Below are 521,648 nucleotides of genomic sequence, written 5' to 3'. Positions count from 1 at the left end.
ACCTTGCTGTTCTCAAATAGTTTTAAAAAGATTTTACAATATTTTAATGTCATTTTATCTTTTACCTTGATTAGCTAGCTGTATTCACGGTTTTTGATAAAGAGGACATGTAGTTTGTATGGATCAGCACCTGCTGGACTACCAAGTGTCTTCCAAGAGACAAATGAATCTGGACCAAATTATATCAGTAATAAAAGTCGTTTGTTAATAAAAAACAAAATTTGAGAAAAGGTTTCTGAACTATTTATTTTGCCATCTTAAACGTCAAGGTCATTTTAATAGCTCACAAAACAAGCAAACATCAGGTTTCATTTGATTTTTTTGTTTTGTTTTATGATAATTGATCGTATTGACATAAATATGGTATTCCTGTTTGTTATTGTAAATATATTCTATTTTTTCATATAAAAATCATCCATCCATCCAATCACACATCTTGAAAAGCTTGAATAATATCTGCTTTCTCTGTATTGAGAAATCAGTAAATCAGGGGACAGTTCAATTTATATAACATCATTTACTGTGTATAAAATTAAAGTTCCTTTAAAATTACTGTATTATTTTACTTCTATATCATTGGGGTCACCAGCATGCCAAACATGAAAATGATCACTTTCAACAGAACACACAATACCCACTAAACAATTCCACTATTCTATCTCCTTCCCTAAACAATGGCAAACAATGGTCTTTTTAGGCCACAGCAGAGAGTGACTGTAATAATGCTGACCGCAGCATTCATCATACATTGATGTCACTGCAATCTACTGACTTGCGAAACTGGGCTGCCTAACACACACACACACACACACCTCTAATGTCCCTTGGGAGAATGCTATGGGCTCACTGCAGTGCTCCTCTTTCTCGCTCCCCTCCTCCATCCTTACTGCACTGCTGTAATGGAGTATCGATCGGCTGCTCTTGCCGCAGTGTTTAAAGGAGGAGGTAGAGCCCACTCAAGGTCATCACCATGGCAACTTAAAAATGAGATGGACTGTCACTGGCCTGATGTCATGAAAGCAGGTCACATAAGTCAAATGTGTGTGATGTGTCAAGAAAATGATTAAAAAAAAAAAAAAAAAAAGCTGAAAATAGGCAAGAAGTCTAGTTAATGTTCTATGAGCAGTCATTAAATAAACATTAGACTTCAAATACTGCACAGAGCATTTTATTGCACTTCCCATTCACTGATAAAACAGAAGCAAGTTGTAAAATAAAAGACGATATACAAACATTTCCATAATTTGAGTACATAGATAAACTAAAAAACTTCCACTGGGAATATTGGCATCAGAAACTGGTTACACTGAAAAGCAAGAATATATTTATTTTCTTTGATGACGCATGTTGTTATGAAATCATACATCACTAGATGTCCTAACAAGACATATCTAACAACATAGGAGATAAATATAGCTTAAGACAAATGATTATGTAATGATCGGTACTCTATAAAACACACAGACTGTCAGGACAGTACATTCTTGTTGTCTGAATTTTTTTAATTTTGGATGATCTAGCTTAACATTTTGATAAATAACTATTACTTGTATTTGTCCTTTAGTGCGAGAGGATCTGAAAACCTTTGAAAGGATAGTTCATCCTGGGATTTACTCACCCTCATGTCATTTCAAACCTGTATAAACCATCTCCTGTGAAACAAAAATGTTTTTCAAAATATATTTTTTGTATTCCACAGAACAACAGTTTTGGGTCACCTATGCCTTTAAAGACAGTAGAAATTGAATGAACTGGATTTTTTGCATTTGGGTCACAGTCTATTTAGTTTGTGCTTTAAGGATGCTTTAGAAATAAATACATAACAGATGAATATGATATCCAATAGGTACCAGTAAAGGCAACTGAGGTCTTTCTACAAGCTTGATCTGTATAGGGCAATGTCAGTTTCAGTCTGCATTTCTGGCCAATCTGCGAGTAAACTGATATTTTTAATTTTAGTGCAACCAATATGTGGCAATATAAAAGATAAGGCAAGACATTGTAGGTTGACATGAGCCAAAAGCTCAAAGGTGAGAGGCTTAAACAGGTTCCATGAGCAGCTCATCAATATCAGATGACTCCAGCTCACGAAATGCAGCATGAGACCCGATAACAGCTAGTGTAGCACCTGAATAAATGATAATTAAAAAAACATTACATTTCAGAGGAACCTTTTCTGGAAAAATGACAACAATGAGTATAATGAGAGGAGGCTCACCTAGTATCCAGAACACAGCAGTTCCTGCACCTGCGATCCAGAACACAGGGAAGGAAACCCCTCCTGCTAAACCTAACTGGTGTCCCTGAGTCAACTCACGACCTGAGAGACACAGAGGAGTGCGTTTGCTCCTTAGATCACTTACATCACATCAAATATCCAGCCCTTAAACTTCAAACAAGCATTTTAAGCAAACAAATTCAATGACGCAGCCTCACATATAACCACTAAAACAACATCTCACTCTCTTACCGAAAACCACCAGCTTCTTTTCCAGCGTTTTCAAGTGAATTATATAGAAGGCACCAGCGAACACTGCCAAAGCAATTAAGAGCATTGGGGAACTGATACTGGAGGAGAAAAGGAGAGAGAATGTTTTATTCTGTTAAAACGCCTTCCAGATGGTTGCATGAATGTGGACCTTCACAGAAACTTAAACACACACACCCATTTTGTGTACATAAGAACAGAGGCTTATCAAACATTTGTATTTCTATTACAGTGAGCCTTTTGCTTAATTGGAAGAAGGGACATATTTTTTAATATCACCTCATTTGTAACATACATTCTAGATGATTATTAGCAGACAGGTCCTTACATGCAGTAGAGGATGAGTCCCAGGAAGATGAAGGTGTAGTTGCTGTGAAAGGTGTTCAGGTTCCTCATCACACGCTGGCACAGCTCTCCAAAATTGCGAGGCTTGGAGAACTTGCGCTGGTCCACAAAACTGGCCCACGGACGGATGGACTTCCTCCTGCGGTCAACCCAATCCTTAACCACATTCCCAGACAGACCTTTGGGCAGCCACAGCCTGACATCAACAACAGAAAGGAAATTAGAATTGAACGAGTTATAATAATGTTTATACATTTCACTCATTTTAAAACATGTACACTATAATAACACATCATATATGACATTATTTTTAGTGATGTGAAATTCATTATAAATGGCAAACAACAGAAATGAAAGGAAATTACTGACTGTAGAGTTATATGACTTAAAATGAAAGAATAAACACCTTACTCACCTCCCCATTACTCCAGCATCAGGAAGCGGTTCTGCCTCACTGCTGAAGGGGTCACTTGCTTTTCCATCCATTTCAGTGCGTCTAATAACATAAGAATGGAGTTAACAGGAATATATTTAGTACTGTAACTATTAAAACACCTAGTTAATTTCCAAATCAGTTCAGTGCCACTACATGTACTGTACGTATATTGTACTATATGGCACTACTATGAGAGGACACTCTGGGTAAGTGGGGATCCTTTTATAATGAAATGTCCATTGTTTTGCTCATTCAAAATATTTTCATCTTATTTGCATTACTGTAGTCATTCCACTGTTACATGATCATAGTACACAGAGGAGAAGAGGGTAAGAGCTATGGGAAACTTTAAAAGTGGGAAACGTTGGTATAAGAAGGTCTCTTGAGAACAGAATGAACAAAGACTTTATCAACTCCCCAGTTAAACCACGGTCTAAACTTTTCTCTTCAATTTTTTATAAAACAATGAAAAAAAAACTAATTAAATAAACATAATGGCTTTCATTTTTCTAGCTAGTTCGTTTAGAAAACTTTCCATCTACTGTTCCGCAAGTTATAAATGTCTTAAACAACATTATGTGCGCTAATGGAAAATCGAAGTCACTTCTTATGGGTCGGTACAGCATCCACAACGACAAAGAATGCGGAAGAACAAGTTTGTAAAGCTGCTGAATTACGTCAAGATGTGTCCAAAACATATTAAGTTATAAAATAAGTCCATCTAACAACGCGACTTTTTTGACGGGTTGATATAAAAACACACCCTAAAGTTTGTTTATCAAATCTGTTACGGAAACTATTCGCTCTTTCTTAAAAAACTTTTTTTTTTCACCAACAACTATGAAAATCAGCTAAGTTATAAGTGAACATTGAGGAGCGACTGTAAATTTAGATACTGCGGAAAAAAACGTCAAATTGAGAGGAAAATAAACCCTAAAGCAAAGCTCTTACTCACAGTACTTTCTGTAGTTGTGTTGAATGTGTTCAGAGCACTGATCTATATATAACTATTCTATATTATAGATCAGTGGTGTTGGTGTGTGCGGCGGAAATGACGTGGTTAGCCAGCCCAGCAGGAGCCGTGACGATCTTCTATCGCCTCCTAGTGACATGGACCAAACCATCACATGCAAACAGATATTAATCAAAAACCCTTGTATTAATTCACACGTATTTTTAATATGATGGAATATATGCTACGATTACGAATTATAATAAATTATTATTTTATCTTAAAGTCATAACGACAATTTGCAGGCCAGCTAGGGGTGAAGACCCAGCATATAATGGGCCTTAAATAGAGATGTTGTTGTTGTTGTTTTATTTTAGGTCTGTGGATAGAAGTGGACATTTTGTTCTAACAACATAAATTATGCACGACCATACATCATTTTACTTATTACTAACGTGCATGTTTCGTGGACTACAACTAACGTGAGCACAAAGATGCTTTAAAAATTGTAGAACGGTAACGTTAGTTCTTATAAAGTAACTTGTTTTCAGCCTACGGTAAATACGTCTACTCTCTTTTGTGTGTTTTATTTCCCTTCTCAATATGGCGACATTTCGCGGACGATATCTCATAAACGTGACGTGACTGTTTTGTCGCCATGGAGCATCAATCTACAAATCATCTGAGAGTGAATGTCCTTTAGAAACACGTATGTCGATCTGCGATTGTTAGGGGCTCGGACAACAAAACGAGCTCGCGCTCCAACGGTGTTTTTCCATTTGAGTTCTGTGGGTGTTACGAAGGGTTAGAACAAGAGTGTAAACACAATCCAGATAAAGAGTTTATACAGGTAAGATACTTGTTTAACCTCGGTTATTGACGTAAAATATGAATGTTTTATTTATACAGCAAATATCAAAAGAAATCAAATCAAACCTTGTTGTTTTAAAAGAACACAATTCCTTGTCCGGGCGCTAATAACAAACATGTTGATAACAAATGGACTCTTGTGCAGTGTGTAGTATGTAACATGGTTCTATTAGGAATTTATTTATTTATTTATTTATTTATTTTTATTCATCGAGAGGTTTTGCTGCAGTGTGATGTCAGGTTAGCTCATAGAAACATCTAGACGCGTATAGAGGCGGAAGTCCGCTGCAGGAATGTTAACTGACGCCGCAAACATGAACATTCGGACGTAGTCTCAACCTTCAACCACATCGTTCGTTCCCATAACTGAACGGTGTTATACAATTAAACAGAAATTCATGTCATTGACTCTTTTTCTTTTATCACCTCGGCTCTGTTCCCTCAGCTCGAACGTGACGTTATATAAAGAGCTCACGTGACCCTGCGCGAGAGGAACGTTTGACGGAACAGCTGACAGAGGGATTGACTGAGGCCAGGTCACCACAGAAACGCTTTTCGGATCAAAATAACTACGCTGTTTCCACTACGACAGTGTAAATATCTTTCTATGTTGTTTTTGTACCACTTGGAGACACAAAAATGGATTTCAATGTTTTAATAGAAGTTTATTTTAACCCACAATCAATCCTGATAGTTAGCTCGTAGGCTAACCTACAGAGAATGTACCGTGTACTTAGTATTTTTGACAGCAAAGATTGTCTGAATGTCTCGCATTTAACATTTATGCTTGTTTTTCTTTACCAGACCCATGGCTTCAGCAAAATGCTCGAGATATTCCTTGTACTGGGAGGAGACTGAGTGCCTGAGCTACTATGAGATGCTGTCCCTCCATGAGATCTTTGAAATCGTGGGCTCCCAACTCACAGAGACTGATGTTGAGGTTTTGTCCTTTCTTCTCGATGAAGCTTATCCTGGAAAACATCCACTTGATCCAGAGGGATGGACTGATGAGTTGCCTCCAGGTCCTGATGGGTCTTCGCGAGGTAATTCTCCATGTCCTCGCCTTCTGAAAACATGGCGAAGCATACAGCGGCAGAATGAGCCGTGCCTCAGACCCAAGAGTGGTGTTGAACTGCTGTTGGAATTGGAGAGGCGAGGATACTTGAGCGAAGCAAACCTCAAACCTTTATTACAGTTGTTGCGAATTCTGACACGACATGATGTCCTGCCTTTTGTTTCACAAAAGAAGAGAAGAACAGGTAAGTATCAAAAAACAGTGAATAGTAATCAAAACCAATAATTTTTTTACATACTAATGTGTCACCTGTACTGTTAGTGTCTCCAGAGCGAGAGAAGGTAGAATACCAAGTGGTGGATACCAGCAGGGACACACAATTAAGCTCAATCACAGATATACCATCCTTGGGAAACAGACTAGATCACCAGTGGAGAGCAGGTGAGAAAAGATGGCGCTTAAATCTCACCACATCAATTTATAAATGTATTTTTTCTGCTCTTGTTTGTTAAAATTTTTGTCTCTATATTTTTCAGCCTTTATTGGAAATATATTATATAAAATATGAGTAAATAGAATTACTGTTGCACTAAACTGAATTTATTTTTATGCTAAAAGATTAGAATAATATGATAACAAAAACTAGTATCAGACATAAAGGACTGTTCTTGTACATCTAATATAACTAGAAGTGGAAGACACCGGAAGCCTAGGAGTTTAAAGTTACCAATGACTGCACCCAGTTTAACATTAAAGGTCCCCAGAAATGCCTTGAAACCATAGACGTTAAAAAAAAAAATTGGAATACGCACCTTCATTCACTTCCATTGAAGCAAAATGAAGCCATTGTCTCAATAGGGCGTTGCTATATTGCGCTGACTTGGGACCAGTCTGAGCAGTAAAGAGCGACGTGGAGCCACATGCACATAAACACATGCCCCTGACCCTTTTTTAAATTGGCCTGAATGGTCCAATTTTTGTCTGCTGATTTTTTCATATTAGAGGCTTTTGTTAAAATAAGGTAAATACAACTCCAGTCTTTAACTGAAGATGCAGAAAAAGTTCGTTGGCACCTCCATTCGCTCAGAGAAGCTCTAAGTCTCAGCTGTCAAAATATTTTAAGTGAAATTGAATTATTTAGTTTGTCTCATGTCCCATTAGATTACATGGAGAGGGTGGGGTTTATGACCTATACAGGGACCAGCCACCTGGGGCGATCTAAATGTAATGACTACAGTTTTTAGGACTAGTGCGGCACACTTGCTTAATACACACAGCATTATTCTATGTGGTGACATAATTTCAACTGAAATAGGGAGACAGGGCGGGGCATGTCAAGCAGCCCCACGCCCCTTTTAAAACATCCAAGAGTGTTTTGTTTATATCTTTTGGCGCAAGAGCCATTGAGCTCAGTAAATCCGCATTTGACATCCACAGTCTAATAAATTACCCCTTTATGTTAGATACAATATGAAACTCATAGTAAAACACAATAGTGATCATAATCATGCTGAAGTGTTCAATAAATGCCGCCTAGTGCATATGATTCGCTCTGTGCGATCACATCTCTGGATGGGACCCAAAGTCTGGCGCAGACTGTGTGCACTGCCACGGTTTGTGTGACACAGCACAAAAGCAGACCTCAATCGAAAGCATATTACCACTGTCTGAATGTTCCCTATCACCTACATTGTGCTCTACACGCCATTCACTGTACAGGAAATACTACACTGTGAGGCATCTGTTTATAGTGTAGGGGGCAGGCGCTTCAGATTCTAGAGAGCATTTGATTGGTCAGATTATTTAATGAGAAGCTGAAGTACGATGTGATGTCAAAAAAAAAAGTTGATCCCTTTTGGCGAAAGTGAGGAACTGCAAGCTTTGAATGCTTCTATCTTCTAAATGCGAATTTGTCACTGTTTCGGAGCACACTGGCTTATAGATGACCTTAAGACTAACGTATTGATACTAACACCCAAAAAACCTTTCATTCTGATTTAATGGGGACTTTATATGTGTATAATATAATATATGATATAGTATATTTAGTTTAAAATATTTTCCACCCTCCTTTTCCACCAAAAAAAAACAAAAAAACATTTAAAGGATATTTTATCACTTTACTTTATGCACTCCAGTCTAACAATGCATAGTAGCAGCTGTATATTTTTTATAATTCATAAATCTATGAAAATATTTTATATTACTAATGACACAAAGAGTTTAAACTCATTAAAATAAATAAATTGAATTTAAGTTGCCTTTTTTACTGCTAACATTGTAGTCTTGATTAAACTAGTTGCAAAGGTAGCCAAATGGCCCAGTTTGTAGGACATAAAGCATATTAAAATGATACACTTTGTTGCTTAATTGTATATATGTGGAGTCTTAATGAGTAAATGGTGAATATTCAAAAACATTGCCAAATATTTCATCCCTGGTTGTTGTGTATTAATGTATGTTTTCTTTGTTAGGGACTGGCTCTTCCATGACAACAACCACCCCTGTCCGACGGAAGCGAGGTAGAGGTCACCACTGGGGCAGAAAGTCTAGGGGCAAGCCTGAAATTCAGCCTCAGCCAACACCCAACAAAGTGACCTGCGGTAAGATCACTTTTTATCCTCATTGTTACACTTCTTCTTTTGTTTAGTCTCTCTTTCTAGCATTTTTTTTAAATGTATAAATCTTTGCCTTTCCATTTCACTTTCCTTTTGTTTGATTTTATCTATAAAACGCTTCACAGTGTACCTTAGCGCTCCATTTTTTGATAGTTTATAAATAACCAGTCACCCATTGATTAGTGCTTGAACTTCTAATGCTGTCAGAATGAAAGTGAAACTGTCACAAAAGAGGTCCATGTTAAACGTGTGTCATCATTCATCCCTTTGTGAATTCCCTGCACTCTGCAGTATTATCACTCTGAGTTTCATTCTGACTGGACTCAAAGGCTGCTCACACCAAAGCCTCTTTGTGCTTTTGCTAGATGGGAGCTGTCCTGCCATCAGGGCATTGCTAAAATCTCTTCAGAAGAGAGCACATGAGACACACTGAGTGGCAATAATGGCACAGTAGGTAAGGAAATACCAAGATAAAAACTGCTTTCTCAAATTTCGCCAAAACTGTTTGTCTAGAAAGAAGTGGTTTGTGCAGTATTTTTTTTTTCTGGAAGGACTTTTTTTTTTTTGGGACATTCAGAACTCAAAATAACAAGAGCCATAATTTATCTTACACTTCAATTTGTGGTATAGCATAAAAAACCCACCTCATTTTCCTGCAAAATACTCTTGTGGGCGCTGAATGTCTTATAATAATGTTTAAATAATACAGATACACGTCAAATAATTTCTTGGATTTAATCACTATAATAGGTCTTTGTTTTTCTTGTAACAGTGCAGATACATCTATTGTAATCATTTAAGCTGCCTGGTCTTGCTCACTGTCTTAACTCTTTTCATCTTTGGGTTCACAGTATATCTTTTGGTGTGCCTAAATAATATATATATATATATATATATATATATATATATATATATATATATATATATATATATTAGGGGTGTAACGGTACGCAAAAATCACGGTTCGGTACGTACCTCGGTTTTAAAGTCACGGTTCGGTTCATTTTCGGTACAGTAAGGGAAAGAAATGCAAACATTAAACTGCAGGTTGTTTATTACTATAAACTTTTTTTAACAATTTGTTTACACTTTTTTTAAAAATACTTTTTAATAAAATATATATAAAATAAAAAAAAGAATAAGAAATAAAATACTGCTGAAAAGTTCTCCACTAAATAAAATACTCTGTCTCAAACCAATATCATATAATAAAATATAATGAAAAATATAAATAACTATGATTACAGTGCAGCATTACCAATCCCAGCTTGTAGGCCTGCTCATATTTAAAAAATATATATAACTTTTCCAAAGTGTAAAGTGTAGCATCAACAGTTTCAGTTTTTAGATCTGCTCAGATTTCGTTATTGCGTTGGACCGATCGGAATTAAGAGCAAAGGTCTGTTTAAATGCCGACGGGAGCTGCGTTTGAATTACAATCGTTTTTTTCCTAGTTGTAGAGATGTTCACACTCGCGTGATGCCTTTTGAAAACCTTAGGCCGGTGACACACTGGCATATTGCACCTGTCAAACATAGTCTATTTTATCGTCAATTCTGTTGACTGTGTCCTTTATCAGTAGGCTTTATATTTATGCTCAACATGAAGTATAGATATTGTTGTCGTGAAGACAAGATCCTGGTCTGTCGGCGGTCTCCCTCTATGTCATATTACAGTAGCAGCAGCGCACAAGCGCCGCATCAGGCACGATTCTGGTGTGTAAAGACACAGAAAAAGCGAAGCAGCCGTCACGCAACTGACACACAGCAGAAACGCTACACTCACGCCACGCAGCCAGTGTGTCACCGGCCTTAGAATCAGCTGCAGGGCGGGATTTGCGCTGAACGCGGAGACTTCCGCCACTTAATATTTTCGTTTGGAAACACGAAAATGTACCTATCATTCCGCACACAAAATATTGCATTCGGTCATTCGGTACACACGTGCCCCGTACCGAAAGCCCTGTACCGAAATGGTCCTGTACGAATACACGTACCGTTACAACCCTAATATATATATATATAAATAGATAGATAGATAAAACTGATTTTCACCATCAAATGTGTTTTTATAATGTGTGGATTCTTCAAAATATCGGTCTTATGCATGAGCCACACATTAAACTTCACTTTTAAAAACATAAATCAAAATCAGGGAACTCTGTGTGCCGAGATGGATGAAATTCAGAAGATAATTTAATGTTATTTTAACAGGATAAACATATTAACATGGAGAAGTTGTTGTTGCACTCCTTAAAAACACTCAAGTATCTGCATCCAGCCTTATTCATGTGCCATTTTGTTTTCAAACGTGTGTGAGTCAGACTCTTGACATGCTCTTTGTTCACCTCGGATGCTCGCCACTAGTCAGTTGTACTCTTCTGTTACAAATAGGGTTGGGAATGGAAAGTCAATTTAAATTCCAGAATTCTATACTGAAGGCCAGGAATTGAGTACTTGTAGTAGAATAACGATTTCAGTTCTACCTATCAGTTCCTGTGTGCACATCCTTTTTTTTTAGGTGGTGAAAAAGGACTATTAAAAATCTTTGTCATTCAAAAACACTGATTCATCCAGTAATGAAACAAGTAGATCGAGTCACTGAATCATTCAATTCAATTCCATGAGATTTTGTTTAGTTGTCAAATATTTTTCTTCAGAATTGTGAGAGAACTACAACCTCCATTTAAAAAAAATAAATACGTTTTAAATCCATTGTAGCTCTATTTTGGACACAAACAGCTAATTATTGAGTCCAGTTTTTATGTAGTTGGCTTTTTGCTCATGGTGTTCAGTAGCAATGAAATGTTTTGCAAAAAGAGACTGAATAAATGTTTGATATCTGAACATTTGACTTCAGTTTAACCACACTGGAAACGAAACTGGGAATCGATAAGAATTGGAATTGGAATTGATAATTTTCAAACAAAACCCAACCCTATTACAAACGCTTATTGACCTGCCTGTACAAATACTGCATGGCTTTGGTTCCTCATTATGTGCACTGTGGGGCTCTTAAAACCTCATTTGAAGCTGCTTATTTCTTTGCATATTCATGTCAGCTGCTTAAAGCATTTAGCTTTTGTAAAAGGCTAATCAGGAATTTAGAAAATCTTTTTTAATCATAGTCTTATGTACTTACTAAAGTGTGCCAGTAACAGCTGATTTAGTCAATTAAAAAGGGTAATTTGGTGCAGCCCAGTAGTGCTAAATAGTTAATATATTCCTTCTCACTCAATAACATTGTAAAGCTAAGATTTGTTACAGATTTAAAGTTGTGAGCATTTCTGTTTGCGTTCTGCTTTAGACTTGCCTCAATTCCCCTGCTTCCTTCATGGTTCGATTTCTATAGAGGAAAGTACACTCACATTCTTTGTTTTTATCTCGGTCACATTTTTCATCTACTTCTCTATCCCTGTTTCTGTTCCTTTTCATTTTCCTTTGGATAAGCAGTTTTCAGTGTGATTAACTCCTGTGGTGTGTCTGAATGAAATTTCTGTGAAGAGATTATTGAATATTGGGCCACTGAGACTGAGCTGCATCAGCCTGTGTTTCCTGGTGTCTCATGCCCAGTAAAACACTCATTATTGTCACTCCACTTATTTAAAGCATCGATCCTCTCTCTTCTGTATCTGAGCTTTGATGCAGCCAAGGCTAGTCTACTGTCTGCATTGACCTTTTGTTTAGTGTGATGAGAACCCTTTGTGCCCTAACTTACTTCACCTGTCCCTTAAACACTAGGTTACACTGCACTGTGAGCTTTTTTTCTTTTACCTATAAAATGTGCGTAAATCAAACTTCAATCTTGTATCTAGTTTTGTAGAATGCATTCTATTCACTACGAGATCCTCCCTGTTGTTCAGATTCTGCCATACAACTTCCAACATTACAGTCCTTCTGTGCCATGATTGACCTATGAACTTTCACCTTTGTTTTACACCTGAACTAGCTGTACATGCTGTTTGCTGTGTTGACTCCACATTTGATCTTGGCAGGTTGACTCAAGATTGAGTAGAAAAAGCAGGAGAATGGATAGAGTGAAAGAGAGAGCTCACAACAAAAACAAGTGTGTGCTGTCCGCTCTGTACGATCACACACAGTCAAGACTTGTGTGTGCTTTAACTCACGTGCCTGGTCCATGTCCTAAGGTAAAGAACCCCCTTCCTAACTCGCATAGGACGAGGGGCAAATCTAATTTCAGTTTTCAGTTGTTGCTGTCCACTTCCCAATGACATGTGCTATGAATTATGAACTTAATTTGGGAACAAATAGGAACAAAATCCTCTCTGGAGGGGTTGTTGGCCTCAGTGTTTCACAGAACTGACTCATTAAATACCATTGGGTATGTCTTATTAATTCGCCTGTAATGCAACATTTCATTACACGACTCAAATTCAGCGCAATCTATGTTCAAAAACTAAACATTCTACAGTCGTTGACCAAACTCCGCCCTAAAGCTCAGTTTTGCAATGACTTGAAAAATCATCCTCCGTGAACCTTTGCTGGAGCAGTTCTGAGGAAAATGACCCAACAGTTCTTGTTTAGACCCATCATAATGTTTTGTATTTGTGTTTAGGCTTTCAGTATTGGAACGTTACCTTAGATACCTTAATTTATTCATTCAAATTCTGCCATTGTTTTGATTTTTGTAGAATAAAAGTAGACACTGGTTGTGAACTTAGTAAAATAGTAGTCTTAGCTCATTCTTGACCAAAGACAATCTTAAACCTGCAGCCTCCATAGGAATGAACTAGAAAATGTTGCTTTTACACACAGACAGAAGATTGTGCATATGAACTTTGCCTTGCTTGACCAAAAAAATAAGACACAGCAAAACTGTTGCAGCAACATTCATCCAAAACTGCTTGTTTCTCTCTCTCTGTCTTCCTCTCCTTTCTCTATGTCCACAGTTGAAAAACATACTGACTCAAGTGTCAGGAACAAAAACAAGTTGGCCATCCTCACATACTAAGAGAGGGAGAGAATGAAAGGGGAAAAAAACGATCAAAAGATATATGGGTGCAGTCGGTCAGCTTTTATGTCCACATTTCTCTCCCTCCATCTTGGTTTGTTGTTCAGCAGGAAAGAGGGATCGAAATAAGTGTGGAAGCTCTTCGCATGGAGCAACACCCCATAAAATGACGCACAACATTTTTATTTGATTTTTAGAAAAATACTGTTTGTTTGTAAGAAGAAATCTTCAACAACATATAATATCTGAATATTTGTGAATACATGTTCTTTTTCTGAAATGCTCTGGGATGCACAAAATGCACAATAAACGTAATGCTTACAAGGGGGAGGGGGCATTCAATATATTGACAGAACCTTCACTGTGCCACTTATTATAGGTACCTTCTGTCTACTGAAACTGGAATGTCCTGTATTCGTTTATGTGAGGAGCTCTGATAATGTGTGTTTAATTGAACTAAAAAAGTGCTCTGTAAATGTGTGCTGTGTTTAAAAGAACGTTAAATAACTCTTGTGTTTCGAGTCTCCTTTCCGACCTGCATTACAAATTATATTTGGGAGACCACCATTATAGCCACAATGTCAGTCTTAATTGAAATCCTTGTTTTGGCTGGTTTCCTTGTCAAGTGTTACGTTTATTCTTCATCAGAAATGGATAATCTTAAAACAGTGTTTTAGTCAAGACCATTGTGTGAAAGATTTGTTTTTCAATTATATGAATCAAACTTTCAGTACAAAAATCCTTATAGGCATGGTGAAAGATGCCATACATTGCCAAATAATTTGCAGCAATGTTCTATACATGCATACAGTTACACTGTCTAACACATCAATCCTGGGCCATATGTCTCGCATTTGAACAATCTTGTAATTACAGTTCCATTCAAAAATTTAAGGGGTTAAAAATGGTCTCAAACTTTTTCTATATCAATAGATTTTAAAATGTAGTTTATTCCTGGAATGCCCTTTATTTTAAAGTGTCCTTTTCACCATATAAATATACATATAAATACTAAGTAATATTAATTAACTACATTGTACTTACTATATGGTTAGGCTTTGGATTAGGGTTTCTTGCATGTAATTAATTTATTGTTATTATAATAGTAAATACATGTAATATGTAACAAGGACACTTTAAATATTATGTTATCTATTCCTATTCCTGTGATGGCAAAGCTAATTTTCAACAGCCATGTTTCCAGTCTTCAGTGTTAAGTTATTACTTTCTTTAATATGCCGATTTTGGTGCTCCAGAAACATTTCTATTTATTCATGTTGAAACCATTTTTGCTGCTTAATAGTCTGTATTTCTCACTTTTGATCAATTTAATGAGTCCGTGCTAAATAAAAGTATTTTTTCTTATTTACTGACCCCAAATCTTTGAACAATAGTGTACCTGTAATTATATTTAATTATCATTATTTACTAGCTAAGTCCTATACTTTATACCTGATTGATTATAGAATGAAGGGCAAGTGTCCAGCATGTATTTAACCTGTCACTTTAGGAATATAACTGGGACAAAATAAAAATTCCTGAAGTGCTGCGGTTCACTAGCAATCCATAAATACAGTACATTCAACATTTAAACAATGTTTTCTTTTCACTAATGAATAAGGGTCACTCAATCGCTTACGTTAATGGTTAGTTTTCATATTCACTGTTGCTTTGTAAACGTCCCAACATGCAAAAAGGTGGAGTTTTCATTGGATCGTTGGTTGTAGAAAGGTTGGATTTGTGTTGCAGCAATGTTCTGAAGATTGATGGGTCCACTTCCTCCTCTGACCTCTGAACTAATGACATGAAAGGAAATGACATCACTGCGAAGCTCTGGTTCAGTATGTATACTCCAATCGTATTTTGCCATCTTTGTTCCCTGTGCTGTTGCATGACATCAGTTCTACCTCCACTGTTTGGTAAAGCCAACCTGCATTAATCTGCGTTAATAACGACCCCTACAGAATTTGGATCTACATATCAAACCATAAATATCACCAGATCTGTCGCCTGAAACTCAAATGCAAGCCCATCTCTGGATTTTGCTCGAGGTGCTTTCAATCCACCTGAACTTTCCGAGCGGCCTCAGATCATGTGCTTTAAAACTCTCTCGTCTTCGTGATACAAGTGCAATGTTCAGTAAACATTGTTTCCAAGTCCTGTGTGCCTGCAAATAATTTGAAAGCCACCTCATGATGAATTTGTGCAAAACCTAAATCAGCCTACTGGTTTCACTTGCAGCCTTACTGACTACAAGTGAAAAATCAGGGTCAGTCGACTCCAAAAATCTCGACCTCCAACAATTCTGAGGATGTTGACCTCAGTTATCCAGTAGATCTCAGAGCTGATGCCGTACCAGAAAAAGTTTGACTTTTGTGTCTTCTGGTTTAATACATTTTGTCCGTATATAACCAATCAAAATTTAAACTGGGCAGGAACTTATTTTTAGGCAAATGTATATGAATCAGTGCTAATTTTTAGTTATTTTTCAACCAAATTTTGGATATAAACAAATAAACTGAATGTCAAGTCTCACTATCACTGTACTTTTTCCCCTCCATTTGAACCCCCACTGATTTGTGTCATTTCTTATGTTCTTCTCCTTCCCCCTGCTACTGTTTTTCTTCTTTCTCTCCATCCTTGCTGCAAACAAACCTTCGCACACTGAATCTTCTCAAATCCATTTCCATCCCCTCATGATTTTCTTTGCCCCTTTGCATGCCACCCTTCATCCTTCATCCCACCCTCCTCTCTTCTCTGTCTCCAACACTCTTCCGCTCTCAGATGTCCGGCTACGTGTACGTGCAGAGTATTCGGAGCATGAGTCGGCCCTTCGTGGAGGAGTTTCTTCAGACAAGCAGCAGCCGTTGGAGAGGCAGTTTGAACTGTTCAGCCGAGCGAGTGCACTGCTCCGTACCCGGGATCTGGGCTGTATTGTTTGTGATATCAAGTTCTCGGAACTTGCCAACCTGGATGCCTTCTGGGCAGACTATCTGAGCGGGGCGCTGCTCGAGGCACTGAAAGGAGTCTTCATCACAGACTCTTTGAAAAGGGCAGCGGGGCAGGAGGGGGTCCGGCTGCTTGTCAGTGTGGATCAAGATGACTACGAGGAGGGCAGGAAGCTGTTGCTCAGAAGCCAGACACCTAATGGGACAAACTGGGGAGCACAAAGTTTGTAAGTACTTTATGCATTTGAATTTGTGGGGGGTTTTGTGGTCTGAATGTAGAATTTTATACAGGCATTACTCTCTCTCTTGCCTCTATATTAGCATGTAACCACCAGGGGGCAGTAGAAAACAATTGTCTTTTCCCCTTTTATACAACATGGAAAAGTGTTATTTTAATATTTATATACAGTTAGTATAGTCTTTAATAATATTTTGAATTTTCTTCTTTTTTTATTTTACTGCATTTAGGTTCCAGTTTATGTACTGATTTAAATTTTTAATATTTGTTTAGCTTTTGTTTTTTATATTTCAATATTTATTAATTTGTATTTTTTACTTCAGCTTAACCTCACTTTCACTTGCCAAGGCTATATTTCTGCTATTTATTTATTTGAGCTTTATGTGAATTAACCAAAAAGATTTCATAGTTTTAACAAAAACCACACTGGGGAGAACCTTATTAACAAAGAAAACGTGTTTCCAAAATTAAATAATGATATTATTAAAAATGATTTTTTTTTTATGCTGTCATTGTACTAAAGCCAAAATATGTATTTTTAAAATATTATCTAGAAAATCTTTGCTTAGTGTTAACTTTACAATTTTTTTATTTTTATTAATTTTATTTGGAAAGTCCTTTTCACAATAAATATCATTCAAAATCAGTTATAACGAGAACAGGAACATACATAAAGATCATCAATATTATATAATATTAAAATCACTTTCTGTAAATGTTCAAATATCTTCTATTAGTATCATCTTTAGTTAATTGTAGTTACATTTATTAGTTACATTAGCTTTAATAGCCTAAATAAAATTCCCTGATTCTCAGATGCCAGTTTAAATCTTGATATTAAATTATATTTTGTTTCCATCACAGGCCCTGAGAAATGTCAGTTTCACGTGGGACCTTCAACTATGATGGATGAAGAAAATTGTGTTTTGCCTTTTTATTTCATTGCCCATTGAGTGTTGGTGACCCTGGGAAGGAGAGCCTGTTGGAAGAGTCTAGATTAAACCGGACAGCTGTTTTTTGGACACTGACTGTTTCTGAAGGAGAAAGGATTGAGTGTTCAGAGGTTAGGTTCAAATATAGGGCTGTCTTTCTCTCTCCCTCTGCTGCAGGTCAGTTTAAACATGGACAAATGCACACCCATAGAACACAAAAGATGGAGATTCTGCATCTGTACCACTCTGGTCTGGTCTGACACAGGTGGTATGTGGATAGAAGTTTTTTCCAAATGTGATGTATGAATTTAAAATAACCTCTTTGATAAAAGATAGGAATGATGGGAATACACAACAAATATGTAACCCGAAAAAATATACGAATCGGAGAATGATTAATAAACATTCAAATGTATAGTTAACAAAAAGATTGTCAGGATTTTTATTTTTATTAAATCTCCTGTTTGAAAAAGTTTTGAAAGATTGAATGGTAACTTAATTGTTTAAGAGTTTGGGCTGCTAACAATGCTTCAGATGACCAAATGTACACTTCCACCATAGGACCATTTAATTTGTTGTGTAATTTAACTGCTCCAGAGTGCTTTGTTGTACTGCTTATAACAGTCGACTTGGATAACTTTGGAAATCCTTCATACAGTACCTGATTGGAACAAATCTATCAAAGTTGCCAAATTTAAAGCTGTATTGAGGATGGGGAAATACCACAAGATGAAACTGAGATTAACTCTGCTTTTTTTACAACAAGGATTTTCTACTGCTGTGAGATCACATGTGTCCCAACATCTGTTATTTGTCTCAGAAACAAGGTCATGGATTATCAAGGTAAACTGATGATAGAAAAATGATTATTAATTATAATTAGAAGACCCATGATTTGACACCAGCCTTGACACAACTGGATTATCCTCTAGTCATGTTTCTGGACTAAAGTGTTCTTATGAAGAAAGAATTTGTTGACCCTTTTGTTACATTTGTACTCTTATGACAAAAATGCAAAGAAGATAAAAGTTCAGTAGTATTTAGTGGTAATTGAGTTTGGAACAGTCCAGTCATGTCACTCATGTAAGTGATTTGGGAGTGGAACGTTGAACGCTTTTGTGTTTTCATGTTTTTGTTTAAAATGATATCACTTAATATTGTTTTGGAGTATGTACATTTATGTAACTGTATAATTCTTAATAAAGTCCTGTCAGAAAATAATTGTCTTTCTGATACTGTGTGCTAAAATACATTTAATTTGTTTTTTAAATATTTTTGGGAAATGTTGCAGTCAAATCCTGTAAGTGGATTCCTGTAAGTATTGCTGTTTTTTTCAGTTAACTAATGACAGTTTAAATAACATTAAATAGAACTGAGGTGTGTGTCTATTGACTGATATTCTTAAATGAGAAAATGCATTAAATGCACTGTAAATGTAACTATTATTTTCATATAGGGTGTAAATGTAACTATGTCTGTACTGGTTTGCTTAGAGCAGAGTGTTTTGAAACGGTGATTTCACCAAGTACAACATGTTCCTGGAGCAACATTCCAATCAACCAATCAGAATTGAGATATAACTTTTCAGAAAAGGCTTAAAATCAGGGTTAATGGTAAAATCAGTGTCACCCTTGTTAATCAGCTATCATTTCCCACTTATATTAGGAATACATTATTGGTAGGGTTAGGTTTAGGGGTTGGGATTGTGTTAAGTATTTTGGGACAATAATGTTGATCCAGGAACATGTCTTGGCGACATCACGGTGACCCTGAGCCTTCACCGCGTTTTTTGTGCAATACGGTCATTTCACCAGTAGATGGCAGCTATATGTTTGATCAATCCCAGTCAAATTTACGCAAAACAAGCTGAAGTAATCAAATGAATAAAGGGAAATTAAGATTACAAACACATCTGCTGATCTTCTCTCCTTCTTGTCCATACAGAGGCGCCTTTTTCAGCGTAGTCATGGAAACCAATAGAGGTAGCGCGAGACACATGAAGGATTTGCGCACGAGCACACACCCTCCACCCGACCCCCTCACCTTTCGCCCCTAATTTCAAATTCAGGCTCCTCAGCCGATCAACCTCCAACAACCCCCCCCCCCCCCACACACACACACACACACACAAAACCACCCCAAAATATCTGCCCTCTCTCCGCCGTTTGCTGTGTCCGACTCTTTTCGGCGTCCGAGCGGCTCTTGGCGTGACGCAGACGCCGCGTTCATCATCGATGGAAACGCTGGTAATGTTGTGTAAACAAACTCACAGCTTCATACAGTTATTCTTTTGCGTATGTATCTACAACTTTTCCATACCATGACGTCATCCTTCTACTTTACTCGCTCTTTCTGTTTTTGCCTCCCTAATGTGTATTGGTTTGTACTTTATGCCTGTTCTCTGCCGTTATATTCCATCAAACCGTTTCCGTCTGAAGTTGTGCCGTCTCGTTTAAACCCGTCCCGGACAGAGGCGGACAGGGTTGCCTGTAACGATTTCTTGCTCGGACCGGGCTTTTCTTTTTATTGATTAGATAGCCCTCTTTCCCCCCCCCCTCTCTCTCTCTCTCTCTCTCTCTCTCTCTCTGTCGGTGCTTCTGCGTGTGTTCCTCTGCATGCTGTAATTGGCGCAGGGCATCGCGGGAATATTTGATCTGATTTGAACAGCTTAGATCACCCTGTAAAATATGCGATGCCCTCGTGTTTTACAGTCATGCTCCTGCGAACATCTTGCGATGCTCAGATTTGTCGAGGGATGATAAATACACTGCTTTCTGACACCATGAATGAAGCACGCTTCTGTTCAGGTTTTTGGCCATTAGGCCTACTGCTGTTTGTTTTAAAAGTGCAGACCAAAAACGAGCTATTAGCGATTATTATGATATAGAGGAGGAATCTAAAGGTTTGCGAAATGACACAGCTTAGACTAATTATTTCACCTAAACTGTTTTTTAATCGCCTATACCGTTTTGGTGTCACTATCGTAGGGTAGCCTAATAGTACAAATTGCAAGGCTTTATTTAGCAGTTTTTGACAAACGTTTGAAAATCGAGGTTAAAATGTTACCCTTCAAGCTTAGGCTTTGTTGTGATGGTTTGGCTATTAATATTTCATTTATTTCTGCCTAATTGTGCGTGGTTACGCGCATATAGGCGTGCATCTTCTGTCTTTTTCTCTGGACTTGTGGAAAATGGGAAGCTTTGTAATCAATCTGGTCGATATTTGTTTGGCGGCCTATCCTTGATAACGACGTTGTAATAATACCATCACGCAGCATCAGCATGGCCGTTAGTGTCCGAGGGAAAAATCGATGAGCAGACTGAGTTAATTATGAGAAAATCAATTAAGAGGTGGAGATTTTGGCTTTAAAAGGGCAGCCATCGCTAAGGTAAAGGGACAGAATAAAAAAGCCCGTTCACATATTTCTGGGCTCCGTCTTTTCGCTCCTCTCGTCTTATTCAACGCGCGCGACCGCTCGGTCACTTTCTCCGTGGCTCATGATGCTAAACTGGCCTGCATGTTTGCAATTCTGTCAGCCGACCATAAAATACATTTACAGTGCTGTAATGGGGCTATTTCATTACAGCATATCTTTTAAGATCACCTGCAGGTGTTGGTGATGGCGAGAAGCGCGCGGAGATCTCATTACCCTTTTCCTCAGTAAACAAACTGGGTCCGACGAACAAACAAACAAACGTGTTTCGATGTGACGATTCACAGTGAACAGTTATTTCTTTTTTCTTTCTTTCTTTCCAATTTTTTTTTTTTTTTTGTATCTAGATATGGGTTTGTAGAGATTGGCGGAAAGTGATGGGCCATCAAATATTTGAAGAGCCTGACTCTCTGTATATGTGTACTCTCACGTTTAATGGCATACACGGGCACATGTACCTTTCATTGGTTTCAGATTAACTGAGAAATGACACACAGCAACCTCTTCACGGCTGCCGTATCTGAAGATGGACTACCATCTCATTCAATCTTCAGGACTCATCATCGATGCCATATTTGGGAGGTTTAACATGATGCAGTAATTGTGAGAACCATTAGGAGCTGGTCAGCTTTAGTTTATTATTAAATGCATTAGTAGGCTATTTATAGAATTTTCTCAGGCAAAAGGCTCTGAAGACGCATATCTCTTTAAACTATTAAGACTGCATAAATCAACACTACATTCTGATATTAATAAAGACATTAACTGAAAACCGAGTTCTCATGTTATTCAAAATATATCCTCATTTTACCATTAAGGTATAACTAAAGAGTTATGACGTTTATATATCAACTGAAGCATTTCACAGACGTGATAGCCTAGGCTATTTTCCACGCATTTACTCGTTTCAGTCTTTGAATTACTGAAAATTAAATAATGCAAATCATGAAAATAATCCAGTCAAATATGCATATGAAAATATCTGATCTGAATAGCTTAATGGTCTAATAACTAGATAAATTCTGTCCCCCATGGTTTCCCTTAATTATACATAATCCGGATATGTATTTCTATAATTATTGTAGACTTTAGATTCTTAATTGTTAAAATAGCCAGATTTATATTTGAGTAGCCTTTGTAGCCTAAATGTTATCTTCGCATTACCGTGTTTGAACTAATGACGACGATTATTGACTAGATTTTTAATGACAGAAATTGTCACGTGTTCTGTCATTTTATAGTTAATATAATCAGACATTTTTTTAATACACCAGATTTATTTTAAATAACCAAATAAACCAGAGTTAAACTGATATGCAAATTACTGAGCATTACGTACGACCATAAAAGCTTGCAGTTTAGCGTTCATATCCATGTTAGTTAATAGGCCTATAAAACGCAAACGAAGTGATATATATCGAAGGAATGCTTTGTATGCATCAGTTATTTAAATAAATTAAATTATTTTGGGGTAAACAAAAAACAAAAGTGCCTTGACTTTTCCTAAGATGCAATAGAAATATTAGCCTGGGCTATACAATTTGAAGTAAAAAAAATCTTATTGTTAAAAGCTTACAAAATATAGCCTATACTCTTTCATTTAATAACAATGCAGCAGTTTTTGTGGAGACAAGAATAAATCTCTCATCAGCTTAATGTTTGTCGTTTATCAACACTTCAAATAATAACTCTTGCAAAATAATCTGCTTTTGATACCATGCAAATTAATAATATTATCGACTTTATATTCATGTCATAACCAAAGTAGCAATGAGAGAAGCACATAAATAACAGCGGTTAAAACTGTGTTGAACTCATGTAGTAGAGACTTTATAACATTATAAAATATACGAATAATATTAATATTATCTAGGCTACTTAAATTCCTACATGAGTTTACTAAGTCCGACGATTGCCTCGATGTTTATGGTATTAGGCTCCAAGTATTAGCCTGTTTCACGTAAAACTATCAGCTAACAAATCGACAAAAGTTAATATAAACATTCAAAGTTAATAAATTATACTATTATTTATTTATTTATTTATTTTAAATTAGTACCTATGTGAGATTATTAATATTTTATTTTTTGGTTGTTTACTGTTATGTTACAACAGCTGGCCCAGATTCCTTCGTGAGAACAGGAAGATTGTATTTTCGGCCAGGAATTATTTTTTCTTGTAATTTTAGGAAATGACTGGTCTTCAGACAGAAGCTCAGTATCGGTCGATCTGCCAGAAGATCATTTATGTCGTCGAAATCGCGACAGTCGTCTTGTTTATATCACTTATTTAAAATGCATACAGTATGTTCGAATTATTATTATTATTATGATTATTATTATTATAAAAAGTGGCCCGCAGATATTTAGTGTCTGGTATCAATCTTGGTTTTTTTCATAAGCAGCTGTCAGCATAACTCACGACCCCGAGGGTCAAAGGCCAAACGACCACCGGTGCAATTAAAACGGACAGAGATGGAGCATTATGGCCCAATCCAATTTTACTCTTACAAAAGAACAAAACCGCAGGCAGTTTATTTCAGAAATATGATGCTATCAAAAGCATATGACCACACTGATGCTAACACAAAGACCTGTGTCCTAATATTCACAAAATATGTAAGTATTATTCTACTATTATTTAGCATTAAGGTTGTGATCTCTTTTGTATATTGTTATAAGAATTCCTCAGATATCAATTTACAGAATGCAGAATAAGTTATGGTTTATTTTTTTGAAAATAATCATTGGTGCGCTGAATAATTTATTTTTCTTGAAATGAAGGTATTTTAGAGAAGTTTCTGTGTGTCATAAAATGTATTTATTTTATTTAGATGATATAGATCAGACATTATTGGCCTTTCCACATTCACAGCTGTAAAATCCACCTGGCAGAACCTTAATACAAGCAACTAATCAATTGTGGCTGTTGCTGTAACCTTTACAATTGTGACTTTTGCTCCTGGTTTGCATGTGTGGCCGGTCTGGTTGCAGCTCTATTCTGTTGCTGCTCATGTGACTGTTGAAAGAATCAAGATGACCACAATAATACACAGAGGAACACGCACGCCATTTATGAATGTGCGCGTGTGTTTAGAACCCAATGAGACTAGGGGGTCAGAGTTCAAATTCAGCCCCAGACGGAAGACCTTGCCCTTATGAATGACCCTGGGGTGATACGAGGATGGGGGAAGGATTCGAAGGGATATAGAAAATGACAGTAGAAGGGGAAAATAGAGAGAGAAAGCAGAAGCTAAAGGCAAAGGGTAAAAAGATAAATACAGAGCTTGTTATGAAACTCACACATTTGTTGTCCAATTTCTCCATTTTCATTTCTAAATGTATTGCCCATTTGCTTCAGTCGCACCTACACAAAAGAAAAGTTAACCTTTGACCCTTATCTTCACCCCAGCTCCACGGTGTTCTTGTATCCCCAGCTGCTATAGATGAAATCTTCTGTATCTCTTATGCATTCACACGCATTTCCTCTATAACCCAAGATTGAGGTTTAAACACCTGCAGTTGGCCATGTTCACCCTCAGGTAGTGAGGGTTAGTAAAGAATCAGGGCTGAAGGCTGCTCTTAAAGCCCCAGCGGGGTGCCGGGGTGGGGGCCACTGGGGATGATGATAGGGGTGTAGTGTGAGTCGGGCTGCAGTTTTATTTGTGACCTGCGCTTGGCAGCAGAGAGCTGGCTGTCCGGCCCATTTAGTTTAGCTACTTATCTTAACCAATGACCAGGGGAGGATACAGGAGTGAGAGAGAAGATGCAAGCAAGCCTGAGGGTGAGGAAGATGACATGAAAAAAGCTCACAAAAGGGTCTGTTTGTGTGCTCAAGCTTATTGCAGTGCTCACAACATGTGCTTTGTTTTTACATGTGCTAATTGAAGCATGCTAATCTGTCCTTGCTCCTTTAAATTTCCCATATTTCAGCATTTTATATTTGTAAAATCTGATTCTGAACACTTTTAAGCTGTCATTTTCTCACCTTTTTCTTTGTGTGAAAGCCCCTGTCCCATAACCCATTTAAGCAATTACTCCCATCTGTCGTCATGGGCCAGATCCAGAGGTATATCTGTGTGTTCTCTTTCTGAAGGAGAACAGCAGGTTTGGCTGATATTCCCTTTATCTGTCCTGTGCTGGTACCCTAATCAGTCGGTTTTTACCTTGAGATGGGCTGTTTAGTGGGCATTTTCCCTTTGATGGGGGTATTTAGTTTGAATTTTCTTTACAACTCGAGGTGTTTCGGTTGAAGTGTGGAGGATCTTTTGTTACTTCTTGGTTTCTGGTTTTTAAAATGACTTTTTTTCTGCATTGCTGTATAGATGCTGACATGCATTGAGGTTTGGTTACAGATAGATCAAACAAAACTCTTTCTTACTTATTTCAGTAAGAATTCTTAATTTCAAGTACAGTATTTTATTTGATTTTGTGATTTGGTATTTGGAAAACAGTTGCTTAATGATTGAGAGTAAAGCAATGAGAATCAAAAGAAGAATATGTTGTAGTTCATTTGCATATTTCAGATTTTGAAACTAACAGATTTAATTACATGACGGACAAGATTAAAATTACTGAGAAATTTCTAAAAATGAATGTGGATTAAAACGACATCAACTCTTTTCTCTGCACAGAGTGACCTCACTAATCATGAATTGTCTGCTGTTAATATAGTTTGGGAAAGTATACTGTAGTGTTTTATATTGATATTTTGTGTTTTAAGAGGAAAATAAAATATCCCAAATGTGACGTTTACATAAGACATTCCTAATTAATATACATATGATTAATATACATCTGGTTGTTTTAATAAGAATAATTATATTATATTTTCCTTTAAAGCTAAAATGACTTATTTTAGCCATTACAAAAGGTTATTTTTATTCACAATATATTGTTTAGACAAATAACTACACTGGTGTCAAATGTTTGGGGTGAGTAAATTACAAAAGGGAAAGAAATGAATACTTTTATTTAGCAAGGAATCATTAAATCGATCAAAAGTGATTGTAAGGATAAAAAATGATCAATTTAAAATAAATGCTGTTCTTTTGAACATTTTGTCTATCATAGAATCCTGAAAATGAAACTCTATCACAGTTTCTTGTAATTATTATACAGCACAACTCTTTTATTTTATTAAAATTATTAACTTTATTTTATTATTATTATTAATATCAATATCATGTCAAAATGATCATGTCACACTGAAGACATGAATAATGGCTGCTAAGAAAAAAACAGCTTTGCCATCAAAGGAATAAATTACATTTTAAAATATGTTAGAATAAAAACTTCAAAATAATGAAACAATATGATTGTTTTTGTTTTGTTTTTGATCAAATGAATGCAGCCTGGGGATAAGATCATTCTTATCAAAAATCTTGACAGTCTCAAAGACATTTAAAAAATCTTATCGACCCTTAAGATTTGGAATGGTAGTGTAAATATGTAAATCTAACACACACAAATCAGAAAGGTGAAATAAAAAAACAATAAATTAAAAAATATATGCTTAACAAAAATAAAGATACATTTATGTTATGATACATATAAAAAATTTCTGCATGCACAGAAATAATGAGGGAGCTGAGAAGACACTGTAAGGAAATACAAGTGTTTCTCATGTACTGATATCAGTTGTAGTTTATTCTGCAAGACGACTATGATGAGTAGAAAGCAGTGAGAAGAAATGAAAGTCTGGCTGACTGACAGGAAAAAGTATCTTACGATACCAATACAACCACAATCTCACTGACAGGGGCTTGGCCTAGACTCTGTTGCCTTCGGATGATCCAGATGTCTTTCATTTATCTCTGCCGTTCAAATAGCACAGGCTAAAAGATACTCTACACACTTCATCGTGTGTTTACATTGTCTGTTTCTTGAGATTTTCCTGCTGATACTAACTGCTGAATGTTACTTCTGAGGTGGCGTATGAGAGAAAATCATATATTTTCTCCTTGCTGATTTTTTTCCTCCAGCACAAGTCCAGATATTCTGGGTCCCTCATTTGTTACAAGGAAGAAAATGACCAAGAAAACAAAGCAAACATAAGAAAAGTGCAATGTGAAAGGGTGTGAGGGATGAAGAAAGCGAGAGAGAGCTCTGAAAACAAGGCTCTCAGCTGAGAGGGATGAAAGGGACTGGATGCAGACGCTTATTTGAGAAAAATGATCTCTGGATGCTTCCCCACAGCCCCAAATGCCTCTTTTTCATTTCTTTCTCTCGTTTCACTGTAGGATCAAGAGCACGTAATCTGGGGGAGATTTCTTTGTCCAGATTCATTTATTCGCTGCCTGACCGTCCCAAAATTGCTTAAACATTTGGCCTAAGGGGAATTTGCACTGTTTGTATATTTATATTTTGTATGTTATGCTCATCCCCAAATACCCACAAAACCGCATTAAAATAAGCATTTTCAAGGGTTGCTGCATTTAGTTTTTATTATGGGTCTTTCTTTGAATGGAGAAAACCCTTTACAATCATCTTTGCAGCCCTTTGCAGTGTTGTTTAGAAAATTGAAAATACCATTTTATTAACACCAAGCACAGAACATATTCTTCTGAGAATAGAGAGGTAGAGGAACGGACAGAAGTGAGAGCTGGAGTAGAAAATGTTTTATATGTTCTATCACCATTTATTCTCCATTTATAGTTATCATCAATTTTATTAGCTCTGTTTACATGCATCCTAATAATCTGTTTTGAAATGGATTTGGTGGCTCTGTCGGACTGAAAAGTCTCCATGTAAACACCTCAATCAATTCAACTGAGCTTGATCCGTATTAAAAGGGCTGGTGCAGACCTGAAATAATTCAGTCAACAAGAAAAACATTTAATAAAAATAAGTATGTAAGACCTTAAATCTTAAAAAACTTAATATTTGCTACAAAGCTCTTCTAAAATAAAGTTCAAAACAACATTTTGTTGTTTTTTTCTTCATAATTTACTAAAGCTCATGTTGATCCAAACCCTTTAAAATTTAGTCTCTTTTACAAAACTATTGTAAGATTTCAGAAGACTTTGAATATCAGATAAATTCATATGAATAAAGTGATTTAGTCCAAACCTTCTGAAGAGATGTGATCACTTTATATGATAAACAGATTTAATTTAGGCTTTTATTCACATAAAAACATTAATCATTGCGCACATAGGTATGGCAAATGGCAAATGAGGTTCTTTCTTGTGTGTGACGCAGCTTTTTAAGTTTCTATACGTGTTTTGTTTAGCATTTTAAGCTTCCTTAAAAACCAGTGAGGTTTGTTCTTATAGGCATCAAGCAGGTATAGCTTCTATTGATGTGTGTTGATCAATGTAGATATGTGAGTAAAATCCTAAATAAAATCTGTTCATCATATAACGTGATCAAGTCTCTTCAAAAACATTTGGACTAAACTGCTCAATTCATATAGATTAGTTTTACAATTTATTTTGAAGCTGTTAAATAGTGGGACAGAAACCTCTCAGGTTTCATTACAAATACCTTAATTTGTGTTCCGAAGATGAACGAAAGTCTTATGGGTTTTGAACAAAATGAGGGTGAGTAAATGATGAAAGAATAAAAAATTTTGGGTGATCTCTTTAACAGTTTTATTCAAAAATTGAACACTGCTATCTATCACAGAGGGGGTGACGATTTCTCCAGTTGAACATAATGAGGTCGGCTATATCGTGTTTTTAAGAAGTGTATTGGAGTAAAAAGTATGATATGTTTTGGAATGTAGTGAAGTAAAAATAGAATCTGATAAAGTATACAGATACTTGAAAAATGGGGTCTTTAAATAAACTTAAAGGGGTCATGGGATGCAAAATTCACTTATGTTGTTTGAACATAAACGTATGTGCACACATCCACCCTATTATGATAAAAAAACCACAAACCAGTGCTTTTTTCTAATCCCCAATAATAATTTCTCAGATCAGACTGGTCACACAGAACAACATGTGAGTGTTTAAATGTTGACAGAATTTTCATTTTTGGACTAAATTCCTTTACTTTTTTACAACCACCCTGGAATGAGAAAATACCCTGGAAATACACAAGAATGAGTCTTCATCTGGTAAATGTTGTAACGATTTTAATAAGCACAAGAATAATAATTTCATTTTGATGTTGTTTACTTTAATTGTTCATTTTAAGAAATATAATTAGAACTGTACTTAAATGTTGCATTTGTGAAGTGTGATTAATGGCTTGAATACTTCATCCAAACACTCGGAGCTGCGGAGGGATGTGTGGTTGACAACAAGGAAATTACGCTTAACTGACATCAATCCCACAAGTGTTTGTTTGGATGTGCGCACTCATGTTTGCATGTCTTCTCAATCAATAGGTTAATTGCAGCTTTGTCAGTGTGTGTGAGAATGTGATTAGATGTATGTTCAGCAATTGACAGGCTGTGGGATTTTTTATTGATTGCCTTCAACAATGAACAAGACAAGAGAGAGAGAGACTGTGGGTGGTGTTGATTGATTGACCCCAAATTAGCCCCTTCTTTCCATCCTCCTCCCTCAGTGAGAGTACAGAGTCATTCAGGACAGACCCCATCAAAGCACTGGAAGAACCTAGATTAAGTACAGAGCTTTTGACTAGAGACATTCTGCAAATAAATCACTTAAATATAATCAGTAAAACGTTATGTTGCAGTTGTCATGTCAAACTATTACAGCAAGCCAGACCATATTGTTTTTGTTATTTAATTGAATAAAAAGTCAGATCTTTCTAATAATTTATTTCCTGCACTCTTCCCCGTGCTCTCTCTCCATAAGCCCTCTCATGACTCCCGTTAAACATTTCTTCACCTCTTAATTGTTTTGACTGAAGCAACTGGCATCCTCATTAGAGCTCATTGATTTTCTGGTTGTTAGTGCATTGATTTTGAAACTTCCCATTGATCTCGGGCTTAAATCTCTCTGCCGTTCACTCTCTCGCTCTCTCATGGACTGTTTATCCATACGCAACAGCACTGAAATGAAAGTGATGAGTCAATAGAGGGATGGACAGATAAATAGATAAACAGAGAATTTATAGAATAATCAACATCTGCCAGCTCATAGGATCCCAAAGAAGGAACGAGAAATAGTCAGTGAGATGGAAAGGAAGGTGATGGGATATCTATATAAAGAAAAAGAACTTGCTTTTTCTCTTTTATTTTCTGAGTGATTGGACACAGCTGAGGGTTACCACTGATGAAAAGGCTGAGAGACCTTTCCTGACCAAATGTGAGAGTGTGGCCTGCGTCTCCTCTAAAATAGTGTGTATTCATGGGGAATAGAACTGATCTTGTCCATTTGCCGTGATGTGTGCTCAGTCACAGTAGAGTGAGAGAATCCCACCTTTTTTCCCCAGCCTCCTTCAGAAGTGCCGTTATGAGGATTTTCATCTAGTTTGGAATGAGAATAGGGGTAATGTAATTGAATTCTACTTTTTCTTTTCTTTTCCACACAGAAGCAGCACAATGTGTTCTTCTTGTTTGCTGGAACTGTCATTCTTCACCTGACAACCCTGTGTCCTTGCTTCTGTTATCGTTGTCTTTATGGTTGCTGATTTCTGTTTCAAATTCCAAATACCATACACACAGTCTCTCTATATGGTCTGTTTGAATTTTCCATATCATCCTCGTAATCATTTATTCTTCAGCCCCCACAATTCCTTGCTGTCATCTCGAACACAAGTCTTATTCTTTTGTTGCCATTGACTATTGTCTTATTCATGTAGGTTTGTGAATGACTAGTGCTGGGTAGATTACTCATTGTAGTCCATTACTGATTCCAAATTACATGACAAAAAAATTGTAGTTAGTATAATGTAATTCAACATTTTAGGTAATATAATCCAACTACTTTTTGATTACTTTTACTTTTGATCTAACTAGTTTATCGCATTGATTTAAATATTATACTCTTGTACAATGCAATGCATAAGATAATAATAATATAAACACAAAGATTATATATTTAATTTGTTGATATTAACAACATAGAGTGCATTAACCATTACAACAAGATTTACAGAACTGCGGTTTGTGTGTTTATTGAAAAGCTAATATTTTATTAAATGATAAAAATATGAAAATAAAATAAGTAATTTTAAAATAAGCAACACTGAAATAAGTCACTTGCTAAAAAGACTAAATATTTTCTTTGTTTACCTGCATGTCATAATGTGACCAAAACCAAAGTAAGAGGATCGTGGACATCTGAATGTGTTTAAGTAATCATAGCATATTATTTTATTCAAAAATAGTATTTTAATACTTTACATTAAGCACTTGTTTGGCAAATTAAATGGATATATATGGTTTGACTGACATGCAGAAAAAAAAAATCTGTTTCAAGGCTCTAAAAATATCAGGGCCGGGTTTCAGGATAACGATTGATCTTAGCGCTTAATAGCATTTTCTATAGTTTCACGTGTGGTTCCCAAAAATGCACTTAACACAGTCGCACGTAGCTGTGCTTTAAGTGCTACTTAGGAGTCGCTCTCCGTTTGTCAAGTGCTGAAATGTCACCTTTTAGAATGGCTCATAATTGTTGTACATGCTTGTTTATTGAAATGTTAATCTAATGATACATTCCAGAAAGCTTGAATATAATATAATATAATAGTTATAAGTATATTTGTAGAGACTTTATATCCTACATTACTTCTTGTATTATTTTTTTTGTTCAGTCATTTAATCTAGATGTGTATTTGTATTTTTTCTGCCCTTATTAATTATTTCATTGATAAATTCAAATGTAACTATAATCACATGAATAAAGCACTTGAATAAAGTTAAAGGTGCAATCTGCTGATTGTCCTGCAGGTGACCGCATAAAACTGCAAACTGCACGTTTACTCCAGAGCACTCGTAGAGCTACGATGATTTGTGCTACTTAAGTTGCGATGATTTTGGGAAACAGACCATAATATTAAGATCAGTCATACAATCGTTTTTATGAACTTCTTAGGCTTATGAAGCTTTTGGGAAACACAGACCTGATCATTCATATTATATTGTTAAAATTATATGAAAAATACTTTTCACATTGTAAATATAGCCTATATTTAAAAACATTCCTGAAAATATTACTTTTATACAGATATTACAGTAACACTTTAATATAGGGAGAAATTCTCACTATTAACTGGTTGCTTATTAGCATGCCTATTATTAACATAATGGCTGTTTATTACTACATTTTATTTACATGACCATATTCTACATCCTTGATCCTAACCAATACCTAAACTTAGAACTACTTTACTAACTATTAATAAGCAGCAAATTAGGAGTTTTTTGAGGCAACAGTCATAGTTAATGATTTGTTAATAGCGAGAATTGGACCGTGATATAAATAAAGTGTGACCGATATCATTTTTTTTCTTGATGGTTACACAACATTTTAATTTACTTTTAAGTTGAAACTTTTCTTGAAAATGGTATGAAATATGGTATAAAACCATTTAAAACCAACATAAATTCATGATTGCATTACTAAGTATTTGGCACATTTTTTAAAACTGGATTTTAAAAAGATTTCATGGGTTTATTTTTTATTGTGTCTTTTAATTACATGCCACTGACTGTTGTATTTGTTCATTAATGTATTTATTTCTCTTCTTTTGTGTTTGTTCTGTGGCTGGTTCTCCATTGTGGCCAGATTCCCATTTGCTTCTGACCAATGAGTTAGCAGCACATGCTGTGTCTTAGAGAGAGAAAGAGAGCGAGGGAGGGAGAGGGAGAAAGAGGAAATCGATAGGAGAAGTGATGAGGAAGGGAGGTGTAGATTAACGTCTGGAGGCCTTGGGTCCGGAGGGGGGGGGGGGGTCATGGGGGGCTGCCTCAGGACTTAGCCATGAGGCTGGAGCTCTCCTCAGTAAATCTCTCTGTACGCCACAGGAGCTAAAGCACCCCTAAATTATACATCCGCTGAAAAACATAAAAATGATGCAGTCAAAAGTAAAAAGAAATGAGGAAATCAAATTTAGGGCCTCAGTCCTGATCAATGTTCCAACATTTCCTTCAAGCAACTGTTGCAAAATGCTCTGTATCTTTTCTTGTATTGCAACAACACTAAGAATCACAAGTCGTCGAAGAAGTATATTGCAGTAACACGCTTGCACATGAGCACTGCAGCACTGCTGAGGATAATAAATATATCTAATAAATATCATTATTTTTGGACCAATCTCCCACAATAAAAGAGGAGCAGTGAGGGATGGCACCGGGGACCGGCTGGGATATTGGCAATATATCAGCATTGATTATTGAGAGTACTGACAGAGACAGAGAAGGAGAAAAGGGGAGAGGGAGTTCATAAAAACTAATAAAAGAGACAACGAGTGAGGAAGGAACAAGGGCTTTAGATGGATCTGCTTTTCTGCTCTAAAATAAAAGCAAAAAATATGTGTGTGTGGAAGACTGTCCATCTGTTTGTATGTACAAGACATAGATGCGCATGTTCACTTTTACTAACACTAAAATCGGTGGAAGAAATGTGAAACTATATTAGATAATTATGCAATATTCTATGTTTGTGGCGAAATGTGTCATATAGAATCTTTTATCTAAGGCAGTGACGGTTTCTGAGCTCTTTGAATGTGTCTGTACACATGACCGAATGAAAGAAAGAGCGAGATGAAAGAAACGCAATGTGTTGCTGGATGTAGCAGAGAGATATTATTGATCAGACTACCATATTGTTAATGAAAGAGAATCTAATCTGATTTACTCATCTGTCAACGTGGCATCATTGTTTAGCAGCAGCCATCAGAAACACATATAAAACTGCTTATTCTGTGCTTCTTCATTCCTAAATATTCTCACAGCCTGCTCTTTTGCTCCAATATATTAATCATACTTTCCACTCAGCTATATGTCTCTGTCTGAATAATGTGTGTTAGAGCCTAAGAGAATTTATTATTTCCTGTGAACATAAGCATGGAATATTTCTGCGGTTGTCAAGACGTGACAGTATAATCATCAATAACAAACACAGCTGCATTAATCATGCATGCGTTTCATTCCTCGCTCATGTGGAGTCATTTGAAGATCTCCGCACTAAAGCTATCACCTCTCTCTGTTAGACAGGCAATTGCTAACAGCAAACTGTGTTTTAAGGTTTCTTGTGATCTCATCTGAATAATTAATATGAGTTGAAGCAATAAGCAGAATGACAGGCAATGGTTTTGTCTGTTTTCAGCATTGTGTGGAAAAATCACAAGCTGCTATATTCTTGGGGGGAAAAATTTTCTTTATTGGCATCTGTAGTTCTATGAGGAAGCTTTAACATCATTGGAACCTTATTTATAGTGGAAAAAGGTTCTTTAGATATTAAAAATGTTATTCAAACTAAGTAAAATGGCTATTTAAAGAGCTGTTCACTGAAATTGTCATTTTATTGCATTTCTGCAGAAAACAAAAAAATAATCTTTATATTTTAAGAGGATATGTTATACTAAAGAGTTTTTCTTCGTTAAGTTTTTAATAAAACTGTTTGGATTGGATTGTGTTATGTTAACCCAAATATTCGCCCAAAAAAGAAAATCACCATCTTAAGCCCCTTCACAGTAATTCCAGTAAATTCCGGTAAAATTACCGGAACAGCTTTACCGTTAAATACAAAAATATGGTGTCCACACTGGCAAAAATTTGTTTTTATTGGTAAAGCACCTTTCATACATAAGTTTCAAAAAAAAAAATTTGTGTATAATTTTTTTATATCTATAATTGTTGTTGATGTTTTCATTTGTATGTTAAATGTTCAAATTTATGCAGCTGCTTTTGGCCCAGAGACATCGTATTAGACGACTTTAGACGTTCTTTTAGCTTCCGTAAACAATGCATCATCTGCCTCAGAATGTTACGATTGGCCCAGAATAAAGTCTTGTCAGCGTGTTTTGTCAGCGTGTTTTGAACTTGAACATGCTCATACTGGTAAGTTGACAGAACAAATTTACTGGTATTTTTGTAGAGGTCCTGTTCACACATTTCTTAATGGTAATTAACAGTAAAGACTATGTGTGAAAGGGAATTTCCACTCTTGTAATGTTTAAAACCTGTTTAAATTGGCTTCATCTGTGGAACACAAAAATATTTTGAAAAATGTTTTTCCAAATGTTTTTAATTTTTGTCCATAAAGTAAAAATGAACTACAACATTAAAGCCAATTGACTGTGATTGTATGGGCAAAAGAAGAAAAAAGTCATTCAGGTTTGGAAAGACATGAAATAAGGGTGAGTTTCCCGGTTTTGAGTTTCCCCAAAGAAACTTACAGTGAATTCTTGTTTGAAAATACATTTTTTAATCCAAAACCCTTTTTCGTGGATGTTAAAGCTTCTTCATGGAACCTTTATTTTTAAGAGTGTATTACTTCAGGAAGTCAACACAAACAGGAACAATGGCTAGGTATGTGCGGCTGAGGAGAGCACAGCTAGGAAGGTGGTGTTAGCTCTGTATCCTTCCAACACCATCTTATTTCCTCTCCCTCAATTTCGCACTCTCTCTTTCCCTCCAGTCCCTCTATCCTTCTCTTAGATGCGCACAACCACACTATATTCTACAAGAAATAATTGCTTTTGTCTGAAAGGAGTACTGGAGGGAGGGGCCCGAGCGCCCCGTTACCTCAGCACGTCGAGGGGGTACGCGAGGGACAACCGGTCACTGCTTTTCATCTCTTTCACTTGACCTGCGGATGTCATCTGTCAATAGCGAGATGCTAGAGAAGGACAGGGACAATGAAGCACATCCTTCTACTGAACAAAATAAGGAGAAAACGTGTTTTGTTGCAGATGGAAAAACCCCCCAAAATTGAACACAACAAACAACTACAACAAGAGACATAATCATGTTATTTTTATTACTATTATAAAATGACACATTTTGTTGCTGCATAGAAGTAGATTTTGAAATGATTTGTATTAGCAACATCTGTCTGCATCTCGGTCATTGCCAAGACTTCTGAGCCTGAGCTCACCGAGAGTTTTGCTGTGTAGTGGAATCGATTTACTCCTATCGACTGGAGTGTTTAGCGTATAGATTTTTCTATTTAAAAATCTATATTGACAATAATCTTGTGTGTAAGTGTGCCGCAGCATGGTTGTAATTGACAGGACGTGATGAATTGGCGGTAGGAGAGAGAGCAGCGAGCGCTCGGTGATTAAGGCCCCCGGGAGGTTTTGCTGGCACGAGATTTCCGAGCACTGTGTTTCCCAACCCTGTTCTTGGAGGGCCCCCCAACTGTACACATTTTGGATGTCTCCCTCATCTGGCACACCCATTTCAGTCCTTTCAGTATTATACTGATCAGGTGATGGGTATAATCAGGTGTTTTTGCTCCAGGAGCAGAATTGGGAAACTGTGTGTAGCACACAGCCTGTTTCGCTTCTGCTGGTGTTCTGCACATCATATTGGTCAACAGTGTTTATTGACAAATACAAATATAATAGTTTTTTAGTGTTTTACTGATGAGCTGATGATCAGGTACTTGAATTGAAGACATCTTGAATATGTTCTGTTTGGGGCCCGAACTGATTTGGGAAACAATGTGTTTCACACCGGCTCTCTTGAGATCAGCCTGTTTTGTTTCTGTTGTTGTTCTTCACATTATGTTGGTATTTAATGTTGGTTATTGACGAATAAAAACACAACAGCCTGTGTGACTTAAGAGATTCTCAGGTGTGTCCAAGAACATTTACACTCTACATTTCTATGCATTTTTGCATAATCTGATTGATATTTAACAAAATTTAGTTGATTTTCATTTATGTCAGTAATGAGTAGCTTAAGCGAACATTACACTTTAGAACAACTCGCATGTGGTTTTATTAATCAGTCTGTTGGTACACGTGAACGCCTCATTTGGAATAACCAAAAAGTCCAAGCAAAAGGATAAAATTTACATACATTTTGGTAATATTAAATACATTTAAGAAACACATTTTAGAATTAGACAAATTTTCTTTTACTATGCCTTGTACTATCAAGGCATAATGATTACAAAAACAAACAAACAAACAAACAGCATGTTCAGTATTTATAGTGCACTTGTTTATTAAGCACAGGAATGGTGGTTAATGAGTTACCTAAAATTATAGTTTACATAATTTACTCACTATGATGTTGTTCCAAATATGATTTTCTTTCTTCTCTTGAGCACATATCAAAATAATACCTTGGCTGGGTATTTTTCAGTACAATTAAAGTCAATAACAAAGGACAAATAAAAAGCATAAATAAATGACATGAACATGACTATGACTAAAATTTAGAGATAAAAGATGTCAAATGATTAAAATGCAATGTAATGCAAGAGTGACTTTTAAAATGTTTTTTTTATAAGCTACAAGCAAATGAAATTTAATCTGAAAATGGTATGCATGTAAACATGGACATTGAGGGAAAGCCTTTCTTTTTTGTATTAAGTATGAATAAGCTAGTTTCGCTCGCTATATTAAAGAGTGTGGTGATGTTTCTACCCTTATAATCTACATGAGATCAATAAGTGTCGCTAGAAAGAGATGTTCGTAGTTGACTGTGATTTTACCTTTCAGCGAGGCGAGCACAGGGTGTGTGTGTGTGTGTGAGAGAGAGAGGAGGGGTGTGAGGTGGGGGTTATGTGAGAGTTGTAACGGCTCCGCTCGCGCTTCAATGTTGCGGACAGCGTGGTGGATTCAGAGCGCGCGAGCGTAGGGGAGGAGAGCGTGCACGAATGAGCTATTGGGGTTCCCAAATAACGGGAACAGGCAGACAGACCAAAACACGCAGGCGGATGGACGGAAATATAGGCAAGTGATCTTAAAAACCAGCGACGTAACGAGCTCTTTTCCCCTTGATGTTTTCGTGCTTTATTTATTTGTTTGCCTTGTTTAGTCATGTATCGATTGATTGCGTTTTAATTACTGGCGTGTGACAAGGTGCGTGGGCGGAGGGGCGAATCCGGCGGACACGTTGAGTTGCCTTATTTTTCTATAGATTTTTAATTTCAGTGAGCAAAAATGAGCAGACGGTTTTAACCACGTTTAGTGACTAAATGAATGTGTAGCCTGTAGCTGCTAGAACAAGGAAGAGAACTATAGAAGAGCTAGACCAAATAGATTCACCAAAAAAAAAATGCACCACATATCCAAGTAATAACAGTATCCGCTGTCTTTTATACGTTATACAGTCAGGGTGTGAAATCTTTTTTCTTTATTAGGACAAATGCAGAACCTTCATTTTATTCCACAAGCAGATAACCAAAGTTAAAGCGACTGCGACCAGGCCAGCTGAACATACAGTGGTCCGTGTCGACGAGGACAGACACTTCAGTTTACAGCGAGAGATATGCATTCATAGACGTTCGCAAACATAGTAGATATATGCCTTTGAGTGACAGAAACATATATGTTCGGCAAGCAGATCGAACAGTTATACCAAATACTGTAGCTGAATACCAAAACGAATAGACAAACGTGAAAGTAATAGTAAAATAACCCACGTTTGTCTTGTTTTAATCCGTCTATCCGCCTGTGTGTGCGCGCGCTGGGAAAATACAATCGGGCTGCGCGGGTCTTCGTATCTATGCATGTAGATCAAAAGTAAACTACAAGCTCAAAAGAAAAGGGTTTTTATTAAAACATGTAACTGGAAAACCCACGCATAAACGCAATTTTATGAATAACAAGGTATTGTGTCAAAAACGCTTGGAACCAAAGTGAGATAAAGCATCTTGACACAACTGCTAAAATTGCAAAGAAAAATCAACAGCAAAAAGAACATCTGATAAGAACCAGACAAGAAGACGGATCATGTTTGTTCCTCTGCCGGTGCCGTTTGTCTTGCCGAGAACTGCCTCTGATCTCCACGCCTGGCGCCTCAAGTCCCCGCTGGCTCTGCGCTCTCACTCCGGTAAGGCTTTCTTCCAGAGCAACCACCTTTCTTTCCTCTAAAACCGAATCCAGTGACCGCACTCAGTGGCCTAATCCCCATATCCCTCTTGTGAATGAAACATCCTCATTTGCCGTTTTCTGTTTTGTGTCGCGCGCGCTTGCCGCCCTTTCCAACCTTTCAGTTTAGTCCAACCGACGCGAGTCAAGTTTGTCTACAGCAAAACTAACGCTGCGCCATCGCGCCTTAAAATGCAGCTCAGGTCCGGTTTGTTTTGTCGAGGTGTATCCTAAATATATTCCCGTCTCGTTGGGCTTAGTTTCTTCAGGGCTCCGCATCCGTCCGCCTCCTCCTCTCGCCTCTGCCTCTGCCTCCGTCTCCCCCGAACTAAACTCGCGGTGAGCTGGGAATATTCATGCCAACTTATCGATCTCCGCAGGATCGATTCCGGGGCCGGCGGATCGAGGGGAGAGAGGAGAGAATCAGAGCAGCTACAGAGAACACAAAAACGAGCATTTGTGCTATTTAAACATCTTATGTTTGGCTCACAAATACAGATGTATAGTGTGATGGTCAGGTAGATAATTGCACTTGTGATCGGCTATATTAGCGCTTTGAATTGATTATCACATTAATTTATGTGTAGAATGTGATTTGCACCTCGTCTTTTGTAGTAAGAGACGGCGAAAGGCAAACGATGACTGTTTTCACTATTGTTTCATTGCGGGAACTTGCCGGTTGTTCGGTGGCTACATAAAGATGAAAACAGAAGGAAGCGGGGATGGAGAAGGAGGGCGGGGGTGGAGTAGGAGGAGATGGGTGTAGTCTGAACTGAGGAGGCATAACTGCATAAGCAAGCTGCTCTTATGTTTACTGGGTATGTGACGTGTGGGAATACAATGAAATTATTCAGTAATTTAATATAGAAACTGTTTTCTTTATAAATTATGTTTATTTGTTTATTTGGTATTATTTTATATGAAGTTTATATGAGTTATATGTTGGAAAATGTATATTTCATTTGGTGTAAAATAAAATGTTATGCTTTAAGTATATTTTAATCATCATTTTGATAATTGTTTTATACTGTAGATATTCATGCTCTTGTAATGAGCACATTAACTGAGGGATTGAATCAAATATTTGGAAAAAGATACAGTTCTCCTTATAAATTTAGCTTAATAATAATAAAAAAAAATATATATATTTTTTTTTTTGACAAGTTATTTACATACAGGGCCTTTTTCCTATTATGGTAGAAAATCCAAGATTGTGCTTAAAAGGTCTTCAGACATTACTTTTGTTCATTTTTATGCATTCAGAAAGTGTTTTAAAGTGGCAATGGAAAGTGTTGCGTTTATTCAGAATTATTATTATTATTATTTATTTTTTTGTTTTTGCAACCTCATTTTACCTAGTGGGATTGCATTGTTCTCTAGCTGTGTGGTTTTACCAATTCAGAATTTTCATAATTCAGAGTCTTACAGGTTTTCTTGGGCTTTGGGACTGAAGAATGATGCAGGATGATAAAAGGGAAGGATAATGAGCCTCTTCCCCTCAGAGATTAACAGGGCCAAGGGAGAGGAGGAGGAGTATCATGCCCCTTTCCCTGAAAAATAGCGAGTGTCAAAAGAAGATAAAAAAAAGAAGGCAGAAAAAAGAAAAAGCTGTGGACCACTAAAGGAAAGTAGGTGCAGATGACAGTGAAAAATAGGAACGAGTATGGAAAACCGAATTTGAGCCGGAGAGGTGATCTTGAGCTCTAGGCACAGTTTATATGGACGCAGTTGTCTAGCTCATTAGGTATGAATGAGAAGCAAGGCTGTAAACTTTGATGTTTAGATCTACATAACACCTAATTTCACATAAGTGGGTGAATGGCATGTTGAAAACTATCTGATTAATAATTTCACAAAACTTAAATAATTTGACTAAACATTTGTTATGTTAATTGTTCTTCACAGTCAACTAAACCTCGGCAAAATCTGAAAGCAGCAATCCTTCATTTTTATGCTGTCGAATACCATTACGGCCAGCAGAAATATGCATATCTCACCGAAGCCTCTTGATCACCATGAGAGAGAGCAGAACCTATTAACTATGATCCAGTTACTAAAATATGCAGCTATTACACCCTTTTCCCATTAGATAACGGATATAGACATGGACAGATGCAGCGATAGAGATAATCAAGACCTATTCTTGTAAGTGGTCTCGGGAATTATTGCCATTAATGGCTCCATTAAAGTTTTATGTGCGTTACAGTAACAGGCAGATCCTGGAGGATGAGAGAATATTGACTGAGAGAGAAAAAAGTGAACATTAAGCAACATTTAGCTTTGCATGACTTATGAACCAAGGAAAATCTGTCTTATCTGTTCTTACTGATTTCAACAGAGTCAAAGAAGAACTACTATACATTTGATTGATTAAGATAAAATGACTTTAAAAGTACTAAAAGATCATTGTCTCATTGTCACAATGACAGCTGACAGTGTCAGAAATGGAATCCATATATTTTTGTAGCTAGTTATTTGTTTATTTTTGGTAGCTTTGTGTGAGCGAATGTGAGAGTAAGTGTTTTTATAGATCTGGGCAAGTCCTGGTGTTAAGATGATTGGCAATGACAAAATGTCAGCTTGGGTTAGTTAGTAGCATAATGGGAAATCAGTAGATATAAGGAAGATGTCAATACAGAATTTTCTACTGCATTCCTGTCTCTCTCTCTCTCTCTCTCTCTCTCTCTCTTACACACACACACACACACACACTCTTCCACCCTCTCTTGCTCTGATTGATATGCAATGTCATCATGATGTTCGTTTAGTGACAGTACTCCCACAGGTCTTTTAGTTGTACTGTTAGTTTCAGCCGAGCAGAAATGTGTTTGCATCTGTGTGGGCTGACCTTCTGTAGTGTATTAACACTGACAGCACCCTTCTCCTCATTAGCACTACTGGAAGACGCAGCTTTTCACTCTGTAAGACATTCCCTAGAGTTCTTTCCTCCCAGTGACCATTACAAGCACACACACATTGTGTATTTATCCAACCAGAAAGACATTACACTTGAGTCTGCTCTGCAAACTGATGATGAAGATTTTAGACTGAACTTTCTGTCACATACAAAGTTTAAAGAACTCACAAGTGCTTGCAAGTTGATATTCCTCAAATAAATATAAAAAAACTGAAAAAAAAATCCAACCAAAAACACTAACTATTCTCTCAACCTTTCATGCACTATAATGTTAACCTTACATATTTCTTATACCAACTGTGTGCTTAATACGCCATATGTATACCTTAACTGTTTTTTTTATCAGTTTATAAACATAAAAAGTTCAAAAATTAAATTTGAATTTAATAATTTAATTAAAAAAAAATTGTTGTGCATATAAATTTACTCATTGACATAATGACAAATAAAATGTAACAGACTGCGTTGTTATTTTGAGTAGTGGATTTTGAATGGTCTTCTTTCTTAAACACATTTGCATATGCAATTGTGATTGGTTCTCTTTTTCCTATACATTATTATTTACTAACTGCCACATTTAAAGAGCATTTACACAAAAACATGCATTTACACAAAAATTTTAGATGCAATGAAAAAACCTTTTACTTAAGCACCATTTGTTGACAATGCCGTGCCATGCATGGGACACTGCATAAGACATTAAACTTCTAGCTTGATGTTTACATAAAAAACAATGGAAAAGTAGACTGCAGAAAAGCATTTTGGGTGAACGGCCCTTTATACCAGTGTTTCCATGTTCCTGGAGGCATTTTGGATGTCTCCATTATTTGATCCACCCATATCGGGTTTTCGAGTCTCTATTAATGAGCTGAGGTGAAAAATCAGGTGTGTTTTGAATAAAAAGAGCTTCTCCTTCAGGAAAGGCAAATCTTTTCGTTATTATACTATCTTTCTACCTCATTTTTTTTCTCATACAAAAACACTCTCTGGAGGTGTTGGTGGCTACATGATGGCACAAAAGTAGGCGAAGTGTTCAGACAGGCCCTTAATCAACACATCTGTGAGAGACGGCACCTGGTCAATACACCCCCTACCAGTACAGCAGCACTCACACAGATTCAGCGCTGCTGTGTTAATTTAGTGTGATTATCTGGCTGCACATGTGTATTTGTGTGTGTATGTGCACATGTGAGGAGAGAAAGAGAGAGAGATTAATCACATAGAGAGATATATTTACCTCAGACACACAGAACTGTTGTGTGTGTGTAGATGGATCGAGGATCGGGACTAGAATGAAAGATGAGCGTAAATAGACATGAACGAATGTGTTGATATTTGACATGGCAGGTGCATAGTGGCTTTACTGACAAATGGATGTAATGAAAGAAATTTAGATTAGTGTGTGTGGTAAACAGATGGATTGAAACAGAATTATGCCACTTTTAAATCTGGTTCCTGCTTTGACTCTATAAGGTGAAAAACAGACATGAACTAGTTTAATTTGTCCTTTCAGCAGCTGCTGTGTGTGTGTGTGTGTGTGTGTGTTGATAATAGAAAATGTGTAATAAAAGCTTGCTCTTTGATTATGTCCTTCACTCCTCATGAACAAGCTCGAGACCTAAATCTGTTCTCTTCCTCCATTTCATTTAAGATTTATAGTGTTCAAGGTCTCCCGTTCACATGTAGGGCTTAGTGAATGTTTTTAAGGGCTTTTCCCCCTTTCTTTTCATGCTTGAAATGTGTTCTGGTGACATGTTTTGATTAATAATGCCAATTAGTTTATTAGTTATTAACAAATCATTTTGGGAATTAATTCATATTGTATGATAATGATGTTTCTCATCTTATTTATATGATCTTATAGATACAATATGATTTAGATTAAATTAGTGGTCCAATGTTGCAGTGTAAACTTATGCATATATAGTATAAAGTATTTCAGACTGGATGCTTTTAAGTAAATGATAGTAAAAAAACATCAGTAAAATGTTTTATCTTATATCATTCCAAACCTGAATGGCTTTCCTTCTTCTGTGGAAGACAAACAAGATATTTTGAAGAATGTTGGTAACCAAAACATTATGGACAAGAAAACAAAACCCCCACTAAAACCTTTCTCCAAATATCTTCTGTTTTATGTTCCGCAGAGAAAATAAGTCATGATGATATTTCATTTGGGTGAACTGTCCCTTTAATGCCTGTAAAACTTTATTATCTACCGTAAAATTAGGTAAGAAGATAAATGCAGTTTTAACCCAAACAGGGCACTTAGAACCACACAGTATTTTTAACTGACAACACAAGCCGAAACCACCAGCCACCTACCCGTACAAATCTTGTAATTGGCCACATGCTGCCTTGAGTGACAAGTATGATCATCAATCAAATTAAGATGGAGAGAGGGGAGGGATGGAGCCCGACTCCCCAGACAGACTGCTGTTAACAGGGTTTCCTTCAATCTGGGTTTATCGATCAATACGTGGCTTGCCAATTTGTACGCTGCACCTGAGTACATAAAATGCCTATTGCATCAGATTACTCGAAGTTTATATCCATTATGCAGCATGTTCTCATCACTTCTATAAGAGCAAATTGTTTCCATTCACTTGCAATAGCATTAAAACAGAGCAGCAGAATACTGAGACATTTTGCCTTTAATTTGACAGCCTTACTCATACATGCTTTGATGGGATAATTGTATTCCCTCAAAGCAATTTGTACTGAGAGTTTATTACCATCAGTGCATATAAGCTTGGTTGGTGTCTGGGATTTGATGATGCAGATGGGCATTAAACCAGGAATTCTGGAGGGATCACAGCTGTGGAACGTATCCGAGATGACGTTCAATGAGGGAGCTTAGGCAACATAGCAGAAGTGATTATGGTCGAAAAATACATTGTACTGCAGATTTTATGAGGAATTATTTTATTAATTTACAGCTCTCTGAAAGATAAAATTCTGATGTTGCTCATGGTTTTGGATTTGTAATGCACGCCATTGCCTGTGGCAACACTGTATATCAGACTGGGCAACTGAAACCGTCACTACATTCATGTCACCGCAACTTTTCTCCTTTCATAAAAATGCAGTTGGCACCATCTTGCGTTTTAGTGATCGATTTCTAGTAAAAATGGTCTTAGCAAACTTAAACTGTAATTGATAGTTGCTCACCTTCATTTTGTTCCAAACTTGCTATCTTCTGTGAAACATATAAGATCTTTTGAGAACTGTGCATTTTTTTCTCCATACAGTGGAAGTCAAAGGCAACCAAAATGGTTTGTGTTTACAAATTATTTTACAATGTTACACTTGTTACAGTGTAATTGTACATGTCAGTACTGAGTAATATTATGGACAACATGTACTATAAGGATAGTGTTAGGGTTAGGATTTGTTTTAGGGTTCTTGCATTATGCATAGTTTAATGTTATTACTTTAGTAAATACATTTATCATGTAAAAAAAGGACTCTAAAAAGTGTTACCCAGTTTGGTTACATTCTTCAAAAGATCTTCTTTTGTGCTACTCATAAGAAAGCATGAAATATCAGAATTTCCAATTTTGTGTGAACTAAAGGTTAGTAAATATTAATACTACTGTAATATAGTTTAATTGTTCAACTTGTCGCAGAGCTGATTGTTTTGTACGTGGTAGTGGATTATTTCTATTTTTTTCTAGTGGAAGGTACAAGGTACTGTGTAGGTAATATTGTGATATAATTTCAAATCAATTGAGTATTTCATATTTACTTATTTTACTTATTTTTTATTTATTTTGCTGCTGAATAGTCTCCTTGTCTCTGTTCTGTAGCCTACATTATCCCTTACTTACATGTCTCTTCCAGACAATAACATGATTTTTAAATGGTATGCCTCATAAACGCTGTCTGACCTTTTTGTTTGTTCTCTCCGTATTGTTGTCATATTACAGTGCGGGATGTTTAATGGAGTTTCTTTATAAAGGCTTATCTTCTACCCCTGTCCTTCTCTCCGTATCTCTTGCTCTCTCTCCTCCAGTCCTGGTGTGGCATGATGGAGGGATTTTTAAGGAGATTTTCTTTCCGTGTTCATTGGACGTTGATGAGCTCCTCTGTCTGTCGCTGCTGGCCTGTCATAGCCTCAACACTGCTTATAGCAAAATCAATCGGTCTCAGTCACAGAGGGCGAAAGAGACGAGAGCGTTAGTAGGCGCTCCATGCGCACACACACGTTCACATACCCAAAGTTTATAGCCAACAAACACACACTTAGTTCAACTCCTGCCCTCCCTCACATCTTAAAGATGGGATGAAGGGATGGAGGGAAAACGCATGAGAGGAAAGGATGACAGAGGAAGAGAGGGAGCTCGAGCGAGGGACAGATAGTAGCATTAAAATTCATGGCTTTTTTACTCTCTGTGCTGAAAAATCAATAGTGTTTACTATGAATGAGAGGAGTGCAGGACAGCAGAGCTGGGGGCAGATAGACGGGGGGTGAGAGGGAATGGGGAGCTGGGGGGGGCTGACTTCATTACTGGAGGCAGAAGCATGAGAGGTCAAGGTTAAAGACTCAACCTAGCGGGTAGAAGGTGGGGGTAGACTACCATTTACTCACAATGCTGCAATAGTAATGTGGAGTCAGATACAACAGCCCTATCAGTGTAAATGAGAAGATGTCGGTTTGGGATCCTTGCTTTCTCTATCTCATGTGCCCACTGTATTCGCTCGTGATCGCGTGGATAAGCATCTGTAAATTCACATTTGGATGGTCCTGGAACAAGTTGGATGTTTTGTACCCAGCTGTGTTGCAGCTGATAGCAGCATCTGCCACTTTTGTAAGTTTTAACGAATCTTAACAACTCATACGATGCAAAACACTCCGAAAGTTAAGGGGAAAAGTCACATACCCTTTCTTAAAGAGCCTGGGAAAAAGTTGATTCTTCTTCAGCCTCTAGTTTTTTAATATATTTAGATAGACTGAATTAAATCTCTGGTGTGGGTTTTTATTTGGGGTTCAATACATGGTAAGATCAATTAACAGCGCTTGTGGCGTTATATTGATTACACAGATATTTCTGTTTAAAAAAAGCTTAATCCAACACAAAAGAAAGACAGAAACTGAGGGCTTATAAAGGGCAGGCAACTAAGTAGTAAATTAACAGATTAACAAACTCAGGTGAAAAAAAATAAATGATGATTAACTAATAATAAGAACAGGAAATGAACCAAATAATGACAGACAGGAACTAAACAGAAACCAATACGTGACAATTTTAATGTGGAAAACCACTTGCCTATATTTTCTGTGGTCTAATTTTGTGACTTCATTACTATGATAGCATAATATATATATATATATATATATATATATATATATATATATATATACACACACACACACACACACACACACACATATATATACATAAGCTTAATATTTAAAAAACTGTCCCTATCCATTGTAGGTGTATTATGATAAAATTGAACTTCATTTTCTGATCAACATTATGCCACAAATGCTGTCCATTGAGTTTAAAGGGTTAGTTCACCCAAAAATCTAAATTATGTCATTAATAACTTACCCTCATGTCGTTCCAAACCCGTGAGACCCCCGTTTATCTTCGGAACACAGTTTAAGATATTTTAGATTTAGTCCGAGAGCTCTCAGTCCCTCCATTGAAACTGTGTGCACGGTATACTGTCCATGTCCAGACAGGTAAGAAAAACATCATCAAAGTAGTCCATGTGACATCAGAGGGTCAGTTAGAATTTGTTGAAGCATAGAAAATTTTACATTTTGGTCCAAAAATAGCAACAACTACGACTTTATTCAGCATTGTCTTCTCTTCCGTGTCTGTTGTGAGAGAGTTCAAAACAAAGCAGTTTGTGATATCCGGTTCGCGAACGAATCATTCGAGGTAACCAGATCTTTTTGAACCAGTTCACCAAATCGAACTGAATCATTTTAAATGGTTCACGTCTCTAATACGCATTAATCCACAAATGACTTAAGCTGTTAACTTTTTTAATGTGGCTGACACTCCCTCTGAGTTAAAACAAACCAATATCCCGGAGTAATTCATTTACTCAAACAGTACACTGACTGAACCTCGGAGCCTCAGACCACATCACTGTCATGCTAATGCCTGCATACAGACCACTCATTAAAGTCGCCAAACCAGTTCACAAACAGATTAAAGTGTGGCCAGAAGGATCATCAGAGGTTCTTCAAGACTGCTTCAAAACAACTGACTGGGACATGTTTAAGCAGGCTGCCACATTCAATAACACCACTGACCTCCAGGAGTACTCGAAGACTGTCACTGCCTACATCAACAAGTGTATTGATGATGTAACGGTCACAAAAACCATCACTGTGAGAACAGCCAGGGCCAACCTGTCCCGCGGCATCAGAGAGGCTAAGAGACAACACTCCAGGAGGATAGCTCATCAATTCAGCGACAGCAGAGACACTAGGAACCTGTGGCAGGGGATACAGACCATTACGGACTACAAGCCCCCACCACGGACCTGTGACAACAACATCTCTCTGCTAAATCATCATCTCAACATCTCTTGAGCAACAAAACAGCACCACTGCACAGAAGACTCCACCTCCTCCCGGCGACCAGGTGATGACGCTGACCCCAGACAGAGTGAGGAGATCCTTCAGCAGGATCAATGCATGCAAAGCTCCGGGTCCTGACAACATCCCTGGGCATGTACTGAGAGACTGTGCTGCAGAACTCACTGATGTCTTCACAGACATTTTCTGACATCTCACTGAGTCAGGCTGTTGTTCCCACATGTTTTAAAACTACCACCATCATCCCAGTTCAGAAGAAGCCATCTCCATCCTGCTTCAATGACTACCGTCCTGTTGCACTTACCCCCATCCTCATGAAGGGCTTTGAATGGCTAGTCATGCACCACATCAAGTCTGCCCTCCCCCCCTCCCTGGACCCCTTCCAGTTTGCATATCGGTCCAACCGCTCGACCGATGATGCCATCTTCACTACCCTCCACTCAGCACTCACACATCTGGACAAAAATGACTCATATGTCAGAATGCTGTTCATTGACTTCAGTTCAGCATTCAACACAATCATCCCTCAACAGCTCATTTACAAACTGATCCAACTGGGGCTCAACACTTCGCTGTGCAACTGGCTGCTGGACTTTCTGACTGGAAGACCTCAGGCAGTACGGCTCGGCAGCAACACATCCAGCACCATCACACTGAACACTGGGGCCCCCCAAGGATGTGTGCTGAGCCCCCTCCTCTTCACTCTGCTGACTAGGGCTGGGACAACGCGTCGAGGTCATCGATGACGTCGACGCAAAAATTACGTAGACGCAAAATATGCGCATCGATTCGTCGACCTGTTTTTATTTCTCTAAAAAACGTTTACAAAACGTTATGTGCGCTGAATATACGCGATGGCCGGATCAACATTCTGTCCAACGTTATATAACCAATCCAGGGGTTTTCCTGCATTGATCTTTTTTTTTTGGCGGCTGTCAAAGCCTTATTTGATCGGTGAGTGACAGTGACAGGGCGCGTACGAGAGAGAGCCCCGGCTGCGCGCACACTCACAGTCTTCAAACAACACGAGCGCTTCTTGCTCTCTCTCTCTTGTGCATATTAATCAAAATCATTAAACACGATAGAAAAAGGGCGAAACACCTACGTTTCACGCGCAGTTTCACTCACAGTCTTCAAACTACACGAGCGCTCTCTCTCTCTCTCTCTTCCCCCACCCCCCTCCCCTCGTGAATATTAACCAAAATCATTAGACACGATAGAAAAAGGGCGGAACGCCAAAGTTTCACGTGGAGCATTCGGAGATTTTTTTTCTCCATGACAGGCTGCTGGCTCCCACTGTTAATTTTTATTTTTTATTTTTTGGAAAAGCACTCTCTGTATTAGCTTAAAGCCCTAAAGTTTACATTGGTTACTGTATTCTTTAAATTGCTCTAAACAAGTATTTTGGGTGAACTTTTTTATTGAATGCTAGACATCAAGTTGTTGTTATTTTCATCTGAAAGAAGAACTTTTTTTCAGTAAGCTAGGCCCTATGTGTTCAGTAAGCTTGTTTCAGTAAGCTTTGTGTTTTCAAGGCTTCAAGGTTTTATTGAATGCTATCTCTATACAAGTGCAAAGTAATGCATTCTTAGTCAGTCTTTTATTTTGTAATTTACGAGCAATAAACATATATTGCAATGTTAAGGAATTCATGTTTTTTTTCATTCAGCTATGTAAATCAACATGTATAAATTGTTAGTAGTCAATTAATGGGGAGATAATCGAAATCGAATCGGCCCGGGAAAATTAATCGTTAGATTAATCGATGCACCGAAAAATAATCGCTAGATTAATCGTTTAAAAAATAATCGTTTATCCCAGCCCTACTGCTGACCCATGACTGCACACCTTCACACAACTCCAACCTTTTTATTAAGTTTGCAGATGACACAACTGTGGTGGGTCTAATTAGCAACAAAGATGAGACAAACTACAGGAGCGAGGTGAGCCGCCTGCCCGGGTGGTGCAGGGACAACAATCTCTCTCTGAACGTGGAGGACCTCTCCTGGACTGAAAGCACAGCAGCACTGGCCAAGAAATCAAATCAGCGTCTCTACTTCCTCCGCAAACTGAGGAGAGCCAGAGCCCCGCCCCCCATCATGTACACCTTCTATAGAGGCACCATCGAGAGCATCCTGTCGAGCTGCATCACTGTGTGGTATGGCGCCTGTAATGCGTCCTGCCGAAAGACTCTGCAACGCATAGTGAGAGCAGCTGAGAAGATCATTGGTGTCTCTCTCCCCTCCCTCCAGAACATTTATGGAACCCGTCTCACCCGCAAAGCCCTCTGCATCGCAGGTGATCCCACCCACCCATCACACAGCTTCTTCAGCTTGCTGCCATCAGGGAGGAGACTGCGGAGTCTCCAGGCCAGGACCAGCAGACTGAAGGACAGCTTCATCCACCATGCTGTCAGGAAGCTTAACTCACTCCCAAACTTGCCCCCCTCCCCTCTTCTGCCCCAGGCACCACTGAACTTTGAACCCCCCCCCCCCCCCCCCAGATCCCTCCCCCCCACTAATATACGTTGACAAGCACCAGTCACTTTGTGCAGCATTGGTCTGCTCACTACCTCATTCTCCATGGAACTGACATCATTCCACTACCTCATCAGTCAGTTAAATAAAATAACTGCTCTTGAGCCCTTTGCCACTTTAATCAGACTTAATAAGCTTTTGTTTTTGCACTAAATAATCTTTAATCTGCACTGTTGTTCACTTCATTGATTTGCACTCTATCTGCCTTTTGCCTTGCGCTGCTTTATTTAACTTTATTTTTAATTTTATTATATGTCTTTTTTAACATTCCCTTATTGTACAGTTGTATCTATTTTTTATATTTTGATCTAGATTTTTAGGCTTTAATGTTAATGTTATCTGTGTGCACCGGGGGTCTGAGAGTAACGCAGTTTCGATTCTCTGTATGTATGTACTGTACATGTGGAAGAATTGACAATAAAGCAGACTTGAACTTGAACTTGAACTTGAACTTCTGTGAAGAGAGAACTGAAGATGAACACTAACCCGAGCCACATAATGAACAAAAGATTGACTCGTTCTCAAATCAAGAACCAGTTGCATCGGTTTTCGGATTATCAGTAGTGATGGGAAGTTCGGTTCTTTTCTGCGAACCGGTTCTTTCGGACAGTTCGATTCAATAAACAGGTTGAAGAAAACGGTTCACCGGTTCTTTTGCGCTCGACGTAATGGCGTAATTTGTGATTATTGCCCTTGATTCAAGCCTTCGATTTGCATTAGCACAGAATCAGTTCGGTTCAGACTAGCTGTGTGTCATTCTGCTTCACGCTGAATCACACATGCGCAGTATCATCTGCTCCTCGGTTCTCGAATCAGACACTTCTGACAGAAACGGTTCTTGACTCGAGAACAAGTCAATCTTTTGTTCGTTATCTGGCTCGGCTCGGTGTTCATCTTCAGTTCTCTCTTCACAGCAGTTCAGAATTACTCCGGATATTGGTTTGTTTTAACTCAGAGGGAGTGTCAGCCACATTAAAAAAGTTAACAGCTTAAGTAATTTGTGGATTAATGCTTATTGGAGACGCGAACCATTTCAAACGATTCAGTTCGATTTGGTGAACTGGTTCAAGAAGATCTGGTTACTTTGAGTGATTCATTCGCGAATCGGATATCTCTACACTGCAATGTTTTGAACGGTCTCACAACAGACCCGGAAGAGAAGGCAATGCTGAATAAAGTCATAGTTTTTGCTATTTTTGGACCAAAATATATTTTCGATGCTTCAAAAAATTCTAACTGACCTTCTGATGTCAAATGGACTACTTTGATTATGTTTTTCTTACCTTTCTGGACATTATAATGTTCACACAGCTTCAATGGAGGGGCTGAGAGCACTCGGACTAAATCTAAAATATCTTAAACTGTGTTCCAAAGATAAACGGAGGTCTTACGGGTTTGGAACGACATGAGGGTGAGTTATTAATGACATAATTTAGATTTTTGTGTGAACTAACCCTTTAATAGTATAATTCATTAAAATTCTATCACCCTCGTGTCATTTAAAACCTTGGGCCAGTTGCATAAACTTAGCCTCTATGTTAAGACAGTGACTTAAGAACTAGTCTGACCAACTAGCAGTTAGCCAAGGGGTAATCAGTCTTTGTTTTGGATTTATGTCAACTTAAAAAAAATATGACCAGTATTAAAAAAAAATACTTTTTAGTCTTAACCTTTTATGCAACCGGCCCCTGTATGACTTTATTTCTGTGTCACAAAATATCAAATAATATTTTATGGTCCACAGAAGAAATGGTGTCATACAGATTTGTAACGACATGAGGGTGTGTGTTTTATTTATTTTTTTGAGGTGAAAAATCCCTTTAACATGCACTGAACCCAGTAATACTTTAAGTAGAAGTGAAGGCAGTGGGTTATTTTCTGGATTGGAGGTGAGATGGCTACTGGAGTCTGCTAGATCTATTGGCCTGCAAATCTCCACCCCTTCATTATTCTCCTTTGGTGGAGAGTGTGTGTTTTCATGGTGATGTATACAGTATTCAAGCAGCCTGATATTCAAGGAGGCTCATGAATGATGTAACAGGAGATGCTTGTCTCAGGCCCGTGTGGATGTGGCTGCAGGAATATATGAAATATAAATGGAAATGTGAACTTTTACATCAGCATAAATTTACATTAAAGCCATATGATTGGAGTACAATCATAATAAATCAATGAATGATCAATGAATAATAAATCAATGAATGTTTTCCTCTATAAAGGCTGGCAAATGAAATATTTTTTTCTGAGATATTAATCAGCATTCACATTAGTTAAACAGCAAGTAGTTTTACAGATACGGAGATAAAAGACATTTGAAGCCCCGCGGCTTATTTCTTTCATTTCATTCAAGTGGTAGGATGGATGTGTTGAAAAGGTGAACAGGCACACAGGCTGCTCTGCAGGCCTTGACTTATACCACCAATTAAATAATGTAATAAAATCTTGCATCCAGAATCTCATAATGTCTTGCTAGAAAACATTATCTAATAAGCTGTATTTAATATGACTTATGTAATGTTTCTAATAATCTTCATGTAATACTATATTATCTGCTTTTATGTCTCATCCTCTCTTCCTCTCACTCTCTTTTGGTGCTTTCGTTTTCTCTTTTTCACGGCAGCACAGGATGCTTTCTTATTCTCTTTTATTCCTTCCGCTCTTTTTCACCTTCTCTCTCTTTCTCTCTCTCCCTCCCTCTCTCTTTCTTAGTCGTCTGTTCCCTTAGCGACCGTTTCCAAGGCACCCACTCCCAAGGGCTGGGGGAGGGGACCTGTGATGTCATGCATGCATAACTATACACCTGAATTCTTTTGGTTTTAATCTTTGTGCAGGACTCTCTTTCAAAGCTTTAGTATTTCAGACCCTCTTGGCTCTTTATACACTTATGTTGTTGTATTTATTGCCTCTAGTTACATTCTGTACACAGACTGCAACATTATTATTTACCAGTGTGTTTGTGTCTGCTAGATACATGTAAATAAGGATTTACTCTGGTACATTATAATGCACAGAGATTCTGTGTCTTTGCCGAATCTGTTGAGATCTGATTCATATTAAACAGGTCATTTATCAGTGCGGACAATACAGTGTGTGTGTGTGTGTGTGTGTGTGTGCTCCTTTGCTTAACCTTGCCTCATCTTAGGCTGTAAGGTTTGTCCCCATGATGCAATCTGGCCTGACGTCTAAGTAACGTTTGCAATTATTTAGAAAAACATTTTTTTTCTTTAATTTATTACGAAAAGTAATTTTGAATACACTAAATGTAAACATCTATTTCTGGGATCATAATACCTGTGTCCACCATCCAATCTTCAAGCATTTAATTTACCTCAGGCAAGTCATCAATGTCCACAGTTTGTTTGCTAGAGAAATGAAGCCTAGAGAAGAGCATTTCGTGAAATGTTAGACTATATACTCATTATATTTTATTTTACCTGTTAGTGATGTCTTAATTATTTAATGTATGTTTTAATGAATCTGTTATGAACAGCCAATGTGAAAATTAATATATTTTAACAACAATAAAACCGTAAATGTATGATTTAGAAGCAAACCGTGACATCAAAACTGAGGTATGTACCGAACCGTCATGTTTCTGTACCGTTACACCCCTATATGCACGCACGCATGCATACACACACACACACACACACACACACACACACACACACACACACACACACATATATATATATATATGCTATTTAGATTGCAAAACAAAAACAGTATATGCATAGACAGAAAATAATAATAATCAGTTAGCTTTGTCGATTATTGCACTGCTTTTGTGCATTATTTCTGTATTATTAATTTTTAAACATCTGTTTTTCTAATGCATTTACAAAATATGTTCATGTTCATTTTGTTCTATAAGGCCTTACCCGAAATGCACTCTTTGTTGAAAACTTTGGTTTTAAAACTCAAGCTAAAGTGCACTAATACATGCTTTTTAGACAGTGTCGCATTACTAAGCAACAAATGAGTCAGAGGATGTAATGAATGTTGTGTTGTTACTGGTGTTAGCTGATGAGGGTCACGGTTACTAAGCAACGGCCAGCTCAGCCTGTAGATATGCATTCGGCTCCTAATGGGAGCGGAAAAGGGGAGTGTGTGTGTGTTGGGGGTCAAGATTGTCTGAAAGGGGATTAATATTTTGAGAAGGGGCAAGCAGTCGATCTGTCTACACTGCTTGTGTCTACACAGTTCACTTATTGTTAGTCCTCTTTGAAGCTTTTATCGTGGAGTTTCACGCATTTCTGAGGGCGAGAGGTGGTCTCGGCTACAAAGTACCCAACATGTATTCAAACCCAACTCACATGTTCAGTGTGTAAAAGTAAAACTGACTGCACCACTAGTTTTTTAGGGACCACCGGTGGCAGTGCTTGCCCACTTAGGCCAATAATCATTTTAGTTCATTTTGTAACTATACAGTTGGGGAAGTCATGGCCTAATGGTTAGAGAGTCAGATTCATAACACAAAGGTAGTGGGTTTGAATCTCATAACGACAGGGATTGTAGGTGGGCAGAGTGAATGTACAGCGCTCTCTCCACCTTCAATACCATGACTGAAGTGCCCCTGAGCAAAGGCACCACATTTTTAAACAATACATATAGTATTACAAATAGGTTTGATTTATTTTATTTCGTGCACTCCCTAGTAAAAGAGTAATACATTTATTTCATATTAAGTATACTGTAGTTCAGATCTATTGACATAATACTGATTTATCGCTTGAGACTTACTGATATAAAAATTATAGTTAAACTTTACTTAGAGTACTACTTGTGCACAATGCACAGTTCTTAATATTAAGCCTAATGTCACTATTGATGAAGTTTATATGATCTTTGAATAATATCGGTCTTAAAATACAAGATATTTAATGTGTACCTAAAGTATACTTGCAATAGTTCCAGTTTAGCATCAATCAAATATACTTCAGTATGTCTTTAGTTGGACTTCCGCACTACTTCCGCACAATTAAAGTGCATTAATATACAAAATTAGTTGTTAAAATTTAGCAGACCTTAAGTATACCACTTTAATATACTAAAAGTACAACTGCAGGGTATTTGTATTAAGTACATAAATATGTAAATGTATTTGTAGTATACTTAGAATTTAATCAATTTCAAATGTTTTTTAGTATATTAAATTTTTCACTATGACTGTCATTGCATTACGTATCTTACTCTTCTTCTCGTTTTCACTCTTGATTTCGTCCCTATCTCGTTCCCACCCTTTTGACCCTCTTTCCCCAAACGATTCCCTCTCTCTCTCCTTCTCTCTCTCTCTATTGATCGACACATAGTGAGCTCTGTTCTTCACTCTGCTGCCTCTCTTTAATCAATACAGATAATTGTCTGCTCTCTCTCTTTGCCAAATACTCGCTCTCTCTTACTCTCTCTCTATCAATGAACCCCCTAACCACCCTAAGTCTGGGATTCCCCCTGTCTTAATGACCAAAGGTAACCTGTTCTCTCTGTCTCTCTCTCTTTCCATCGATTGGCGTGGGAGCGATTGACTCACATGTGTAAACATGGTGTACGATTGTGCTGCGTCGAAGTCTCTTCAACTATTCCCATGTGGTTATTATAGAGACAAACTTTTCAGTGTTTGTCAGGTTAAAATCAAGTAATCAAATTCAAATTTGGAAGTCACTCACTACAAGAAGAGATATTGGTAGATATTAAAATTTTTTTTTGAGTAGCCACTCTGATCCTGCAGATAGAAATAAACATAATAATATTATATGAATCAGGACATGTTGCAGGCTAGATTTGAATCAGATTTTCCCACATGAGCACCAAGGCTCAAATTAATTTTATTGCAAATATAAAAATCTAAAACTTTAGAATTGTATGTATATATATATATATATAAACATGTATACACACATACATACATACGCCAGATTATTGTACCTTTTAAATTTCTCCATAAGGGAGTGATGTGCAGATGAGGAGATGTGAAGATAGATTTTTAAATTCCCCAAGGTCCAAGTTTGATTTCTGCCTGTCAAGCTTTTTCAGCTGGATAATAGAGAATTAAGATTTATAGTATACTGTGTGATTTTAGGGGGAAAAAAGCATTTTCTTCATGATGACAGTGTGGTTTTGTTTGGTTGAGGTGTTTGAGAGAGGGCAAGGACGGGTGAGTGGTAAGGTGAGATTCTTACCTTACCAAACTCTGATTTAAAAATGAGGAATTCTGTGAAGAGGGAGATTACAGGTGATACAGGCCTCATTCCAGAGTGTGACATCCCAGTGGGATCTGAACACATAGACACAGTGGAAAGGAATAGCCTTGGTGTTACACACAATTCACAGGATCAGTATTCATTCTCTGTTGTGAGTCTGTGTTTTTACTCTGTATGTGAATGTGTGAAGAACTATACAGTGCTGGACCCTACACATCTCCAATGATTTCAACCAACACATTTTCATGTGCTATTAAAAATATAGAAGATACGGAATAATAGTGGATTGAAAGAATAAGAGGAATGTAGCACTTCATATATATTTGTAGGCTATTGAAATATTGATATATTTTCTTGCTTTGTGTCTCTGTTGGCTCTTTCTTTATCAGATTATGTCTCCTCTCGCTTTCTCTCCTTCTTTCTCAGTCAAGCCTCACGGATAGAAACCTTGAATTTGAATTTCAGAGGCAAAGAAAGAGAAAGAGGGGGGTAGGGTGGGGTGGTGCTCTTAGGGAGCGGTCGTTGAGAAAGTGCCTCTAATGGGCGTCTGTGCACTCCCCCCTGCCTAGGGCCCCGATCGATACCGACTCAGAGCAATAAAGCTTTCCCCTGTCATCTCCACAGAATACAAAGCAGTATGGGGAGAGAGAGAGAGAAAGAGAGAGAAAGAGAGAGATAGGTGAAAAGCTGTTCCGCTAGCCAGACCGATTTCCTATACCCCAACCCATCTACCCCCATCTAACAGCAGTAGAGCCTCTACCCCCTCCTATTCCTTCTCTCCATCTCACAGTCCACCTCTCCTTTCCCCAAATGTAGCACGGGTCCCCTGTGCCAGCTCTGAGTAGGTTTTGATATCTCCTTGCAGTCGGGAGAAGAGAAATAAATAATGGCAGAAGAAACTCTTATTTTAGTTATTATCACAAACACAGAGACAAGGACGGATAGAGAGAGATGGCCAAGTGGGGCATAAAAAAGGAAAGGAAATTAAACAATAAAAGAGGTAAAAAAAAAGGCATCTGGAAATGGATGGACATACAAAGGGAGAGAGAAAGAGTGAGAGATGTAGTTTAGGAAGTGAAATGGGATGAGAAGAGAAGAGAACGAAGACAGGGAATGAAGTGATACAAAAAGGAGGGGGCAGAAAGCAAAGGAGAAGGGGATTATGGGAGAGAGAAAGATGGATGTTGTGATAAAGGTGGAGGGTGAGTGGGAATATTGATGAGTAGGAATGACAGACAAAATGAAGGGAAAAAACTGCGCGGGGAAAGGTGAAAGGCAGGTTAAAGGTCAAATTATTCCTGAAATTGTAAATCACTCACATTTAATCATAACTACAATACGGTAACTATTGGAAAAGATAGAAAGAGTTTCTGTGTGAGGACAGGGGAGATCAAATAAGGATGTGCAAAATGAAATATTAAAAATCAACTAGTGTATGAGCTGCCTGTTTGACCGGTTTGGTTTAGCTTCACCTTTTCTATCAAATATAAGATGGTTTCTTGTGTTTAAAAACAATTAGCACTACAGAATGTCTAATGAAACTTGACATGCATTAAGGCTAAAAAATCGAATGAAATATATAAGAAAAAACCTAGGTAAACTAGTAGCCTCTCTAGTTGACCATCATGACCCGTCCTTCATGTCAAACCAAACGGTTCCTCATGAAAGTGACAGTGTCGGTGTGAACATGTCCGTGTTTGTCCTCCATCAGCGAGCGCTTGTGCTTTTTCTGTGACAGCTCTAGAGTCGCTCCGTCATTACGCTGCTGTCAACCTAATAACATCTCTTCCTCATCTCTCAAAAACAACAGTTTCTATGTGTATGTGTGTCTCATCTCTTTTGTTGTACCCTCACCCTTTCCATCCTCCCCAATTCAATCCCTTATTTCTTCTTTTATTGGAAAAAGATGGGATGAATCCTTCATCTTCTCTCTTGTAATACTCTTCTGTTATTATTCTGCAGTAGGGCTGGGAGAGATAGCTAAAAATATTATAGACGTAATTTTCAGGCTTTTGACGTTATTTTGATATATATCTCGATTTTTATGTAATTGTTCTGAAATTGTGTGTTTTTATTAATCTGAAGAATAGTAGTTTTCACCAAGAAGTCACTGTAACCAATTACAATCAGAATATTTAATGTTTAAGGTTAAAAAGTTAAAATAATGAATGTTTTCCTCATGGTTTTTCACTAAATTATGTTTTCTATATACAATTATTGGTAACACTTTATTTTAAGGTGTCCTTGTTACATGTACTTACTATTATAATAATAATAAATGATCTCAAGTCAAGTCACCTTTATTTATATAGCACTTTTAACAATACATATTGTGTCAAAGCAGCTTTACAGTATCAAATTGGAAAATCGTGTCAAAATAGTGTGCAAAAGGACAATAGTAAACACTCAATTTTCAGTTATTATGCATAATTAAATGCACATAACCCTAAGCCAAAATCTGATTCTAACCCTAACCATATAGTAAGTACATGTGGTATTACATGTTAATTAATATTAATCAGTACTTAAGGACAACTTAAAATAAAGTGTAACACAATTATAAATATTATCTATTTTATTTTATTAGATTATATATTTTTTTAAATATTATGAATAAAAAAATTATATTTAATTCATATTTAATCAATTAATAAAGATAAAAACATTAATAATAAATAAATTCTAAATATAAAATTTGTAGTGAATGTAAGGCATAACAAAAATTACACAAATTAATCAGTTTTGAATGAAGCATCATAGGTTTATTGAAACCAATGATAAAGTTTAAACCAGTATACCAAAAATACAACTAAATCAGTTCAGACGGTCCTTTATAGCGACCAAGAGCATTAAATTGGTGGTACTTTTTCAGCTTACACACATTTCTTTCTACTTTCTAGTCTTATCTTCCGAGTTTTTTTTTTTTCATTTATTTTCTCATCTCTCTTCATCTCCCTGTCCTTTTCTTTCCCTGTGAGATTTTACTATCAATTCTCCCACTGTGCACTTCTTTTTCAAGTGGCCTGACTCTCTCCTGCATCCACATTCTTTCCCGTTCTGCCGTATGAATTCCTCTCAGATCCCCTTATTTCCCCCTCTACCTTTCTGCACAGTAATAATGCTACTGATAGAAAGAGGCCCAAGTGTGTGTGTGCATGTGTGTGTGTGTGTGTGTGTGTGTGTGTGTGTGTGTGTGCGATTATTGTCGTGTCGGGAGTCAGAGGAATCGATCGATGCAGAAATATGAGGGTCTGTGTCAAAAAAAATAACAACCACCTATTCCCCAGACACACACGCTTTCTCACACACAGCTGCGTTCACACACACCTCTACACGCCGAAATATTAAACATGCACATGTTCGTTCAGGAGAAACGATACACAGCCCTCACATTACAGGAAAAACGCTCCATTTCAGATAGGAAACTTATCAGCACAAGAGCTGCTCTCCGTTTACCATTTCACTGTCTGTCACAGGGGTAAAAACATACACATAAGCGCAGACAAACACACACACACACACACACACACACAAGAGACCTTTCACTGCTGTTGCCTGGCAACGTAGGCCAGTGACCAATCACAGTGCAGAGCAGTGTCCAGTGATGTCACAGCTCTGCTGTCCAGCAGGGAAGAAAGAGAAAGAAATGTCTGGAAACAATTTAAAAAGAGTATTTTCATCGCTACGTTACGGGACGTGCTGATAGTTGAACAACTGGAGGAGCGAGTGGGAAGCGGAGAGAATGGACAGTTGTGTTTATGGAGGTGAAGAGGTGGACGCCTCAGTCTGGAATGAAGAACGGAAAGTAACTTTATCAGCATTAAAGACTAAGACACAGTTGTGTTGGGTCAAACGTGATTGCATCTGCAGCGTGAAGAGCGTTCGCTGTGAGAAATAGTTAGTATCTAATCATTCAAACCCATACACACGCATACGGCTCTGAGCTGTGACAGCTGCAAGATTGATGGCTCTCTTGAGGCCTGTAGCTCACGCTCTTAAACGGACAGCTGATCAGATAAACATGGAGAGAAGGAGAGAGAGGAACGAACGGATCAAGAAACATACTCGATTTTAAAGATGAAAGAGGCATGTGTGCTGGTGGATCACGAGATGTTCCTGCTTGTTCCACGAATGCATGAGGCTGCAGGTCATCACTCAAGCTAAAAACGTTGTTTGCAATTATTACGAGGAAGCCCTGGAAATGGACATCATGAGATGAGGGGCCGGCCAAATGGTCTGAGACCCCCGTGACATATGCAGACGTGTCTGTGCTGTGTGACCTCTGGGGTCATGAACTTTAACCCCAGCAGCCGCACAGCATACAGACAGGCTGTCGATGACCGTGAACCTGACGCTCTGCTGTTTTTGTGTGATACAATACATATACAGGTGCTCAAACTCTGCAGTATAACAAACGTCTGATGTTATAGTAAGATCTTAATCTAACAATAAATCAATGAACAAACAGGGTCTTGCATGGACTTGAGTGACTATTTTAGGAGTTTAGAAAGGGGCAAACAGATTAGGAACTAAAGCATCCGATCTGAGTGTAGGACTATACATGAAGAAAATACGAGGAAATAGATAGAACTGTAACTAAATTAAGCTCTCAGCTGTCTTTTGTTTGCTTGTGTCTGTTGTACAGATTAATGCAGACTATAAACTAGACATGTTATTTTGACATTTATATTATGGTAATATGACCAGTGTAGTTGAAATGGAGCTCTCAGAGATTTATCAGAAACTCTTCCTAACGTCCATTAGAAGTGGAGCGATGGCGCCTCCTCGTGTTAAACATACAGTACTGCAGTCTCTTAAATCACCCATACATCCTGAACTTCGACTTCACCTTGACTGTGAATCATTGTAGCGGGCTGAGCCTGTGTCTAACATTTTCCGAAGTAGCTAACCCATTATTAAACATTTTTTTCTATATTTGTAAATCTCGTTCTTGCTGCTGAAATTCTCAAATCTCTGCTGTAGCACTTGAATCTCTCTTTTCCGACCATTGAGACAAAACTAAACAGCAAACTAACAGTGATGAATCTTTAGGCATCTGCTAAAAAAAAATAAAATAAATAATAATCAAAAATTTCATATGGAATGTTTTTACATCACCCCATCAACATTATCTTCACTCAACACCCTAAAACTAAAACATAAATCTATAATATACTGTGTGCATATGTATGCTAAAAATCTTCCTTTTATAGGAAGGAATTTTTTGTTTTACATGGTATAAAGATAATTTTATTAACCGTAATATTTTTATATTAAAATGTATTTATTTAATAGTCAGAATATTGTGATTAAATTGTCTTGAATCCCTTAATATTTATGAAGATGCAATTACTGGTGGAAAACTATATTACAACATATAGCATCGTTCAAATGTCACTGTTTCTAAAGGTTGATGATACATAGGGCAACATTTTGAGCAATTTTGCTGATCAACTTTTTTTAAACAGTGTTGTTTGGGCACTTTCACATTGAGAATGGATAACAGATTTCTATCTGGATCGGCCGTGAGCCCTGTGTGTCACCTGGTTGCCCTTTGATGCCCTGTGTATCATCAGCCTAAAGCCCTGATCACACCAAGAACGAGAACTATAAAGATAACAATATATATATATATATATATATATATATATATATATTATTATTATTATTTTGTGTGTGTGTGTGTGGTTTAAATTGAAGCAAACAGAGGAAAGTAGCCAATAAGGATATTCAACACAAAAGCATCCCAGGATGCAGCTCTGTTCTGTTGATTTATAGCATTTAATATCTTTACAATTTTGAACTATGTGTAAAATAATACTAATAAAATAACATAATAACATCAATTTGGTCTGTCTGCGGTGTTCTCTGTCGTGGAACATGCAGTTTGAACAGTTTCCCTGTTTCCTGCTTCAGAGTTTTACATCACAACACATACGACTTGTTTTGCTTTCTCTGCTTTGTTTTGGGCTCCAACAGGGTGATTCATGCCCCAGTGTGGACGTGTGAGGTTGGAAAAAAAGTCGTGTGAGCAAGCGTCCTCATTCTGTATTTTCTGATGGAGGCTTGTGTTGATGTACAGTAGAGATACGGCGTGAGATGGGTGTGCGAGAGAGGACTCGTGAGCGACTCTTTCCAGCAACCCCAGCACTTTCCAGCGGCACAACTCTCCCCCTCTTTTCACCTCTATCACACCATCTGCTTATTCTTTCATCTCTCGCTCCTCTCTGCTGCCTTCCCACTCTCAACCTCTTTCATCCTCTGTCTCTTTTTACTGACCCCACTCTTCAGCCCACCGATCGACAGGGCTTCACTTCCTCCTCTGTACGCGCACCGTTCCTGCTCGTCTTCCTCAGCATTTCCTCTTCCAAACACGCAGAAATTTGCTCAGTCAAACGACCTGTGACATACTTATGTGTGTAAAATGCAGTCAACGTTGCGTTCTTGTAAATGTGCATTGTCTACCCTGACCCGCTCCTTTCTTGCTCTCTTGGGGTCAGGAAGTGGGCAAGAGGGGGCGGAGGAGTGGGTGAATATAGCGTAGAGAGGAGGTGACGGAGGGAGGAGAGAAGGAGGAGTGGAGAGTTCACCCCCCACTTGTTATCAGTTTGTTCCTCCTTCTTGGCCACACACTGACAGTCAAAGAGACGTGGAGAGAGTGAGACAGAGAAAGAGTGTATTCATGTGTGTGAGAGGAAGAGGACCTCACTGAACAACTGTACACATATTCATCAACATGACAAAGACCGGTCCTGTTGCATCCATGGACTATTCCCATATGTGGTTGCCAGGTATGTGTCTGGAGCACCTGGGGTGGTTGCCAGGTTGGTCTCTCTTTTTTTTGTTTTATTGGTAGATTTCTTTAGAAATGTAGGGTTGTTTGAAGTCACTGGACCAAGAAGGTTAGTGTAGAGAAACTGAAAGAAAGAGCTATGCAAAGTTACAGAAAGACTGAAATTCCAAAATATGCGTCATGAATTTCGGAGTGTTTATTTTCTATAGAGCGATTTGTTTATGATGCTTTGCAGGAGAATTCAGATTTCCGTGATTGCTTTTTTATTTATTTAATAAAAAAATGAAATAATACAAATAATCATTAAATATTCTAAATATTTTATTTGTTTAAATACATTTTAGAGCCGTTATGAATGCTTTTTTTAAATATGTGCCCAGATTCATGCTGTTCACGTAGTCAGGTGATGATTGTGCGTTGCAGCTTTTTCACATTTACATTTATTCAAGCATCTTACAGATGGAATATGACAAGCGATACATCTTATGAATCATCTTTTCAGGTGCCACCAAAGTTTTGGGTTAAAATCTGGGCCATTGTAGGACATGTTCTCAGAGTTTAAGATCATTGTCCTGCTGAAGTTCAGCTCAGGAGACAGAGAGATATTTTCTTGCAGTATTTCCTTGTGTTTTGCAGCATCTATTTTTCCATGCACTTTGATAAGACGCACATCAGTCTCTGCTGATGAAAAACAAATCCACAGCATAACGCTTCAAACACCTTCTTCACCATAAGGAAGTTGATGTTTGAAGTGTGGCCAGTATTACATTTGCACAACATATATACATTTTCACAAGTTTTGACCACAATTCGTTTTACACATCTTAGGAATATATATATTTTTTGGGGGCAGACCAAGTTTGTTATTATTATTCATGACTGTTTTGGAGTAGTGACTTAATTCTTGCATTCTCAGCTACTGACCTCTGTGGCTTTTCTCACTAGACTCTTGCTGCCACAGTGAGGTCGTGAAGCTTGGGGGGCATTTTTTATATAGCCAATATCATTATCTCATTGTAGAAATTGTAATTAAGTCAAATGTGACAACTAGTCAATGATTTGCTTTTCTTTTTTTTTTTTACTAAGCACTGTTAATGTACTGGTGGTTTTGTGATTTCTGTTGTGAAATCCTCAAAATAATGAACATTTCTCTGCATTAATTTCAAAGGCACAATCATTAATTACAGCATTTTAAAAATAGATGACCAAAAGCTGTGTTTGCTTCCTCCTAAATTCAGAGAGCTCAGCTTATCTGACTTTTAAGTGGTTAACAACAATGTCAATTTGTGGTATTATGTGCATAAAGTCTTTAAGTTATTACACTAGCATTACGTATATCTCTCTTTTTTTTTCTTTTTTTTTGTTTGCTGTTTCGTGAGGTCAATAAGTTATTTTTAGTATTCAGGAGGTAATGAAATTATATTTATTGACTGGAAGTGTATAAGGGAACCTCTGGGAAACCCAGTGTTAAGTTCTTCATGGGCTTTCCCCCTTCCTCAGCTCCAAATTGCAACTTTGACTTAAAACGCAGCTGTCTGCAGCTCAACAGATGGATCACAGTACAGGAACTCTTGCTTTTAATAATGAAAATTAGTACATGGTGGAGTATAATGTACTTTGTTAGTACAGTTTGTGTTTGAGAAGGAGTAAGAATACTTCCTTGAGAAGTGTTTCCTTCACTTACTGTGAAGTTCCTAACCGATTTAATATTCCCAAAGACAAATTGCATTATCATAACTGATTATCTGTCCTTTCAAACATTGTAAAATGGGAGGTCAGTAATCGCCAGTCAGAAGGAGCAAGTCTACTGGAACCCAGACACCCTTAGATGATGAGTATGTGTTTAAATACAAACCTATTTATTTATGCAGTGATAAAGATGGTGATCTGAGATTGCCCCGATTCTTGCTTTCTTTTAAGAGAGCTCTACATCTTTACACGTGACATCGTGACGTAAAAACGACTGGTGACTGAAAATGAGTCGCACACGCAGGGATCCTGCTAACACTTAATAGAAGTAGAACGTCCTAGAAAAATGCAGTAGTAGAAGAAACATATATGCTAAATGCAAGCCACTTTTAAAAGTGGTTATATGGAACTGTCAAATTGAAAATTTAAAAATAAGAATTAGTGATTATGAGATTGACATAGAAATATGAAAGGACATGAGTATTGCTGAAGGTGTGCAGGAAGTCTCCCTCCCTCAGTAATGTGGAGTAGATTTATTTTATTTTTTTATTAATATTGCATTACTATAATTTAGCTCGGCAACTGTTTCCAGTATGTGCAGGCGGTGTAAGCATATTTATTTCAGAATTAAAAAAAGAATGGAGATCTTTGTAATACAGAAGTTGTGAAATGGAGAAGTTCGAAATATATAAGAAACAGAACTGTGTCAGCTACTGTATAAAGACTGTATATTATATAGCAGCACCTACATTGATGTGTGTGTGTGTGTGTGTGTGTGTTTGTGTGTGAATGTGCGTATTAATAGCTGGCCCGACAGTAAGGGTTTTAGTTTAACACTTTTTGTTTGGCCCAGCCTGAGGGGAAACAGAGAGGGAAGTGAGACATTGACACCAAAACTATCATGCCCTTTTTATTTTAACTTCATATGAATGATGAACTGCATATTCACTTCATATAAAACCGTATGTTCTAGATTCCATTATGTGAAACTGTGGTGGATGTATATCAAACGAGTTATCATAGACTGAGAGCTGTCATAATTAATCCATGATTTAATAGACTTTCAAAACACTTCAAATTAATGAAGACCTCTAGTCAGCTTATTTTATTCAGATGAATTATGACATCATACTCAAAATAGTCAAAACTTGTGTGTGACACAATCTGAAAATATTCTCAAACTTTCAGCCTGAGGTATCATAGCACCATTTTACCAGCAGGCCATTCTTTGGAAACCCTTATAGATACAGCGCATTGGCTGACGGGCCTCAAGAGGGGCTTTCCTTCCCTTTTACTTCCTTTCACCAATCACTGTCGCTGGACCCTGGATTTGATCGTCTGAGGAAGTTGGCAATTCTTCAGCTTTTTGGTGGCTTTTTCACAAGTGACTCAATTTATATGAATGAAGTTTGTTTCCTGTGTAACTTTCTCTGGGATTATTACAGTCACGTTTTTAAATTGTACTGCCCCCTGGAGGAGTCTTTTTAATTATCAGTATCTGGTAAGAATTCAATGTTTCATGTACTTGGCAAGAAATAAATATCAATGAAAATATTTGTGAAAGAGTGAGAAATTAAGGATGAGGCATGAGTTTTGAGGGGGAGATAGATAAAGAGATCATATGAGATAGTGGTATATGCAGGTGGGTGATATTATTAGTCAGTCGTTGGCTTTATTTGCATTTTTTCACAAAAGGGAAGTGAGTGTGTTTCTCTGTATGTGTGTGTTTATACATGTCTGTTTGAGAGATTTTTTGGCTACAGATTTTATAACGCTGATGTTGCTTATAACTCCTTTGTATTGTAAAAAGTGCCATACAGATAAACTGAACTGGCTTGAATTTGTCAGAAACACACACACATTCAGCTGTGTTCCTACTTTTATGTAAAATATATCTATGATTTACATAATTCAGTTTAGACCAGAACTTTTTTAACCTTATTTAAAAAAAAAAAAAATGGAATTATGATTCTTTAAAGATAGCAGGTATTTCAAACACACATCTACTTTGCACGCTCTGCTTCTCACCGCTGAGGGACTGGGACAGTCCCATGGGCTCGGTTACAGTTAAATTTAAAGTGATACGTCTGTGGTGATGTTACCATTATTAGTTGTTTGATGGATTGAGCACGTCTCCAGTTGTGTGAGAATGGAGGAATCTATTCACATTTTTTTAATGTGTGCATTTGTGTGCCCTTGTTCTTCTTACTATTGAACTGTGGTATAGGATTTATCTGTTAAATCAGGGTGCAGGGCTGCTAATTGTATGCAAACTGTAATTCATTTGAACAAAATATGTTAACAGAAATGCATCATGTAGCAAACGCTAATGACTGAACTCATATCCCTCTCTCTTTTTCACAGATATCAGAATGTCAAAGCCAATAGAGGTTGAGAATCCAGCGGCAGACTCTCCGATGGAGGGCACAGGTATAAAACTACATTATATTTGTATTTTTCACATGTCTTCTGCTCAGATATTTACTTTACATAATAACATTTGCATCACATTTGTATGTCTTAACAACTATCAAAAATGATGAAAAAATAAATAAATAATAAAGAAAAAACAAAAGTGCTGCTTGGCAATGATTAATCTCGATTAATTGCATCCAAAATAAACGTTTTTATGTACATAATACTGTGTATATTTATTATGTATATATAAATATATACATGTAAATACATGTAAATATTTTCAAAGTATATGCTGTATGTGTGTGTCTTTATAAATACATAATAAATATAAACAATACACACACATATATTGTGTACACAAAAACTTTTATTTTGGATGCGATTAATCGTTGCCCAGCACTAAGTAAATTTTACAATAAAAATGTATATAAATAAATAGCATGTCTTTTGCTATATTAAAGCTAGTTTATATTTAAAAAAAACTAACTATACAGACTATCTTAACTAAAGCCTAACTAAATTTTCAAAATTAACGGAAATGTCGTCTTCTCTCATTGTGTTTGTCAGACTCAGAAAGAAATGGCTCGGATTCAAATAATCAGGTAAGTGACAGCCAGGTACCGGTGTTATACAGTATTTCATCTGAAAACAGCATGATCAAAAAAATCAAACCTGTTTCCCTCCAACAGGTTCAGCCAATGAAAATCAGCCCTTTCTCTCTTTCTCCCACACTGAGCAGCAGCACCAAGGTATGTATGCGACAGTGTTCTTCCTCACTGTCATTGTGATACAGATCTACACATATTGTTGTTAGTTTCGAAGACCGTTTAAAAGTTAGTGTTTTACAGTTTTTATATATTATAGCTTTTTTCCACCTCACGAGCTGCCAGTATTTTATTAACCTCATTTCAATACCCCCACTCACTGTCCCTTTCAGTAACAAATGAATTCATCATCAATGCTTCTCTGTCACTATGTCTAAGACTAAGGTGGAGGATTGTGGTGAGATGTCTCCCGCTGTTGTACAAACTCCACCTGCTCAGACGCCCCTTCCCCACACACAGCTGATGCTAACGGGTGGTCAGCTCGCAGGGGTGAGACACATATCAATCTTTATATGTGCTGCATACAGTATGTGTATGTGTGTCTGTGTGGGTTCCTACATGAGCTTGCTTGCTTTAGATGTGCTTTCTTTTCTAACTCTTCTTTTGGCCACACTCCTTCTCTGCCGCTCTTTCTCTCTCTAGTTGACTGCACTTTTGCCAGCACAGCAACAGCTGCTCTTACAGCAGGCGCAGCTCCTCGCTGCAGCTGTGCAGCAGTCGCATGTGGCCCACGCGGCCAGTCAACAGCAAGCCCAGCAGCAGGCAGCTCAGCCGCAGTCACAGGGCCATTCACAGAGCACACAGGAACAAAACGCCACCCCTGTCCCGCCGCCTCCTCCTCACCAGCTTCCGCTTTCTCAGCCAATCCAGCTCACTGCGCAGGTACAGCCAGTCAGTGCTGGGCAGCACACCTGAAAAGTGTTGATACTGTTCCAGAATCAGTGTTTTTCCTCTTTCAGTCCTTCATCAGAGTGAAACCGTCACATCCTTTCAGCATCTGTTTCTTTTCTCTCTTTCAGGACATTCAGCAGTTGTTGCAGCTGCAGCAGCTGGTCCTGGTTCCAGGACACACTCTGCCTTCACCCGCACAGTTTCTTTTACCACAAACACAGCAAGGGCAGCAAGGTAGCTTATTTACTATAAGTATTCTCACGCCGTGGCCTAAATACGTTTCCAACATCAGATCACTAGTTTGCCAATCGCAGTCAATCAGAATGAAAAATGATGTTTAATATGAATTAAACAATTAAACATAGAGATCTGTTGTATGTCAGTTAAGAACATTTCTAATTTACACCCATAAGAATTTATGGTAACTCTTTATTTAAAGGTGACCTTGTTACACATTACATGTACTTAGTATTATAATAACATAATTATATGCAAGTAACCCTAAGCCAAAACCTAATCCTGGCCCTATAGTAAGTACATGTAGTTAATTAATATAACTCAGTACTTAAATGTATAATTACATTGTAATAGGGACACCTTAAAATAAAGTGTAACCGAATGTATTGCTTATTATCACTTTATTACATTGTAATTTTTCATGATGTATCGATTGGCTAAAAATGGTCTGATTTAATTGTAATGAATGTAATCGTACGGTCGTGTATGTTTCAGGGCTGCTATCAACACCAAATCTAATTCCACTACCTCAGCAAAACCAAGGAAGCCTGCTGGCCGCTCCACACAGACTTAGTCTTCAAGCACAGGTACATCATCCGATCAAAGGCTGACTTTGAAAGATACATAAAAAGTATCCAGGGGAACTAGGAAAGATATTTCTTTGTTAAATGTAGAAAACTCTAAAGAAAAAAACATACAACATAAGTGATTAATTAAATGTATGACATTTTCAGTTCCCTTTTTGAAAAAGGGAAACAGTATTGTTTATGAACTTACTTTTGTGTGTATGACAGCTGTAGTAAGACTGGGGTGAATAAGATGTTTTAACAGTAAAGATTAATAGATTGTTACAACAGATTTTTGTTTTAAAAGCATAAAGTAATAATAAATTAATAATAAAAGTTAAGCATAAGTAATAATAAATATTAATATTAACAGTTTTCAACATTGATTATAAAAAGAAATGTTTCAAGAGCACCAAATCAACATATTAGAATGACCATATGACACTGATGACTGGAGTAAAGCCTACTGAAAATTCAGCAGTTTTGTCATCACAGGAATAATTATATTTTACAATATATTAAGATAGAAAACAGTTTTAAACTGTAATAGTTTTTCACAATATTACTGTTTTTGTTGTATTTTAATCATATAAATACAACCTCAGTGAGCATATAATTTCTTTAAAAACCAAAAAAAAACAAAAAACATTGGAACAGTAGTGTGTGTACTTATATTCTGTGCTATCATATTTTCATCTGACACTCACGTTGGAGTCTTGTATGTGTGTGTCTGGTTTGTGGCAGAGGGAGAAGGTTGCAGAGAGCAGCGTGAACACAGTGACTCCGGTGACCACTCATCCTGAGGAGCCCAGTGATCTGGAGGAACTGGAGCAATTTGCCCGCACATTCAAACAGAGAAGGATCAAACTGGGATTCACACAGGTACACACACACACACACACACACTCAGAAGATTTGTATTTGCCTGTATAGTAATGTTTGGTCTCTGTTTCTCTCTATAGGGTGATGTGGGATTGGCCATGGGGAAGCTCTATGGGAATGATTTCAGTCAGACCACCATCTCTCGATTTGAGGCGCTCAATCTCAGCTTCAAGAACATGTGCAAACTTAAACCTCTGTTGGAGAAGTGGCTGAATGACGCAGGTAACGGTCACAAACAGCTGCATTAGATATAACTGCTGTCAATCAAACCTAGAGCTTAAAGGGACAGTCCACCCAACTCTGAAAATTGTATCTTCACAAAAGACATTTAAAAGAATGTTGGCAACCAAACAGTTTCAATTCCTATTGACTTGAGTTGTATTTTTTGTTCATACAATGGAAGCCAAACTTGTTCAACATTCATGTTCCACAGAAGAAAGAATGGCATACAGATTTGGAATTATATGAGGATGACCATATTATATGATAAATGACCATTTTTGGGTGAACTATCCCTTTAACCTCCAATCAATCTCAAACACGTTCATGTTCATACATTAAAACTACAATTTATGTGGCATTTAGGCCACATCATTATGAAAAATATTAAATGTAAAAACTGTGATATGGCAGTAAATAAAACATTTTGTGGTTGATATAATAAGCTTAACATGCTTTTAATGGTTTACTTAGAAACAATGTCGATGGACAGCACCTTGCCAAGTCCCAGTGCTCTTTCCTCTCCCTCGCTGGGCTTTGAGGGCTTGCCTGGCCGCCGTAGGAAGAAACGCACCAGCATTGAGACCAACATCCGTGTCGCTCTGGAACGCAGCTTCATCACGGTCAGAACACATCATCACAAGTCCATCGCACAACATACATTACCGGTTAAAAGTCTGGGGTTAGATTTTATTTGTTTCCTAAAGAAGTCTGTTATGTGCACCAAGGATGCATTGGTTCATTATAAATGCAGTATAAACAGTAATATTATTAAACGTTATTACAATATAAAACAACAAATTTTCATTTTAATATTTTCTAAAATGTAATTTATTCATGTGATAGGAAAGATGAGCTTTTATTGGCCATTACTCCAGTGATCAGTATCACATGATTCTTCAGAAATCAATATGTTGATTTGGTGCTCAAGAAACATTTCTTATCAGAGTTTAAATAGTTGTGCTGCTTAATATTTTTTTTCAGGATTCTTTGATTGATAGAAAGTAAAAAATAACAGCAGTTTTTTGAAATACAAATCTTTTGTTACTGTCACTTTTTGATCCTTTTTTTTCAGTTTAATGCATCCTTGCTGAATAAAGTATTAATTTTTATTAAGTTCTGACCCCAAACTTTGAAGTGGTAGTAGATAACTAATCGCATCTGATATGAATGTCCTTAAATAATCCTATCCTAAACCACAGTTCGGTTTTCTGCATTCAGAACCAGAAGCCTACCTCAGAGGAGATCCTGTTCATCGCCGAAAAGCTCAACATGGAGAAGGAGGTGATCCGCGTCTGGTTCTGCAACCGCCGACAGAAAGAGAAACGTATTAACCCCTCCAGTGCCACCCCTCCCTTGCCCAGCCAACCCCAGCCCACCTCGCACAAACCCCCCTGCTACAGCCCGCACATGGTACGACCCGGCTTGCTCCCTTGGCCTATACACCCATCTCCAACCACCCTGTGCAACAACACTTCTAGTTTCTCCTGCATGAGCAGATGATAATAATCATTCCCATAATGATGCATATATCATTCACTCCTGAATGTGGTTTCACCCACCCTGCATTGCTTTGCATTTTAATGTGTATTAATTCATATCTTCATAGCCAATTTTTACAACTAGTCCTTGTCATAATACTTTAGGAGGATTCAGCCTCTGTTTCTAATTCTTTAGAAGGAATATTGCATTGTTTATTATTTTAACTTTCAAACTCAGTATTTGGGTCTATAATTTTGTAGCTGAGTAACTAAAATTCACAAACAGAGCACAAGCCTTCCACCAGCCTCTCTCCTTTTTCGCCCTCCATTACTCTCTGTCCGTCATGTTTCCCTTTTGACCTGTGACATCATATCCACGTCTTCCTTACAGATGCCCGGTCAGGGACCATCACAGACAGTGAGCCGTCTCGGTACACCAGGTAGGGCACAGAAGTGGACATCATCTGCTGATCAGAGATACATATAATGATATATATATATATATATATATATATATATATATATATATATATATGTATCTCTGATCAGCAGATGATGTATATATATATATATATATATATATATATAAGATGGGTGACTATTTCTTATTAATTCCCTCTGTCAGTGACCACTATGTCATCAGTTTGCCCTTTGACCCAAAATGGACCCTCCTTAAGCTCTGCACCATCTCCTGTGACCCCGCCTCCCCGCAGTGATGCCAGTCCCGCCCCTCCGACTCACAGTACACTAAGTGTGAACACAGGGTGAGTTGATTTCTCTCTCTCTCTCAAAAACACACACACACACACACACACACACACACACACACATACATCCACTCAGCACATACTCATCACCTTTTACTACCTGTGGCTCAGCAAATGTAGGTAACTGCAGTGTTTGTGTGTGTGCACAAATTTATTTTTGTGTGTGTGGTTTTGTCATCCACAGTTCATGGCATAAAAAGAATGGTGACGTTTCTAACTACATCAATGACTTTGCTGCATATTTGAGGTGAATACAACCAGCAGAGTCTGTGTTCTTACACACACATACACACACACAAATCTAAAATACACACACACACACTTTCACATAAACATATTTTTTGTCATTGTCAAGTATAGGAAAATGTGGATTTAGTGCATAAGGTGAATTCTGGAAAATTGACCTTGATATTGAGACGATGTAATATGTATGTGCACATACATAATGTAAATGCACGGTGGTATTATTATCAATTATAAGTGTTGTAGAACTTATAATAATTAATTTAATATAATTTATAAAATAGTATTTGCAAATATTTATTATATATTTGTTTTGATACTACAAAAATATATATTACAAATTTTTGAATTTGAATTCTTTTTTAAGATTTCATATTTGTTCAAAAGATTTGGTCAAATCACATTACATCTTAGCATAAGGATTGTACTGATGCGCCACTGAGGTCTGCTGGTGTGTGGCCTGCATTGTATTACATGAAAAAATGCATTTACTCTGCAAATACCTGTTTTCTTGCACTGTTTTCTAGCTCTTAACTAAGGGTGTAAATCAGACGGTTCATCATGATACGATACGATATCGATTCTCATACCCAGCGATATGATATTTGCATATACTTAAAACAATTCTATGATACAATTCGATATGATATACAGAATACAGGAGAATATAGATCGATATATCAATATTATTATACTGTCTTATACACCTATTTTAAACAACCATCTACATTTTGCAACTCACAAATGCAAGCAAAACATATAACATGAACATTTAGCTAAAATTTTCACATCCTGTTTCTCAATTGGGACATTTGGAACAAAAAATAGGCCTACAAATAACCTACCTGCTAAAATATGCAATTTGTAAAATAATGTAAATCCTCATTAGGAAACAACACAAATGAGGTACTCTTGTAGGAAAAAAAATACATTAATATATAAATAAATAAAGCTGTTAAAACTATTTGAGACTTATTTTGGCTGATACTATGGGCTCAGTTCTAAACAAAACTTCTACAGTTAACCAAATTACAAGCAATAGCAGAAAATGAACACAATATAAAAAAAACACAAATTAAATGAACAGTGCTTTTCAGGTTTTTCAGGCAGATCTAAAAGAAATGTTCAAGTACAGAAATGTAATATTAAAATAACACTGCATAGTCTTCACTGTATAGATTAAATATAGATTAATCCTTATAAAAGTTGTTCAGTCAAAATCTGTTAGATTTTTTCTTTGACAGAAGTTTTCTGTTAGTCTGCTTCCACTTTAATGCCTGTTTCACACATACTCCATCTGCAGTGCGTATGCAGTCCGTGTGCGTTACAAGTCTTATTTTGCTTTCACATAGGACGCGTTTGCAGTCTGATACTGATCCTTACCACGAACACAACATTTATCCATTATTTTGATTTCAAATTGCATACTCACTGCAGATGGAGGACATGTGAAACAGACATAAGAAGGAAAGCACGGATCCAGTGTAGCCAACTGATACACGTTTTCTTTCTCAAATGTTTATGTTAAGACAAAGGGCTATCCGACTGTGTTTACTAGCATATTCGCCAAGGCGCACATGTAATTTGGTCTGTATTTGTTCGTCCATGCACAAAAAAAGCGGAAGAGAGCTCAATTAGGCGTTAGCGCGCTGTCGATGAACCTGTATGTATGTGTACACTTTGGATGTGTACGGGTCACTGCGAGCTGAAAACTTCTCACAAGCACTCAACGATTCCGTCAACTGTACTCCACCCCAAAATGTAAATTTTTTGTCATTAATCACTTACCCCCATCTCGTACCAAACCCATAAAGGATTTGTTCGTCTTCAGAACACAATTTAAGATATTTTTGGATGAAAACTGGGAGGCTTGTGACTGTCCCATTGAGTACCAAGTAAATTACACTGTAAAGGTCCAGAAAATAATAAAATACATTGTCAGAATAGTCCATCTGCAATCAGTAGTTCAACCGTAGCATTATGAAGCAATGAGAATACTTTTTAGACAGCAAAGAAAACAAAAATAACGACTTTATTCAACAATCTCTTGTATCTCGTGTCCTCTGTGTCTCTCCACATCACCATAATGCCATTTTAGAGAATATTCACTGGACGCAAGCTGGGTACACTCTTCTGTGTCAGTTGCACGGATGCACTGTTTTTGTTAAAATCACATAGAAAATGTATCCTTGTGTCACGGCTGACACAGGATAGCAAATGCAGTTTGCGTTCAGCGGATATTCTCCAAAATGGTGTTATGGTGATGTGGAGAGACAAAGAGGAGACAAATTGTTGAATAAAGTCATTATTTTTGTTTTCTTCACATACAAAAAGTATTGTCGTCGCTTCAGAACGTTACGGTTAAACCACTGATGGCAGATGGACTGTTCTGACGATGTCTTTCATAGTTTTCTGGACCTTGACAGTGTAATTTACTTGGCAGTCAATGGGACAGTCACAAGCCTCCCGGATTTCATCCAAAATATCTTCAATTGTGTTCCGAAGTTGAACAAAGATTTTATGGGTTTGGAATGACATGGGGGTAAGTGATTAATTACAAAATTAAAATTTTTGGTGGAGTAATCCATTAAGGAAGGGGTCAATATTGCCAGATCAATTTGGCCTCCGTGAATATTGAACACGCATGTACTTTGCACGAACTGATATTGCAAGACATATTAGAGTGGGAACTAGGTTTGGGTTAATAGACAAAGTCATCGTTGGTGCCTGATAGTCATCATGATTTTGAGCCAGTACCATGACCCCCCCCATACCTCCTGCATCTCAATACCATTTCGGAAAGATAATGACCTGTATATGGAACCATGTATATGGAACCAAAACCCCTAAAGGGAACAAATACGAGATTGGTGGAAAATATATATTTCAATACTCGCAGTTATATCACTTGGTAATTATACTGTAGTCTTATATAAATTGCGGGCATCAGGGAGCCGCTATTATGCCTGGCACTGAAACTGCTTTTGAGTGCACAATCGCTTTTTAATTTCACTTTCACTTTCAAGATTCGCATTCGTACATACTCTGTTTATATGGAGCCACAGTACTTGCCACACATTTTACAAGATTAGATGTTTTGTCAGTGGTGCTCAGAATCTACAAATCATTTGCCATCATCCTCAGTCATCTCTTCTACCTACTCGTGTGGTAACTGAAATTGTATGTACTGTATTGTAACAGGCAAACATTAGCAAACATTATTTATTTTCCGTGCCTTTCTGAATATGGATTCATATTTTTGCCACACCCCTCAATCGCTGAAAAATAACTGCATTTACTATGTACAGATAAGTGCAACTGTAATATGTATTATTTTTATTGTTCTTTAATTCTAACATTATAACATGAATTGCAGTGAAACTGTTATACAGTTGAATTTATTTATACCATAGTCTCATAATTGAAGTGTAAATTCTGCAATTACATCATTGTCCAGTATTGCACCATCAGCAATTTTTAAAAATGTTTTCATAACTGTAACAAACATATTTACATACATAATAATTCAGGTGCATGTTTGATAATTGCGTTAAAATGCTCAGCGAGGTAGAAAACATCTTCTGCAAGGATATTCAAAAGGCACGATGGTGAAAAAAAACAGAAAAATGTTTCTTCGACAGGTGAAAACTTAATGCTACAGCAGCACTTCTTCGTTTTCGTCTTGTCTGATCACTCAAGCAATCTAACCACAACCTCGCCCCTCCCCACCTCCCAACCATTACAATTTCCATAGGCAATTATTTTAATGATATTCTAATGGGCCGCTTTTTGACATTACAAAACACAGGAAAACAACACTGTAGTCCAAACAAGCCGTTAGCTGTAGTACTTGAAAAGAGATTTTTTTTAAACAAAATATCTCTCTTTGGATTGGACTTTGAGTTTTATAACTTTGTAAATCTTTTTTATGCCCAAACACACACTGACTAAAAGTGAAAAAGCATAATAAGACCCCTTTAATCGATGTATCGATCCATATCGATGGATTGTTACGGCCCTACTTTAAACTATGCTTCTAAATGTTTTCTCTTTTTCCCTTCCTCTTCCCTGTATTTCTGTTTCCCATTTCTGTCTGTTTGTTCTGTGGGTTGGTTATTTGTTTGTGTGACTCAGGAATATGGTGAGGGGAGTTAACACAGGAATGAACCAAGCTCTTCTTGGCTGCAACCCACTTGCTACTATCCAAGGTTTGTGTAAAAGGGAGGGTGAGAGAGACACCAATGACTTTGCCACCTCATATCAGTCATGTGTTACTGTGTGCTCTCTGTTTGAATGTTTGTTTAAGTCCTTCCACTCCTTTTCACCCTTTTTTCACATCTGCTCATCAGTTCACATGGTACTCGTGCATCCTGTTTAATGCGTAACATGTCAGTTTCGGTGATGTTTGTGAGTAATACTGTGTTTCTCTCACAGCTCTAGCAGCCAGTGGTGGCCAGCTGCCCATTTCCAGTCTTGAGGGAAGCAGCAAGGCGTTAATTGATGGTTCTGGAGGCCAAGGAGCAGGTCTCCCCTCTTCCCTCTTCCTCAACCACTCCTCTTTGTTACCCATGGCATCAGGCACCGGCATGGGATTGGGCAGTTCAGCTCTTTCCAAAACCTCATTTCCTGTCACAGGCGGCATGAGTCCCTCCCCTTGCTCGAGCCCCATCTCTTCCTGCTCTTCCGGCGATTTGCTACATAGCCCACACTCGATTGGAGGGGCTAAAATCGAGTGACGTTGCCCAAGGCCAATTACAGGAGGAGAAGGAGGAGGTGAAACCTTACCTGTCAACCAAAGCATCTCTTGATCCCCTCGCTCCCTTTCGTTTCCTCTCATTCACACTCTCTCTCTTCCGCTCTCCCACTCTACTGATGCCAAAAATATACAGAGTAGAAGAGGGGAGAGATGGAGAGACAGAGTGGAAGCAGGAAGGAAGAGGAGAGGAGGGAAAACGAAACCAAAAAAACACCATGCGGCTTAGCTGGATGCAGCCAAATATATAAATAAAAGGAGAACAATAAACTATGTAGTGCAGTAAGAAGAGGACAAAAAGAGATCCTTGAGCACCAAAAACAAAAAAGAGAACAAACTTTACTGTGTGTTAAAGAACTCTTTGAAGCAAACATGAGGAGTACTGAATACCAAAAAGTATAATGGAACTTTGAGAGACTCACTATGACAAAAAAAAGAAAAAAAATTCCAAGCATACCAAAATCTCAAATACCAAAAACAAACACCAAAAATACGGATGGAAAAGCTTTATCCAAAGGACCTGTAAATAGCCAACCGTCCAGGACCAGACCCAGTGACAACAGTCCAGCCATCTCTGAGCTCATCATCTTATCTGCCATGCAATCACATTAATTCTTTCATGTTTATTATGATTTAATTTTAAAAATGAACGAGCCGGATTCCCAACGTTGTTGTGTTTCTCTGGTTCTTCATCATTCTTGTCTGTTTTTTTTTCTCAGAAGTAGCAGATTTTTCCATCTGTCTTTATTGAATGTTTCAGTACATATGATCATCATAATCATCATTCCATGTCTTTTCAAGCATATAGAAAGGATTGGGTGTTTGGTCTTTGATGTTCATTATATTAGCACTGCATAGCTTGATGCACTTGTTTGTCTAATGACATGAATGTCAAATAGTGTAATAAAAGTGAGACCAAGCATCACTCTAGCTTTCACGCCTCTAGTTAAGTGTAAATACTCTCGTTTCCTTCTTAATAATTAAGTGCTCGTACCTTCCTCATTCCATTTCATGCCTTCCTCACTCACTTTCTCCCTTTTGAATACCAAAGCGATCCATTCATACATGATCAGTTCATCATTTACATGATGCAGAAAGAGATCCGGGGCCCAAACCTTGAGGAGGCCGCTCTGGTAAGACAGCATGGCAACATGGGAAATGGTGAAGGGGCTCCCATCCTCTCTGCTTCTTCTTAAAGCCAAACAAAAATGGAGCAAAACTTCACAGCCAGACAAACTTCCCATAAAGGAAAACCAAAAACGAACCAAGCCAAAAATCAGATGGAGGTGTAAAGTGAGTCGCTGTACAGAAAAAGAGTATCCCTTCATGCATCTCTGGACCGAGGTCACCCAGAACCATGTAGCAAGCGATCCGCCTCTGCCTCCTGTCATTCAAACTCTTCCTGGTCCTGGGTGGCGAGATCTTTGATGACCTCACTGGACTCATCTGAAGAAGATGTTTCGGGTTCATTTGAGGGTTGGGAGGGTTGTTACTTTTGGTCTTTCGTTCCGTCTGTCTGTTTTGTGGGACTTTTCTTGGCTGTGTGTGTAGATTTGTGTGCTTTCTTTTGGGGAAAAGGTATTCACGTATTTGCGGAAATCTCATTTTTTTATGTTCCTTACTTGTTCCTATCTAGTTGTGTTAGAGACTCTAATCAGGTGGTTGAAACAATACTGTGAAAATTCAGTTCAACAGATAAGAAACCAGGATAAACATGCTCAAGTACATCCAAAGAACCAAAGTCGAGTATAAACAAGCTTTAAAGAGAACCAAATATCACATAAGCAACAATTTACATGCTCTCATCCACCTTACCGTTGTATTTATATCGTGCTGAAATCTGTAGTCGGTGAGTGCTGCAGGTTCAACGAGGAACGGCTACATGAACTGAGTTCTCTACGTTACCGTATAGTCCGAATGGGTCAGTTAGTGCTTCTTTAGATTTTGTAGTAAATGATCTATGTTATAATGCTTACTAATTGCTAATGTATGGAAGAAAAACATTGTGAAAAGATAAAAAAATGTTGATATTTACTTAGACCAAAAATTCACAATTCTTTCTTTTGGGTTTTTGTGTTTTTTTTCCTGCTCCATTTTATTATTTAGATTTTTTTTGTGTGTGTGTTTCTTTTTTTATTCTCCTCTAGCTCGTTTGTGAATTTCTTAACAAATTTTTTTTTGTAATTATGATTCATATTATTATTTATTTAATATATTCAAGATGCTGTTTTGTAGTGGGTGTGTTTGAGGCACCAGATTGTATTCAAATGTAAACTTGCTTTGCCAAGGCGACCTTTCAAACCAAATCCATCGACAAATGCAACTGTCGGTCCTAAAGTGCCGGCCGCTAATCAACAGCGTAGGGGCGGACACTTGTCTTCTCGACCTCTTAGCTGTTCCTTACTGGACAGAGCCTGTGGGAGGGAAACCTATCAGGGGAAAAAGCAGCACTGTGTTTCTTCTGCTCAAATGTTTCGGTAGCATTCATTCAGCGTTGAAGTAACCTTCCAGAGTAAAAGCATACACTGCCATGGCTTAGAAGGGATAAGGTCCTATAGGATATGTGCGTACCTGTCTTGCCACTGCTGATATTAGGGATCGTGTTGCTATGGTTACTGTGGCGAAGGCTACCTCTTGTGATGGTGTCGTCATGGCAGCGCAGTGCTGCCATGAGCCTTGACCTGAAAGCTTTAAACAGCTACAAAACCAAAAACTTTAGGGGAGGAAAGACGGAGGGATTTTGGGTTCCTTGATAGAAAATACAGCTGAATGTATGTATTGTATGATAGCAGAAATGTATCAGTGCTCCATCTTCCTCTCTTTTTGCTCTCTGCCTCACTCCTCCTCCTCTTTGTCCTATTCCTATTCCTGCTTTGTTTTTGTTTTTATTTTGTAGCGTGTCTATTGTTCTGTCTCCTGGTTAGGGGGTGTAGAAGAGAGATAGTTCCTCATATACCTCACTCTCTTAACAACAAACCAAATAGATGAATGCTTTAAAACAAAGAAGCAGGGGCCGAGGAGAAGTGTTTTGATAGGCCAGGGAACATTATGAAAATAAAAACACTCAAATAACCTCACTGATGCTCTGACAGGTTCACTCCCTCGGCCCCTGGGACCACTTTTCCAGTCACTAAACACAGGGCAGGACACATACACACACCTTTTCATAGATGTACACACTTATTGTGCATGTGTAAGTATATAAGTCAGAAAGGTGACTGAAGAGCGGGAGGCGACTGTTGTTGCTAGGTGACAAATGTTATGTCGTAAAACGCAAGAGATGTTGAAGAGGAATATAAGGGGTACCCTTTCAATCTTGCGTTATCTTTTCTATAGCTTTCCTTCTTACCGTTACAGTCAGGCTCCGTTACAGTCAGGCTCAGTTCCGTTCGTCTTAAAAACTTGGCTAATATCTGCAGCTTAAGGGAGCGTGTTCAAAGTGTGAGTCTCTCAGTGGCGTGAATCTCCAGAGAATGATACCAAAGCAACACGTCATTCTGAGACCGAACACAACACACACGCTCCCTAAGATCTGTACACATTCCTTGAGGTTGATTCGCAGCGTTTTTCAATTTAAAGGGGTCATATGACGTTGCTAAAAAAAAGAACATTATTTTGTGTATTTGGTGTAACGAGATGTATTTATGTGGTTTAATGTAAAAAAAACATTTTCTACATACTGTACATTACTGTTTCTCCTCTATGCCCCGCCTTTTTGAAACCATTGATATTTACGAAGCTCTTCATTCTGAAAAGCGAGGTATGCTCTGATTGGCCAGCTATCCTGTGCGTTGTGGCAAGCATTTATAAAGGAGGCATTTGTTGCATCTATTGGGGACATACTGTTTAAAATTACTTATACTGTCTTCGTGTTGCATTGCATCGCGCCACATAAACATAAAACGATGTCTGCATTTGTGATCGGAGAAACAACAACAAGCGCTACTCTACACTGCTCAAAACTTGTGTATCTGAATATTTGGGTTGAACTGTTCTGGAACCGTGTTGTAAATACAACTTTACCACTGATTTCTAGTTGTGTCCTCTTTTGGAAGGCCAAACAAAGTAGTTTCATATTTGCAATGAAACACACAGCATTTCAACAACATGGTGGCGGCAGCAACAATACTACCGCTAGAATCAAAGTAATGCCTTGTTTCTTTCTGTGAACAGTTCGGAGGCTTTATGCAAATCTTCCCACACAGTGATGCAGACATGTTGGGGAGTGTTTAAATGAGGTGTTTTAGGGGACATGGACGAGTCTTAACTTTTATAAAGAATATCTCTTTGGGTTTGAGACTTTTGTCTTTGCAACTTTAGAAAAGAAAACTTGAAATCACATCATATGACCCTTTTAACAATCGGATATGGGTGAAAATTCCTGAGGAAAGAAAAAAAATCATATAATTTCAAATCGCCTAAGAGAACTGCAAATGAGTCTTTCTGTTCTCATTTTACTCTCTAATTGTTGTTTTACCTGCTCTCTCTATATATATATTATACATTAAAAAAAAAAAAAAAAAAAAAAAACAGCTTCAGTCCAAAGGTGTTTAAAAAGATTTTTTTAAAATAGCAAAGAACTTAAACAGGTCTAGTTAAACCAAAGAGCTCCACTAACACATCCTCAGCTGTTTTCTTTTGTCTCTTCTCTTGGTCACCTAGCAACCCAGTTTCTGAAGGTATCACTTCAACTATCCAAAGTAACATACGATGAAAATAATGATGAAATGTATATTTTTAAATATTCATTATTTGGGGAAAAATCTTCATGGTGATGATGATCTTAAAGACAAGACTTGGTATGTCTGTGATTAATTTTTGTTTCCGTTTTTGGAGGTTAGCGGTGTTAATCTGTCCCCTGCATCTTCTCCCTGATTTCATGTTCGCTGCTCACTCAGTGCGTAAATGAAAGCGCGTGCGTGCGTCATTGTCTGTGCGTGCATATGTTCATGTGAGCGTATTTTACACTCTTAAATCGGACAGATATGCGGTTATTTTGGCATATGTGCGTGAATGTGTGCGTCTGTTTTGCTTGTTGATGTAGGCTACGTTGTCATGTTTTCCCCTTTCCATCGTTCCTTTTTTTCTCACTTGAGTTGAGCAGTTCCTTTTTCTTCTCTTCTGTCCTCTGTCTCTCTTTTTCTCCCTATGGTGTCAGGTTAGCCTTTTGGTGTAATTATCTCTGAAACCAAAAAAAATAGTTGACAAATAACTCGCTTGTTCATTGTACAGTGTTGTTCATTTAAAGTCATTTTTGTAACTGAAAGTGTTTCATTCATCTGAATAAAAACGGTAGAGAAAAAGAACAGTGCATGAAAATGTTGTCTTTTCCTTGAGTGTGTGACGCGATCAGTCCTCGTTTGGCCGCTGGGTGGCAGCAGCAGCCACACGCTGTTCTCCTTCATATGGATGAATCATCCGCGAGAGCTTCTGCCTCCACATGGTGCATCAACTTAGTCACTTTCTCTTCCCCTTGCTTCCTTCACTCTCTCTAGATCTATCTGTTTCGCTCTTTTCTCCCTCTTTTTTCCACTTTTCACAGCTCTCGTTTGCACATCTGACTCATATAGGACATCTGGTCTTTGCCAGACAGCTCGTCCTTTACTCATGTTCTACTCCTCTCCAATTTAGACGAATCAAATGTAATATTATATGTCTTTACATCTGCTACTGAAAAAACACCCAACATCAGCCAAAGTTTAACTTTAGTTAGGAACCCAAAGACCTAAAGTTGAGCTGATCCGATCCTTTCCACATTAAAACGTAGTATGTTAGTAAAAAGTAAAATTAAGAAATGTACAAGTAGCCTATATGACAAATCAAAAATGATTATTTTAATGAGTTCATAATGTCAGAGTATTTAAGTTTTGTGTCTTTTGAGACTTAAGAGACCTCTACAGGAAAGTGAGTGGAATTCATAGTTGTAAACACACCACTGTCATGCCTGTACGGGTGCATTTGTTGCTGCTGTAAAACAGTCTGCCTTTTTCATGGTATTTTGAACCTGCTCAGCAAACTAAAACACGATTTAGGGAAAGCATGGCGTGGGAATGAAACAGAAGCACTATGTGTGCCAATAAACATATATTTTAAGGTTAAAACTTTACATATAGTTTTAATTTAACCTACACATTAAAATGGTTCGCTATGCATATTAATTTTGCCCATGCTTAAACACTTGTTGCAGATTGAATAGCCCTGGTATAGACTTATATATCCATCACTTTAACTTAAAACTCTATCTGTTGTTTTCACTAAGTTATTTCACACTTGTTTTGTCTACAAGCAGATGAGTTGGACTGTGGAAACTGTGCATCACTGATTGCGAGGAGGTATACAACATGTCAGCGTCACAGAAACATTTCTGTAAATTTGTCCTGTTATGAGTGGGTTGGATTGACAGGTCGTTTCAAAGTAGTGGGGAGGTTAAAAGCAAAAGTATGCCTATTGTGTTCACAATGCCACTGACATTACTGACAAGGAGGATTTTGTTAGCCTATAGTTAAAGACACTGATGGTCCTTTCCCACTTACATTATGTTAAGTCCAGCACAAGCTGCATGTTTCTTACCAGCTTGTAAATACTGGTAACAGAGTCCAACAGTCAGGTTCTGGAAGCAAAAAATCCCCTTAAATATCTGCATAATATTATATGTATAAACCTTTAATTAATCTTTGATTAGTCACGTGACATATACTTCTCAGGTTTGGCTGTATTTCAACTGTGAATTTCCACTGAGAATGCTAACAGTAAAGCTCGTCCAGGTATCATTTACCACCTAAGACCTGTGCATAAGTAAATGTAATTTCAGTCTGCAGGAGCTGTGAGATGTTTACAGATTGGTCACAGGAGGCGTCAGTCATCTCCTCTCCCACTCACAATCTGCCTCAGTCAGACTGTACCCGCCCACTCACAGAGACAGGTGGTCAATCTGTCGCTTCAGTGGCACAGGTGTGTGTTTGTGTGAGTGTGTAACAGCACTCCAAGACGGAACAGATGACGGTGGCATTTCAGGTGTGTAACAGGAGCACAGTAAATTCCACAAACATGGGGCTGGAGCATATGCTCTTTTGTTTATGTTATTATCAACCATAACACTCTATCTTTGTCATGGAATCCTGCAACAATGATTACAAGCTAAACAAATACAGTGTGGGCTTGAGGAAATCATCTGACGTTTAGAGTTTCAGAGGACATTCTCACACAAACAATCAAATTCCCTTCCTCTGCCTGAGTGTTTTCACACCCTTCCCTGAGCTGCCGCACCTGCAGAGCACACACAGTGTCAGAACTATTCGACATATGACTACACTCTTAAATAGCTATTGACATTCAGTCTAAACACACAAATGGTCAGTGATCGGCTCTATAAGTCACACTTGTGACCTTTGTGAGGAATGTGTGCCTGTGATTTACACATTTTACAGGCATTCAAAGCCACCCAAATAACCGATGACATGGTTTCATTTAGCAGAAACATACAGTATCTACTACTTATAGTACAGTATTTACTAGGTAACAATTTTGTCTAGTTACGGTAGTTCCTCGGTGCGACTCTTGCGTGATCCTGTAGCTGAACTATTCAGTGCCTAGAAATCATACAACATCATTTTAATTAATTCTATGTATGTCAATTAACTGTTGTCACAACTGTTAAAGGGATAGTTCACCCTAAAATGAAAGTTTTATGTTTATCTGCTTACCCACAGGGCATCCGTGATATAGGTGACTTTGTTTCTTCAGTATAATACAAATGAAGATTTTTAACTCAAACCGTTGCAGTCTGTAAGTCATATAATAGAAGTGAATGGGAATCATGGCTTTGAGTCAAAAAAACATACACAAACAAAACCAAATTAAACCCTGTGGCTCATGATGATACATTAATGTAAGAAACTTGCACAGTATTTATATTGTTTTTTTAACTCTGATTCACCGTAATGTCCAAACAGTCCTGAGCGCATTTTCAACAGCCGGCGCGTCATGTCTTCTTCTTCTTCTTGCTTTACAGTGGATTTGTAGTAAATCAGAGATTGTAAATCTGCGGTAAAATGAAGTGAACAAAGGACCAAGTTCTTACTGACATGGTCTGCATCTTCATTAAAAATAAAATGAATCCACAATTCCCTAATGTTGGGATCAGAATGAAGGCAATGCAAACACTGTTTTTCCACAGCTTGGCACTGCACAGCATCTTGTTGTCTTCAGACCCATCTTTTCATCTGGTTTGTGCATAGAGCACAGAGCTGTGTGGAATACTTTTTTACACTTTACTTTAAAAAGTTTTACACATTAAGAAGTATGTTTATGTGGAGAGTCAGTGGAGGAGTGGATGATTCATGTACACTCACATGAGATGAAGATGTAATCATAATAGTTTTCAAAAAAAAGTCTCTTAATTGTATATGGTGTGGGTTGCCCCCTTCAATGTATTTTGTGTTTCACTAAACATTGAAGAAAATCACTCGTTGGCTGCCGCCTCTGTAGGTACACTAGTGCGAAGAATGAAAATTAGACAATGCTGTACACATATTATCATATATACACTAATTATCAAGTTTTACCAATAGAGAATCAGTACCTGTACAGCTGAAGAAGCAGAAAAATAAGACGGACATACTGACTTGAAGGAAGACTGATAACCCCGTTGAAAAAACAGCACATGCTGGTTAGGTATGTTTTGAAGCATGGCTGCTGGTTTAAGCTGGTTCTTAGCTGGTCATGAGCTGGTTTAAGCTTGTCATGTGCTGGTCCTAAGCAACTCAGTAATAAGTAACTCAGGAAATACAAAAAAATAAATAAAAATAACGAGCATAAACAACAGTATGGAATACACAAGATCAAAATATTTGATGACAGAGAAAATCCTGAGTAGTGATGGCCAAATTGCACCAAATTGTTTAAAATGACAGGTAAGTAAAAAATGAATGTGTGTGGTATTGATGCGTAAAGTAGGCCTACATGAATGACAGCAATGCTAATGCGAGCTAAAGAGCTACTGGATATATTGTTAAATGTGATAACATATAACCAAAGCAATAGACTGTGAAATGAAACATTTTTTTGTTATTTGTATTTTCTTAATTTGCTTAGTTTTTGCAATCAAACAGCGTACTAGTTTACCATACAGCTAGTTGATTAGCCTGCTAGCTTAGCCTATACACTGTGCAAATGACCAATTATACTATTTTATATGTACGGTTTTTCTGATCCTTGACCTTACAAAGGCCAAGTTGTTTGGAAAATGCATGGATGTTTTTAATGATTTACAAACTGCTAACCCTTGGGCTCCATGACAGAGGCCACAGAAATAAATCTTTGAGTCAGTTATCTGCAATGCAAATATCATGTGAATAATCACTTGGTAAATGTAGAAAAAAGGATGTTACGGTAATGCTGAGAACATAGACCCAAACCCTTGTGACAATCTTGAGATGTGATGATGAGTGATGCTAACCTGCAAAACCTAAAACTTGCAGGACTCAAGAGCACGTCGCTGATACTTTATGGTTCTTCCCTTTCAGAGTTTGAAACGAGGAGCTTTGGGTTACCGCCATCTATCTGGAACACACCACCACATCTTGTCAGTTAATACAGATCCTACGAGCATGAGACAAATACACAAAACTGAGAAGATATGGGGGTGTCCCACATTACACATGGACTTGGTGAGTCATTAGGAACATCTAGTGCCCACAGTATGAATTTGGTACCTACACAGATTTCCTATATTTGTGATTAGCCCCCACACACAGAGAATAACATACATCTGTCATAGCAAGTTACAACAGAGGTCTCTTTAGCTTTATAAACCATAGCAGAATCAAACAGCTTTACAGTCCTGAGATGTAACTTGAGGTGGCGAATGCTGAGTGGATTTTGAATTATCAGAAAATGTATTTAGCAATGAACTGTCTGAACTGTCTGAACAGCATAGCTCTTGCAGCTCAGGAAACAGATTGCTCAAAAATTGTTCTTATAAAAAAGTTGTCATGTTGTTCCATACCAGCATGCAGTTTTGTTTTATGTGCAACAAGAACGTTTAAGTAGAAATTTAATACACAGATTTTGCTATTTAACTACTCTAAATAAGACTTTTATTTTCTTTCTTTTTTTGGCTTTGGGTCAAATATTGTTAGATGTTGTGACTACATCATTTGGACCCAAAAATAATCTTTCTTCAGAAAGTGAATTTTTTATACAGGAAGATGATTCTGGTTGTCAATGGATCCTTTTCACATTTTCGGGATTCTCAGAAGCGGAAGTCATCATAGTTGGGAAAATTTCTATAGTGGTGAAGGGAAAATATAAACATATATTCCCCTCTATGACTTTAAAAGAGGGGAAAAATTTTTGATAGACTGATAATTGTTAGAAAAAATGTCATGTGTTGTCACTCTCTCAGCCATTGTATTATAAACACTTACACAGCAGTGTTAACCAGTTTTTTTTTTCTTTTTTTTTTCTTCATTTAATGCCAAGGTAGTACAACACAGTACAAGTATAGTGCTATAAATGTAGATGAAAGGGGTCATGAACTGAGAAACCAAAATTGCCTTGATCTTTTGAAATGTATGAGGTGATTGTACTATAAAAACATCCTGTAAGTTTCAGAACTCAGAACTTTTCATCAGTCTACAAACAGCTCCTATTGAAGCCAATCGACCAAAACGACAGCTTTTAGAATGTTCTATACTCTATGATGTATTAGTGTGGCTAAGCACCGCCTCCACAGTAGAAGTTCAATGCCTGCTTCGACATCACTCTGTGTCTGTTTAGCCCCACCCACTGATTCACACATGTAGTTTTTATGACGAGAGAGCGAACTCTCTCGAAAGCAAACGATAAAGATGGCTCTGAAGATAACAAGACACTGTGCAGTGCCAAGCTGTGGAAAAACATTATCATTGCCTTCTTTCTGATCTCAGCATCAGGAAAGAGTGAATTAACTTTATTTTTGATACTGAATATCCAGACTGCATCAGTAAGAACTTGGTCCTTTGTTCACCTCATTTTACTAAGGATTCGTTAACAAACAAGGCACAATTCGACAAGGGATATTTAAAAGATTATAACTAAAAGGCGAATACTGTGCCGACTATATTGGATACGACACTAATGACGCAACACAATTGTGAGAGACTCTTTTTATTACGTGGTCACTATTGCTTGGTTTCTTCTTACAGATCGTTTGATATATATTGAGTTATATATTGAGTTTTTCCACTGCTGTCCAAAAAATGTATTTATTAAATATGATGAAATATATAGCTAAACACAGTTGTCTATTGGCAAAGTTTAAAGTGGCTAAGTGTAAAATGGTAGTTTATGACTTAAAATTTCTTTGAATTCTAGTTCATTTTAATACCACTTCCTTACATTCAATTGCAATTCTGTTTGCTACCGCAATTCTTGACCCCAATGTATAGGAACATTTTATGCGTAATATCCTAAAACCAGTTTACAGCATAAGTTAATTTTTTATATGAATATTCTGTAAAACAGAAGGCCATTTTTGTGCATCTCTCTATCTGTGAAATGTCATGTAGTGATTTGAGACGGCGCTTGAATTACTTGAAGTTCAGCAGCTGGTGTACTTTCAGCAGCAATGAGTAGCAGCCCTGTGTTGACCCCGCTTTAGACCCGTCATGCTGCTAAATCAGACCTCTGATTGGCTCCACGCCTCTGAAATGACAGCTGTACTGGATACAGATCCATGGCGCTGGAATGAAGGTATGGCAGCATATTCAGTAGTGGAAACAGTGAACTGTGCCAATAGGAAGAGTTTGATCCTAAGCAAGATACTGGAGACACCATCAACACACTTATGTGCTTAATATAGCAACTGACATAGAGCGAGACATACCTCTCTGTTGCTCCTCAAATATCACAGGCCTGTTACTCCTAAGGACTTCAGGTTGGGTGTCCAGCATGGCATTCTCTTCTTTAACTTGTTCTCTTTATTTCCCTCTTGCCATCTTTAACCTGCCCTCCTGTCTCCCCCTCCGCTCTCTGTCCTTGGCAGAGCAGTGTGTGGTAATCCTATTACTCTTGTGTGAAAACCAGCTGAGAGAAAGAGAGGGAGACGGAGAGAGAGGGATTTTCAGGTCTCTGTTATAGTGGAGAGCAGACAAAAAGCACTTTAAGCTATGGAACATGACCCTAAAGACTGAGGGACGGATACAGGGACGAGAGAGGAGGGGCGTGAAAGGGAAATGATGGGACTCCTGACAGCTGGAGCGCCAAACTTGAAAATAAACATGTTCTTTGATGACAAAGAGCCCAGTGACATGCTCTCTCATCTTTCCACTCTCACAAGGACACACACAGATAGAAAAACACAAGTGGATAACCTGTTTTTCTTGTAAATTGTAGTTTTTAGCTGTATTTATCTGTTCACATAAAGTTAAGTTTATTTATCCAAAGTGATTTGCAACAGGCAGTTCATCTTAAAGGGTTAGTTCACCGAAAAATGAAAATTATGTCATAAATGACTCACCCTCATGTCGTTCCAAACCCGTGAGACCCCCGTTTATCTTCGGAACAAAGTTTAAGATATTTTAGATTTAGTCCGAGAGCTCTCAGTCCCTCCATTGAAGCTGTGTGTACAGTATACTGTCCATGTCCAGAAAGGTAAAAAACATCATCAAAGTAGTCCATGTGACGTCAGAGGGTCATTTAGAATTTGTTGAAGCATCGAAAATACATTTTGGTCCAAAAATAACAAAAATTATGACTTTATTCAGCATTGTCTTCTCTTCGGTGTCTTTTGTGAGTGTGACTGCTGTGACTGTTGACGTACGATGCTGCTGATATGTTTTCTGGTGCGCCCAATAACAAAGATAACACGTCAGCAGCGTCGATTAACCTTTTAGTTCAAGATTTTATATGCATTATACACAATGCTTTAGCTGTGCAACATAAATAAAAATATCATAGTATAAAATTTGATGTCCGCATTTCATATTTGTTCCTCTGCCAGAAAACAAAGCAGAACTACTGTGTTATCTGAATAATTAGCTTTTAATTAAAATTTGTTTTTCATAATTGAACATCATGAATTTTATAATAACAATTATCAAACCAATAATTACTACCAATCTAAATTTGAAAGCGTGTAGCATTATGCATGAGGACAGCATGGTCTCTCGTTACGTTTACTCTCTTGCTCCATCTAACAGATCAGTCACTTTTGTGTGCTTCATTCCACTAGGAGGCCAACAGTTAAAGAGATAATGAGGCCCTCTTAAACAGAGTACTCTCTCTTTACCATCTAACTTGAGAGTGCAACAACACTCATGGGTGAAAAAATGCAATGCTTGCTAGCACATATATTTGTGCTCAGGTCTCTAATTTCTGAGAAAAATCAGTGTCACACAGGAACACTTCTTTATATTGAGACCATGTACTTTGATTAACAGCAAAACAGGAGGAGAGGCTGAACAGTGCAAGCACTGAATCACCCCAGCATCTGTCTGTCACCCCGATTTTAAATGCTGATCATCTCATAAAGAGGAACAGGGATATTAAGCTGATGGGGCAGGGGAACAGAACAGGGGGGGTTCTCCCATAATGCTGCAACTGAGAAAAATCACGGAATTACATCAAACAATGAGGGCTGTATGATGAAATGAGAAGAATGTTTTTTGTAAATGATCTTTTAAAACAAAGGCTTTTGCTTAAATACTTTAAAATTATGTATATGGCATATCTGTATTGATTTATTTACAAAACAAAAAGTATTTGTGATGCATGAATTTCACCAGAGAGTGAAAGAAATGGTGTTTTTTTATTACAAGATATACAGTAACAACTTACTGTGGCTTTGTATCTTTCAGTGTGACTTTGTTTTACACAACTGTGTCTTAATATCACACAATGTGACCATATGAACTTTATCTCATAATCTGGTTCATTGTTAGTTTATGTTAACTAATGTTAACAAATGGAACCTTATTGTAAAGTGATACACAGTCAGTGTTAAAGTGTCTTCCTACAGAAGCTTTCCAAACTTTGACTAGTGTTTCTCCAGTCACTCCTGCATTTTTCTGTGTTTGTGGGAAGCCAGTAGACTTTGTGAGAATGCTGTTGGTTATACCTAAACATAAACAAATTGCGGAGGAGAAGGCGAGTGGTGTGTCAATGCATAAACACACTGCATGTGAGAGCCAGAACAGTGAGGAACTTTCCTTAGAAACGGATAACCTTGAGTTTACTGTGCTAAAAGACCTGACATAAGGTCCAGGAGTGGAAGAGAGTCAGGAGAGCGGAGGATGTGGAGGAAGAGAAGGTTGATGGGGCTAAATAATGGTGTGGATGAATAATACAAAAGTGAAGGAAACAGTACTAGGATGAATTGGAAAGCAGAAGAGAGACAGAGAGTGTAGAATAGTGATTTAGAAGTTAGCAGAATGAGAACGATTTTATTTTAAGTTGAAGACATTTCAGCACACTGGGAAACAGAGACACAAGAGAGAAAGAAGTAGAAAATAGAAGATGCAAGTGTGAGAGAGAGGAAATGGAAAATTGTGTGTAAATACAATAGTAGACTGTATTTATTGTCCATAACGGTCAAAGGAAATTGCCCATCCCAATAACAGCTCTTGTTTTCTTTCCTGGGGAAAGAAAACAGAGGGTGTCTCGAACAGATGTGACAGCAATGGATATTTCCAAAACACACACACACACACACGTTCACACGGACTACCGCAGCAGCATTATGGAGCTGAGATGCTTATCTGAGGTACGTCTGTTTCCTGTGACCAGAAATGACTGCTGACACTCTACAGCTTGACTAGCACAAATAACAACAAGAAGCACAATCCTGAGAACCACTACAACACTCATAACAGCTCACAGCACAATGACAACAGTTTCCTCTCAAAGGAAAGGACAACTGATCAGGTTAAAGCTCATGAAAGCATAGACCATCTTGTCAGTCTTGTCTTAATGTTCCCATCGCATATAAGAAAATGTGATGAATTACTATACATTTCATTCTAAACCACATGAAATGTTGATCCTTCAAGCAGTGTGATTCTAACTGATGTTCTGTTTATGTTGCCCTGGTTTATATGTATAGTATGTGGAATCCTGTTTTCACACAGAATTAAAAAAGGTAATTGCGACTTTATCTCAGCTTTTGTTTCTAGAAATTCTGAGAAGTCAAAATTGTGAGATGTAAACTCGCAAGTGCAAGAAAAAGGGCAAAATTATTTAGATACATTCAATTTATTTTTTAATATGTGGTGCATAACAAATAAACAGGATTGTGAAAGATTGTGTTTTTACTCACAATTCTGAGTTTACATCTTTTAAATCTGCCCCCCCCCCCCCCCCCCCACAATTTCTTTGTTTCCACCATGGAAAAAAATAAATTACAAAGTTTCATTTTGACTTTTTATTTCACATTTCTATCTTTGTTCTGGCAGTTGCAAGTTTTGACTTTTCTTCTCAGAATTGCGAGTGTGTGTCTCATAATGAGTTGTTTCCCCCTCAGTTGCAATTATTATGTCTCACAACTTTGAATTCATAATTTACAATTCTAGAGTCTCAACTCTGAGAACAGAGTCTGAGAATAAATTCATTATTGCGAGGAACAAGTCGCCATTAAATTTTTTTTTTCGTGGCGGAAACAGGCTTCCATAGATATGTCAGCCATCTTTGATTTATACTGACACCTAGTGGAATGAATGCAGTATCATAAAAAAACAATAGTTTGCATCATTATTAATGTTTTTACTGAAAAAGTGTCTGATGATGGTTGGATTATTTTATTAGGGAAAATTAAACTAAATAAATAAATTACTTAGTGCACCTTTAAAGATATGTTGTCCCCTGTTTTCTAGCAGTAGGATGTTCTAAACCAGAACAGGAGACATGCTACACTGCTCATGAGAGACATCACATTTACTCATAAACTGTTCTCCGGTGAGGGATGGAGGAGGGTCCTTTTAAGATTCAGGTGCTCAGCTTTAAAACAGGATGTATGTGCTTGAGCAGATGGATCACATTCAAATCATACAGGAAATGAACATACATGCTTTCTCACACTGCACACTTCTCATTCTCTCTCATGCACGTGCCAACAGAATTCAGTGGGATTGTGGTCATTAGGTCACACGATTCTGTTTTACTGGCAATCTTCATGTAATCATGAGACTTGAGGAAGGTCATGCTATATGTTTCTGAATCTTACTTCTCATCTCACCTTTAATGATTAATATAATGGGTGGTAAAATAAATTTATGTAGACTATGTTTTTATAAATGTATGTGTGTGTATGCGTGTGTGTATACAGTACAGTGTCTTGCGAAAGTTTTTTTCACGTTTTGTTATGTTGCAGCCTTATGTTAAACTGCTTTAAATTCATTTTTCCCCACATCAATCTACACTCCATAATGATATATATATATATATATATATATATATATATTAAAAAAACTGGTTTTTAAAATCTTTGCATATTTATCAAAGATAAAAAATGTAAATGATTCCAATGCAAAAGTATTCATACCCTTATTTGGGACAGTTTAAATTTAGCTCAGGAGCATTTATTTTGCTTGTAAATGTTACCTGTTGCAAATTCAATTGAATGGGTATGATTTAGAAATGCACACGTCTTTATAAAAGGTCCAACAGCTGAAAATGCATTTTAGAACAAAAACCAAACCCTGAGGTCAAAAGGACTGCCTGTAGAACTCAGACACAGGATTGCATCAAACATACACATCATTGGGAAGAGTTCAGAAAATAATTTCTGCTTCACTGAAGGCTCACAGAAGCATGTAGCCTACATTATCCATTATGGAAGATGTTTGGAACAACCAGGACTCTTCCTAGAGCTGAACTCCTGACCAAACTGAGCAACTGATGGAGAAGGGCTGTGGTTAGACTGGTGATCAAGAACCTGATGGTCACTATAGTTGAGCTCCATGATCATATGTGGAGATGGGAGAAACATACAGAAGGACAAACATCACTGCAACACTACACTGATCTGGGCTTTATAGCAGTGTGGCCAAACTCACTCTTCTCCTCAGTGAAGACACATGAAAACACTCTTGGAATATTGCAAAAAAGCACCTAAAGGACTCTCAGACTGTGAGAAACAAGTTTATCTGGTATGATGAACCTCAATTTCAAGCATCATGTTTGAAGGACACCAGCTCTGCTCATCACCTGCAGAGTACCATGCCAAAAGTAAACTGTGCTAGTAGCAGTCTCATACTGTGGGGCTGTTTTTTAACAGCAGGGACTGAGGGACTCATCAGAGTAGAAGAAAAGCTCACCACAATATAGAGATAGCCCTAACGAAAACCCAATCCAGAGCATTCAGAAGCTCAGATTGGACAGAAGGTTAACCTCACAACAAGACAATGACCCTAAACACAGCAAGAGTGGCTTACAGACAACTTTGTGAATGTCCTTGAGTGGCCCAGCCAAAGCCTGGGATTGAACCCAATCAAATATTCTTGGAGAAACCTGAAAATGTGCATCTGCCCCCATCCAACCGGACAGAGCCTGAGAGGTGAAGAGAAGAATGACAGAGAATTGCCAAATGCAGATGCGAAAAGGTTGTTGCATCATAGGCTACCCAAAAAATACATGAGGGTGTATAGGTGCTTCAGCCAAGTACTGAGTTAAGGTTTGAATACTTATACAGTGTACTTATTTCAGTTTTTTAAATAAATTTAAAAAGTCAGGACCGTTTTGTTTTTGCTTTGCCATTATGGTGTATGGAGTGTAGATTGATGATGAACAAAAAAAAGTAATTTAAAGCAGTTTAACTGAAGGCTGCAAGTGTTAACTTATTTTTAAATATCATTTTTGAAAGTTTTTTTTCTTTCAGGTCAAGTGTAGTATACTATATAAAAGTATCTTGATGTATTATATAAAATGTCTTGATGTAAAACATATGATATTTATGAAACTGGTAGCTAATAAAAAATTGTTACCTTGGGAAATATGTTGTAGGCTTATTTGTCACTGGCCCTAACAAAAAAATAAATAAATTATATATATATATATATATATATAAATCCATTATACAACTGAATGATGTATTATATGATACATGAGCCTCAGAATATTTTACATTTTGTTTTGATAGAAAATATTTGAGTGGCCAAAAGTGCCCTTAGAGTTGAGTCTCTGATCTTGCGGGGTACATTCCGGAAATCATAATTCGATACACTAGTTATTAATCTACCTCTCGATGGGGGTAGATAATTATCATTAAATGAAAGCGAACGAGGCATAATTAGCTCGAAACACACTTGTTGCTGACGTTAACAGGCGCAATGACGCTGAATCTCAAGTTCTCTAGGACGCGGATGTGATGTCACCACGGACAGTGGCTATGGCGGTCTCCATAACGACGCCTCGTGCTGCAGTGACGCCAGCCCCGGCGCTGAGGGGGCGTGACTCAGCCGATGCCCCATTCCCCTCCTCCTCCCCCCGCGCGTGTGGGCGCGAGCGAAACACGACACCCGAGACAGAGCGAGAGAGAGAGAGAGAGAGAGAGAGAGAGAGAGAGAGAGAGAGAGAGAGAGAGAGAGAGAGAGAGAGATGGGGGAGGAGACAGCGAGTAGTTATGTTTCAGACTAGGGAGAGCGGAGGAAGGGAAAAAAAGTCGGTGTGAAAGAGAGAATGGGAAACGGACTGATATACTGCGCATGGCGAGCCTCGGGAGAGCAGATGACAAACTAACACAAGGATAAAATGTTGCGAAAATCATCATCAGGGATCAAGAGCGCGAGTTTTTAACAGAGAGACGCGGAGCGCTGCTTTCCTGCGGTGTTGGGATTGTATCGATCGCTCCCGGGACAGACGGGAAAGCGCTGTTTCGGAACTCCGCTGCACCCCGTCCCGTCCCGTCGCGCCAGTGGAAGTACCGAATCGCGTTCCCAAATTCAGCGCTGTCGGTCGGGGCTTTGGAGGGATCGCGAAAAGAGACCAGAGCTCGTTCTGCGGGATCAACAAGAGCGCTGATCATTGGACAAAAGTTTGGCCTTTTGGAGACGGGGGTGCGAGAGAGGCCGAGTCTCGCGCTGCTGAACTGACACTTACCCCAGCTCGCTGTGAGAGGGGCAGATAACTCTCACCATGAAGACACCGGGGGACACGGGTGAGTTACCCAGCATTCATTATCAAGTGCTGCCACAACTTCTGTGACCTGTGAGCTTGTTGAGTCAGAGTATCGAGTCAGGACTTTACCAAACATCAGCTTTATTGAGCAGTCAGCAGTGTCAAACTGAATGAAACGTTACTAGATTCACAACGGATTTTTAACTTACTTTTAGAAAAGTTAACTCTTTTTTTTCACGATGTATTACTCTGACATTTCAACTGAGTAAATACTAGTATTTATTTAGGTTTTGTTTGCATTACATAGTAAATCACAGATGTGTTTATCTCGTGATCTTGAATGGGCAGGTTTCAAATATTAAAACTAATAAATAATGCGGTCAGTTGTCCATTCATTTTAATAACCTCAATTGTCACTACAGGTGTAGTCCAGCTCAGTCGGTTCATTCTAGTAGTCCTAATATTAACAGTTTCTCAAGTTTGCGGTTTTAAAACTTTAAAAAATTTAACTTTAAATAGTTAGATTCAACCCTACTGACCGCTGCATTCACTTTTTTTTCCAGTCCTGTCCGCTTGAACCTGTTGAATGGCTACAACTTTAAAACAGCAGCTTATACTTCTTTCTCGATCTTGGAAGTATGTCGAAATCGATGCTGTTAATTCCCAGCAAAATGTTAAATAAATTTTTTTTCCCCTCAAAACATGTTCCTCCTTGCACTTTGCGCCTGTAGCAGTAGCATGGCACACTCAAAATGGAAGCCCCGCTTTCTCACCGGAGTATTTAATTATCATGTTACTTTGTTTACAAATGGACCAATTTACACTCGCTCCAGTTTCTAGGGGTTTAAATATAGACCTTTAAGCTCGTAAAGGGCAGTGAAGCCTAATAACACAGAGCTGCGCACTAATGTCCCGTTTGGTGAAAGGGTCGCCTACTTTTATGATGAATGCTTTCCAGTAGTTTGAATTCACTTTAATCACTGTTAGCATACTTACCGTAAGTATTCATTTGCTAACATGTATCTACTTGTCCAGTGTGCACTTGTGAAGTTGCTACTGTCCCGCCAACTACAGGGAGTTTCAGTAGCCGTGTTCAGGAGGCCTTTTTGGCATGTTTGGGAAACCATGTTGAGACTCTCTCGCTTTCACTCCCTCAATCACAGTCAGTTCTCTTACATCACGATTTTCTCAGCAGTCGTACCCCGCCACCCACACAGCTCGAAGTTTCACGGACTTTTAACTATTTTTTTCATCAACGCTTTGAGCACGCCACGTCATTATCTTACCGAGTGTCTACGCGCGCGATGCGTTTAGTTTTGTCTCGCGCTGTAGACTGGCCTTAATGAAGTCCGGCTCTGCGTGAAGTCTTACCACTTCATGGTCCCTTTCACTTTAAAAACCCTGTCTTTCTATCCCTCACAAGTAAAGCTTGTTGTATTTAGCTTAACTCTTCATTTTTATAGTATGTTGTGTGTTAAATTGCAAGTATATTTGTTTATCATCTTTTTATTTGAAGAATACCATAGACATCTTGGCCCAGTGAAAATAATTATATCTATAAAAAAAAAAATACCCTACCCCTTCTTGCCTTTTCTGATTGTGAGTTTGAAAGCCTTGGTTAGCTAAAGTTATTTTCTTTAATATTATTAATAACAAATATTACTATTTCCCAAAGACTGTTTGCATGTTTGCATTTATCAGTTGTCAGTGAAAATATCCAAAAGAAACTCATTAGGTCATAAGTTCATTATGTATGCTGTGATACCAATATCAGCCCATTCAAAAACCACATTTTACTTTCAGCTGTGATTTGCTTAGACAACATTATCCAAACTTTTCCCTGCATGGAGTGGATTTTAACTAAGCAGGTGCGTAAAATTGAAATTTGATAAAGGTTTTGTGGTTGACCTCTTGACCTGCACAAAAATATGTACTTGCATTGGTTTTCCCGTTTTGCATGATAAAAGTTTCGTATCACACATATCTCATCACCAGTCCACAGACGATGGCATTTTTCTGTATGTTGACTTTGTGAAGCTGAACATCAGCAATGAGGTGCAGAGACGGGATGAAATGTTGTTTTAAGTCAGGTGGCAATAACTACTACAAGTACCTTGCGGTTTTATCATTCTACGGCTGTGCAGGCCACATTCTGACCTCGATAGTTACGAGGTGAACTCAGCTGCTGAGTATGCAAGCGAGTGAGCGAGCAAGAGAGTGAGACGAAGATACAGTACCGAGTATAGGAAGTGGTTTCCAAGTGCTTCACTCTTTATCAGATTTTAGTATCTCTTCAGTCTGTGTTCTTACCTGCAAACACCCACAGCGGTATAAATACGTAGCGCATTTCGGTGAGAGAGCATTTTCTCTGAAAGCCGTGGTTTGTTATGAGAACAGGAGGTGACAACAACGTTGGTATGGTGTGCATCCTGATAAAAGTCGTGTGTGTCTGTCAGTCTTTGTAAAACTGACACTATCGACTTCATCAAAAAGCTCTCGCCACATGAATCGCATTAGATAAGAAACTCTGCTCTTATCAGTTCCTCACTCTCTGACTGCCACTTTGCATGAATTCAGAGAATGATGCGCACCTCTTCAGACTTCCTTCTTTTCCGGGTGCTGTGTGTCTGCACACATAGGTTTCGGTTGACCCTGGCTGATCTCGTTTCCTCTGTAACATCTGAAAGTGTCTGTGGTTCAACTATGGTCTACTCATCAGGCCTCTGTGTGTATTTAGTACAGCAGTATCCTGAATGGCTAACCCTATAATTTGTGTGCTGCCTCATGAGATGGTCATGAAGAGTCAGTGGTTAAGATTCCAGCTTTAATTTGTAATATTAGTTTGTTATTTTTAAAAGAGATTGGTGTTGGCCATCAGTGTCAAAAATGTATTCAATATTCAGTAAAATCGAACTGTATGGTTTCCAGGTAGGGTTCGGTAAGCGCTAAGACCGCGGTTCAACTTAAATCTGACAACGCTGTAATATGGTTTGCTATAAATAAAGCGTAAAACAAACAGGGTTCGGCTAATATATGTGTTGATAGATGTGCTTTCTGGCTTCTCAGTACATTACAACAACAGCTATATATATATATATATATATATATATATATAAAAAACCTGGACTAATCATTCACTCTTGTTAAATGCGAGTGAATGGTATGCTGGAATATGAGCATTTGTTCCGTTATCACCCGGGTGCTGCTAACGCGCGCGCAGGTGAGACCTGAACAGCACATGTTGATATCTGTGTTTAAGCTAAACTCATTCAAGCTTTGCCAGTTTAAACATTTAAGAGCCACAGGATGTGAGCTCATGCACGCAGTGGGAAGATTTGTGCATGCGCTTAACCAAAGCACGCCAACCCGCGTGCAAATATTACGTTTTCTCTGAAGTATTGCGTTTATACGGAGCACCACACATGACATTCAAGAAAACAATTTATACATTGTGCGCATGATTTACTAATTCATTCCCTCAATGTTCTAAAACATGCACACGATATAAATTGTCCGCACAATTTACTAATTAATTCTCTTGATTTATAAATCGAGTACACGATTTAGCAAATCGAGGGAACGAATAAGTAAATTGTGCGGACAATTTATAAATCGAGGGAACGAAATAGTAAATCGCTCACACGATTTAGCCTACTTTTTTGCTGCATGCCATGTGCGGGGCTCCGTACGTTTAAATGGACAAATTCACACAAAAATTATGTAATATTTTTAACTTAATGGGGTCACTTTCTTTCAGTCATATTGTATCAGCCTTGTCCGAAAGCTTATAAATTAAGTTTAAGCAATCAATAAAATAAATTCTCAGTGGGAATAATTGCAGCTGCTATTTATTAAAATGAATTAATATGCTTACAGAGATTCAGCACAGTTGCTAGCGTGATATTGCTTTTAGACAGTAGTTAAATAAACAAGAAATTAATATTGAGTAACTTACATTTTAGAGAATACAGTCAGCTACCTTATTATTTTTGACTGTTTAAGGTTAGTGTTAGTGTTTTAAACAAATTGAGTGAACGATTCAATGACTCCCTCATTTAGCCCCTTGTTTTGTTCTTGAGTGAATCATTGGTGTTATTTGAATCACTTAAGTGAATAATTCAATGATTCCCTTATAAAGAATTCCACAGCCAATCAAATTCAGATTGTTGCATAAATAAATGTTAATAATAGAAACTATATCACACACAGTCCCAGATAATTTTCGAACCCTGGCACGTTGTTTTCATGTTGCTTACTGTATTTGTGACCCTGGACCACAAAACCAGTTTTAAGTCATTGGGGTATATTTTTAGCAATAGCCAAAAAAAAAAAAAAAAAAAGCATTGTATGGGTCAAAATTGTAATTTTTTCTTTTATGCCAAAAATCATTAGGATATTAAGTTAAGATCATTTTCCTTGAAGATAATTTATACATTTCCTACCATAAATTTAAAAAAACTATGCATTACTAAGAACTTCATTTTGAAAACTTGGACTTTTTTCCCAGTATTCAGATTTTTTGCACCCTCAGATTCCAGCTTTTCAAATAGTTGTATCTCAGCCAAATATTCTCCTTTCCTAACAAACCATACATCAATGGAAAGCTTATTTTCATATTTAAAAAAAAAACCAGTCCATATTTAGGACTGGTTTTGTGATCCAGGGTCACATATATTCTACATGTTTGCCTGTGTGTTTGTGAGTTTGTCCTTGTCATGCTCACTAAGCTTGTTTCCATGTAGGTGTAATAGATGGTTCATTTGGAATAACTAGCAGCCTTTTATCACTCGTTCACATTGTCACACAGGAGACAGTGTGCTCCATTTTAGTCAGTGTTATGCAGCCGCCTCAGTTGTTCAGGTCTCTCTGGAACCAGTTCAACATCAACAGGCACCTCTTTCTGTTTACATGCTTAAGTATCCTGTTCGGCAGCATGTGCGTGTGTTTGTGCGAGACAGCCACCGAGCGAATGTGTTTTGTATTTTCCGAACTGCCTAGTTTCCCATCAGACCCATCAAACAATTGTGCCGTCATGCTATTTCTGTGAACGCCTGTAAATGTCACACACATAGGCTGGATATTTCGCTGACATTGAAGTGTGAGACCATATTAAAGTCTGTACTTTTATTCTTACACCGCTCGCCTTGGGAGCACTTGTACCTCGATTTGGGAGCATCGGGAATAAATGTTTCACTGGAAGTGTACGGATGGTGTATTTCTAGGGATGAAGGAGGTCCTTTGGGGTTGAATAGTATTTTGTTTGTTTTTACCCCTGGAGAACAATAATGATGTGTCCACCGACGGGGGAGCACAGTGGTTTGTGTGTGTTTGCCATGTCAGTGGGTTACGGGGGCAGTGCAGAATACGTGAGCGAGAGCGTCCATGTGTTGGAGTCATTTATGGACTGACAGAAGCACAGAGGCCCTTGTGTTTGATCGGGGGGAGGGGGGCAACATGTGTGTGTATGACCCTGACCTCATGACCTTCCATAGCTGCACCCCTAACCCTGCATTCCAGCACACGCCCGTCCCCTCCGGTCACATGCCTCGCAGCCAATGGCACAAAGGCCCAATGCCATCTCTTCAACCACATATGATACTCTATGAACCACGTCAGCTTGGTTTCATTTCCTTATCTAATTTCCTAAAATCTTCTGTGTAATTCCCCATTTCTTCACATCAGAAGTACTACAGATTTACAATATTTGATTAAGGTCAGATGTCATCTCGCTCTCACTTTCCTTTCCTTCCCTTCTGTTCTGTTCTTCCTCTTCAAGCGTCAGGAGAATGTTAAACATTCAACGCAAATGTTTTGTGCGTTAAACAAAGTTGTAGCGCACAAGAACATGTTGATGATTGAAATGTTGTGTGGAAAGAATAGTTTAACCGATGCTCTGTTATGTGGTTTGATTGATATTTGCATGTCTTTCACAATAGCATACTTCACATATCCAAAGAGCCTTCAGTAGGATGTTCATTAACATGATAAACCACTGAAGATGAACTTTGAGGCCTTTATGAAAGCATGTAAAGATGTGTCAGGGTGCCAATTTTGGGGTGTCCATTTAAGCACAGAACGACTGAGCTTTGATTTTTCTGATTAAGTTTGCAGATTTTCAACCGGATTCGTATTGGTAAATTGTCAGTAGCATATTTAAATGAAAAGTGTGTATTCTTTCTCCTGGTGTAATTGTCAGCTTAAACACGTCATCTGGTGGATTTTTGACAGATCCAGGGCTTTTGTGAAAATTACTGTACTTTAGCATTTTTATATTCTCACTCACAGTCAGTCGTATTGAGCCAAGTGCATTATAGATTAAGTTTCACAACCATTTTGGCAAAAGGGAATGCCACAAGCCATCTTGGTGTCCACAGCGGTGAATCACCTCTTTAAGTGCCATAATACAGTCAAAAAAATTACACTGTAGTTTAGAAATACTTAAAAACATAATATTATAGTATTATTGCAGATTCTTTAAACAGAAATGTGAAAGATAATTGTTTTCACATGCACTTAAAATTTCACTTCTAATATAATAAAATAAAACCTTTGATTAGGTATATTTTTTTGTATGTTTTTTTCTTCTTTATTTTTTTTCTTTATATTTGTGGCAAACCAAAAAATATATTTTTTTGACTGATGGTGGCATTGTTCATCTAATCTCGTACAACTCATTGTTTTGTTGATGAAAATAATAACAGAGTTAGATAAAAATAAAAAAAAAGCAGACAGAAATTTCTTTGCAACAATTTCTTCCTGACTTTTATTATGGGTCTGTCTAGGGAATATAAATACTACTTTTTTCAGATGTTATTATTTCAATCTGCACCTGATCCCTTTAGAAACAAATGTGATTTATTAAATAAATAAATATGTTCAGCATTTAATTGAACTGATGAAACCACAAAAGAATTCATTTTATGAAAGTTAAAAGTAAAATCTCTTATCTTCTAATATCCTTATGCCATCTGCTCCTAAAGGCTGCGCTTTCAAATATGTATGCCATCTTTGATATCTAAGAAGGCATGTCGTGCCAACCAAACACTTGAGAGGGCATTAAAACATATGGCTTTATTGATATATTTAGTAAAACCCTGTTTCACAAGCTTACAAAACAGCATATCGGGACTTGGTTAATCCTGTTACATTACCTTTCCATATTCAGTTTTTAGGAGAAGTACTCCAAATAATCTGCATTGATGTTTAAATGCTCACTATCAATTGCTACTTTGACTGTACCTATGAATAACTAATGTCCCAGACTGCATTGCACAGCATAATAGCTAGGCAGAGAAGTACCATTCATTCACAAACTCTTAAGTAGTTTTGTAAATTGATCATTTTTATTCAATTCTGTGTCTGTGAATGTTAATGTTTTTTTAATTAGACGCTAAAGGTTAAGTGACCTTTTCTGCTGATTTTAAACATCTCTTTCCAACCACTGTTTACACTTCATACTGTAGCTTTCCATTACACTTTCAGAGAAACCTCCATTAGCCTTTTATTAGACTTGCACATAATTGCACTGTGCAAAGAGAGTTCGGACATCTGCTTTCACTTATTTAGGACGATGCAGAAGAGCCGCAGTCCTACAGACTGTATAAATTGAGCCACGTTTATTGATTTTGAATAATGGACAAAGTGTTGATATTGATGGACCTGCCATTGACATCCGATAATAGGGCGATCTTCTCATGGTTCAGCAAACACTCACTCTGTTAACGCTGACACACATGCTCTCACACTGGTTTGTTTTGCAGAAAAAAACGTGGACCTCCCACATTCCTGCTCAAAGCTTAAATCACTGCAGCCTGTGTGGCATTACTCATTCCAGGAAAAGCATTCTGCCAAACACACACACACACACACACACACTCATTTACTCAAGCACTAACTCTCACACATCGAATCACATTCTTGGAAAAGCTTGCTTTTTTGGGCTTTCTTGAACACGGATGCTTCAGACATGGACATAGATAGCATTCCACGGATGCTGAACGAACAAAAACGTTGAACTTTTAGGTTATGTGTCTTAGCATGACTTCATATCTTTTTCTCAGTGCGATTAGAGCTTGCACTATGTTTGTGGCTGTGTTTCTCTCTGTCACGCTGAACTTAGCTGTTTTCCTGACACTTTTTGTGCCGATCCAGCTGCTCATTAGAGCTCAGCTGCTGTTAGATGTGTGTTCTGGGTCCAGACTGTCATCAGGAGCTTCTGTGCTCGAACCTGATGAAATGCAGCATGCCCTGCTGTGAAAGAACATTGCTCTGTGTGTGTGTGTGTTGGGAGAGAGAAATGTAATACAGGTACTTTACAGAGGCTGCATTGTCATGAGTGTGACTCAGTGCAACACCTGGATTGTGTGCCTGTGTGTGTGTTTTTCTGAGTGCAACATCCAGTGACGTTGAGACATTAACGGATGTTAAGTGCTGGTCATAAGCACTTCAGATAAGGAGCATTTTGCTCACACCATGTGAGACTGTTTCCTTTTTTTCTGTCATCCACCTTTGACTTACTCCCCATGAATCCCTGGATGTTAAAGCATGTTGGAGGTGTTTTGATGTGTTGTGATGCTGCTACAAGGTGTGTGTGTGTGTGTGTGTGTGTGTGTGTGCATGCGTGTGTGTGTGTAGGTCAGGGTTCGCCTATATTGTGTGGTCCACATGTCCCATTAAAGATGAATTTGTCCCCACAAGGACATACAAATATAAACAATGTATTAATGAAAATGTAAAAAATAAATAAAAAGCACTAGGTTAAGTAATATAATAGGAAAGTTATACAAAAATCTTAAAGATAATAATACTTTAATGTTTAGAATGTTTTTATGATATTCTATTTATTTATTGAAATATTTCTGTATTTAATATTTCAAATAGATCATATTTTAAAGGTTTATTTATGAAATGTTTAAATATCAGTATTTTCATGTTTTTAATATTTCATAAAATTTTATTAACTAATAAAAAATAACTTAAAAAACAATGAATAGATGTCAGTAGAAAGTCTTCACTGTGAGAACAAATGTAGAACAACGAAAGGAAAGAATTGTAAGTAAGTTATAGAATTGTTTTATTTTAACAATAGCATTATGGCTAGTTTAAAAATGTCAGCAATAATATAAAAAACAATAGATATCTGTGTTATGTCCTCATTGAGCTAGGTAAACATGTCTGTGTGTGTATGTGTCTGAGTTTGTGATAATGCTATTCAAAAATAATGAATGTCAGTGCGCACACACTTTTATTCATTATGTACACGGTCTAAACCTGTGTGTGTGTGTGCGAGTGTGTGTGTTTGTGTGGTCAACTGCCGGGAATTCAAATGCTGTCTGGCGCCACTTTAACACCCCACCCCACCCCACCCCTTCTCCTCCGTACCCCTTTCCCTTTCCTTCTCTTCTGAGGAATGCAAGATCATGTTCACTCGCTCTCTCTCTCTGTCTCGTTTCCCTCTGTCCTTCTCTTCATGCGCTGAAACCTGTTCAAGAGCTTGCTGGAGTTTGTTCTGAACTTTGAACCAGTTTGTCACCAGCATTTACGGCACTCACTTTCTAATTCATCAGTTAGGGTGTGTGTGCGTTTAGTGAAGGGAAGGTCTGTGTGTGTGTGTGTGTGTGTGTAATGTATTGGATATAAGCAGGCGAGTGTGTGCATGTGCACCTGTGCACTAAGTACTGTTAATCATATAAAGGCCACGATGGAAGACAGGTGGAAAATGTTTTCAGAGCTGCGGAGAGAGGACATCCTTCCCTCACGTGCCGCCTGCTTGTTGTGTAGACACTTTGTTTGAGTTGCGATATTTTGTTACAAGTTCAAAGAAGGCCGACCGGATTTTAACCCAACTCGCCTTCAGTATGACTATATTAAATAACATAACTGTGCAGATACAAGTTGCCAGGTCTGAATGTGAAACCGGGTTCAGTGGGTTTCTCAGCTACACCAAACATCAACTACACCAGATAGTGAATAGTGGAAAAAAAGAATATTAATAGTTTTTGTCATGTGTCATTTAGGCCTAAATATTTAAGCATAAAGTGTATCTAAAATGAATACATAAAGTAGTCTTTCAATTTGAATCTGAAGCACTGCAACAGTTCAGTGTTTTATATATATATATATATATATATATATATATATAGTTTATGTAGCTAATTTGTTAATCACTACACCAGAATAGCAAAAATAATTATATTCATTTTATAATATTCATTGTTTTTTAATTTACACATTTACTGTATTGTTAATATTGTTAACTCAGTCTAAAAACAATGACTGTCCTCAAAAAAACAAACAGATGTGTGAATGTGTTTTACTTTAGTTAGCTATACCTTACATCTAGCCTTTCTTTTTCTTAAGTGTAAACGGAATAGAAAATAGAAAATATAATGACTGTTTCAAACAGGTTTCTCAAAAATTCTTTAATTTCTCTGCCTGAAAAGACAAATTGTCCCGCCCCTGGCTTCATGCTTTTGGTTGAGCCATTGTTGTTGTGTTGCGCTGGTCTGGATGTTCAAAAATAAAAAACAGCACATTCGCAGCCATTTCAAGGAAGCACTTTGAGTATTTTAACATTGAAAAATGACACTCTTCAGATCTAAAGTGCCATTGGAGTTTTATCACACACCTCTGACACTTCCACAGTCAGACGAGATGATATTGGTGCTTGACATGTACTCTATACTTGTGTGTGTGTTCAGATGAGTTTTGTATTTCATAGGGAGGATTCTGTATGTGTGTGTGTGTGTGTTGGTGTGACTGAAAACCTTTTAAACCATCGATTACACCTCCATCCCTCCACTCCTCTTACACACACACACATAACCTCTCTGTCACTAATCCATGCTGGAATACCCCAGTGGCATCTCATCTTCCATCACTCTCTCTTTCTCTGTCTTTTCCCGCCATCCCTTTCTCATATTTAGGCTGGGTGTCGGTTGCACAAGCTTGTGAGTATCTGAGTGACTTTTAAGGCCTAGTGGACTTGCTGTGTCATCACTGTACGCAAGAACACAAACCATTAGGGCTGGACGATTATGGCCTAAAATCAAAACCTCGATTAATTGAACATTTTACCTCGATTACGATTATTGAACGATTATTTTGTTTTCGGTTTTGTTTTTTTTGCCCTCATAGTTCACTGACCATGTTTGTACTGTAAATATGATTGACTATCAGCAGTTATTTTATCTATGTTCGTAACATTTCTTACTAGGGTTGGGTATCGTTTGAATTTTTATCGATTCCGATTCTTATCGATTCCAATAAGATAAAAAAATCCAATATAAAAAAAATTAAGTCAAACATTTAGATGTCAAACATTTTTACAAAGCCTTCTGTTGCAGCTGAATAACATGAGCAAAAATAAGCAGCCTACAAAACACTGCAAGAGTTATTTTGCCTGTGATTAAAAAAAAAATACCATAGCAAAAACAACTAGATTTATATAAATTTCAAATATTAAAGTGTAAAAGACAAGTAATAAGAAAGAAACAAACAAATCAATTAGCAATATCATAAATAAATACAACTAAACTAAATTTCAGGTACAGAAACTGTAATTTAAACTTTAAAAACACTGCATAGTTTTCTTTTTATAAATAAAATAAAGATTAATCAAGTAAAGTTATTAAATATATTCAGTCAAGATCAGTGAATGATTTTCTTTTGTTCTTTGATTAACACTAATGACAGGCAGCGCGTTTATTAGGCTGTTGTCTCTTTAAGCAAAAATACTGCACATGTGTGTTTTCTTTCTCATCTGTTTATGTTCACGTAAGACAAAAATGGCTGCGTTTATGATGATATACTGATGTAGTTTTCTGTATCGTAGTTTCGACTCGGAACAGTTAAAATACACAGAACAGTCCGAGAACGGACACAAACCGGGACCCACAGCGCGACCGCTGCTCTCTGTGCACGTGCTTGTGCTTCATGTGCGCTGCAGTGGCGCCCCCAGAAAATGTTAACAGGGGTGGCCAAATGAGGCCACAGTAAATTTTGGGGTGGCACATTAAAATAAAGAAAAACAAAATTAAGGGTTTGCAATATAGACAAAAAGTTATATCTGTGAGTTCTAGGATTTTATCGATAACGATAATTACACTATTTTGCTGAGTGTTATTGTGCTGATATCTTATTTTTAATTGTGCTGACACCTGATTTTTTTGTTTTTGTTTTTTTACCTTTACAACATTGTTTCTAAAAGTGTGCACCATATTTTAGGTCAAATACTGGCACTTGGGCTGTTACCTCACAAATGCAATCAGTATCAACAAAATTGATCTTTGCAATGCAGATAAAACAGAAGCTGCATCTGAAGTATTATTCAGATGTTTTTACACACTGTTTAATGTGGCTCAGTGGAACATGGAATACTTTAACCTGCAGTTACAAATGAATAAATAATGTTTTGATATTTTAAAGATAAAACATTGAAAACTGATGTTTGAAATTATTAAAAAAGGAAAAGGTTCCATAAAATGTGAAATTAAAACCGCCAATAGGTGGCAGCGAGTCACTGTTAAAAAGTGAGTCATTGCGATTGAACCGAATCATTTAAACGGTTGATTCATTCAGGAACGAAACACTTTAATGTTGCTCAGAGACGCAAAACTGTGGCTGCAGCAGCTGCTGCACTTTTTTTCACTTCTTAAACTATTGTGAATTTACATTCTGCATTTAAATTAATAGTACCCACTGCAAATAATCCTAGGGGTGGCCAGAGTTTATACGGCCACCCCTGGCCACCCCTTCGGGGCGCCCCTGGTGCGCTGCACACAAACATGCTATAATAAGTTTTGAGATTCTAAGCTACTTTAGTGATAAATCACTAGCCTGGTTAAAACCAGACCCTTTTCAGTTGGAACTGAATTCTGTAGAGAGAATTGAAATTCGCCGGAAGTAGTCTGGGTTTTCCCAGGCTAATAAATCACAGGACAGCGCTGACAACTAGTTTCTTTGCGCGCGATCTTCACGGCTACAGTTTATATGAGTGTTCGTGCCACAATGCAGCTGCGCGAACATGGGAGCTCGATATAAGAATATACATCCGTTCATCTAATCGCTTGAATGTCCAAAACATATAACAAATACAACTGACAAAGTTTAGTGAAGACGCAAGGCTCACCACTCACACCGCTTTGCTTTTATGCCACTGACTGGACGGGGCAGAGTCACGTGGCTACACACGCGCTAGTATGCTTTTAAGGGGGAAGTGTTAACAGGATTAAAAACCCGAAATAACCGGCATGGGAAAATTACGTCGGTTAGAGGTTATTAATTTCGGTTTTGATTATTTTTCGATGAATCGTCCAGCCCTACAAACCATTCCAGCTCTTAACGCTGTTCTGCTCTGTCTTTTGACGTATGGCTGCATAATGTCTAGTGGTGTTGAATAACACATAACCGCCTGGTGTGAGAGTTGCTGTATTTAGGCGACTCTCAGCATCAAATCTTAATGGTGTCTTCACTAGAAAGTCAGCCGTCCGTTAGCTCTGTTATTAGTCTTTTCATTCACTATTATATTCTCTTGGTGTCTGTGGCCATTCTTTTAAAACACCCCATCTTCTCTTTGTTTTCACATGCTTATTTCTGTGGCTTTGGGTGATGTTGATATTCTGGGCTGTAGATGACATCAGCTATAAGCTGCTTGTGTGTGTGATCTCTGGCTAAAGTGCTTGCCTCATAATTGTTTTAACTGTACCATATTTAGCCTCAGACATGGTTTGGCTGATTATGCAATGCCCACAAATGCTCACATGCGCATGTGGGCCAGATTTTAAGGGACGCGCTCGATTATTCTCTCTCTAAAGCTGTGTAAGGCAGTGCAGGGCAGTTTAGGGCTTGCCTGCATAACAGTGTGGGTTTGTTGTTTTAGGGGATTAGGGTTTATAATGGATGGGGACAGAGACCGAGAGGCCCTCGGTACAGCAGTCACAGCAAGTCAGAGGAACGGTTGCCCTGTCTTACACTTTCTCAGATGAGTGCTTTGCAGATTAAAGTGGCATTTCTGATATAATAGTTTCTTCTGCCCAAATTTAATATGCAGAGACAATTATGAGTTAAATGTAGAAGTGAACGTTTGGGACAGAAGGGTTTGTGAAAAGATCTTAAGATAAACACATCTCAGTCATAATTAAAAAAGGTTAAGAATTATTAATTTTATAAATATAAAAATATAGTTTTATAAAAATAAAAAAATCATATTAGGTTGGAGTTAGGTGGGAGTCATTTTACCCTCTGTACTAACTTTACCTTTTCATAAAAATAAAAAAAATCTGACTTTATACACAGCCATGAGGGTCTGCAAAGGTCTTCCTAATATTTTTCAAATATTATCAACATTTTATCAAAATGGCTTCACTGCTTTTCTAAGAAATAATAATGAAATATTATGCCAAAGTATGAATTGCATTTATATTGTGCTGACGTACATCTAGACAAAATAAAAAAGAGCATCATGTCATATACAGAATGTATAGACAGGTAGTGGATATATCAGTTTATAATACACTACTGTTCAACAGTTTGAGGTCAGTAAGTTTTTTTCCCCTCAGCAAAGATCAAAAGTGAAAGTAAAGACATTACATTTTTTTTTGTTTGTTTGTTTGTTCAATTAAATGCTGTTCTTTTGAACTTTATATTAATCACAAAATCCTACAAATGTGTCAGAAATATTAGGCAGCAACTGTTTCCAGTGCTGATAGTTACAAGAAACAGTCACAGAGAATGCTTTCTGAAGGATCATGTGACACTGAAGACTGGAGTAATGACTGCTGAAAATTCAGCTAACAAAACAACAACTCAATTCATATTTCACAATGTTGCTGTTTCACTGTATTTTGGATCAAATAAATGCCTTGGTGAGACTACCAACAACTGAAAGGTAGTCTATAAGAATAAAACATTGAACATATTGTGTTAATTGTGCACACATATTGCAACTGAAATTTAAACATTTGCAATTATAGAAATTACACTTCACCTTTAAACGTACAACAGGTTTCCAACTTTGGCATTTAAGATAAGACCTGGTAAGTATTTGATCGATCACTTGTAGGGAATTATGAAAGAAGGAAATACCAGCATTACACACTAAACTAATGAAGAAGATCTGAAAAAGTTGTGTGCCACAGACCACCTGAAACCAGCCCGACTGAGCAGCCATTTTGTGCTGATGTGTGATGAGAGAGTTATTAGGTTTACCCTGTCCTGCTGCTCAGAGACTGTGTCTTATTTCTGTGTTATCTCAGGGCTTCAGTTTGCAACCTTTTATTTGTGTTGCTGAGTGCGTGTGTGTGTAACAATTCATAGAAAGATTGTAGAGCCCTTTGTAGCACTTTGTGGAAGATGTCTACTTGTGTATAACTCGGTGTGTGTGTGTGTGTGTGTGTGTGTGTATGCGTGTATTTGGATGACTCAGCAAGGTGTGTGTTCTGAGAAACGTGCACTTCCATTGTTTCTGCCACTGGTACTGTAACTCAATTCCAGCTGCCTCAGAGTGTGTGTGTGTGTGTGTGTCTGCATGGATGAAGCACTGTTAGGGTAGATGTGTTTTTGGATGGGATTCCCCTGGGTGGAGTACGGTCCTACTATTTTCCATCTCATATTGTGTGTGTGAGTGGCATGAGTGTGTAGATGTTCAAATACTTACACATATTTATACACCCATTGTGTAATATCATATGTGTATTGTGTATTCACTCACATATATTTTTAGTGACAATAAAGTGCTTTGATTAGACAATTTAACTTTTTATCTCTATCCAGTGAGCTACACTGTGGAAGTGTGTGTGTATGCTCATTTCCCCATTACATAATACACCAGCATTAATCAAGAAGTTAGAAAACTGACCAGTCTCTGTCTCTCCCTTGTTGTAGTGATAACCTGGTCAGTAGGTTAGGACTGTGATTTAGTTGATTTGGTAATAATAAGACACCCGTACCTCGTTTACACCGCAGGAACTTTACCCAGGAACTAGGGACTTTGGCCTGGTACTCGGTGTGTTTCCACCGCAGGAACCAGGAACTAAATAAAGTTCCGGGTAAAAATATGCCCCTCAGAAAGTCCCTGCTGGCGAGGTGGTACTTTTTCAAAGTTCCGGAACTTTCGGGGGTGGGACTTGGGCGCTAAACATCCTGATTGGTTGAGTTCACGCAGCATTGTTTGGGTTCAACCACCATTTATTCGGATCAACATTTTCAAGAAGCAGCCTCACCTCGGCTAGACCTACTGATATGTGCCGCTGGCTCTGATGTCTCTTTAGTGGTTAAACATAAAATATAATTAGTTTCGGGTAAATCTAACAGGTTATCTTTGGTCTGTATTCAATTTATCTATATGTTAAAATGAAAATAAAAAAGGCAAATTTATATAATATTTCGTTTCATTGTAATGGCTGTATATATATACACATATCCCTGAACGAAGTACATTTCTGCAGCTGTTTTTATGCTTAAATGAAAACGAAAGGAGGCAGTGGTATTTGATATCCTATTTCGTTTTATTGTAAATATACAGTGAGGAAAATAGCAGTAGCCATGGTCAGCTGACTGAAGTTATCACTCCCGAGTCGAATGCACAAAGTCTGAACTACCGAGGATGCACGTCCAAAATCAGCGTACTTTGTATTGAGAAACGCGCGCAGACCTACATCACCAGTCTATTTGCCTAATCTTCCCGGTACTTTACACCACGCAGAAAGCAACAGGTCTGGGGGGAAAAAAGATCCTGGTACAAATGTTCCGGGTAATTCCGGTGGAAACACGGCATATGTCTTTCCAACAAACTCTGTTTGAAAGTTGCATTAATGTAATCTCATTTCTGTGACCTTAACCACACTATTTTAGGAACTGAAACATTACAGACAGAGCAGTAGTGTTAAGAACCACAAATCAATTAATGTTGCAGTTGATTTGCTTTAAAAGCAAACACTGGTTGATTGAGGGTCGTTGACTTTGTCAGAGGTGAGTGTTACATGTGTTTCAAGTGTGGAATCATGTTTAACAAAGCTGAATCTGTTGCTATACGAGTCCATATGATGATGATGATGATGGTTGTTATTTTGATTCTTTATATCCCAGTAGCTGCTGCTTGTTGCTGTGGTGAGACAGTGTGTTTTAGAGGAGTGAGTGAGCGTGGTTACATCATCAGTGTCTTGCATAATGCAGCGGCCTTTATAGCTCTAACTGAGGAGGGTAATCTGTCCCTGGAGGCAGAGAGACAGAGTGAGAGACGGGGGGACTGGGACAGAGATACAGACAAAAACCAAGGGAGAAATGGGGGACCAGATAAAGACACATTGTTTTTGTTTGTTAGTTTTGATACGTTTAGTTTCATAATGTTTTGTTTATTAGTTTTGCTTTGGTTTGTTGTTCCATTTGTTTTTTTGTTTTGATGTTTTGATTAGCTTTTTATCTTTGTTTCTTTTCTTTTTTTTCTATTTGTTTAAAATTATTTTAATGTGATTTTGTTTGCCTTTATAATATTATGTATTATTGAAATAATTACATTTAATAAAATTATTGCTGGCACCTCATTTTAATAATAATAGTAATGATGATTATTAGTGTTTTGTGTCACTGCTTTTGTTGTGTGTATTGATGCAATATCAATCATGTTGCTCAATCAAACCAATGAAGTACTTAGAAATTGAGTAATGGGTCAACTAGGGTGGAGAAAGAGAGATGTGGGACAATGAGAGACGGGGGACTGAGCGAGAGAACGGGACTGAAGTTAGGTGATAGAGAGAGTGACACAGAGGTAGCTGATTAGAGATAGAGAGACGGATAGTGATCATGAGCGAAAGACAAACAACAGGATGAGAGGAAGATGGATGGCTGTAGTGAGGTCTGGACCCGAAACACTCTGCCCTGATAATTCAATCATTCCCCTGCTGCGTGCATATGTGTGTGTGTGTGTGTGTGTCCGTCCATGGACAAAACTGATCCATACACACACACACACAGCTGAAGATAAAACCTGAATATCTAGACAGGCTAAAGAGACACTGCACTAATACAGTGTGATAATACGCACACACACACACACACACACACACACACACACACACACACAGTGGCGACTGTAATCCAGGTCTCCTGTGGTTTGAGTGAGGTGAGTGTTATGTAATGACGAGCAGCAGGACTTTAATCAGCTTGAGCAGATCCATTTAAGCATCTCTCAGATACAGAGCACAGCCAACCTGCTGCTTACCACCACACCACCACCATCACATAGAGACCGTCTGCCTGTGTGTGTGTGTGTGTGTGTGTGTGTGTGATGGTGACAGGCGGCATCTCTGCATGTCTCCCAGCCTTGTACATGTTTACCATTCGACACACACACACACACACGCTGTGTCCTGTCCTCTGTCCCCTCTCTCCCACAAGCACACACAGGGTCCAAACTGAACACTTGGAAGTGCCAAATGTGAGTAAAAATTGGCTTGGGTGAGTAAATAAAGTTACTTGCCAGTTGTGAGGAACTACCAGTTATAAAGAAATGCAAGTAATGTGAAATTATTTTATACATATAATAGATTCTAAAAATTATATAGATTATATATAGTGTATACACTAAGAATATATGTAATAAACAAAAAAAACTGTATATGGTGTATATAAATTAACCTTTAATTAATATATTAATATAAAACATAAAAAATGAAATACATTTGTATTTATAAATTATATATTTATTGATATGCATTTATATTTTGTAGTGATTCAAAAAAGAAAGAAAATTCTAATCCTAATTAGCCATTAAACTTTCTCAGTTTACCCGCTATTAACAGATGAAACGACAACAAGGACATTTTGGACCCTGGACAAACACATAACACACACACTTCCATACCTCTGACAAAAGATTCCCACCAACTCCAAGTGTTACAACTGTGTTACTCGGATAGAAACACTCGTAACCCTCTCTCGCCCTTTCTCTCTCTCAGATTGTTCACAGATGTGCGGCGGTCTTTTCCCCCCACTATCTGAAATTAGAAAGGTAGAAGAATAGCAGGAAGAATGGGAGAGCAGGACTGATGGAGGTGAAGGAAGGAGGGGTGAGGAATGGGGTGATGGAGATAAAGAATAGGGAGTATTTTTGGCCAGTTACACGTCACACAGACGCAAGTCAGACTGCCGTACACAAACAAAGATGAGGAAGGTGATAAAAGCGCTGTGCTCTGACGGGAGGGGGTCATTGTTTGTGTGTACACTTGTACAGAGGTGTTGACGATGTCACTGTTAACCATTTCAACGACCAGTTTAACAGGACACCATGTGTGTTTATTACAATTGAATGATATGTTTGCTGTTAGCCAACCATTGAAAACTGTTTCTGAATGTCCAAATACTCTTTGGGGCCACTGTTTATGCAGCAGATTGTACTCTATTAATTATATATTTTATTAGAGAAAACAAAAACAAATGTCCAATTTACTTGAAATACTTTAACTTTAACTCAAATCATTTAGAAAGACTCATGTATTATTGGTTTGAATCAGTCTGACAAATCATGCACTGAATGAACTTACTGAATCATTCAAAGCGGTTACTGAATCAACATATGACTCAGTTACTGAAATGCAAGTTATCTCTGCTTGCAATGATATGTTTCTGAATGAAGCACATTTTGTCCTTAAGGGCCACGAAAAGTAAATAAAAATTGTAATAAAAACATAAAATTTTTGATTAAAAACATTGAAGCTTGGATGAAATGTAAGTTGGCGCTATCCTTTTTCTAAATGTATTATTACTAAACTTATTAGGAATGATCCATGAATATGTTTCAGTTTTTTCTTTTTTGATCTTTCCCATGAAATGACAGTTATTTCTCTGGTGACAAATTGCTGTACTTTTCTAATCATTTAGCCCACTTAAACCCTGCCCCTTTCTTACAGTCAACTGCAGGCTCCCTATAATCACCCTACATTTTTCACCCAATGATCTGCTGCACTCCACAATACAGAAGAAAAAATCTGTTGCATCTGTTAGACTGTGCCTTCATTTTAGAAGTTTTACATTTTTTTTATTATATGTTTGCCCTCAGTTCCAGTTGCCAAGCACAGTGCTTTGCAATTGATGTGTGTTAAAAGTTTGTCAGAGAGAAATACGTTTTCTCGTGTTTGAGTGACTTTATTATTGCTGCTTTATACATTTGATTTATATTTCATTTCCTCTCATTCCTCCACACAAGCAAAGAGGAAGTTTGTGGTAGAACCACACAATTTAGATTAGGTGTGCTAATAAAGTATGTGTGTGTGTGTATGTGTGTGTGCTCTCTCAGTATTACAATCCAGTTAAGAATGCATAAGAGTTTGTTTATCGGGTTAAATTTAGGACAATTAAAGAGAGCTGGGTTTCCCTTTGACCCGCCTGCTAGATGAGCAAGAACTTTATATCAAAAGTGAAAAGCAAACGAGAATAGTGAGTGTTCAAATATAGGGAATCATATCAAGCTTGTGAGAACATTTTAAGTGTTCTCCACTCACAAATCAGACCAATTGAAATGTAATCTAATGATGCGGACTTGTTTTTGGAGGTGAGGTTCAGAAGAAGAGTAAATATGACTGCTTTGGTGTGAAAACCACTGCGGTTATAAGAGTTTCTCAGTAATATCGTGTGTGTGTGTAGATTCTAAAAAAGTCTGCTCACTTCCCAGCAAACTAGAAGTGCTGGAGTGCACGAGAAAACTAACAAATACCTGTTGCTGGCTCTCTCTCTGTTTCTTTCTTCTCTTCTTTTGGGCCTCACTTCTTTCTGTTGCGCTCGGTTCTTGCTCCTACCTTTTCTATTTGAGACTCACGCTCTGGTGAAAGGATTAATTGTCGTTTATGTTTTATTTCTTGTTCTCTTCATTTCTAGGGGTTTATTTTTAGGCCTGAAGTGTCTGGTTGCTAGGAGACGGTGTCCAAGAGAGAGAGGGAGGGAGAGGATGGAGAAAGCAAGGGAATGGAGGAGAGAGATTGTTTGCGTTGTGAAGGCTGAATTACAAACACGCTCACGCACTGAGTCAGCGCTGACGCACGCTCACACACACACACACACACACACACACACACACACACACACACACACACACACACACACACTGTGCCTGTTGCTTGTTTTTCTTTATTATCTTTATCACTCCGTGCTGCAAAATGTTTGTGTGTGTCGGTTGGTTTGACTCTCGTTTAAAGTTTGCGACTCCCATCAGATCTGATTCAAATGAGAGAAAAGTGACAAATTTTATAGTACAGATGCTTTGAGTCAAAATCTGTCCCTCACACACACACAAACACACACACACACACACATATACATGCACACACATATACAGGAAGCAGAGATGTTGTTGTGGTGCAGAACAGTTGCTAACTTCCTGTACGGCAGTGGTGACACATTCCAGGAAACACCCAGTCACACATACATATATGCACACATGTATGCATACGCAAACACACTTTACTGTAACTCTCTAGTGCATTTAACCCTACTGCTCCTGCTGTACAGGCGTTTAACCACAGCACTAAAATACTCCATGACATAGGGGTGATATAACCTGTCAGCTTTTTGCCTATCAGTGATACGTCAGACTGTTGCGTCACTTGGCTGATATATCTTACCTGCAATTTTTGTGCTGTTTGACACAATTGTGGTACCTTGAGAAAAGGGGTTCACCAGGGGTGGGTACTGGGGCCGATAACAATCTTACACAAACACTCACACGCTCTGATCAGTTATGTGTTAAGGTGAGTGGGCTGAACTCTCATTTTTGCACCTACCTGTTGGAACATTAACACTAACTGGAGAGAGGCTGTGTATGTGTGTGACTATACTTGTGTGGGTAAAATTTTGTCCTTGCAAATGTAGTGAAACATGCTGAGGAATGATATATAATGGCATTTTAAGTGTCCTTTACTATTTGAAATATTCACAAATCATGCTTAGATTTACATCTAATAATGCCAAGAGGTAATTCTCACAAAAGTAAAAGTTCCAAACAACATATATGTCTGAACTATCCCTTTAAGTTTGGGTATATGGGTACTGGGTAGGATTAAGCAAATGTCATTATCTTGGTAAAGTCTGTGCAGGGTCTTCTCTTAATATAGTTATAGGTTTTGTGTGTGTGTCTGTGAAAAAGAGAGAGTGGAAATATAATAAAGTGTTTGACTGCAATAGTGTGAGAAGTTTGAGATGGTAATTTAAATAAGAGAGAGAGTGATAGGGAATGAGTGGCTCTTGTCTAGGGATTGAGTGAATAAGTGATGTTAACAGAGAGAGATGGAAAGGAGAGATAGAAGTGTAATGAGTGAAGGATGAGAAGACAAATATACACTGAGCTCTGGGACACGGGATGCTCCACCTCTCCTCTGTGTACTGATATTTTGCACATACTCAACACTCACAATGCGTAATGAGCTGTGTGTGAAGAAAGACATGCTTAGCTATTCCACCCAAAAAGTTCTGTCTTTTACTTACCCTCATGTTGTTCCAAACCCACATTACTTTATTCAGTAGAAAAAAGGTATATTTCGAAGAATATGTGGCCTTGCGAAAGGGGGGTTCAGCATGGGTAGATTCTGGGTCCACTAACAATTTGCAATAATGATATTTGTAACTTTGTCAATTTTTTATTTTGTTCTTTAGTTCTTTTGAGCAGTGCCTTATAACAGTATGTTTTCATTATATGGAAAAAAGTGGTTTTGAGATTCTTCCACAAGTTTCCGTTTGTGTTCCATGAGAGAAAGTAGGTATACAGGTTTGGAATGACATAAGGATGAGTAAATGATGACAGAATTCTTTTTTTTAGGTCAACTATCATTTGCTACAGTGTGTGCTACAGTCAAGATCTTTCTGAGGAAGTAATTGTTTTCTTTACACACACTAAGTGCTTGTCTTTTTGTGTCAGGAATTCAAAAAGAGAATTTTTCATTGCATACCTCTCCACCCTTTTTCTCTCTCTCTCTCTCTCTCTCTCTCTCTCGGTTCCTGGAAAGAGCGGGAACTTGTTGGAGAAGTACTGGAGTGTGAAAAAAAAGAAAGTTACAGCAAAAGAGTGTGAAACCCCTTAACTTTGTGTTTTATCCTTTCACTTTATTTATTTATTTATTTATTTTTAATTAAAACAATAACCCCAGTGTGTTTGTGTCTATTTTTGGAGCTTCAAGGCCACCACTAACCCCCTGGTCTTATTTCTAAGTTCTTCAAGGCACATCATGAAACAACTCTTGTATGCGTGTGAGTGTTTACTGTTGACAGTTAAAACCCTGTTCATACACAGGTTCACACTCATTCATCTGTTGTAATGCATGCTCTCTCTCACTTTTCTGTATAAATAATCTTAAACAGCAGTATGGTTTCACTAAATTCATGACATTAGTTCATTGTATTTAGCCAGTAAAACCACTGTTCTTGTTTTTGTCCCACTAAAGATTAGTATTAACAAGATCCATGATAATTTCAGCCTGAACGTAACTGTTCATTTTATAATGGATTGGCTGTTTTGTGATCCTATCGCAATGTAATGCTGAATTTGCAATAATAACAACGTAATAATAATGTAACGCAGAAGCACACAGGAGTTAAAAACTTCATTTACAGCAAGCTCTCAAGCCGGTGTGTGAGAACTGAAGAACGGCTCATTTCAAATGTGAAGTGGCATTTCAGTTTTTGCAATCAAAGTAAACTTTATTTTTGTGACACATTAAACTTTTGTACCTTCAGAAGCAGAATTTATTGAATAATTGGAAAATGTATGATATTAACCCGTTCCAATATTTTTTTTTACATCAAAGCAGCTTGTAATATCACGTGACTAAATTAAATTACACTGAATTTTAAAACAGAAAGAAATATATAAACAAACATTGGCTTTTGTGAGAAGGTTGTTTTTCAGGTAACGTGGCACAGTTTTAAGAAAAGGACTTAAGACACACAGTATGTTGTCAAAAAGAGATTAGTCTCAACATGCTCATCCACACACACTTACAAATTCACTTGTGGCCTCAAGACACACTTTGAATGCTGACTTTGTGCTATATTCAGCCCTCACACTCACCTGTTAGTGTTAAGCCACAGATGATCTGTCTCTTTTCTCTTCACACAGAGTTATTTTCTATCAGTTTACATACACACACACACACACACACACACACATACTTGCTCACAGTCTCAGCAGAGGTGTGAAAATGACCAGGGAACACTCACATGTCCAGTGTACGTTACATATAGATCTAGTGCCACTGAAATTACAGGAAATGAAATTATGCCCATACTGCTTAGTCCTCTTGGAAACAGAAGAAAAGGCTTCAGTACTTTCGGAGAGCGATGTAGAATGATATCCTTCTGTATCATAATGAATTTGATTTATCTATCCATCCTCTTTTTCCAAACTCTCTTTGTTGGAAGCCACCATCTGAGAAAAGTGGGGACAGAGGAAGAACTGTCTTTGTTATGCTTTTTTTTTTCCAGGAGTTTTTTTCCAGCCAACAGCTGAATCCCTCCTCTGTACTGCCTGACAGAAACTCCTTAAGAAATTTTTGAGAAGTTATTTTGAGTCTCTCTCTCTCGTCTGCTCACTTTCTCAATTTCAATTTCAAAGTACTTTATCGACATAGTGGTTTTGCATATAGTTTTATTAAAGCATCAACACACAAGATTATAAAGTTACAAAAGTTTTCAATTTAATGCGCCCTTAACTGAAAAAGAAATTGCGCAAAATAAGTATTCTGGTAGCTTCATAACATCAAAGTTGAACCACTGATGTCACATGGACTATTTTAATAATGTCCTTACTACTTTCTGGACCTTGAACGTGGTAGTACCCTTGCTGTATATGGAGAGTCAGAAAGCTCTCAGATTTCATCAAAATACCTTAATTTGTTTTCTGAAGATTAACAAATGTCTTATGGATAATTAATGACAAAATTGTATTTTTTGGGTGAGCTATCCTTTTAAATGAATACAATTTTCATACAAAATTTGGGTGGTCGGTGTTAATGAAACTAGTTCCACAAGCCAAAACAAGTTTTTTGAGTTACCAAGTAATGAACTGAGTTAACGCCAGTCAACACACTCAAAATCAAAAGGTTAAAATAACAGCGCAGAGCAGAGAGATAGTTTCCTCAGATACTCTGAATTCTTTAAATACCTCCTATGTAAGACTAAAGCGCAGGAGTGCCTGCGAGATTTACATTCTTGAGTGAAATCGATGCCTCAGAAGGGGGGGGGGGGGCAATTTGACCTGAGTGACAACAGACTACTAGAAGAGCTATGATCTCATCCTTCTCTCTCTCACCCCATCCCCCTTTCCCTCTCTTTATTGTTTCCCTCTCTCCCACTCCCTCCTCAGGCCCCCCTTTTCCTCCTTGTTCTCTCATCTCTTTTCTCTTCTGTTTCTTTTCTTGTCTCTTCTCTCTGTCATCTCACTCGGTTTTCCGCGTTCTTCTAAGTTTTCTTCTCTCTTTTTAACTCTCAAACACTCGGGCGTCCCAGGACAGAGAGAATATCTCCCAACAACACACACTCAGGCAGTCAGGTTGTTGCATTATTGATGCAGTGTGTGTGTTTGTGGGTCTGTCTTCTCTCCTCTGTAATGGGGATCTAGTGTGTCCCCTTGGGGGGGAGCAGGGCAAAGAGAGAGAGAAGACGGCGTACTGGGGGGGTGGGGGGACGAAGGTCACAAAGGTTAAGTAGGGTGGGGGGGTGAGGTCATACACTCTCACCAAACCCAGCATGCTAGTAAGACACACAACTCATCATCACAATCGGACTTCATGTTTTTTTACTTTCAAAAACAATAAATTGTCAGTTATGTACAGTTTCATGGCTTGTTTGATTTTTACATTAGGGTTTGATTTTAGTTTAGTTTAATTTAGTTATTTTAGTTTTATGAAATCTGTTTACTTTTCCCCAAATTTCTGAATTGCGTAAATCATAGAACCCTATATTAGGGGTCGGAATCTTTCAACACAATCCGATTTGAATCATTTCAGTTCCAAAACTCAAATAAATTTTTGGGGGGGGACAAGTTTTGTGTAAAAATCCCAAATTTAAAGGTGTATTAAATGTATGACCTCCTAGTCCACCAATAAAATTAGAATAAAGGGGGAATGATTGTCTGGGAAAACATTTAGCGTCGTCATTGTTTTATTTTCTGTGGATGTGCAAAAAAAAGAAATTTGGGAGAACTTATGGCACTTTTCCATTGTGTGGTTTGACAAGGCTCAACTCAGCTCGGTTTGCGATTCCACTGCAGTTTAGTACCGCTTTAGAGTAGGTGGGATTATTCACATCGTTATTGTTGCTCCACCTCTACTGCCGCTCCTTGTGAAAAACATTTTCATTGCACGTCGCCCCATCAAGCTCCCGCTGGATCCGTTCCTCTGCTGTCAATGAGAGTAACGTCTGTACTTCCTCAACAGACAATGAAACAGACATTTTTGGGTTGTTAAAAAAGGTCAGCTTGTTCAAAACAGTTGCGTGAACATCGGTGATGATGATTGGTCGCTTTTATTAAAATGTTAATTCAGCTATTTCGACCTTGGCTTACGTGAAGTATTCATGCGCATTTTTGTTTGCACTGAGAAACGCAACTTTTTGTGATGTAAAACTGTGGATGCGTCATCCATTCCATATTTGAAGGCCAAAAAAATTTACTTTTTTTCAGCAAGGATGCATTAAATTGATAAATTACCATAATTAAATATTTCAGTAATATTTTAGTATAGGGACCAATTCTAACTATTAACTAGTTACTTATTAGCATGCATATTATTAACATATTGGCGGTTTATTAGTACTTATAAAGCACATATTCTACATCCCTTATCCTACTCAATATCTAAACTTAACAACTACCTAAGTATTAATAAGCAGCATATTAATAGTTTTATTGAGGCAAAAGTCATAGTTACTGGTTTGTTAATACAAAGAATTTGACCTTAAAATAAAGTGTGACCAATATTTCTATTTAAAATAAACCCTTTACTTCAAACTTTCTGTTCATTAAAGAACATGCTTTCACACTTTTCACTCTTCGTTAAGCAGCTGTTTTCAACTAATAATAATATGAAATGTTTCTTAAGCACCAGAGCAGCATAATGAAATGTTTTCTGAAGGATTGCGTGGGTCATTTCAAAGCATTTATGCTGGGGCACTCTGTAATCACCTTAATACCACACACACACACACACACACACACACACACACACACACACACACACACACATACACACACACACACACACACACACACACACAGTGCCTGAAGAGGTACCATTCTAAAACATGAGCTCACTGTTAGAGTTTGTTCACAGCCGTTCATCCTGAGACGATTATAGAGATCATTCGACCGGCACAGCACAACACCTGAATCAAAGCGCTGGATTAGTTGAATTGTATGAGTGATTGTAGATCTGACTGTGAACCAACACTGATGTTTGTGTGTTACGATAGAACAGTAACTGTATCTGTGCCTGCTGGTGTGTGTGTGTGTGTGTGTGTGACTCAAAGTGTCTCCTCTTCATTGTTCATCAGGGAGTTTGACAGACATATTGAATTTAGCTCAAACTTCTTAGCAAGGATCTTTTTCATGTGTGTGCACGTTTGTGTGTTTGTGTGTGTTTGTGTATGTGTCCGTGTGAGAGAGAGAGAGAGAGAGAGAGAGAGAGAGAATGTGAGCTGTGAAACCAGATCCCCGTCTGCAGTTCCTGAAGTCAGACTTCACTCTCTGGTGCATGGTACATTTGACCTCTTAAAGGAGCAATCAGAGTTTGTGTGTGTGTGTGTGTCATGTTTTGAGAGCAAGTAGAGGTTATAGGATGTGCTCAGTGTTCAGTAAATGTACTTCTGTTCATTTGCTGAAGGTAAAAGGCTGATAAACGTCAGTCCGAGTGTAAAAACACATTGCCATTTATTTATCAACTGCCTTTCCGAATTTATAGAAAAAGCACGGGTTTTCACTGGTTTCCTGTCTTGAAGAAAGAAAAAATGTTGTTCAGGTTGTTGTTGGCAGGTAGAAACCAGAAAAACAACCGCATGAGTGTGTATTTTAGATGTGTTGAGTCATCAGGAGGAAGTGATTTGTCTGATTCTACGAATCATTAAATTGTCGGAAGTTGTTGAGAGGAGTGTTTGGATCATTTATAATAAAAGCCATACTGTTTCAAGGTTTATTCTAAACTCTACATAGTCTGATCTAAATGGATAAAAAAGTATCACAAATGCCTCATAAAGGTATAAATGAGAATGGTTTTGCAGAGAAAAGACATTTTATTCTGCAGGAAAGGTTTAAATGCAGTTCAACTCAAGGTAGCTCCATTAAAGATGTTTAGACAGTTTGAATGATGGTTAAATTACAGAGTAAAGCTGTCTGGTAAAGAAAAACTTATTATTTTGGGGACTTATTTGTGACCATATGTAACCTCCTGTTGGAGATGTTTTCATTTGTAAAAGTGGTATAAAATGTAAAAAATGTGGTATAAAAAATGCAGAAAGTTTACTCTTTGGTTTTTAGTTAGGGTTAGGTTATAGTATTTAACTAGAAGTCTATAAAATTTACATAGCCAAGTAAATGTGTGTGTGTGTGTGTGTGTGTGTGTGTGTGAGAGAGAGAGAGAGAGAGAGAGAGAGAGAGAAGGGCCTCTGTGTGTGAAACTGAGTGTTAAGAGGATCAGTTGTTGAGGAACCACTGTGAGCTGTTACCCTATCCGACATTTACCAGCCTGAGTCTAACCTGACCCTGCCTGACCCCAGCTTACCCGTCCTCAGCCCAGTGACTGGACACCCTCCATCCTCTCTGCAGCCCTTTCAAATCAGTTCTTGATTCTAGAATATGCCAATCACATCAGATTGTGTGTTAGATTGAGACTGAGGTTGCTGGTGACTCTCAAATCAGACCTCAAGGTGATTGATGATAAGAGATCTGACGATATAGAGCTTTTTGAAGATTTACATTTATACATTCGGTAGAAGCTTTTTTTCTAAAATGATTTGAATTGCATAAAATATATGTATTTGATGCAGTTAATTCTCTATTACCTGCTTGTAAAATAATTTTTTTATGTTAAGTAAAAAAGATTGTTAACTAGTGCTATTGGAACCTGACACAGATAAATGTATAGACTGAATTGACCTAATAATAAATGACAATTTCCAGTAACATCCAACATTATTTAAAAAAAAAGTAATAATTCTTAATTATAAATTAATGCATGAATACAAATAGGGATATATGTATTGGTCGGCACTGGAAACGTAACTATTTTTAGGTTCATTTAAAAAAAAAATTTTGATAGCACTGTTAACTGTAATCTTTCTCAAAGTCTGCAAGTAAATATATCAAATTTTCATGCTTATATTATAATGTTGTGATGATGCTATAATTCAAATTAATTGTAATTTATGTGGTTTTATTTTCTATTTATTTAGATAAAGTTATTAAGAATTTTATTATTGGACATTTATTGGTATTGGCCAGAACTGTAATTTTATTTTAGAGGATTTGGGCTTTATTTATGTAATCTGAAAAGTAGGGGAATAGGATCTGTCCATGGCCAAGGTCAGACTTTGATATGATATACATATGTACATGCCTACTGAATATGATGGTGACAGCAGGCCTTGTTAGTCAGTGAATAACACTGAATAACCCAGCAGTCATCTTTCTTTGCATCTGTACATATCAACCATAGTCTGATCTCTCCTTTCTGCTCTCTCCATCTCTGCAGGGTTTACGTTCCCAGACTGGGCCTATAAGCCCGAGTCCAGTCCTGGCTCCAGACAGATCCAGCTGTGGCACTTTATCCTAGAGCTGCTGAGGAAAGAGGAGTATCATGATGTGATTGCCTGGCAGGGAGATTACGGGGAGTTTGTGATCAAAGACCCTGATGAGGTGGCCAGGCTGTGGGGCGCCCGCAAGTGCAAACCTCAGATGAACTACGACAAACTCAGCAGAGCTCTCAGGTGAGTCTTTTTGTCTTTGCCCTTATTCCTGTTTACAATCAAGTTTACAGTACACAATTTCAGACACAATCCCCTTGTGGTTTAATGGTTACCTTTCTGTTACCAGGACAGACAAGAGAGGTTCTTTAATTCTCTTTTAACGGAGTTAATTTCTGCAACAAATATTTTGAGGGTTACGATTTGTCCCTTTTATTATTTACGTCTGTCTTTTCCTCCTTATACCATCTTTGGACCAACCAAAATATGCTGATTATTACAAAACATGGTCCATCTACAGGAATTTACTATTAAAGGTCAAATCCTTGACTGTTTTAGTTTGACCAATGAAGACTGAGGCCTATTTCTGCTCAGTCTAATGTTAGAGGAGGAAGCTAATTCGTCCGACTCTTGTGTTGTGTTATGGGATTGACCCTTCCGCTGGAGAATTATAACTGTATGGAGTCTGATCTCTCAGTAATCCTGGTCCATTTACCGGTGCAGGAGCTGATCTCATTACAGTACAGACAGGTCAATGTATTCTGAGCAGCCCACAGTTTTAGCCTTCACTCCATTTTCTGACCTGATCTGCATTTGCTCATTTGTGCTTTTATTTTGGTTCATGACTCACCTGCTTTAGCAGATCAGTGCTGATCCTCAAAGTGGATGGAGAGTGATCCACTTTCTGCCTTTATTTTGAAGGCTTCTCAGGACAGACCTCATACGCTAGGGCTGAGTTCCCTTTCAGTCGGTCACGTTCAACGTTACGAATGGGATCTCGCCCGAGAGCCCAATCACCTTCGAGTGGTACAAAACGAGCCAATGGTACACAAAGTACCTTGGTCTGCGGGATTTGCACCGCGAGCTCCGCCCCGCAGTGCGGGTATATAAGGAGCAACGCGAGCAACTCGCATTCAAGCTTTCGCTTCGGAGCCGGCCACACATCGTGTGCTGCTTTCACCGGAGTGCTACAAGCAAGAGTCACTGGTGTTGGTGTGACGACGCGATTCAGCGGTTCGTCTGGGTTTCCTGCAACAGCTCCCGTGTTCCCCTGAGCGCTTCAACACCTCTGAAAGAGCAAATTTCTTTCCCAAAAGAGATTCGGTCCGATTTGCGTCTTTTTAAAGATGTCATTTCGCCCGTGTTCTTCTGGGTGCGGTCGATACATCACTCCTCGTGACGGCCACGATCGTTGTGTCACGTGTCTGGGCATCCAGCACGCTGAGACTGCGTTCGTGGATGGCTCATGTTCTCATTGCGGGAACTTGACCATCTCGGCATTGAGATTGAGACTCGATTACCTTAAAAGGTATAGAGTCCCCTCTGCCACACCCCGTTCTAGCTCTTCTTCTCATAAGAGGGCTACTTCGGCTGGTGGCCAGGGTGATCTGAGGGTTACTGTGTGGGCTTCCCCGACGAGCCAACCTCCTCGGGCTACACCCCCCTCACATACGTCGCAGCCGGTCGAGTTTCCGGATGAGTTTGCTGGACCCTCTCAGGCTCGGGACGCTATGCCTCCCATGCCGGGGCTGTTTGCTCCACCACGCTGCCCCATTGTGGGTACGCCTGTAGTCCCCTTGACCCCGCTGGTTCGGTTCCTGGGAGCCTGGCTAGAGCTCCCCAGGCCTTCCCGCTGTATCATCCGGACGCTCAGGCTCGGCTACGCGATTCAGTTCGCCCGGCGTCCCCCCAGGTTTCGGGGAGTCCATGCGACGTTGGTGGGCAAAGATGCCCCTGTCATGCGCGCGGAGGTTGCGACCCTGCTGGCAAAGGGCGCGATAGAGCCGGTCCCTCCAGCCGACATGAAGTCCGGCTTTTACGGCCCTTACTTCATAGTACCCAAGAAGACAGGTGGGTTACGGCCAATCCTGAACTTGCGTGCCTTGAACCGAGCTCTGCACAGACTCCCGTTCAAGATGCTAACGCCCAAGCGCATTTTCGAATGCATTCGTCCGATGGATTGGTTTGCAGCGATCGACCTGAAGGACGCATACTTTTTATGTCTCCATTCTTCCTCGACACAGACCGTTTCTTCGGTTTGCTTTCGAGGGGCAGGCATATCAGTACAAGGTTCTCCCATTCGGGTTGGCCCTGTCTCCCCGCGTCTTTGCGAAGGTCGTGGAGGGAGCCCTAGCTCCTCTCAGGGAACAAGGTGTCCGTATCCTCAACTACCTCGACAACTGGCTGATCCTAGCTCACTCTTGAGGGTGGTTGTGCGAGCACAGGGATCTGGTGCTCAGACACCTTGCCCGACTGGGTCTTCAGGTCAACTAGGAAAAGAGCAAGCTCTCCCCTGTGCAGAGGATCTCTTTTGTCGGTATGGAAATAGACTCTGTCGCCATGTTCGCGCGGCTTACGAACGAGCGCGCGCAGTCACTGCTGAATTGCCTGAGACAATTCAAGGGCAAGAGAGCGGTTCCACTAAAACTGTTTCAGAGGCTCCTGGGGCATATGGCGTCCGCTGCGGCGGTCATATTGCTCTGGCTACTCCATATGAGACCGCTTCAGCACTGGCTTCACGACTGAGTCCCGAGATGGGCATGGCAACCGGGCACGCTCCGAGTGACCATCACTCCGGCCTGCCGCCGATACTTCACTCCGTGGTTGGACCCCTCATTTCTACGGGCCGGCGTGCCCCTAGAACTGGTGTCCAGACATGTTGTTGTGTCAACAGATGCCTCTGCCACGGGCTGGGGTGCCATGGGCATGCTGCGTCGGGCTCCTGGACAGGACCCCGACTTCAGTGGCATGTCAATTGCCTCGAGTTGCTAGCAGTACGGCTTGCTCTGCACCGCTTCAGGGCCCTGCTGAAGGACAAGCACGTTCTGGTCCGTACGGACAACACTGCGACCGTAGCATACATCAACCGACCCCATTCGTAACGTTGAACGTGACCGACTGAAAGGGAACGTCTTGGTTATGTATGTAACCCTCGTTCCCTGAAGGAGGGAACGGAGACGTTACGTCCCCTTGCCACATTGCTGTTCCGCTGAACGGCCGGGTCACTGGCTCGGCTCCTCAGTGAAGATTTAACTCCTTGTATACCCGCTCTGCGGGGCGGAGCTCACGATGCAAATCCCGCAGACCAAGGTACTTTGTGTACCATTGGCTCGTTTTGTACCACTCGAAGGTGATTGGGCTCTCGGGCGAGATCCCATTCGTAAACGTCTCCGTTCCCTCCTTCAGGGAACGAGGGTTACATATGTAACCAAGACATTACGCCACATGAGTCTTCAGTGCTGGACGTAATCAATCAAACACTCTATTGATTGCCATCATTGTATGATCCAGCGCAGTTAAACCACTACTGTGGATGTGGCCTTTATTAAAGGGATAGTTATTTTGCTATTTCACCATTAAAAAATGGTGTAGAAACTATTTTGTACATTTTTACATTTTGTTTAAGTTTTGAAGTAATCTTTTTTTAATTGAAATAGAATTTAAAAAAAAAACTTCTTTTAATTACAACTTTTAAAAAAGTTTTATTTGTTCCTAACCTGGATGCACTATTGATACAGAACCCTATTGACTTTCATTGAACAGAGATAATGTAGTTTACCTCAAATCTTATAAGTAATATATATATATATATATATATATATATATATATATATATATATATATATACAACCCGAATTCCGGAAAAGTTGGGACGTTTTTTAAATTTTAATAAAATGAAAACTAAAAGACTTTCAAATCACATGAGCCAATATTTTATTCACAATAGAACATAGATAACATAGCAAATGTTTAAACTGAGAAAGTTTACAATTTTATGCACAAAATGAGCTCATTTCAATTTTGATTTCTGCTACAGGTCTCAAAATAGTTGGGATGGGGCATGTTAACCATGGTGTAGCATCTCCTTTTCTTTTCAAAACAGTTTGAAGACGTCTGGGCATTGAGGCTATGAGTTGCTGGAGTTTTGCTGTTGGAATTTGGTCCCATTCTTGCCTTATATAGATTTCCAGCTGCTGAAGAGTTCGTGGTTGTCTTTGACGTATTTTTCGTTTAATGATGCGCCAAATGTTCTCTATAGGTGAAAGACCTGGACTGCAGGCAGGCCAGGTTAGCACCCGGACTCTTCTACGACGAAGCCATGCTGTTGTTATAGCTGCAGTATGTGGTTTTGCATTGTCCTGCTGAAATAAACAAGGCCTTCCCTGAAATAGACGTTGTTTGGAGGGAAGCATATGTTGCTCTAAAACCTTTATATACCTTTTAGCATTCACAGAGCCTTCCAAAACATGCAAGCTGCCCATACTGTATGCACTTATGCACCCCCATACCATCAGAGATGCTGGCTTTTGAACTGAACGCTGATAACATGCTGGAAGGTCTCCCTCCTCTTTAGCCCGGAGGACACGGCATCCATGATTTCCAACAAGAATGTCAAATTTGGACTCGTCTGACCATAAAACACTGTTCCACTTTGAAATAGTCCATTTTAAATGAGCCTTGGCCCACAGGACACGACGGCGCTTCTGGACCATGTTCACATATATGGCTTCCTTTTTGCATGATAGAGCTTTAGTTGGCATCTGCTGATGGCACGGCGGATTGTGTTTACCGACAGTGGTTTCTGAAAGTATTCCTGGGCCCATTTAGTAATGTCATTGACACAATCATGCCGATGAGTGATGCAGTGTCGTCTGAGAGCCCGAAGACCACGGGCATCCAATAAAGGTCTCCGGCCTTGTCCCTTACGCACAGAGATTTCTCCAGTTTCTCTGAATCTTTTGATGATGTTATGCACTGTAGATGATGAGATTTGCAAAGCCTTTGCAATTTGACGTTGAGGAACATTGTTTTTAAAGTTTTCCACAATTTTTTTACGCAGTCTTTCACAGATTGGAGAGCCTCTGCCCATCTTTACTTCTGAGAGACTCTGCTTCTCTAAGACAAAGCTTTTATAGCTAATCATGTTACAGACCTGATATCAATTAACTTAATTAATCACTAGATGTTCTCCCAGCTGAATCTTTTCAAAACTGCTTGCTTTTTTAGCCATTTGTTGCCCCCGTGCCAACTTTTTTGAGACCTGTAGCAGGCATTAAATTTTAAATGAGCTAATTAAGTGGATAAAAGTGTAAAATTTCTCAGTTTAAACATTTGCTACGTTATCTATGTTCTATTGTGAATAAAATATCCCAACTTTTCCGGAATTCGGGTTGTATATATATATATATACACAACTGGCACTTTAAGATGTATATATATATATATATATATATATATATATATATATATATATATATACATCTTAAAGTGCCAGTTTTGTCGATTATCCTCATAAGAGCAATCTTAAATGATTTATATAAAGTCTAAAATGAACAAAAAGAGTTGTGAGAGAATGAGGCAAAATCCATAGACAGTATATAAACGGTGAGATCCGCGTGTCTGTCTGCTCTTAAAGGGACAGCAGCCAATAAAGCTTCCTGTCAGTAAAGTTAAAGAACAAAGGGAACAGAGAAAATGACTCGCTGCTCTTGACTAAATAACTTTTGTAGCTTTAATAAGGATTAACTATTTAATTTATAGTTTATGCAGTGCAGACTGCATATAACTTTGATAACTTTATTAAATTTCTGTATATTTCCTAACTCTTAAGACAGGAAGGGCAGGAGTAAACATGACATTTATTATGGGTTTATGTTAGCATTGTTTTAAGTTTACTTAAATTAAAAACTGTTATATTTTTGAAGCCTAATAATAAATGTAAAAAAATAAAAAAAAATCAGTAGCTGTATTAATATCAGTAATACTGGCCTTCATTCATAAAAAGATGCCATTTAAACAAGTATTTAAAATATACTGTCTTTATGTTGTTTCTACATTAATTTGATTAACTGTGAAATTATTACATTAAAAAATCTATTAAAAACGTACAAAAACATTTCTTTTTTTATTGCGATTAATTGCGATTAATCACAGAAAAAGTGTGTGATTAATCTAGTTAAAGTTTTTAATCGATTGACAGCACTACACATAATAGTACTTCAAAATAGCACATGTTCTTCTTAACATACTTAGGTACAATTCATAATAATGTCAAATTAAACATTTGACAGTTTTACTCAACATTCTTAACTAAATACTTTAATATTTTTTTGTCATGCTTTATAGTACCTTTTTATGTGTTAAGATTTTACATGAAGACTTTAAATAGTTCGATTTTTTTTATCATATGTTAATTTAAAAAACCTTGTAGAATTTTATCTGCTGTACTTTTGGGCTTATTTGGTTTTATCTTGTGTTTGTAGATTTATTCAGACTCCATATTTGCCATGAAAAAAGCCTTCGATGTTGACATGGCAATAAAATAAATAACTAGCCTACTAGGTACATGTAAAGTACTTACAATTACAATTTTAAACTGTAGTTTGTTTTTGATATTACATTTAAAAACAATATATATTTAAAATGTACTAAATTGCAACTATCAATACAAATTTACTGAAATACATGACACAAAAAGTTTCAATAGAAATGACATTTAAAGGAGTTATGTGGAGGTTTTTACTTAAAATCTTTAAGATTTTTCATTTGTACATGTATGAGCCAACCATGATGTAAAAAAAAGAATGACACCTTGACTGTCCACCACGGTTGCCTCTATCAGCCTGTAGGCTCAATTGTGTGTGGAGGAGTCGGGCCTGAATTGGCGCGAAAATTCACAAAATGTGACGTCATGCGCGTTCTCGTCTACTTGGGCTTACAACCGTACAGCACACCAGCCATTATAGTAAGCAGCGGCAATAGTGTTTTCAAATGGACTTTGCGGATGGAAAGAAGCGACCAGCCTCCAGCACAATTCAGACACCCATGGACACTCCTCGTAAGTTAAAAAAAAAAAAAAGAGCGTGCGCACTGAGAACGAGCATGAGACTAGCTGCAGTTCCTCTAACGGCCACTGGTGTCAGTAACGGTTAGAAATTTCAGAACCTACGTAATGCTCCTTTAAGTATATTTTAGTTTAGCATAAATGCTTGTCAATACATTTAGCAATACACTCTAACCACATTTCAAAGACAGTGTTCCCTGTTTAATTCTAAGACTCAGAAAGAGTGCTTAAAACAACATAAACTACACAAAATATCTGTTTTGCTGAAAGAAACCTGAAACTATGAAACGTTTTATCGTGAATGCTTAAAGGAATATTTTTTGGAATGTGCTGTCTGTGCCTAATCTTGTGGGTCAGTTCCCAGTGTGAGGTTATTAATGATGCAGTTCATGACCATGACCCAGTGTACAATACAGATTATATGTCAGTTGACATATTAATTGACAATATTTTCCCAAAATGATCCATTAGTGAATTATTAGTGCTTATTAGTATCAGGCCTCTATGCGTGCTGCTGATTACTGATGTAAAGCCAGACTTTGCAGCAATGGTGTGTAATGATGTGCTATGGGATTGGAATTAGGGAATCACATCATGAAATCCATGGCAGTTAGGAGACAGTTGGAGCTGTTGTAGGAAGAGAGATCAAGATGCCATGTTAACAGCATAGTGCAGGATTAATGCTTGTGTTTGTATGTGTGTGTGCTGGTGTGTTTTTCCATCATCTATTCAAAAGACATAAACACTGTCTTAAAAGCTCTACCACTTATGTTTGATAATCCAAGTTCTACTTTACTTCTCTTCTTCTCTATTTTTAGTCTATTGTTTGTTTTTCCCAGATCAGATTTTGAGCTTAAATGTATTCCTTTACAGAAAGTATAATGAGAGTGAAGTGTAAACTGTTTACAAGCTGACAGCTTTGCTAAACTATGATGTCACCCTTCCTCTTCACTCTGTTATGTGAATGTGAGCTCTGTTCACACAAATGTGTACTTTGACTTTTGTGTTTGAAAGAAAGTATACTATGAACAGTGTTGGGAAGGTTACTTTGGAAATGTAATAGGTTACAGTGTGACGAGTGGGGCGGGGCCGAGGGACATGGGAGCGAGGCCGGGGGAGTGATTGGAGATGAACTACACCTGTTCGTCCCACCGGTCTCGAGGCCCATGGAGGAGATGGAAGGATATAAAACTGGAGCGACGACAGTGAAGGACGAGAGAGGACCAGGCCTGGGCTTTTAGTTGTGTTTTGGTTTTTATTTTATGCGCACCAGTCGTCCGTGAGGGGCTGGTGCGCTGTTTTGTGTTTATTTTGTTATTAAAATGTTTTTGATTGTCCGCCGGTTCCCGCCTCCTTCTTCCGGATGAATATGAAGGTTGATATCGTTACAGTGGTGCCGAAGCCCGGGAGAAGGAGGGACGCGCTGCTGAAGATCCCTCGCCGCTGTGGTGAATCCGCGGTGCCATCGAGCTGGCGAGGAGTGTGCCGCCATGGACGCTCGAGGCGATGGACTGGAGCGAGTTGCCGGGGACGGGCAAGCTCGCTACCGGCCGCCCACGATGTGGAGAGACGGCTGCCGTCCGTGAGGGAGCGGAGGAGTCGGCGGCGTTCGCCAGGTGGCCGGAGCCTGCTGCCTCCGCCGGAACGGGGAGGAGCAGGGAACGGGGGACTCCTGCCGGCTGCCCAAAACCGGAGGAGCCGTCGCCGTCCACCGGGCGGCGGAGGAGTGTCGTGCCGTCCGCCGAGGGCCGTCCAGTGCCACCGCCAGGCACCGCGGAGGAGATCACCCAGCTGGTGGAGGGCCGAGCAGCGGTGCGTCTGGGAACCGGAATTTTTTTTTTTTCCTCTCTCCCCTCTCTCGTCTCTGTCGCTCCTCCTTCCATCTCCTTTTCTCTCGCCTCGCCTGTCCTACCCCCAGGTTCCCGCAGGTCCCCGGGAGCGGCCCCCCCGGAGGGAGGGGGGGGGGGGAGTAGAGCGCAGTCTCGGGAGTACCCCCCGGCCTGCGAGGGGCGATGGGGGTATGTGACGAGTGGGGCGGGGCCGAGGGACATGGGAGCGAGGCCGGGGGAGTGATTGGAGATGAACTACACCTGTTCGTCCCACCGGTCTCGAGGCCCATGGAGGAGATGGAAGGATATAAAACTGGAGCGACGACAGTGAAGGACGAGAGAGGACCAGGCCTGGGCTTTTAGTTGTGTTTTGGTTTTTATTTTATGCGCACCAGTCGTCCGTGAGGGGCTGGTGCGCTGTTTTGTGTTTATTTTGTTATTAAAATGTTTTTGATTGTCCGCCGGTTCCCGCCTCCTTCTTCCGGATGAATATGAAGGTTGATATCGTTACATACAGATTACAAGTTACCCTGTTTAAAATGTAATAGTAGTGTAACTTTTTCAATTACTTTATTAAAGTAATGTAACTAATTACTTTTGAGTACTTTTTGATTACTTTTCTAAATTTGTGAAAATTAAATAATAATAAATAAAATCATATACATTAACTCAAATACAGTTATCTAATAAGCATGTGTCGTATTCTGTGTAATAAACTCCTGAAACATTGGTGTTTTTTTAAACTGCTGTCTCTTTATATGATGATAGTTTTCTCAACATAAGTAAAATGCACATGAAGTGACACAGAGCAGTTCTAGAAATTATGTTTATGTGCTCGTGTACTCCTATATTGAGGCGGCAGAGGTTGAAAACACTGCGAGCTTCAGTAGGCCTATGTGTAGTAAATGAAACCATGTCTTTGCCATTAATTTACTGGAGGGGCGGACTGGGAAAAAAATTCAGACTGGAAAATTCAAATTCATACAAACAAATTAATGGACAAAACTATTTTTTGTATGAACCTGACATAAAAAAAGGTTTAAATCTTTAATTTGGGGACATGCAAAATAATTAAAAGTTCTCTCCTGAACTGCACCTTCACTTCTATTTTTCTCTTCAGTCTCTTTATTTTGCCCTGTTATCCATCTCTCTCATGACTTTAATACTCAAGATTGAACAAAACTATTCTTTACAATACAATACTCTACAATACTACAATATCTTTATAGAAAAATCCTAATACTGTACACGAGTCATGTTTTTCCCTTACAAAAATTCCCATGCTTTTATTAGCCTATATAAAAGTAAAATAACCTTGTTTTGTTTTTTGTTTTGCAAATGGATTTCTATTTATTTTTAAATAAATACATTTGTAAAATAATTTTTGGTTACCACAGTGAAACAATAGTAACCATTTTCTCTGGATTATTAGTAAAATAACAAAACTTTAATTTTCGTAAGGGTTGTGTTGTTGTCTGTCGTAGCTTCCACAAAAAATCTGATTACTTTTCAGCTAAATTACTACTGTAACATTACAACAAATAATAATGATGTCCTTTATATAGTATTTTGAGTGATGACTGATGAGCAACGTGCTGCTGCTTGATTAAATAAATAAAATAAACAAAGACAAAAAAAGCATCTTTACAGATGAAACTGACCTGAAACCCTGAACAGGAGTTCAGCTTCTCTGCTCCAGCAATCCTCTCTCTCTCTCTCTCTCTCTCTCTCTCTCTCTCTCTCTCTCTCTCTCTCTCTCTCTCTCTCTCTCATTGATTACTCAGAGTCTGATCCAAACCGTTTGGCGGAGGCGCGGAGAGCGCGCGAGTCATGACTAACACTTCATGACTTATTAGAGATTTAATTATCAAATGGCGGATTCGCAAATGATCGCTTTAGTACATTCGGCAGGCAATTATACAATAATGATATTAAAATAGCGGGCCAAATCGGCTGCCAGGCCACCGGGAATTGTCCCGGTTCTCCCGGTGTCCAGTCCGCGCCTGATTTCCAACACGCAGAATGTGCAAGTCATATATTGCATTTTTGGGGCTTAATATTCACAGACACTAGTCCATGTCATGTTTTGATTCAAGTGTACTGACCTACTTTTGATTTAGTCATCCAAAATGTGGCATATTCCGTCCGCGTTAGGCATTTCGTTTTTATGACTGGATTCTACAAACCAGACTGTATTTCCGCATCCCGGAAATTATTAGGGCGGTATGTCTCAGAATAGTAAGTGCAATTTGGGAAAGAAATCAGTTAAATCTGTATGTGGATGTGTGTAAATATTCAAATGTAATCCCCTTTGTAATCGTTAAAAATTTCATAAGTAACTGTAATTTAATTACTAATTTTTTCTTAGTAACTGTAACTAATTACAGTTACATTACATTTTGTAATTAAATTAATTAACGCCGTTACATGTAACTAGTTACTCCCCAACACTGACTATGAAGCCAAGCTACTTGTTGCTGTAATTATAAGTGATTTCTCTCAGACTGTCCCTGTCAGACTTAGACAAACACACAGCGACACAGATACGGTTGCCAGATTGTTTGTCCAAACCTTAGAACCTTCAGTTAGACGAGTCCATTTTTTTCATAGAGTCAGAACAAAAACGTTTTTAGAATTTGGAACACAACTGATAACCATTCATTCTGTATAAGCATGTGCATCGAGGAATAAGTGATCTGATCATCAAAAGTGCTACATCTGGAAACACTGGTTTCCAGCATCTCTACAGGCCTCCACATCTAGCATGGCCTGGTCAGGGGAGAAGTCCAAAGATGCAGCATCTCCACATTTTATTAAGAGTCTCATTTGGCCATCAGAATATGACTTTCAGCTACATTGTAACATATTTTTGAGGGGGTTTTCTTTAATTTCTTCTCACTTTGCTTAGAAACTTGTCACTTGTGTATAAGTTAGCTGTGTAGATCTTTCAGAATTTGGCTTGTGGACAGCATCGAACATCTTTTTTGTTTTTTAATTTCTTCATTTTAATTTTCTTTTAAAATGCACCCAAATCATCACCAAATATTTTTCGTCTGTTTGCCCAAGGACAGCTCAATCAAAACTAGCTAAATTCAGTGACTTCAAACTGCTCACTCTGGCAACACTGCACAAAGAGTAGCACAAAGTGCATTTTGAAATCTGAACCTGGTAATTGTTGGACTGGTGGACCTTCATTTGCTGTCAGATAGAGACCTTGTGCTTTGATCATTCTCAGCATGAGTTCCTCTCTGTGTTCTGGGCAGGGGATATTTGCATTGCCCTCGTCAGAAGGTCAAGCACCCGCACATAACTTCTCATTTGACTCCTCTGTTCTCTTTCCTCTCCCTGTAGACATCATTCAGAGTAAACAGCGCATTACTGTGAATGCGGAGGGGACGGAATTAAAAGCAGAAATGTGTAGGTTGTGTTTTTGTGTAAGTGCTCGCATTAATTCGTTGGTACAAAAAATGTGTTTTTTTTTGGGCCATAAAGTTGTCTCCCACGTATCATGAAAAGGTTACAGGGTCTACATTACAAGCAATACTCACTTTAACTTTGCACAAATGAGTGATTTTTATTCTCACTTTTGAAACCATGTGTATTGTAATGTTTATCCACATACAATGCCACAGAGACTTCCATTGTTTCAATTCACTTCATTAACATTAAAGTCGCAATGAAAATAAAGTCACATCAGACCTTTTTATCTGATTGTAACAGATGATTGAAAAAGCATTTGAGACAGCATTAATGTTAATTTCTACATGTTAAAGCTAATGTCTTAAATTAACTGTTTTAATAAACCGAGGGATGAGTTGTAATTATTTTCTGGTGATAGTTTGAACTTCCTTGTAAGACCGTATGGTCTTGTTCCTCTTTTCTTTTTTCCCTTTGTCTTATTTCCTCTCCATTCTTTTTTTCTTTCATGATGTCAATGACTCACTGCCTTTCCTCCACATCTACAGTGCCTCCCTATCCCACAATCCCACACTCTACTCCTCCATCTGATTCATACCTTCAATCTGACACTTCTCAAACTCACAACAGGGCTTTCACATTCAACCCTGCAGCTTGTGACGTCCCTTTATTCCAGGACAAACGCTCATTTTCAGACATTTCTTGGCCACTCTATGGCATGTGTTAAAGTCTGGGCTAATGCTCTAATCCGTCTGGAATTTGACTTGATGTTGATGGATTCGGGGTGTTGTTTCAATTATGTTCTCCTGCAGACGGCCCGCTGGGACTCGACTGATCACCCTCCCACCACACGCGTGTGGAAACTCCGCAAAAATGGAATTCTATTGTCCTGCTGTTGATATTCCACTGAACATCAGGACATTTCCTGTCTGGCACCCAAGCACGACGGACGCCCAAATACTCATTCCCTTCCTTATTAGATTTCATCCCTTTTTTTCAAAACTGACCCAAAAGAACTCATCAGAGCTTGTTTATTTAAACTCACAGTAGCTTCTTGCAAATAATTTTTACTTTACAAAGCCATCAAAGTGCCAGTTTAAGTCATGTGACAATTTGAATCCCTTGAAGCCGTAGTTTATTCTATTCTATCACAAACCTTCATGTAGTTCCAAAACCATATCACTGTGTCCTAATTACACATGACACAACAAGATTCCAGCCATAAACAATTTGACTGTCCACACCAGATGCATCAAGATGAGTCAAGACCCACGCGACAGAATCAATCAAATATTACAGCCAATCAAAAGTGTGTGTTGGTAGGCTTTCTCTTGAAGCACACTTCACTCGCAACGAAATGGATACGTTTATAATCAAATTCATAAATATTAAGTAATGGATAATGTACATCCAGCCAGTTGTTATCGATATGCGATAACAACCGGCTGGATGTACATTATCCCACTTATTACACGGTTCCTTGCCACATAAGTAAATAATTAGACAAGAAATAATGATTTGAGTTGAAATATTTGAATGCAAAGCTTCCGTGAAGACATCATTTGCGAGCAAGCAGCAAGTTAATATTTTATTAGCTAAACAAACGCAAAGCTTCACCACGAAAAAACTGTTCCTAGCAAGAGTATGGCGCTGACTTCAGTTACCCGGATGAGCCTGTGTTATCAGCTTTTACCGGTTGTTATTTAGGGATAACATACCTCGGAATGTTGCGACTGACCAATCAGAATCAAGTATTCCACAGAGCTGTGTAATAAACCTTTTTAACACTTGGTAAAAGTACACACTTAGTGACTGATACAATCTTTGTTATAGAACACACTTGTTGGTTCGCATTGAGTTTGCAGCTTTAACGTACAAATTTTACAAATTTGCTTAAATTAAAAATCTTGTTGTTTCCAGTATGGCTATAAATGTCACACAATATGATATTCAAAGTCACATTAGACACTTTTAACATTGAATAAAGCACATAATTATTACCTGAGATTATCACTGTAATAGTTTGTATGTTGTTGTTCCAGCCGTGATGCCGCGGAAATAGAAACCGTTTCTAAAATAGTAATTTTGCGCATCGCCAACGAGGCTGGTTAGGTCAAAAACACAGATTAACATGGGAAAGATATCTTCAATCACGCGTCACAGCATCACGTCATGTGTAGTTAAGACACATGGTGTACGACTTTTTTTTGGGGGGGGGCAAAAGAACATCCTTTGAATAACTTTTGACCATATGATCAAAGTCAAACAATATTAAATGCAAATTTTTGCTTTCTCAAAACTTTTCTAGATCTTTCTAGGGCTTTTTCCCTACAGGGAATTAAAACCCTTTGACAAAGTCTTTTGTCAAATTAAACATGCCTATGATGTTTTTCGATGTTCTCAATGCAATCATCAGCATCAGAACCGATGTAGTGTTGATTAAAGTGGCCAGCCATGATTTCTTCTTCACTCTTTGGAGATTTGATTAAGATTGACTGTGTGTGTGTACTTGTGGAAAGAGTGGGTCAGAGGCTTTGTCCTACAACAGCTCTCTTTGTTTGGAGGAGGATGACGACATGCGCGTGTGTGTGTGTGCGTGTGTATTTGAGGGCAGTTTTGGGTCTTATTGTCAGGGACAGAATGAGCTCTTTATTAGCTCAGTGGGTAGAGATGCATGCATACACACGCTAGTGCAACAGTGACACGCGCTAACACACGCAGCATACAAAACATGATGTTTATCTCTGGCTTCTCAATAGAGCTTATGGATGGAGTGGATCTCACTGTCCGTTTACCATCCGCCCGAGAGCCACACAGGCCCACTCGAACCCCACCCCATCATTTCACTTTTTCTCCACTTGTTTCAGAAACGCACACACATTTACTATATAAATGAGGGCTTCTGTTGTTTATAAAAAGCTAATTGAAACAACTGTAGACCTAAACCACACCAACCCTGTCTTTAATAGAAAACTCTTTAGGATCTTAAAATGTTTTTATGAATTGTTTTGAAAATGTAAATGTTCTCATAGAGAGGTGTTATTTTTTTTGGGGGGGGGGGGGGAGGGGGGAGGGGGGGGGGGCAAATTTGACCAAAATTTGAGCTAATCTATTGGGGTGCTCCAAACACGATCGGCCCGATCATTAATACATATCTCGTCAGTAAAGCCGGTTCTCTAATCAGCGGTAAATTCCATCAGGTGCGTGATTTCACATAGAGTAGCTGTTACTACACAGAGCCGTTGTTAACTGAGAAGCTGAGCAAATCCACGTTCATTTTCAGCTTTTATCTGCGCATCTTCTCTGTTAACAACGGCTCTGTGTAGTAACAGCTGCTTTATGTGAAATCACGCACCTGATGGAATTTACCGCTGATTAGAGAACCGGCTTTACTGACGAGATGCGCATTATGATCGGCCGATCTTGATCGGAGCACCCTTACACATAAACCTTTACATTTACTCACAGATTTGTGAGGTTCTCTACGTTGGTGAGGATGTATTTTTTGAAAGTTTTCTATATTTTATAAAGTCATATATGTTAAAAAAATATTTTGAGGATTTTTCAGGAATTTGTTTTCAGAGATTTATGAGTTTTTTTCTTATAAGTTGTAAGTGAATGTCAGATGATACAGTATGTTGTAAATTGAAAAAAAAAAAGTGTAAAAAAAAGTGTAAATTAAAATTCCTATTTTGTTGGTATATACTCAGACATATGTGTCTATCTTTTAAAAGCTTTATCTATCTTTTTGCAAGAATATTGTCAGAAATTTACAAGGACAAACATTCTGGTTTGTGGGGATTTTTCCCCTAATATTTGGTCCTCACAAATATAGCACAACAAATCCACATTATACAGGAAAAAGCAGCACAATATGTACCTCTTTAGCTGATAATCCTCATCCTCTCTGTCTTTTCTTTATTCTGCTCCTTTTATAAAGTGTGTTGTTCAGGCCCTGATTTGCAAATACCAGGAATTGCTATATTCCCATCAGTCACAGAATATTGACTCTGAGAGCTTTTAATAATCTGCTGTTTAATCCAAGTCCTAACCCAGTAAAATCTGATCGTTTCCTGGAAACCTGCTCGACTGTACCACCTAAAGTCATTTAGTCACCAGAGTATATATGTGTCTGGCTGCATCTGTTAAAATTTGGTTATTTTATGTCCTATCCCTTGAAAATGTCGGTCAGCATTGTTAGACCAGCCACCAGCGTGTGGGTTCACAGGTGTGTAAGTGAGTGTGACAGAAGGAGGGTTGTTGCCACTAGATGCAGATGCTCAAAGAATCCTTTTTTCTGCTTTGAAGTCAGTTCAAATGCTCTTTAAAGTGTGTTTGAGAGAGTGGGTTCACATGCACCATGTGTGTGGGGTGGGCGGCACTTCTTTCACACACTGTTCTGTGTCATATAGGCTATGAGTTTAAGATATATTCTTTATAAACAACTTTACATTATCTTGTGCAGTTTTGTTTATCTTGTTTAAATCAAAAACACGATACACATATTGATTAAGAAACCTTTTGTGATTTTTATTATTATTTTTTGCAGGTTTTATTTTTAAAAGTTTCTGGATGAATTCTTTGTTTTCAAGTTAGTTTCACATTGTTTTAAAAAATGTTTATACCATTGTCAACTAAGATTTTACAATTTAATGATGAAAATGTCATGTGGTGTAACCATAGAGCACAAAATACATAAAACTTATAAAAACGTATAATACATTTTTCCCAACATCTTGAAATGAGTGTGAACATCTTAATCATAATTTACAAAAAACAAAAGCAAAATGTTTTTGAGTGTATTTAGGTAAAAAAAAAAAAAAAAAAAAGAAATATATATATATATATGTTTTTTTTTTTTAAACTACCATGACTTAATTATTCATAAATCTTACATTTTGTGGGGGGGGGGGGGTCGTACTACTTAGCATTTTACGACCTAAACTAACCTTTCCTTGTCAAAAAGTCTAATTTTTAGAAGATTTATTGACCTTGAAATAAAGCCATAAGAATTTTTTTTCTTTAATCAGTGTCTATTTATTTTAATTTTTTATCTATTCTTTATATTTTTTTTGTTGCTATTATTATATTTGAACAATGTCACTGCTTATTGTTTTCTATGAATAATTAACTAGAACAGTTAAGTCCTTCTTGATTGAATGAGGCTTTTTTTCAATTATGATTTCAGGAGAGTTAAGGATTGGAAAGGTTATGAATTGCATTATTAATGCATTTTTTTAAACAGTAAATAGATTTGAGTAAAACCTGAACATCATATCTGAGCATCATTTCATTGAGAAAAATGCAGAATATGACGATTCAAGAAAAACTCCAACTGTTATATCCCATTATAATTATTAATTATTAACACTGGTAGTGGTTGAGGAGATTACCCCCTTCTAGCGCTTTGAGTGCCCAGAAAAAACACTATATAATTGTAAGGAATTTTTATTATTATTATTCACTGGTTTTCACATCAGAAAGCACAATTTACTATAGTTCAAGTACGTTTAACCTCTGCCTTTGAAATCCAGCGCTTGCTACATAGAAAACATATGAAGCGACGGCATTGAGTGAGAACCAGTCATACCTGACAGCCATAGAAATAAGTGTTACTTCTCCTGGACTGTTGATTGGAACATCACAGTTCAGGACGTCATCATTAGAGTATCCCTTCATCTCACCTCTGCCTTCTCATCTGTCATCCGTCATATAAGCTCAGGTTACCACCTCCAGCCAGACAGTGCAGAAGTACAGTAAGTAGATTGTGTGAGCTGGATATCTAACCATGCAAACACTGCTGCTGCTGATGTATTTGGTACATGCTAATCCACAGTTGTCTCAAGTATATTTATATCTCACTGTGTGGCTCAAGAGTGTTACCATGGGTCACATAATTACTCATAACCTGCTTACATCTGTGTCTTTGTTAATACTTGTATTGGAGGTGCGTTCAGTGTATGTTTTGGTGCCCATAGTCACACATTTTTTTTCCCCCTTCTGGTAGCCCGTACTTTGTTAAAAAGAAATGATGTTTGTCTGAACTTGAAAAGAAGAACTCAAATCATTTTGACCACAACTTAAACATTTACACACACTCACGTCTTCGTCTGACCACAAGACTCTGTCTGTCTGTCTCAGCTTAATCTTTACAGACATGCCTGTCTGAACTCACTCACTCTCTCTCTCACACACACACACTCACACTCACACTCACACACACACACATGCAGGGTGAGTAAATATATCCTCTATGCATTCAAAAAGCTCAGTGTCAGCATCTTCCCTGAAACATGTCATTCACAGAGAATTGTGGCTCGAAGGTTAGTAAGTACAAGATGAATCGCTGTCACAGGGATTTGCACACACACAAACACACTAACTGGTGCATGGAATAGAGAGATGTTATGTAAAGAGCTGGGGAAGGACAAAGGTTAATATATAGATAGGAAAAGAGAGAGAATGGGATTATATAAGGGGATTAAGAAAGGAGAATTTATCAGTGGGTTATAGTGTTATATAAACAGGCACTAGAGTGACCAGAGCTGTCCTGACAATACCCCCCCATCACATAAATGAACATATAAAAATATATTAACAATACATACAAAACTATATTTGAATATTTCTTGGTTTCTTGATGTACCTGTATTAAGTGGATTCATTTAAAATGTACACTGCACTGTTGGCTCTATATTTAATTTATTATTTAATATAAAATATTGTATTACTAAAAAACAAACAAACAAAAAATTATTCTGTTTTTTTTAAATCAAATTTAAATTCACTATCAGAAAAAATATATATTTTTACATTAACCATGTAATCAATATTCTGTTTCCTAAAGCCATGTATTAATCTCATCAAGTTAATGTTTTTAAGCATTTTATATTCATTTCAAAATAATAACTCGAGGCAGTGACAATATAAACAATATATTTTATTTGTGAACTTATGTTCAGCTGTTCTTTTTAATAGTTAACTTTAACTATTTTTAAATAATTTTGAATCAACAGAGATTTACTTTTAAATTTCACCAAGCTGATTACTGACTAAAAACTCCCACATCACTTTTTCACGTCAATTTAAGTCTTATTTCTCAGTGTGAGTTGTTAACTTACTTTTTGAAATTCCCATTAATGCTATTATTGTTCATTCCAACTGATTTGTGGACATGAAACACACAAACACAAGAGGCGGGATTTATCGCATGAACCAATCATAGCCATTCATAACCAGTAATATCCAATCACATTGCAATGAAAGCATTGCCTCCTCTTATGTGACTTTCCCTCATTCATTCTCAATATCCCCCCACCAAACTGCACACTTTAGGGGGTCTGTTAAAACTCAATGGGCTCAGGAGAGGCACTTTAACTGCTGGTTTCACTGTTGGACAATGTTTCTTTAGAAACACTGCCTCCCTTGCCTCTTCGGAGAAAATGCCCTGCATTTAGTGAAGTGACATTCGGCCAAGTATGGTGACCCATACTCAGAATTTGTGCTCTGCATTTAACCCATCCGAAGTGCACACACACAGAGCAGTGAACACACACACACACTGTGAACACACACCCGGAGCAGTGGGCAGCCATTTTTTATGCTGCGGCGCCCGGGGAGCAGTTGGGGGTTCGGTGCCTTGCTCAAGGGCACCTCAGTCGCGGTATTGAGGGTGGTGAGAGAACTGTACATGCACTCCCCCCACCCACAATTCCTGCCGGCCCGGGACTCGAACCCACAACCCTTCGATTGGGAGTCCGATTCTCTAACCACCAGGCCACGACTTCCCAAAAAAAATGGTTTTTTTGGGAACCATTTTTTACGAACACATATGACTGTACAAAGTTTACACATCATCAATGTCATACATTTACTTATTTTATTATTGCAGAATCTGGAATTTTTTTAACGTAACATTTTTTTTTTTACTTTTAATAATGTAATACCTCATTTCAGGTTTAAATTTGGGCTAATATGTGTTCTGCTTGTCCTTGTGCAGGTATTATTACAACAAGAGAATTCTACATAAAACTAAAGGAAAACGCTTCACCTACAAGTTCAATTTCAACAAGCTGGTCCTGGTCAACTACCCTTTCATTGACATGGGGTCTGCAGGTACAAAATTAGGACACTCAAATCACATACATTTATTTACGCAATAAAATGCAAAAAACAGCTAAGGCCTCCACCCCTGTTTGTCTCCCCACAGGAGCGGCTGTTCCTCAAAGTGCTCCACCAGTGCCTACAGGTGCCCATTTCCGTTTCCCTCCATCCACTCCATCAGACATGCAGGTGTCTGAGGTGCTGCGGTCCCCCAGCAGCGAGGAACTGCGCAGTCCGGGGATGTTCAGTGGCCGCCGAATCGCCCGTGGGTCTGTCTCTGACTGCAGCGATGGAACTTCTGTCAACTCTGAGATCGAAGATGGGAACGGAGGTGCGGCCGAGGAGAGAGTGACTGAAAGAGTGGCTGAGAGAGGAGGAGGTGGAGGTGGTTTCCGAGGTGCCGTTCACCCTCGTCTGTCTCACGAGGCGATGTTCAGGATGTACGGTGGACCGGGAGGTCACAGATGTCATCGAGTGTCAGAGGTTGGCGGACACAGGGTTCATCCCGAGCCTCTTTCGCCGTACACTGTCTCGCCTCTGCCTGGTCCGGGTGGCCCAGGCCTGTTGGCGCCGCCTCTCTCGCCGGCGTTCTCCATGACCCCAGGCTCTCACCTGGCCTACACACCCTCCCCTACCCTGTCACCCATGCCTGGCTCCATCTTCTCCTTCAACCCAAAGGACATGCAGCGCTACCTGCAGGCTCACACCCAGAGCGTCAACAATTACCACCTGAGCCCTCGTGCCTTTTTTCATTACCCAAACATCATCGTTCCTCAGCCTCAGCGCCCTGACAAAGGCATGCCCGGACCCCAGGGCTGTGATCGTGGCCCTGCCGAGAGGCCCTCGGTGCTCAACAGCCATCACTCCAGCCTCCCGCCACCTCACGCTCACCCCATTCACCATCACCTGGGGGAGGAGCAGCACCATTCTCCATTCAAGTTCAAGCTCCAGCCTCCCCCATTGGGCCGAAAACAACGTGACAGTCAGGGTCGACAGGGCTCGCTGTCCTCCTCATCTACATCCGGTCTGGGCTCCTCATTGTCGTTTGGGAGTGATCTCAGTTCAGCCAGCGGATCAGGACTGGTGTCCAACTCCTCCTCAACTGGCTCCCTAAACAGCGCTGGGTTGCCCAAGATTAAGGTAATAATTTTTTTTTTCATATTTGCCATCCTTTCCTATCAAAATTCTTGCTATGGATGTGAAAATGCAGAAAATCTAACCTGGTCCAACGTAATTGACACAAAATGAGGTTGTATTTATTGTTAAACAATAATTGGACAATAATTTCGGACTCTGTGTGCAAAGACCTTAAGGCCTGGAATGCACCATGCAGCTTATAAAAATTAATAAGCATAGTACACTTGCTGACTTTGTAAATGATTACAAAGAAAAATTGGCCATCATACACCAAACCAGTGGTTCTCAAATCCAGTCCTCATGACCCTCTGCTCTGCATATTTTGCATGTCTCTATTATTAAAGACACCTGATTCAGATAACCAGCTCGTTAGAAGAGTGCTCTATGCATGAACTGTGTTCTGACTGACTGGGTCCCTACACAGTGTTCATTGCTCCCTACTCCCTGAGCACTGGAAATCGTCTGAAGTTCACTTTACTTCCGGACATTCATTCACGGATTTGCACCATGGCCTGCAGTGTCTTCACACACAGATGAAACTTACTGGAGAAGTGTGAAGTGTAACATAATGTACCTCTGTAAATAAATTACATTTAAATTCACGTCTCGCACAGTTGAATGCCCTTTGAATGAAACATATATGCTCCCTTCAAACTGGAATCTGGAATCAATATCCCGTTTAGTCCACTTCATATGGCAATTAAGGTTGAATAGAACAAACATCTGTAGTGATAAGAGATGAATATAAAATGTGCAGAGTGGGGGGCACTGCACCAAATGACTGAGGATCAGTCATTCCAAACTCAAAGAGAAACTCTTTAAGCCTAGTTGCTAGAAGACACATTATAAATTAAAACAATGTTTTCTAAATATGTGAGCAGAAGTCCTGAAGTGTATTCCCACATTAAAAGTGTTTACAGTGAAACACAAAACTTTTAAAGTTTAACGCATGTTAACAAATGTACTGATGGTTGTTCACACTGACTTCAAATGTTCAGAAAATCAGAAAATATATAAATATTAAAACAATGGCTAACAATCCATTAATCTTTACAAAGGATTGACAAAAAAAATTCCTGGACCAGACTTGGTTTGAAGTTTTACTTGTGTGATGCTGAATTATAACAGACTAAAGTCAAGAGTTCCCACAGTCCTAGAAAACCAATTTCAAAAGTGTCGTTTTCAGGCCTGGAGAACTAATTCTAGTTATGCTCTGTTATAAACAATTTCTTTGCCTTGAGCATGATATTAAGTGGAAAAACAACTAGAATATTCATGGAAATGAGTCCGTAACACCCAACTCTGTTTTGACACTACATGCACTCTCTCTCTCTATAGGTCGAGCCCATATCTGACATTGAATCAGAAGAGGAAGTCGAAGTGACTGACATCAGTGATGAAGACGCTGATGAAAGAGATGAAGAGTTTGATGTTTTCCCCTCTCACTACCATAAATACCGTCATCATCATCACCATAATCATTATCCTTACAGCCAAAAGCACCTACAGCCCAACGGCACAGATGCTGCTCTCCACCCGGATGAGGACTTGGAGGAGGAGGTGTTCAAAGCCCCCGCCCCTCCACCCTTCTTCCTCCCTCCCACCTCTTCCTCAGGTGATAGCCGGCGCGGGACCACCTTTGTGAAGAGTGAACCTGTGGAGCCTGCGGACATGCAGCTGGCCTCCGGCGGCCTGCCACAACCCAACTCCCAGTGTATCCCACTGAAGCTCCGGTTCAAACGGCGCTGGGACCAGGACCAGCACATGGAAGAGGCGGAGGACAAGAAAGTGAGAGGAGAAGAGAGGGGGAGAGAGAGGAACGGGATGGCGGAGGAGAGTGGCAGTGGAAGCGGGAGCGGAGAGGCAGAGAGCCCACCTCCTCTCGCTCATCACAGAGTTAGTGCCGAGCTCCACCGAGCCACGGCACAGCTGTCACTGGAGAACAAGGAGTGCTGATATGCATCGACACACCTAGACGACTGCTGATATACAACTGCTGATGGACCCACACTCAAACGTGACTCTTTTTACTGCTGATACTGACAACAGTAATACTGACACATACACTGCTTACCTAGACTAACTGACCCTTGCTTAATCGAATCCCGTTTCCCAGGCTTCCCCTGTTCCCCCGCCAGCACACGTTCCAGTACATCTCATTGTGACCGTTATGAGGAATGAGTTCACCCACGTGCCCCAGCGACCCTCAGGAGTCATGAACTTTGACCTTTGGCACTAGAGTATATTTTATATTTTTAGAAGATAATTTTATTTTGCAAAGTGCCTGTGAGCTGTCTCTCAAAACCCCTCAAAGAGAACTAGAGACGGGCCTCAGAAAGACTGGTCTGGTTCGAGGGGCTTGATCTTCTTCTCCAGCAGCCCAGCATTATTTTCCTCAGCGAGAGACTGTGATCAGTCTCGATGTGATGTGGTGGGGTACAGATGCACAGAAAGTCACAAACAGACACTGTTCTAAAACCAGCCTGGTCAGAAGTCCGAACCCTCAGGGACAAAATCCCTCAGCGCACACACACACACTCAGCCATGATCCCGTTCTTATTCCATGTATGAAACATGTGTCTGATTCGAGTTTGATTGTGTGTGTGTGTGTGTGTGTGTTTCGGAAATCTCCTTTTCTTTTCTATCCAAACCAGCTTACCATAAAACACTCGCTCTTTTTTTTTATTTTATTTTTTTATCTCCTCTGGGACCATACCTGAATCACTTTCATTCCGTTGGGGACGAAATGACTCGGGCGTAACGTGGTTCAGAGACTAAATCTCTTAAACGGCTAGTTCCTTAGTTGGTTAGTCTTTGAAATGACAGTTTGGAGGTAGCTTATAACAAGCTTTCCTTGTATAGCCAGTCCTTTAGCGTGAACTAAAAACCAGCATCCCACACACAAGCTTGTACAGTGATACTAGACCAACTGGGACTCAATGTTTAACTATTTTGGCACTTGATGATGTACCCCTAGAACCAAGTACTGATTCTTTGTCCTGATTAAATGTCCTTCAGCCATATAAAACAGCCGCTGACTCCTATGTGGGGGAGGTGGAACAGCAGTTTCAATCCGTAATCCCAACATTTAAATACTAACTTGAGTATAGAAGGCATGTTGCCAGAAGTCGCACACTCTCTCACACACACACACACACACACACACACACTGCCTCTTACGCCTTATTTTAATAGCATGTCTGAAAAGGAAATACAAAAATCTTAAAAAAGATAGAACAGTATACACTCAATATACCTTTATATATTATGCGTTACACATATTATAAATGGAAAGCATAGCATTAACAGATGTATCAGTTTCAAGGGATTTTGTAACAGATTTTGTTTTGAGGGGAAGGTTGACTCTTCTCCTCAGGGATAACGTTGCTATTTGGGTAATGGAGGAAAATGTTGCTTTTCTTATCACATTAATAAAAGGTGGGTTAGAGGAGTGAAAAATGAAATTGTACACAAGACTCTAACAAAGCGAGCACGAGAGCTTTGCATCACAGATGATGTGGCACATTCGGTTCTTTAACCAGCACGCACCTCCTCAACATCCTGTTCCTACTGCTACAACTGATGTGTGTGTGTGTGTGTGTGTGTGTGTGTGCGCGTGTGTGTGTGTGTGTGTGTGTGTGTGTGTGTGTGTGTGTGTGTGACAGAGGCTGCAGGTCTCTGTGCATGTATGTCACACCACACCCAAGGCTGTAATTTTTTTTTGAAATCTTGCATCATGAACCTCATAAACCTGTGTGCACTAAAGCCCTGTGGAAGTTGAGCACAGGACTTGAGACATCCAGTTGGACACTAGCCATTATATAATGGTTTCCAGTGACGGGAAGGAGTTATATCATGGCTGAGGGGTCTCTAATACCTAAGATAATGCATAAGACAAAATTTAACTGGCAACAGTGTCACCTCAAAGTTTTGGACTCTTTCTAGCTGCCTTATTCCCAGTTTAATCAGATTTGATTATGTTTAAGATCTCTTTCTTATTGGACGAGTCAAGTCTTTAACTAGGGTGAACTTGTTTTGCGCCCTTCATACCTCGAAATTGAAAAAAAATTGAGATGGAGTGAGCAGTATTGACCAGTGCGGTCTGTAAACTTTAGTTTGGGCACAAAGTGAGAAACATTGTTTCTTTTCAGGAGGCAAGTTATTTGTTTTCTCTTAGGCTGCTCTAGTTGGTTATCCCAGGATGTCACTTTTTCAAGTCGAATGGCGTTTTGTTTTGTTTTTCACCCGAACTGCTCATGTTTATCTGCTTTCTGATGTCAATGTTGCTATTCATCCTAATTATTATTAGTTATTATCATTATTTTGTTGACATTTTCTCCTTGTGTTGTAGTCATGATAACATTGTATACAATACTGTAAGAGATCCTTTTTAAGAATGTTTCCCCCAGCCCTGCCTTCCCACGAGTGACCCAACAGCGTATTTAGTGTAACATTTAAAATTCTGTAAATTAACGTAAAACTGTAACTTTAATATAGGTGGTTATTGTGGAGAGATATAGGATGGAGGAAGGGCATTCAAGGGAGGATCTGGGTTATGATTTGAACTTGTCATGTAATTGTTATTTTGTAGTGTTACTGATTTCTTGCTCTTGTAAATTTTTTTCATCGGGGGATTGTATGATTTTAAAAGATATATTGTGTATTGTTTTATTGTGTAAAAGTCTCTATCGCTCTCACTTTCCTTCTCAAAATTGATTTCTGTGGTTCCATAATTCATAATAACAGGTTTTAATACCATGATGTAACACTTTAATTCCTCCTTTATTCATTTTTGTGTTCTTTTTCAGAATTGTAATTAAAATGTAATCAGGGTCAATTAAACTGGTTTAAAGCCATCTGGTTTCTGCAACTTTTTTTTTTTTTCAACACAAATGCATCCATTTTAGTCATGCAAGTAGAATCTCCTTTCCAGAGTTTTGTAGAAGCTCCTACTTGTGTTTAGTGTGTATTTTCTGTTAAAATTGCAGCAATTAGCATCTTAGAGGAGGCTACAAACAAAAAATGACAAACAAGTCAATTAATTAATAAATTAATAAATAATAAAAGTATAATTCCATGCAAATCAATATACTTTAAATGATTATTAGCTGTTGAGAATTTTTTTCTAAATTCATGTTGTGTATCCAGCCTGTTGATATGATGAATAACACTCTTTAAGACTGACCTCTGCTGTCTGAAAAGCTGAAGTACAAGCCTTATCAACCATCTAAAATCATCACCATTGTTTTTTGAAAACATCCCTCATCTTTTTGCTCATACAAATGATACATGTATTATAAACATGTAAATGTAAATAATATTACTAAATAAAATATTGCTATTTAATTGTATGAGGAATAGGAATGACACTGATGATAAACAACAAAGCATTTTAAAATAAGCGTTTTTGTTACTTCTATTATGATTGTGTTATGGGGGCTACATATAGGTGCTTCTCAATGAATTAGAATGTCGTGAAAAAGTTCATTTTGTTTCAGTAATTCAACTCAAATTGTGAAACTGATATTAAATAGATTCAATGCACACAGACTGAAGTAGTTTAAGTCTGTTTCTTTTAATTGTGATGATTTGGCTCACATTTAACAAGAACCCACCAGTTCACGATCTCAACAAATTAGAATATGCTGACATGCCAATCAACTAATCAATTCAAAACACCTGCAAAGGTTTTCTGAGCCTTCAAAATGGTCTCTCAGTTTGGCTTACTAGGCTACACAATCATGGGGAAAGACTGCTGATCTGACAGTTGTCCAGAAAACAATCATTGACACCATTTACAAGGCGGGTAAGCCACAAACATTCATTGCCAAAGAAGCTGGCTGTTCACAGAGTGCTGTATCCAAGCATGTTAACAGAACGTTGAGTGGAAGGAAAAAGTGTGGAGAAAAAAAAGATGCACAACCAACAGAGAGAACTGCAATTGTCAAGCGAAATCGATTCAAGAATTTGAGTGAACTTCACAAGGAATGGACTGAGGCTGGGGTAAAGGCATCAAGAGCCACCACACACAGATGTGTCAAGGAATTTGGATACAGTTTTCATATTCCTCTTGCTAAGCCACTCCTGAGGCGTCTTACCTGGGCTAAGGAGAAGAAGAACTGGTCTGTTGCCCAGTGGTCCAAAGTCCTCTTTTCAAATGAGAGCAATTTTTGTATTTCATTTGGAATCCAATGTCCTAGAGTCTGGAGGAAGAGTGAAGAAGCTCATAGCCCAAGTTGCTTGAAGTCCAGTTTCCACAGTCTGTGATGATTTGGGGTGCAGTAACATCTGCTGGTGTTGGTCCATTTTTGGTGTTTTTTGGAAACCAAAGTCACTGCACCCATTTACGAAGACATTTTGGAGCACTTCATGCTTCCTTCTGCTGACCAGCTTTTTGAAGATGCTGATTTCATTTTCCAGCATGATTTGGGACCTGCACACACTGCCAATTGCACCAAAAGTTGGTTAAATGACCATGGTGTTGGTGTTCTTGACTGGCCAGCAAACTCACCAGACCTGAACCCCATAGAGCCATAGCCTTGCTCAAGGGCACTTCAGCCATGGGTATTGAGAGAGGAAGAAAGCACTGTTCATTCACCCCCTGCAACTTCTGCCAGCACCAAGACTCAAACCTGCAACCTCCAGGTTACGAGTCCAACTGTCTAACCATTAGGCCACAGCTGCTTAAGTGTCTGTGAAGGTGAAAGTAGCAGAAAGAGAAAACACATACAGAGATGTAACTCTTTTAACTTAGTGCTAGAACAGTTTAAAATGGACCATTTTATGTGAATTTTGAACTTGACATTGTCTGATTATCTTAATTCACTCTTACTATAGTAACTTTTTGTATGTTCTACTGATTTAACTTAATCAGTAAGTTTCAGGTCTGTCTACTCATTCAAATAAATTTTCTTTATGAGCACTGTCTGAATGAAAAACTTTTAGTATTCCGGTTGTGGGATTCAAATAAAACCTGTGATTATATTTCTCCCTCTGGTTCATCTCATCACCCCTGTGATGTTTTGTCACATTCTCTGTCTGTCGTCTCCCTCTTACTTCTTTTATCACTTCAGTCGTCTTCTACATTTCAGAGAACTAGAGGAGGGAATGCAGCTCGCTGTGACACGGTGGGAGTGTAGGGTAGAGGGATAGATGTATGACAGCTGATTAACACAGCCTCAGAGCCAAAAGAAAGGGGTCGACATCATGGAGGGGGTCAGGTCAAAGGGCAGGGCTCCGGGGAGGAGGAGTGCTAATAAGGGGGTATGACACTTGAGTACTACAAAAAGTGATTTATTTAAAAATTTCTATTTTTATCTTCAATGAAAAGTGCGCTAAAGAACTTCACCTTGTTCTCAGTGTTCTGAATAACCCTAAGCCACCACACAGTGGCGTGTGCACTATGTTTATAGTTTTGTGCTTATCAAGATTAAAACCGATAGAGGTCGCTGTACATTGCTTAAACATTTGAGGAGTACTTCACTTGATTCTGTCAACAGCAGCGATTATGTAACGACTTCTTTGCCTCTCAAAAGACTTTCACCACGAACATTCATTGCGTCAGCATGTCTGAACATGACTTTCTATGCTTAAATGGGCTACGTTTGAAAAAAAAACTTCTTTGTGTCTTTGAAAATTATATTAAAAGTATGCTATTTATTTTTCCAGGGTGTTTTAAAACGGTCATATATCGCTTTCATCAGTCACTAGTATGTTGTCCTACTACGCATCAAGCATGGGGTTAGGCGAGTACGTCAGGCCACGCCCCTTCCATCCAGCTGGTGGCAACATGCTTGATGACTTCATCGCTGAGTTTGATCATTGGCTCGTCGACGCGGCGCCTCTGGCCAATCACACAGCAGCACGATGACGTCACCTCCAAAATCCTGCAAGGGTTGTGTAGATGGGGCGGGGCACAACGGCTCATACGTTAGAGACAGCGGAACGCGGCGCAACGATTGGCTCTCGCACACGAGGTGAGGGGCTGTTGCTGAGAGAAAACCGAGGCAGAGTAGAAAAAAATCGAGTGCAAGAGCGACAACAGTCCATCCCGTATTCACAAGCATAGTAGTGTGAAAGTGAAATGGTTAGTCAGGAATCCGTACAAGGAGGGCTTTATCGTGATTAAACGAATCAAGTTTAGTGATTTTACCTTTCTTTTCATCATCAGAACCTAAATTTGTTTAATATAGCAAACAGTATTAAAACTGAAACGTACGTTATATATATATATATATATATATATATAGTTTAGAAACATTCCTTGCCGTTCAGGGCATGTGAAAAACCAGTGATTTTAGGATTGTGTAGCGCTGTCGTTTGTGATAAACACGCACCTTTATTTAGGGAGCGAAAACTCGTATCGCGTTATTGGCCAGCGCTTCTTGAACACTTCCCTAGCCTATGTTCCCTGGAGCCCGCCCACACCCTGCTCCTAAGGTTCCCAGCGCTCTCATTGGATACTGTAACTTTTGGAGTGAACGCCGGCTTGGTATCTAGCTTCATTCCGATTGGCCTAAAGCGCCTGCCAATCAAATGGAATAAACCACTGAGAAACGCCTTTAAGTTTGTGCTGTCACATCCATAGGTTTCTGTATCTGTCAGTGCGCTCTGATTGGCCAAGCGGGCCAGCTGTTAGTGGTTCATTCACCATTTTGTGACTGTAGTGGAAAAGGGATTCATATAGTTTTTAATCCCTGTCTGAGTTGCTGTTGGGAGGGGGTAAAGATGTTTTACGGAGGACCGATATAAAGTAAAATTCTCGACAGACAGAAGACATGATTGCTCGCCACTTCAGACGACAGGACAGAGCCCATCTACAATTTGCCCCGTAAATTCATCGCTTACCTCCTAAGTATTTCTGCTGTTTTGGTAAGTAGTTATTACTAAAAACGAATCTATCGCTTATATTAGTGACAACCCGTATTTTAGGCACGAGTGTTGTGTGCAAAAGACAAATGGAAAACAAACCAGCTCGCTATAATATCAAGGAAGGACCTAGAGCAAGAAGAAGGAAGGGGGTGGGGATGCAGTTAAACTTTGTCAAATGTTTAAAGACAGTGTTCAAACCAAGCTTTTGAGTAATTTATTAAGTTCACCCTTTCATGATTGTTTGGAGTGGATGGCATGAGTTTGAGCAACTTGCACAGAGCAGACTGGCGCTCGTGCAGCGCGTTACGCACTGGCAGGATCACGCTCGAGGAGGACTGCTCTGCCTACAGTATGCGAGGAAAAACGTCACGCCGCCAATGTAAAAACAAACAAAATAATACTTTTCTCCATAACCAACGCTATTACTCGGACTTACTGCACGCGCTGTCATCAACTCTCTGCTAGGACGGCTCATAAAGGTGGATAATTTGCAAGTTTTGCTGCATGGATGTCCTTATTGACATGTACAGCGTTTGCGTAGTGTTTTTGCGCGTCAGTGCGAGTGTGTTCGAACACGTTTTAAAGCTTTCTTTTACTCTCTTACAAGGCATTTGCTTGTCTAATTTAGCTGTTGCGAGTCCTTGACATAGTACTACTCCCGTGACATTGCGAAGCGCTGCGAGTACTACTACTACCAGCGGCGGCTTTCGTGCGCATTCTGACGCTACGCTTTTTATTGTTGTGCATTATTTCAAAGGCTCACCTCATAGTCCAATACATGGAACGTCCTTATGGAAATTTAAAAGAGCCTTTCATCCAGACTGCAGTTTTATAATCAGTGCATATTGCAATTGATATTTTTTTATATTGATAAAAGTATCATTCAGTCCTAACGGGCCTTCTTGAATAGAGCCGTGTTGACACAAGTGGGTTTTTAATGTCACACACTCCTGAGATTTTGTCTTTAGCTTCAGAGATGCACGTAAATATGATGCACTCTGCTGTTAAAGAGTGTCTTCATAATAATGGCTCAGTTTGCCTGCATTAATACCATCAGTCAAATCATTTTTCATCAGGTCTTGTGTGCCACTTTGCATGCTTTTAGTATTGGTAGATGTTTTCCACTGAGGACTTTTGCTCTTTTGGGTCATGTTGGATAAATGAGTGATATTCTTCCGTGGTGGGGTGTTGATAGGATGTTGTTTTGGGCAGCCTTTCGTCTACGTCACTCACTACATGTACTGCTTCAGCATCCATACAGCTCGTCTGGTACATGCTTTATCGGTAGTGTTTAGCTACTGATTTCAAAGTGTTTGAATTATTTTGCAGGGGATTTTTGCACGGCTGCTGATTTTTCAAAGTGTGAGGCATGTGTCCCTGATGCCCCTTTGTTGTGCGCTCGTCTCTTGAGTTTTTCCATGTTTTTGCTGTTTCATGTGTGTGACTGTAACACCCCCTTGGTGACCCGCTTTAAAATCCAAAAAAAGCAGGTTATATAGTTGGAAGTGGTCGGGCTTGGGGAGGAAGGAAGTCAAAGCACCCATGCATGCAACTGAGCTGCACGGCACTGCACTGCTGCAGCCCTGCATCCTTCTGTATGCCCCAGAATGCACATTTGCTGAACAATCTGTGAATGAGCACAAAATCAGTGTTGATACGCAATGTGTTGTGTGGAGTGGGCAGATCGTTGACTTGAAAATCATACACATTGTGGTGTATGGCACTATCGTGGATTGGATTTATTGTTTTGTTTATTTGGTAATCCACATTTTTTGCATGTTTATTTTGCTTCATAACACTGCGGTGGAGCGATGCACTGTAAGACTTATTCTCCAATTAAATCCAAATAGTGTGACAGGCTGGCAAACTGGCATCACAACTGCGTTAGTCTGTGTCCCCCTTTTCTGTCACACATCAGTCTGAATATATAAGATAGGTGCTTTATTGACCCCTGAGGGGAAACGGTGTATAGATGTATGGTTGTGTTTTGGTTTGAGCAAAGTCTTTGGCACAAACAGTTGCTCCACTGACAACTGGTTCACCGTCAGCAGTGTGTGTGTGTGTGTGTGTGTGTGGGAGAGAGATCTTGCATGTTTGTGCTTGGTACTGGTGTGTGACGCATCGTGTGTTCTAGGCTTTATATATTTTTAAAAATAGATCATTGTGCAATTTAGCTTTTTTTAATCATGGTGGCTTAACGCTTAGTATTCAATTTATAATATCACCTTTTAATCTGGAAACTGAAATATGTTCTGGCTCATTTGATTCACCTTAATAAATGCATAGCCTGTGTGCATAATGACTATAAGTGAAAAGGAAAAACAAATGGATTCGTTGAGCCTTATAAACAGGAAATATTTATTATTAATTCTGAAATCATTTGACCTTTTAGGATCAAAGTAGTTGTTCAGTGACAGCTGAACATATCTAGTCCATTTATCAATTGAAGTATAGTTTTGAAGTGGATTAAGGTTGTACATAACAGCAGTTGTTGGCCTGAGGATGAGGATGGCAGGTTTTACATCGATGTTCACGTAGACTTGTATAACACAGCAAGGTGTTCAGCTGAAAACCCTCTGCTCAGAGTGTGTGCTTGGATTGGACCTCTGTCATATGGCTGACGTCAGAGTTTTTCTTGCTTTAGTTAGATCTTAAATAAAGGTATCATGCTGATATCCAAAATGCAGAGGCTTCGTTTGACCAGCTGTAGACACATACAGTATATAAGGAGTCAGAGCTGTCACAATCACGGGAAGTGGACCTAGGATTAGCTGTATGTGCGTGTAGTTTTGCACGACTGTTGTTGCACAAAAGACATATCTGAATGTATGAATGTTATATAGTTTATCAATTGTAATTTATTATTAATTTCCAAAATCTGCTAATCTGTTTACTTATAATTTAACACATAGATGCAAATCATAGATTGCTGTGGTCTTCATGTTTGATTGAAGCTTATGTCACTAAAACAAATTCCTTGTATGCGCAAGCATACTTGGCAATAAAGCTCTTTCTGATTCTGATTTTTTTGTGATGCCAGTATTATTTAGACTAGAATTCTATAATATATAAGAGAAACATTTTTTGTAACACTTTAGAATAGGTAACACCTATTAGTTGCTTATTAGTATGCATATTACTAGAATATTAGCCATGTATTAGTGCTAATTAAGAACATATTACTGCCTTATTACTTGACCTTATTCTACATCCCTAATCTTAACTAATACCTAAACCTAACAACTACCTTACTAACTATTAATAAGCAGCAAATTAAGAATTTATTGAAAGAAATGTTGTTGTTAATAATTAATGTTACCTATTCTAAAGTGTTACCAATTTTTTTTAGGTACTTAATAACTACTCCTCCACTAGTCCACTAGACTGCATTTTTCAAACACACACACACACACACACACACACACACACACACACACACACACACACACACACACACACACACACACACACACACACACACACACACACACACACACACACACACACCCATCATTAGATAGGAATTTACAGTTGAATGCTGAATGATATTAAAGCAATGAAATATATTGCAACTATTTACTTTAAACTTGATGCATGCAACTTTTAGACAAGCCAAATTGTGGTGTACAAGTATTACTAGTTCTATTATCACTTGCAATTTGGCAAGTTGTCAAATCCGTTCATTTAATCTAGTTAATGCAGACTTGAAAAGCAGCATGAAAAGCTAAATTCTATGTGAAATGCCTGAGATGATTGTGATTTTAATGATCAAATTAAATTTACTGGTTCAAATTCATGAGAAGTAAAAATTTGGCTAAATAGTGATCAAGTAAAAGTAAAAGGGCCACATGTTTTCTAGATTGTAGGTTGTGCAGTTTGACATCATGGGGTTTTCAGTTTCCTGAGCAGGAATTTCTAGAAGCTGCAGGGATCTCTGAATTTATGCAAATGTAGCAACACTTTTTAACAACACGCTTAAGCTTCACGACTAAGAAGATTATATATGATCATGATATATTTCAAAATTGCTGTGATAAATTTTCCGATCATGGGCATGGCATAATTTGTCGAATTCTTTCAGCCGTAAACAAGAAGTTGGAAATCGTTTGCAGTATACTAAAATATATACAAACTTAAGGGTCATGTTTCTCTACATCAGTTAAGCAACAACTTTGCTTATCATATATTAAAATTAGACCAAGGACAAGGAAGACATAGCATGTTCAGGATTTAACATTAATGTTATGTATCCCCTCAATTTTTTTACAGACTTTATTGTGTGTTTGTTTTATTGTTTTTACTATTTCATTAAATTTAATTGGTATGCTGGGTGACTCTAACTTAATATAAACCTCTAGAATAATGTTAGCAAATTACACAACCATGTGATACACAACCAGCTGTGGTTTAGAGATTCACACCATGATTTGTATGTTATATAATTTATTGTGAATATTGTTTTTGTGAATTTACTGAAATATGTAGTAAAGCAGTGTATTTAGGAGAAATTGCCAGTGAGCACAGCAAACATTTGTGGCATCATATTTCTTTTTTGAAGATCGATCATGTAGTATGAGATAGGTCTAATTTCTTTATTTTAAGCGTTCTTAGTGTGTGGATCATTATTTACTTACAATTATTTATTTTTGACCTCCGTGTCAAAAAAGACACTCACACTTTATGGTTTCAAATTCGCGAGACTTTCTGACTCCTCATCAGGGGGAATACAATGGAAAAGATGTTATTAAATTACCAACCTATGCTGAGGTCAGAAAAAAAGCTGATAATAGTGGAATTGACTCTGAATGTTGGCTTGATTGCTGACTCATACATTATGTTCTGATAAGTGCATCCAAGTAATTCAAATTATTTAGCAATTACTAAAATGACATGCTGTCACACTTTTTCAGAAATATCAGAAACAGTGTGCATAGTGATGCAAAGATCCTGAATTTTGAATTAAGCGTAATAACAATGTTTTCTGTATAATATTCCATGTAGTAACCAGGAAGGAAATCTCTCTCCATTGCAAATAAACAGTTTAAGGTCAGTAGGAACGGTGGGTGGGGTGTCTCCTGGAATGAGTCAAAGAATTCCCCAATTCTCCTTTTAAAGCCATCTCTCACAGGAAAATCCTTTGTGTGTAGTTTGTGTGGGAGTGTCTGTTTGCAGATTATTTGTGAGTAGGTGGGAGTGTTGAATAGTAGAGAGAGTGAGAAATTGAGTGAAGAGGAGTGTGATTTCACACACGTGTTTCTGTGTACGAATGAATAAGGACAGGCTGGTAAAGGGGGGCTGGCTTAAAATGCATTTTATGTGTAGAGGAGTGAATGTTTGTGTTTTTCTCTTGCTGAATTCTCAGCCTGAATTTCCACATGTTTGTGCATTGCACCATGACATCAGATGCTAAATATGTCTGTTTTGTTTGTGTGATATTGCAATGTGGGTATGGGAAAAGAGGCACCCACAGCATCCCAATCCGTTACATGCACATGGGTGCTATGGATCCCCCTCACATCATTTTGATACTCAGACTTTTTATTGTGAGATATACAGTATATTCACAGAAAATTCATAATCATGAGTCAGTGAATTGTGCACACATTGATTGTTGATTTGGCATATCTACTTTGTAGGACAGATTACAGTGTTCACTGTGAAAGTATATAGATCTACCATGTCATATTGAATTTTTTAATTTTTTTAATTTTTTTTATTTGAAGAAACTTAAGAACAGGCAAATATGCAAAATTAGTTTTTCTATCATGGCAGCTTACATGAATAAGAGTAACCACATGTCTTGCCTAATGCAACAAAATCCAAGGCTTAAATATGCTATCAAATCCAGTTATCTTGATTTTGGAATGTGGGGATAAAATTCAGGGATTTTTATTGTGGATTTATTTTAGTGTAGTTTTTTTTTTTTTGAGAGGGTCACATTCTTTTGAATGTGGATATGGATGTAAAAGCAACTTTACACTCTTGGATTAACTCGTTTTTAATGGTACCATGTTTAATTAATGGGTGCCAACTATGGATAAATAATTTAATTATTTTTTATACTAAGTACAATGTGTTGTATATCATTTTTAACTTTTATTTTCAAATAAAATACATAGTTTTTTGTACTTATGATTTGTTGACTTTATTTAAAATGTCTAATGTTTATTTAAAAGCTTTCTTCTTTTTTGGAAAACTGTGAAGTTGTGTGTCCGCTAATGCATGTCACTCTAAAAAGTATAATGTACCAAAATTAAACCGATTGGACAAATATTTAGGTTTTTTACTTATGTGGATATATTTTCTTATGGGGCCTTGTGACTTTCTCTCTGACAATGTCATTTATGCCAACTATCTACCACATACCACCTTCTCTTGTTTTGATGTAAAACTGATTAATCTTTTATATTTTTTTTATTCAGTAATATAAAAATTATAATTTAATAAACCCAAATATTTTTTTTCCTTCAATAGAATGCTATAACATTGCCTTTAAAATTCTATAACATTGACCTTCTCCTTAGGAAAGCCTAGGAAACAAAATACTTAGAAAGACTTAATATCTTTACTGCACACCAATTAACTTTCAGGTTGTATTTCAATTATTACAATTATTTTGCTTTAAAGATCAAAGCATTTTAACTGTACATATATTTTGATCATCCAGCCTTGTTTTGAGAAAAGTACTTGGTGAACTGGAGAGAGTGTGTCCTTTGCTGAAGATTTCCTCATTGTAAATGTTATTTTTTAAATTTGTTGTTGCAACTTGTTTGCGCTATTCATAAGCACACTCATGGTCTGCTGTTTTTCAGTAGACTTTTTGCTCTTTATGCTATTTAAATAATGTTGATATCTAAACATCTGTGTAAGTATAAACACCTTTTTGGGCACAAAGCACTGCTTCTGTTTGAACACATTCACAAAGATGGACTAGTATCTTCCGATTTGTTCTATATTGACATCAAGGTATTTTGTATTTATTTGTTTCTCTCTCGCTTTTTTCCTTCTTGTTACAGGTTGTTGTGAGGAGAAGTAAAAGAAACCTCAAAAAAGCCAATTAAACAGGAGAAAAGAAAGAAGAAAAAAGAAGAGAAAGAAGTAGTTGCCGCACTAAAAAAGATGAGGACACCAAAGAAACAGAGAGGACGCTCTCCTTTATCAACAAGAGCAAAAGGAGCAAGAAAACGAGGGGGCAAACTTGAAGGACATTCACAGACAACACCGCCTGGACCTTCAGACCAGAAATACACTCCATCCAAAGAAGATAGCTCCCAGGACAAGCATATCAAGTGTAGCAACATTCTTAACAGTGAAGGGTTAAAAGAGCAAATTAGAGAAAGGACAATGGAAACATCAAAATCTGAAGAGAATGCAGTAATAGTGAGTAAGGCAAAAAGCCCCAGGAAGGTTAACACTAAGAGTTTAACAGATAATACAGACTCAATCAAGATAGCCAGCAACGCACATGAAAATTCACATAGTAATAGCACAGACATCTGTAACACAAACACACAAAACTTTACTAGCACAAACAGTAAAGGTAGCAACCAACATGCAAACAGCATTGCTAGCAGTACACAAAACACAAATACTACAGCCAACAGTTTAAATAAAAATAACTCATTGAGTGCCAACCACACTTCTACCACACACTCCAGTCGAAAAACAGCCACTTTCAAAGCCAGGGTGCCCAAGAAGAAATACATGTATGAACATCAAGCTTCCAGTACCTCTCCCATCAGTTCAACCCCTGTAGCCCAACTCACTATTCATAGCAACCATCGAAGTTCTCCACAGAATTCTCAGAACTCTTTTTCTCAAAGCACTACTCTTGTGGTCAGAAATGATTTAGTTAAATCAGATATTTCTGATCTAAACAATAGTGGGAATAATAGGAGAGAAATGGGAAAAATAGCAAGCACAGAAACTCCAAAAGGAGATAGATCTAAGGGTGATATGTTGAAAAGTGAGGTACCTTCCGAAGGAGAAAAGGTGGTCCAAATGGTGGAAGTAGATAGATATGGGGAGCAAGCCCCAAATTCTGTGCGCTCATCTTCCACAGACACAGCCAGTGAACACTCTGTGGACCTGGAGGTCCTTGAGCCCTCTTGTGTGCAGCAAAATTCAGGGAAACATGTAAGAACGTCAAGAAGATTCAACCTCTCCAACAACTCAAACCTGTCTGTTCTCTTGTCCCCAAAACACACACAAATTGAACATGGAGGGTCTGTAACAATAGCAGAAGCACTAGCTAAAGGACTGAAAAACCAAAGGGTGCTAGCACGTAGACGACCAAGAACTAATTTAAAAGAAGATGAGAAGGTGATCAAAGAATATGTATTTATCTGTGGTGTGGTACGTGGGTCCAGTAGAGGGCAGCTGAACGTAGAGTTGCAGATTAATGGGGAGGGGACACTGCTGTCATATCCATTTCATACATTAGTAAGTCGCCCACACCAACCCGTTGACCTCATTTTAGACTCCCCACCCCCAGGAAATGAACTTGTGGAGGTTGGGACGCATGTTTGTGTGCCTTACGAAGGAGATAAAGGTGAAGAGTGGTACAGAGAAGGTGTGGTTGCTCAGGTAGACTCTCATTCAGCTTGCCCCTACTTGGTGCTTTTACAAGAGCAGGAGAAAGAGAGGTGCAACAATGAGGATATGCAACAGACATCAAGTACAAAGACTGTATGGGTTAACCGTCAGAACTTGCGCCTCCTTGTTCCACCATGGGATGGGGTTATGAGAGAGAAAGAACGGGAGGAGAGAGAAGACAGAGAGGAGATAGAAGTGGAGAGAGAGCTATGTCAGTTAAGTGAGGGAATAGATCTGGTGAGTGCAGGCCCTCCAAGGGAGAACTGCAGATTCCCTTCTCCAGACACAGGGGTTCATCACTTTGGAAGCACACATATTTCATCTTCCACTTCACCAGCAATTGTTATGGTAGCAAACAATATGTATAGTTTAGCAACTAGGAGAGAGGATGATGGAACTCAGAATAGGGAAAGAGTTAGAGAAAGAGAACACGAGCGAAAGCAACTGCAGACTCCAGAGGTGGACATGGAGGTTTTGCGGCTTAACATGGCACCACACAGAGATGGTGGAGGACCCATATTCTCAGGGGGACCAAAAGCAGGTGTGCCTAATCAGCACAGACAAATTCTTTCCAAACCTCCTGGTTATCCAAGTCCCATTACAGTGGTGCGAGGCATCACCAGGACCTCTTTAGGAAGTCCACAGCCCACCTCTTCACCTACAGTTTTAGGGTCTGACGGAGGTATCTCTCACCCTATGCCACCCTCTGTGCCTCCTTCCCCCAGCTCCAAAGGTTCTCTGACACCTCTGGAAAAGACTCCTTCACAGACCTTCACCCCAATTCCAGGGAGTTCTGCCTCTTCTTCTGCTTCTTCCTCAAGATCAAGGACACCATTGTCAGCTGCCCAACAGAAATACAAGAAAGGTGATGTGGTTTGTACACCTAATGGGATACGTAAGAAGTTCAATGGGAAGCAATGGCGCCGCTTGTGCTCACGAGAAGGCTGCATGAAAGAGTCCCAGCGTCGGGGCTATTGTTCTCGTCACCTCTCCATGCGTACCAAAGAAATGGAGGGAGCGGTCGGAGAGAGAGGGAGCGGAGGAGGTGGAGAGAGTAGCTCAGGGACCGTGACCCCTTCAGATCTGCGGGGTCGTGCTAGCAGTGAATTTGACTGGGATGAGACTTCTCGCGACAGTAGTGAGACAAGCAGCCGAGGTACTGACTCTCGTCCACGTCTTGGCTTGCCATCACTGCTTCCTCAAGACTTCTCTCGTTTTGACTTTGACGAATGTGAGGCTGCAACAATGCTGGTATCCCTGGGCTCAAGGTCTGTAACGCCCTCATTCTCACCGATTTCAAATCAGTCCCCATTCTCACCTACACCTTCCCCATCAGCTTCGCCACTTTTTGGCTTTCACCCTGCAAATTTCAGTCCTATTACTGCCTCTCCGGTCTTGCCTCTTCGCCGCCACAAACACCCCAGTGGTACCAACAGTGGTGTCCCAAAACATGGAACAGGAGGCACAGAGAGGGAGAAAGACAGACACTTGTCTGGTATTGTGCCATCCTTCCACACCAATCTAACCTTCACTGTACCTATGAGCCCAGGCAAACGCAGGACGGATGCGCCACCTCCCCCAGCTCCACTGTCGCAGGAATATGGCAAACCCAACCAGGAACAAAGCTGTCGTGACCCTTCTCTTGTAACAAATCTCTGCATTATCTCTCCTCAGACCACTATTGTCACGCACCCCCAAAGGCCTTCAACCACTGCCTCTTCTCCACCCACTTCTCCCCTAAGCTTAGAATCAGGTTCACAATGTACAGTCTCCCAGCAGCCTTTGAGAGACTCTCCAGTAATAGTGAGAAATCCTGAGGTTCCTTTAATAAAGTTTACAGAACTCCCACTGGCCAGAGTTGCAGAGGTGGACAGGACCAGTTCCACAGAAAACAGCCAAACTGGTGTGCATTCAGAGACAGGGCTACAGGTTCCTGTTCCAATTAACGCTGCTTCCACTAATGGATCTGTCTTACTGCAGAATCCCACCTCAACTCTTGTTCTAGTGTCTACTACCTCTTCCATTCCAAACCCAACCCCTGCAGGTCTACCTACGCAATCCAGCGCCACATTAGCCTGCATATCAGTGTCTAGCCCTGTCCCAGGGCCAGATCTCATTTGTGCGGGTGATGGAGGGGGAGATAAGAGTGGCCAAGTGACACTGCAGCAGCCTGTCCCTTGTCACCCTGCTCCTACTGCCCTGCTGCCGCTCATACTTCCCACAGAGACCTTGCATCCTGTGCCATGCAAAGACATCATCATGGGGCGACCTGGAACTGGTAAGAGAATTTTATATTTATATCCAGTGCTAACACCAGTGTTTAAATTGTGATTTCCTGGAGACGTTACAAAATAATAAAAGAAAGATGCCATGTTAGACTAAGTCAATGGAAATTTAAAAATGAAAGGATGCACTTTTATTTGTCAATTTTGTGTATGCACACAAAATGTCAAAACAGATTGAATATAATTTTTATTCGTTTACTTTTTTTTTAGTTGCTCTTCTTTAAATTATGTAACTGTTAAGTAACAAAACTATTTTACTGATTAAGTATTTTATTAAAGTAAAATAAAGGAGTAGTTCACTTAAAAATGTAATTTTCTTCATCATTTTCTCAGCCTCATGTTGTTCCAAACCTGTATAAAAAAAGCATGAATACTTTTTTTGTAGTGTTTTTTAAACGTGAATCAATGAAAAAATCAATATTCCAACACAAATCAAACATAAATAAATATGTTACGTAAGGAATAAAGTAGTTAGGCAATCGTCAAAAAAAAAAAAAAATAGAGCTTTCAGAAATATAGAAATTATTTTTATGTACGTGTAAGGAAAAGTTTGAAGAATGAAATAAGAAACTACCGCAGTTATGTAGGAAATCAGTTGCAGAAGACAACAATCTGTTATATAGTTTGGTCATCACACAAACTGTTTTGCAAAATGTTATCAGTAACCACTCAAAATCCAAAAGTATTTCAGACAGCCATATTTTATACCGACTAATTTTAGAATGTCAGAAGTATAGATTGTCAATGTGTTTTCAGTGCTCAAAGTAATATTTGTTGTCATATACAACTTTACATTAATCTCATACCACAGTGTTGTTGAATGCTTGGTATTGATCTTCAATAACTATACTTTTTCCCTTTTACTGAATTTACATATGTAACATAAAAATCTTTCTTTGTTTTTTCTTTGAGATTATTAGATTTCAAAACTCAAAAAATTTCAGTTAAAATGTATTTGGTTTTATTATAATTTTTATTTTTTAAAAAGGTAAATATCCTTGAAATAAGTTGTTTGCATAAATGTTTTACATTGTTAAAAAGAGTATATTGCTTCAGTTTTTCAAATATGTTTACATTATTTTGTAGTATTTTTCACCAACCACATTTTAACATGACTCTCAGTTTCCGCTGATGAAAAGCAGTCCCACAACATGCTCTTCTCATCACCATTCCTCATATGGTGTCATTTTAATTCTGGGCAAAATCTGGCTTAAAAGCTCTGTCTTGGTCTCATTTCACCACAAAATCTTTTCACACATAGTACTTGGCATATATCTTTTACATACAGACCAGTACTATGCTGAGATGCTGAGATTTAAATCCCATTCTTAACTACAGAATTAGTGTACTGGAGTAAGTTTATAAGTAATTATTAGTCTTTCTGGCTTTTTCACATGTGTGCGCTAAGAATTTGGAGGCACTTTTCTAAACAGTTTTTGGATAGTTAATGTAACTTCCTAATAATTTAACCAACAGTACACACTGGGAAATTGTATTTACCCCTTTTTTAAATAATGCATTTATTTTATTTTATCTCTGACTCGTGCTCTCTGGTCTTTATTTTTCAAAGTTATATTTAAGATTCTTAAAATGCATGATCCCCAGTTTTATTTTTTTTCAGTGATTCACATGTAAGGACTAAGGCAATTTTGACCTTATTAGGGCAGGTGTTTTTGTGAACACTTAGGCAAAACAAAGACCAAATATATATTCTAAATTTAATGGCACATCAGAAGTACAGTTTCTCAGTTTCAGTGTTTCAGAGTTGATATATGGAGATCTGCATTTCTTCATATTTCAATGAATTTAGAATTGAATAAAATAAAAATGTATGCTTTATATTGTATTACCTATTAAAATTAAGCTCAAAACTAAGGTGTCTATTTCATTTCAGGAATAAATGCTTTGGCATTAAAAGCAGTGGTATTCTGGTAATTCTCGGATTTTGCAGTGTGGTTGTAATCATCAGCATGCTGTAATAGTTGGTTCGATGAAATGTTGCGCTGGTCGTAGCACTTGCAGTGCTGATTCTAGCAAAATATTCAAAACACGGTCATTACAACATGTACACTGATAAACTGAAAGTGAAGCAAAGTAAAAAGACTGATCTAAAAGAGCAAAAGACTGAAATGAAGTGTCTATGAATTAGTAACGTGTTCATTCTGCACGATGCATGCAGTAAAGAACGAGAGAATGTTCATTCATACAGACATAACAGGGTGTCATTTAGGGAGGCATTTAGTGTATGCTTGTGAGCTAGTGTAATATAAAAAAAGTCTTCATAGTGTATTCGTGCATATATATAAATATGTGTGGTATTTGTGATTTAGCTGTCATCAAGAGTGTGTATGGTGTGAGAGGGAAAGGGATGTGTGTTGTGAAATAACAAGAGGGCCTTTGTAAAAATTTAGGCCTGATCTCGTGGGCCTGCCTTAACAAGCAAGCCTGTGAGAAAGATGTTAACACAGAGAGACAGACACGCACAGTCTGTATAACAAAATTGCAGACCTGCTAAAATTAAAAAAGAAAAGAAAAAAAAACACATACATTTATAGAATCTGCCCAAAAGTTGATTTGCTTTTGTTGTTCTAATGTAATTTTGTATTGCTGCTCAGTTTTGATAGCTAACCTATACGGTTAACCCAGAGAATTATAAGCATTATAGGAGACCAATAGTCTGAAATGTAATTATTGAAAAGTATATTGTTAATATTGATCTCTTTTAAATTATTAATATCTTAAAGCATGTTATTGTATTGTGATGACTGATGTGACTTCAACACACACAGATTTTTTTAATAAACTGAACTTTTATAAATACTTTCATATATATACTAAAATATACTAAACCAGCACATATAAATGGACATTTCACAATGCTGCCCATGTTCATAATAATTTGTAATCTTTCATACATAAAACAAGTTTTATTATTCAGATTAATTTTCTAGATAATTTTCAGGTATTTTCTAAGTTCTAATGTCCCCACAAGGATAGTTAAACCAGTCAGTTTTGACCTTTTAGAGATATTTATTTAGTCCCCATGAGGAAAACAGCTTATAAATCGTATCAGTTTTTTGAGTGGTAGGGTTAGGATAAGGAAAATAGAAAATAAAGTTTGTGCAGTATAAAAACTGTTACACCTATGGAATATCTAAAAAAATCCCTGGAAACCCAATGGGTGTGTGTGTGTGTGTGTGTGTGTGTGTGTGTACCTAGTTAACTATGTTTTCAGGCAAATTTGATGTGAGCTAAATCTAAGCCTCTTTTTGGGTTTCTAAAGTTTTTTTTAAAATGTGGGTTAGGTTTAGGTTGTAGTATATACAACTATCATATGTAAAATCAACAGAAATCAATAGAATGTTTCAGTTTAGATAGATTTACTAAAACGTGTGTGTGTGTGTGTGTGTGTGTGCAAGTTTATGGTCTTATTTCAGATGTGTTTACTGAGTGAAGGTTGATGTTTAGGATTACACCTATGATTGGTCCATATATGTTGTCTTACTCAGTAATATATGTGTTATATATTGCATATGTGCAAAACTGTTTTGCTAATTTATTTCAAAACTGAAATAATGATTTTCAACTTGTTTTAGATAAAATACTGAAATATTGCAGCTTACCAATCCATCACAGCATCATAAAAAAAAAAAAAACAGGTCATATTTTTCAGCTATTTTTGTTATTGTACATTATCTTAAAGTACATCTATAAATAAATTTAGACGATTGGTTTTGAGGGCACTCAGGGATCACATTTGAATACAGTGATTATGAGTATGATGTATATAACCAAAAGGTATTCTATAGTATTTGATATAACCTAATATTGAAAACTAAAACAATTGTTTTAAGAGAAATACATTTTGTTACAAAAAGTTGTATAAATATACTATTTACAAAAAAGACTATTTAGATATCAGAGAGAAAATACTTTTATATCAAAGTATCTGAATCACTAAACTGCAGAATGTCATCTGTCATTTACTAGGGCAATGATTCCAAACATTCTCGGTTTCATTTAATCCACACCCTCAGCAAACACAGATGCACTAATCACTAGAGCCGACACAAATACTAACAATATGCATGTCTTCTTCTGTTTTCTCTTCTAAAAACTGAATAACTGTACTACAACACTGAATCTAAAAGAAGTTAAACATTCAATTTTTTTTGCTGCAATTTTAAACTGATAAAATAGACTGTTTGTGTCTGCTTATTTCTATGCTAAATATATATAGCACCTTCCTCAAACTTCAACTCATCACTTTAATTACATGTATTGCAGGCTGTTTTTATTTTGGGCTATAGTATAATTTTGTCCGTTTTTGATACAGAGTTTCTGATGGTTCTCGGCCTCAATAGCACATAGGACATGATCTCTTCCATTTATGTGCCGAGTTCTGAGTCGCCATCTGTCGTATAGTCTTACTCTGCAATGTTTAGCACTTGTATGGTAGAACGGTGTCTCCCTTTTCATCATTCCTGTACTCATAATGTCAATTTAATTCTCTTCATTTTTTCCCATTCACCCACTTATTTGTGTCAGACTTTCCTACTGTTTTCCCCTCACCTATTTCTTGCTCTCTGTCTTTCTCTCTCTCTCTGGTGCAGTGCAGAAGTCTCTCTGTTTCTCTGACCGTAGAGTGTTCCCCGGGAATGCCATCCATTCCCTTTTTGTAGAAGGTTTCTACATGAACACAAACATGTATATTGAACATTTATATAAACCACAGCATAGATAGACAGCATTTTATATAGTACTCTTTCATTGCTATATTGTGTGCCGTCTTTCCTTGTATTCTACATTTTAGTTCACTCTAGTATCCGCCGAATGTTTGATTTATATTTTATATCTCAAGGGAGATCACAGGATCTAAAAATGAAGTCTCGTAAGACTCTTGCACATACATTCACATAAAAGCCCCCATCTCTAGCTGTGATCTCTCCTTCACTCAATCCTGTGTCTGCCAGAGCTGTGATCGCCTGTGTTTTTTTTCCACAGGGAAGTGCTGCCTCCTTGTGAGAAGAGTGTACCATTGCAGGCTTTAAAGAGACACCTGCGTAGTTTCATAACTACCTTTTTTAAATTTGTGGTGCATTTCATGGACCTGCACCTAGTCTATTAGACTTTCCTAACAGTGGTAAAAATGTTATAAGTGAGTGGATCAACGTGGATCAAAGGACATTAATCCAACATGATGGATTTTTGGTTAGCCAGCTTTTTTCTTGTCTTTGCCCCCTCCATATGTCCTTTGGAAAATAGCTGGAATGCTTGCACTGGCAGATGGCAGCAGTGATATAAATATCTTACAAAAGGGCAGTGTGTTCGTGGGGAGATAGTGCCATGGTCAGTGGTCACTAAAAGTGGCATGAGTAACAATACCCATAAACCTGTTGCTATGGAAACAGGTAGTGGGTTTTTTGGAAATTGTGTTTTAATCACATAAAAACAATGATTGGATAGGAAAGGTTTTGGAGCATGGGGCTCTTAGACTATTAACCCTCAAACATACAGCGCTGTACCAATCTCTACATGCGAGAAGTGTCGCTCATGGCCAACTAATTGCTGATTTGAGATATTTTACTAGCATTTTCCTGTATTTAGATGTATTTATATTACTACATTTAAAAGTAGTGAGCGATGTTATATTTTGCCCATGTGTCATTCTCAGTGGAATCAGTCAGGAAAGAGTTAAGAAGTTGTTTACTATGATCATAGTCTGAGCTGGAGGCTCTCGGGCTCACCTCATTGGCTGTTGCCAGGAGCTCAGTGCAAGCTCAGTGGCTGAGAGTGATTAGCCCCTCCCACTACTCTGACACTGTGTTATATGAGGAGCAATGTCTCTTGATAACCCAGTCTTACCTCAGTTTGATTTGCATGGATTTCAGTACATCAGTTGAGTGTGTAAATATGTGTTCCTGCATAATCTAGTTTCCTATCATCAGTTCTTATTCTATTTATTGATATTTGTGTCTCTCCTTTCCTGTCGTTCGATTACCATCTTCCCACATACAGCGAACGAGGACGTTTTCACAACTTTCACAACTCCCTCCTCTCCATGAAATGACTCTTGTTCTATTTTTATTCGGCTGACTTGCACAGTTTCCCCTTCCCACCCATTTTCCCTCTCTTTTCTCAAACATTCCACGGCCACTCTTTTTTTTCACCCACTCTTGAGTGTCTTTCTGTTTGGTACTGATATATATATATATATATATATATATATATATATATATATATATATATATAGTGTAAGATAGTCTTCCGGCATAAACGTAGCGTGGAATGTATTTCTCAGATAATATCATGTTGTAATATTATTTGGCCACTGTGTTTGTGTGGAAAATGTTATTGCACTTACAGTTACAGTTTCTCTCTCTCACACAAATCTTTCTCATTGTAGCGTGACTGTTTGTGAAGGGACTGGCTGATACTGGGCACAAGGCCAATACCCCTCTGCCCCAAACAAACAAACCAGTCAATGAACTCAGCACACACACAACCTACACACAAGCACGCTGACATTCATAGGCACCATGAGCATGCCCGTGTCATGCCGCCTGAGAGTTGTATACACTGATAATAGTGTTTTGGACAGTCACCTTTGTCTGTGACATAATCACTATCAGCTGATTCACTGGTCAATGTCCCGATGGCAGTAACAGTGGTCACAAAGTTTAATCTCTGACCTATATTACTGCACTCAATCAAAACAAAGTTACAAAGTAAACATTAAACAAATAGTAAAAAATGGGGTAAAACATGTAATGTAAAGAATATTTCTCAACCTTTCTTCTTTTTTTCCATTTGCTTTTGATTATAACTGTAATGTTATAACGTAATGTTTGTGACATACATACATACAGCTGTATGGTCTCCAATAAAACCTCTGCCCAGTGACAATTTTTTTTTTTGACACTAGGCATTAAAAACCAAAAGCATACTATTCTTACCCTTACTTACCACTCCAGAGAAGTTTTATAGGTGTTCAGTTCATACAAACAAGAGGAATGTAGTGCTGAATATCAGCATGGAGATGAATCAGCTGCAAGTAATCACAGCTGTCCATCAGCACAATTGCTTTTAAACAACAGTACTATAAACAATAAATTAATATCAAACAACCTACATTTCAGACAAAATCTGTCAGTTCCTTTATATGAAAGAAGCCAGAGCATCAAGCTTTGTGCATCACCAAACACCATGTCTGTAACACTCTCTGGGCTTGAACTCAATGAACAGAAACCAGTAGAAAGAAACAAACTGTTACACTAAACATCACTCTTGAAACGCAGCTCAGCCAATCGGATTCGAGAACTGAAACTAACTGTTGTATAATGCTTACTACAGTGTTTTAAACTGTGTGTAGTGTATTGCTACAGTATAGTTTATTGCATTGGTAATGAGATCAGTTTGTATTTGTATTTGTTAACTACAGTTTTGAAAGGAGAGGATTTGTCCAGGTGATGTGAGGATTTGTCACATGCCTTCGAGTCTTATTAATCTGTCCTCAAAATAACATATTCGTCAATGTTATACACAATACACCAAACCCCGCGATGAATATAATACCTGTAGTTATGACAAGCTGGGCTTTTTTCCCATTAGAGTTACGCGGCAGCTTCAACGTCACAGTGGGAGAAAATATCAAGAGAGCCCGCGTAAAGTCATGCCACAGATTCTGTGGCGCGTTATATATTAATGAGCTCGTTTTTTAGCCGCGGCCAGTGAGACGCAGAAAGCCAAATGCGAATTTGCATATGACTGACATTCCAACGCACGCTCCGACCAATCACCGCGCCGGATTGTCTTACGATAGGTTGCGTCGATGACCAATCAGAGAAAGCATTCGAAGAGTAAAAGGCGGGTCACAGGCTGGGCGAGGCTGACACGCTAAAAGAGCGAAAGAGGACAGCCTACTATACAACAGGAGGAAGAGGGAGGGAAAGAGAAAGAAAGAACGGGTTTGCGAAGCGAGAGAGGAGAGCGAAATCGAGGGAAGAGTCGTGGCCAATTGAATGATGTTATGAGACAACGACTTATTTACTACGAACTCCCACAGAGCGAGCGGAGAGGAGCGCGATCATCCGCAGCGGATCGGACAGTGACCCGCTGCAGGAGAACCGCACTGGACTTTAGGGGCTGTTATTACACATCAGAGCCGTTATTTCATCACAACAGCACTGCGCCGGATCATCTCGGTCCAGCCTTTCTTCTCTGTTTTATATTTCCTCGCCGTTGCCCGCAGTCGGTTCGGACACGGCGGAGTCTGACCGTTATCTCTTAGTGGATTTCTTACTAGTTTGGCGATTGTGTCAGAGCCGAAGGCGAGGAGTTAACTGCACGATTAGCTTTTTAGTTGAGACTTTTTGGGGCTGTGGTGTGTGCGAGGGAGGGGGTCTCGGAGCAGGCATTTAAAACAAGAAGTCGCTGCAACTAGAGTCCAGTTTAAGCGATACGTGCGTCGTTTTTAAGCCCGAGCGAGATCAAAACAAACGTTTCCACAAAGGCAAAGCGATAAAAGGCGAGCAAGACAAAACGATGCTTTCTGCGTTTAGGGATAACGTTAGAGGATCAGTGTGCGGTGGTACAATCTACAGGGGCTTCATTTTCTTTGACATAATATGAGATGCTGCTTTTGTACTTGATCTAGTTAAAAGTAGAGTTGCGTGTCGTGAAGTAGTATTTATAGCAAAATATAGAGCATTTTAATGACACGATTACTTGCGTAATTACAGCGAACATCTCCCGCGCTACTGTTACAGTGTGACTAATGATTGTTGTTCTGGAGCACTGCACAGGTGTTGTTTCTCTATTGAAACCAGTTGTCTTCTGTCTTTTTACTCGAGACCACTCACTGGTTTTGGTGGTTTCTCTCTTTCAGGCACTCGTTTCTTCCCCTTTTTAAATCCTAACTTGGGTGTTTTCCGTGTAGTGACATGAGGACAAGTTTTGTTGTGGCGGCCGGCGGTGCGGATGCGAGTCCAGGGGCGTTCCCGAGAGGACGGACTCATCTGGAGCTGTGCTGCTGAAACCAGCTCCGGTTCTCCCAAATGCAGCCCCTAGACCAAAGTGGCAGTACAGAATGAGTCTGGTTACTGCTTGTGTACTGGGCTGGGTGTAATTGTGCGTTTGTCAATCAGAGATTGAGGCCAAACTGATGAATATAGGTCAGATATGAAAACAGGATGTGGATCTGCACTGACAAGCAGAGAGAATAATAGTGACCACGTGAAAAGACAGATGTGTATTACATGTGGCCTTTTATTATTAACCATTTGATTCGTATAATTTCCCTGCCGGATGGATATTGCATTTGGTTAGTATTTTAAATAGAAGATCGCTTCCGTTGAGAGTCGCAACCCAAAGAATAAATTACACTCGTGCTGCGGGTGTAGTAGCACCATGATCATGCTAACCTGCTAATCTGGCAGATTTGGGCTTCCTATTTTCACGACGATTTACTGAGACAACCGTTTCCACGTTTTAGGCACTGCTTATTTGATGCCTGCAGTGCTCTTTTATTTTTTTGTAACCGTATTTAATACTATTTATCGCCCAACTAGTTATTAATCGTGATATTGTACATGTAAATTCCACTGGGCTGAGGTGAGCTCAGGTCGAGGACTGTTGCACTACTCGAGCCCGAGGATGACCGAGAGGCCTACTTAACCCCTTCATCCCCGCAGCTATCCGTCAATGTAAACAAGCTCAAACTGGGGGGCAAACAGGACCAAAAATAAACAACACCATTCAAATAAAACCAAACCCGTTTCTGCATTTCGAACCTCAATAGTGTGTTTACTCGTAACTGTGTTCACGACAGTGTTTTAACGCCAAGATCGCCATTTGTTGTAATCTGCGCGTTCCTGAAGGTGGAACGTCGCTTTACTCTTCTGTGCGGTACCTGATAGCACTATTTCATCATTTTACTACAATAGATCCGGTGTCTGAGCCAATAAATCAAAGAATACAGAAGGACGTGATCAAAAACTAAAGATCAGTGTGACTAAACGACGACAGGTCATTACCAAGAAGAACATTTGGTACCAACATGAAGAAACTCCAGTAGACGGATGCTGGCTGCATCGGTTATGGCCGCTTATCTGCATCGCTTGACTCAACATCACCTGTCTGGGAAAAACGTCATTTGGATATTTAATTTTTAATCGAAAAGACTTGTTTTACACTATATCAGACTAACGTGTGAACAAGTACCTCTATGTAATATTACATGTTTGTGAAGTTTTTTTCCGAGAAAAAAAAAAAAAAGCATTTCAAGCTTTTTACTCGACCATGTTTTCATCGGAAAGCCCGCAGTATCTTCGCCAGGGACTCCGCATGTTCGGTCAGTCATTATTACTTAACTTGTCTGATGTTGTTTTTCTTTATAGCAGGACTTTCACGGCGGAAATACAGTATTTGTAACTGTGTCGATTTAACTGCAGCAGAAAATAATTTCATGAACAGCCTGTTCCTGAATCATATTATTTTGGAAGTGATTGTTTGGCGCCAAATACAGCCTGCTTAATATCTGTCGGGAACAATATGTTTATGCACTTACTGTATTCATGACAGTCTGTCTTCTTTAATCTGTTTTTGTAATGTGAAACAATATTGTGCTACAACTACATGGGTTTTCTCTTATAATATTCCAATATTTATGACCGCTTAATTTAGTAATAAATAGCTATTTGTTACTGTTAATGGTTTTAGATGTTTTGTTCTGTTATCCTTGATCTCCCTCCATCATTTTGTCTATTTTGATGCTGTTTGTACATTAAGTATTTATTTTGTTATCATAGAGAGTGAAACTGTGATTTGTAAATATCATAAAAATCAAGAAATAATTGTATGTTACAGTTGTCCATCCAATGATATAACATTATTATGTGCATTAGAGTGTATTTATGTGGCTCATCAGGCTGTGATTTGGGTGTTGATATGGTTTATTTCTTGCTGTTAATACTGGCTAGACTGAATGCTCTTTTATTTTCTCCTGTAGTGTGGACTAATGTTGAGCCCAGATCGGTGCCAGTGTTTCCTTGGCATTCATTGGTCCCTTTCCTGGCACCCACCCAATCAGATCCATCGGCTCAGCCTGGTGAGGGCCAACAAACTGTCAGTCATCCGCAGACATCTTCTCTGAAGAAAGGTAATTTAGTTCATACAGCCATTGTCTGATTCCAAAATTAGATAAAATGTGTTTGTCAAGAGATTATAAAAACATAATTATGGTAGATATTAAAAAAATTCAGAAGCATGTTTCCTGGGATATTCCGGATGCTGTTATGTATCTGGCCTCTCCTGTCACAACTGCAGTGACTCTCTGTAACTCTAGCTGCTGTAATTTAGCCATTACCCAGTGCAACGATTGACCTCAGAGGTTGCCAGATTGGAGGGATTCATTAAAGATGCTGTAATGAATTAGCCGTCTTTCACTTTCAGAGGCTCAGAGCGGGTCAGTGCTGAAGGAGATTATAGAGGGAGCACCTAACCCTTCCTCACGCCCCACTCCCTCCGCCGATGAACTGCTCCCGGAGAGAGAGAAAGATGCGGAGCGAGAGAGACCTGACAGTGAAACAGAAAGTGACGTTGATGATCCGTGAGTGGTCTAGTGTGTGTGTGTGTGTGTGTGTGTGTGTGTGTGAGATGCGTCTTTCTGTTTAAATGTGTTTTGTTCCTGGTGTTCCTGTGTGTGGAAAGAGCTGCATAATGGCACCACAAAGAAAGAGAGAACAAAAGCATTCCTCTTTCTCCTGTATGAGAAAGAGGAATGTTTCTTTATGAAAACATTTCTTTAAGATTCCTTATGAATCACATATAAAATTCTGCTTGCTTTATAATCATGAAGTCATGTAGTACAGTTCCTGCTAAATGTGCTTTATCCATTAAGCTTTTTGTATTATCTTCGCATTAAGGTGTTATTGACATTCGCAAAGCAGCCATCCCTTTAATATTGTACGCTGGATATGATAGACGTGTTGAAGCTCTGTGCTTTCTGTTTTGGTGGTGGGCTGCAAAGCAGTAGCTCATCGACACAGTGCATTGCAGTTTTCAGTAATTGGCTCGGTGCATTCTGCTGTATGTTTCACTGCACAGTGAAGAGCCCTGAGGGTTGCAAGAGTGAAATTGGTGGATCTTTTGAGTCTGTTTTGGGCCACAGTAGCTATACGGTCGTGACTGTGTAATAATTATTAGTTAAAAAACCAAAGTGCATGTATAATAGAAAATCCATCTTCAAACTTATGTGCATGCAAGTAGTAATACATCATCTTAATGTCTCTGCAATTAATAAGATAACTCAGATGATGATGGCGTGTTGTCCTCACGCTTGTTAAAAATAGGCAGCTGTGATCAAATGCTTCCTTTGTATTGAAGTTTGAAGTGTGAGAAACAATGTTCCTTGTTGTAAGGTAGAAAGAGAGATGGTTGTGCGTGTTTAGTAGCAATAGACTGGCATAATCAATGTATGCTGCTGGATCCCCATTGATTCTTCTCATATTATTTAATATTATCTGCCATTTTTGTGTGCAGGTTTTTCCCAGGTGTTCTTCCTGATCCGCCAATTTCTGCGTCTCCTGGAAAACGTCGATCTCAGTCCCTCAGTGCACTGCCCAAAGATGACAAAACCAGTCCTGGAAAGGTAAACGTTTACACATGTGCATTTTTAATAAGATTGTAATATTTTTTTAAATTTATGATTAACATTTGTTATTATTAATGTTGAAAATGGGCTCCTAATGCTATTATAAAATGCCTTTTTTTTTCAAGATGATAAATAGACAGGATGTTTGTTAAATAAGTCCTTACTGCCACTTTCAATCAATTTAATGTGTCCTTGCTGAGTAAATGTGTTCATTTCTTTTTTGAAAAAATCATACTGACCTGAATTTTGAATGGTAGTGTATCCTTGTGTGAAAGCCTTATTCTTTCACACAGACTCATTTACTCATTCCTTATTACCCTTTCACTTTACAGAGGGAGAAAGACCACATCCGGAGGCCCATGAATGCATTTATGATCTTCAGCAAGCGGCATCGTGCACTGGTTCATCAGAGACACCCAAACCAGGACAACCGCACTGTCAGCAAGATACTTGGAGAGTGGTGGTATGCTTTGGGACCCAAAGAGAAGCAGAAATACCATGACCTCGCATTTCAGGTTACTGGAAACGTCTTGCAGATATTAATGGTTAGACACCCGATTAACCCCATTAAGTCTTTCCAGCCCCCGTAAATGTTTTTGTCACTCATTTACAGGTGAAGGAGGCACACTTTAAGGCACATCCTGACTGGAAATGGTGTAATAAGGACAGAAAGAAATCCAGCAGCGAGGGCCGTGGTGTTCCAGGGGGCAAAGACATCCGTGAGAGGAGCATGTCAGAAACCACAGGTGTGGAACAGGACAAGAAGTGAAGATTGTCACTGTGGGCAGTGTTATGGATGGATTATATGGTGTTATGTGCATGGATTATAGTTACACATTTTTTAAAGTAATTATTTGTTAAATATTTTATCAGTCTTCTTAATATCTGAAAGGATTTTGCTTCAGGGTTCAACAACAAGGTTTTTTTTCAGCTGGTGATTTTTTGCATCAGTAAGGCTTTTCTTTATGATGATAACTACTACTGTATTTTTCTGAATATAAGATATACCTGATTATAAGACAATCCCCTTTTTCAAGATTTTTGAAGATCAGATCTTGTCTTCTCTTGACCCAATTCCTAAAAAATGTTAAACATTTTCAAGTTATGTGATTAATTGGTATTGGTTATTTCATAATTTACCAACATAACTACAATGTTGCACACTCATATTTTCTTTTGAGCTGTATTTATAATGTAGTGATATACAACGTGTGCCACCGCATTTAGTTTATAGCAATTGAAGAATGCGTGCAACAAGCACAGTGTAACACCTGACAGGAAAAGAAAGTTCATTTTTCTGAAGTGAGAGAGACTTATAACCCGACTACATCTTATCTGTAGTAGTAGACATCACAGGATATTCTGCCATGATTCCAGTTCGAAGCGAACGTATATGTTCCATTCAGAGTGCATTGAAGTGTGCGAGACGTGAATTTCAATTTTATTTATGCTCAGGGAGTAGGGAGGAATGAACACTGTGTAGGGACCATGTCAGTGGAAACACAGTTCATGCATGGAGCTCACTTCTAACGAGCTGATTATCTGAATCAGGTGTGTTAACAGAGAGACATGAAAAATATGCAGAGCTAGGGTGCGCGAGGACTGGTATTGAGAACCGCTGGCTTAAGGACAGAACTTTATGACGTTGTTAGTCAGCAATATATATGCTTTTATTGAAGCTATCAGTTTGCCACTTTTTGCCCAATATTCAATTACTTCTTGCTTTAAATAAAAGTTTGAACGTTGTGATTCACCTTGTAGGTGGTTGGTTTGGGTCATGGCTTGTAAGGCTTTCACAAATAAATTTTTCTAACCCCTGGGGTAAAAATGAATGAGGAAAATACTTCAATAACCAAGGCCGCAGAAAAAGTGGACTTTTGCACTCTGTTGTTGTAGCCTGTTGGTTAGTTTTTCCATTGTGAATGCAAAACATAACATCAAATTGTTCTTATGTAATTCAGAACCTCCATCTGTGTCAATGGGAATGGAGCTCAAAGGTGTGGGGCCTGGGATGGTGAGGGTGTCAGAGCGAGTTGGAGGTGAGGGACATAGTCAATTGCCTCGTCCTCGTGCCTTCTCTCAGAGCGCCATGCACAATCTGGAGAGGAGCGAGAGAAGCAATCCACAGGCACTCGCTGAGCTCACACAGGTATTACATGCACACTTGTGCAAGTGAGACATTTTCAGAGATTCATGCTCAACTTACTCTTTCTGTATTTTTAGATGTGTGGTGATGGTGGTCAGGTTGCTGGGCGGGCTGCTTTCTCTCAGACACAGAGGGGGGTAAGTGAGGACATGACAAGCGACGAAGAGCGTATGGTCATCTGTGAAGAAGAGGGGGATGATGATGTCATTGGTGAGTCAGACTTCATCATTTAAGACTCTTGGTTCCTTGTTTTGACAAGAGTTTTCCAAAACAAATTAAGTAAGTGCTGATGTCATTCATCAAGACTTTTGTATTTATTAGCAATTGTGTTATTGACTTTTATATAAAAGTCATTATTGTGTGTAATGTCTTATTCAGATGACTCATATCCAGGCAGCTCCATTGACCTAAAGTGTAAGGAGAGGGTGACAGACAGTGATAGTGAAAATGGATCTGGAGATGAAGGAGAACGCAAGGTATCATCTCGCATATTTGACATCTGTTAGCCTGTCTGTGTTGATCTGTACAAAATATAATGTTTAAAGGAATAACTCACTCGAAAATGAACATTTTGTCATCATTTACTAAGCCTCATGTTGCTCCGAGAACCACAAAAGACTAAATATTAAAGAAATTCTGCTTCATCATACAGTGAAAGTGGAGGATGACATTTGTCCTATATTTAAGCCTACATTTACTTAATGTGAGGATAAGGCCATAATGTAGGATGTTATTTACTGATAGACGCTCATTCTGCTGAAGCTCTAAAATCTCATTCTCGCTCAAGATCAGTTAAAAAATGGCACCTTTGGACGTGTCACACCAGGTTTGACGTCATTGGTGCCAAATGCCATTAGTTCTTGAATTTAAATGAAAATAAGTGATAAGAAAATATAGGCTTGTTGCGATAGTCGGTGTTACCGGTGATACACAGTGTTTAACCCACCTACCGGTCATAGCACTTGACCACCGGCACCGTCCCCATCGTGTTGAAGTTTTAGCCTATAGCGATAAAGCACTTAATTCAGTTAGTGACTACGTGCCTTCGTTTAGTGTCATTTAGCGTAAGCGGAACGAGCGCCGCAGTAAAGCAGCAGGTGTCCGATTTCATTTATCATTTGAGGAGAGTGAGGCGAGCTAACTGGCAAAGGATGGCAGAAGATCTGGTTTCAAAGCGAACTGTTGCAATTTAAAATGAAGGTTTTTCGTTTATTGTTTCTCATTTAGCATATTTATAATTTTTTTTGTACGGTGTATGCAGTTAATAGGCCTACCTCTTTTTTTTAACAGCTTAACGTGAGTTTAATTTTTATATTAGTTTTTTTTTTTTTTGCACTTAAGTGTCCAGTGATTATTCGGGTAGGCTACCTTATTTAACGAAGTTTTTGATGTTCGTTCGTTTCATATTCGATGGTTGTGCAGTGTTTTTTTTTTTTTTTTTTGCTGAAAAAGGCAGGCACTTTATTTAACGAATATTTATAATTATTTAACGAGTCTTGTTTGATACTTGCACGATGTGTGCAGTGGTTCGTTTTGTTAATAAATGCACTTTAAAGGTGTTTCATAAGTGCTTTTGTTTAGTTTTTGCATGGTGTGTTAAGTTATTATTCATTTTGCAATAAAGATGTGTGTAATACAAGCGAGTGTCTTATTGTTTTGTGTATTTTTATTAAGAATAAAATAAATTAACCCATGATTAATTCAAACAAATGCTACTGAATTGCCGCTAATTAAAGTGAAAGTAAATTGAGACGTGTGCACGTCTGCACGACCGCATTTTCGGCCTCCCGAAATCCCCGACACGCAACCCCGGTGACACCGGGATTACCGTTTTTTTTACACGTCGATTAACCGGTGGAAAAAATCCGTCACCGCAACATCCCTAAGAAAATAACTTGATTGCTGTATTTTAACATACTAAAAATGACATTTAGGATTTTCAGAGCTGTGGCTCTCAGAGTTCATTATCAGTGAACAATGACTGAAATTACAGTCTGTTCAAATCGATTGTATGGCTACGAAAGACTTATAAAGTATATAAGAGTATAAAGAACAGTTTGTATAGCCTACGTATTTTCCTTTTTGTAGTTTGAAAATATGAAATGAAAATGAATGAAAGTGAATGAATGAAAATTCATCATGACATTTGCCAAGTATGGTAGCATATACTCAGAATTGGTGCTCTGCATTTAACCCATCCAAGTACACACACACAGCAGTGAGAAGTGAACACACCGTGAACATACACCCGGAGCAGTCAGCATTTATAGATCCAATTAAATTATCCGATTAAACCTTTTTTTCCAGGGAAAAATGGATTTTGGGTTCTCAGTCCCAAAGACCAAAGAGACCATCCAGACTTTCATTAGCGACAGAAGCAAAAGCAAAACGTCTGTAATGGAATGGGGGTGCAGCAGAGCAAACGGCATGGGTGACTGGCATATGTGCTATTGACATGGATACATATTGATTGTACGGATACATATACTGCTATCAAGAAGATGTCTTTCATGGGAAGTCCATGGTTATTAGATCAACACAATGCCAGGTCTCATTCTCCATGTGCTACAACAGCGTGGTTTTGTAGAGACAGAGTGAATGTGTTAGACTGGCCTACTTCCTATTGAAAATGTATTAACAGTCATAAAAAGGAGAATTAGACAATGACGATCACAGACTGCTGAGCTTCTGAAGTCTTATATCAAGCAAGACTGGACAAAAATTTTGCTTGCAAAATTTTAACCGTTAGTATTCTCAATTCGAAAAACAATTAAACGTTGTAATTAAAAGGATGGTTGATGTGACTCAGCATTAAACATGCCTTTTTCCCAAAGTTTTTGGAGTGTGTTCAAAATCAAAAATTTTTCATATTTACAAAATACATTTATGTTGGTCAGTGAAAACTTTGGAAATATTTTCTTTGTACTTTTGTCAATTAAATAAAAGTTAAGGAGAATGCCAATGGCTGAATACCATTGTCCATGTTGGTCTGAACGGGCGCAATAAGAACCATTTATTAAAATTTTAATGTTTATCGCATAGATTTTTTTTACACCAAACATTCATCTGGGTGAACAGGCATCTTTAATGACATTGGTGTGAGTAAATGATGACAATTTTCGGGTGAATTGTGCCTTGATGAATTTAGTCCCCAAAAACGGTGAAATGTAGAACAAATTTCTCCCTGTAGAACTAGAAAATAGCTTGTGGTCTTAAAGCATTTTCCTAGTTTAATTATTAAGGAAGTTTACAGAAGTCTATTGCACAGTATTTTTATTAACTGGTAAAGGATAAGTGACATTACATATGCTTGCTGTCTTTGGCTAATTGATGTTCTCCTCTTTTCTCTGCTGCTTTATCACATGCGTGGCATCAGAGAGTTTTTGCTCCTGTGATTTGCTCCTCATCTTATGGCCCCGGTCACGGTCGGAGCATGTCTCTCTCCTCCTACCCCACCTCTAGACATTTTAGCGATGCTTCATCAAAGAGAAAGCGAGCAGTGGAGGGAGGTGATGGAGAAAGAAGGGAAGGTGAAGGAGCAGTGTCCCAGCCCTCTGGGGGTCAGTCCATCCTGGTCAGTTCTGCCGGGGGAGTGTCGTCAGTACTAGGAGCGGTGAGAGTGGCGTCCACTGTTGTCACTAATGTGGTGCGACCTGTGGTCAGCACGCCGGTGCCGATCGCCAGCAAGTCCCCACATGACCGGAAACTCGCTCCACCACAAACGCAGCTTTTCATTGGACCTGGAACCACAGGAAACCCAGCAACAGCTTCAGCTGGAGGGGGTGGGTACTATTCCTCATCATCGCCCAATCCTGTTAGTTCATCAGGAGCTCAAGGGGGACTAGTGACCAATATAGTTTTGGGAGGCACATTCCAAGGCCCACCCGCCGTACAGCTTGTCACACCACCTCCTCCACAAAACCCAGCCTCCCAAGCATCAGCCCCACTTACTCATAGTAACGGTCCAATTCCTCTGCCCGTTCTGCAGTCGCACATTCTCTCTTCTGCCTCAATAACGCCTTTATCAGGTCAAAAACCCATAACACAGGTCCAGTACATTCTCCCTACCCTCTCTACCAACAATCCCAAGAGCCCCTCCCCTCAGCAGGCCAGTCAGCCAACCAGTATCTTCACCCTACCTACAGCTCTGCCCACTCACGCCTCGTTGGCCAACGGGAAGCAGTCGGGATACGTCTCCAGTCCTGCTGTGGGTGTAGTTAGCCCAGGAACCAGAGGTGAGGATATATATACGGTTTAATAACACACTAAGAGATATTAAAGAATAATTAACTTGTTGCAATATGTGTCATCATATTAATACTTTTCCTTTTGAAAACAGTAGCCATTTCAACACAAAATCTGTTACATTGCAATAAAATTGCCAGATTACATCAGCATGAAAAAGCCAATGAATTTTGAATTTTTCTTAGATTGAGCAAATCCAGTCCACTGCGAATGAGTTACTAAAAGTATACTACAGTTTTGATACAAATGCTTGGCGTATGTGCTGAACGAATAGCCTTTCAAAGTATACTCGATTTTACAGCATGTACGAACCCAGGCACTAAGCTTGGCACTAGAAAGTTTAATCCTAGTCCAATGTTTTTGTCACTTTATATATATATATAATATATACAATACAAGATTTGCATGTATATATCGCTCATACTCACCAACATTGTTTATATTTGTCATATCTTCAGTCATGAAAATGGCCTAGGCCAGTGTTGTGGACAAACGAATTAGTGAGAAAAAACAGCTGTGAGATGTTAGTATGTGCAGGAAAAAAAAAAAAGATAACTTGGGTAGATAACTTACAAATTGTAGTACATTACTGATTCCAAATTAAGTGACAAAAATTGTAGTTAGTGATGTAGTCCAATTCATTACACATTTTATGTTATATAATCAGACTACTTTTTGATAAATTTTCAATTACTTTTGACCTAACTAGTTCACATTGATTTTAAATAGGATAATCTTGTAGCATATTGATATAAAATGAATGGAATCCAATGAATGGAAAATATATTCCATTCATTGTTACTTACAAGATGAAGTGCCTTAAACATTACATTATGTCAAGGTTTCCCTAACTGGGGTTTGTGAATGAACTGCAGGCAGTTCGTGAGTTTAATGGAACACTGCATTGTGTCAGAAATAGACGCCATATCACATAGGTATATCGCAACAAAATGGGCAAACCACAGTTCACACTTGCAGTGTAGACAGCTTTATGCACTTTATATACATATGAATCATAATCCTTGTGGTTTAATTCTAATGCAGACCACTTTGTTCACACATAGCACCAAAATGAAACTTTACTGGTACCAGGAAATTGAAGAGGCTCTAACACATGATCTCCAAACAGAAAAATGCTGTTAATTTCCATAAAAGCCTGTATGTGTGAAAGTGCCGATTGTCTTTTTCATTGTACTGTGGCTCACAGCCATCATCATGTTCAGGTGCTGTTCTCCATAGTGTTGTCCTGTGCCAGATAAGATGGTCTGTGCAAGACCCAGTTATTTTAAACACTTTGTTCTTTCTTTCTTTTTTTCTCCTGCAGTGCAAACACAGTCACCAGTCTTGCAGGGCAAGATGCTGGTTCCCATGGCAACAGTGCGATCTGCTACTGCCCCCTCTCAGCAGTTTCCCTTGGTAGCCCCTCCTCTTCCTGTACAGAATGGAGGACAAGCAGGAAGCAAGGTGAGATCTCAAATGGTAAATACTTAAATAAAAATTAATACTGAATAATCAATTGGGTAATTTGTTGAGATAATTATAATTTGTGATCTTTTTTGATTAGCATTTCTTCCTGTTTTCTTTCTAGATTATTCAGATTGCTCCGATGCCTGTCGTCCAGTCGCAGCTTCCCTCGACGGGACCAGTGCAACCTGGGAGCCCGTTTTCTGTTACTATGGGAACAGCTACAGTGGTTGCCCCAGGCTCTACCCCGTCTCAGACCGTGCTGCTACCGCCCCCACCTACAAGGTATAACGCACTCTTTCACAGGCCTACTTATACTCACCTAGCCGCACAGGCACAAACATCTCCCCCACTCTTATTTTAACAACTCCCACACTCCTGAAGTGCTGCAGCACTAGAGAATAACCTTGCATGGCTGCTCTCACTTTTTGTAAAAGCTGTCTAATCTGGTTCCGTAAATATCACTTTTCTCCCTCAGAATCACTTATGTACAGTCCACTCCTGGGGTTCCTTCTCCTTTGCCATTAGTTCCCATGACAACAGGCTCCTCCTCTCAGACAGCTTCAGCAACACCTGGATCTGCTTATGTTCCATCACCCTTGGCCACCTTTGCAGCGATCGCTCATCCCGGACAGACTTTGGTGCAGCCACTGGTTGCAGGTTAGTGGATTCATAGTTTAAATAATTTAATACGTTTAAAAATTTCAGGGCAGTCAGTTGATTTAAAAAATGTATTATATTTTGTTTATATATTCTTTTGTGATTAAAAAAATAAATACAAATTAGGGTTGGGCAATATACATGCTGAAGCAGTAGAAATTTTCAACCAGTAGAGATTTTGAACTATCATTTCTATCGTGGTTACAGGCTCACATGACATTGCTGTGCTACGTCGTCACGAAAACTTAACATTTGCACGTGTTTTTAAGCATTGCGGTTTAATAACAAGTTATTTTTAGCTGTTGAAATGCAATCAGCATGCTGTCTGAGAGACTTTTTATATTCAGTCTGACTAAAGTGACAAAGGGCTCAAAGAGCAGTTATTTTATTTAAACTGACTGAAGAGTTAGTAGAAGGATGTCAGTTCTATGCTGAATGAGGTAGTGAGCAGACCAATGCTGCACAAAGTGGCTGGTGCATGTCATCGTATTTTAGTTGGGGGGGGGGGGGGTGAAAGGACCTGGGGATGTGGGATCTGGGGGGGGGGTCATAGTTCAGTGATGCCTGGGGCAGAAGAGGGAATTGGGGGGGCAAGTTCGGGAGCGAGTTCAGCTTCCTGACAGCTTGATGAATGAAGCTGTCCTTCAGAAGCTGTGTGACTAGTGGGTGGGATCACCTGCAATGCAGAGTGCTTTATGGGTGAGATGGGTTCCATAAATGTCCTGGAGAGAGACAACAATTATCTTCTATTTGATTACTTTGTACAATGTATGTAGCATTTCTTATTTGTTATACTGTAGTTTTGTCTTATTGCTTGTAAGTACTTTTCTTTTCATATTCAATTGCTGACTGTTTACTTGTCAGGAGTTTTTTTTTTTTTTTGCAGTTTAGGCTAGTATTAGCTTTTCTGTGATATTGACACTGGTGATGGAAAAACTATTAAATTTCTATGGTATCAAAAATGTTGATATCATAACTTTATTTAAAGCAAGAATAAAAAAAAAATTATAATGTGATATATATTGTTACCATAGGGCTGCATGATTAATCGATTGCAATAGTCATGTGCATCTTATCAGTAAAGCTGGTTCTGTGATCAATAGTAAATCGCCATCATATGCTTTCAGATAGAGCACCATTTACACAGTTTGCGTAGCTTCTCAGTGAACTGAGGCTCTGTGTGATAAATATTGCTCCATCTGAAAGCACATGAAAAACCACATTTAAGATGTTTTTACTCCAAACTCACTTCACAACGTCATTCAAGTGTTTGAAATAAATCCTTCTGAGATGATAAGAATAAGGCACGCAGAATATTTCATATATTTTTCTAAGCAGTGATAAAGTCTATGTTGATTAACTTTGCATTATTATATACTTTATTATAATGAAAATTATAATAAGAACTCAGAGAAATCATATATTGTTGTAGTCCTGTGTTTGTTAGTCGTGCTGAATCAATGAAAGCAGTTAAATATTCTGTTTATTCAGCTACCCCTATAGGAATTTCCAAGGGTGTAACTTTGGTTTGAGAAGTGGGGGGGACACAAAATGGGAAAAAAGGTTTTCGATTTGAATCCCATTTCCTCCATTTACAAACAGTTAGGGACTATGTTGATACAAAATCCAGGAAATAATTTGTTGTTTATAATGATAAATTCTGCCAAAAAAAATAATAGGCTACTATGTATAAGAAAAAGATGTCTTACTTTATTTATTGTTGAATAGCCAAGACTTGAGGAAATCATTTTATAAAGTCAAAAACTTTCACTAAAAATTTTCACGTTTTGTGTGTGAATATAATTTAAATAATGTGAAACACAATTTCCACTGTTAAACAAACTTTTATTTCAAACTAACTGTTAAATCTGACATTTGTCAGAGACACATCCACCAAACCGCAGGTACTCAAGATTATTTGTTACACAAGTTGCAAAATTGAAACACAATCTCACAAACATAAAAACAAACATGTAACTTTAATATAAAGATATTTTTTCATTGTCCTCCATCTATCAATTCAATCCCATTTCTCCATATACTAACTATTCAACCTTCTATACTGTCCTGTCTCCTCACATGTAAGAACCAAACACATGCTTCCTGTAGTCATTTGCCATGATGAACTCCTGGCAAATGTTTTCCTTGCTGACTTTATCCAGCATTTCTTTGTGGATGTGACAGACTGCTACATTGTTAATGCGAATCTGCAACATTGTGCTTCTCAGCCAGGTCTTCAACCTCCTCAAAGCACTGAAGCTCCTCTCTGCTTCCGCAGAGGCAGTAGGAACAACCATAAGTAGTCGAACAAGTGCTTCAATTTGGTTGAAAAGTCCACGGACTTCAGGCAACTGCTTCCTCAGAATAGTTGCGGCCTCTGAAGTGGTTGTGTATGAGTATTGGAGCTTAAACATGTTCAGCTGCACCTTCAGTGACCTTTTGTTTAATTCAGGATACTGGTCCAACACAGCAGTGTCTACATCCCCAGTTAGGAGGGCTTCCTCCAGCTTCGTCAGTGTTTTCAGACTACCCTGATCAAACCTCTCCTTCAGCTGGATGTCCACAGTATCCAGCACCTTGAAGAAATCAGCTCTGTAGTGTTCTTCTGGTGTTGTAGGTGTGAGTGCAGTAGTGACATTACCAATGAAGCTTTTTGGTGGACGGCGGATGTGGGACATGGTTATGGGCTCAATATTTAGCTCGGTAATCATCTCTGTTGCATGGCTATATATCTCCTGGAACTTCTCCTCAGTTCTCTTTGCCCTCAGGGTGGTCCTTACACAATCTGCTGCAGAGATCATACCAGACACTGTTTCTGTTCGCTTCTGCAGTGTGCAATTAAGGCACTCCAACTCTTGAATTACTTCAGTGGCCATCATGAGCCCTTAAACTGTGGTACCTTTTCCAAACCTCTCCAGCAGCCCTCTTGCTGTCACACCAGTGTTTGAGGCATCTGTTTGGGCCATGTCCTCTAAGCTGAGTAGCTGGAGTCCTGGTCGTCCATCTTGTTTGACACAAGGGTTGCAGGTTGCTAACTGGCCCAGATGCTGCAGCTGCAATATTCACAAATTTTGTTTTGTATTTGCCTGACATTTTGTACAGACAGCCAAGCTTGTGGACCCAATCCAGGGCATCAGCAGACCTGCCAACATGTACGCATTTTTCGTACTCTGCGCGCATTTTGACCCATAAGTACTCTTGTACGATTCGTTGCTCTCTAGGTACGCATTTTGTTGCATCTCGCATTTCGCCGATTTCAGTTTCTATGCAATATATGACGCTGATTCTGCCGCTGATCCACAACATGTAAGTGGAGTGAAAAGCTTTCGGCCAATCAGAGAAGTGCATGTTAACCCGCCGCCCACCTGCCCCTCCTATCCACAAGCTTAGTTGGCAGTTAGGAAAGTGGTGGAATGGCTTAAAATCTAGAAGGTTTTAGACAGGCCAGGTGCTGATTAACATAAGATAAAGGTAACACTTAGGCTATGTTTAGCCTAATTGAATTTATGAACATTAAAAATGACCTTGACATCATAACAAGCAGTCCAGCTGTGACGAGCTCAGTTCAGTTCACGCGTTCATGTAGGCTAACATGTAAGGGTGGCGCTGCCAATAACGCACCTAAAAGCTGTCACAAAGAACCGGCAAAAGTAATGATTATGAATATTTTATGAATATAATTATTAATAAACAAGTGTTTTCTGTATGTCGTGTCGACTGCAAAGATAAAGTTGACGATGCTGTCTCGCGATCTTCGCAGTAGTGAACGCGTCAGAGAAATGCACATTTCATACGGATTAACGTTACTTAAGCAGAGAGCAGTCTGTTTTCTTTTTCGTTTTGAATTGTTCTGTTCAACCCTCTTGAGTCGGTTAACGCGTATACGCATTATGAGTCATTTTCTCCTGATAAACCCGAAAAGAACTTAAATTACACTTTCAGTTTTGATCGTACAGATAAGAGCAAAATCGAATCTCTAAAGGGTCTACTTTTATTTGTATACAGACATAATAACAACAAAACTTTGTGCACTTATAAAATAAAGATAACAAACAAGGTGTGCTGTCTGCAGCTTTTGTCTGCGCTGATCTTCATTTACAAACACATCATTAAAATGAACTGTAACTCAGTGAATACTCAACAGAGAGACATGAGAGAGATATCTATAGAAAGCTTGACATGTCTCCTTTTAACCTAAACAAGTGCCGCCAAAAACAAATAGTCTGTGATAAAGTAATCCATATGAAAACAACTCGATGTCTGTTTTTCACATCTCCCTTCATTATCTTCCAATTCGACCACGCCCCCGCGCTGAACGCTCTATTCAGATTCTAATGTTAAATAAAGTTTTTATTTTTATTTTACTGTTTGCTTCGCGATGAGAGGAATAAGATATAATTCACCCCAAAATGTGATTTGGTTGAGTATTTGAGATTTGGATTTTCCTCAGAAAAGAATGAAGCCCTCTATTCAGCAGATATAGTAAACATGAGTAAGTCTCTTATTATTTATATACTTGTACTAGTTTTCACATAACATTTTACTAGTTAGAATTTTTCCAAACTATAATTCCTGACTAAATGTATAATCAAGTGAAACATTATGAAGTTTCAATAACAATATACAATACTATACCATTCAAAAGCTTGATGTAAATAATTTAAATGTAACAAATAAATGTAACTATAACAAATGTAACAAACAATGCTGTTCTTTCAATTTATTCCCCCGAAAAAGCCTGAAAATATGTATATATATATATTCTCCGCTCTTTTCAACATTAATAATAATCTATTAATATGAGCACAGAGATGTTTAGTTCTCTGGTGACAAGAAAAGTCATGATTGCCTCCAAAGGCAGCATTTGTTACAAAGAGACTTTCACTGATGCACTACTTAAAAAAGCCAAATCTGTAACCTTAAACAAGTTAAACAATGCAAAAGTTTAAACACTATGCATGGAAAATTATTAAAAAAAATGTTGTTTGTTTTTAGCAAACTGATTTTGATATTGATAACTGCTGGTTTTGCACATTTATTTAATATTTTGATTTATTTATTTAGAAAGAATGTCCTCAGTTTACTTATATTTCTGACAAGATTTTCAGGTGGAAGAAGTTTCCATGGGCTATGCCTCCTGTACAAAATGTTCGGAGTGATTGCAGTAATTGTATAACATTTATGGTCTAATTGTATATGTTATGGAGTAACTAATAAATCTTAATTGGTGAAAGGATATTATGTGTATAATATGTTTTATAGTGTTAGGTATCTCATAGGTTTCTCACAGGTGTGTGTGACAGCCATTTCTCTAAGCCAGGGTCATCTTCACATCTTACTTTCAGTAATTGGTTTAAGTTACCCTCTTCAGTTTCATGGCCCCTAAGAGCAGCTCCCTGGCGTGCCAAGAGCTGTACAGAGCCTGCAATTTTCAGGAGACACCGTCTTGATTCCTGTTGCTGTGCAGCTTTGGCTGAAGATAACTGGACATCTACTGGTTTTGTTTTTTGGCAGTGGGTAGTGACAGCAACTTTGTGTGCATTGCTTTGGACATGTTCTGCAAATTTTTGAGTTTCCTTTTTCCAGTTTCGGAAACCAGTTTTGACAAATGTTGGATCTGCATTCTTGGCCAAATTTGATTTTTCATGCCCAAAAGCTTGAGCACAGAAAAAACATAGGATTCCATTGACTCCTGAACTGTAGTGGAGCCAAGGAAATTCACGGTACCACTTTTCTTGGAACCTTAGCGTTTTGTTGGTGAGCTGCTGCACTGCAATGAGCTTCAGGTTAGCATGGTTGGGTTCAGCATCCTGCCTGCCTACCTGCACTTCTTCGCTTGCACCTGTTCCCTGTCTCACCTATGAAATATGAAAATGTGCTAGCCTGTTTCTGACATGACATAATTAAAATTAATTACCTGACCCTTTACACAGCACATACCTGCAACTCTGAGCTACTTCTCCCTGTCTCACCCTCCCTGTCTATAAGCAGCTTCACCTCATCTGTTCTCTGATATGAAAGCATGGCATAAAAAAAATAAACAAAAGTTCATCACAACTGAAACTATATTATAACAGTCAACAGAAAAATATCAGGGCCTGATTCTGTTTCTCTCCCACCACACAAGTGAGCAGGTAAATAATATAAAACCACACCCATGTGATGATGTGACCATGTTAAAAAAATATTCTAAACAAATAACAACACGCAATTTGGCTCCTAGAAGAAGAACATTTAATTTGATAATATTCAAACTGTATTCACTATTTATCATGTACACACAAATCAAAATCACCTGGCCTTTCATACAGCACATAACCTACCTGTAACGTTGTGCTGCTACTGCTTTTCCCTATCTCACCCTCTCTGTTCTGAAGCAGCTCCACCTCATCTGTGCTCTGATATGAAAACAACTGAGTTATGATCATATCGAGTCCACATAGCCAGAAAAGAGTCTCTGGATGTACATTTTAAAAACTGGGTGTGCCACATTCATTTTCAGATTAATGTGTAAAAAAAAACCTGACTGCGTATCAATAACTTTACAGACTAGACTGGGCTGATGTGTAAAACTATACTCGGGCTCACCACATAACCTTAACACTATATAAAATATAGGCTAACTCAGGCTAGCTCAACATTAAGCCTTTTCTTTGAACAAGTAAATCAATTTTTACAAATTAACTTCCATTTTAAATGAACAAATATTGTAAGTGAACAACAATAGCTCAAGTTTAGAAAAACATTTATTATTAAGACTTATTTTATTTCTGCATCTGAGTATAATGAGTTTAGTAGCCTATAACAGCAGCCAGAGTCTGCTTGTCATACATTGCTGACAGAAAAAGCTGCTGTTTAAAGTGGACACAGAATGTTCTAGGCAACATTTAATGTTAAGGTAGCTAGCTAACGGTCTGAAGTTACCTTGCAACAGTGTATGTTAACGTTAGCTCATCAACAGGTGTAGACCGTAGACTGTAAAAAAATAAGTAGACAGACATTTTGATTACCCTGAGCTGAGCTAATTTACTGAATCAACCAACTCACATCTCCTTTCTTTTTTTTCATCCATTAAGACATTAAAGTCATCTGTTGCTGGCGTTTCATGACTGACTGCGATACCGGCTGCTCAGTAGAACTTTCAGTGCGCTTACACTATTTAGAGTGTGCACGAGACGTCCCTGCCTGTACGCGGACGCGCGCATCGATACAGACAGGCAGGATGTCTGTTCTGCTCGGTCCTGCTCCTCCGTGACGATGACGGCGCGCGGTTAAAAAAAATCATAACAAACTAATTTGAAAGTGGGGGGGGGACACGAACGGGATTTTGAAAAGTGGGGGGGACATGTCCCCCCTGTCCCCATAGGAAATTACGCCCGTGGGAATTTCCTGGATTTCATCTGTAGGGTGTATTTTGGAGTTTCCGCACGAAAGTGCCCTCTGGCCTTCTGATGGAAATTTACTACTCATCACAGAACTGTGTTTCATTGACAAGTTGTGCATGACTATAGCAGCTTTTGCCTTATTGCAATTTCATTTCGATTTATCGTACAGCCCTACATTACCATGAAATAAAATTACTCATATTGTGATATAAGATTTTGGTCATATCTCTAATTAAAAATAAATAAACAAATACATTTAGCAAATTTTTGTGTTAGTTTGCATTTTTGGTGTTTGTAAAGTTGGTTGCATTGCTGTTATTTACTGTTTCACCAGGTCAGCCATCGCTGTTGGCCCCTGCCCAGTCTCCCAGCGCCCCTCACGCTCCAGCCATCACCGCCATCTACACCCCTACAAATGTGACTTTGGCAACTGGTGTGGTGTCTAGGGCAACGGTGTCACCCAGTGTGGTGTACACAGTGTCCAGTTCCTCTAGCCTATCTCCACACATCCTTCCTAAACACACCACAACAACCTCTCTGACCTCTGTAACCTCGGACAGGCAGGGGAACATATCCACACACTATGAGCGACAGTTGCACCAGGAACGAACACTGGACAGACAGCACATGGACAGTCAGGTCTACACACAGTCCTCTGAGAGACAGGCCGAGAAGGTTTCACTATTACAGCCAGACAAACATTTCCAGGTCCCAAGTAAAAGCAGCAGCAGTTCAGTTGCGCCCCCACTGGGCACCTCAGTGCCACTGCAGCCTGGAAGCCCTGCTCAAGTCTCCCATTCTGGTAGTATAGAATTTACCATCATAAAGCCTGTCTGTTTTCATGATGCTGCCCAGTGGTGATTTCTTTAGGACTAAACACAGTCGCTCTTTTCTCTTTCAACAGGAAGTGCTCCAGGGACACCCAAACTGATGACACCAAGACCTCCTCAGAAAGTGAAAGCCACAGTGGCCAACATCCCAGTGGGCAGTTATGATGCAGGAGGGAGAGGCAAAGAACGAGAAAAGGAGAGGGACAGAGAGAAAGAGAGAGAGCGAGAGAAGGACAAAGAGAGTGGCAGTCGGTTCTCATTTGAGGTAGACAAGGCAGCTGAGACGAGCTCGCCTGCAACATTCCCACCAGAGGAGGGGTCTGCAGATGCCCCCGCCCACTCTTTAGCGGAGAGTGCTACGCCTAGTTGCCGGGGCAAAGAAGCAAATGCTAAGGAGGTTAGTGTCATTATCCTGGCTGTCAGTTAGATTTAAATTTAGATTTTTTTTATATCAGTGTTAGTTGTCAAATATATTAGGTTTTAAATGTCAGACTTGATTAATCAAGCAGTGTTTGAAAAGTAATACTACATCAATTGAATGTGTAATAGGCCAAAAAAAAAAAGAAAAAAAAACATTACTCCGCTCACTCACTCATTTTCTTGCTCTACCCAGACTGAATGGAAGGAATCCCACCCTTCTTCTCCATTACCTTCACCCTCTGGATCAGATCCTGCTCCGCCTCAGTCTCATGGTGATAAAGATGCACCACCTAAAAAAATCAAGGCCCGGCCCCCACCACTCAAACGACCATTTGATTCTGTTGACAAGTATGTTTCATGGAATATGGCATCATTTGTACTATGACTTATTTCCAGATTCATGTTCATCATATGTTGGTAGTAATTACTTTTGCTTTGGCCGATATATCGAAATATTTGGTATATTTCCAATATCTGCATCAGGTGATAAGTTTTTCTGTTTGGCCAGTGCATTCGAGACTTATTTGGACGGCTCTGAGATAGGCAGCGCCTGAGCACACAGTGCTCACATTCTCTCTCTTCATTGTTTGCTGTCGCTGTTAAACAGTTCTTTCTGATACGGATTGAAGTCTGTCTAATCAGATAGAACTGTAAAACAAAGGAATTAAAAGGTATACAAAAAGTATTATAACGATTGCTTTTATATTTTTAGTAAAAGAAAAACAAACATTATAATACTTTCCCTTTTACCATCGGCATTCAGTAAATTTTCACTTAAACAAATGACAAAAAAAATAAACATTTAATTTCACAAACCTTGCAGACTTGGTCGAATCCAGCAGTGAGATTTTGTGAGTGCATTTGTATCCTGCATGATTGCGTGTTCTCTGTGTGACGGTCGGTCTGTCTGAGTTGAATGTGGACAGAACGAGAGTTCAGCTTCACAGTAGATGCACAATCAACAAACTTTAAACTCGTCATTTTAAATTATGCTGCACTTTATCCACTTGCCCACTGTCGTATTCATGTCGTTTTCACTGTGTGCTGTATGTAAAATTAGTGTAAAATATAACATTTTATATCACTTTATCTGAAAAAAAAGATTCTCAATGCACACAAACTATATATATATATATAATTTTTTTTTTTTTTTTAATTTGTGAAAAATACTGTAATAGGATTACAGAATCAAGTCATTTAAATCATTTTTAGATTATTTATACAATAAATAAAAATAATAATTACAAATTTTTACATATATAAGCTTTATATAGTATATAGTAATATTTTTTCTTTATAAATCGTGTGCACGTTTTAGTACATTGAGGGAACGAATTAGTAAATCGTGCACACGATTTAGCCTAATATCTTTTCCTGCATGTCATGTGCGGGGCTCCGTAATATTGGCATCAGCTGTCAAAAAAACAATACTGGCCAACCGCTAGTAATAACTTTTTAATCAGAGTTCAAAAGACCAGGTAAAATTTTGCTGGCAAAAGGTCCATTTTTCAAGTAAGGTCACTTTTAAACCGTACAGCTCTCTGATCGATGCAGCAAATAAATTTGACTATCTTGAACACGATGCACCATCACATCAAATTACTAATCATATGGATTCCTGGGTAGATTAATTGCATCCAAAATATAAGTTTTTGTTTGCATAATATATGTGTGTGTTCTGTGTATATTTATTATGTATATATAAATACACACACATACAGTGTATATTGTGAAAATATTTACATGTATTTACATCTCTTTATTTATATTCATATTTATATTATAAATAAATATATTTAATATATAAAAATATTTTTTTCTGGAATATATACATGCATGTGTGTATTTATATACAAATAATGAATATACATAGTACACAAAATATGTAAACAAAAACTTATTTTGGATGCAGTTAATTGCGATGAATCGTTTGACAACTCTGATTTCTATTGAAAAGACTGGATTTCAGGTAAATTTTCAATAAATGTAAATGTGACAATAGATCAACAGGGAAAATAATTTTGCATTGCATTTTTGGCATTACAAATTATGTTGTTATTATTATTATAACAGTTTTAGTGAATAATTGTATTTAGAAATGACTAATTTGAATGAATTTCCTATAAGTGTCTCAAAGTGTTCCTTTGATTAGTGACCTGGTGCAGAATCGTAAATGTTTTAACATTAATTAATTGCATGGTCACACTTTAGTTTGGGGACCAATTCTCACTTTTTTAACCAACAATGATTTTTGCCTCACTCTCTTAATTTAGTGCTTATTAATAGTAAGTTAGGTAGTTCTTGGGTTTAAGCATTGGGTCAGATTAAGGGTTCTAAAATATGGTCATGCAGAATAAGGCATTAATATGTGCTTTTTAAGTACTAATAAACCAATATGCCATCATGCAAGTATCATGCATGCTAATAAGCAACTAGTTAAAGTGTTACCAACTGCTATTTATTTTAAAGGCTTAAATGGGGGAAAAAAATATACGTGTTTTCAGATTTTGCACCCCACTCTATGTATAGCGTAGTCAAAATCTTGTGATTGGTGATGTGTGCAGGGTCCTGTCAGAAGTGTACTTTGAGGAGCGCTTTGCAGAGCTGCCAGAATTCCGTCCAGAAGAGGTTCTGCCCTCTCCAACCCTGCAGAGTCTGGCCACCTCCCCACGAGCCATACTGGGCAGCTACCGCAGGAAGAGAAAAAACTCCACCGGTGAGAGTAGCATTCACACTTCTCTAACAGCTCAGTGGGAAATCTAACTATAGCTGCGTCAATTCATTTGTTCATGTCTATCAAATCACAAATCAACTAGCCCTCATTCCCCCTTTCAACAGACCTGGACTCATCCACAGAAGATCCCATCTCTCCAAAAAGGAAAAGCCACCGCAGATCTAGCTGCAGTTCAGAGCCAAACACACCTAAAAGTGCTGCAAAGTGTGAGGGGGACATTTTCACCTTTGATAGGCCAGGTAATACTTCACCACCCACAAAACCATCATCATTCTGCAGCCTATATTATTCTGATTCAACTACATTATAATTTTCTCTCTATCTGGTACAGATGGAGAGGATATTCTGGGGGAGCTGGAGTTTGAAAAGGTGCCCTACTCCTCTCTCAGGAGAACTCTTGATCAGAGGAGAGCTCTTGTCATGCAGCTATTCCAGGAGCATGGCTTCTTCCCCTCAGGTAACACACACACACTTTTATACAATACTGTACCACCCACACAGCTTACAGACAGCACAGAAGTAAAGTAAAGAACAAACCAATCACAGCACAAATCTTAACCAAAATGGATGCTACTGACATAACACTATTCATTCGACCCATGGATTTCAACAAGACTAATGGAATCTTAAAATATTAATATAAAATATATATTATAGTAAAAAAATAAAATAAATCTATAATATGAATGTTTCAGGTGTTTTTTTAAATCTAGCTATTATAAACTATTACTTTTTTTTAAATTTATGATAAAAAAACAACAACCTCATATCAAGCAGCTGAGTCACTTCACAGGGAGAGAAACTACCATCAAATACACACTGAAACTCAAAGATCTTCATGGCAAACTAATGAAATAAGTTTAGTTTATCTTATGCTGCTATATTTGTAATATATTACGTATTACTAATAAGTTACTAGATAATAATAATATTATAATTATTTGTAAGGAATATCATATACCAATATATTTTTAGTCTGTTTTAATTTATTAATTTAATTTAAATGTTTTGTTGTAAATTAGTTCATTTGATTCGTTTTCATTTGATTACATTTTAAAAGATTGATTAAATTGTTGTTACATTTTATTAGACACCATTTTTGATTGATAAATTATAATAAATCATAAAAAATAAAAAGCAAAATTTAACAGAATTTAGGGGAAAATAAAATGGTTTCTTTGGAGTTTAATTGTGAAAAAAGTTTAGATTCATTCTCATGGTCTAACACACATGTGGAAAGCATGTCCACATTTATATTAAATTTGTCTATTGAGCATGTCTGTTGAACAAAATTTTTGAAATTCTGGTTGCCCTTTTTCATGCGGTAACAAAAAAAATTGACTGAAGCTTAAAAAAGGACCATCAGTGCATCGTAAAACATCAAAACTTCTGAAGCCGTGCAGTGGCTTTGTGTGAGAAAGAGAACAAAATTGAAGTGAGAACTTGTTAAGAGAATCTTTATTTTTATGTTGCTGGTCCTTAAAGGGACCCAAATGACAATGCTGTCATTAATTATTCACCCTCATATCATTCCAAATCTGTAAGACCTTCCTTCTTCTTCGGAAAAAAAGAAATTAAAGATATTTTGGGTGCATTCTGAGAGGTTTCTGACCCTCCCATAGACAGAAAGAATCCTTAAAGATCAAGGCTCAGAAACATAGCAAGTGGTTCAGACATCAGTGGTTCAACTGTAATTTTAGGATGCTACAAGAAGGCTTTTTGTGTGCAAAGAAAACAAAAATAATGACTTTATTCAACAATTCATCTCCTCCATGTCACCCTGGCATCATTTTGGAGAGTATCAGTAGTTGTACACCTCTATTGAGTAGGGGTGTAAAGGCCCAGATATACTTCAAACAAAGTTCTTTTTCATTCTTCATTTGAGGGCAAGAAAGAAGTTCGTAAAGGTTAAGCGACAGTATTCTATTTTCAAACATTCCGACCCCCCTGCGCTGCTGGAAGCAGGGTTGTAAACGTGTTACGCCGCCCACTAAACACAACAACGATCGCGGCTGTGAGAGAAGATCAGTTTCGTAAACATCTGGCATTAGCATTGATCTATTCTGTGGCAAGAAAAGAAAAAGAACAAGAACAAGGGGAGTAGATGGTATGTGAGTTCCACTACGGAGAGACTAAGCCTCAACACTCAGAGTACTAGCTTGTGGGGCCAAGCAACACAATGTCTCTGAAACATTCAAGATTGGACTGTGCACAGCCTGCAAGATAGTCGCAGAGATGTGTTCTCCTGTCTGACCTCCGTGGAATGAGAAATTAACTGGGGGAGAAAAAATCGCACGTCTAAGAAGGCAGAGTTCTAGAACACACCCACCTACTGCGTAACCGCCATCGACCAATGGTAGCTCAAAGGTGTTTAGGAGCCAAAACAAAGAACTTTGAACTTTTGTTGCCTGATTTTGTTCGCAATGACGTCATTTCAGTTCGTTCTTTGATTTCGTTTGAAGTATATCGGGGCCTTAACCCGGCATCCTGGCCAAATTTGTCAATTGGACTCTGACCATCATGGCCTCCTAACCATCCCCATATTTGTTGATTGGCTTCATCACTCTGTCTCCTCTCCCCCAATAAGCTGGTGTGTGGTGGGCGTTCTGGCGCACTGTGGATGCTGCACACTGGTGCTGGTTGAGGAGATTCCCCCTTCTATGTAAAGCACTTTGAGTGCCCAGAAAACTATATAAATGTAATGAATTATTATAATTATTATTAGCACATACGTAAACAATGTGTGCAATGTATATTTGTGGATACATTGTTTACATTCATATCAAACTGTAAATTATGTAAATTTTTTAGTAAAATTTTAGTTTTCTTTGCACACAAAAAGCATTCTCATAGGAAAATAACGGTTGAACCCCTGATGTCACATGGATTATTTTAATGATCTCCTTTTATTATGAACCACTAAAGATAAATCAAAGCCAGCGGCATATGTCAGAAGGACCTAGAGTTGAGAGTGCTCTAGGCGCATACATGATCACTGTGCGTTCACACCAGACATGACTTGCGCAAATAAATCTGGCTATTCGTGCATAGTTGGACGCTTGAACATTTTGAGTTTATTCGCTTCAGTCGCTCGTGAAATTAACTTCACAACATGGGAGGGGCTTCTGCCAGTTGAGTTCACGCAGCATTGTGATTTCAACCATCATTTATTCGGATAATTTTCAAAATATTACTGTTATTGTGTCATGAAATGTAGTTTTAAAAGTATTTCAGGCGAGAATGTAGTTGTTTTAAACTCAAATATGCGCTTTATTTATAAAGACAGCGCCTATTTAAAAATGTGTTTCACCGATGTCGGAGACGTGAGCTCTGCACGATCAGCATGAGCTCATGTATCCACCTAGAGCAGTCTCACCTCGGCTAGACCTTCTGATATGTGCTGCTGGCTCTGATGTCTCTTTAGAGGTTCAACTTAAAATATAATTAGTTTTGGGTAAATCTAACAGGTAGTGTTGTCAAAAGACCCGGTACTTCGGTACCAAGTCGGTATTAAAAAAATGTAAATGTGACGGTACCAGGTTTCTTTAAGTACCGGTAGTACCGAGGTCCCGTTCAAACCCGGTTCAGCGCTATGATTTCCGCGAAGCAGGAAATGAGGACGGAATCTCAAAATACAGTCATGAAAATTAAACTTACATTTTAATATGGACAGTCATAGAATTTGTCAAAGTTAGCATAAATTAATCAAATCTCCATATGGACCAGTATCTGTAAATGTTAAGCCGCAAATGTTGCTTGAAATATGAACCGTGTTCTGCGCTTCTCTGTGTGAATTAATGAATGGCAGGGACGTGCGCGTTTGTATACTACATAGACTGAAGCGCGTGACGCTTGCATTAATTTCAGCATCTGAGCTTCAGAGTTCTCTCTCCATCAAGCGATTTTTTCAGTTTCTCACATATGCAAAAGAGAGAGAGAGCGAGAGTCTTACCACGCTGAATCGACACGCTATATGTAAACTATTCTTTATTGTCTTTTCCTCTAATGGAGTTCATTTAGAATTATTCATATTCATTTTTGAACAAGCAGAAGACATACCGGTTTCTCCGGTAGTGGGCGGAGCTAATGCGCAAATGGCAATATCATTGGCTGGCGCTGATTTAGTACCGTCCCTGTTTTGATTTCAGCAAATCAGTTTGACCGAACGCAGACAACGTGATTAATATTCATGAACCCAGCAGCTCATCAATTCATAGTGCATTGGATATACATTAGTATGATAGTAGAATTAGTAGTAGTATTATCTTTTAATAATAATTAATATGATCTATTACTATCTTTTTACAGAAACCCTCAATGACCAAAAATATCTTAAGCATCACCACCAGTCTTAAGTTCAGTTAAAATGACAAATATGCATTCATTAGGCCTAAAAGTTAATTTTTACATAAAGGCATTGTGCTAGAAATATTAATATTATTTAGTAAAATGTATGTGATACTGCTACTACTGTTGAAAAAAATTATAAAACTATATTTTGTAAAGAAATAAATCACAATATTTCTTACATGTTTTAATTTTAATAGAAATCCCCTTTATTTACCAGAAATAAAATGTGTTTAAATTTCATAAATTAAAAGACAAATTAAATTTAGGTGAAACTTGTTTACTGTTTTTCATAATTATATAACTTGTAGAAAAACTTTAAACACAATTGTAAATAAGTATAAAGAATGGCATTGGTTTTATTTTTAGTGCTAAAAAGTTTTTTTTTTTTTTAATTAGCATATTTTTGTGTTTTGCTTTGGTACCGAAATTGGTACCGAGAACCGTGGATTTTCACTGGTATCGGTACCGAATACTGAAATTTTGGTACCGTGACAACACTACTAACAGGTGATCTTTGGTCTTTATTCAATTAATCCTTTTTATTCATGTTTCTGTAAAAGTATGAAGTACAGATCCGGGTATCCACATACAGCGACGATGACTTTGTCCTCCATTGTTGTTTCGCATTTTCCCTCCGCTTGCTACATTGTAATCACGTCACTACTAGAGCAAGCTCTTGATTGGTTAACGTGGCACGAAATTTCGACAAAGTTCAGATTTTTCAACTCCAGCGTTTCGCGCATCAAAATTAGCACATGTATCGTGCAAATCGCTTCTTTCGCGCCGCCTCATTCGTGCGAAACGCGCCGCAGGATGTCTATTCAAGTCTTTGCATTGACTTTACATGTAAATCACTCACGCTTAACACTTCATTCGCGTCTTGTGTGAACGCACCATTACGGGTTTGGAACTACAAGGGTGAGTAATTAAAGACAGAATTTTCGTTTTGGGGTGAACTATCCCTTTAAATTTGCTGAGAGGAGCATTTGAGATTATGAAGGCCGAAAATCCCTGCATTAGATAAAAACACTTTCAGAATTTTATTTCGTCTAATGCTCTCTTTCTCTCCCCCTTTCGCCCTTCTCTCGATCAATAGCTCAAGCTACTGCTGCATTCCAGGCACGGTACGCTGATATCTTCCCCACTAAGGTGTGTTTACAGCTCAAGATCCGTGAGGTCCGGCAAAAGATCATGCAAACGGCAGCTCCATCTGAATCGGCTGGCATTTTGGATATTTCCTCATTACCGGGACCTTCTGGGGCGGTGGCTGCCAATGACGCAGCTATGGAGGGAGAGCCTCAGGAAAAAGAGGCTGAGCAGGAGGGTGAGCAAAACAGCTCGGAGGAGCCCAGAAGCGCTGTCGATTCACAGGACACCAGCAGATGAGGTTGACGGGAAAATGGATGGCTTGAAGACCACGTTTCCCCTCAACATCTGCATGATCTACATTTGTTATCTTGTCTCTGCTATGACCGCCTCCAAAGGACTTAGAGAGAAAAAGCAAGAGCAAAATTTGTATGTAAATGGAGCAGATGAGGGGAGATGCATCAAAACACTTTGGGGTTTTCAAACTTCTCAGTATTTTACGTGATGTTGATTTATGAAAACTTCACATTCAGACACTTGGCTACATAAACATAGACACTCTTGAATATACATCATTATCTTAGTCAGTAGGCTTCCTTTGGACTTTGAAACTAGAGGACTGTGGGCCTGTCCTGTACGCCACTGAAGTAACAGTATTGCTGACACCTCTAGAAAGGTGGAACGTGCGAGGGCACTCCTATCCCTTTTCAGACTGAGTTGTGTTCTTACGGCCTGATTGGCAGTAGTTTGGCCACAGGTGTTTTTTTTTTTATTGGTTTCTGGGTTTCTGCCAGTCATTGTGAGGCGGGCCTCCACTGGCTGAGTTTAAGTGATATTGAAGACTTGTTGGACTTTGATTTTTTTTCTTCTGTGGTGTTTTAATTTTAGAAGAATTTTCACAGAGAGCTTTGTTAAGGCACTGAAAACCTTTGGCGAGAGACTCTGCGCTGCCATTCGTAAACCTTTCGTCCTATGATTGGCTTTAGTGGCTGTCAATCAAGCTGGGGTCATTCCAAAGCCTCCAATTGACTAGTCATGAAGGAAAAAAGGTAATGGAAGGGAAGTCAACAGGCACATTATTGCCATTGGTTTATGTTTTTCCATATATTAAGAAATAACACATATTTAAGCATTTCTTTCCCCTGCATTTTTTATTAAACTTTTCATGAGCTGGTGAAGCAAGGAGCAAAGAAAATGTTTGGGAATATATTCTTAAGAATTTATTATAAGAATTTTATTAACTTTTTAGAGGAGAAACTTGATTTTTCAACATGTAGTAATACAGGTCATTATGTTATAAAATCTCGTTATACTGTTCTTATTAATGCTTTGATGTTCTTGTGGATCTGATCCTTGTAACCAATATATATATACTGGATTCTTAATAATACTCTTTCTATAGCAGAAATGGAGGGATGAGTTTGCCCTCTTCCCTTGCTCCCAGATGCACTTCCACTACCTTTTTTAAACATTTTCTCTTTAACTCTTTATCTTGATATTCACAATATGTTTTATTCCGTACCAGGAAGCAATTATGTAAGCCTTTATTGTAAAACACTCCAAACATCTTTCTGGTAGTTGTACATGTTTTTTATTATTTCGATTTGCCACTTACATTCCTCCCCTTTTTCATTCCTCCTCCTGTCACTTTATCATTTTTTCCTCAATCACTTTAAGGCTTTGGTGGGACTAGGAGGCCACGGAAGATCTTCTCTTGCAGCAGTGGTCTTTGTTGTACATCAAAACAGTGGAAGTCCATAAACTCAAGGATCACAATAAAGAGCATCAACAAAATCATTGTTGGAAGAAACAAAGCCAGTAACAAGAAATTGTAAAACAAAAGGGGAAATAAAGAAATATGGCTATAAACTGTTCTTATTGAGTTAACTTGTTTTGCTGATTTACGTACCTAAGAAAGACTTTACACTGATAAGCTTTACATTTTAACTGTATCTCTCAGTAAAAAAAATAAACAGATGTTCAATAAAACAAGACTCTTCGTTATAAGTAAAAAGATTGTGCAACAACCGTTTAAAACTTCACTGATCTATTTTTGTGATTTGAGGGAGTATGCCTGAATGGTACAGTACATAAATTTATGAGATGTGACCGTTAAGAATAATGGAATGATTGGGTGTTTCCATATGCAAGTATTGGTAACATTATATTGTGGTTAGTTTTTTAATCACATTTCTACATTCTAGCCAATTGAATTATGGCCAAATGAATTAATTCCATGTATCAAAAGAACAAATTTAAAGATTTACTTTCAATCAAGAAGAATGCTCTATGATCATTTACTTATATAGTTTCAAACCTGTGACTTCTCTGAATCACAAAAATTTTATTTTCAAAAATGTGTGTGGTTTTGTCCATACAATGAAAGTCATTGGGGACCAGTGTTGCTTTGGCCCTCTTTGACTTGGATTGCATCTACTAAGAACACTGAAACATTCAAAATATATTCTCTTAGTTCAGCAGACGAAAGATTTTTTTTAATGACCTATCTCTTGGTGACATCATGATTGCTAGGTATTGCTGTTATAACCCCACTTCCTCAAAGAAATTACAAGGAAGGGAGACAAACCGTTTTAAGTTTATTTGCAACACTTTTCCAAATCAGCATCATAACATTAAAAATGCTACAAACATTCAGTGCACAGACCAAGAGATGGGAATACATGGGAATTCATTGTCCACTGCAGTGATGGTGCATAATATCTGTCCATGATGAGCACTTGTTTTGAACTTCCCCTGCCCTTAAACTCCTGCTTCCCAAGAACTGCAGGTCAGAACGTTAACCGGGAATCATTACACAGCATCCTGTGTTATCAACCTGCTCTACTGTCCACAGGTGTAATTCTTTACTTCTGAAATCTGTGCCTTCATACCCTCCATCTGGCTTTGTCCAAATGTCAGAATGAGAGTGTCATGCAGTATCAGTAAAACAGACTGTCCATTTCTTGTCCCAAAACGAGCTATCCAAATACAGATTTCATCTTTAAAACCAGCCCCCTTTTAAGATTGTTAGCTGAAATTATTTTGCAAAAAATGTCTTTAAAAATGGAAAAATAATGTTGCAAAATATCTGAAAGGATGGACTAGAGTGGCTATTTGAGGTAAGCTTGTTCACACATTCAATGGAAATGACTACAATGTTTTGAATATGGAACACATTCTCAATCTCTGCTTTCCGTGTTTTTTTCGCTCTGCACTTGTTCCGATCCACTTGTGCTCTTCTTTTAATCACAGTCTTCAAATCACCAAGATGATGGCCACTGGAGTGCTGCACTGTTTTTCACTTCTCTCACATTAACTGCAGGTTGTCCACAGTGATGGCCTCCATGTTGATGCCACTCTCCAGTGCTGTGTGGTACAGCTCGATGGCCTCTGCCAGGTCTCCGCTCGTCTCAATGATGGCTATAGTCTCTCCAAGCTCATTATACATGATAGTGGGAGTTCCCTCAGTCTGAAACATTGAGAAAATATAAACCATTATTGTGTGCACAAAAAATTCATTATGCAAAACTAGCAAAGACACCAGTTTGGATTTTTCCAGCCTTTTCGATATATTTTCAATTCCAAACACCTTTGAATCTGTTTTTTTAAATCGATTCCCAGATCTAACACAAAAGTAACAGTTTCCTACCTGTGTCAAGTTGGATGTTTGTATTTGAATGACTTGGGGTTGTCCAAGCTGCACTTCTTGTTGGCAGAAGGCTGGTACCAGGTCCATCTCAGAAGCTTCCACAACAGCAACAGTTGCGGTTTCAGAATCTGCAGCCACTGCTTCTGCGCTATGTTCTGATTCTTGTTGCTTTTGGGTACGATTGTGGGTCTTCCGATGGTTCCTAAGGTTCGAAACCGTCTTGAAGGTCTTTCCACATTCACCGCAAGCATGCGGCCGCTCACCCGTGTGTGTACGACGATGTTCTGCCAGATGCATGCTCTGCACGAAGCCCTTATCGCAGAACTCGCACCGGAACGGACGCTCACCCGAATGCGTGCGAAGGTGTTCCCGCAGGTGCGTATTCTGGCGAAACCGTTTTCCGCAGATCGCGCAAGGATACGGACGCTCACCGGTATGTACCCTCTGGTGTAGTGTAACACTTGAGGCTGAACCAAAGTGTTTTCCACAGACCGGACAGGGGTGATACTTGCCAGTGGCGGAGCTTGAGCCTCGAGGCCGGCCGGGCCCAAGTCCATGACTTAGCTGGTGCAGGCGGAGATTTGCAGGAGAGTTTAACCGCTTGCCACAAATAGTGCAATCTAGATTAGGTTTCACCATTGATGGAGCGCTTAGTTGCTCTGTATTATCCATATAGCCCTGCTGACTGCTAAACTGCGAATCCTGAGAGATACTGTGTGGCTGAGTCAAGTTGGGATGCTCCTCCAGGCAATGAAGGTCTCGTTGACGCTTGCGCAAGAACCCCTCGCAACAGTGCGGGCAGGGGTACGGTGCTGGTGACCCTGGGTGGTGAAGAAAACGATGAGCTACAAGTTTAGCAGGACGGATAAAAGTAGCGGAGCAGTCTGGACAGGGTGAGGGCGTCACATTGCCGTGAAGATGCTGACGGTGTTGACGAAGATTTGACGATTGACTGAAGGCTTTGTGGCAAATGTCACACCGGTACGGACGGACTCCTGTGTGTGTGAGTCCATGACGGGAAAGATTTGCAAGAGAGGAAAAGGTCTTTCCACACATGCTGCACTGGAATGGCCGCTCGCCAGTGTGCGTGCGCAGGTGGTTGCGCAGATGGATCTGCTTCTTGAAGGGTTTACCGCAGATGTTGCATTTAAAGCGCCTTTCGGTGGTATGAGTTGTTCGGCGATGACGCAACAGACTGACCTGTGAGGGGAATCTTTTTTTACAGATAGAGCAAGGGAACTTTGGTTCTTCCTCAGCAGCAGTTCCATGTTTACTTGGTTCCTCTCCTACTCCGTCCACACTGGCAGTAGTTGAATGGTTGGGTTCAACTGTCAGTATTTTCACTCCATTTTGGGTTTGTTCTGTATTTGAGGGTTCAGCATGAAGCCCGTTTTCTGTTGGCTCTGAAGACTGGGAAACCACTGAAATACCTTCAACGAGCACAGGACCTGTGTCACTGGATTCTTTTCTGTCATCTTTCACAGGAGGAACTGTCAAAACATGTCTTTCTTTCCTCCAAGCAGCCTCTCGTTCTCTTGCTCTTTGGATGATAGAGAGAGGTGACTGCTGGGCCAGTACAATCTGCAAAGCGGAGATGGTTGAATTAATCTCACAATGAATCTTTTGTCTTAGTTAAAACGGTCCCATTCAATTCCCTTTTTAAGGAAAAAGTATATAATAGGCCATTGTGTAATTAATAGGTTCTGTGGTGTGTGATTTTTTTTTTTAAATAGCACTAACAGTATGCATTTTTCTTGAATGTGATATTTTTCAAATTGCATGGGAAATGAGAAGACTGACGTCAGTGCAAATATGTAAGAATACAATTATAATAATTCAGTTCTGTTAAGTTATTGGTGTTTTTTTTTACGAATGAACAATATATCTGTACATTATTGGTTATTGGCAGATATTACAGATTTTTTTTAATGTATTTTACTTAAAAAAAAAATGTTATTTATACATTTGAAATATTCTATATGCATCACCAATACTGAATATTTATTTGTACATGGCCACTTTTTCTATTTTAACATTCAAATTAACTTTGAAATTATTTAACCCTGTTAAAAATGAATGTGAAATGAATGTCTGTTTTTCATTGTGTACATTATTATGCCTAATAATTAATGCCTAAATTCCCTTGCATCATTTAAGGTTTCATTTTTATTTACGTTGTATACAATATAGTGTAAAATGTTTAATATGAGGCATTTACAGATTATCAGCCAAAACATGAAAATCAGCCAAAATCGGTGCATCCTTAACATTTTTAAAAATCTTAATTTCATTTTGATTAGGGCAAAGGCATCTAAATGTAATTATAGGGGAAATGAACATAAACAATTAAATAACAGCAAACATATATCCAATATTGAGCTATGCGAAAACATTTAATAGATGTAATCTCATAAATCAGCTGATAAGATAATTTCCTTTATTAAGTCAACTATTACCTGAGAGACTGGTGCGGTCGGCTCACGTACTCGGTGAGTGCGACGATGGTACAAGAACTTCGTCATGTTGGTGAAAGTTTTGGCACAAAATGGGCATTTGTGCAGTGGCTCAGATGTATGGGATTTCCTGAAGCAGGAAAAGTGAAAGAAAAATTAGTTTTGATGACAGAGAACACAAATCACTAGCAAGTTTTAATGTTTGACTATACAGTTTGTATTTATTACCTGTGTATCATGAGAGTCATTTCTGTTGTAAAACCATGTCCACAGTCCACACACAGAAAACGTGCCTCACCAGAGTGTGTGCGCATGTGAGTCTGAAGGGACACCAACTTCTTAAACACTTTATCACACTCTGGACACTCGTGTGTTCCTTGTTCATGCACTCGAAGGTGTGCCACAAGCCGATTGGCAGAGGTAAATGTTCTTTTGCAGTCCTCACACTGAAGATTGCTGGGTGGCGGCGTCAATCCCAAACCAGCTGAGCGGGCAGTGTATGTTCGCCTCCCAGCAATACTTTTGCCAACTTTGCTGCCCTCTTCGGATCCATCGCTTCTTCCTTCATCTTCCTTAGCCCCAGAACTGTCTTCATACCCCACCATCAGCCCAGTGTCCCCACTCTCTTTGTCCTGGCCTAAGAAGTGCTCCCCCTGGTGTTGAAGGAAATCCTCTGGTGTGCTAAACAGCAGATTACACTCAGAACACTCATAAGGATGGATAATTAAAATCTCCTCATTTTCCTTCTTTAAAGTGTTCACCTGACCAGAGGAAGGGAGGAGGTTAAAAGTGGTCACATTGTCCAGCCGTATAGGATCGGCGGGTAAGAGAGGGGCGAGGAGTTTAGCTTTGCGGAGAGTAGCTGAAGCAGAACCATCAGCGATCGCTTGGGCGGAGCAGAACTGTAGGCGGAGCATAGCAGAAGTGGAGCCAGGCAGGGAAGCGTTGGCTGGTACTAGCATAGTTCTGGGAGGGGCTGAAGTTTTAGATGGGGTTTCTTGCTCTCGAAGAGCCTGAAAAATAAAGGCAACGGAAGTGAGTTTGGAAATTTGGGTCGTGTGACATCCTCAAACAATGTGGAAATAGGCTAGGACATTGTCACACCGAAACTCCTGAATTAATAAGATGGAAAACACCTGATCCTAACACCGTGTTTTAACTAGATGCATTGCCAACAACAGTTTTCAGAAGATTTTAGACCAATGAGTGGGCAGGACTACCCACTGTGACAGAAAAAATTGATTTTACCGTGTCACTCCTAATAAGATCATGGTGTAAAACAAACCCCCTTTAAAGGTGCTCTAAGCGATGCCGGGAGTCGTAACTTCTTGTTGACGTTCAAATTGTTGTCAAACAAAACGGAGGCTAGCTAGACCCTTCCTCCTCCTCATCCGTGCACTAACCTCCCAAACCCCACCCCCAAATCTTTCTTGTCGGTTATTGGCTGGAACAGTTTGTTATGTTTTGTTTTGCGGGTGAGCCCAGTTTGTTTTTCTTGTTGTTTGTGGAGCCTGTGGTGTCTAGAGAGACCCCGTTTTTTTACAGTGTGTTCAGGGGACAAGCAGCTAGCGGATAGTGGGGAGATGTTTGCTGGATGTGACAAAAAATGTTTTGGCCTAAAAAATGTGTGACATCACTTAGAGCACCTTGTATTTGTATTGTGTGTATAGCTGTATGTATGTTAACAGACCTGGGCTAAGTTCAGGATCTGGCCTGCCTTCTGTTCATCCAGAACTAGATTTTGAACATTGAGCAACTGAAGCGGAGTGACTGAACCATCTGCCTGAAGAACATATTCCTGAAACGGAACACAAAATTCAATTAGAAAGTTACTAAAAAGATTACAAGATTAATATTTTACTCCACAGTATGTGCAAGTTGTTTATTGAGCACCTTAAAGTTCCCCTGAAGTGCCTTGAAACATGAAGCATAATTCTATGTGGTGATGTAATTTCAACTGAAACAGGAAGAGAGTAATGATGGGTCGTTCTTGAACGATTCATTCATTTTGAACAAATCTTTTATGTGACTCGGAAAGAACGAGTCGTCTCGAGGAGTGATTCGTTCAGTCGTAGATGCGCAAAATTCTATAGGTTCTATACTGGAATTAGTCTAGTAGTTCACCTGTTTCAGTCAATGCAGTCTGAGCCGGAAAGAGAATTGATTAGTTCATCTCAGTCTTTCGGGGTTGAGTCATTCCTTTATTACGTGACAGACCCCCCTTTAACCTATGCAGTCTGAGTCTGAAAGAGACTTAATAATAATAATAATAACCAACTCTTTATTACCTTTGTTACAACATTCAGTGTATGGAAAATAACCATCATGACAGAAATCAACACATTTATAAACTGTGAGAAGTAAAAAGCTACAATTTGAGACCAGACATGCAGTAACTGTAAGAGTAAATAATAATTATAAAGATGATAATAATAATAACTATGCACCCATTTGTAAGGAAGCTTGTAAATTAATTTCTCTCGATGACTCGATAGATGAACTAATCAATTCTCTTTCCAGCTCAGACTGCATTGAGGTTGTTGATCTGAATTTGACAACTTGTCATATTAATATTTGTATTTCTAAGCTGAAATTTACACTCACTTCTCTGATGTGAAAAGCTTAATCTGAAAAGCACACACAGACAATCAAATTTGTACGACATATTTACTTTTGCACTTTACTTCAATTTTGTGGCACTTGCAACCTCTCAGATCTGGCAGTACTAGTTCAAATTCTAGCGCTTTGACTTTTGCACTTGTATATGCAGATGTGAGAGTGCAGAGTCAAGGGCAGGGCTTTGGTGCGAATGAAGACATTTTATTGGTCGAAAGAAATTTTTTTATGTATAAGCTATTTGTGAAACTGCAAACTATTTTCACTGAATATCCTTAGCTTTGACAGGATTTTAAGACACTAGATTCATCTTGTCATTCAGGTATTATTTGGTAGACAAATAATGCAACATCTTTCATATGTATATCCTATTGCATATCAATGTATCAGAGTTGCGGCATAACTATGTTGTTTTTATTATTTTTATGTTTTATAAAAATAATTTAAACTTCTTTATTTTGTTAAATTACTAATTTGCTTGTCAGTAATTAACCTTTTTAAATGCAACATAAAAAAAAAATTAAACTTAAAAATCGAGTGTTTGATAATGTCTAAATGTACATTAAAAAGCAAAACCTAAAAACCAGGGCTTGAAAAAACGAAAAATAAATAAATAATAAAATAATACAATCGGTTCACTCAGAGGAGAATCAATATTTTAACATTTCTGTTACTGCGTTCCTCGGATATTATTACCATTCACAAAATGGTTCGGGTGTAAGAAATACCGGTTAATGACATTAATTTTTTTAAAACAATTTTCTTTGTCTATAATTTGCCTAATAATAATAATAAAGTACAGCATTTTCTTTACTCAAAGAGTTAAGTCACAGCCAACTTATTATTTTGTAGATTTTGGCCAAATTTATACAGGCTACTAAAGAAACAAACTAACAAACAAATCTGTCAACACTTTAAAGACATTAAAGTATTTTTAAGATATTTAATAAAGTTTTTTTTAACAATGTTTTGTTTTTCAAACAATGTATTTGTTATTTAACTGTATTTTATTTTGATAATGAACAGGGGCCCACTCTCTGCTGTTTTCGTTTTCTTCTCCGAAAACTTTGCAACATGTCACAATGAACCGTAATTTAGCAATTTTTTTCTTTCTTAATCTGTCAATATGTATTTAGTGTATATGCCTATATTCCTTTATATGTAATCCTATAGTTTTTTTGTTTTCTCAATTCACAGAAGCGCTGTAGGTGCGTGTGATCTCTTAAAATTTCTCACATATCCTCAGATAAACTCTAAGGGCGGGGCATTGCCATTGAGACTTGCCTTTGATGAGTTCACAGCTGAGCGGACATTTCACTCGTTGGCTTCAGCGTCACATTTGCATAGGACGTACTACTGGAATTCGTGATTGGTTGACAGCAAATTTCAAATATTAAATGGAACGATAAAATAACGTTATTAACCAGTTAATGGCCATTTCAAATTTTCGATTCTGTTCAGAACTATAAAAATTTATTTCGTTTGTTTCTGGTTCTGTTCCTGCCTAAATTTTGTTTGTTTCCGGTTTTCGTTTTTGTTCCTTGAACTGGTTCATAGCCTTGCCAAAAAATATAAGCGGAGTTTTGAGCAAGCAGAGTAGAGCTAAATACATGTATTTATTAAACATCCATAAGGCCATCATCTAGTGGTTAAACAATGGCGTTACATATGAATATTATATTTCTGGCCACCAAATACCTCTAATTTGCCTCTTTGCACTTGAATTTAAAAACATTTTCTCTATTTTGACCCTAAATACTACACTAATGGTAATATAAATTATAAGCATATTAGAAAATTTTATATTTTAAATGCTTATTCAAGGATCATAATTATTGCCCATATTATTTAGTACCAAAATCTCTTCAAATTAACTAAACAGAACTGAGCTAAAATGTAGTACAGTTATTTTATTAGTTAAAAGTTACACTTAAGGTGTTTGGTCACATTTGACTGCCAAGTAGAATGAGAATATATTAATGCTGTTTCATTCCCCAGAATAAAATGCTATTGTAAAGCATAGTCAGCATAGTTGTCCAAGCACAATCAATGTATATTATGTGATAATAATTACTAGAAATCACTGCAAATATAGTGAAACTGCTGTCTGGCCCGATTAATCCCATTCAAACATATTGACAGCGCAACTGATTTAGTACTATTGATAGCTCCATGAAACACGTGACCGCGTGGTGGCGGGATCAAACCATGTCACAACTGTTTCTTAGCGGCTCTTGTACAGGGATATTACTCTGCAATATGCAATAGGATATAAATATGAAAGATGTTGCATTATTTGTCTACCAGATAACACCTGAGTTACAGGATGGATGCAATGTCTTAAAATTCTGTAAAAGCTATATAAGGATATTCAGTGAAAATAGTTTGCTGCAGTGTTTTACAAATAACTGATAAATATGCATAAAACACAAATTTCTTTCTTGGCCAGTCGTGATGGCTGGGGTTGTTCATTGGCCAGGCATCGACCAATAAAATGTCTTAATTTGCACCACAGCCCCGCCCCCGGCTCTGCACTCTCTCATCTGCATATACAAGTGCACAAGTGAGTTTTGCAACAGGAATACCACAAAAGGAGTAACAGAAGTCAAAGTGCTAGGATTTGAACTAGTACTGCCAGATCTGAGAGGTTGCAAGTGCCAACTTGTAAAGTGAATATGTCGTAAACATTTGTGTATGTCATATTCTTTATGTGAATTTCAGTCTACACATTTGTAACTATTAATCTGCAAATTCCAATTCAATTCTAATCACAGACTGAAGACCCAGGTAAACAATGAATTAATCTTTTCTGTTTCTTATAACATTATAGATCTTTATTGTTTGTAGTGTGATCAAGGTTTGCTTAAGTACTAGTAGACATGTTAGGGAAGTAACACATAACATTTAAATTATATTTGTAAAAAACGAAATGACTCGAAAAAAGATTATTTCATTTTGCTGAACGAGACTCAAAGGTCCGAGTCGGTAAAATGATCCGAACTTCCCATCTCTAGAAGAGAGGGCGGGTGCCCCACCCACCTTTTAAATTAGCCAATAGTGTTTTGTTTATATTTGCATGGGTCAAAGCTGTTGAGCTCGGTAAAGCCGCATTTGACAGCCACAGTCTAATAGATTACCCCTAGCAAAGATACATTTAATGTAATCAAGGGCGATAGTATAAACTTTTACATTCTTACAAAAAAGAAATATATTTCAAATAAGCCATTGTTTTGAACTTTCTATTAATCAAAGAATCCTGACATTTTTTTTTAAATCATGGTTTCACATAAAATGTTTAATATTTTCAACAATGATAATAAGTTACCATAGCAGCAAAATAGTCTTATAAAAGACTTTTGAAAAACATAAAAAAAAAACATTACCATTGCCCAGACATTGGAACAGAAAAATGTACATTAAATTATTTGATTTATACCTAAGCCATATAAAAAAATTTAGGCTTTTCAATACTTTTTCATGGGAGTTTATTATTTTATAATAAATATACAAAACTTGTATATTATATTCATTCATTACACAAAGGCTGATATTTTTCAAATGTTTATTTCCTTTAATTTTGATAATTAAAACTGACAACTAAGGAAAATCCCAAATTCAGTGTCTCAGAAAATTAGAATATTACTCAAGACCAATACAAAGAAAGGATTTGTAGAAATCTTGGCCAACTAAAAAGTATGAACATGAAAAGTATGAGCATGTACAGCACTCAATACTTAGTTGGGGCTCCTTTTCCCTGAGTTACTGCAGCAATGCGTCGTGGCATGGAGTCAATCAGTCTGTGGCACTGCTCAGATGTTATGACAGCCCAGGTTGCTCTGATAGTGGCCATCAGCTCTTCTGCGTTCTTGGGTCTGACATATCGCATCTTCCTCTTCACAATACCCCATAGATTTTCTATGGGGTTAAGGTCAGGCGGGTTTGCTGGCCAATTAAGAACAGGGATACCATGGTCCTTAAACCAGGTACTGGTAGCTTTGGCACTGTGTGCAGGTGCCAAGCCCTGTTGGAAAATGAAATCTGCATCTCCATAAAGTTGGTCAGCAGCAGGAAGCATGAAGTGCTCAAAAACTTCCTGGTATACGGCTGTGTTGACCTTGGACCTCAGAAAACACAGTGGACCAACACCAGAGGATGAAATGGCACCCCAAACGAATCACTGACTGTGGAAACTTTACACTGGACCTCAAGCAACGTGGATTGTGTGCCTCTCCTCTCTTCCTCCAGACTCTGGGACCCTGATTTTTACTTTCATCAGAGAACATAACTTTGGACCAGTCAGCAGCAATCCAGTACTTTTTGAAGTGAGACGCTTCTGACGCTGTCTGTTGTTCAAGAGTGGCTTGACACAAGGAATGCGACAGCTGAAACCCATGTCTTGCATATGTCTGTACGTAGTGGTTCTTGAAGCACTGACTCCAGCTGCAGTCCACTCTTTGTGAATCTCCCCCACATTTTTGAATGGGTTTTGTTTCACAATCCTCTCCAGGGTTTCGGGTATCCCTATTGCTTGTACACTTTCTTCTACCACATCTTTTCCTTCCCTTCGCCTCTCTATTAATGTGCTTGGACACAGAGCTCTGTGAACAGCCAGCCTCTTTTGCAATGACCTTTTGTGTCTTGCCCTACTTGTGCAAGGTGTCAATGGTCGTCTTTTGGACAACTGTCAATTCAGCAGTCTTCCCCATGATTGTGTAGCCTACAGAACTAGACTGAGGGACCATTTAAAGGCCTTTTTGAGTTAATTAGCTGATTAGAGTGTGGCACCAGGTGTCTTCAATATTGAACCTTTTCACAATATTCAATTTTTTCTGAGATACTGAATTTGGAATTTTCCTTAGTTGTCAGTTATAATCATCAAAATTAAAAGAAATAAACATTTGAAATATATCAGTCTGTGTGTAATGAATGAATATAATATACAAGTTTCACTTTTTGAATGGAATTAGTGAAATAAATAAACTTTTTGATGACATTCTAATTATATGACCAGCCCATGTATATATTGTTATAAAAGTCCACAGGACTTCATAGTCTGGGGTCTGTTTGTAGAATTTTTAAAATAAACATTTTTACAATATACCAAGTCAGAAGGCTCATTAGCTGAAAAAGATTTTTTTTCCTACATAAATGAATTCTGCCACTCTCAAAAGAATAGGAATCTAATCAAAACAAATGGAGAGCAAATCATAATCAGCATGGATACCCAGCCCTTATTTATTAGAGTGTGTGTGTGTGTGTGTGTGTGTGTGTGTGTGTGTGTACTCACTGTGTCATTGCTCAAGCTGCTGTGGGTGCTGCTTCTGTTGTGTGTCTCTCTGTGAGCAAACCACAGCTCAGGTGTGTCAAAAAGAGCCAGACATTCCAAACACTGATACTGGATTGGCATTTCTGCATCGACAGCATCCACCTCTGTGACCTCACATAACTCTGTAAATAACGCATTCATGTGCTGATTACATGCACTTTAAAAAAAAAAAACAAGATACATACAGTACAGCAGAACACACATTAAATACTGCACTCACCCTGGCCTGCCTCTCTCATGTGCAGCTCTTGATGCAGCAGTAGTTCATCTGGGTTCCTCAGGATGGCTCCACACTCCAGGCACTGATAATGGCTCTCCCCAGTGTCACAGTCCTCAAGGCTCGGCAGGACCTCGACCTCGCCCCCATCTGCTCCAGTGTGGATCTGTTGGTGCACCAGCACCTCCTCCAGTGTATTAAAGAGCTGCTGGCACTCACTGCACATGTACTGATGCTCCACATATTCCTGATCACTCATGGTAACTGCACAGTGCTAAACCTGTTAAGATGCAAAAACTATCGGTGTGATGAAGAGCTGATGCAGTGCTGTAATGCAATAAACAAGCTACAGGTAGTCCAAAATGCAGCAGCTAGAGTCCTTACGAGGTCAAGAAAATATGATCATATTACCCCAATTTTACAGTCTCTGCACTGGCTACCTATTAAGTTCCGTATCAGTTACAAATTATCATTACTTACCTATAAGGCCCTAAATGGTTTAGCTCCTGCGTACCTAACTAGCCTTCTACCACGCTACAACCCATCACGCACCCTAAGGTCACAAAACACTGGACTTTTGGTAGTTCCTAGGATAGCAAAGTCCACTAAAGGAGGTAGAGCTTTCTCACATTTGGCTCCCAAACTCTGGAATAGCCTTCCTGATAATGTTCGGGGTTCAGACACACTCTCTCTGTTTAAATCTAGATTAAAAACACATCTCTTTCGCCAAGCATACGAATAATGTATCTTTTAAATTGTGAGTGTAGTTGCATCTGATCAAATGTGCATTTTTATTCATTAGCTTGGGTTAAACTAATTTTACTTTGTTGGATCAGCAGCTATGCAAATGATGTATCTATTTTGTTTCTATGTTTTGCCACGGACTAGGATTTACACAAGCTCCAGTCTGGATCCAGAACACCTGAGAAAAGATGATGCTGACCCTCAGAAGACCTCAGATGATGCTAACCCTGAATCAACAAACAGAACTAACAAATATTTGTGATTGCATCAATAATTGCAGTTAATAATGTTCATCGTCTGCCTGACTATGTCTTGTATTAATTTTTCTGAAAAATCCTGTCATATGCACATAAACTGACAGTCACCACTTATAAGATACTACTAAATATTGTAGAAACGTAATTTTCTGTAAAGCTGCTTTGTAACGATTTATATTGTAAAAAGCGCTATACAAATAAACTTGAATTAAATTGAATTGAATTAAACTGCTAAAAGACACACTTAAATAGTTTAAAATAATTTTGAGATTAATACACATAGATTATTATAAATTATAGTTGGGTCTAAATTCTCTCTTCTACAAAGGGGGCCTTGGAGTCAAAAATGTTTCTCTCTCTCTTTCTCCACACACACACACACACACACACACACATATATATATATATATATATATATATATATATATATATATATATATATATATATATATATATATATATATGGATATTTCTATTTAAGATCTCAAGGCTGTGTCCCTACTTTTTGTAAACTATCAGCTGTTTATGAGAATATGTATTAAATCAGGTCACATGTCATTAGGCCTATGCATTAAATATATTTATGCACAACATTTTAATATGAAATCTGTGCACAATATACGAGTAGACAATTCAATAACTTCTCTTCATCAATAAATTAGAAAACAGATGCATGTGTTAAAAGCAAACTGTTTTATAATAAACCTGAAAATAATGCAAAACTTCTGGCACTAACGTTAGTCTTGGCGGAATCGGTACTAACAAACAACAGCTTTAGCGGGTTTCAGGTAGTGGTTTACCTTGTGGCGAGCAGTTGGTGGCGCTCTTCAGATTTTGCCAGAGCTTCTGGAGCGCACCGCTGTCTCCTGAGCGAGTCACCCCGCTGTACGGCGGTCGTCAGGCGGCGCTCTTCACTTTTCCCCGCAGGTCTAAGAGCGCTGAAGGGAGGCCTTCTTTCCCCAGTCTTTTCCGAGGCTCGCCGCGCGCGCTGCAGCTGGGTGATCTCTCGTGCAGCGCTCGTCGGCACCGCGGAAGCGTTCCCGTGTTCAGAATGCGTTTCTCACCGCAACGAACCAATATTAATCAGTGCTACGCAATGTTTATGAAATATTTTGACGTAAAGACGATCGTGGATGTGGAAATGTACCGTTTGTCTGGCCTCTGTTCCTTGCTCTGCGCATGCTGCCCGCCCCATGGAGGGTCGCCTGTGGCGTGGGCAAGGCGCTGATTGGATAGAAAGACTGTCTGTCTAACTCCAGCTCTTGTGATGGACAGTCTAATGATTGAAGCATTTCTGGATGCTAGAGCTTGTAAAAGCGAGGCTACATCTGCTGATAGAAAGGTCATCAATAAATTAAATCATCAATAAATTCATTAATAATAAAACTAATAAAACACACTATGTGTTTATTGTTATATATTTATTATTCGTTGTTCATTTCATGAAATGTATATGATAAGTCCCTCAAATAATAGACAATGCTAATAAAACATGTCAGACCTTCCTGAACTCAAGGGAAAAACAGTTTGACTTTTGTGTAAACGGAAAAATTTGTCAATGTAAACGTTTTTGTAAAACTAAAGATTTTAATCAACAATAAATGTGATCAGTTGGATATTTATATATTGAGTTGTTACTGTACTACTGTATTATAGTGTGTTATGCTATTAGGTTATGTAATTTTAAATATTCTTTTTGGAAATTATGTTAGTTTCGAGTATGTTATTCCATTGACGCTCAAATGATTTTTTTTTTTTCATTGGTAAGACAAAAATTTTTTTTTGCAATTTTATTTGAGTCCTTGGCATGAAAAAAGAATGAAAAGCCGGTCATGCTTAGGCCGATAATGCTGCAGGGTCACGATCTATGCACGTGAGAGCGTTGTTGAACTTCATTACCCAGAAAACAATGCGCGTAGAGCGTCGCTGTGCGTCAGCTCTAGTTGCCCAGCCACAGAGAAAGAAAGAGGAGGCGCACAGTTTGCTATTGATAGAATAGTTCAGCAATCTTATATTATTTTTAACGATTATTATAGTTTAAATTGACATATCCACTACGCGCCTGGACCAGTCTACAGGCACAGTTTACCCCTGCTCTGGCACACCTGCAACCCGAAATGAGCGGCAGCGGGCGGCCCAGGACTAGCTCGTTTGCTGAGCCTCCAGGGGTCCCGGGAGCCGCTGCAGCCGCCGCCGGATCAGCCGTCGCGGGCGGAAGCTCTTCAGGAAAGACGGGGGGCGCGCAGGCCTCAGGCGGGAGTTCGTCTGGTTTCGGAAACCTAAAGTTGGGCAGTGAGTATCATTCAATGACATCACACGACAATCAAAATAAATGTGATATTGGTAGACTAGTAAAAGCCCAAGTGCTGGACAGTGTAGTGTGCTGTTCATTTATTTGTCTGATTATTTTGCCACGATCGCGTTAACCTACTTTAGGCGGCTAACTGGCTAAGCTAACGTGAGATTGTTTTGTAGACGGATCAAGGGCTTTGATTGCTCCAAATTAGCTCGACAATCCTTAATAAGAGCACTGGCTACAAGCTTCTCTTAAGATCGATACCAATGCATCACATTTTGACAACCCTGAACCCTTCTTTAAAATATAATTCTTGGTTTATTAGATGTAAAGACGTCGCGTTATTGAGGATGTACTCGTTTGGTAACAAAGCTCAGTTAGCCTGCCGGCGACATCTAACAGACTGTATCTTCAGTTTTGGGTTTGATTTGAATCATTTCATCATGTGCGACACTGGATGCATTTAGTCGCATCAGAATGTCTTTAATGATAATCTTTGTTTTAAGTTCAACCTGCCTAAAGAGGGCCAAATTAGCGTTTGCCTGTCACATATTTAAAGGAGAAATACCATGATCAATATTTATAACATTATTATTATTATTATTATGATAATATGTTAAACGACCCAGCCTTCCTGCTCGCAATCTAACAGATCATCACAAAGCTTCGAGTACAAACACTTTCCTATGAAGGAAAAATGACCCAATGTAAATTTGTGGTTGGGCTACTCCTGTGAAAACTAGTGGTTTCCCTAGAGGCATAAACCTCTTAATTTGCTGCTCCAGAAATGATTCTCAGTGACTGCAGTGCTGGCAGCAGCGTTTATCTACACTGGTGCTGACTGCTGGATTTCCATAAGAATGGTGATGGTTGTTATTACTAGGAATGACAGGAGATGGAGTGGGTGGATGTTTGACTGTAACCCACGAGAAACCTTCAACCAATAGTTACAACACAACAATCATTGCTGTTTTGTCCTATTTTTCAGCATAGTAACCTTTTTTACTTACTCTGCTTGTTCTCACCTAAAGATATGATACATTTGTGTGTCATTAATGTATAGTTTGCATAATGTGTAATATGTCTTTACATTTTTATTTGCAAATACATGATTTTTATACTCCTATACAAATTTCTACTGGAAGCAATGATAAAACTGTAATTCAGTTCATCACTGAAAGCCACTAAATGGCATAAACATGATCAGTGAGCACATGGCAAAGTGACTGGCCATTAACTGGACTGAATCCTTCTCTGTCATCCTAGAGCATCATACTAGACCGTCTTTTAATGGCAGGCTTTGGCTCTGGCTTTTCAGATTCATGACCGCATCATTTTAGATTCTATATAGCGATTTTCTTTTTACTCTTTTTACTCTGAGAGAATTATTCAGTCACGTGACTGGTTGTGAAAAAGCCGCAAGACATTTATGCACATGTAGCAAATGATTCTGTAATGATCTTTTCCTCAGTTAATTAGCTTGCCTTCCTGAATAAAACTATATCCATCTCAAATGTAATGATTGTTGCAAATTTTCAAAAATTCCAACATCCAAAAATTGGCAGTCAGAATGTCATTTTATGTGGTGGTGATTTAAATAAGCCACTAATCCACAGTGTTTCTCATCCCACCCGAAGCAGTGTTATTCTGATTAAAAATTCTCAATAGCAGCAACTGTCTATGTCATGCATAACAACAGCTGTCTGCTCTGCTTTGATCTGCTAAATAATAGTTTTGCCGTGTAATAAAGCTTTTGTTTTGGTGAATCTGTAATTCCTTGTCTAAATCTAAACTGACAGCCACTGATGGAAAAAACATCACCCTAGGGCTCTGCTTGTCTCCAGGCATCCCCATTATTCAGGTGTGCTCTTGGCCACAGGTGAAATTGTGGTCAGATTTTAGTAGACTCCACCCGTGTTCAAACAGTCTTAAGGGTGTTTCTGCTATTCCTAGTGATAAGCTCTACCCATTGTTCTGTTGTGTTTAGACACGCAACTAAACATAGGGGTTGGATTACTATTAACACCTGTCAGATGTAGTGTTGTCAAAAGACCCGGTACTTCGGTACCAAGTCGGTACTAAAAAAATGAAAATGTGACAGTAGCAGGTTTCTTTAAGTACCGGTGGTACCGAGGACCCGGTCAACCCGGTTCTTGACGCACACAGCGCTATGATTTCCGCGAAGCAGAAAACGCAGACAGAATCTCAAAGTCCAGTCATGATAATGAAACTTACATTTTAATATGGACAATCACGGAATGTGTCAAACTTAGCATAAATTAATCAAATCAAATCTCCGTATGGACCATTATCTTTAAATGTTAAGCCGCAAAAGTTGGTTGAAATATGAATCTGTGTACTGTGCGTCTCTGTCTGAATGAATGAATGGCAGAGACGTGCGGGTTTGTTTACTACATAGACTGAAGCACGTGACGCTTGCAGTAATTTCATCATCTGCCGTCTCAATGAGGACATAAATAATACATAAATTACATCACCAGAACTGTCACTTCACGAGCATTTTACCGTTTCATCTGAGTAAAACCAGGGTCAAAATAAAAGTAGCCCGTCAAAATAAAAGTTTATTTTCACATAAAGGCAATTGTGCTAGATATTACTATTATTTAGTAGAATGTATGTGATACTGCTACTACTGTGGAAAAAATTAATAAAACTTTATTTTTTAAAGAAATCACAAAAAAATGTCCATGTTTAAAATTTAAATGTTTACATTTCATTAATTAAAAGACAAATTAAATTTGGGTGAAACTTGTTTACTGTTTTTCATAATTATATTACTTGTAGAAAAACTTTAAACATAATTGTAAATAAGTATAAAGAATGGTATTGGTTTTATTTTTAGTGATAAAAATTTTTTTTGTTGTTGTTTTTTTTAATTAGAATATTTTTGTGTTTTGCTTTGGTACCGAAATTGGTACCGAGAACCGTGGATTTTCACTGGTATCGGTACCGAATACTGAAATTTTGGTACCGTGACAACACTAGTCAGACGGAGTGGCTAACCGATATAGTGTGCTGGATAAGAGGGCACAGATGAGTTCATAAAGATCTAATGCTGGGTCTGGACTTTTTGCTTTAATGTTTTCATCTCTTTTGAATATAAAGATCTCTCAGGCATTCAGGAGTAGTTTTGAGGAATATTTCACATTTTACTCACTCTCATGTCGATCTAAACCTGATTGACTTACGTCCATAGAGTGTGAAAGGAGAAGTTTTAAAGAATGTGCTGCTCACCAATTTCAATGAAGGGAGGAACTGTGATTTCATGCTTCAAAAGGCACAACAAAATAACCATAAATGTTGCATGTGACTCGTCTTTTCAAATCACCACACCAGCTGATTAGAGCTATTACTCATGTTTTTCTCAGCTGAAATTGCATGGTAGATTCATAATTAATACTGTCAGCAGTCAGCACATAATTTATCCTGTGATTTTACCATGAGGAACGTGTCCACCACCAATCCTACAGCATAAAATCAATACATGTAGATCATACAGCAGCGCTCTGCTTCTGATAACTTATTCAAAATGGTGTGTGTTATCACACAGATATTATCTTATTTTACAGGGTTACTTTTTTGTTTTGGATGGACAAATCTAAATGCACTTAAGTATCACTAACCTCAGAAAGGCAACGTTTGACACTAATAATGTGTGTAGGCGACAAAGATAAAAGTAACCCTCTTTTAGTCAGTGTCATGCACTGGTCCAGTGCTCCTGACAGAAGCTACGGCAGAAATAAAAATACAGAGAAAATAATTAGATTTATAAAATACTAGTTTTGTTAGTTCACTCAATGGTATGATTCTGCTTTTGTTATATAAGCTAATATTTAGAGACCAACCAAATGAAATACCAATTTAAATGCAGTAATTCACCTGATATTACCAAAACAGTTTAGTAGAAAAACTGAAATATTATAATAAAATAGTAAGTCCAGTGAATTTTTCAGTCTCTTTTTTTTTTTTTGTCATTTTTCTCTTGACCCTATAAAACATTTGTAAAGAGATCAAAAAACAATTCCATATGAATTCAGCAGTTTAATCCAAGTCTTCTGAAGAGACATGATTGCTTTATATGATGAACAGATTCAATTTAGACTTTTATTCACATATAGACATGGATCAGGGAACATAAATGTCTCAACCATATTTGGCTTCATTTCATTGGTCCTTGCGCCTCAAGCAAGCATCCTTGATATCCATAACCATATATTGCTGTTAGCTGATTAATGTTTATATGTGAATAAAAGTCTAAAATATATCTATTCATTATACAAGGCGATCAGGTATCAGCAGACTTGGATTAAATTGCAGAAGGCACAGAAATATCTTAGATTTGATTAAAAATATCTTAATTTGTGTTCCAAAGATGATCGTATTTCTTATGGGTTTGAAGCGACATGAGGGGAACGCAGCATGAGCGACGTGAGTAAATGCTGACACTGAAGCTGAACTTTCATTTTTAGGCTGAACAAACCCTTTTAAACATGAATTAAGCAATGACTATTAAGGTAAATTATCAGATGTGTCACTATCTTTGAGGATGTTGTTTTTGTAATTTTATCACATTGAGTACAAAAGTAGTGTTTAATATGTGACAGCATTCGTTCAGGTCATACATGGCAGGAATAACGCCTCCTGTGGTTGAAATCTTCATTCTTTTGAGCAGTCAGATCTTTCAGTCAAAGGCCTATTGTGTAAAAAAAAAAAAAAACATTGTTTTGTTGTGTGTTCAGGGGATAGTGGGAAAGTAACAACGGTAGTAGCCACACCAGGGCAGGGTCCGGACCGTCCTCAGGAGGTCTCGTACACAGACATCAAGGTGATCGGGAATGGCTCGTTTGGAGTGGTGTACCAGGCTCGACTCATCGACAGCCAGGAGATGGTGGCCATAAAGAAGGTGCTTCAGGATAAGAGGTTTAAGGTAAGATGAGAGGATGTCATTATCATAAAATATAAAAAAAACCCTGAAAATGCCTATGAACATGAAATGTTTTTACTTGTAATGCTACAGGCCCTTTAAATATGGCTGCTACAGTCACGTTGGAATTTTCTCTTTGTCATTGCGATTTGACCAGTGATAAACACTTTTAATAATTCTTGCTTCTGCTTCAATTTCAAAGCTAAAAGTACAAAAAGGCTTAAGATCACATTGAAAACACCCCTTTTTAAGTTCATCGTGTGCTCCAGTTGTTTTGTCCAGGCTCTACTGCCTTGAGAAAATGTTGCTCTACACATTGTCAGAAGACCTGAAGCTCTTTCAAACTGACTCAAAAGTGAACAGGCCTTACAAAAAGAATTGCATTAATGTTAAGGTTGTCTCTGATCTCTTTTTGATCCACTTTAGTTTTAATAGGGTATCAGTCCACTTATCAGTCACTGTTTTTCTACTTAAATATTATATAATTGCAATGTAATATTTATTATTATTCGATTTTAGCACCGTATTAGAATATACAATTAGTAATGTAGTGTTCGTGTAATATATTTCTGTCATGATTTGTGTATTTCTATTTGTAGTTTACAGTATTCATTCATTCTTGCTTAATAATTTGTAGCAGCCAAAAATGCTTGAAATTACTCACATGTGAGCCTGGAATACTTCGCATTCGCAATGCATGTTATTAAAACACCCCACAAACCTGTAAGGATTTAAATGGCAATATTTCCCATCTCTGCCCCCAAAAAACATGCTAATGTAAATGGAAGCAGTGTGAAAACACTGAATCATGATTATGTGTAGCGTCTCACAGACAGGATAAGGCACGGCCTTCCACCTCGAAATGAGCATTGCTTGCAAGCTATATATTTAATGAATTATGTAATATATGCAGCACTAGTTTTACATAGGCTGCACAGTCAGAGAAACACTTCCACAGATGAATGCATTAAATATGATGAATGTTTGATTTTAATGCCTTGACTTAACGTCCTTTACACATCCTTTCTTTCTCCACAGAACCGTGAGCTACAGATAATGAGGAAGTTGGACCACTGTAATATTGTCAGGCTACGCTACTTTTTCTACTCCAGTGGAGAAAAGGTTATTTTTCTGTCCAACCTTTGATATTTTATATTCCCAGTGATGTTAATTTGTCATGGTGAATAATATAATTTTGAAGAATGTAATCTCTATTGAACAATCTTCTCTCTTTTTCTCCTCAGAAAGATGAAGTGTATCTAAATCTGGTCCTTGATTTTGTACCAGAAACCGTGTACAGGGTTGCACGCCACTTCAACAAGTCCAAGACCACCATCCCCATTATCTATGTCAAAGTAAGTCTGTGTGTAATCATGACTGCTGCTACTGTGCCCATTCATATGTACATGTATAATAAACAATAACATCTCTTTCTCTCTTTCCTGTCTTTCTTTCTCAGGTGTATATGTATCAGTTATTTCGCAGTCTGGCATATATTCATTCCCAAGGCGTCTGCCATAGAGACATAAAGCCACAGAATCTCCTGGTGGACCCAGACACAGCTGTACTCAAGCTGTGTGACTTCGGCAGGTGTGTGTTCTGATGCTTCTCTGTGTGGCATGTATTTGAAACACACCCATGAACAGTTGAAGTCAAAAGTTTACATACACCTTGCAGAATCTGCAAAATGTTAATTATTTTACCGAAGTAGGAGAGATTATTTTTTATTTTTATTTTATTTTTAGTACGGACCTGAATAAGATATTTCACATAAAAGATGTTTACATATAGTCCAATGGAGAAAATTATATATTTATAAAAATTTACATCTACAAAAACATTTGTAAAAATGACCCTGTTCAAAAGTTTACATACACTTGATTATTAATACTGTTATTGCCTGAATGATCCACAGCAGTGTTTTTCTTGTTTAGTGATAGTTGTTCATGAGTCCCTCGTTTGTCCTGAACAGTTAAACTTCCCGCTGTTCTTCAGAAAAATCCTTCAGGTCCCACAAATTCTTTGGTTTTCCAGTATTTTTGTGTATTTGAACCCTTTACAACAGTGACTGTATGATTTTGAGATCCATCTTTTCACACTGAGGACAACAAACACTCACTGATGCTTCAGAAGGAAAAACCATGCATTAAGAGCCGAGGGGTGAAAACTTTTGAACAGAATAAAGATGTGTACATTTTCCTTATTTTGCCTGAATATAATTTTTTTTTCATTTAGTACTGCCTTTCAGAAGCTACAGAAGAAACATGTCTACCAAAAGACAAAACAAGTTAAATTAAATCTGATCTTCAAATTCAAAAAGTTTTCACCCCCACCATCTTAATGCATCATGTTTCCTTCTGGAGCATCAGTGAGCGTTTGAGCCTTCTGTAATAGTTGAGTCCCTCAGTTGTCCTCAGTGTTGGATCAAGATGGATCTCAAAATCATAGATTCATTGTTGGAAAGGGTTCAAATACACAAATGCTGAAAAACCAAAGAATTTGTGGGTCCTGAAGGATTTTTCTGAAGAACAGCAGTTGAACTGTTCAGAACAAACATGGGACTCATGAATAACTTATAACTACCGTATTTTCTGGACTATAAGTCACACTTTTTTTCATAGTTTGGCTGGTCCTGTGACTAATAGTCAGCTGCGACTTATTTATCAAAATTAATTTGACATGAACCGAGAGAAATGAACCAAGAGAAAACATTACCGTCTACAGCCGCGAGAGGGCGCTCTATGCTGCTCAGTGCTCCTGTAGTCTACACTGAGCAGCATAGAGCGCCCTCTCGCGGCTGTAGACGGTAATGTTTTTTCTTGGTTCTGAATAAATGCGACTTATAGTCCAGTGCGACTTATAGTCCGAAAAATACGGTAACCAAGAAAAACACAGCTGTGGCTCATTCAGTTATCGACATAGTATTAAGGAAAAAAAAAGTGACATACATCCAAGTATGGTGACCCATACTCAGAATTCGTGCTCTGCATTTAACCCATCCAAAGTGCGCACACACACACACTGAACACACACCCGGAGCAGTGGGCAGCCATTTATGCTGTGGCACCCGGGGAGCAGTTGGGGGTTCAGAGCCTTGCTCAAGGGCACCTAAGTCATGGTATTGCCGGCCCGCAACTCGAACCCACAACCTTAGGGTTAGGAGTCAAACTCTCTAACCACTAGACCACGACTTCCCCCAAGAATCAAGTGCATGTAAACTTGTGGACTATATGTAAACATCTTTGTTAAATATCTTATTCAGAACAGTACTAAAGAAAAAATAACTTGCATTTTGAATGTGTCCTTTTATTTTGGTAAAATAATTAACATTTAGCAGATTCTCCAAGGTGTATGTAAACTTTTGACCTTAAAAGGATTGTTCACCCAAAAATGAAAATTCTGTCATTAATTACTCACCCTAATGGTGTGCTAAACCCGTAAGACCTTAGTTCACCTTCAGAACCCAAATTAAGATATTTTTGTTGAAATCCAAGAGCTCTCTGACCCTCTCATAGATAGTGATGTAATTAACACAATCAACGTCCAGAATCGTAGTAAAGTAATTGGTCAAATAATCCATGTTACATCAGGGGTTTAACCCTTATTTTACCAAGCTACGAGATTACTCTTTGTACCAAAGAAAACAGAAACAAGCTTTAACAATTTTGTCTCCTTCGCATCACCCTAGCGCCATTTTGGAGAGTATGCGGCTGACACAGAACAGCATTTGCTGTTTACGTTCAGTGCCTGTGTTTCAAACTTGTGTGCATTTGTGTCCTGTGGTGGGAGTCTTGAAATTTGATTTAGATTTGAGAACCTTGATCTGATTCCAAAATGATTCTCAAATGAACTCTGTTTTTCAGAAATGATGTGAAAAGATTGCCAATTGTACACCTTCATATGCAGCCCACTATTTCGTTACATGTGTGTATTTTTATATGATTTTTATAACCCTCTGTGTCTAACCCTCCACAGTGCAAAACAGTTAGTTCGTGGGGAGCCCAATGTGTCATACATCTGTTCGCGGTATTACCGCGCTCCCGAGCTAATATTTGGAGCCACGGATTACACATCCAACATTGATATCTGGTCAGCTGGCTGTGTATTAGCAGAGCTGCTTCTGGGACAGCCCATATTCCCCGGTGACAGTGGAGTGGACCAGCTAGTGGAGATCATCAAGGTAAGTGGAAGATCTACATTGCTGTATTTTGAAGAGTTAGCATAGACACAAGTCTTAATTCTCACTCTGTCAAATCTCTGCAGGTTTTGGGGACCCCGACAAGAGAGCAGATCCGAGAGATGAACCCCAACTACACAGAGTTTAAATTCCCACAGATCAAAGCACACCCTTGGACGAAGGTGAAGCACCTGTTGCTGTGAAATAGATGCTGACACAGTCCAAACATGCCATCTGATCAGCGCTAGATTAACCACACAGTTCTGGTCAATGATTTTGGCCCTCTAAAACGGTTTCAACTGATCCATTTTTAAACTAGTCTTTAATTTTTAAGCTTGTCAGTTGCAACATTTCTCTGTGATTCTGTGCGTTTGTGTTAGGTGTTTAAGCCGAGGACCCCTCCTGAAGCCATCTCATTGTGTTCTCGTCTGTTGGAGTACACACCGGTGACGCGGCTCTCTCCGCTGGAGGCCTGTGCACATGCCTTCTTTGACGAGCTGCGCCAGCCGAATGCCCGTCTGCCTAATGGCCGAGAACTTCCCCAACTCTTCAACTTCAGCCCTGTGGGTGAGTTGAACTGAAAGAACTGCTTCTTCTATTCAGATTTTGCCATGTTGGGATTAATCGTAGTTGAGGCTCATGCTCTCTCTTTCTTTACTGTCATCTTTTTTATATTGCGCACACATTAGAAAAACTCTTACGGTTTAGTATGTTACTTGTATCTAAAGAGCTAATTTTGTCTAAAGTGTGTTTCGGTGAGTGTCTGATCTAGGGCTGCACAATTCTGGATAAATTGAGAATCACAATTTTGTTGGTCTCATATAAAGATCACGATTCTCCTACGATTCTGAACTAAATAAAATAATGTGTGACAATGTTATTGCTGGAGTCTAATTAAAAGTGTCTAATTAATCTGAATGAATTATTAAACATTTTAATATACACTACCAGTCCAAAAGTCTTTGAACGGTAAGATTTTATTTTTAATAATTCTCTTCTGCTCACAGAGCATACATTTATTTTATACAAAATACAGCAAAAGTAGTAATGTTGTGATACATTTTTACAATAAAAAAAAAATGCTTTCTGTTGGAATATATTTTAAAATGTCATTTATTTCTGTGGTAAAAGTTGTATTTTCAGCATCATTACTCCAGTCTTCAGTGTCACATGATCCTTCAGAAATCATTCTGATATGCTGATTTGCTACTAAAGAAACATTTTTTTATTATTATTATTACTATTATCATTATCACAAGTATATACATTTATATTTTTATTTTTGCAAGGATTCTTTAAATTGATCAAGTGTGACAAAGAAATTTATAATAAAATATTTCTATTTCACATAAATTTTGTTCTTCTGAACTTTCTATCAAAGAAACCTGAAAAAAATCTACTTATCTGTTTTCAACATAATAATAATAATAATTAATGTTTTTTTGAATAGCAAATCAGAATATTAAAATAGTTTCTGAAGGATCATGTGACACTGAAGACTGGAGTAAGGATGCTGACAATTCAGCTTTGCATCACAGGAATAAATTACACTTTAAAATACATTCAAGTAGAAAGCAGTTATTTTAAATTGTAAAAATATACAATTTTACAGTTTTTGCTGTACTTTAATATTTGACTGTTAGTGTATATATAATATTTAAAACCCCCATTTTTTTATATTAGAATGATGAAAAAGTTGTTAAATCACTGATTCAACGACTTACTTATAAACCTACTTAACTTTCATTACTGGATGAATCAGCGTTTTTGAACAATTCTCTTGAATGAAAAATTCATTCATTGACAAATAAAAACCTAGTGGTAAAATAATGCAATCGACACAAACGTTATTTGAAGCACAGTTACTTTCAAACGGGGATTTCCTCTATTTTGATCGCTGCCGCCATATATACATCAATGTTTAAATCTGAACTATAAACTTTATCCCAGTATTTCTGTGATAATATAAATGGTAAGACTGAAATAATACTGTGTAGTTTAAATGACAGTTTGTGAAGATGTTTCTTAACCAAACATGGTAAGAGCTCTCTCTGTGTCAGCGGCAGTGCGAGCACAGATTTGAATGATCTGGTAAGACTTTGTCAAAGGTTTAATAGACTCGGGTAGGGCTGTGCGATTAATCAAAATCGGAATAAAATCGCAATTTGAGTGTGCGCAATTTCTAAATCGCTTTATAGCACGAGTTTCTGCAGCCCCGACCTCCCGCAGTATGTTATCTGAACCAATCAGGATGCAGCGCACCTAAGTGGAGCGCGAGAACAGAGCAGACTGGGCATATGCCTAACTCCAGGTTCACACACTCTGTCTGTGATGCGTAGCCTTTTTTTTTTTCGAGCCCATGTTAACGGAACAGAACGTTCACACTGCACGCGGTAGAAGATGAGGACAGAAAAGGTTATAAATAGAAAGGTGCGAAAAGATTTAATATCTTGCGCGTGAGCACAGAGAGAGTTGTGAGTGCACAGGACAGGTTGAGCAAGAGGAGACGCGTTGTAAGGCAGCGTATATCTGAGCCTTATACGGTCTATGATCTGAGCACGCGCATCTGGTTTTGTTAAGAGCAAAGGAAATCTGCGTGCAAGCGGATAGATTCGCGCTCGTGCATTATTTTAATGTGCTTTCGCGTTACAATAATGCGCTCTCGTTGCTTCTGAACCGTGTACACATAACTTACTGTATACTTACTGCAGACGGAGTACGTGTGAACCTTGGGCAATAAATATATTGGCCAAAACGTATAGCACCTGAGGCACTGCTACAGTGAGCTTTATGACCAATGCATGGCAAAAAAAAACCTTCCCTGAACACTTGTTTTATTTTATTTTTTATTATAATTTTTTGCCATATGTCTAGATTTTGTTTGACATCTTTACTTAGTGATTATTTTGACTTAAGTCTGTTCTAGAGACATGTTACAACTTTTTGATAAAACTCTCATTGGTTTTCTTTTGGAAATATGTTTCAAATTTATACTGAATGCATTTATGACTGTATAGCATGCCTGTGTGTGTGAAAATCGTGATTAAAATCGAAATCGCAAAATTTATTAAAAAGTCGTGATCATTTTTTTTTGTCCATATCGCACAGCCCTAGACTCGGGAAATCGTTGTCATTTAGAAATGAGATCGAGAGGGTGTCTGAATCGAGATCGTGATCTTTTATCGATTAATCGTGCAGCTCTAGTCTGATCTGAGGTTTTCTTAAAACAAAACAATGTAAAAAGCATTTTCAAAACTCAGCACAATAACAATTCAGAAGTGAACATTCTAATAAGCTAAAAAATAGCAACACAATCAGAATGTGAATAAAGTAGTGCATCCAAAAAAAGGATGTAGTTCCAAATTGATGCAGGCACTATCGATGTTCCTTAAAGGGAAAAAAAAAGGTGCTTATTTTAGCCTTGCAGCTTGGTTTTATATTAATGTGAAGTGAGCGTGTCTTTAACTTACCGTATTTTCCGGACTATAAGTCACACTTTTTTTCATAGTTTGGCTGGTCCTGCGACTTATAGTCAGGTGCGACTTATTTATCAAAATTAATTTGACATAACATGAACCAAGAGAAAACAATACCGTCTACAGCCGCGAGAGGGTGATCTTTCCTGCTCAGTGCTCCTGTAGTCTATCCCTGAAAACAGAGCGCCCTCTCGCGACTGTAGATGGTAATGTTTTCTCTTGGTTCTTTGTTCTAAATAAATGCGACTTAAGCCCCTTTCACACTGCCATTCCGGCAAATACACGGGTAAAGTGTTCCGGCAATTGTTCCCAGGTCACTAGATTTAGCACTTTCACACTACCAGTGATTACCCGGGATATGTGCGTGCTTTCACACACAACCCGTAAAGATCCCGTAAAGACACGTGACATCAGGACTTGACGTGTAATGTACGAGTCGAAAACGTTAGTCACGTTATACTTTCACTGAAGCAAGCGAACGATCTCTGCGTCAGCGTGGAAAGTGAGGAACAAACTGATCTCTGCTTCATTACAGTTTGCAAATATTTTCGTCGCGAACGTCGATCTTCGAACGCGCATCATCACTTCGACACAGCCTTAGATCTGGCTTTTGTTCACACAGCGCTCGTCCCGGGTTGAACCCGGCAATGTTACTAGGTCCCCGACCCGGGTTCAATGCCGGAATCAATCCCGGGACGTGTTTGCTTTTACACAGAAAGCGACCCGGCAATGTTCCAGCAATTTGCCGGGTCCGACGTGCAGTGTGAAAGGGGCTTTATAGTCCACTGCGACTTATGTTTTTTTTTTCCCCGCATGACGTATTTTTGGACTGATGCGATTTATACTCGGGTGCGACTTATAGTCCGAAAAATATGGTAATTACACGTTGTCAAATGAACAACCAGTCAGTAATTAGACTGATTTAAGTCTAAGGAACCTAATAGTAAACAGCAGACCAATGGTTTTTGGTTCATCAGAAATTGCTTAAATCGTGTCTTGGCAAGAGAGACTTGTCAAAAACACCTTGCTGACCCCAAACTTTTGAATGGCAGTCTATACAGCTCAAGTACATATAACTTAAACATTGTATTGTTTAGAGCTGAAACAACGAATCGATTAAAATCGATTATTAAAATAGTTGTCAACTAATTTAGTCATCGATTCGTTGCTAAATAACTTTTATTTGCCGTAAGCGGCTCATTTCTTGCATATTTCAAATCCGCGGTGACCAAAGTGTGGCAGTAATGAGCCCCCGGAGGTTTTACTCAGCCAGTACAGCAGGAGAAGTAGCAAATAGCCAATAGCTGGCCTCGTTTTATGTCACGTGCTTCCCGAACAGCGTCTCTGCAGCATTCAGCGTGATGTGGGAGTACTATACTTTGAGCCTTCAAAAAAGGGGATGTTCACATATCGCGTCTTTTGCGCGCTCAAGTTCGTTATTTCCAACACCGCACTGCATCGAGTTAAAAACATTTCAACTTTTCAGAATGCAGCAAGCGCACCGCGGGTCATGTGACAAGAACTAACCAATCGGCTTCATCCTTCCCTGTAACAACGTTAAAAGCTCAGTCAAGATGAAAGGAACAGCTGATCATAGTTGTATATGGATTTCCATTTTTAAATAAATTTAGTAGCAGAGCTACTGCAAGCGATTTTTTGAGCTGCAAATCCATTTATCCTTTGTTGAAATTTCCGCATCTTCAAGGAGAGAGCACGTCATGGTTGCTTAGCAAAGGCAGACGCCTCAGGGGCGCAACTGCACGAGCGCTTTGGAAAGAAGGAGAAAGCGGTGCGCCTAGCGTTTTCCACGCGTTTTTAGGCGCGATTTGTGAACGGCCCCTAAGACTTTCATTTGTGCAGATTCTCCAGTACAATGTTGTTTGCAATTTGTTTAGTCGTAAAAGCTGATAACATTGCTTTTTAACAGTTAACATTTAAAGCTTTACAAACATGTTCTGTGATCAGTTTGTCATTTACCAGTTCAAAATTCAGTCGTGCAGCCTAATTATGACTGTATGAGAGAGGTAAATGTTTAAAGATATTTGAAATTGACTTTTTTTCTAAGTATTCACTGCTCTTTTTCACACAGCAGGTTTTTTGTGTGTGTCCAATTTTTTTTTTCTGGACAACCTTCTGATGGATTTTACTTTCAATTGTGAGTTCCATTTAGGTTTCATGCCATTGGCACTTTTTTCGAAGGATTGTTTACAATTTCACAGCAAAAGCTATAAAGCTGTTTCCAAGTAAATAATAAAATACAATGCACTGCAATTTTATTCTGTTTTATCCTTATTCTTCGTGAAAATATGTTCTGAAAGATTCCTTAATAAGCTTTGTTCGGGATGTTAAACTACTTTAGGAGCTCTAAGGACTGCCATGGTGAAAACATTATTTGAAATCTGCTTGTGAAATTTGCTAGAGTATGGGTCAGTGTTCTGATTGCAGAAGAGTTCGACAAAGGATTACTAACACAATAAAACAACTCCAGGTATATTTTTGATGAGGATATGACAGTGCAAAATGGTTAAAATCTCTTAAAAATCTATGCTGAAGGATAAAGACCATTTATTAATAATTTACTTGGGGAAAAAATTGAAAAAACTAAAATATAAGTACATAAACCGATTAATCGTAAAAATAATCGTCAGATTAATCGATTATCAAAATAATCATTAGTTGCAGCCCTAGTATTGTTTTACATGAAATAATTTCACTTTACATGTATTTCACTACAGTAATAGTGTGCAGAGGCTTTTGAGATGTGTCCCTTAAACACAGCCCATGGTCATGTCTGTTTGTTAAAAAGCAGGAAACCATAAACTGGCCACTCAGGGAGTTGAAGTGCACTTGATATGTTTATACTTCTAGTGTGTATAGGAACAATGTACTGCACACTTACACTGATGGCAGAGTTTTACAAATTATGATTTGATGCATTGCCATTTGAATCTTACCCCACTGCATAGATAGATCCTCACAGTGAATCTGGAAAAGTGAGCTTGAGTAAAAATGTCAGCGCCATCTGTATTGAGTGATTCTGTAATCTGCCAGCTAAAAAAGGTTTCATTTTAAGGGCCAGTGGTTCCCTAGTCCATTTTTTGGTCTGGAGCTCTGCAAATAGTGGGTAAAATGGTACATTTTTTTAATCACCACCTTTTTTCTTGAGCTTGTCACAACCTATGCATCAAATTTGGCCTTTTAGGAAACTTATATGGTAATAATTGTAATGCTTTCACATCCTATGTCGCAAGTAAAAAGCTTTTGAGGGTTTTGACGTGTCTTGATATCGATGGCTAATTCTTTGTGTTTCTCCCCACCTGCAGAGCTGTCTATCCAACCACAGTTGAACTCCATTCTCATTCCTCCCCATGCTCGCTCGCAGACGACACCTGCCTCACACGGTACTGATCACACATACACACCACATATTGATTTCCCCTTCCTGTCAGCCCGTATGCATTTGTGAATCCACATGTCCTGTGTGTGTGTGTGTCTTCACAGAGGGCAGCAGTTCAGAAGGTCCAGCCCAGTCTAGCTCAGCACCGGGACCCCTGAGCAACAACACCTAATTGTTCCCTTGGCATTAATGCGACATTATCACCCCTTTCTCCTCATCCCTTCTTTCTCATTCCTCTCTCCTTCCCAAAAGCAGCTCCAATCAGTCTCTCTCTCACACGCTCTCGCTCTCAAACACACAAGTATGCACACTCGTCACCTCGTTTTACGCGTCGTCATGATGAAAGAAGTGTGTAATGCGCAGATTAATGTCGTCAATCATCACAGGAGGAGATAATGAGGTCGATTTAAATTTAGTGTGATGATTGTCATGTTTCGGTTTAAAGACTGGGAAGGGCCTCTTAGGGCACATGTGCCCCCTAGTGGCATGAAGAGCACCGCACAGTTACTGCTCTCTGCCTCTTGTACCATCCTTTTGACTTTTAAACAATATGTGGAGCTCATTTAAATTTAATTTTGCTCTTAAAGTGATACGTTTTAACTTTCTTTAGGAGTTCTTGCACAAAGCAAGGACTACGATGGGTTTTATGAAGCAGCGAGCGTGAGATGTCAGAGTTAGCGTGTCAGGATGTGCTGTTTCTCTTTGCAGAGATGAAAATGGGTGTCTTTGTGCGAAATGTCAATTTTAAGTAATCATTGCAAATTTTTTGTTTTAATTTCTTTTAAGGAGAGTATGTGGAGAAGTCGAGACAAGGTTTATCTGGGTTTATTGTCAGTTTCATTGTAAAACGTGCTTTTGCTAATTTTTTTTTTTCTCACACACAGCTGGTAGGTCAGTCCCATCACTAGCTGTGTTAGCTGTTCTGTTGTGCATTATGGAGTCTATGCCACGTGTGTTTCCATACATCGGCATGCCCATTAAGTGTGGATTTAGCTGATGTTCATCTAAAAGACACACACACCATGAACACTTAGCAAATAAGACTGGAGCTGTTTGTCTTTCCCTTCTTCCATCCTTCCTATCTTCTCCTCCTCTCTCATTGCTATTATGTAAATGCCATGTACCTTTTATTTTGTTATTTTTGTTATTGTTATTCTGTTGTCCTTGTGATTAGATTTTTCTTCTAGTGGAGCAGTGCTGGTATGAGCAGAAACCAGCCTTTCTTGGTGTCTCTCTCTCTCTCTCTCTCTCTCTCTCTCTCTCTCTTTCTCTCTCGCCCGCCCTCCCTCCCTCTTTCCTCCTATGCCTTCATCATACAACTGTATATAACATTTCATCCAGGCAAGACAAAACTGATCAAAATTTAGTTTTTACCTTATATGTCAGTCTCTTACTCTCTCTCCTCGCCTGCCTGCCCGTCTGCCCTTCCCCCTCCTCATCAGTGTTAACTCTGATCCTTTTATTTATTGTATTGCTGTCTGATTCTGGTTTTAACAATCTGATGGGTGAGGGGTTTGTGTGTGTGATGTCATTTGGTGTAACGTCCATATCTCAAACTGGAATATTGTCTGATGGTATGTTCTGGAAAGGGCAGGTGCACACTACCACACACAGGCTGCTCGGCCCATCAGTCAAAAGATGAACGGTTAAAGGGAGAGAGAGGGAGAGAGAAACAATGTTTTTGTTTGTTGGTAAATAATAAAACTCATTAATAAAGTAATAAAATGTCTCTGAGTTAAATTGTTTATTTACCATGGATTATTCAATTGTTGATACATTTTTGAATAGTAAAGGCCATAAAATATTTTAATATTTTAAATTGTATAAAAAATGGATAAAACTATTTAAAGAATTTAAATACTTTTTTGTTGCTTGAAAACACCATTTATTAAAACAAAGTAGGTTTGAAAAAATTATTTTGTTCAGCAAGAATGCAATTTCAATATTTCTGTATTCTAACCATATTCTTTAATCAAAATTATTTTAACAATTGGCATTAATACTTCCGTTTTCAACATTGTTGTCTTAAAACACACAGATAAAGGGTTAATGTAGCTTCTGAAAATTAGGTAAAAAAATTCTATAAAAACGTTTAGGTGTTTGTGGAGACACCAGTGTTTTTGGTCACCAGTGGGGGTCCTCATGGATTCAGAATCTGAACAACCTTCAAAATGCAGTTGCTTTTCAGTTAAGGGTGAGAATTTGAAATGCCTTATTGTGTTTGTCTGATTGTAGGACATTTGCATTGCCTGACATTTAAAGGATAACGGCACCAGAGGTTCAATTCTGAGTAGACTTTGAGTTCAGCACCACTATTATTTAGACTGATCACAGTGCACTGAAAAACCCCTGACAACAAAAGCCAATCAGGAGCTTCTGGAAGTATCTGTTGTCCTCTGTTCACACTCTGATTAGGTGTTAACATTTGAAAATTAATACAGGTTAGAGGGTGGCAATAAGAAATTAAATCATGAATAAAAAAAATGTAATGCTTCTGTTGATTTGACCTTATAATAATTTTTAGTCTTATCTCACTGCATTCATTTTTCTTCAAGACAACAAATAGAAATGTTAAATAAATAGACCTAACTTTTGTGGCTACTTCTTTATTGACTGTAGAAGTAATATAACCTTAGTTTTTCATTAGAGGAGACGGAGACCTCAGCTCAAGTCCTTTGGCATAAGCTTGATTACTCTGTAAGGCACTGAGTCGTCATACACTGAATACTAATGGAGTTTTTGTTTCAGATGGCCGGAGATATGCGGTAAACTTTCTTACTTGAACTTCAAGCAAGTTTATAATTTATGCTGTCTCATCACTGATTACCTCAAAATGATTTTGTCTGAGCAAAGAATTGCAAAGCACCCTAGCTTTTAGTCTTACATGTGATGAAAAAAATGATTTATTATAAGATTCTGAACTGCTGAATGTAAGCTAAATGGATTCTCTATGCCTAATATATGACATATTAATGAGAAATTTACTTGATTGTCAATTGATATTTGGCTAAAGGACTTTAAACCTTTTCCGTCTGATATAGGCCTATACATATGTGAATATCATTAATGATCAAGTTTAGTTTCTTTAACTTCATAGCAACAGCTTTTCTGTTACAAGACCTCTGTAAGTGGCCATAAACTTTGAAGCTTGTGAATGTAAAAGGGTTGCATGTGATTATGAAATTATATTCGTTTAATTTTAATCCGAATTTGTTTCATTGCTGATTTTAACATTATTTTAATCTCATGTCAAAAAATGCCAAATGAATAAAATAAGTCCAATAGTAAAATGACAGGTCTTTTTTTATTTTGTATTTATTTTTTAGTTTCTAATGACATTCACAGCAGGTCTATATTGTTGAATCTTGTTTATAAACTGTATGATAAAGCAAATAATACCATTGTAATCAATGTTATGATGTACTGAATCATGCAACTCGGTTTGTATTATTTTTTTTAAATAATAATGGTTGCATACAGAATTAGAAATGTCCAAAACATTCTGGAAAAACAGATGTAGGCTACAAAATGTATAGCCTATAAGAATTAATTTCTGTTCAATTAATAATAATAATAATAATAATAATAGATTTTATTTGTAACGCACTTTTCATTCACAGAATCTCAAAGTGCTACAATAGAATAACAAAATCTTAAAACAACCACAGAATCTAAAATATTACAATCACTAAACATAATATTTCAGCAATTGTATGCTTTCTAAATAAAAAAAGTCTTCAGGTTTGCTTTAAAAGAGTCCAGTCTCTGTGTGAGTCGCAGCTGGACAGGAAGATGGTTCCAAAGCTGTGGGCCCCCCCCCATAGTACGAAGCTTGGTGGAGGGAACTTGAAAGAGCATGCTACCTGATGATCTGAGGGTACGATTGAAGGGTTGTAAGCTAGTCAAATCTTGAAGATACAAAGGTGCCTGGCCAAAAACACATTTATGAGTTAACAGGAGGATTTTGTATTCAATCCGGGAGGAAACAGAAAGCCAGTGGAGTGATTTAAGGATGAGAGCGATATGTTCAAATTTCCTTACTTTCATTAGGATTCTAGCAGCGCTGTTTTGGATGTATTGTAACTTTTGTATGTCCTTAGCAGGAATCCCAACAAAAAGTCCATTGCAGTAGTCCAGCCTTGATGAGATAAAGCCATGGACAAGTTTCCCTGCATCTGCGAGGGTAAACAGGGGGCGGGGTTTGGAAATGTTTCGTAGATTATGAAATGATGTCGTACACAGATGTTTTATGGTCGCTGAAGGTCAACTGTGAATCAAACCGAACCCCCAGGTTGGTGACTGAGGAGGAGAGAATAATGACCTTGCCATCAAAGGTGAACTGAGGTATAGGAAAGGAACAGATCTGACGGGGGGTACCATCAAGGAGTCCTTCGGTTTTACTACTATTTAACTGTAGAAAAATGCTGTTCATCCATGCCTTTATCTCCTCAAGGCATGCAGTGATGTGCAAGATGGCTTCTGGGGGGTTTGGGGCAGTTTTGATATAGAGCTGCGTGACATCAGCATAAAAAAGGAAGAAAAACCCATGTCTGCTGATCACATGCTCGAGAGGTAACATATAGATGGTAAAAAGGATGGGACCAAGAACTGACCCCTGTGGAACACCACATGTGACGGTGGACAGCCTGGACTTACATCCTCCAAACATGACATGTTCAGTTCAATTAAAATACTTTATTCTTATTCAGTTAATAAAATCAATTTTCAATATCCAATTAAAATAGTCATATATTAACATTAACGTCTTCACTGATAAACCTGCAGAGCCCTAGATGACGTATTTTGGCAAGTACGCTTGACTTCAGGGGATTTCTATTGGCGGACTTGAAAAGTGCAGCGGACCAATGAGATCGCGTTTTGTTGAGACGTTCCAAATAACATTTCTGACAGTTACGAAAGGAGAAGGCCATAATCGGTGAGTTGTATATTTTATTCTACCGGAGCAATACTTTTTTGCGACTTAATCAAGGTTATTTACAGTTTCTGTAATTCAACAGTAGCTGTCGTCTCGGAGACTCGACTGGGGGAGACATTCGCCCTTCGCTAACGGGCGGATTCCGCCAAACTACCACCGAAGAAGCGCGCTCTGCCCTTCTTCGGCGCTTCTCTCTCGCTCGCGCTCGGCATTCAGTTGTTTGAGCGCGACCAAGCACCCATAGCGGCTGCACTTTGAACAGATAAATATCAATAAACCAATGAATGTGGCTCTGTAAATAAATTTCTCATATATTAACCATCGTTCAGTAAAAGGAAGTGCATCCTAAATGCTAGCAGGCCAGCAGAGCCCGCTAGTAGAGGCTGCTGGCTAACTGGTGATAGCTCATTAGCCTGTCGGCGCAGCTTCTTCATTCTGCTGTCCCTCCAGATCCTGCAACTATCACACATTTCTGGTGCAATAGAGAAACACATGTAGCTTATAAACCGATTTAGGGGTTTGCTGCAGACATAGTTATTAGTGGATGACCATTATATCTGAAAATCTAAAGGTTTATCAATACCGATATGCGAAACCGTTGTTAATCATTTTGTCTGTGTTTTGACATTAAAGCCTAGAAGGGATTAATTAATTACATTTTTGGACAAAACTATAAAAACACATTATGCATGATCAAAAAAAAAACATCTAATATTTTTAGTAATGTAGAAAGTTATATAAATACATAAGAATAATTATAGCACAATATTTATTATTATTATTTATTCAGAAGCAACTTAATGAATACTATGGTTTCCGGTTATACACACAGTAACATTGCCATTGTTTTGTGATACTCTTCTGGTTTTATGGCATTTATATATATATATAACATATATATACATATGTGACCCTGGACCACAAAACAAGTCTTAAGTGTAAATTTTTCCAAATTGAGATTTATACATCATCTGAAAGCTGAATAAATTAGTTTTCCATTGATGTAAGGTTTATTAGGTTTATCAGACAATATTTGGCTGAGAAACAACTATTTGAAAATCTGGAATCTGAGGGTGCAAAAAATCTAAAAACTGAGCAAATCGCCTTTGAAGTTGTCCAAATTAATTAGTAGAAATGCATATTACTAACCAAAAATTTAGTTTTGATATACTTATGATAGGAAATTTACAAAATCTCTTCATGGAACATGATCTTTACTTAATATCCTAATGATTTTTGGCATAAAAGAAATATCGATAATTTTGACCCATACAATGCTTTTTTTGGCTATTGCTAAGAATATACCCCAGCGACTTGACTGGTTTTGTGGTCCAGGGTCACAAATACTTAAGTAAAAATGTGTGAATATTGGTGACAAAATGTAATATGCAATATATAGAACAACAGTAAAAATATTTCATTTAAATGCATTTCTGTTCAAATTTAAGCTGTATATAAAACAATAATTATTACATATAATTAAACTTTATTTACATGTGATCTGTTTAGCGACCTACCCGATGCATTTTTTTAAATATATTGTTGACCTGATATCGAAGAACCAGTAGCTTCTTATAAAGAAAAATGTGAATATTTATGACAAATATTGTTAAAACCGATAATCTGTAATTATTACTAAATAAATTAGCCATGTGAACCATATTATACTGACATAAAATATTGCCTTCCAGTAAAAGAAGGAATCATTTTATATCCATGTATTTATTTATTTATTTTATTTTTTTATTTTGTCTTTGCATACATTTGGGGTATGTTCAGCTTTGCTTCTGTTTAACATTTCAATTGTATGTTTGTGATTGTCAGGATGAACTTGACCGAGTCATATTTAAGCTTGTTTTGTGACATTTCAGCTTTAATTCTTTGGTCTTTTGTGCCGTCTTTATAAATTATGTGGAGTGAAACTAATGAGTGTGGCTTTGTTTTGCCACAGTTTGCACGCCATGTAGCACTCAGCCCCCTCATGTTAACACTGATGACATGCTGTAAGGACATTTCACTTGCCATTTGCCATGGAATATCTGTTATTTCACACTCATCCTCCTGTCTTCCTTAAAACATTTCCATCCATCCTCTTCCTGTCTGTCACTTCATGGAGGTGTAGCATGCAGCCTGAATCAGCCCAAACTCTTATCAATGCTTCAGTTTCATAGTTCTAAATATTTGTCATTAAAGACTTTTTTTGGCATAGTTGTCTTTTTCTTTTCTTTTTCTGTTTTGAGCTACACTACTGTAAAGGTTTAGGGTCAGTGAGATTTTTATTTTATTTTTTAAGTCTCTTATGTTCACAAAGGCTGCATTTATTTGATCACTGATACAATACAAATAGTTATATTGTGTAATATTATTACATACAGTAACTTGAATAACTCTTGTCTATTTTAATATATTTTAAATAGTTTATTTCTCTGTTGTCATTTCTCCAGTCTTAAATGTAACATGATCCTTCAGATATCATTCTAATATTCAAGAAACATTTCCTTTTATTACCATGATATGTATATTTTTAAGGAATTTTTAAAAATAGGAAGCTCAGAAAAGAGTTCTGAAATAGAAATGTTTTGTAACTGTGTACATTTATAAAACTACATATAAAGTAATAAAAAAGCCATAAACTTTTTAAGTATAGGTCAAAAAACCCTAATCCTTGTAAAATAAATAAATTAAATTTAAACAAATGAAGACTATGTAAAAAAAAAAAAAATATATATATATATATATATATATATGTATATATATATATATATATATATAAAAAATAAAATAAAAAAATATATATAAAAGTATGCATCGAAATCTCCCCATTACCTCTTTTTGTTAAATGAATGTTAATTGCTAGATACTTTATTTTTTAATTTGTTTTTTTTTTTGAAAGGGTCCAGTTGGAGTGCGAGTAGGATTGCTGCAGTTTATTTTTAGTTGTACAAAAGATGCCACTGTTATTGGAGTCAAACCTTTATACCCTTCAATCAAATGTAAACTTGTATTATTGTTTTACCTAAACATATTCTTATGTGTTTTGAGCAGCCATGGAGTCCTCTTCAGTGTACATGTGCTTTCCCTGTTATCGGGAGTTTCCCACACTGGAGGAAGTGCTCACGCATCAGATGACCTGCACTGCAGAGAATCCACAACTATTGCCCAATGAGACACCTATCGAGGCTGCAGCCACCGCCGCCGGTCTGCCACAGGTATAGACACATATCTTCCAGCATACACTGTTCACCCCTAAACTACTTCACTACTTTATCTTTCTGATAAAACTCCCAGGAAATAATCTTCTTCCTAAGAGTCACATGAGATGGATTTGTCAAGTTCCTTTTCATTAAAAAAAGCCAATTTTTCTTTATGGTGTTACTCAGCATTATCTTTAAATGGAGTGCATTTACATGTAGCTTCCGAAAGCCTGTGAAAAATGTAATCTATTTTATTCCCTTAATACCCCTTGAACTCGTAACTATAATTATCCAAAATAGACTAGAAAATTTGAAGAGCAGCTTCCAGTAATCCTGAATGGTGAGCTGAAATGTAAAAGGATAATTTTGTAAGCGGATGGGTTTTTTACGCAACTGCTAATTTGCCTCTTCACTACAGGGGGGAAATGAGGCACTTGAGATTCTGTCTTTTACGCTCTGATGTTGATGCACTTTTACTCTAGTTGTTATAAAAACAGTCAAGTTTGAATTAATGCTTGACTGTTTTTATAATGATTGGAGTAGCTCTCTTCAAGTTAGTTATTAGTCACAGCTGAAAAAGACATTTTCTTTCTTTCTGCATTTTAAACAAGTAGCAAATCACCACTCAGGAAAAGGTGAATCAAATGAGAAAATGTGCCTTTTCATTTTTGCATTGTCATAGACAAAGCCTCCCACAGAAATATTTAACTATTTCTCCATATAAAGGTTTTAATTAGAAATGGATGTTACTGTTCCGTTTTCATTTAATGGGCTTTATATGTAGGCCTATACTTCAATTTTTTTTCATTCATTTTCTTAAACAGGCTTTTAAATGCATTGAATAAGTGCAGACTTAAGTATGAATACTAATAATACAGAGATTTAATTGCAAGGATCAAAGTTCACATAAAAACTAGAAATGTCATTACGTTGTGAAACGTGATTTTGAAAATGAATATACAAAATACACTTTAAAGTGGTGAAAAATTAACTTACAGCTTTCTTTTAAACAGAGGCAGGTGACAGAGTATTGACAGACATGTCACAAGTTTGTTTTAAGTTGGGTTTTAATTATTTTAAAGGGGTCATGAACTGAGAAACGAAAATCTTTTAACAAATAGGTCACTGTACTATAAAAACATCCTCAAAACGTATTTGTTAGTCTACAAACATCTTATATTGAAGGCAGTCTGCTACAACAAAAGCTTGTGGAATGTAAAACTCTGATGTAATAGTGTGGATAAGCACCGCCTCCTCAGAAGAAGTTAGCCCAGCCCACCGATTTGCCCATGTAGTGTTAATTATTACTTCTAAATTATTTTTTTTGATGTAAAAATCTTGATAACATCATAAGTGGATCTCAGAAGGAAGTACAAAATAAAAAAAACAGAGGCAGTTCATGAATACGTTTTTATATCAACATTTTTCACCTCATTTTCAGTATGTGATGATAACGCTGCTCCATTTCAGCTGGTGGACGAGACAAGGCTGCAGCCTGTTATGTCCGTTTCGCAGTGGCATCGTCTCTTTGACTTTGTTTTTAGATCTCCATCTGCTCTTATCTCATTTGAAACATCCGGTTTATGGATGTCCTCAGCCAAACCTCCCTGTCTCTCTGAGTCATCCTCTACTCTTAATACCCTCTCATCAAGATGGCTTAAATGGGTGCTTAAACTATTAAAAAAAAGATAGCATGGCAAACACAAACAGTTTGTGCCATGTCAGTTCAATGGGATGTCGCAGCCGGTTGCGTCAGATGATGGTAACACGGACCCCCACGCTGTGCCCTTGATAAGAGTGTGAATGTTAGCTTGAATTGAGTGTGACATGAGCTAACTCCTTGAGTTGGTTTTACACTCTGTGAGAGCAATCAGCACCGGGGTGTTTCCTCTCCGTCACTGTGTTCGGGAAGAAGTTAAAACTTGTTTGTTCTTTTTCAGTGTATATAAAATATTAAAGTCCTTATACAATACAAAAAACACTGTACTGAAAATCCAGACAATAAAGTGTTACATAAATATAAAAAGTTCAAATCAATAATCAAATAAGCACATTATTGGCATTGCAACTGCTTTGTACAGATAGTCAGATGTTTATGCATGCTTTACACTGAGACATTGTAAAATGTATGTTTCATTCCAGCACAACTTTACAATTTAAGCAGTTAAGATGAAATATTTACGGAGCCCCGCACATGACATAGAGGAAAAAGTAGGCTAAATTGTGCGCACGATTTACTTTTTCGTTCCCTCGATTTATAATTTGTCTGCACGATCTACAAATTCTTTACCTCGATTGGCTAAATCGTATACACGATTTATAAATCGAGAAAACAAATTAGTAAATTGTGCGGAATATGTAGCAAATCAAGGGAACAAATTAGTAAATTGTGCGCACGTTTAAGTACATCGAGGGAACAAGTAAGTAAATCGTGCACATGATTTATACATTTTTTATTGCATGACATGCGGGGCTCCGTAAATGTTTAAAATAATGATGAAAAACTGAAATAAATGTGAAAAATGTAGAATAGCATTTTTACAAATGGCTTCCATGAAGTATAATTTATGAAAATGGGTCAATGACAAATAAGAATTTGAGTGATAAAGAGAAGTAAAAATATTTTAAACAACTAGTTTTAAATGCATGTATGTAATGTACTCTTTAAATTTTATTTTCAAATATGTTTTTAAATACATAATTCATTTCTTACAAATATGAATTAGTAATTCATCAATATTGAGTTTTGGAGGAGTTGCATCACATGACATGAAGATGAGAACCAACTTTGCCTTGTTGCAAAAAATGCCAGATTATCTGATATTTTAAGAGACGTATTGACATTGCAGTGAAGCAGTTAAAATATTTTTCTAAGAAATAATTATATTAAATAATAAAAGGTTTATGCCAAAAAAAGAGCGACATATCATTGACCCAAAGTGCAATTCCAAACTTTTATTTTGCTCTGCACTTGTCATCGTTTGTCATGAGTACTTGATGTATGTTTTCTTTCATATCACTAGGTGGCGATGCAGGATGTGTCAGTTAACCAGATCCAGACTCAGACAGCTGTTGATCTGTCATCTCTGCTAGAACAGAAGAAAACCCTTCAGGTGGATGCTCCACGTGTTCTGTACCAGTGTGCTGACTGTGAGGTTCTCTTTGATGCTCTGTCACTGTGGCAGCAGCACCGCAAAATGGGCTGTTGCCTTAAGACGGGACCAGGACCTGGACATGGACCAGGAGGAGAGCAGAGTGTTGAAAGTGCTGCAACAGCAGCCCAACTGCTTCCTACCCAGACAGAATATCAGGACGTTGAGCAGTCACAGAATTCACATGAACAGATGGAGGTGAAAGAAGAGGAAAGGCAGGCTCAAATAAAGATGGAGAGCACTAAGCAGGTATTTGTGGCAGTTGGGGAGGTTTCTGGAAGAGTAGCGGTGCCTAAGGCCGTACAGAGAAACAGTGTCCCCATAGATCCTCAGGAAACTGTGCCTGTGGAGTCCTCAGCTGAAGAAAACAGTCCCGCGACAAGGCGCAGAGTGCAAAAAAAGGCCAAGCCCCCCTCCAGCCTGCTCTGCGTGGAGTGTGGGCAAAGCTTCAGCCTGGTTCCAGAGCTTGTGACTCACCGTAAGAATCAGCATGGCTTAAAGGATGCCATACACCGCTGCACGGTTTGTGGAGAGGGCTTCCTCAACACCACTCTTTTCCTCTATCACCGAAAGCAGCACCGCTCAGAGGTGGAGGACAAGCCCATGCAGGCTCAACCTGCCATTCCTCAGCTCTCCACAGCCATCCTAGAGGCCCAAGGTGAGGGTCTCTTGCTTTTAGCCACAGCCGGAGAAGGCCAGAGCCTAATGGAGGTGACCACTCTGGAACAAACCATAACTGAGACCCCTGTAGCACACGTGGAGGTTGAGCTGGACAATGATGGGATGAGAGGATCCGAGGCTCTCCAGAATGAGCAGGAACCTGCCATGGAAGGCACAGAGATTTTGGTGGAGAAGATCGTGGAGATGGTGGAGGAGAGGAATGAAGCAAACCAGGAAGAAGGTATGGAGGTAGTCGTTGATAAGATGCAAGAAGATGAGGGGATGGAAAAGAGCGCTGTTGTTGAGGAGATCCAAGGAGAGGTGGAAAGCAGCGCAGACAAGGAACCTGAAAAAGCTCTCTCTTTGAGCAAAGAAGGACTGAATTTCCTCTGCCATCAGTGCGGATCTGTTTTCACCAGTGACCAGGAGTTGGCAGAGCACCGCAGAACCGAGCACGGCTTGGAGGAGGCGTTGCACACCTGCACAGAGTGTGGGGCTGACTTCATGAGCACCACACAGTTCTTGTACCATCGCCGAGAGCATAAGAACGCAGCTGCAGGAGATCCACCTGCTGGTGAAGTGAAAGGCAGGCTGTACCCTACTGCAGCTCCAGCTGATGTGAAACACGGAGACAACGTGAACCTTGGACAACCAGGTCAGACTGAGTGCTTGCAACACAACACCATTCCAAAGAGATCTTACTAAGTAGGAAATCCGTACTGGCATTTTACTAACTGACAATGTAACTATGATTCTGGTACACCAACAGACCTGAGAAAACAAAACTCAAGTAACTCAAGTTGAACAATAGATAAAAGAATAGTTCATTTACTATGGAAGCATATGGGTAGCAATATTCAATTTGGAATGTAATATGCAAAATGATAATGCAATATGTAAAATGGCATTGCATTTCTGTATTTACATTTACATTTTCCAATACATTTGTGCAACGTTTGGTGCAAAATGAATGTAATTTAATTTTCATTTTCATTTTGCACCAAACGTTGCACAAATGTATTGGAAAATGTAAATGCAGAAATCCATTGCCATTTTACATAATGCATTGTCATTTTGCATATTACATTCCAAATTGAATATTGCTACCCATATGCTTCCATAATTTACTCACTCTCATGTCATTCCAAACTTGTGTGACTTTCTTTATTCTGTGGAAAACAAATTAAGATATTTTAAAGAATGTCGATAAGTTAACCAAACAGTTTTAGTTGCTATTGACTTTCATTGTATGTCCTTACGAAAATTAACCATGGTTTTATTGTAGTTAACGTGTAGTAACCATGGTTCTGATTGCCATATGTGTAACCACAGTTTTGATACAAATACCATGGTTAAACTTTGGTTAGTGTAGCACAAACATGGTTAATTTGTGGATACCACGGTTTAACTATAGTATCCATGTTCTTTTGATTTTATTTGTAATAAAACCATAGTTCATTTTCATAAGGTTGGTCCGAGAAAAAAAAAAAAAAAAAAAAACACTTAGTTTGTCAAATTTTATGTTTCTCAGAAGAAAAAAAATAATTTATTGTTGATTGTTTATATGCTGATTAATTATTTTCAAGTACTGAAAGTACCAGATGAATTACTTAGAATCAGAACTTTTCAAAAATGGGATCTGGAGTCCACGGAATATTTTCAAGAAAAAAGTCTGTTTTTGTAAAAAAAATTGCTTTGTTCTGCTTTATAAAGACATCAGATCAGAAACCATTATAATAATCATAAATATTTAATTATATGGTACATATAGTATTTTAATAGTAGAAAAAAACTAGTTAAGTAAAGTTTGTTTAAAGTAAAAAAAATAAATAAATAAATAAAAATAAAAAGATTTTTTGCAGTTTTATCTGTCTAATTATTGATTCACAAGAACATATGTGACCATGGACCACAAAACCAGTCATAAGGGTCAATTTCTTGTTTTGGCCATTTGTTGAAATAAACCAGTGGCTTGACTGGTTTTGTGTTCCAGGGTCACATATGTACAGGTATATGCATTTTATTGATTTGTGAAAACCTGAATGTAACAAGTTTCTGTTATCTGAACAGGTTGTGATATGGTTCTTTATTTAATCAGCATTTACATTTACGCATTTAGCAGACGCTTTTATCCAGCATTCAGGCTATACATTTTACCATCGAACCCATGACCTTTTGCGCTGCTAACACAATGCTCTACCACTGAGCCACAGGAACACAGCATTTCAAAAATTTCATAAAGTTTAAGCCTGAAATGTATCAAATTAATTCAATATTACTTGTTGACAGTCTCCTTTGTTTAGATTTCCTGTTAACAAAGTGTTTCTGTCGGCAGCAGCAGACGGCACCATTGAGGCTCCCGCCAAACTGTGCCGCGACTGGTCACGCACTGCCCTGCCCCACGAGTGCCCACATTGTGGGCAGGGCTTTACGCGCCGCAGCCGTCTGCGTGAGCATGTGTTCCAGCACACAGGTGAGAAACTCTTCAACTGCAAAATTTGCAAGAAGAGCTTCCCGTCTCCGTCCAACCTGCTACGTCACAACCTGACCCACGGAGGATCCCGCATATTCAACTGTCCCCTCTGTGACAAGCGCTTCTTCCAGCCGACGTCACTCAAACGCCACATGCTGATTCACCAGGGGGGTGAAAGCCAGGAACGCAAGATCAGAGGCAGAAGAAAAGGCAAGGGAAAGTCAAGCGATGGGGGTCTGCACATCTGCCCAGAGTGCCCAGCCAGCTTCAAGTTTGAGTCCCAGCTGAAGAGTCACAGGTCTGTGTGTGTTTCATCCAATAATCTAAATTCATCATCACTTTCAGTTACTATACTAATATACTATACTACAACTAGTAAATGTATTGTGTAAATATCAACACATTTTGACACAATCAGATCTCTGTGTGAAGCACTGGCTGTTGTCAAACTCCTTGTGAAAATCTCACTGGATTATAACAGTTAATGGCAAAATGAATGATTTCCATTTAAATTTAGCTGACGCTTTTATCCAAAGAGACTTACAAATGCTTTACATATCAGAGGTCGCACACCTCTGGAGCAACTAGGGGTTAAGTGTCTTGCTCAGGGACACATTGGTGTCTCACAGTGGATTCGAACCCAGGTCTCTCACACCAAAGGCATGTGTCTAATCCACTGCGCAAACATCACCCCCATTTTATCAAATATCATTTCAAATATCATTTCCAAATGATATTTCCTACGGACACACTACAGCAGAACATGGAAATAACTGACTTGGAACCATTTAAGTTCTAATTTACTTCTAATAATTTTGGCCACCACTATATATCTCTTCTTTTGTGTTCCATAGAAGTAAGAAAATCACATAGGTTTGGAATGGCATATGTTTATCCTCCTTTTTAGCTTGTTTCCAGAGATGATCGATGATCGGAGAAATGGAAAGGTATAAGTAGCCGGCGACGAAAACGTAAATAATCTCACCCTGGTTATCAAATCTGATCTTTAGAAGCTACTGTCTGCACTGCCATTTGGCAAGTGATGAAATCTGATCCGTTTGTTCAGACAGTGTAGTCAGTATCCGGTGCATCAACATGGGTTGTTGTAGTAATGATGTGAGCGTCAGCATGATGCCAGACTTTCTCAAACAACAACAACTCCGAATAGCTGTCAGTGTGGGAAGAGAGGACGGAAAACTGCCTCTTCTCCTGTCTATCATGACATCTCGCTGCGGTGATGAACTACGAGGTGTGTGAGAAAACAGATGAGTTTTTTGTGTATACCAAAAGAGTGAGTGAAAATGATGTTTACAGCTGTAAACATAGCAAGCTTTACGTGTATTTTTTGTGTGACGGGTTTGAGTCAGATACACCAAAACATCTGATTTTTGCTGCCTGTCTGAGCAAAAGGGCTTGATGCCAGATTCATTTAAACGGGAAATTGACTTGAGATGACACCGGGCTAATCATAGAATGTTCTTGTTGGTTAACAAGCTCTATTTGGGCCCTTACATGTTATAGTCAACGTCCCTACAGGTTTTTCTGTACCGGAAACACTTGCCCTGTCAAACTGTACAACATCAGGAAGATGCCTTATTTTGGCATCCAGTCAATGTGAATCTTGAAGAAATAAAAACAGGAGCTCTGAACAGTCACCATAGACATTAGACATCTTGCTGCCATGTGGCTTTGCTTTACTCCAGATTAAAAAAAAAGAAGTACTTTTATTCTTCAAGGATGCATTAAACTGATCAAAGGTGACAGTAAAATTACACTGTCACAAAAATATTTCTTTTGAACTTTCTATGCACTAAAAGAATCTTGAAAACATGCGTTACAGCTTCCACATAAATATTAAGCAGCACAACAGTTTTTGCCACGTTACTTGAGCACCAGATCAGCATATTAGAATGATTTCTGAAGGATCATGTGATACTGAAGACTGGAGTAATGATGCTGAAAATCCAGCTTCGCGTCACAGGCATAAATTACATTTTATATCTAAAAATAAGCAAGAAATATTTATTTTAATTTGTAATAATATTTTAGACTACTTTTTTTAAAGCATTTATCAAAAAAAAAAAGAAAGAAAAATCCAGCCATTATGGGCATAAGAGACTTTGCCTAACACTTACAAATCTTACCAACCCCAGAGTTTTGATATATTTATGGTAGGAAATTTACAATACAGGTGCTGGTCATATAATTAGAATATCTTCAAAAAGTTGATTTACTTCACTAATTCCATCAAAAAGTGAATCACCTGAGCAGTGCCACAGACTGATCGACTCCATGCCACGACGCATTGCTGCAGTAACTCAGGGAAAAGGAGCCCCAACGAAGTATTGAGTGCTGTACATGCTCATACTTTTCATTTTCATACTATTTAGTTGGCCAAGATTTCTAAAACTCCTTTCTTTGTATTGTTCTTAAGTTATATTCTAATTTTCTGAGATACTGAATTTGGGATTTTCCTTAGTTGTCAGTTATAATCATCAAAATTAAAAGAAATAAACATTTGCAATATATCAGTCTGTGTGTCATGAATGAATATAATATACAAGTTTCATTTTTTGAATGGAATTAGTGAAATAAATCAACTCTTTGATGATATTCTAATTATATGACCAGCACCTCTATCTTCATAGAACATGATCTTAACTTAACTTAATATCCTAATGATTATTAAAATCAATCATTTTGACTTATGCAATGTATTATTGGCTATTGCTACAAATATACCCATGCAACTTATGACTGGTTTTATGGTCCAGGGTCAAAAATAAATTGTGTATAACCTAATGAAGTTTGATGAAAGTAAATAAGACACACACACAGAATTGCCTACATTTATATTTTACACGTTTCATATATTACATATTTACATATTGACTCAACGTCTCAAAAATGTATAATTGTACATACATTTTTCCCTTTGTTTTTCACAAAGGAAGTATGTGTAGCAATGTAGGAATGTGTAGAGAAGAGTGAATGTTTCCAGTAAAGAAAAAAAAAATCTAAACATGATGGATTTTCAGATTGAAATGCTTGGCATAGTTAAACACTTAGGGAGCAGAAAATGAAAAACATTCAACAGGCTGAATGCTTCTTCCTTCTAAGTACCTTAATGATGGTAGTGTGAGATATGACTGCTTTCCTTATGTGTTTCCAGTTATTTCCTCTGTGTTTGGTGTCATCAGCATACTGACTACAAATGAATGTGGTGTTACTTACTCTGAAACAAGCTGAATTCTAAAGAAGTTCAATAACCAGACTTGGAGAATGCCTCTTTATAATACATTGTGAGATTATAATGCTTGTCTAATTATTTGAAACTCTATTCACAAGGGCCTTCATTACTGGTTCTCTCATAATGCTCAGTGGCACAGGAGTAAAGCACATTAATTATCTCGGTACTATCGAACTTTCTTGATTTTCCAGAGCAGTTATATAGCTAATAAAATCAGAATGCAGATAAACTGTTCGGTTGTTTACAACTAATAAGCATTTGTCAGTTAATTACTGAAATTGCATTCTTAATTAAAACGTCAATAATAATAATAATAATAAATCAGATGATATTTCGTTCACCAGTCATTTTACTGAGGGCACTGGTTAAAAATGACACATTGCCACAGTAGTGGAAAGTAAATATAAGCAGTAATTATTGATGTCAGGAATAATTAGTAAGGACCCTGCTGATTTGAATCCCCTGTGAGTGGGCTTTAAGACATTATAGAGTCTGCCACTCTCCCACACGCTTCAGTTTAATGACGTTTCTTTAGCTCAAAGACAAAGTTGAAGCTGCATTATTTACCGGTGATGTTAATTATAACTCTATGCGCGTACATGACTCTGTGCCTTATGATATGTGGGTGAATTCAAGTAAATTTTCTCTCAGCGATTGTTGCTGGATTGGCTCCAGGGTTTGCATGATGCAGCCTTTCTTATTCACTTTCTCTGTTTTTCGCTGTTCTAGACTCCTACACACCAGCCATCCCTTCCCTTGCAATGTGTGCGGGGAGGCATTTATACGACGCAAAGAGCTGGACCTCCACTCTCTCATCCACCAAGGTCAGCCTGCAGGAAACACTTACACACTCAGTCTTTTGTCCTTACAAGCTCTCATTCACATGCTGTTTCCTACATGCATGTATTAGGATTAGGCCTAACAATTGATTAGAAATGTAAACAATATGCCCATTGATTTAATTGAGCGCATATCATTTATTGCTTAGAAGAGCCCCCAAATGAAGACATTTCTAAGACATTATATCACTGTGGCAGACAGAAGCATATATATCTTAATTAAAGAGGTCCTATTATGTTTTTTCACTTTTTCAGCTTTAGTTAGTCTGTAATGTTGCTGTTTGAGCATAAAAAAAGATCTGCAAAGTTACAAAGCTCAAAGTCCACTTCAAAAGGAGATATTTTATTTAACAGAAATCACTTTTCAAAAACTACAACGAACAACTCATTTGGACTGCAATGCAAATTTTCCAGGATTTGTGATATCAAACTCACTGAAGCTCGCAGCAGGGGTAAGTGGTGTGATATTTCCCGACCAGGTACCGAGTGCTGCCAATCACAACACACACTGGAAGTTGGGCCAACTATTCGAGCCGTTCATGCCAGACTGGGGAGAGAGGTGTTGAAACAATATAAAATATGTGAAAAATAATTATGTTTTTCGAGCAACCTAGTATGAGAGCCTGTTCTAGTACAAAACAAAATCAAGACTTTTTAAAAGAGCATAATAGGACCCCTCTAAATAAAAAAACGTATAAACATAAAATTGAATATCAATATCTAGATCTAGGTGTGTGTGTGTGTGAGTGTATATATGTATATATATTTGAGTGCTCTTTTTTTATAAACATATTTTTTTTACTTATATTTTGTGTTTTTGTTGATATGTCGAAACAGAATTTCCCCAGAATTTAAGAATTAAATAAAACTACTACTACGGTTTACTACTATATATATATATATATCTAAAGCTACTGTTTGTATTAACTGTTCAATATATAGTAATAATAATTATAGTAAGTAAATCAATATGGATATCCCAAGTACACTCACAAACTCACTTTATTAAGTGGCCTAATGTTTGTTTCTGAGCAAACACACACACACACACACACACACACACACACACACACACACACACTCTCTCTCTTACAGATCTGTCAAATGAATGAGTTTTCATCGATTGCTTCCAAGTAAATAGATGGGGTCAAAGGTCACATTGATCAGGATGGGTTGTGTATATTGATAAGATCAGCTGGTGATCACTATCACCTCTAATCAGAGGCTCTTACACGGATCAGTCCACTGCCGCAGCTGTTCCCCTCTTGAGCTGAACAGAAGCAGAGAACGAAGCAGGATAGATTTTTTATACAGGTGTAAATAAGGGAGTGCAGAGTTGCTTAGTAGAAGCTTTTTAAAGCCTGTAAAGGTCAGTGAGGCTGAGTCACAGCCTGACAGTTTGAATGCCCTGCATCTAAACATCACATCACCTGTGACCCCCATAAAGTGCTGTTATTTCTGTGTATGCGCTGTGCATTCTGTGAAATGTCTGTTTATCAGATGGCTCTCTCTGATTGGTCCTGTGTAAATAAGAGGGAGCTTTTTGTGTGCTCATGTTTGTGTTGCTCTCTTCGTCTCCGGTCCTCTTTTTAGATGAGGAACAATCAAAACGTGTTTGTTTTCCTCACTCTATAACAAGCAGAAGATTATTTTTGCTTTTGTGTGTGTGTGAGGGAACGTGTGGGAAAAAGTTATTGCATAACTTGCCCATCATGAGGGTAAACTCTGTCATGTCCAGGGTAAAGGTCACTTTTTAGAATATATATTATTTATTCATATTTTAATTATATTTTTATATAAAAATATTTTAACTGGGCACACAGTTTACCATTAAGCATCTCACACGTTATCCTATAGCTACCAGTCTGAAAAAATTGTTCGCTCTAATAAACTAAATTACAGTGAAAATTACCCCATGATTTTCTCAACCTCAAGTCATCCTAAGTGTATGTGACTTTCTTCTTTCAGATGAATATAATCAGAGTTATATTTAACAATGTCCTGGCTCTTCCAAGCTTTATAATGGCAGTTTTTGAAGTACAAAAAAAGTGTGTCCATCCATCTCAAAAAGTACTCCACACGGCTCCAGAGGGTTAATAAAGGCCTCCTGAAGTGAAGCAATGCGTTTTTCTTTACAAATATTTGTTTTGTACTTGTAATTTGTGATGCAGCTTAAGCTAAATCTACGTCCTACATCATCCTCTGAAAAACCATTCTCTTGTGAACACGTGTATAACCGTTAATGAAAGCTAGAGTTTACAGTTTAAGTTTTAAATTGGGCTATTTTTCTCACACAAACATTAATGGTAATAGTTTCCATCCACATATTTTTTACATGCGTTTTAGGACATCATAAAAAAGCTGTATGGAAATGGTAAGAAGTGCATAACTTTTTAAATGTGCATGAACAAAGTGCTCAATTGAGGTTGATCTTTTTTAATATGATTAGGAAATATGCACATTAAATGTGATAGAAAACCTTTACTGAATAAATTCCTGAATATAAAGTCATGTGACTTTGTCTCAACCGATCATACGACTGGACAATTGGATTAACTAGCAGACCAAACTCACTACTTATCTCAAATGTTATTCCCGATTGCAGCAATCCATTTTTATTATTGATCATTTGAACCAGTTTCCCAGGAAGCAACAGTTTAGTCCTCTTGAACACACAGAATGGAATCTGTGCTTTATTTGTAAATGTTAATGTTAAGAAATATTCAAAATGTTCACTTCAGTTTGCCACTTACATAGTGAGTGACACATCTTACCCCACTCTCAAACTCCCTGTCTTTGTAGATAAAGAGCCAAAGTCGTGTCCTAACTGCGGCTCTCAGTTCCTGAATCAGACAGTGCTGGACACACACCTGCAGCGCTGCACAGGGGAGGACACGGGCCGCCGCAAATATAAAGTTCAGGGAAGAGGCAAGGTGGGAGGTCAGCTGGAGTGCGATATGTGCGGCCACCGCTGCGTGACTCAGGATGGTCTTGACCTGCATCGCCTCTCCCACACGGGCCAGACGCCCCTGCGGTGCCCGCTCACCCCCTGCAGACGCCGCTTCGCCTCTAGCGCTGCTCTAGGGGAGCATCTTTTGGCCCACTGCTGTGGAGCATTAGGCAAAAGAAACGCCCCACGCCGATTCACCTGTGACTTCTGCGGAAAAGAGTTTGCCTACGCGTCCACCTTCACTGTTCACATGAGGACGCACACCAACGAGAGACCCTTTGAGGTATTTTGAGGTGTTTCTTTTTTTTTTCTCAGGAAAGAGAAATCCTGAATGGCTGAAATAAGTGCTGGTTCCAGTGTTCATATTTATTGTGATTTTTCTTTAAACTACTTTAAACATTTTTACATCATTAGTTTTAGGCCAGCTTTCTCTGGCTAAAATATAATAATATACTGTTATTCAAGTATGTGCCATCAGTATGCTTTTTTAATACTTTTATTCAGAAAGGATGTGTTAGATTGATCAAAAGTGACAGTAGAGATTTATAATGTTACAAAGTATTTATATTAGAAATAAATTCTTTTATATTAAACTTTTTATTTATTAAAGAATCCTGGGGATTTTTAAATGTACTTTCTACAAAGGTATTAAGCAGCACAACAGGCACAACAATAAGAAATCAATAATACAGTACATTAATTCAATACAATGCTTTCTGAAGCTTCATGTGACACTGAAGCTGCTAAAAGTTTTGAAATTACATTTAGAAATATATTAAAGTAGATAACCTATTTATTTTAGTTTAATTTTAAATTATAAAAACATTTCACAATATTGCTGTTTTTACTGTATTTCTGATCAAATAATGTATCTTTGGAGAGTATAAGAGTAATGTATAAACATTTAAGAATTTTAAACAATTAGTAAAAATTGTCAATATTAAATATAAAAAAAAAACCTAAGCTACTAGAATAGTAGATAAAATATATACATCTTTATTGGCCACTTTTCTTAACTTTTCTATTTTTTCAAGTTTCTGTGTTCTGCATTTCTCATGCTTTAAAGAATTAAATATTTTCCATGTTGCAAACTATTACTAGTAACATTATGGCCTTCATTTTTTCATCTCGTCTCCATTATCATTTACGAAATCAGAAATTCTTTCATTAACAAACCAGCAATGATGAGAACAACATTGCCTCATTCTTTTTCACACATTCACCTGCTCTCTCTGTTTCAGTGCTCTCATTGTGGGAAGCGTTTCCGGCAGCTTCCGCACCTGCAGGATCATGAGCGCATTCATAGCGGCGAGCGTCCGTTCACGTGCTGGGTGTGCGGTAAAAGCTTCAGCGTAGCAGCGAGGTTAACGGAGCACGCTCGTGTGCATAGCGGCGAGCGGCCGTACATCTGCCCTCGGTGTCCCACCGCCTTCCGCTCACGACCCAACCTCGACAAACACATGCGTCAGCACGCCAACGACCCCGTGGATCCTTCCGCACAGAACGCAGATGATGACACAGCGGTGCAGACTATCCTCTTAGTACAGGAGTCTGCTTCATCTTCACCATCCTCCTCATCCGCCATACCTGTGGTCCAGGAGGGCATGCTGGTGGCAGAGGAAGGCAGCTCCTCTGTGGTCTTCCTGCACTCCAACCTCACCATGCCCACCATCACTGTGCCAACTATCACAGTTCCCTCGATAAATGTAGTGGAGGGTCAGGATGTGCCTCACACTATTGAGGTTATCTTAGAGGAGACTGTGTAACAATATGATCAGATGAATGCGGGGTGAACATGAAGAATTTTTGTTTGTTTGTTTGTTTGAAAAAGAAAGGCAGATACAGCAATAGGTATAACAATAGGTCAGGACTTAACAAAGGTTTGTGTGGATTTCTGAGATATGTCTCGTTGATTAGGACATATTTTGCTTCTGCAATATAGAAATACAACAGTTTGGCATCTTTACCCTGGAGAAAATGAAATCACAAAGGTTTTTGCATATGAATGGCAACGCTGTAATTACGATTTGATCGTTTTATCTGCCTTTAATACAAAAAGTGAACCATAATTTGTGGTGTTTAATTTTAATAAAAAGCTTGAGCGTGTTGGGGTGTTACTGTTTCATTTAAAGAGATTTTGACTTCAGCAAACTGGAATGAAGTTGCTGATGAAGTAGAAATGTTCTTGTCAACTCACAGATGACTGTACATGAAGCTTTGGCCAGTCAGGGAAAAATTATTTTTGCTTATCATATCGAATTAATTAAAGGTGCCATGTCAGGTTTTTTTTTTAAATCAATTCATTTTTTTCTACACCAGGATTGTTGCTCTAGTATTCTTGCACCTTAAACACTCCTAATTCCGAATGGCAATTCCAATGTTAAAAAGACTTGAACTGAATGTGCTCTTTTAGTGTACATTAAATCATAAGTATATTTTTCCTTCAGTATTTTCTCATAGCGTAAAAGGCTGCTTAAGTGTACAATTTCATGACTGTTTATAAACACGTATTTTATAAAGTTTGACACACATTGTCAAATTACAAATGTTACTTTAAAGTAAATTTTAAATCGTTGTTTTAACAATGTTTTGTTGTTGACCAACACAATTAAAGTACAATTAAAGTACTTGATTATTTATTTCATTCAAATTTAATATATTCTATATGTACTCGTCGTAACTAAATAACATATATATCTAAATACATGATATAGGTGTTTCAATAGAAATTACTTTAAATAATGTTTTATTCCGGCAAAAATGTTTATCAAAACATTAAGCAGCACACTCATATTTCGAAGATAGAATAAGTAATTATGACATTACAAATGAAGAATTGCTTAAAGTTATACTTGAGTGAGTTGGCTAATTGCATTTAATATAAATGTAAACTACAATACATATTAATGACATGCATTTAATTGTCTGGAAACATGACACTTGCTGTAAGCTTGTGTCTGTCAATCATTTTGCGCGTTCACAGCTGGCAGTCCATATATGGGAACCGGAAGCGTAGCGTGTGATGATGGATGAACTTGAATAGGTTTTCGTTAGTTTGAAACCTGTGGAATGTTCGCGAATTCTTACGGTTTAAACAGCTACAACTTCAAAAGTAACAGATAAACAAAGACCCCCCCCCCCCCCCCCCCCAAAAAAAACCCCACAAGATTAAAGTGAGTATTGTTATGTTAAAGCTTTTCAACATTTGAGGTAACTGAGAGACACGTGAAAATGGATGGCGTTTTTTGTGTTTTGTTGTTGTTTGTGCTTCTTCAGCGGAAGTTCTAGAAAGGATAACATCGCTTGCATGTAATAATTGGGGTTTAAACTTACCAACTTAAAAATTAAGATGCACAGCTTTTAAGTGACGAGTTATTTCTGTCATCAAACTGCTACAAAAGAGGGCTCAATAAAGCAGGGTTCAATAAAATTTTTAATGTATAATAATAATGACAGTGAAAATAGAAGAATAAGCAATTCTTCAGCAAGGTAATATATAGTTCATCATCCTCGCTATAGGCCACTTATGGTTGCCCAGCAACATTTATGCAGTCCCAGGTATGCTGCTCCTGGAAAAAATGGCCAGATATTTGCAGAAAAGTAATTTGTCCAACCTATTTGCCTCAGAATAGTGTGCTGAGAATTATGCCTCTCTTTCTGTGCAAGCACAAATTAAAATAACAGGGAAAAAAGTGGTTTAAATTTCTGTTTTTCTCTATTTTTCACCAGCCTCCCAGAGTACAAACACAGTAAATGATCCTGCAGTTTTGGATGTAAGTGATGACTGCAGTGAAACCTGGGCTCTTTAACTGCAAATTTTGTCGTGAATTTTCACTAGTTGAATGAGGTTTGAGTTGAGCTCCATTACCCCAGCTCATTGAGAGATTGAGGCTAAGTATAGCCATTACTGGAGCTCATAGTGTTTGCCTGCACTCGCTTCCTTGCTCCCTCAATTTACTCAGGACCCGCTGAACTCCTCCCCCATAAAGCTGCTGCATCATTATGATTAGTCCCATAAATGATAGACAGGGATATCGAAACAGCATTTCCCTTCCCTGCACTGAATTCCCAAATAGCCATTTGATAGATATCTTCCCCAGCTCATTAATTTACAGACTTTGTCTAGCAATAACTGCGTGACCTTCATGTAAATAGGCAATCTGGCAATTTAAGATGCACCAGCGGTATTTTTTGTCATTGAGCTGCTTTAGGGGACAAATAAATAAGATAATCGATTTATACAAAATGCTTTTGATTGAATCTACTTTTTGTTAACAACACCAACATCTGTTAACCAACATTAGATAAACAAACTGTAAAGACTATGCCTTTAAAATTAAAATAAAATCGGCTATTTTTGGAAAAATACAATGAAATATTTTTATTGTATAAACAATGATTGACTAGTAAAAGTTTTTTTTTAATTCAGTTGTAATTCTGAATCACATTAAATAATAAATATAAATCCAAGTATTGATTTTCTGATGTTTTTGTTTTAGCTAGTATTTTAGCAAAGTCAGAATGGCTGTTTTTGTAGACAAATCAGCTGGTGAGTGAAAATTAATTTCAAGCTCCTAAGGAAAAAAAAAACCCTTATTAACTTTTTATGTGTAAAATTAAATCTCCTTTGTTGCCATGATACCTAAATGTAAAAGAAAAATACTAAAATTACCATAAAAATAGCATGAACAACTTATCAGCTCAAAAATTATGTTTCAGCAGAAGAATTTATGTAAGTGGTAAAATAAAATAGATCCATATTTCTGCTTTTTAAAATACTGGCCCATTCACTTCCATATAAGTGTCTCACCGTAACCTTGAGTTTTTATTAAAATTAAGGGCCAGTCATAATAATTGTTTTATTCATTAACATTATGCACAGATTCTGTTCATTGAGCTAAACCAGTATCAAACCCGGAATATTCTTTTAATCTTTGCTACATAAATCTGATTTCTAAGAAACTCTATGATGTTTTATCAGAGAAAATTATATGAATCATACAGTGAAGATGAACTGATAAAATATTATCAAAAACAAAAAAAAAGAAAACAAAAAGCTGTGTAATTTTCTCGGTCAATAAGCCTTGAAGAATAAAACCACTTAGTTCCCCTTTATCCTTCATACTTTTTAATCTTGTAAATTCTATAAATATCTACCCATGAGTACAAGCCGTGAGGCTGCATATTCAGTGCTGAGCTGAAACCTACTGACCTTACAATACACCAGTGAGTAAAGACTACGAGTGTCTAGTATAGACGGACCGCAAATGTCTGACCCTGATTCTTCTACACCTGTTTTACTTGTTCAGTGAGCGACTTTGATGTGATGAGATCTTTTTTGTGTTTAAATGATAAAGATATTTGGAAGATGATGCATATTTTTGTGGCATGTGTGCATATAAGTCCTCTCTTTCTCTGCATCTGTCTCTTTGCTGAGGTAGCTGTACCTACTGTGACTTTGACAAAGTGTTCCCCCTTGTGTGTTGCCCCTCTGTGTATGTGTGTGTGCTGTATCCGTACTGCAGTGCGTTTATGTGTGATGCTGCGGTATATATATTCATTAACAAAAGAGACCCATGAGCTTGTTTGCAGAGCCGGACAGTAACGGAGTACATTTACTTGAGTACAGTACTTAAGTACAATTTTGAGGGATCTTGACTTTACTCGAGTATCATTTTTGGGGAGTACTCATGACTTTACTCAAGTACATTTGAGAGGCAAATATTGTACTCTTTATTCCGCTACATTTCTATCCATAACCGTAAGTACCCGTTACTTCCTCGGCCCCGTCCACAAGGAGACCCCCAATCCGATTTTTTTTTCCCTCGTCTGAAGAAATATCCGCGTCCACACGAAACCACAAAACGATGTAGTATAGATGCCAGACCAGCATGTGGCTCTGTAATTCTGCCACATAGATACACTTAAAAAGGAGAAGACATGGACTTGCTCAGAAACCTTGCTCGTGGTACACAAACGAACATGGAACAATACATTTATTAATCCATGTTAATGTTAGTTAATAAAAAATACAATCGTTCAGTGTTTGTTCATGTTTTTGTTGCTGTTACGTGACGTAGTGGTGTTTGACTAGGGGCGAGACGTGGGCTGATGACGTCATATTTTCAGGGCTTGAGGAGCGTCCAGACGAAAAAGCAAAGGTGGCGTTTTCAAATTTATCCAGTATGGGACCCATAGACAGTAAAAGAAATGGACACAGCGACCCCATTGGAACTCAATTGAGACAAGTGAAGCCCATTTTAAGCGATTTTAAGCACTTCCGTTTCTGACGTGCAGACTCAAACCAAGCTTGATGATGTCAGCAACCTGTCTGACAGATGAAAATCTTCTAGTAGCTGTGCGTGCAAACTGCCATCGTTAATCTTGCAGAGACGGCGAGCTTGAGTGAGCAGGAATAAGTATTCTGATTAATTATTTTGTATAGTATTTTAAAATGTAACGCCAGGGCTTGTATCTATGGGCTTCTCCCTTGACGTCTCCCCGATTGTCTGCGAGCTTCTCCTCCTGTCTGTACGGTAAATTCTCTACTGTGCGACAGAGAGTCGAGTGGTTATGATGCAATCGTTAGCCTATTTTTACAAAAACTGTTTCTACGGGCCATAATGTAACATAGAAGGTAATGGAGCCCTTTATACATTGTCGTGTATCTTTAGAAATAAATAATGGACAAATGGAGTCTTTAAACGCCTCAGATGTAAAGTTATTCGCTGTCAAAGTGACGCCAAAATGAATGGGAGTCAATAGGATGCTAACGCAAGTGAAGTTCTGCTACAAGATGGCGGCATGCTGCCGACTTCAACTTCCGGTCGACTTCCTTCCTGCCTGATGGGACCCGGTTTCAAAAAACATCGGTTTCACTCTTCCAAGCCCCCAGATCCGTGTGGACGAAAACGCCTATCCGCTAAAAAAATTTGTGCGACAAACAAAAGAGGAAAAAAATTAAAATCACGGAAACCCTCTCAAACGTGATTGGATTTTGCAGGCGCCTCTGATTGGGAAAGTATATCAGCAATCACCTTCAGCTTTCCGCCAAAGACTTCATGACATTTGATTGAATTGAACTACACAGAGTTGTACACACAGTAGTACAGAGTTGTCACACATAGATTGTGTGTGTGAGAATGGTGTTATGCAGTTGAAAGTATTTTCTCCTGCCTTTGCTTGTATGTCAATGTGAGAGGAAGGTGCTTAATACTGTCACTCAAATGAGCTGAATTTTTATGTTTCCTTCTTTGTACGCTGACCTAAACACAGCTGATTAGAAGATTTTCATTAATCATTATTATTTTATCCTCTATTCTGCGTGTATAACATGGTCAGGTTCAGAGGTGTGTCAGAACATTGCTATATTGCCTTCTTTGCTGGTTTAGGTTTATTGATTTGATTGATGAAAAAAACATAGAAACTCACATGTATACACAATTGTTAGCTGAATTTTCTTTTCTGATATTACACATTAGTGTAAGCTGAGCATTTTCTTTGATGTTCTTGAGGATGCGGTGTGTTTAACACAGTCAGGTTCAAATGTTGGTGCAAAAAATCCATTAAACGTACAGTATGGGATTTTTGGCCACCAGGGGTCACTCAATAAAAATAATAACATAAGACGTACTTTGATGACGTCGGGAAAGAGCGTGGGCTCATGGGAGTTGTTGTCATTGGAACACGCACTCTGTCGCTCCCCACATTCTGCACTCATTCTAACTTAGTATTTTGACAATCACGTCTTTTCGAACGGAGAGATATATGAATTATCAGACCCCTATCAAATCAATATTCCATCTAGCTAGTAGTAATATATGTTAAAAAACACGGTCGCCTTTTGTTAATATTTATAATTACGTTTATACTATGATATCGAACAAGATAGTGAACTGCATTTGAAGCTACTTTATCCAGCTAGTTATAGAACAAATGTGGATTTACATTATACTATACATGACAGCTAGTCCGTCTGCGTTTTACACAAGACATCATCGTTTCACAAAATATATGGATAGATACAGTTAGCTGAATGGATGCATACCTGTTTATTAGAATGCAAGCGAGTTCGGCATCTCTCTGTAGTTTCAGCTTGTCACGAAGCTCTCTCCATCTTGGAAATGCAGCTCCAATATTTACCTGTGTCTTGTTTCTTCTCTTGTCCCAAAACCTTCTCGGGTCATTTATTTCACCCGTACATTTGCGCTTCACAGAACGTGCAGGCAAAGCATAATCATGATCCATAACTAAGTTATAGATTGAGGTATAAATACTAATATAAACAATATAAATATAAAATATAATAGTCTCGATCAAGGCTAGCTACTACTTTTTCTTTTTCGTCTCTTCTTTGCTTCTGTTCACCTTTGTATTTGGCGTTCCGCCGGGTTCCGCTGGAAGTTAGATAAACTAGAGGGGTCAAAGGTTATATGACGCCATAGACAGGCGACAAAACGGAAATAAAGAAACGTGCCGTGTCTTCTAATAATAACTATAATTTTCTCCGAATTTGAAAGTTTGTGGAAACTGTTGGGATAATGTAAGTACACAACTAAAATATATATATAACATAGATATAGTGATTTCTGGTATTTTTAAAGCAGAAAAATTACATATTGTGCCTTTAAACTCTAGCAGAGGTTTGTCAGAGCATTGCCATTGTGCTATTGCCTTGTGGGCAAGTGAGAAATGTTAAATAAAGCAACATGGTAAAAATATGAAAATGACTTGATTTTACTTTCAATTCCTTTTACATTCTCCAAGGTATTAACATTACAATTTTTCATAACTCCATGTAGGACGTTTCTGTACATAAATGTAAGCACTGTGGCATAGTAATGAAATATTTTAAAAAATGTACTCTTGTACTCTTGATACTCAAGTACTTTTAAAAACAAGTACTTCAGTACTTTTACTTAAAGGGTTAGTTCACCCAGATAGCAAATTTATGTAATTAATAACTTATGAACGAACTGTCCGAAAGAAGTACTGGTGTTCCGAAAACCGATGCAACCGGTTCTTCACTCGTAAACGAGTCAGTCTATTGTTCGCTATCTGGCTCGGCTCGGTGTTCATCTTCAGTTCTCTCTTTACAGCAGTTCAGTCAGTGTACTGTTTGAGTAAATGAATTACTCCGGGATATTGGTTTGTTTGAACTCAGAGGGCATGTCAGCCACATTAAAAAGTTAACAGCTTAAGTCATTTGTGGATTAATGCGTATTAGAGATACGAACCATTTAAAACGATTCAGTTCGATTTGGTGAACTGAATGATTCGTTCGCGAACCGGATATCCAGACTGCTTTGATTTGAACTCTCTCTCACAACAGACAAGGAAGAGAAGACAATGCTGAATAAAGTCGTTGTTTTTGCTATTTTTGGACCAAAATGTATTTTCGATGCTTCAAAAAATTCTAACTGACCCTCTGATGTCACATGGACTACTTTGATGATGTTTTTCTTACCTTTCTGGACATGAACAGACAGTATACCGTACACACAGCTTCAATGGAGGGACTGAGAGCTCTCGGACAAAATCTAAAATATCTTAAACTGTGTTCCAAAGATAAACGGAGGTCTTACGGGTTTGAAACAACATGAAGGTAAGTTATTAATTACATAAATTTGCTATCTGGGTGAACTAACCCTTTAAGTACACATCTGACTGTAGTACTTTTACTTGTACTTGAGTAAAATTTTGCAAGGGGTATCTGTACTTTTACTCAAGTAATGAAACTGTGTACTCTGTCCGCCTCTGCTTGTTTGTATATGGAAAAGAAGCTCTGGCCCTCATGGATTCCGCTGACCCTTCGTCTTTGTGTGTTTGAGAGCGAGAGAGAGGGTAAACGTGATGAATGAGGTGTGAATATGCTGATATAGCTATCATACACCGGCTGCAACGCTGGTGGGAAATGCCATATTATGTTCATGTGTGTTTCTGAAATGGCTACATGTTTGCGAAGCCTCCTGTTTAAAGGTTTGACATGCTTGCTTATCTAGTCTAGCTGGGTCCGTTTTTCTCCCATTCTCTTTCACACGCGCTCTCTGTCTGCCGGTCCTTCTCATTACACTGCTATAACATCTCTCTCTCTCTCTCTCTCTCTCTCTCTCCCTCCCCCTACCCCCCCCCCCCCCCCCATTTATTATAGAGGCTATGTGACTGGAATACTGAGTAGCTAATCATTATTCCACCAGTGAGGCACAGTGCACAGGCTGAATGTCAATTCTCTCTCTCTCTTTCCTTTTCCCATTCCCTCCTTCTCCCTATCCCACATCCATTCCCTCATCCCTCTTCCCATTCACTCCATCATTTTCCGTCCGTGTCCCTCCTTCCCCTCCCATTCAGTCCCTCCTCTCTCTCTCGCTCAGCCTTGTACCCTTGGGTTTCTGCTTGTCTCTGTAAGAATAACAAGGGAATCTTATGGAAATGAGGGTTGTATTCAAGGATTTACCTCCAGTTACAGGTATAGAACACAAGGCTTTGAAATGATTTGTGTCTCGTGTCAAATTGGAGAGTCTGTTCGGTTGCATCAAAAGGGGATTCTGTGCTGATGAGGCTGCAGAGCAGAGGTGGAGAGACAGCTGTTGAATGCATATTTAGCCATTTCAGGAAAAGAGAGAGAGGGAAAGGGCTGGATGATTCTCCAGTGTGTAGACAAACAGGGCTGCAGTGAAGGGGACTCCTGCTTAACAACAGGTGCACATGACAACCCTTAAAGAGACATGACACACATGCTTAGCAAATGATTAGAAGTTAATTGGTAGGATTAGGAATGTCAGTGTGCTTGTGGAATCTGACTGTCAGTGAATAAACGCGTTTTTTTTGTCTGTTTTTTTTTTCAGTTTTTCCTTTTGTCAAATAGGTAAAAAAAAACATATATATATATGTTTGTGTGTGTGTGTTAGTTTTACATGCATTTTAGTACACGTATAACCTGTTGGGTTTCTATCTCTTTGTTAGTTTGTTAACTTTATTCAAATGCTTCAAATAATCGGTACAAGTTTGAGTTGTAGTTTGTAGTTTGAGTTGACATTGTGACGTCTGTTACCTAGCCTGTGCTGCTGCGTCAAGGCATGTCAAGTGTTTTACCTTTGTGACTGTTTTCTATACTTATTTGAACACTTGTGTGAGAAGCTTGTGATCTCCCTGATGCTGGCTGATATTTGCCTTTGAAAGAGGAGAAGGAGAGAGAAGGAGAAAAGGGGTGCAGGAAGGAGCAGCGAGAGAAGGAGTGAGAGCTGATTGGATTGGAGGGAGAGCAGAGGAGGTAGGGGGATACAATGATAGAGAGAGAGAGAGAGAGAGAGAGAGAGAGAGAGTGCATATGATGAAGGGAGGGGGTTTGAAGACAGAGTGAATGCAGCTTGCACTGCTGTGCTTTGGAATTACAGCTATGAACATTGTTAGGTACTTGAAAAAGAAAGCAAAGCAAAGGAGAAAAAGGACTGTTGGTAGAAGAGAAACATTACAGAGCCTCTTGATGCTCGACGCTGAAGAGAGTGAGTGAGAAGACAGAAGGAAAAGAGGAGGTGCACCGGAGGAGCTTCACACGATCCTCTCATCTTCAGTTCCTGAGCAGATCGGCCTGTTGTCTCCCATCACTGGGGTCGTCGTTGGAACTGCGTCTCACCGTGTTTATCTCTGTGTACGTTTGTGTCAAAGCTTATAGAATTATGACCATTTCATTCACAGCTCATAAAGCACAACTACTGTTTTATGGTGGCCTGCTTTTGAAACACTGAGTGAAAGAGAATGCCATGCCGCTCGCTCACTGACTGACTGTGTGTGTGTGTGTTGCCGGTGTGTGATTGGTATTCTGTAGACAGTGTGCAGTGCTCCAAACAGGCTCTGCCCAGAATGGCTCCACAGAGCAGGGATTGTATTAACCTGAGGAGGACCACTCTCATACAGGGGTGAGTTTCCAACAGCCTCTCACGCTCTCTCTAGTCCTCTGGTTTTTCTCTAGATCTCTCTGAAGTCCTCTCTTGCTTCTTTCTGTCATAGATGTCCTCTGGCATCACTCTTGATGAATTTCTCATTTGCTGTTTCGTTAAATCTCAGTGCACCGTTCAGATTTTTTCCCCTCTTCCCCTTTTTCCTGAGCTCCCTATTTTTTATTCTTCCTCCATCCTCTAGTCTGAGTCAGAGAGAGCTGGCTGTCTTCGTCTACTTGCACATTTTAAAGAAATTTGTATTGGTTGCCCCTCTCCTCTCCTCTGCTATACTGATTCTTTCTTTATTTGTACACTGGGAATAATAATTTTCTTAATCAGTCGTTTGCCTGCGTTTCTAGGAAAAAGATCCAAACCAAGATGTTAAAATATTTTAATTGTTTCATTAAGTAATACAAAATCTGTTTTCAGAGAACATTTCTTGAAGTAGGTCTCTTTACCCCACTGGCATTTGGTTTTTCTTGTTTTAAACATACATTTCAATAAATGTTATAGATTTATACTTAAAACAACATCAAATAAATGCCAAAAAGAAAAATATTTTAAGCATAACTCATAAGTGTAATATGTTCTTAATGTTAGTTCTTGTATATTTAAGTAAATATCTAAAAATTCTTAAAACAAGATTAATTTTATTTTGGAAAATGTAAAAAGTAATTTTGTAAGATAACAGGGACTTGTTTGTACAGACTGAGTGTATATCTTTGATTGTTGAAGTTACCATTTTCCAGCAGATTTTTCTTGTTTTAAGCATAAACCTTTTTAAATTGTTACATTTGTTCTTTAAAACAAGGAATTTTTTGAAATGTGTGTGTTATTTATTTTCATTTAGTTAATTTAATTTAACACAAATTTTAATGTAAATCCATCATAGTTTGAGATTTATGCATAAAACACAGGGTCCATAAGAAAAATAAATGTTATTAAAATATAATTTTGTTTTATCATTTTTTTCAGTACATTTATCTCATTTAAAGCTGTTTAGATCCTTAAACAAGACCAACATATTGATTAAGAAGAAAATGATTTGTGCACATTTTCCACAGTTAGTTTATATTCAGGGTGACGGCAGAAATTTTTCCTGTTGCACACATTGGCACTGCTGCTGTTTGTGTGTGTGTGTGTGTGTGTGTGTGTGTTATATCTGTGTGGTGGAGACTGTTGCTCACTGTTAACAGCCAGATCCAGCTCACTCACTCAGATGTAGCTTCAGTCTTTTTTCACATTTTCTGCACTTTGTTTGTGTGTATGTGATGAGAACATGGCAGCTGTTGTCTTCTGCCTCAGATGTGGATTTCTCACATTTCATCAATCCAGATATCTGACCTTTTCTCTCTGTATCTTCCCACCTGATGCACACACAAACACACACACCAGATCTCACCTGCTCACTCTCACACAAGTGACACTGTGCTAACATGCTAAATTCTCCCATTGGTTTATTTGTGTGTTGATGGTTGTGTATTAATCAGTAGTGTTTTAGAATGCTTTAAAAGGTCACAGTTCAGGCCTGGTCATATTTTAGTGTTAATCTTCCCCCGCCTCTCCCCACCTTCTAGCCTTATAAACTATTTTACTGGGTTTACGAGTCAGTGGGCCTTCAGCCCTGTTTATATAGTTGTGTGAGCATGAAGAATGACATGTCTGTGTTGGTAGAAAGAGTAAGAGAGGAGGATGTCTGAATAGGAGGAAGGGATGGAATAGAGAAGAAAAGAGACTCTTGAGAGCGACATCTCTCATAAGCAAAAGAGACACCAATGTCAGGACTGTGATCCCCTCTCATTTCATACATTTTCCAGTTTTTAGTTGTTAATTTAAAAATACTTGGGTGTTCTGGATGGTTGCTAAGTGGTTGGTTTCTGGCCAGGTCAAAATAACCCAGCCATAAAGGTGCGATCACATTTACAGTTGTACAGTGCATTTTCAAGGGTGAAATCCAGTCAGTAGGAATCCACACAAAATTCATGGATTTGCCACATTGACCAGCCGAAAGCTGCTTGGTTTGAAAGTGACTTCTGTGTGAGCTGTGCTCTATACATCAATACACTATTGGTACTAGACAATGGGGCCTTTTACCCTTGAAATTTGCTAATAGGTATCACACAATATGTGGAATACAGGGCTTTTTTATTTATTTTAAAACCAAGAAATTGAGTCCTTGCAAATACTCAAGTACAGTTACTTGGTGTAACATATCATCTTTATCTAAAAGTAACAAGGCAGCATGCTTTGAGAGTACCACTGTTTTTGAGGTAAATGTTAATGTTTTACAGTATTTTCATGGGAGATACATACTGTTAAATTAAATAATTCTATTATTTGAATCCTTATGTTCGGTAAGATAGCATTTTTTTTCTTTGATCGTGCACTCTAAGGGTTAAATTGTAATGTGTTTCTGAGGGTGTGCTGCTCAAATATGAATTCTGCTTCTAGATCCACATAAATGACCTCCCCAGTAGTTATTCTCACATTCTGTCTCTACTCTTCTCTCGCTTACCTTCTGTTTCTGTCTGTCTATCCCTCTTTGTCTCTACACCTCTCCGAGACCTCTCCTGTCCTCTTTTTTTGTCTAACCGAGCATATCTTTTTAATGCAGTCCTTTTTTAAGGTCTCATTCTCACTCTGCCACCGTCCATGTCGCTTCCTCTCCCTTCCCTCATCACTCTTTTTTTGTCTCCATTCACCCCTCTCCTCCTCCTCCCCTTCATATCAGTCCTGCTGATGAGGGAGGCACCCTCCTAATCAAAGCATGACATGAAGAATTGTATGGAAATAAGAATCTGGATAGAACAGCTCCACGCCAGGGATCCACCTTTAATTACCTTCTCCTTTCTTATTAATAGAACAGTGCGTCTCACCAGAGAGTTTTACGCTCTGATGAGGCTGTTATTTCTCATGACCATCTACAATTAGTCAGTCTGGGAACCCTTGGCCAGGTCCAAACGAATCTGCTTCAAATCCCTTGACTATTGTGTGTTTGCTTGTTAAATATTCAGTCTAGTTTAAATATGCCAATACTTTCCATTTTATATAACAAATGTAATTTATTATTTATTATTATTAATTGTAATTTATTTTTTATTTATTATTCATGTATTCTTAAATGAAAAATGATATTCAATGAGAAAAAGAATAGGGAGAGAATTCAGTTTATCATGAAAAGTACAATAGATGTTAGAATAAGGACATATTTAAATGCTAACTTGCTAAAACAATGCCTGTTTGGATGTTGATTAATATATGCAATAGCCTTTGTGGCCTAAGTCGCATCAACAGCAAAAGAAAGATGTTTCTTTTTGTTTAAAGATTTATAAGTTATTACTTATTAAAGACCTTTTTTATTTGTAACAACGTGCAACAGTGAAGCAGGAACATCCATTAAGGAAGTAAATAGTGTTACACATGACTATTTGTCCCTGACATTCATAGTTAGACATTATTAGTAGCAGCTAATGTCAGTTCAGTCATGATAGAGTACTTCAGTGGTTTTATTGTATGATAATGAGGCTGTGTTTTGATTGGATATTGATTGCAATGTAATGATCTTGTCACGTTTGAGCACATCCATTCAATAACATTACATTAATTGCATTGACACAGTACTCTCACTGTTATACACTGTAATATAAATGCATGGTGTAACTGAATTACTATTGTGAATAAGTAACGTGAGTCTGGAAGTTCTATAATGACATTTTGGTTTTAGTTCAGAAAAATCAGTATGGTATATCAAAACTCCATCGTAGTAGAACAGTCATATCAGTATTGAAGGTTGCCGTCTGTACTACAGCATAATGAATAATTGATCATGCATATTTCTCACTGTTTTTCCTCAGGTCTTAAGAAATGCAAGGGCACGAGACTCAGATGAGGAAATTCTCAGTGCGGCGACAGATGTGACGCCCCTCCGGTTCTGTTTGCTTCCACGGACCTCGGTGCAGCCATAACTCGATCCGCCTCCATCCCAGAGGTGCCATTCCGAGGATAGAGGGAGTGTCTGTGCCAAAACTCATTCCTGAACTCCTGAAGGGAGGAGCCGTGGGAATTGGAGGAATAGCTGGATTGATGAGGGTGCTGGAGAACAGAGCGTGAGCCGCTCTTTCCACTTCTCCACCTGAGCGCTGGGCTCCTTAATCAGTTCATCCTCCCAGACACTTGAGCTACACTTATTCTGGAGGATTTTTGCTCTGAGACTTCAAATCTTCCGCTGTATGTTTTTAATCTATTCTAGTTTCTTTGCTCAAGTCAATGCTCCCCTTCATCATATGTGGCAGGTGGGCCTGAGAAACAATTCTCTGTGAAACTAAAAGCAATAACGTGTAAGGTAGAGTGAGGTTGTAGAGGAAAGCAGGGTGAAAGTGCTGACTGGGTTTGAGTGTTTTTGTGCGTCTATGCAAGGCCTTTGCAGCGATGGATGAGGGTTTGTGCCAAGGGCTGACAGGAAGAGGCAGCTAGACGCCAATGTATATCCAAAGCCTCCATGTGTGCGCAGGAGAGTGCATAAGTGTGCGAATGTGGGAGCATGTGATCGTCTCTTGGAGTGCAGAATTCTGAGAATTGGCCGTTATTGCAGCTCCCTCACATTTTTGTGTTAAAGCCTGGAGGGTCAACATTAACAGTGCGGGCACGAGAGAGAAAAATAAATAAGTAACAGTGACACTTCGGTTTTCTCTCACCACATTTTTGTTGCCCATTGGTGGGGTTATTTTTCCTCTGAGTGCTTGAGCTTTGTAAAAACAAAAATAAATGACTTTTGTCCCATCAAAGTGGATTATTATAAGAATCAGCTTGTGAAGGGCTCTCAGATGGATAATTTCTAGCTGGAATACCTTCTCCTTTGAGACTCCCCACACCACTCCCTTTCAACCTGTCATCCTAGCAGACGTGTTGTGATTCCCCGGAGGACTGCGTTCACTTGTCACCACAGAAATCCATGGCATTCTGTTCCTGACCAGGTCCGCTTCATTCTGTGAGTATTTTTATTCCTGTCCGTGTGTATGTGTGTGTGCATGAGTGAGCATTTGGAATGAATCTGTAACAGTTGTTTAGGCTTAAAAGGCTTTAAGCTTGTTGTTTGTTTTGCTGTTCATGTAACCTGGTACGCTTGAAGTGATGGTACATGTGTTTTTGCTTCGCAGACAATATGAGTTTTTTTATCGCTGTGATGCCCACCTTACTCTGTCACTGCCCATTAGATGAAGTTCAACTCATTTGTTTTGTTTTCTCTTGTGTAACCATCATAGTATGAGGACTGGGACGATCCGACTCCCTCCATCACCTGAAAGTGAGTAGGGATGTGCCCTTAAACAGCTCAGTGAACTATGAATAACATCACCACACACTCCCACCGCACGCACTTCCCACGGTGCTCTGCGGGCCTGAATATCCTCTCCTGAGTAAATGGAGTGCGTTTATGGGTTTTTGTAGGCAGGCATGTAATAGACCTATCTCAGCTTCTCATTCACATTTAGGATCCAGATTGGAATGTGAGAAAAGTCTAGCAGAATCTGAATTACTGGTCTGTCATTTGCTCAATGCTCACCCTCTTGCTGTTCCAAACTCCTTTGTTGCTAATTGATCAACCCAAAAGAAGTTTGATGTTAGGTGTGTCAGTCAATTGGAGTGCACAGAATGTGTATGAGATTTGAATTTGAGATTAAAATATTTGAAGTCAGTTTCTACCGCTCACCAAGGTTGCATTTATTTGATCAGGAGATAAATTCATATTGTGGAATATCATTACAATTTAAAATATTTTAAAATGTAATCTTTTCCTGTGATGGCAAAGCTGAATATTCAGCACCATTGCTCCAGTTTTCAGTGTCACGTGATCCTTCAGAAATTATTCTAATACGCTGATTTGGTTTCTACTAATGATCAGTGTTAAAAGCAGTTGGAATCTGATACATTTTTTATGCTTTTTTGATGAATAGAAAGTTTAAAAGAATAGCATCTTATTGAAATATATTTTGTAATAACAATGCTTTACTGGCTTTACTTTCGCTTCTATTAAACTTAATACGGTCTTGCTAAATAAAACCATACATTTCTTTAAAAACAGAAAGGAAAGAGGCAAATGGAAGTGAGGAAGGACCTTGAGGCAGAACTCATCAGTAGTTGTATTGCGCAATATGGTGGAACACTGCAGTCTATGGTTTAGATAAATTTTGTATTGTTTTTATGGTGCTTAAGCATTATTTTTGATTTCATGAAAGCTTCAGTCTATATTCACTGTAACTGTGTGAAAAAAGTGTGACAAGCACATATAGTGATCGAAATATTCTTGGAAAGTTCTTCTTTGTGTGTTCTGCAAAATATAACATCATATAAGTTTGGCATCACATGAAGGGTGAGTAAATAATGGCAGAACTTACATTTTTTGGGTGAACAATCCGTTTAATGTCATATTTGAAGCTGAAAACTAGAGTCATTATGTAATCTCCTCAGCGTGTGACTGCTCTTCACAGGTTTAGCAAATCCTTTCTGACATAATGGATGTGTCTCTGCTTTAATAGAATAGCATGTCCTTTTGTCCTGCTGTCTCTTTACCTGCTGTATTGTGTGAATAACAACATCTTTTGGACAATCCCTATCCAACTGATGTCCATCTTCGGTTGCTGGTGCAAATATGTGCATGTTTTCTAGCCTTTGGAATTTTTGATGCTTAATTAACATTACTGTCACCAATCCAGAGTCTGAATGCACACGCCAGCTGTCGCTTTGACATCAGCATGTACTGTTGCCATGGCAGTGGACTGTTGTTACTTCTGTCTGTGCTACAAATATTGGGAGAGGCACAGGTGTCCAAAAGCATTACGAGAGTTTGCACGGCACTAAAATGAAACGTTTAGCAATAAACCTTTGCAGATTTGTTAACATTAGGAAGCAGCTCCTTAATATCCTCATTAATATCCTGTAATAAAATGCCAGTTGTTATTAGTTAAGTCACATTACTTCACACATTCACACCATTATAAGATACTACAGGAAGATCATGCCGGTCTTATCAGCTTCTGTGCTGACAGAAGTGATGAATGGGAATGATATCGTAGCCTACTTGGAATAAACCGCAAAGCTAGTAGGATTTCACAGTCTCTCAAATATGAGGCCCTGCCTGGACTGATATGTATCTATGTAATTGTGCCAAAAAAGATTCTGCAAGAATATCCCTCAATATAAACCAGATTTATTTCTACCTTTTTGGAAAACCTCCTGAAAAGTAATATTCACTGAAATTGGAAAGGCTAAGCGTGGACATAAAACTGTGATTGTCGCACAGGAGGACATGAGAAGGGTTCAACAGTGGTGATGAAAAAGCAGCTTTGTTGTAATGTCAGAGAGATCTCTAGCAGAGCTGTTTCTGGCAGCAGCGAAGAGAGAATCTCTGGTTCTTCACTGAATGGAGCTTAGTGTGGTTTGTTCTTCAAGCCCTTGAAGGTTCGTTTGACTTATGTATTGTTTGGAAATGTGCACAGTTCACGAGCCCCCCGAATCGACAGCTGCTGAATGGCAAGAATGAAATGACATCACCGAAATGTCGACATCACAAATATGACATCAGTTCCAGTGCATTGGTCCACTGGCAGCAGGATCGATTATAGTGATCTTAAATGAGAGCTTGTGTATTTATGCATAAGTGTTTGGGTCCATGCGTGAACGAGAAAAAAAAAACTCCTGGCTCAGTGATTTTTAAGGACACTGGGGATGCAAAATGTGACCGGTATGGCTTGCAAATGGCATATTTACTAGTTTCTAGTGCATTATTGTGCTGTACCGAGCCGCAGTGTGCTGAGTAAAGCATAAAACAAATTCTTGGTTTGAGTGATGAGAATACCAAGAAGAACGCTAGAAATATATAAAAGGAATAATGCAGATAGGTGATGCACAGAATAAAAAGTGTATAAATTACATGGTTTCAGACCAACAATAGACTCAAAATCTAAGATAATGTTTGTATTGTTTTCCTGTATTTCGGTAAAACTCTTTAAATTACATTTTTGATTGTCTCTGGAGGTCTATGATCAGAGGTGGATAGTAACATTTACTTTGTTACATTTACTTGAGTAAATTATTTGGGGTAACTAATACTTTTTTGAGTATATTTAAAGATGGGTACTTTTACTCTTACTTGAGTAATTTTTTTGGAAAAAATCTGTACTTTTACTTCGTTACTGTGGGTGACGCTCCTCTTGTTACTTTATCTTAATGCAAATGCAATAAATGTTATAAATGCTTCAGTTTATTCCAAACGCGCCATCTACTTTTCTCCGGGCAATGAGCGATGCTCATTCGTGAATGATTCATTCTTTTGAGTCAACTCTGTTGAAAAGCTTGATCAAACCAGTTGGCAAACGAGTGAATTGGTTCATGAATCAGTTTGAATGATTCGTTCAGTTCCCTGCCGCACGCGCTGAGCCTCTGAAATGGTTCACTCAGAGTTGTAACGTTTAACATCAGCAGCGTTGAAAACGTGGCTATGGAAGTGCATTGAATTGAAAGCAAATATGCAAACGCTATTTGCTAGCGAGTAAGATCTTTATTAGATGAACACCGCGTGCTTTCTACTGTTCAACAGGTAGTAACTTGGGCTACATTCGATTACAGTATACCACTGACATTAGTTTGTTGTACGTGTGACTTATAACAGAAGGGAACCAAGTTGAATGCAGCTTCCAAAAGGCAAAAAATAGCAGATTAATATTTTATTAATATTAATACAATCACACCGGCATGAGAACGTTCAGTGAGTCATATCATCAGCTGCTAAATTCAGATCTGTGATCGCTTGCTGGCGCTGAGCCAGAGATAGATGCGTTTTTACAGCGCTGCTCATTATAACCAATCACACACGATTCTTTTGAGCTCATGAATGCAATGGCCAATCAGAGGCGTTCAGATGAGTCATCGCTAAAATGCCGGTGCTTCCTCCACTCGCTCACTGACTGGAGACCTCTTTCTGGCGAATTCTCTCGTCAGACACAACAAAGTGCAGATTTGTGTACGAATCGGTAAATAAGATATTGATTTCACAGTGTTAACAGTTTCAGTGATTTTAATGGGAGTTTTTGAGAGTGATTGAACTCTAGACTGTCAGTGAAAATGATTTTTGATAATGTAAATGTTATTTGCTCTCTTTATGAACAATGAAAAATTTGTAGCAGTTTTTATATCACATTGACTTTCAATGTTAAATTCATATTAATATAAAGTCAGTCGTATTAAAAATATGTTATGGCATGACACATGTTACTTAAGTAAACAGACAGATGTTCTGTAACTTAACGGTCATGTGAGGAGTTTTCTCTCTTCTCTGTGTCAGAGGTTATTTATACATATATAATACATACTTTAAAATATAATTTATTTTGTGATGCAAATCCGAATTTTCATCAGCTGTTACTCCAGTTTTCAGAGTTATGATCCTTCAAAATATAAATCTAATATATTGATTTATTTCCAGTGCTGGAAACAGTTTTGCTGCTTAATGTTTTTTTGGAACCTGTGACATTTTGTTTAGCATTGTAACTAGTAACTAACTACTTGAGTAGATTTTTTATCCGATACTTTTTTACTCTTACTCAAGTAACTATTCAGACTAGTACATTTACTTTTACTTGAGTACAGTTTTTGGGTACTCTACCCACCTCTGTCTATGATTCATAAGTGAAATGTCCAAGAATCTCTATGTTTGTGTTTGTGTGCATATCTACCGGCACTAAAGCATTGGTAGACTTTTATTAAGTCCCAACAAGTGATTGGTTGCTGAAAGCGGTCTGATCTGATTCAGAAAGTGCAATAAAAACTCAAGTTCTACTGAGCCATGTGCGCAAAAGCTTTCATTACAAGCCATTTCCTCCAACACTCGGCATCATTTAGCCATTTAGCTTCTAATATTTAAGTCTGAGTGTGCCACAGTCAAAAGTCAAGGGTGTACTTTAAATAAAAGAAAAAAGAAGCATACTTGGTTCCGTGTACTACCTTTTATAAGAATGAAAATAAATTGTTGATTTTTTATTTTATTTTAAATAAAGGTGAGAGCAAAAATTGGACTGCAACCTTTTCTGGAATGCATTTTTAGAAAGGAAAATGAAAATGATTGCTGGTGTTATTTCAGACCTTTTTGAAGCTTTCTTCATGACAGTAATGATACCCTTTTACCCCCTCAAAAAAACATAATGTTGAATAGAGAAAAAAACATTCCGAGTCATGGTAATGCTTTTGAAGTGCTTTTAGCTTAAGAGAAAATACATTGGTCACTCTCTGCTTTTCATTTCCATCGCTTTTTTTTCCTGTTTCACTCATTTAGAACTGGGCCAATCAGGTGGTGTCACAATTAAAATCAATCTTCCATTAAGGACAAGTAGCTTTGCCTGTCTGTGGCTCTTACCTTTAGGCCCTCATTTCAGTCCTGCTCTGAAAAAGATCCATCTTTATTAGTCCTTCACAGTGCAAAATCAATGGCAAACCTCTTTCATAAGCACACAGAGCGCAGGTGAAATCGGGTTCTCACATCTCTGCAGTTAGGCCTCAACCATCTCACCCTAAAGACAAGCTACTCAGAGAGATGATGCAGGAAATGGCTTGAAAAGCAAATGAATCATGGGGAAGTGGATCATACAGTAAGGCTTTGAGGAATTAGACAAATTGAAAGCTTTAATCTATCTATAATGCAAAATTCACTTTTACATGTTGATTGAACATAAATGTGTGTTGGCAGATTGTGTACACAACCATCCTTTAATGATAAAAATCCACCTGCTTTAATCCCCAGAAACTTATATTAGACTTAATATTATCAGACGTAATAGACTTACATTACATCTTGTTTAAAAAAGGACATAATAGGTGCCCTTTAAGGTGCACACATGTAAAGTTAATGTTATTTTTTACATGGTTATACCACATGACATTTTTAGAGTCATATAATTTAAACTTTGAAACCAAATTAAATATAGAATGGAAGCTAATTTCTACGAACTTGCAATATGTGTTTTAAATTTGTGTTTTTTTTTTAAAAATGTTCCTTATTGTGGTGGAGTATGTTTCTTGACCCTATACATTTGGTATAGCATGCGCAAGTCATCATTGCATGTGCCATTTGTGGAAAAGGCTATCCCATTTGAGTTAAGATGCTGCCATTGGAGGGAAATGCCTATGTAGGCAAGGCGAGTCTGATTTCACCAAGTACAACATGTTCCTGGATCAACATCCTTGTTGATCCTGGCACAACATTCCAATCAACCAATCAGAATTGAGATATAACTTTTCAGAAAATACCTGTTTTAGGCTTACAACCAGGGTTAGGTGCTGCTACACCCTTGTTAATCAACTATACTTTCCACTGATTTTAGGAATAAATTATGGGTAGGGTAGGTTTTTTTTTTTTTTTGACAATAATGTTGATCCAGGAACATGTCTTACTTGGCAAAATCACAGAAACCATGTCGGCAATGAGGAGACTCACTAGTTCAACAGTGAAATCTAATGGATAAATTACACAAGCTGACTTTCTTAGTTGGACAGAGTGTCTATGGTTGCTCAGCTAGCTCCTGTTTTTGACCCAAAGCAATATGTCTTATTGATTAACCATCAAGAGCAAAGCCTGAGACCTCACAGATGGAACAAACTCAACACTCCAGCACAACCTCCACTGTACTTTTTCCTCACTGGAAATTGGACACATTCACAATTTGGGGTGTCAGACTGAGGGAGCCTATTATTTTAGCCATCTATCTCAGTTGTATATAATCTTGATATGGCCTGTGCATGTGACGATTTTCACCTTGAACTTGTTTTAATGCTCTTGGGTAAACAGTGAAAGGCTAATGTAACTGTCTTGGCAGGTGATTTTGGGCCTGGTAGGGGCAGAATTAATTTGCAGGTTCTGTGAGCTTAGTCTCAGGCAGCTTCTGACTGGACAGTCCTTTGAAGTGCATTGCACTGGCGTCTAATAAATAAACATAAGCTGTGTTTGCTTTCAAGTAACGCAGCAGGAGAAATGGGCACATGCTCAGATGTTTGCTGCTGTCCCTGTGTTTGCTGATATATATTAAATTAGATACTATGTCCACAGGTCGCAGTTTGTTTTTGAAAGTAGTAGTAGTAGTTTACCCAAAAATGAAAAAGAAAATAATTTTCTGACCCTCATGTCGTTCTAAACAAATGACTCTCTTTGTTCTGTAGAAAGCAGTTTTTTTTTAGTGTAAGAACATTAAATGAAAACTGTCAAGCTCTAAAATCTCAAAAAGCAGCCAGAGAGTATCAAGTAAATAAATTGTATGCTGTTTTATAGCTTTCTGATGCCCTACAATCAAAATGTAAAACGTTATTCACCGAAAGTCTTGACCTATGTCCTAAATCTGTCTCAAGAGAGGGTATAAGAGAACAGTGATGGCCAGTTAATAAACAATCATTGAGTCTGATCTTTTTAATGAACCATTTGATCCAGTTCACAGGATCAATCTGTATTAATTGTTTACAAATCGGGTTCTTAAAGGATTAGTTCACTCCAGAATTAAAATGTACTCACCCCAATGTTCATGTCTTTCTTTCTCCAGTCGAAAAGAAATTAAGTTTGTTTGAGGAAAACATTACAGGATCTTTCTTTATACTTCAGCGGGGACCAATGGTTTCAAGGTCCAAATTGCAGTTTCAGTGCAGCTTCATATACTTTTGGTTGGTAAGGTTACATTTTTCCTAGAAGAACAAATCTTTTAGGTTAAGCTTCAAGCATTGAGGATACGAACAGTAATGGGCCATTTTAAACAATAAGCTGATACAAAGACATATAAATATGTGTAATTCAAAATACAACAACTTTTGAATGGTCCACCTTCTCTACAATTGTATACACTGGGTCGGTACTTCCACCTGTCACACGTGATCTTTCCAACAAGATTACGCAATGCTTGAAGTCATAGATGTGCATTGCAGAGCTATTGCAAGACAAGCATTTGTGGTTAAAAAGTATATTAATAAATAATATAAATTTTTATAAAAAATTTTATTTAATATATAATAAACATTTTTTTGAACATTGCCCATTGTTTAGCTGTAGAGCCCTTTGAAGCTGTATTGAAACAATTTAGACCTTCAACCCATTGGTGCCCATTGAAGTCCACTATATGGAGAAAAATCCTTGTGTTTTCCTCATTCTAAACTCACTCACTTGAAGGGATACTCCTGCCAAAAATTTATATTCTCCCTTCATGCCGTCCCAGATGTATGATACTTTCTCTCTTCAAAGGAACACAGACAAAGAAAAATATTCCAACTCTGTGAGTCTGTACAGTGCAAGTATACAGGACCCCAGAAAGTCAACCCATCAATTGATGCTTTTAAAATCTGTCTGTACTTTAGACAACCCTACATCTGGAATGTTTTGAGGGTGAGTAAAAGATGAGAGAATTTTAATTTATGAAAACTATCATTGTAACTAAATGGAAAATAATCAGCACATTATTCAAACTTTCTAGTTTCTAATTACTGAACAGCACCCAGAATATTCTTTCTTGTTCACCAAAAGAAAGTCACAAATGTTTGACATGAGGGTGAGTAAATGATGACAGAACGATCATTCTGGGTCAGCTATCAAGTTAATATCATTCCTCCTTAGAGCGAGAGGAATAATCTTCATACGAGGCACAACATTGGTTTTTACTGAGTAAATGTCACAGTATTCTAACAGCTTTCATAGAGCCTGCGGCCTCACAGCGAGGTCAGGGTACACTCTGTCCTCATGATTAAGTCTCCTTGAAATGATATCGGCTCATGTGTTTTCTTTCCGTTGTCTGATCGCAGTACTGTTAATCCATTCACACTGTTGTTTCATCATCTTTGTCTCACTTTAAAGTACAGTCAACACTCCACTGACAATCCTTTAGCAGTACAGTGGTCTTTCAGCACTGTTTATAAGCTTTCAGAAAAATTGTGCGTGTGTGTGTGTCTAGCTGTCCATCAAATTACTCAAGCAGTTAAACGGTCTGGGCGTCTGTCACAAACGCTTGAGTCGACTCTTCCTGAACGCCATGTTCTGATGGTTTTCGCCTCAGGTTAATAAGCAGGTTGTGGCGTTCACGGTATGCTGTTGTTTGATTTCAAACAGCTGGGCGCGTCGCAATCGCACGGGGACCTCCGTCATCGATTGACATTTGCCACCCTGTGAGGCCCAGACAGCTGTCACGCCACGTTACGGACATGACCACAAGGTTTGACAATCTGAGTTAAGTGGTGCAAATGTGTGAGGTGGCGACGTCTCACCGCCGGTCTGCTCTTTAATTAGCCTGGCCCATCAGCGTGTGCCCGCGCTGAATTATTTATCCTTGTGAGGCATTAGCACGCAAGGTGGATTCATTTTAATGACACAGAGAGGCCAGCGACCGCTACCGGAAGTGAGGCTATCATTTTTCCTCTTTCCAATCATTTTCTGTCACTTATTCCTCCGCTTTACACACATCAAAGTTTGATTTCAAATGTGTAAGTTGAATCCGTGTGGTGCTGGATGTATCCTACAAAGAGAATGTGGCGTTTTGACAGATTTAGCTGTAGTGGGGCTGGTTTTGATGGGTCTGTATGAAGCTGGTGTAGACGGTAAAAACGTCGACAGACATCTTCATTTTAGATCTGGTGTTGGGGAGGATACTTTGAAACCGCAGCTTGCCAAGCTGCTCATGTTTTAAAGTAGTAAAACTGTTCAAAAGCTGTTCAATCAGTTGCCACATTATGTGTAACAGCATGGATTTTCATCTTATTCCTGCAGTTTTTCAGCCAAAAAATGTTTACCTTATGGGAGAAAAGCAATATCAGCTTATCAGAATTCTGAGTGCAAACAAATCGATCGAAGTGTTCAACTGTCCTGGTGCTGTATTTTAGTGAATGCCGTTTTAAAATGAGCAGGAATTGGCCAAGCATACAAAGCGCTACGATTTCAACACCCATCAGGTTCTATAGGGAAAAGTGTGTAATATTAATTAGTTGTATTTAATTTCCAAGTGATTTCTCCAAATCATTCGCGATTTGCTACTATTATCTTTCTGACCTGTTTACTTGCAAACTGTTGGAAAGAGATATGGCTACGCAAATGATCTTTTCGCAAATGATCTTTTCGCGAACCACAATTGATTTTAGTGATTAAATCACTTATGATTAACACAAGAAAAATTGCAGGTAACTACTCTTAATGTCATTAAAACTAATTGCGTAAACATAATGTTCAGGGGATTTTTATTGCAAATCACCACAAAAAAACTGTCCAAAATATCAGCACAAAAAAAGCATAAGTGAATTCAGTCATTTTGGGCTGCAAAAATTTCTGTGAAGTCATAGTGGCACTGACTAAAGAAATGTAACTACATTGAATCGAATGTGTAAATAAAACGGAGAAGGCTTAAATGAATAAAAGTCATATCTTGGCTTGAAAATGAAGATTTATTTTTCTTTTTTTAAATCGATCTATTTACATGAATTCTAAGAACAAGTGTGAAGTGTGGTAGCATTTTGCTATACTACTTTGCTAATTGTTAGTAGCTTTGCACTGGAAAAACTACAGTATTTTTAATTACTCCCTAAACTAATGAAAAAACTATATATTTTTTCGTAGTGACACTATTTAGTAACTCCACAGCACTGTAGATTTTCTTGTGTGTGTCTTTATGAAGATGCAGATCTATCTGTAATATAAGCACTGATTATAAACTCTTCTCTCACTACCTCTACATGCTCTAATTTAAATCTCCAGCTCTACTGTTTCTTCCCCTCCAGCACTCTTTCTCTCTCCTCGCATTCATCTCCCCTCATCACATGCCTCAGATACCATTGTTATCTTTATCTGTCTTCCTTTCCGTCACTTTTCAAACATCCCTGCACACACTCACACATATCTGTTTTTTCTTCTCGCTGCTGAAAACATTGAATTCAGGAGGGAAAACTAAACAAAATAATTCAGTTTAAGCATGAATATGAATGTTTTAAGGGAAATCTAAATGTTTTGTACTGTTTGGCTGTCATGCATTTTTTCCACACATTTGGTCGTCACATTTAATAACTTGTTTTGTGATGTCTGGAGTTCATTCTTGTGGAGTTCAACACATAATTATTGTCACCATTTACTGTGTACACTGTAAGAAATGAAGGGGAAAAAAACCTGTTAACGGTAATTTCCTGTAAAATTTACAGGGGAAAATTGTAAACTGACGTTCCCAGAATTCAGAATGTTTTTTCTTTGAAATAACTGTTTCTTCTTATTTTTTTCTTATTTGTTATGTTTATTAGGGTTGTATGTTACATATAATGTTGTTAAGTTAATGTTTATTGCATATTTCAGTTTAATGAGTCTCACCATGATGGTGTTTAGTGCTTGTGTGAATGACACCTTGCTTGTGATACCTGCTTGTGATGGGCTTTGGTTCATCACCTGACTTTCTCATCATCACCTGCATTTGGTCGGTATATTACAAAAAGAATTGAATTGATGTAGAATTGATGATCATTTATCAAAAGTAGCCTTTCCAAAAGTGAAGGTAAATACTAGTATGTAAAAGATGCACAGTGTCATACAAACAAATACAAAATGCCTTCAAGGTAGCACACATGAAAAAATGCAATAAATATTAATTTGATGACATAAGTTGTAGCATAACTTTACATAAATGATAACAAAAACTAAGAAACACAATTATTTGAACAAAATACCATGACAATGTCACTCATTTCTTGGAATGTTGGTTTATAGTTTTCACTGTAAATTATAAGATATCTTTTTTACTTCCGAAAATGTTACATTTATTCTGTAAATGTATTCCGTATAACTCTAGCATTTTTGAAGTCTTTTACAGTTGAAATTAGTCATGTTTCATGCAGGTCCTGATTTTAATGAGTTTGATGTGTTCCTCAACATATTTTGTACAAAAATGACCTACACCTAAACCTAACCTTAACCATGAGTGATCCCTGAAATCAGAGGAAGTGATAGATTAATGACACTGATCTACAAGCACCAAACACTGATTCTAATCCTAAACTTCACAAAAACTATAAACTGGGTCTTCAAATCTGATTGGCTAATCACAATGTTGATCCAGGAACATGTCACACTTGGTCAATTCTGATCAGGTTCTGCCATGTTTATAATGCATGTGTTTGTAGACCTTTTTTTTCTTTTTAAATGTAACTTCAGAGCTAACAGCTGGAACTATACATTATGTATAACTCACATTATATTTACAATTCAATTTCTTCCTTTTAAAGTTCAGTAAATTTGCCTTTTTCAGTTTACAGCATAATTTCTTTGCACACATTAACACTGTAGCTAAAGAATAAAGAAACTAACACACATTCATTGCTCTTTATGCTTTTGTAAAATAAAGCCACAGTTTTCATTCTTTTGTTATTCCTTTCCCCACCTGCCGCTTTCCTCCCTTTTCTCCTTCGCTCTTTTCAACATCCATTTGCATGTTTGGTGAAGTGTAACCCTGTAAATTACTTCATCACGCCTCACCAGCACATACGTAACAACAGCCATGGAGCGACACTGGTCCTCACTGTGTGTTTTACTTTCCCTTTACTCATTTCCAGCTCCACTCATCCTTTCTCTTTGTATCATGCTGTTTTGTCCCCTGATGTTCTCAGGGTTAATAAATATTTATTTTGCTGCACAACATTTCTTACAAATTTCGGTCTCTCTCTCACGGGGCCCATCGTTCTCTCTTTCCTGACCCTATTTATTGAGATTGAGGAGGTTGTTGTTGCCCCATGGCTCCAAACTGTGGTGTAACAGAGAGAGAGGCAGTAAATCAAGATGAAGGGAAAACAGAACCCCTTGATTCGGTGTGCCCTCCTCTGCTGATTGGTCTGTCCTTCACCTGTGTTCAGCAGAGGACAGTGGGAGATGATGGGGGTGAAAGAGTGCTGAGCAGTTGGAGTAAAATATTTAACAAAAGGAATTGTGATTTAAAAAGAGACTGTAGAGAGCACTGTGATAGCAGCATGATGAAACCTGGGTATGAATGAGCTGTTTAAAGGCACACAAAGAAATGTGAATGGTGTAGTGATTTCGAGTGTCTGTGTGTGTCTGTGTTTGTGTGTGTGGGACCACATGTCCCACAAGGATAGTAAAACCTGAAATTACCTGCATTGTGGGGAGCAGCCAACTGTGTCCAGGAGGAAACCAGCTTTATAATGTATAAATAATGTCTGAAAGAAAATGTACAAATATTGTGTGAGGTATTGCTTGGTAGTAGAGTTCAGAAATATTAGCTCAGGAACTGTAGAAATCACTGGGAAGTCTAGCAGAAACCTGACCCTCAGATGTTTGAGTGAATATCAGACAAGTGGATTTTCAATGTTGTTAAGGGTAAAATAATAATAATAATAATAATTTTGTAAAAATATATATATTCAAATTAAATTAAAATTGAAAAAAGTTTTCTCTCTCTCTCTCTCTCTCAAAAGCACTGTAGTAGAAATAAAATGTTGTATTTGGTCTGACTTAATATTTCAAATAATTTGTATTATATTATATTATATCTCGACTCTCTTGACTATATTCTATTATATTCTATTCTATTGTTTAAAAAATTTATATTTAAAATGTTATGGTCAGTATAATTTTATTTTAAATATTATTGTGTTGTATTGTATTATACTTTATTTACTATTTATTATTTTGAAAGAAGTCTTATGTTTGCCAGTTTATGATTTAAAATAACTTTATAGGAAATGGAAACCTGTTGTAACATTATAAATGTCTTTACTATCACAGTTGATCAATGTAATGTCTGCTTTGTGAACACTCAAGCTTTGATTTTGATTAATGCCTCGATGCAAGAGGAATAACCTATGAATACTAACTTTGGTGTTTTCCTTTTTTTTTTGTCATGTTTTTTCTTGCCTAGGATGCCAAGTAAGCCAGGACCCCCTCACCAAAAAAACAGAAAAGAAAAACGAAAGGGGCATGACACTGTTGCCCACCATGACAGGGAAAAAAATGTGTATATGTTTTTAAAACTATGTTAGTGGGTTGCAGCAGTCTTGTTCCTTGTGTCCTTCTCTGACTCTGCCATTTTGTTTGTGTGTGTGTGAGAAAGAGAGAGGAGTGTTGAATCTGTGTGTGTGTGTGTGTGTATGAGGCTTGTTCTCTTGTCCTCTAACGGTGAGCAAAACCGAAGGCCTGCAGCAACAGCAGTGACACAGGAATTTACACGTTAACAATGAGGAAAAAATGATTCAATGCACAACGGCCAACAAAAAGAACAACTTACATAGCATGTAAAGACTCTCTCCCTCTCTCTCTAGCTCTCCGTCTCGCTCCTGCTATACTGAGACTGATCTCTTCTTTTTAATGAGCTTCTACTACCCCCTAACCTGAACAAATCTCACTCTCTTTCTCTCGTGTTTCAGCTGAGGTTTTCTCAGTATTCAGTTTTGAGGTACTTGTTGGCATGACAAATATTTGTACATTTGCATTGCCAAAGTGTTTACAGCTGAGCTGCATACAGATAAAACAGCAGTAACAATGTACATAAATAAGGAAAAGGGAGGGAAGAGTAAAATATACAATGCTGTCTCTCTGTCTTTGTACCATGGTTGGGGGTCTGTCTCTGTCTGCTTTGCTGTGGTTGATGGGCACTCTGGGTGGCACGTTGCATGGCAGGTGCCAGCCTGAATCTCAGTCATCACTGTTATTTTGCGCTGATTGCACGTGTTATTGTAGCTAATTAATGACTGATGAGCATTAAATATTTAGGTTGCTGTATAATTAGCTCACTGAAGACAGCCATACCAGAGGCTATGCCCACTCACATTCACAGATTGATCTAACAGAGCGACATAAAGCCACATACGCTCTCGCTCATATTTTATTCTTCACACTAACAATATTTTACAACACTTTCCCTCTTATTGATAAAACGACTGATTCTGGCAACACTTCCGGGTTCCTGTCTCCTAGAAAAGAGCTGATTTAGATTAGCGCTTCATTAAAATTGAGCTGAAAATGAATGAAAGGCCATGTTTAGAAACGATTGTTGCAGATTTGGACCCCAAATGAACTCAAATTCAAGATTTTATATGTATTATAAGCCTTGCTGCATCACACAAACCCTGAAGTAATAAACAGATGATTTGTATCTTTAATTTTACCAGGTACTGTATAAACGCATAAAAACCATGCAATACTGATAAAATATGTTTATTCATTTATATATTTATTTTTGTTAGTGCTGTGACTGAAGTTTAATTAGTAATGAGTATTATTAGGCCTACTCATATGATTAAATATTTAATAAAGAGTTCTGCTAGTCTCATTTTTACGTTTATTTCTGTATTTTTAAATGCTACAATTCTCAGGCTTAAATATGTTGCTTTTATATATTACTTTTTAGACATTTGGGGTCAGTAAGACTTTTTTTTTTTAAATAAAGAAATTAATGATTTTATTCAGCAAGGACGCTTATATTATATTAGCAATATCCAACAACACATTGTATGGGTCAAAATTTTAGATTTTTCTTTTATGCCAAAAATTATTAAGATATTAAGTAAAGATCATGTTCTATGAAGATATTTTGAAAGTTTCCTATCATAAATGTATAAAAATGTCATTTTTGATTAGTAATATGCATTGCTAAGAACTTAATTTGGACAACTTTAAAGGTGATTTTCTCAATATTTATATATTTTTTGCACCCTCAGATTCCAGATTTTAAAATAGTTAGATTTTGGCCAAATATTGGCATATTATAATAAATCATACATCAATGGAAAGATTATTTATTCAGCTTTCGGGTTATGTATAAATCTCAATACATAAAAAAAGACCCTTATAACTGGTTTTGTGGTCCAGGGTCACAAATGTTATTTCAAACTTTCTATTCATCAGAGAATCTTGGAAAAAAAATTTTTTAAGCAGGACAACTGTTTTCAACATTGATTGTAATTATATTGAGCTCCAAATCAGCATATTAGAATAATTTGTGAAGGATCAAGATAGAAGTAATAGCTTATGTACCATGACATGAAAAAAAAATCATTTAAAAACATACTTAAATAGCTATTTTTAATGGTAAAATAACTAATATTTTTAATATAAGTGTAATTTGTATCAAATAAATGCAGCCTTTACTTCCTCCAAAAACAATAAAAAATCTTACTGACCCGAAATGTTTGAACGGTTGAAAAAAAACCCCTTGATGTTAATTGTTAATCTTAACTGTCCTATTTCTCTCAGTCGTTCTTACACACGTAAGCTACTCGTATAGTCCCTGATGTCTCTCGCCCACCAAACAGATCTCATTTGGTTCATTTAATCATGTATTTAAAAACATGACCCTGATTTCTATATTTCACAGAGCTTTTGTACTCTCCACTGGTCTGCTGGCCCATTTCAAAGTGAAGTATTAGCTACGTTAAACTCTCGTGTTCATAACGAAGCAGCTGCAGTGAGATGTTTCTGTAGGAGGAGGCTTTAAAGTTGTGAGTAACTGTTATGTGATTACGTCTTTCACAGCTCGAGAACACGCTAACCTCCGACTCACACAATGTTAACTTCAATCCTTTCCAGGCTATTTTTCACACTTCTTCTGCTTGCTTCAGCCAAAGTAGAGGACTGCAGTGTAAATATTTGAGCAGTTTATGAATGAGCGTTTTAAAAATCGTAGACAACTCGGAGCTATCTCTGAGGACTCAGAGATTATACATATTCAAAAACCTACACTACTGGAACATTTAGTTAGTACTTAAGCAAATCCTCTGGTACACACACACACACATGGTGTACAAGTGTTAAATTGGTAGCTGCCAGATACCTGTGTAATTTATATTTTTTTCATTTAGTTTTCCACCATCATAACTGTAACCACGCGTACTCTTGGAGAATTAATATTCTCATTAAGAAAATGGGAAGTGCTGTATATTCACTTCAGGATGTGAAAAGGAGGGTTGGTAGTAAGATGGAAGGCAAAAGGACAGAAACTTGCTTGTAGCTTCTTCTTACAAACCCACGCGCATAAAGGCACATCCATACATGCTGCTCTTTGTTCTGTTCCTCTCCAGTCCGCTGTCACTTCTGTTGGAGGGTTTGATGTAGTGTCAGCATACCTTATTCAAACAGAGAGGTGACTCCAGCCTTTCATGTGGCTCTCTCGCACTCTCTTCCTCTGTCAGCATGCATTTCTCAAACCGAGTGCGTGCCTATACGCTTTTCTCCAGCTCTCCCGCTCTCTCGTTCCCCCACCTCGGGCTGGATCGCACCCACTGCAGTTTTATTTCTGCTCTTATGGTTCTGACCCCCTCGACTCCGTTATCTGTTCGTCGCTCTCCATCCCTTTCTTTCTTTCCACATGAAGAAGCTGTAGTGTACCTTGTTACATGTTATCACTTCTAAGGCTGACTGAAATCCATTTATCTGCTTTCCCTACATCCGTTTATTATTTTTCTGTCATATTTTACCTAGTTTATACCGGAAATTACACTGATTTCATAGCAAGTGATAAAAAAGGATTGCACATTCGTGCTTTAGACTACGTCTGAAGGCGTAGTAATACCGTTTTTTTTTTTCATGATTAATGAAGCATTCTGGAAACGAGAAACTCATGCTGGGAGGCAGTAATGTTGTTGTGGCAGTGATGCACCAATGAATCATATGACAGGATATATACAGTTGGGGGAAAAAATACCCGTTGGATTTACCTGAATTTCTGCATAAATTGAGCATAAAATTTGATCTGATTTACAGGTAAGTCACAACTATAAACAAATATAGTCTGCCTAAAGGAACATTCAGTAGTTATTTAGCTAGAGTTAAGGCCTATCCACACAAAGGATGATAACTATATAGCGATAAAAATATTATTCTGAAAATCATTTTCAATTTTAAAGGGGTCCCATTATGCTTTTTAACTTTTAGAATTTTAGTCAGTGTGTAGTGTGTGTTTGGGCATAAAAAATATCTAGAAAGTTACAAATCTCAAAGTCCACATTTCAGACGGAGATTTTAATTTTTTTCTTTATCCCTTTTCAAGTGCTACCTCGAACGGCCCGGTTGGACTACAGCGTTGTTTTAAGTTTTTTCCTGTCGAAGAAACAGTTTTTTTTTACCCCCTCGCCTTCCTAATTTCCTTGCAGCAGATGTTTTCTACCTTTTACGCAGTTATCACAGATGCACCTGAATAATTTGTATATGTATATATACAAACCCGATTCCAAAAAAGTTGGGACACTGTACAAATTGTGAGTAAAAAAAGGAATAGAATAATCTACAAATCTCATAAACTTATATTTTATTAACAATAGAATATAGAAGACATATCAAATGTTGAAAGTGAGACATTTTGAAATGTCATGCCAAATATTGGCTCATTTTGGATTTCATGAGAGCTACACATTCTAAAAAAGTTGTGACAGGTAGCAATAAGAGGCCGGAAAAGTTAAATGTACATATAAGGAACAGCTGGAGGACCAATTTGCAACTTATTAGGTCAATCAGCAACATGATTGGGTATAAAAGAGCCTAATAGTGGCAGTGTCTCTCAGAAGTCAAGATGGGCAAAGGATCACCAATTCCTCCAGTTCTGTGGCGAAAAATAGTGGAGCAATATCAGAAAGGTGTTTCTCAGAGAAAAATTTCAAAGAGTTTGAAGCTATCATCCTCTACAGTGCATAATATCATCCAAAGATTCAGAGGATCTGGAACAATCTCTGTGCGTAAGGGTCAAGGCCGGAAAACCACACTGGATGCCTGTGATCTTCGGGCCCTTAGACGGCACTGCATCACATACAGGAATGCTACTGTAATGGAAATCACAACATGGCCTCAGGAATACTTCCAGAAAACATTGTTGGTGAACACAATCCATCGTGCCATTGGCCGTTGCCGGCTAAAACTCTATAGGTCAAAAAAAAAAAAGCCATATCTAAACATGATCCAGAAGCACAGGCGTTTTCTCTGGGCCAAGGCTCATTTAAAATGGACTGTGGCAAAGTGGAAAACTGTTCTGTGGTCAGACGAATCAAAATTTGAAGTTCTTTTTGGGAAACTGGGACGCCATGTCATCCAGACTAAAGAGGACAAGGACAACCCAAGTTGTTATCAGCGCTCAGTTCAGAAGCCTGCGTCTCTGATGGTATGGGGTTGCATGAGTGCGTGTGGCATGGGCAGCTTACACATCTGGAAAGGCACCATCAATGCTGAAAGGCATATCCAAGTTCTAGAATAACATATGCTTCCATCCAGACTTCGTCTCTTTCAGGGAAGACCTTGCATTTTCCCACATGACAATCCCCGACCACATACTGCATCAATTACAACATCCAGGTACTGAAATGGCCAGCCTGCAGTCCAGATTCACCAATAGAAAACATTTGGTGCATCATAAAGAGGAACATGTGACAAAGAAGACCTAAGACAGTTGAAGCGGGTGCTAGAAGCCTGTATTAGACAAGAATAGACAAAACATTCCTATTCCTAAACTTGAGCAACTTGTCTCCTCAGTCCCCAGACGTTTGCAGACTGTTATAAAAAGAAGAGGGGATGACACACAGTGGTAAACATGGCCTTGTCCCAACTTTTTTGAGATGTGTGGATGCCATGAAATTTAAAATCAACTTATTTTTGCCTTAAAATGATACATTTTCTCAGATGAAATATCAAGTGTTTGTTGAATACAAATGTTGTATTCTAAATAAAATATTGAAATTTGAAACTTCCAGATCATTGCATTTGGTTTTTATTCACAATTTGTTCAGTGTCCCAGCATTTTTTGAATCGGTTTTGTATGTTACAGTTACAAAAAACGATTTTATAAATTGCTGACAGTACAATACTGGCCAATGATGTAATTTCCAGAATTTGCACTTCAATTATGAGACTGAGGTATAAAAAAAAATTCAACTGTATATCTGGTGTGGACACTAATTAAGTTATCTTTACAGTTATCATTCTTGGTGTGAACGATAATGAACGCTGTTCATTAAAAAATCTCAAATATTGTATTTTGGCAGTGTATTGGCCTTGACAATACATGGCTTGACCAGTAGTGGTCTACACAATAATTCCCTTTCCTGTCTGACAAAAAAGCAGCAGTTTGGGCATCACTTCTCCATCATAATTTCTTTTCAACTCGTGTATGGCGTATGTTTATGAATTGGTCTTAAAGCTTCTGGCTTCAGACCTTTTCTCCTTCTTCAGCCTTACAAAAACTGAAAAAAAAATGTTCCATTGTGTAATTTTCACTCTTCGCATCATCGAGGGAGTGTACACAATTCAGATGACTCTTCAGGAAAACCCAATTTATTTTCTTGTGTGAAACCTTTTAGTGTTGCTCCTTTAAACGAATAACAAATATTTTTTGTCTTTATTGAACTCTTCCCAATGAAGGCTGCAAATGTTATGAATCTATAACTGAAGTGAGAAGTCCAATTTATACAAGATTGATTAGAGCTTCCCTGTCCTATAAAAACACACACATTTTTGCCACTCCACAGTAAGATAAGATGTCTATAAATAGAGAAAGTTGCTGCTCTCTCTAGGAGTGGGAGCCCTGTGAAGATGACTGCAAGAGTACAGTGCAGGAAGCTCAATGGTGATAAGAAGAACCCTGAACTTCTCTGTTGGCGTGTCTATATTGTGTTCAGCACTAAGAAAAGAGTGGTTTTCACTGGAAGACTTTACAAAGGAAGCCACCACTGCCCAAAAATAAAACATTGCTATTACTAATGTTTCTGGGGATGGATAAAATCAAAGTTTTTTTGTTTGTTTGTTTGTTTGTTTTTTGTTTTTTGGAGAAAATGAAAATGCTACAGTAAGTAAGAAGCACAACACTCTCTCAGCTGCAATGTTTGGAATTCCCAAGCAGGAATTCCACAAGTGGAAGCTCTGCAGAAGCTGATGTATCAGGACAAGCACAGGAGTAAATCAACACCAGAATGGTCTTAACAGAATAATATGGGTCTTCTGGAGCTCCCCAGTCAGAGTCCTGACCTCAACCTGATGCACTGAACAGAGACATTTACACCATTTATTGAAATAGTCTGAACAGAAATATATTTTTTGTAAAAGGAATGGACCTGCTGATGGCTAGTCTTATGTCTTTGTTGAAGGCCACTTCTTAGTGTGATAGTTTTCATGGTGTGTTCAATTTAGACATGAAAACCTATCATTGGTTGTGTAATTCATTCAAGTACTGTAGACTGATGTTACTTTCAGTTACAAATTGTATGTCCAATTTATGCAGATGAAGTCAGATAAGTCCAACAAGTTCACATACATTTCTGTGAATACACACACTTTAACACGAACACGCTTCAGTAATAACACCTCAGTATCTGCAGGTAGAATTGATTTGGAGAGCTTTTAGCAGTTTCGTGTTGAGAGAGGCTTTATTGTACGGGAAACATTCTGCTGGACATCAGTTATACAGCGAGTCCTTTACCATATATGGCATGAGTCAGGACATCTCCCTCTTTCTTTCTTTCTTTCTCTTTCATCCATTAGCGAAAAAGTAGGACAGATCTTTTTTATCTGGCATATTTGGATTTGATCAACCATTAGTGTCCCTGCAGCCATTTGCCTAAAAGACAAAATGAAGGCCTTCACTCTAGACGTCTCTTTGGCTCTCATTATCTCAATTTACTCATTGCTGCCTCCATCCATCCCTATTATGATTCAGTGTACTTTGTGTCCATGTCAGATTTAAATGAATATAATAGGATGGATTGCTAACTTGGTCCACATTGTGAGAAAACCTTCTTGTTAACAGCAGATCTGAGAGGAAAAACAGCCCATCCGTTTGCAATCTAGTCACTGGATATTTATGCCCATTGAATAGCCACCGGCTCTGAAACAGTCCAATAAGCTCATGAACAATAGCGCTGATGTGAAAGTACACAGTGAATTATACATGGATAGAAAATGTTGTTTAGAATGAAGTTTTCGAAATTAATGTACAATTGCAATTGCAATCCAGATCTTCCAACGGACAAACTAGCAGTAATTTTTATCTGTTAATTTTTATGAATAGTACAAAAAAATTATTTAAATATAACAAGTAGACAGAGTCAGTGATGTGACATTTTTTGCAAAATTATTTTTATCTTTTTTTATGCATTTTATATTACATACAACTTGAATACAGTTATTAATAATTATTTTATGTCCTGATATGCAGAAAGAAAGAAATTCTTGAAAAGTAATACTTATTAAAAGGTTTGTCATATTTTTATTATTATTTGTTAGAAAAATAGCCATTCATGATAATTAGAAAAAAAATGTGAAAAGTATTTTAAATAAAAATATTTAATAGAAAATATTAAATAGAAAAGGGTTTTGAAAATAGTGATTATGATGCGTGTGTGCTCTCAAAGTGTAAAGAAAATATGGAATAATTATTGGTTTTTCAAAGCCATGCGAAACCAACATGAATACAAAAAAAAGTACACTTCTAAAAACTTGACAAATTGTGTGAAACATATAGACTGAATGCATCTCAAAATTGCATACAAAAAAACTTAAGACTCCCCTTTTTTTCTTTGGCTCTTGCATCCTCATCCCTCCATTCCTTCATTTCTGCAGCCCATCAACACATTCCTCCTCATAATGAGTCTAATCTGGCACATCATTGCTTCGCCCCTCTCTCTCCTTCCCAGAGATTAAAATGGCCACTTCACCTGCAGGCTTCATTACACTTGGTCATGTGACTTTTTATCATCATGAGTGAACTCATTTGGTCAGAGATAAATGGTGTAATTTAGAGATGTGTTTTTTCTTTAAATGAAAGTGATGTAGATCAAGAACAGAAAGCCACTGAGCTGGTGGAGAGAGTTTAACAGTTAATCATTTCATGTTGGAACACAAAACAAAATAAACAATAGCAAAATAAACACAAAACCAGCGCACCAGCCCCTCACGGACGACTGGTGCGCGCAAATAAAACCCAAAACACAACTAAAAGCCCAGGCCTGGTCCTCTCTCGTCCTTCACTGTCGTCGCTCCAGTTTTATATCCTTCCATCTCCTCCATGGGCCTCGAGACCGGTGGGACGAACAGGTGTAGTTCATCTCCAATCACTCCCCCGGCCTCGCTCCCATGTCCCTCGGCCCCGCCCCACTCGTCACAATCACTAGTAGCCCTAAGAATTTATCAATTAACAATTAATCATGATTAAAGAGGCAGATTATTAATTAATAAATCTGTTCCTTGCACAATATTATGACACTTCAGTGGGAAGTCGTGGCCTAATGGTTAGAGAGTCGGACTCCCAATCGAAAGGTTGTGAGTTCGAGTCCCGGGCCGGCAGGAATTGTGGGTGGGGGGAGTGCATGTACAGTTCTCTCTCCACCTTCAATACCACGACTTAGGTGCCCTTGAGCAAGGCTTCGAACCCCCAACTGCTCCCCGGGCGCCGCAGCATAAATGGCTGCCCACTGCTCCGGGTGTGTGCTCACAGTGTGTGTGTGTGTGTTCACTGCTCTGTGTGTGTGCATTTCGGATGGGTTAAATGCAGAGCACAAATTCTGAGTATGGGTCACCATACTTGGCTGAATGTCACTTCACTTTTAACTTTTATGTGCATGATTTGTTTACTACCGTATTTTCTGGACTATAAGTTGCACTTTTTTTCATAGTTTGGCCGGTCCTGCGACTTATAGTCAGGTGCAACTTATTTATCAAAATTAATTTGACATGAACCGAGAGAAATTAACCAAGAGAAAACATTACCATCTACAGCCGCAAGAAGGCGCTCTATGCTGCTCAGTGCTCCTGTAGTCTACACCGAGCAGCATAGAGCACCCTCTGTGCGCGGCTGTAAAAGGTAATGTTTTCCTTGGTTCTTGGTTCTAAATAAATGCGACTTATAGTCCAGTGCGACTTATATATGTTTTTCCCTCATCATGACCTATTTTTGGACTGATACTCAGGTACGACTTACAGTCCGAAAAATACGTAATTTCTTTTACTAAACTTGCTTGGTAGCTCACCTGATACAGCACTGCCATTGTGACGCAGAATCCTGATAAATACCTCAAAAACTTATAGAAGCTAAAATGGTGTGGTTTCTTCAGCAAATGCATTTTTATCGCACTTTCGTTTTTGTTAATGCTATCAGGTAGTTTTAGGGTAGAGTTTAGTGTATTGTGGTACAATATATTTATTTTAACATGATAGAGCATTATCCTTTTAGCAGCACTCAATATATAGTTTAGTCATGAAACTCTAGATCGCCCAGGCTGATGGGTTGTTAACGTAACTGATGATATTCAGAAAGTTAAAAGACTTGGCACAAGCTGATTTGTTCATGTTGCATATGCAGCCAATGAGCTTACCGTTTTGCATTTATATAGCTGGCTAGCATTCACTAGAGATTCCTGCAGCACGCTTTTCAGAGTTTCTCTGAAACCCTACATCTTCCCCAGCTCCACCTGTATAGGTCTGCTACGGGTTGTATTATAGGCTATTTGTGCATTAGCAGTATGTCTAAAATACTCATGCAGCAGCAATAATCTACAACTACAGCAATAACCAACTACAGCAGCAATTCAGCAGCAGAAGCGTAGCAGATCTGTTCTGCCAAGATCGACATTGTCATATCCATCACTTTTTTGAAAATTGTTGCCTCAAGCTTGTTTTTCTAATGAGCCTTGGTTGATATGGCTGCTGTTTGATATAATAGCTCAAGCTTTAAGTTTAAAGCCGTACCCTAAGTCAAACTGCACCCCAACAATGCAGCTACATGCTGTACTGTAGTTTTGATGACATCTGCTGATTGTCATCATCCATGTGACTGCCCTCTGAATGCAGAGTTCAGCAGTAAGTGATGGTGGTGGGGTACATGAATGCAGTTGATCAGTCCTTGATAAGTATGTTAATTACCTTAAAATATTCATTGGTACTTGTCATGTGGTGCGGTATACACAGTACACTCTTCATTATTTTTTTTTTTTTTGAAAGATTTTATATTCTGCAGAGGACCTTCTCATTAAGAACGTGGACTATATGGCTGTTTTGTAGATAGATGGTAGATGGTAGAGTATTAGAATGGCACTATTCACAAGAAATATTTTTCCAAAGTATTTTTACAGATATATTGCCCTACAACCCCCAGAGAGCAGCTTTAGGTGACAGTGATGAGGAGAAACTCTGCAGATGATACACAAATCTGTCAGCACCCCCTTGCTAAAAACGATTTATTTTTAAGAATGTACTTATGTGGTACAGTAAACACTCTGAAATAAAGTGTACATACTTTTCTTGTATTGAACTGTTCACATTTTGTGCACACTACACATGATTTAATGAGAATACTTGTGCAAACTGTCACATGTTCAAATAGGCTTGACACACGCATGTTTAAAAGAAGCTTTTTTACATGGTAATAGTTCCAAATATTATCAAACTGCCCAGAATTAAATAACCCATTCATTATTTTATTGATTAAATGGAATGTGCAAACCTTTATGTAAAAATAAAATGTATTTTAAGTGACAACATTATTCTCATTTACAAGTTCTTAATTTTATTTTTGGGGTCTGCTTGAATACATTTAAAGGATTTAAAGTTTAAAAAACATTATTTTTTTAATGCTGTACATTGCCTCAGCATCTCTCTTTACCCTTTGTCTGAAACGCTTTGTTTTAGTTCCTGTTACTTAAAAAAAAATAAGTCTGCTCTAATTGGTCAGTTGTCCCAGTCTTTTGAGATCAGGGAATTGCTTAGAGCAGTTGTTCCCAATCCTGGTCCTGGAGAACCCCCAACACTGCACATTTTAGATGTCTCCCTGATTCAACTCATCAGCTCTTTACTGAAGACTCCAAGACCTCATACAGTATGTGTGTTATACAGGGCCGTAGCTGGGGTTTGCGGGGCCTGGTGCAGGTTGTACCAGTGGGCCCTGTTTGAAATAGTTTGTTTTTGAATGTTTGTTGTATTTATTTATTTGTGCTATTTACACAAGTTTTTTCAAGTTTGTAGGTGTCCAGGTACAGACACCAAATAATTAAATGTAAAATAGCACTTCATAGCCTTCACTATAAAAATGAAATATATAATCAAACCAAAATTTATTCAGACACCTTCAACATTTCTCACATTATCACAGTTTATTTGCTATAGTTTAGAAAATTGTAATAAAATATGACAAGAACTCAGAGTTAAACTGTCAGAACAAATTCATCTTGATAATGTCAGACGACTTTGATAGAATGTAATGGATTACAATCAACCAAAACTTCAGACAGCTGTTAGTATGACAATATTTACACAACTATCAATATTTTGCTGACCAGTTACCAAGCAATGCTTAATGAAAAACATGTAAGCAAAACATGGTGAGGTCAAAGTGTCTGAAGAAATTTGTCTTTGTTGGGTGGTTTTTTTTGTTTTGTTTTTTTTAGCAATTTCACTAGTGCTCTGTATGATGCATTTTGTCGTATAATATGTCACAGTTCGCTTTATTTTGCTATACATAATAAATGAATTATAGTGTCCTGCACCTACTAGTAAAAAATAGTAAAAAAAATTATATCTGGTGTCTAAATAATTGTTGGTTTGACTGTGCATTAATTCTTGTTAAAATTACAAAGTAATTCATTCAAGAGCAGTGTGTGACTTTCTTTCTTTCATTTTCTTGGATTAACATTACATCAGCTAGTAGCTAAATTAGGTGCAGTCATATTAAGAGACAATGAATGCATCCAATATATAATACACATGAGATGTGGCTCTCTCCGTGGGAACCAAACACAGCACGCGATTAACCAGCTATTCAGTTGAGCTCTTCCGCATCTTGTGTTTGAATGCTTTAAACTCTTTAAATGTTTAAACTGGCAAGTGGTAAGGCTTAAAAACACGGGAAAATGATAAGGATTTGTGGTGATATGCAGCAGTGGCCTTTCAACTGTCCTGATCGTCTTTTCTCACCAGCTCAGACGGTGAGAGATCGCTGGGGGCCCCCCTCCCTCAGTCGTGGGCTCCTATAATCGTCACCACCTTTCACCCCACTAGCGACGGCCCTGGTGTTAGATAAGAGAGACACCAAAAATGTGCAGTGTTGGGGATTCTCAGAACCAGGATTGGGAACCACTGGCTTAGAGTGTGTCTCATTGGGACTAGGTCTCCTCAATATAGAGAAATCACTTACCCAACTGTTCTTTGAGGGCAGGCCAAAGCAGCCAGCAGGCGGGAATTATGCAAATGTATAACATGGTGACATTGCTAAGTCACAGAAATAATGGCACAACTACAAACAAGTTTCTTTTGGAGAGAAAGTGTTTTCTGCTTGAAAGATTAACTCGCTTTGGCATGGACTTTGTGCTTTGTAACTTTGCAGATCATTTACATTGCACAAACAGCTACAGTTTTTACACACTGAAGGAAAATCAAAAAAGCATAATAGGCAAGGGTGCACATAAGTTTTTCGGTTGGTTTCTAATGAGAGCACCAAGAGCTTTGGTTTGGCGCTCACACTGCACACATTAAATATAACTCTGAAAACTAAAATTAATAATAGTAAAAATAAAATAATTGTGCTTTATGTAATTAGGTTATTTTAAAAATAACAAAATAATAAATCAAGTGTGATAATGCTTTTATATTTTAAAATTAAAATGAGTATTAAATTAAAATGCCTAGTTCTTTCATGAACCCTAATTGGCACAGGCTGATGGGTTGTTAACGTAACTGATGATATTCACAATGTTAAATGACTGACTGGTTCATGTTGCATAAACATTTAACAATGAGCTTGCTGCTTTACATTTAAATGGTTAGCTCACATTCACTTGATCATTTTGCAGCTAGCTTTTAGAGTCCCTCTGAAACCCTCCACCTCCGCAGCTCCCCCTGTATAGATCAGCTACAGGTTATTTTACATGCTATTTGTACAGCAGCAGTATGTCTTAAATACCCACAGCACCGAATCGCTGTATGCATTGGCAGTGACAAGTTCCTGTACTCACTTGCAGAAGCAGGAGCAGCAGCAGCAGCATTAATCTACAACTACAGCAATAACCAACAGTAGCAGCAATTCAGCAGCAGCAGCAGCAGTAGCGTAGCAGATCTGTTCCGCCAAGACCAAATACATTAACATTGTCATATCCATTACCTTAAATCTTCAGAGAGTTGTCATGATAGAAATACAAGTATTAATATACATTTAAAAATACAATGTTAATATATTTTTCTTTCTTTCTTTCTTTCTTTCTTATGAATTTTCAAAACTAAAACCAGAAAGCTTTTATTTTTGGCTTTTTTATTTGAATGCTGCCGAGCTGACTACAACATGTCAGTGAAAGAAATGTGATGTCACAATTTAAAATTTTTCGCTGCAAAATGGCTGGCAGCGAGTAGCTTACATTTACGCTTCCAGTTCGACTGAAAATGTAATAAAGTAAATATACAGACTGCCATCAACCATGTCAGTGGGAAAATGAGCGATCCCTGACTAAGTTAAGCATATGACAGATACTGGAAGTGAGAGAAAACTGTTTATTACATTTGAAATATGGATATTTTTCTTATGAAAACGCTTGGATTCGCTACAGGAGGCCTTTATTCACCCACCGGAGCCTTGAGGGGCAAGTTTTGTTATGGATGTGTAAACTTTATTTGACGACTTTTGGACAGTTGAACAGAAACACCCACTGACTGCAATGATGGAGCTTGGAATAGCCAGGACAATTTTTAATATAACTCTGATATGGTTTGTCTGAAAGAAGAAAGTCATATACACCTAGGATGCTTCGAGGGTGAGTGAAACGCTTTAAGTGATCGGAAAAAATGGAAATTCTGTCATCATTTTCTCACCCTCATGTTGTTCTAAACCTGTATGACTCTTTTTCTTTTGTAGAACACTATCTGTTAAAGAACACTGGCAGCAAATCAACACGGACTTTGATGGAATGAAATATTTCTCAAATAAATAAGTCATATAGTTACTCATGGTGAGTGAATTATGAACAAACTTTCATTATATCCTTTTAAGTCAACAGCGCTGCTGTATACACTGTATAGATTTGATATGTTTAATGTTATATTGGCATTCTTGAGTCTGTGTGTTTGAGTTCCCGTAGGATGGAGGTATAACACAGAAACAGAGCCAACTCGATGTTCTTCAGATTTTATTGCCTCGTTCAGTCTCTCAATAATGTTTCCTGGAAGCATTCACTACCTGCATTTGGATGTATTTTATTCTCGGTTTTCTTCTCAGTATCTTCTACCTGGGTCTGCGAGCGTCTCAGGATAGCGGTCCTCAGCTGGGGCCTGAAGCGTGGAGTTCGCTCAGACACTGGTTGTTTATTGTTTATCGTCTCTCACCAGAGACTAACAAACAAAGAAGCATCAGATCCTTTCTGTGACCCTTCCCTGCTGTTCCCACAGAGCATCACTACCCTGCTTTTATTCGCTTCCAGCTGATTTACACAGGATGAGTAAACACACAATCACACACCGTAACACATCTAGAGTGCGCCACACACAAACACTTCCTGTAAGTTGAATCGGCTGTATATACTTATATAAATATTCTCCGGTGAGGGAGAGCGAGAGTTGAAACGGTCTGCTGGGGAAAGAAGGTTCGTTCTTGGCTTTTTGAGATGGATAAAGGCTGATAGATTTTTCTGCACTATGAGGTCTGTGTTATTTTTGTTGCCGGTTTGGACGCGTGGCAAACAAAGAGATGTTTGCACGATGCTGCTCTTACTCCTTTGATAGTGTTATGTTGGCTCAGGCTTCGGAAGAGCCCTCTTGTGTGTTGGTTAGAACGTTGGGAACAGTTTCATGTATGTGTGTGCTCATTTAAAGTGCTTTTCATGTGCAGTTTAGTTGGTTACCATGGCTGTCCGAGTTAAGTAATCAAACACAACAGTATAATCTCTCACTTTTATTCCATAACCCTGCAGTTATATATAGACTCCTCCATCTCCACCCACTCTTCCACCCTCCTGCTCTCTCTATCTCTCCACACTAACTTGCTCTTCACTCTTTCTATCACACGTTCATCTCTATCCGCTTTCATTCGCATTCTCCCTCCTGGATGTGATTTACACTCTCTGATTCCTGCCTGTCACTTAATTACTCAGTTAACCAGTGGCACAGCACCCATCTTGTCCTCCTGCTTACTCTTTTCTGTCTCTCCCGAAGCTTTGTGAGCTCTCATTTTCCTCTCGCTGTATGTAATCCTCTGCATTGTGTGTGTATACGCTGTCAGGTGATGAGTATTGATTGCATACTTGGCTGTAAGGCTGTGTGATTAAACGCGATGAATGGGAGGAGAGGGGCCAACGATAAATCACCTTTATGCCACCGTATGTGTTTGATTAAAAGGGTCTTGAATCTGATCCTGTCTACAGAGCTTTATATCCAGGGGCTTTTTAAAGGGGTCATCAGATTTCCCTGGATATTCTGAGATAAAACAGATGGATGCGCTTTGAAATCATACTGTAAGCTTAGGAGCTTGAAATGTTCTCTTCAGCCCAGTGCATAAATGTTATTTATTTATATATTTAAAAGCATTTTGTTTAACATTTGTAACATATTTTATAAACAAATGCCCATAAGGATGGCCATGAGGATGACTAAGAGTGCTAAAAGGAATAGGAATAAAAGGAATAAATGATCCGTTCAGTAACTTAATACTATTTTTACTTTATTATTATTTTTTATAAAACTACATTTTAAAATGTTTTAGTTAGTAGTTTTAAATAGGTTCATTTAGTTGTCAATATAATAATTTATTTTTAGTTATATTTTACTACATTTAAAATTTTGTTATATCTATATTAATTCATCCATTTTGGAGTCATCAACTTGTTTACATTTACATTTTTAATTAAAATGATCATGTAATCCCTCATTTTTATTTGCCATTTATTTGCAGTCTTCTATGTCTAGTCATGATGATATTAAAGTGTAATAAGAAGACTAACAATATGAGAGCAAAATGATAGAAAGGTTTCCAAAACCATCTGTTCCTGTCTGTGTAGCACCTACTACTCTGCAGATCCTTCTAAAGGAACCAGACCTTAGAAATGAGCAGCTTGGTGTTTTTTTAACAAGATCCCTGATCATTTCAGTTTGATCTTAACAGTTTGCGTGGCACATTTCTGGTAGATTTTAGTGAAAGGTTCACTTAACAGTGTTATACAGCTTTTCACAGAGGCTGTTATTGATGGATGGGGCAGTCAGAAACTATATTTGACAACAGCAAACCTGCTGCTGGAGCACAGCACCACTCAGTGCTGTTACACATTTCTCAGGTGAAGGGTGTTCCTTAAAGCCACAGTCGTAAAATATCAAGTATTTCATTTTTAGGGCCAAATAGATAGTGAAAATGGTCACTAAACCCCTATAATATTAATGATCCTGACATCCAAAAAATATCATTTGTAGACCTCAAAAAATAAATAAATAAAATAAAATGAGTCTAAAAAAAAGCATTTACTTTTTTGTAAACTTGTAAGAAAAAAATTGTGAAAATTTGTATGTTAATAGTTTCTGCGATCATCCTCTGATCTGTTATGAATAGTGGACACTTTTTTTGGAAGGCAACACACTAACCCACACATACACACATGCATTATGCATGTGTTCAAAACCTTAGTCCCGACTCACTGAGCTATGAAACGAGGCCATGCTAATCTCACATTAAATGTTTGTGCTTCCATAAATACCAAGTCTTTTCGCTTATTTGGTTTTTCCTCTTAGCATATGGCCCATTACCATAATGACACATCGCTGGTGGCCTGATAAACATTTTAGCTGTAAATATCTTGAGAGCTATCTGTGGAACTCTATCCAGGCTTTAATAAGTCATCTTCAATTCTACCTGGAATTCTGCTGGTTTAGTTAAGCTTAATTAGACCTCAGTGAGCTCGATAACTGGATTTCAACAAGCTTTCACTTATTTAATGAGATTCCGTGTTTGCTTACAGGTGTCCCACGCGTTTGCTCCTGAACCTCTAAGAATACTCTGTGTATACTAAGAAATCAGGAAGAAGGCTACAGGCCCGATTCCATCTGAAACAGCAGTTTTAGCAGTGAAGTTGCTTTAAAACTCTGCGCACGAGGTGATGAGCTTGGCTTTGACTAATTGAGACGAGACCCCCGCAGGGTTTCCCGCGCTTCTCAGTCTGTGAGTACAGCAGAGAGAGATTCAAGTTCTCACAGGTCAAAAGTTATTTAGAGGAATTTGTCCATGCACATTGTATCTGTTGGTACTCAAATCAATTACTTCACTAGAGAACGCTTATGAAGGCCTGAATGATAAAATGAAAGTATTTTTAACTTTCTCTTGGGAGAGGGGGGTGTTATTCACTCTGCATTGTTTTAGTGCATGATTCGCTAGAAGAACTATGCAAATCGGGTAACTGCATAAACGCCCACAAAATCGGTGCTGATTACAATTTGTAAGGCAATATTTGGATATATGCCAGGTTATAATACTCATCTGCATCATTTGATCATCATTTTATGAATAACTGCTTCTGTGATCAATAAAAAATGTACACAAACATCACTCGGGCAGTAATAGCTTGGCGTTAATTACAACAGACAATTTGTGGGCGCAATGTATCAAAAGCCTAATTTACGCAAAGGCACCATGTTTGGTCTGAAAGAATGATTTAATGTAAATAGACAATCTGCAGTGCTATTTTGTCAAATTTTGTGGCTGGTTAACTGGATTACTGGTGATAAGTGAATAATATTAGAATATATTAATAATATACTATGTACAAATGTTTTGTGAATGACTATATGACTATTGTGAATAAATTGCATCTTTTTTTAGCAGAGTATAAGCAGCATCTGTCTTATTGTACACTTGTACACATTCGCTGCATTCTTGATTTCATAGCCTCCTAAGAGACCTTCGGTAGAGCAATATGGAATAAGATGGCAACATCATATATCAATGCGAGTCAGGAGCACAAACAATAATCTCAATGGGAAAGAATCCTGTAATCATATTCGGTTTTATGCCAAGTGAAAAGATCAAAATTCACTGTGTTCCATTTCCATACTGATGAACTTCAAAGGTAAGAGACAAGGAGAAGATGAAAAACCAACATTAACTTCCTGAAATATCAGATGCATTCTCTCTCTCTTTCTTCCCATCTCACCCTGTTGCCACGGCAGCATAATCTGGCTCTGAGAGAAAGGGACAGATAGAGCAAATGTCATCTGACTCATTTAATGTTGGTGTCAATATGTGTGTGTGAGCGTGTGTGTGATAGAGAGAGCAGGAGAGACAGAATGAATGTCACAATGTATCATAGAAACCGTTGGTTGAGCTGCGACTTAACTTCATCTTCAACAAGCAATAAGTGGCCTTTTCTCTAAAGCCTAATGTCTAATAAAGAGTTCATATGAATTAATATTACTGGTGATTGTAAAGGTTAAGTGTAATCCGTTGAAACACACTGACAGTTACTGCTCTAACATACTGACAGGCACATCATGCACCTATTTTTGATATGTATTTGAGGTGGCACCAGTGGCAGTTCTGGCTCTCTTGGTGGCCTTGGCAAGAAAAGACATAACCAAAGAAATTAGTTAAGTTATAATCCAGCCTTAACAGTTTTTCTTAAACATACAAAAACACAACTGGGCTTGACAGTCAGTGGCTCAGCAAAATTCAGAATTCAAGAATTGGTTAAATTTTTTATTAATAAATTGGAACTGAAATTGTCCACATCCCAAGTGAAGTTGAATTGGAATTAAAGGAAGTGCAATTTACAGTTCAGATTAATTCAACAATTAATGACACTCTGGTGTTCTTCCATCCAAAATAAAAAAAATAAATTAATCTCTGTTAGTTTTTGTTTGTTCATAAGGCCTGTAACTTCCGATTTCAATACTTTTTAAAGTTCTTTAAATTTTAAGACAACACCATCCTTTAGAGTTGACTTGAGTGCAAGAGAATTAAAATCTCCAAAAGCATCCCACTTTACCAGTATACAACCTATTTTTTTGAATTTCAGTTAATTTTAGAATTTCAGTTCACTTCCTTAAATTTAAATTAGAATTTCAGTTCTGTATCTAATTTTTTTTTTTTTACTATACCACCACTCAAATTCAAACGGAATAAATTAAAAACATTCTCTGTTTATGTCTGAATGTTGCACAAACACATCATTATATTCCATGAGAACAAGTTTGAAAGGTAAATGTTTCAAATGACAAGTGTGGGTAGCTGATGACAGCACTTTCAGTTTGAAGCTAATGAAGTTTGACCACATTTAGACATGTGAATGGATGATTTATGCCACAGTAATTTAGACCAAAATTTTTTTTTTTTTTTTTTTACCTACAAAAATGGAAATGTGCTCTTTAAATTCTACAGTATGTGTTTGTTTTGTAATGAAGTGTGCATATTCATCACCAGATTTGCTACCATTGTTTTGTAATCTGCAGGCATGGAAGCACAGTTGTGTTTGCGTCCGAGTCCTTTATCGTTATGCTATGCTTTACACGTTTACAGCAGTCCGCACCTTGCACACCCATATAAACTCAGGAGCCTGAAAGTGCCGTGGCTCCCGAGAGCATCTGCAGACGTCATGCATGAGGAATCATCATGTTTGTTTACTCCGCCAAAGGGAATGCTAAAGAGCCGTACATCTGAAATGCTCTCATTTAAATCTGTTGGCACAGCAGGGTCGGTTAAATCATTCATCTGACACAAAGAACAAGATTTCACATTGGTATAAGCCTTTCATCTTCATATCTTATCACGTATCAACAATGTACCAGCCCAAAAGTGTTAAAACGCCATCAAATATTCAGCAGCGACAGACCACACCTGCATCTTTCAAATCCTGCCAAAACACTGGTCTGTTACTGGCGCGATCAGGACTGTTAGATTCTTAATTGCATGGTGTTTATCTGTGAGTGGGCAGAGAGCGAATTGCTTTCTGCTGTGAGGTAAGTCAGCATCCTGTGAACAAAGTGCAAGGCCTGTGCCGATCACTTGTTCATCTGTGTGTGCACGTGTGTTTGTGACGAATCTGGATTTGACACAGATGTGACCCATGTTGCCAAAAAGGACAGCTAGGTGGAAACATCCCCCCGTTTCTAAAGCATGGAAGTGTGTGTGAATCTGTGAGAGAGGTTGGTGGAAAAGCAAAGAGACATGTAGGATCAGAAGGAGGCAAGAAAAAGGAAGGATTGACTGTCAAGCTGGTGGATTTTCTCTTTGTATAAGTGAGAGAGCGCATGGGTGTGTATTTTACAGGGTGGGTTAAGGACAAAGTAAGAGGCTCAAAGCGCTGAAAGATTGTCAGAGGAGAGCAGAAGTACACTGAATCAACTGACAGAAGAAGAGATGGAGAGAATTAGGGAGACAATCTGTTTCTGACTGATTTGCCCATTGAGAGAAGACTCAAGAAGTCTGAATGTGGTATTTCAGTGCAAAACATCACATCTTATTTCCTAACCATCTGCCAGTGTAGTTTAACCAAGCTCTAAATTTGCTTTAATTGCACTGCAACATATTAACATTAAATGGGTGTAAATGTGAATGTTTCTGATAATTACACATATAAGAAGTTACTTTGCTGTAAAAACATCCTGCCTCAGAATGATACCTCAGTGCTAACCTCCCAAGTTTACTTAGGTTTTCCAGTCTTCTAAAACACAATTTGAAAGAGATTTGAAAACTCCTCAGTTGTGATTTCATGTGTGTCAATTACATGCCCCAAAAGAAGTTTCTGTCCCTCTGTTGAAATGACGGGGAACCAAAACTTAGAAGATCCCAATAAGTCATAAAGGTATCGTAAAACGAATCTATATGAATCAAGGGGTTTAATCCAAGCCTTGTATAAAGATAATCACTTTATATGATAAACAGATTAAACATTTGATTTAAGGGAATGTGCTCCTAACTCATGTCTGTCAGTCAATTACAAGTACTATGCAGCTGTGAGTTGTTTTAAGCACCTTAAAAAACTATACATTCCCTTCTAAAAGATCAATTTATTGGCATTAATTTTTAATGACATGCCTGAGTGATTGAATTAGAATGTTTTTCAGTTGTTCTACAAAGGACTTTTTCTCTTAATTATTCTCAACATATTGCCATTTTTTCAAAATATCAATTAATTATAGCAGTCTGACAACAAGCTATAGTAATAGGTTTAGAAATATATACACGGATAATAGTTTTTATCCCTTGTGATGTATTACCATGCTGAAATAAACTGTTGCAAACATTGTGGTTGCGTTGGTTTTTGCGATCAATTACAGTGCTGGCTTTCTTTGACCATCACAAAACAGGTCAAACATGTTGTGGGGGAGAATGTGGATAGGATGCTGTGAACTTCACCTGTCACAGTAGTATGTGTTTTTGACAGAGTGAAAAGGAGGATGGAAAATGATAATTTGAGCAAATACTTAAAATTTTTTGGTGCAAAAAATTTATAACTCAAATCTCCAGAAATATCATATAAAGATCAGTAAATGCATATGAATTTTAAGTCACTGTCATCCTAGTCAGGACTAACATGTCTGCTTTTTATATTATAACAATTATAAATTTCACATTATTCACAAAAGCGTTATCTGCATTGTCATAAATGTCATGCTGATACTGAATTTTAAAAACATTTTTAAAACAAATTTTTTATTTGGTTTTATTTCTATTTTTTTTTAGTTTGGTATAATTTTTGTTAGGTTTTTTTTTTCAGTTTTCAGAATTTTAGTTTTAGTTTTTAGCTGACAAATAAATAAAGGCTTCCAAAGTTAACTGATGTTAACCATGTCAGTATATTACACTTTTTTTTCTGATGCTGTTTCATGTTTAATACAGGCAAGTTGTGAAGATTTCAATCTTTATACTATGAATCAAAATCTAAAATTAATTTGTAGTAATTTTTAGTTTTAGTTCTGGAATCAAGAACAGACAGTTTAGTTTGTTTTGTTGTTACCTTTTTAGAAAATAAAAATGGTGTATTATCTCTCACTTATGAAGGTAATACAGTAGCAAAACTTGAGAGGTTGAAAATCTGAATGTGAGATCTTGTCATTGTAACATTCGTATTTGTAAGTTGCACTCACTCAATTTACACTCACTGCTCTGATGTGAAAAGCTGAATCTTCCAATTTGCACATACAGACAATAATAAAAACACCCGTGTTTTGGAAGTTGTAGATTAATAGTTATAAATGTGTAGAATTACATTCACACAAAGAATATGACACACAAATGTTTATCACATATTTACTTTTGCACTTTACTTCAGTTTTGCTGCACAATGTCAAGTTGGCACTTACAGTACAATCTCTCAGATCTGGCAGTAGAAGTTAAAATCCTAGCGCTTTGACTTCTACTCTTTTTGTGGTATTACTATTCTCACTGAATATCCTTAGCTTTTACAGAATTTTAAGACTCTGCATTCATTTTGTCATTCAGGTATTATCTGGTAGACAAACAATGCAATATCTTTCATATGTATATCCTGTGTATATATAGGCGTGCAATCTGGGATATATGAAGCGACAGGAACACTTTTTGTAATTGAAGAAAACAAAAATATGACTTTATTCAATAATTCCTTTGTCAACGGTCTCCTCTGTCTCACTCCATATCACCATGCTGCGTATGCTCCTCTGTGTCCTCAGCGCCACAAGGATGGTTTCTATGTGTGTTTAGCTTTGATTTAAAATAAAACAGTGCATCCTGTTTTTCCACCCATTTTATCTTTTAAAAGACTAAAATAGTCATAGCTGATAGATAGTATAAGACTCTGAGTATAGGAATGAGTAAAGATATTTGTTGTTAGAATGACAAAAGTTTGAAAAGTTTGAAAAGTTTTACTTTTATGCTGGTCTAGGGCTCTGCATTTCACCCCAATTTTTTTTACGCCCCTCTGGCCGGGCTTCGGGCCAACTTTCATGTCATAGGCCAGACGCGGTCGCAGGTCCGGGTCTTGGGCATGTTTTAGGCTTCTCTTTATTTTTATATTTTAGACATCCAGCAATTAGTGATGAAAGAATTGCCGCGCTGGTGGAAACAACACAAAAGCGTGCTACTGCAGCAGTCAGCGTGTTTGTGCCGTCAGCGGCGCAGCTGAAGAGTTCTGCATTCAAATGCATGCAATAGGGTTAAGCTTGCCGCAAAGCATTAGCAAAAGTAATTACCATAAATTAGTCAGGGGGAAATAGGGAGGAGATATTTGAATTATTTACTAATAAATAGTGTTTTCTGAGTTGGTGTCGCAAGGATGAAGTTACCAATCCTGACTTGCCACCTCTTCATTAGACCCCCCTTTAGAGAGAAGTGCATCTTTACAGAATATGATTATAATGAAAGAGTTTTTGTTGTTGATATGTTTTATTTAATTAAGTAGTAATTTAAAGCTTTTTATAGATATATTTGTCATGTCTGTGAGGCATGCATTCACTGGGTTTTGGTTCATTTTTGTGAAGTGCTCCTGTTCAAGAGAGACGGCAGAAAGCACATCATGATTATTTTCTTTATTTTATAAAAGCACAACATTTTGTTGATATTGTGAGTGCACACTGTAACACGTGCTGGGTGTGTAAATCAAACGCACGAGGAAGAAAATATATATAATGAGTTATTTTAATGATCATGGGAGAATACGGGCACATCCAACACAAATCTTCCAACATTAGAATATAAACATTACTTTAATAGCGGACCAGGAGGAACTTAACAAACAGAGTTTGTAAACACAAGGAAAGTAATCAGTGGAATTGAAACAGGTGGGGATTAATCAATTAACAAAACGAGGAACGAAACATGACCAAAATAGGGAAACACAAAGGAACAGAAGTTCACGACTGTGACAGTTCGCCCCCTCCTGGAACGGTGCATCCTCGCACCAAAAGAGATACTCCAGCGGAGGGAGGGTGGGGGTTCTGGAGGCGAGAGTGGGGCAGGCAAGGGGCAGGCAATGGAGAGGGAGCATGGAGCATGGTACCAGGGTGGAGTGGATGGAGGGAGAAGCCCGGAGCAAGAGAAGCCAGATGGTCATCCAGAGACCAGCAAGAGTCGGCAGCAGGAGGAGCCATGGTGGAGGAGGAGCCGACAACACCAGGGGGCCGACTGACGGACACTGTGCCGGTGGATGAGGAGCCCAGGTTGGAGCTGAGCAGACGGAGAGCCAGGGTGACACTGAGGGTCCGGAACTCCAAGGCAGCGCTGAAGGCACCGGCGACCGAGGTGGAGGCGGGGCTCCGGAAGCCCGGTGCGGAGTCGGAGCGACTGAGGATGGAGGTGGAGCCTGAGGGAAGGAGGAGCCTGACAGAGCCGGAGGGATGGAGTGACAGAGGCGAAGCCATAAGAGTGGATTCCCGAGGCGGCGGATGGTCGACGACTGACCAAGGCGGAGCCAGAGGGACGAGGGAGCCTGGTGGGATGATGGGCCATGGTGGAGACGAGGGAGCTAGGTGCTAAGGCGGAGTCGATGGGTCGAAGGACCGAGGTGGAGTCCAGGGCTTTGAGGTTGGAGGCGGAGACAGGGAATCCTCAGACCAAGGCAGAGCTGGAGACTGGAAGTCCCGCGGCAAATCATCAAGACTAGATGGTGCTGACTGAGGGTGAGCTGCGGGACTGCGGCGGTTTGAGAGGAGGTGGGAGAGGGAGGCTGGGAGTGAAAACAAATGGATTTGGGCTGGAGATTTGGATTTGGGCACCAGAGACATGGGAGATTCAGAGCTGGGCGGAACCAGCGGAGACACAGTGGACTTGGGTAATACCTTACCGAACCAATCAATTAAATCCGTCAGGAAAATGTTTATAAATTCCTCAAAATAACATCCAGAAACCAGATGCAGCTCACCCTCGTGACAGGAGAGTGGACGGGGCTTCCCTCCAAGCCCCTGATCTCCACCAAAACGCCTCTGGAGCGGACGATGTTGCCAGCTCACGCGCAGGCTCCATGGCGACGATCAGCTCAGTCACTCAGGCCGGTGTAATAAAAAGTACAGAGCGAGTGGTCTGGTCCATTTGCGCCATTTAGAATTTCAGCCGCCGCCAGCCAATAATTTCCTAAGACAAATTGAGCCGCCATCTGATAAAGTTTGGCTGAGCCGGCTAGAATTATTTGCATCATATAATAATTCTATCACATAGAGACATACACACACGAAATATATAAACAATACCCGAGATCTATTTTCCCACTGGTTTCATAACAGCACCGTCTTGTGCTCGTTGCTACGATACACAGACTCACAGTGAATTGACGACCAATTAAAATTGCTCGTTTTCCGTGCAGAAGAAGCGATGCATTTTTTTTCTCACACTGAGGTGAAATGGCGGAAAGAAGCAAGCAAGGGAATTTTGATCTCACTTTTCACATACTTTCTAATTCCTACTTACTTTTTTTTTAACTTAAGCCTACCCAGACTTTTGTTAAATCGTCAGGGCACGGTTGCACAAACACCTGAATCAAAGATTGATGTTATGAACCAAATATTCTGGAACGGAGAGATTTATAGCACTGAACGTGATATTACTGAAGTAACAAACCACCGTTTCCACATTGCTAATTCACGACGCATGCTTCAGTGTACATTGAAGTGAAATGACCTTTCTCTCATACTCCAGGTCCGAAATCTCCACTTCTCCACAATCTACTGTTTAGTAGCATACAGACTACAAAATAAATATTTGCATACGTTGTGAAAGTAAAATCTGGTGTTTTTTTATTAGATTTTATTGCATTTTGTAGAAATATAGTGTAAACCATGCAATGCTTGGAAAGATTGAGATTTAGTTAATCAGTAGAACATAGACATCTGTAGACACAAAGTGGCAGCTTCAGCCATTTGCAGCTATGAAAAGTTTTGCGGCTGCAGCAGCCATTTAGGTTTTGGCTGAGCCAGCTAGCCAGCCAATAACTTCATCAGCCAGCCATTATTCTCAAAACAAATGGCTTCGGGCTGTAGTTGGTAAGGCATGCCAGATCGAAGTGGTCCTCCAGCGAACGGTCTAACTGCTTCAGGTATAGGAGCTGGACAGCTGGTAAATCCATCCCGGGAGGGGGGAAAACAAAACAAAAAAAGGAAAAATGCCGCTAAACTCACTTTTTCGGTCCGCTATTATGTAACACGCGCTGGGTGTGGAAATCAAATGCACAAGGAAGAAGATATATATAACGAGTTCTTTTAATGATCACAGGAGAATAAGGGCACATCCAACAAAAATCCTCCTACATTAGAACATGACATCAAACATTACATTAATAGCGGACCAGGAGGAACTAAACAAACAGGGTTTTTAAACACAAGGAAAGTAATCAGGGGAATGGAAACAGGTGGGGATAAGTCAATTAACAAAACAAGGAACTGAACAGAAGTTCTGAACAGAAGTTCATGACTGTGACACACACAAATAAAAGTAGACCCTTTACAGTAATGAATGATGCATTACTCTTACATTTATGAGCAAAAATGACGGCGTATCCACTGAAAAAATTGCAAGTGATTGCGCTGGCGTCTCCATGTCCTGCAGAGCGCTCTTTAGCTTGCACTCTCTGCACAAACTATTGGATATAGCGCACATTTATCTAGGTTTAATGTTTAAACATGCTTGAACTGTTTTATATCTGTAGATTTTATTTTAGTCAAGTTGTGATGATTTGAGAAGGCAAAATTGATCAAACATAGGTTCACTGTCTGGCGACTTGGTTGTTAAAAAAACAAACAAAAAAAAACTTATATTTAACTGTTTTACAGTTCCAGTAAAGTGTGACAGATTGCAGTAGTTTGCTGCATCTTCCACATCCGAGCAATCTGAACTGACCCACAAGAAGCCTGCATGAGCATTTGTGGCTTGAACAGATTTTTGTATTTACTTTAGTGAATCACGCAGATAGCATGTGCAAATAAAGAGCGCCGTCGTTGAGTGCAATTCACTCTCGGTGAATTGCCCCTCAGCATGCCAGTGTGTGTTTGCATTCGCTGATGATTTCAGACCCCTGATGAAGAGGGCTTTTGATGGTTTTATTAAGCTCTTGTGCTCTCGGTCCATTGAGTGCCAGGAGGGACACATGATGGGTGTCTTTTCCTGCCTCCGCTCTGGAATCTTTCCACAAGTGGAAAAGGCGAAGATAAGAAAGGAAAAGGCTTCCTCTTCATCTCACAGAAGCCTGGTGACATCTTAATGTGTCTGTATCAACTGGCAATGCTTGCATCCAGCACTCTCATTTCACAATCCAAATCAATTAAGGAGAATGAATCACTCTGCTATTATTATAACTGTCAGATTCACTTCTTACTTACAAAGATGAAGAAGAAACAAATGAAGCGGCTGCTATCTACCCCTCCCTTTCCACGAGGGCTTCCTCTTCAAGCATATTCTCTCTCAATGTCTTCTTTTCACTCTGTGTTTCATTCTCTTTTTTCTTTCTCTCGTTCTTTGTTCTCCTTTCGTTACCCTGCTTTTTACTCTAGTCCCCCTCTCCACATTTCTGGTCTCCTCTATTTTTATATATTTTTTTGCTCTCCCACCCTCTCTCCTAAATAATTTAGATTTTAGAGTTTACTTGCCGGCTGCCAAGTATCGCTTCATTCAGGCATGTGAATATGCAAAACAGCGGGTGTGAACTTTAGATTTATATTTGCGACACTGGTCATTAGTATTTGTCTGCAATAATTACAGTGGAACAATAATGGCTTCCTCAGTTCTGTATAAACACACGCTGGGTCTTTTCATTTCCTCTTTTTCTCACTTTTCGTGTCCTGCTGACACATCCAAAGTGACTTGGAGAATGAAAGAAAGAAAGAAAGAAAGAAAGAAAGAAAGAAAGAAAGAAAGAAAGAAAGAAAGAAAGAAAGAAAGAAAGAAAGAAAAATGAACAATGAAACCGGGAGGAGAAGTACATCCACCACTTCTTACCTGTGGTCAAATAAATTTTGACCCTAATTCGCTGTCCGCTCCATTATAACACCAAACTGTGCGTAATGTTACAGTAAAACTAATCAAGCGGTAGTGTGTTTTTCAGCAAACTTTAAAGTACTGTGTCACAGGGTTACAGCATCATACAGTACACGACCATTCAAAAGATAAATATATATATTTTTTTTTTGTAAATTAATAGTTTTATTCAACAAGAATGCATTAAACTGAATGCATAGTTACAAAGTGACAGTATTTCATACATACAAGATATTTGTATCAAAAGATTTGTTTCAAATAAATGCTGTTCTTTTGAACTTTATATTCAGCCGAGAATCACATTTCTACATTCTACCTGATATCTAAAAGTATTTAGAAGCACTGTTTTCAACATTGAAAACTTTTGAACATTAGTGTATATGTTGTCAAGTTGTCACACGTTTTTGTCTTAGTAGGTGTCAGAAGTTCTGTTAAAAATATTATTGTAAGCCTAGCAGTAGTTTTGTATCTTAGTTGTAGTATCTTGTATCTAGTTTAAAACCGCCTTAAATAAATGTCATTTGTGAATTTTATTCTTCAAACTAAAATGTCAGTTTCATTATCATTTTGAAATGTCTGTTGTTAATCATCTGAACACAATAAAACCACCCTGGCATATACATATTCAGGCAAAGGGTGAACTTTTTACTCAGGACAAGGAAACGTTTAATAAATGTCAGGTCGAAACAAATCATTTTATTTTATTTTTGTTGCTTGATGAATTGTTTTGTCTACAACCGGGGCAAGTTGTCACAAAAGGTCAATGTGGGTGCAGTGAACTGTATCTTTGGTGGAAATGTACAATAGCTGTTTTTGTAGTCTAGACTGAAACTGATGGAAATCTGTAAGTGCTCATGTATAACAAAGTTCATCTCGTTTCTGTGTTCATCTAGGGGGTGCTATAGGCAGCAGAAGGCATCTCCATGAGGAGCAGTAGAAGATGCCGGAACTGCCAGCGCTCCTGCTGTCGATTTACTTCCGCTTCCTGTTAGTCACCGTGGTTACCATGCCGCCTTCTTCCCTGAGCCAGACACCAATTCTGTCATCCGTACGGATCGGTAAGTTGCACACGAATGAACTTTTGTCATGTGGTTGACAAGCATTATAAAGTTTGGTCTGCAGTCATTTATTAGAATCAAGGCTGGAGATAAAACAGACAAATGTTTTGGCTATCTGCCTTTGTCAGAGTGACAGTTCTTTATCTTAGTGATTATATAACAGATGACATACATCAGGTGATTATAACTAATCAATCCACAGACTCCACTTAAACACCAAAAAATGGGAACATTAATACTGTACATCAGGCAAAAAAAGCTATTCATAATTATTGTATAATTATATTATACAATATAACAATGTGACCTTGATGTCTTTACAACATACTTAAATGGACAAGAGCACTGAAGTAAATAAATACAATTTTTAGTTGAATGTTATGTGAGATTTATTGTGATGTAATTTATTTATTTTTTGTGGAAAGACACAAATACATTGCAACACTGAAGAACATGATGCACAATATCGACATGGAAAACAACCTTGTATGTATGCTTTTGTCATCTCGGACAAAATCTGATCTGTAACTAACATATTAACCAAGTTTTGTGATCTTTAATAAGTGAATAATGGAGGCCATTCGCAAAGCTCTTTTAATAAGTGATAAGTGAAAATAAACCAGGGTTTATTCTCAGTAGGTTTGATTTGACAACTATTCTTTGTATAAGCGAGAATGTAATTAAATGAAAGGTGATTGCTTTTGTTTCCTTTTCCCATTTCCAAAGTGGATATGACTTTATTAATTTTAGATATTGATACAACTAAAAATGAATGGATCTTTTTATTTTGACTGAAAATAAAAATATAATTAAACCTAGAATTTAGAAAAGCCATAAATTCACGTAATTCCTCTTCACTTATATAAAATATGAAACCACTGTTAACTTGACTTGATGTAAACTGGGCTGAAATACATAATACATGGAACAGTTTTGACACTATATTATTGATTGTTTATGTTGCTAAGGGTGTTGCGCAGTGAACCGTTGGTTGAAGCAGTCATACCTGTGCTTTAGCATGACTAAAGCTGCTGACCAATCAGAATCAAGGACTGGAACTAACCGTTTTATATATTACATTTATATTACTTGTACCCATATTTCTCCTTCTGCCACTGTCTCATTCTCATCCTCTCCTCCGTTAGCGGCAATTTTGGATGACAGCTCTGTCTGTGGGCGTGGGGAGCGGTTAGCTTTAGCGTTAGCACGCGAGAACATCAACAGTGTGATGGAGGGCCCGGCTCGTGCTCGCGTGGAAGTCGACATATTTGACCTCCAGAAAGACTCTCAGTATGAGACTACAGATACTAGTGAGTCATACATTAAAAATTGTGCATATACACACACACACACACACACACACACACACACACACACATCCCTCAACACAATAAAACTTTAAAGTAAAGCAGTACAGCTAACAGTGACTCAGAAAGCCAAACACAGTGGATATGAGGAATTCAATTCTCTACTTGCTTTGTCGTAGTGTGCCAGATTCTACCGAAGGGCGTGGTCTCAGTGATTGGCCCCGCCTCCAGCCCTGCCTCTGGCTCCATAGTCAGTCACATCTGTGGGGAAAAGGAGGTGAGCTTCATTTAAATATTCCACGTTTACTCATTTTGTGTACATTCGCTTACCATAATCTGTTTCCTTTTGTTCTTCAAACCGCTCTCCATCAGATTCCGCATGTGAAAATTGGTCCGGAAGAGACTCCACGGCTTCCTTACCTGCGCTTTGCATCTGTGACTCTGTATCCTAGCAATGAGGATCTGAGCCTTGCCATCGGAGCCATCCTACGCTCCTTCAGCTACCCATCGGCTAGTCTGGTCTGCGCTAAGGCCGAATGTGAGTCTGAGACCTCTGCTCTGCTCATCAGCTGGTCTGGTCTTCCTTCAAGCTTGAATATGTAAAATGATTCCACACGGAGGGCAACACACACTTTTTTAGCACAGCAAACTTATCATTATTAGTTAGTGTTGAAGTCTTCAGAAGAAGGTGCATCTTTATAAAGATGCAACAATAATTCCACTGTTCCTAAAAACGTTTAAAGTGATTTCCTAAACTCCATCCGCCCAATCAATCAGTTTCTCTCAGCAAATACTCACATTACAATATGTATTCAAGGCTGATGAGAGAGAGATGAAATTACAGAAGTTCTGGAGAACAGACTCTGACAATGACACTGCAGTGCTTTCTTACTGCAAGCACTAACAATTACTTTGTTGTAATAGGTAGCTGTGCCAATAAAACATACTGCTGAGCAATTACACAGCATGTCACTGGACAACATAACGTTCACGTAATCTGAGAATAAATCTCCCCCATGCTGCACGTGTTAATGTGTGAGACACCAGCACGTATGCAGTGTGTTTGCATGTGTGGCTGTGTGTGTGTTTGTGCTTTTGGACGCTCATGTGTGTTAGAGAGGGCATCGCTACATAACGCTCAGCTCTGACCCAGTTGGCTGCATTATGGTTGCTATGGCAGCAGAGTAGGTGCAACTTGCCACTCATCAAGCTCATTTAAATGGTGGCAAGAGATGGAGAGAAGTTCGCCGCTGCACTACAGCTTCTCGTTAAACAGAGAGAAAGCAATTTCACAAGCCTGTTTGGACACGGATGTTTTCATGTGTGTTGTGTGCCGTGATTCTGTGGTAAACATCATTGCCTTTCATTTATGAAACTGTCATCTGATGCCACACACTTTGTGTAAGCTTCAACCGTTTTTTTTTCTTGTGACGTCTTGTCTGTCAGACTGAAAGGAACATCTAAACAACTGCATAAACACATTCTAAGTCATTTTTTTGTACAAAGCTTATCTTTTAAACATAATTGAACTATGATTTTTATCTACTGCAGTCTGCAGACATATTTTCCAAAACTAAACCAGCTGCCCTGGTGTTTATATTTTGCATGAATACAAAGAAGTGATTCATACAGACTGTGCCCTTGCATTTAAAAACACGAGATGGAGGGCAGTGAAAAAACAAAATTGACATGCATTTTTTTAAAACTTGAACTACCCTAAAGACAATTTTAAAACAATGTGCAAGGTGCAAGCCACGAGCACATGGTCACACGTGAGCATGACCATCTAGCATGTTAACAAAAACAACAGAAAAGCAATCCACACACAACTTTTGCCTCAATAAACTACTAATTTGCTGCTTATTAATATTTTGTAAGGTAGTTGTAATAGGTATAGACATTGGGTAGGATTAGGGATGTAGAATATGGTCATGCAGAATATGTGCTTTATAAGTACTAATAAACAGCCAATATCTTAATAATAGGCATGGTATTAAGAAACTAGTTAACAGTGAGAATCAGTCCCTATAGTAAAGAGTTACCAAAAGCAGTGAGTGACTGAATTGGATAATTATCAGCAGCAACTCAAGTAGTATGCCACACAATTGATTTCAGTAGCGTTTGACATTAGCATGTTGCTATGCGGTCACATTTACCTGTATTGTCCAACTTTTATCTGTGTAAGTTTTTATTGATAACTATTTTAAATATTATAATTTAAAGGGTATAATGCATTATAATGATTCATAATGTGCATTGTATTAAATTATATCTTGTAAATAATAATAACAGATTTTAAAATGCATAGTGTAACCATAAATTGATAAGTGTTATAATGTATTAACTGTTGTTACAATCATTCATGAGATTATAAGGTGCACTACAAGGCATAATCTATACATTAAAACTGTAAGATTGGTTTCCCTACAGTGGTTCAGGCTGTAGGATTGCTGAAAGGACTAAAGAAACATTGTCAGCACGATGGTATAAAACTGTACATTTCTAGTCTATTACCACCCACTGCCACTTGTACCAACGACGGAAATAAGCTCAGTTAGAATACCTAAATATGTGGGAGAGCATTGCTATTAAGTGACTATATTGTATTGCAATAGGTAGCACTTTAAAGTTAATATTGAATCAAGACTAGTTAGCACATAATTTATCATTTAAATGGTTTAATAACAATATTTTGTTATGGTTACACTTGAATTGGGTACAAAATAGATGAAGGATGGTAAAACATATAGTTAATTGTTCCCAACATGCATGTAATATATTACCTGAGAGAGAAAGAGAGAGGGGGAGGTGGAGTGAGGGAGAAAAAGAGGGAGAGAGGGCAGAACCCAGATAAGAGAGCTCCAGAAAAGAGGCAGCAAAGAGAAAAAGAGCAACAGTTACAATCTTCTTTTATCCCTTCATTGACCACGTGACTATAAACTAAATGTGAGATGTTCAAACTGACCAATCAGAAGATTACAGCTTCAACCACTGTGCAAAAGATGTGACAATTAGAAGACATTTACAAGATGTTTACACATGTTGGCCTACAGGCCTTGATCGATATCAGCACCCCTGTGCCTTCACGAATTCTGAATGGCCCTTTTGTTTCTCAAGATATGTTTGGGACAGGACAGCAGACGTCTTTGATTATTTTTGACCCTAAAAACCTACTTTTATAATGCATTATACATAAAGGCTTTAAGTAAAGAGTTACCATTTTATCTATAATTTTTTAAATTATCATTAGACCTTTGTAACAGTATACTTATTGTTATATTACCTTGACATTAAAATTGCAGAAAACTAGTTAACACTGTTGCAAGTCGCATTTCTAATGGGTGAAGGAGTGACCTCTCTTCTGACCAATGCAATCATCTTTCTTCTTCGTTCATTTCGTATCATAAAAGGACTGTTGTGGATTTTTCTTTTCCTCTTGGAGCAAATATATATAACTGGTTTAGTTTCTGTTCACCACTGTAGTCAGTGTTTAATAAAACAAAAGTATCTTGCTACCATCTTGGATTTATTTATTCACTAAAACACGCTAATGAGCCCTCAATTCTGCATGCATTTCTTCTTTGAGCTTGGTGGAGGGCTTTCTGGGATTACCTTCATGCTGCTAGAATTTAGGCATCTCATAAATAAAATGCCTAGCTTTTGAAATTGGTTTTGTGTCTGGAACGTGCCTATGATGTCCTACAATGCTGGCTGCTCACTAGGTTTTGGAACAGAGCTCTAGTCACTGTCACACATGAGTCATTAAGCACAAGGCTGGTCTGGGTCTGATAATGTTTGTTTCAGTGTGTCACAGCGCTGGTCTCTGCTGGAAAACAGAAGATCTGAGTTCACACTATAACACAGCTGTGGGAATAAGAAAGTGAAATATCGAGAAAGAGACAAATTTAGTGGAATGATGTGAATAGAGAGGCTAAAAATCAGAGAGAAATCAGTGCAAGAAAGACAGAAAAAAGGGAGGTATTGAGAGCGAGAATGAGAGTGTGGAGAGCATTGATTTCTCTCCTCCCACTAGCTAATTAAAGTTTGGCACTGGCTTTACTGGCTCTTTCAGTGCATGCAGGCTCCCTTGAGAGCGCAGCTAGTTATTTACATTTTCACTGGGCTTTGTGTTGCCACTGACTCACTTTCTTCACAGCAGCATTGCAAACGGAGAGATGCACGCTGTTTATAAACAACTCAGACACAAACCATCTCAGGTACACCTCACCAAACCTGGTTTGGCCCCTTTCAATCCCAGTCGGGTGTTTGAGTGTCTATATGCTTTCAGCCAACAACTCTCTTTGTTCCCCACAGGTCTGCTGAGACTGGAGGAGCTGATAAGGCGGTTTCTGATCTCTCGAGAGACGCTGTCAATCAGGATGCTGGATGACAACCTTGACCCTACGCCTTTACTGAAGGAGATTCGTGATGACAAAATAGCTACAATAATTATTGATGCTAATGCATCTATATCTTACCTTATACTGAAAAAGGTAAGCATACAGTCACATTATCTAAATGCTGTTGCTTTGGCTCATTTCACATTCATTCATTCTCCTTTCCTCGCCCACTTCAATCTCTCGTTCTCTCGTCACCTTGTAATTCAGCTTTGTTCAATATATCTGCATTTTAATGTATAGATGCTTTAAATATCATAATGCTGTTGAAGGACTGTATTATACAATGTTCTGCTTTTCCATGCAGCTCTTATTCGCACACACTGAAATGTGTTCATTGTCTCGTTCCTCTTGCCTTTCTTTTTTAGGCGTCAGAGTTGGGTATGACATCAGCGTTTTACAAGTACATCCTCACAACTATGGTAAGATAGAGGAGGAGCTCTTGGCCTATTTTCCTGCAGATATATTCATGCCTGGAGCCCCATCTTCTGTATTAACAATTAATCTCTATTACGCAAACCCACTCACAGTTCTCAAGCCAAACCCCTTCATAGTTTGAACTGCATTAAATACATACTACTGTATAACCCACAAACACAAGAAACACTATTAAAACCTCTGGTTATTAGTCTAACGTGCTGTTTAAAGCACACTTGCTGAAAAAACACTACCAGACTTTCAAATCGTTCTGAACGGAAAAAGCTTAAGCAGAAACATGTGCCTTGTTGCTAGGAGATGCATGACAGATGTAAACAATGTGTTCTGAAATCAGCTCAAAATATCAAATATGTTTGATCTCTTCTGACTGAATGGAATCATTCTGAAGCTAAAAAAATCGGAATCTGTGCCCATAATACATCATGTGATTTTTGGTGAAATGGATCAACTGCCAACTGTTTAGAACAGACTGCACAAACAATTATTCACATATTACTAATCCATATTTTAAACTTACTCATTACATTGCATATACTACTGATACCTCCAGTCACTACTCTATCCTAACATGTTACCACATAATGTACACAATACTGAAATCCTTATACATTAACCATTTGATCTGTCAAGTTAACTCAAACATTACCAACTAAGGGACAATACAGTCTGTTTTAACTTGTTACTCCAACCTTACACAAACAAATGAAACACCATAGTTACTATACTCAACACTACTGTGGTCAGTCTTACCTACAGTAACATACCTAAACCATTTATGAACACTGAACTGAAACTTCTAATCATTAGTCTAACCACTTTACACAGACCTACAGTATGACCCACTATTGAACCACATTATTAAATTAAATTAAATTAATGCATTTAGCAGACGCTTTTATCCAAAGCAACTTACAGTGCATTCAGGCTATTAATTTTTACCTATCATGTGTTCCCGGGGAATCAAACCCCCAACCTTGCGCTTGATATCGCAATGCTCTACCAATTGAGCTACAGAAACACTAATCTATTATTATTACTAGTATTATTTTATTACTAATCTACCATAACAGGTTACATGCTACTCAAACATTTCATGCATTACTTTAACTTAATCTAAAGTGTTACTTTCACTTTACCCTAGTCTAACCAGTTTACACCAGTCGTACCTATGATAAAACCATCTGATCACTAGTTTACCCTAACAAGTTACATGTTACTCAAACCTTGCATGCATTCACACACACCTTTAGTAACTAGTCCGATTTAACACATTGCTCGTCTTATGCACATTACTCGCGTGCACCATTCAACATCAATTCAGTCTACACACAAACCATACTTAACTCCTGAAAAAACACTATTTCACAGGACTAGTCACTATTCTGTTTTGAGCTGTATATTCTTTAAAAATATATATTTTTTACACAGACTGATGTTCTCTGTTTGTTTGCAGGACTTCCCGCTGCTATGGTTGGATGATATAGTGGATGAGCAGTCAAACATTGTGGGCTTCTCAATGTTTAACACCACCCACCCATTTTACCTGGAGTTTATCAGGAGTCTTAACCTGTCCTGGAGAGAGGGCTGTGACATTAACCCATACCCCGGACCAGCGGTGAGATTCACACAAACACAATACAGAAGCCTGTTGATGTATCACACACACTAAACTGTGTATGTGTGTGTTCAGCTGTCGTCGGCCCTGCTGTTTGATGCGGTCCATGTGGTGGTGAGTGCAGTGCAGGAACTCAACCGGAGTCAGGAGATTGGCATCAAACCTCTCAGCTGCACCTCCCCTCAGATCTGGCAACACGGAACCAGCCTCATGAACTACCTGCGTATGGTCAGTCTGTGTGTGTGTGTAAATATACATATTCAACCACTTGAAAGTCATCCAGCATTGTTATCTGCATTAGAGAGCGTCCACTGAGTTATTTAAGGTAACATAACTGTTTCTATTCTCTTTTTCTCTGTGTTGCCTTGTTTTGATCAGGTGGAGTATGATGGTTTGACAGGTCGAGTTGAGTTCAACAGTAAAGGCCAGAGAACCAATTACACCCTCCACATCCTGGAGAAGCACAGGGGAGGCCACAAAGAGGTTAAAGACACACAAACACATACACATTTACTTAGCTATCTAAATGGGAATATCCAAAGACGTCTAATGCTTTTATATATGTTCATTTAAATAATATAACCTAATCCTAACCCTAAGGGAAAACTTTAGCATTTTAAAAAAAGGATATCACTAAAACAACGTTTTGTCAGATTTGGCTCACTTCTGGGTACAGATTTGTTAAGTAGGTTCATGCACACACACACACGTTTGTTTTTGTGAAAAATGGGGACATCCGATAGGCGTAATGGTTTTTATACTGTACAAAATGTATATTCTATGGCCCTACACCAACCCTACCCCTAACCCTAACCATCACAGGAAACTTTGTGCATTTTTACTTTCTCAAAAAATGGTTCATTCTGTACGGTTTATAAATGTTTTGAAAAATGGGGACATGGGTTATGTCCTCATAAGTCACCCTCTCCTTGTAATACCTGTGTCATACCCATGTCATTATACAGAGTTGTGTCCTGATATGTCACAAAAACAAGAGCGCGCACACACACACATACACGCACACTTTGAATAGTGCCAGCATCTTGATTGTTCCATTTGTCATCCTTGTCTGTTTTAGATTGGGATCTGGTTCTCTAATAACACTCTGCTGATGAACTCCACCAGTCTGGATATCAACGTGTCTGAGACTGTGGCTAACAAGAGCCTTATCATCACCACTATACTGGTGAGGACCAACTGCACTACAGCAGGCCCATATAGCCCACTTTTGTTCACACAATATATTTACCACATCAACATTGGAAATTCCTGTTAATGCAGAATCATTTGAGCTCTATAATGTCAACTTAAAAAATAAAAAGTCAACTTACACAATGGACACACAATTAACAAAATGTCTATCATGATGGAATACACATACTTAATTTTTAAGCAAATAAGGAATTCAAAGAAATTAATCAAAATTTGTGAATGGATATTCAAAATATATAAATAATATCAGTAATTTTATGTAACAAGTTGATGCGTTTTAAAGTGAGACAAACCAAGTACATCACAGAATTAACCAAATCCCTTGCTAAAAATGTGCTTATGTTTTTACTGTTGTGTTCCAATTAGAAAATATGTCGCTTCCTGTCATTTTACTCATTAAAGTACTGGCTTTTGTTAATTTAAGGGTTATTACAAATTACATGATATGAGAAAAACTATATATCGATGACCAAATAAAACAAGATTTCCAGTAAAAACGTTTTGACTGAAACATATTAGAGATTAGAGAAAGAAAAAAACACCTGTAATGTTTCTTATTAATGTTTTTCATGTGTGTCACCTGGAGACATGATAAAGCAACATCTGCTCAAACCAAAGTAGTGATATTGTTAAAAACTCACGGCTCTTTTCTTAACTTATCAGCTTTTAAAAATGTAATCTAATATTTTATCTAATATAGTAAGACAACTGTGATAGGGACCTGAAACGACTCTACAACATGAATGACCCACATGTGTGTGTGTGTGTGTGTGTGTGTGTGTGCAGGAGAACCCGTACATGATGAGAAAGGTGAACTACCAAGAGTTTGAGGGGAATGAGCAGTATGAGGGTTTTTGTGTGGACATGTTGAGAGAGCTGGCTGATATCCTCAAGTTCACCTACCGCATCAAACTGGTGGACGATGGCCTGTACGGAGCACCTGAACCCAACGGCTCATGGACGGGAATGGTGGGAGAGCTGATCAACAGGGTATGTGGTCATACTCATCAACACATTCCCTGCTGAATTCATTTGGGAAAGCACACAGCTGCGTTAAGTTCAGTTCTGTGTCTTGTTTCTAGATGACTTTTACAAGAATTTATGTTCTCCTACTTTAATGTTTTGTTTTCTTTCTTGCTCTCTCCTTCGTTCTCCTTCATTCTCTGGAGAAGAAAGCTGATTTGGCTGTTGCAGCTTTTACCATCACATCTGAGAGAGAGAAGGTCATTGACTTCTCAAAGCCTTTTATGACTCTGGGCATCAGTATTCTCTACAGAGTCCATATAGTAAGTCAGACACACAGAATCAACACAACAGCATCAGTCTGGATGTTTACATAGATCAACAACTAGAAATAACGCAGACAGAATACAAAAACATGTCCCCTAATGACCCCTAAGTTTACTTCAGATGGACAAACTTGATAAAAAAAAGTATTGCTGTTGACCGATAGGCTTGTGTTCAATGATATAATAAAAACGATATAATGCGGTTTAAAGGGATAGCTCACACAAAAATGAAGATTCTGTCATTGCTCAACCTCGTATCGTTCCAAAACATATGAACTTCTCTCATCTCCAGAAACATAGTGAGAACATATTAAAATAGTCCATGTGACATCAGTTGTTCAACAAAAATAATCAATTCAACAGAATTTTAAGTTTTGGGTGAACTATATCTTTGAATATGCTTTTTGTAAAACTTGACCCACTCTTTCTGAAAACGAAAAGTGGTTAGTGTAATATTACCTATACCTTAACACTGAACTGCAATATCTGCTTTCCATGGAAGAGTCCTTAAATCCATCTTTGGTGACTGGTGTGCCGTTTTGATCAGTAGCGCCCTCTTGTGGCTGAAGTAAAACATGCACGATTAAAACATACAGTTGAACAATCAGAGGATGAGATGACTGACATTGGTGCAAATACCCTGATAATAGTGTGATATTCTCTGCTTGTCCTGTCCTGAATAACAGCCAGTGTAGATATATAGATAGATAGATTGTCTTAAAGCCTCAATATGTATTATACAGTACTGCATTTCCTATTGCTACATTTATGTAATTATCAGATTGAATATTCATCATGCACCTAATTCCTTTTGGCTTTTGTTTCTACCACCTTCCTTCCTTCAGCTGCATTCATTTACTTCTCTTTCTCTTTCACCATCTCTCTCAGGGCAGGAAGCCAGGTTATTTCTCCTTCCTGGATCCTTTCTCACCGGCTGTTTGGCTCTTCATGCTGCTGGCTTACCTCGCTGTTAGCTGTGTGCTTTTTCTTTCTGCTAGGTACACACCGGCACATACACATATACTCAAACACGACTAAAAATCATTGTCTTAATCAATGCATTTGGTTGTTTTGCTCTGTAAAATAATAATTTATCTGTGCAGTAAACCTGTAAAAAATATTAATACTTTATTTCAGAGATGCAAATGAAATCATCAGTTAGGTTTCGTTTTCTTAATCATTTATTTTTTTAAACATTAATTCAGCAAAATTGTATGATTTATTATTTGTATAGTATAGTGTGGAAATAAATATTTAATGAATAATTTTTTCTAAATCTCTGTGTGTGTTTGTGTCAGGTTGAGTCCGTATGAATGGTATAACCCTCACCCGTGTCTGCGTGAGCGTAAAGACCTGCTGGAAAATCAGTACACACTAGGAAACAGCCTGTGGTTTCCTGTGGGGGGCTTCATGCAGCAGGGGTCAGAGATCATGCCCCGGGCCCTCTCCACACGCTGTGTCAGTGGGGTCTGGTGAGTGGAGCTCAATATGTGTTGATGGTCATTTTAACAGAGTCAATAGACACATTACAGAGCACAGCTATAGGCTCTTTGCTCTCTGCTTCCATCGTTTATGTCCTCACTCTCTCTGTCTCTCTCTTTTAGGTGGGCATTCACTCTCATAATAATCTCCTCATACACAGCAAATCTGGCTGCATTTCTCACAGTGCAGAGAATGGAAGTGCCAATCGAATCACCCGATGACCTGGCCGATCAAACCAATATCCAGTACGGCACCATTCATGGAGGAAGCACCATGACCTTTTTTATGGTACAAATCATACGATATTAAGTTTATGCAAATAAGTGCACACAAAAGTAACCACATGCTGGCTTGCACATGTCAATGTTCACTTATGAAGCATCTGCCTGGAAGGGTTAGTGAGTCGGCAGCTGTTAGTTTTGAGAGCAATAGTAAGAACTTTCCATAAATACTCTGCACTTCAGAAAATGTTAAGCAGCCTCAAATCTGTTACCAACACTACGCACATGTTTGCAAATGTGATGGAACAGATGTAGCGACATTTTTTTTATTCATATTGTTATGTATATGCAAGTGAAACAGACACTTGGTCTATCCATCGATTGTTGATCGGATGCTCACAGATCTGAGCTTGCAATTGACTGAAAGAATAAGGGCAGAGTTTAAGCAGCCTAAATTACCAGAGAGAGTCACTTCACCGGAAGACCAAGTTAAAGCATTTTTATGACATTAAATCTAATTAAATCGCAAGGTCAGATTAATGCATGTTAAATCACACACAACAGAATCAATGACCACCATGTAAAAAATAGATTTGGTGAATTTTAATTTCATGTTGATCTTTATTCATGTAATTGATAAAAAAAAAAAATATATATATATATATATATATTATTATTATTATTTTTTTTTTAATTGTAAAGTTAGAAAACAATAAAAATGCATTGGACCATAAGCTTGCAAATTTTGCCTAAATTAAGTCATCATCAATTTAAGACCAAATGCTAGTTTATAGTTATACAAACCTGATTCCAAAAAAGTTTACACTGTACAAATTGAACTAAGACACTGTACAAATTGTGAGTAAAAAAGAATGGAATAATTTACAAATCTCATAAACTTACATATTTTATTCACAATAGAATATAGATAACATATCAAATGTTGAAAGTGAGACATTTTGAAATGTCATGCCAAATATTGGCTCATTTTGGATTTCATGAGAGCTACACATTCCAAAAAAGTTGGGACAGGTAGCAATAATAGGCCGGAAAAGTTAAATTTACATATAAGGAACAGCTGGAGGACCAATTTGCAACTTATTAGGTCAGTCAGCGACATGATTGGGTAAAAAAGAGCCTCTCAGTGTTTCTCAGAAGTCAAGATGAGCAGAGGATCACCAATTCCTCCAATGCTGAGTCGTAAAAATAGTGGAGCAATATCAGAAAGGAGTTTCTCAGAAAAAAATTGCAAAGAGTTTGATGTTATCATCATCTACAGTGTATAATATCATCCAAAGATTCAGAGGATCTGGAACAATCTCTGTGCGTAAGGGTCAAGGCCGGAAAACCACACTGGATGACCGGGATCTTCGGGCCCTTTGACTCTATAGGTCAAAAAAAAAGCCATATCTAAACATGATCCAGAAGCACAGGCGTTTTCTCTGGGCCAAGGCTCATTTAAAATGGACTGTGGCAAAGTGGAAAACTGTTCTGTGGTCAGACGAATCAAAATTTGAAGTTCTTTTTGGGAAACTGGGACGCCATGTCATCCAGACTAAAGAGGACAAGGACAACCCAAGTTGTTATCAGCGCTCAGTTCAGAAGCCTGCATCTCTGATGGTATGGGGTTGCATGAGTGCGTGTGGCATGGACAGCTTACACATCTGGAAAGGCACCATCAATGCTGAAAGCTTTATCCAAGTTCTAGAATAACATATGCTTCCATCCAGACTTTGTCTCTTTCAGGGAAGACCTTGCATTTTCCAACATGACAATCCCCGACCACATACTGCATCAATTACAACATCATGGCTGGGTAGAAGGAGAATCCTGGTACTGAAACCAGATCTTTCACCCATAGAAAACATTTGGCGCATCATAAAGAAGAAGATGTGACAAAGAAGACCTAAGACAGTTGAGCAACTAGAAGCCTTTATTTGACAAGAATGGGACAACATTCCTATTCCTAAACTTGAGCAACTTGTCTCCTCAGTCCCCAGAAGTTTGCAGACTGTTATAAAAAGAAGAGTGGATGTCACACAGTGGTAAACATGGCCTTATCCCAACTTTTTTGAGATGTGTTGATGCCATGAAATTTTAAATCAACTTATTTTTCCTTTAAAATTAACATTTTCTCAATTTAAACATTTGAGATGTCATCTATGTTGTATTGTGAATAAAATATTAAAATTTGAAACTTCCAGATCATTACATTCTGTTTTTATTCACAATTTGTACAGTGTCCCAACTTTTTTGGAATCAGGTTTGTAGATTAAAGTACAATTACTTGCATAAAAGACAAACTTGATGTAGGCATTCATAAAATATTTGTGAAAATTAGAAAATATAATATATTTTTTACTGTCACACTGTAGAAAGGGTCCAGATGATATGTCAATGGTGTGTGTGTATGCATATATATCTTAAGTACAATAATTTTAATGTGTATGTTTATAGAACTTATCTAAGAAGTGTCATAACAAAAAACGATCTAATGCTTTAAGCACCTTCTTTCACTTAACATCTGTTGAAAATGAAAAACTGTTTAAAGATTTTCATGCCTAATTTTGTACCATAGTCATGGAAAGTTATATATATATATATATATATATATATATATATATATATTTGCATATGCAGTTGGATGGGTTTTAAATCTCTTGTTACTTTATTGCTTGTAGAGTACCCTTGGCTTACAGACTATGTATTTTCTTCTCATTGTTTTGTTTGATCAAATGATTTTACTATCTGTGTGCATGTCACTGTTTCTTTTCTCTTTGTTCTGCATGTCAAATAGCTGTTTAAAGGTTTATTTATGATGTATGCACTGATAATACATCCTCTTCTTCCCTCCTTCAGAACTCTCGTTATCAGACGTATCAGCGGATGTGGAACTACATGTATTCTAAGCAGCCCAGTGTCTTTGTGAAGAGCACAGAGGAGGGCATTGCACGTGTCTTGAACTCTAAATACGCCTTCCTTCTTGAGAGCACCATGAATGAGTACCACCGCAGCCTCAACTGCAACCTCACGCAGATCGGAGGCCTGCTGGACACCAAGGGTTATGGAATCGGCATGCCTCTCGGTGAGAGAGATGGACATAATTTTATTTTGTAAAAATCAAGCACATTAACACACTTAAAATTGAAGCCTCACAAACAACGTGGCAGCAATGTGAATCACAAGGTTTTTAAACCATAATAACACTTCAAAATGAAAAAAAAAACCTTATCATTTTCACGTTCGATACATACATGTCCATATATTAATTTTGAAAATCACCATTAAAACAAGCAAATTGTGAAATCATTTGACTATCATCAGACAGGCTTGTTTTTTACAGAACTGAGCGTGCCAAGACTCACTGTTCACAACGCATTGACACTTCCTCATGTTTAACCACCAGACACTTACAGCTGCATATTTCTGTCTCACAGGTTCTCCTTTCAGAGATGAGATAAGTCTGGCAGTTCTGCAGTTGCAGGAGAATAACAGGTTGGAGATCCTGAAGAGAAGATGGTGGGAGGGAGGGCAGTGTCCCAAAGAGGAAGACCACCGTGCCAAAGGCATGAACCTCTCCTGCACTTCAACACAATATTCTCCTAGCATTCTCATCCCTGTGGAAAAACCCAGGTGGAACCGGTAGCTGTAAGGAACATGTTAGTTGGTCAACCAGCTACAGTGTTTCCAAAAAACAGCTGGTGGTTCCAAAAACCACCAGGTACTGTAGCTGGTTTGTTTCTGATCCAAGATGACAAGAAACAATCTATCAGCACGCACCAGCTCATAACCCACTAGAAAACAACTACTGTGTTCCAAAACGCAGCAGGGATTTCACACAGTCATTGTAGAGTGGGGACTTGGTTCTAACTATCAGCTGTTGAATGTGTGGAGGCAGATCTGAATGTGAGCTTGAATCAGTTGTAAGAAAGGGCATGGGTTTAGATGGACTAAATTGATTGGAAAAGTCTGGCATGCATAACCTGAGAGAAGTCTATCACTTATCAATTATGACATTTTGACATTTCCTCTTCATGCCAACTTTAAGAAAGTATATTTATTAAATTCTATGTCTGTGATGAAAGATCCTCATTGATACATATTGTTTAAAAGTGTTTAATTCATTGTTGCAGGTCTTGGGATGGAGAACATTGGCGGTATATTTGTGGTGTTAATCTGTGGCCTGATTATTGCTGTGTTTGTGGCTGTGATGGAGTTTGTGTGGTCCACACGCCGATCAGCTGAAACAGATGAGGTACGACCTCTCTCCTGCGACCGCCAATATCACAGTCACACTACAGTATGTTACAAAGCAACCCGCCGACTTCCCGCCTTAGTGTGTGTCGTAGTCAAATCCAGTTCAGTGGTTGTGTTATGGTGTGCATGTCTACTTGTGTATATATCTGTAATATGTACTTCTGTGATATATAATGTAAATGTTTGAATTATTGAAATTATAATTAAAGGGAACCTATTATGCCTGTTTTTTACAACATGTAATTTAAGGTTCAGGTGTCCTCAGAATATTTCTGTGAAGCTTCAGAGCAGAATCAAAAGCAGATCAAAATAACCACATATCATTAATTGTTTTGGGGTACGAGCAGAAACATCCTGTTTTTGTCTGTCTCTTTAAATGCAAATGAGCTGCTGCTCCTCACCCCCCTTGCAGAAGAGGGCGGGCCTTTAAAGCTTGTGCTTTGATTACTCCAATAACAAAAATGTAGAATGTCAAATGTAGAAAGTCCCACAGCGAATTTAATTCTCAAAGATTGATTATTACACACTGTATGTGATCCAGCTTCATATTCAGGACATGCAAGTACCTCACTTTATATTTTGAGAATCACCTTTCTGACAGGGCTTGTTAGAACGCTGTCTCTCACTGCATTCACAGAGACCAGAGCTATGTTGTAATTTTTTTCAGATTTGCATGATGTGCCCCCTTTAAGATTTTTATATATATCTTAATTATATTAATGGTGATATATGTGTTTGTGTATAGCTTTGATATATATACATCTGTAATATATTCTAATCTTCCTTCATTCAAGTGTTTAATATATTTTTGTAAATTTTCAGGTGTCTGTGTGTCAGGAGATGTTGACGGAGTTCCGTAATGCAGTTTCCTGCAAGAAAAGTTCTCGTCTTCGCCGCCGCCGTCCCCTGTCCAGCTCTCTGGCCCTTCGACACCCCACCCGCATCACTTTAGGGGCCCCGCGGCCCCTGCGCCTTGTCAGAGAGATGCGCCTTAGCAATGGAAAGCTCTACAGCGGTACCGGACCCCTGACAGGAAGTTCAGGGCCAGGAGGAGGCCCCTCAGAAATGGGCCCCGGCCCCCAGCGACTCCTAGAAGACCCATTAGGTGCCAACAGCACCCCCACAGTGGCCCTGGGTCCCCCAGCAGTGACAGTGCCTCTGCCGCGGGGCTGCACTCACGTGCGCATTTGCCAGGAGTGCAGACGTATCCAGAGTCTCCGCACAACGTCCTGCACACGTATCCCTCCCTCCTCTGCCCCTCTGCCTCGTCTGGCCCCGCCCCCTCCACACTCATCATCCAATACAGACAGCGAAGGTGGCGGTGGGCCGAGCCCATGCCGGATAGGACACTCCCCGCCGGCTAAAGGCTGCACTTTACCACCACCTCAGTCTAGCAACAACACAGATTTAATGGGAGAGCAGAAATGAGAAGAGACTTGACAAAAGAGGGAGACAGAAGTGTGACATTTTTGCAATACTTGCCTCATGTTTAAAATCACAGACAAATGCGCTTTCCATCTTTTATTTGGTACGAGAGAATTATCCTATACTTTTGGATAGCCATGTGCCACATCAATGATTCTTTTGTACTACTGAACGATGTATTATAGCATTGACTGTGTCCGAAGAAACCTTGAAAACGCAATGGTAAGATTTAAGACTATCAGTCCGAGGATTTAGAAATGCTACATGACAGGCAGCACAGAGATATTAAAGACAGAGATATTAAACTTCCCTGTGATTCTGATCTTCAGGCAACACACAGATGTCTGCTTGCAATCAGAGGCAGATGGAGACACAGATTCTCCTTTCCTTCCCTGACTGAACTTGGTCTGTATATCACGAAAGAGGTCACACAGAGGAAGTAGCACAGAGACGCTCTCTTTCTGGATGTCAGTTTCTCACTGATAACATACAGATCAGAGCCAGACCGTGACAGAATGACAGCACACATGTTAATGGAGGACGATGACACTATGAAACACAAACTTGTTAATTAAAAAGAAATTCTAAACAGATATTCTTACTTTTCTGTACTATACTTATTTTTAAATTCACTGTCTGTGTAATTTAATTCTGGGGTTGTGTTGTCTGAATTGGAAATTAAAAATAGAGCTACTTTATTGATACAGAGGAGATCAACTCTGACTGAATATGTATGTTATTGGAAATGAGGAGTTGTGTGTTCATTAAAATGTGGACTTTGATTTGTCTGCAAGAACTTGTGAGTCCGTAAACTGTGCTGGAAATCACACCACATACCTCAACCCAAATTTACTCAGGCGTGCTTGTCTGCATTCACCACAGATCAGAGTTTTTAGAAACAGAAAGTCAGATCTGATGTCATAGTTCATGCTTAAAGATTTTTCACACACATCAGTGAGCTGAAAATGACTAATTTAAGAAAGAAAGAAGGAAATAGAAGAATCACAGGTGTTCCAAAATGGTGAACTATAGATAAAGAAAATACTTTGGAAAAAAAAAAAATCTTTACATTTACATTTAATTATTTAGCAGACGCTTTTATCCAAAGTGACTTACAAATGCGAATAGAAGCAATCAGACCAACAAGAGAACAACAACAGTATACAAGTGCCATGACAAGTCTCAGTTAGTCTAGCACAGAACACGTAGCCAACGTTTTTTTTTCAAGAATATGATAGACAAGAAAAGAAAAGGTAAGTGCTAGTATTAGTTGGTTAAGTTCTGGCAAAAAAGATGAGTCTTTAGATGTTTTTTGAAAATGAGTAAAGACTTGAGATTGGGAGGTCATTCCAGCAGCTGGGCACAGTCCTGGAAAAGGTCCGTGAGAGTGATTTTGAACTTCTTTGGGATGGCACCACAAGGCATCGTTCACTCGCAGAACGCAATCTTCTGGAGGGCCCATAAGTTTGAACTAGTGAGTTTAGGTATATTGGTGCCGTGCCAGTGGTCGTCTTGTGGGCAAGCATCAGTACCTTGAATTTGATGTGAGCGGCTAGTGGTAGCCAGTGTAACCTGATGAGAGGAGTAACATGAGCTTTTTTGGCTCATTGAAGACAACCCTCGCTGCTGCATTCTGGATCAGTTGCAGAGGCTTGACAGTACATGCAGGAAGTCCCGCCAGGAGAGCATTACAATAGTCCAGTCTGGAGAGAACAAGAGCTCGGACAAGAAGTTGGGTGGCTTGCTCTAACAAGGAAGGGTCTAATCTTCCTAATGTTGTATAAGGCAAACCTGCAGGACCGGGTCATTGTAGGGTCATTTGTCTTTAACAACATGCATTTTTCCTTTTTTAATTTTACTTTCCTTTTTTTAATTGTCAACCCTTATGGTTTGTACATACTGGATTGTGTTTTTCTGCAGACAATTGTATTATTCTAAATCTAAATCAAAGCCAACAAAGAGATGAAAATAAAGGGACACTTAGGAATAATTGTTTCCAATGAGTATGTATTATAATGTATTAAAATCCACAAATTTCTTTCATCTTAAGAGGTACTAAAATTTGTGACTTTTTGTGTAAACCACACACAGACTCAAGTCTACCTCTAAAAAGAAAACAAGAACACTTTTTCAAGCATTTGTGCTTTTTTTTTTATCTTAATAGGACAATAAGTTTTGACATTTGTACTCAAGATCAGTCTTTCTTCACCTGTGCATACACAGTTTCCTGCTCTGCTGTGTAGGAACCCAAAGCCATCTGATTGGCTGAGGCTCGCAGTGACGCTGATTCTGACCAACCGCTGAAGGAAACCGCAGCATATTCAATGTCACCTGATGTTGAGGTGCTTCTGTTAGCCTTGCCTGATTTCAGTATTGTGACATCAGAATATGTGACATCCTAATACAGGTAAAGAAAAGTTGAGTTACTTTCTGAAGCTCATGGTCTGTTTGACACGTGAAATATAAGACTTGTGTATTAGATTCAGGATTGATTGCATCTTTCACTAAATAACTTTTGCTCCCACAGATAAGATGTTGTTCTCAGCAGCAGGAAGTCTCACCTGTTGTAGATCACTGGGGCTCTGAGTTGTGTCTAGTAAAGAGGAAAAACACAGGTCAAATAGCTGCATTATACATGGTTTCACAGAAGAGGATTAGAGTCAAAGGGATAAAAGTGTGACTAAAGTACAACCCCTGTCAAAAGGCTGTCCCCATGATTTTGTAATCTGTACTCATACTCATATAAATATGTACTTAGAGATCATAAACTGCACCCTTAAATTGGTATAAGATTAATTCTAAAATCTGTTCCTATTTCAATTTTATCTTTTAGGAGACCTTTTATCTATAGCAATGCAGAGAAACAGAAGTAATTAACCCTCTGGAGTCTAAGGGTATTTTTGGGGCCTGGAGAAGTTTTGTCATGCCCTGACATTTGTGCTTTTTTCAGTTTCTTATAAATATCTAAATGGGTAAAGTCTAATCTCACTGTAATCAGCACAAACTGGGCTATAATAATATGTGAAATGCATGTATGTACATTATTGTGTTTTTGAGGGAAAAAAATGTTATGCGTGGTTAGTGAAAAACTAAAAATGTTAAAACACTTGAATAAGGTAACAACAACAAAAAAAAACACAGAGAACATTGGTTCCCGGGATTTTTGAGAACTGGAGCTTGTAGCCTAGAATTTTTCTTTCTAAATTATGTGAAAATCATCTTGTTTACTCACTTACAGAAAACAATATATTGATTTAAATTTTCTAAGACACTTTTTGTTGGTAAAAGTCATATGCGAGTAGGCGTCACCTATCATGAATATCATTGTGATTTACACCTGAGAAGACAAAGGCCTGCATAATGAGTTGCATAATGAGCCTTTCAGTCCACTGTGTGTCTGAGAGGAAGGAGTAACAAGAAAAAATGTGAGGACAAAATAAATGTATATAATTTTATGTTTGTAGTTTATTTAGAATATATTTAATTATCCCACACCATAATTTAATATCCACTTGGGGGAGCAGTTAAATAGTTTATTAGGAACAATCAAAGCTGACTTTCAAACTAATTTTTTTGCATCATTACTCCAGTCACACAATCCTTCAGAAATCCTTTTAACAATCTTATTTTCTACAAAACAAAACAAAACAAAAAACATTTATTGTTTCGATTCAAGATGAATGGCATGCTCAATTCCTTTTAGGTTTGATTTGGGTGCTCTTCGGTCCAAGGTAGAACATTTAAAAAGGCAGTGTAGAGAAAAGAAATCTCTGATAGCCGAGGCACTCCTTAATTAAAATGTCTTTAATGAAAAAATGACATGTCCTAAATGGACAACTTTAAAATGCCCACGCGTAGCGGCATGAGGCCTTCTTCAGGGCATAGTGAAGCAGATAAAAAACTGATCTTATAATAATCAAGACACACAGGTAGAAGCAAACACACAGGTGCTGACAATCAATGTTGAAGGTCTGCAGGTAATTGCTAGGACACGCCTCTCACACGGTTCTCAGCACTAAAGCTATTAGTCACAATAATAAACAGAAACACAGGCAACAGATAACATGCATATACATTCATGCATACCTCTCACATGGTTCTCAACACAGAAGCTATTGGTCACAATACTAAACAAAGAAGTAGCAGCATGCATATACATTCATGCAATATATTACTAGGGCACGCCTCCCACCTGATTCTCAGTACTAAAGCTGTTGGTCACAATGTAAGAAAAAACACAAGCAACAGGTAGCATGCATATATTCATGTATACATATTCATGCATACAAATGCATACACATATACAATACATATGAAAAGTGAGTAATCACAGGAAAGAACAATGTTCCAAAATCACAGAAAAGGTCTATAATCTATCTCCTCATTTAATCCTGGATAGTCCATTGCTTTAAAACTCCATATCCAAAAGGTTTCACGCTGCAATAACTGTTTTAAAATATCACCTCCACGTATTGATTTTTTAATAATTTCAATTCCCTGAATTCTCAAAGATGAAGGGTCACTATGGTGTATTTCTTTATAATGTTTGGCCATAGGGTAATCTTCGTTATTGACTCGAATTGCGTATTTGTGTTCATAGAACCGCTCTTTTAGTTTTCTTTTAGTTCTGCCCACATAGAAACACCCACATGGGCATTGTAGGCGGTAGACCACATATTCAGAGTTGCAGTTAATAAAACCATTAGTCTTAAATTCTCTCTGCGTTCTCAGATCACAAAAAGTCTTACTTTGAATGACACCCTCACAATGACTGCAAGATCCACACCTATAGGTTCCCCACAACCCTTTTTCTAGCCATGTTTTTTGTCTAGGACCTGGAAGGTAACTTCTTACAAGTTTGTCCCTTATGGATGGTGCCTTCTTGAACACAGTCATCGGCGGCTCTGGAAAAACGTCTTTCAGAATAGAATCACTTTGAATTAACCCCCAATTGGACTTAATTATTTGTTTAATTTCAGAGGCACTACTACTATATTGGGTAACAAAGACAGGTCTAGAGTTGTTTTTAGCCATGTCTTTCCTCCGCTTTTTTTTCTTTAGTAGATCAGAGCGTGTTGTGGATCATGCTTTTATTTTTGCTTTTTCTATTGTCATTGGTGAGTAGCCCCTAGCCCTGAACCTTAATGTCATATCTTGAGCCTGCATTTCGAAATCAGAGTCATTATTGCAGATGCGTCTAAGACGCTGAAATTGTCCAAAAGGAATGTTATCTTTCAGGCTCCTTAGATGGAAGCTATCAGCCCTCAATAAAGTGTTTCTATCTGTGCTTTTCCTATATATTGTTGTGTGCAAAAGATTATTGTCATCTATGGAGATAGTCAAGTCCAAAAAATTAATAGATGTTTTTGAATGTTCAATTGATAATTTTATGTTAGGGTTAGTTGTATTGACATACTCATGAAACTGCAAAAGTTCTTCCTCATTCCCAGACCAAACAAAGAGGATATCATCAATAAAGCGTCCCCAAAATACTATCTTGTCACAGAATTTGTTACTAGATCGATTATATATGTATTGCTCTTCCCAGTGACCTAAAAATAAATTAGCGTAATTAGGAGCAAAACATGCACCCATCGCTGTGCCCTTGAGCTGTCTAAAGAAATCATCTGGGAAGAGGAATACATTATTGTGTAAAATCCATTCTGTGAGAGAAAGTAAAAAATGGTTGGGTGGTGATGTCTCCGACCTATGTAACAAAAAATGTTGTAAGGCTGATAGGCCTTCCTGGTGGTCAATATTGGTATATAGGGAGGCTACATCTAGAGTCACCAAATAACAATTTTTTGACATTTGTGATATTCATAAGTTTACATAGCACATCAGTAGTGTCTTCAATGAAAGAGGGGAGATCCCGCACTAGAGGTTTTATAAAAAAGTCCACAAATTGGGAGCAGGGCTCAGTCAAAGATCCATTGCCTGAAATAATGGGTCTACCCTCAGGTTGTTCTAAATTCTTATGGATCCTAGGCAACATGTAGAAACATGGCATTTGGGGATTCTCATTCATTAGAAAAGCAAATTCATTGTCTGAGATCACTTTTTGGTCACTACCCAGGGATAAAATGTCCCTCAGTTCGTTTTTCATTTTTACAATTTCATTTTTAAAATGTCTCTTGGCATCATGAGTGGTATCAAAGTTCAATTCAGGTGTGCTATTCAAGAGTTTATTCGACTGATGGTACCATACCTTCATATGAAGGTTTCTGTAGAACCTAAAAAGGTCCACCTTAGTTTTAAATGCATTAGCTTCACTTGTAGGGGAAAAAGTCAATCCTTTTGATAGCACATTCACAGAGTCTTGAGTTAATATATTTTTTGAAATATTAATTACCGTGCATTCTTCTTTTGGTTCCGAAGATTCCAACGTGGTTTTTGAAGAACTTGACCGACCTCTACCTCTTCTGGTTTTTTTCTTCTTCTTCCTCCTCCCTTCCAAGTCGATTGTCAACCTCGAGCTGTTGAGTGTGGTTGGTCCTCCAAAATTGGAGAGAAAAACGCATTCCAAGGGGGCTGCGCATCAAGAAATTTCCCTCTTTTGGTATAGAGGATGGTGCTTTCCGAGAGAAGTGGGAGGCAATCCTAAATAAATGCTCTCTTGATCTCATCTTGTTAATCATCGAGAAAACAAAAAAAGAAAGAGAACAAGTGCAGGAGAGAATACGTGAACTGAGAGAAGAAATATCAAAGGTTCAAGATGATATACAAACAACCCCATTAGTAGTAATTATGATGCTGCTTATGTCATGATGATTTATGACTTTGACCTTTGACCTTTTGACAGGTTGAACTTCCGGTGACCTTATGATGGATGGGTTGAACTTCCGGAATGAGTTCATGGGTTAACCTATGACCCTTCCCACGCATCGATCATGTGGTTTTGACAGAAAGTTTTACACTATTGCCCTAGTTAGTTCTAAATTATATATTTTGACGGCTAGTTTTAAAGGTAAAGGAAACACTCCCCACGCATCGATCATGTGGTTTTGACAGAAAGTTTTACCCTATTGCCCTAGTTAGTTCTAAATCATGGTTTTAGGAAACCCTCCCGATGCATCGATCTTGTGGTTTTGACAGAAGCTGTTTGAACTTTGTGTCAGTTAGCTTGTTTGAAGTTTATCCCAGTTATTATGGCTTCTCCCCCCTCCCATTACATTCCTGAGCAGTGTATAAATGGGATCGGTGTGTTCTACGTATATATATATAAAACATCCTATAATTTATATAATATTTATATAATTAATATAATATAATTATTTATCATGCTAAGGTTGAAAAACATTTCAGTTATTTCACATTCATATATAAAACATTATATAATTTATATAATATAATAATTATCATGCTAAAGTTGAGAACATTTTAGTTATTTCATATATGTGACATTCAGTTATTTCACATTTATATATAAAACAGCCTATAATTTATATAATATAATAATCATCATGCTAAAGTTGAAAACATTTTAGTTATTTCACACACACACACACATATATATATATATATATATATATATATATATATATATATATATATAAAACATTATATAATTTATATATAAAACATTATATAATTTACTAAAACAATTAAAGGTTTAAAACACATTTTAGTTATTTCATATATGTGACATTCAGTTATTTCACATTTATATATAAAACATTCTATAATTTATATAATATAATTATCATGCTAAAGTTGAAAAAGAAAAACATTTAAGTTATTTCACATTTATATATAAAACATTCTATAATTTATATAATATAATAATTATCATGCTAAAGTTGAAAACATTTTAGTTATTTCATATATGTGACATTGTTATTTCACATATATATAAAACATTATATAATTTATATGATATAATTAATTATGCTAAGGTTGAAAAACATTTCAGTTATTTCACATTTATATATAAAACAGCCTATAATTTATATAATATAATAATTATCATGCTAAAGTTGAAAACATTTTAGTTATTTCACATTTATATATAAAACATTCTATAATTTATATAATATTTATATAATTTATATAATATAATTATCATGCTAAAGTTGAAAAAACATGCCGTTCTTTATATTCTATCTTTTATATAATATACATAATCTGAAAGCAATTTAACTAAGGTTGAAAAACATTGTGTTCTTTTAAAAAGGTTATAAATGAAACCTTTATAAAAAATATACTGAAACCGACTGTTTCAGATAAAACAAGATCCATTTTTAGGGGGCAGAAGAAGCTGTTTTCATATTAGCTTTGATCCTGACCCTCTGTGTCCCACTGTCTACGTCTGCACGCTACAGTGCACACTCATCCGAATTTACTACAAAATCACAATATCTTCAAAGCCATTGCTAATTAAAACTAACGTATCTCAGGCAGGAATACCGTGTTTTGACAGTTTTCTGACGGTTCACCTATGAATTACTGTTGGTGCGCGGCTAGCATCTCTTGTACCCCTCTCTCTCTCTCTCTCTCTCTCCCTCTCATACATTCATTCGTCTCCAAGTCTTATTTTCTTCTTTTAATGAATATAAACACATTATACATTCGCAAACAATATAAAACAAAACATTTACATTAGTTTTAGTCATCACTAAAAATATACATTTTACCAGGATCGGGGAAAAAATATATAATTAAACAGAACAAAGAATATGGTCTATTGAGGAACCCGGATGTGTCGTTGACACAATTCAGTTAAATTCATTTCACATTAATCGTTGCAAAACATTTTCTATATTATATTTAAAACCTTTTATATCCATCTTTATACCATATCTTTTTCAAAAAGCTGTTTAATTATTTATTTTAACCGTACACCTACAGTACCACCACACACTAAAATGCTGCATGCACGTACATTTTTAATTAAATTTAGTTTTTAAGCGATCTGAATTATGACTACCCTATACATTTAATCATAAACCACACGTACCTTGTTATATCACTATAATATCCATTCCACTATACAATTTTGTATTCTGATAAACCATATAAACAAGCGGACATACGCATGAACATATCAAGTTAAAAAGAGACTTATCTCTATTTTAAAAAATATGAAAAAATAAATAAATAAAATTATATATGACAACGTGTTACTAAACCAGAACACACGTTTTAAACAAGTATTCATCATGTTTATAAAACACATCGCAGTAACAGACATGTTACTAAACCAAACCAAATCATTTATCATACATTTTTAATCATGTATTCAACATATACTTATAACACCAATGTCTGGGGGAGGCCAAAATACCTCCAGTCACCCCAAAACCCACTCAGACTCCAGGGGTTAAAGAATATGGAAATAAATAATTATATAATGACATCAGGCTACTAAAGCAATTCATTAAACAACAAAAAAAAGTATTCAACATTTAAGTTAATCAAACTTATAAAACACACCATTCTCTTCTTTTAAAAAAATAAGAAGAGCATTTTTCTTATTTTAAATCTGATTTTATATATAGCATAGTATATAAAATAAACATTTCTGATGATACATATATAAAAGAATATCCCTTACTTTTTTTTTTTTTTTTTTTTTTTTTAGACCGGTAAGAGATGTCCAAACATGAATGAAATATCCCCAAAATAAAATAATACGACTTAAAAAAATAAAATAAAATGTTTAAAGTTAAATCAGGATCTCACAGGTCCTAGTCCGGGTATTCTTCTGTATGTGAGACCTGAAGGGGTGCTTCACACACACCCCGCGCGGCGAGGGTGGAGTTCCAGACCGTATGATCTAAGTCAATGGGTACATTATTTCAAAGCTAACATTAATGTAATGTTTGAATAATCCGTACCCTCACTACATCTGATCTTATTCATTACATATGTTTAAATGTTTCTTAATTCAACAAAATGATGATATATATTACCTAAAATATTTATATTTTTATATAATATTATATAATAATTATTTATATCATATCATATATATTATTATATTATATTAGATGCGTTATGCATTAATCACTTTAGATTCTTTAAAGTTCTTATTTTTTGCACGATCTTCAAAGTTTTTAATACCATCTTTCTCTCTCTCACACACACACACACACACATACACACAGAACAGGAAAGACATTTGCAAGAGCTCTGTTTAACCGTTCCAAAATACCTCCATTTAAAAGCAAAATTAAAATATAAAAATGACCTTCGGGGTTTTTTACGTAGTGCTTTTCAGTTACTGTAAGATCGCTTTACACTAGTGTAATGAAAGTTAACTTTTCTTAAAGTTTATAGTTGTATTTAACTGTATCCGCATCCTTCTATCCTGTAGATTGTATGTGTACTGTAAAATAACAAATATACATTTTGCTTAAAGTCAGTAAAATAATTACACCTACAATTTGAAACGAGTTTAAACACATTGTGTGTCACTAAAGCAAGGCACACCGTCTATCGTCTTATTTTTTAAATAACCTGATGACCGGCATCATCTCTTCATATAATTTATGCACCCGAGTGCTTTTCTCACACGAGTAGAAAACTTTGTTTCTTTGGATGTGTTTGGCAGAAACATAATTTCTACATCAGAAACATTTTTTTAATGTACGACTGAACTTTTCTCATTCGACAGAAATGTTCTTACCTAGAGCAGAAAGCATACGCTTTGATTATTTTGTTGGCATCGTGTAATGTTAAATGGTTTACTAAAAAAATTAAAGCGCCGGCAGCTGTAATTTTCAAAATGAAAGAAATGTATGAGCTAAGGATGTGTCAACTATTATCATAATTTCCTTTTGAGCCCGGATAAACCGGTAATTAATTTTCTATGCGAAATTACCTATTTGGTGTAAATAGCCGTGCTAAACATTTATGTCTATTGGTGTAAATAGCCGTGCTAAAACATTTATGACTATTTTGCAGGCCAGCAGATCATGTCAAGGGTGTTTCACATCTAAGAATCACAATGTTTTGTAAATGACATTTTTCTTACACCTCGAGATTTAGCCGTATCAAGATTTTCGACGGCCGTACGTTTTTAGGCGATCTTTGTGCGCCGTCATCGTAATAGAAATAAATGAAAATTAAGAAATTAAGTTAGTTTTTCTCTTCGAGATATTTCTTTTAGTGCAACTTTGTGTCTGTCCAAAAAGTGTGATCGCATGAAGCATCGACGCAAAAATGAAGTCTAGCTGTTTTACACTTAAAACTATTACAACCTAAACAAATCAAACGGTACACTCGTTTAAGTTTGAGCGTGTTAAAGTTTCCACACTCTTGTTGAGATACATTTTTTTATCCATAACCTTTCGTGTATTCGAGCGACCAAATCACTAAGAAAGACAGTATAGCGAGAAAACTAACGTTTACAACGCATATAGAATGCAGAATACAATTGTTAAAGTTTTTTTTTTTTTGTTAAATGTTGATTTGTAAATTATATTTTTATTACTCCGTTAGATTTAGTCATTGTGTTCGGATAGCCTATGACACAATTCACATTTTGTTTTAAGACTCCTGTAAGTTCATGCTAACTCTCGCGTGGGAAAGAGAGCGGGGTGAGCGCATTCTATTCATTTAAGAAAAATTATTAAACATTTGCCCAAACTTTTTTTTATTATTTTGACAAAACACAACACGACGACATTAAAGAATGTTATCAGTTCCTACGGCCATCTTCTTTGATTCAAATAAAGCAACATCTCTGGTGTACGTGTGTATGTGCTAAACATCTTTGCTTCTCCACTTCTCCAGATTTGTTAGATGGGCTACCGTTGTAATACAATCACATTTGAGAACTACGATGTTGTCACTTTTGTAACGGTTATAGAAAATGCCGTACACACTTTTGCATTTCACAATTCAGTGATTTTAGCTGTAATGAGCACATAAGACAAAATTTGTCAATGTGTGACTCGTAAACATGTATAATTTTATTTCTTTATTTTTACCAGAGATAGGCGACCGATCTGTTGACACGCTGTTTTGCAGTTTTCTCTGACTGTGGTCAAAGAGTTTTCTCTGACTGCGGTCAAACATACAGTCCCTGTTCATAGGAATTTCACGGCATAAAAATATCGCCCCTACATCTAGAGCTCTTGTTCATATAGCCGATGACCACGTTCACATTTTACTCGTCGTACTTGTTTCAGCATCTCCGCTTGACATTAAAGAGTAGGCCTATGCCCCTCGGTCGTAAGCATTATCATCTGCCGTGTGCTGAGATTTTTCTGCTTTGTCCACTTTTGACGGATTTGCTAGGGGACTATGTCACCTTGTTGTAACGTGATTACGTTTAAGATCCATAAGATTGCACTAAATGCCCTTGAATAGGTTATAGACATACTCTTTTATACAGGAAACGTGTATCAGAATAACAAATACCTAATAGTGAAATCCAGTATTCTAAACTATTGTGAAAGTTTTAATGCAACTCTGTAAATAGCTTCTTTTTTTTTCTACTACTGTATACATTATTGTTTGGTTGTCTTTGTACAGTATTTCAATAAATAAACTAGTGTTGATAAGTCGTTCATTTAAGTGAGAGGCGGGATGATTTTGACTGTTTTAGTCATTCATCGTGCTTAAGGTCTGATCCGGAAACCGCGCTACGACTGGAACTGCGCTTTGTCACGTCTAAATAACCCGTTGTTCTTTAAGAAAACACGAGGCGAGCAGTTTCTGACATCTATTAATTCACTTCATTTTTTCACAACCGCAAATGTTTTGTTTAGCATACATATTAGTTTTAGTCAGTTACATAGTCGTCACGCATGAAGTTTATAAATAATAATTAAATAATTATGATAGAGTTACAGGTTTAGGTTAGTGGGGTGCCTGTAAGCGGTGAAAACTTCAAGCATCGTAGACGACGGTGTTACTCAAACAGCCCATAGCGTTATCTTTTAACAAACTATTGTATTGCGCGTTACTAAGACAAAATCTGTAACAGTGTTCATTAATATGTTGAAATGAAAATAAACATACAAAACTTTATAATGACCGTGATTTCAATATAGCTTAACACCGCATAGACAAATGTTTGTTCTAACTCTTTCGCCCTAAAATTGCGAGATTTTATAGATACTAGGATAGTATAATGATATAACGTAAGAGATAAAATATTTTATGAAATCAAGCAGATTCACAGAGATATCGCGGCGTATGAACAAAGAGGTTGACGGGCCTATCTAGACAGTTTATGGTGTAATAGTTTTAACCATGTGCTGTTTTCTTAGCGTAATGCGATGAGAAAGTGTGTGGTTTACAGTTCGCTACGGCGCGATGAGATCTAGAGTCCGTTAAACACGGCAAAGTCAAGAAATCTCGCTTACAGGCACCCCACTAACCTAAACCTGTAACTCTATCATAATTATTTAATTATTATTTATAAACTTCATGCGTGACGACTATGTAACTGACTAAAACTAATATGTATGCTAAACAAAACATTTGCGGTTGTGAAAAAATGAAGTGAATTAATAGATGTCAGAAACTGCTCGCCTCGTGTTTTCTTAAAGAACAACGGGTTATTTAGACGTGACAAAGCGCAGTTCCAGTCGTAGCGCGGTTTCCGGATCAGACCTTAAGCACGATGAATGACTAAAACAGTCAAAATCATCCCGCCTCTCACTTAAATGAACGACTTATCAACACTAGTTTATTTATTGAAATACTGTACAAAGACAACCAAACAATAATGTATACAGTAGTAGAAAAAAAAAGAAGCTATTTACAGAGTTGCATTAAAACTTTCACAATAGTTTAGAATACTGGATTTCACTATTAGGTATTTGTTATTCTGATACACGTTTCCTGTATAAAAGAGTATAATTTAGCGCAATCTTATGGATCTTAAACGTAATCACGTTACAACAAGGTGACATAGTCCCCTAGCAAATCCGTCAAAAGTGGACAAAGCAGAAAAATCTCAGCACACGGCAGATGATAATGCTTACGACCGAGGGGCATAGGCCTACTCTTTAATGTCAAGCGGAGATGCTGAAACAAGTACGACGAGTAAAATGTGAACGTGGTCATCGGCTATATGAACAAGAGCTCTAGATGTAGGGGCGATATTTTTATGCCGTGAAATTCCTATGAACAGGGACTGTATGTTTGACCGCAGTCAGAGAAAACTCTTTGACCACAGTCAGAGAAAACTGCAAAACAGCGTGTCAACAGATCGGTCGCCTATCTCTGGTAAAAATAAAGAAATAAAATTATACATGTTTACGAGTCACACATTGACAAATTTTGTCTTATGTGCTCACTACAGCTAAAATCACTGAATTGTGAAATGCAAAAGTGTGTACGGCATTTTTCTATAACCGTTACAAAAGTGACAACATCGTAGTTCTCAAATGTGATTGTATTACAACGGTAGCCCATCTAACAAATCTGGAGAAGTGGAGAAGCAAAGATGTTTAGCACATACACACGTACACCAGAGATGTTGCTTTATTTGAATCAAAGAAGATGGCCGTAGGAACTGATAACATTCTTTAATGTCGTCGTGTTGTGTTTTGTCAAAATAATAAAAAAAAGTTTGGGCAAATGTTTAATAATTTTTCTTAAATGAATAGAATGCGCTCACCCCGCTCTCTTTCCCACGCGAGAGTTAGCATGAACTTACAGGAGTCTTAAAACAAAATGTGAATTGTGTCATAGGCTATCCGAACACAATGACTAAATCTAACGGAGTAATAAAAATATAATTTACAAATCAACATTTAACAAAAAAAAAAAAAAAAAAAACTTTAACAATTGTATTCTGCATTCTATATGCGTTGTAAACGTTAGTTTTCTCGCTATACTGTCTTTCTTAGTGATTTGGTCGCTCGAATACACGAAAGGTTATGGATAAAAAAATGTGTCTCAACAAGAGTGTGGAAACTTTAACACGCTCAAACTTAAACGAGTGTACCGTTTGATTTGTTTAGGTTGTAATAGTTTTAAGTGTAAAACAGCTAGACTTCATTTTTGCGTCGATGCTTCATGCGATCACACTTTTTGGACAGACACAAAGTTGCACTAAAAGAAATATCTCGAAGAGAAAAACTAACTTAATTTCTTAATTTTCATTTATTTCTATTACGATGACGGCGCACAAAGATCGCCTAAAAACGTACGGCCGTCGAAAATCTTGATACGGCTAAATCTCGAGGTGTAAGAAAAATGTCATTTACAAAACATTGTGATTCTTAGATGTGAAACACCCTTGACATGATCTGCTGGCCTGCAAAATAGTCATAAATGTTTTAGCACGGCTATTTACACCAATAGACATAAATGTTTAGCACGGCTATTTACACCAAATAGGTAATTTCGCATAGAAAATTAATTACCGGTTTATCCGGGCTCAAAAGGAAATTATGATAATAGTTGACACATCCTTAGCTCATACATTTCTTTCATTTTGAAAATTACAGCTGCCGGCGCTTTAATTTTTTTAGTAAACCATTTAACATTACACGATGCCAACAAAATAATCAAAGCGTATGCTTTCTGCTCTAGGTAAGAACATTTCTGTCGAATGAGAAAAGTTCAGTCGTACATTAAAAAAATGTTTCTGATGTAGAAATTATGTTTCTGCCAAACACATCCAAAGAAACAAAGTTTTCTACTCGTGTGAGAAAAGCACTCGGGTGCATAAATTATATGAAGAGATGATGCCGGTCATCAGGTTATTTAAAAAATAAGACGATAGACGGTGTGCCTTGCTTTAGTGACACACAATGTGTTTAAACTCGTTTCAAATTGTAGGTGTAATTATTTTACTGACTTTAAGCAAAATGTATATTTGTTATTTTACAGTACACATACAATCTACAGGATAGAAGGATGCGGATACAGTTAAATACAACTATAAACTTTAAGAAAAGTTAACTTTCATTACACTAGTGTAAAGCGATCTTACAGTAACTGAAAAGCACTACGTAAAAAACCCCGAAGGTCATTTTTATATTTTAATTTTGCTTTTAAATGGAGGTATTTTGGAACGGTTAAACAGAGCTCTTGCAAATGTCTTTCCTGTTCTGTGTGTATGTGTGTGTGTGTGTGTGAGAGAGAGAAAGATGGTATTAAAAACTTTGAAGATCGTGCAAAAAATAAGAACTTTAAAGAATCTAAAGTGATTAATGCATAACACATCTAATATAATATATTAATATATATGATATGATATAAATAATTATTATATAATATTATATAAAAATATAAATATTTTAGGTAATATATATCATCATTTTGTTGAATTAAGAAACATTTAAACATATGTAATGAATAAGATCAGATGTAGTGAGGGTACGGATTATTCAAACATTACATTAATGTTAGCTTTGAAATAATGTACCCATTGACTTAGATCATACGGTCTGGAACTCCACCCTCGCCGCGCGGGGTGTGTGTGAAGCACCCCTTCAGGTCTCACATACAGAAGAATACCCGGACTAGGACCTGTGAGATCCTGTTTTAACTTTAAACATTTTATTTTATTTTTTTAAGTCGTATTATTTTATTTTGGGGATATTTCATTCATGTTTGGACATCTCTTACCGGTCTAAAAAAAAAAAAAAAAAAAAAAAAAAGTAAGGGACATTTTTTTTTATATGTATCATCAGAAATGTTTATTTTATATACTATGCTATATATAAAATCAGATTTAAAATAAGAAAAATGCTCTTCTTATTTTTTTAAAAGAAGAGAATGGTGTGTTTTATAAGTTTGATTAACTTAAATGTTGAATACTTTTTTTTGTTGTTTAATGAATTGCTTTAGTAGCCTGATGTCATTATATAATTATTTATTTCCATATTCTTTAACCCCTGGAGTCTGAGTGGGTTTTGGGGTGACTGGAGGTATTTTGGCCTCCCCCAGACATTGGTGTTATAAGTATATGTTGAATACATGATTAAAAATGTATGATAAATGATTTGGTTTGGTTTAGTAACATGTCTGTTACTGCGATGTGTTTTATAAACATGATGAATACTTGTTTAAAACGTGTGTTCTGGTTTAGTAACACGTTGTCATATATAATTTTATTTATTTATTTTTTCATATTTTTTAAAATAGAGATAAGTCTCTTTTTAACTTGATATGTTCATGCGTATGTCCGCTTGTTTATATGGTTTATCAGAATACAAAATTGTATAGTGGAATGGATATTATAGTGATATAACAAGGTACGTGTGGTTTATGATTAAATGTATAGGGTAGTCATAATTCAGATCGCTTAAAAACTAAATTTAATTAAAAATGTACGTGCATGCAGCATTTTAGTGTGTGGTGGTACTGTAGGTGTACGGTTAAAATAAATAATTAAACAGCTTTTTGAAAAAGATATGATATAAAGATGGCTATAAAAGGTTTTAAATATAATATAGAAAATGTTTTGCAACGATTAATGTGAAATGAATTTAACTGAATTGTGTCAACGACACATCCGGGTTCCTCAATAGACCATATTCTTTGTTCTGTTTAATTATATATTTTTTCCCCGATCCTGGTAAAATGTATATTTTTAGTGATGACTAAAACTAATGTAAATGTTTTGTTTTATATTGTTTGCGAATGTATAATGTGTTTATATTCATTAAAAGAAGAAAATAAGACTTGGAGACGAATGAATGTATGAGAGGGAGAGAGAGAGAGAGAGAGAGAGGGGTACAAGAGATGCTAGCCGCGCACCAACAGTAATTCATAGGTGAACCGTCAGAAAACTGTCAAAACACGGTATTCCTGCCTGAGATACGTTAGTTTTAATTAGCAATGGCTTTGAAGATATTGTGATTTTGTAGTAAATTCGGACGAGTGTGCACTGTAGCGTGCAGACGTAGACAGTGGGACACAGAGGGTCAGGATCAAAGCTAATATGAAAACAGCTTCTTCTGCCCCCTAAAAATGGATCTTGTTTTATCTGAAACAGTCGGTTTCAGTATATTTTTTATAAAGGTTTCATTTATAACCTTTTTAAAAGAACACAATGTTTTTCAACCTTAGTTAAATTGCTTTCAGATTATGTATATTATATAAAAGATAGAATATAAAGAACGGCATGTTTTTTCAACTTTAGCATGATAATTATATTATATAAATTATATAAATATTATATAAATTATAGAATGTTTTATATATAAATGTGAAATAACTAAAATGTTTTCAACTTTAGCATGATAATTATTATATTATATAAATTATAGGCTGTTTTATATATAAATGTGAAATAACTGAAATGTTTTTCAACCTTAGCATAATTAATTATATCATATAAATTATATAATGTTTTATATATATGTGAAATAACAATGTCACATATATGAAATAACTAAAATGTTTTCAACTTTAGCATGATAATTATTATATTATATAAATTATAGAATGTTTTATATATAAATGTGAAATAACTTAAATGTTTTTCTTTTTCAACTTTAGCATGATAAGTATATTATATAAATTATAGAATGTTTTATATATAAATGTGAGATAACTGAATGTCACATATATGAAATAACTAAAATGTGTTTTAAACCTTTAATTGTTTTAGTAAATTATATAATGTTTTATATATAAATTATATAATGTTCTATATATATATATATATATATATATGTGTGTGTGTGTGTGAAATAACTAAAATGTTCTCAACTTTAGCATGATAATTATTATATTATATAAATTATATAATGTTTTATATATGAATGTGAAATAACTGAAATGTTTTTCAACCTTAGCATGATAAATAATTATATTATATTAATTATATAAATATTATATAAATTATAGGATGTTTTATATATATACGTAGAACACACCGATCCCATTTATACACTGCTCAGGAATGTAATGGGAGGGGGGAGAAGCCATAATAACTGGGATAAACTTCAAACAAGCTAACTGACACAAAGTTCAAACAGCTTCTGTCAAAACCACAAGATCGATGCATCGGGAGGGTTTCCTAAAACCATGATTTAGAACTAACTAGGGCAATAGGGTAAAACTTTCTGTCAAAACCACATGATCGATGCGTGGGGAGTGTTTCCTTTACCTTTAAAACTAGCCGTCAAAATATATAATTTAGAACTAACTAGGGCAATAGTGTAAAACTTTCTGTCAAAACCACATGATCGATGCGTGGGAAGGGTCATAGGTTAACCCATGAACTCATTCCGGAAGTTCAACCCATCCATCATAAGGTCACCGGAAGTTCAACCTGTCAAAAGGTCAAAGGTCAAAGTCATAAATCATCATGACATAAGCAGCATCATAATTACTACTAATGGGGTTGTTTGTATATCATCTTGAACCTTTGATATTTCTTCTCTCAGTTCACGTATTCTCTCCTGCACTTGTTCTCTTTCTTTTTTTGTTTTCTCGATGATTAACAAGATGAGATCAAGAGAGCATTTATTTAGGATTGCCTCCCACTTCTCTCGGAAAGCACCATCCTCTATACCAAAAGAGGGAAATTTCTTGATGCGCAGCCCCCTTGGAATGCGTTTTTCTCTCCAATTTTGGAGGACCAACCACACTCAACAGCTCGAGGTTGACAATCGACTTGGAAGGGAGGAGGAAGAAGAAGAAAAAAACCAGAAGAGGTAGAGGTCGGTCAAGTTCTTCAAAAACCACGTTGGAATCTTCGGAACCAAAAGAAGAATGCACGGTAATTAATATTTCAAAAAATATATTAACTCAAGACTCTGTGAATGTGCTATCAAAAGGATTGACTTTTTCCCCTACAAGTGAAGCTAATGCATTTAAAACTAAGGTGGACCTTTTTAGGTTCTACAGAAACCTTCATTTGAAGGTATGGTACCATCAGTCGAATAAACTCTTGAATAGCACACCTGAATTGAACTTTGATACCACTCATGATGCCAAGAGACATTTTAAGCCCAAGTCAAACTTTATGCCTATGAGTTCTAATCACACCTTGAATGCTTTTACCAAAAAGGTTTCTCATGACATAGACAAAATGTTTGACAAAAGACAGAACAGAATAAAACATAATCTCTCGAAACGCGAAAGAGATGCACTGAATTCTCTAACAAAGAATGAGCAGATAATAATAAAGCCTGCTGACAAAGGGGGTGCGTTTGTAGTAATGGATAAATGGTCATATATTACTGAAGCTCAAAGACAACTAGGAAATAATATTTATTATGAACAATTGCAGAGAAATCCAATTGTAAAAATGAAAAACGAACTGAGGGACATTTTATCCTTGGGTAGAGACCAAAAATGGATCTCAGACAATGAATTTGCTTTTCTAATGAATGAGAATCCCCAAATGCCATGTTTCTACATGTTGCCTAAGATCCATAAGAATTTAGAACAACCTGAGGGTAGACCCATTATTTCAGGCAATGGATCTTTGACTGAGCCCTGCTCCCAATTTGTGGACTTTTTTATAAAACCTCTAGTGCGGGATCTCCCCTCTTTCATTGAAGACACTACTGATGTGCTATGTAAACTTATGTATATCACAAATGTCAAAAAATTGTTATTTGGTGACTCTAGATGTAGCCTCCCTATATACCAATATTGACCACCAGGAAGGCCTATCAGCCTTACAACATTTTTTGTTACATAGGTCGGAGACATCACCACCCAACCATTTTTTACTTTCTCTCACAGAATGGATTTTACACAATAATGTATTCCTCTTCCCAGATGATTTCTTTAGACAGCTCAAGGGCACAGCGATGGGTGCATGTTTTGCTCCTAATTACGCTAATTTATTTTTAGGTCACTGGGAAGAGCAATACATATATAATCGATCTAGTAACAAATTCTGTGACAAGATAGTATTTTGGGGACGATTAATTGATGATATCCTCTTTGTTTGGTCTGGGAATGAGGAAGAACTTTTGCAGTTTCATGAGTATGTCAATACAACTAACCCTAACATAAAATTATCAATTGAACATTCAAAAACATCTATTAATTTTTTGGACTTGACTATCTCCATAGATGACAATAATCTTTTGCACACAACAATATATAGGAAAAGCACAGATAGAAACACTTTATTGAGGGCTGATAGCTTCCATCTAAGGAGCCTGAAAGATAACATTCCTTTTGGACAATTTCAGCGTCTTAGACGCATCTGCAATAATGACTCTGATTTCGAAATGCAGGCTCAAGATATGACATTAAGGTTCAGGGCTAGGGGCTACTCACCAATGACAATAGAAAAAGCAAAAATAAAAGCATGATCCACAACACGCTCTGATCTACTAAAGAAAAAAAAGCGGAGGAAAGACATGGCTAAAAACAACTCTAGACCTGTCTTTGTTACCCAATATAGTAGTAGTGCCTCTGAAATTAAACAAATAATTAAGTCCAATTGGGGGTTAATTCAAAGTGATTCTATTCTGAAAGACGTTTTTCCAGAGCCGCCGATGACTGTGTTCAAAAAGGCACCATCCATAAGGGACAAACTTGTAAGAAGTTACCTTCCAGGTCCTAGACAAAAAACATGGCTAGAAAAAGGGTTGTCGGGAACCTATAGGTGTGGATCTTGCAGTCATTGTGAGGGTGTCATTCAAAGTAAGACTTTTTGTGATCTGAGAACGCAGAGAGAATTTAAGACTAATGGTTTTATTAACTGCAACTCTGAATATGTGGTCTACCGCCTACAATGCCCATGTGGGTGTTTCTATGTGGGCAGAACTAAAAGAAAACTAAAAGAGCGGTTCTATGAACACAAATACGCAATTCGAGTCAATAACGAAGATTACCCTATGGCCAAACATTATAAAGAAATACACCATAGTGACCCTTCATCTTTGAGAATTCAGGGAATTGAAATTATTAAAAAATCAATACGTGGAGGTGATATTTTAAAACAGTTATTGCAGCGTGAAACCTTTTGGATATGGAGTTTTAAAGCAATGGACTATCCAGGATTAAATGAGGAGATAGATTATAGACCTTTTCTGTGATTTTGGAACATTGTTCTTTCCTGTGATTACTCACTTTTCATATGTATTGTATATGTATATGTGTATGCATTTGTATGCATGAATGTGTATACATGAATATATGCATGCTACCTGTTGCTTGTGTTTTTTCTTACATTGTGACCAACAGCTTTAGTACTGAGAATCAGGTGGGAGGCGTGCCCTAGTAATATATTGCATGAATGTATATGCATGCTGCTACTTCTTTGTTTAGTATTGTGACCAATAGCTTCTGTGTTGAGAACCATGTGAGAGGTATGCATGAATGTATATGCATGTTATCTGTTGCCTGTGTTTCTGTTTATTATTGTGACTAATAGCTTTAGTGCTGAGAACCGTGTGAGAGGCGTGTCCTAGCAATTACCTGCAGACCTTCAACATTGATTGTCAGCACCTGTGTGTTTGCTTCTACCTGTGTGTCTTTATCATTATAAGATCAGTTTTTTATCTGCTTCACTATGCCCTGAAGAAGGCCTCATGCCGCTACGCGTGGGCATTTTAAAGTTGTCCATTTAGGACATGTCATTTTTTCATTAAAGACATTTTAATTAAGGAGTGCCTCGGCTATCAGAGATTTCTTTTCTCTACACTGCCTTTTTAAAAAACATTTATTGTTATTATTATTATCATTATTATTATTATTAATGTTGAAAAGAGCTGAGAATATTTTTCAGGTTTTTTAGGGGGGATAAATTAAAAGAACACTATTTTTTGTTAGATTTGTTACAGTTACATTTATTTGTTAAATTTATATTATTTACATCAAGCTTTTGAATGGTATAGTATTGTATATTGTTATTGAAACTTCTTAATATTTCACTTGATTTTACATTTAGTCAGGAATTATAGTTTGGAAAAAGTCTAACTAGTAAAATGTTTACACGTTATGTGAAAACTAGTACAAGTATATAAATAAATAAAAAGAGACTTTATGTTTATGATCTCTGCTGAATAAAGTGCTTCATTCTTTTTTTCTGAGGAAATCCATTTCTGAAATCCTCAACCACATCACATCTTTTTGGGGTGAATTATATCTCATTCCTCTCATCACTAAGCAAACAGTAAAATAAGAACAACTTGAACAGTCTGGCTGCGTTTTCTTCTGTGTGGGCGTATTCAAGCCGCGCACTTCAGTTTGAATCTGAATAGCGCGTTCAGCGCGGGGGCGTGGTCACATTAGATATAATGAAGGGAGACGTGAAAAACGGACATCGCGTTGATTTTATATGGATTACTTTATCACAGAATATTTGTGAAACTTGTTTAGTTTAAAAGTAAACATGTCAAGCTTTCTATAGATATCTCTCTCATGTCTCTTCGTTGAGTATTCACTGAGTTCCAGTTCATTTTAATGACGTGTTTATAAATGAAGATCAGCGCAGACAAAGGCTGCAGACAGCACACCTTGTTTGTTATCTTTATTTTATAAGTGCACAAAGTTTTGTTGTTATTATGTCTCTATCCAAAAAAAGTAGACCCTTTACAGATTCGGTTGATGTATTGCTCTTATCTGTACGATTACAACGTCCCTAGGTTACGAATGTAACCCTACTGTAGTTCCTCGAAGGAACGAGACGCTGCGTCGAGCGCTTTTGGGGAACACCTTTGGCAAGAACAACTCTGAATATTGTGTGCAATCAGTCCAACGGAAGAGCGTGACGTCACAGGCGGGGTGACGTAGCGACCAGGAAGCTATAAAAGCACGTGCCACGCAGCTGGCTTCAGCTTCGAGTAGGGAAGCAAGCGCCGGCAGGGGTGCTGGGAGTATGGGAGTGACAAACCAGTCCTCAGATCTGATTTGAGCTGCAACCTGTTTGACAGTGAGCATTTAGAACTTCAGTGACATTACTGAGAGGTTTAATTGACGTGAGTCTAAGATCGGACGCAACCCTCCATCCTTCTTTGGAACTATGAAATACCGGCTGTAAAACCCGGATTCCCTGTCTAGAGGAGGGACCACCTCGATGGCCTCCTTCCTTAATAGGGTATTCACTTCTTGCTCCATCACCAGAGCCTGCTGGGGGCCGACGACTGTCGGTGTAACCCCATTGAACCTCGGCGGTGGACGGCCGAAATGAATACAATAGCCTCTTTCTACTGTGTGCAGGACCCATTGAGATACATTTGGCAGTAGTTTCCACGCTGCTAAATAATGTACTAAGGGAATCAGTCTCTCGAGACTGATCTCTGGTGTAAGAGGCCCCCGAAGGGGTGGCGAGTTTTCCAGCTCCGCTACGCTCGCGGGCGGACATAACTGGGAGTGACACTCGCGGGAGACTGCTGCGCCCTGAAACACTGGCAGGGTTGGCAGACCGGCCTCCAGAGGGCACTGGGGTGAGACGGGCACCGTATAATGAGGTGGACACCGCTCTACCCCAGTAGGGGCTACCCTCATGGTCACTGCACCTGTGGCATCAGGACCTCTTTGTCGAGGACTTCCTAGCTTCGATAATTGCACGAAGATCTGATTTTGCTTTGGAAGTCCCCGACTCAGAGCGACGCTTAGACCCATGGTCCCTGCGTGGGGGAGCACGAGTGGCGACGCTCTGCTTTTGAGCCTTGCGGTATGAGGAGCTCGCTTGTGGCGTGGGTATCTCCCGCCCAGATAACCCACGAGAGCGACGAGGGAGGAAACTCTGGAATGCCGCCGCCTGTTTGCGTGCCTCCTGGAACCTGTTGACGACGGTATTGACTGTGTCGCCGAACAGGCCAGAGGCTTGAAGCGGGGCGTCCAGGAGGCAGACCCTGTCACACTCTCTTATCTGAGACAGGGTCAGCCATAAATGCCTCTCTGCGGCCACCAAGGCTGCCATAGACCGCCCAATCGCGCGAGCGGTCTCTTTGGTGGCGCGGAGGGAGAGATCAGCGGTCTGTCTAAGCTCTGCAATATCGTCGGACTTGATCCTGGTCAACCCGGGGCATCACTCTGTACCCCCGCTCATCGAGCCCCGCGACATTGCCGTAATACTGAGAGTCGGGGCCAAAGAGACGGGTCGAATAGGGGTGTTTCCACGACCTCGCTATTTCTTCATGGAGGTCGGGAAAAATGGGAAGGCTCCGGGCTGGAGGTGGCTGTCTCAGCCACAGAAACCGCTCATCTAATTTACTTTTCTGCGGTTCATATTTTTTCTCTGCAGGCCACTCGATTTTTAATTTATCAACTGCACGAGTAACCACCTCCAACAGCTCCTCATACTGGGGCGATAGGGGTGGCGAATCCCTACTAACAGTCTCCACATCCACCTCATCAGATGAAGAGAGGTGGAGTGTCGACCCCTCGCCCTGGGGGGAAGAAACCGACGAGCGTGCTTCCGAACCCAGGGCTTGGGCGCCGGATCTGGCAGATGAGGAAGGAGATAAGGACTGGCCCGTCTCCATACCCTCCGCCAGATCCACCTGCGAACCCCACGAGTGCAGCAGCGGGCCAGCACCGCGGGGAACGCTGGCGAAGGCTCCCTCCTCGAAGAGAGCTCTCCGGGATCGAAGCATCCGCATCAGCAATCGTTCACAATTCTCCCTCAAGAGCCGACTCAGCGTGCTTCGACCCCAGGCAAACCACGCATAAATCATGTGTAACCCCTGCCGTGATGTAGCGTTGGCAGGGAGGAACACACAATTTATAGCGTGATTTGGTTTCGCCCTTCATATGTCTGGTCTTAACTTTGCTCTTAGGCATTATGTTGCTTTATTGAGACAGACAACACTAAATAAGACTTACAAGACAGACTTTTGAACATGCACACACAGAGCGCTTGCTGAAAGACGCGAAGCTGAAGCCAGCTGCGTGGCACGTGCTTTTATAGCTTCCTGGTCGCTACGTCACCCCGCCTGTGACGTCACTCTCTTCCGTTGGACTGATTGCACACAATATTCAGAGTTGTTCTTGCCAAAGGCGTTCCCCAAAAGCGCTCGACGCAGCTCGAGTTCCTGAAGAGGAACTGAAAATGTAATTTAAATTCTTCTCAGGGTTATCAGGAGAAAATGACTCATAACGCGTATATGCGTTAATCGACTCCAGAGGGTTTAAATCAAGCAAGCATTAGTAATATGTCCAGTTTCACACTTTTAAAAGAGAGATTTTAAACAGCCCATGCATGACATTTATACTTACAATAAGTGAAAGTTCTGCCGGCTCGTCTGCTATGTGTACCAACACATAAAAAGAGAAATGTTAAAGGTGTTTTATCATCTCACGATAACTTTATGCTGAATACTGAACATGATAATAAATGTATTAGTTACAGCTCAGCCACTTTACTATTGTTTTACTGATTCTATATTTAACATCAGTATGTTCTTTTTATTAGTTCCAGGTTTGTTAAAAATAAAGACAATGATGGATTATGTTGTGTTTCTTATATAAATATAATGTCTAATGCTGGCACATTATCTTGGTTTACCTGTAATACATATATAGATGCAGTGCTGGATTAAGAATATGAAATCAATTTTAAATCAATTTTATTACAAATTAGAGAATCTTTGGAAGTTGATGTTATTTTTTTGTTTGCTTTTTGCCCAGTTGGCTATTGGCATAAATCGGTCTTATTTTGATGCATTTACTAAATGTTTTGTGGTCACATACCGTCTGTTTCGCAGGAATAAATACCCCACAACAGCAATAATCAGAGTGATCACTACAGCAGTCACAATCCCTACAGCCTCAGCGGTGGACAGAACAGGACGACTGTCTGTGGACAGATCAGCAAGAGGAGCTCGTAATAAACCAGCAGTTTAGGAAATCGAGGGGTGAAACAATTATGATTGTAATGCACAATGCCACTTTCACTTTCAAGGAGAGGTGCATCATGTGTCACAGTAATCATTATTTTTAGAAATCATTAGAAACCATTATAGCAGGGGCAGGTAACAAATATTTTTATTCTTCAGAAAACTTGAAAATTTTAGTTAAAAGGTTCTAAATGTTGAATGGTTTACACAATTGTCAAATAACTAAACTTTAATGTTTCATTATGTAGGCTTATTAAGACAAGACACTACAGGCAAAAACTTTTGTAAGTGCTGGTCAATTTTAAGATCTAAGGATGAGACAGATTTTACACTTTAAAATCTCATAATTAAGGTAATTATGGCATGACGTATCAACTTTGCTTATCAACATTACAACAATTCATAAAACATATATAAAAGTATATAATTTCGAAAATTTATTCATTATTTATATAACTAAGTTTCTTATAAAACACCAGTTTCTTTAGAAGCCTTGGTCAGTTGAAATGAGCTGTATTTACTTACATACCTTCTAACACTATCAGACTGGTTTGTCCTGTATAACTGCCGAAAGGAAAGGTTATATAGTCACAGCTGTAAACTCCCTGATCACTTATCTTCACATCTCTGATGATGATGGAGGCCTCGTCGATCGAAGGAGAGCTCTTACTCAAGCTGACTCTGTCTTTCAGAGGTGTCTCATGTATATAAAGGCCATGATCAATGGAAAGGACAATGATTTGATATTTACTGGACTGATTCTGCCATGTCCACTGCATTTGTGTTATGTTGTCTTTTGTGCTTCCATGGATATATTGGCATAACAGTGTGACATCATAACCCTGGTACACAGTAACCTTAGGATCAGTGACAACTTTCTGTCCATAAAGTACTGGAAAAAATAAGAAGAAAGAGATATGTATATTTAAATAACCATTTCATTGTTGGCAGGGCTTTTTAACCATATAAAATATTCCAATATTTTAAAAGAATCTAATTACAATATATGTCTGCTAATCAGAGGTGGGTAGTAACGAGTTACATTTACTTCGTTACATTTACTTGAGTAATTTTTTGGGGTAACTAATACTTTTCGGAGTATATTTAAAGATGGGTAATTTATATTCTTACTTGAGTAAATGTTTTGGGGAAAATCTGTACTTTTACTTCGTTACTGTGGGCGACACTCCTCTCGTTGCTTTATCTTAATGCAATAAATGTTATAAATGCTTCAGTTTATTCCAAACGCGCCGTCTACTTTTCTCTGGGCAATGAGCGATGCCCATTCGCGAATGATTCATTCTTTTGAGTCAATTCTGTTCAAAGGCTTGATCAAACCAATTGGCAAACGAGTGAATTGGTTCATGAATCAGTTTGAATGAGTCGTTCAGTTCCCTGCCGCACGCGCTGAGCGTCTGAAGTGGTTCACTCGGAGTTGTAACGTTTAAGAACAGAAAGAGCGTTGAAAACGTGGCTGGAACTGCATTGAATTGAAAGCAAATCTGCAAAGGATATTATTTGCTTGCGTTATCGCTAAAATGCCGGCTCTTCCTTCACTCGCTCACTGACTGAATACCTCTTTCTGGCGAATTCTCTCGTCAGAAACAACAAAGTGCAGATGTGTGTACGAATCTTTAATTAAGATATTGATTTCACAGTGTTAACAGTTTCAGTGATTTTAATGGGAGTTTCTGAGAGTGATTGAAATCTAGACTGTCAGTGAAAATGATCTTTAATAATGTAAATGTTATTTGCTCTCTTTCTTAACAATGAAAGATTAGTAGCAATATTTATATCACATTAACTTTCAATGTTAAATTCACATTTAATATAAAGTCAGTCGTATTAAAAATATGTTATGGCATGACACCTATATCTGTTACTTAAGTAAACAGACAGGGTTTTATAATAAATTACATAAATTGGAGTAAAGGCTGATGAAATATATACATTTATACACACACACATACATTACATACATTTTATCTATATATCTAAATAAAAATAGGCTCAGTATTATATGACCCAAAGTAACTAGTAACTACTTGAGTAGATTTTTTATCCGATACTCTTTTACTCTTACTCAAGTAACTATTCAAGACTAGTACTTTTACTTGAGTAAATATTTCTAGAAGTACTTTTACTTTTACTTGAATACAGTTTTTGGGTACTCTACCCACCTCTGCTGCTAATATCTAGCAAACTAGTTTCAGTGGTTTACTCTGTCCACACAGGAAATTTCCAGAGACAGCATGACAGGAAGTGCTTTATAATAAAGTAAGGCACAGAAAGAGTTTAGCAAAATCATCTTTCCTCCTATACATATAACTAATATATAATTCCTTATTTACACACACACACACACACACACACATACATACAGTACATGTATAATTTTATGTTTATTCAACAGTCTTAATGTCATCATGTGAATCATGATAAAATCAATTCAGATCAATGGAAGTTTTTCAGAGGAAATAATGCATGAAAAGAAAATGGATTGAAATCAATTACATTTTCACCATATTACAGCAAACTTTGTAAAGATAGTCTGTAAATGTTAGAGATGATGAATACTGTATGACAGCTATGTTCTGCTGCACTAGGTTTAGCACTACATTAATTGTACAAAGGGTTTTGATCATATAGCTATTAACTTTATATACAGTCAAGACTCACTGAATAATTTCTAAAATATGAAAAAGCAGTAAAAATTCACTAACCTGTAAACACAGAGGTGCAAGACAGAAGTAGAGGAATAAACACATTATGTAAGTCCATCATAAGCTTTCATTTCCATCGAGCAACAACACAAGCTGCATAACACCAGTTAAACTTATAAAAACTGTTCAAAGTTTAGTCACATAAAGGGAAGTTGAAACAGCTGCAGACAGCCCTGACAACTTGTAGATGGAGTTGTTTTAAAACAGAAGAAGTAAAAAAGCAGAAATTATAAATAGGTTCCCCAGAAGCTGCATTGATACAATGATTAAAAATGGTGTTGCATTATGTTTCTGGTTTTGAGTCACTTGTGATGTTCAGTTTCCATTTCTAATAATTCACATTTAATGTATTTAATCAAGAAAAAAAGATTAGACTTTAATTGATTGATTCCACAAAAAACGGTTTTATTTTTGTGCCTTAATATTTAAAAAATAGCATTACATCTAAAATAATTTTTACAGTAGATACAGTAGAAATTAAATTTGATCGGTTTGACGTTTTAAGGTATGTGGGTTTGCAATAATTGAATGACCAATTATTTTTTTTTCATATTGTAGTCAATGTACTGTAGGTCTGCTACTGTATTATTGCTCCTTCAAGGACAGCAAGCCAAGTGTGTTTACCGTTAGGCCTATCTAGCAGTACTGCATGAGCAGGCAAACTCGTGAAAAAAAAGTGTTTGTGTGTGTGTGTGTGTACAAGGTATTCTCTACATTATGAGGACCAAGTGTCTCCACAAGTATAATAATACTAGCAATCTGTGTGTATTTGTGTGTTGGTGATTTGTTACAATCAGCAGTCGACGAAGTACACAAATCAAGTACTTGAGTAAAAGTACAGATGCGTATAAAAAATATTACTCCAGTAAAATTAAAAGTACTACTTTTTCAATTTTACTCAAGTGAAAGTGCAAAAATACTAGATTTTTTATGTACTTAAGTAAAATTTTATATTAGCACATATTTTTCATAATCCTACTGCTCAAAATACCTGAGATTGTTTTCCAAAAAAACCACTATATGGAGTCAAGATATATTTTTGTTGTTGATATGGACTACATTGACGAGAGTAATGTTCACTGTGAAGCTTGTACTGCGATGTACCTGAGAGAAGACAGATCTGACCATATGATCTTCACCAGGAAGAAAAAAAGTGTTTTAAAGTTTGTTTTTTTTACAGAACATCACCGTTATACGACATGAGAAAAAGGCCTGCAGTTAGGAAAAACATTTTAAGGAAAATATTATTATATTTTCATAATGATTTTTTCTTTCTCAAACCTTGTCTGTGTTGTAAAAACACCCCTAGCCATCACTTCCCACTTTGATAATTAATATAGTTACCATGTTCTGAACATCACATCCTTTCTTTTCCCCGCAGATGTAATCTATCTAGGGGGCTGAATAAAAATATTTGGACTTTATTTAAAAAAAAAAATATCAGTCAGGTCAGGTTTTTTTTTTTACAATAAACAGAGACACTGATTGAGGTACATCGTCTGTGTCATGATGTCATGTCACAATCATCAGACACACTTTACAAGCATTGGACTTCCTCTCACACACTTGCCGAGTATTGTTTAGCCTAGCTACCTTATACCAAGCACTTCCTAGTTTCCTGTTTCCCAGTCTTGTTCCTTGCCTCGTTGCCTTGATCTTTTGAATGTTTTTGGATTTTGCTCTATTGTCTTGCTGTTTGGACTCTGTTTTCCCCTGCCTGGACTATTGCTCGTGTAGATGGATTACCCCTCTTGTCAAGCCCTTTGGATATTGTTCGCCGATCGATGAGCCACGCATGCTCTCGGAATACTCTTGTGTCTTGCCCTGTTTGCCATTGTTTGACCCTGCTTGTGTTTGACTATGTTTCTAAATAAAAGCTTGCACATGGATGTGCACCCCTCACGTCTCGTCAGCTCCCACAATACAGTCTGCAATCAAGCATTTCAGTGGTCTTAAATAGATCACTCTTTACAGCAGATTTAGTTCACAAACAACTGACAGTTTTGACCTACAGTATATATGATTTTCAGTTACAATAATTAATCGTAAATTTCAATAGATTAAAATTGAATCTGAATTCTATTATATCTGAAACACAATCTGGTTTTTTAAAAGGACGTCATATATCCAGCAATATAAAACTAGTCAAGTAGATTCCATGCACTCTCAAGGTCTTATTCTTTTTCTTGATTTAAAAAAAAAACTTTGACACGATTGAACACCATTTTCTTTTAAAATCACTTAAATTGTTTGGTTTTGAGGATTCTTTTATTTCTACTATTTCTATGTTTTATAAAGGAATCAACAGCTCTGTTATTATTACACTTTTTTGACACTTCTCACAGATTTGATGTATGCCTACAGCGTAGTGTTAGGCAGGGCTGCCCTTTTTCTCCCTTTTTATTTTTATTAGTTACTGAGAGCAGAGTAACTATCTGTGAGCATTGTTCAGAATCAAGAATTGAAAGGAATCTTTGTTTTTGGGAGGGAAATTTAAATTTCACATTGGGCAGATGACAACGTTGTTCCTAAAATCTGAAAAATGTGTGTCACAGGCTTTAGATTTAATTAAACAGTTTTCCTGTGCTTCTGGTTTAAAATTAAACATTTCAAAATGTGAGATCATGCCTGTCCATGATTTGAATCATGATTCAATAGAAAATATTTCTGTTAAGCCCACAGTGAAATACCTAGGTATATTACAAAAAATCTTCTGGCAAGACGACACTTAAATCTTTCAGCCAGGATAATTAAATCTAAAAATATTCTTAATATCTGGTTACAGCGGGACCTGTCGTTGTATGTCGAGTCCTCCTATCAAAGGCAGAAAGTCTTTCTCATTTTGTATGTCAATCTTTTTCTTTATTGGTTGAGAACAACATTTAAAAAAGAGGTGCTCTCTAATTTTAAAGCAGAGGGAGGTGTTGATTTTTTTTTTTCTGACATGATAAACTTGTTTAAAATAAATTGACTTAAAGATGTTTTGCCAATCCAAGATCCATTTGGTATTTTATCCCCAAACAAATATTTGGAAAAATTGGTAGCCTTTCCTTTATTTTAAACTGCAACTATTTACCTTTTATGCTACCTATTATCTTGTCCAAATTTCATCAGCAATGTCTCCTTGCTTGGAAACTGTGTTATGTTTATAGTTTTTCTCCTCATAAAACACTGTTATGGAATAATAGTGATATCACTGTTAGAAATAAATCTTTCTTTTTCCCCAGGTGGTTCCAAAATAATATTAACGTTATCCTCTCCTTATTTGATGACGAGGGTAACCTTTTATTTTAACCTTTTGAGTTATGACTTACTACAGTTTCCCAGTTCCTCCAAAGGAGTTTAATACAGTGATTAAAGCAATCTCACTTGGGTTAATTCATCTTACACATTAATTCATTAAATCTACAATCTACTTTCTTCTTGGAGGGAATTTTTTTTTTTTTAGACAAAAAATACCAATAGACATGTGCGCCAAATCTTTCAATTCAAGAAAAAAAAATTATCCAAGAGGAAAGTTCTATTGGAGATCTTTGGTAGAAGATATAGATTGGAAAAGGGCCTGGATTTTACCTGGAAAATACTGTATTTCCAATAAAGCTAAAAAAATTCATTTAAACATTTTACATAAAATATATCCTGTAAACTGTAACATTTCTACATATCTGGACATTGACAGTTCATGTGCTTTTTGTAAGCAATCAGAAGAGACATTTTCACATCTGTTTTATGACTGCCCTATCCAAGCAATTTTGGTCCAACCTTGGCTCATATATATTTGATTCTGCCAATGTTACTTATTCTTTCAGTCTAAAAGACATTATATTTTATTATATTAATGATAAATGATAAATGATAAAGAAATAGAAGAATCACAGGTGTTCCAAAATGGTGAACCGAATATCTTTTTTAGTATAAAAAATTGTAAATATTTCTATACAAATGTGTATTGCAAATAAAATGATGGTTATTTACATTAAAGATACATTACATCTCTACAAACCAGGTGATCGTGTTATGTTAAAACTATAGATAAAGAAAATCCTTTGGAATAAAAAATAATCTGCATGAATTTGTCTTTGACAACATGCATTTTTCCATTGTCAACCCTTATGCTGTGTACACACTGGATTGTGTTTTTCTGCAGACAATTGTATTATTCTAAATGTAAATCAAAGCCAACAAAGAGATGAAAATAAAGGGACACTTAGGAATAATTGTTTACAATGAGTATGTATTAAAATGTATTCAAATTAGCTAATTTCTCTCATTTTAAGAAGCTCTTAAATTTGTGACCTCTAAAAAGAAAACAAGCACACTTTTTCAAGCATTTTTGCTTTTTTATTTTAATAGTACAATACGTTTTGACAAGAAGCGCAGTGGGAGAGAGAAAGGGGGATGGAATCGGGAAAGAATGATAACAATAATTATCAATTAATTATTTTCCATACTAAAGCACAATGATGTTTTGCTTCTTATAAGCTGGAGTTTTATTGTCTGCTGCTATAGATGCCCAAGCTGTATAATTCTCTACTGTACAAACACCTCATTCAGTAATTATCTTTGACATTTGTACTCAAAATTAGTCTTTCGCCTGTGCGTACACAGTCTCCTGCTCTACTGTTTGGAAAATCAAAGCAATCTGATTGGCTGAGGCTCGCAATAACGCTGATTCTGACCAACAGCTGAAGGAAACTGCAGTGTATTCAGTGTCCCATGATGATGAGGTGCTTCTGTTAGCCTTGCCTGATTTCAGTATTGTGACATCCTAATACAGATTAAGAGAGTAAAGCTCATGGTCTGTTTGACACGTGAAATATAAGACTTGTGTATTAGATTCAGGATTGATTGCATCTTTCACTAAATAACTTTTGCTCCCACAGATAAGATGTTGTTCTCAGCAGCAGGAAGTCTCACCTGTTGTAGATCACTGGGGCTCTGAGTTGTGTCTAGTAAAGAGGAAAAACACAGGTCAAATAGCTGCATTATACATGGTTTCACAGAAGAGGATTAGAGTCAAAGGGATAAAAGTGTGACTAAAGTGCAAGAGCAAAGAGGAAAGTAAAGAGCCCCCTATACAACCCCTGTCAAAAGTCTGTCCCTATGATTTTGTAATTATACTCCATACTCTCGGTTTTAAAATTTGAACTTACAGATCATAAACTGCACCCTTAGATTTGTATAAGATTAATTAATTAATTCTAAAATCTGTTCCTATTTACATTTAATCTTTTGTGAGACCTTTTATCTACAGCAATGTAAAGAAACAGAAGTAATTAATCAAGCAAGCATTAGTAATATGTCCAGTTTCACACTTTTAAAAGAGAGATTTTAAACAGCCCATGCATGACATTTATACTTACAATAAGTGAAAGTTCTGCCGGCTCGTCTGCTATGTGTACCAACACATAAAAAGAGAAATGTTAAAGGTGTTTTATCATCTCACGATAACTTTATGCTGAATACTGAACATGTTAATAAATGTATTAGTTACAGCTCAGCCACTTTACTATTGTTTTACTGATTCTATATTTAACATCAGTATGTTCTTTTTATTAGTTCCAGGTTTGTTAAAAATAAAGACAATGATGGATTATGTTGTGTTTCTTATATAAATATAATGTCTAATGCTGGCACATTATCTTGGTTTACCTGTAATACATATATGGATGCAGTGCTGGATTAACAATGAATAAATTTTAAATCAATTTTATTACAAATTAGAGAATCTTTTGGAAATGCATTTTATTTTTGGTTTGTTTTTTGCTCTGATAGTTGGCTGTTGGCATAAATCGGTCTTATTTTGATGCATTTACTAAATGTTTTGTGGTCACATACCGTCTGTTTCGCAGGAATAAATACCCCACAACAGCAATAATCAGAGTGATCACTACAGCAGTCACAATCCCTACAGCCTCAGCGGTGGACAGAACAGGACGACTGTCTGTGGACAGATCAGCAAGAGGAGCTCGTAATAAACCAGCAGTTTAGGAAATCGAGGGGTGAAACATTCATGACTGTAATACACAATATCTATTCACTTTCACCACTGAATCAAATTATCAAACTTTGGAAAATCATACCACGCCATTTGTAATACTAACAAGAATGAAACCTAACTGTGCTGCTTGTCAAGGAGAGGTGCATCATGTGTCACAGTAATCATTATTTTTAGAAACCATTAGAAACCATTATAGCAGGGGCAGGCAACACATATTTGTATTCTTCAGAAAACTTAAAAATGTAGTTAAAAGGTTATAATTGTTGAATAGTTTACACAACTGTCAAATAACTAAACTTTAATGTTTCATTATGTAGGCTTATTAAGACAAGACACTACAGGCAAAAACTTTTGTAAGTGCTGGTCAATTTTAAGATCTAAGGATGAGACAGATTTTACACTTTAAAATCTCATAATTAAGGTAATTATGGCATGACGTATCAATTTTGCTTATCAACATTACAACAATTCATAAAACATATATAAAAGTATATAATTTCGAAAATTTATTCATTATTTATATAACTAAGTTTCTTATAAAACACCAGTTTCTTTAGAAGCCTTGGTCAGTTGAAATGAGCTGTATTTACTTACATACCTTCTAACACTATCAGACTGGTTTGTCCTGTATAACTGCCGAAAGGAAAGGTTATATAGTCACAGCTGTAAACTCCCTGATCACTTATCTTCACATCTCTGATGATGATGGAGGCCTCGTCGATCGAAGGAGAGCTCTTACTCAAGCTGACTCTGTCTTTCAGAGGTGTCTCATGTATATAAAGGCCATGATCAATGGAAAAGACAATGATTTGATATTTACTGGACTGATTCTGCCATGTCCACTGCATTTGTGTTATGTTGTCTTTTGTGCTTCCACGGATATATTGGCATAACAGTGTGACATCATAACCCTGGTACACAGTAACCTTAGGATCAGTGACAACTTTCTGTCCATAAAGTACTGGAAAAAATAAGAAGAAAGAGATATGTATATTTAAATAACCATTTCATTGTTGACAGGGCTTTTAATCATATAAGATATTCAGAGATTGTAAAAGAATCTAATTACAATATATGTCTGCTAATATCAAGCAAACTGGTTTCAATAGTGTACTCTGTCCACAAAGGAAATTTCCAGAGACAGCATGACAGGAAATGAGTTTAGCAAAATCAGCTTTCCTCCTATACATATGCCTTATATATATTTCCTTAATTACATATAATTTCTAACATATATATAAATATATATATATTAGTGGTGGCCCGTTATCGGCAATCGGGCGATAAAAAAAATATTGGCGTTAATCTATTCTCAAAGTTGGGTTGAGAGCTGGGCCTATAATAGGCGAGCTATGATGACTTTCACCTTGATATTTTATCGCGGATGTATACCTAGCCGAATTTCACTGTAGGGGGCGACAACAAGTCTTCGAACCTGTGTGTATGCCTACTGTGAACTTACCACATCAAACGTGACGTGCTAACATAGATGCAGCTGAACCCGCTGGGTTTGCTTCAGGGAATTTTTTTTTTTTTTTTTTAAAGAAGCTTCCCAATGGAAACCTCGACAAGACGCACGCCTGTTTCACACATACTCCGTGTGCAGTACGTATGCAGTCAGTGTGCGTTACGTATATGGTGCAGAAGCAGCACGGACTCATACTCATTGTGCTTTCACACAGGACGCGTTTGCAGTCCGCTACTCGGTACGTAAACGATCGCTGCACTGCTGCAGACGCAACGCTCCTGGAACGCACTGACGGACCGCAACCGTGTGAACGCTGGAATCAGTTAACATGGGTGCGTAAAAAAAATATGCAACGCATACGCACTGCAGATGGAGTATGTGTGAAACAATGTGTAATTAGTTTACAGCTTTCTCAAGCATTTTGTGATGCATTTTGGAAACAGGAGATGAGCCCCTGGTCTAATGCACCACCTGGCTTGAGAAACCCGTTCTCAAAGACTTACTTTTAGTCATTACTTTATTTGGGTAGCACACATATTCTGAATGCCTTTGGCAGAATACAAATGAGCCATTTTAATCTAGATTAATTCCAAGATTACAATGAGATTAATCTAGATAACAAAAAAAAAAATCTATGCCCATATATATATATATATATATATATATATATATATATATATATATATATATATGTAATGATAAAAACTTCCTAATCGTTGGGAAGAAGGAGGCGGGAACCGGCGGACAATCAAATAACATTTAATAATTCAAAAATAAACACAAAACAGCGCACCAGCCCCTCACGGACGACTGGTGCCCACAAAATGAAACCAAAACCTAAAATAACGCCCAGGCCTGGTCCTCTCTCGTCCTTCACTGTCGTCGCTCCAGTTTTATATCCTTCCATCTCCTCCATGGGCCTCGAGACCGGTGGGTCGAACAGGTGTAGTTCATCTCCAATCACTCCCCCGGCCTCGCTCCCATGTCCCTCGGCCCCGCCCCACTCGTCACATACCCCCATCGCCCCTCGCAGGCCGGGGGGTACTCCCGAGACTGCGCTCTACTCCCCCCCCCCCTCCCTCCCTCCGGGGGGGGGGCGCTCACGGGGACCTGCGGGAACCTGGGGGTAGGACAGACGAGGCGAGAGAAAAGGAGATGGAAGGAGGAGCGACAGAGACGAGAGAGGGGAGAGAGGAAAAAAAAAATTCCGGTTCCCAGACGCACCGCTGCTCGGCCCTCCACCAGCTGGGCGATCTCCTCCGCGGTGCCTGACGGCGACAGCTCCGCCGGTTTTGGTTACGCTTTATTTACAGTCCCCCGTTCCCTGCTCCTCCCCGTTCCGGCGAACGGCGCCAACTCCTCCGCTCCCTCACGGACGGCAGCCGTCTCTCCACATCGTGGGCGGCCGGTAGCGAGCTCGCCCGTCCCCGGCAACTCGCTCCAGCCCACCGCCTCGAGCGTCCATGGCGGCACACTCCTCGCCAGCTCGATGGCACCGCGGATTCACCACAGCGGCGAGGGATCTTCAGCAGCGCGTCCCTCCTTCTCCCGGGCTTCGGCACCACTGTAATGATATAAACCTTCATATTCATCCGGAAGAAGGAGGCGGGAACCGGCGGACAATCAAAAACATTTTAATAACAAAATAAACACAAAAACAGCGCACCAGCCCCTCACGGACGACTGGTGCGCGCAAATAAAACACAACTAAAAGCCCAGGCCTGGTCCTCTCTCGTCCTTCACTGTCGTCGCTCCAAATTTATATCCTTCCATCTCCTCCATGGGCCTCGAGACCGGTGGGTCGAACAGGTGTAGTTCATCTCCAATCACTCCACCGGCCTCGCTCCCATGTCCCTCGGCCCCGCCCCACTCGTCACAATATAGTTTTGTCTTTTTTTGTGCGCAGCAGTCGTCATGCGAGGGGCTGTCACACTGTTTTGTGTTTATTTTGTAATTCAAGTTTTATTTGAGTGTTCACTGGTTTCGGCCTCCTTCTTCCCGTGACTGTGTAGGTTTTCTATTGCGTTACACATATATATGTAAGTCTTATGTTTTTCAGCAGTCTTAATGAGTTCTTGGCAAATCATGATAAAATCATGGAAATAAATTCAGATCAATGGAATGAGATTGTCAGAGGAAACAATGCATGAAAAGAAAGATTTAAATCATTAACATTTTCAACATATTACAGCAAACTTTGTAAAGACAGTCTGTAAATGTTAGAGATAATGATGAATACTCTATGACAGCTATGTTCTGCTGCACTAGGTTTAGCACTACATTAATAGTACAAAGGGTTTTGATCATATAGCTATTAACTTTATTTACAGTCAGGACTCACTGAATAATTTCTAAAATATGAAAAAGCAGTAAAGTTTCACTAACCTGTCAACACAGAGGTGCAAGACAGAAGTAGAGGAGTCCATCATAAGCTTCAATTTGCATCGAGCAACAACACAAGCTGCATAACACCAGTTAAACTTATAAAAACTGTTCAAAGTTTAGTCACATAAAGGGAAGTTGAAACAGCTGCAGACAGCCCTGACAACTTGTAGATGGAGTTGTTTTAAAACAGAAGAAGTAAAAAAGCAGAAATTATAAATGGGTTCCCCAGAAGCTGCATTGATACAATGATGAAAAATGGTGTTGTACTATGTTTCTGGTTTTGAGTCACTTGTGATGTTCAGTTTCCATTTCTAATAATTCACATTTAATGTATTTAATCAAGAAAAAAAAGATTAGACTTTAATTTATTGATTTCACAAAAATGGTTTTATTTTTGTGCCTTAATATTTCAAAAATAGCATTACATCTAAAATAATTTTTACAGTACAGTAGAAATTTAATTTGATCAGTTTGACATTTTAAGATTTTCACAAGATCAAGGGTTTGCAATAATTGAATGACCAATTAAAATTTTTTATATTGTAGTCAATGTACTGTAGGTCTGCTACTGTATTATTGCTCCTTCAAGGACAGCAAGCCAAGTGTGTTTATCATAAGGCCTATCTAGCAGTACTGCATGAGCAGGCAAACTCGTGAAAGAGTTTGTGTGTGTGTGTGTGTGTGTGTGTGTGTGTGTGTGTGTGTGTGTGTGTGTGCAGGCAGGGGCGTCGGACTGGGGGGGTAAAGGGTACCGAGTACCCAGGGCCCGAGGCAGGGGGGGGGCCCTTAGAAGTCAGTTTTCTATACATACATATACATGCACTAACATTTGTATAGCATTTATGTACAACTAAAAAAGTTCCTGTGCAAAACTAAACTTGTAGTTAGGCGCTGGTTTGGTATAAAAAAAGTCATTTTCATGCTGTGCAGGGCCCCACACCCCTCTCGAATCAATGCAAATGGTACGACCCGCAGGTCAGGTGCTTCTGCTGCGGACCCGCGGTGATTGAATCAGTTGATGAGACAGGAGCTGGAGTGAGCCGTGAAGAGTCATGTCTCTCCTTAAGAAAGGAATATCAGGGGCTGCTCAAAAACGAAAAGAGAAGCAGAATAAAGAGAGAAGGGCAAATGAGGGCAAGCAGTTGCTCACAAATTTTTTTGAAAAGAGAGGTGAGCTCCAAATGCATCATCAAGCATTGACATTGTTTTAACATAAATATCTACTCCCGGTAGAATAGCATACATTTATGTTTGCATTTATGAATAATATACCAATACTTTATAGTATCACACCCTTCATAGCGAGCAAACAATGTTTCTGATTATTACATGGCTTGGCTGAATTCCAATGTAGAATGCGGTCTGTTATTTCTTGATAACAGACCGCTGCGAAGTATAACAGACCGTTGCCATGAAAAACAGCGCGTTGCTATGGACGCGGAACGGACTATTTTCTTTGGCGGAAGCAATACAATCGTTTTTAAATCAATAAACTCCTTTTTAAATCAATAATTCGTGGCAAATTATATTATTTATTTTGTGGGTAGCCATGTAATAAGCGGGATAATGTATAGAGAGGCGGTCGTTATAGCGAATAACAACCCCGACAGGCTGAACAGGACCCCGACACGAAGCGGAGGATAATGTAATCTAACATTATACATTATCCCTTACGTAAATAACAGGGAGTGAGAAGCAGTGGCGGATTTAGCAAATTGGGGGCCCAAGGCGAAGGTATGTATGGGGCCCCCCCATCCGATTTTTAAAAAAGAGCGAAAAAAAAAAAAAGACTGAATTGTGGATAGGCAGGTAAAGCTAATCTACGGGGAAGTGAAGTTTGAAGAGGAGAAAAAAAAAACTTCCCCTTTGAACCCTGCATACACTTCTTTACTCCAAAATGAAGATGGAAAGCAGAGACCACACAAAGTGTAGCACTACACAAACTAATAGTCACGATTGAACCCAACAGATAACAGATAACAAAATTTGCCAAAATGCCAGGAAAACCAGCACTGTTTATTATTTTTATAAGAGCAAATTAACATAACCAGCAAGACAAGTAGTAAGGGTAAACCCCCACAAACAGCCATATACTTAGCAAATATTGCATTCTACAAACAAACCCATGTACAAGATACAGGATATTGTAAGTGAATTGACATTACATTTGAGATTGAACATTTCAAACATTCTACAAACAAACCTATGTACATGATAGTGTGTGTGTGTGTGTGAGAGAGAGAGGGCTGAAGTTGCAATTGCCATTGCATAAGCAGACCCATGTACAGGATACAGGGTATGACAGAAAGTGTGTGTGTGTGTGTGTGTCATTGTCTGAGTGAGTGAGTGAGTGTCTGTGAGTGAGTGTGAGTGTCTGAGTGAGTGAGTGAGTGAGTGTCTGTGAGTGAGTGTGAGTGTCTGAGTGAGTGAGTGTCTGTGAGTGAGTGTGAGTGTCTGAGTGAGTGAGTGTCTGTGAGTGAGTGTGAGTGTCTGAGTGAGTGTCTGTGAGTGTCTGAGTGAGTGAGTGTCTGTGAGTGAGTGTCTGTGAGTGAGTGTGAGTGTCTGAGTGAGTGAGTGTCTGTGAGTGAGTGTGAGTGTCTGAGTGAGTGAGTGTCTGTGAGTTTCTGAGTGAGTGTCTGTGAGTGAGTGTCTGTGAGTGTCTGAGTGAGTGTCTGTGAGTGTCTGTGAGTGAGTGTCTGTGAGTGTCTGTGAGTGAGTGTCTGTGAGTGAGTGAGTGAGTGTCTGTGAGTGTCTGAGTGAGTGAGTGTCTGTGAGTTTCTGAGTGAGTGTCTGAGTGAGTGAGTGTCTGTGAGTGTCTGAGTGAGTGAGTGTCTGTGAGTGTCTGAGTGAGTGAGTGTCTGAGTGAGTGAGTGTCTGTGAGTGTCTGAGTGAGTGTCTGAGTGAGTGAGTGAGTGTCTGTGAGTTTCTGAGTGAGTGTCTGTGAGTGAGTGTCTGTGAGTGTCTGAGTGAGTGTCTGAGTGAGTGAGTGAGTGAGTGTCTGTGAGTTTCTGAGTGAGTGTCTGTGAGTGAGTGTCTGTGAGTGTCTGAGTGAGTGACTGTGAGTGTCTGAGTGAGTGAGTGAGTGAGTGTCTGAGTGAGTGAGTGTCTGTGAGTGTCTGAGTGAGTGAGTGAGTGTCTGTGAGTTTCTGAGTGAGTGTCTGTGAGTGAGTGTCTGTGAGTGTCTGAGTGAGTGACTGTGAGTGTCTGAGTGAGTGAGTGAGTGAGTGTCTGAGTGAGTGAGTGTCTGTGAGTGTCTGAGTGAGTGAGTGTGAGTGTCTGAGTGAGCGAGTGTGTGAGTGAGTGAGTGAGTGAGTGTCTGTGAGTGTCTGAGTGAGTGAGTGAGTGTCTGTGAGTTTCTGAGTGAGTGTCTGTGAGTGAGTGTCTGTGAGTGTCTGAGTGAGTGACTGTGAGTGTCTGAGTGAGTGAGTGAGTGAGTGTCTGAGTGAGTGAGTGTCTGTGAGTGTCTGAGTGAGTGAGTGTGAGTGAGTGTCTGTGAGTGTCTGAGTGAGTGACTGTGAGTGTCTGAGTGAGTGAGTGAGTGAGTGTCTGAGTGAGTGAGTGTCTGTGAGTGTCTGAGTGAGTGAGTGAGTGTCTGTGAGTTTCTGAGTGAGTGTCTGTGAGTGAGTGTCTGTGAGTGTCTGTCAGCAAGCCCACAGTGCTTTGGTTGGTGGCAGCAGGATTAGCACAGCTAGGGCTATTACTACACTGTAAAAAAAAGAATTGTAATTTTAACAGTAAAAAACTGTAAAAAAGCAACGGAAATGCTTAACAGTATGTTAATTAATTGCTTAACAGTATGTACCCTTACAGTGAAAAACTGTAATAGCTCTCACAGGACATTTCATGTAATTTTACTGTAAAATACTGTTAAATGTACAGATTTTGGAAGAACACTGTTAAAAAAAAATACCATAAACTTACCATTGCATTTACCGTACCTTACCGTAAAAATAAAAATAAAATTTAAGGTATAAAACTGGAAGCTGTGGTTGCCAATACTTTACCGTAAAAAATACTTTAGAAACATTTATGTTTAATGGCATTGAACTAAATTTTACCGTAAAAAAACATTGTGGCTATTTATTGATGATGGCATAATCGTCATGTAGTGGCCTGATTCACTGAGCTCATAAAGAGTCTTATCTTTCATTGTATGGGGAATGTTTAATACTAATTAATATTTCATGTTTTTGAGTATTATAGCTCTGTGACCCTACCGCATGCAAGCTAGCAGTGACAAACAGGTAATCTGAAGAACTTTAAAAACACACGATGTACAAAAAAGGATTAAAACTTCTAACGTTATATGAGTTAGCCTAGATCAACACAGACATCAAGAATCGGCGTATGAATCTCAACAACGGTGACAATCAACAAAATAATCAGATAAAACTCTGAACATCACAAAACAAGTTACTAAAAAGTTGCAACAAAAACAACAGCAAAAATAAAAGCAGATAATAATAATAAAAGAAAATACTAAGGCAATTCAGCATAATTTATTCATGCTGCAATGCATGTTGGGAGATATTGATTGAGTTTTGATTGATGGCTCCCATCATGCACTGCACTTATATCCCCGTTGTTGAGATTCATATGCTGAATCTTGATGTCTGTGTATGTCTGAAAAATACAGTAGTTCAAACCTTTATTGTGCAAATTTTTTTTACAGATTCTTCAGATTATCACAACACGGATGGATCACATGCTGTAGAATCATAAGTCTACTACAATTAACTTAGTTTTAAAAAAAAAGGTAAATTTCACAGGGTTATTTTAAATTGTGTTGTTGTTGTTGTTTTTTTGCCCGTAAATTTAAGTCCCGTAAAACATAAAAGGTTGCCACCATTTTTTTTTCATGGTAAAATACATCAGCCACATCTGCCGTTTTTTTTTTTTTACCGTAAATTTCACCGTTTTTACACTAACAGTAGAACTAGGCTAGGCGGTTGACTCACCAAATCCCCGTCATCGGTGTCAAAATGGCCATCACTGGACAACTCTTCCACCTCATCTGTGTCAACCTCGATAACTCTGTCGGTGACGGCGGGCAGCAACAACGTGATGTCCTCATTGTCTTGGTCAGCGTTATCCTCCTCCTCACCTAGCGCCACTTCACAGCTAACGTTAGCTGCTGCTGCTGCTGCTGTAATGTTAGCGCTTTGGATGTTGTTGTTCCAGTCTGTATTAGCAGCCGTAAAAAAGTGTGTCAACTTTGGCAGCGTTGCCAAATATTTATTGTTTGGCGTCTTTTCGCTTTTTTCTTTTAATTGACCCGCTTTCGTAACTTCTTTTCATTTTCCCGTTTTGATTTGCCTTGCGTCGTCTCTGTGTATTTCTCAGTCCTCCTGTCACTGACTGTGTGTTTATCTTTCGCGCCGCGCAGCGTTATGGACTAGTCCATTTCATTGTGAAAACAGGGGGTGTATGTGTAGGGACAGATAACCATGAACTGGACATTTTAACCACTACTTCAACGTTTCAACGTATTTCTTAAGAATATTAATAAAGTGTACCTTGCTTTTGAAGCATTCATGATGATAAGGGGCCTTTTCTTTTTTTTTTTTTTTTGAGGTTTGTTGGGGGCCCCCCTTCTACGACCGCTGGTAGGGGGCCCCAAGCAGCCGCCTACCTATGCCTCTATGTTAAGACCGCCACTGGTGAGAAGCAGACGGAGCTCAACACACTGCCACTCCAGGCAGCTGCCTAAACGCTTGTCTCCTCTTCTGCTGCAGTTCTCCCCACTCTCAGAGTCAGAAGTTTACATGAAAACACTGTATATTTCCCTCCATTGTCAAAATCTAACACCCGCGAAAACACAGATCGTTAGCGCCTATTTTACCGCATTGTTATGCAAATTAGCTCGCACACGCTCTTACAGTAAGTACAGGATTGTTCTCAGTATAATAATGCACATCTTAATGATTGAAAAATGACTTATTTTAAAACATAATTCAAAGACTGAATCTCTAGTTTGGCGATTAGTTTACCCTGTGATTCTATAGTCTAGTCTGCATTTATTTTAAACAGACAAATAATCATCAATTATCTTGTACTTAGCCTACACTTTAAAAAAAAGGTATTGTGACAATAAAGGATATTTTAGCAACCATTTGAAGCCATATATTTCAGTTTCAGAGTCAGACCCTGCAGCAGCAGGCCCCTCATCATGGCTAGGTGAAAGCAGTGACAGTGAGGTGGATGTGAGTGTGACAGTGAGACAAGGTGAGCTTTTTAACACTTAGTAATTAGTAATTAAGTGTTAAGAGGAAATAAGCAAAATTAGTACATTGTTATTGTACACATTTAAACTTTAAAGTGTAATTACTAATTACAGTTTAAAGTTTACAGTTTAAAGTTTAAATGTGTACAATAACAATGTACCCATTTTGCTTATTTCCTCTTGTAGCAGAGGCAGAAATAGAAGATGAGGTTGATATTCATATAAGTGATCAGAGGGAAAGTGAAGAATGTGATGAAGGTAGTCAGGAGCAGGAGGACAGAGCTGAAGAGGAAAGAGAAGAGAATGAGAGACTTAGGGGATACTGGAGAGGGATTGGCAGAGGACCCAGGATTATGGCCAACAACTCTTACTGATAAGCACAGGAAAACTATTGTTCAAATGCTAGCAAAAAACTGGACTTTAAAGACCTGATCAGCAAATTTGCGCATGCAAAGACCCGTCAATGGGCATTTAGTAAAAACTGACATTATTTAGTTTGTGTTTAAGACCAAAGTTTTTCTCATTTGGTATGGTCATTTTCAGAACTGCTTTACAGTATATTTGATTTAGTCCAGGTTTGGACCTGCTAGACCTTTTGTCATCTCAGTAAGTAGTACTTTCGACAATAAAACAAAAATATATTAATCAGAGTGTGGCCTATTTTGTTTACATTTTAAGTGTTTTTATGATAAAAATGCAATACCTTACCCATTGGTATCACTATGGTATTGGGGGCCCAGCAAGATGGTTTGTACCCAGGGCCCAAAATTTGGTGCTACGCCCCTGTGTGCAGGTATTCTCTACATTATAAGGACCAACTGTCTCCGCAAGTGATACCAGTAATTTGTGTGTGTATTATTTGGGCATATTGTGAATCATTTGTTACAACTGTGTCAAATGCCGGCTTGTACACTGTTTGCTTTTGCTCATGTCGAATCCAGTAGAAGTTAATATCAATATTAAGCTTTTATTTGTAAAGTCTTTTTGAGGTTGTTTACTTAAAAGTGTTGAAAAACATAACTAACACCAACTAATTAAGTATAGGCCTAATGTTATTTTCCATAGAGTCAGTTATATTTTATTATTTCTCCAATTTGAATAAATCTGGTTAATTACTATTAGACTTGTGTTATTATCGAGCGCTAGGTGGCGCAATGAGCTCCCTGCATTTATAACAGTCGTTATAATAGTTCAGATGATTTAAGTAACAGCTCCTGACAGATCAGAGCTCAATCATGGTTTCTCATGGTTTTTACTGGACACTGTGGGTGTCGTTGTGTTTTGGTAAGCCTTTTTTAGAAATTGAAAAACATTCTTTAGGGTTTTGGAGTAGTATTTAGATTCTGTACAAAATAACTGATTACTTGAGCCTATTTTAATTAAGTAATTGCAGAAAAATGTATGTAAATTTGTAAATTTTGTAAATTTATTTAATTTCGGTCCTCACAGACAATCAATCATACAAAAATAAAGAAAGTTATACATAATAACCGAAAAAGGTATAGGCTGAAGCCTCTGCTTATTACGCCTACCCTTTGTACATAATTATCAATCAAATGAGCGGCACTTTTTCACTAGTAGTGATTACTACAAGACACACATACATATACAAAGTATATAAAGAAAAAAGAAAAAAGAACAAAAAAATACCTGTTAAAATAAATAATTATTAACCACCTTGTTTTTAAACATTTTCTTGAATTTACAAAGTGAATTACACAATTTTAATTCCGTATGCAAATTATTCCATAGATTTACCCCTTTGACAGATATGCATCTATTTTTTGTATTAGTTCTTACCCTTATTTTTTTAAACATATGCATTCCTCTTATTCCATACTGACTTTCTCTTATTTCAAACAGCCTCTGGATACAGTTTGGAAGCAAATTATTATAGACTTTATACATTGTCTGTACAGTATAGAAATTTACTAAATCAAAATTTTTTAAAGCATTTAAATTACTAAACAATTGATTAGTTGGCTCGTGATAGTCAACATGTTTTATAATCCTTATTGCTCTTTTTTGTAACATATATATTGGATTTATATTGGTTTTATATGCATGTCACCAAACCTCCACACAATAGATCATGTATGGAACTATGAGTGCACAATACAAAATATATAATGAATTTTCATTCAGAATATGTTTAGTTTTATGTAATATTGCAATGGATTGTGACATTTTTCTTTTTACATGATTAATATGTGGTTTCCAACATAATTTATGATCTATTATAACTCCTAGAAATTTATTTTCATATACTCTATTTCCTCATTGTTAATCCTAATTTTAACTTTATTAATACTCTTTCGATTACCAAATATTATGAACTTTGTTTTACTTAAATTCAATGACAATCTATTATCATCAAACCATTTTTTAAGATCCTCAATTCAATTTCCACTGTATTCAGAAGCTGTTCCAAATTTTTCCCTGAACAATATAAATTAGTGTCATCAGCAAACAAAACCATTTTTAATATTTTTGACACTTAACAAATATCATTTATGTAAAGTACAAACATTATGGGGCCTAACACCGAGCCCTGTGGAACACCACAAGTAACTTTCATTAAATCTGATCTAATATCATTTATTTGGACAAATTGATATCTGTCATCAAGGTAACTTTTTAACCAAAAATAGGCTTTGCCTCTTATACCATATCTTTCCAGTTTCCTCATTAATAGACCATGATCAATAGTGTCAAAAGCTTTTTTTAAATCCAGGAACACCCCCACAGTATATTCATTATTATCAATTGAAGTGGAAATCTCTTCTACCATTTCCATCACTGCCATTGAAGTTGACCTATTTGCTCTAAAGCCATACTGATGTTCACTCAATAGTTTATGTTTGTCTATGAAGTTGTCTAGCCTACGCACAAATAGTTTCTCCAAAATTTTAGAGAACTGGGAAAGCAGAGAAATTGGTCTGTAATTGGAAAAAACATGTCTATCACAGCTTTTAAAGATAGGAATAATTTTAGCTATTTTCATATTATTTGGAAATATACCTGTTAAAAATGATTGATTACAAATATATGTAAATGGTTTTACTATATATTCTATGATTTTTTTTTATAATGACATGTCAATATCATTACAATCAGTAGATTTTTTATTCTTACAATTATTAACAATATCAAGTATTTCCATTTCATGAGTTCCCCTAATAAATATTGAATGGATATTACTAGGGATATCTACTTCATCTGGCCTTTCCTCATTTCTCTGCTCCACAATCTCTTGTGCTAACTTGTAACCAACATTTACAAAATACTCATTAAATGTATTGACAATGTCATTCACTTTATTTATAATTCCTGAGTCATCATTTACAAAATAATTTTGGTAATCTACTTTTCCTCTATTCGTTTTAATTATACTATTAAGTACTTCCCATGTTTTTTTAGTATTACTCTTATACTTGTTCAATAATGTATGATAATAGTCCTTTTTACTAAATCTTATAATACTTACTAATTTATTTTTATAAATTTTATAATTATTTTCAGCTTGTTTTGTCATTGTTGCAATAAATTTCCTGTATAATGTAACTGTATGTCCTGTATGTCTGCCAACTAGAACTGAAAAAATAACCACAGTAAGTTAAATATTTACTGCTGGAAAAAATTATGTATTCCTCAGTAGTTCTTTGACCTTTTGACAGGTTGAACTTCCTGTGACCTTATGATGGATGGGTTGAACTTCCTGAATGAGGTCATGGGTTAACCTATGGCCCCTTCCCACGCATCGATCATGTGTTTTTGACAGAAGCTTTTGCCCTATTGACCTAGTTAGTCCTAAATCATAGTTTTGACGGGTAGTTTTGCCCTATATGAAGAGAACAGATGTTTTTGCCGGTTGTTTGAACTTTGTCCCAGTTATATGGGTTTGTGTGTGGTTATGTGTGTGCGTGTGTGGTTATATGGCTTGTGTCACAGGCATGCGCCCCCTCCCATTACATTCCTGAGCAGTATATAAATGGGGTCAGTGTGTTCTACATGCACCACCAGAAAGGGAACATGAGCTACATGAGCATGGATGGTTTATCCTCCCCTCAATCGCCAGATGCGGGGCTGAGCAACGGGATGACGGATAGTCTGACTATGGCACCGAGAAAACCTTTCGAACACATCCGTTTGACAAGTTTTCTCCATGAAATTTCGGAATGGACTAAAGGTGAATTTATGATGTGTAGTAACCGCGTATTCGGATAGAAATTTCACAAACCAACTCGAGTTGTTACACTCTACACCACTGACGGCGTCGGTGAGTTTCAGGCTGGGGAAGACGAGTGTCTGGTATTTCCTGAAAAAGACTGATGTTTCAGCGACGTCGGATTCAAAATCATAAAAGCCGCGACCGTGGTTTTGCTGCAACATCTCATCAGCGACAAGCAGAAGGACGAGTGCGAGGGCTGTGCGATTAACCATCCTAGCCAGCTGCAACATTCCTGTCTGTTTGACCATCCCAACTACTACTTCGACACACACTTTGACGAACTTTCAGGCAAGCTGTTTAAACCCTCTTTTCATTCCATCATCACTACCCTCCTGGAGCGGTGCGGGTTAAAATCTCAACCCCATCGTATTCAAGGAACAGTCGGCACTATTCTGCGCGAATTAAAAGACGAACCATTCATCATCGCCAAGGTGGAAGAAATCAGGGCGAGACTTCTGGACAAACCCTGCAAGGAAATAGTCTGCGACGTCGTTGATCCCTGTGAAAATCTCCCCAACGCGAATGGCCAAACCACCTCCAACATGGGTGCAGCCTGTAGCCTAAAGTGGTGTATGGAATTATTGTTTAAAGAGCATTACAGAGACCAGATGACCAATCTCATGAGCAAGATTATTATAGACGCATCCCACCCCGATACTCCGTGTCATGATACTGTGCGCGAGGCAAATCTCAATCTCATGAGCAAGATTATTATAGACGCATCCCACCCCGATACTCCGTGTCATGATACTGTGCGCGAGGCAAATCTCAAGAAAAATATGGCGTATATAAGAGGACTGGCTAGCTCATGGGACTATATGACGGACAAATGTGTTGACGGTAACGATCCACCCATTGTAATGATAAAACAGGTTCTAGATATGCTGTGTGAATCACAATCCCCGCTCGGGATCTCCGATCTGCTGTGTACTTGTACGTATGTGGCGGATGTCTGTACCGAGCCAATGAAGAAATCAAAAGAATATGACTCCGATGATCAGGACGATGCTGTCAAAATCGTCGAAGTGATTAAAAACGTAGACAAAATTGTCGTAATGTACGTCGATTACATCCTAGACAAAAACATGATGGCCTGTCGCGATTTTCTTTTCTGTTTAGATTACCACTGACGGCATTATTAATCCATTTTTGTATCCTGTAACATCGCTGTTATAACCATTTTACTTTTTAGTCTGTGTATGTAACGTCATTATATCCCTTTTGCATGTTGTATTATATTAATCCCAATATATTCATTTTTACTTAGACTGTGTATTTTTATTATATCCATTTTGCATGCTGAATCATATTAAGCCCATTTTTTACTTAGAGTGTGTATTTTTATTATATCCATGCTGCATGTTGTATCATTAATCATATTTTTTACTTAGTGTGTATTTTACATGTTGTATTATATTAATACCATTTTACTTAGTCTCTGTATGCATGTTTTGTATTATAGTATGTATGTTTTGTATTATATCCATTTTTACTTATAGTATGTATGTTTTCTATCTTCTATTATATCCATGTTTACTATCTTTTATTATATCCATTTTACTTGTATTATATCCTGTAACGTTTTTTTAATAAAAGATTGATCAAACCGCTTGTACGCGTCATTCTTTTCCAACGGTTGCAACTGCAGTATGTCGGAGCTCATGAAAGAGGCTTATTATACGCCCTCCAACCCAGGCTCTTTAGGGGGTAAAAAACGATTAAAAGACGCCGTCTTGAAAGACAGCGGGGTCCGTCTAAGTGATAAACAGGTTTCAGAATGGCTGGCTGGTGAGGATGCTTACACATTACACAAAACAGCGCCTATAAAATACAAATGAAACAAAGTGGTCATGTACGGGGTCGATACTCAGTTCCAGGCCGATCTCGTCGACATGATCGCCTACGCCAAGGATAATGACGGTCATAAATATCTGCTGACGTGCATAGACGTATTTAGCAAGTACGCCTGGGCTCGCGTGTTGAAGAATAAGAGCGGTCTCGAGGTTACTAGAGCGTTCGAGTCTATCCTCGAAGAGGGCCGTGTGCCGCAGAAATTGCAGACGGATCGGGGAAAGGAATTTTTTAACAAACAATTTCAAGATGTCATGAAAAAGCACGACATAAATCATTTCGCTACCGCTACTGATTTGAAAGCCAACGTCTTGGAACGATTTAACAGAATGTTAAAAAGTCGTATGTGGAGATTTTTAACGGCTACAAATTCCCGTTGATACATAGATGTTTTACAAGACATTATGCAGGGGTACAACACCAGTAATCATCGAAGTATCAGAATGAGACCCGTGGACATCGCCAAAGTAAACGAGGATCAAGTGTTTCAAAACTTGTACGGTGATATAAAGAAGACCGAGAGACCCGTATTTAATTTCAAAGTCAGCGACGTCGTCAGGATTTCTAAAGTGAGAGGCCCGTTTGCCAAAGGTTATGAGCAGAACTACATGGAGGAAATTTTCACCGTATCCTCGCGTATTCCGCGTCAACCCCCGGTCTACAGACTCACCGATTATGACGGCGATGTCATCAAGGGGGTTTTTTATGAAAAAGAGCTGCAAAAAATAATTGTGAGTAAAAACAAATCTTTTAAGGTGGAAAATATTTTAGGTCAGAAAAAACAAGGGAAATCTACGCTTGGTTTAATGAAATGGCTAGGGTGGCCTTCAAAATTTAATAGTTACATATATAAAAAAACTCTGCTGGACTTAAAACACCCCAACGTTTAACGGATGAGATCATACCAGCGAAGGACCGCCATGGACGATCACGGGTTCTATGTCACGTTGCCGTGCAATGCATTGTCGTCGGTTTCCTCCTATACAACCAGGTTAGCAAAAGCTATAGACTTGAAATGACAACGGACTCGCCGAAATCGAATATCCTAGAAGTTGGTACAACTTTGATGACGAAGACAGTCGTTTCATCCTACTGTACATACGGCCCAAGAACCCCCGGATAGCAAGACTTCCAAAGACTCATATATTAGTTTTTCTGTAATTACGAAATTACACATAAGTGCAAACATTACTACGCAAACATTTGTGCAATCCTGCGTACTATAAATCAACTTATCGCACCAGTGGCCGTATTGAGTCACGACGAATTAAGAAACAAGGTGATTCTGACCGCGAAACCCAACATTATCGCTGCATCATCGGAAGCCTGCTCAACTACAGTAAAGATACGCTGGAAACTATTTTCACCGCTGGGCTGTATCACAAAGACACAGCCGGTCACATGGATGTACATGACCCCGCAGGCCGTAACAAGGGGTTGACGAAGAGATCGGTCTACACCAGCCGAAGCAGTGAGGTGGAACTGCTTGCCCCCATACACAGCGATATATTCTTTCAAGAGAAACTTTTAATTAATGGCTTGGATTTAAAATTATGGTTTATACGGGCAAAGGATGAATTCTGTCTGATGAGGTCCGACGACGTGGCTTATAAAATTACATATAGTGGCGGCATCCCTATTTGTCAAAAAAGTTTCCGTATCACCCCCGGTGAGACTGGCTCACGCCCAGACGCTGCTCTCAACCACAGCCAAGTACCCCATCGATAGGGTCTGTCTAAAATCGTTCTCCATACCCACCGGCTCTCGTGTTTCCAATCAAGAAAATCTGTTTTTAGGAATGCTGCCAAAGTCTATCGTTATCGGTATGGTCGACAATGACGCATTTACCGGTTCCTACGCCAAAAATCCATTCGCGTTCAAACATTACAATCTGGAATTCCTAGCAGTCTACGTGGACGGTCAACAATTTCCCGCCAAGCCTCTACAACCTAATTTCGATGCCGGTTTGCAGTGCGCGAATATTATCAGCTGACGATGACGACCGGGAAACACCTTAAAGATCGACCGCTCTGTATCGGCAGGAATGATTTCCTGAACGGATACACGCTCTATGCATTTAACCTGACGCCGGACGAGGACTGCGGCAAGCACATTTCCCTCATCAAGTCCGGGAACATCAGAGTTGAAGCTCATTTCAGACAAGTGCTGCCGAATACCGTTAATTTAATAATTTACGCCGTATTCGACAGCCTCATTGAAGTGTCTAATCGCAGACAGGTACTGATTGATCACTACTGAGAGATGAACATGCTACAACTCACAGCTATCATGGATAAAATAGCATGCAGTACTCATTTTCTCGGGGTTCTACCAAGCGATCAAATACTCAAAAAACCGTTGAGGATCTTACCGTCGTTCTGCGTCATTAATACCCACCCGGCTCAATTGCCGGGTGAGCATTGGGTCGCCGTTTATTTAGCCCGAGAGAGAACCGCTTGTTTTTTCGACAGCTTCGGCAATCCGCCCAACAGCCCCCGCTTTCCAATCAGCATCAATAACTTTCTAGCCATCAACGACGTCAACATATTATATTCCGACAGACGCGTCAAGGATTATTCATCAGATACCTGCGGACAGCATTGTGTGTTTTTCTATATCATTTAGCCAGATGTCGTGACTATAACCACGTGATGAAACTATAAACCGATGATTATATTAAAAATGATAAAATGGTGTCCCTCTTTGTGAAGAGATTGAGACCGCATGTTTGTAATGATAAAATGTTATCATGCGTTTATTGCGTGCAGACATGTTTGACATATAAATAAAAAAGCTTAAACCATTATATTTCTTATCGTCTTTTATTTATTTAATCATAAGATACATATTAATGTTCACACAAAATCTAAGGAGTTGTTACATTTCCAGCCATTGCCCTCGGCCGATAGCCAACGATTTAAACGGCGAGTCTTCAAAATCTGGAGCCAAGTGAGGTGAATATCTCCTCGCCTTTTTTTTATGAGGTCTAACAGGTGGTGATGGGGTTTCTACAGGTTTACTCTTTAGAGCTGAGTCTCCGAACTGCGGAGCCAAGCAAGGTGAATATCTCTTGGTCTTTTTTTTTTTTTATAAGGTCTACTGGTTTACTCTTTAGAGAGTTAATCCTGTGTCTGACCTGTTGATTCGGCACCGTAGAAAAAGGGATGTTTAATTCGGCAAAGGCGCGTAGAAACTCTGACCATCCTGGAGGTCTCCGGTCATCCCTAACGTTTTGCTGGGCCATAACATTTTTTAACAAATCGACCATGTGTGAACCTTGTACTGCTTTACCCCTGAACACAAACTCCCCGGATTCGTTCCATGACCTTAGTCCTTTAGCTTTAGACATCTTGTCTAATATATATCTGCTGTTTTTCACACTTCTCGATGGTACATTCTTCAGAACTTCGTTGACGACAGCCTCCTCAGCTTTACCGTCTTCAACGTTAGCAGCAGTCGGTGATTCGTGTTTATGACTGGGATCAAGATCGGGTAACGAAAGCGTTAAAACACCGCTCTCACGATCCCCTTGTTTAACAATGGTCAAAAACCTGCTCAGGGTATGGCTGTAAAGTTTGACTTTTTCTTAAGGATTCAAATCGGTGCGGTGTAAAATATTTCTTATGGCGGCGTCCAAATCATTCTCCACGGTCTGTAGAATGTTCTCGCAAGCATTTTCACTCTTGAGCTTATCCAGTTGATGGTGAGGGACTAAATACATCTTCTCGGCATACTCCATCCTAACGATTTGCTATCAAGCTCGTGAGAAACGGCACGGCGACGCTTAGGAGCGGTAACAGGAACCCTCCCTTCTGGTTGAAGACTCGTTTCTTGGCCGCTATGCCAATTTTTTTATTGGCTACAAATTTAATATCCGCTTTTCTCTTTTTCAGTTTTTGGTACTGTTGTCTGTTGACCAGAATGATGCCATAGAGGATGTTTAGAGCCACTTCGCAGAGCGCTAAAATGAATTCGTCGGACGCTGATTGTAAAATAAGGCGTCGTTGTTTAGGAGTGGCTTTTATGTAGCAGTTTTAACACCGGCAGATGCTTACAAAGTCTGGCGGACATGGTTATCATGCTCTTCTTTTTTTCGGGATATAAACCACTTGAAGGTCTTAAAGCAATCCTGTTCTGAGACGGTACTGCTCCGGAGTTTTTGCTTTATAGTCTATCATTAGATAGCTGAAAGGTCGTTATATGGTTATATGGACTGATACTATTGATCACATACAGTCTCTCAGAACTCATACAGCACATCTTCATTCTTTCTTTCCTGAACTGGGCAAATAAAAGATAAAACTGTGATAATGAGTAATACAAAACAAAGGCTACATTCATGACTAAATTCACCTTTAGACCTGATCACCATGTCACTCAGGGAAAAGAAATGAGGAAGTGCATATTTTGTTCTGATCATAAAACTGACTTCTGGTGAACAAATTGACATGACCAATATTTCTATTGAAATTAAATTACCTGATTCCTTAACTATATTATTTATTTTATTTTCCAGCAACTGTGATACAGCCACAGCTGTTATTTTCTTAAAAATGTAAACTCCAGAGACAGATGGAGTTACAGGTTCTGTTTTCAGTTGTTTTGTGTTGTGGTGCAACATTGCTAAGTAATTGCAAAAACTTGCTTCTCTCTGATTCTCAGGAGATTTGTAAAGGACTTTTAAATATTTGTTTTGAAATAATATCTTATCTTCAATTTCTAAAATGTTTGATTTCTTTTCAAATAATAAAAGAAATCCACACTTTACACACACAACATGCAAAACATCACATTTATCTTGCGAAAGAAACATTTCATTTAAACTATTTTAAATCTTTAAAGTTGTTTTTGCATCATAACTATAAACCAGCAAATGATTAGTCAACTATGACTATATACTGTATATGCTTATTCACGATGTATTTACATTATAAATAGAAAACATATCAAGCATACACAATAGTGAAATAACCAATATTTTTTATAGAAAAAAATCTGAACAAAAAGATATTTCGAAAAATTTGGGGATCTGAACATTTGATGTGCACCATTGACTTCCATAGTATTTTCCCCCTATTTAAGTCAGTGGAGCTCATCAACTGTTGGGATCTGTTCATAAAGGTTTGGAACAAGTGGGGGGTGAGTAAATGGTGCCATTATTTTCATCCTGAAAGTGAACTACTCCTTTAACATCTAACTTAAGGTGGCGCATTGAGATCAATGCCTTCTATAAGTGTTAAGCATTTCCTGAAAGAGCATTTTAACAGTTCAGATGATTTGAGCTTCAGCTCCTGACAGATGAGAGCTTATCATGATGGCTTATAATCATTTGTACAGGATGCTGTGCATGTTGTCGTGTTTTGGTGAGCCTTTAGAAAAAAAGAAAAAAATCTTATGTTCTGTTTCTATATATAAAAAAAAACTACAAAGGTTGTTGCTAATTGTTAATGTCAGATTTTTTAAGTTCAGAAACGACATGTCTGGCTTTTACTGCAATTGTTGTTTATAATTGCGCAAGATAAAAACAAAAAAACAAAGGTTTGGGTTGTTTACGGTTTGTATTCCGATTCGTTTTATTCAATTATTGATTAATTTATTTATTTATTGACATAGGACAATATTTAGGTGAAGATCTGCAGTTTTCTGGACCGGCTAATGGAGCAGTAGGAGGAAGTGTAGTTTTCACTCCTAATAACCCGCCCTCCACATCAACTGATTTAATTCAGTGGCATTTTGGAACAACTGTTATATTGATAGCACAGTCTGATTCAACTGTAATAGTGCCAGCATACAGAGACAGAGTCAGTTTTGACAGAAACACTCTCGCTTTAGAGATCCGGAACCTGAGACTGGATGATTCTGGAAGATACAGACTGATTGTATTAACTAGCGAGATCAACTTACAGGAGAAACTTCACTACAAGTGTTCGGTGAGTGTGTTGCTAAAAATTGGTTTAGTATTGACCATATACTATAGCCTAAATGGTGATAAAAAAAAAAGGGTTTTTAATGTGAATTATTCTTTTTTTTTAAAAAAGCAACATACCTTTATACCATATAACCATTGATATTTTTAAAAAGATTATAATACAGTATATAAAAATAAACTTTCAAATTCCTGTTAGTATAGGATATCATTTTTTTATTGTTATGCCCTTGTCCCACACTTTCAAGCTTTTACCAACTATGAAAATCCATGAAAATATTATTACATCTTAGAACTGAAGGTTTAAATGGAGACTGAAATAAATATAAAATGGTTATTGTGCCAATTGTAAAAAATAAAAAGTATTTGTCTCTCAAAAATTGTCTCTGGTCCCAGTGGGCAAGTCCACAATACATTCCTGGCACATATACCTCAAGTGGGATTTTAAAATCTTTCTTATTTTTTCACAAGCAACGCTCAAGACCCCCCCCCCCCCCTTCTTCTCATAATTGGGAACTGGGTTCTAACTAAATTCAGTGCTGACTAAATGTGAAAGACTCATTTTGTTCTTTGTCTCTCACTTACACAGAACAGATATCTAAAGTCAGGCTTATTGCTCCAGAAGAACCATTAATAGATGGAGAATCAGTAGGTGGAGGAGATGGAGGAGGAAGACACTGTATCCCAGATAACAAGTAACCATTGAAATGCAAAATCAACAGAAAATGGAATGAAATTAATGTTTTAAGACCATTTTGATTCAGTGCCACTTTTGCACCCTAATTTAATGGTGAAATAAAAAAAAAACTGTTAAGTCTTTCAATCAATGTAACAAACAAAATACCAATATAACATCAATATTGCTAAAAATCAATGCTACAATGTTACATGTTGATTCTAAAAGACTGATGTTGTTATTATAATTTTTCTTTTTGGCACCCTGCATTTAATGTTGAAACAAAGCTCAGATTTTAAGAAAAAAGCTATAGTAATGTCACTTAATCAGTGCTTAGTGTATTCTTAATTCTACATTGTTTAAACATTGAAAATACAACTTTAATAAAATGTAATGTCAACATTATTAAATTTCATGTACACAGTAAATATTATTAACTCATCATTAACAAATATGTTTCATTAATTCCTGACCATTACAAAGATTATAGCAATACAGTTAAACACAGTATAAAAAAAGAAATAGATAAAAAAAAACCTTTCCAGTATTTAAGTGACTTTCGTTTTACTCACACACATATACTGTAAATCTGTCATGTATACTCCTGCGGCCCCTGTGCCTTGTCTGATGTGCTTTAGCAATGGAAAGATCTATAGTGGTACCAGACCCCTGGCAGCTAGTTTAGGGCCAGGAGGAGGCCCCTCAGACATGGCCCCTGGCCACCAGCAACTCTCCCTGGAGGACCCATTAGGTGCCAACAGCACCCCCACAGTGGCCCTGGGTCCCCCAGCAGTGACAGTGCCTCTGCCGCGGGGCTGCAGTCACGTGCGCATTTGTCAGGAGTGCCAACGTATCCAGAGTCTCCACACAACGTCCTGCACACGTATACCTCCCTCCTCTGCCCCTCTGCCTCGTCTGGCCCCGCCCCCTCCACACTCATCATCCAATATAGAAAATGTAGTTCTCAAACGTACTCTAGAATATTGCAAATCCATAATTACGTATATTGTTATGTGAAATATATTTAAATTTAATGTTTTAATGGTTTAACCTTTAGGCCTAAATGTTTTTTTTTTTTGTGATCAAAGCTGAATTTTCAGCATCATTACTCCAGTCTTCAGTGTCACTTGATTTAGAATCATTCCAATATGCTGATTTAATTATTCCAAATATTATTTATGCTCAGTTATTAACTGAGCGTACAGGAAAAAGTCTGCATCTTTCAAGAAGACTGATTTTTATGCAGGACAACGCTCCATCACATGCATCAAAGTACTCCACTGCGTGGCTGGCCAGTAAAGGCCTTAAACATGGCCCCGTTCTTCAAATGACTTAAACCCTATTGAGAACTTTTGGGCCCATCTTAAGCAGGAAATCTACAGTGAAGATAAACAGTACACCTCTCTGAACAGTGTCTGGGAGGCTGTGGTTAAAATTTTGGATTGACCAAGAGCACTGTAGTTGTACAATAACAAAATTAATCCTCAAAAATACAACTTGCCTAATAATTGTGCACACAGTGTACATTTTCCATAGGAAAGACACATAATGCTCAGCAAAATTGTCTCTTCTCTAATTAATTCATAGGAAAACCTTTCTTTGAATGAACACACACACATATACTTCAGGTCATTGTTTATGTTGTTACTCTTCTGGTATATTGTCTTGTATTGTGTACTGTTTTATGCAAGCTTATGATAGAGCCACGTGTTCATGTAATCTTATCATCTTTAGTATCTGAATTTGTCTTCTGATGATCTAAACGAGAGTGTATTATAAGTTGGTACGTAGGCAATATATTAGTGTTCTAAGAATCTTTAGTTATTTTGCATTAACACTCAACAGAGTTCCATATGCAAATCACCGTGCTTTCAGACAAAGGGCCGTAAGGCCATCCTTAAAGGGGTGGTTCGGGATTTTTGACATCGGACCTCATTTTTAAGTCAGCCTGGTTGTTATTCATTAGTGGAGACATTTTTTTTTAATTATCCAGTCTTTATATTTGGATAGATAGCCGATGCTAGGCTAGCGCGAGTCAATGGGTATATGTTAGCCAGCCATTAAAAACCGTTTTACCCGCTCCACAGTGCACCAAACGCAAATCAATTATAACACTAGACTATCGATGCAAATGTCCGTTGATAGAATAATGTTAGAAATCAAACTTACCTTTCATCACATTGCATTAGTTATAATTTGTTCCCTGTAATCATAAGCCTTGTCGACAGCAGCAGCGGAGTGATATTGATTACCTAGGCAACCGAGTGAGCCGGTCCACACATGACGCAAGTGTATTTACCTGCCGCTGGCACACTGATTATCACTAACATCACATAAGCAGAGCAAAGTAGAGCCGGAGCAAAGTAAAATTCCGCAGCGGCTGAGAAACTAGTTTTGCATCGATAGTCTAGTGTTATAATTGATTTGCGTTTGGTGCACTGTGGAGTGGGTAAAACGGTTTTTATTGGCTGGCTAACATATACCCATTGACTCGCGCTAGCCTAGCATCGGCCAACTATCCAAATATAAGGACTGGATAATTTTTTTTTAAAAATGTCTCCACTGATGAATAACAACCAGGCTGACCTAAAAATGAGGTCCGATGTCAAAAATCCCGAACCACCCCTTTAAAAATATTTTTGTTTGCAGTAACAGTAATTTAAAAAAAAAGAAAAACAGTCGGTAGGTCGATCTATATTTTTTTTTCAAGTTTCAATGTAAAAAAAAAAGTAAATTTTTGTGATGGTGATGACGTCGGTATGAATTTAAACAAATTAGCATATTGTGACGTCACTGACCGGGTCTTCGGCCGCATCATTGCAAACCTCATTTTGATGCAGGCTATATAGACAAGACCACAAACAAATTTAAATCTTTGTCAAAAACATGTTTATCGCATGAATTTCAGGTGAGAAAAAATGAGGTACTGTTTTACTTGCATCCACCGCTACGTATCAATGCAACCTACAAATGAGAGAACGTTTACTTTGCTTTCTTGGGTTGTCACTTTTGTGAAAAAAAATCCTGTTTGATTTGAGTGACGAGTGTTCATTGAATCGATTGTAAAAATCGATTTTGCATGTCTAAAGTTTTATACGGCAAATAACACCAAATATAGGTAAATTCACGGACAACAGGCAGGAGGAATGTAAAGATTCAATATATTGGTAAAGACCAATATTTCTGATGATTTATTGGCGTGAAGTTACGTGCAAAATGACAAACAGGAGTGCAACATTTTCGAAAAACAATAAGCAGAGTGGACTGCTATAATGCAAAACATTTACTGCAGGCTTCAACATGGCTGTGTTTACGATTACATTTCAACAACAACAAAAAAATCGCATAGGCGATTTTCTTAAGCTATCAAAAAAAATATTTTTTCGAATATTCGTCGAATTTAAAATAAAAATGCACATTCGAATGCGCATATGAATTTTAGGTGTGCATTAAGGAAGCTGCCTTATGAGCCCCAGTACGTGTTCCATTCCATCTAGCCGCGCGCACAGCTGTGTCTACACAACTTTCAAAGGCGAACGAGCTCGACACGCAGTATCTGCTTTCTCATTTTTCACCTCGTGTACGCGCAAGAGATGCGATGGCAATATATGTGTCATTGCATTATAAGGTTATGTTAGCCTATTATATCCAGTTGAAGCCATTTAAAAAATAAATAAATTAATCATTGTGGAGAAGATCTTGTTTACATCAAAACTGAAACCAAGCCGTTCACACAGAACGCATATTTCGCTCATCTCATGTTTTTAAATGAAAAAATGTATCCTGTGTGACTTGTTTTCCGCCCTTTTTATTTATTTAACAATGCATGCATAGGCTACATGATGCTGTTTTGTTTATAGTTCTTTAAGCAACTTAATTAATAATAATTGGTTCATAAACATTATTATAAATATTATGTTTTTTTTCACAGTCATGTATTCTAATGCTTTGAATAAACATGCAGTAATATATTGAGCCTCAGAAGAGAGGCAAAAAGCTTTTCTTCACCCTAACTGAAATTATGCATTTAAAATTCGAATACAATTCGAATTTTTATCATATTTAAGTAAGAAATTCGAATTTAGTTTTTTTTTCAGCTATTTTGACAGCCCTAGGCGATTCAAGCCCGAAACTGTATGAGACTGAATACCGGCTGAATTCACATTTCTGTTGTAAAAAGAGAAACATTGTGCAGAAGTATTATTTGCTGTTATGCGTGTTTGTCCGAAGCTGCAGTTGCTGTGTGACGCCTGTTCAAAAAAAATAAATAAATAAATAAAAAAACCTGGACGCGCTCCGAGAAAATGTCGTTAAAATCATTTTCTATTTTTCTTATTTTCGTTTTCGAAACTTGTGTTGGTTGATTCGTGCTTGATTCGTGCAATAGATTTTCGAACATAAAGTGACAGTCGACACGGTCACGGTTTTAGACTAGACAGGAGAAGGGATGGAAAAAAGATCTGGGCACAGTTTTTCCAGAACTTTGTGCTAAGTTAAAGCGGTGTCGAGCTGTTTTAATGATTTTTTTTAGATGTATTATGGTGCCCGAACCCGTATGACTTTGAACAGTGACCGCGAACATTTAGTTTACTGCGGCCGCAGCCATCATTACCAAGCGCGAACCATTGACTGACAGTGAGTGAGAGTCTGAGACGAAGCGAACGCACAGGCCACAGTGTGACATCCGTGTAAACACAGATGACGTCAAGGGTTTTTTTTTAATTAAAGAAGATAGCCTTCATTTGTATGTAGGCCAAGGCAATTTATATATTTACAATACTTACTTAAATATAATTAATAGTATTTTATTGCGTTTTTATTAGTTGTTTGACGAGTAAAAAAATTATTGGTCGGTCTTAACGCAAATTTACAATCGGCAAGTCGGTCGGACTAAAAGCAAAAAAAAAAAAATTGAGTTGGTGCTAAATTGACAGGTTCAGTCGGGTTACGGGAAACAATAATATTTTTAAGGATGGCCTAAAACTCTCCATTATTTTCAACCTCCTGCTTAGAATTTTAGCCTTTCTCATTGGACAAGCCCATCCTGAGAGGCATGAATATTTATCAGACCTTAAAAGGCTCACGCACAGTTCCGCCCAGTTCTTCTTCTTCTGCTGAGTCTCCTGCAAAAATCTGATTGCGGTCTGTGTGGAGAGCTGGAGGTGGTGCGGGTGTGCCTGGTGGGCTCCAACACTCACCCAGTCTGCGATTCTTTTAGATCCTTAGAGGATGAGGAGGATGAGCTACAGTAGAATGCTCTTGGACACCAGTCCAAGCCTTCTGCCTTAACTTTCCATTCACCAAAGATCCTAGGATCTCAGCTGATGTCTCTCTTAGCTCTTATTTACTTTCCACTCCCTATCACCATAGAGTCAGCAAATCTTTGGAATTCGTCCCTCTTCACTCCTACACCACCAAACCTCCAAACCATCTACACTTTCATCCGAGAGTGTATCCTGACGCTCGTTCCAGGCTAAGGCAATGCACGTATCATATAATGGTTTTAATCAGGTGGTTAACTGACTTTTATTAAAGCTTCATTCTCTGGTTTTACTGATAGTATGATCTATCAAATCTCATTTGCCCTTTACCCTGTATGAGTGATTTTATGTTTGTTTGTTAGACTAGTTTGTGTTAGTATTTAGTTAATTAAACCCTTGTGGATAAATTACATGAGTTTCTGATTCTGCCATTAATGTCCCTTACGATTTTGATTTTGATACACTTGCTACATGCTCTGATGCATTAATACTGTATGTACTGTACTGTATTAATACAGTATTTTCTCTGGCCACAAAAATATCCTTTCTTAGAGTTGATATGAAATCATGCTAAATGTTTGCTGGACTAACAAATTTGTTGATGCCAAGTGTCTCCACAAGTATAGTAATAGACCTACCAGTAACTTGTGTGTTTTTGTGTGTGTTAGTAATTTGTTACAATTGTGTCAAATGCCGGCCTTTACACTGTTTGATTTTGCTCACCATTGGTCACTCCAGTAGAAGTTAATTTCAATATTAGCCCAATATTTTGTAAAGTCTCTGAGGTTGTTCAACTAAAAGAAGTGTTGAGAAACATAACTAACTAATTAAGCCTATGATGTTATTTTTCTATCGGTCCAGGTGCGGGAGGAGGGCCTGGAGACTGAGGCAGAGCCGGCGGAGTAGGTGGAGCAAGAAGACAAGGTGGAGCCGGCAGGGCTGAGGACCACCACAGCAGAGTAGAAGGGACAGAATATTCCCATGGCGGTGCAGACGATCACCACCGCAGAGCAGATGGGATTGAAGACCCCCACAGTGGAGCAGATGACCACCACAGTAGAGCAGATGAGACAAAGGATTTCCACAGTGAAGCAGATGACCACCAGGGTGGAGCTGATGTACCAGGGAACCACCATGGTGGATCAGGCTGGACTGGAATAAAAAGCACAGAGAGGTTATCAACAGCCTCTTTGGCCAAAACAGGACAGGTAGAGAGTTCACTGTCAGATACCACAGCCTCTGGAGGTTTTGCAGTAGAAGCCCGCCACCTTGAGAGGAGCTGGAGCGGATGCCAACACTTTGGGAGGTTCTGCAGTGCCATACGCCACCTCAGAAAGAGTTGGACTAACTACAGTCATAGGAAAGGAAACGGCACTCCTGGCCATGAAGAGGGAACTGGAGCAGACTCAAGGACTAGACCTGGCTCAGGAGGGGATTCTGTAGAAGCTGGAGGACAGTATGCAGCCCAAACACACCAGATAGCTACCACCATAACTGGAAGCACTGTAGATAGGGGAACTGCCTCAGTAAATGCTGGTAAACATCCACAACAACTGACAAAGACAGACTGAGACTGACACACAGCTTTATACACAGGGGCAAACAAGCTAAAGAGGTAACAGGGGGGGGCGTGGTTAATCAGTGTCCATGGCAACTAACAAGGTGGCAGCAAGGCAGGTAAACTTGAGGTGAACAACACTAGAGACACAGAACACAGACAGGGATTGTGACAGTTACACCATGTTTAACACTGAGACATTAAGGAAATATGAGATACGGACTATAATGCCATTTGTGCCAGTATCCTTTTATGTTTTATAATAAATATATGATATTTATATGATAATTGTATATGTTCATATTTTCCTGACCTGGTAAGGACTCTAGCCACTGCATTTTGGACTACCTCTAGCTTGAACATGCAGGACAACCCCATAGCAGTGCATTACAATAGTCCAGTATAGAGGTCATGAATGCATGGACTAGCTTTTCTGCATCAGAAACAGGTAACGTTTCACAGATTGGAAATGTTTTGAAGTACACGTTGTGCAAAAGAACGATCCAAACAGGGTTTCCAGATTTTCACAACAAAATCAGCCTAGTTCTTTCTCACAACTAGTCCAAAACTATCAGGGAGTTCAGGGAGGTAAACATGTTAGTGGGGTTGCGTCAACCCACAAAGTTGAAAACTTCCCTTGGGAACAGAGAAAAAAAAAAGTAGCCAAATTCCACGGGGAAAATGTGGATTTGGCAACACTTGCATAGAGTGCCATCATACGTAAGTAAACATGGAGGATATAAAGTAAGCGATTATGCATTTATTTATAGTGTGATCTGAACAACACTTTTTTTCACTTCACTAAGTACTTATTTAACAGGAATTATATTAATAGATTTTGTAACAACAATATGCATAAAAGTAATTGGAACAATTTGATCCAGGGGGTGGAGATGGGTAGCTTTAGGGGTGGAAATGGAATGGGGAGGAGTTGGATCTCAAGTTGGAGTTGGTGCACCACTGTAATACCAGTGTACTTACATGGTAACTCCTCAGGGAACTGTCCACTTAATATAAAGATTACCCTTCTGGACACCAACCACAATTTATATGTAAAGCCTAACTTACTGGCCGATGCTGTGTAACATTAGAGTAATTAAATGATAAATCTTACTGAAAGTGTACCAAGTGTACCGTGCTTTACCAAAAATTGCTGTTAGTCCTGTTACACATTTGTACTTTCATTACCAAAAAGTGTTGTTACCAATGTCCTGTTACACATTTGTACTTACACATACCATTCAATAGGTTGTTATGTATAGTTACATGAACATTAGAGCTGTAGATACTATGTACCAATGTGTACTCACACTGTGGTTACATATAATGTACACATCTAGTTACTAAGTCACAGGTATTTTTGAGTTTGTCTTATTATAATTTTTATTATAATAAAATATATAATGCTGCAGTGCCAATTGACATAGCTGTTATCACTGCTTAGAATAGCTAATATGAAATATGTTGCGTGCCTTATTCTTTGTAAGAAGCCACATCCTCTTACAGAAGGATTTATTTCTGACATTATGAAGTGAGTTTGGAGTAAAAACATGTTATTAAATGTGGTATTGTCACGTGCTTTCAGATGGATAAAATTAACTACACTGAGTCGTAGTTCACTGACAAGCTACACAAACAGCTTTCATAATCGCAGAACGATTTCTTTCTTTTTATTATTCATGATTAAATCGTCTGTGATTATAAGCGCGATTTTGTGTAGCTTGTCAGATATATTGCAAATATGTAAAATGTTATTTCAGTAATACAATTTATTACATAAAACACTCTCTAAAAATACATAAAGAGAGAGAGAAAGCATGTCATGCTCAAAAATAATATATATGCAAAATATATCAAATATATCTTCAAATTCCTTAATATAAGCTAAACTGAAATGCATGCATGTGCACTGACCACACTTGTTTCTTCCTTTTTTTACGAGAAATACGTAAAAGCAAGTTTCTTATAGAATTTCCCTGTTACAACTGTTACAAAACTCCAACTTTTACAAACTCCCTACAAATGATCAAATTGTAGCACTCTTAAGCATTTCTAAATTCATTAACTTTTACAAACTTAAATGCCCTGTATAAATGTTCTTTATGAAACATGCAATAAACATGCATAACATGGTTGTTACATCACGCTGGTTGTTTTAACTTTGTATAAAAGGTAAATTTAGACCGAAATTTTTTTTGATTGTTAGTTACTGTAAAACAAACTGCCTTTGACAGGGTATTGTTGTACAGCCTGATTGATAATTGTCTTGAATCATTATAAAACAGTCTACTTGAACTGTGAACATGTTTTGTAGCCATAAAAAAATAAAAATAAATAAAAAATTCTGCATGTTGTTTCACAGCTTACTTTGGAGACGAATTTGGGGCCATAAAAAAAAAAAAACTACTAGGTTGTTTAATAATATTTTCCGGGATCAATTCCTAAACCAGGCTACCAGATTGTGATAGCTAAGAGCTACAGAACTAAATGCATTGTCTACTGCTGCCATCTGTTGTTTATGAAGTGAGAAATACCACTGCATTTATCAATAATAGATTCCACAGACTGTATATTTAGCCAACTGTATACAACTGTATACTGTATGCAATTGTCTGTTAAAGTTAACCTAATTTGACCATATTGAGACCAAAATTTCAGACAGATTTTATGTGCCAATAGTTTAATAACCAGTGTGGGCTTTGGAGGGCACTATTAATTAATAAAATAAATAAGACTTACTAGACATTTGTTTACACTGAATTCAATGAACTGAATCATTTTATGTGTAAGACCCAGTAAATAACCTACATCAGATTGTTACAGCTACACCAGATTGTTGAAACTGATTTTTCTTTTCGGAATCACTCATTTTGAAAAGAAGAGATTTTATTAAACTTAATAAAGGAAGGGAATCCTTAATCCTTAACCCTGATCCTTAATCCTGAGTTTTTCATAACTCAATGGAAACGTTAGCAAAACAACTATTTTGTTAAGCCAGCTACTCGGCAAATAAAACAATACCTGGACATGAACATTTATTTGAATAGGCCTATTTTTAATTTACCTGTATATTACCTTAAAGCTTCCGGTAAGAAAAATGGTCCATTACGAAAATTAATAGGAAAATCGACATTAAACGAACACTGCTCCAAAGTACAGTAGGCTATCTACTAAATAAAAACTACAAGAAGTTAGACGCAAGATGGCGCTAGGAAACAAGAGAGCGCGCCTGTGATGCGACACACTTGAAAGCAGGTAGCCTGATCCAATCAAAATCGCGCATTCCAGAAAGCCGTATAGCACAATACTTTTATCCAGCACCGAGCCCGTTTGCATTATTACTTGTGTTTGCATTACAGAACCAGCCTTTTAACCTCTACACAGAGTATTACCCTTTGAAACGGCATGACTGTGTGCCTCTCTCCTGAGGTACAGATAAATAAAATCAACAGATGCCTTTGTCTCTAGAGAAGTCTTGCGATATAAACGCAAACATAAGTAGACAAATATTTCCAGACATTATTGTCTATTGTAGCATAAAAGGTGAGGCTGGTCCTCCCCACCCAAAAACAAAACAAAACAACAAATCAAAACAAAAAAAACCTGCCTTTGGTATTTGTTATCTGATCACACATTGAAGATACAATTCTCTCTTTGGATATCATTTATTGACTTTGTGGTTCCCAGACAATCAGGGTGCAGCAGCCACACTATTTTTTTTCTTACTTGACATCTGTGATTGGGTTTATCATTCAAAACAGGCCTAGAAGCAACAAAAATTAAAATTCAGTGTTACCATTTACTTACCCTCATGTCACTGCAAACCTCTATGACTTACGTTTTCTTGTTGTTGTTGTTTTTATGTTCCACAAGAAGGAAAGTCATAGAGGCTTGGAATGGCATAATGGTGAGTAAATTACAGAATTTTCATTTTAATGTGAATTATACCTTTGATGACTAGTGAAATTAAAATATTATAAAAACCTGACCCTGAAGTGATGCATTTACAATGGTGACAGTAAAAAGCCTAATCTATGTTTATTATTGAGCAAATATGACAGTCACTGATGGCAATAGTTTAATAGCTTATTAATGACACCATTTACAAATCATTCACAGTAACTAAATGACTGATCTTCATTTTAACAGGGGTTTAGCTGAAAAGAGTAGGCCTATATGAGAAAAAACATAAGAACATCAAAGAGTGCATACTACAGAACATCAAATCTGTTTGCTCATGGTGTGTAGCAGGAGACAAATAAAAACTTTTGAACAATAGCACTGTGTCAGATATTAAAAAGCTCTTTTTTTGTCAAGGCGCACCTTCTTTATATTAAGTTTTTACATGTAGAAATGCTGCTTGGTGTGATCGGATTCATCAAGCATTTTCCTCTTCACTGGTTGTTGTCAGCATATTATAAAACTACAGAATGGTTGATATATTGATATTATATCAGTTAATTAAATGCCAACATTTACTGCAAATTTAAGTATAATCTCAATTAATAAATAATCATATAAAATGTAAAAACTTAATTAAAAAAATATGAACAGTCTACCACTAGTCTGTGCCAATTTTGGGGGCCCTTTAACCCCAATAGTTTTTTTTATTTTTATATATATCTTTTCATTTGAAAATACAAACTATACATTTTACTCCACAAATCCCTCATTAATAAATGGACCAAAAAAATCAACACAATATAATGTCATCATGGGTCATTATTTTCCTGAGACACACAATTTGATTAATTAACTTGAAAAATGTTTTGACTGATTAAAACTCACAAAGTTGATATTCAGATGAAATGACAAAACTTAAAAATAGCACGCTGTGATGAAATGAGATTTTGTGCCATATGATCAAGAGAATAAATAAGGTACCATCTTATCCTGTCTTACTATATTTCATAAACAAACTAAGCAGTATATCACCCTGGGGATATATTTACACATAAATACATAATTATTTGATTTAGTTGTCTGCTGTTGACACTTAAGTGACTTAATAAGTGACTTTTTTACTGCATAAAAATTCCTGTCAATCTGAAGTCATCTTTAAGAATGAAGTAAATTAAGTAATGTTAAACGAAGTAAATGAAGTAATGTTAAACATGGCTTTTCAATGACGTGTTTGGTTAAGATCCTGCACTTGAGATAAAACAGTTAGATGTACTGTAAACATACTGTAAACACTCAGTACCCGAAACCAGGAGTGACGCTGAAAGTTGGTTTGAAAGAAAACATCAAACTTCAATTGTCATCATGAGTCACTCCATGTTAATATCAATTCTTAGTGTTGATAGTCCACACTTTTTACTGACCACAAATCTTTTCTTACAACATGACGAACTATTTAAATACGTATGACATGACCTTCCATTTATGACTGACACGTCATCTGGGTACCAGCGGTCTGGCTCTTTGCAATAAACCACAACAAACACACCCTCCACTCAATGTGAATCTGTGTGATGGTGACAAAAGGTGTGTGTACCTTTCTGTCACATGCGTATTCATTGGTGAACCTAGCCTTTTACATAACAGGGTAAATATTAGCAGAATGTAAGTATAGCTATGATTTTACCATTTTATTGCAGACTTGTCGGAAGTCTGTGGAAGAAGTGAATAATTTTCATAGGATTTCCAAAATGGGACATAAAGTACTCGCCATATTCTTCACCTTAATCTGTGCACCAGGTAATTATTCAGATGTATTTTCCTTATTTTTTTAATTCAATTCTAATTTCCTATTTTTCATAAACAGCAATGCAGAAAGGAGACTGTTTGATAATGTAAATTTACAGCAACTGTTTGACACAACAGTTAACTTTCAAATCTTTTAATTCAGTATTTTAAGATTTTTTTTTTTTGTTTTCAGATTTACTTGTAATTCTGCCTAAAAAGGGGACTTTGGAAAATATCAGAAATACTGAGCAACAAATAGCTTTATAAATACATTTATTATCAAAAGCATTAGATAAATTATATTTGAATATTTGACTTTACTCAGATTCCTGACAGTATTAGATGTTGACACAAAATGTATAGCTGTACTGTAGATGTAGATGTATTTATGTACATTTGTGGATACAATGACATTAACACAATGACATTAACATAATAAATTGTGCAGATTACATAACACAGAAAATTACATTAACATAAAATAAAATAAATTACGATAAAAATGCTTAGAGGGTAATTGAAATAATAATTACATATTAAATATATGTTGTTCATTGGTTGTACTCATTACGCACTTGATCATTTTGCTGTGAATGTGTGTCCTTTTACAAGCGAGACCATACTAAACATAAAAAAATATTCTACTTGATGGAAACAAGCAATTAATATACAAAGGCAAAATGTAAATCAGTCAGACTTGGTTCCATCAAGGTTATGCAACAGCAATGAAGAGTTGAAAGTTTTCTTTATATATTCAAAATTATACCGACTGACACTCCTGTCTCTCTTAGGTCTTTATGCAGTGTTCCTGATTCCATCAAAAAACCCTGTGGCTGTTGGGACCAATGTAACTATACGTGCGAATGACACTGGGATCATAACAATTGGTGTCTGGTTACATGGACCTAGTACATTGTTCATATGGTACCCAGGGGGCATTCTTCCGGGAACTAGCCTCCAAAATGGAACAGCATTTGACAGTTCTACATATCAACTCACCTTATCGTCAGTAACGCTGATGAGTTCTGGCCTGTATGTATTAGAATCATTAGGGCCGATCAAAACACGAGCAGAGATTACATTAGATGTTCAGGGTAAGTTGAAAAAGATTCTCTTATCCTACACACTGTAAAAATTAAATATGAACAGAATTTTAAAACCTTCGATTCATCTATATGTATTCCAAGAATTTAAGCTACTTGTCCTAAAATGTCATTGCATGAACTGCCTAGATTGTAAAGACTGGTAAAAATAAGCCATAGAACTTTGTTTTTAGGTTCACCGTTTACATTTGGATGTTATCATGTGAAATACTTTTTTATAATTATATTAGGGCTGTCAGTTTAAAGCATTAACTTAATTCTGAAAAAAATAACGCAATTAAAATATTTTAAAGCAGATAACGCACTGACCCCGCCGCCAGACCTGTACATCACCAGGTATACTGAAACGTATCTGGGCCAGTTTTGGCAAAGATGTGGCACAGTAAGCTCTGAATAATGTGGCTGTGAGATAAAGTGGCCCGCATATGATGCCACAAATGTGGCCCAGTTATCCTAAAACGTATATGGGCCAGGTTTGACAAAAATATAGCACAGTGGCTAATGTGATCATGAGCCTTAAGTGGCTAATATTGCCCAAATATTTAACAATTTGAGTCACTTTTGGCAAAGATATGGCACAGGTAGCATTGGCTAGTCAGTCAGTAGGCCTAATTTTCCCTACATTTGACATGGCAAATATGCCCCATATATTATAAAACAGATTAGGCTCCTTTCTGGTTTGGATGTAGCACTTGACACTGGCTAACTGAAAGGGATATTTGAAATTGTAAATATGGCCTAATAGATTTTGGCTACTTTTAGTAGGATGCAACACAGTAAACTGATGCAGGGTGATCTTGATATGAGTTATAAAGCGGCTACATACCCAATTTATTTTTTTAAACATGCTTTTGATGGCAGTTTTATAACAGAACGTATTGAGAGAGAATATAAAAAACACAGAAAACGTAAAAAAACAGAAGTGCACTAACTGTCACGGTTTTTGTTAATTTAGACTTTGCTTTCCTTTTGCACCATTTCCTTTGTGTTGATTGCCTAGTTAATTATTCCTGTTTGGTCTGAGTACTTATGTTCACTTTGAGTTTGTCTGGTGTTAGATCTACAAGTCTTCAATGTTGCTGTGCTACATTGTGTTACAAGGGCTTTACCCTTGTTGGTTTGAACACTTATGGTATATAACCATTCATCTTTGTTGTGAGCTCTTTAACACAGTGTAGCTGTGACACTTACAGACTTACTGTGAAGGTAGAGTCTGAGTGAGAAGCATTTTGATTCAAACTTGTGAGGCACTTTTTTTAAAGTCTCACCATGTGTCTTTGAATATTTATCTGTAACATCTGGGTTGCTGCTTGTGCAATTGTCCTTATACCAACTTGGGTTGGGATGATTTTACAAAGTAAAAGTTTATTTGAATATTTAGGGAGGACTTTTAAAAATGTGTCTTTACAATATGTTGAGTATTGTTGATTAGTAACTCGCTTAGGCTTAGTGTGGCCCAGATAATGTATGTTTATGATTTATTTGTTTCATTATGAACTAAAATGTGGCTGTGCAGTGGCCTGCTTTTGGACCACTGCCAAAATGTCACCATTCCATGCAGCATGTGGGCCACATGAGGAATTTGTTCACCCAAATGCCATCATTTTACACAGTATGTAGCGCGGAGCAAGGTGTTGAGCTCAGGAACGGTGGACGAGAGTCAATGGTGTGATGTCTACTTGATACTTTTTCATTTAACACACACACAAAAAATAAAATTAAATAATCTTTTGTGGGTATTTTCACAGTCACATTTATTTAGAGATGAATTCAATTTATTAATCGACTCTTCGTGTAATTAATTAGATAAAAAATTTTAAAAGACTGAGAGCCCTTATTTTCCTTACAAATTAGATTTCTTGAGTTGTAGTAAATGTCAAAAATCTTAAAAAAAAAAAAAAAAAAATTTTAGGGTTAATTGTTTATTTAAACGCAATGTATCCCTCACAGTTCAATGTGTTTGAACTATGTTAATATTCAAAGTACCTTCTTGTGGCCTGATAATCTACTGCATGTCCAGTGTTTTGTAGATGGCTCCCTTATATGACCACTGAATCATTTAAAGGGTAGCTAAACCCCTGGTCAGAGCCTGACTCCACCCACTGGCAATTTTTGAAAAATGCTGAAAAGTGGGCAGAGCACAGCGGAGATAGAGGGGTTGAACCGAGGGCGGGAATGAGTGCGTGGGGAGTGAACCTGAGACCCGCAGTGACGGATTGATTGACAGCTGCTGTCTGAGTCGCTAAAATGGAGAGTGACTGTAGTGACGCAAGTAGCTTTGCAACAGAGTGTTCATTTGAAGTAGAGGACTTTTCTCCCCCACATTCCCCTGAAGTGGAGGATGACAATGTGTCTGTGGCCTGAGCCATATCAATTTGAGCCGCTGGCTCAAACTGTGGTCTTAACTCCCGCATCGCGTCGCTTTTCAGCGTGAGCTGTGTGGAGAAGCCCATTTCCACCTCCATTGCATTGGAGAAGCAATCCAGTGTAAAATGCAGTTTGCACACTCTAGCTCTAGGTGGGAACTCGCGGTCTTCCAGGCCAAGTGCATGCAACCACTGGCGCCTAATTTTAAAGTCTGCTGGAAAACTATGCAGTCCAGCAGTGCTGTCGCAACCAGCAACACTATACATACGTACCATCCTGACCAATGTACTAAATACAGATAAATCTACGTCAACTTGAAGCTATCCTAACTGATGCAATACTCTGCTACTAACTATGATTCTAACAATACTAACGTTACACATAACAACTATGCTAATTAACTACATAGGCTACACAAAATAATCTAAATAACTATACAAAAGCTATGCTAAATAGATGCTATAATAGTCTATCCTGGTCGTTTTCAATACTCCCAATTCCAACTCCTGACTCACTACAGTCAGAGATTTTGACAGAACAAGATGGTTTTATACTGCCGAGGGGCGTGGTAGCTCATACCAAGGGGCGTGGTGAGCTGGAGACTGCATACGTCACCTGCCACCGCTTACGTCACTTGCCACCGCAACATCCAATAGGAAAAATCAACTGCAGTAGCCACCGTTCAACCTGAAGAGGGCAGTTTTTACACCATATATCAGTGGTCACCAATCTCGGTCCTGGAGGGCCGCTATCCTAGTTTAGCTCCAACCAGCTCCAACACACCTGTTTGAAAGTCAGTATGCCTAGTGAGATCTTGATTAGCTGGTTCAGGTGTGTTTAATTGGGGTTGGAGCTAAACTCTGCAGGACAGCGGCCCTCCAGGACCGAGATTGGTGCCATATATTGTAGAATTAAAACACTTTATACTCAAATGTCAAAAAAGTTACTCGAATCAATGAACAGCACTAATAAAGCCCCATTCTTACAGATCATTAACTAAAAAAAGTTGGTTTAGGGTTTAGTTACTCTTTAACATTCACAATATTATACAGTAGCCTAAGATAGCAGCTTAGCAAGGATCATCAAAACCGTAAATTTTACAATGAAATGTTATAAATTCTTAACTCTTAATGATAAAATAATATAAGGACCATTGTAAACCAAAATGACAGGCAGAAAGAAAAAAAAAACTGCCATAATCTTTTGCTATTTTACCAACATTATCTACTGGATCTCAGAATAATTTGCTGTAGTTTGTGTACACAATTTAAGTGAGGGTGATTTCAAAACAAACATTTGCTTAGTGAGCACACAATCAATTAACTTTTGCTTATGTAGCATTACTTAGTTTCAAGAAGCAAATCCTTATACTCCCTGTACAAAATGCTATATTTTTATAACGCCTATATTTGCCTCATGATTGCTTAATGTTCTTTAAATAAATAAATTAAAAAAAATAATAATAATAATTATATATATATATATATATATATATATATATATATATATATATATATATATATATATATATATATATATATATATAATTTAGGATTACATTTAATAATCTTTTTAATTTAAATAATAACTGTGCTAACATTAACCTGTTAGCTAAGACAGCAGCGTTGTCTTTGCCGACAGCTATGGTTTTTGTCTACTCTGCAGTGAAAAGTCCAAAATATTACACGGTTGAGGGGATGCTAATGGACTTTTAAAACTCATTAAAAACTTAATGTACTTTAAACTTTCGCACTAAACATTTTCTGTTAACTTGTAGAACCTGTCAGTAATGTAACCGCATTTGTAAGCATGACAAACCTGGTGGAATTTAACGACAACGTGACCTTCACCTGCACCGCCGTCAGCGGAAACCCGCTGTGGTTTTCATGGCAGAACGGAAGCTCTACCGTCACAGCGGGAGGAAGAGTTGACCTCAGGAACGGTGGACGAGAGCTCTTCATCAATGGTGTGATGCGCTACGACGAAGGACCGTTCAAGTGTCTTGTGGAAAACAACATCAGCAAAGCAATGTCTAATCAAATGAATCTAAACATAAGCTGTGAGTATGACAGCACACAACGATGATTTCACTAAAGCACTAAAGTAGTATTCCTTCAAAGGGTATACAGCTGACAATAACTGCGAACCTAATTCATGTTTCATAAGCTCAACTGAAATGTTTGTGTGTGTGTGTGTGTTTAGATGGGCCCAGTAACATTGCAGTGACAGCCTCACCAGAGAAAGTGGCATATATTTCTGGTTCAGACATTTTTCTGTCATGTTCTGCTGACTCTAAACCGGCAGCTTCTTTCTACTGGATGTACAACGGCAATAATCTGAATGTCTCTGGTTCAAGTTATAACCTTAGAAACACAACTTCTAACATAAGTGGCCAGTACACTTGTGTTGCCAAAAATGCAGCCACGCTCCGTTCTGTTGCAGTGATAAAACAAATTAAAATAGTTGGTGAGAACATGCATACACAAAATATGTTTTTATAAATTCCTGATTATTCTTGTGATCATTTTTTATCTCAAATAAAAATTTTTTTTCTTTATTTAGATCCAATATTGTCAGTGACAGTGAATCCAGCGGGCTCCCCAGTGGAAGGCAATGTTTTTAATCTAAGCTGTAATGTTGTGGGGCCAGTGGACTCCATTCATTGGATGAAGAATGGAATATACCTGGGTGCCGATGATACGATCACTTTCTTCAATAACAACTCAGTCTTAAGCTTTTATCGTCTCGGTCTTCGTTATGACGGATTGTACCAGTGTGCTGCTAGTAATGCTGTCAGCAACATGACCAGCGGGGCCTACAATCTTATGGTCAACTGTGCGTATGATCTTTCCAGAACATCCATGTTTCTTGTTTCTGTATAGATTAAGATGGGGTAAGATGTCCTCCCACCATTAGTTTTTCTCTTGACTATAGATAAATGGGCATAAAGGGTCATCTCTACACAGTTATTGAATGGTTATGCTTTGGCGTGGCTCAATGCCACTTTTTCAGAACCAATCCTGACCTGATATCATCAATTCTGAGTATCGGACGATACCGATATTGATCAGATTCCAGTGCAGTTTTTCTGTACCTCGATGTGTGTTGAACTGATTATTACTCTTTTGTGTTACACACAACACTAAATATAGACAACTTATTACAAAAATACTATTCTAAATTAGGTTAGTGGATAATTCTGTAGCAAAAGTTACTCTACAAAAATCATGAATGCACAATTTTATAAAATCTAAACTTTTAGTGAAAAAAGTTTTAGTTTCTAACATCTTCTGTATCAATCTATAACTATATTATTCTTCATAACCTATATAGGCCGATTTAGTTGAATCATTTAATTTGAACCCATAGGATTTTATAATTCATACTCTAAATGGGACACAGTTTTTGATTTTGTCTGTTGGTTTGTCTGTTATTTAACTAAAACATGTACATGAAATATTTGACAGACTATTTTACATTAATGACACTTTTTGAAAAAAGATTGACCCAGGTAGGGAACCATCTTACCCCAGTTATACAGCAGTGTTTTGTGCTAGACAACTAATCAAAGCAAATGTTTTCATTTATTTTCTCTAATAATCTATTAAATAATATCAAATGCATCTTCCACAATCTCACCTTATATATGAGTTCAAAAGATTAGTTAAATCTGTTTGCATTTCATTGTCAGTTGCCTTGTAATGTAATAAAGATAAAATATTAAAACAGTTCATGTATTTGATAGATGGCCCAAACAACACAGCAGCCTCTGGTCCACATATAGCAGAAGTGGGATCCAGCGTGACCTTCAGCTGTTCCTCAGTCTCTCGTCCTCAAAGTCAATACAGCTGGTATTTCAATGGCTTAAGTGTGAAAAATGGTTCAGTGTATGTGACTGCACCTCTCTCAAAAACCGGCAGCGGAGAGTACACCTGCATGGCCTTCAATAGCATAACAGGCAGAAGCAGCAGTTCCTCTGTGACATTAGCTGTATATGGTAAGTTATTTAATTCAGTGCTTTGCTTAACTGAAACCAGCGTATGCATTTGTTCTTAAATGTGAAAATGTTTAACATCCTGGTTTTTTAAAATCTAAAATGTTTGTGAATGTGATTCATAATTTTTTTGAATGAAATTTAGTTCCTGTCAGCAATGTTACGGTGAATAGGAACAATCAGCAACCAATCTTCAATCAGCCATTCACACTAACCTGCACTGCCAGTGGAGATGTTAAAAACATTCAGTGGATGAAGAACGGCACAAAAATATACAGCGACAACAGAATCAATTTCACCGCAAACAACTCGGTTTTGAACTTCAACCCACTCACTCTAAGCGATAATGGGCTGTATCAATGTCTAGCTAGTACTGCTGTCAACAACATGACCAGTGCGGCCTATGACCTCCAGGTCTTCTGTGAGTAAAACACCTTAATTTGACCTAGCTGCTGGGCTTTGTTCTCGTATGCAACATTTTCAAACGTAACTTTGAGCAGAAAGTGACTTGTGCCTTATTTGTGTTTGTGCCTTAACAGATGGTCCAAGGGACACAACCATCGCTGGACCAATTGTAGGAGCTATTGGACGTAATGTGACCTTCAGCTGTTCTGCTGATTCTAACCCAGCAAGTCGATACAGTTGGTTTTTAAACAGCACAAAGGTGGGAGAGGGTCCAGTGTTAACTAGAGCTCTCTCTCTGGATAGTGGTGGACGCTACACATGCATCGCCTCCAATGATATCACAGGCAGCATCAGCAATGTATCACTGAAGTTAACTTTAATGTGTGAGTTGTTATTCCTTCAAGTAATGTATTAACTGTAATGTATGAAAAGTTTATAAATTTGGTTGTTCAACAGGCAGGTCAGCACATCTTTCTTATATAGTTCTTATATAGAGTGATATCGAAAGGTCAGTTTGTTTTCTAATTTTTTTTGTGCTCTACAGAATAAAGAAATGCATACTGTACATGTTTGGAATGGCATAAGATGGAGTAAATGATGACTGAATAAAAATATTTGATTGAACTATCCCTTTAAGTGATGTAATCTATCTGATTTTGTTTTTTTGTCTAAATTTTAGATCCAGTCAGCAATGTGATTGTAAATGCAGGCAACCAGCCACCAGTATTCAGTCAGCCATTTACTCTGACCTGCACTGCCTCAGGAGATGTTGAACACATTCAGTGGATGAAGAACAGCATGTTCCTTCATCCTCGCAATGGAATCACTTTCTCCACTGACAACTCGACCTTGAGTTTCCAAAGTCTAAATCTCAATGATGATGGATATTATCAGTGTGAAGCAAATAACGCTGTCAGCCTCATGACTAGCCTTGTCTATGACCTGAAGGTCAACTGTGAGTAATGCACATATATTTGTAACATGTCCACTGAATCAGTGTTAATGGGAATCATTTTCAATGTATATGGCATCTTTTAGATGGTCCATGGAACACGACAGTTGTTGGCCCAAGCATGGAAGAGATGGGGTCCAATGTGACTTTCAGCTGTTCTGCAACCTCTCGTCCTAGTCAGTATAGCTGGTTCTACAACAATTCAAAGGTAGGAGATGGTCCAGTGTTTGTGAATGCAGCTCTCTCACTGACGAGTAGTGGACGCTACACCTGCATGGCCTACAATAACATCACAGGCAGCAGCAGCAATGCATCACTGGAGTTCACTGTAATAGGTAAGCTATACTTCCTTACAGTGATGTCTTTTCTTGTTCTTTGAGGATCAAATTGTCTTTTTCATTTACATATAGAAAGGGATAATTTGAAAAAGTGATATACATTTTGCTTAAGTAATGAGGAAATTCTCTCTCTACAAATTTGGCAAATTATCCAGGGCATCTATTTGAAAGATTGGATCAAAGAACCAACTCTCAGAGTCATATATTTGAAAACTCCTAAAACCCTGGTGGCGCTGCAAAAAGAAGCATCTCAAGGGAGACATTAGGTCTGAGAATCATGAACATACAGTATGTCCAGTGTTGATCACTTTGTATTTTATTTTTTACTAAAAAAAAATATAATTAATACATGTATTAATAATACATATAATTATAATATTTTTTTGAGAATCGGGCTACCCTGGCCGGACTATATGTTTTTTGGATCAGTAAAAAGTACTGGCTCATCAGAGTCATTTGTTTCTGGGAATCAGACTACACTGGTCGCATTGTTTTTGATTCACAAAAATTTGATTCACTGGTTCTTAAGAGTCAGTGGTTCTTGAATTGGATTATACTGTTGCTTTTTAATTTTATTTATTTTTTGCTCATCAAAGAGAACAGTTCAGTAAAGACTAGATAGTATTTTATGGCTTCACAGTCAGTACAGTCTGCAAATTAATAATCAGTCAGGGTAGTCCTCACGTAGTGAGAGGGCAGACATTAATATCACCGCAAGCGTCACACGCACTTCATTACACACACAAGGTGAGTGACTAATCTAATATTCTGTACACTCCATAGAAGCCATTGTGACAGTGGACATCACCTCCAATAATCCTATTCCTCTGGCTTCCCAAAGCCTGCAACTCACCTGTAACGTGAAGGGAGCCTACAACAGACTCCACTGGCTTCGAAACAACCAGTATTTCCAGCCATCAGACAGAGTCAAGTTTTCAGCAGATAACACCACTGTGACTTTCAAAGCCTTGCAGACTGCTGATGATGGGAGATACCAGTGCGTCGCTTCGAACGCAGTGAGACCGCATTTCAGTCAACCATACGATCTTGCGGTCATCTGTGAGTAATATAAAACATCTGTAAATTACTTTGATAAAAATGTGTTGCATGAACTAAAGCTCTGTGTTTATTGGGCAGTTGGACCAGAGAGTGTGACGATCTCTGTACGCCCTGGGATTCCTCCTGTCCTGACATGTCAAGCACTGTCTCGGCCACCAGCTGTTTATAAATGGATCCTCGAAAACAATGCAGTAGTTGGAAATTATTCTTCCATAGTGCTTCCCGTAAACTCTATCTTTGGCAGCAATTACACCTGTGTGGCCAAAAACCCATTGACCAATGTGACACTCTACATGACCCACATCCTCAATTGTGAGCATTAGCCCAAATTCACACACAGCAGCTATCATGCAAAATAAAAGTTAACTGATTGTCAGAAAATGCATCTTCATGTCGCATTTTATAAGGAAACTAATAACAAATCATAATTTCCTCTGTCTTTACTCCAGATCCTGATGCTGCTGTCAGTGTCCAGGCGAGTGTGATGTTGACGGCTCTGCTCGTTCTGCTGATCCCAGTGCTGGATGAATGGCTCTAATACTGATATTGCTGTGAACATGCCAGCTGTCTTTGAGGCCGGAATGAGACTTGTGGGTACATTTATCACTTAAAAGCAGCAAGAAAGAAATCGCACTGGCAAGATCATTCAGCCCAGATTAGTGGAGCTGCTTCTTAATTTTAAAACATATTTAAACATCATGTAAAGACAGATATGAGCATTTATTAACCAAACACACTTTTGGCAAGTACAAAGTAAAAAAAAAAAGGATTACATCTTAACAGTCATACATTTTAATTAATAATACTATATCACTAGCCTATATATTTATCTTCTAAAAGCTATATCTTTCGTACATTTATTACTATCATTAATTGGACAGTAATTTAAGACATGGATGCTATACTATAATTAAATCTGCTGAAATGAATAAACTCTGGATTATTTTCTGACTTGTAGCTCTGGTTTTATGTCTCTATTACTAATATACACCAAATTCAGGCAAATAATACCCGAATTACCAATTATCCAAATTACTTGTTTGCATCCGAAATGTTTATTTATCTCACAATAGTAAGATATTTTCTTATAGAAATATTAAATGCCTTCTGTGTGATTATTTGAAATGTTTTACACTTTATTTATATACCAAATAAAAGTACACTATTCAAATTAATTTCTCTCTTTGTCAACATGCTTTATTTGTGAATGCACACATACATGTCTTTTTCCAGTGTGTACTTTTCCCCCAATTTTAAAACCTGAATGTAGAGCATTGACTAGAATAAATGTTATTGAACATAAGAGATACAAAAATAGTTCAGTATACACTACTTAATATATGGTGTGATAGGTACATGTTTAAAATTATGGCGGTGTAGCTGGTGAGTATAGTGACTGTTAGTTAAATCGGCATACTGATGCCTTTTTTCTCCTTCCTGTTTTCTCCAATCAACTGTTGGCATTTTTTAAATGTTGAAATTCCCTTCTTTTGGCACCATGCTTTCTTATCATTACTGAGGATTCCTGAAAATAAAACAAGAGATGTATGTATGTATTATAACTTCTGAAAAAACTAGTAACTTTTGTACAATTATTTTAGAAGCTTTCTTTTGACACAGTGTTTCGTGACCTGCTTGTATAACATAACAAAAAAAAATGGTCTGGGTAAATACAGGTTGCATGACTCACTATTTTGACGTTGCAACCCACAGGGACAGTTCTGCTCCAGTGCATTTCTTTTCCCTATGGAAAAAAACACATCAATTAAAATTAATAGGACTCTTTCATTTTATACAGTAAATACTACAAAGTATTACATTTGGGCAGCACATACTATTAGAGAATTTCTGAACCAAAACCTACATCACACTTTTAAGAAACACAACAAGACACATTTTACTACTGCAACACATAAAATAAAGAGTTTTCTTCAGAATTGCAAGGATCATTACTAAATGTTTATTAATGTATAAGAAGTTATAAGTGATTTCTGGCTCCTAGTATGTTATGATTGATTAAAATGTTATTTTTAAATCATTTGTTGCCATGGTAGGGCTTGCATAGACTTGTAGACTAGTCGGTGCTGTCGACTACAATCGCCTACTCGAGCATGCATTAACCATAATGCATGCACAGAGTTTGCAAATACGTGAATTTTAGGATTACAATATTGCGTGTAGCTGCTACTTTCTATGACTTTATTGATGTTGCATGTAAAATTTAAATATGTATTGTAATAATTAGGGGTGTGCCCATAGCTGAATAACTTATTCAGAATGGCACGGATTCAAAAAGAGTAACGGACCAGGAATAATTCTGCCTGAATATTCGGCTGAGGCTGGCATAGTCTAGTGTTTGCTTTAAAACAGATGAGCCAGGGGATCCGCGCAATATTATAAAAAGTCCTCTAAAGTCACGCAATAGTGTAAAGTGAATGAATGTAAACTATGAATGAAAAGAGCGCAATTCAAGCACCGCTTTGGTGTTGCCTCACCGTGAAATCAGAGCTTGGCAAGAGTAATATCACCTATAATAATACACCATACACATTCTATTATTTGTATATATTTAAAATTCTATGTTTTAGGCTACGATATGATGCGAATGAATGGAAAGCAAGCGCGCTCACCAATCAAACAGCCGCGCTGCGCGTCTCACTCTCTCAAAAACAAAACCAGTTCTCTCTCTCATAGGGTAATAATCATCTTAGAAACAGAAACATTTTATACTTGGCCTACATGTTTGCATCTTTATTTTTGCTGGTTTGCGTGGCACTCCGCATATTTGTTTAGAGAAGTTCACAAAAAGACTCGCTTAAAGAGTTCTTCGTAATGAAAATGTGCGCATTGAATTAATTCAGTCGAGTTCAAATGAACACTAACGTTTGTCATGACATCTCTCTGCTTGCATGATAAGTGTATTTTTAGAAATTAATAAATATTTTAGTTTAACACGGCATACCTGTTCAGTGATAACTATGAAAAAAGATATATCATGTAGTCATAACGCTCTTATCACGACGTTCCACTTGGTTTTATCCGAAAGAAGATACTAATCATTTTGTTTGTTACAGATATAAATACAGATTCAAATAGGCCTACATACAAATACTGACTGTTGCATGACAATTTAAATATGTAATATCATAATTATAAAGTTTTGACATTTTACATATGTAACTGTTGCATTAGGTTATGAATTAAGAACTATTTCATGTCTTCTCGTTTACAGTAGCATGAACCACGAGTAGTCGAGTAACTCAAGTATTTCTTAAATAAGAAATCTACTAGCAGAAATCAGTAGTCATGCAACCCCTATGCATAATGACCTGTAGGTAAAAAAAAAAATGCAACTTTCTGTAACTGTTTGCATAGACAAAAGATCACATACCAATGCAGTTACATGTCTTGCCCTGGTGCCTGGATATGACTTGACCTTTGACCACTGGAGACTTATTTGATTCTCCCACCTGAGGTTGTTCTGCAATAAAGGAGTATATAGAAACATATAAATACAAACAATAACACAAACTAACAATATTACAATAGAATTTGAATTTTACCTTGACAGTTGATGCTAGTGGTAATCACCACAGCAAAGACCAGCAGAGGCACCTGGAAGTTCATTGTTATCCCTAGCGCTTAGTCAGAAAATGAGAAACGTTGTCTAAAAGGATGCTCTTAAGTCTTCAAGACTTCTGCTTTTCAAGAGAACTCTGTTCAAATCTAGGGTTACACAGTATTTATATGACAAAGCTCCGATTTCTGGGGCTCAAAAGCCACATCTAATTATGCCCCAACTTGTTGGATAGAATTTTAGAAATGAAGAGTGAATGAAAAGTTGACAGCATATCTCGTTTACTGGGAACTGTCAAGATTTGGGATGAGGGCTGCATGCAATTTGGAAAAAGAAAGCCATTATTTTGCCTACTTTGTAATTCAAACTTTGATATGACCCCACACAGATTTTTTTCTTTTCTTTCTTTTTCTTACCATATCACATTTATAACTGTTCTGTTCAATTCAAAGGGGACCTATTTGGTCCAGTGACAAATGTTCTGCACTTGAGTGTTCTATGAGAATCCAGAGTTCAGGTTTCACTAAACCTTAGAAGAAATAATTTCTCCTTTCTCTTGTCTAATAACGTACTATGCGGTTACTGATGCGGTAACAGTGATATGTCATGATAAAAACATGATGGATGTTTTTGAGAACAAGAAGAACTTAGGTCAAACTTAATGCACACCTCAGGACCAAAAAAAATTCCTTAACAGCTAAATGATTTCAGGCATGCACACCATAATCAGTCTTGTATTCACTCAGATTCATTAAACTGAAAACACATGGTGGTCTCACTAAAAGTATTGTATAACTGATGAACAAAAATGGAAAAACATTGTCTTGGTCAAGAGTTTAACCTCAACCCAACTGAGATGAATTGGCATTACTAAGAATATGGTTGAAATAAAACCATTTAATGGTACAAAATTCTCTAGAATTGCTGTGCAGGTATGATTCACATTTGTCGAAAAACGTGGTTTTGATATGAATCCGTATTGTGTGTTAAGCAGACTGCGAAAATCAGTTCAAAGTTATTCAGAATATAAATGTCTTTCAGATAAGATGGAATGAAGAGAAATCAGATTCTACCTGTAAATGTACCTGCCGGTTACATGCTGACATATACAGTGCCTCATGAAAGTATTAATTTTTTCATATTTTGTTATGTTGCTGCCTTGTGTGAATTACTGTCACAACTTTGTTAATGTATTTAAAAAATAAGTACATTGTAAAAGTATATTCATAACCTTAACTTAGTACTTGGCTGAAGCACTTTTACTGCCTCATATCTTTTTGGGTACGATGTGACCAGCTTTGCTCATCATCATTTGGAAATTCTCTGTCATTCTTCTCTTCACCTCTCAAGCTCTGTCCGGTTGGATGGGGGCAGATGCACATTTTCAGGGTTCTCCAGAAATATTTGATTGGGTTCAATCCCAGGCTGTGGCTTGGCCACTCCAGGACTGTAGATTGAGGTGTGTGGTATTTTTTTTTTAACAGTTTAACATAATACTGCAACAAAAAAAAATGAAGGGGTATGAATACTTTCGCAAGGCACTATAGACATGTTGTGCTTGACGTTGAGTTAATAAAACTTCTAAAAAGAACTAAAGTTACATATGTCTAGTAACTGTCACTCACTGATTTAGATCTTGGAACTGTAATTCCATCTTTACCAGACTGAATCACTCAGCATGATCTCATATGTCACCCAACACATTTTTTTGTGTACACCATAACATGTCCCAGCTGAGTGTTTTGCAATGCTTATGTTGTAGCAGCAAAGACACAGTATCAACAGACTTCAGTTCATACGGCTCAATGAGACCTGACAGCCACTGAAGAATGTTTTCTGAAAGCAACTGTTGTTACTTTAATATCATAGATACACATGATTAAATTAATTTATAAGCACGTTTAATAACTAAATTTAATTCTTATGGCTTTTTTTCTTATTTTTATGGCTAGTTCAGGCTGTAAAATGTCAGCCTTGGTGTCCTTAAAGTGTATGTTTTAAAAATATATATATATTTTAAATCATACTAACCACAAATGTTTGGGTAATATTTAAAATCTTTTTTGTATACCAAAAAGTGATTTCTTGGCAAATGATGTAAAGTGAAATTTTCCTTTTTATTATGGACACATTAGGCCTAAAAAAAAAATGTGTTTGGTTCCGGTTTCCGACCGACCCTGTCAATTTATGTGCGACCCAAATTTATTTTATGAGACTGGGGAAGAACGATCTTTCACACATCGTTAATTAAATTACAGTTTCCTTTAAATGCTGTTTTACACTTAAGTAATCCGTTAAAAACCATTAAGTATTGCATCAAAACCCTTTAACTGTCAATTCCTAAAGTGAGCTATAACTTAAGGTTTGGAAATCGTAACATTAAGAGAAACACGGGGGGAGGGGGGAGTAAACAATATATCGCGGAACAGAGAGGGCACTGACAACATGCTGACAGACAGGACATTAACATTACCAGCTTACTTTTAATATGAAACAAAGTCTCATTTGGTTATTTCACCTTTCAAATGTGGTCATTTTTTAAAGAAATGTAAACAATAAATACCGTTTTGTGGCTCTTGAATGTGTCGAACAGATCGCTGTAAGTTAGATCATCAGTTAAAACTAACTGATCGTCTCTCGCTTCTAGTTAATTTATAGCATCAAAATCAAATAAACCACATAAATGAACATAACAAAGAATGTTGTTTGACTACAAAAAGATGTCTGTACACTCCGTTTTTCAAGTTCAAATCCTCCATGTTAATCTTACTATGAGATCGCCTGTCAAACTCCCGCGAAGGCTTTTTGTGTGTGTGTGTGCGTTTTGCGTGTCTATGGCAACAACAGACTTTAAACGGGAATACAGAATCACTGTAGTAAAAGTACCGGTACACACATTTAAAATCAGCGCGTGTGTGTGTGTGTAAAACTGCCACTGGAGAAAAAAAATAAAAAAATAAAAATAAAAATAAATCCCTACCGACCAATGACTAGAGGTCTTCACAGTGCACCCGAGACCCGTCGACCCCGGACCCGACCCGGGACCCGTACGGGTTCGGGTCTATATTTTAAATCATCAGCCGGGTCCGGGTCGGGTCCGAAACTATTACCTCGGGTCCCGGGTCTGTTTAACATTGTGTGTAATACCCGTGCGATCGGAATCATCGGACTCGGAGAACATCCGGCCGTGATCAAAGACTGCTTGTGTTTTTTGTAACTTGCAACTTGTAAAATTAGGAAAAGAAAAGAGTGAGCCAAAAAAAGTGATCGATCTCTCTCTCTCTCTCTCTGCTTTTAGAAGCAGAGCGCGCACGGTATTAATGCTTAAAGACTTGACACACTCATATTTAATATATTTCAAATCAGCAACACAATCTGAGGTGAACTGTCACATTAATGTTTTCTATGACGCTCAAATTGCGTTAAAGCATTTTAGGTTGATACAGCTAGCACGCATGTGCAGTCTCGATCGCGTTTCATGTTTATATGGCAACCAGTGAGGGACACTTCGACCGCCAAACCGCGTTTTACATTTTCTCCCATTTTTATAATATTATAAATAAACCGTTTAATCTTAAAGTTTTAGTGGTTAGATTCAGACTCGATGCAGAGCAGAGAGCACAGAGATCAGATGATAGCAAATAAATAACGTCAGCAGCCATGGCATTGTACGAGCTATCGTTATTATAGTTCAAAAGGGCAAAGAGTCGAAGTTATTATGCGAGTTAATGTCACACCCAGGGGCTGGCTATGCTTTAACTAAGCCACACCCCTTCTCAACTTCCACCTCGAGGAGGTCCCCAAACCCGACCCAATGGCCAAACAACACGAGAACAAGTAAGTGATAAAACAATCTTTATTTAAATATCTAAAAATAGCTTGGGGAATAGGGAAAGGGCAATTAAAACTAAACTCTGACTCGGCCCTCCAGATGGGCTATGGCCGGGAAGAGGTCAGGGAGCAAGGGGGCCACGGGGATCCGGGGCGTGGGACTCGGGCCCCGGCCTGAGTCTTAGGTATCCGTAGCGCCCTCCTTCTTCCTCCTCTTCGCTGAATACAGCTCACGGTAAGTACTGGTTCACTCAGTTCGTTCTCGAGGTGCTCACTCTCTTTCTCTTCCTCCACAGGCAACGGGCTCTTTCTCTTTCTCCACAGGCAACGGCTGGGACACACAGGCACAGTTAATTCAGCTTGGTTTTGCTCTCACCTCTTCGCTGATTACAGCTCACAGTAAGTACTGGTTCACACAGTTCGTTCCTTGGGTGCTCACTCGCTTTCTCTTTCTCCACAGGCAACGGCTGGGACACACAGGCACAGTTAGTTCAGCTTGGTTCTGCTCTCACCTCTTCGCTGATTACAGCTCACAGTAAGTACTGGTTCACACAGTTCGTTCCTTGGGTGCTCACTCGCTTTCTCTTTCTCCACAGGCAGCGGCGTAAGTACAGGTTTCCTCAGTCTCTCCTCGTGTTACCCACTCTCTCTCCTTTTCTCTCCACAGGTATCAACTTGGGCACAATAGCACAGTTAGTTTGCTTTGAATGGCTCTCACCTCTGGGCTGGACACAGCGTACTGTAAGTACAGGGTTCGCTCTATTCCTCCTCGTGTTATTCACTCTCTCTCTCCTTTTCTCTCCACAGGTATCAACTTGGGCACAATAGCACAGTTAGTTTGCTTTGAATGGCTCTCACCTCTGGGCTGGACACAGCGTACTGTAAGTACAGGGTTCGCTCTATTCCTCCTCGTGTTATTCACCTCTCTCTCCTTTTCTCTCCACAGGTATCAACTTGGGCACAATAGCACAGGTGCATCGAATTCCCTGATTTTCCTTCTTACGGCGCTACCGGAAGTTCCGGTGTTCTGTTTTTCCGGTCCGGGCGGAAACGCTTCCGGGCGGAACCAAACTTCCCGAATTTTGGTTCCGCCCCTAAAGATCGTCACCTTGTGACATCCTCCCCCGCCAATCCGTTCTAGTCCCTAGAACGTCCTCGGGCTGTCCACTCCCCATAGCGGGCAGGGGGTCGGCCTCGGTTCTCTCGCCGGGATCGTCTCACTGGTGAATCGGGCTCAGCTTGTTCAGGGGCTGCTTCTGGTTCTCTCGGGGCGATCGGGGGTGGTGCCACCACGGGTCTCCCTGGTACCACAGCCCAACCTTCAACCCAGGGGGCCGCTGGTACAGGTTCCGTGGGGACTTCTTCCACGGCTTCAGGGTAGTTAGGGCATGGGCGAATCATGTTCCGGTGCACCACACGGTCGGGGCCTGACTTCCCTTCTGGCCGGATGGTATAGACCGGCTGCCCCGGCCTCTGCTGCCGGCAGACTACATAAGGGGTGGCCTCCCAACGGTCACTCAGTTTCCCCTTCCCCTGCCGCCGATTATCTCTCACCAACACCCTCTCTCCTGGCAGTAGAGGGGCTTCTCTAGCAGTCCGATCATACAACCGCTTACTTTTCTCTCCTGCCGTCTGTATCCTTTTTGACACCTGCTCATAGGCGAAATGCAAGCGCTGGTGATGGCGCCCCACCCACTCCGTTACACTTGCTTCCTCTTGGTCGGCTATCACTCCTAGGACCAGGTCAGTAGGCATTCGTATGTGTCTGCCAAACATCAGGTAAGTGGGAGCGTAACCCGTAGTACTATGTATACTGTTGTTATAGGCCTGTAGGAGGTTTGGCAAGGCACTCACCCAATCGTCCTGCCGTTGTTGGTCCAAGGTCCCCAGCAGCCCCAATAGGGTCTGATTGAATCTCTCACAGCCGCCGTTCCCCTGAGGATGATACGAAGTGGTGTGAGTTTTCGTGCAACCGTACAACTGGCATAGTTCTCTAATTACCCTGGACTCAAAGTTGGCTCCTTGATCGGAGTGCAGAAACTCCGGGCATCCGAACGTCTGGAAGACGGCCCGCCATAAAACTGTAGCGGTGGTGGTTGCAGTCTGGTCGAGGGTGGGGATAGCCCAAGCGTACTTTGTGAACAAATCCGTTATTACCAAGATGTTCTGGTAGCGATCTCGTGGTCGGCCCAGTGTCAAGAAGTCCATAGCCATGATATGAAGGGGGGCCTTCGCATGGATGGGTACCATTGGCGCTCGGACCTCCCGTCTGGACTTAAACAATATGCATCTCGGGCAAGCTTGAATTAGGGCGTGCACCGATGCCTCTAGCCCGGGCCAAAAGAAGAATCTCCTAAGCAGGGACACGGTCCTCTCCTGTCCCTGATGCCCCAACTGGTTGTGGTACGCCGAAACTAAAGCCGTTACCTCATCTGCGGGTACCACGATCTGGCGTACTTCTTCGCCCAACTTCGGGTCACTGACCCTTCTGCACAAAACGCCATCTCTCAGCTCCAGCCTGTCCCATTGCCCCAGCAGCCTCCTCCCAGTATCCGTCTGGGCTAACCTCTCCGCTGGCGTCAGCCGTCGGCCCTGTTCCAGCCATTCTCTTACCAGCCGCACATCTTGATCCCTGGCCTGTCTCTCCCTCCACCGACGGGGATCCCATCCCCAGTTCTCAGGCACGGCCTCTTGTCTGCTGCCTGGTGCCTCTACTGCTCCTACCATATAGCCCTCCTCCGGGCTGGCCCCTCCGGGGCTTTCCGCTTCGGGCAGCCTTGAGAGGACGTCCGCGTTCGTGTGTTCACGCCCTGGTCGGTACTGTAGTTGATAGTCAAAGTTGGCCAGTTGGGCCACCCACCGCTGCTCCACGGCTCCCAGCTTCGCCGTCTGTAAGTGTACTAATGGGTTATTGTCTGTAATGATCGTCACCTTGGCACCCCAGAGGTAGTCTTTAAATTTCTCACTTAGGGCCCACTTCAACGCCAGCAGCTCCAATTTGAAAGAACTATAGTTCGCATCGTTCCTCTCGGCTGGGTGGAGGCTCCGGCTGGCGTACGCGATGACCCTCTCAACTCCGTCCTGCCGTTGAGCCAACACCGCTCCCAGCCCGAGATTGCTGGCATCTGTATACAAAAGGAATGGTTTTGTGAAATCTGCGTATGCCAAGATAGGGGCCTGTAGCAGCTCCTGCTTCAATGTCTGGAACGCCGACTCACAATTTGCATCCCAGTCTACGTTGGGCGACCCCCGGCCCCGGTTACGACCTGTGCCAACCAGCAACTGATTAAGGGGTTTAGCAATTTTTGAAAAGTCCTTTATGAAACGCCTATAGTATCCCACAAATCCTAAAAAGGATCGCACTTGCCTCACTGTCCTCGGGGCCTTCCAGTCCTTCACGGCCGATACCTTTCCAGGATCGACGGACACTCCAGCCGCACTGACCACGTGGCCCAGAAAGTTGACTTCTCTCCGTAGTAAGTGACACTTATTGGGCTGTAGTTTCAATCCGTACTTCTCCATGGCCCGAAAGACTTCCTCGAGGTGCCTCAGGTGTGAATCAAAATCTGGGGAGTAGACAATCACATCATCCAGGTAAACTAATACTGACTCCATTAACTGACCTCCCAAGCACCGCTGCATCAGCCGCTGGAAGGTGGCCGGAGCGTTACAGAGCCCGAAAGGCATCCGGTCCCATTCAAATAGTCCAAACGGGGTTGTAAAGGCAGTCTTCTCCCGGTCTGCTTCGGCCACCTGCACCTGCCAGTAGCCACTGGCCAAATCTAGGGTAGAGTACCATGCCGACTGCGTGAGGCTGGCAAGCGAATCTTCGATCCGTGGCAAAGGGAAAGCGTCTTTCTTAGTCACGAGGTTCAGCTTACGGTAGTCCACGCAGAATCTCCAAGCCCCCGTCTTCTTTTGCACCAGCACTATGGGGGCCGCCCACGGGCTGCTGCTTTCCCTAACAACTCCTTGCTTCAGCATGCCTTGCAGGAGTGTACGTACCTCGGTATACAAAGTGGGCGGAATTGGGCGATACCTCTCCCGGCTGGGCCCTGCATCCCCGGTAGGTATATGATGTTGTACCACCTGGGTGCATCCGTAGTCTTCGTCGTGGGTGGCGAACACATGCTGCCATCTCCGAAGGAGGGCCTGTAACTTCTGTGTCTGTGCTTGCTCTAAATCCTCCCCTTGTAACGACTCACCCGCCAGGTGGCTCGGCACACTCCTCTCCATACCACCCCATGGGGTGTCTACTTGTGTCAGGGCCACCTCGATGACAGTGGGGCACACCTGACGAAAACTAATATCCCTCTCTTCCCTTACTTGGTGGGATGTAACCGTTGTCAGACGGGCTAATCGTTGGTGCCGATGTAGTTGCACCGCGTATGGATGTACATTCCGTATCCTCACGGGGACTCTCCCCCGCCGGACCGTCGATAATCCTCGTGCCACTTCCACTTGTGGACAATCCACATGGGGCTCCACCAGCACCCACTCTTCTGGGCCCGCTCTTCGGGGCGGTACTCGCGCCCACACAACAGCCTCACTTTTTGCGGGGACAGACAAAGCAAAACGACACATCACTCTTCCTACCTCTTCCTGTTCCCTGCGGACTTGGCTCATTTGCACCCTTCGACAGTCAGCTACCACACACTCCCACTTGGGCCTCTCTGCAGGTGGTATCTTCGATACGGGCCTAGCCCGAAATAGCTCTTCCCAGCAATCAGCGAGGACATTCATGCCCAACAGGGCTCGATGTGCACCCAGACAATGGTCTTGCACGATAATCACACCTTTCTGGGGGACCATCACTCCGTGAACCTCTAGGTCCGTCAATCGGTAGCCAATATATGGGATGTCGAGGCCGTTTGCGCCCTTCAGAGTAAGCCAGGGGGCCTCCGCCCCTGGTGCCCCTTGTTTCCCAAACACTTCTTCGGATAAACTCTCAGCAAACAACGTCACTTGGGAGCCTGTGTCTACCAGGCATTGAATCTCCTTGCCGCACACTCTCACCTTCGCCACGGGGCTACGCCCAATCATCTGGCTCCTAGAGCCATATCCTCTTCCAGGGTCTTCTCGAGGGGTCCCGGCCACACGACCCACAGTGGCCGGCCGACCTAAAAACCCCCTTCTGACGCCCTGCGGGGCCCACACTGACGGCTATAGTGACCTGGTTTGCCACAGCGGTTACAGATGGGTCGCCCTTGCTCGTCCCATTCGAAACGGGGCCGGTTAAAGTGGTTCGGGCGCCTGAACGGCTCTCGGCCTCCCTCTGAGTACACTCGGTCTCGGGGCGCCGGCCGTGGTTCCTCCCGCGCCCGTCCTTGGCGCAATTCTCCTACGAGGGCTTTAGACAGTTCAGACATCTGGTCGCGGACATCTTTCAAAAGTTCAGCCTTCAGTGCTTGCTTCCAGTCAGGGCCTCCGGGTTGTGCTGGTGCTACTTCACTGACAACCGCACACACTGGGGAACCACTCACCTCAGTCTCATCACCTTCCAGGGCCAGTGCCTCTTTCTTCAGATCTTCGAACGTAAGACCCGGGTCCCTTCGAAACTGGATACGTAGGCTCTGTCTCACCGGACCCTCCTTCAACCCCAGAAGAAACTGGTCCCGCAATAGAGTCTCTCCATCTCCCAACCCGTGGTCCCGACGGGTCTGTAGTCGGGCGAATTGCTCTCGCAACCTCAGGGCGAAAGCTCTAATCGGTTGGCGGGGGCCCTGCTTACAATTGAAGAACTGGGAGCGAAGGACAGCTACGGGGGTGTGGTCACCATACTGTTCAGTGAGGAACTGGAACACGGTTTGGGCGTTGGCTCTAACGGCTTCGGGGGCGGCATGCACCTCTCGCCGCGCTTCTCCATCCAGGGAGTTTAACACAAATTGAAGCCGCTGGGCTGCACTAAGGCCCTGTAGGTCGGCCAAGTACTCTAGTTGAGCCTTCCATTCAGACAATCGTACCTCGGATTCTGTCCCCCCATATTTTTGAATCCAGGGGCTCCCCATAAAAACGGGCATGGCACGGGGTTGGGCTGAAAGCCCCGCGTTGTCGGTCATTGGACGACCTTGGTTACTCAACTCGAGGTGGAAACCCTGCCGACTACGCCAAATCTGTCACACCCAGGGGCTGGCTATGCTTTAACTAAGCCACACCCCTTCTCAACTTCCACCTCGAGGAGGTCCCCAAACCCGACCCAATGGCCAAACAACACGAGAACAAGTAAGTGATAAAACAATCTTTATTTAAATATCTAAAAATAGCTTGGGGAATAGGGAAAGGGCAATTAAAACTAAACTCTGACTCGGCCCTCCAGATGGGCTATGGCCGGGAAGAGGTCAGGGAGCAAGGGGGCCACGGGGATCCGGGGCGTGGGACTCGGGCCCCGGCCTGAGTCTTAGGTATCCGTAGCGCCCTCCTTCTTCCTCCTCTTCGCTGAATACAGCTCACGGTAAGTACTGGTTCACTCAGTTCGTTCTCGAGGTGCTCACTCTCTTTCTCTTCCTCCACAGGCAACGGGCTCTTTCTCTTTCTCCACAGGCAACGGCTGGGACACACAGGCACAGTTAATTCAGCTTGGTTTTGCTCTCACCTCTTCGCTGATTACAGCTCACAGTAAGTACTGGTTCACACAGTTCGTTCCTTGGGTGCTCACTCGCTTTCTCTTTCTCCACAGGCAACGGCTGGGACACACAGGCACAGTTAGTTCAGCTTGGTTCTGCTCTCACCTCTTCGCTGATTACAGCTCACAGTAAGTACTGGTTCACACAGTTCGTTCCTTGGGTGCTCACTCGCTTTCTCTTTCTCCACAGGCAGCGGCGTAAGTACAGGTTTCCTCAGTCTCTCCTCGTGTTACCCACTCTCTCTCCTTTTCTCTCCACAGGTATCAACTTGGGCACAATAGCACAGTTAGTTTGCTTTGAATGGCTCTCACCTCTGGGCTGGACACAGCGTACTGTAAGTACAGGGTTCGCTCTATTCCTCCTCGTGTTATTCACTCTCTCTCTCCTTTTCTCTCCACAGGTATCAACTTGGGCACAATAGCACAGTTAGTTTGCTTTGAATGGCTCTCACCTCTGGGCTGGACACAGCGTACTGTAAGTACAGGGTTCGCTCTATTCCTCCTCGTGTTATTCACCTCTCTCTCCTTTTCTCTCCACAGGTATCAACTTGGGCACAATAGCACAGGTGCATCGAATTCCCTGATTTTCCTTCTTACGGCGCTACCGGAAGTTCCGGTGTTCTGTTTTTCCGGTCCGGGCGGAAACGCTTCCGGGCGGAACCAAACTTCCCGAATTTTGGTTCCGCCCCTAAAGATCGTCACCTTGTGACATTAACTCGAGTCAGAATGTACATGTGCACAGTAGGATTTGTCATCCGTCACCGTGACATCAAGTGGATTTTTAAGCTGAAATAATGAGTGGATTCAGCTTGGACTTGGAATAACGAGAGGAATAACATGAATAACTTTCTTGTCGGAGGATTAATGCATCACAGGCAGGTACAAGGAAGAGATACTACGCCTCTTTAAATTAGGTAAGACAAAAAGCTTTATTTTTCGCAACAGGTTTATTAACTTGTAATAGTAATTTAAGGTGGAATATGTGAACGTCGGGTCCAGTCGGGTCTGTGTCTTCCCGGCGGGTTCGGGTCCAGATTTTAAATAATATACGGGTCCGGGTCGGGTCCTGGTAGGCATTTCTCGGATCTACACGGGTCCGGGTCCAGTTTTTGAAATATTAGACGGGTCCGGGTCGGTTCGGTGTAGTACATTACGGGTCTCTTTCGGGTTCGGGCACGAATTTTTGGACCCGTGAAGACCTCTACCAATGACCTCAACTGAAAACCAACCGGAACCAAACTTTTTTTCTTTTTTAGGCCTTATATCCATGATTCATAAACTAAACATAACATTTCAAATAACTATAAGGAAATCCAAAACCTGACAAGTTTTCCATGATAACTGTTTATTGCAGCACCAGGCATGACATCGAACTCCTCAATTTCTGGAATCGCCCAAGACTACTGGAAGATAGTAGCGTTCACAAAAACCCTTCAGACAAAGCAGTACGAACACAAACACCAGGACAAAGCAGCAGAAGAATCACACACCATAACCACATTCTTCACCATTTGAAAGTGATGGTTTGTTAGTAGTAATACAACAATACAATTTAACTGTAATACAATAAAAATAAAACCAGTGATTGGCTCCTTATGATTTAAATTCTCAACTTAAAAGATAATTTCGCCCAATCCTTTAGTTATGCGATTTTAGAATTCCATCCACTGTATAAATCTTTCAGATACCCCGGTGCATAAAGTTCACATAATTCACCTGCTGTCTTGCGATTCGACAGTTTATCACACACTGGAACAAAACACTAAATGAACAATACAAATATAAAGTAGGCATATACCTGGGAGAAAATTACAAAAATAACAAAAATACTGTACAAAATAAATGAAACACTAATTCAGTGTTTATCACCAGGTGTCTAAACAATACATCTGAGGGAATCATTTTAAAGGTACATAACTTTTTGTGAAGCACCTACCCTTTTCTCAGAAAAGAGCATATGGGCATGTACTGTGGACAATCAGTAATGGAGAACAAACCAAATTAACTCATATTGTTCCTTTCAACAAGTAAATGAAGAGTTGTCACCATCGAAGAGCTATACTGCATGCTTCCGGGGAAAGCTGCTGTTTCCTACACAAGCATTACATGAAATTATTCAGCAATCAAGCCACGATAGCAGCACATAGCCCTTATGTGAACTTCAACAGCCATTAGTCATCAGAGCTCAACGATGGAATAACATCATTTGAGTATTTGCATCTTGTAAATATACACATTTTGCATAAAGAGAATAAATCTGACAGAATTTGAAGGGATAGTTCCCCCAAAAAATAAAAATCTGTTTTATTTAGCCTCATGTCATTCTAAACCTGCATGACTACTTATTTTGTGGAGCACAGAAGAAAATGCATTGGGGACAAAAATAGAACAACATGAACAATGACATCACAGATTTTTTTTTTTTTTTTTTTGATGAACTATCCCTTTAAGTAGGTTCCCAGTGAACAATAAAATCTATTTTTTGTAGTAACAAGGAAGCAATAATGTATATTGATGGAAAGCATGTGATATACAGTATATGCGTTTATGTATATTAAGCAGTCATGAGTTTTATAAAGGGTGTTTATATCCCAGCAATGCTTAATTTGTGGAGCATAAAGGATACGTTAATGGACATGTAAGGGTGTTTCTGCTGTATTTTTTTGTGTGTTCAGGGAGCATGTTTATCTAACAGGGATCTAATGCGTTCATGTAAGGGCTGGCACACCCTCTGGTAGGCCCGAGGCGTGAGGTGCAGATAATCATACATGTCCTGATGTGCGATGGAACCATCTGATTGAATGAACCCAGGGTCCATGTCCAGAAAGGAGGCATGAGACAGAGACACTACCTCAGCCTGAACTAGATCATTCACACTCGCATTACGTGCACGAAGAGGGTTTGGACTTTTGCCTCTCGGCAGCAACCCCTAGTGGAGAGGAAAGAGAGCATTACATTACATTACAGATGATAAGTTTGGGCCTTTTACACCAAACAATGTACAGTTGTGGCCAAAAGTTTTGAGAATTACATAAATATTAGTTTTCAAAAAGTTTGCTGCTAAACTGCTTTTAGATCTTTGTTTCAGTTGTTTCTGTGATGTACTGAAATATAATTACAAGCACTTTATACGTTTCAAAGGCTTTTATCGACAATTACATAACATTTATGCAAAGAGTCAGTATTTGCAGTGTTGGCCCATCTTTTTCAGGACCTCTGCAATTCGACTGGGCATGCTCTCAATCAACTTCTGGGCCAAATCCTGACTGATAGCAACCCATTCTTTCATAATCACTTCTTGGAGTTTGTCAGAATTAGTGGGTTTTTGTTTGTCCACCCGCCTCTTGAGGATTGACCACAAGTTCTCAATGGGATTAAGATCTGGGGAGTTTCCAGGCCATGGACCCAAAATTTCAACATTCTGGTCCCCGAGCCACTTAGTTATCACTTTTGCCTTATGGCACGGTGCTCCATCGTGCTGGAAAATGCATTGTTCTTCACCAAACTGTTGTTGGATTGTTGGAAGAAGTTGCTGTTGGAGGGTGTTTTGGTACCATTCTTTATTCAAGGCTGTGTTTTTGGGCAGAATTGTGAGTGAGCCCACTCCCTTGGATGAGAAGCAACCCCACACATCAATGGTGTCAGGATGCTTTACTGTTGGCATGACATGGGACTGATGGTAGCGCTCACCTTTTCTTCTCCGGACAAGCCTTTTTCCAGATGCCCCAAACAATCGGAAAGGGGCTTCATCGGAGAATATGACTTTGCCCCAGTCCTCAGCAGTCCATTCACTATACTTTCTGCAGAAGATCAATCTGTCCCTGATGTTTTTTTTGGAGAGAAGTGGCTTCTTTGCTGCCCTTCTTGACACCAGGCCATCTCCCAAAAGTCTTGGCCTCACTGTGCGCCTCACTTCTTGATGATCCTATAAATTGTTGATTTAGGTGCAATCTTAGTAGCCACAATATCCTTGCCTGTGAAGCCATTTTTATGCAACGCAATGATGGCTGCACGCGTTTCTTTGCAGGTCACCATGGTTAACAATGGAAGAACAATGATTTCAAGCATCACCCTCCTTTTAACATGTCAAGTCTGCCATTATAACCCAATCAGCCTGACATAATGATCTCCAGCCTTTTGCTCGTCAACGTTCTCACCTGAGTTAACAAGACGATTACTGAAATGATCTTAGCAGGTCCTTTAATGACAGCAATGAAATGCAGTGGAAAGGTTTTTTTGGGATTAAGTTAATTTTCATGGCAAAGAAGGACTATGCAATTCATCTGATCACTCTTCATAACATTCTGGAGTATATGCAAATTGCTATTATAAAAACTTAAGCAGCAACTTTTCCAATTTCCAATATTTATGTAATTCTCAAAACTTTTGGCCACGACTCTTGGGGGGGGGGGGGTGGGGGGGGTTACCTTTTGTTTGACAGGTATATAACTTCAGTTTTTTTTAAAGCATATTCTCTTGCCTAATTCTCTGCTGACCACTGCACAATAGCTAAGAAAATGCCACTTTGACTTATAATACTGGTATGATGAATTAAATTAAAAATTAAATTATTGTAAAAAAATCAAAAGAGCTAAGATTACTAACCAATACAAGAGTGTGAGCGTGGGGCAGTTTCTGATGGATCACATTGATGATGGCCATGATGCCTCCACAGATCTGTTCTGGGGTATGACCATGATTATTAGTGCCTACCCATAACACCACCACCTGCATAAAAACAAACAAAATATCACATTTCTACTTACTCTATTCTGCTTCAAGATGATCTTCCACATTTGTTTTGTTATTTCAAATTTAAGATGTCAAATTTTCTTTCATGTCCCAATAAAGATATGGTATTCATATACAAATGCAGAGATTTACTGTTTACATATACATAGTTCATCTGGACCAAATTTTCTTTCATGTCCCAATAAAGATATGGTATTCATATACAAATGCAGAGATTTACTGTTTACATATACATAGTTCATCTGGACCATCTAGTATAGGGTAAAGATACTCCACCTTAAAACGATAGTTCACCCAAATAGCAAAATTATGTCATTAATAACTCAACCTCATGTCGTTCCAAACCAGTAAGACCACCATTTATCTTCAGAACACAGTTAAAGATATTTTAGATTTAGTCCGAGAGCTCTCAGTCCCTCCATTGAAGCTGTGTGAACAGTATACTGTCCATGTCCAGAAAGGTAAGAAAAACATCATCAAAGTAGTCCATGTTACATCAGAAGGTCAGTTAGAATTTTTTGAAGCATCGAAAATACGTTTTGGTCCAAAAATAGCAAAAACTACGACTTTATTCAGCATTGTCTTCTCTTCCGTGTCTGTTGTGAGAGAGAGTTCAAAACAAAGCAGTTTGTCATATCTGGTTCGCGAATGAATCATTTGATGTAACCGGATCTTTTCAAACCACTTCACCAATTCGAACTGAATCGTTTGAAACTGTTCGCATCTCCAATACGCATTAATCCACAAATGACTTAAGCTGTTAACTTTTTTAATGTGGCTGACACTCCCTCTGAGTTCAAACAAACCAATATCCCGGAGTAATTAATTTACTCAAACAGTACACTGAGAGAGAACTGAAGATGAACACCGAGCTGAGCCAGATAACGAACAATAGACTGACTCATTCTCGAGTCAAGAACCGTTTCTGTCAGACGCGTCCGATTCGAGAACCTGATGATACTGCGCATGTGTGATTCAGCGTGAAGCAGACTGACACACAGAGAGTCTGAACCGAACTTATTCTTTTGGTGATTGATTCTGAACTGATTCTGTGCTAATGTTATGAGCGCGGGTAAACCGAAGGCTTGAATGAAGGGCAATCATGGCCAATGACGCCATTACTTTGAGCACAAAAGTGTTAACTTTATGTGCGAGGGAATGTATTATCGCGAGAGTCTACGTGACCGGAAGGGGGAGACTGTTTTTCCTGTGTGAAGGTTTGGCGGGGTTTGTGAGGGAGGCAGAAAATAAATAACCTTGTGCAGAACCACGTCGTGTCTGTGGCTATTTTCATGGTAGCAGAGGATGGTTTCCAACTATAGAGTACCGCCTAAGCTTGACGAAGCCAGACCATACGAGTGCTGGAAAAATGAAATTAGTATTTGGAAACTTGTTACGGATTTGGACAAGAAGAAGCAGGCACTCGCGGTGGTGTTGGGGCTCGAGGGGCGAGCCAGAGAGACCGCTTTGGAAATCCCCGCGAGCGATCTGAACGAAGACAACGGTATGGAAACCTTGCTAGCTAAGCTGGACTCCGTATTCTTGAGAGAAGAAAAAGACCGCGCTTATGAAGCGTACTCTCATTTTGACTCGATTTCCAAAGACAGCGCGGTGTCCATGGCAGACTACATCATAGACTTTGAGCAGAGACACAACCGCATGAAGAAGAACAACATGACCCTGCCTGACGCTGTGTTAGCGTTTAAACTACTGGACACGGCTTGTCTTGAAGAGAAGAGTAGGCAGCTAGCACTTACAGCGTGCATGGATTTAACATTCGCATCCATGAAGTCAGCATTAAAACGGATTTTCGGAGGAAAAACCAGTGGAGCAAGCGGAGGCAGCGAGACTCAAGATGCGGCGTTTTTCATGGAGCAGAGGCCACCGGGTAAATTCAGACGGAACAACAGCCAGTCACAGAGCAGACAGTGGCAGCCACAGCAAGGTACAAACCCACTCGACAAATATGGTAAGCGAACAAAATGCGTAATTTGTCAGAGCACGTACCATTGGGCCAAAGACTTTCCTCATCGGAGAAATGAAGTAAAGCTAGCAGAAGATGAAAATGTCGAAGTGTGTAACATTACACTGTTTACAAAAGTTATGACGGACTCTGAGATCTTCCTAACTGAATCACTGGGATCAACTATCATTGACACAGCATGCACACGTACTGTTTGTGGTGAAAAGTGGCTGGATAGTTACATGAAAGACCTGAGCCAAAGCCAAATAAACAAACTGATGCAAACAGAATCTTCAAGCTGCAGACCTTTCAGATTTGGTGATGGTCAGGTGTTACACTCCAACAGAAAGGTAAAGCTTCCCGCTAAGATCGGACCAACAAAATGTCACATTGAAACGGAAGTTGTTCCTGTTGATATTCCTTTACTGCTGAGCAAAATGGCTCTAAAGAGAGCAGGAACTGTTTTAGACATGGAGAATGACAAAGTTGTCATGTTCAAGCAACCAGTGCCTCTTGAGCTCACTAGTTCGGGACACTACTGTGTCGACATTAGAGATGGTAATACTGAAGTGGACACCAATGAAAGTGAAGTCCTTGTCATCACAGCAGAGATGTCTACAAAAGAGAAGCGTAAAGTTCTCCTGAAGCTTCACAAGCAGTTTGGCCATGCCTCTGCAGACCGGCTGCAGAGGCTTATCCTCAGCTCTGGAAATACTGACAAAGACTGTCCAGTTATTTTGCAAGAGATCATCCGTGACTGTGAGGTATGTCAAAGATATAGCAGGACCAAGCCCAGGCCTGCTGTTGGTTTGCCTTTAGCCTCAGAGTACAATGAGACGGTGGCAATGGATTTACATGAGCTGGAACCTGGCATATGGTACCTCCACATCATCGACCATTTCACACGCTTCAGCGCTGGAAACATTGTGAGAACAAAGAAAGCCTCTGAGATTGTCAACTCTTTCATTCACTCGTGGATAAGTGTTCATGGTGCCCCAAAACGGATATACACTGACAACGGTGGCGAGTTCAACAATGAGGAGATAAGAGAGATGGCAGAAAAATTCAACATTGAGATGAAGACTACAGCAGCATACAGTCCTTGGAGCAACGGGCTGCTGGAGAGACACAACATGACTCTGACCGAGATCCTCCTGAAGGTGAAAAGGGAAAACGGGTGTGGCTGGCAGATTGCTCTAGACTGGGCTCTAATGGCCAAAAACAGTATGATCAATGTGCATGGTTATAGTTCACACCAGCTGGTGTTTGGTCACAGTCCTAATCTTCCCTCCGTTTTGGTTAATAAACTGCCTGCTCTAGAAGGCACTTCTATGAGTACTAGAGTAGGACAGCACCTAGCAGCATTGCATGCTTCCAGAAGAGCATTCACAGAGGTGGAATGCTCAGAAAGAATAAAAAGAGCTTTACGAAAGCAGCTCAGGCCTACAGATGAAAAGTATGAGACAGGAGACAGAGTGTACTACAAACGAGCAGACAGTACAGAGTGGAAAGATCCTGCTGTAGTTATCGGTCAAGATGGCTCTGTAGTGTTTGTCAGACATGGTGGTATCCTTGTCAGAGTACACCAGTCCAGGCTGAATAAAGTTAATGCACAGGATGAGGATACACCTGTACTACCTGATATCCCTGAAAATAGTAAAGAAAAAGAAAATGTAATACACACTGATGTGTCAGAGAATTCAGATGATGAAATGAGTGTTAATAGAGAAGTGCAAATCCCTGAAAACACAGAAACAGATGATAGAGAAGATGTGAGACAAACTAATGAGACAGAGAGGGATGCTACTAATACAGTGGGTTCCACTGGTGTCAAACTGAGAACAGGTCAGACAGTGACATTTACAAACAGAGATGATGGTACTAAACACACTGCCAGAGTTTTAGGCAGAGCAGGGAAAGCAAAAGGGCAATATAGAAACTGGTACAATGTGCAGTATCTTGAACCAAATGGCAGCGAGGGTCAAAAGGAAGCTTTAGACATAAGTCACAAGTTGATGATCTTCTCACTGAATGTGAGAACACCGATGGTGATGTACTTATTACCAAAGACATCTCTTTTGATGCTGCTAAACAGCAAGAGATTGAAAACTGGCAAAATAATAATGTTTACGAAGAAGTCACAGACAAAGGTCAGAAATGTATCTCTACTAGATGGGTCTGTACGTTAAGGGAAACATCTAGTGGTATTGTTCCCAAAGCCCGCCTTGTGGCGAGAGGTTTTGAAGAAGTCAATATGCATGAATTACAAAAATATTCTCCCACATGTGTATCAGAGTCACTCAGGCTGCTGTTAGCTGTTATTTGTCAAAACAAATGGCAAGTGAATTCTATGGATATTAAGTCTGCTTTTTTGCAGGGAATGGAACTCTCAAGAGACATTTACATTCGTCCCCCACCAGAAGCGAGCGTGGACAACGTGTTGTGGAAACTAAAGAAATGTGTGTATGGACTTGCAGATGCTTCCCTCTACTGGTACAACAAGGTCAAAGAACTCATGCTGAACAGTGGTGGTAAAATGTCACGGGTTGATCCTGCAGTGTTTTATTGGCAGAATGAGCAGTCTGAGGTGACAGGAGTACTGGCATGCCATGTGGATGATTTTTTTTGGGCAGGTTCAGAGCATTTTGTAACTAATGTCATCCCTGTACTTAAATCTGCATTTCACATGGGTCGGGAAGAGCATGAGAGTTTTTCATATGTGGGGATGAACATTGCTACTGTGGGTGGTGTAGTGCAGGTGCATCAGCACAGTTATATTGAAAACCTACAACCAGTTCACTTACAGGCAACACGTGCTGTACAGAGAGAGGCCCCACTAAATGAGAAAGAAAGAGAACAACTCAGATCCAAAATAGGACAGGTTCTGTGGGTTGCTAAACAAACAAGACCAGATGTTATGTTTGACACATGTAGCCTAGCATCCAACATTAAGAATGCTACTGTTCAGTCCATACATGAAGTGAACAGAGTGATCCGTAACCTTAAGTCAGAGAAGGTAACACTTAAGTTTCAATACTTGGGCAACAGTGATGATTTGAGTTTGGTGGTATTCAGTGATGCTTCACTGGGCAATCTTCCAGATGGAGGTACACAGGGTGGGGCTCTAATTGCCCTCATGGAAAAAACAGGAAAGTTCTCTCCACTGTTCTCCAATGTCTCTTATGCTTCTTAAAACGCTGTATGAGGGTGTATGGAAACTGTAAAATCTGGTCCATTGAGCATCTATCTTGGTACAGTTTTTTTTGTTTAAATACGCAAACTCACTTAAATGTTACTGTGTTCTGAAAATCATTTTTTTGTGTGACAATGTTTTATGTCAAAATCACCCGTTCATTTTTTTTATTTAAAGAAGAGAGTGAGATTGTTAACTTCATGTGCGAGGGAATGTATTATCGCGAGAGTCTACGTGACCGGAAGGGGGAGACTGTTTTTCCTGTGTGAAGGTTTGGCGGGGTTTGTGAGGGAGGCAGAAAATAAATAACCTTGTGCAGAACCACATCGTGTCTGTGGCTATTTTCAAAAAGAACCGGTGAACCGTTTTCTTCAACTGGTTTATTGAAATGAACTGTCCGAAAGAACTACTGGTTTTCCGAAAACCGATGAGTCAATCTTTTGTTCATTATCTGGCTCGGCTCGGTGTTCATCTTCAGTTCTCTCTTCACAGCAGTTCAGTCAGTGTACTTTTTGAGTAAATTAATTACTCCGGGATATTGGTTTGTTTGAACTCAGAGGGAGTGTCAGCCACATTAAAAAAGTTAACAGCTTAAGTCATTTGTGGATTAATGCATATTGGAGACGCGAACCATTTCAAACGATTCGGTTCGATTTGGTGAACTGGTTAAAAAAGATCCAGTTACATCGAATGATTCGTTCGCGAACCAAATATCACAAACTGGTTTGTTTGAACTCTCTCACAACAGACACGGAAGAGAAGACAATGCTGAGTAAAGTCATAGTTTTTGCTATTTTTGGACCAAAATGTATTTTCGATGCTTCAAAAAATTCTAACTGACCCTCTGATGTCACATGGACTACTTTGATGATGTTTTTCTTACCTTTCTGGACATGGACAGTATACCGTACACACAGCTTCAATGGAGGGATTGAGAGCTCTCGGACTAAATCTAAAATATATTAAACTGTGTTCCAAAGATAAACAGAGGTCTTACTGGTTTAGAACAACATGAGGATAAGTTATTAATGACATAATTTTTCTATTTGGGTGAACTATACCTTTAATATTCTGAAAAGCTTAGTTAGATAATGGCTGGCTTCATTGTGAAGGGATAAAAAAGATATTTTACAGATTTTGTAAAATGAGGGGAAAAAAAATCTCTAAGAGAATTTTAAAGGGTAATCCTTATTTTTATCATTTCATTCAATAAATGGTAAAATTATTAAATCGTATACCTTTGGGCTGATGTAGTCCAGTTCTCCATTCATGAGTCTCCACAATACATGGTGTGTAGCATCCCCACCAACCCCAAAATTCAGAGCATGGAGAGGAGAAAACAGTTTTCGCCAAACCTGCCAACAAACATAAAAAATTATTTTACACAAAAACACATAAATATCGCTCATATGACTAACAGATATGAAGTATGAAGAAGGAGATGCAGATACTTTGCTATACCTCAAACTCATGCAGAAGCTGGACAAGTGAATCTCCAACAAACAGAACATCAGGCTCCTTTCCTTTACTGTCTGACACAAATCGATTGTGCTGCAAGAAGAGATCACAATAAAAATACTATTACGACTCAATTTTCATATTAGAGAAGATATTTGCTAAGTGTTTAAAACAAAGTGATATATTAGCAGCCTAATAGGAAGTCTAAGGTTGTAAAATATATTATTATACAAAAGAAGCACCAATGACATCCATCGGCCATCTCCCTGTATGTCCTCACAGGGGGTGGGTGTGGCTGCAGGGTTTGAATCTTCACTCATCACTTCCTGGGGACAGACAATACAAGGTTACATTGTCTCCAATAGCGTTAAATATGCATCCTCATATTAGACCAAACAATATTTAATTTACATTTTGAGTACGACGTTGCGTTTTAAGCATACACAATATTTCTCGACGAGTTGTATTGTGGTTAGTTTATGTACTTTGTACACATCCTATGACAACCACAAATGCAGTAAAAAAGCAGAAGAAAATTCCCAGCTGAACTAGTTTGGTGCAGTTTTTGGGTGAAGTTTGCACTGCAGTAACGTTAGTTAACCTCACAAACAAGCTGGTGCACAATTAGCATCTTATCTTATTAGCATCTGGCATCTTTGTGTTAATATATACAAGTTAACGTTCTCTAACGTTCTTCTTAGTAGCGCTTAATGTGTTTAACTAACCAGCTCACATGGCTAATGTAGCACTTAGCATGCAGATAACGCTGCCTTCAATCTAGAGGAACATTACGCAAATGCGTTAAAACGATGCGTAACATCATACATTTCCTATTTAAGTATATCTAATACATGTTAACACTAATGTCGATTCATATTAGCTAAAGAAAGGAGATTATCGTTACCAAAATGTGTTTCCAAAGCGTGTTCAGTGTTCAATCAATCAGCCAGCGTCTGCTTCCAAACCCCGGAAGCTGGAATATCAAGCCAGGCATTACTGGGAGATCGCCGAGCACCGTCGGCCTTTAAAATTATACTTTATAGACGAGAAAGGTCATTAAATGTCCTTCGTTTTTGATGTTTCAGTGGTTCAAATGTACGTAAAACATTCAAACATTAATTAATGCCATTCCATTTTACCGTAGTTCCTTTCTTCGAGGAAATATGCGTTTGATGGCTATCTTTGAAGCACGTTGCCAAGCAACGCAAAGGTAAAACATAACGGCTTTTGGATTTCACCTACATGCCGATGTTATTTGTAGATTTGAAATACCTATATTTAACAATGAAGAAAGTACTTCACTTTCAACACAAAGAATGATGATCATTTGAGGTATGTTGCTTATAAATGTTGCCATATGCTGTAACGCTAGGTAACGTTACCGTACACATATGGTCTAAGTTACGTTAACATTACGTGTAAGTTAATCACAATAAACATTAGACTGTTAAATCAGACTATTTATCGGAATTATGAACGCATTACAGACTAATTTGTTTAATTTTAATAACTTTTGTTTAATAGTCTTAACATGAAGATGAGCCAGCAATCCAACAAAAGTTTTCTACATAAACATAACTTGCCGAAGATATCCAGTGACCGCCACAGTAGCACAGCCAAGTCTTCATGCCAAACAGCCAATGCTGCCCACACCAGCAAACCAGTGTGCTCCAGCAGCACGAGAACAGATGTGCATTGCAAATCGTCACATAAAGTGAGGCGTCTTAAAACCAGGAACGAGAGGAATCAGATTCGAGGTCTGGAGAGGAACAGGTATCACCCAGTTTCTCAGCACAGCAGAAGAGACGGTGGTGAGAAAGCACATCATCCACTGGCTTGCTCTAGAAAAGAGAGCGCATTCGCTAAGCCATTCATACCCCAGAAGCCAAGCATCATAACTGAAGGACGCCTTACTTCCAACCGAGGCCTTTTCAGTCATGAGATTAGGTCCATAGATATTGAGAGATTGGTGAGCGAGCAGATAAAGAGAGACGAGCAGAGAAAAGAGCAAAGAAATAAGTCTGTGATGCACATTACATCACCACTGCCCTCCTCTGTACCTGATTCAGTCCCTGTCTGCTGTCTGGATGAGGTACAGGAACCAGAAAATAATACGCCACCACAAGTGAAGAGGAAGAAAAGCTCAAGAAAAGAGCTTAGTGAAATAAACACAAGTGGTTTTCGGACTAATAGAGGGGGTGTTGTATCTATGGGACCATCTAGGGAAGATGGGAAGCATGACAGAAATGCCAACAGCAGAAAGGAAAATGCTAATAGCAAAACAAGACAAGATAGTCAGAGTAGCCCCCCAAGAGAAACTGTGGTTTTGTCATTCTCACAAAATGAACAGATTTATCAATTATGCTCTACTCCATTTGAAACTAATATGAATAACTCATATGATGTTTCACAAACAGGCGATCTCAAATCCCCTAATGGAGAAAACCAAGAAAATGGTTTTATCAATATTCAGAGATTTGAGAAAAACTCTACAACGGTGGGATTCCCAAACATGAAAGTTACGCAAATGCTCGAAAACCCGCAGACTTTAACCTCTCCATCTGACCTGGACTCTGGGGCTCGTCAAGTAGGAGACAATGTTGAGCAAGGAGAGCAAATGTCACTGTTATGTAGGGAAGCAGTGAAAAGGCTCCTGACACGGTTGTGCCAGAGTTCAGAGCTCAATGTGCCAAGCCTTTGTCATCCCCTGCTGGCTGAGTGTAGAGAGGCACTACTACAGGATTTACAAAAAAGACAGAGTTTCCAGTTAGAGCGCAACCTCCACAGGCTACGCTCGTTCTTGAATAGGAATCAAATGGCTTCTCAGCTCACCTCAGTACAGAGAGATGAAAATTGTTCACCTTCTAGCCATATGGTGGAGAATGAGGATAGGTGCTTCAACAGGAACAAGGAGATATGGACAGGTGTGACATTTATTTTATTTTTTTACAGACAAATAGAAGAAAATTATTTTAGAAATCAGTTGAGCATGAAAACATTGAAAATTAAACAAAAACCATGAAAACAAGGTCATTGGCTCAATTCCCACTGAATGCAAAAAATGTATACTGTAAATACAGTAAATTCATTTTGGATAAAAAGTGTTTGCCAAATTCATAAATCAAAATGAAATGTCTTTAAATAAGTCATGTTGTATCCATCAAGTAAAAAGTAATAACATACATTGTTCTCACACTTTGAATGTGTTTTTAAATAATAACAGATTATGCCAAACTCCTCTGTGGGATTTTATTATTATTATTACTAGATCAGGACAATTGTATCACCTATTTTTGACATAATGCACTCCAAAAATATGAATTGTAATTAAGAAAAAATATGCGTGCCATTTGCATGATGGGTATCATTTACGATGGATATTTTAAACGACCTTTCTGCATCCTAGACAGTGTCATGCATCAAGATTACTTAACACAGGATGTTAAGCAGGACTTGGAAAGAGGAGCTTTCACCAAGAAACGTAGGATACAAGAGTGGAAGACCTCATCCAATCTCTTCTCCCTTGAAGAACCGCAACAGTCACACACTGAAATGGTGAGTAACGAAGTAAAGAATCAAATCCAAATAATACTAAAATAGTTGTAAAGTAGACTATAACATAGGTTAAAAATGTTCACTGCTTGCAGTTGAGGATTGTATGGCTAATTTGCATGTGAATTTGATTGGTTAATCTTTGCAGTTTGACCAGTGGAGGACAGCTAGGTTGTCTCAGGATTGCATCGGAGCTCAGCATCATCGCAGCAGACAGCTCTTTAACCAGGAACAGAACTTGACCCAGCATGCCGTCCCTAAACTCAAAAGCCCCACCTGGGTTGATCATACAGTGGACTCCTTTTCTCAGCAGCAGTCACTGAGCAGAGGGGAAGGTTTGAAAAACATAGATTTAGATCTTTCAATAATCTCTCAACAGTGGAGAGAAGACAAAGATCTTGATTTGAATTTGTATCACATATATGAGAGCAGAAAACAAAAACCGCAAGCGTCTTTTGGAGAATCCAGATTCTGGTCACATCAGCAGCAAGTTCAGGATGAAACAGAAAGATGGGCTCCCTTTTCATTCTCAGCATCCTATCTCTCAGAGGGCTTTCAATACAAGCCTTTTTTTCGCTGTCCACATCCATCTAACACCCAGCACAGGTCAGACTGTCTTGGTATGTCTCACTGTCCCAGGACAAACACACCAGATAGGGTATTTTACCCTCCCCATTATCTTTAGCAAAGCTGTTTGCCACATTTGAGGCTGTTTGCCAAGATTATCTTTGTATGAGTAACACTTGTTTTTTTTTTTCTTGTTTTTTTTGAAAGACCATCACCTTGAGATTTGAATTTGAGGGTTCAGTGTGCTCAGATTATGTACAGTCATGATTTCTCTGGTGTATTTGTATATACTGGTAACACAGGTATTAAGAGTGAATGAAACTTCTTAAAAACAAATCACTCTTTGTGCTGCACAAATAATAGCACCACACATTAGTTGTCTTTTATTAATAGGGAAATGTTTATTCGCACGGATGCTTGTTGTTTATTTACTTATTTGAATATTATTATTATAAAAAATTTTTTTAAATCAGATTTATTCTGTTTATCTTGACTTGACTTTTATCAGTTAGTTCAGCATTCTGTAAATAAAGAAAAAGATGCATATGGTCTTGTGATATTCTTTAATAAAGCAGTACAAAATTAACAATTTACATTTTGTATTTGGTAAAATATCTTGTAGTAAATTTAAATGTAAGAATTCAGCTGTGTAATACTCTTGTGAAGGTTAACCGAACACAGCTTTTCAGTTATTTTATCTGTTGAATATATATATATATATATATATATATATATATATATATAAAATATTTTTTTACAGTAAACTCCTAATAAAAATTCCAAATTGCTTCTGGCGAGTTTGTATCTTTTCCATTATTATTTTTTCCATGTTTGCAAACCCGCAGAATTGAAAGCCCTTTAATTTACATTTATTGAAGTTCATTAAATTTGTTCTTATATTGTACAGATTAAATTATATGTCAGTGTTATCAGGGCATCAGGTAACATACTTCATTATTTATTGGGGTTTGATTGACAAAATATTCTCTATCCTCCTGGTCCGCACCCTCTTTGTCTTGCCTCCTCTGATCATTATGCTCCTTCATCTTCTGTTCCTCTTGGCTTTCAGTGTTGCTGCTTCTGAGTGCTCTCTTTAATTGATTCCAGAACAGCTCTTTTGCACTGTTTGGATCAGAACAGTTTGGCCCAGGCCACTGCAGATATGTCTTTTTGAGCATGACCTTCCTCATACGATGATAAGTGGAGAGTTATCGCTCAGGGATAGGTTCCAGAAAGACCAGCAAAAGCACATCCTGCATTTCTTGAAAGAGGCGATAGCTGGCCAGCTGGATCTCCAGTGAACACCATTCGCTGCGAAGGAAGCTCTGACTGACCACACAGATGGTTTTGCGACTGCCATATACAGCAGCCACAATGTTGTCAACAATATCACGGCCCAGCTCGAAATCTCTGTGGTGCAGGCAGAGCCGAAAAGAGGAACCCTCAAGGTTTGGCAACAGCTGTTCCATTACCCAGTCTTCATCTGCTGAGTTGTAGGAAATGAAGGCATCATATTTGTAATTCTCTTCCTGGTCCCTTAAGCGACGCCACTGTTCTCCAAACCATGATCAAAACACATAGTAGCTGTACTTAAATTTCCAGTAAAGTTTGACATAGAGAAGTGGTATCAAGCTCAGTAAGATTGTGAATGTAAATGTTGAGGAAAACAGGTAGAGTGCTATGTCTAAATAACACACATTAGTGTCGAAGTTGTGAAAAAATGAGCCTGGATGATCTTGGCAGGTAATACTGTAAAGATAAGGAAACTGGAGTCTCTTACTGCTTATGGTCCAGTTCTGTAGTTCACTATTCTGGCAGCCACAACTGAGAGGACAGCTGCGCATGTCGATATATGTTAGATTGGTCAGGTTGTCCAGTAGACTGATGTCCAAAGACATCATGGCATTGCGATTGAGATGTAGGAGCTTCATTCCTGTGAGATTTCCAAAGACCTCTTTAGAAAAAGATTTAATGCCCATGTTCTCAACAAATAATGTCTTTAATTTTCGAAGGTTTTTGAAAATACCAGGTTTGAGCTGGGCGATCCCAACACATGAGTTGTCCAGAGTTAAGAACTCCAAGCTTTTCAGGTCATCGAATGTTTCAGCCCCAAATCCAATGATATGGTTGTTAGTGAGGTAAAGACTTTTGAGAGAAGTTAAACCACGGAAAAATGCGTGTGGCAACAAGTTTATGCCGTTTGGTTCCTGTGCATCAAGTTTTAAATCAAGGAGCCTGGACATATTAATAAATGGCGAGTATGTATGTTCTGTAAAATACAGAATGTGGTTAGCTTGTAAATCCAGCACCTGCAGGGTGGCATGAAGTTTTCCAAAGAGCGTGCTGTCTATCTCTTTCAGTCGATTTCTGTCTAAATACAGATTGGCCAAGCTTTTCAGCCCAACAAATGCATGTGGCCTTATCTGTGTGATCTTGTTCCCTCCTAAATCTAAAATAATTAGATTTGACAGATTTTGAAAGGCATAGTTGAAAATCACAGCTATTTGGTTGTTGCGCAGGTTGAGCGTTTTCAGGCTGGTAAGATCCTCAAAGGTGTCATTGTAGATATCGCTCAACAGATTGTTATCGAGACGAAGTGTGACAAGATGTCGGAGTCCACTTAAGGCTTTATGGTCCAAATAGGCAATTATGTTTATGTTTAGCTCGAGGTTTGTTAAATTTGGTGTGTTACTGAAGGCATTTGCGCTAACCTCTAGAATACGATTGTAACGATAGCTCAGGTTTTTCAAGCTGAGATTAAATTTGGTGCAGGACTTTAGACTGGTCAGATGGTTATGTTCTATCTTGAGAGTTTCCAATTGGTTCTGACAGTGTAGAAACCGCAAGCAGTCTGTGGTTTTCATCTCATTCCGTGAGAGGTCCATTAGATCAGTGATACTGGAGCAATTACAAAATGTGCTTTTGTTTAGAGATCCTATGGAATTGCTCTGGAGTATCATTTTAGGTATTTGATGATCTCGCAGGTGAAGACACAGCAAAGGTAGATTATGATTTTTCAGTTTCAAACCAGAGAAGTCAATGTGCCTTGGTTGAATATTGGTATAATTAAGAAGCTTGTTGAGAGAGACATTGGTAAAGCGCAAGCGCAGGTACTTTATACTCTTCAGATTCAAGCCCTGAAAAGATTTGGATGACAGAAATTTGTTGTCTGACAGATCTAATACTTTCACATACTTTAGGAAAGACTTGTCACATCCCAGTTTGTGTAGTTTATTATAACTGAGGTAAAGTTTGGCAAGCAAGTTTGGCAGATGGGTGGAGTGATGCAGGGTGGTTAGATTGTTAAAAGAAAGGTCCAGCTGTTTCAAGTTGGACAGGTTTGTTATACACTCAACCAAAGATGAAAAGTTTTTCAGGTGGTTCCTGCGTAGGTCAAGAATCTGGAGGTTTGTCAAATTGGAAAACAGGAACAAATCAATATATGTGAGATTATTTTTTCCCAGGAGCAGCTCTGTGAGGTTATGTAGGTCACTGAAAACATCACGGTGGAGAGAAGATATGTAATTGCAGGACAGATTTAACATCTGGAGTTTCTGCAGGTTATTAAAAGCATCTTTGTGGATGCTAGCAATATGGTTAGCATCTAGTACCAGAGAAGTCAGTTTGGACAGATGATGAAAGCTTTGGCCTTGAATGTGTGTAATGTTATTCCGAGAAACTGTGAGGTTTGTTGCAGTGGGGTATACATCACTCACAATTGCAGTTATGTCTGTTTCATGACATTTAATACATCTGAAGATTTTATGATTAGAATCAGGGATATTTATGCAACTCCTGAAACTGTAGCTTAAGGCAAAGTCAAGGAGGCAGATGAATATTGCTTTTATGATCAGTTCACGACACGCAGAATCTGCCATGTTTTTCAATTCCACTTTTTAATGTAACTCCCATTGACTGCCTTCATGAAAGTCCAACACTGTGAGGTTCTTCACGCAGTATGAGCAGCACCTAACACTAAGAGTTTAATACAGCCAGCTGCTAGAAAAAAAGAGGGCAAGGTTATAATCAGTTTGAATCGGAAATAAACTCATATATTAATCCATACATAATGCTGATAGTCAAACTTACATATTTATTTCCTCTTTAAAGGTCCCATTTTTCATGCTTTTTTGAAGCTTTGATTGTGGTTACAGTGTGCAATATAACATGTGTTCATGTTTCGCGTGCAAAAAAACAGTATTTTTCACACAATTCACCTATCTGTATACCGCTTTTTTCACTGTCATAAAAACGGGCTGATGTCTTCCTTGTTCTATGAAGTCCCTCCTTCAGAAATACGTGACGAGTTCTGATTGGGCCAGAGGTTCCTGTGTTGTGATTCGACAGCAGCTGAGCGCACGCGGCCCTCCTGGAAACGCGATTGGGCTAGTTTTGGAGTAGTTTTGAGAAGCAAGTGGGCAGGAGCATATGCTGGAGATTTACTTATAATCACAGGAGCGTTTTTACCGACGAGATGCGCATGAAAATCGCATTCGATTTTTTAGCACAGCCCTAACATCTAGTTAACAAAGCTAAACAGCGTTGCCCTTTGTGTAATAAGTTACAGAAACTGTTAAACGCACCAACTTAAATAATAAAATACACTTACCGGTTGTGGTCCATAAACAACGCCTTCTCCAGACAAAGAGGGAACTACTCCATCTTTCAAGAATAATCTTTGTGCGAATCCGGCATTAAACTGATTGAGAATGACGAAGCTGTCCTCAGCAAAATGTGCTGCACATAGTTTTACATGTGGATTATAATTTTCGGGAACCGAGTTAAACATAAATTTGTAACCATTAATCTCGAAGTACAGCGTCCCTGGGAAGCCCAAACAAAGATGATTGGACTCTGAGATGAAAATAACAGCGTTTCAATGACATGGCGACAAACACAACTCTTCCTCTTCTCCGTCGGAGCGCAACAAGAACAAGCACCCCTTTTGGTGTATTCTGGTGGGCGGAGGTTAGTCAAAAACCTGTTTTAGTGACGTCATTACTGCAGGAACTAGAGGGATGTAGTCCAAACGGGTCGTTTTTTTGTAGGCGAATTCTTTTAAATAAAATATCTCGCTTGGCATTGAACTTTGAGCTTTAGAATTTTACAGATATTACTTATACTCTACCAACATCATTACACACTAACTAAAGTTTAAAACATGGGATCACGAAGAAGGGGACCTTTAAATGTAACAAATGCATCAAGATGTCTTATTTATTTATTATAAAATCATTTCAAAGATGATAGAAGTATCCAGTTTATTTAAATATATGCAGGGCAACATATACAAAAACATCCTATAATTACTTAACTCAGAAACAAACTTCTGTAATGTATTCTCAAATGTCCCAACTGGCAATTTCCCATTCCTCAAATCCTTTTCCCCTTTTGTCTATTTACATCCTTAAAATGTAAAGTATACAATGATGGATTGAAACTATAAATCATGGTAAATATTTAAAGACTTTTTTGAAGAAGGTTTTCATGGAAATGCATGACAAGCTCCTCTGAAACAAGTTTCCCTTTTTTCACGATAATGACACTCAAGTACATACAAAGGCAAAAAGACTTTCTCGCAATACAAAGTCATTATTTCATATTATTACATTGACAATTTTGCTTAAATACTGTCTCTAGATTTAAACTTAAACTAAAATTAACGTAATTCAATAGCTTACCTTCATAAAATCGTCCCTGATAATGCTGCACGACTATCATAGTTGTTCTCTTTCTTTTAACACATCAGGGACATTCCCTTCACAGGAATAGAAAGAGGAACCAAAGTGTTTCATGCCAGAAAAAATGAGATCAGACAATGGATCACAGCCTGATCCAATTGTTTTGATTTATTGTTCAGAGAAATATTAAATACTTTCTTTAAACTAATAAATGTATAATAATAATCATCATTCTCACCATCATTATAGCCGTAAGGTTGGAGTAGGCAGTTGGAAGATATTTAAGTGTGAAAGGACTCAAACTAAAGCAAAAAGTTGATTCATAATGCATCTTGATTTAATGTAAGGTGTAACAATGTAACACATAACTAACATTGTGTCTTTGATTTCATGCAGCATTACATACATGTATTTGCAGGATCACACGAACCATGGGTATTTTGGAATATTGTAAAAACAACAACAATCCCAGTCATCTAAATTAGCCATTCTCTCCTCTTCATTTTCTTTTTAAATCAGCCTCTTGCCTTCTGTTCTCGAGCCATCTGACAGAGTCCACAGAACGGACAGCAGGTCATAATCACCCAGTCGTCACAGACAGAGCCCTAAAAAAGACACAAGCCAACAATGCAGTGCTAGTCTTTGATATCAAAGTAATGAAATAATGTATTTCAGCAGAAATTACAACATCAAGAGCAGAAATAAGCTATAATCAATACATCAATACAGATTTTTATTGCAGGGCCTACATTAATACGATATCTGTCACGGATGCTGGTTCTCAATGCAATCATAGCACCAGGTAGGAAGGGCAAACAGCAGCTGTCACCATTGTCCTGTGCCACCTTACATCCCAAAATGCAAGGAATAAATGCCCCACACAGACCTGAGGAGTAAACCAGTGTCAGATTTCACACTATTTTAACATGTAAGGCTTGTAAGGTTCAGCAAATTGGTTAAAGGGATAGTTTGTTAGAACTGACTCACCCCCATGTCATGCCAACCTGTATGGTAAACTAACCCTTTAACAACTTACTCAACCTATAATCACTATTACTGTTAGATTAAGCAAAATGAATTTGCATTCATAAATGAATCTCCCTGCTTCACACACTCACAGATTCCACAGTCGTCACAACAGTCGCAGACATCAGAGCTCCAGTGAGAGACAGTGTAGCTGCTTACAGTCATCTGACGCTGGGAACTCACTGCTTCTGTTTGATATGACATCACTAACATATAGAAAAAGATACAATATAATGATTTACAACTACAACTTGCACTCTTATGTTGTTGCAAAAAAATACAGTTATATTGTCTTGCTGTGTACATAAAAACTAACTTATCATTTGATGGCTGTCATATCAAAGAGATATTTTAATATGTTAAATATGTATTAATTAGTGCAAAACATAAATGACATTTCTAAGCAACAGAAAGAATGGTTTAAATTGATCTTCTCTCTCTCTCACCTGTTTCTTTGGAGATGCTTCCTGTTACTATGTCTCACTTCCTTGGGAATGATGTTCAATTCCTGATAGATCTAAGTGAAGTTGGAAATCACCTCAAGCTTGACGAAGGGGAGGAGAATCTTTACTAGCGGTGAGTGGTTTCTGTGACCTATAAACTAAAGGTTGAATTGTTGGATTTTGGGGGTGAGGACTTTTGCTCTATTTTAGGTCTCCACACCCTTCCATTATGACAATAGTTTTCTACTAACTTTTAAAACCTTTAGAAAAGTACTTTGTGTTACCTATATGAACAATGGCCTTTTTAGCAGATGCAGCTGTGATCACCAAAATACATTTCATTGTCATTTGAGCTATTATCCTAGAAATATAAGAAAGCCCATTTCTGCCACATAAGAAAAAAAAAATCATGCTTTGGTAAACCATAATTACAACACAAACCAAAATTATTAAATGGAAAACTAAATTATAAGATTAAAAAAAAAATTGCTAATGTAAATCAACATAAGGAAGATCAGAGAATGAATTTCATTTACAAATAATGAATGAAAATTTGCATACTTTTACACCTGACATTGTGTTTCTATTTTTTCTCTGATTTTAGTCAGTCTTTGAGTCCTATAAGCTATAATGCATCGTGTCAATGTAGAGAGTTGGATGTTTCAGCATACCTGGTTGAAAAAGTCACTGTTAACCTCTGAATTGCACCAAACCTTCAAATATACCATCCTGTTAACCCTTTTTGAGCAAAACAATGGCTGTAACGTTTAGACTTTGATTTGCAGGGCTAACCATGTTCTCTTTCAAAGGCAACACTTTAAATGTGACTGGCCACAAGAATCATATTCAAACAAAACACTGTGAATGTGACTTGTGTATTGTTTGCACAATTTTTAGACAGTTTCTACGGAAGAACACTTGACACTGGTCCCTACAGCCAAAGCCACAAGTCTGACCATGTTCCGAGAGTGATATACCAAAACTAAAGTGTGAAAGTGTTTTATCAGGCTTGGTGTATTTTCTTAAAAAAAAAAATAAAAAAACATGAAAAAGAAATGTATTTCCTAGGGAATGTGGAGGTGCATACATATGAGCACGGTATACACAAAGAGTTATATCATTTGTTAGATCAATTAAAATCTTCATAAATAGGATACTGAAAATTAAAGTTTTTTTGTGTGTGTTATTAAAACAGATTTGCCACATCTTCAGACATAAAAGAGCAGATGAGGACAAAGGTAAGTTAAATGGTGGCTTACGGTTTCATAAAAGTACAGCAAATCTGTTGAACTGTTTGACTTCATTGTTTACACGTCAGGGCATGTCTCTGGTTTTCTTATCTATTGCACTGCTGTAACACTTATTATTTCTTTGCCTTTTCATGTGCATCTGTGAGGTCAGTTTGTACAAACACAGTAACCAGCCTCCAGCCCCTTAAATAAATAATCTCTTTAAAACACCCAAAGTCATATAAGAATATGAAATTCCATACATGCTCAACAACTATAATATACTGTGAAACGTGAAAAGAAGAACTTTTACATTTAGCAGTGTCTTCATCTTTAAAAGTACTATTTAGGTCTATTTTTTTAGAGCAATATTACATATAGATACTGTATTTTTGAATTTAAAGCACCATATTTTTGTATTTAAAGCACCATATTTAGTCCTGTATGTGAAAAGAAAAAATATTACATATACATACTTAGCTATGTGTTTTTATTTTACGTATCATAGATTTAAATGAATACTTCAAGTCTATTGTGCAAGTTCTACAGTAAGTTCCTTATTCTGGTTTCTTTAGCCACATAGACATGTGTAGGCCACATGATTTCACAATGCCAGAAGATAATATGTTACAAAACTGTTTTGTCAAAATCACACTCCACGGTTTCAAACGTATTGGATATGGTTCAAGTAACGGATCTGAAACACCACCTTTGTTTCATTAGCATTAGAAACAAGAAGCTCTGAGTGCAGTTGCATGAGCAACTGTTAAAATGTAGAGCTGTGTGGATGTTTCTGTATTTTAACTGTATTTCATCCGTGTTGCAGAAATGATGACATTAACAGAATAAAAAAGTGAATAATAAAGTATAAAGGATTTAAAATTGTTCCTGAGTTGCTTGGACTATGTGCAAAAGAGGGTTACTCGAATAAATATATTTACATATTTAATTGGAAATATAGAGCAAATGTCATATTTTGCTGTGATAAATGATGTTAATCTTCCACAGGTTACAGCTGTACTTGAAACATACAGTTCAGACGAAAAGAGAGAATGCTGCTGCTCTGTGGTGGACTGAAGTCATCAATAAACCTAAAGAATAATATTAAGTAAGCCAAAATTATCAACTTGGAACTGTCTATTAATAAACTGTATATAAGTAGTCAGTCATTTGTCTAAAGAGACCACAATCTTGAGCTACATATCTTTACCAAAATCCAGGAGACACAATGTTATGATTAGATTTGTGAATAAATATTTCAGGTCATATCTACAAGTGGACTTGCTTAAATTAATGTCTGTATATTTTGAGACACAAAAATGTGTCTATATACAGCAGACATTGGGAACTGCTGAATCTAAACCTCAATTTGCAAAAGAAAATAATTAAATTCAAATCGAACTTGAATAAGAATCAAGCACTGTAGAGGATATGGCATGTACATCGCTCAATACATAATTCTCACTTTGGAGTTTAAATACTTTTAAAGGGTTCATGAACTGAGAAACCAAAACATTTCACATATATGAGGTCAATGTTCTATAAAAACATCCTGTAAGTTTCAGATCTCAAAACTTACTCGTTATCCTAAAAACAGCTAAATACTCACGCAAGTGTGAGTTACTTTTTATTACGTGGTCACTATTTGTCTGTTAAACAGATCGTTTGATACAAGTATTCATGCAGTCACAGCCTAAATCACAGCAGCGTCCATCTATGAGGAATGAAGGCTGTCAAACAAGCCAATCATAGCAGTCTACAATCCAGCAGGCCTCTGATGAGAGGGGTTAAAAACAGGACAGAAAATAGCATATTACTTCTGAATTATGTTTTTGATGTTAAAAAATATATATATACATTTTGATAACATTATAAGTGGACCTCAGAGAGCTACAAAATAATAAAGCGCAGTTCATGACACCTTTAAACGTGCAGTATGGAATTTTTGGCCACCAGGGGTCACTCAATCAAAATAATAACATGAGACGTACTTTGATGACGTCGGGAAAGAGCGTAGACTCATTGGAGTTGTTGTTCATTGGAACACGCTCTGTCGCTCCCCACATTCCTCACTCATTTTAACTGAGGCCGGCGTCTCAGCTGCATGGCGTGTCAGTTTTTAATTCGGCTCCCATGTTAATAGGTTAGAGCTTGCAGACTGCCTGCGTGAGACTTGTGTCGCGCGGAAAACGTGTGCATGCTAGAAATAGAACCGACGCCTATTTTTCACGCGACACGCATGCATGTTGGAAGAGTTTCCAGGCAAAATATAATAGGAAAATATGTTTATATGTAATTTTGTACACAAATACGTATTAATTCATGACATTTTGAAAGTCTATAGGTTGACATAAATTCAGATACAAATGTAATTTAAAAAATAAATAAATAATTATCGATTTTCAAATATTGCACCTGTCAAACATAAGTCTATTTTGCCATCAATACTGTTGACGGTGTCCTTTATCAGTAGGCTTTATATTTATGTTCAACATATTTATGTATAGATATTGTTGTCATGAAGACAAGAGCCTGGTCTGTCGGCGGTCTCCCTCTATGTCACCTACAGCAGCAGCAGCCGCCATGCTTCTGGCATGCAGCAGAGACGCCACGCAGCCAGTGTGTCACCGGCCTTAGTATTTTGACAATCACGTATTTTCGAACGGAGAGATATATGAATTATCAGACCCCTATCAAATCAATATTCCATCTAGCTAGTAGTAATATATGTTAAAAAAAACACGGTTGCCTTTCGTTAATAATTATAATTAGGCTACGTTTATACTATGATATCGAACAAAATAGTGAACTGCATTTGAAGCTACTTTATCCAGCTAGATATAGAACACATGTAGATTTACATTATACTCTACATGAGAGCTAGTCCGTCTGCGTTTTACACAAGACATCATCGTTTCACAAAATATACGGATAGATACAGTGAGCTGAATGGATGCATACCTGTTTATTAGAATGCAAGCATCTCTCTGTAGTTTCAGCTTGTCACGAAGCTCTCTCTATCTTGGAAATGCAACTCCAATATTTACCCGTGTCTCGTTTCTTCTTCGTCCCAAAACCTTCTCAGGTCATTTATTTCACCCGTACGTTTGCGCTTCACAGAACGTGCAGGCAAAGCATAATCATGATCCATAACTAAGTTATTGATTGAGGTATAAATACGAATATAAATATAAAATATAATAGTCTCGATCAAGGCTAGCTACTACTTTTTCTTCTACGTCTCGTCTTTGCTTCTGTTCACCTTTGTATTTGGCGTTCCGCCGGGTTCCGCAGGAAGTTAGATAAACTAGAGGGGTCAAAGTTTACATGACGCCAGAGACGGGCGACAAAACGGAAATAAAGAAACGTGTCGTGTCTTCTAATTAAACTATAATTTTCTCCGGATTTTAAAGTTCGTGGAAACTGTCAGGATAATGTAAATACACAACAAAAAAATATATATAACATAGATATAGTGATATCTGCTATTTTTAAAGCAGAAAAATTACATATTGCGCCTTTAAAGTTATTGTTTGAAATAAAGATCATAGCCTCTTTACAGTAAAATCAGTTGGTGGTATTAATCTTTTAAATTTATATTAGTGAGGCCAGAGGATGTGGTTAAATTTCTGAGAACGTGTCAACACACATCAGAGCTGTTCTTTGAAAATTGAAGAAGTGTTTCTCATGCACTTAGTTTACAGTAAATAAGTAATCACAACCATTTGCTTTACAAGGTGGTTTAAGAGTAGTTTTCTTATATGTTACAATATTATATATTACCATGGGCGTCAGTTTGGTTTGAAATGTGGTGGGGACAGAGACGCATTCAGAAGTGCATTTTCAGAAGTGGTGGGTACAATGATGCATTTTTTTCTCTTTCGCGCAGGTCATGTTTTGAAAGACGTCCTGTATCTTATTAATGTAAATAAATAAAAATGTATACAAAAATGTGATGATGTGCGACTCGTTTTATGAAGAAGAAAGCCGTACAAAGCATTAGACATATGATATATGACCCACTAATCTGCTTCATATCATCATATAAGTACCATGTTGACAATATGACATGGCCATGACGTGGTTTAATGTACCTAAACAATGATTACCAAATTTCTCTTTCATGTTGCTTTGTTATAACCACTGAAAACGGGGGAAAAAATCTAACCCAAAATCGGGCCTCGCTCTACATTATCCCGCTTATTACATGGCTACTCACCAAATAAATCAATAATTTGACACAAAATATTGATTTAAAAAAGAGTTTATTGATTTAAACACGATTGTATTGCTTCCGCTAAAGAAAATAGTTCCGTCTCTAGGATTAGAATCCTGCCGCGTCCATACCAACGCTCTGTTTTTCATGGCAACGGTGTTATTATCAAGAAATAACAGACTTCATTCTACAGTGGAATTCAACCAAGCCATGTAATAATTTGATTTAATTCCCAGTACAATTTACCATATCTACACACAACACAACTTAAGCACTACAAATGTTATCAAGATTGAAAAAGCAAAAATACGTGTAGCACATGAACACTATTGACTATCACACCATGATCTGACTGCTCTCAATTCACAACAACATGCATCCATCCAATCTACATCAGGCATTTTGACTAAAACTTGATCCATTCCTCATCATCATCATCATCATCACAACTATTTCAGAATTCAGCAATAGATTCAAGCAATAATTAAACAAGATACTGACTACTCAACAATCATCTCCCCCAACACTTGCTGTATGAACGCAAACCGTAACTAGCTAATTAAGTTGGTGGCTAAGGAAGTCTAACGTAACATTAATTGCAAGAGAAGAATTAAAACAGCCGATCCCTTGTGTGCAAATGCACAAGACCTAGCCATAATACCAGCAAATCTTAATAAACATAAGTTATCGCGTCTTACCTTTGTGTCAATGGTCTGCAGACCCTTGCTTTGTGTACAACAACATCCATTTGTTCTACAAGTTATCACTTTGATATGTTATAGTCCATGGCACTAGGATGCAACCTTGTGATATTGTATGAAGGCTAAATGACTTGCTCGTCTATGATACATTCGCCAGAAATTCTGGCCAATCCCAGCAAAGACTAGGTAGCCTCGTTCCCGCTCGTTCACTGTCCATTCCAAACTGTCAACTCATTTGAAAAACATTCTTTAAAAAAAAGAAGCGCGATAGTCATATAGACGGTTTCATCGGGCGCACGCGCCTGGACCTAAGTTAACTTCCGGTCTGTGTTGTGTATATCGGTCTGGCTGCAGTGCCTTCTACAAACGCGGTTAAAGTCAAGGCGATGAGTAGACTGAGGGCTCAGGTGGTTGTGCTGCGGGATGTGTTTCCCATACATTTATTTATTTTTGGAAACTCACCACAATTTTAAAACTGATCGATTTTCAAAAAGGCTTCGCTGAATAAACATGAGTAACGTTATGTACTGCACGTTTAATAATAATAATCCCTTACATTTATATGTTTAAATATCAAAACGAGGCACAGGTGTTTTTTTATATCGCTGTTTTTCTGAAGGAAGACTTGCATGTTATATGCCTGATAAAGCAGCGTGTGTGAGCGTACTTTGTTTACAGCTGTTACTGGGGAAACCTCCATTTCTCGCGCTTTATGTCTATGCTTTAAAACATCTCCTATTGGCAAAGAATGGATTTGCATTCTCATTAAGTCCGCCTGATCCATGCAGCAAACATATTTTGTTTGTTATCAAAAAATATCTACTCTAGAGGGACTTGGCTGATGTTATTGATTCTATTTGGAATTATATTAAGTCTACCGGAAGTTAAGTTAGGTCCGCAAAAGCGCGCATGCGCAGTAACGTTTGTTTATGTTGTTGCCGTTGAAACCGTCTATAGAGAAAATAATAACAGTGACACGATGACTCCCCCTCCCCCAACCTAGAACGTATCCCAATGTTACAGTTGTTGCAGTTTTAATGAACAGAAAAGCGTGTAGCCAGCGCAGCAGCAGAACTCGAGGTTTAAAAAAAAAAAAAAGTGGTGGGTACAAAATGACTCATGACGAAATCTGGGGGGGACACGTCCCCCCCGTCCCCCCCGAAATCGACGCCTATGTATATTACAGTGTATTCATGCTCAACCTAGTCGGATGGATGAAAGGTAATTGTACTGTGACAATGCCCTCATCAAAATCCATATTCAACTATTTGAATGTGATAAAAAAAAAAAAACTCTAGCATGTTATAAGAAAAAAGGCCGTCTTATTTTATTGTAGACCAAAAGCAATATGCATGTAATATTTTTGGCCTTATAATGCATAGAGCAAGAAAGATGATTGTCTGAATGCTACGATCACAAGACTATGGCTCCAATGGTTTGATGTAAATTTAAATCTTCTGAAACCAGATTATTATCATTGTGGTTTAAAACTCTCCATACACAAATAAAAAAATAATGCAAATATAAATACATTAAAATGAACTATAGTCTTATGTGTCAACCTTTTTTTTTTTTTTTTTTTTTTTTTGAGATAACCCTCACAAATATAATGGTCTTACTTGCATGTTAGTTTGGTCAGAAATTAACTGCATACATGTAAATAGTCTAAACAACAGCTCATCATGTATGACTAATTTGTTAACAGACTGAGGTTATTGGCTTCCTGTCTGTAAACAGGAAAGATGAATCAGAATATAATTAGATTAAAAATGAGAGCAAACAGACTTGAGCAGTAAAAGAAAAGATATGTTGCTCAAAATTGCTTCTCCTTCTCCTTTTCTCTCTTAACAAGCACCTTTTAATGTGATGTGTGATGTTTAAAATATATCCGGTAAGAGTATGTTTTGTGGAGAGAGAAAAAGGGAAGAGAGAAAAAAAAGTCAGGAAACACTAAGATAAACATGTTTCCTGAACAAATTCAGTTACAATCAGATGGTCAACCCCTGCATAGACAGAACAGGTAAAAGACTTTGGATTTTTGCTTCTACTGTATACTCTAATATTTAATGTTAGTCCTTTATACATCTTTGAACATTCTTTAAACAAAGTTGATTCTTTAGACTATAGATTTTTCTCAAATTTGAAATATATTTGAAATTTGTGTAAAATTGAGGAGTCTTATTTTATTGTAGACCAAAAGCAATATGTATGTTATTTTTTTGGCCTTATAATGCATAGAGCAAGAAAGATGAATGTCTGAATGCTATGATCACAAGACTATGGCTCCAATGGTTTGATGTAAATTAAAATCTTCTGAAACCAGATTATTATTTTGTAGTTTAAAACTGGCCATACATAATAGTGATGGGCATTTCGCCTCTTTTTCATGAGCCGGCTCTTTTGGCTCACAAACGGCTCTTTAAAAAACAATAATGTTTTGACTATGATAGGTGCGAAAACAATTCTAATTAAATTATTAAATGAAATCATACTCACGATTTCTCACAATTTCTTTAAAAATGCATTGATTTGTTATGAAAAAAGAATACTATTAAACATTTGCATTTAAATTACAACTTTTGAATATGTATAGAAACAACAACATTACAAAACAAATACAATCTGAATCTGAACAACATAGAACCCATATGAAAGAAAAATAAATAACTGAAAGGATTAAACTGGTCCCTCTTTATTGGCATGTTATATAGTCAGCATAAACTATCTCACTAGTTATGTTTTGTATAACTAGCATGAACACACACACACTCAATGCTGATCGTATTTTTATTTTATGAGAGATTTGCATTCAGAAATGCAAGCTGCCTTACTTTCGAGGGGCTGATGATCTTTAAAATGATTCCAAATGCTGCTGTGCTTCCGACTCATTTTCCTGCTTTTGTTTTGTTTTCAAAAGCTGTTGTGTTTGGTTGACACCTCGTGTATGATTAACAGGCACAGAATGTGAGGCTGATCAGACAGTCGAAATGTAATATATTTTTTTGTTCTTTGAATTAGTCAATTATTTTAAATAAAATAAAATGCATCCATTATTTCATTATTACATAATGATTTAATTTCTATAGGGTTATATATTTTTTAAATAGAGTCGGCTCTTCAGATATGCGAACCAGCTCCCGTCGTTCACCTACAAGAGCCGGCTCTTAGAGTCGGCTCATTCGCGAACAACCCATCACTAATACACAAATTAAATATATTAATATTAATATTTTATGTTTGTTTTTATGTTATGTTTATAATATGTTTTTATGTTATGATTGTATATGCCAAACTTGTCCAAACTTTCAGTTTCCTCTAGTTGTTCTTTACTTTGCACTTTTCCCCCAAGAACCCTTTATAAATGACCCTAAAAAAGTATAAGATTTAATTCACACACTTTCAGATCTGACAGCCAGCTTTGCTTGATGTTGTAAAGGTGTTTTCGAGACACTTTTGAATATGTCTGCTCTCAGCAAACTGGGGATGTCAAAAAAATGTTTTTGTATAAATTTATCAAATGAGTGCAGTTTTATTTCCCTGTGGACAAAGCCTCCAGTTCCCCTTTGCAGTGGTTTTATGAGTAGGATTCAGTTTCTGTGTGTTGACTTCTCCCTCTCTTTCCCTCTATTTTTCTGTAAGAAAGGAGAGACGTACAGACAAGACGACCTGAGAGAGAAGTGCATCTCGTGCCCACTGTTTTACTTGTATGTCTCACTTCTCTGAAGCTCATCATGAAGCACACGACAACTGCAGAGGTCACTGAGGTGAGTGTTAAGACAGCACTGAGAAAAACCAACAAAGGTTAACAATCTGATTTAACAGAATATTGTCCTTTGCTTGTTTCAGTACACCGATTATGACTACTCAATCAATTCTACTGATTTTAACAATGACGATGTGGATGACAAAGCTGCTGCCCCCTGCAGTCTGTTGGATACATGGGACATTCTTAGTCACTTTGCCCCCGTGGCTTACATCCTAGTCTTTATCTTGGCACTGGTGGGTAACATCCTGGTTCTGTGTGTGATCCGCCGTTATCGCCAGTCTCGACATAGTCCCTGCTCCTTCTCCCTGACAGACACCTTCCTGCTCCATCTGGCCATCTCTGACCTCCTACTGGCTATAACTTTGCCATTTTTTGCTGTCGAGTGGATCAACGAGTGGGTCTTCGGTGTATTCATGTGTAAAATAGCTGGAGCGTTGTTCTCACTGAACGTTTATTGTGGGGTGCTTTTCCTGGCCTGCATCAGCTTTGACCGATACCTGGCTATCGTACATGCCATCAATATCCGCTGGAGACGCAAGACCTGCCACGCACAGCTGGCCTGTGCCACCATCTGGGGTGTCTGCCTAGGATTGGCGATGGTGGACGTGTACTACCGCAACGTAGTGACTGTATATGGCATAAATCGGTTGATGTGCCATATCGATTTTTCTCAAGAAAACAGCCAGCAATGGCAGATCGGCATGCAGCTGGTTAGTATGATTATTGGCTTCATACTTCCCTTACTGGTCATGCTGTACTGCTACCTTCGCATTTTCAAAGCACTCTGTCACGCCACACGTAGGCAGAAACGGCGCTCGATGAGGCTCATCATCTCATTGGTCATTGTGTTTGTAATCAGTTGGGCGCCTTATAATGCCTTGCGGATGACCGACAGCTTGCAGACGCTTGGGTTCATTGTCAAAAGCTGCGCACTCAACAAGGTGCTAGATGTGGGCATTTTTGTGACAGAGAGCCTGGGGTTGGCGCATTGCGCTTTAAATCCACTACTCTACGGCCTTGTGGGGGTAAAGTTCCGTCGTGAGCTCACCCAGATGTGCAAGGTTGCTTTAGGACCCCAGGGGTGCCTCGGATTAGCAGGATGGGCAAACAGTCGGGGATCAACCCGCAGGCCTACTGGATCTTTCAGCTCGATGGAGAGTGAGAATACCTCCTACTTCTCTGTCATGGCTTGAAAAGAGTGAACAAGAGTGCAAGAATAGAAGTGAAGTGGTTGTTTTTATCTGGAATTGGGAAGAAACCACAATTTCAGTTGGTGTAGTCTGAGAGATACTGAAACTGTTTCATGTTCTTTCTTTTTTTTTCCTTCTTTTTCTTTTTTTTTTTTTAAGCAAGACAATTTGTAATGCAGTCTTAACATCTATTCTATTCTGGAGGAGGAGACTTTGTCTTTAATTTTCTGTTGTTATTATTAAAGATCTATTGTGCCTGCATGAATATCCAAAAATTAACCAATTTCTTTCAAATTTTGCTGCCTTTTAGCTACAGGCTCTATATAGCTATATATTCATATTTTATATATTTAATATTTTCCAAACATTACACGCTGAGACAGAAAAAAAAGAATAATGCTGTAGAAATGTTCTCATCAACAATCCTGTCTTTGTGGCAGCTGTAATCATGACAATCATCCGTTGAGTTGTCTAGGTCTGGTATCACAAACAGGAACTGAAAACAGACTCCACATCCACTTTCTTTACTTTTCTTTTTTTATAGATATAGATATAAATACTTGTCATAAATAAGGCTGTGACATCAAATTGAGTTTTGTTTATCATTTTATTAATCTGTTGTTTGTTCCTTTAAGCAGATGACATAATATAATAACACATCACATACAGTACATAATAGATATGAATATGACAGGATGCTTTCTCCTGATGTAATTTTTGTAAAACATTCCTATTGTTATTTTTGTGAATTCCATGTTTCCACTTCTGATAAAGTGTATTATACATTAAACTTTTAATATAGATTTGTGTGAGTCACTTTTTTATTGCTCTTCCTCATCTCTAGACTACGGAGGATGTCACACTCTGAAGATATATTTTAATTCTGAGAATGACAGCCACAGTGGAAACCCAGAGCAAAAGGTGTAATCGCTTTTGTTTCATCTCGATTGAATTTACTCGTTTGATTTTCTTGTTTCACATCTATTTTCATCCGTATTAAAACTAATTGAACATCTATTTTATTCTGAGAATGACAACCACAAAGGAAACCCAATGGTATAATTGCCTTTGTTAATCTGTATTAAAAACACCTCTCTATACATTTTAATTTGTTTATAACGAAATTTTCTGCAGTGAAATTCTGACGTAAGTGTTGGTAACAATGATAATATAAATAGAGGTCTTGCAACTTGAGAGCATGCTCTTTTAGCTGAAAGGCAGTCTGGGGGTCAGGAAATGTGAGTCAGACTGGAACTCTTTTGACCCGCATAAACACCACACCTGCTGAGCCTGAACTCTGAAGGTGCATATTTCCACAGCTTTTTTCACAAAATTGGCTCTCTGCGGTTTTTAGTAAGTATCAGTTTGCTTTGAGGTACATGCTAAATAACCAAACTCTGAGCCCATTATAGAAATATACAGTAGCACAGCATTGATGTGATGTGAACTCGAGCCTTTTGGGACAAGCATTATGACACCCAAATTTCATGATTCAGTAGGGGAAAATGTTAATACAGGACATACTTGTACTTGTTTTAACATTTATAAAATAACACCTTTTGGACAACAATTCGATTGTCACCAGTAAGCTATGATTACAAAGCACTTGTACATCATGCTCGTTTATGACTTAAACAATGGGAAGGGAGATTTTATTTCACAAGCTTATGAAGACAGCTTAATTTTACTTTACATGTTCAGTTGGGGTGCAATGATTCGTCCATTCTGATGACGTTTTGGATCTTGTTTTTTTGTTGCTGTTTTTTTCGGTTGCCAATGGTGACTGAGGTCCATAGTCAATGAGAGCTCATGCCTGAAGAGGGCGCTCGAAGCCTGTCAGTTTGAGCTCTGTTGTTATATATGAGTACAGTGGAGGTCACGACGATTAGCCTACTGTTCTGTCGAATTCATCTGATTCTATCTTTTTTTTAATCCTTAACTGGTATAGAGATTTTTTTATAATCCTTTTTTATAATACCAAAAAAATGTCAAATATAGCTACTCGAGCTAACAAGATTTTATCAAGTAAATCCTTATTTACAGATTTTTAAAGAGCAATAACTATCATTAAATCACCTTGCATGATTTTTTTTTTTTACATTGTATATATTTAAAAACTTTTATACACAAGTAGACTCAGTGTGCATCTTTACTACAAAAAATTTTTTTTTAGGATGAAACAAAGAAAATATGAGAATATATGCAGCTATTTGTGTCAGATAGCTGCCATCTAATGAAAAAAATAAAAATAAAAAACTATGAATTCATGTTAAGTCGAAATTATATTGACAATAATGACCAGTAGATGGCTGAAGTGTTCTAGGCAACTGCTGTGAAAGAATTCTAGATATTATGTTTAAAATATTAAATTTATGTACATGTATTTATACTTTTATTTATTTGTCTGTTTATTTATTATTATTTTATCTTTTATTTCTTTATTTAATTTATTTAGACCCTGATCCAACGATAACACTCATTGGTTTAGTTGTGTTTGATCAGGGTCAGAGCTGAACTCTCATTCCTTCATTTTACAGTATATGTTTGTTCAGACAATACCCAAACTGTGACTTTTTATGACCACTTATGACCACCATCAAAAAGTGGATAATTGGCTATTATGTATAGCACCTATCTATGAGAGGAACCCCATTCTCCTCCTTAGATTTTAAATGTTACTTCTCTCTCATATCTTAGCTATGAATAGTAATTTACTACAATGGCTAAAGCTGTTTTGAAGCACTTTTATACCGTGCTGAAATAATAAAAAAATCTTGAGTGGAGGCCCTGGAATTAGGGGCAAAAAGGATGAGAGACACGTTATCTTCAGGAAATGTACTATTTTTATTTTGATTGTTAAGGGATCGTTTGTATGGCATTGGTGCTATCAGCACCTTAATCACCCCAAAGAACCTCTGAAGAACCATACTGCACTTAACATATGTTCCTTATAGCGATTCCCCCATTGTGTGTTCTCAATTCAGCTGCATTTTAGACTATCAAACTCTAGAGGGCGGAAATCCCAATTAGGAATAAGATATCAGCGCAATAACACACTCAGCAAAACATTGTCTATGTCTATTTATCGTTATCAATAAAATCGCAGAAATCACATAGATATGATTTTTGTCAGTATTGCAAACCCTTACTTTATTTTTCTTTATTTTGGTGTGCCACCCCAAAATTTACTGTGGCCTCATCTGGCCACCCCTATTAATTTTTTCTAGGGACGCCACTGGCTACAGTACCAAGTTTGTTAGTGTAATGTATTTACAGATATAACCGGCTGGGGCAAGAGTGCACGGGTAGTAGGTAGAGAGGAACTAGAGAGCTACCCGGTAGAAGCCATGGGTTAAGACGAAGAAATTTAACGAGGACAGAATCATCTTTATCTACTCCTTTTCTTTCACTCTGTGCGCGCGTGCACGGCAACAAATGTATCGCAATGAACAAACATACTCCCAAGTCCCAATAGACGGGTTACGTGAAATAAAGAAAATGCGGACTGCTTAGAAAGGAAGACAAAGGAACACAGACGAGCTGGAACATGACAACACCTGAAAGTGTTTTCTTGCAGATTTTATGTTTCATGATTCTGTCACTGTCGCTTACATCTGTTCTGCGGTACTATAATGTTTAACATGAACATCTTGAACCAAACAACCCCAGTTTTTTATAACCATAGCCTAACGCTCGGAATTAACACTTCGAGAGCAGCTAAAGGGTTTAGCATAGCCTACTTAAAAACAAACCCTCATCATATCTGTGTGCATGAGCAAACTCAAGTAGCTCATTTCAGTTCAAATGCAGTTTATTTTTGTATGTGCGCGTGTCTTCACCACCTAAGATTCTTCTAACCCACAGTTTTACTTTCCATTTAGCTTTTATTGCAACATCATGTGAAAACCCAGCATGTGACTCTTTGCGCTTAAAAACACTCGCTGCTGTTGACACCTCAGATAGAGAGCAGCGTTAGTCAGACACATTGACTCCTGGTCTGTTTTTATTTTAGTCAAACATGGAGGTGGATCTGCACGGACTCTTTGAGGATAACAAAACATTCGACTATGATTATTATGATTATAAGGACATCTGCCCGTCCAGCACAGTCTCAGACGCTTTGGCGGTCTTCTTGCCCCTGCTTTACTCAGTGGGCTTCTTATGGGGGCTGCTGGGAAACGGACTGGTGCTGGCAATACTGTGGCTTAAGAAGCTGAACCTGAGTGTGATGGACATCTTCGTCATTCTTCTGAGTGTAGCAGACACCCTCTTGCTGCTTACACTGCCTCTCTGGGCTGTAGATGTGATTAAGGGATGGGTCATGCCCACAGAGCTCTGCAAACTGTCTGGGTTTCTGTTCGAGGTGAGTTACTGTTGGCTTCGTAATGTATCCGTTTGATGAGATTGTAGATGTCATTGCATTTTCATTGTACACATTGCAACCATCAGACATGGTTGAAAGTTAATCACACTCTAAAATCAAACTGGCAAAGCGTGGAATGACATGTTTTGGATCTTCTGGTGCAAAACAAAACAATAAATAATATCATAGAGAGGACCACGACAGACCCTCATGACTGAGTATCAAGTAATATAAAAATAATTTGACCTTTAGATTACAAGACAAGGTTTGTTCATGTTTTAAAATGTAATGTGGAGTGACTAAATGATATTTATAAACTAATAATTAGACATGTTCTTAAGAAAATCTTATAATACTGTAAGATATATAATATTATTATTAGATATAAAAATATAGATACAATATAGTGTACCTTTTATATACATTTGATTTTTTTTTAAAGAAAGAAATATGTTATTACTATATACTTGATGGATGCAGCACATGACATGTTTTGAGCAAATAAATGTAAACATAAATACATTTACATGTTTTAAACATGTTATAAACACACTTTTTAATTTGTCATTAGCAGTCTATTATGGCAATATTGTAATAATAACTATTTCCTTTTCATTATCTCTTCAGTTCAATTTCTACTGTGGTATCTTCACGCTGGCCTGCCTCAGTGTTGACTACTACCTGTCCATCGTTCATGGAGTCCAGCTGTTTTCTCGTAAAAAGCCTGGGGTGGTTTACGTTTGCTGCTTGATCATCTGTGTCCTCTGCCTGCTTCTGTCCATCCCTGATTTGATCTTCCTCAGTGGTAGCACAGATCAGAGTAACCAGGAATGTATGCACCATTATCGGCCTGATTCCTGGCGTCTTGCCTCTCGTCTTCCACATCTTGTTATTTCAGTGGTACTTGTGCTGCTGTTCTGCTTCTCCATCATCCTGCTGAAGTTACAGCACAGCTCAAAGTGCCAGCAGAAGAAGAAGGGCCAAAGCACTGCTATCATTGCAGCCCTCATACTGGTTTTCTTTCTCTGCTGGACACCCTACAGCATTACCTTCATTGTGAACACTTTTCAGTCAAAGGATAGCGACTCTTCAGCAGTGGAAGAAGATTGTGAAGGGAGGCAGTGGACAGCTAGCAAAATAACAGCAGTTTTTGGGCTTCTCCATTGCGTTGTAAATCCTGTTATTTACTTCTGTCTCTCCCAAGAGTTTCAGGCTCGCGTACTGACTGTGATAAAGTTCAGTGCTTGTAAAATGAAGAGTAATGATGTTTCACTTTGGGACTCTAGTGGAGTAAATGGTAATGCTTCAGTCCAGGAGAAACAAGGTTCACTTCAACCTATGAATGACATTAAACAAACAATAAAAACCCAAGATCATAATATATGAAAGTATGGATCATGGATCTGTATCTCGTAATTCCTAAAATGTATGGTATGCATTCTTCATTTAACATTTAACAGATATCACTAAGTATGAAATAACCCGTTGACAGATGATGCCTTTTAAAGGTTTCCGTACATGTATTCTGGAAAATTTTCTCATTATGGATGAGAAAGGATGAAATGAAAAAAGATGGACATTAAATGAAAGAAGGGCATGAAATGTTGGCAAACTCATTTGCATTTAACATATGACAAATGTTATATTTATTTATTTTTGTTGTAAACGTTTTGGAGTCATGTTCTAGAACAGTGTTCTTAGTAATGGACTGAAATTATCAGCCAATATTTGGCCATTAGCCGGTTCTGTGCCTACTTGTATTATCAACAGATGTCTTCATTCACACTCAATTACAAAATCATTGTCAATGGATAAACATTTCCTTTTTAATTTTTTTTTTGGTCAAATGTATAACTGTTGTATGAAATCATTTCATTTCAGCATTCAAAACGTTTGTACATACATGCATGCGTATATATAATAACAATATGTGTATATTTTAACTGTGCCGTTTAAATTAAAACATTGTCTATGTTACATTCATGTTTGTACAATAAATGTATTTCTATCTACTAAATCTGTTGTAGGTACTGTAGGAGAAATAGTTTTTAATGAATTTACTCAGTAGCATCAGTGGATATACTGATGATTTTTTTTTTAGAATTTCGGCTCCAGTGACAGGAAGTCAACTTGCTTAGCAGTTTCTTACACATTTTTTTTTTCATTGTTTTTTTTTTAGATGTCTTCAAGTCAGTGGTCTCTGGAAGGGTGTGTCCTGTTACTTACATAAGTGTTAAGTGTATAACGGAACACAATGGTATTTTTATGTCCCACCCAAATTCTTCTCTTCACTTTGGACTAGTGTCCTTAGTAGAGTTTATGTTCTAACAATTTTAATAAAGCTCAGTATAATAATGGTTATTAAAGAGAAAATATATTGAAAATGACTTTTTACTAATTGCTCATCAAATAATGCTGAGAGAATAATGATTTGACATCATTTTGTGTCGTTTTCTGTGAGATGGGGTCATAAGGGATTCTTTTCCCATGTTGCGAAACCAAGTGTTCTCCTGAACCCTTTTGGAGGAAGAACTTTCTTCCTGTGAGTTATTCATAGCACTTTATGTAATGGGTGAATTGGTAATTGGGAAAGACTGTTGTTGGGATTTTCAGACATAATTTTTTTGGTGTTGTCATTAGTGGAAAATCCCTTGGACAGAGAAGACAACGAGATGTACAGACAGAAAATGGGGCATTGTATATGCTCTAGTCTTTGTACTGTGCTGCAGTGTAGTGTCCTTTCGAAATACTGTCAGGATGACAGGATCCTAAACAACAGAAGGTCCTGTGTGTAGTAGTTTTTTACATATCTGTAAACATTTAATACACATAATCCATTCCAGTTACAGCCCTTTTTCAGTAGATTATTTTCTTAGAAAGTTCTTTGTATTGTAAAGTGTTCTGAGGCCATGAACACACACACACACACACACACACAAAAAATCATGTGATGTTTCATTTCCTCATCTTCTGAAACAGAGCATGTGGTGAGCATTAATGTGAAAAGGACAGCATGATTGCATTGTCATGCGACAATGAGATAATCAATATTCCATCAGACATTACCCATGAGTCATCATTAGAGTAAGGAAAATAAAAAAAATCAGAGTAGATGTAGTTGAATTTTCAGAATTTCAAACATATATTCACACTAGTTTCAGTATGAGGAAACTGCTTTTTTGTTAAGGGTTCATTTCCTGTCCTGTTGTGTATATGCTACTGTGTCTGACAGTTTTTTTGTAAAATGTGATAGTTAAGTAGATCTTAAGCAGTTAAGTAGTTTCCTTTTTCTCTGTCTTTTTTTTTTTTTAGTAAGTGCTATTGACACATGATTTGCATCCAGTGTTTTGGTAGCTCCTTTTTTTTGACAGGTCGAAAAAGTAGTGTGTGTGTCTGTGTGTGCTGTAGTAACCCTGGTAGATGATGGCTGAGAGCACTAGAATAACTTGTTTAATTCTTACAATATGTGTATACACAAACTTGTTTTAACATGTCTTGGACTTTTTTGTCGACTTTTGAGAACTGGGAGGTGTATGGGAGGAGCCTAATCATTCAGTCCTGTCAATCACCAGCGTATAAAGCAGCAGTCATTTCATCATCCAGTTGTCGAGCTGAGCTTCAGGTTTGAGACTCCTTCAAGGAAAACAAACCATTTCCAGTTTACCATTATCTATCAAGACTGAATAGGCAGGCGAACTCATGAAAAGTGCTAAATATAGGTACTTTACTATTAGTATCTTATAATTCGAAAGATAATTAACACTTGTGGCTTTATGTTCACATTCATCTGACACCTAACAAATACAATTAAATATCCATGCTGTGAAGGCTCTATACTATGTGCAATTAAGTCTGTGAAAAATGGTATCTTTGACTTGATGGCTTTTTTTTTTTCTCGAGATACATTTTTTGCTGCTAGACATTTTGTTTGGGCCTTTTCAGATTATGTCCAGTCAGCTGAATTCTCCACAGGTAGACTCCAATCAAAGTGCGGAAACATCTCAAAGAATATCCATAGAAATGGGACTCATCTGAACTAAATTTCAAGTGTTGTATCAAAGACATCTGAATGTAAGAAATGTAAAAAAAAAAAATAATAAATAGGTTTTTAAAGTTATCATTAATCTGCAAAGTTATCACAAATCTCTTTTGCCTTGTCATTGGGTATAAAGTGTGGATTTATATGGGGGAAAATACTAACAAAATGTGAATGCACTGTGACAGAGTTGCCGTAGCAGTGACATCTAGTGGTTATTTTGGGGATATTTTTAACGTGTAGTGTAGTATATGCTTCACATTTCTTAGGAGTAGGCCTTTGTGTGCCTGGCTGTAATAGAGAGCCCCACACATGATATGCTGAAAAAAAGATATAGTAGCCTCTGTTTTATTTTATTTGTTGCCTAATTTTATTCACTTGTTCCCTTAATTTAATTTGTGGCTTCTTTTTATTAATTGGTTCACTCGTTTAAAGTGGGTTGTAGCTTACTTATTTGTTTATCATTTTAATTTAGTTAAATCGTGGTCATGAGACAAGGATTGAATCGCTTCTACTACTGATTCTGAATCACCATGCACAGACATTTTGGGAGGCAGGTGAGGGGAAAAAGGGCACCCTTTCAAATTTATTTATATAAAACCTGGCAACCTGGCAAAGACTGAGCTTCTTGTGTTCCCTGCAGTGATGAAGTCGTCAAAATCATGTTTTACTAAAAACAGTGCCGTTGCTCCCCAGTCTTCACCTTTTCTCTTGCTGCCTCCATCTCTACCTGCAGACTGAGCTCGTGCGTCATCTTCGTGCCAGTTATTCAGCCAATAAAGTGTAGGCCTATGTATTTCAAAATTGTGTCTAGTACTATATAAATTACAAAGGTTTAATTGGCATCTTTATTTCAAACGACCTGACCGACCGTGACCCGAATATCATTAAAAATATTTTTGGATGACTCGTAACCGCGGGCACCCGCTAATTTTGGATCAACCCGCGCATCACTGCTCCCTATTGCTGCACCACTGCGGGTATGTCGACTGCCTGGATCTGCGAGTCTTGAATCGGGCTCTGTACAAGCTTCCGTTCAAGATGTTGACGCAAGATGTTCTGGGTAACGTACGTAACCTCGTTCCCTGATGGAGGGAATGGAGACGTCATTCCACAACCTTTAACCATTCGCTGTTGCCGGGACAAGTTCTCTGCTCCTCAGCGTAAAACCTGAAGAGTGGATGCACCTGTCACCTATTTATACCCATAGGCATGGGGAATGGCTCAGGTATATAAAATCCACTAGCCAATTTTCATTGGCATTTTCTCTTAAACTCAGAGATGATTGGCCTCCCAAGTGAGACCCCATATGTCGTTGACGTAACATCTCAGTTACGTAAGTAACCCTCGTTCCCTGATGGAGGGAATGGAGAAGTCATTTCTATGGGAACCGGAGATTCTAACCCAAATCCAAAGGCTCTGCTTCTAACTGCAGCTGCAGTGATGCAATAACTTTTTGATGTTACATTTCAAATAAATATTTCCCAAAGATGTATTCTGTCATTTTATGTATTTCCTCTCACACTGAATCAAATATTAAAATATCACGGGGTGTGGCATCATGATTTTGCGTTTGGGTCTGTGGGAGCTTAGGCAGGACCGTGATACTGTGCCTCTACTTCACCATCACTACTGCACAGACTCTGGCTCCAAATTGCATTATCGGCTCAAGATGACAGCTGCCATTTCTGCCACAATTCTTCTACAGTGGAAGGAAATAAACACATCACCCATCTTTCTGTTACAGTCTGTGACCAGGACGTGTGCATGCTGCTCCACAGGGCACTCGATTTACTTGCTTACTACTGCATGTTTAATTTTATCACACATATCACACTGATCTCATACTGCAGAAAACTGACAATGTGGTAAGCTGAAGCTCTGCCTCTTCTGCATCTTGGAGCACCTACACTAATTTTATTTCAATATTGTCACTCAGTAAATGCTCCTCAGGGGTTATTTCACCACACATTGAGTCTGAGCTCCTTTACTCCCACAACTCATAATTTTTCTTCTACTGTGTTGTAGTTTTACAGCATTTAATAATAAAGCAGATTTCTGGCATTACAGCTAAAGGTTTTATGTTAGTAAAACTGAAAATGATTCAGGGAAGTTTTTTTTACATCAAAATTGAATACTGTACAATAATAATATAATGTAATTTTCATAATTTACAGTGATTTTCAGCTGCTCACAATCCATTGAACAAATCTGCCAAACAACAGCAAGTGGTCCATTTTGACAAAATAGAAATCTGTAAAAAAAATTCTGTAATTTGTTATCTCTCTAAAATATGTGTGCTGTAAGGCATCAGGTGTGCATAAGAAATGTAACGCAGTTGAGAATATACAGTTGCTAACACAAAGAGATATTTCCGAAAGCAAGATTAAACAAGAATTCTACTATATATTCATGTCTATTATGTAGTCTGCATACGTAAAATCACTGTCATGCTTCTATTATTAAAACCAAAGTGCTCTTTATACTGATAAAGATGTTAAAGTTTGCAGAAAAAGATGACATCCTGACTGATTGTACATATATTAGTTTGATGGCATACGATATTTCAGAAAGCAGACGTGTGTGAGTTGTCCACTGACTCTGACCACAGAAAGCTCTTCCGTGACACCAGGCCCACATAATAAATCACTGGATGGACACAGCAGTGTAAGTAGCCCAATGTGGTAGTAGCTGTGAGAGCTACATCCAACGATGTGAAGGTCCCACAGGATGTTTGGTTACTGGGATCGATGGTCTCATTGGTTTGTATGGTGTCAATCATGAGGGTGATGTTGTAGGGCGTCCAATGGATGAAGAAGGCTACTACCAGAGCCACGATGACACGGATGGCCCCCTTCTTCTGCTTGCACTGGGAGCCACGGCGCAGCCGCAGCAGGATGCAAGAATAAAAGAACATTATTATAAGTGCTGGAAGAATGAAACCCAAGATATGGTAGAGCAGACGAGTGGCCAGAAGCCAAGAATCAGATGGATATTCTGCAGCACATTCTGTCTTTCTCTGACGTCTGGAGTCCTTGTAGTCCTTAAGAAATATCCAGTCAGGAATGGAGAGCAGAAGGCAGAAGAGCCAGACCATCAGGCAGCAACAGTGAGTCACTATTGGCTTTCTACGAGAATACATCTGCACTGCGTGGACGATGGACAGGTAGCGGTCAACACTGATGCAGCAAAGCATGAAAATGCCACAGTAGAAATTGATCTGATGGAGAAATATTTGCCAATGAGAGATCGCAAAACTAAAGTTGATTCTTAAAGCAATATTCCTGGTGCAGTACAAACTCAATCAACAGCATTTTTGGCACAATGTTGTCACACAATTTTTTTCCCCATGTATTACAATGGAAATAAATAGGGCCATAATCCATAAAAGTAGTTAAAATACTCACTGTTTATGTTGTATTCAAGCTTAAAATTTTAATTTGTTTAATTCTCAAAATTCCTTTAAGACTAAATATAAAGAAATACTCTTCTAATACAGCCAACTGCATGTCTATTCTGTAGAATATTGTAATTCGTACAATTAAACCCATAAATTCACAAAATCAACACAAGGCCATAAAAAATTTACCTCATAGTATTTTGCTCACCTTGAACAGAGCTCCAGTCAGCTTGCAGAGCACTGAGCCAAAGATCCAATCATACACTGCCTCTACAGCCCAGAAGGGCAGCGTTAGCAGCAGCAGAATGTTAGCTATGCTCAGATGGAGGATGAAGATGTCGGTAACATTCAAGTATTGCCTTTTCTTCCACAGTACCACCAGAACCAGCCCATTTCCCACCAGCCCCACTACCAGCGCCAGAGAGTAAAGGACCGGAATAAAAATGGAATCAAAGTACATGGAAGTCTCCTGATCACAGATTGAGCCATCACAGCAGGACTCATTATAATTCTCATCGTAGGTGAAATTGTAATCAGTGAAGGTAAAGTCTTTCCATTCCATGGTGATCTTCTTTGTATCAGCATTCGTCTTCTGAAAAAAAAAAGTAAGAACTTACACTGAATACTATAGTATGTCTAGTAGTCATCCACTGTCAGTGCAGTGTTTTAATGCCATGAGTCAGATTTTTTTTTTAGGTGCGAGATCTTAAACTAGTCCATGAGCTATTTCATGTGTGGCAGCAAGTTGCTAAACTTCTGCAACTCCAACCCTAATCCCAACCCCTCAGTTCAACTCTTTATACTTTATAATTACTCTTAAAGTACTTTATAATTACATACAGGTTTTTTGGAGCTGGTCTATCACTGAACTCTGCAGAATGGTCTATAATCTCTATAACATCTGCTTTTGCTAAAGTAACTTATTTTGACCAACAGGGGGCAACGTTGACACATGGTGGCTGGTTGAAAGGCTACATGCTCAAGCTAAAGGATCATTCAGAAAAAAATACTCACTCTGCCACTTCATTACTTTGTTACTTCCGTGGAACACAAAAGAAGATACTCAGAATTTTTTTTTTACCATATAAAATGAAATATATCCATTTAGTTTTTTGTTGCCGTTGTTATTTGTTGTACAGACAAAACAGTTTAAACATTCATCAAAATATTTTCTTTTGTCTTCTGCTGCAGGCAACAACAAAATAATAATAATAATAATAATAAGAAGAAGAAGAAAGAAAAGAAGAAGACAAAAAAAACTTTTTACAAATTTGAAACAACATCAGGGTGCCTAGTCCTGTTTCTGAATTTCAGTCTTCCTGCAAAGTTAATAATTACAGAAAGCTTTGTTTGATTGGGGTTGATATCTCCAGAAACAGGATTGGGTCCCTCTTATGTTGTGGATGACGGAATGTTGCATATTACTGCATCTATTAAGAATCATCCATAGCCTTTTCAGGAGCATAGTCATTTCTGTTTGGGAGCAAAATATAGGATTTTGTAAGTGCAGTTACAGCAACATTACGTGTTAGGTGCTAATTAGGTGTTTTCATATTCTGTGAATCACTCAACTGAAACGAGATGAGAAAATGAAAAAAGCACACTGGCCACAAAGCACATTCATCACTGATATCTATCTAGTCATAATGCAATTCAGTTTCTTATCATTGATGAGACCACGTTAAATCTCCTGTGACCTACACATTTGTGGCTGAGGTAGCAGTCTCTCACCTTCCTGCAGCAGAAATAAAGTCCATCTGTTTGTGCTGGAAATTCACATATACTCTTTGATTCTTAAAATCATTCATCATAATCAAAAGTTAAACTCCTTTAAAATTCTTTCAGATTACATATCAACCCAAGGGAAGCAAAATTAATATCATTTCTGTTCACATATCAGTTTTTTAACAATTCCTTTTTTAAGTTTTCTTCAAGCCACTGGCCCCTGGAAGTGTGTGTCTTATCATTTACTGTACATAGTTGTAAGGTACACAGTGCTTTTTAATGTTCCACCCATAATCTTATTTTCACTTAATAAAGTAATTAAAATCTTGAAATGGTGGTGGTTGCCCTGTTTTCTTTTCCCCTTCTTTATTTTTAAAGAAAAATTTGGATGTCAGTTTATAAAAAGCAGAAAACAAAATAAAAGAACACTTACACACTGTTTAAGAAGTTATTTGAAGAAGAAAAAAACACAATTTCTTATTAACCAGTTAATTTCACAACAGGGAGTGATCTCATTAAAAGTGCAGATGTAAATGGTGTTTGTGTGATGGCTTGTCTGTCTGATAGCGTGTGAATGAATGCTAGTGTGAGGGTGCAGTGTTGAGGCACTGACCAAGTTTAGCAGAATAGAAGGTGGCTGAAGAGACCAGTCTTTGGTGGGCTTCACTTGCCTTTTGGACAGCTCAACAAAGCAGATGTTCTCGAAAGTATGGTGCTCCAATTACTGATCTCTGAGTTGCACCAGACAGCATTCCCAAAACCTCCAAGTCAATTGGAAGACACAATTTCCACTTCACACAGTAACCCCTAATTCTATCTCCTCTCTGTAAACCTTCTCATGAGAACTATGTTCATGTAAACTTGACCCTTATTAATTGAGTCACTTCTCCCATTTCAACAAAGTAAAAGTAAAACAGTAAAGTCACATGAATTTTTCTGCACTGCCACACTCTCACTTCTTTTCTGAGAATGGAAGCTGTGTTCTGGGAAATGGCATAATGCAATGGAGGGGGAGGGGGGGGGGGTGTAAAATAAGCAAAAACAAGCAGGTGCTCGTATTATGTGACACTGGAGACATGATGTCAACTTAATTTAGGCAGGTAGTAGTGATTTGCCAGTAGAAGTTTCCCTCTAGATTTTTGATTATCACTCTTTAATATTTTGCCTTTCACATATCTTATGTGATGTTTTACATCAGACCACATTCTGAAGAAGCTTTTATGTTTTGTAAATGCCTCAGTTGTCACCCATGATCGGAGACTGATGGGAACGTCCAATCAGTAATGTAATTGGTTATTTTTTCCACTACAGTTTTACTACCACTACAGTCTACAGAAATTAAAGTTCTAGTTAAACTTCATGTTGAAAAATACAAATTCCTGCTACTTTTATCTAAAAAACTAATATATTCTTCTGCATTTTTACAGTAACAATGTAATTAATGTTTGGTTTATTACATTAAATGTCTATTCAGAAGCAGCAATGCACAATTCAAAATCACACCATCAAGTTCAAAGATGACAAGAAAGTGGTGGGTCTCCTCAGTAAGAACGATGTTCCAGCATTCATAGAGGAAGTGCACAGGTTAACAGACTGGTGCGAAACCAACAATATGGGCAAAATAAAAGGCATCGTTATGAAAATGCTGAAAATCAACAGCTCCTCCGTGGAGATTGTCAAGAACAAAACGAAATCCTTGTGCTCATCTAGAGGAGAACCTTACCTGGGCTGCATAAGGTAAGCATCGTAAGGCTAAGTAGATCATTTCTTTGTTCCTCTGCTTTTTAAAAATTGCCGGGTAGCTGGTGTTCGTATGCGTTTGGTCAATCAGCGTACACTTACGTCACTGGTAGTTCCTGTAGAACTGTTTTACACCCTACTCTGAATTAAGAGCTAGATTAGTTCCCCCAAACTGAGTTCCTATGACTAAAACTGTTTCTAGTTCCTGCGATGTGAACACAATTACATGGGAACTACTGCCAATAGTTTTAGGAACTATGAAAAGGTTTCTCTGGTGAAAAAGATCCTATTAAGGACTCTAGAACATAACATGGTGTCAGAAGCAACAGTGGAGTGAGTACCACAAATAGTTTTGTTGATACGAACTGACACGCCAGCTTAAATTTGCATGCTATCAGCAGATGAACATGGAACAGTTCAAGCCACCCTTGCCATTAGTAATAACAGGCAATTTAGTGGAAAACTGGCAGAGATGGCAGCAAACTTTTTTTCTCTATAAGACAGTGACAGAAGCGAGTTAAAATAGCTTTTCTTCTCTGCTACACATGGAGAAGTGTATAATACACTCACCATCAATATAGTCGATGAATAGAACATGACGAGAAGATGTGCTCACAGCATTCCGAGACTACTGCAGCCTGAAAAAAAAAATCTAATGGCAGTTGACATGACATTGGACTGATTCATCATAGAGCTGAGACAAGACAAAAATAAAAACAATGACTGTGAGTTTGGCCCAAGTGAGAATGACAAGCTCAGAGACAAGCTGGTGTTTAGCAGAACAAACTCTTCTCTCAAAGAAAGATTACAACAAATGATTTAGCATTACACAGAGCTATTGAAATATCCAGAGAAGTCGAGCTACCCAAAACACAGATACAGGCAATGCAAAATGCCACAGTTGTCCAAAATTGCCAAAATTGTCCAAAAGCAGTAAGAAAACAGTAACATAAAACTATCTCAGATGCGGAAAGAGCCATGAGCCATGCAAGTGTTGGCCCTTGGAGCAGGTATGTTATAAGTGTGGCAAAAGTAACCATTTTTCCAAGGTATGCCACAAAGTCATTTGCAACGATAGCAGAGTAAAGACACGAAACAGTGAAAACAGAAGTGAAAAGTGAAACCGATTTGATTTACGTTGGCACATTAACACATGCTCAAGTGCATGAGATGGAACACATAAAAGACAGTGTGTGGTACACAGCAGCCATCTGAGGCATTTAGATAAGATTCAAACTAGACACAGGTGCAGAGGCAAATGTCCCAAAACCTTGTCCAAAAGATCCCTGGTCAAGTTAAGCCACAGCCTACATCAACAGTATTAGTAGCATCCAGGTGAATGCTCTCCACTCCAAAAGGCATTATGTCACTGAAATGCAAGACTGAAAAATATTATATTATTTCATATTCCATTAGTAAGAGCAAAGTGTGAATTGCATTAGTGAAACAATAGCACAGCTGAACATCTGCAACCAACACATGCTGCAGCAGCATAATGGGAAACATAAGAGTTCAAAAGAGGACAAATTTGATGAAAATTAAAGTGAAACTTAACATCTCCTGTGGTGTAAGAAAAGGCCAACCACTGGAAATGGACTCTTCCTAACCCTCCCACTGTGTTCGTGATTTGGGCTGTTCCAAAATCATTCCGCAGAGTGGAAAAAAAGACAGACATTTGTCATCAAAATATCTCCATAGGTATTGAGTCAGGCTGTGTAGATGTATTTGTTTAAAGTTAATAAGTTAAATTAGTTAGAAGTGCCCGGTTTAAGGACTGTGTGCAAACGCAAGCTGGATCAGGGTGTTTGGTCCCAAATCATATTGTACTGTACTGTACTGTACTGTACTGACCCGTACCGCTCGGTGGAAACGAGCCATTACACATCTCTGATACAGCTAATGCAGCCATGGATCAGTAAAACTAATCCGCCAATACTGTGCACATTCACGTCACTCTAAAATGACAACGCACCACACCATAGGTAACCACTTAACAGGCTCTACAATACCACCTTTATCCAAACCATCTTCTTTGCCCGCTGATTTATCTTAAAAATAAAATATTAAATTTATTCCTTTCGATGAGCTCTTGTAACAGACACCTTGCTGGGAAGGTATGATTGCACCCACTAAGTTTTATCCAATAATGTATCCCCAATTGTATGCGTCTTAACAGTAAAGGCATTTCTTTCGCTTCAATTAACAAGGCTGGAATTGAGGAAGTTTGAGTTACAACACTCTTGTCTGCACCACATCTAATATAGCCAAAACTGTTTTAGAGGCAGACCCATATAAAAAGCACCAGTAGTCCAAAACTGATCTGATCATGGCCTGAAAAATTAGCAACATCATCTCCCTATGAGCTCCCCACTCACATTCAGCCAGACTTCTCATAACACTTTTCACACTTTAAAACAAATTTATTTTATACAAACATTCCATGTCATATGCTTTTCAAACTAGAGCTGTAATAGGGCCTTAAAAGTTAGGCCCGACAGGACCCGAGCCCGACAGGTTTCGGCCGGAGCCCGACAAGTACATTTTGATTGACAGCTTTTTAAAAGTCCAAAACCCTTTACAGCCCGACATTATTCAAATGTGCGCACGCACACAGCTCTTTTGCCTTTTGTCAAGAATGAGTCACTTATACAAGTTTTAACATAATTTATTCATAACTAATAGAGACTAGGCCACATGGAAGTTGGAAAAAAGAAATAAAATAAGTCCTCTGTAACATCCGAGCATTCTAAAGAGGCATAGGCTCATTTAGCCTATAAATAGACCAACACACCAATAAAAACAAGTCTTTTTTAAACAAATTTTATTAAGATAAATTTTAAATTAAAATGGTTATTTGGCAATATCGAAATTTAGACAAAGGCTCCGCCAGATTTGCCTCGCCACTAGCAGCTGACATTTAATAAAATAATAATGCAAACATTAGCGTATGTACTCTGTCTACATTATGCATTTAAGAATCAATGAATATTTAGTTATTATTTGAAAAACCTTTACTCACAGCAATTAGGCTAAGCCTACATGTTTTTGTGGAGGAAAATTATTGAATCCACTGTAGATGTCTTCAGCGCGTTCCTGCACTCATTGATGGTGCGTCATTATTTACTTATTATTCTCATTAAAAACTATTCTCAATCAAAATTTTCCTCAACTCAGACTTTGCTTTAGTTGCTGGTGCAACCAAAACGTAATCGCCAGAGGCAAGCTTCCGTTACACCTAGGCCTACTCAGCATCCATTTTCGCATCTTTCTCCATTTTCATATCTTTCTCGCGCTAACCGAAACACATCACATGACCGTAGCGCAAGCCCGAGCCCGATCGGAGCCCGCGTAAGATGATATAAAATAAGCCGGTTCGGGCAAAGATCTCAGCTCTACTTCAAACCAAACACCCAAACATTTAAAAACCTTGACTTTCTTCAATGGGGTCCCATACGTAGCGCCGCCTTGGAATTATTAAAAGGTTCTGAATTCTGAGCAGTTTTGAGATATTATGCTCCAAAGTTTTTGTGTTCCATAGACTTCTGTTGATATAACCCTTTGTGTTTTCTAAAAAAAAGTCCTAAAATGTACACAGATTCAGTACCGCTGCTCCCTATATGCAGAGTACGCAGTCTGCACCAACTCCCAGAGGGGGCGCAATCCCAATTTTGACAGGCATCTGATGGACAACCATGCAGGCGCTCTTACTGTAGCCTATATTTCAGCTAATTTTGCTTCGCCTAGGTAATAACGTCTACAATACTTTACATAAATAAAGGCTGATCAATCACTGTTGATTTTTCCAGAGACAGTACACCAAACGTTTTGTTTTTGTAATTAACATGTTGAAATGGCAACACCGCGAACACTTCAGAAGGATGCAGAACTATTCTAAGATCTTTTAGAGCTGCTTGGATTAAACTCACTTTTAATTTTCCCTTTATTTGAAATAAAATAATATATAATTTGTAATTTTTAGTAGTCATTATAGGCTGTGACAGATATATCATGTGCGTTACAAGCTTCTGTTTGAAAAGATCGTTCATTTGCAGTGTAGTGTATGTGTGTGTGCAGAAAAAAAAGATTACAACATTATAGAACAAAACTGAATTAAATTAGCCTATGCACTTTACATATATATCACATTTCTCATCAATATGGTTAACAATAAAGATTAATAATAAGGAAAAGAAGCACATCACAAATAGCCTTTCGTTAAATCCCATCCTAGATAAACAAAACATTTCCGCTTATTAACTACCTAATCATGTGCCTAAAAGAAGCACAAATAAAGAAATAGGTGCAAACAGAATACAGTGACGTCAACCTTGGTTTTGATAAACAGTTATTTTATGACACAGAACGCTTTGGTGAAACTCATGCATATAGCAAGAACTTAATACACAACATAATATTGATTCAAGCATTTAACATTTCTGAATTAATTCAATGTCAGTAATGAATAAGACTGAACATTATAACGGTCACGAGGAAGGTCCGCGTACAGTAAAGTGGATAGTGTACAACACCCCATCAATTATATTCAGGTCTATAGTGCCACCTGCCTGCGCCGTTTTGTAACTTCTTAAAGAAAATTAAGTCGTTACTCGTTATAACGAGAAAACGACTTTCGTTATGTCGAGATAACGAGAAAATTAAGTCGTTATAACCAGAAAACGACTTTCGTTATGTCGGGATAACGAGAAAATTAAGTCGTTATAACGGGAAAACAAGAAAGAATTTTTTTTAATGCATGACCGCTTAGAACTTTCGTAGCTTGACGTTGGACATTCAAGAGTCTCAAATTTAGGGACCTTCTCTAAAGTTACATGCGATATTGGTATACACTTTTCTAACGTCATTTGAGGAGAAAGACTTGCAGTCATAAAACTATTGTAATGTAATGTTCATTTAGGTGTCAGCTACAATGCACACCTTATATATTTTGTATATATATTAAAACAAATTATAAATTTAGGTAAAAACAAGGCCCATTTATCACTTTCAGGCATATTCCCGTGAAAGTTTTGTTTTTTCTTTTCTTTTTTTTTTCAGGTTCCCTTACGAAAATGACCAATGTTTTTAACAATAACACCACAAATCAACATGTTTGTAGCCATGGTAACTGCAAATTAACCATGATTTTGTTACTTCAAATAATAATTTACAAAGAAGTATTAATATAGCTCATGTAATATTTATAGGCATCAATAGCCTTTAAAGTGACTTAAAATGCAATATATAAAAAAACAATGAGGCAATAATGATTGGTTAATAATAACACTGTTAAAATACATAATTTAGGCAAATACAAAATAAACAATTTATGTACATATTATTACAAATGCCTGCAAAGGGAGCCAAATGCCATCTAATTGCTACTGTTACACTTACAGGACAATCAAATATTTGTTTAGGCTACTGACCAAACATTTAATTAAAATATACACTTAATCTTTCTTTTTTGGCCGCCTTTTTGCTATAGATGACACTGCCTTTATAATTTCTTCAACAAAAAATGTGCATATCACAACCCTTACAAAAATAAACCATGGTTTTATCATAGTAAAACTGCTTAATTTCCTTTTGCATGATTTCTGAATTCTTGAGACTATAAAATAAATTAAAGTCATAATAAAGTTATAGCCATGGGTAAATGTCGAGAGCTACGATTGTAATTTGTAAATAATACAATTTATTAATTTACTTTTTTATTTGATTAAAGTTCTATTTTCACCTCTATAGCAGGTTTTTTCCCCCATCATCATATTTGAGGAAGGGGGCTGTAGCAGAAATGACTCGAACCAGACAAATTAAAGAGTCGATCAGGGCTGTGGCTGAAACATGAGCCAAATTCCTCAGTAAGGCAACAGGAAGTCATAAAACATTCTGTGCCACAAGTCCCAAGCAAGATAACTAACCAATGCTTTCACAGAACAGCTTTCAACATTAACACCACTAGAACAATTATTGACAATTTCAATTCGCAGAAGAGATTGTCAAATTTGTTGTTCGTAAGCGAGATGCAACGCCAGACATCACGTGTAAACCCATGAGAGTACTACACAAGATCCTTTGACTTCCCCCACCTAGCAGAACCAAACTGAAAATCCTAAGGGAGGGGGCCCTTTGAACCTCTGGTCTCCACAGGAATCTTTGTCAGATAATGACAAAGAAACTGTCTTTTCTACATATATATGGACCAAAATGAACTCCAAAATGACTTCTAAATGAATATCAGTCCATCGCTTAACTCCATATTCATTTATATGTAACCCACACATTTGACTATCATGTTATAATCACTTATTGTGTATGTCTTTTAATAACTATGGGTTAGCTTAAGGATACATATTCATGTCTAGTATCTATGTAATCGAATCTGCTTGCTTGAAATAGTCCTGACCATCAGTTATTTGTCAAATGTATCATATTCTTGTTATAGGAATCATGTCCAAAATTAGACCCTGCAAGAGCGGGAAAATTCGGACCACATGCTTGGTAAGATAACATATGATTTATGATACGCCCGAGCCAAGACAATATCTGATTGGTCAAGACAACATTTGAGGTGTGGCCAACAGGCCAGTTTAAATACTCAGGACACCATAAAATGTTTGCTTTTAGTTGTTTAGCTCTGCTTTTGCTATCAGTCTTGCCTGATTTTAGCTTTGCTTCTTAGCTTTAGCTTTTAGCCATGCTGTTTGTCATCACTGTTCTTTGAGCGTGGTTCCAGCGTACTTCGGCCTGCACGCCTGCTGCTACTTAGCCACGATGAGAAGAAACACCACCTAGTCTCGTCAAACTTTACTTCTTTTCTTTTGCGTTTGAGAGTTTCGTGTTCTGAGTTAAGTTTTGTAACGCCTTCTGACCTCGACTGCCCGTTCAACTTCAACCAGCCACACAGCTCTGCATCTTCAGCTTCAGCCAACGCCCAACCACGGGCTTCCCAAGACGTCACTTCAACGACTACTGAACTTCCAGCCAATCAGCGACATCAGGAAACCCCTTTCAACGACAACAAAGGGGACTCCCTTTTCACAGGAGACGCAAGTAACTTTACCTCCAGACTGTGACCTCTACTGGTGTATCTTATATAATTTTAACCTCATTGAGGAACTCAATGCGAGGGTTAATTAAGTGATTGATGGCTGTTCATGTCTATGCAATTTAACGTATTGCTGTAAACTTGGGATTCCACATTTCCATTCTCTTAAACTCATCTTTCCCTAACTTTCGATCTTCCTGCAACTTGTGTGAACGTGTGAGTGCGTGCGTTTATGTGTTAGATTAGTTTATATGTCTTAGATTTATCTAATAAAGCCTTATTCATATTGAAAAGAGAAGTATCTTGTGTTTTGTGCTTACAAGTTAATGTCTTAAACTGCCGATCTTGTTACTGTGCTAATTGATAGTGTTTTCACTATAGTTTGGATATTAATATCCAGAGCAGATTTGATGTTAAACGGCTCGTTCAGTGAATCACAGGGCGTCTCAGTGATCAGCCGTGAAAAAGTGATTCTGTTCAAATTCCCTTTAAAATCTTAAACGATTCCCTTTGAGCTAAATTGACCTGTTTCCCTTACAGGGCACAACAATACAATCCTGCTTAGGGCACCCATTTGGCCAGCAGCGGCCCTGCACAGATTACAGAAGAAACATCACATAATGTAAATAAATTGTCACAGAATAAGAATTTGAGAATAACTAAATTTTGACAAAAATGTCAGATAGAACCTTATAATTCCAAGGCAACGATAGATAGCCCTAAATTAGGTACAGTAGGTGAACAACCTAAATGGGCATTACCGCGGGGCCGCAGCGTTAACTGCAAGTCAGTCGCGTCTTAAAATAATTCGTGAAACAACCGCCAGGTGGGGCAAAGGTACGGATTGTGAAATTAATCTAACTTTAAAATGAGATAAAAGGAGGAAGTAAAACAACAATGACATTATGATGTAACATTGTAACATCTTTAAAAAACATAAAAAAATGTACAGTGAGTGTACAATTGTACAATTTCAAAACGAAGGATAGTCTTAGTCTGCAGTCTACTCTTCAAAAATTAAAAGAAGACCTTTACACAAAGGATCATATGCATGCTATTGTTATTAAACAGTAAATGAATATAAGGCCTATATATATATATATATATAAAGCTATATGTTTTAATTTCATTTTCATTTCGGTTCATTCTTGGTTTAAAAATCTTCAGCCTCGCGCACATGTTCATTGGAAACAGCAGTCATTCACTGTGAGCAGCGGTCCACTTTGGCATATTGCTCATTATGATTTTTTTCCATCGATACTGAAACACGCGTGAACTACAAAGCCTATTTTACCTCTTGAACAATAGTTAAGCTTCAAATGGGAAACATCACGAATATGGAAACATTTGGATTTCTCCCTAGTGAGAGAATGAGAGAGCCCAACCTTACCTTATGCTTAGCTTAAATTATTATTTTTGTTTGTTTGTTTATAGCTAAGTCTATATTATTATATACTGCAATTAAATTTATCCATTAGAATTATATATTTTTAATTCTTGTGTTGTTCTGATAAAGTTGTTAAATTTAAAGGATTTGTTGTTAAGTAAAGGGAATTTAAAAAATTCTGTTGATACATTATAACATTATTAGGCCAGCTGTTATTATTTCTAAATGTAATAAATTGCAACTTGTACATGAGTTATATATTTTTTTCCTCTCACAAACTTAATTTATTTTTTAGCGTGTTTAAAAAAGAAAGAAAGAAAGAAAACATGCAGCAAATGAAAATAGACGATTAATCCGTTAAAATGTGTTACTCTGGTTTAAAGTAATTATAATTATTATATACTTCAGAACAAGGCCTGGGCCTAATCTACGCTATCCTGGGGTGAGTTTCCCAAAACCACAGTTGTTAACCTGTTTGCAGCTTAGTTGGTTGGCAATGGGAAATTGCATTGCAACCAACAAAGTTGCTAACTTAGTTAGTTAGCAACTATGGTTTTGGGAAACGCACCCCAGGGTTGTTGTTTTTTTTTGTTGTTGTTTTTTTTTTTCATTGCATCTGAAAATGACTTTGTTCATCACATTCACTTCGCATGCTCTGGAGCAGATCCGCCTCCGCGTTGCTCAGCTGTGGACGATTCAAAAATGTTTGATATAAAGGTTGCTGTCCCATTTTATACAGAAATTGTTCATTTAAAAAATCTAATTATATTGTTAACACAAGTTCATTTAGGCTATTTAACATGCACTGTGACATTTTACCCTTTTAACTTATAAACTCCTTGAGATTTTAAAGTTAGTTTAATAGTATTTAAAACCAAGTTTTACTTAAATTATTTATATGAATTAATAATATGTTATCATGTTTATTCTTGTAGAAAATAAGTGTTTATTCTTTAAGAAAATAAGGGTAAAATAAGGGACCATCCAAATATTTGTTTTGCTTCACCTATTTATGCAGGCTACAATTATTCAAAATAAATAAATAAATAAATAATAATAATAAAATAATGTCATTAAAAATGCCATCGGCCTGAGTAAATCTGACCATTATAGAATTGTGACTTTGAGGTTAGTGATTAAGTTGGTGAAAATACTGTGAAATTACAAATGGCATTGGATTTTAGAGCATAACAACTGAATGTCTATGAAACGTTAACCAATAAAGCATTTTTTTAAAACAATGGAACTTAAAGTTGTGAACTAAGTTAGAAAAGTTAGAAAAGTTAATCAGCATCTTTTTTCTTGTCTTCACAACCTGGCTACTGTTGTAAAATGTTGAGAGATTCAAACAAAAAGTTATCAATAAATAGAACAAAATAAAAAAATAAAGACTGCAAATGACGTCGCTAGCCGAAGCACAAGTGTCTGAGTGTGCAAGTCTGAGAATGCAAGTCAAGTGCAAGTCTGCAGCCAGACCCTTCTGAAAGTTTGAGCAAACATGCTAACTGTTCTGCCTTTGGCTGCACAGACGAGCACAGAACACTATTTAGAGTCCCAGCCTCAGAGGAGACAACAGAACAGTGGAATTATTTATTTATTTACTGCATATTGCTGCTGCCACACAGATTTAAAATAAACATGCAATTTATTTCCCCGCTGTTGACCTTCACAGACATAACCATGGGCAATCTTTGAGAAATATGCTCTGTGTTGGTTTCTGTGCCTTGGACCTCATTGCTTGTTTTTCTTTTTGCTCTGATATCCATTTTCAACTGTTAGACATTTTATATAAAGGTGTGTGCTTTTCTAAATCATGTGCAATCAATAAAAATTGTCAGTCAAAACAGAAACATCTCAAAGATGATCCAGAGAAATGTCAAGTACCTGAACTAAATTTCAAGAGTCAAATAAAAATAAAAATAAGCTAGTTGTTTTCCATTTTCTCCTTATAATACATTTATAAAGTTATCACAAATCTGCTTTTGATTTATCATAATGGGGTATGAAGTGTAAAATATATGTGGAACAAAAAAATATGTGTTAAAGCATTTTAGACCTGAATGGGTTTGAATTATACAGTCTATGGTTTGAATGCATTAAAAAAAACAGTGTAAAACAGTTGCTGTGATAGTGACATCTTGTGGTTATTTTGGGTACAGCAGTTTAGTTCACTTCATGAGTAGTGCGTGGACTAAACCAACCCTGATTATTTATGTGGACGTAAATCTAATATGTGCTCTCTACCTAAACATTGTCGCAAACCAGGTGCACCACTTCCTTGGTGTATTCGATATGAATTCAAGAATACTGGACAAAAAAGTTTGATCCAAGGTGGCTCCACCTCGTTTTGGCGGCAGGTACGTGGACTAACAGCAACAGAAAGGTGCTCATAATGTTTTGGCTCATCTATATGTGCACTCTACATGTCTTTTAGGAGGATGTGCCTGGCTCTAAACACATTAATATGCAGCTCTGAACAATGTCAAGCCAAAAAAAGATTGATATGGTGGCCACAAATTAAGAATAATTTATTCATCGCATTTTCTTCATTCTTTCTCATTTAAGTTAAATTGTGGCCATGTTTTATTAATTTATTCCCTCATTAGCAGACAAACTAATTTTTTCCATTATTTTAATTTAGTTAATTAATCATGATTAAATGATTGCCATATATAACTATTTATATTCGTATTCAATTTCATATATAACGTCTCTTCATACATAATGTCTCTTTTATTTTGTTATATTGTGGTTTACAGCATTAAGACTTCTTGCATAGTAAATACAGGTTTTATGCGTACAAAAAAGACAGAGACGTTCAACAAAGTTATACTTAAAAATATAAAAACATACAAGAAGACAATGAATAAGCCTAAAAAAAGCATTTACCCAGTTCTAGTTCACATGAGAATCTGATCATGTGAACTGCTTCAGATGAAGTCATAAGATGTTTTCAAAATGTTTTCAAAATGTTTAAAGTTTTCTGCAAATCCAGATATAAAAAATGATCACAGATAAACAAAGAAATATAAGACAATTAACTAATAAAATCAATGTACAATTTAAGATTCAGAGGCTCTTGTTTTGTCATAAGATCTATTGGAAAAATCTGCCATTATGACAAAAATAGAAACTGTAGAAAAAAATCGAATCTCTTTACAAAATATGTGAACTTTAAGGAGTCAGTATGCTTGAGAAATACAAAACTGCAGAAAATTTGCAGTAGCTGGCATAAGTGCCAAGATAAATATCTGAAAGTAAGATTAAACAAGATTGCTCTATAGTCTGCAAACTAAAAAGCACTGTAATGAAACTTAAGACCTGTTCACCTAAAGAATGATAACTGTAAAGGTCACTATTAAGATAAATTGTTTAAGTTGTATGAATTCTGATCAGCTGTCATTGCTTTTTTCACATTCATCAACTGGAAAATCATCTGAAAATGATTCCAATGTTATTGTTCCTCTAAATGACGTTATCATTGGTGGTGTGGACTTCCGTACTATCATACAATTATAATGATTAAGACTGGACATTGAATAGCAATGCTTGAATACTTAAAGCCCAACTCCTCTTACTGATACAGATGTTAAAGTTTGCATAAAAGCATAACCTGCTGGCTGATTGTACATGTATCAGTATGATTGCACACAATGTTTCAAAAAGCAGACGTGTGTGATGTGTCCACTGACTCTGACCATACAGAGCTCTTCCGTGACACCAGGCCTGCTGGGACCTTCAGCGTGAAGCCCAGTGGTCTCAGCATGTCCAGCAGATGCTGGCGAAATTTCACCCCCACGAAAGCGTAAAGCACTGGGTTGACACAACAGTGTAAGTAGCCCAATGTGGTAGTAGCTGTGAGAGCTACATCCAACGATGTGAAGGTCCCACAGGATGTTTGGTTACTGGGATCGATGGTCTCATTGGTTTGTATGGTGTCAATCATGAGGGTGATGTTGTAGGGCGTCCAATGGATGAAGAAGGCTACTACCAGAGCCACGATGACACGGATGGCCCCCTTCTTCTGCTTGCACTGGGAGCCACGGCGCAGCCGCAGCAGGATGCAAGAATAACAGAACATCATTATAAGTGCTGGAAGAATGAAACCCAAGATATGTTTGAGCAGACGAGTGGCCAGATGCCAAGAATCAGAGTAATCTGGAACACATTGTGTTTTATCCTGACGTCTGGAGTCCTTGTAGTCCTTAAGAAATATCCAGTCAGGAATGGAGAGCAGAAGGCAGAAGAGCCAGACCATCAGGCAGCAACAGTGAGTCACTATTGGCTTTCTACGAGAATACATCTGCACTGCGTGGACGATGGACAGGTAGCGGTCAACACTGATGCAGCAAAGCATGAAAATGCCACAGTAGAAATTGATCTGATGGAGAAAGATTTGCCAATGAGAGATTGCAAACCTAAAGTTGATTCTTAAATGGACAGATATTACTGATTTTGTTTTTTCTTTTGTCTTTTTTACATGTAACTTTGAAAAAATTAAAAAAATGTGTGACTTTTTATTTATTTATTCATTCATTCATTTTTGAGAAATATCCTTTTAATTCTTCCCACATAATATATCTGTTGTATAAATGTGTAATTCACGGAAATTATTCATTAAAGATAAGCATAAAACAATAAAATGTAGGGCACTAGAATTTTATAATTTAAGTATAATGCAAAGATCAGCACAAAACGCAAAACATTCTTTTGCTCACCTTGAACAGAGCTCCAGTCAGCTTGCAGAGCACTGAGCCAAAGATCCACTCATACGCTGCCTCTACAGCCCAGAAGGGCAGCGTTAGCAGCAGCAGAATGTCTGCTAAACTCAGATGGAGGATGAAGATGTCGGTAACATTCAAGTATTGCCTTTTCTTCCACAATACTACCAGAACCAGCCCATTTCCCACCAGTCCCACTACCAGCGCCAGAGAGTAAAGGACCGGAATAAAAATGGAATCAAAGTACATGGAAGTCTCCTGATCACAGATTGAGCCATCACAGCAGGACTCATTATAATTCTCATCATAGGTGAAATTGTAATCAGTGAAGGTAAAGTTTTTCCATTCCATGGTGACCTTTGTATCAGCATTTATCATCTGAAAAGAAACATACTTCAGATTTCACATCTATTTCTGTCATCCATTTACACTATTTATTCATACATTAATTTCATGAGTTTTCATGAAGTGTTTTAGATGTGAGATGTTAAACTAGTGAATATGATATTTTGAGTATAGCAGCATTCTGTGTGAATATGTGGTTTAAAATCTCTCAAATTAGCCATATTTTTACCCTTTATTATAGTTTAAGTCTGAAGCAGCTTCGCTGAATTTTATTTATTTATTTTTTACCAGAAGGGGGCAATAATTTGACACTGTGGTGGGCGCACAGGATTAAGCTCAAGTTAAAGGAATCAATCATCAATCAATAAGAACTCTGTCATCATTTACTCGACTTTTATTGTTTCAAATGTTTATAATGTGTTTTTTTTTCCGGATCCCACTGACTTACATTTTATGGACAAACCAGTTTAAACATTGATCTAAATATTGTGTGTGAGTGTGTGTGTGTGTGTGTGTGTTCTCCTGATGTAAAAAAAATAAATAAAATAAATACCAGTTTGAAACAACATGTAAATGATGACAGAATGTTGTATACTGCTAAATACATTAGTATTAATCTGTACCCTATCCAGGAATTTATTCATTTTATATTACGGAACGAGCTTTGGCACTTAATTTTCAAAATCTGATGTTTTCAATTTCCGTGAATCACTCAATTGAACAGATAAGAGAAAACATAAAACCACATTCACCTCTGATATCAGTCATAATGCAGTTTAGTTTCTCATTATTGATGAGTCCAAGTTAAATCTCCTGTGACCTTTACGTTTGCTTCTGAGGTAGCAGTCTGTCAGCTTCCTGAGTGGTCATTCCTGCGTAAAGTAATCTACCGTTTCTTTGAAGATGATGTTTGTAGTTAGTTTTGGATAGCGTAGGACCTTGAGTGTCATGAACCCTACATTTATGGGAAACCATGGGTTTTACAATAAAGCACTGAATGTCTGAATCTGAAACCTGAAATCTGTGGAGGTGATATTTGTAACCCCTGGTATTTCCCTTGTATCATGCTATGGTAGAAATAAAGTAAGTCTGTTTTTTGTTTGAAATACATTAACTTCATTTAACATTAACTTAACTAAAGTCTTAAAATAATTAATCAAAATTAGAAGTGAAACGTCTTCAAAACTCATATTGCGCATTAACGTGTGCAAAGAAAAATGCTAAATATTATAACAATATATGAATCCAATAATAAATAAAGAAAACCAGACTGTCACTGAATATATCCAAAAATAATTATGACATATATAAAATGTTTTTTAAGCAATAAATTGTGTGAAGTAGATGTGTGTATTCATGATGGAAGGAGATGTATAATAAATAGTCGGAAAAAGGAAAAGGGTTGAAAGGAAGAAAACGTACCTGTGTAAGTGCGGGATTTCACAGTTGTTGAGGGCTGCTGAAATGATTGGCTCACAGAGAGTTACTGTTTAATAAAGGTGACAGCATGCAGATGCGTAGAAGTCAGTCAGACCGAGGAGGAGGAGACAGCGACAGGGAGCGCCATAGTATGAAATAGGAAATAAGATAAAGATCAGTTTTCAGTCATTCATAATTCTTTTTCAAATGTTCATTTCGCTTTCTCAATGAAAGTTTGTGCCCTGGGAAATGCTGATGTATGATGTGTGTTCCAGGCTAACAGGCATTGTTCAGAAGTTAATTCTTAATCAATCTTATGGATCCTTTTGTCCAATAAAACACTACACAAATACAGAGATGCTGAGAAATGGTAACTGTCGGTCTGTATGCTAACTTCCAGTCCAGTGTATTTGCAGTTAACAAGCTTTTTCCCCCAGCATTTCACTCAGAAAACCATAAAATCCAGTCAAATGTGTTATTTATAGTCTGTTATCTGTTTTCGTATTACAGATATTTCAAGTATGTGTTTATTTTCTCTAAGTTTGATTGTGAAATTCTCCATTGCTGACTTTGTAAAAGTAATAGTTGCAAAGTTGAGAATCTTTTGTTCTGTTGCTTGTTTCATCCTTATGTCACACATGCTCACAGCGGGATGTTTTTTTCACACTTTACACCACGTCCTGTTCTTCAGTGCTCTCGTCATTCTCACTTGTACACCACTGCTCTCAATTATTCATGTGTACTTTTTGTTGACTGATTTTGGTTTTCTTCATTACGTTCACAGATTTTGTTATTGTGTCAGGCTGAACCTGTCACTACTAAAAGCCAAGTGAAAGCTACAAATATATATATTTTTAATGAAGAATAGAGAAGAGAAATCTGGACTATTCTTTAAAGCAAAAGAAAAGGGAACTGGGAGACGATGAGCATATTTCTAAAGAGTGGTTATAGCTAAGGATGGCCCAGCAGATCAGATGCTTAGTTTAAATACAGTCTTGACAAATGTGACTTTCTTAAACGGGTGCAACGGTAAGTCAGAAACTGTAGAAGTTGCACCTGAGGTCAGGAAGTACCACCTCTCTCTTTTTGTTTTACTTGCAAACCTCATGACCCTAGAAAACAGCCTCAGACCTGAAAATACCTACCCACACAAAACCAAAAACTTCTCATTGGACTTAGTAGGGCAACACACTCTTTAAATCAAATGTCACATTTGGAACAAATTTGAAACATCACTCTAGTATCATAGTTAGCCTGTTTATTTGGGGTTCCATAACTTTACCCAAGAAAAAAAATATTCTGTTTTCCTTTAATCATCACTTAATCATTTCATTCTCATGTTTTTGATTGCTGAATATCAGAGCTTCTACTAAAAAAAAAACACTATAAAATATTCCTAAAAGTAACCATTCTGCTTGTGTGCTACATTCTATACTTTCAGAAGCTGTTCAATATTTCTGTATTAAGAAAGCATTGTAATTTAATCATTGTGGACCAGGCCAGTCTCCACAGGAAATAACAACCAGCTGCAAAATGGGTGGGACGTTCAATTCAACTTTATAATGTGAGGGAGATCATGCATTTTGGCTGCTTGGTATCAGAGATCCACTTTTTATTTAGAAACTAATAAGCAGTATTAATTAGAACGTGGCTTCAGTCTTCATAACAATGAAATACAGTAACTTAATAAATAAATTTTTTAATCATGATACTTATTTGTGCTAAAACGGTTTGAAGAAAAAAACATCAAATCAATTACTACCAGTTCATTTTTTCCTTTTTTAGAAGCATATGCAGTTGTTACATAAACATTTTAATGCGCATGCAACATTTCCAAATGAACAGCAATAGTTTTAATGGTTTTCAAAGAGCAATGCTTAAGGTGCAATTTAATGTATTGCATACATATTTTGGGCATATACACTTGCCTGTATAGTATACATCATCAATATGATGTTTGCTAAAATTGGTCTTGTAATATCACTGTCTTAATACATTAATACTTACTACTAGGGGTGTAACGATACGCGTATTCGTATTGAACCGTTCGGTACGAGGCTTTCGGTTCGGTACGCGGTACGCATTATGGACCGAACGGTTCGTTGGACTAATTAATTATATTTGGAAAATAAAACAAATTGTGAAATATAATGATATGCGTTCAACAAGGTAGCCCAATAACCCAAACGACGTAACAGGCAATGCCTCTGACACCCCCGAAGAAGAAAAAAACACCAACTTATATGTTTATGTTAGGCTACTCAGTCAGGCGCTCGCTCACTCAGTAATAGCTACACGCTGAAGGCGCGTTGCAAAATGGCCAATGCGTTTAACAGACCAGAAATAGAAGATCCTCCAATAACCAACAGGTCTGGTGTTTGGGTGCACTTTGGATTCCCTGTAAGCTATAATGGTGATGGCAAGAGAGTGGTGGATAAAAAACAACAACGATATGTCGCATCAGTGGGGATTTCTTTAAGACTGCAAGGGAAGCTCGGCTTCCCCTCTAATGTCAAAATAATAACGGTAAAATATGTACTATTGTGTATTGTGTTAACCAGCTACATGTCGGCTGACTCGATTTTCTTCTCATACATTCCCATACCGTCACAGTGCATTTCCCTGTTGAAGCCGAGCGTCCATTGACTTCAATGGGGCTGCTTTGAACAGTTTTTTTCAGTGCTCCGAAGCTAGACAGTCATTGGATAAATGCTGCGATTATGTCCCGCATATGGGTCCGGACTCCGTGCTTCCCCGTGATGATTGGAGGATCTGTCGATCTGTCAAACTGCATCTCCTTTTGACTGACATCGGTCTGTACTATAAGAAGTCGGTGAAGCTGTCTCGCGCTCAGTCCCATGATCGTGGATTTCTCAAGTGTATTCGAAAGACAAACTGCGGCAATATTTCAACATTAACAAACACTATAGCCATCTAGTGTTTAAAGTGATTTATTTTTTACAATTTTAAACTGAATTTTCCAAAAAAATTGGCACAAATCTTACATTAAACCTTATAAAATTATCCATGGTATCCCCATGTATGAAAGTTAGAAATCTGGGTCTTTTATGAAGTGATTTTTACCTGAAATGCTTTTTTTTTTTTTTTTTTTGTAAAAAAGCCTATTTAAATAAATATTTATTTATTTATAGAAATTTAAAAGATTTAAATCTTTCAAAATCTGTACAAATGTTTAGTAAAAACATAAATGAACAGAGTAAAATTATATTTGTAAAAAATAAAAATATTGTTCTATTACAAAATTAAATGTTATTGTCTGGGGTCAAAAAGACCCCGAGTGTCACTACAAATGAATACCATCAGAGGGTTATAATGTAGGCCGAAAATGAGCTTCCCCTCTTTGAAAGACCAGCAGCCGCCACTGTGTCGCATCTAGGGTACACCAGCGGGAATACAAAAAAAAAAAAAAAACACCAGCGGGAATACTTGAAACATGTCAACTCATTTACGCCGACATCACCTTAGTGTGTCAGTATCTGGGAAAAGACGGAAAAAAGGAAAAACATACATGCAACAAACTATCCCCGCAGCATTTAGACAGACATTTCCAACGGATTCAAACAGGGCAAAAGACATCACCACGGCGATTGGTAGGCTACATTTACGTTATAGCCGCGGATATGAGACCTTATATTTACCATTCATTCTATCATCACCATTATAGCTTACAGGGAATCCAAAGTGCACCCAAACACCAGACCTGTTGGTTATTGGAGGATCTTCTATTTCTGGTCTGTTAAACGCATTAGCCATTTTGCAACGAGCCTTCAGCGCGTACTGAGTGTGCGAGCGCCTTACTCTGTAGTGGAAAACGTAGGTTTTAAGAACATGCTTAATGTAATTGAGCCCCGTTACAATATTCCTTCACGAGCCCATTTCAGACAGACCGTAATTCCTGCTTTGTTCCAAAAAACATAAGCCCTATAGAGAACCAATTGAGTAAAAACACACTCAATATAAAGAGTTATAGAGTTCCATATAAAAAGTTACATCTTTGTATTTGTTCATAACTAATATAACATTTTCATTTTTTTTATAAGGAGCTGTTTTTGTTTTATACAGTATGCTGCTAAGAAAACACCATAGAAGATGGGTAAAGAATAGCTCCATCATTGTTCATTGTAAAAAAAAAAAAAAACATACTTTTTGTGAACCGTTACACCCCTACTTACTACCTAGTATATAACCGGCAGGCAGTGGAAAAAACATTCTATAGGGATGTGTTGACACATGGAAACTATGAATACAGGAAGCTAATGCAAAGTGCCTTCAGAAGACTGACACTGCCTTTCTACGAGATGAAAATTATTTACATGAGCTGTATTTTAGTCTTATTTTTAGACTTTTGCATAACTTCAGACCAATATATCAAAACAAACGTTATTTTATTACATTAGTTCCTGCTTTATTCAGTAACAGAAGTAACTTAATTATAAGGCTTCAATGCTACCAATAAAGTCTATTTTAGAAAAATATTTAAGAAAATTGCAAAACTAAGAATAAATGCTGTTTGTCAGGGCATGACTTACCACAGCATACCGCTGAGAGCTGCTGAGATGACTGACCCATTTATGGTTACTCATCAATAAAGGTTAAAGCAGAGGAGAAGACAGTGGCAAATAGAGGAAATATGATAACGATCAGTTGTCATTCACAATTCCATTTCAGATAATACAATAGGAAATGCTATTGTCTAGCAAAAACTTGATAATAACTGAGAAAATGTGATGTAATATTTTTTGTATTTGCAATCTACAGCATGTTTTTGTACTTTTCAGCGAACCGGTTTATTCAGTACACCAGCAGGTGCATCCATCCACTGAAACAAGTTATCCGAAAGACCCGATCTGCAGAATTCAATCAGAAATCCTATCAGCCTGACAGTTGGGGTGTCCAAAAACAAGTAGAGGGTACACAGGTAAAAGCAAAGCACTTAAGCACTTTTGGGATGTCAGTGGACTCAAAGACAAAAATTTTTGTAGTTAAACGAGTGGTTCCCAACCATGTTCTTGAAGGGGCCCCAACACTGCATATTATGCATGTTAATCAAACATATCTGATTCAGGTCATCAGCTCCAGGAACATTTAAACTGCTTTAAACTGAAGTGTTGTTCCCCTTTCAGGACTTCTAGGGCTTTAAAGGGCACATATTATGCCTCTTTTTATTAGCTGTAAATAAATCTCAGGTGTCCCCAGAATGTGTCTGTGGAGTTTCATCTCAAAGTAGCCCACAGATAATTTATTATATCACTTTGAAAATTACTATTTTGACTGGAAGCAGAAACAGGCTGTTTTTGTGCATGTATATTTAAATGCAAATTAGCTTCTGCTCTCAGTCCCTTTTTTTCCAGAATAGAGCTGTGCTTTTACAGCTGGTACCTCAGATACTCCACTAAAAAACATCTGTTTGGTTTTGATTATCATATATATCGTGCAGAGCTCTCTGACCCTGTGTAGACGGGAACGCAACTGTAATGTTCCCAGGCCCAGAAAAGTAGTAAAAGAACATCTGTAAAACAGTCCATGTGACATCAGCGGCTCAATTTTGCAAAGCTACGAGAATACTTTTTGTGTGCAAAGAAAACATAAATAATTACTTTATTTAACAATTCTTCTCTACTTTTCTGGACATGGGAATATTACAGTTGCTGTCTATGCAAGGTCAGAGAGCTCTCTAGTTTTATCAAAAATATCTCAATCTGTGTTCAAATGATGAACAAAGGTCTCACAGGTTTGGAAAACGTGGGTGAGTAATTAATGGCAGAATTTTCATTTTGGGGTGAACTAACCCTTTAAGTTACAGAAGTAAATATACAGTATACTGCTGTCTATGCTGTTAATATGACCCAAAAACAAAATAAAAACAGAAAATCACTCTCTGTTCTTGAATGAATAATTGTTGTACCTCTAATAAGAAGACATGCTTTTAAATGCTCAAGAGTGAAGATAAACATGGCTCACTCAGTGTGGGATCTCTTCTAATATGGCAGTGTCCGTCAACAGCTGTGGGCCAGGCTTGTAAAATGTGACATTACATTTAACAGATATGTTTGATCATGCTGATTTCCCAAAATGGCTTAATTATTATAGAGAAGAAAGTCAACAGGCATGTTGTTTGTAGATCATTTGGGATAATCCTGAGCAAATGGTGACCAACTGTAGAAAGGGAGCAGGTGTGGGACACTGAGAACCACCTCAGACAAAGGGGTGTCAAAACTTACATACAGACCACAACTGTAACGACAGGAGCAACTTTATTTACATGAAGGGTCGTAAACTGAAAATGTATAAAAACTTAGGATGTTCTGGGTTCATTCTGACTCCGTTGAACCCAAGGTAGCCTACTACATGTACTTTGTCACTGCTATGCTGCAATAAACATCTTCATCAAGATTTTCAACGTCCTCATCACTTTTACTTACATTGGCGAGTCACCCAGTGAGGCATTTCTGAAAAAAGTGGGGAAAGTTAAGAAAAGTGGTTTCTATCTTTTATGTTGTTTTGTCAGGAAACCCACCTCATTTAAAAAAATCTAGAAAATAAAATTTTAAGGACTCGAGAGAATTTTGTTTAGTCAGTATTAGCAAGAGGAGTTCTTAAAGGTGCCATAGAATACAAAAATCACTTTTATAAGGTGTTTGAACAGTTGTGTGGCTGCAGTGTGTGAAAACAACCAGCCTATAATGGTAAAAATCCACTCACTCATTGTTTTATCATTCCAAAAAATCATGAACAGTCTCTCCACACTACCAGTTCATCTCAGGTTAGGCATGTAACTATGGTTCTTCAAGGGAACGAGATGCTGTGTCGGAGGAAGCTTTGGGAACAGCCTTAAGTGTGACCGGCTCTGAACCTCTATGTAATCAGTCCAACAGATGGGCGAGATGTCATGGGTGGCATGACATAGTGACCAGGAAGCTTAAAAGCATGTGAGGTGAAACTGGCATTAGGAATGAAGCAAGCTTGTTACTGTCAGAGTGTCTGATCTGTGTTTCCCTGGGTGTCCACTAGTGGTCTCACTTCCCCATAGAGTCACCCCACTGCAGGCACTACATTTCCCACAAGCCTTTGTCCGATTCATCACTGTTAATTGCACACCTGTTAATTGCACTCAGCTGTCCCCACTTTCATCATTTTCACCTGTCCATATATACCTGATCTGTTTCTATCTGTTTCATGGAGTCCTTGGTTTATGTCACCCTGCTTTCTCGTGTTCCCTAGTGTTTTTCATGTTTCTTGTTTTTTGGACTACTTTTGTTAATATTGACCTCTTGCCTGTCTGGACTACGATTTTTGGATTCTCCCTAATAAACACTGCAATTGGATCTCTCTGTTTGTGTATACGTTGATGACAGTTACATAAAGTATGACAACTATATGCAGCGTATGGTTCCCTTGAGGAACCATGGTTACATGTGTGACCTGAGACGTTCCTCTTCAGGAACTCGAGCTGCATCGGAGGACACTTTGGGAACAACTATGTTCACACTGCCAGACTTTCAATCTCCCCTGGAGAGCCATCTAAGAGGGAATTCAGGTCAGAGAACCATACTCGGCCCGGCCAGAATGGGGTTACTAACAGCAGAAGGTCCCCATCCCAGCGCACTCTCTCCAGAACTGCTGGGAGCAGAGCAATTAATGGGGCTGGACGAGTCAGAGAGAGAACCAGAAGGGAGAGTGCGATGTCTCTCGAGTCACAAACCTGGGAGCGCCACTCTGACTCTAGACTCTGTGGGGTACAAGAAGTGACATCCCCAGCACAAGGGGTTGAAACACGAGAGGGTTGGGACTGCACCCGCCCAGCAGCCCTTGCTGACAACCTCAACCTCCTCAGAGGAAGAGAGGTAAACACGTGCTCTCACTCGAGAAATCTTTATCCCAAGAGCCCCTGTATATCTAATGTCTCATAGTCAGATAAATATTTCATTTTATTTGCCGCTGCAGCAAGCTCTCATTTAGAGGGGGAAGAAATGCAGCACGGACTTCCAAGCCTTGAGAACGAGCTCTGGATCTAGGGAACACGGGTGGAGATAGGAGGAGCTGTCTCCAGCCTGTCCACCAGATCATGTGTGATCACATGCAGCACGGGACCGCAATCACAAGATCACATGCATGGACACACACCTCAGAGCGTGCCCAGTGAGAGAGGAGTGCTTAACAGTGGGAAAAGCACAATCATCCACCCGAGAGCTGAATGAGCGAGTTCCACTCCCCATTAAGGCTGCTCATTATAATATCAGGCATAATATGCTTGTGTAATTGATGCTTGTGCAACTGTGGTAGCATGAGCTCTTGAAGCTCTGCACTCTTCTGAAAAGAGAGGCGGGAGTAGCAGCTCATTTCCATTTAAAGGGGACATACAGATAAACAGCGCGTTTTGGCGCATAACCTAAAGTGGTGATTTCATTGCTTAATTTTCTAAAGTAACTGAAACTTGGTGTTGGTCTCTTATAATTCTGTTAAGATTCTAAAGTAATTGAATCAACCTGATGGAGGCAGATTTGTATAGACCTATTGTCTCTAAAGTAACTGAAACAAAGGTGTAAGTTACTAATGTCATCCAATGTGAGTTGTTATAATTCTGATTAAATTCTAAAGTAACTAAATTGATCCGAAGCCGTGTGGTCACAGAAAAATTTCATAGCAGTTGCGTATTATAGTATAGTGAGTCTGATGCACCATGAGTCTGTGAAGTTTAAAGCCTGAAGCAGTGTGGTTTTGCCCAAAGTACTGTGGCTGAGTAAACTGTTTTAAAAATATAACATAAAACCTGAAGTAGTGTGGTTTTGTCCATCTTACTGTGACAGTGTTACATTTTTAACAGTTTTGTGTAGTGACATTTAAGGCCCGACAGAGTGTGGCCGTTTCAGAAGCAGTGAACAATTTAGTTCAGAAGCCTGAAGCAGTGTGTCGGTTTTACTCACTGCGTCCAAAGCAGAGGAGCTGTGAATAATTAGACCAACAGGTATCTTAAAGAAGCTACATAATGTTCAGTCAGTGAAGTGAAAGAATAAAGCTTATTAAATTGCTGAAGTTAATTTAATAAGACTGTGAAAATGGAAGAGCTGATAGTTAAATATATCACTAAGCACAGCTCAGTAAGAAAAACAGAAAACAAGTTGCTAAACAACTGCAAGGAAGCCTTTAGTCAACGATATAATATTTCAGATGATTCTGTGAGATTCCAAATAGCACCCATGCAAACAAGAATGAATGGAAACAAGAGAGTTCTTGATCAAAGAAATTAAAATGGCCAAGCTGTTAGACATCTGTTTTTATATGGACTTTCAAAGTCTTGTTAAAGCAGTGGGTACTTTTGACCCTGATAAAAATATCAGGCAAAGGTGCAAGGAGAGAAGCTCTACTTAGACTTGCTGGAACTAATTTGGTTAACTTAAGAAAGATATCTGAGGTAACAATGGAAATTGGAACATAGAGCAAATAATTCCCCAAATGACACAGCATTTTAATGCAAGAAGTCAAATGAAAGCTGCAGAATCTAGACAACCAGTTCCTGCCTTTGGCAGGAGAGAATGTTCTAGATTATCAAACAGTTTCCATCAGAGACCAAAGAGATTAGAAAGTGTAAATTGAGAAGATGTTACTCTCTGTTATGCATGTTCAAAAGCTGTTCACATGGCTAAACATTGTCAAGACAACGAGAGAACTCATCAAAGCCATGTCTGTCATGTATGTGGAAAGGATGGTCAGATAGCAAGGCATTGTTTAGAGAAAGTTAGGAAAGATCAGGAAGTTGTTTATTTTGTTTGTGGAAGTATGGGAAACAAGTCAAGACAGTGTCACTTTTTACACAAAAGAAGGATGAGCTATTATGATTTGCTTTAGAAGATTAGAAGTTTTGAAGTTTAGAAACCTAGTAGACAGGAAATAAGGAAGAAGCCATTCACACCTTGCCAGACAGAGCACTTCATGAACAGTATGACTGTAGCTCAGTTACAAGAAGATGCTGATGTGAATTGTAGGAATAGTTTTATGATAGTATTATATTTTAGAAAATATGTTTACTATTAAAAGGGTGGTGATCTTCCTTTTTTATGATAAGCTTTTTTGTTGTTGTAATAAAAAAAAACACACAAATGGGAGAGCAACAGACACATCAATAATTTTACAATCTGAAATTATTTTTTTATGGTCATTCCTTTAAATATTTCAAAATTTTAGAAGAAAAACATTGCCATGCATGGATGGTACAAGGTTTAAGCCTTATTCAGTCTTGCTCTTGTTCAAAAGGGGTGTGATTCTTTGTCATTTTGGGGAAATGTGTTAATGGCATTAATATTTAAACTTAATTAATGAGAAATTATTTAATTGCATTCTGTGATTAAATTTCTGTAGCTTCGGTTTAGAATGTGAAAAGATTCTTGTGGGGGATGGGGGGTAAACCTCTTCTTTTTGATCTCGTTTCAGGTATAAGCATCCAGATGTTTGTTTGAATTGTGTACCCTCTCTTGGAGAAAGATGGGGGACTTCCAGAAGAAAAAGGACTTCAAGAAGGCCAGCAGGGCCAGTAGAGCCAGGGGACTTCCACAAGAGAAGGGAATTCTTAAAGGACAAAGTGATCAAGAAAACTAGATCTAGAAACCCTGAGACCCTTAGACCCACAATGGTATGGATTGACCTGATGGAACTTCAGAAATTGCAACTACAGCTAGAAGGACTTTTCCCAAATTGAAATAAATGGGCAATGGAAAAGAGAAACAGTTGTGTGGCTGCAGTGTGTGAAAACAACCAGCCTATAATGGTAAAAATCCACTCACTCATTGTTTTATCATTCCAAAAAATCATGAACAGTCTCTCCACACTACCAGTTCATCTCAGGTTAGGCATGTAACTATGGTTCTTCAAGGGAACGAGATGCTGTGTCGGAGGAAGCTTTGGGAACGGCCTTAAGTGTGACCGGCTCTGAACCTCTATGTAATCAGTCCAACAGATGGGCGAGATGTCATGGGTGGCATGACATAGTGACCAGGAAGCTTAAAAGCATGTGAGGTGAAACTGGCATTAGGAATGAAGCAAGCTTGTTACTGTCAGAGTGTCTGATCTGTGTTTCCCTGGGTGTCCACTAGTGGTCTCACTTCCCCATAGAGTCACCCCACTGCAGGCACTACATTTCCCACAAGCCTTTGTCCGATTCATCACTGTTAATTGCACACCTGTTAATTGCACTCAGCTGTCCCCACTTTCATCATTTTCACCTGTCCATATATACCTGATCTGTTTCTATCTGTTTCATGGAGTCCTTGGTTTATGTCACCCTGCTTTCTCGTGTTCCCTAGTGTTTTTCATGTTTCTTGTTTTTTGGACTACTTTTGTTAATATTGACCTCTTGCCTGTCTGGACTACGATTTTTGGATTCTCCCTAATAAACACTGCAATTGGATCTCTCTGTTTGTGTATACGTTGATGACAGTTACATAAAGTATGACAACTATATGCAGCGTATGGTTCCCTTGAGGAACCATGGTTACATGTGTGACCTGAGACGTTCCTCTTCAGGAACTCGAGCTGCATCGGAGGACACTTTGGGAACAACTATGTTCACACTGCCAGACTTTCAATCTCCCCTGGAGAGCCATCTAAGAGGGAATTCAGGTCAGAGAACCATACTCGGCCCGGCCAGAATGGGGTTACTAACAGCAGAAGGTCCCCATCCCAGCGCACTCTCTCCAGAACTGCTGGGAGCAGAGCAATTAATGGGGCTGGACGAGTCAGAGAGAGAACCAGAAGGGAGAGTGCGATGTCTCTCGAGTCACAAACCTGGGAGCGCCACTCTGACTCTAGACTCTGTGGGGTACAAGAAGTGACATCCCCAGCACAAGGGGTTGAAACACGAGAGGGTTGGGACTGCACCCGCCCAGCAGCCCTTGCTGACAACCTCAACCTCCTCAGAGGAAGAGAGGTAAACACGTGCTCTCACTCGAGAAATCTTTATCCCAAGAGCCCCTGTATATCTAATGTCTCATAGTCAGATAAATATTTCATTTTATTTGCCGCTGCAGCAAGCTCTCATTTAGAGGGGGAAGAAATGCAGCACGGACTTCCAAGCCTTGAGAACGAGCTCTGGATCTAGGGAACACGGGTGGAGATAGGAGGAGCTGTCTCCAGCCTGTCCACCAGATCATGTGTGATCACATGCAGCACGGGACCGCAATCACAAGATCACATGCATGGACACACACCTCAGAGCGTGCCCAGTGAGAGAGGAGTGCTTAACAGTGGGAAAAGCACAATCATCCACCCGAGAGCTGAATGAGCGAGTTCCACTCCCCATTAAGGCTGCTCATTATAATATCAGGCATAATATGCTTGTGTAATTGATGCTTGTGCAACTGTGGTAGCATGAGCTCTTGAAGCTCTGCACTCTTCTGAAAAGAGAGGCGGGAGTAGCAGCTCATTTCCATTTAAAGGGGACATACAGATAAACAGCGCGTTTTGGCGCATAACCTAAAGTGGTGATTTCATTGCTTAATTTTCTAAAGTAACTGAAACTTGGTGTTGGTCTCTTATAATTCTGTTAAGATTCTAAAGTAATTGAATCAACCTGATGGAGGCAGATTTGTATAGACCTATTGTCTCTAAAGTAACTGAAACAAAGGTGTAAGTTACTAATGTCATCCAATGTGAGTTGTTATAATTCTGATTAAATTCTAAAGTAACTAAATTGATCCGAAGCCGTGTGGTCACAGAAAAATTTCATAGCAGTTGCGTATTATAGTATAGTGAGTCTGATGCACCATGAGTCTGTGAAGTTTAAAGCCTGAAGCAGTGTGGTTTTGCCCAAAGTACTGTGGCTGAGTAAACTGTTTTAAAAATATAACATAAAACCTGAAGTAGTGTGGTTTTGTCCATCTTACTGTGACAGTGTTACATTTTTAACAGTTTTGTGTAGTGACATTTAAGGCCCGACAGAGTGTGGCCGTTTCAGAAGCAGTGAACAATTTAGTTCAGAAGCCTGAAGCAGTGTGTCGGTTTTACTCACTGCGTCCAAAGCAGAGGAGCTGTGAATAATTAGACCAACAGGTATCTTAAAGAAGCTACATAATGTTCAGTCAGTGAAGTGAAAGAATAAAGCTTATTAAATTGCTGAAGTTAATTTAATAAGACTGTGAAAATGGAAGAGCTGATAGTTAAATATATCACTAAGCACAGCTCAGTAAGAAAAACAGAAAACAAGTTGCTAAACAACTGCAAGGAAGCCTTTAGTCAACGATATAATATTTCAGATGATTCTGTGAGATTCCAAATAGCACCCATGCAAACAAGAATGAATGGAAACAAGAGAGTTCTTGATCAAAGAAATTAAAATGGCCAAGCTGTTAGACATCTGTTTTTATATGGACTTTCAAAGTCTTGTTAAAGCAGTGGGTACTTTTGACCCTGATAAAAATATCAGGCAAAGGTGCAAGGAGAGAAGCTCTACTTAGACTTGCTGGAACTAATTTGGTTAACTTAAGAAAGATATCTGAGGTAACAATGGAAATTGGAACATAGAGCAAATAATTCCCCAAATGACACAGCATTTTAATGCAAGAAGTCAAATGAAAGCTGCAGAATCTAGACAACCAGTTCCTGCCTTTGGCAGGAGAGAATGTTCTAGATTATCAAACAGTTTCCATCAGAGACCAAAGAGATTAGAAAGTGTAAATTGAGAAGATGTTACTCTCTGTTATGCATGTTCAAAAGCTGTTCACATGGCTAAACATTGTCAAGACAACGAGAGAACTCATCAAAGCCATGTCTGTCATGTATGTGGAAAGGATGGTCAGATAGCAAGGCATTGTTTAGAGAAAGTTAGGAAAGATCAGGAAGTTGTTTATTTTGTTTGTGGAAGTATGGGAAACAAGTCAAGACAGTGTCACTTTTTACACAAAAGAAGGATGAGCTATTATGATTTGCTTTAGAAGATTAGAAGTTTTGAAGTTTAGAAACCTAGTAGACAGGAAATAAGGAAGAAGCCATTCACACCTTGCCAGACAGAGCACTTCATGAACAGTATGACTGTAGCTCAGTTACAAGAAGATGCTGATGTGAATTGTAGGAATAGTTTTATGATAGTATTATATTTTAGAAAATATGTTTACTATTAAAAGGGTGGTGATCTTCCTTTTTTATGATAAGCTTTTTTGTTGTTGTAATAAAAAAAAACACACAAATGGGAGAGCAACAGACACATCAATAATTTTACAATCTGAAATTATTTTTTTATGGTCATTCCTTTAAATATTTCAAAATTTTAGAAGAAAAACATTGCCATGCATGGATGGTACAAGGTTTAAGCCTTATTCAGTCTTGCTCTTGTTCAAAAGGGGTGTGATTCTTTGTCATTTTGGGGAAATGTGTTAATGGCATTAATATTTAAACTTAATTAATGAGAAATTATTTAATTGCATTCTGTGATTAAATTTCTGTAGCTTCGGTTTAGAATGTGAAAAGATTCTTGTGGGGGATGGGGGGTAAACCTCTTCTTTTTGATCTCGTTTCAGGTATAAGCATCCAGATGTTTGTTTGAATTGTGTACCCTCTCTTGGAGAAAGATGGGGGACTTCCAGAAGAAAAAGGACTTCAAGAAGGCCAGCAGGGCCAGTAGAGCCAGGGGACTTCCACAAGAGAAGGGAATTCTTAAAGGACAAAGTGATCAAGAAAACTAGATCTAGAAACCCTGAGACCCTTAGACCCACAATGGTATGGATTGACCTGATGGAACTTCAGAAATTGCAACTACAGCTAGAAGGACTTTTCCCAAATTGAAATAAATGGGCAATGGAAAAGAGAAACAGGGAGATCAAACCATTTTCAGAGACTGTGGTCTTATCACTGAGATGGAGAACAAGAAATGAGAAATGCACAAAGACAGACTCTCTGCACATGACATCCAGAGAGAGACAAACATATGCATACTGAAATGCAGAACATTGTCTACTGATTTCACACATGTGAACAAAGGACGTCCACACTGAGAGAATGGACACAATGCAAGTGACAGAATGAAAACAGAAAAACACATAAACAAAGACAGACACACACTCACTATGTTGCCTGTTGAGTGATGTGTTTGCTCCTTTGGCCTTTGGCCAGGTTTATACTGTCATTATGCTTAATTCATTTAGAAAATCCCTTTTGCTGTTATGGTTCTCAAGTGCTCTTCTCCCAAAAGCCCCACAGCAATCACCCCCCCCCCCCCCCCCCCCCAATATATATATATATTTTTTAATGTCATTTTGCCAAATTGGAGAAAATCCTTATGACCATTTTGCCTAATTGAATAGGATAATAACCAGTGTGCATTGGGTGGGTCCAGTGACTGGTAGGATTCTCCTCCGTCCAGAGGGGACACCCTAAGCCAGGGCTTCACCACCACTGGGCACTTGCCCTTGAAGAAAGGTGTAATCTGTGTAACTGGAGTGAGTCTGATGCTTCTTTTGGGCCAAGAGGGGAGACTGTAAGAATCTAAAATCTGCCCTGACCGAGATTCCTCTCTACAATACAATGTTTGATCATGCTCATTTCCCAAAATGTCTTAATTATTATAGAGAAGAAGAAAGTCAACAGGCATGTTGTTTGTAGGCCATTTGGGATGTTCTCATCCCGAGCAAATGGTGACAAACTGTAGAATGGGAGCAGGTATGGGACACTAGCCGCTTTTCCACTGTGGGACCAGTGCCAGCCAGTGTTTTAAACCGGTCAGATGGGGCTAATAGCCTTGGACCAGTAGCACTGAGGCCAAAATAGCACTGCGTTTCTACTGTCGAGCCAGAAACTCCACTGCGCTTCACTAAAACCTGCCCTTTACACGCCTCTCAGAAACAACATCATGCAACCCCATAATTTCACCAACAAAGAGAAGTTATCAGAAAACTAATAAGTCACTGGAACTAGCGCGATCACAAAACAAACATGATAAAAGTGTTGATTTGCATGCTTTGTTAAATATTTAAATCCAAAAGCATTTATGTTTTATTATAATAAGTGATGCATTGATCATAATAAATTAATTTATCAGGATTGAAAATTAGTCACACAGAAATAAAGCGTTATGAACATTACCTGTGTAGGGGAAACAGGTCAATTTAGCTGAAAGGGAATCATTTAAGATTTTAAAGGGAATTTGGACAGAACCACTGTTTTACACCTGAACACAGCGATTCATTGAACAAGCTGTATAACATCAACTCAGCAATGGATATTAATATCCAAAGTATAGTGAAAATACCATTAATTTAGCACAGTAACAAGATCAGCAGTTTAAGACATTAACTTGTAAGCACAAAACACAAGATACTTCTCTTTTCATTATGAATAAGGCTTTATTCGATAAATCTAAGACATAAACTAATCTAACACATAAGTACACGCACTCACACATTCACACAAGTTGCAGGAAGATAGGAAGTTATGAAAGAATGAGTATAATGAGAATGAAAATGTGAAATACCAAGTCTACAGCAATAAGTGAAATTGCATAGACATGAACAACAATCAAGCACTAAATTAACCCTCACATTGAGTTCCTCAATGAGGTTAAAATTATTTTATATACACCAGTTTAGCTCAGTCTGGAGGTACATTACTTGTGTTGACTGTGTAAAGGGGGCTCCCTTTGTTGTCGTAGTGGAAAAGGGGGTTTCCCAAGGTTGCTAAATGGCTGGAAGTTCAGTAGTCGTTGAATCTGTGTCTTGGGAAGCCCGTGGTTGGGCGTTGGCTAACGATGCCGAGTTGTGGGCTGGCTGTAGTTTCAGACGGGCACTCGAGGTCAGACTCAGAGACACGAATTTACAAAACTTAACTCAGAACACGAAACTCTCAACTGAAAAGAAAAGAAACTAAAGTCAAATAATAGAAGTAAAGTTTGACAAGACTAGGTGGTGTTCCTTCTCATCGTGGCTAAATAGCAGCAGGTGTGCAGGCCGAAGCGCAAAAGCTAAGAGCCAGCACGACTAAAAGCAAAAACTGAAAGCACACGTCAAATGTTGTTTTGACCAATTAGATATTGTCTTTGCATAGGGTGTCATAAATCATATGTTATTTTATCAATCACGTGGTCTGAATCCTTAAGCTATTCATTAGTTATTAAAAGACATACAGAATAAGCAATTAGAAACATGATAGTCAAATGTGTGGGTTACATATATGATATGGAGTCAAGCAATGGACTGGGTTCTTGTGTTTAAGGTATGAGAAGTCAATCCAAAGATCTTGTGATTATGATTACTATCATGGGTTTACATGTGATGGTCATACTATCCATCTCTTTGACCATCAATCTTGATTACTTGCCCCAAATTTTACAATCTCTTTTCCGAATTGAAATTGTCAATAATTGTTCTAATGGTGTTAATGTTGAAAGCTGTTCTGTGAAAGAGTTGGTTGGTTAGCTTGTTTCAGACTGGCTGGCGCATGGATTTTATTTACGAGCATCCTGTGTCTTGAGCTTTACTGTGGAATTCGGCTCCTCATGTTTCAACCATGCTCCTGATCAAATCTTTAATTTGTCTGGTTCGGGTCTGATACGGTACATTTACATTTACATTTAATAATTTAGCAGATGCTTTTATCCAAAGCAACTTACAAATGAGAACAATAGAAGCAATCAGACCAACAAGAGAACAACAACAGTATACAAGTGCCATGACAAGTCTCAGTTAGTCTAGCACAGAACACGTAACCATTTTTTTTTCAAGAATATGATAGACAAGAAAAGAAATGGTAAGTGCTTGTATTAATTGGTTAATTATAGGGGAAAAAGATGAGTCTTTAGATGTTTTTTGAAAATGTGTAAAGACTCAGCTGTTCGAATTGAGATTTGAATTGAGGAGGTAATTCCAGCAGCTGGGCACAGTCCTGGAAAAGGTCCGTGAGAGTGATTTTGAACTTCTTTGGGATGGCACCACAAGGCATCGTTCACTCGCAGAACGCAATCTTCTGGAGGGCCCATAAGTTTGAACTAGTGAGTTTAGGTATATTGGTGCCGTGCCAGTGGTCGTCTTGTGGGCAAGCATCAGTACCTTGAATTTGATGCGAGTGGCTATTGGTAGCCAGTGTAACCTGATGAGGAGAGGAGTAACATTTTTTTTTTTGGGCTCATTGAAGAAAACCCTCACTGCTGCATTCTGGATCAGTTGCAGAGGCTTGACAGTACATGCAGGAAGTCCCGCCAGGAGAGCATTACAATAGTCCAGTCTGGAGAGAACAAGAGCTCGGACAAGAAGTTGGGTGGCTTGCTCTAACAAGGAAGGGTCTAATCTTCCTAATGTTGTATAAGGCAAATCTGCAGGACCGGGTCGTTGTAGCAATATGGTCTGTGAAGCAAGATGAGTACTGAGGATTTTGACGATTTTGAAGCTTTTCTTGCCAGTCGCAGGGCTTCAGTAACCGAGAGCAGGGCAGTCTCAGTTGAGTAGCTGCTTTTGAAGCCAGATTTGTTGCTGTCCTGGAGGTTGTTCTGTACAGAAAACATAGAGAGCTGGTTGAACACTGTGACGAGTGGGGCGGGGCCGAGGGATGTGGGAATGAGTGAGGCCGGTGGAGTGATTGGGAAATGAGCGACACCTGCGACCCACCACCGGTCTCAAGTCCCACAAAGGAGATGGAAGGATATAAAACTGGAGCGACGACAGTGAAGGACGAGAGAGGACCAGGCCTGGGCTTTATTTTATGTTTTGGTTTTTATTTGTGGGCATCAGTCATCCGCGAGGGGCTGATGTGCTGTTTTGTGTTTATTTTGTTATTAAAGTCTTTGTTTGATTGCCCGCCGGTTCCCGCCTCCTTCTTCCCGATGATTATGGAGTTTTTATTATTACAAACACTCAAGTGTCTTTACAATTCCTTGCGCTCAAGCAGTTTAGTGTGACTTGCCTGGAACGCTACAAAGTTGTGAGTCGTGGTTTGAACTTGTGACTTGCAAGCTCAAAAACCTGCCTGGAACACAGCATAAATGTAACCCCTACCCACTTCTGATAAAGAATCAAAAGATGACGTCTGATTTCTTCAACCGGTCGCATTTACCATGTTTACTATGGTAACATTAAGCAGAACCTGATTTTACCAAGTGAGACATGTTCCCGGGACAACATCTTTGTTGTCCCTGGAACAACATTGTGATTAACCAATCAGATTTGAAGAACCAGTTTATAGATTTTGTGAAGTTTATGCTTAAAATCACTGTTTGGTGCTTGTACATCAGTGTCATTCATCTATCATTTCCTCTGATTTTAGGGATTACTCATGGTTAAGGTTAGGTTTAGGTGTAGGGATATGGTCCAGAATATATTTTTGGAGTAAAATGTTGTTCCAGGGTCAACAAAATATGTCTAACTCAGCAAAATCAGGACGTGCGTAACATTAATGCCTAGCACGCATAGTCTTTTGCATCACTTATAAATATTTCTGCCTTGTATGGTGATTATAATCCACATCGGATAGAGTTATTTCAAACACTCAGAACCACCTCAGACAAAGGGGTGTCAGAACTTAATTAACATACAGACCACAGCTGTAATGACAGGAGCAGATTCAGTTACATTTAGGGTAGTACACTCTAAGTGTATAAAATGTTTGATCTTAGGATGTTCGTGATTCATTTCGATTGAATCCGAAGTGCTGTTTTTTTCCTTTGTCACGGCTACTCTGTAAAAAAAATATTCTTCATCAAAGATATTTGACGTCCTCATCACTTTTTCACTTTTTCACTTTTTTTATTACACGTGTGACTTCTTTTTTTCTGTGGAACACAGCTTCTGTGGAAGATATTTTGAAGAATGTTGGTAACCAAATTATTTAGGTTACCATTTACTGCTAATGTATGTAATTACAGAGAGACATTTCTATAGCCTTTAAACAACATTGTCATTGAACTGCTTTCTGGCACTTTGCATCATGAAGCCAGTAAACCAAATTAAATGGCAAACATGTATTCTTGGCACAGCAAAACAGGATTCACATGGTGTTCGCCAGCTCTAACAAACCTCTGAGCGATCACTGGCACTTATCCAAACTCTTGCTGTTGCTGCATCTCAGTAAATGAACCTGCAGTCAGGGGAAGTCTGACCTAGTTCAGTAGCTGAAGCATCTCTAAATCTTATTTTCTTTCTTTCTTATTTAATTCAGATATTCAGTTTTGATGTTGTACTATTACACATACATTGATATTTGCACTGCATTCAAATAAAAAATATAATTAAAAACATCACAAATTAGGTAATGTACACATTAATTGACAAAAAAAATTGGCTTAGTGGTTGAAGATCATGTGCTAGAAAATTTCCATAAACTTGATTTTCTTCTTTTTTTTAATCTCCAAAATTAAATCATACCAAAATTAAAACAAAACTATATTAGTAATAATCTTAGTATAAATTTTAAAAATCATTTAAAATTGGAGTCAGATTAAGCACAGAGGTAGAACCAAACCGAAACTAAATAAAAAATAAAATAAAGTGAACTTTACAGAAGCGCAAATACACCTTCATTGTGTACTATAGCCCACACCATTGGATTCCTTCATTTTGTCGGTGGGTCGTCCTTACAAATATATTAAGAAATCTTGCTTTTTAAATAAATTTATCTTATTTTAAATATAATAAGGATATTGTTACTGGAAAACAAGACAAATATTGATTCATATATTTATTTATTTGCATTGTATGTAATCTTTGCAGCACAGGTCTGTTGTTCTGCATTCTACTGGTTCTAAAGTGTCGACAGTATTTCATGTCAGTATGGGTTCTTCAAACAACTGTGAATATGTAAAACAAAATAATATTGAGTGCAGGTGTTGTTGCCATGTTCTTGTTTTATTTGAGGAACCGAGACTTCTTAGACTTAGAAGTAACTTTCATGACACTGCACCACTGTCATAACAAGACTCTCATGCAAGTGTTATTCTTGTGTATCAGTATTTTTATCATAATATCCTAGGAAAATGTCACAGTTTTGCCACTTTTTTAGTAAAAGTAGGCACATGAAAGAGACTTGGTACTACACCAGGGCCACTGAAATCTGTGAAGAATATATATTTCTCTCTCTCTCTCTCTCTCTCTCTCTCTCTCTCTCTTTCTCAGATTAGTGGAAAGTGAGGGAATTGCTGAGGCTAAGGAAAAACTGCTGCTCATATATTTTCTGTAGGAGATGGGTTTGGCTGTTAAGATAAAAAAACCGTATTCCATTTATTTATATCACAGCTGAATGATTTTGACTGTTGTCAGGGCAAGCAATTTCAGACAAATTTTAAAAACAATTTTAGATGCAATTGCTACGTATTGATTGAATTGCTGCCATATTGATTGAATAACTCTTCACTTCCTATATCTACACAATAAGAAAAAGACACCACCACATTAACACATTCTCATGGTAATTTTGAGAGGGGGGTGAAGGAACTGTGGCATTGAGTATGACCACACTGCAAACGTTTTCTCCACATTCTGACCAGTATTTTAAACCTCTTTCAAGTGATGTGTGTATGTAGTTTGTCACTGTGACAAAGTTACATCTGTAAAAAAAATAATACTTGCTCTTGATTCTCCATGTTGCTACACCTGTGGTTTCCTGTGCTGTACAAATAAAAAAAAAAACAGAAAGCAGGCAGGAAATATCACTTTTCTTAAGCCCCTAGCCCTTCTCTCAATGCACAGTTAACTCTTGAACTTTCTACATACTTTGCATATTGAATTTTATTAGTATTATATTTGTCTTACTGAAGAATGGCTATTCAAATTCATCCATATAAAGCTATTCAGAAAGGTACATCTTAATTAAGCACAGTTGATGTGTTGCTTGTAAAAATTCTAACAAAAGTCTGCTATCCTCTCGCTAACATTTATACATATAAATGTATACATATATACAACATATATAAATATATATCGCAACATATATATATATATCGCAACATATATATATATATATATATATATATATATATATATATATATATATATATATATATAAAACTAGTGATTCACGCTGATATTTTTTAAGGTATGTTTATACACAAAAAAAGTCATATGGTTTTGGAACAACATAATGATGAATGAATGGTTGGAAAAAAATGACAGAGTATTTATGTTAGGATACGTTATCTATTTAAAAATCTTTTGCACTGATTTCTATCGAATATTTAATGACAAACTTTGCTGATTCACCTCTGACAACATTGTGAGGTACTTTTCGTTGTTACTTAATTTGTATAGTTGTAATAATATTATTATTACTAAATTTTTTAAAGTCTTT

General features: G+C 38.1%; 20 protein-coding genes and 4 long non-coding RNA genes across 42 annotated transcripts; 13 read left to right on the top strand and 11 right to left on the bottom strand.

Annotated features, from left to right (window-relative positions):
- Positions 1-1,103: 1,103 nt before the first annotated feature.
- LOC132158312 (prenylated Rab acceptor protein 1-like) lies at positions 1,104-4,248 on the bottom strand. The gene is made up of 6 exons (XM_059567673.1): positions 4,225-4,248; positions 3,249-3,329; positions 2,817-3,029; positions 2,471-2,568; positions 2,219-2,320; positions 1,104-2,128 (listed from the first exon to the last, which is right to left on the bottom strand). The coding sequence occupies exons 2-6, from the start codon at positions 3,317-3,319 to the stop codon at positions 2,040-2,042; spliced, it is 573 nt and encodes a 190-aa protein (XP_059423656.1). The 5' UTR covers positions 3,320-3,329; positions 4,225-4,248; the 3' UTR covers positions 1,104-2,039.
- Positions 4,249-4,905: 657 nt separating this feature from the next.
- LOC132158302 (DNA-binding death effector domain-containing protein 2-like) lies at positions 4,906-19,034 on the top strand. Of its 2 annotated transcripts, XM_059567659.1 has the most exons (7): positions 4,913-5,071; positions 5,537-5,684; positions 5,896-6,350; positions 6,428-6,547; positions 8,581-8,709; positions 16,480-16,870; positions 17,746-19,034. In XM_059567659.1, the coding sequence occupies exons 3-7, from the start codon at positions 5,900-5,902 to the stop codon at positions 17,750-17,752; spliced, it is 1,098 nt and encodes a 365-aa protein (XP_059423642.1). In that variant the 5' UTR covers positions 4,913-5,071; positions 5,537-5,684; positions 5,896-5,899; the 3' UTR covers positions 17,753-19,034. The 2 variants fall into 2 exon arrangements, with proteins under 2 accessions (XP_059423643.1, XP_059423642.1); XM_059567660.1 differs by lacking the exon at positions 5,537-5,684 and having other exon boundaries at positions 4,906-5,071.
- LOC132158303 (uncharacterized) lies at positions 8,716-13,713 on the top strand. Its single transcript, XR_009437680.1, has 2 exons — positions 8,716-9,178; positions 12,719-13,713. It is a non-coding gene; the product is annotated as an uncharacterized LOC132158303 (long non-coding RNA).
- An 18,907-nt stretch (positions 19,035-37,941) lies between the features above and the next one.
- On the top strand, positions 37,942-79,842 carry LOC132158300 (POU domain, class 2, transcription factor 2-like). Of its 8 annotated transcripts, none has more exons than XM_059567652.1 (17): positions 37,942-39,123; positions 68,224-68,289; positions 68,845-68,879; positions 68,967-69,026; positions 69,261-69,371; positions 69,525-69,764; positions 69,902-70,007; positions 70,506-70,597; positions 71,321-71,458; positions 71,539-71,680; positions 72,152-72,300; positions 72,899-73,090; positions 73,550-73,598; positions 73,802-73,922; positions 74,110-74,172; positions 78,303-78,376; positions 78,603-79,842. In XM_059567652.1, the coding sequence occupies exons 1-17, from the start codon at positions 39,024-39,026 to the stop codon at positions 78,902-78,904; spliced, it is 2,040 nt and encodes a 679-aa protein (XP_059423635.1). In that variant the 5' UTR covers positions 37,942-39,023; the 3' UTR covers positions 78,905-79,842. The 8 variants fall into 8 exon arrangements, with proteins under 8 accessions (XP_059423635.1, XP_059423633.1, XP_059423638.1 ...); XM_059567650.1 differs by having other exon boundaries at positions 73,784-73,922; XM_059567654.1 differs by lacking the exon at positions 37,942-39,123 and adding an exon at positions 63,579-64,168 and having other exon boundaries at positions 73,784-73,922.
- A 7,610-nt stretch (positions 79,843-87,452) lies between these two features.
- LOC132157737 (uncharacterized) lies at positions 87,453-91,055 on the bottom strand. The gene is made up of 4 exons (XR_009437602.1): positions 90,788-91,055; positions 90,496-90,643; positions 88,379-88,482; positions 87,453-87,674 (listed from the first exon to the last, which is right to left on the bottom strand). It is a non-coding gene; the product is annotated as an uncharacterized LOC132157737 (long non-coding RNA).
- LOC132157738 (uncharacterized) lies at positions 87,495-89,680 on the top strand. Its single transcript, XR_009437603.1, has 3 exons — positions 87,495-87,594; positions 88,446-88,589; positions 89,126-89,680. It is a non-coding gene; the product is annotated as an uncharacterized LOC132157738 (long non-coding RNA).
- A 6,410-nt stretch (positions 91,056-97,465) lies between the features above and the next one.
- LOC132158299 (ETS domain-containing transcription factor ERF-like) lies at positions 97,466-154,127 on the top strand. The gene is made up of 5 exons (XM_059567649.1): positions 97,466-98,050; positions 127,731-127,965; positions 148,031-148,146; positions 148,241-149,274; positions 150,610-154,127. Exons 1-5 carry the CDS (start codon positions 98,029-98,031, stop codon positions 151,225-151,227), a joined length of 2,025 nt encoding a protein of 674 aa, XP_059423632.1. The 5' UTR covers positions 97,466-98,028; the 3' UTR covers positions 151,228-154,127.
- A 3,799-nt stretch (positions 154,128-157,926) lies between these two features.
- LOC132158298 (protein capicua homolog) lies at positions 157,927-208,868 on the top strand. 2 transcript variants are annotated; one of them, XM_059567647.1, is made up of 21 exons: positions 157,927-158,142; positions 165,159-169,015; positions 180,031-180,180; positions 180,474-180,630; positions 181,563-181,671; positions 182,007-182,189; positions 182,288-182,420; positions 183,636-183,823; positions 183,898-184,030; positions 184,199-184,296; positions 187,197-188,055; positions 189,390-189,529; positions 189,654-189,814; positions 190,008-190,189; positions 197,909-198,376; positions 198,479-198,801; positions 199,018-199,172; positions 201,389-201,540; positions 201,663-201,797; positions 201,890-202,015; positions 207,005-208,868. In XM_059567647.1, exons 2-21 carry the CDS (start codon positions 165,262-165,264, stop codon positions 207,292-207,294), a joined length of 7,896 nt encoding a protein of 2,631 aa, XP_059423630.1. In that variant the 5' UTR covers positions 157,927-158,142; positions 165,159-165,261; the 3' UTR covers positions 207,295-208,868. The 2 variants fall into 2 exon arrangements, with proteins under 2 accessions (XP_059423630.1, XP_059423631.1); XM_059567648.1 differs by lacking the exon at positions 157,927-158,142 and adding an exon at positions 158,480-158,621.
- Positions 208,869-209,571: 703 nt separating this feature from the next.
- Positions 209,572-223,443, bottom strand: znf526 (zinc finger protein 526). Its single transcript, XM_059567646.1, has 8 exons — positions 223,057-223,443; positions 221,259-221,535; positions 221,000-221,160; positions 214,787-214,894; positions 213,325-214,109; positions 213,100-213,226; positions 210,644-212,224; positions 209,572-210,463 (listed from the first exon to the last, which is right to left on the bottom strand). Exons 2-8 carry the CDS (start codon positions 221,512-221,514, stop codon positions 210,302-210,304), a joined length of 3,180 nt encoding a protein of 1,059 aa, XP_059423629.1. The 5' UTR covers positions 221,515-221,535; positions 223,057-223,443; the 3' UTR covers positions 209,572-210,301.
- A 707-nt stretch (positions 223,444-224,150) lies between these two features.
- gsk3ab (glycogen synthase kinase 3 alpha b) lies at positions 224,151-241,426 on the top strand. The gene is made up of 10 exons (XM_059567645.1): positions 224,151-224,548; positions 229,313-229,500; positions 230,536-230,619; positions 230,742-230,852; positions 230,957-231,087; positions 233,473-233,677; positions 233,761-233,856; positions 234,055-234,241; positions 240,474-240,551; positions 240,652-241,426. Exons 1-10 carry the CDS (start codon positions 224,374-224,376, stop codon positions 240,717-240,719), a joined length of 1,323 nt encoding a protein of 440 aa, XP_059423628.1. The 5' UTR covers positions 224,151-224,373; the 3' UTR covers positions 240,720-241,426.
- A 3,961-nt stretch (positions 241,427-245,387) lies between these two features.
- On the top strand, positions 245,388-264,108 carry LOC132158294 (zinc finger protein 91-like). Of its 3 annotated transcripts, none has more exons than XM_059567642.1 (7): positions 245,388-245,483; positions 248,529-248,692; positions 251,701-253,144; positions 254,825-255,260; positions 258,942-259,036; positions 261,854-262,284; positions 263,243-264,108. In XM_059567642.1, exons 2-7 carry the CDS (start codon positions 248,531-248,533, stop codon positions 263,765-263,767), a joined length of 3,093 nt encoding a protein of 1,030 aa, XP_059423625.1. In that variant the 5' UTR covers positions 245,388-245,483; positions 248,529-248,530; the 3' UTR covers positions 263,768-264,108. The 3 variants fall into 3 exon arrangements, with proteins under 3 accessions (XP_059423625.1, XP_059423626.1, XP_059423627.1); XM_059567643.1 differs by lacking the exon at positions 245,388-245,483 and adding an exon at positions 247,322-247,746; XM_059567644.1 differs by lacking the exon at positions 245,388-245,483 and having other exon boundaries at positions 248,312-248,692; positions 254,828-255,260.
- Positions 264,109-273,320: 9,212 nt separating this feature from the next.
- Positions 273,321-341,323, top strand: grik5 (glutamate receptor, ionotropic, kainate 5). Of its 5 annotated transcripts, XM_059567662.1 has the most exons (23): positions 273,321-273,648; positions 273,826-273,916; positions 277,792-278,924; positions 279,199-279,239; positions 322,734-322,898; positions 324,044-324,208; positions 324,385-324,482; positions 324,578-324,743; positions 328,520-328,698; positions 328,971-329,024; positions 330,494-330,655; positions 330,731-330,883; positions 331,034-331,138; positions 331,734-331,841; positions 332,654-332,857; positions 333,040-333,153; positions 334,045-334,154; positions 334,455-334,628; positions 334,761-334,926; positions 337,719-337,944; positions 338,297-338,425; positions 338,993-339,159; positions 339,939-341,323. In XM_059567662.1, the coding sequence occupies exons 5-23, from the start codon at positions 322,781-322,783 to the stop codon at positions 340,542-340,544; spliced, it is 3,204 nt and encodes a 1,067-aa protein (XP_059423645.1). In that variant the 5' UTR covers positions 273,321-273,648; positions 273,826-273,916; positions 277,792-278,924; positions 279,199-279,239; positions 322,734-322,780; the 3' UTR covers positions 340,545-341,323. The 5 variants fall into 5 exon arrangements, with proteins under 5 accessions (XP_059423645.1, XP_059423647.1, XP_059423646.1 ...); XM_059567664.1 differs by lacking the exon at positions 279,199-279,239 and having other exon boundaries at positions 273,321-273,634; XM_059567663.1 differs by lacking the exon at positions 279,199-279,239 and having other exon boundaries at positions 273,830-273,916.
- Positions 307,778-447,876, bottom strand: pafah1b3 (platelet-activating factor acetylhydrolase, isoform Ib, gamma subunit). 2 transcript variants are annotated; one of them, XR_009437681.1, is made up of 7 exons: positions 447,729-447,876; positions 447,067-447,150; positions 446,828-446,917; positions 446,605-446,721; positions 440,064-440,186; positions 437,817-438,387; positions 307,778-307,792 (listed from the first exon to the last, which is right to left on the bottom strand). XR_009437681.1 is itself a non-coding variant. In XM_059567672.1 (6 exons), exons 2-6 carry the CDS (start codon positions 447,142-447,144, stop codon positions 438,130-438,132), a joined length of 666 nt encoding a protein of 221 aa, XP_059423655.1. In that variant the 5' UTR covers positions 447,145-447,150; positions 447,729-447,876; the 3' UTR covers positions 436,787-438,129. The 2 variants fall into 2 exon arrangements, 1 of the variants encoding a protein (XP_059423655.1); XM_059567672.1 differs by lacking the exon at positions 307,778-307,792 and having other exon boundaries at positions 436,787-438,387.
- LOC132157736 (uncharacterized) lies at positions 342,673-366,941 on the bottom strand. Its single transcript, XR_009437601.1, has 3 exons — positions 366,600-366,941; positions 343,103-343,134; positions 342,673-342,939 (listed from the first exon to the last, which is right to left on the bottom strand). It is a non-coding gene; the product is annotated as an uncharacterized LOC132157736 (long non-coding RNA).
- On the bottom strand, positions 367,034-370,102 carry LOC132157909 (nectin-3-like protein). Its single transcript, XM_059567170.1, has 3 exons — positions 369,943-370,102; positions 367,749-368,111; positions 367,034-367,179 (listed from the first exon to the last, which is right to left on the bottom strand). The coding sequence occupies exons 1-3, from the start codon at positions 370,001-370,003 to the stop codon at positions 367,034-367,036; spliced, it is 570 nt and encodes a 189-aa protein (XP_059423153.1). The 5' UTR covers positions 370,004-370,102.
- Positions 411,098-422,603, top strand: ceacam1 (CEA cell adhesion molecule 1). Of its 2 annotated transcripts, XM_059567667.1 has the most exons (13): positions 411,098-411,222; positions 412,002-412,304; positions 416,458-416,739; positions 416,883-417,146; positions 417,243-417,368; positions 418,426-418,677; positions 418,820-419,095; positions 419,214-419,462; positions 419,759-420,034; positions 420,118-420,366; positions 421,153-421,428; positions 421,507-421,740; positions 421,878-422,603. In XM_059567667.1, exons 1-13 carry the CDS (start codon positions 411,174-411,176, stop codon positions 421,964-421,966), a joined length of 2,925 nt encoding a protein of 974 aa, XP_059423650.1. In that variant the 5' UTR covers positions 411,098-411,173; the 3' UTR covers positions 421,967-422,603. The 2 variants fall into 2 exon arrangements, with proteins under 2 accessions (XP_059423650.1, XP_059423651.1); XM_059567668.1 differs by lacking the exons at positions 416,883-417,146; positions 417,243-417,368.
- On the bottom strand, positions 422,679-425,346 carry zgc:158701 (uncharacterized protein LOC100151367 homolog). Its single transcript, XM_059567675.1, has 4 exons — positions 424,992-425,346; positions 424,820-424,909; positions 423,119-423,172; positions 422,679-422,953 (listed from the first exon to the last, which is right to left on the bottom strand). The coding sequence occupies exons 1-4, from the start codon at positions 425,053-425,055 to the stop codon at positions 422,832-422,834; spliced, it is 330 nt and encodes a 109-aa protein (XP_059423658.1). The 5' UTR covers positions 425,056-425,346; the 3' UTR covers positions 422,679-422,831.
- LOC132158308 (uncharacterized) lies at positions 447,556-451,303 on the top strand. 2 transcript variants are annotated; one of them, XM_059567669.1, is made up of 5 exons: positions 447,556-447,876; positions 447,969-448,034; positions 448,349-449,748; positions 450,231-450,379; positions 450,525-451,303. In XM_059567669.1, the coding sequence occupies exons 2-5, from the start codon at positions 447,988-447,990 to the stop codon at positions 451,059-451,061; spliced, it is 2,133 nt and encodes a 710-aa protein (XP_059423652.1). In that variant the 5' UTR covers positions 447,556-447,876; positions 447,969-447,987; the 3' UTR covers positions 451,062-451,303. The 2 variants fall into 2 exon arrangements, with proteins under 2 accessions (XP_059423652.1, XP_059423653.1); XM_059567670.1 differs by lacking the exon at positions 447,556-447,876 and having other exon boundaries at positions 448,024-448,156.
- Positions 451,304-451,687: 384 nt separating this feature from the next.
- On the bottom strand, positions 451,688-456,809 carry tlr21 (toll-like receptor 21). Its single transcript, XM_059567666.1, is given in 2 exon segments — positions 451,688-454,939; positions 456,625-456,809. A coding segment is annotated over 1 exon segment (2,949 nt). The 5' UTR covers positions 454,822-454,939; positions 456,625-456,809; the 3' UTR covers positions 451,688-451,872.
- Positions 456,810-456,939: 130 nt separating this feature from the next.
- On the bottom strand, positions 456,940-458,254 carry LOC132158313 (cornifelin homolog). The gene is made up of 4 exons (XM_059567674.1): positions 458,097-458,254; positions 457,743-457,856; positions 457,374-457,510; positions 456,940-457,229 (listed from the first exon to the last, which is right to left on the bottom strand). Exons 2-4 carry the CDS (start codon positions 457,852-457,854, stop codon positions 457,140-457,142), a joined length of 339 nt encoding a protein of 112 aa, XP_059423657.1. The 5' UTR covers positions 457,855-457,856; positions 458,097-458,254; the 3' UTR covers positions 456,940-457,139.
- A 7,985-nt stretch (positions 458,255-466,239) lies between these two features.
- cxcr3.2 (chemokine (C-X-C motif) receptor 3, tandem duplicate 2) lies at positions 466,240-469,442 on the top strand. The gene is made up of 3 exons (XM_059567036.1): positions 466,240-466,259; positions 467,879-468,003; positions 468,086-469,442. The coding sequence occupies exons 2-3, from the start codon at positions 467,971-467,973 to the stop codon at positions 469,196-469,198; spliced, it is 1,146 nt and encodes a 381-aa protein (XP_059423019.1). The 5' UTR covers positions 466,240-466,259; positions 467,879-467,970; the 3' UTR covers positions 469,199-469,442.
- A 3,710-nt stretch (positions 469,443-473,152) lies between these two features.
- cxcr3.3 (chemokine (C-X-C motif) receptor 3, tandem duplicate 3) lies at positions 473,153-475,537 on the top strand. The gene is made up of 2 exons (XM_059567641.1): positions 473,153-473,558; positions 474,186-475,537. Exons 1-2 carry the CDS (start codon positions 473,214-473,216, stop codon positions 474,942-474,944), a joined length of 1,104 nt encoding a protein of 367 aa, XP_059423624.1. The 5' UTR covers positions 473,153-473,213; the 3' UTR covers positions 474,945-475,537.
- A 4,205-nt stretch (positions 475,538-479,742) lies between these two features.
- LOC132158292 (C-X-C chemokine receptor type 3-like) lies at positions 479,743-499,454 on the bottom strand. The gene is made up of 3 exons (XM_059567640.1): positions 499,383-499,454; positions 481,203-481,583; positions 479,743-480,814 (listed from the first exon to the last, which is right to left on the bottom strand). The coding sequence occupies exons 2-3, from the start codon at positions 481,554-481,556 to the stop codon at positions 480,161-480,163; spliced, it is 1,008 nt and encodes a 335-aa protein (XP_059423623.1). The 5' UTR covers positions 481,557-481,583; positions 499,383-499,454; the 3' UTR covers positions 479,743-480,160.
- Positions 496,071-499,443, bottom strand: LOC132158291 (C-X-C chemokine receptor type 3-like). The gene is made up of 3 exons (XM_059567639.1): positions 499,383-499,443; positions 497,613-497,993; positions 496,071-497,275 (listed from the first exon to the last, which is right to left on the bottom strand). Exons 2-3 carry the CDS (start codon positions 497,991-497,993, stop codon positions 496,553-496,555), a joined length of 1,104 nt encoding a protein of 367 aa, XP_059423622.1. The 5' UTR covers positions 499,383-499,443; the 3' UTR covers positions 496,071-496,552.
- Positions 499,455-521,648: the final 22,194 nt, after the last annotated feature.

This window comes from Carassius carassius, chromosome 15 (assembly GCF_963082965.1).
Source record: "Carassius carassius chromosome 15, fCarCar2.1, whole genome shotgun sequence".
NCBI lineage: Eukaryota > Metazoa > Chordata > Actinopteri > Cypriniformes > Cyprinidae > Carassius > Carassius carassius.
This window is presented reverse-complemented; position numbering and strand designations above follow the sequence as displayed.

Bases quoted from the DNA above. Each gene is read 5' to 3' on its own strand.
- LOC132158312 (XM_059567673.1), bottom strand. From the start codon at position 3,319: ATGGATGGAAAAGCAAGTGACCCCTTCAGCAGTGAGGCAGAACCGCTT. The intron at 2,569-2,816 runs GTAAGGACCTGT...TTTCTCCTCCAG, and splicing joins GGACTCATCCTCTACTGCAT to TATCAGTTCCCCAATGCTCT. The intron at 2,321-2,470 runs GTAAGAGAGTGA...TGTGTCTCTCAG, and splicing joins AAAGAAGCTGGTGGTTTTCG to GTCGTGAGTTGACTCAGGGA.
- LOC132158302 (XM_059567660.1), top strand. From the start codon at position 5,900: ATGGCTTCAGCAAAATGCTCGAGATATTCCTTGTACTGGGAGGAGACT. The intron at 6,351-6,427 runs GTAAGTATCAAA...CTGTACTGTTAG, and splicing joins ACAAAAGAAGAGAAGAACAG to TGTCTCCAGAGCGAGAGAAG. The intron at 6,548-8,580 runs GTGAGAAAAGAT...TTTCTTTGTTAG, and splicing joins AGATCACCAGTGGAGAGCAG to GGACTGGCTCTTCCATGACA.
- LOC132158300 (XM_059567650.1), top strand. From the start codon at position 39,024: ATGTTTGTTCCTCTGCCGGTGCCGTTTGTCTTGCCGAGAACTGCCTCT. The intron at 68,290-68,844 runs GTATAAAACTAC...TGTGTTTGTCAG, and splicing joins CTCTCCGATGGAGGGCACAG to ACTCAGAAAGAAATGGCTCG. The intron at 70,008-70,505 runs GTAGCTTATTTA...TGTATGTTTCAG, and splicing joins AACACAGCAAGGGCAGCAAG to GGCTGCTATCAACACCAAAT.
- LOC132158299 (XM_059567649.1), top strand. From the start codon at position 98,029: ATGAAGACACCGGGGGACACGG. The intron at 148,147-148,240 runs GTACAAAATTAG...GTCTCCCCACAG, and splicing joins CATTGACATGGGGTCTGCAG to GAGCGGCTGTTCCTCAAAGT. The intron at 149,275-150,609 runs GTAATAATTTTT...CTCTCTCTATAG, and splicing joins CTGGGTTGCCCAAGATTAAG to GTCGAGCCCATATCTGACAT.
- LOC132158298 (XM_059567647.1), top strand. From the start codon at position 165,262: ATGAGGACACCAAAGAAACAGAGAGGACGCTCTCCTTTATCAACAAGA. The intron at 182,190-182,287 runs GTTACTGGAAAC...ACTCATTTACAG, and splicing joins ACCATGACCTCGCATTTCAG to GTGAAGGAGGCACACTTTAA. The intron at 198,377-198,478 runs GTAGTATAGAAT...CTCTTTCAACAG, and splicing joins TGCTCAAGTCTCCCATTCTG to GAAGTGCTCCAGGGACACCC.
- znf526 (XM_059567646.1), bottom strand. From the start codon at position 221,514: ATGAGTGATCAGGAATATGTGGAGCATCAGTACATGTGCAGTGAGTGC. The intron at 221,161-221,258 runs GTGAGTGCAGTA...CGTTATTTACAG, and splicing joins CATGAGAGAGGCAGGCCAGG to AGTTATGTGAGGTCACAGAG. The intron at 213,227-213,324 runs GTAATAAATACA...TTCCTGCTTCAG, and splicing joins ATGACTCTCATGATACACAG to GAAATCCCATACATCTGAGC.
- gsk3ab (XM_059567645.1), top strand. From the start codon at position 224,374: ATGAGCGGCAGCGGGCGGCCCAGGACTAGCTCGTTTGCTGAGCCTCCA. The intron at 229,501-230,535 runs GTAAGATGAGAG...CTTTCTCCACAG, and splicing joins TTCAGGATAAGAGGTTTAAG to AACCGTGAGCTACAGATAAT. The intron at 231,088-233,472 runs GTGTGTGTTCTG...AACCCTCCACAG, and splicing joins AAGCTGTGTGACTTCGGCAG to TGCAAAACAGTTAGTTCGTG.
- LOC132158294 (XM_059567642.1), top strand. From the start codon at position 248,531: ATGGAGTCCTCTTCAGTGTACATGTGCTTTCCCTGTTATCGGGAGTTT. The intron at 248,693-251,700 runs GTATAGACACAT...TCATATCACTAG, and splicing joins CCGCCGCCGGTCTGCCACAG to GTGGCGATGCAGGATGTGTC. The intron at 262,285-263,242 runs GTATTTTGAGGT...TCTCTGTTTCAG, and splicing joins CCAACGAGAGACCCTTTGAG to TGCTCTCATTGTGGGAAGCG.
- grik5 (XM_059567664.1), top strand. From the start codon at position 322,781: ATGCCGGAACTGCCAGCGCTCCTGCTGTCGATTTACTTCCGCTTCCTG. The intron at 324,483-324,577 runs GTGAGCTTCATT...GCTCTCCATCAG, and splicing joins ACATCTGTGGGGAAAAGGAG to ATTCCGCATGTGAAAATTGG. The intron at 334,927-337,718 runs GTACAAATCATA...TCCCTCCTTCAG, and splicing joins GCACCATGACCTTTTTTATG to AACTCTCGTTATCAGACGTA.
- LOC132157909 (XM_059567170.1), bottom strand. From the start codon at position 370,003: ATGATGGACTTACATAATGTGTTTATTCCTCTACTTCTGTCTTGCACC. The intron at 368,112-369,942 runs GTTAGTGAATTT...TATTTTTTCCAG, and splicing joins TTGCACCTCTGTGTTTACAG to TACTTTATGGACAGAAAGTT. The intron at 367,180-367,748 runs GTATGTAAGTAA...ATCTGTCCACAG, and splicing joins CAGTCTGATAGTGTTAGAAG to ACAGTCGTCCTGTTCTGTCC.
- ceacam1 (XM_059567667.1), top strand. From the start codon at position 411,174: ATGGGACATAAAGTACTCGCCATATTCTTCACCTTAATCTGTGCACCA. The intron at 417,369-418,425 runs GTGCCGATGATA...TGTATTTGATAG, and splicing joins GAAGAATGGAATATACCTGG to ATGGCCCAAACAACACAGCA. The intron at 421,741-421,877 runs GTGAGCATTAGC...TCTTTACTCCAG, and splicing joins CATGACCCACATCCTCAATT to ATCCTGATGCTGCTGTCAGT.
- zgc:158701 (XM_059567675.1), bottom strand. From the start codon at position 425,055: ATGAACTTCCAGGTGCCTCTGCTGGTCTTTGCTGTGGTGATTACCACT. The intron at 424,910-424,991 runs GTAAAATTCAAA...CCTTTATTGCAG, and splicing joins CACTAGCATCAACTGTCAAG to AACAACCTCAGGTGGGAGAA. The intron at 422,954-423,118 runs GTGAGTCATGCA...TTTTATTTTCAG, and splicing joins TGGGTTGCAACGTCAAAATA to GAATCCTCAGTAATGATAAG.
- pafah1b3 (XM_059567672.1), bottom strand. From the start codon at position 447,144: ATGAGTGAAGATTCAAACCCTGCAGCCACACCCACCCCCTGTGAGGAC. The intron at 440,187-446,604 runs GTATACGATTTA...GTTTTTATGCAG, and splicing joins TGGACTACATCAGCCCAAAG to GTGGTGGTGTTATGGGTAGG. The intron at 438,388-440,063 runs GTTAGTAATCTT...CCTCTCCACTAG, and splicing joins ACGCTCACACTCTTGTATTG to GGGTTGCTGCCGAGAGGCAA.
- LOC132158308 (XM_059567669.1), top strand. From the start codon at position 447,988: ATGCGTTTGATGGCTATCTTTGAAGCACGTTGCCAAGCAACGCAAAG. The intron at 448,035-448,348 runs GTAAAACATAAC...TTTGTTTAATAG, and splicing joins CGTTGCCAAGCAACGCAAAG to TCTTAACATGAAGATGAGCC. The intron at 449,749-450,230 runs GTGTGACATTTA...TCTGCATCCTAG, and splicing joins GAACAAGGAGATATGGACAG to ACAGTGTCATGCATCAAGAT.
- LOC132158313 (XM_059567674.1), bottom strand. From the start codon at position 457,854: ATGTCATATCAAACAGAAGCAGTGAGTTCCCAGCGTCAGATGACTGTA. The intron at 457,511-457,742 runs GTGAGTGTGTGA...TTTACTCCTCAG, and splicing joins TTGTGACGACTGTGGAATCT to GTCTGTGTGGGGCATTTATT. The intron at 457,230-457,373 runs GTAGGCCCTGCA...TGTCTTTTTTAG, and splicing joins GTGACAGATATCGTATTAAT to GGCTCTGTCTGTGACGACTG.
- cxcr3.2 (XM_059567036.1), top strand. From the start codon at position 467,971: ATGAAGCACACGACAACTGCAGAGGTCACTGAG. The intron at 468,004-468,085 runs GTGAGTGTTAAG...TGCTTGTTTCAG, and splicing joins CAACTGCAGAGGTCACTGAG to TACACCGATTATGACTACTC.
- cxcr3.3 (XM_059567641.1), top strand. From the start codon at position 473,214: ATGGAGGTGGATCTGCACGGACTCTTTGAGGATAACAAAACATTCGAC. The intron at 473,559-474,185 runs GTGAGTTACTGT...TTATCTCTTCAG, and splicing joins TGTCTGGGTTTCTGTTCGAG to TTCAATTTCTACTGTGGTAT.
- LOC132158292 (XM_059567640.1), bottom strand. From the start codon at position 481,556: ATGGAATGGAAAGACTTTACCTTCACTGATTACAATTTCACCTACGAT. The intron at 480,815-481,202 runs GTGAGCAAAATA...TTTCTCCATCAG, and splicing joins TGACTGGAGCTCTGTTCAAG to ATCAATTTCTACTGTGGCAT.
- LOC132158291 (XM_059567639.1), bottom strand. From the start codon at position 497,993: ATGATAAATGCTGATACAAAGGTCACCATGGAATGGAAAAACTTTACC. The intron at 497,276-497,612 runs GTGAGCAAAAGA...TTTCTCCATCAG, and splicing joins TGACTGGAGCTCTGTTCAAG to ATCAATTTCTACTGTGGCAT.